Source organism: Pezoporus occidentalis, unplaced genomic scaffold, assembly GCF_034315485.1.
Source record: "Pezoporus occidentalis ecotype Australia unplaced genomic scaffold, CSIRO_AGI_Poc_V1 ctg114, whole genome shotgun sequence".
Taxonomy (NCBI): domain Eukaryota; kingdom Metazoa; phylum Chordata; class Aves; order Psittaciformes; family Psittacidae; genus Pezoporus; species Pezoporus occidentalis.
The window spans coordinates 1,121,433-1,645,449 of record NW_026912929.1 but is presented as its reverse complement, the minus strand read 5'-3'; the positions used below and the strand labels follow the sequence as shown (position 1 = coordinate 1,645,449).

The window sequence follows — 524,017 nt, the reverse complement described above, 5'->3', positions numbered from 1 at the left end:
TTTGAAAGAACAGGTTTTGATTTGCAGACAAATAGGTGTTCCCAGCACCAAGGTGCCTGTGGTTTGTGCTGAAATAGGTGTTTTAGCACTGAATGGCTGGGACCGGGGCCTTTTGTCTACTCTTTCTCAAACAGAAGGTCAGCACAAAGTAGCCTTCATGATCTGCTCATGTGCAGCCTTCACACTCAATCTGTGTGTGTGTGGCATGGGGGGGGACTGAGCAGTGGGAGCCTGCCAACGCTGGTGGCCCTGAGCGCAGCCCTCGCCATCGCACATTCATCAGGCATTGGACGGGCACGCTTCCAGCTGATTTATTGATAGTTAATATTTAAACACCAGCTGATCGTTCAGCCCTGGTGAGAAGCTGTTCAATAACAGCAGAGAGGAGCCATCTCCTGCCAGCCCACCCAGCCTCCTCCATCACTTAATGACAAGTGCAGAGCTCTCTCCTTGCTCCTTGGAGGGGCTGTGCCACAGAGCTCAGCCCTTCCCACCCATCCACCCTGCTCTGTCTGTGTCAGAGGCCTCTTTGGATTCACAGTGTCAGGACCCAACCAGGAGATTCATTCGAGACATCTCCTAAACCTGCCCATGGTAGGGGGTTGGAACTGGATGATCTTAAGGCCCTTTTTAACCCAAACCGTTCTGTGATTCTATGATAAACAGAACTGACAGAACTCTGCTCCCTTCCTATCACCCTGTGGGATGAGCAACCTCTCCACTGCTGGTGTCTGTATCCTCTTTTCAGTGATGGGCAGCTCTTTCACCTTGTCCATCTGTCTTAAGAGTGCCCTTTCCTAGCAAGCAAGGACTCTGCCCAGCATCTAACAAACTGCATCCCTCCCTTCCATGCCCTTGCAATAATAACTCACTGCCCTGACACAGGCAGCTGGAACACAGGGGGCCTTGTGAGCTTAAAAATCACTGCCACGCTCCTGGGACTCTGCATCCAGGAGCACCTGAGATGACTGAAATAGGAAGAGTTTCTGAAAACCAATTTGCTCTCTGTTCTTCCTAGCTCTCTGTTTGCATTTTCCGTTCCTCTCAGCTTGGGGGCTAAGGCTTGGTGTTAGGCTCACGTTTGTCGGCGCTTAGCTCTCCGATTGTCACTTTCCATTCCTGCTTTTGAACCCTGCAGGTAGCACTTGCTTTCCCCTAAAGAAACAGCATCCCCACCATTTTTTTTCCAACTCCTGCCCAAAAAATAAATAGTACAAGAATGTTTCTGATGGTGTCAGGCTTTGTAATAGTTCCTTCATTTCAGCCCTAAATTTGGGACCAAATTTGAGCTGGCAGTAGCTCTTTAATATACAGGACCTGTCTTATTACATCTCCGTCTAATGCATATTTGGGAGCTTTCCCTGAAAGCTCTCGTATAAAGGAGTATTATGACATCAGGAAGTCTAGAAGTACCTGAGATGCAGATGTGATAAATTCAGCAGGATGATACGTGCCTGGAATTTGTACTTGCCTTTTTCCATTGGCAAATGGCCGCCTGGGCTCCATCCCCTGGGATAGCTGTAGAGAACAGCCAGTTTGATGAGCCTAACCAGCCATTGGATGTCACTTTGGCTCCACACTAATTCAAGGGAAACAGCATTTATCTGGCAGCCAGGCAGCCAGCTCTTCGGCAGCTGAGAGTTTAATTATCAATGGTTCAGGCGAATCTTGCTCTTGCTATCTCCAACCAGCTGCTGCTGGAGGAAAAAAGACCTTCTGGCCCCATCCAGAAGTCGGTGAAGCTCTTGCAAGTTCCCTTCTGTTGTTAAAATGAGACCCAGCCCTTTTGCCCTTTCCTGTGAAAGCTCTGGACTTGATGCCACTAGGAAAGGGTGGCAGTAATACAGTGGGGAAGGGCTCTGGGTGGATGGGGCTGAGAAGCAGCAGCCAGGAACAGGAGCACTGGGCAGACTCCAGCTGGTGCCTTGATTCAACCATGGGGGTTTGCACTGATGGGTGGGCAAGGGCATGGCTTCTTCAAGCTGCAGGATGCTGTTCTTTCACAGCCTCATGCTGCAGTGACAAGGCAGAGCCACTGTCTGGCTCATGTTCAGTCCAGGCTGGCTGTGTTTCCAGTGGTGGACCTCAGCCCAAGCAATCTCAAGGCAAAAAGCAAGGGCTACACCTTCCCACTCTCTGCCTCACTTCCAGCAATCCCAGTGGGAAGGGTAGGGATTGAATGGGCCACAGCAAGCAAACTGAAAGCAAGAAGGCAAGAGAAGTCTCTGCAAAGGCACCATTTACACAGTATTTCAATGCCAGAAGGTGGGGAAAAATGTGACCCCAAATGAAGCCACCTTTCTCCCCAAGAAAGCAAGTGTGTGAGGAGGTAGAGGAGGTGCTGGTGTCATGGGGGATACCATACTCCACTCTTCACTCACCTGATCCCAGTTCCTCAGACATGTGTCATGATTTCCCAGTGTTGGGGTTTGGGTACCCCTGGATTCCTCTCCAGTCTTACTACCAAACACTTTCAGTCCAAGCCCAAAAGCTGTTGATACTCTCCCATGTTCTGTTCCATATCCAGATGTACCATGCGAGTGAGACACACAAGACCTGAATGAGGTGCCATTTCCAAGAGATCCTTTGCACTTCCTGGATGTCCCTGCCCTTTCAGGTTAATAATGGGGCCACTTAAGTGCCTATCAAGAGAGTTTGTAACTATTGTGCTAGTGATAACACCTGCCTTCGTTCTTCTCAGGCTCTCTGCAGACACAATCAGACACAATTGGCCATTCTCCAGGCACATTTATCTTGTGAATATGAAGGCAAGAGACTCAATTATCTTTCTCAAAAGTAAAGCTGAGATTCTGAGCAAATTAGTTATCCCCCCTATTCTTCTCCAAAATGCCATCAGGAACCATCGGCAGCAGATACTATCAATCACTATCTGTTTTGCCCAGTCTGCCTGAGCTGTCATTAAGGATCCATGTAAAGGAATATGTTGTCTCCACTCCCCATCCAAGAAAAGTCTTTCCAAAGCCTGGGCATGATTTCCTTAGTTGACGCCAGGCTAGATGCAATGTAACTAGGGAGCTCAGAGCATGTGTGAACGTGAAGGAGATGGAAGGAGTATCAACCCACAACTATCTATTACTGGTTGGAAACATAGGGCCCTCCCTGCCCCTTCCCACCAACACAGACTTGGAAGCCACCCAGCCAACTGCTCTAGATGGAAGAGAAGCACACCCTGCAGCAAGCTCCAGCTAGAAATCTGGTCTTGGGCTCCCTCTTGCAGTCCAGAAGCACTGTCACTGGTGCCAAGTTGCTTTGGGTGTCTCATTTCCCCAACCTGCGTGAACAAAAGTGTTTATTTAACACCATCTCTCCAGGGTTTCCTCAGCTCCCTAGTCTCCAAACCTGTCAGTTTACTTACTTAACAGCATCACCAACTGCAAACTGATTAGTCTAGTCCCCTTTCTCTTCTCCCCCATGGTTATCACTTTTATTAACAGCAAGGGAGTGATAATGGGGAAAGATGATCAAAGCTGCTGGTATTAGCGCAGGGGATTAACGGTATTTATATTCCCAATCAGTGCACGCTCCGTGTGGAGAAGGAGCTGCCACAAATCAGCCTTTTCCAATGGAGAGTTGCTGCAGTGCCACTACCTCAATAGCTGCTGGCTAATGAGTCCTTTGTGGCGGCTGAAGGAGCAGCTCGCTCCACGACTTCCCTTTCAACCTAATGTGCCACAATGGCACTCAGGGACCTCATCGTGGGTTTCAGACTGCTCTTGAGGTCTGGGGGGCAAGTTCAGCTGTTGAGAGCAAGAAACAAGGTGCTGAACAAGGAGCTGATGTGGCCAGTTCAAGCTGGGATTGCATTGTTATTACAGGGGGAGAAACACAATTTACATCCCAACTGGGGGCTTAGTGGGAAGTGCAGTGAGCACCACACTGGGGAGGGAAGATGCAAGAGGAACCTACCTGTGCCAGATTTAATACATATGTCAGGAAAGTAAGATCCTCTGCAACCAGTCAAGGAGAATAGATGGGGTGCTGCATATTGATGCCACTGAGATTCCAGCAGCAGGGATACAGGGTGGGGAGGCAGCCCCAGCTGACCTTTATCCGTCAAGGCTTCTGGCCACAACCAGCAAATCAAGATGAAGAGGCTTCACCTGGCAGGGGCTGGGCACCAGTGCAATGGTTAAAGAGCCAACGGAGAGTACCAGGATGAGGGGAGTGGATGTAGAATTTCTCATGGAAGAACAAGAATGTGAGGAAGCTGTCTACTGCCTCCCTGGAGGAATCTTTCAGGGGGTACATAGCCCTCATCCTCAGAAACCCACAGGTAGGTCCTGCTGCAGCACCCCATCCCAACCACAACGCATTGTATGGGTGCTCAAAGATGACCTGAGGAACTAAAACAACTGCTTTCTACACTATCCAGTCTGTGTAAGCTGGTCACACTTCAATACTGAGCCAAAGAAGTTCACCCAAAGCCATGTATTCTTTTAATTAAGTCTTTACAAAAGGCAGGAAAGCAGATCTCTTGCTCACCAGCTTTGGGTAGCTTTTAGTGTCAGCCCAGAAGGAAAAGGGCAGCCTGGGTATGATTTGCAAGGTTGAACGCTGCCATCTGGTCCACAAAGTGCTTCCTTAGGAGAACTATCTGGAGACTGGATGGGAGCATTCATGGTCATGTAGATGCAGATGATCCATGGTGTGAATGAGAGGATGGGGGATGCACTAAAACAAGAAGGCTCACCTCCATGGCCCCTTTGTAATTCATTCATGCCAATACTTCTGACATAATGATTGCCTCCTCAGCAACTGATTATGATACATATAAACCCTGGTGGCATAACTACATTGCATAGGGAGATGGAGGGTGATGAACAACAGGCAAGGGGTGGGGAAAGAAACAGTCAAAGATAACTCTAGTCAGTCAGGAAGGGAGTAATGACCCTGAAATGTATACGAATAAATGGTGTTGTTTAAGATCTTTATTTCTTAATACTAAAACCAAAGAAGAATAGCTCCCATACAGTCAGAGTAAGGCAGATGACTCCTAAGGCAGAGGCTCCTAAGCCTCTCCCACCTATTCTTTAACTTCTCCCCACACACATGCACAGTAAAAGTCGCTCTGGACAGGTTGCAAAGCCCTGGGTGACCCATGAGGACTAATGAGCCCTTCACACAATCCCATTACTCTGCTGTCTGAGCCTTGTAACACGGCTTGACCACAGTCTGTTTTTCCAGAGGAAACCTTTTGCCCCATAGGTTTCTCTCAACGACACAACACCTAGTCCAGTATAAGAGCAATCTGTCATATAGGATGATGTGGACTTCATCATCAGGACGTGTTCATTAGCAGGTCATATTCTGCTTGTATCTTGTGTATAATCAGAAGGGACAAACGAGAGATGAAGGTGAGTGCTTTCTGTGTGTACCTGCATCCATCCAAGGTCAGCAGAATCACTAACAGATTGCCCTCCTAGCCATATCTGATTGAAGGTGAATGTAGACGAGCTGATTGGCATTAGAGGGCTCTGGATAAATGGAGCTGTTCACCTTGGGATTGGGAGTTCAGGGGAAGGTCAGTTCACTGCTGACCACCATTCATTAGCCTCTGGCAGTGACTCAACAACTTGTGTGAAGTAAGGAGCCGGTCTTGGCTTGTGTCCCAGTGGAATGAGCATCTGTGTCCCTGCAGCCGCTGTCCTTGCTGGACTCTTGGCTGGCTCCATGGGGAAATAACAAAGCAGTTCTGAGAGCCCACCCTCTCTGCTTAGCACCTCTCTGAGGGATCACCCTGGGACAAGGCAGAGGTGTTCTGCTCTGTCTCAGTGTTGGTAGGCGTGGAAATGACTGCTGAGCGCCAGTTCTGGTTGATGGGTGAAGACCGGACATTGCCACCAAGTTAAAACAAGGAAAAGCTCAAACTAGAACGGGAAAGGTGGGAGAAAGGTCCAAATCTCCTGTGGAAATTCAAGAGCAAGGCAACTGAAATGACTGCAGAGCAGTTACAGCATGTGATAACATGGATGGTGATGTTAGGCTCATGTGAGGACCCCTCACTGCCCCATGACTGTTGTATCCCTTTGGTGTTGAAAGGGAAAGGAGAAAAGCCTTTTCCCCCTCTCCCACCTCTCTTCACCCCATGTCCAAAGGAGACAAGGGGTCTGCAGCAGTAAAGATGCCCTATAGCCCACCCCTGTGTGCTCCTAAATTGCTGAGCCACTTAAGACCTGGGGGAGGGAGGAATGGAAATACCATCCTAATGAAGCATCCAGGTGTCCTGTGGGCTTTTGGTTGAGCATCCCAGTGTATACTGAAATAAAGGCAGTAAAGCAGGTCACTATCACTTGTGTGAAATTCTCTTACTGTTTTAAATCAACATTATCACCATCATAATCAAAATGAAGTAACAGCTTAAAGAAACTAATAAATAGTTTTGTACATGAACTTATCACGGGGGGGGGGGGGGGGGGATGTAAAGTGAAAATGTGCCTTTATTGCTAATAAACATTATTGGAGGGACTCCCAGCTTTTCGCATTACCACAGTGTGATATGACAGCCTATAATGGATTACTCAACTGCCCGAAGCCATTGTAGGAATAAATCCCTCTTAATATTCATGTGCGGTCTTTGAGAAAATAGATGTAAGCAGTTAATACTTTTTCTATAGACAAAACAACGCAGTTTATCAAAACAAAATGTGTGCTTGAAAACAAAAATCACAATGCTCCTGCACTCATTCTTTCCTTTTTTTTTTTTACCAAATCAGAAAAAAATAAGACCTAAATAAAAGAGACAATCTGGGGCACGATGGTGTACGGAAAGCAAGATGGGGAGGGACAGGATGTTACCAAGGGTTGGTGGAAAGGGGAAAGGGCATAAGAAAATGAGTATATTGTGGATCTGTGGTGGTAAACAGGGCATCAAAGCAGGGCGTCGAGGGAGGAAGGCATTGGTTGGCAGGGCCCTGTAAAGCACTCACTGGGATAAGAAGGAGTATTTGGGTGGAAGAGGAAGATCAGGCACTTCCCAGGAAGAAGGCCCAGTGCTCTGCAAGGTGCAAGGGCTTAGCTGTGTTTATAGAGCAGCAAAGGATATAGGAAAAGAGTGGAACAGGAAAGCACGAGTGGGGCCAGCTGAGGGCTGCTCCCTCCCTGCCCTCTGCTCCATCTTCCTGCTTCGCCTTGCGCAGCTGATCTATAAAACCCGCCAGGTTTTTATCTGTGGCGTGTTTGGGGGCTTCATTCCCCCTTTGCACAGCAGAAAAAGGGAAGCAGCAACGCAGAGGAGCCTTTGTGCCTTTCTGCGTGGTAGGGAGTGAGGGAAATGGAGGTTAACCCTTCCTGCCCCAGCCTTTTGAGGGCAGACGATGCTTGGAGGGCAAAGCAGAAAGCAAAAGCCTCTCAGGGACTGTGGGGAATGGCTGCAGCCTCTCAGAGGTGAGGGGGCAAAACTGAGAGACTCGATCTTACAGAACCAGGTGTGGCTGAGATGTGAACCCCACTTCTACTTGGCTGCTGTGCTCCATGGCTATAAATGGCTGTATCAGAAACTGATGGAGAGAGAAGCAGAAACTCTTCAGTTCCCCTCCTGCTGTGAGATCTAGGCAGCAAAGACAAGCTTAAAGTGAAGCTGCAAGAATAAATAAGCCCCCCCTGGGACTCATGCTGCTTTGATATCTGTGCTGCCTGGTAGGCAGAAGAGTTGACTCACACATGCCTTCTGCTTGCCCATGTTCAGAGAGCACCTGTGGTGACATCCTTTGCCCCTGGTACAACCACAGCAAAGGCAGCTCGGGGTCTGTCTTGGATTGGGGTAGGCACGGTCCATTCCTGAGCCAAATTCAGCTCAAAATGTGGCCCAAGAGACCAGCACTGCTCTGAACATTGGGGTTGGACTGCATGACCTTGGAAGGTCCCTTCCAACCCAAACCATTCTATGATTCTATGAATGCTGCAGGATTTGGCTGAAGTCATGAGTCTGCAAAGACCCACAGGGTGTTTAACTGGACCTATTGCCAAGTTTCACTGGCTTCCATGGAGGTACTGGAAGGAATTTGGGATGGCCGAACTGACCCAACCACAACACCCTGGGATGCTCCCGTGCTTGAAAATAGTCGGGAGAGGAGTACTATCTTGTAAGAGATACAGTTTTACAATAGCAATTCCAATCATTGGGACAGGAAAAATATCCATGAACTTACCATGTGAGCACATCAGACCAATCTACTCAACTTGCTTTGATTTTATCCTCACCTCATGTTCATGGAGCAGCAGGGATCCCCATCTGGGCAAAGCTTCAGCTGTGCAACCACTTGCCAGCAGTGTTGGAAAGATTCTGTCATCAGAAATATTCCAGGCAGCATTTTAATACATCTCTTCATTAACTTATTGTCGCAGAAATCCCCTTGCTGTGAACACCAGGAGTGTCCCTTTAAATGCCTGATGGTTTTACAGGCTGCATTGGGTGCTATGAGTGGGCCAGTTGTACAGGTCATATTCTTTGCAATTGAATATGTCCAGGGGACAAGTGGGAACTGGAATGGGGGAAATTCCTCCCACCCATCTCTTTCCAGCAGCGCAGAGGTGGGTCTGTGCTTCGAAAGGGAAGGAAAAAGTTTCACCTTCTAATTGTTGTATTGAGTAGCTCATTGACTGCACTTCTTGCTCAATACCTGTTTTACCACTCAGATTGTCTAATCAAAGGCCTTTTTCTTTCCTTGGTTGAGCTCTGCAGCCTCTAGCATTGATCCAAAATCAGAAACGAAAGAGGAAAACAGGCTCTGGGAAAAGAGAACACAATTAACACCCGAGCAGCTTCATTTGGGGGTGCCTTTAAACATCTTCCGCCTCTCAGTCTGTTCTCCCAATTCTTTTATTTTCCCTTTTGTGTTCAGGAGGTTTCTTTAAGGAAAGGCTTTATCAGCAGCTCAGGGAGAAGATTAAAGCACCCGTCACAGAGGAACAGGTTACTTTTTGTGTCCGAGTTCTTAATCCACTCCATTAAAATGTTCCAAATCTTCCTTCAAGAGAAGAGATCAGAAGGACATTTCCCTGTCAACACCCTGGCATGCCTTCCTTCCGGATCCTTGTGCTTCATTAGAGACTGGAAAAGAAACAAAGGCCAGGCAAGGAGAAGAAGAGAGAACAAGACTGCAGTGACCGGTTAATACAGAATGTGCTGCCTTCTGCTTCATGGTCACTGATACTGCTCTGGCCCCAGGCTGGAGGCAACAGAAAGCTTTTCCCATCTGAGAGACACTTGTGTGAATCAAGTCAGAGATCTCCGTCTGTTTTTTACCTTTGAGGTTCAAAGAAGAGTGCTTTGCAGGGAGCAAAGCCAAACATCCCTCCAGCCTGCTGTCCTGCTGCTGATAGCAGCAAGGAAAGGGCACAGGAAGGGTGAGGGTATTGAGTCTGCTTTGCTGTGTACTCCACCTGCTCCCGCAGACCTCAGGCTTGGCATTTCCCACCTGAAATAATGGATCCCTGTGGATAATAAACCTTGATGGATTTTCTTCCATGAGACTGTCTAATCTGTTTTATGCATGTCCATAATCCTTCACTGCACTGACATGGCCCTTCCAGAGCAAGGCTGAAGGACATCAGCACAAGCTCCTGCTTGGTGCTTCTGATCTCTAAGGTCATTTTTTGTGATGTTTAGCTTGAAGGCTTTCATGTTAAAGACCCCTGGAAATGGAAAGTGTGATTCATCTGGGTAACCTCAGGAGGTGTCTTGGGGGAAACAAGTCTAGATCAGGTCTAAACCCAGTTTAGGATTTGCCACCAACTCCTCACCCCAAAATTCTTCATCCCAACCCTCCTCCCCTTTCCCCTCAGGTTTCTCACATTGGATTTTCACAATCTGTTTGCCCTAATCCAGAGATACGGTGACAACATGGTGGGGAAATCAGTGTGATGCACTGATTGTGGAAATATAAACCAAGGGTAGGATAGAGGCTGCTCCAAGTAACCCTAATCTAATGAGGTGACTGCCATGATGGCTTTTCCATGTACCCAGTCTTGGATTTAAAGGGCCACTTGCTTTGCATAAGTAGCTGCTGTTTTGTAAAGCGAGCGTATATGATGCAGGCACTCCTCATTCTTCCTCAGGGTACAATTACTTCCTTATCTGTCTTGTACTGCTGTTTCAGCTGAAATAAGTTCTCCAGCGTGAGTCTGTAGGGTTAATCTTTTGAGGAGGGAAAGTCTGAAGGGGCTGGAGGGAAGCATGGCAGCCTAAGAGAGCGAAGAGCAAGGAGGTGACATCTTAGCAGGCAGAGATGAAACATGAGGTGTCCCTGAAAGACGCATTTCCCATCAGTGCTGACTCATTAAATGGCAGGTTCATTAGAGGTGAAATACACACAAACTACAGCTTGAGCAGCTTCACACCCTGCAAAGCACCTACGCAATTGGCTTTTCCCCTGCATCTTGACTCAAGTCAAGAGTATCAAAGTGATTTGATTTTTAAATGTGCCATCCTGTTAACAAAGTTGAAGGCTACATTCTGTTTACTATTCAAATTACAAGTAGCCCTTCAAGGCCTCGGCTGCAATGCTGCTGAGCTAGAGGCCATCCATGCACAAGTCCAGTCCCTTCTGCTTCTGAGCCCAGACCGTCACATTGCTGGGGGAGATTCCTAAAGGGCTGCAAAGGTCTAGGTGCAGGACCCTGTTGTTGTCATGGAATCACAGAATGGTTTCGGTTGGAAGGGACCTTAAAGCTCATCCGGTTCCAACCAGCTCCTGAGTGCCTCCAATGCTGCTTTGCACTGGATACTCCAACAAAGGCAGCCCAGAGCTAAAACATCTGCAAGATTCCAGCCACTCAATGTCACTGCTGTGCCTTAACCACAAATCATCCCTTTTCTGCTTTCAGAGCAAGCATACAACCACGATTTGTACCCATTGACACCCCTGTTCCAGGTACAGTACTGTACAGCAGCCTAGCCTGCAGCTATCTTGGTGTCCCATGTTTATCTAGTCTCTCCTGATGGCCTCCACAGCATATTTGCTCTATTTTCAAAGCCTGTTTTTGAGCTGCTTTGAATTCCCTTTGTGCCTGGAGATCTGCCTCTCTCTTCAAGCTCCGTGCACCCTCACCAGCAAGGCTTTTACAGCAAGGCCGGCGCTGGAAGTTGTCATTGATACGTGATGCAGAACAAAATCCAGCTCACTCGAATGCAGCTAGATTGGCTCAGCGGGGCTGACAATAGATGAACTGGGTCTTATCAGCCAAGGGAGCAGATACAACACAGGAGCAGCATGCAGGGAGCAGATAGGAGCTCTGTGAAAGCTAGCGATAGTGAGGGGGGATATGTGTATTTTCTTCTTTCCTGGCTGCTTTTGAGGCTGTTGTTTTAAGGCTGGCACCTTTCTGACTACAACCACAGCGTTAATGGGGAGAAGAAGTACAAGTGACAGACAACCCAATGGAGGAGTGATGTGACAAAAGGTCTCAGCAGGGCACGTTTGTCCGAATGAGCCAGTACCTCCCTGACCAACTTATCCCTTGCTCCAAATGCATTTGCTGGGGTTAATGACAAGTTGGTGGCATTTCTGCAATTAATGCTATCAAAGGGAGGTGATTTTGCACAGAGCTGGTGCCATATCTCCTACCCTGTGTTTTTGTGCATGAGGAGAGTGGCCGCCAGTTCTCTCCCAAGCTAGGGCACTACAGGTCATGGCAGGAACAGTGGGTCATTAACCAAGTGTTTCTCCTGACATCTGAAACCAGCATAGCTAAAAAATACAACCTCAGATTGTCCTAACAAACCATCTCCAAACAGTAAATATGCAGCAGAGAGAGAAAGTACTTCTTTGCCAGTGAAACACTTTAATGAGTGGATGGCTCAGCAAAGCCTCTATGCAGCTGCTTTTCCTGGCTGAAGAGACTGAGATTTATGTAGGAAGGGAAGGGAGAAATAAGCAGCGATGGGAGCGCAGTCCCCTTGTGGTTAGGTTCCACCTCATACACTGCTTTGGCTGATCTGACCCTTCTGCAGCTCTCCTTTCCTTGAATAAACCATTAATGGTCCCATTAAGTGGGGACTTTGGAGCCAGGAACAGAGGTAGCTCCCAGGGTCAGAAATCATGACTTGGCTAAGACAAGAAGGAACAATCCATCCTTCCAGTGGGGGTACTGGTGCAGACACTCAAAGCTTTTAAATACCAAGTGCTCTTTAAATACTGGTGGCCTCTTTTGGAGTAAGATAAGCAAAAGAGAGAGAGACAATGGAAATGATGGGGGTTTGGAATACTGAGATTTTCCACATTTTCTTTCAACAGGTAGCTTCTTAATCTCTTTATCCTTCTGTCCAACTAAATGACATTTCTGATGAATACTAGTCCCAGAACCAAAATCACCATACCTGGAGAAATGAGGTCCAAAACAAGCAACCTTCCTTCCTGACGGAAGTGGACTTAGAGGCAAAAGAAGAAGCCCAACATGCATTTTCCAGAAGGCCCTTCCTAAGGATCACAACCTGCAATAACAAAGTCTTTCCCAAAACACAGTCCTTAGAAAGGATATTAAGAGCAAAAAAACACAGCACACCAAAACAAAGTCTAGAAACCACACATTCCTAATGGATTTACAAGTCCTTGAGCCACTCTTTATGTCATGATGACAGTTTCACTTGCCTTGGACCTGAGCTCCCAGCTGGAGGAGGAAGCCCACACCTCCACTTACCCATCACAGAATCACAGAATCCCAAGGGTTGGAAGGGGCCTCAAAAGATCATCTAGTCCAACCCCCCTGCAAGAGCAGGGTAACCTAGAATACATCACACAGGAACTTGTCCAGGCAGGCCTTGAATATCTCCAATGTAGGAGACTCCACAGCCCCCCTGGGCAACCTGTTCCAGTGCTCTGTCACCCATTGGCAGCAATGTGCTCATCTGGTATCAGTGACAGTGTAGAGCAATTCTTTCTCTGACACAACCTCATATTTTGAGCAATTTAAGAGTCATAAACCAAATAATAATAGTCATCTTCTGACTTTCAAAAAAGAGCAAACCCAAAATATCTCTAAAAACTGTTGCTCTTACCGCACTTTGGTGTTGCAAACTGAGCCATTCAGTCTGTTGATTGCTGGGGATGGTTTATCCAACATCATCTCCAAAAGCACTTTCTGATTCATACTTGTTTGCAAGAGAAACCAGCTGAACACAGAGACTTGAAGAAAGCTCCTAAAGGAATGCGAAGGTCTCGCTGTTGAGGACACACAGATGAGACCGTCAGCAGAATACATAAGATGTTTTGCACTTTCCTTATTTATCCAAAAAGCTATTTTTGTTTATTAAAACCTAGTTACTGGCTGCATCTCACCAATAACCTGGAGAGCTTGCTTGGTTAATTTAAGCGAGCAGAGCTTTGACGAAGTAATTTCACCGTCCTCGGGGATCTGCCAGCTTATGCCGGTCTTCACTATTTCAGATGAAATTGAGTTAATTTTCACTGAAATTGCTTCTTAGCATACAAACACATTCCCCATCATTGCGAGCTTATGCCTCTGCAGCTCTATTATTCTTTAATTTACACACCCCGGCAGCAAGGGATTAATGCCTGAGACATACAAAAGGCCACAGCGTGGAGAGGAGAAGGGAAGGGGAGCGAGAGAGAGGGGAGCTCTGTGGGGAATAGGTAATGGTGTTTCGGGTTTATAGTCAAAACATTGAAAGCTTGACACTAATATGGAGTCAACTCGTGCTGTCCTTTCACTCCGCAAGCGCATCGACTGAAGTCTGGAGGCAGACAACATCTCAGCTGCTCACTCAGGCCAGAGGTGATGGCAGGACCTAGCAGGATTGCCAGGGTGAGAAGGCAATAACCAGGATGCTACAGACTGCTCCACATCAGGAACTGATTGCGGTGGGTCAAGGAGGAGAAGAACTGCACAGGAAGAACACATTTTGCCTTTGCATCTTCCACGGTGCTCCAGCTTCAAATAGGAGCTTCCCCAAGAATGTGCTGGTGCCAGGGCTCTGGGGATGCCTTCAGATGCTCAGATTAAAACAACGGGTTCTTGTAAGCATCCAGACAACAATATAACTAGTGCCAAATGGGTGGGAAAGGGGGCTTCCTCTACCTGGCTTTTCCAGGGAGAACAGGCAGAAGTGCCAAGGTCAGCAGTCCCTGTAAAGTCTCCAGTGAGATTTTAGGGCAGCTGCATTTTAATCTAGTCCTTGCTGAATATGAATCAGAATAACAATTATGCTTTTTTTATGTCATCACTTCAGTTTTCCTTCCTTAATTAAACAGCTAACCATCTCCTCTTTTATTATATGTACCTCTGAGGTATATACAGGTTACTGGATAAAATATGTCAATCCCATACCGCGTGTTGGTATGCATATAGTAACGCTATAATGAGAAGTTTAAACTCCTTATCTTCCTTTGAAAGCCTGCCTTTCCTTCCCATTCCCCATCAGTGCCACAGCACCTACCAAGATCCCACCCCACTGCCCTTGTGTCCTACTTCCACACAAATATGTCAGTGCTTTCTGTTTGCTACCTTCACAAAAAGCTCTCTATCATCAGTCTGTGTTATTATTCTGCTTTCAAATCTTTTCTTGTTTCCTACTTCACTACGATGCTTATCGAATTTGGACACAAGCAAGTTGCTGATGTGCTGGACCACTGCATCTGACACTAATTTATCTTACTGTTGTTCAGCATCAAGCCGTTCTTCCTGGCTTTTTGTTAGATAAGCTCTTTGGGGTAAGGGCAATCTTGTGTCTTTGGCTCGAGCACCCAGTCATCATGGGTGCTGTCATGAAGTCTACACGTTTAACCAATTCAGCAGCAAAAAGGAAGCTCTGGGCTCCAAAGCAGGGAAACCGTATGAAATATGTTCTTGCATGTGGAATGTGTATCTTGTGATATACAAGAGAACAGACAAGAAGGGTCCCTTCCAGGCAAGAAATCTTTGTATCTTCAGCCTGAGAGATAATTGAGAGGGATATTTTTTCCTCTAGAGTATTCCAGACCTCCCAGCATCCATGACACACCAGTTTGCCTATCAAGGTTCCCTAGGGATCATTCTACCCTTCTGCCAGTGTCACAGATGTTTGGCTTTGAGGCCAATGGAAGCAATATTGGTTTATTCCCTAGTTTGCAGTCAACACTGGCCCCTTTCTACCGCCAGAATGACTACACTTGAATCTGCCTAACACACATTAAGGGAAATCTCACCTTACGTCACCTGGTGGATATTCCCTCTGTTGTATCCTCATGGCCACCTCTTGAAAACAACTGAAGATTAGCCTAAGAAGTGATGTTAAAGCAGTGGTCTCATAAGGCAGGGTACCACCAGCACCATGCCAACAGCAGGGATGACAGGGACCGGGTGCTCAGGCAGGATGCGCTTTGTCCTCTCTCTGCCATCCAGGAGCAGCTCCTGCCATTTTCCCAGCAGAGTCAGCTCCTTTCAGCTGAGCTGACTTTCAGCCTCATGCATTTTTATACACTCCCTGCAAGAGTGAGAAGGATATTTACATTTTTTAATAAGCCTGACAGTTTGAAAGTAATTGGGGATTTATAATGGGTTTGTTTAGGTCTTTTTTCCACTTGAATTCCAACTGCTAGTCTTAGGTCTAACAAGCAATATTATCTCTATGGTGATGAGGGAACCTCAACAGGAGGCCCTGAAGCCAAAGAGGAAAGCACTGGTGTGCTTTGTTTTGTTGCGTTGGGGTTTTTTTTCCCCTTTGAACCTGCATTTTAAAACAAAAAACAGCATCAAAGAGATTTTAAAGCAAGAGCAAAATTCCTCCAGCCATCCAGTGCTCATAACTCTGGCTTCTTCCGCTGGCTCTCTCCAGGGCACATGAGCCAGTGTCTGATCTCTGTCAAGGTGGGTTTTTTCCTTCCTGGCAGAGATTTGCATTTATTTGTTCTATTATGGTTCTAAAATGATCCCGAACCTTTATTTTTTTCTTTTAGAGGAATCAGACGTTTGGTGGTAAGGATGGAATTAACCTGCAAAACTTAAGGTCTGTGATCAGATTCCTGCAGCTGTATCTCAAGGACTGAGCTCTGCTTCTTCCTGAAATGAAAAGGCAACAGTAGTGGGTGGAAGAGAGAAAGGAGTGAGAGCTGAGAAGGGATCTGATCCAGTGGTGATAAAGGGGTTTTCAGCAAGGACTGCTATCAAAAACCAGGCTCCTGGGAGTCTCTTTGGCTTCCTTGACATTACTGAGGGACACTACTGAGACTGCAGCACTGATTTGTCCCAGACTCCTCTAGATAAGGGCTGCTGGTTTAGCACAGCAATATACTCTGAGCCTAACTTTCAGATTGGGTCCTTGCTTCTGTGTGCCCCAGTTCCCCACCTTCTTAAAGGAAGAAACAGCAGTCCCTGTCTTCAGCAAGAGTAAGTATATAAATCATTGCAACAGAATATATATTTGATATATATCAATATATGTTTATAATAAGATATCTTTATAATAAGATATAAGTTATAACAAGATATCGTTACAATAAGATATCTTTATAATAAGTTATCAATATATATATTTATATATATCAGATATAATTGCAACAGAAATCAGCAGGACTTAGTGTTGAAGTAGGAAGCATTCACCAAAACCAGTGACAACAAGGAAAAAAACCCATGGGACTAGCATTGACCACCCCAAATCAGCAGACATTGGCACAAGTAATGGTGCTATGGCACATACCTGACTGTGTTGAGGGCAGAGCTTCAGCTCACATCTTCTTCTCCATGGCATGCAGAGCACACACACTGCTTCCCGTGTCCCACGTTGTTATTCTCTTCTCAGAGCAGCTAAACCTATGGCAAGAATGATCTCCATTAGCAAAGAGGAGTGGAAAGGCTGACATTTACCATTGCTCTTGCTACGTGCATACACAGCCAAAGGGGAGCTTTCTCCACTGGGTTTCAAGCATGGGACAGTGCAGTACTGTCCTTTCCCTGTGGAGGAAAGAGGGATAAAAGGGATGAAGCACGTTCCTATAGTTTCCTGGCTCCCAGGAGGGCCTTCTTCAGTCCCCTTACAGTACATGTGAACGCAATGATGGCCAGGAATCAACATCCTTTGGAGGGCAGCAGGCAGCAGGGATCTACAGCTGGTGGGACACAGAGGGATTGGTGGAAGAAGAGTCAAAGACAGGGAGATAAAGATGGGATGGGAATGGGAGAAAGGCAGCAGGGGGGAAGAGGGGAAAGTGGGAAATGAATTGAAATGAGTTAGAAAATTCCATGCAGACGAGCTTGAGCATTCAGCAGCTGAGATGCGGGGCTTCATTAGTACAGACCAGCAGAAGATAGAGACATTAAGGAAGGAAATGTGTGACTCACAGGGGGAAATGGGAAAAACAACACACACCATAGCAGCTGCTCCGTTTGCTTCAATTAAAGAACAGCTCAAAGGGTTCTAAAGGGGAAAGGAGGTGGAAGCAAAGGCATGAACAATAGGAAAAAAGCCAAACAGATGAAGCAACTGTTACCCTCAAGCACCTGAATGAACTGACTCAGGCGTTTGAAGATGGAGCCTTCAAATAGGGGCTGAGCCAGGCTGCTGCAGGAGCTGCTGGCCAGGGTCATGCTGCTAAAGGAGCATGGAGCCAGTGCTCACAAAAATACCATCCCAGCTACCAGAGAGGAAGGGGAAGGCAGCTTCCCTTAGCATGGCTCTTGGGAATGGGTGACCAGGGCATCCCGCTGCACCTGTATCACCAGCCTCAATGGTGGGTGCATTAACCACAGCCATAACTCACAGCAGAGCTGTGCTGGCCAAAGGGAAGCGCATCACCTTTGGCTCCAGGGTGGTGGGGAGCCTTTCATCTTCTCCATCTTTTCCTTCCTCCACTAATTTCTAAGGCCTCATGAGCACTGAGAAATGTTGTAGTAAAGATTTTATGGATTCCAGTGAATGTTGTTTTCAGCTTTCAGGTGATAAATGTTGGAAGAATGAAGTGGACCTGGAAAAGCAGAAGTGAGACACAGAAGAAGGAAGGGATGGGAGAAACTTCCACTTCTCCGGGTGTTTCATCCTTGCAGATTCCACCAGGAAAAAAAGTTTCAGGGATTTATAGGGAAGAAAGTTTTCTGCCATTGAACTCTGTTTTCTTTACTGGTTCCATCACGCAAGAGGTTTATCACTTTGCTCCAGCTGTGACACCAGCCTGCAAGGGTTAGTTGCTTTGCTTGGTTGACTGAAGCCTCAAATCTGAAGGCTACTGGGTCAATCCCAACTCATGGCCTTCCCAGATGATCAAGACAGACAACTCCACAATGTCAGCAAAGGTCTGCTGTCATTTTCGGTTGGGGAAAGTCTTTGTTCACATCTTATCCTTCCCTCCTTATCTTTGTGGATGCTTCCGAATTCCTGGATACAGCAAATCCATGACCCTTGCCTGACTCATTCCCTAGAGGAGCAGAGCAGCGGATTTCATGACAAAGTCCCATGCTCTCAGGATAATTACCTGCCCAAAGTCTCTGATGGAGCGCCCAGATACAAGCAAACTCCCAAACTCCTGACATTTATCACTCCACAGAGCAGCCAGCGGAAAAGCAGCCCCTATCAGATAAGAGGTGTCAGTCAAGATTTCAATGCAGCTTGAAAAGGACACATCACAGTGTATCTGCAGAGCGAAGCGCAGTGAATGTTAAATCTCCACAGAGTGGGAATTAGCACAATGGATCCCATCTCCATACGTGATAATGGGAACCTCATCATTCTCTTATGTGAACTTTAATGCCAAAACATTGCCACAGAGAACCACCGAGGACACAAGGGCTCTTTCTTCAAAGCTTCTGGGATAGGTGGCATTAAACGCGTTTGCTTTGAGCTGGCTCTGTGTTAAGCTTCCTTTCTGCTCCTTCATCTCTTCCCAATCAAGCTGTGTCTCAGCCAGCACCCAATTGTTAAATTCTGGATGGATTAAAGAGCATGAGAAAGTGCTTTTTTTTTTCCTTTAGGAAAGCAGTGTTTATCCATCTCTCCTCTGGTGAGTGTTAAACTTCAGATCTTCTGGTCCTCTAATGATCGTTGCATGGCGGTGCGTCCAGAGCCTCTGCTTTGCACGGTAGGGGGCATGTTTGATCTAAATGCTTCTCTTTGCCCAAGATAAAATCTGAATTTGGATCATCCTTTGGGGTCTAATTGCACAGGATTCTGGTGGCAAGGCAGCAGGACCACAGAGAGCGTTGGCAGGGAGAAAAGGATGAGCATTCCCTAAATGACCTGACAGAGACTTCAATAACTTTTTGGGTGGAGGAGAAAAATGAAACACGAAGACAGGAAAAAAAAACAGTTTATTCAGTGTTAAAAATGAAAGAAAGGAGGGGGATAATCTCCCTAATCACATTCCTGGAATTTGTGAAGACTTCCAACTCATGCCAGCGTAGGAGCAGCGTTGACCCTCTCTGATGGAGACGTGGGTGGACAGGGATCAGACTGACAGTAAGTTCCTCAAAACTGTGAAGTTTTGACACTGCATTAGGCATAATTACACCTGTCAAGGATGACACACGCCTGAAATTGTCTGTTGCAGAGCTAATGGCAGAGGGACTCTGGAAAAAGACTTCCACATCATTTCTGGATGCCTCGGGACTTGGGGAGCTATTGGCAGGAGGGTGATGCCTTGCTGTGTGACAGGAGGCTCTGGTTTAACTGCAGGTGGTGCTGGACCAAACAGCTTGAAACACCTTGGCTTTTCTTGACCGGGAAAAGTCCATTCTTTGCATTTTGGGAATATCACCACTTAAATGTCATAAAACCACCGCCTGCCACTTAGCTCCTCTGGTCTGTCACCACCAGTAAAGGGCAAAAGCTTCAAGACAGCAAGGAAACACACAGTGACACTGTGCTGCCTGGTAAGATGAATGCCTCATTTTCCCCCTTCTCAACCCTTCAAATTACTTGTGAAAAAGTAAAGAAAAGGAGATGTTTTCCAGATAAAAAGAGAGTATTCCCATATGGGACCCAAGCACAGCTCTGGTGGTAGTAAGGAGGTACATGCAATAGCTGCAATACCACTCCCTGGTTCATCTTCTTGCCAGCCCAGCAGCACAAAGATGATGTGAAGTTCCCCCAGAACAGCAGCTTTCCTCCCCACAAAAGAAAGCTCCAGATTAAGGCTAAATAGAAAGGAAAGGCCTGTGTCAGAGCAGGACAGAAACCACAGGGCTTGCCACAGCTTCTCCTCAGCTCTTATTCCACTAGATCCCAGTGCCTGCCCTGCCCAGGAAAACTGTCTTGGAGATCCTAGACAAAGACAGACTATGCCCTGTACATATTAGCATGAATCAGAGCCAACACATGCAGGTACATCATTGCATCGGAGCCTGCTCATCACCCTGCAGATGGAGCATGTTTTCCTGCCTAGCAGCAATTCTTTCATTGCCACACCACCATGGGCTTCCAGCTCCAACCTCACATGCCCTGGGGAGCGGGAAGGTCAGCACTCAGTGCCAAAGCATGGAATGTTGGAATCCTCATCCAGCTGAGGTGAAATGAAGGAAGAAGAGATGGAGCACACCAAACAGAGCAAGCCTTAGCTAAATGCTCACTGTCTTCACTAGGAGCTGGGTTTGAATAAGAAGAAATTCAGGGTTTGGCAGGCTGTGTGTATAACATTTCAGAATGACTGCTATGTGCATGCAGCTAGTTTTCATGCATAATATATATAGGAGTATACCATATGTTTAAAGCATCAGGCAATCAGGCTAATCTTGGATCACATTATAAAGCTTTCCCACAGTGTTGCATTTGTTCTAAACAGATGCATTGCTCCTTGTCCCCCTCCCAGCTTCCCAGCCTGCCAGCATTTGCCTATAAGGAAACCAGGTGTCCATCCTTAAAAAATAAGAAATAAATCAGTATCCAAAGGAATCTGTCCAGGAAGAAAGTAAGTCCCATCTCTGCTATGGCTGTTTCAAACAGGAAAGATGTTGCCAAACAAACTAACAAATGGACAAACAAGAATCCAAACAAGAAAAAGGGAGACATGAAAACTCACGGGAATTAGGTTCTGGATTGTGCAAAGCCAAATGCTAATTGTGCCAGTGCTCAGATTTACAGAACAGATGAATTCAAGAACAGAAAGTGCTCCAATGCTTGCAGATATGCTCTGGATGAAACATGTCCTGCATTGGTTATGAGGAGGGCTGGATGCTCTTGTCTCTAAAGTGTATGGTTTGATTTTACATTAATTCATCAGCAGCATCACAAATCTCAGGGGCTCATCTTTGCTCATTATAGGAGCTTTGCATATATGGTTGGAATAGAACCACCATCTGATTTGTCTCGTCGTTGCTCTCTGCTGTTGCTGTGTTACACTGCTTCGGAGCTTTTGGCAGAGCCTTCCTCACATCAGGAGCTCTGCCCCAGAGGAGAGCCCAACATCTCCCTGGGTGCTGGCAGTGGATAGGCAGGGATGTGGAGGAAACCCAAGGCCAACACTCCTTGTGTGCATCACCCTTGAGTAAGCAAGAGCAGCTCTGTCCTCTAGCCATGCTTCGAGAGACATTGCCTCCATCAGCTTAAGGGGGAACAGCAAACCCACCTTGCAGAAGAAAGCCAACACGCTCAGCAGCAGAGCAGCTGGGAAACACTTGGAGCAGGCTCCCTATCCTTTACATGGAGTTCCCTCCACTCGTGCGAGCTCTTAAGCCATGTTTTATATCCTAATTAAACTGAAAGAAAAGGAATTGGATAACAGTCTAAGAGATTTGCAAGCTACATCTATTTCACAAGATGACTCATGTTCCCACTTGTGTAGCTCATCAGGTCCAGCACATGCTCTAATGTGTGGGACTAATAGATTTGTAACAGTGATATCTAATATGAGCCTGTTCCGGTTACATACTTATCATGGGGTCCTCGCAGGCTTTCCATCAAAGCTGCTGAATGAAAGCATTTTTTATTAAAGGAAGAGGGAGTAAAAAAAACCCTCTTTGCCCATAAATCGCTCAGCACGTTAGCCCCCAAAACAATTCACTGAGGCAAGGTCGTATTTCCCTTACATTAATTTAGATCCTAGGGAAGTTCAATGAGATGAGAAGACAAGACAAAGCATGAGAGGCTGTGTCTTCAGCTGCAATGAATCGGGGTTGCTTCCCATCAGCTGAGAATCCAACCATGTATCTAGAGAGCTATAGGAAATATATAACAATTTCTTTACAGTCTTGGGGTCTGGTAATGATAATCCATAAGCTGCTTTACTACTTGGAGTGACTACAAGGACAGATGATGCTCGGGAAGTGACAGCAGCTATATAGCCCCGTGGGAAAAGCCCTTTTGATTCCAGTAGGCTCAAGTTTGCCCCGTGAAGTTCGGGGTCACCACGATGAAGTGGAGGGGAAAATATCTGTTCCTTTGTTTTATTTCCAGGTAGTATTTCAGTGGGGCGAGTCCCGATGCCAGTCACAGACAGGAGTAGGACGTGACAGAGCCAACCGCAGAGGGACAGGCTCAAGTGAAATATAGTGCTGCTGATGATGCTCTGCCTCTCAGCTTTCTCCCATCCGCTGCTCCGAACAGCAAGGAAAGCTGCCAGCGCTGAACCCTGTACCCTTTGATACCGCAGCTCTCTCCTTCATGTTTACACCCTTCGTATATATTTAGGCTCTTTTCCCCGCACACAGCAGTGTGCGTTGTCATCTCGTAGCCTCGCTTCTCAGTTTGAGCCTTCCCACATAAATCATTTCCTTCCAAACGTCTGATCCTTTAGTGATCAGAAGGCAGAAGGGGTGGTCTGGTTGCTCTTCTTTTAGCTTCCTCCCTGCTCTCATTATCTGGGCACGTCGTGGTGGCCGGGGATGAGCGTGTGGCTCCTTTGGAGGACAAATCAGAACCATGCAGGGGAGGGCTGCTTCCTTCCCACGGCATCGTTTGCCTCCACGGGGGCAGACAATTTGAGCTGTAGTAATTTACATTTCAGACCGATCTCCCATTTGTCATCTACCGGCACCTCAAGGACCCTTTCTGTACCTTACCCAGAACTGCTGCAAACCAGGTTGTCAAAGCTGTTAATTTCTGATACAGTCGGAGGATGAAGGTGTTCCCTGAGAACAGCTTCTGGTTTAGGATCAATGCTTCCCGCTGGGAGAGGGAGCTGGATTTTTTTTTTAATCTTTCAATAAAAAAAACAATCTTCTCCCCAAGGAAAGAAGATTTTCATCTGCTTCATTTGGGGACCTTCCAAAGCTCTTCTTTTTGTGAGTTGTCTCAGCTATTTTGGATCGCATTCTTGCACATACACATATTTGGCAGGTTTAACAGCAAGCAAATATCAAATTACAGTAACAGATTTGTGGGCACGGTCTGGACCAATGAGACAGACAGCGAAACACTATCAAGTGTTCTGTCAAATAATGATTCTCATCAAATTCCATTCTCCAGAGTGGTCACGTTATCCAGATCAAATCCTTGGTCTTTCCTTAAGGATTCCTCAGAACATCATCTTTTTCCCCCTCAGGCACCATTGAAACAAGCCAGCCCAGATCATGAAATAGAAATGCATTCAACCTATTATTCTGGGAAGACAAAGCTGTTTCAGACCAAATCCAATTATATACCATGTTTGTAACTGCCTTCCAGAAAAAGCTTTAACAGCCAAATAGGTCCATGTTAGCCATTATAGGATGCTTCCTTGTAAAAAGTCTCCTAATGCCATAGTCATAGAATCCCAGACTGGTTTGGGTTAGAAGGGTCCTTAAAGTTCATCCAGTCCCAACCCCCTGCCATGGACAGGGACACCTTCCACTAGAGCAGCTTGCTCCAAGCCCATGTCCAACCTGGCCTTGAACACTGCCAGGGATGGGGCAGCCACAGTTCTCACCCATGGCACTTCCCAGCACAAGGACCAGCTCCCAGGGAAGCAACTTCACAACCAGGACCTGACCGTGGGTTCACTCTTCATCAGGTATGAAGCCCATCACTGTACGTGACAGGTCTTGCTGCTGTGAAATGCAATCCTGACTCTTTATGGGCTCTGTGGGTTACGGAGGGTGGTGGGTAACCATAGAAACGACGTTGTAAAACAGCATGGGAGTTGACGTGCAATAAAGTGCTACCACCGTGCAACGCCTGAACACAGCCCTTCAGGATGAGTCCTTGTGGATGTGCTTGGAATGGGTTTGGGCAGGGATATCCTGTGCAGAAAGTCAAGCGCAGGCTGGAGGACGGAGTTAGCACAGGAAGGCAGGCACCAGCCAGTAATGCAACCGAAAGTCCTTAAATTGCAGCAGAACAACCAGTTCATGTATGGAGAGCACCCTCCTAATTACTTAAGTGCCATATCCTAGGAGCAGTGGTACTTGGTAACCTACAGCAACCTGCAGAGGCAGGTTCACAGATCAACATCATAAAAATACCAGCTTCTACTCTTTCCAACAGAAGTTGAATGCCAACAGTGCTCAAACAGACATGGCACACCAAGGAGCTTCCAGTTTTAGCACAACTTCCTGACTGTTGCTTTCAAGACATTCCCATAAACCTCAGTATACCATGAGGACTGCAGAAGGCGCTATAAAAGCCATAGCTTCAGGAGGAGAGGAAGAGCAGATGCTTTTCCTCCACCTTCATTATTCATCTGCAGTGGGGACAATCACCATCTGGACCTGGGATTTCAGGCCAGCGTTATTGCTGCTCTTGCCATATCTACATCTTCAGCAATAGAAAAGTGATGCAAGTGCAGCACAGTCCTATGCTGACACCGGTGAGATCTCCTACACGCAGGACATGATAATAAATCACACAGAGCATGCTGATCGATGCTGGGCAAGCAGTATGTTAGTCTCCAGGGCCATCAAACCAGCACTTAAATAAAGTTTCCTTGCTCAACATGCTATGCTGCAATAAAAAAATAAAGGGTTCTTCTGCATCCCAGGCAGGTCATTTAGCTTCTTCTGCAAGGGGAATGTCAAAAAGATACACATGTAGGCATTAGGAAATGCTCCCACCCCATGTTCTCAAAGTGAGCTCTCCAACAGCTCAACATTCCCCCTGCGGTTCTCCTAATAATTAATGGAAAACAGAGTCCTCTGGGAAAATTGTCACTGGGTGATTAATAAAAGATGAAAACAAGAGAGCAAGAAGGAAGACCAGGACTGCTGCAGGAAGCCTATCAATAGAAATAGGCACTTACAGTTGTGATTCCTTCCCAAGCCTCAGAGGGAACACAGCTCCTGCTCCATGCTCATCAACGGCTCACTCCTCCTTCCATTCACACTTCTGGAATAAGAGACATTGGGACGGGAACGTTCCTGCCTTGCCATATTCCTCCATGGCCCTGCATGCACAGGCTTGTCTGCATGGCTGGCAAGGACAGAGCTTCAGAGCTCTGTGTGGAGCTATTACCAGGTGATTACTTGAAAATAGAGATCACTGTTTGTTTTCTACCTGTGGGTCCAAGCTGCTTATCAGCTTGGTGTGGGCAGTGCCTTAAAACCCAGGGAAGATGCCTTTTCTCTATCAAAGCAATGATGTCCTTTTGCCTTAGCAGCTCTGAAACACCTCCCCAAAGAGCGAAGGCTCTTCCTCATGCTTGAGTGTGTTTCTCTCGCTGCTCCTAAAGGAAACGAGAGAAGAATCTTAAAAAACACATTTTCAAGGTCAAAATTGATGTCCTGCTGGGAAATGGGGTTGAGAAAGCACTGCTGGGAATGCCCACCTCCCAGCACTGCCTCCTCCTGCAGTTTGCCAACATGAGTGCCTGAGCTATCACAGTTGCTGGGGAATCCTGAGAGGGAAGAGGATGAAGACGGATGGTCTTATGATTAAGTCAGGGATTCAAGGGATCTGGCGTCACTTATAGACCCCCTGTGCTGACTTTGGGCAAGTCAATTAACCTCTCTGTGCTTCTGCTTGCCATCTGTAAAATGGAGATAAGAGACTTCCCCACAGCACAGGAGTGTTGGAAGGAGACTTTGTGCTTGACAGATGCTCTCATCCGATGCCAACAGGAGTCAGGAGACTTCATTGACAGCAGAGTGATGGAGTGGAGAAGACCCACTGCCATTTGGGGTTATGGAGCTTTGTGAGAACTCAATAGGTGTCCATCCTGCTTCCCTTGCCACCTCCTTTGCTCCTGTCCATCTTCCAAGGCACAAATGCTCTCTTGACCAAGCACTGGCTCCAGTACTAGCAGTGGGAAATATCAAGTCCCACAGGATGCTTCTTCACATCCCTCCATGGGGGCTCAAGTGGATCAGAGAGGATTTTTGCCACTTATAAGAATGAAAGTAATGGATGTCTCATAAAAAAACCACGGAGAGGCCATCCCTGCCTTACCCAAAGAGCGTGGAAGTGCCCATAGGGCACCTGGATAAATCCCTACTCCTGAAGGGTCATCCTGCCCACCGCAGAAGTGCGAGAGGCATCACAGACTGCCGGGCATGTCCATCTCTCCCCTCCGCACCACAAGGGCTGACTCATCCTTCAAACCCTTTGCAGCTCTGGAATCATGGGAATGTGATTTGCCATTGTGTGGTTTTGGTTTCTGGAGTATTCTTTTTCAGACATCAGAAAAGCATCCCTGTGCTTCTCAAGGGAATGCTGCATTCCCCCACCAGCTTCACGAGACAAGTTAAAGCATCTAATCCCGACCCTGGCAGGGCACTCCTGACCCCTCTCTGCAAGGCTCAGGGGGAGGATTTCTTTCCCAATCCTGCTGTGGGGTTGTTTCTATTTTCTTGCATTAAAATCCCATCGTGTTATTAAAAGGAATTGTTCAATTCCTTTAATTGGCTCAGAAGAAAAATTCTTCCCTCAGCCTGGGGGTCATGGCCATCAGCAGCTATTTATTAGCTGCATTGATGGAGAAGAACAGCCTTTAAATGGAAATAAATTGAATTCTATGGCAAAGAGGATTCCATCCAGGCTATTAATGTAAAACAGGGAGCTTAACACTCTTATTTATTATTTGTTTGCTCCCCTCCTCAGCTCCTCATTACCCTCAAGCTTCCAGCTACTTCCCATGTCTCTCCCCCCGCCCCAGTCATTTCCTCCTCTCTATGGGGTGAACCAAGCTCTTCCAGTCTCTCTGGGGCAATTTCACTTGGTTTTTGCCTTCTCCACTTCTCAGGGTTTCTCTTTGCCAACTCCCTGTCGGCTCCAGAATACATTTCATGGCGCTCACCTCCATTCCAGAGCTTAATTGCTTGAGATTGTTACTTGTAGGCTGTTAATTTATTAAAACCAGATCTCCCATATTACTCTGGAGCCCGGAAGAATCATTGCCATCTATTAAAGGCAGCGGTGCGTGCCCACTTGTCTTTCTTCTCTGGTCACCTCTGTAATTGCAGCCCTCTTCTAAGACGGAAAACTCATCCCCCTACCAGCTGAGCATCCTCCACAGGGAGGGTTTGGCTGAGGAGACATACAGGAGACAAACCCAGGGTGTAAACAGATATCACTTCTCTGATGTCCATGGAGGAGTGTGTGATTGATTGCATTGGAGACACACAAAGCCTCTAAATAGTATGGGTCACGTCTTCCCAGGTGGGACAAAAAGTGAAGTTGGGATCCTGGGCAACAGATAAACATGCAGACCAGACCTTGTCAAAATACAGTGATGAAACAAATGAGCTTTAGGGTCCTTTCCAATCCAAACCATTCTGTTATTCTATGATGGATCCCCACATCATCTGTTGAAGCCAGCACTGCCCTCTCCCAGTTAAGCACAGAAAGATCTCCCTTGGTTGTATATTGAGTCAAACATACCACTCAAAGCCAGACACTTGCACTATATACTGGTGCCACAAGCATGGATGGGACTCATATACCAGGAGGTGTAAATATATATACACACACATAAATATATCTCCATATCTCCATGGATGATACAGCCCAGAAACTCCCTGCTTCTTCTCAACCATCACCTCTCCAACAGGTCCCTCCATCTTTTCCAATCTAGTTGATCCTATGATCTCCAAAAGGCTGCCCAGCTGCCTTCATCATGCCCTGGACTCTGAAACCTTTGAAAGGCTTCCTCAGCAGCCCCATGCATACATCTGATCCTAGAGGACTGCCCAGTGCCATCCAAAATGCAGAAGGAGCATCCTTTAGGGCAGTGCCTGAGCCTGGTTTTCAAACTCACTAAGGGAAGGGAAACAGCATACAATTGGGAGATAGAAAATCACCACATATTTGAGATACTACTGAGTAGTAGTATGGGGGATATCTGTCCCTCTCAGGCTGTTTTCTGAGATCCTGCCATCACAAGAGGCAAATACCCCTCAATACATTACCAGGCCAACAACCCACACAGCCCCCTTGTGCCATGGCACAGCCCATAATTTAAACACACAGTCTGCAGTCTGTCTCCCTCTAATTGGGACACCTCTGATTTGTATCCTCACCTACATTTGCCACTGAGCTCCACTGATGCTGAAGTGCAAACCCAGACATGGGATAAAACCATCACCAAATGATGGGACAAGGCACTGGACCCAGGCCAGCTTTGTGCTGTCAAAGGGCTCAGGGGTCCTCCTGTGGTCCAAAAGCCACCGATGCTCTATGAAGCACCCAGGTAGCCCATGGCACTGTTCACAATGAGTGGCTGGGGCACAGGCACCAGCTCTCTTTACCCACCAACCACCAATCCTAACAGTAGTATTGCAGGAGTAAAACAATAACATTTTGTTGGTCTCCTAAGCAGTCAGCTCATTTTAGCACTCTGCCTCCAAGTGCTAGATAATAACAGGATACAAGCGAGGCGGTAGCTTTCTGCATCCAAAACAGTGTGGGTGCATCTGTGATTGATTGTAAAAGAATTGAGAGTTGCTGCTCCAGACTCCCAATCCTGGAAATGGGGTGGCTGGAGGTGGTCGTATGAGCTGTAGGATATAGGGATTTCCCAGGGCAAGCTGGACTAACCCTGGTGCCCGTGCACTGGCTTTGACCCACATCCTCCGAAGCCCAGGTTCCCTGTTCACAAAACAGTCTGTGTTATTCTAGGACTGTTTTGCTTTTACCCAAGTACTTGATTTATTTTGAGCACAAATGTCCCAAGATCTAATCTGAGATCTGCAAGCAGGAGCATGCAGCAAAATGGCACTTAGAGAGATCCCCCAAAACCATTTTATTGAGATTAAACAAGGCAGTTATTGTGTTTTAATACAGGAATTGATTATTACAAGCACGCGAATTGAGCGTAACAGCTTAGATTTGTATCTATTCCATCACTGTTAATCTTTGATAAATATGTTTTTAATAATCTCTAGGTATTTATTGAACGTAAAACTGTCTGGTGAAATTGAGGGGAAGATTGCTAAATACACTTATTGTACACTGCTGCAACACGAATCCATTATTAAAAACCTTTCACTGAGGTTTACTTTTAACCACGACATAACAGATACACACACTGCATAGTTAATCTAGAATAAACGTATTTGCAATAAACTATTGATATTTAACTTGCAGTAACCATCCTAATAAATATGATACATGGCAATGGCTATTGGGCAAGCTGCTCTTTTTAGCTCTGTTAAACACTTGGGGGATGTGGGGAGAAGGAGGAAAGCTGTGGCCCAGTAGAAGGCAGTTTATTTATCTGCCCTCATCACCCCCAGCCACTGGGCTCATTGCTATTTCAGTCCCCAAACCTCCATGTTCTTACATGGATCTGCCATTTGATCTCTGTCCTGAGTCATATTAACATTGCCCCCAGCCCCCTGTGTGACCCCAGCAGGCTGGTAACTCAGTTCCTGCTGCCCTCACATGATGCTTTGTCTGCCCAAAGGTTTTACAAAGTGGATAAACATCCCAAGGGATGAGGAACAAACCAGAGCTGGTATCCCTGGAATGGGAAACCCACCAGCCTTGTGCATTCATGTTTCAGCTGGGAAGCTCAAATGAGATTTCAGGTTTGAACTCAACAGAGGCCACTGAGTGCCTTTGACACATGAAGTAGACAGGAATCAGGCTCCAAGTCATCAGAGGCAAACACCTGACCCACAGTGCTGCTTAAACCCCCTGGGATACTCTCAGAGATGCATTTGTCATTCTTTGCATCTCTTAATGACTGAGGTTAGTTGCAATGAGCCAGCTCTAGCAGAGATGCACAACATTTCACTCCCAGCGCTAAGCAAATGGGAGAGGAGCAGAGTAATTCCTCCCATGTCCTCTCCTCTGGGTCCTGCCCCATTTGTTACACGGCCACTTGTCCAGGCCCTGTAATCCTTCCCTGTAAGCCACTGCTTGATTCCCATATATCAGAGAGAGCCAAAGAGCTTAACATGCAACTTCTAATTGAGCTGTATCATCTGCCACAAACATGAAATTAACAGCCCTACATCATAATCATAAATTCATACATAACCCCCTGCACCAGCAAATAACTCTTTGCAGTGATGCCACAATGGAAAGCTGATTTGCAAGAAGCGCACGCTACCCGGGAATCCTAATTAACCAAATTAACACCATCACTTCAAATCATGTCCCAGCAGTAGGACATTTCTGATTGGCCTCAGGCTGGAGTAAAGCAGCCAAATGAAAACCTGACAGCATCTCCATGGGTCCAGCGAGCTAATCCTTTACTGAGGGGAATAGCTGGTGTCCATCCATGAGCACCACCCCAAGACAGACTGCGGCATAGCGATGCTTTGCAGGTTCTTCATGGACTTCCCAAACTCAACCGGGAAGCCCTTCCCACCATGCTGGCTTGCTCCAGGGGGTTGTGACATTGACAGATCCCTGTGCAAGTGCCAAAGACCAAGTGATGGGTCATGGAGCAGAGGTGGCAACAGGAGCAGCCTCCATAAACCCCAGCCCCATCTCCCTGGCCCCACTGGTTTGCACTGGTTTCTGTTTGTGACTTGAGCTGTTTAGAGCTCAACACCTTGTTTTTCCCCCTTCAGGGTAGTCAGTTTTTCCTATTTCTGCCGTGGGAAAACAGGTTGCTATTTTGGGAGCATGTGGGATTCAAGCCCACAACTGTCTCAGCACTCCCTGCATGGAAGATGATATCCATTACCCGTGTGCCAAAGGGACTGGCTCATGTCTCTCCACACATTCATTCAAAGCGGGGTGGCTCAGTCCCACCAAGCTCCTCATGCTGGGACATAGAATGTGTGGGGATTGAATGGCACAGGGCCTGGAGCTCCCATCCCTGCTCTAAACTGATGCTCTAAAAGCTGTGGTGGGAGCTGTGGAACAAGAGAAAAAGGAGGCTCCTACCAGAAGTGGGGTTCGAACCCACGCGGGCATGTGCCCATTGGATCTTAAGTCCAACGCCTTCACCACTCGGCCATCCTGGTGGGCTGTAAGCCCTGCTCTGACCCACCAGCTCCTGCCCTGGAGGGTACCCACCTCGCTGAGCAACCCAGCTCCCAACCACAGACCCTTCCCTAACCCACCAACACCTTTCCCTCCTCACTGCTGTCTCTAATATCCCCACTAAACCAGTGGAGCATCGCACTGGGAAGCAGCAGCTCTCATGGGCCACGCACAGCCCCTGTGTACCACACATAGTACAGGTGATAACACCACCAGAGACCCTGGTGCCTGAGGACATCTCTGGAGGGTCTCAGCCTGACCCTGCTGCATGCCCTGGGGAGCAGCTCTGACAGCAGTCAGCCAGACACACCACATGGTTAAATCACAGTCCTTGCTCTTCAAGTCCCACTGCTCACTCCTCCAGTCTGCATCTGGGGTTCTCCCAAGGCACTGCAGTGGGGCAAGAGAACCTTTCTTTCTCCTTGGGATGAGGTGCAGCTTTTACTCTGCCATCTGGGGAAAACTAAAAGTAAAACCACACAGAAAACCTCTGTTGAACCACGTAGGATTCAAACCCATAGCCCCCAGGTGCCTCTGCGCAGGAGGGCTTTAGCCCTTAAGCCACAGGGGCCTGATAACTTGTGTCTCTGATTCCAACCACCCTCACTCTTTCCAACCCAGCACCTTCACACAGAGATGCTGCCACACAGAAAACCTGCACAGGCCCTTTCACCAGAGCATCCTGTCTGTGCTGACCCTGTCCTGGCAATTCCCTCCTCACTTCCCCAGGGACTGCTCATGACTGTGCCCTGGGGTAGATGAGCTGCGTATAGGACTTGTGCTTGGCTGCTGCAGAGGAGGGAGACACTGAGAAGTAAAAAGGTCCCGAAAGAGGGTGGAAGAGAGCTCCTCAGTGAGGAGGGGTCACCCCAGTCTCCAGAGATAATATATGAGTGCTAGGAAGCAAGGCAGAACCCCATGGGAGGATGCTGCAAGTCCTCAGCTTAGCAGAGGACTGGATCAACCTATTCCCATGCAAAAAACACTGCCAGGAGGAAAACTCCCCTCCTTAAGCGCCAGGAGGGGACAACACCTTCCCCTGCTTCCCTTATCCCTTTGCATCACAGCCCCGGCATCCTGCCGTGCGGGTCCGTGTGCGCAGAGTGGCAGCGCAGCATCCCTGGATGCCTCCAGCATTAATACCCGATGAAGCCCTGCTCACCAAGGGTGCTGTGCACACCAGCTCCCTAGGAATCTGCTCCTAATGAGCAACTTCAAAGCATTAATGGGCTTGCAAAGCTCTCTGCTTCGTTTACAGAGCCGGACCCCGCACGCTTGGCATTAAGGCAGGGGTCACCCGTCAGGAGGAGAGAACGCGTGTGCATGTTGGTGAATATAATGTGTTTGTCATCCTCTGAAGAAGCAAAGATTAATCGTGCCCTCTCTGAAAGGAAGCTTTTATACCACATCTGCTCTTCACAGCATGGAGAGAAGGGACCTGCCCACAAGGATGCCCATGACCCATGCTGCTCAGATCCCCATAGCCCAGCTTTGAAGTTAACATCCCACCTTAACCCTTTGGGTCCAGGCTGGGAAATGCTACTTGAATTGGCAGCCTCAGGGATGAATAATGTGGTGGAATTTCACTCCAGCACAGATTGAAGGCATGCATGGAGGGACTGGCATGGATGTGTGAGAGAGCAGGCTTGACTGATGTTTCCTGCTCTGTGGGATCCTCCCAGCACAGCATGGGAAGGAAGTGCTGGCCCAGAACAGCACAATGCATCTGCTGCCCTCCCCAGGGACCACTCTCTCCCAGCCACAACCCCCTCCAAGCATCGCTGAGCTCACCATAAATCTCTCTGTGCTGAAACAACCTCCAGTGCCTGGCGGACAGCCTGGATGCACCCATTTGAGGAGCTGAGCCCATCCATCCCACGGGGCTAGGAGGTGGCCACGCAAACCAACTGTGCTGAGGGTGGTCATTGCACCGCTGCTGCTGAACCTTCAGGACAATGACCATGTGCATTCGACCCACTGGCACGGGGGCTCAGCTTCCCTCGCCTGTGCGCCTTTACCATAACACACATCCAAGGGGGGTCAGTGGCACATCTTGGCTCTATGTTAAAATGCAGCCCCAAGCAGAAGCTTCCCAGGGTTTTCCATGGCTGCGCATCATCCACCAGGTCGGTTTTCTTCACCTGCAAACCTGCATAGAGCACCAGCTGGCACTTAGCTGGGTCTGGAGTCAGCCTTGCTTCAGGGGGGGATGTGTAATATCAGCTGAATTACCTCTAGTGTCTTGGATGTCTTCTATGCATTCCCAAGCCAGGCTGATTGTGCCTCGCTTGCAGTATCCCCATGAAATGACAGCTTGAAGATGACACAGCTACCAGCTTTCAGAACACATGTTCTGTAAGAGAAAGACATTAATAATGTCCTGAAGCCAGAAAGGGTGTCATCCTTTTGCTTCAGAAACACACTGGCAATGCTAGCTGCAAAGCAGCTTCTCCTCTCACCTTTTCTCCCTCCAAAAGAGCTCTCCTGGCACTCGGTGCCTGTTCAGTAGGTCTGTGTTTAATTTAAACAGCCACTGGAGGAAACCACCATCCCACATGTTAATACTGCAGCTGGAGAGAGGCTGGCTGCTAATTAAGAGAAAACCCAAAACTTGAAAGTTATGAGCAAGGCAGAGTAAAAATAGCACTTTAAGAGATTTCAGGCCAAAACTTCTCCACTTTACTGATGCAGGGGCAGAATAATCTCTGCTTCATTACTTTAGAAACTAGCTGGAAAAGAGAAGTAGAATGGGATTCTACACTGTGGTCCTCTTATGCCTTTTCCCTGCTAAAAGAGCAGATCAGCATGTGGGTTATGACCATCAGGAATGCTGTGACCTGAATGTTTGGCCCAGAGCAGCCTTACCAGGGTCATCTTAGATTAAGTGAGAGGTGACAGTTTGGGTCTACCTTGTGTAGCAGGGTTGGTGGGGGGGAAACTTCACACTTTTTATAGCAGCGTTGTGATCACATAGCAATGGATGAGGAAGCCAGGTTTTAAATACACCACTGATGTCCCACATGTAACTGAACCACCACATTTTGAGGGCTGATGGAGTTAATTGCCAAAAAGAAGAGTTAAGCAGGGTAGCGCTACCATTTAACCAGTCCTCAGTAGGTTTAAGAGTAAACAGGCAAAGCAGCACAGAAGAAAATCACTTCTTTCCTTATCTTCCCTCCTTCTGCAGAGGCAGTTCAGGAAACCAAGGCAGCCTCTCTTTGTATTCAGGGGGTTTTCTTTGCAGAATGCCTAGAAAATACATGTTGTATTCCTATGGGTGGAAGCTTATACTCGGCCGAGGTTGACACGATGCCCTGCTGCTCGTTGGCTCGAGTCAGCTCCTGTGCAACTACAAAACTTACAGCACTTTACTCAAGAGGAAAGGTTTTCATGAAGCCTCCAAATACTGGTATTTGGCCAGAAAACCAAAGACCACTTACTGTGGGCACACAGACTGGATTAAAAACAGTGGAGTTGTACAATTACAGGAGGTTATTTATCCCAGAGGGAAAATAACATTTCTTTGTTGAGTCAGTTCTTTCACAAAACCAACAAAAAAACCCATCAAACTGAAAGCAATGCAGCTACCAGAGCTAAAGTAATAAGTCATAGAAAAGAATGGATTTGTCTGCTCTCTCCTGCTCAGGAATGGTGTCCCAGCTATTTACAATTTCCCACAAGCTATTGCTAGTCTAAATTATTCCCCAGCTATTTTCCACAAATATTTCTTGGACAACTGAATAGTTTCTAAAGGAATTAATATTGAGGTTTCAGACTATCTGGGCTTCCCAGCTTTGTTTCTGCTTTGGTTCTGAATGGGCTCCTAATGAGACGTCTGGAGTGAATGGTGATGGTTCAGCATTTCTAAGTCATCACCTACCCATGTGCAATGATTGCCATTGGTGTTCTGCGCATGTAGTTCACTGAGGTCTTATCTTTGTTCAGTCTGGACCACATGTAGTGACAGGTACCACCATGGAGCCATCTTTCCCTGTCTCTGTTCCATGCCTCTTCCAAACACCATCACTAACCACACAGAGAAAACGAGCCACAGCTCTGCAGAAGAGAAAGCTCAAGAACACATAGAGGATCACAGTGCTTTGATACTGATGCCTCAGATGTTGAGTGCCCAAATCATGGAGTCATCAAGAGACCTGACATAAATGAGACGCTCAGTGTATGTTCATCTGCTCTTGCCTTATGCAGTCAGCAGAGTTATTCTACAGACACTGCAGAGAGAAGCTTTGTTGATCCTGACTTGATGCACAGGGCCTCTGAAGCTCCCTTCCACCCTGCTCTTCACATCTGAATATAAGCATATATTGGTCTCCAGGCATGTGTAAACCAGGCTGTATTAAGGGCATTCCAAAATCACACCGGATAATACATGTTGTGCATTTTTTGGTTGCCTTTTCACATGACAGAGGAGTTGGCTGTGATAAACAAAGGCTCAGCAGAGAACTCCATCCCTTACAGGGTCAAACTTAGGGAATACTGCAACGCACTGCTCTGAGAGTCAACCCAGAGGGGAAATGAGGCGATTGAGTTATCACACGCATAAATACCAACAGAAGAGGCTTGCATGTATCAAAGAAGTCTCCTGCAATTATTGACATAGCTTGGACAAAAGCATTGGAACGAATAGGGAAAACCCTCAGTGCTCCACCTGCAGCATTGGCAGTGCCCGCTGCTGCTCATTATCGCAGCAGGGAAGCGTGCAGGCGACATATCACATCCCAGATGTCAAGGTGCATCTGCATGAATTCCTAAAAATGACATGTGTTCTTTAGCCCAGAGCTTGGCTCCAGGCTAAGAGCTAAATTTGATGTTCTCTGCGGCTAAAACTTCTTCAAAACCCATCCCAGCTTAATTAGGGAAGGGGAATTCTGGCTGCAGCCCGTACGAGAAGATTGGCTTGGGAAATGGTATGAAAGTCGTGGGGTTTGCAAGAGCAAAGGGAAAGAACAGGCTCATTTCTAAAAGCACCCCACCTAAGAACTTCAGAAAAGCACAGAACTTCACTGAAATACAACAAAAGGCACTGCCTAAAAGCAGAACATCTTTGGCTCAATGTATTCTCTCCCAGAGGCACCACATCGTTCCTGCTGCTCACAAAACAGCGTCTGTCTCCTTTTAATAGTTGTATTTTTAGGCTTCTCATGTTTAATTCTCTCTTTTTCCTTATGTAAGGTGCTAGGAAGGGCTGCATTTTCAAACAATAATTACATCAGAGAAAATGTAGAATCCAGTGTTAAAATGAGTCTACTGATAAGTGAATGAATGTAGGAAGTGGGAGGATACAGTTTTATCAAGGAGAGCACCCAAATGAGAGCGTAACAGCATCTCCAGTGGGCTGGGGGCATCCATTTTCGGATGTTGGTTGTCTCAGCTTGGCATGCATCGGTACCTACCTGCATTAGCATGGTCTGAAACCCAGATGCCTGTTTATGCAGTGCTACCAGCATACACATGACTCTCCCTGTGAGAAACCTTGTGGTAGGCTTAAAATGCAGTTTTTAACAGCCCTAGGTTAGCTAAAGGGTATGTGACTATAGCTCTAGCTTCTCCTTATCTAAGGATCGAGCATTTCCTGGTGCCAGGAAGCATCATCGTGACCATCACTAGTCCACTTCCAACAAAACAGAGAAGAAAAGGAACTACCTGCTTCACCCAATCTGCATCTGAGGATACAGGCACCTACCCAGAGCAGGCTTCCAATACCTTGATAAGTTAATGAACAAGTAATCAGAAACGGGCAAGTTTGACCCTCCACCCATGCAGACCACATAGAAATCAACTGACTGAGGCTGCTACAGGTGAACAAAACCTTAAGGAAACACCACAAGAATGTTTCTCCATTTTAGAGAACCTTACAGTGGACTCCAAGTAGATACACAGAGATGCTGACAGGTATCGGTATATCTGTCATGAGATGTCTAAAAAGAGGTTGTGGTGAAGAGTAGGTGTATAGAGTGAGCTCACACACTGTGCACACAAGTTTTCTAGGGATAACAAGTTTACAAAATATATATATATATATTTCCCCCATATGGGCTCCCAGCTGGACTTTTTTGCTGCCTTGGAAGAGTCCAACTGGCTAAAAACATCATAATGTCAAAATCCAGGATCCTCCTGCTTAGATGTGACCTTTAAAGGGAATTGCTGAAGGCTGAGCTCATCTGCTTACCACTGCCTGACAGGAGGGCATCAGCACTGCCTGTGTTTGTGTTTCCCTCTGTTGCCTTTTATCCCATGCTTGTACCACCTAGGTGAAGGGAAAGAAGCTCATAGAAAAGAATGGTGAGGGCAAATCTGTGAAGTCTCTGCTAGTTGTTCCACAGCTTCACCTCCAGTGTCCATCCTCTGCCTGGCATTTGAGACCCTTCACTCCTCTTTTCCTGCTCCACTTCATGTCCATAAACCCAGCTCCTGTCCATCCAGTCCTTCATTCCTCCCACGGCGGAGGCCATCTCAAGGTAGACCTGGCCACCAGAAGACTTCACAACACAAGCAAGCTATCCCAAGCTGTGGGGCTTCCTGGGAAACTGGACGAGAAACTTCCAAAGCTTAAAAGATAAATTAAGACCACAAAGTCTTCACATGTCTGCTATTTCTCTGCAGCCAGGATGGTTTCTTACACTCAGAACCACAATGAAATGAACACGGAGCCCTTCTGAAGCCCTGTGTGGCTTCCTTCAAAACTCCCGATCATAAACAACAGACAGGCTCCAGCATATTTCAGTCATGCATCTGCTTTCTTTTGCTTGGGTTTTGTGTGTGTGTGTGTGTTGGGGGGTTATTTTTAAAGTGAGATACAGTCTTCCTGCTGGGGTTTACAGCCTGGTTTGGTAATAATTAGGCAAAGTAAAGCACGCAGAGATTTTTGTTCTGCTCTGCTTTAAATGTAGAGGTTTGGAAAGCAGACAATGAAATGATTCCTGTTTGGTTGCACAGCTAGGCTTGAAGCGCAGGGGGAGAGTGAAGAGACACCACTATCTGTTTATTTGGCTCTCAATTGTTAGGACAAGGACAACGCAAATAACAGCCTTGATCTCAGTCCACAATTGAGTTGTATGTCTCTGTCCACCGCCTTGGTCTCGGTCCACAAATTGTATGTCCTAAAAAACTCCTAATTAGCAGCTAAGCACCGGCTAAACTCTGTAGCATTCGTTCCTTTGTGCTCCAAGAGGACCTCTGAATTCATAACAGAGCTACACTTAAGATCCACAGCATCTGATTCAAAGAGTATATAGGCAAGAGACACTGCCTGCATGTGTGTGTACATGTTCCTTCTTCTACACAACACCTACAGGATGGGGCTGGGGTCCCTGATGCATTCTCTAGACAGCTGGGACCCAACCTAACAACTACAGATTGTATTTTCCAGGAGCCTTCTGCTGCCTCTGGTGGTCTCTGGGTCAGGGCCCTCTGGAGATGTTCCCTGTTCCCTCTCCATTTAATTTCAGAGTGTTCCCAAGGAAATTCCCACTCTTGGCTCTCTCGTTTACCATCCAAACCCCTCACACTGCTCACGCTCAGAGCACTGTGGGAATGGTCCAGATAGGAGCAGTGAAGGGGTTGGGAAAGAAAACATAAATGTGTTGAAGAACCTGATACAAAGACCTGTTCTGTACAAAGCAGATTTCTGGGGAGAGTGCTAGGAATCATCCAACCACAGCAGCAATTCAGACATCCAAAGCATACGCTGTAAAACATGGGCACTGGAGGTGTGATAACAGTTTACACCATAACGGGGAAGCACAAAGTCCTTTAGCAATTGTCTGCAGTACAGGTCCAGAACGAGGGGTCAGCATCTCCTGCCTGCCTGATAGCCCCTTAAAATGAGGTCATGCATCTCAGTCCATCTTCCATTTAGTAAATGCCTGCAGCACAAGGACATGGCAGGGCTGGTGTTGATAGCGATCAACATCTCTGCCACACAAGGGGAAGATTGGCCACTCATGAAGGCAGCAGCTTGTTCCACTCCTGAATAGCATCTGGGACACCTAAGGCTAGCTGATAAAAGCAGGAGGCAGTAAGACTAACACTTATACGTTAGAAAGGACTGCTGCTCTCAGAAGGAGAAGACAAGACAGGGGCTGAAATGAAACATTAGTCCTCCTGTAGAGATGGATGAGGGAGAAGTTTTGCAGCAGCTGTCCACACTGCCTTCTTTCTCCTTCCTTTCTCTAAAGCACTAACAGGGACAGAAGTTCTGGACACCTCCTCCTGTCTGTTTCCTTTTGGAAACCCCAATACAGCAACCCTAAGTTGGGTTGGCAAAGCATTACCCAAGCTCCAGATAGTGGCACAGCCCCAGCCCAGGGATGAGAACACATTAGGCCTGTACCCAGCCTGATGGAGAGAGACAGGACATGTCCCATAGAGGGAAAAGCTTTGTTAGAGGCAGTTGTCTTCCCTCCAGCTCTCCCCTAGAGCAGATGAAACACAAGTAGTGCCATAAGGCCAGCAAGTGTTTAACAAAAGCCCTTCTGCGGGCGCTCTTTGCTCTGCTGTTCGCTCTGCTGTACGAGGCAGATTGGTGCATGAGGCAGACTGGTGTGTGAGGCAGATTGCTGCCTCTTATTAACTAAATAAACAAGCAGCAAAAGTTGAGCGGAATGGAAACACATACACAGCTTGTCTGCAAATAGAGACAAACGCCTCCATCGCATGGCTGCACCCAGCTGCCTGGCTCTTACCTGCTTAAACAGCTTTAATTCCGCATTAAGGTCAATGCTGTTGGAGCTTCTCTTCCCAGGTGGAAAAGTTGGCTAATGAAGCACTCGGGTTTGTACTGAGTCCATTCGATGAGTGTTTTGAGGAGCTGAGGTGGGTGCTCAGGTCTTTCCTTCCCAGCCTGGGATGCAGGAGCAGGGCTGAACAGGCGCAGCAGCAGCATTAGTGAGTAGAGGATCCTCCACACCCACCCCATGAAATGAAGGGTATTTATTCAGTTCATGCATCCCTTCCTTCTACCATCTACACAGCCCTCTTGCTTTCCTCTATAGACAGATGAGTAAACTGTATTTATATACAATCTGAGAGGTTTGACTTTGAGTCTCATTTATTATTCTTGGATTCCTTTTACCTTCTCCTTTTTAAAATCACAGCTCCTGACCAAGTTCTGATGCAGCCCATGAGGCTGACAAACACAGCCAGACCATGATGGCTTGTGTGCAGGAAGCTGTTTGTCCTGAACCACATCCTCCATGTTACTCCAGGTGAAATAGGAAGAACCTTGCATGTCTTGCATGCCTTGCAAGTAACTGTTTCAAGGATAATTTCAAGTATTGAGACATTGATTCACTCAACATCATTGGCCTGCTTATATATGGGCAGGCAAGGTCATCATTATTGGTGATTTATTTGCTGTAGGTGCCTCTTTGATCCTCTCCAGTGTTGTGCACTCGATATCCTCCTCCCATGGGGACAGCCCTATCAAGACATTCGCATTACTGTGACTTATGATTCATGTCCATGGAATCATCCCCACTTACATCTCACTGGATTCAGGGGAATCTTCCACAGCCCTACAATATATGCGAAACCAGAAGTTCCTCTTGGATTGAGAAATTATGATACCAGCACCTCGAAATTGCTTTTAGCGGCTTTCAGTGCTGCCTCTGGCTCAGAAGTGCTTAGTTTGCTGACAAAAATCATAGACTCATACACATTGGAGATGGAAAAGCCCTGCTAGGTTCAGCGAGTCCATTTCTCCTACCAGGGAAGGAACATTCCCAGCAATCTGTTTTCCCTGCTACTTTGTCTTGTCTATTTTTAAACATCCCATACAGCAAAAATACATTTAGATTGTCAGGATTTCAGAGCCAAGTTAGCTGTGGAAGTACCAGCTGTAGCCTAACCTGCTTTGTCTGGTGGCAGCAGCTAAATTGCTCTCTGCTGCCTTTGAAGTCAATGGTAAAAGTCTTATTGGCTTCTGTGGGAGCATTCTCAGGCCTTTGGTACGGGTGATTAAAGCAAATAGCTATGGAGCACTGATAAGCCATTCTTACACTATTGCTTTCCAGGCTGTAACTGCATTTTAATAGGCAAGAAATTGTCTCAGCAGCAGTCAGGGTGCAATAATAGCAAAGCCATGTGGAGCACATGGCAGACTGGCTCTGCACAGAATTGACTCCTGCCATGTCCATACAAATCATACCCACAAGGCCAAACGGGTTTGATGGAGCACGTGGTCCAAGGGGAACAGTCAGAGGCAGCCTCTTTTGTACTGACTTGAACTACAAAATCTACTAGAGGTCAATTCAGCTTAGAGATAGCCCCAGTGTGCTTTCCCTTTTCAACACACTTGAACATCATGAGTGAAGAGGACTAGGCACATCAGGGTACTCCTATACCTGCCTTCCACACCTCAGCCAGAATACAGCGTAGGTATGGCACTGCCCTACTATTTGAGCCCCCCAAAAGACAAAAAAAGACCAGCTGTTGAATCAAAAAGGTTAAGAAGTGACCCCATAAAACCTGACTCACCTTCTCCAGGAGTAGAACATCAACAGCTACCCCACGAGATGGAGCACTCGGCAGCAGCACCGTCCTCTGCTTTCCCTTCTGACTTCAGTAACAATGGCAGGTACTGGAAGTCAGGGTTGGATGTAATTTCACAGTTGTTGTGCTCTGCTGGGACAGCTTCCTCTGCCTCCACATTTCCTGCCTGGAAGTTCTCCCAAAAGCAGGAATTAACCAACGTATGACCTGTATGGGAAATGCACTTTGCTGAAGCTGTTTTTCGAGGGTGGAGCTGAGCAGCTGTTTAACAGCACATAGCTGCACTACATGAGAGACACTAAAACCCTACAGAATTAACTGTATTCAGGTACAACAGGGCTGTAAGGAGGCAGAAGGTAATTATCTCACATTCTAATTGTTGCCGGTATGCAGAGGGTAGCGTCCTTATGTGACAGAGTGTGCCAGCAAGGGGTACCGCAGCATGACAGTTGGCACAGAGGAAGGGGACCTCAGTTTTACCTTCCCCATCACCCCTTCTTGTGCCATAAAAACAGAGACTAACATCATCCCTGCAGGCCCCAGCATCCTGGCAAGGAAAACCCACGTGCTAAAGCTATGTAGGCGTAAAGTCCTACCCAAAAACTGCTTCTTTCGACATGATGGAAGCAGCAAGTGATGCAGCCCTGGTTTCACTGTAGGGACAGCTGCACTAGAGATCAAGCTTAGCTCAAACCTGTTCTTTATATGAGGCTTCAGCAATCAATAGGAGCTATAAACATCACAGAAACAGCCTTGCATTAACATCATGGTGAGCAATATCTGTTGGTATCTCAGGTCAGGCCACAGCTCAGCAGGGGTACATATGGAGTGATTGCCCTGCCAGCCCTGCAGCACAGTCCCACTGGTGATGGCTCCCGTCCCAGGCCATGAAGGAGCATCTCTGGGTAGCAGCACGAGGCTGCACAGCCCAGACAGCATCCACATGGAGATGGAAGTACCCAGTATCATTGTCCATAAGCCCCTGCTTTCCATTCACGTCTCTTCCTCTCCCCCACAGGTTAGCAGTGGAGTTATTGCAAATTTACATCAGGGCTGGAGGGATGAGGATCTGAACAGAAGCTTTAAAAGCCACTCTTTTTCCCTTCTTTTAAAGCCTGACATAAAGCCCCAGCCAGATTTACCATGAGCTTCCTGTGGGCGCACATGAGTTATACACACGGTAAGTGTCCCATCATCATGAATTCTGCCAATGTGCTCTTTTTAACGGCACTGATCATAGGGAATTCATTTGGTCCCCATATAGCTGTCACCTGTATTAGCAGAGCGATTTCATTCTAATTTAGCATTACTTAATGGTGAAGATAAAGTTAAGTGTTAGCCATGTGGGTCTTTTCTTGGCTTCGCTCTCTCTCTGACACAGCAAGAGTGTGACTGCAGAGTGGTTTATGGCCAATAATTCAAAAGAGCAGGGAAAAGAAGGAGCAGCAAATATCAGCTGCTTGTCAATCACCTGCAGGCTTTCAGCTCAAATGGTTATACCCGGACCTCTGATCTTTCCTTCTGCTGTCTCTGATCCCTCTGTTTGCTTGGACTTCTTTGGGTACTGCAGCCATCAAAAATACACTATTCGAAGGCTGGGGTTTAGGAAACCTGCAGTAGTTACCCACCACGATGGGAAAATATCAAGGTATGGAAAGCCATCCCTAATGGCTGCAATAGAACAGCCCAGTTCCAGCAGCAGTGATGATGGGGGACCCTACAAGCTGGCTGAACACATGAAAATGCAGTGGGGAAATGGAGTGTTTCTACAGCATCACTCGTACAGCAACAAGTGATTTGTCTTCCTGAGCCCCTGCACCCTCCCTCTTCCCCCCCAGCTCAGGAAGGTAATCATTCTGGATGTATCACCAGCTTGTTTAAACTGGAGATGAAAAGCTACAAAAGCACAACTTAATTGAACCCTGTATTGTGTTATTACAAATGCTGCCGACCTCACTCGCAGTCCATTATCAGAGGATTCTGCTGAATGCTTTAATTAAAGACAATAAGGCTAATAAAAAGGCATCATTTTCCTGTCTCCAGCGCTGCTGGAGAGTTGGGGCTGATGAGATTATTTCCTGCTAATGCTCTTCTGTTGTTGTTGTTGTTTTAAAGTCTTCTTCTCCCCACGGTTTGCAAATAGTGCCTGAGCTGGAGCTGTACAAGATTCATTAGGAGCAACACAGGAAATCAAGTTTGTTTCTAACATACTCGCTAGTATTTGACAAGCAGAGCCCCTCTCTCACATGATCCCTGGTGCCTTACCTGAGCCATCAGTGCCTTTTGCCCTCAGCTCTGGTCCCAGCGAAGGGGCAGGTACACAGACAACCTGACTTAAGCAAGGACTCTGCCCACAGCACCCATCTCAGCCCTCCTGTGCTCAGCAATGGCACTGCTACTTGCTGGAGGGCAGGATCTGAGTAATGCAGCACCTCACCATAATTAACATGCTGCTTACTCATGGCCCATATGTGCCATCTCTCTTTACTTTCATACTGATAGTATTAACGATACCAAACCAGCCAATTAGTGCAGCCTCAGTGGGTGACTTTGAGTCTCCAGCTTTGGTCCAAAGAGGCAGAAGAAGAGGGGGACGTGGGAAGGCATCAGTGAGGATCACTATGAGGAATGGAACGTGCATGGCTGGGGATAGCCAAAATGCTGGGACAGGGAACGGCTTGTCACAGGGGAGGTGGGAGGGCTTGCAGCAGGACAGCTCAGCTCATCTATTCATAGGGGAATGTGCTGAGGGATAAGGACGCCCCATCCCTGGCAGTGTTCAAGGCCAGGCTGGACAGGGTTTGGAGCAAAGTGGAAGCATAGTGGAAGGTGTCCCTGCCCATGGAAGTGGATGAGCTTTAAAGTCCCTTCCAGCAAACAGGCTGAGCCCAGCAACTCCTTACCCACCAGCCACAAAACAGTTAAAACTTCACTAAGGATCCAGGCCATATTTGAACGAGAGACCTAACAGCAATTGGCATTGCAGCCCTGCTGCGAATAAGCCAAGCCATCCAGTCCTACTGTGATTAAAAACTCCTTCTTGGACAAGGGAACGAGCAGCCAGATGCTGAGCAACTGAACTTTGCCCCTGCAAGGAGCAGAGCAAAGCACTAACCACTGAGCCAGCCCCGTTTGCCAAGACTCTTATAGGGAAGGAACTTTTACAATTAAATGCAGCAAAAGGTTTCTTCCACTGTGAGCCTCTGAACGCAGGTTGAAAGGAGCAGAGTCAAACGTGGAAGCCAAGTTAAGGAAAGGAAGAAAAGGAAAAAGTCTTGATCTGAAGGTTGCAGGCTCAAAGTAACCAGAAACCCCATCAAGTGACTGAATGGGAACAGCGAGAGGTGGGCGAAGACCACAACTCCTCCCTGGGTAAAGGATGAAGCTGCAATGAGGAGCGGGCTGACCTAGTTACATATTTCTTCTTCCCCCTCCCTCCCTCTCAGTGCTGCAGCTGCCAGGATGGGATGCTGCAAAGCAAATTGTAAGTGAAGTTTCTGCCATCCAGGCCAAGCAAAGGAGAAGCCAGGAGCTCTGTGGATGTGGGCATCTCGAGCAGCACCGCCTCAGGCCCCCATGAAGGAAAGGCACTTGCCTGTGGCACATCATCACTCCATCATGTCCTTCCCATCCATGTTTCTCTCATGTGTCAGCAGCTACATGGCATTTTTAGCACAGAAAGGAAATGGCCCCAAAGCTGGTACATTTGAAGCTCCATCCTCTCAAGCACACAACCATGGAATGTGCTGATTCAGCAGATTCTCTCCATCTTTCTGGTCTGCAGTCCAAGCGATGGAGTCTTTCCTTGGGTTGGGACAGTCCTGCAGCCTCTGCTGCTGGAGACGTGCTGCACAAAGCTGTTGAGAACCTGCCCCTGTTGGGGTGACATGGTGCCATCAGGTATGGACATGCCATAGGCAAAGTGCTGCTGATACCCCTGCCAGTATTCAGGCTTGGGAAGGGGGGAAGTGCTCAGAAGGAGAGAGAAGGGGCTGCCAGAGGAGCTGAACTGCCCAGTTCAGCTAGCAAGGGACAGGGACAGCCGTACAGCTGGGGCTAACTCAATGGGCTGTCACTGTCATCAAGCAGGAGGATAATTAAGGAGCAATTCATCAAACACAGCTGCCTGCGCCATTCGAAAGCTGCCACACGCTTGCTCTGAACAGGGAACACTGTGGCCCACCAATGCAGAAGCAAAACCACCCCTTCCCTCATCACTGCCCAAATGAAAGCTTTGGAGTCAGCAATCATTTCAGAGAGGTCAGTGGCTGGTCACAACTTCCATACAATCCCAGACTGGTTTGTGTTGGAAGGGACCTTAAAGCTCATCCAGTTCCAACCCCTGACACGGGCAGGGACCCCTTCCACTAGAGCAGCTTGCTCCAAGCTCCTGTGTCCAACCTGGCCTGGAACGCTGCCTGGGATGGGGATTTCCAGCCTTTCTAACCCACAGTTTACTCTATGAACATCTTGGATAGAGGGGAAAAGGACTGATCATTATAGATGTATCCTCAAGAAGAGATAAACCTATTATATGTATTAATAACCTCTACAGCCATCACTGTGTGAAACTGGGTGTCTAGGAGAACTGGTTCCCTTGTAAGAGTTGCATGAACACAGTACAGGGTGAATTCCAGATTCAATGGATGATCCAAAAGATTAGGAGAAGGAAAACAGTGTGATTCATAAACTGAGATTTGAGACAAGTAAAACCACATTCATAAAATAAAACAACATTCAGTGTGGGGCAACTACAAATAACTCATTCAAGCCCAAAAGGAACTTTGTTTAAGCTAAGTAATCATTTGACCTCTATTTTCTTTTATAAAACAAGGTCCTCTCTCATTCTAAGTGAAAGCAACTATGCCAAAAAATAAGTTTAACATCTAAAGGTTTCATCTGTGAAAGCTTTACCTGGTAAAGAAAAGGCAAGTCCCATGCTGAAGCCTGCAAACCAACATATCCACCCTCCCTGACCCCCCTCCCTCCATCTCTCACCTGCGACATGCATTGAGTCCAATTCACGAGCAGCTTCCAGCCTCCTACAACTCCTCTAACTGGCAAATTTACTGCGTACTACATGCATTTTACCCTCACCTGCATGAACTCGAGTTTCCTGATCTCCCCACTCCCTCTTTCTCTGCCCCTTCTGCTCCCCAGTCCCCCACATCCGCTTTGCTGCTCCAAGTCCTCCTCCCCATCTCCCGCCCTGCATACAAACGCGCTTCTTTCCCCATCTGCACAGCCTGACCAGCTCCCTCACCACTTTTTCATCCCTCCAAACTCAATAAATAATGCAAATGAGCCACCGCTTAATTATTTTCCCAGCTTGCTGCGCAAGGAGCGGTTCGGAGCCAGGACCCGCAGTGGCGAAGGGGCAGCGCGCTCCCTCCCGCAGGCAGGGCATGGCAGTGCTGCTGCTCCCCAGCCTCCCACCGACCCTCCCTCCAGCCTCCCAACACAGGCTCACTTCACTAAATGTAATTACTGTGCTAACATGTCCCATATGCTCTGTGGCAGGCAGGGAAGGCTTTAATTACATCAGCTCCAGACATGCTGGGGAGCACTGATTCCCCGTGTCCCAGGGACCCAACAAAGCACCCCGTGGGGATGCGGGTGCTGCCAGAACCATAATGGTGCCTCAGCAGCAGGCGTTGAGTACCAGAATATCCTCTTTTTCCTCGTTCTGCCCCTCTGCACACACAGCCACAGCTAACAGCACGGCTGCAGACAAAGGAGGGCTCTGCTCTCCAGAGGAAAGCAAATTGTCCCTCTTACAAAGTGCTGACCATCACTGTTGACGAGCTGATTAACAATCATTAATAGCTAGAAAAGCCTTTCCACACCATTGCTCATTTGTATGGCACTTGAGAGGCATCATCCCTCATTTGGGAAGTGGAGTACAAAACCTGTCCCCAGCTGGCCTTCCTCTTCTCCGCATCCTCCCAGCACATCAGCACTCGATCCATTGGCTTTTCCCCTCCTTCTCTCGCCCTGTTTTACTTTTCATTTTCACAGCTGCCTCTGCAATTGCTAATTTCATAGCCACCAGGTGTTGCTGAGGTGGCAGGTAGTCAAAACCATTTTGGGGCACAATACATCAGGCAGTAGACAAGGAGCAGGCAGGCATTTGTTTGACACAACATTGTTATGCAAAGATGCTTGTGGTACCCAACATGCTTCATGCAACTGGATTGCGTTTTATGGAGACAGAAATCCCTTCTTTCTTAGAGGAAGAAGGGCTGGAGGCAGGGGAAACGCTTTCATTCAGGATCGTGCTTAAGTGTGAGAGCAGAATATCTATTGTAGTCCCTATACTTTTAATGTGGTTTGTGGCTTATGTGATCCAGCCTCTAATCTGTCCCACATCTTATATTGCCTTGAGTTGCTCAAGCCACATCTGAATTGTGATAGTCTGCTTTGCTGACTGCCTTGTTTTGAACAAGGGCCAGCCATTATTGCTCACAAACTCTTCAGGCAGATGGGCAATTTCCAAGGATATTGTGGGTAGGAGATATTCCACAGAGGATGCCTTTGAAGAACATTTTCCATAGTGTGGGGTATGCCTGTGCATATACACCCAATTTGTTTGGTAAACTCCCTGTGCTTCCTCCATCAAAGATCCAGCTATGGGGTCATGGTTAGGAGAAGGAATAGCACTGCTTTCTCAAGGATCAAGGATTGTGCCACGGTCTTCCAATGGGATTTAAGTCCCATCGCACCCATCTGCAGCATCCATCAGCTTTCTCGCTGTGTTGGGCATCTCTAAGCCAGCCAGTACATACCTGGGAGTCCAGCCATGGACCATACAGTGGAGGAGAAGTGTAGGTAATGGCACACAGAGCAGTAGAAGAGCATCCCATGCTGGGGTAGAAGGCATTTCCTCACAGCTGCATTCATTTTCTTTTGCATGTGCTTGGAGAAGAGCTGCATTGACCATGTTTCCACAGTGCTTTTGTTCCTATGGAGACACTGCAAGCTGTGTGGGAGCTTCCTTTTCCCCTTGCACTAAGTAGAATATTGCCCCAGGAGCAAACTCTGGAGTTAGGAGCTCAAGGCTCATGGCTTGCAGCATCGTCTCCCTTCCTCCCTGTTCCCCTCTGCTCTGGAGCTGCTACACAGAGCATGAAATGAGCACACGCTCGTGCTCCACATCACTGATTTCTCCTGTGAGAGGGAGATAATCCACAAAGCTCCAGGCAGACGGGTGGCACAATACATTCTCTTTCAACAGATGCTCATCCCAACGCTGCTCTTTCTCCACCACGAGGTCCCAGACATGCCATACTCTTGCAGGAGAGCACCGGTCTAGACAGCTCCCTCTCTTTCCCAAGAGTACCTATGATGTATTAACGTATCCATGGATATAACATCCATGCCAAGGACGGATGTGCAGCTGGTCCAGCTCCACTCTAGTGTTTGTATAATAGCCAATTCCCTTTTCAGGACCATCATTACATCTTCTTAGCCTAAAGCTTAGAATTACCACTCAAGCTCAGGGAAGGGAGGGGAAGGAAAGGAAAAGGTAATAAAGGAAGCAGACAGGGAGTTAAGTTGGCATTTGGGACATTTCAGCTAGAAAAGGTCAGGTTGCACTTTCGAATGGCTCATCCTCCTTTTTAGGCACATGGTAAGGGGAGATCCTGCCCTTCTCTGCTTTATGTATTTCAGTAGTGGTTCTGCCCTTTGGGTGAATCAAATTGATTCAGTCCAGTCCCCTAGTTCAATTTCTGGGATCACTCAGGCAGGACTCCCTAATCTGTGCACAGGATTTCATTGTGGCTAGGCACTTCTGATCCTTCAATTTATGGCTTGGCATTAAATTGGGCTCCAGTGATGCAGGGATGCTTGGATTATGTGTCCGAAAGATCAGGCAAGTGTAGTTCGAGCAAAAATAATCCTGTGACATCCTGCTTCCGTGATCCAAAAGGCTGTGGGCGCGAGGGCAGGAGGAAATCCTGCTCTGGAGGAATAAGAAATAAATTCTCCTGGAAAGTTGCTTTGCAATTAAAAGGAGCATTTCTTCCAAAACGCCTGCTCCTCACTCGCACATAAAGGAATTAACTGGGAGCTGAAGTTGTCTCAGCCCCCAAATCTGGTTTTCCATTCTGGAGGTCAGGAACTTAGGCGGAAATATCCCACAGGTTGGGGTGGTTTTTCTATTCCTGCAGGAGAGGCAGACAATACAAAGCACCTCACTGTAGAAGCAGTGCTTGGAAATTCAAATCTGAATCCAGCAGCATGGTCTGAAACCAGGGTTTATCACTGCCAGGCATAAAGAGATGCTGCAGCCATCAGGTAGACGCAATAGTCTGATCCTGGCTGGTGCTGTGAATTGGTTGGATGGGTCTGAGCTGGGATAAGGGCATTTCTCTGGGGCTTGGAGCAAGCTGCTGTAGTGGAAGGTGTCCCTGCCCGTGGCAGGAGTTGGAGCTGGATGAGCTTTAAGGTCCTTTCCATCCCAAACCACTCTGGGACTCTCCCTAGCATAGATTTTAAGGGCAATCAGGACAGCACAAGCTCAGCCTTTGGCAGAGGAAGACCTGCCAAACCTTCTGCAGTGCTGTTTATCCCATGACCTCAAATCACTGCACAAGACACAGCAGCCAAACGTGCCAATATATACATATATATATATATAAAATAGAAACTTTTCAATCCAAAATACCTGAGATAACACGAGGGCAGCAGAGCAACCTGACAGAGTAATGCCTTCTGCTGCATGCAACATGGGTGTGAGTTGCGTGAGGTACAGCAAGAAAACACTTGGAGATGCTCAACAGTGCAGAGCCAACCAGACAGTGCTCATAGCACCATGCAGGCTGATCCCTGATGCCTTTGGGGTCCTGGGCTGAGCGAGCCTCCAGAAGGTGTCCAGGGACATCCTGGAGACAATCCAGGACAAAGCCCGGAAGCAGCTTAATGAAGGAGCAGGGTGGACAATGGGGACCCTTCTCCCGGGCCCTCCCTGTCCTCTTCCTGCATCAGCCCAGCAGAGCTGCCCTGCTCTGCTCCGGCATCCCTCACCCCGGAGCCTGACTCACAGCACAGCGATGCCCGGGCAGCATTCCCTGCTCCTGGGTAAATCCCTGGGTCCTGTATTGTTTCAGGGAAACACGGATTCTGGCAGCTCATGCTTTCCGGCACACCAGCAAGGATGGAAATAGCAGGTTTTTTCCAGAGTATTTCTCCACTATGTCATGAGATAAATATCCAGGGTGTGCTTCCTCACCCTGCATGTGAAAGGCTGCTGCATACAAAGACAGTAGGAGAGTTTGGCAAGAGACCTCAAGGAATCAGTGTATTAGGATGTGGAGCTGCTGGAGTTCATAACAGGCCACAGAGACGCTGCGAGGGCTGGAGCTCTGCCTCTAAAACCAAGGGAGGGCTCTGGGGAGCCGGGCAAAGCCCCTGGGATGAGCATCCCCAGAGCTGCTGGCCCCATGGGCAGTAGAACAGGGAAGCCAGGTCATGCCTCACGCCTCCTTCTCATGCCCTGTTGACTGAAAACCACTGTGCTGGCTTCTTGAGTGCAATCAGTAAGCAGAGAGACAGGCAATACTGTTAAATTACCCCACCGATCTCCTGGCGATATAATGGACTCTCCAATAAGGTCTTATTAAATTCCAAGCCAAACTGTGCCCTGTTACAGTCATTACTGAATATTTAAGAAACAGCGTTTGGCTATTTAGAGCACACTAACAAACATCTCATGGACAATTTCATGCTCTTTAATTACCATGCATTACCTGTCCCTTTGGTGACACCCTCCAACCTGGATTTATGGGTTAATTTGCATCTATTCTTCTACGTGCCAGCATTTTAGAGAAGCAGGGGAATTAAAGCAAAGAGAAAGGAAAACAGGAGAGCAGTTCTCCTGATTAAGGCCTGTGGGTAGAGAAATTCATACTAAAAGCAGGTGCTATGCCAGCTTTCCCCATCCCTAAGCAGAAAGCCCAGATGCTGCAGTCCATCACTGCAGCTTTCACATCATGCCAGCCCTGAATGCAGCACCATCCCTCTGTGTGCTTCCTGACCTCCATAACCCCCATTGCTCCCACCCCAGGGCTCAAACACTGCAAGAAGAAATAGCCATGTCAAGCAGATCCACTGCTGACCGATGAGCATCCTCGGGAAGTAGGGCAGCACCTGCCTGGAGCTCATTTCCCTGCACACAGCAAGAGCCGCGGCCAAACCTGAGTGCAGGGCCCCTGTGGTAGCTGTAACCCCAGCTGTGCTCTCCAGCTCGCTGCCTGCCTTATTAGCACTGAGCAGCATCCTTATTTAACACACTTGAGTTTAGAGTGGAATGGGTATTTCTTACTTCAGAAAGTCTCACCTGCCTCTCCAATGGCTCCTGGCATGCCGCCCACTCTCACTCACACTCTGCCTTTAACAAGGCAAGCCTCTCTTCTCTCGGATGGAGAAGAGCTGGCAGGGCTTGATTGGAAGTTTGGAGTCCTTCCCCCCCTTCCCCATCCACTTAGATGCCACAAGAGCCCCCAAATCTGTACAGCCGCCTTATTGCCAGGAAAGCAAAGCTTTTGCCAACACATCTCCCAGGCTCCTCGTCACAGAGACAAAGCTAAAACATCTAACAGAGGCACCAACATAGATTGGTACATAATAGAAAGGGGGGGGGGGGGGAAGATGAGGGTTGTTTGCAGAGCTTGCCTGGCCTCTTGCTACTCCTGCCCCCATCTTTTCCTCCTCCTTCGCTGCTGTATCCTCAGAACATCCAAGCCCAAAGCAGAAATACCTAACAAGTCCATTTTCCCTTTTCCCCTTCCCATCCCCAACCACCCTCCTTCAGCTTGAAATGCAGAGATCCAAGAGCAAAGCACATCACTCCCCGCTCCCACTTTCCTAACAAGAGCTCATTACGGTGCAGGGAAAACTTGACCCTGTTGGCAGTGTCAAGCCGAGGCCCCGCATTTATTCCTTACACAGTCCCCTTCACCTGTAACTTAGCGGGTGCTGCAGGGAGATTGTTCTTTCTGCCTTTGATTGTCACAGGGAGGAAGCTTTTCTCTCTCTTCCCCCCCCAACAAAGCTATTTTAGAGCAGATCCTCAACTTTCTGTGCTATTTTAAATGATGCATAGACAAAAAAGCCTACAGCGGAGCTGCAGTTTAACACAAAGACTGGGCGAGCTGAAGCCTGTTTGCTCCTACCTTGCGTGCAGAGGGATCTGGTGAAAGGAAGCCACAGGTGGCTCTTTTGAAGGAAATGACCCTGTTTGGGCTATGAGATGACCATTCAGCTGAGAACAGTTGCAAGCCTGCAAGAGGCTGACTCTTACAGGTCAGTACATAGCGATGCTCATCTCACACTGAGAACTATGTTGCTGCGAGTGAGGAGTGGGATGGAGGAAGGCTCCTGGCTGTGGGCACTGTGTGTTTCTGGCTGTGAGGTGGGTGAAAGACACTTGCACAGACACAGCAGGGAGGAATTAGAAACACACAACACTTAGAAATCAGATTTCCACCCCTATCACCAACTGAAGCGAGGTAGGAGCCGCTATGGACCAGTAACTCCAGGGCCTGAGCTTGGATTTGCGCTGTGCTGTGGATGTAGGAGGGTTTACTCTATGTGTACTTATAATTTTGGGTACACAGCGATTATAAACCCAATCTCTGAAGTTGCAAACCCATATAGTCACTGTTTATCTGTGGTGTTTGAGTATTACAAAGTTGTTCATGCTCAGCAAATATGTTTTGTGATAATCAGCTGGCATTTACTTTATAGACATCTGTGTTATTAAACACACGGAGAGAAGGGATTTAGGGATTGTGACAGCAAACGGCCCTCCTTCAGTCTATACAGACACATGCATTTCCCTATGTGCTCTATCAGGACGTGTTACCACGGCCCAAACCTCCACCCAGCCCAGAGAGATACTACATGTCCCCATTCTCCCTCCCTCAAGCAGCCAAGGCCATGTCTGCTTGGTAAAGGCATCCCCATATCTCCAGCTGCATCGATGCTGCTGTCTGGCACTGAATTATTTAGCTTCCCCTCACTGTGAATGGAAATGATCTGCAGTTTAAATGGGATGAAGAGAAGTTTGCATCAAAGGCACCTTAACTCAGTCAAACACACATTGGAGACTTCCTTGCCTGTGACTGTCAGGAGTAATAACCATGGCTCTGATCAAACAAAAGGCCCTTCAGACCCACTTAGTCCCTGTAATCGGCAGGTTCACATCTCCTCTTCCAGCTGTCGGGAAGAAAGTGCTTAAGAGGTAGAATCAGAGGGAGAGGAAGATGCTGGGATGTGAGACTGGCAGCCTGGAGCTTTCCCAATGTCCAAACACTTTGCCGTGCAGGCTGGCAACACCCTCCCTTTTCCCCCTGACCTGGCAGCAGAGGAGGGTCAGTGTTATCTGTTATGGCTAAGTCATTCGGAAATGTAGGGCTGTTACAGCGCTCAATGGCACATCAAACACTGCCTTGTTTCCTGCCCAAACCCTGTCATTTCTGACCACCCTTCTTCTATGCATCCAAACCCACCAGCAGCTCAGCACTCATTGCCAAGACCTCCTTTGTACTGCTGACACCAGGACCACTGCAGGCATCAGACGTCCTCAGATGGTGGTTCCCCTCTCCAGGTCACACAGATGGGGAGCACTGGTCAGGTATACGCAGTGGTGTCATAGGAACTGGAGGCAAATTAGGGATCTCTTAATCATGGTCATTGCAGAGAACTGGCTATTGAAATCCTTTTGTGGTAGCAGAAATGCCATTGTGCTCAGTGGAGACCTTGAGGTTAAATTAAATCTGTCAGCATATGGAGGACCACAGGATGGTTTGGGTTGGAAGGGAGCTTAAAGCTCATCCAGTTCCAACCCTCTGCCACAGACAGGGTCACCTTCCACTAGAGCAGGTTGCTCCAAGCTCCTGTATCCAACCGGGCCTTGAACACTGCCAGGGATGGGGCAGCCACAACTATAGAATGATGGATTCTGCTGCCTGCCCCATCCCTTCTTCATTGCCCTCAAAGCTCATCCTCCCCACAAGTAAATTCTCCCTCCCCCTGCTTTAGGATGCTTCCCTTGGGGGATGCCATTGGAGGGAAGCAGAGGGATGCTCTGGCTCCATGCAGCCAAGCTCAGCCAGCACCACCACCACAGCTCACGTTTCCTCTGCTGCCCCGGCCACTCCACACCCCCAGGTTGCTAACATTAAAAGGATTACTGAGCAAAACGATGAGAGGGAAGGGATTACAGGGAATTATCAGCCTTGATCCCCTCCTAATTAATTACTGGTCAGGCATAAGAAAGGATGGCTCCAACACACACCCTGGCAGTGAATGAGAAATGACACGTGCTACTGGAGGGCAGCTATGAAAGGCTTTGGTAAATGCCAACACTTATTTGCTGATGCAAAATCAGCATCCTCCCAGAAAGGTCTCCTTTAGAGAGTGGTACCTGACCACGGCTGCTGCTATTGTCTATATGGTCTTCTTCATAGGTGCCTTTTCTCTCTTCTTCATCACCTTCTTGGGTGATGTGCAGCAAACACACCTCTAAACCAGCCCCTGGGGCTGCTCTATGGATCACCTTCCTCTCTTGGCTTGCTGGGAATGCTGCTGCTTACCTGGCTGGCTCTATCCTCTTGTGCTAGGCTGGGGAAACCAATCAAAAGGTATTTTCCTTAAAATCCTTATGGATTGAGGCAATCATCACAACAATCAGAGCAATGCCACGATGAGGGGAAGGAGGCGGCTGTCGTTGCAGCTCTACTCTCTAGAGAAAGATACAACAGAAGATCTATTTCTCTGTGTCTCCTGGCCTGAAAGGAGAGGCTGTTCCCATCCCTCCCAAACCACTGCTTACTGGGAACTGGACAACTTCTATTTAATTCTGTAATTCTCAGGGCTACACCCCTTTAAATAAGAACCAGTGGCTGTTCTCTGCATATAGAGCTTTGCACCTTCCCCAGCTCCCAGCCCTGCAGTGAGAAAGAGCCACCCTATAATGGTAGATTGGTTTGAACAGTCAAAGCCATTTTCCTAAGAGCAGAGCTCCAAATAGTCCCATTGTTGGGGACCCCCCAACAGACCAGCTCTCCAGCGTGTTGCCACTGTGGAGTTCACACTACAGGGTTTGTGATACCTGACCGGGCTCACACCCTTCCTTACAGAACTCCACACCTCACATAAGGATACCAATGGGGTGCCCAGCCTTCCTAAAAGAGCCTCCATAACCCTGGGATCCCATAAGGACACTTTAAATCTCAGTGAAGCTCTTTGCTGGAGCACCAGGGGTCCCTGCCCAAGCCAGATGTTTCCCCGTTATCTGTAAGTGAAGTGGCTGTTTCCAGCCCTTGGCTCCATCAGCCATCAGACCTTGGCACCTCAGACCTTGGTACCATCAGCCTCTGTCTCTGCAAGAACCCCAGTCTCGCTCCTCACCCCCCTGAGCATTGCCAACCCATTTCTTGCTTGGGAAGGGGAGGTTCTCTCTCTGCAAATAGCTCAGCAGCCCTAGGCTGGCCCCTGCTCTGCCTTTGAGCTCAGAGATTGTGTGTGTTCACAGCAGGATTTTACCTTGAAGGTGCTCCAGGATTCGGCTGAGCATCATCTCTCTTTGAATCACACCTCCTGCTTGCAGCTTCCCTCACTGCAGCATCATTCCCCAGCACAAACACAACCAGAACACTAAGGCAAGTTTCCTTTCATGACCCACAAAGCCTTTACACGGAGAACACAGACAAGGGGCTTGCACCAGTTCCATGATCCCCCATGTTACCTGATTTTTACCTTTTATTTTCCTCCCAACTAAACTGCAGCACCTTGAAGTCCATAAAGCAAAGCAAGGCAAGCTGCCACTAAATATCAACTTTAGCTAATTCAGCTAAAATTAGCTGCTACACAACAAATTTCTGCCTGCTTCACCCCTGGTTGTTGTGCTTTAGATGACCAAGTCGGAGCAGGATGCAGAAATGGAGGGACCAGCCAGCATCGCCTTCCTCACTGCATGGGGCACTTGGGCTCTGCTGCAGTTCAGTGTGCACTGTGTGTTCATGTAAGCAATGAAGCAGGGATGGCCACAGCCCTTTCCTTGCTTCAGGAGCTGAGAAACCCCAGTGGGGGAGCCCAAAGACCATCTTCCTGCATCCAGCTGTGAGTTCAGCAAAGGGCATCCCTCCAGCTGCTGGGACAGGCAGGCGCTTCAGCATGTGAGCTCTGTTTCTGCCTGGGGGACCACTGCTCTGCTCTGCTCTGCACAGCAAAGGTTAAGGCAAAGCAAGAGCTAGCGCAGTCTCTGAGAGATACCAGTGTGCTGCTTTAGACAATTGCACAAATTGGAGCCAATATGGGATGCAGATGTATGTAAACAAGCATGGAATTATCCCATCCCTCCTGCATAATGCCGCCCCGTAGCCCCAAAGTCTCGGAGCGCTCTGGTGAGGCCAAACCAGTTAGATCCACTCAAATCAGGGAAAAGGCACTAGAAAAGCACCAGGCAAAGAGTGGGAGAAGAATGAGGGGAAAAGACACCTTATTGTTATGTTAAACATGGGCCTGCCTGGCAGCAGGACACCCTGGGTTTGGAATTGGATCTGCTGGGTCCTAGGAGACCACAGGATGAGCTGAGCATCCTTCTGCCTCCTGTAAGGGACAGGTATCAGAGAGAGGCATGAGATACTAATGGGTTTCTTTGGATGGATCCTAATAGGTAAGGGAAAAAAGAGGGTATGGTGGAAGCAGAACATGAAATACCTCTGACCATCATACGCTGGAGACCTCCAGCTTCAGCAGCAACCCCAGAGCTTGTCTTGCACATCTTTGGGTCCCAAACCCACAGGCATCGATGGGAGTTTCAAGAGCTGCACCCATGCCCTGCCTTTAATCCTCAATCTCTAACCACATCGTGGAGAGACTGGGTGGTAAATGCCAGGTTACAGATATTGAGCCCAAGATCACACTGTGATTCCTGGAAATAGAAACCAGGAGTCCTGACTGCAGCATCCTTGTCCTAACCCATCCATGGTTGTTGCCATGCAGGTTATTTTAATGCCACTCATTCCTCACCAGGACATCACTGAGACGGGCCAGCAAAAGCAGTACATAAGGCACCAAGACGAATCACCCTTCCTTGCTCCTGCTTCCCAAGGGGCTGCTGCAGGGCTGGGGCAGAGGTGAACAGCTTTCGAGGCTTTTTCCATATAAATAGCCCCTTTTTAATATCAAGCTCACATATTTACCCACTTCCAGCAGCACCTGCCCTGATCCAAGCCATAAGCCCCAGCAGAGACTAATCTCCCCATCCTCACACAGCACCTGCGAAGCCTGAACTCCAGTGTTCATAATGGTCTGTATGAACAAATCTCTTTCATTAATCCCCTCCTTCCCCTGCCCTCGGAGGTCTCTCGGCACCAGCCTTCCCCCCACCCTGCTCCAGCACTTCAAGCTGGATTTAGAGATGAGAGAAACCCCTTGAACACAGGACTTCCTGATTAAAATAGACAGGGTGAGGGACACATCAGAGATGAAGAGCAGAGCAGACGTCCTGTAGGCTCAGCAGGTCTCGTTTTAGAGACACGTGCTCTTCCAGGGAGCCTGAAAAACCCCAGCTCTTGGGAAGAAAGGAATAGAAATGAACTGGGTGAGTCCTGAACTGCCAAAACCATCCCGCTCCCCTGCCCCTCGATGGGAGCATCGGGAATCGCCATCTGTCCTGCTGAGGGTGCAGAAACATTCCTCCAAGAGCAACTAAAGCTGGAAGCTGCAGGGAAAGGTAAATAAGCACCACCCCCCCCCCCCCCCAAATAACCCATGGTAATAAATGTCTTAATAATTAGCTGTGATACAGATGCAGCTGAGCAAACAGCCTTGAATCCAAAACACCAAACAAGCCCTCCCCTTCCTGTCCCAGCTCCAGTGGTAATTGCTTGCGTGCCTCCATCACTGGCAATCCCAAAGCTCTCAGTAAATAGAGAAGGGGGTGCTGCATGGATGAGGATCTGGAGCAGTGCAGGTCTCCTGCATGGACACCCCTGAGTCACGCTTGGGTCCAGCACAATGACAGCCCACCGGTGCCACAATGTGGGTGCACGGTCACACAGAGCATCCCCAGCTAATCCTATTGCTCTCCAGGAACATTCACTAAGGGAAAAGGAAAAAGGGATTGAGGAAAACTGGGCATGTTTCACAGCTCTGCTGAGCAGCCCTAACCCCAACACCTGAGTTCATATGATGCTGCAAAGCCTCCATGGGGCTCCATGGGACAGCACTGAGCAGCACTTGGCTTCTGTGCTGGTTTGGGGCTGTCTAGGACAAAGCTAACACTTACTCAGGAGCATAGCTACAAGACTGGACTCTCAGTTATTTTACCCTCAGTTATACAAGAGGGAAATCCTATTGCAAGAGCGATCAATAAGGAAAAACAGAGGTGGAAGAGGGAAGAGAGTTGCACAGAAACACAAATGTGTGCAGAAACCCCTCTCTTCTGAGCTCCAGCTGCAAATAACCCCAACCCTTTGAACTTTCCCTTTGAGTCCTGAGCTCATCCAGGGTTTTTCCTTTTTCTTTTCCCCCTCCAGGCTCAAGGAGGCATTTTTAACCTCAAAAAGAAAATCCTCCTTTGGTAACACTCATTAATTGGCTTTGGGTCATCTGGGCTTCCAGATATGCCCCTAATCCTATACACACTTCCAGTCCCATGTTCAGAGCTGCCCAGCCCTTCTCTCCACAAGAAGCTTGCTGGGGGAATGAGCTCCTTCCTTCAGCCACTGCAGCTGTCTGCCTTGATGTATGCTATTTAAATATGGGGGAAAAAAAGGAAAGGGAAAAGGCATTTGGCAGATCCTGTTTCCTGGGAAGACACTAGTGTGCATTCCCCTCTCTCTAAATGGTGCTTTTCTTCATTATCAAGGCGCACAAAGCAATGTCAATCACCTCGCCCTAGTACAAAAGGTAGGAGCTTGCCAAAAGGTTGGCAGCAGAACGCACGCCGATGGAGGTGGCAGGGTGTTATGAGAGCGGGAGCCAGTTTGATGGGAGCTGTTTAGATTGGGAGGGCGTTAGAGCATGTTTGTCATGATTTAGAACGTTAAACCTTGGCAGCGGTGTATAAAGGTTGACACGAAGAAGTCTGAAGAGCACATCCACGTGCGTGCGTTCAAAGGTCCGGGGAGCCAAACGTGGCTCATGGATGTGAATTCCCAGCTGCTCTTAGGAAACCTTCATCTCCAATGTGAGGGGATGTATTAAGCAGCCACTGGCTGCAATGTGCCATTTCCCCAGGGGGTTGTACCTGCATAGGCTTGCACATGCAGGGCATCTCCCATGTCCAAGCAGTAGAAGGGGAACCTGAGAGGGAAAATTATTCTCCTGTGCCAGCATTTAGCATCAGCCAGACTGATCTTCCTCCACAATACAGGGAAAGCCATTCCTACAGAAGTCAGGCTGCGGTCAGATTCAGGTGCACTAAACCTCTTCCCAAAGATCCTACACTCATATCCTAACCTGTACATGCCAACAGGAAGCAAAATGAAATCAGAATTAAGCTGAATTACTGCCTTGAAAAAAAGTGCGCCTATTCATCAATGCAAACACATCCGAGCATCCTCTCCAGAAGGAAAAAAAACCCACACAACCATTTATTAAATTATTCTGACTTTTTCTTATTACTGTCTCCCCTCGTTCAGGCTGAGGCTTTGAAAAGCCACGAGGCACATTGATCTTGTGCTATTTCCCATTTCATATTGAAGCGCTGGAAGCTCGTGGGAAAGGTCACTCTGATCACATCTCTACCTGAGGAGATTTGGAGTGCACAAATGAACACCCAGGTGCTCAAGTCTCCCACCCGCCACACACAGCTATTCCTTCTGGGTCACATCCTGCCAGGTTACCTTGAGCATCCTCTTGGTGCTTGTTGAAAGATGCAAAATGTCCTTTAAAAGGAGGAAAAGGATGGAGCCGAGAGCATCTCCAGCTGGACCGTTACCTTGGAAAGCGCCATGAAGTGTGGAGGTGAACTCCAAATGAAGGATCACACAACAGGGACCTGGAGGTGAGCAGATGGCTGTTAGAATGGGGAGTCTCGCACCAGCTACGAGCAAGTAATTACCAGCAAGTCACAGCTGTGCTGGACCACATGAGCAGGTGAAAATGTGACTGTGCCAAGGTGTGATCACACTGCCAGCATCTTCTGACACTTCTCCTTCTCCCTAGCTGGCCCTAATGCCACCAAATGTAGGGGTTATTTGCTTTAGAGACACCAGAGCCATTTCTCCTTAGGAGGCCTTTAAAAACAGGGGTGGGAAGGAAGTTAACAAGATGCTCTGAAGTGGTGGATGAGTGTAGCTATCATTGCAAGAGGTAAGGAGCGCATCCAGACAGATGCAGAGCTTGCCAAAGGGGCTGTCGAGAGCTAGCACGGAGCAGGCTGAGCCTGGGAGGGAGGCTGCTGCAACCAGAGCTTGGGAGGACACAGCCCGGGGCTGTGATCTGGTGGCATCATTGCCATAAGGGTTTGCCATGAGGATCCTCACTGCCTGCTGTCCGAGCAGCTCTGCTCTCGTATTCATAAAGAGATGCTGTTCCGAAACCTTGGAATTTGCCCCATCCTGAGTTACTGGCTATAAACCCTGGTTGGGAAGGAGCAGCTAGTGCCAAATTTCTGATCTGAAATGGTGGGCTGGGCTGTAAAAGCCAAACCAGCTCCAGCAGGCAATCTGCTCCATGCGCTTGGCTTCATTTCCAGCTGCTTTGCCCAATATGTCTAAAGAGCACAGATGTACTGATGGCCTCAAGGAATGACCATGCATTTGTTGCTGTGCATCTCCAGAAATGCAAAGTGAAGAGGAGGAGGATGCTGAAATGTCTCCTCCAGCCTCTGCAAGTCACTGTCAAGTGAGTTTACAACTCCCTTCACATCCATCAGTGTGAATTCTTGGGCAACAAGCTGGCTTCCGCCTCTGGTGCTGAGCCCAGAGGCTGAAACACCTCCAGATCTCCCAAATGATTTTGCTTGGTCTGCCTGAGATTAATAACTCAGAGTATCATTAAAGCAAGGTAGATCAGACCCTGCCACAGCCATCCTCCCCTGTGTTAGCTTTTATAGAGGAAAGAACCACCTGATGCTTTGGGACAAAAGAGACAAAACACATCTCAGCGATGAGGGCAAAGCCGCTCTTCCTCCTCCTCAGCTCTCCCCCTCTTTGCCCCCTCGTTCTGTCCCATTTCCTTTTGGCACTAGTGATTTCACTAAGATATAGGCAGACGCATGCAGCTTTTCCCAGCCGCAGATGTCAGATCCCTGCCTTTCCCCCTCTCCTCTCACCGGCGCTCGGAGCCAGCCTCTCGGATCGACATGCCTGGCTGGGCTGAGGCGCTCGGTTCCCCAGGGCGCTGCTCCTGATGGAGTCCACAGCAGGAGCTGGAAGCCGCATACAGATAACCCTTCCTTCCTCCTTCCTTCCTTTCGGGGATGCAAAGAGGAGAGGGTGAGGAAAACGGCGCTTGCATTAAATAAACTCAGCAGCAGCACGCGGGGCTCTGAGCTGTGAGCGAGCCAAGTGTCCTGTAACATTAAATAAATGTGAGATTAACCTTCAAGGCTCCCACACTAAATTATTTATCTTGAGAGGCAAGGAGGTCAGCATTGAAACAAAGGGTAAATATTTGAGGAGCTGCACGGCTGTTTGCTGACGGTGCCGGTGCTCCGCTGTGGGGACAGCTCTGTGGATGCTCCATGGGATGCGGCTGCAAGGGGGTGAGGATAACCCTCATGCCAGCACCCATGGCATCCTGCCCAGCAGAAGGTGGGAGGCTGGGGGAGAGCTCCAGTGACCTGATGGGGGCTGATACGTTGCTGTGATTTCACCAAGCATCCCACGCTCCGCAATTAGCGGTTACATCTGCCTTCTGTACTGCGTGATGTACATACAACCTGCTCTGCAGCCACTGTAGGCAGGGGATTACCTGATAACACAGGAGCCTGCTGTTCATGCTAAGTGACAGGCTCAGAAATAGGAGTCTGTTTAATCAAAACACTACAGACAAGAATATTTTGCCATTCCCAAGCTGATCTCCCCCGTTCAGGTCCTCAAGCGTTCCTCTGGCAAAGATATGCCAATTATTTTCCTTTCAGTCAAAAGAAGTTAAAGTGTAGCCATGGCTGGGAAAGTGTACAGCATCTGCTTAGCAGTGAATAGCAAGTTTACAGTGTATTTTAAGGTGAGAAATGCAAAAGACAGCTATGGCCAGGACCGACGTAATTAGTCAGGATGTACAACACTTTAAATTACCATTTCTCTACTTTGCAGTAGTGCCAGGCTTCAGAAAGAGAAGCAGGCAGGATTCAGGTGTTAACTCACCTGAAACAACCTCCCCTAACACACTTTTTCCCTAGAAAGAGCATCACCAGCTCACGAGTCAATAACTCTTCTCGAGGAGCCCATTTCCTCACTCACATCCCCATCCCATCGTGGTAGGGATGCAAACCAGAGCAGCAACACTCACAGGATTACAGTGTGCTATGGCACTGCCCAGGAGCTTGGGGGAGGTTTGGTGTTAAATGCTAAAAACTAAGGCAAATTAAAGCTGTGACCTCCCACGTTAAAACATTTCAGCTCTTTGTCAATACAGCAAATCCACAGCATCATAGTGGAAGCGTGTGCAGGAGACAGCAAGGCCAAGGAGGCCTCTGCCCCAGGTCAGTGCTCAGTGGGATACACAGAATAGCTCCATGGCCTGTGTCATCCATGTACAAATGCATTAAACCCCTTGCAAGGTGTAAGGTCAGGAAGGGGTTTTCTCTGAGTGAAGGGGAGCACTGGGGTGGCTTTCACACTGCTTCACACTAGGGTGTGTGCTATGGGCTGCTGGATCATAGGCTTATTTCTACGAAGCAAATCCCTGCTATGGCAGGGATCAAAGGCACTGCTTTCATCCCTTGTTATCTCCAAGGAGTGCTTTACAGGTGGGGGCTAGTGTCTGGCACAGGGTGCAGTGGGAGCTGTGCAGATCCCCTCCAGGAGACAGCATCAGGGAAGCTGGAAAGGAGATGCCCAAAGAGAAGAGCCATTCATCCCTCCTGCCTTCACTGACCGCTCAATGAGGCAAAGCCTTCATCATGATGAAGGTCATGATCAAACCAGAGCGTGTACTTCAGCACAGGGTGAGGTGAGCCATGCAACCCAACCGACAGTGAGATGCGTTGCTTTCTACCAATCACCACAACAACAACAGGCAAAGAAGCCATAGCAACAAAAAGTTGACCTGCTCCACTCCAGAGACTGAAGCCTGTCTCTAGCTTTAATGTAGTCTCTTAACGCCTACTGCTGTTAATGGTTCCTGCATAATAAGGGGGATTACAGACCTATTAGAGATCTGTCACCTCTTAAGAAATATGCCATTAATCATGATCGTTTATTTGAAAATTGGGTTATAATTTTGAGCATGTTTCACAAATTACTTTAAATAGAAGAGGGTGGGGGGCAAGGGACATTCAAAGCAGCTTCCATGCTGTTTCTTCCTTGTCTAATGCTCCATTTTGAGCCAAATCACTGCTTGTGCATATCTGCATGGGTATATGGGTATTTATGTGTGGGAATAAACTGGATGAGCATGACCAGAGACATATGAGCGACAGCAGGTAGCAGAGAACACATAGGAAGGTGCATCTGAGCAACCTGCTCTAGTGGAAGGTGGCCCTGCCTGTGGCAGGGGGTTGGAAATGGATGAGCTTTAAGGTCCCTTCCAACACAAACCATTCTGTGATTCTATGATCTGTCTCTGCAGGGTCATAGGCATGATTTGGGATATAGTGGGATATAGATGGACATAGACAGGCACACAGGACACTCCATGTGGACAAAGGTGCCTCTTTGCAGGATGCTTTTGACTCAGGCAGCTTTTAGAGATGAAGAGAAACCATGTATTAATATGCAACCTGCCTGCTGGTGACACCACTGCCCCTTCACACCCTTCAGTCTACATCCAAGCTGCTTTGTATGGGATGGACCCAAAATTCTTGCCCGTGCCACCTCATCAGGTGTGTGACACACCTCACACCAGAGCCAGCAGCTGTATAGGTCCATCCAGCTAACAGCCAAACACAGAGCACAAGGAGAGAACAGACACAGACCCCTCTCTCATCCCGCAGTACAACCCATAGCTGGACCAGCACAGATAAACCCCTTACACCCTCCACCATCCCTGCTCACCCCCAGCTCCACCGAGGCACTGCCTTTCTATCCTGCTTTCCCTTAAATTCACCCCAAAACCCCGTTACCTACCAGAGACTCCTCTCCAGTCCCCTCCAGCCCTTTGCATCCATCCCAGCTCTCCAACCCTATGGATTAAGCAGGCTTTGCCTGGATTACAGCTGCCAATCAAGTTCAAGTGCATTTTTAATAGTTTAATTTGTGGCACAAGGTTTCAAATAAAATCATCAAGTGCAGTCGATTAAACTCATTAAGTCCTTATGGACCCGTCTGTGTGCTGTGCCGTTATCAGATCCGGAGACATGAGAATTAATTAGGCTGCTGTTATCCTTTGTCTGGATTAGTGTGCCAGGCCCAGCGGCCGGGTGCTTCCCTGTGAAAGCACGAGGTCCATAATCTCCTTATGAGCACAAGCATGGAGACAGAGGCCTAAGAGATTTCTTTAACGTTCCTCAAAGATCAAACAACAAGAAATGCACTGTTCTTTGATGTGGTTTTCTTTCTTTCTTACGGAGCATCCCTATGTAATTTACCACCTACTCTGCTCTACAGAGCAAAGATATACATTCACCATCACTACAGGGCTTTAAACAAGCAACAAGCTCACACTCATAATACCAATAAAACCAATACCTGTATCATGGAATATGCAATACAATACTAATACATATAGCTGATCAATGGGACCTCTGCAGCCTAGGGGAGACTCATAAATCCCCTTGTAATCCCTGCAAGGTCTACCCACAGAACTGGGTAAGTGAAGTTTATACATGTATGGATCCCAGAGGAGATCCAAAGGCAGGTTAGCAGCTCTGATTGCTAATGCCGTGAGGAACTTCATTGAGATCAGGGATCTGAGAATCTCTCCCTTCGTATTAAGGCTGCCTCTCATTTATCCAAGTCATCTGTTATAAAGGGGGGCAGGAGATGGGAGATTCCCAGCAAGTGATGACAAGCAGGATCCCATGTGTGATGGCCAAGGGTTGCTGCCTCAGTCAGAGCATTGATAGTGAAGCTGGTCCTTGACAAAGCTGTTATTTCACAGAGCAGCGCGGCTGCAGGAGGGCCTCAAAAAGGCACATTGCCAAAGAAAGCTTTCTCCAAGAGGCTCTTCCAGTGGACACAAATCCTTTCCAATGGGCCAGCTGCCGGCAAACATGCTGTGACAAATTTATGAGAACATAACCATGCTGTAAAGAGATGAACTTAAGGGACAAAGAAAAGAAATCCATATTAAGGCTGGCAAGGGCTTTGCTCCTGCTAACAGTCCTGCTGAATTGCATTGGAGGGGAGCTGAACTACAGCAATCTCTAGACTAAATCACTTGGGTCTGCCCGTGCTGCAACCAGTTTATTACAGAGATTTACTCACAAGGGTCAGCGACCCCTCAGTCAATGACTCCCCCAGGTGACTTCCCGAGCCATGGTATGCTACGAGCACTTGCTCTCACTCCCTCTGATGTTCTCTTTCCCTCCTCCTCCTCTTCCACTTCCCGTTTCATTCCCCTCTCTGCTGAATCCCTTCTGTTTTCCTCTCTATTGTCAAATCACGGGAGCAGGGTAAGATGTGACAAGACAGTGCTGGCGGAACAATAAGGGATGTAGATGTGAAGGAGCAGCAGAGAGGCAAAAGGGCTGAGAAACCTTAATGTGTTGGAGGGGAAAGGGGGGTGTGAGGAGCTGCAGGGATGGCAGTAAAGAAGCTGTGCTTTCGGGAAAGACAAGGATTTTCATACCGGCTTTCCTGTACCCATAATGTGAGGATAGGGATGAGGGTGAGAGTGAAGCTGAAGGTCTGATGGCATTGCATGAGGACTGTCTTTTTAATGGACAGGAGTACAACCTATACGAAGGTAGGCATCCAAGAGCATTAAGTGAATTCTGCTCTCTGTTCCTAAATGAGGATATAGACATTTATGCATTTCCTGATCCCAGAACAACATGAATCCTGCAGAAACGTTGTCTCACTGCAGCCAAACTGATGCATCATCAGAGTCCTGCTATCAGGCAAGTTCTCCAGGCCTGGCATAAATCTAACCCTCATCATTTCCTCAGCAGGAAAGTAAGCAAAAGGACATTCTTCAGGCAATACTTAACCCATGTGCCCTGGAATATCAACTGATGATGGTTTAAGGGTATACCAGTCCACAGCAAGACTTCTACCACCACCCCAGCCCTGCCAACCTCCTGCTTCTGCCCAGACACCTCCCTGAAGCAGCCTTCAGCATTTCTTGGGGCCAACAGAGTTTTCCACAACCTATTAATCACAAGTGAACACTTATGGAGCAGGCAGGAATCCTTCCTCCCCTCCCGCTTCCAAAAGCTTCTCCTCGTGGTGTCTCCTCATTCAGCTCTTTTCTTCCTTCTCCCCCCCGTACCTAAGGAATTGATGGATGTCTCTTTAAAGCCCCGTGTCTGCTGCCTTGCAGCGCACCCTTCTAAATCAGATAAATATCTCAAGGATCCTTATCCTGGGAAAATTGAGATAATTGCACTAAACTGAAGAGCTGCCTTCTTATCCCTTCCCTCCACCTTCTTCTTCTTCCCTTTTCAGCTGGAGTCTCTTGTAGTAACAGGTGTGATGACTGCTAATCCTCCACAGGAATTGCCCCTTCGCTCCCAAGGGCTGGACCTTGATAACCAGGTCCTGGCTGGCTCCTGAACTGAGTTACAGCCAAGGCACACTGTCAGGCAGGAACCTTGTCATAGCTCCAAGGACAAGTTCACCCTTGCTGGTGCACCTCTGACACTCCCCTGCTCAGGTGTGAATGATGAGTTGTGTCTATAAAGGGTAATGCAGATCTGGCTCCAGCATCCCCAAGGACTGGCGCTGTAGCTGGACAAAGGGAAAACAGGGGCAAAAAATAGAGTAGAAGAATGGAGATGGATGGGATTCAGGTGGAAAATGATGGGACATTAAGAAACAGCAGGAAAACTAACACAGAAGTCAAGTTGGCCCTGGATGATCTAACCTAAGCTGGCCTGCACCAAGCAGGTCCTGGTATCTCTTCCAACCCATCCCATACCATTCTGTGGTTCCATAGCAGGACAGAGGAACACTAAAGCCACCAGAAGAGCAGGGCAGCAGGTGAAGAGGACAAGGAGCAAGCTGTGACCCTGCTGTCTTTCTCAGGCAAAGAAAAGTCCACAAACCAGAAGCCTCCAGTGGTTTACTTTTGATGCTCTACAAACTGGGCCTGTCAGGGGGACTGAAGGTGAGTGATGGTGCAATCCTAAGGAGGTGGTTCCTTCTCTAAGAGATTTCCAAGCAGCACCTGGCGTCTCCAGGGGAACAAAGAGGATTTTTAGGTGACTTTGCGTAAGAAAGGGAGCATAAACACAGAAGGAACACAGCAGGGATGGTTCCACACAGAAAACCAGGGAGGTGGCAAGCAAGGGATGGTGACACAATGGTGCTGAGTATGGCACTCTTAAGAACAGGTCTTCTCCAAGTGCAGATTAGACTTTCAAGCCCAGCCAGCTCATCTAAAGCATGCATTAGGTGGGAGAAAGCAGAGCAGACTGGCTCCAAGCCCCATGAAATAATCACTGAGCATGAGCAAGTGGTCTTGAGGCTGCAGGTGGGTTGAGAGAAGCCAACATCCGCCTCTGCTTCACCCAGCCACATTCCCTCATCCCCAGCAGAGCCCCAGCTCTCTGCAGACTCATCAGAGCCCATTCTTCTGAAGATGCTCTCACACACACCCCAAAACCAACCTGAGAGCTCAGACAGGGCTGGGACAAGATGACCGTGGTGGCTGAACAAAGTGGGTCAGAGCTGCGGCTCCAGGACTTCACCAGGACATCCCTACACATTCCAGGTTTGGGGAGTAAAGAAAGAAGGTGGGAAACAGCCTCTCTGAATGTTCACTGATGAAGAGCGGATGGAAGGAAGTCTCATGAATCCAATCCCCCTTTTCAGTTGCATTCCCAGTTTTCTCACCTTCCCCTGCCAAATCACCAGAAACAGCCACCACAGAGTACCAGGGCATCTGCAGTAGAAGGTAACTCTATTGCTTGCTCCATGTCACCCATATAGACTCACATAAGCTTAAAAGTAGCGCTACCAATGCAGAAAAGGGGGGCTGGCTCCCCATCCTCCCCCCTTCCCTTGCTCCAGCTCTGCAGGGAGGATGAGGGCAGCTTTCAGTGCCTATGGGACAGGATGCTGTGAGCAGTCACTCCTGGCATCAGTAGGCTCCACACAACGTCTCCCCTCCTCTCAGGAAGAATAGACTTGACGGTGTTTTGACTCCCTTCTCAGAGACTCCCACATGGCACTTTACAATCCAACTTTGCTCTCAAATACACATCCTGGGCTGCATCCCAGAGATGCGTGTCAGGCACAAAGCGCTGTCAGTCAGCCCCAGTCACAACACATCAGGGCTTAGGAGAAGGCTGACTGATGGGGGCGAGGGGGGAGGGAGAACAGGAATCAGAAGAAAAGGCTGAACAGCAAAAGAAAAATGAGAGAAGAAAGACAAATCAAGCGGGGAAATGGCAGGGACTATTCCATACAGAAAGGAAGTTTTTCATCTTGATACGGCAGTGGTGTCAGGCGCTGGAAAGGACAAAGATGTTCAGATGCAGAGTCACAGGGAGGAGAGGGGAGGAAGCTCCTGGGAAGGGTCCTGGTCTGAAACCAGGCATCTCTCATCCATGTGGCTTCAGGCACCAAAACTCACTGCTACATCAGCAGCATGGCAATTACTGCTGTAGGGACAAAGGTACCACATAAAGTGTGCTCCTGGCTGAATGTCACTTGAGTTGGCTGCGGTGTCAGTAACCACAGCTAAGAACAGCCAAATAGCCACGACACTGGGACAGTCTCTCCTGTGCCACGGTGCAGGAATGACTTGGGGCAGTTCTCCTGCCACCACCCAGATGTTCTCCTGCATAGGAAGATCCTTGCCATGCCAACTGTCAGGAAAGATGGGCAAAATAGGAACAACCATGGAAGCAACCGGAGCTGTGCTCATCAAAGGCAAAGGTGAATAAACTCAGGTAAGGGTTCAGAGGAGAGGTCTGTCTATGAAAGGGCATTGCCGTGGAGAGGGAGGAGGTTCCTCCATATTCTGGGAGATGAAGGACATGGAAAGAAGACCTCAAACATGGCATAAAATCTTGTGATTAGTCAAGTATGTTCATATTGTGGATTTCAGCCTCTTCCACCATGCATGAAATGAGTAAACACTCATTGGCCTGAAGCAAAAGAGAGGAAGGAGGTGAGGAAAGATGACTCCATAGCATAATGTATATAAGTATTTGCTGGAGCTAGAACAGGAACCCTCATCTCTCCCACTCCCAGGTAAGTGCTGATTAAATTGCTGTGTTTGGGGTAGAGCATACTTCTGTCAAACAGGCTTTGACACACACCTACGAGATGGGACAATAGATGTGCTCGCCTACATCATGGGAAGAAACCACATGAGAAACCTATTGCCAGCCAAATTGTTCCCATGTGAGCCTCAGCGCATTTTATCAGTCTCTTGCCTACAAGGAGGCATCGTCGCATCTCTGAGACAGGGGATGCAGAGGCACAAGCCGTGAACTACTCTGAATTCTCACCACAGAGGGACAGATCCCTTGCATGAGGACTGCCTGCAGCTCTGCTTTCACAGCCTGTGTGCAGCCAGCTCACATTGGGTTGCATTGGATTTTGATTTTAGCTGCGTGACAGACGAGGAAAGCGAAGTGGGTGGTATGTACTCTGACTTCAGGAGGCATTTGCTAATCTCTGAGGAGGAATCTTATTAGGGAAATGGAAGAGGGCATTAGAGGTAAGGATGGGAAGCTGTAGAAATCACATCGCCTAGAGAATGGGAAGCTTCTGGCATCTTCCTACAGCAGCCAACCCTGTGGTCCCCCTGCCACCAAAACCTTGCCACACAAACCAGACAGAACTCTGACCAACTCAACCTCAGCTCCTTAGCTGAGAGCTACAGCTCGTCCCTTCATGGGTCTGTCACATGGAGATGGAAGAGGCAGCAATAAAACACAGGGTATGGAGTGAAATACAGATGGGGAAGCAAAGAGATCAAATCCAAATCCTTTAAACCTTGGGATCCTGCACTCAATCACCTGCCTTCACTGGGGATGAGAACTCAAGAGTCAGATCACCAGACCCCGTAGCAGGGGTGAGGAGCCAGCAGTCTTGCAAGTCACTTTCTGACCCAACGAAGGAAGAAGAAATAGGTGTAGAAAGGAGGACACAGGGAGCTTTGCCCTTCACTGGCTCATCTCCATCATAAACTGCTGCGAAACAACGCTGCAAACCCAAGAGGAAAGCAAGGAGATGGACAGACCCCACGGCTCCCCCAGCCTGCCCTCAACCTGTGCAGGTACCAGCCCGGCAGCTCGTGCTCACCAGCCCCGGCCTGGCTCGGGCTGGGTTAATGTGACAATCCATTTCTGACAGCGTGTCAATACAAAGCAATTTAGGAGTGCATGAAAAATCGACCCGAGGTAACAGGCAATTTCTCTGCTCTGCTGGTTAGACGGAAGTAGGGACCAATGAGGCCAGCAGCTCCTGGCACGCTCACCTCGGCTGTCACGTTAGCAGCGTTCACCACAAAGGAGGACGGAGCAAGGCAGGAGCTACAGACGTGCTATGGGGCATAGTCTCAGGATGGGGACAAAGAAGGGGATGCCACCCTCAACCCTCCTTTTTCCCCATTTTGTTAGCTGGGAGGCATGTAAAAGTACAAGCTGGTTGCCCAGAGAAGCCAGGGCTGCCCCATCCCTGGCAGTGTTCAAGGCCAGGTTGGACACAGGGGCTTGGAGCAAGCTGCTCTAGTGGAAGGGGTCCCTGCCTGGGGCAGGGGTTGGAAATGGTTGATCTTAAGGTCCCTTCAACCTAAACCATTCTGTGATTCTGTGAATCAGAACAGACATACTCAAATCAACAGATGATGACAAGGCAGCACCCTGGTCTTGGGTCCATACAACCTGCCCAATGGACAGGGAGCCACTGGAGAGGATCAAGCCTGTGCTTCGAACAACCCGAAACCCTCATGCCAGAAAATCACCCCTTCTTTTAAACCAGACTTGAGCCACTATGCAGCACTACTGTGCTGCCCTTCTGCCACAGACACAAGAAGCAAGTTTCACACTTGTGCATCTCCCCAGGAGAGAACTAAGAGAGGTCATGGGGATTAACAGGGAGGTACAGAGGGTGCAGTGAGTGAGGAAGAGGAAGGCACTAGCATCACTGAAGCCTGGCCTGTCCTTCCCTCTCTGTCACCAGCACAGATTGCAGGGAGGGCAGTCTCCTGCCTCTTGCGCACATGGTACCCACCAGCATCCATCTCCAAGGGCCGCTCCATGCCGTGAAGGCACATTGGCTCAAACACAGTGGCTGGCGCAGGATAACGGAGGGTGAGCCCAATCCAAGCCAATCTGTTTGCAAATGCAGCGCTCAGCAGCGGCGTGCTGGCAGTGCTCATCCAGCCTGACGGACACTCCCACCACGCTAAAAGCATCGTGGGCTGTCATTACCAGAGCAGAAAACACAACAGACGGAGCCTGCGCCGCTGAGCCCAGGCTTTTGCTCACTCGCAACCCCAGGATGCTCCACTCCGAAGCGCTGATTCCGATCCCTCACTCACCCAGAGAGACCAGAAGTGCTGCCTCTGCTGAGAGAGTCAGGAGGAATTACACTTGCTGCCTGTTTTGTAGATAGAACGGCTCCAAACCAGGCTGAGCTTCCCGCCCATGCCACATTCCATACACATAGCAACCCTCGGGGGTGCCAAGCATGGAAATGCAGAAGTCAAAACCAGGAAATACACTATTGCTGTGGCTGCCAGAACAACACGCTGGGTTAAACCTACCCTTGGACACGTTTCTATCCGTGGGATACAGCCAGGGGGGCAGGGGCTGGGGCTGGATCCTTTTTTTGTGCGGTTGCATTAAGGGTAAGATTCCCATTTTATTTTGATTTAATAAGCTAGTTAAAGTGTGTTAACAAAATTAAAAGTCATTATTAAAGGCAGATGTACTGGTGTATGAATAGCTAAGCATCAGCTTTGCCTTCAGATGATCCGCTGCTTCAGAGTATGCTTCTAATAACCAGCTGTCACTTACCAGCGATGTGGTAACTCTCTTATTAAATCCTAAATGGGCATATGGATGTTACATTTAAAACAGTGCTATTCACCCCCCATCTTTCTTTCTTTTCCCACATGCCAACTCACATATTTCCTGCTATGTTTTTTCCCCTCCGCTAATGGGACACATGTTGAGATCAGAAGGGGGAAATGATCACCCATCTTTTTGTTTTTACATCCCTCTGGAAAAGTCCATATGAGTCTCCCTGTGTCAAAAGCATCATAACGCATCCCAGATGCCCCGGCACTGATTGCACTATTTCGACCAGGAGCTGCTGAGCTGCCCGGAGAAGCTCCTCAACCACAAGCCCTGTTTGTCCAGACCTGCCACGTTCCTCAACAGCTCTGCAGTAACAGCCACGCTTGGACAAGGCACCAACAGCCACCCAGCATGAACCCCTCCTTGGTCACAAACTGCACATTCAGGGGATGACAGAACCTGGGCCCTGTGGGGCTTAAATCTGTTTCAGTGATGGGAGCTGAGGTGAAGGGTTAAGAGAGAAAATCAGTCTCACTTGCAAGGTCCCAGTAGGACTTCAGTAAGAACACCACCAGATTGAAACGGTGCTTCAAATCAGGGAACACACTTCCACCTCCTATTGCCTTTTCATATCTTCTGCTTTATAGCTGATGTGAACACAATTGGTGATGCAGGAGGCAGTACCTGTACCTTCCAGCCACGATAAGAGGGGATGGAGAGGACTTACCTCCTCTGCCAGGTCACCCCAACAGGCTGCAGCTGCATCAGCCGAGCAGGAAAAGCAACAAGGGCCAGTTCTGCTCTGTTCCCCATGGGGTCTGACATTACGACTCAGCTCACTCAGACCACTTGCTCCCGGTGAAGGTACCACTTCCCAACCGTTCCTCTCCAGGATGCCATCTGGGAGCTGCCTCTGTGCAGTCGCTGTCCCTGCCCAGCTATCAGCACTTGCACCAGGCAGAAGGTAATGCCAGCAGGTCACCTACCACGCTGGAAAGCATTGCCTTGATACTTCTTCCATGGGAAGGAGCTGGCATCCACCTTTAACTCCATTTTTCCATCACTACCAGAGGGAGCCAGGACTTGTTACACATCAGATAAGAGCACCTCTTGCTATAAGGTCTGAAAGAAGCAGAAGCAGATTCTTCTTTGCACCCCATGGAGATGAATAGCTGGACTGTCTGCCCCAGGCTATGGCCACTGCTGCCCTAAGAGGCAGAGGGGAGCCTCATGGGACTTGCTCTCCTCCTGTGCTCTCCTCTAGGCACTGCTACCAGCCATAAACACAGGATGTTTCTGGTCTAAACTTCCCCATCCTTATGTCTGAAGGTCCTGTACACTGTGCTATCAATCATCCACAGCAATATTAAGCTGTCCATTCACTTGAGGATCAAGTGTCTCAGCAAAAGCAGGAACAGAGTCCAAACGCAGAGCATCCCCCATCCCTGATCTCATTACAGCCCAGCCACGTGCACAAACCTCTTTTCCCTCCAGGTCTCTCTTCCCACAGCACTGACCACAGCTCATAAATGAATAAGTGCATGTACTCCTTAAATCAGGTTTGCGGTGAGGGAGACACTGAAGATGAAGCGGAGGAAGGGGGGAGAAAACAAAACCAACACAAACAGCTCAAACACTGCAAAATGCTCAGCAACACGTAAGTCCTTCAAAGCCACAAACCCCTTGGTCCCAATCCGCCGGTCGGATTCACTAAGAGGTTTACTGCCAATGCCAGTGTGAAAGGCAGTGGTGCATGAGGACCCGGAATCCTCTGTTCTGCCTCCAATTATGTGCCAAGCAAAACTCAGGGAAAAAGGAGACAACAAACACAAACCAACAAAAGCCCAACTAATCCACAGTCGTTCTTTAATCTTGTGCAGCTTATTAAAACCAAGAGGACAAGATAATCCACCCAGGCTGGCAACTTGGAGGCTGCTCATTCCCTCTCCAGAAGAAATCAGCTCGTGTTTTCTCTTAGGGGTCCCCAGAGGCTCAGGGACCAGAAGACACTGGCAATATGCTGCAGAAGGGAAAAAAGAAAGGGAAGGTAATTATGGAAAAGGTTCAGATGGAAACACATTTCTGCACATCTGCTGAGGGTGGCAGGATTGGCACTCACATCAGGAGATGCTGGCTCCATACTCCTGGTCATCAGAGGACCGCACCGGAGAGGCAAGGACAGGGCTGTCAGTGGGATGGGCAGCTCCAGTGGTTTGGCCTCAACAACCTAATGTGCAAAAGGTCTGAAAAGGCTCAACTTTGCAAGCTGCACAGCCAGAGAGATCTGGGCTGGATGGGGCACATAGAGGGAAAGAGCTGGGAAGGGTGGACCGTTATTAGGGCACTTGCTCAGCACTTCTGTTCACATCCCTCCTCTGTCGCAAACTCCCATAGGCCAAGAGTGGAAGTGGTTCAAAGGGACACACATACCCAGTGGGAAAGGAGAGCTGTGCATGGCATGACCCCAAGCACTGGGGAGGGGGCAGGAACCAGGAGCAGCAACAAACCTGGTGGAGCAAAGGTGCCAAAGGCTCTGCTTCCCTCTGGAAAGAGGAGGTGGCAAGGTGGCAACGCCTCCACTGATGATGGATCAAGATGTATGACAAGATGTAATAAGATCATCTGGGTACACCACCACTTGGGTAAAAGTAGTTCTATGAGGAGAGTGCTGAAAGTCCTCCGTGGAGCGGCAGGAATGCGTTTGGACGGACACTGAGACTTCTGTTAACATTCTTAACAAACAGAGAGAAACTACAAAAAGTCCTCATGCTGGGAGGTTAATTCCCAGAATGAATTCCCAAATTCCACCCCTCCCCCCGCAAACACCTTAAACTAAACTAAAACAACCCTGCAACATTCACTTGCACATCCTATCTGTAGCAGTTAAAGACTTGAACACCAACTGTAGGTGCATCACTAAGACATGATAGTGCTTTAGACTCAATATTGGTGAGTGATCCTGTGGAAGAGCTGGAACTGGAAAATAACCTTGGATACAGTGATTGATTTAAAACTTGTGCCTTATTTTGACTTACTTTAAACAGAGCAGGTAAATAAAGGACAGCAGGGTGCTGCCTAAAGGTTCCAAAAGGGAAAACCCAGCCTTGGATATAAAAGGGAGGTTCAAATGTCTTTGAACCAAAGGCAAAACCCCCTGGAGATTACACCCAAAACAGGTAAAATATACTGAAGGAGCAGCTCTAAAGCAACTCCTAAGTTGCTGGAATGAGTGGAGTGATGGGGACAAAAAGAAAGAGACCATAGAAAGGGGAATGATTAAACAGCAAAGACAGCAGGTTTTTTAGGGGCTTGGAAATAAGGGATGGAATGAGAAATGCCAGAAGTCAAACTGAGTTAGACCTGGGAACAATATTAAAACAAATAGTGAAAGGTTCTCCGGCCGTTCAAACACAGAGATAATAAAGAGAACAAGCGGTGTTGTGATGCAGGCTGGGGGAAGAGAGTACACACACAATCTAGGTGAGGTCCCAAGGCTAAATGAATCCTTCTCAGCAGCTCTGGACAGAGACAATAAACATGAACTGAGCTGGGTGGCCAATATGGAAAATGTACTTCCCGCAGCTGAGGTGGAAGTGAGGATCCGAGATCTTCCTGTGATCAAGTCATAGGGCAGGGAGATCACAGCTCTGATTCCTGGAGGAGCTACCCCATGGAATGACAGGACTTGGAGCAAAGGCTTTGATAAATCCACCAATAAGGACATGGAGAACATAAAATGCAGCGCCTGTAAGTACGAGGGATGAAAAGCAATCCGAGCATCTGCCAACCCAGTGCACCAGGGATGAAGTAAAGACAGGAGAGGGCTGTGAAAGATGGGGATGCCAGCCTATGCCACTTGGGATTGTTATTTGTGGCTCACTTTTTGTGTTAAGAACTGATCTAGACAAAGGAAAATATGAGGTTTTAGTGAATTGTTTCACACAGTGCCACGATGGGAAGGGATTTATCATGGTGACGAGGATGAGGCTTAGCTCAGGCAATGTGGCAACAGGCTGGGACATTGTGGAGGGACAGAGAGGGACAGGACAGTTCAGCAAGAGGAGTTCCCTGCAGAGTGGTCTCAGGACGTGCCCCTAGTCAGCAATTCCCCTAATGAGCTCATCCATGAGAAGCAGGAGAAAAGCAGGGAACGAGGATGTCGCGCTGGAAGCACAGCTGGAGGATCAGCACAGCTGGATGCTGCAATCCCCGAAACAAACCCTGCAAATGGGGAATCCATAAGCTGAAAAAGACTGAAGAGGAAGAGCCCCTGCTTGTAGGAGGCAATTACAATCTGATTAGCGAGATACAGCCACAAATTTGGTGTACGCAGGGGAGAGCTGACAGCAATTCACACCCAATTCACGGGATAAACGGGTCATCCACTCCCGAAAGGAGCAGGAGGTGCAAAGAAAGGCTGGCAGGATAACCAAGGATGGGAGATGGCCCAAGAAGAGGGAGTTTATTTGGCTGAAGGGGATGTGATTACTGCCTCCATCCCTAACTGTAAACAAGGGACATAGCAGTGGAAGTAGAAGGATGTATATGGGTACTAAAACCACATAAACTAGCTAGAAACATACCTAAGTTCAAACTGATGCTTCAGGGAGGGAGACGGGGCAAACAGCTAGCAAAAGGAGGCAAGATTTTTCAGATGGTGCCTGCTAAGAGCAGGTAAGGGGTGTTATGAGGTGGTTCTCAGCTGGGGATTTATCCAGGTACAGGGGTTAACGCACCCACTGCTCTGAAAGGTACCGAGGGATTCTGAGCCACCAGGAATTGCCAAGACCCGGATTTAAATCTCTGCTGCTGAAATGCAAGCGTTTATTCAGTGCGGTTCCAGCTGAGCAACTGTGTGAAATGCTGCTCCGAGACCCTCAGGAGTCACCCAGGGAGCAGGCAAAACCACACATATTCCATCTGGAGCTGCTTCTCTTCCTATACCTGTGTCCTCATCCCTCCTCACCACCATCAGGATCCACATCCGAGCGTCCCAGCTCAGACCCATGCAGCTCATCACAATGTGGAGACATCACCTCTGGACATCCAAGCATGAGGAGGGGTCTCAGGGAGCCAGGGGGAACTTTGGCCACACAACACACACCTCTGTGTCCCTCTTGGCAAGCAGGGAATCATGGGGTATGGCACAGTTTAGACATGTCCAAGAAATACCAGCTCAGAGCAGAAGCTTTCAGAGCCACTCAGGACTTTCACAATAACATAAGCTTACCTGGAAGGAAAGAAAATGGAGCCATCTCCATCCTGACCAAATGAGAAGGTGCCAGCATATTCAGTGGTCCCCAGGGAGCAAAGAACTCAACATGCACCATGGGGAACAGCCACTGTTTGGGAGATCCAGGTATCCCAACACCAGGGTATATTTTATGAGCTCAATGTACTGTTTTCTTGCAACAGCCACCAGACCCTGCAGAAAAGAGCCTGCTCTCCATTTTGGGGGGAATTTTGCTTCTTTTACTCCACATTATTTGTACCATCAGCCCAATGATACTGGTGAAAGCCTCCAGACCAAAGCCTGGACAAAAACAAGGAACATTGCGTGTGCTACCGTGCCAGCAGCGAGCAGCATCCACAACATAGCATACAAATGCCAAAGCACCACTAAAGAGCAAACCTGAGCAGACTTAATCCTCCTCCAGCTGCTCAGCTCCCTGTTGCTCATCTCTTGCTGCTCAGTTTGGCAGTGAGCCTGAGCCAAGAGGGAAGCCTGGGTGCTGGGAGCAGGAGAAGGATGCTCTGCAGTGGCGGTGTGGCTCTGCTGCCCACAGGCATTTACATGCCACTGGTAAAGAAGTGGATGGGAGCAGCCAGAGTGGCTGATATACAGTGGTTTAGCAATAAAACTTCCCACCTCTCTGAGCCCATAGCTTGGTATAAGAGCAGGCAGTTCAGTCCCCAGCAGACTCCAAAGGCAGCCAGCAAGGTGAGTACAGCAGGCATTTGTCTGCCCCTTGTGCAAAGGAGGCACGTTTCCACCTTCCTTCGCTTCAGCAGGTCTCAGGACCCTAAACCACAACAAAGAGCCAAGCGAGCTGCATGGGATGCTGTGGACACATGCCCAGTGCCACTGCAGCCCACGCCATACCACTTGCACACCCATTGCGCAAACCAGCTCCCATCACTTTGCTGTGTGCCACGCACGCTGCCATCCCTCCCCATCCCCATCCTCCTGCATTCCCCATGGGATAGCCCTCTGCGGGCACTCTGTGGTCCCCATGGGGCTCTTGCCCCCCTCACTGCCTACCACACACACGTTCCCTCCCTTTCCCCTGCCCTTCTCCGCTTGTTGCACGAAGGGCGCGCTTGACCTCAATCTGTCTGCTCGGATTAGAGCGCGGAGCTGCTGCTCCCCACCGAGCACAGAGCCCTGCCAGGGCTGCGGGGACACATCTGCCATGGTGGGTTACTCACGAGGGGCCTCATGCTGCAGTCACAGGGGACATCGAGGTGAGAAGGGGCAGTGATGGATGCACCGCACCGGAGACACCGCTCCCGGCTGCAAGCAGGCAGAGGCAGTGTCCTGTTAAGCTGAGCTTGCTTGGGAGGTGGAGGAGGAAGAGAAAGGGTTAAGAGGTAAAGGAGTGGGGACTTCCTATAATAACCGAGTGGAGGTGGCTGTGTGGAGCCCCAGCTGCAGGGATATGGGTCCTCTGGGTTTACAGAAGTGTTTCTTTGGCGTACTCCAGACACACCTACAAGTAAAGGAAATAAATAGGTAAGTATATAAAATGCAGCAGGGCCCAGCCTTTGGCCCAAGGCAAGTGTCACTGCCTAGCTCAATACAGCTGCGCTCAAATCCCTGTTCCCAAACCTGCACTCTGGGAGCCGTTGCTGGCCCATAGTATCCCAAAAACAGCGCCTGGACAGGAGATGAGCTCCTACAAGGAGCTCCTTTGACCATCACTACATCCTGCCCCATCCCACCAACACTTTCTGCTCAGGTTGAGCCCAGCATCACGGCAGAGGTTAACTCAAAGGAAGGACCAGAAGGGGGGGAAGGTGCCCTTCATCCCCAGCTGGACACAAAGAGCAGAGATGTTGCACAAGGAGCTGTTCTGGGGGGGAAGCAGGAGGATGACAGCTCCAGTGACACCCCTCACATGCACACAGCCCAGCAGGCTGGTCAGGACGGGAGGGCAGCAAGCCCTGGAGGCCTCCGTTGTGTTGGCTGAGGATGACAGGCCAAGTCTGACAGCTCTGCACGCTGTCACCATCTATTGCATTCATTTCCTGAAGGATGTTAGGGCAAACACAACACCTGGAGCCCCAAGTGGGATACAAGAGAGCCTGGGATGGGCAAGAACTGTGCCCAGCTGCTTGTGCCTCTCCAAGACAAGCATCTCCTCTCTTTCTATCACAAACACCAGCAGTATTACCCCTGGTCAGGGGACAGATCTGTTGGCAGCACCCAACTCATCACAGACTGCATCAAAACCTGAGCTTCAGAAGAGACCACATTCAGAAGGTCCAGCTTTGCAGTGGCCATTGTTCTGGGGACATGAAGCTTCAGTGCAGCAGAACATCCTGCACCACAACAGCCTGTCAACACCCCAGTGCTGGGCTGCACAGCAGCATTCAACCCCTGACCAAGCCCAGCTCTTGATGACTATGGAGTTCATGGTGTGGGCAGGATTCCACTTACTCTGCAGCTGAGAAATGAATATTTAACTTCTGAAATGCCTCAAAATCTCAAGTGCTCAGCTCTGGTGAGGAGGAGAGGTATCGGTGCTGAGGGAGAAGCTCTGCTAAGTCCCAGCAGGTTTATCCATACACAGAACCTTCAAGACCTAGGTGGAAATCCAGCTGGAAACCCCATCCAGGTTGGAGATGTGATAAGTCTGGCAGGGCTAGGAGAATCCACATTTCACTCACTCTCTGCTCACCTCCAAGGGGAGAACGCACCACCCGCCCTGAAGTTACTGCTCTGCAAGGGAGAAAATCCATCACAACCACAGATGGACACAGCTCCATGCTGCCCAGCCTGTTTGCTCTGTCCTCGTGGCCACTGACATTCAGCCAGCAGCTGGGGTGACACGATCGTGACATGACAGAGGCCTGGCTGCATCTTCATGCTGGAGTTCAGCCTTGCCATGATGTCCTGGGGCACCAGCAACGAGGAGAGCGGAGCACCCCTCTGAGTGCCCTGATGGCTGCCCCGGCTGTGCTCTCATCCCTTTGCACCCACAACCCCACGACCCCAAAGCTTCCTCTCATTTCAGCCCAGTGACAAGGAAAACAAGCTGGCAGGATGCAGGAAGGGGTCAGCTGCCAGCGTGGAGAAACCCTCCAAGTCAGACACACAAACAACCCACATCACTGCTTCCCATGGATGTCACAATAAGTAGCACAATCTGTAGCTGCAGGAAAAACATCCACTAGATACCAATTAAATGCATGGCTTGACTGCCTGTGCCACGGCAGCAGTGGTGGCTTGCTGGTGGCAGCAGAGTGTCACTGGTCATTGCTGACACTGCTGAGCTGCTGCTTCTCGCAGGGGATGCCAAGGACGGTCAGTCTCAGCAGTGTGAGACATGCCTGCGTGCCAGTGAGCTGATCACCAAGTACACCATAAAGTCACACATGTCATGCCCTGAAAATAGGGCATCGTCTCTTTTCTGTGAGCCCAAATCTCTCTGGGGCATTAACAGTGGGTAGATCCCATGGAAAGTATCTGGGCTAGCACAGGTAGGGATGTATCTGCTGTTGCTAAGCAGGATGCTACAGCAGGGGCCAGCCCAGCAAAGGTCCTGCTGCATCCCTTGACATGACAGAGATCAGGATCACCCCATCCAGAGGCATCCGGAACAGCTGCTGGGTGGCAACGTGGGACAGCCAAGAGAAACCCACATCCATCTCCAAGCCACAGCTTTTCTTTGCCTACCCACAGTGATGCCGCTGCCATTAGATTTAGGCAGCCCAAAGATGACCCCAAAGAGTTGTGCTGATATGATAGCCACAACAGCACCATGCTGTGCCTGGAAGCCAGGCCACAGCATCCCCAGCAGCAATCACTTCCAAACCCAGCTTGGGATGCTGGGAACCAGGCATTTGGTACTGCACCACAGGCATCTGCATCATGCTACAGTGAGAGCTCTGGGTCCCCGTATTCCCCATAGCACTGATGTCTGCTCCCCTATAGCCTCCTGGTGTACCCCCAACACTGAAGAAAGAGCCCTTGGACAGCAGCATTTAGCACATCACAGCTGCAAGATAGCATGCTCTTATTTAAGCTGCAGCCACTAGAGGGTAATCCAGCCTTCCGAGTTAGATCAGCTCCTTGCTTCGGTGCAGTGGGCAGCAGGTAAGTGCCTGAACCCCAGCAACTAATCACCAGGTGCCTATTGATAGCCCCTGCCTAAATCAGCATCCATAGCTAGCCAGAGAGCCCTTCTGGGTACCACCAAGCTGCTGGACCAGGAGAAGGCACCCGGACCCATCACCACGCACTGGGATGCAGTTGTGACTCTGTTTCTTCCCGTTGGATGCTGCCACTTCTCCAGCTGATTAAGACTAGCACAAAATAATAACACTAATAATGAAATAACATTTTAAACCCCCACCATAACCCTGAAATCTTCATTAATTATGAATTTCGCATGGCAACCGTTACTAAGAGAGTCTCCTCTGAAACTGATGTTCAAAGAACTTTACATCAAATCTTCAAACAGCTGAGAAGGTTCAAGCTACAAAGTCGAAGCATCTGTTGCTTTCCATGCATTTTTCAGTGGGGAGATCAGAGAGGAGAAAAAAAGTGTACAAAATAATCCTGGTTCTGCATTATTATTTAAATACAATGACAGCCCATGATATACACTCTGCCCAGAGAGGGAGAAAGCAAAAATGAAGCACAGGGTTACACAGCTCTACCTACTGGAGCCAAAAATATAATATATGCTGCCATTTGCTTTAAATTTAGCCCTTCTGGGAAATGCTGCATTAACAGCCCTGGGGGGATGAAGTCTAAAACAGGCAAGGAAGGGCAACTTTGCAGCAGAAACAATGAGCTGACAGTCACATCCCTCCTCCCACTGCCATGGCACTGCCTGGCTGTGGTGAGAACATCAGGACGCAAGGCAATGGGGTGCACCTCCCGTCTGATTCCACCTCCCTTCGTCCCAGGCAGCGAGCAGAAAGGGGTGTCCTCTGTGCCTGTGGGGAGCACTGAGCAGGCTTTTGGGGCTGGCTCCTAAAACTGCCTTTAAACACACTTCCTGCACCCAGCTTTTTGCCCCAAGGGATGGTAGGGACTTACAGACCGGTGCCTCTTCCCACCCGTGCAGTTCCATCCAATGAGGACTCAACCAGACCTTCCATATACTAGACTTTTCATATGAGAAAGAACGGCATCTTTTCACCTAAACCTGACTTCTTCAAGGAATAAACCAATAACCAACATTCCCAACAGTCTTCAAGGCTTTGCAAAATACTGGGTGTCACGTAGGATCGGTATCACCTTTCAGTGTGATGCTGACAGTTTTTGCTCACTAGGGAGAGATTTCCAGCAACATTTAGATGGAAGACCTCAACTCAACACACAGCACAGCAACCTGTAGCTGAGGTATGCTCAGAAACGTGACCCAGAGGTTGGCAGGTCCCTGCACTTGTGGTGTTTCAACTGCTTTCCCTGGAGCCTCGAGCACTGCTACATTGGAAGAGCAATACCTGGGGAGAGCTTTGCCAGCAGAAAGCCTGTCTTTCAGCAGGAAACCTGACTTCAGCTTTCAAACCATGGGATTTTGGGGTCTGCTGCTCCGTTGAGAGCTAATGCTGGGTTGGAAGAAACCTGGTCTGCCACAGGTAGGTTCATCTAACGCCAGGAACCAAGACCAATTAGCAGACTTCAGATGAAGGATATCTGGGAATGGCTTCTTGGGTCACTGTACCAAATCCCTGCTGTCACAGGCAGGGACATATTATCCCTTAAACACATAAAACACATAAAAGCACAAAGCTTTGGGTTTGGGATTCAAGTCCCCCAAAAACGAGCATGGAGTGGGCATGGGATAGACTGACCGGCTCCCCAAAGCCCTGCCTCGGACCCATCCTCAAGCATCAAAGCTTTCCTCAAGGCACAGTCTTCTGCTACTGCAGTGAAGGTGAGAGCCTCCCCCTTCCAGTGGGAAGGTGTCAAACTCCTTCAAGGAGGCTTTTTGTGCCCGGAGAGCAGAGCTTTCAGCCCCGGTTCATTTGGAGGCAGCTGCTGCTGGTTCAGCGCAGGCAGGGATGAATTACTAAATGCTGCTCCTAAAGGCATGTAAAATGTCCTGGTCATGATCACGCTGAACTCCTGGCCATCCTCTTGTTTCCACTGTAATTTGTCATTTCAATTTGGGCCCCGACAGTTCAGCAGCCCCTGCGGCTTGGTTGGGTCAGGAGGATCACAACAAGAGGAGGAACAAGGAATTAATGCTTTCAGAGTGCTCCATCCCAGCTCCCATCTCACCCAAGACCCACCTGAGCCCCACAGGCAGCTCCTGCCCTGTAAATCCCATCAGGTTCCACCACCTCCTGCCCCTGTGCCCAGCCAGCAGCAGTCAGAAGCAGAGGCTGAATCCAGTGCAGAGATTCCCTCCTCCCCAGGCAGCACGTTTCAATTACCACAGCACGGGCTTCCAAGGGAATTTATCAAACTGGGCCTATAAAGCAAATTGAATAATCTCATGCTTCAGACCTATAAAATATAAGCATTACGTTTGAAAGTGCTTTGACAAAGTAATAAAGACGGAGGAGAGTGAAGGAAAGGAGTGAGGAGAGCAACCAGCTCCTGGTTAGTGTGCGTTGGAACTGAACCCAGTCCACAACCGCCTCCAAGGTACCTCTCCATCGTGGGATCCACTGCAGCACACGTGGTTGTAAGACTGCACAATGCGGATGGGAAGCTGGGAAACTTGAAGGTATAAGGCTGCTGGATCACTCATTTTGTTCAAGACCAATCCCCTCACTGCTGAACCTCCAAAACCAAGACCTGGGGACAGAGCTGGAGATAATGGAGACATGACAGGAGTTAGACACCCTTCCCCTCTGGCAGATTAAAGCCATTCCCCTTGTCCTGTCCATACAGGCCCTTGCCCAAAGCCCCTCTCCAGGTTTCCTGTAGCCCCTTTAGGCACTGGGAGCTGCTTTAAGGTCTCCCCAGAGCCTCCTCTTCTCTGAAGTGCTGCAGCCCTCACAGCATCTCTGTGGCCTCCTTTGTACTCACCCCAACACCACCACATCCCTCTTGAGCCCACCTTCCACTCGGTGTTTCCCTGATTAAACCGGCCTGCCAAGCTGCAAGGTGATGGAGCAGGGTGGTAAAACCATCCATCCAGCTCTTCAGAACATTCAAACTCATTATCCAGCCTCTGAATTCCCCCTGTGAGCTTCCCACCACAGCACAAGCCCCTCCAGCCAAGGCAGGCATCAGACCCCTCTCTGTTCCTTGTTACTCACTCTCCACTCGCTGAGTTCCTTCTGCCCCAGTGCTCCCGCTGCTCACACATCCCTGCTCTGCCTTTAACCCTGGTTTGGTTTAGGGTCTGATTAACTCTTGATGCTGAAGGGTTTCGCCATCAAAAGCCTTTGTTGCCATGGTAACAGTGGGGGATTATCCAAACCAAGGCGTCCAGCTAGCACAGGGTCAGCAGGATGGAGGAGCCTCCAGGGATGCTCGAGTCCCGCTCCATGGGGCTCCTGTGCCTCCTCCCCACCACCAATTAGTGCAGATGAGAGCCCAAATCCTGCTGCTTTCTTTGGCTCCCTCCCTGCATTAACACCAGCCCACAGACTCTTCCCCCCCCCCCCATTTCTTTCTCTTTTTATGCCATGTGCCACTAATTTTACTCATTTTCTGAGTTTGTCTGGAATAGTAAAAGATTTGATTAGAGCGTTCCCGGTTTTAATTGTAATTAGGACAGTCATTGTAGGAGCTATAAAAGGAAATTGGGCTACTGCTGAGTGGAAGAGCCCCTGAGAGAATAGGAGCTGTGAAGGGAGGATTTCGTTCATAAAAAAAGAGGGGGGAAAAGTCAGTTTGGGGAAGAACTCGAACTGCAGCTCAGGGGAGTGAGACCCAAAGGCAGCTGGGGCTGTCACAAAGCGTGTTCCCAAGGGATCTCAGCATGGGTCATGAGAGTTTTCTTCCGGCTGCAACTTTCTGCATGACCTTGGGAGAAGCAGCTCTGTTCTTGTGCCTCAGTTTCCCCCCCCCCCCCCGGGACCAACCGGGGTGGTTGGTGAGCTAATGACTGTCATTACGATGTACATCGTGTTCCCTTGCGATAGAGGTGAGCATTGAAATAACCCCATCACTCACCAGCAGACACCTTGCCGGTGGCACTGCGGCACAATCCAGGTCCCGGCACTGGATGCTGGACATTTCTGCTTTGTTCCAGCAGAGGGAGGGGAAGGCTAGGTCAATCCCATCCCAGCGCTGTTACTGCAGGAAGAACACCTACAAACAGCATGTGCACAGTCAGCACCTTCAAAGCCCTTTGGGAAGTGGGGGTCCCCCAGCCATAGCATCACCCCACATTGCTGGCCACACGTGCCAGCCATATAGTGGGGAGCCACCGAACCACTGGGGACCAGAGGCACAGGCTGTACCTATGGCTCTGCCTGCTCCTGGCACATCACCGTGTATCAGCTGCCACCTGCCACCTCCTTAATGATGCCACCTCCCATCCGAGCCCCAGGCTGTGGCCCTTTACCACTACGTTTAAAGCAAAGAACAAACGTAGACCAGTGGCCTCCCGGCGTGGCTGGGATTGCCATCAGTGTGGGTGGGCAGGGAAAGGGGTGCTGCTCCGCTCACCCTTTGCTGCCTTCAGAATTCATGGACTGCTCTTTTCCTCCCTCTTCCCAGTGGTTCAGGAGAAACTCAATCCTCATCTCAAGTGGGAAGAAACCCCCTGTCTCATCCTTCAGCTCGCAGGACCCCGTGATGCTGCTCTGGCCTTTCCCATCTTGAACCCAGCATATGGCCTGGTGCTCACAGCCGTGTTAATACTCTATCTGGGGTTTAACTTACATATCATATTATATCATACCGTTTTGCATTACATTGTATCACATCATCTTAGAGTAATAATTATAGATTCTATATATGTATTAGCAATATATAGTTTTAATTATATAGCACAATATATTTAGATTCTATATATGTATTGATATATATATCAATATATATATCAATACATATATATCTATACATGTATATAGATATATATATCAATATATTGATACTATATGTATTATCAATATATTATAGATCTTTAACAGACATGTACTATATTTCTATATATCTCTTATGTATGGGAGCCGAAAGCCTCTCTCCTGTGGGAAGTGGCTGCTCCCCCAGATACCCAAATGTGGGATACATCCCTTTCATGCAGGATTGTGGTTAGAACTGGATGAGCTTTAAGGTCCCTTCCAAACCATTCTATATATAGAGAGACCCAAGGCAGGAGAGCATCTCCTGAGGGTGGAGAGGACAAGGAGATGTGCAGGGAAAGCGCAAGGCCGTGGTGATGGTGCAGGGATAGAGGTGTGGAAGAAAGACCTTCAGCCCCGACACCAGTGCCCTGGGATGTGTCACTCACCTGGATCCCAAGCTGGGGTGATGTGATGCCATGGGGCTTCCCTGAATCCCAGGGGCTGCCTCCCAGCACAGGGGTTAGCATCACCTCAGGCAGTGGTGTGTGTCATCCGTTGAGAGGTTCACATTTGATCCTTTAATCAAATCAGGTGCATTTGTGGGTTACACAATCGTTTGCAGGCCTGGATAATCTTTTCCTGCTTAGCTCTGCGCTAGAGCTGAGGAGGCAAACAAAGACGTTTGTAGCTGTCGTTGGAGGCCCTGGCTTCATTCCAGGAGCTTTTACTACGTGGGAAAAACGGGTGCAATTTGTATCAAAGAACACCCTGGCGATGGTGAAATGCAAGAGATTCATTTATTTGGCCAACCAGGAGGTTTTTAAGCTTCCGTTCCCTGATAAAACAATAGAAGAAACATAAAGCACAACAATCCTGCCTGTGAAGGGCTCAGAGTGAAGCCACAAAGTCCATCCGAATCCATGCTCAAACCTCCATCAACCACTCAAATGTGAGCACCTGGAACAGCCCCGGTGCTGCTTTTGGGGTGCAAACAGCCCCAGCTCAGTGTCCCCATCCCCACATAAGCACCCAGCATCCTGGTGTGTATTGCGCCGCCCTGGCACAGGGGATCCATCCATCCATCCCAAAGCCACCCGCTCCCTCCCGCCTGCATCACCCCAACACACAGGCGAGACACGGGCTGTAGCAAAAATGTTTAATCTCTCCTTGATGCGTGTGTTTTATTTACAAGTACTAAATCTGAAGACCATTAAAATAGGAAATAGCAGGATATTTACACGCTCAAAGGGCGGTCGGCCAGCCATGCTGGCCTGTTGCTTCAAGTCTGAAACAATCACAGAAAGGTCATCAGGACTCCCGATTATTATCATTATTATTATTATTATCATTATTATCATCATCTTTTTTCCCCCATTTCATGTTTTAAAACTCTGAAATCTCTGCCTTTCACCGGGTCCACGCTCGGTTTCCCGTTGCTTTCCTAAAGGACAGCTCGTTGTGCGCTTTGGTCGGGAGCAGGGAGCCCAGGGGGGATGCCACCATCCATTCCCCTGCTCCCTGTCCCCCAGCCCTGGGGGTGACACAGGGCTCCTGGGGACACCGGGGATGCTTCCAGGCTGGACTACACTTGGGTTTGAACCCCAAACTGAAAAGGCAATGTGAGCAGAGGAGGGCAGGGAGGGACCCCAGGAGCTCCACAGAACGCAGGCTCAGGGCTGGGGATGCTTCACCTTATGGGTGATACCACCAGTAAGAAGAGTCCTGGGACTGCTTCCCAGCCTCTCCCTGCCTTTCCCAGTCCCTAAGGCAGGGTTAGACAGGGATGGCCAGCCCAGCCAGGCTGGGGGGAGGAAGGACAGGCTGCCTGGCACGATTAAGGACACTGGGCATCATCACATGAAAGGCAAAGGTAGCACCAAGGAGCACCGGAGGCTGCAGGCAGCATTGCAATGCCAACCTCACCGACAACCACCACCCAACAGAGAGCAAAGGGACCCTGCAGGGGTGGGGGGGTACTGGGGGCATCCTTTGGAGGAGCAAACCACAGACACCCCAAAGCTGCACCAGGAGGAAGCCAACGGGAACCCATCTCCAGGACCACACCACGGGCTCTCAGCATCACTATAGGGTGGGAAGAGCCAACCCACAGCACAAGGGGAGCCCGAAAAGCACAGCTACACCATAGCACTGCCAGCATGACCCTCAAGGACCTCCAAATCCAACCTGGGCCCACCATGGCCAAGAAACTCACCTGCCCCTCCAGCCTGGCCAAGGGAGCACCCACAGAATCCCAGGATGGATGAGGGAAGGGACTACCACATCTGGTCCAACCTCCCTGCTCAAGCAGGGTCACCCAGAGCACACAGCTCAGGGTTTTATCCAGATGGCTCTTGAGTATTTCCAGGGAAGGAGACTCCACAACCTCTGCAGGCACCTATTCCAATGGTGCCACCCTCACAGGAATGTTCTTCCTTATGTTCAGGTGGAGCTTCCCACAGCATCACTGCCGGCAAAGCATCAGGCCAATAAACGCTGCTCTTACAGTGCTTCCAACCCTCGTTTGTCAACAAGGAACGCTCTTAGCAACCCACCTTCACCCCTCCAACCAGCAAAGGCAAGGGTCCCACCATCCCCTCTCAACCACCACAAAACCCACACCTTTGGCTCCCTCAAAACCAAAGCTCCCCAAGATGCTTTCACCACCGCACCAGGCAGGACCCCCGCTGCTTTCAGAGACACTTTAAGGCCACCTCTCCCCTTCCACTGGACCACAACAACCCTTGATGCACAACCACCATCCTCCAGGCAATATCCAGGACCTCCTCCAATGCCCTAAGGAAGCAGAGCTTTGGGACAACCTCGCACCAAAGTGAGCCCCAAGCATCCCCCTGCCCCATGGCAGCGGGTGTGCAAAGGACCCCCAAGGGGGATGCTGGCAGGCGGCAGTGCCCACTTACAACTGTCCTTTAAGGCTCCCAAATACCAGCGTTTGAGATGTGAACCTCTGAGGACTTTTCTTTTTGCCTTTTTCTTTTGATTCTCTTGGACAAGAAAGTGACAAATTAATGTGAAACGAAACGAAAAGCAGGTCTAAAGAAAGCTCAAACAGTCAACACTTGGGGGGGGGGGGGGGTGTTTAATAGGGTCTTTTTTCTTCTGTTCCTTAAAAAGATCAACTCAGACTAAAATCTAGCACATTCATGCAACAGCCCACAGCTCTCAGGAATCCAGCCACAGCTCGGGGATCGGAGGGACACAGTTCTCACTTCATCTGCAGACACAGCTTTGTTGTTGTGGTTGGGTTTTCTTCCGTCATCCCTTCGAATCAGCATCTTCTTCCGTTCCCTCCTTCTTCAAACACAACCAAACCGAACAAAATCACAATGGAACGAGAGACGTGCAGGCTTCAAACGCTTGTTCTGCGGGGTGAGAAAGGCTTGGAAGCATCTTCCAGACCATTTGGTATCTTTTCTTGAGTCGTTTACTTGAAACTGGCTGTGTAAATTCATTTCCTAGTTATATTGGTTCCAATCCCCTTCAGTAACTATACAGCACCCCACTGGGGCACGAGAATTAGATTGTAACCACATATATATATATACACACTTTATTTTTTATCCTTTTTTTTAATTAAAAACTTCATTATTTCTCCCTCTCCCCCCCCTTAACTTGAGTTTTAAGGGAACGGACAGAAATCAACTGGGCTTCTTCCCACTTGGATTTCGACAGCCACTCGCTCCTGGCAGAGTCTGGCTCCGTGTGCCATGGGCTGGGCAGCGATGGGAGCTCTTGGTACAGGAAAGGAAAGGGTTTTGCTCATGGTTTTGGGAAGTTTTTGGTCACCTGCTGCTGTCTGGAGCAGCATTCAGCACCTTTGCATCTCTGGAAAGCACAAACCTACAAGGATCCGACATTCCCAAGGGGGCGGCCGAGGGAGACCACGGGGTTCCCACTGAACCCCCCGGCAGGATGGAGGTGGTGGAGGGGAGAGGGGGTGACAGCGAGGAGAGAAAGGGGGAGAAGGAAGGAAAAGACAGAGAAAGAAAGGTCAGTCTGGGGCGAGAAGTCCTGCACACATGTGGGCTTCATGGGTAGACAGCCCCATGCAGCCGAGCATCCCGGTCCCTCAGTAGGGTGGCCACCCGGAGGAGTTTGCCATGGGGATCATGGCTGGGAGACACTATGGACCTGCCTCCCCTTTTCCCCAGGGATCTGGTCCCTTCCCCAGCATCAAGAAGATGATGGGGAGGAAGAAAACATCAAGAGGCTTCGTTAAGGCTGCTCCAGCACCAGGAGATCTGCCATAAACCCCAGGCTGGCTCTACATGACCCCTCCGGCAGCCGCCAAACCTTGGCATTGTCCCATGGGCAGCACTTCCAAGACCTCCCCACAGCCAATGGGCTGGGAAAACAGGGATGAGCCCAACAAAACACTGACCAACCCATAGTGATCCACTAGGAAAAGTAAAAGTCAACCTTGGGATCCCCCTTCCTCTCTGACTCTGACCTCCAGACCCATTCCAGCAGCATTTCAATAAGAGCATCTAGTCAGCTAACGAAATTCCCACTTTTTTTTTTCCTATTTTTTGTGTTTTTCCACACTAAACAACATTCAAATAAAACATGGCACAGGACGTAGTTCAGAAATACCAAAGCTCAGGGATTCCTCCCTTTCCTGCCCACCCCAAACCTCCCCAGCATCACTCCTTTAGCTTAGGCTTTAAAACCATTGTTGTTAGTTCATTGCAAAAATTTAGTAGAATATTGGTGTTTTTTTCTTTTTTTTTCTCTTTTCCCCTCCCGTTTTTTTTGTTATTTTCTCTTTAAATTAAAAATTTTGTCTCGTGTAAATTGTGCAAATGTAGCAGTTAACACTAGTGGCAGAAGGCCAGAGAGAGAGAGAAGGGGGAGAGACAGAAAACCAGAGAGGAAAAGGAGGAGGAAAGGGGCTGGACAGCAGGAGGAAGGAGGGGAGAGCAAGTCAAGTACAGTAAAAACAGGAGCCCACCCCCCTCCCTCCAATCAAAGCAACAACAACATCCCAAAGCCATCCTCAAGCCCCGCGGTCCCGACCCTTCGTCCTCGTGGGCTCTGCCCGGGCAAGGGATGCCCAGCGGGTCCATGGGGCAGGCAACCCCCTTCTCATCCCCCTGGCATCGCCTCTGTGCAAGGTCCCTGCTGCATCCCAGTTGGACTGGGGGGTGGTTCGTGTGTGGGTCAAGGGGGTGTTATCGCCGCTGCCGTCGGGATGTGGGTTGGGGTTTGATCCTCTGGAGCGCGAGGAGGTTTCCTTGTTCGGTGGTGGGAAGCGTGCGGAGAACTCAGCGGCTCCGTGGCTCCGGCCGGTCCCAGCCCCAAAGTCTTCTCCTGGCCACGGATGCCCTGGTCGGTTCCGTGCTGCCGCCGCTGCCCCGGTGCTGGCTCCGCGCCACCGCCGCCGTCTCAGCTGCTTAAGGCCATTGTGTCGATCGCCTGCTCCAGCTTGCTCCTCAGCCGCTGCCGCCGCGCCTGCTCGTCCTTCTCCAGCGCGGCCAGGATCTGCAGAGGGGAGGAGAGAGGATGAGGAGATGCCTTCCTACACGCAGGGTCCTCGTTGTCGTGGATCATCACAGCACGGGGATGTAGTCCCATAGGAAATGGTGTGCGTTTGTTCCCATCCCAAACAGGGACAGGAAAGGGGCAAAAGAGGCACAAAGTGGAGGGTACAGCACTGAGTGCTGCCACCCCACAGACAGCCTCTCACCTGCAGTAACACCAAGGACCTGCTTGATACTAATGAGAAGCCAACTTGTGCATGGGGAAACGCTGAAAACAATTACCCATCACCAAATGGAGGGTGAACCCCAAAACCAAGTCAACGACACCTTCCCACCATGTCCACGTCTCCAACAAGCCTGTAACATCCTAGAGAGGCAGGGGGTGCATTTCAGAGACCACAATCAAGCCATAGCCTGGCTCCACAAGCACAAAAAGACCAAATCCATGAGGTTTCAGCTGCCACCAGGGGTAAAACCCTACTTCTCTCTCCCCATGGTGGACAATCGGGGGTACTGGGATAATGGAGTGGGACACCAGATGGATGCACCAGCAAAGCCTGCCTCACTGGGACCCTCAGTCCTATGCAAGGAGAGCACCCACAGACACCCAAGGCTGATTTTCCTCCCTTGAAAGCCCCTTTCTCTAAACAAGCTCCTGTCTATGATGACAGACCAAAGGATGAAGGGATGGTCCCCTGCCCCGGGCTATGCCCCAAGGGCTGGGGCAGGATGAGGCTCCGAGCGAGGAGAAGGGGGTCATGAAGCATAAGCCAAAGGGCCAGTTGCCCTGCCAGCAATAGGAGTCTCGCCTGACTGACGTGATGCCAGCAGAGCAGAGAAGCTGATTTATAAAACCAAACCTGACACAAATCTCATCTCCTCGGGTGAGCTGGTTGGGAGAGCAAATTTTTGTGCAATTAAATACCAAGGCATCCGTCAAAGGGGACTTGATTAACCATTTCATTGGCTGCATAATTGGAAACAAACTGTTGTATAATTAATAGACTTTCCAGGAGGCAGGCAAAGTCCATCAGGAGCCCTACAGGTAACTTCTTAATGGGGAATTGGCTCCCTTTGATTAGGAGCTGCGGCAGCACCGGCGGCTGGGGAGCAGCACTGCTGTGTGTGCAGCATCCTGCTCTGCCGCGCTCCAGCCTGTGGCCATGGCACGCTCCAGCCCTGTGCCAGGCTTTTTGGGATAGGAGCAGGCTGCTCCCTGCCTGCTGGGGCACTGAGGGATGCTTGATGGAGAATCTCTCCCCAAAGGAAAGGGGAAAGGTGCATCCTGACACCGGCATCAGCTTCCGACAAGGGGAGAATTCATCAATGAGAACCAGGCACCTGGCAGCAAGGACCCTGCAGTGCAGTTCATAGATGTGGCTGCCCCATCCCTGGCAGTGTTCAAGGCCAGGTTGGACACAGGGGCTTGTAGCAAGCTGCTCTAGTGGAAGGGGTCCCTGCCCTGGGCAGGGGCTGGAACTGATGAGCTTTAAGGTCCCTTCCAACCCAAACCATTCCATGATTCTAGCATTCTGCCACAAACCTCCTACCAGGATCACTCCCCACCATCCATCCCTGCAGCCTGTCAGCTGTCATGCTACACATGGAATAAAATAACTATAATAACACACAGAAATCAAACCCCACATGCCTGAAAGGTGCCTGAGCTGCAATCAAATGAGACTGGTCTGAGATGTGGAAGAGAAGCCTATTCCCCTCCTGCCTCTCCTGATCAGACAGCTGTGTATCCCAGGATGCTGAGGTGCCAAAAGGGTCACAGCCTCCCCCTGCACCGATTTGCTCCTCTTATCTCAGCCTTACCGGAACAGCACCAAAAGGAACCTGTGCTGAGCATAGAGACAGACCCAGGTCTGTCACCTGCTGCAAGGAGCCAGGACCAGTGATTACCACGATGCAAGAACCCAAACGAAAATTAATTATGATTTTCATTCACAGCCAATGACAGCACATTATTGCTCTGAACAACAGGAAAAATTATTCTCTCCCATTTTGCATCAAAGAGGGTGCAATCGGGCTGCATATAATTGTGCTTAATGAATGAAAACAAACAAAGGGAACAGCTGCCATTTATTAATCCCATTACAAATAATAAGAGAAGTTCCTGAGAGCTGTGAACACACTTGTGATGCTCCGAGAGCAAGACACTCAACAGATGTCAGGCTGCCGTCAGTGGGCAAGAAGAGGACCTGTGCCCCTATACAGCATCTCATTAATGCCCTATGGTCCCATTCCCAGCTCTCACTCAGGGCTTGGAGAGTCTATGTAAAGCTTGAGGGACAATGGCTGAGGGATGGTGGCTGCCACGCTCCAGGTCTAGGATCCTCCAAAGTGCTCCTCTTCCACTCTCATAGTGGACATAGAGCTGTCATACAAACTGTAGAACCCCAAGACTCCTTTGCAGTCAACTCATCACACAGAGCTACGGGCGCTTCCAGGATGTGCCATCCCAAGCTGGCTGAGGAGTGGCACAGGTGTTCCATCAGCATGACCATGGAATCATGGAGTGGTTTGGGTTGGAAGGGACCTTAAAGCCCATCCAGCTCCAAGCCCCTGCCACGGGCAGGGACACCTTCAACTAGAACAGGGTGCTCTAAGCCGCTACCTGGCCCCATCCAACTTGGCCACTGGTCATCAGTACACAGCCACCAACCCCACGCTGATCACCACACAGCACCTTCCCAAGCACCAGGGTTTCCTCTCATCCCTGCATCCAAGACAGATTCTCCTTCTTCTCCTCACTCCTGCAGAGCACAGGATCCCACACGGATTTTGGCCATGATGGTCCCATCACGGACCTTAGACCCAAGGGCCAGATCTGCTATAACCAGCCTGTGGACTACCTAAATTCACACATCAAAGAGGCACTGGGAGATGCCTCTTGGGATCGCTACAGGGTACAATGGGGATCCCATTTCCTCTCCCAGCTCTGAGGAAGGAGATATTCTTGCACTCTATCACCTAAATAAGCTACTGTTCAAATGCAGTCGTCAATCCCATTTATTGGGACAATAAACCCACACTATCATGTTATATCTATAGATCCATATTTTACTGTAGTTACATATTTCATTGCTTTAATAAAAAGATGCTGGATGTGGATCTGAGCAGTGCTTTACGAAGTTAATTTGTATAAATTACAGCAGAGGGGGTTTTAACCATTCTTCCTGATGTTCACAAAGCACTGAGGAGGCCACCACATCCTCCAGCATCCATGGGGAGCAGAGCCAGATACTGCCTGTATTCCATGGCATTGGTACAGCTGCAGTGCCAGTGGACAGGGGAGAGAACACCATGAAATCTGAAGCCCCACGGAAGTCATGGGTAGAAAAATGGTGTTTTGTACAGTGCTCACTCAGAAAATACGGGAATGAAGCGCTGCCTACTCCAGTGCCTGGCTCCACACCTCCCAGACCTTTCCATCCCCACCAGACCAAGCACAGACACGGACTAAGCTGCTCTCCTGCATTCTGTGGGGTGTTTTTCCATAGGGAAAAGCATGGGACTGCAGGAACACAGGTAAAGGGACGTGGCTACATCTTACCTCATCCTTGTACTTGGTGATGTAGGAGTAGATCTCGTGCAGAGCGCTCATGCTATTGAACTGGCTGAGGTGTAACCGCGACTGCTCTGCCAGGTACGCGCTCATGTCCTGGTCGCTGATTGCTGGCATTTTAGCTATATCTGCATAATATCTGCAGGGGGGAAGCAGGAGAAGGGGTCAGAAATAGGGACACATGGAAGGATGGGTCCCCACCACGACACTCACCAAGAACAGCCACTGCAGAGGCAAGATGAAGAGCCTCCAAGCAGTCACTTGCTATAACACCACTGCTCATCAAGAGGTCTCCAAGAAGTCCATGGATGGGTCAGCATCATTAGGAACATGCTCCTGATGGAGCAGCACCCAGCCCAGCTCACCATGCTGGGAAGCAGGAGCTGCTGCTCTGAGGGATTTCCCATTCTCTCCCAAAACCACATGTCTTTCCTCTTTCCTATCTCATTGGCATGTTTTGCCATCAAACTGCACCCACCAGCATCATCCACGCCTGCAGCAACAGGCAAGGCCTTGCTTCTCCTAAGGCTGCTTTGATTTCAATTCAACACTTGGTGCATGAACACCAGACAAATTCACTCCAGCCCCCTTAAAAAAGAAACTTTCCCCACAGCAAATGAGCCCTGGCTATTCCCACCACCTGGAATTGCAGAGTGCCAAGTCTCCTCCAGGTTTGCGTTACTCCTCATGGCTCCTCACTCAGTGAAGTTTCTGGTGCAGTGATTAGCATCATTAGCATCATCAGCTGAACGCTGAGATGGAACAGAGCTGAAGCACTTGGGTAGGAGCAGATGGCAGTGAGACCACTTGAGGAGATGAATGCAGGGATCCACTCCATCCCACAGCGCTGAACTCACACAGTGCTAAAGTACTGGGGTAGTTCTACAGGGAGGCTCATTCACACCCAGAAAGTGATGCGAGAGGTTTCCTGGATGCTGCCAAGAACGCAGTGGTCTGAGGTGAGGACCTGACTAAAGTAGGCATCAGGAGAACACCTACACCGGTACTGAGCTCACCCCCAGTGACACCTCCTAAAGCTGTCAGCACTTCTGCCTGCGCTGAGGAATGTTAGGGACAATTTGCCCAACTCTTCCCCACTCCAGCCAGCAATGAAAACCCATAGAGTCCCTCCTGGCCACCCTTTAACGCTGTGAAGGCCACTGGGGAAGGGACTCAAGGGAGAGAAAGGTCCAGGAGAGATCTGCTGAAGAAAGCTTTTGTGGCTGCCACAGGATGCCCAGGTAATGTGCAGCAGTTTCATGTTCTGGGTTTTATCATGACACAAAGGACAGCAGGAAACCAGCATTTCTGAGAGCTGGGCTGGATCAGCCTGGACAAGAGAAGGCTCTTTAAGGGGGAACCTCAGAGCAGCTCCAGTGCCTAAAGGGGCTGCAGGAAACCTGGAGAGGGGCTTTGGACAAGGGCCTGCAGGGACAGGCCAAGGGGAATGGCTTTAACCTGCCAGAGGGGAGACTGAGATGAGCTCTTAGGCAGAAGCTCTTCCCTGTGAGGGTGCCCAGAGAAGCTGTGGCTGCCCCATCCCTGGCAGTGCTCAAGGCCAGGTTGGACACAGGGGCTTGGAGCAAGCTGCTCTAGTGGAAGGTGTCCCTGCCCATGGCAGGGGTTGGAGCTGGGTGAGCTTCAAGGTCCCTTCCAATCCAAACCAGTCTGGGATTCTATGGTTTTAACAGCAGCTCTATTTGAAGGGCATCTCCTAGGTTTCTCTCCCAAAAGGATAATATGCCCAAGTGCATCAATTTGCAATCAGTAGCATTCAAACCCTAAACCTTTAACACTGCATTAATTCAGTGGGGCATGAAAAGATCTCTCATCTGCTAACAGTGAAGGTGGAGGGTGATGGAAGGAGTCAGGGGACCTTCTCCTCTCCCTGCTCCCCAGCACAGTGACAGCAGCCCAAGCACTGCCTCAGAGCATGTATTCTCATGAGGATGCCAGGCAAGATGCTCTGATGGATGAGAGATGGGAAATGGTAATTTCAGCAGAACCTGTATATATTGTCATGGTGCAAAAAAGGCTTCTCCAGTCCAAGAGTGACTTCTCACTGCTCTTTGAAAGCAGCCAAGGGAGATGTTAGCAATTCCCCAGTTACAGACCAAGCTTTTACACCAGCAAACATCAGACAGCCTAAGGAAGCTGCTTTTAGCACCCCCTGAGCAAGTCAAATATCTCTTACAAGCAGTCATTGCAAGCTCATTTTAGGAGACAATCACAAGAAAACATCATCTCCCAAAGAAGATCGATTTCTGCAAGCATCACTGTAGTCCCTCTTCAGATACTTGCCAAGAGGAGCCCTCCCAAAGACCCAAGTCCCCTAACCCACATACATCCTCTGTTAAGTCCTCCAGGTGAAGCAAGGAGCTATTGCCCAATCTACTCACCTTTCTACCCAGCTCTTGTAGTTGGGGATGTCCTTGGCATACAGTAGTTTGTTGGAGGGAGAGTCTTTTCCTAGCTTGTGCTCAGAAGTTGAGCAGGAGTCCATGAATGTCTGAGCCACCACGGATAGGCAGGCATCAGTAATACTGTTCTTGTGAATGTCGAACACAAACTGGGGGTTCTTAATCACATTCACCCAAAAACGTAGAGGTAGACTGAGGAAGGAAGGAAGGAAACAGGGGTCAGCATCTGAACCAAGCTCTGCAGGGGCACACATCACAATACATACCTCCGGATATAGAGAAGGTGCTCTCCATGACCCAGAATTGGGCACGCTGCTTTTCCCAGCATCCCAGGGATGCAAACATCCCGGCCATTCCCCTCTGCCCAGCCCCACACGGCCACAGCTCTCCATTCCTCAGCACTGCCAACATCTCCAAAGGTAAACCAGGACAGTGCAGCTTCTCCAGGGATCCACTCGTCCTGAAGAGCCCCGGCTGAGCCCATGGGTCAGACCAGTCATGGTCCCCTCCTCTCGCATCCATACTCCCTTTGCAGGCACCGTGTGGCATCTCACACATCTCCCGTGTTGGAGGAGGGAGTTAACTGGACTCCTCAAGGGACTCATTAGCACATTTAACACCAGAAGAGAATTGAGACAGCCTCAGACACTGGAAATAAAGCTCTCGGCTGTGGAGGTCTCCTGGCCAGCCACTGACTGGATGTTTGCTGCATACTGACACGCATGCCACCCTCTGTGGCTCCAGTTCCCAATCCCGCTGCCCCTCTCCTCTCCCAGGAGAACCTCAGGGCCTCCCCCCATCAGGAAGCCTCTCGGCTCTGTCATTCCTCGGCACCAACACCCAGCGATGCTTTTTATCTTAGACAAAACACACTTCATTCCTCAGGACTTTCCTAATGAGGGTACCCGGTGCATGTACATATTTCATTTGTGAACGGAATGGCCTCAAGAAATGAGCTCCACACATCGAATTAGCACCCAGAGATAAGCACAGGCATTAGTATGCAGGAGCCTGCATGCCCAGCCCCTGTGGAGTGGGGCTTTTTTATCCTCCTTTGCCTTTCACTCCTTCTTTTAATATAGAAAGCCGAGTTATAAATCAGTTCCAAGCACTTCTGCGCTCTCACATCTCCCTTTAAAAATGTTTCTTTTCCTGCCCTGCTAATTGCCAACAGTTACTGAACTACACAAAAGCAATTTGGCTGCCATTTAACAAATGCCAGACACGGGAATGTACATACCCACCACCAGAAACAGCGGGACCAGAGAGATGGAATCAGTGAGGCAGCAGCAAAGAGTAATGCCAAGAGAGGGGCTTGGGGAGCAGGAGCTCCAGCCCTGGTCCCTGCGTGGCACTGGTGGAGGTCTCATCACCCACTCCACTCTGCTTCCCCATGGACGATGCTGAGACAGCTTTACACTGACTTTGTTAGGGCTGAGCAATGGGAGGGAGTGTGGAGACACCTCTAGGACAGGCGAGATGGGAACTGGGGCTGGCATCTCAGATGGAGAAAGCCTTTGCCTAAGGTGAGATGGGAAGGGAGCTGCTGGCTCCAGCCATCAGGGGGAGAGTGTGGCTGGGATTTGGGGATGGAAGGGTGAGGGAGCGTTGCATTCCTGGGATTTTTGCTGCTGCAGGAAGGCATGCGAGGGATTTACCCACCCCCGAAATACAGAGATATGGGCCTCTCGTGTCCTGGATCCATTCCAGAGACATATTTCTGCTGCCTGCAAGGCAGGGTTGGAAGCATTGTAGCTGTGATATCATTACCCCCCCGTCCCAGTGCCCCTCTCCATTACCAGTTACTCTTCCAGGTGTGCCTGACATCGTAATCATTGATCTGATGCTTATCAGCTTGCTCATCCAGGAAATCAAACATGTACTTGATGGCGAGGGGCAGCGCACTGCCACGATGTGCTGTGCTGAAGATGGTCTCAAACAGGTCATCCACGAACTTCTGCAGGGTGCCCTGAGGAGGGGAAAGAGAGAAACACCACTCAGCAACACCCAGCACCAGCAGGGAGGTGAGACTTCAGTAGAGCTTGGCCTTGAAGGCAAATTCACTTCTCTTCCTACCACCTGGAAGAGAAGCACAGTGCAGTCTGTGTAACCCTACAGTGGTTTATACTGGGAAAGACACTGCAGTGATACCTCCTTCACTGCATGATCTGACATGCTAAAAGCATACAAATGGCATGAATTACCCAGAGAAGCTGCAGCTGCCTCATCCCTGGCAGTCCTCATAGCCAGGTTGGAGCAACCTCCTCTAGTGGAAGGTGTCCCCCTGCCCATGGGAAGGGTTGGAACTGGATGAGCTTTAAGGTCCCTTCCAACCCAAACCATTCCATGCTCCTATAAAGGAACTTATGGAGAACCCAAGTCCCTGCCTTTCCCCACTCAGCAGCTGTCTCTGGGCCGTACCTTGGTGGCCAACAGGCGGGTCAGGTAGATCTCAGAGACCATCTTGCTGCCCCGGTCGCCCTCGCGCTGGTCCATGTGGTCGTGGTTCTTCACCAGGTGCCAGAGCTTGGTGCCACTCTCCAGGTCGGGGGTGATCATGGGGGTCCGGGAGCGCAGGCTGTCGGGGCTGCTGGCCGTGCGCAGCATGCTCTCTGCAACACCGAGCACAGGGGATGCTCACAGCCTGCCCGCCTCCACCCTGACACCATCCCCATCATCCCCCTTCCCACCGCACGTCATGGCTGTGAAACGGGAGCTTTGGGATCAGCCATGGATTGGGAACTCTGGTGGGACCATCCTCAGTCTACCGGGCTACATGCAAGGCTACAGGGGCCAGGACCGTGGTGGAAGGGATTCTGCATGCTCCCAACACACAGGTCCCAGATGCCTCCTGTGTCAGCCTGAGCTGACCACACTATCCCCTTCCAAACCACGGCTGAAGCACACTCGCCAGCACATTCACCGCAGTCCTCAACTCTGCTCATTTAGGCGTAAAGCGTCCCTAATTTGAATTAGCCTTCAGGGGGATTAAAGGGAGGGGACCCCGTAGCAGCAGCCACAACACCCCCATTTCACCCCCGAGCCTGACACAAAGAGATGCGCTGAGGGCATCTGCTCCCTTCCAACACCAGAAATGGTGCAGGAGAGCTGGGGATTGGAGGACCCTGTTCACGAGAGCCACAGTTAATGAATCACCTGCCCTGTGCCTTGGTCTGCCAGCCCAGCCCGGCGCTGCCTCCCCTGCCAGCACAGCGGAGGGTGCCCCTGCACGCTCACCGTATCTGCTGAGGGACTTGGTGAAGGTGGAGGAGTTGGAGATGTTGTACGCTGAGTTCTGCTTGGGCACCAGGGCCACCGAGGAGCCGTCCGTCACCTGCGGGCAGAGATGGGATGAGCAGGGGAGAGGCAGCAGGGAGAAACCAGCCTGGGGATGAAGCTCCACTGCATCCCACCCAGGGACATCCATCTCCAGCAAAGGAGACCTACATATCCACGTCTAACAGCTCATGGGAAGGGGTCAGACCAGAACACACCAGACTCCTTGGTGTGAAAATGGCCAAGTAAGATCAGAGCAGGAATCAGCCTCTGAAAGTCCTAGAGATACTCTATTTAATGTCTTTCCTTGAATGGAAGGACGTCCTTGAATGTCTTTCCTTGAATGGAAGGACGTCCTTGAATGTCTTTCCTTGAATGGAAGGACATCCTTGAATGTCTTTCCTTGAATGGAAGGACGTCCTTGAATGTCTTTCCTTGAATGGAAGGACATCCTTGAATGTCCTTCCTTAAATAGAAGGACATAAACACAGGTTTATGTTCAAGTTATGGAACTTTCCTGTTCCACCAGGAAAGTGGCTGAAGATCTCCTGGCCATGAGCACGGACGAGCAGCACAGTTTGGAGACCCAAGCCCAGGCCCTGACCAAGCTGAGGAAGGAGAAGAGATGGCTCAGGCTCAAGGTAGCTGGTGTCTGCTCAGTTCTCTCCACCATGGACAGCCTTACCTGGTAGTGGGCCAGGGTGTTCAACCTCTTCCAGTCATTGTCGATCTTTGTGGTGACATCCTCATCCTGCAGGATGATCCGGGCCATCCTGCCCTGCCGCCACTCTGTCCCCGTCAGCAAGAAGGGCCCGTGGTTAGTGGGTGATAGGAGCCAAGCAAGGTCTGGGTATCAACAGAAGAGCCCTCCCACCACGTTCTGAACCCTAGGACTGATGGCTACCCACACGGTGCTGGGAAAAAGCTGTTTCCAAGTCCCCAAGGAAAGACAGCATCAATGTGACCCTGGCAACCATTTCTTTTGCTTCTCTCTTCACCATTCTCCTGCCCCTCCTTTAAGAACAGGGCTATAAACACTGTTCTCCCCGTTGGCCCTCAGCCACCTCAAGCCTGCAATCCGGAACACAGCCAGAGCCAAGAACGCTCCACTTCCCAACCTCTCTACTGGCAGGACCCACACTTTCATGCACAGGTCCCCATAAAATCAGTGCTACCAGCACAGCAGAAGTGGACTGGAGAAGCACAAATGCTCTGGTCCTGCCAGGTACCTGAAGCAGATGTGGATCAACCTGTTTTAAACAGGGGCTTTGACACTTCTGCTCCTTGTCGCATCCCTGCTCCCCCAAGGGCAGTGCTCGGCCCCTCTTACCCAGGTCCATGTCTCCGGCTTTGGGGCGCTGGGAATAGGGCACCCCCTTGTAGACAGCATCCAGCAGCTTCTCCTTCACCTGCGTGATGGTGTCGCAGTTCAGCACCTTGACGGGGATCTCTGGGGCGTTCTCGTTCTCGGGGTTCACACAGTTGAGGGTCTGCACAGCACAGGGGGGCAGAAAGACTCCAGTGAGAGGTTGTGATGCACTGGCTGCAAAGGCAGGTCCAAGGACATGGGGTACAGCTGTGCACAGCCCATGGCTTCTGCTACCTCTTGGGCTGCTGTGGGGTGGCCACCTGGCACATCCCTGCTCTGCCTTTCTCCCCACCACCCTCAAATCTCCAGCTAGAGTCATTGAATGGTTTGGGTTGGACAGGACCTTAAAGGCCAACCATGAGGTTTGCTGGCAGAGGTGAAGAGGGGGACTGAGTTCATGTTTGGCTTTCTCAGCTCCATGGCAAGGGCAAACCTTGCCATGCAAAGGACCCATTTCTGAGATGGGCCATCACACAGAGAAGGCAAGAGGCACCTCAGGGATGCTGCAGAGGAGAACAAGAGACACACCACTCTCTGCAAAGCTCTCTGGGTGCCTCCAAGACCTTGTTAAATGGCTGGCCCTTGTAGTCCTGGCATCAGTACCAGTGAGGCTCCTGCTTGCACTAACCAGCATTTTGTAGTCAATCTGCTGCCGGATCAGCTTGTCTTCACTGAGGGAGTAGCGAGCCTCTCCTGTGATGGCATCAATGGGTCCCTTCTCCATCTGCTGCTTGATGGCGCAGTAGAGCATGAAGAGAGGTTCCCCAGCACATTCCTGCAGGACAGGGGATGGAGAAGAGGAAGAGGAAGAGGTGAGAAGGCGCCAGACACCAGCTCTGCCTTTCAGGAACCACCACTGTGTCAGGAGCCTGCAGCGGCCCTGCAGCATCAATTCCAGGCTAGTGAAGAGCAGGTTGGGTCTGGGGACTGTGTGTATGGGTTATAGCCTGTATCTTTTGAGCTGGTCCAGCCAAGAGAAGCACCAGAGGACTGGAAAGGGCACGGTGCAGTGGGACAGCCTGGGGGCTCTTCCCAGGTACCATGATGCAGCTCTGGAATCTGCCAGGAGAGAAGGTCAAAGGAGGTTTCTCCATAGGATGCTGGGCACAGCCAACCAGAGCCACTGGGAAGGAAAAGCAAACGAACAACTCATTGACAACCCTACTCCAGATTCCAGCTGATGGAGGCGACCAGGCAATGCTAAACCTGCAGCAAAACCATTTACCACCTACGTGTCCCCCCAACCAAACCGCTATAGTCAGAGCCTGCCAGAGCCACCTCAGCATCTATCTCATAGGTAGGAGGAAGGGAAAGGGAAACTGGAGCAGATTCTTCCAAAGAGATGCTGGAACTGCAGCAATCAAGGAACAGCAAAGGCCCCGCTGAGATTGGAGGCACCAAGCAGCCGCGAGTTGGCGGCAAGTGGACACCCTTTCATCACCCAGGGCCCAAACCTCTCCGCTGAGCTGCATCCCAATGAGCCCCTCCAGATACAGGCATCAGCCCTAAGGGACTAAACCAGGTACAATGGGAGCAGAGAGGCCAGGAACAAGTCCCCAGCAGATGTAACCCCCCGGCCCTCATCCCTCCCTCCCGGCCGCCTCCCAGATAGTGTCCTTTGGTGCGGAGTGCGGCTGCTCTCCCTGTCACCATATGCTGGTAGCATCTCGTTAGCATCTGCGGTAATTAAAGAGACAGCTGCTAACGAGCAGGAACAGGCATACATCATCCCCAGCCTCCCGACAACACGCCTGCCTTTGGAATTAGGTTTCATTTGCAAACTTGGCTTCATTAAGTCAGCTTGGAAACGCGAGACACCCAAGGTGGGTGTTGTGCTGAGCATCACTGGTGAGGCAGGAGAGTGGGGCTGGCCAATGAGTGATGCTCCCACAGCACCCTGAGCCCACCCTCCAGCCACAGGGGAAAGGCTCAAGTTGCTTCTTTCAGTTGCTTGTAAAAATTCCTTGTAAAACTTCCAAGTGTGTGGAAGTGGGATCGATGGATGGATGGAGGAGAGCTGGGAGCAGGGCTCCTGCTCACATCTGGCACGGCTGCTCCTGTCTCAGCCCATAGATTTCCTCTCTCCAACCAGGCATAGTCACTGTCTCAACATCTGCAGCTCTGCAGGATCCCCACTAGGAGAGGTGGGATCGGCCATGGTTCTACTTCAGGCATCACAGCATCGCCTCCTCCACTCCTCACACACCAGTGGAGCTGATGGGGAATAAATCTCTTCTTGGATGCATGGACAGAGCTGGCCCTATGGTCTCCCATGAGGGATGGAGGCATCAGAGGTCCTGGTGACAGACATATCACTTCACTTATACCATGTGGGCTTCTGGTGGTTCCTGTGTGCCCCATGATCCTGGTCTCCTTCTGACCTGTTGGTCAACTGAAGCAATCCAAAACCTCAGTCCCAACCTCTCTGTCCCCAGCAGCTCTTGAGGACCAAGACACTGACATGGGTCACAGCTCAATGAGCCACTACGGATGAGGATGGTTTAGGGTTCATCCTTGACAGAGACCAATACAATGAACAGGAGCTGCAGAAACCAGCACTGGGCAGTAACCCCAAGATGCGCTCCGTTGCGGGAGATACAGGAGGGGACCACCGAGATGGGTCTGGCAGCCCCACAGGTTGATGGAAGGTAACCAGCCCCCAAACACAGCCATGCCCATGATGCCAGCCCTGATGCATGCGTTGGGAGCAGGCTGAGGCAAGCCAGCCATGCTCAAACTGTCTTATTGACTAGATCTAGCTCATCAGGCACCTAATATCCTGCATTTGTCAGCACTTGCCTCCATTTATCCCTCTCCCTTTCCCCGGGGTGTCTCATTAAGAGTCTGATAAATGCTACTCCAGGGTCCCTGTGGAAGAACCAGCCCTCACTGGCTCCCCACACTGCTGGCCCTGGGCGGGGGGGGCTATCCTGTCCCTGTCCCCATCCCTCATGCCCTGTTCCAGGGAGGTTTGCTGGGAGCTGATCCAGCTCCTGGACGTCCTCCTGCCTCATTCACATGGACCAAACCAAGGTCTGGTGCAACTTCCCTGCTGGCAAACTGTCTGCTGTGACACCTCTGTGGTTGGACACCACAGCCAAGGACTATAAAAAGCCATTGTACTGGTCCCATCTCCACGTCTCTCTCCTGCTACTCCTTATCCTCAGTCCTGCCCTGCACTGGTGACGTCCCCAGAAGTCTCTTTTAAGGAGGACAGGACAAATGCAGGACAGAGGTGGCACATGAGCAGCTTCTGAACAAGGTGAACATGCCCCATCACTTCACCACTTGCCCACACGCCCAACCTAGGACAGGCCAAGGGCATCAAGTCCCACACACAAACACAAACACAACATCCCCAGACACCACTGTGGGCATTTGGATGCTGTGCAGCAGCCAAAGCCCAACCTTGTCCACTTCAAGGAGCCTTAAGGGGGTTTATAGGCTACTCCTGCCTATCCAACTGACCCATCTGCCAGCATCCTACCTTACCCCACATGCAAAGCCCCAGCACAACAGGGCAGCAGGAGGTCTGACATCTCCCCGTGACCAGCACAGCTCTTCTTCTCCCCAGCCCTGGAAAGCATCTCTGCTGCACGCTCCAGCTAGATTTGTACAGATAGAGGCTATCCCTCGACAGAGGCAAAAAGCCAAGTGCATGTAAGTGATATTATAAATCACCTCTCGCTGATGATCACTCGAGTTGTGCACAGGCTCTGCTCGCTCTCATCTCTTGGCTGGAAATGGTTCAAACTCTCTTTATCTTAATGAGGGATGAAATCCCACCAAACCTGCTGCGTGGCACCCAGCTTCGCTGCACGGAGCATCCCAAGGAATGGCTCTGTTCACTGGCAAAGCAGCAGCAGGACAGCAGGCACCATTCACCCACTGGGTCCAGAGGGTGGAAGCACTGGTGCTGGTGGAATAAACGTTCCCGATATGGGATGGATGAATCAGGGGTAAAAACAGCCCTGGGGCTTCAGCATTCTCTGCTGCCATTGCGATGAAGGTGGGAAAAAGGTGGATTCAAGCTCTGCATCCCCGTGGATGCACAGTGAAGAGAGCTGTGTCCTGGCTGCCAACACGCCCCATGGGGTGTCCATCCCCACCAGGGCACCTTTTAGAAGGGAAACAGTGATAGAAACACTTGAGGGAAACAATCCCCCTACCGCAGAGCCTCAGGGTCAAAGAGATGAAGGAAAAGCAGCAGCTGTGCATGAAGAGTGAAGTACATCCAACTGCAGCTCAAACAGGCAGAAACATCCTCCCATCACAGTCACATCTACAGAAGGACAAGCTCCAAGGGCTTTTTCCTCCTGAGTTACACAAACAGAGGCAAGGAGGGAGGAATGGGAACTGCTCCAAAGGGGTTCAAGGCTCAGCTGAGTTGCTTCAGATTTATCCTATCTCCACTATGCATTAAGCAATTCCAGTCTGGATTTCATTTCTCAATCTCAGCTATTTCTCCAGAAGGAGGCCCATTACCACGGATCACATCTCAGAATCCCAGGATGGGAATGGAGACCTGGGAAGTGACAGCTACTCTGGGAGGGAGCAGCAGAGCATCACCCCAGGCCTTGGTACCCCCTCCCTGCCCACATGGGGCTGCCATCCCTTCCCAAACTCACCTTCAGAAACTTGTACAGCAGGAACGTGAACCAATTGGTCAGCATCTTCTCTGCCACCGACTCCGTCCTGCAGGGAAGGCAGAGAGCAAAGCCATCAGCAGGGGATATTAAAGGGCTCTGATCCCACCTGCTGACACCTCAGCCTCGGACTACAGCTGAATTCCTTTTGTCTATAGAAGGGGTCATCTGGAAAGGGAGGAGCCTCGAAGCAAAGGGGCACAAGCAAACAGTAAAGCTCTAGTGGAAAGGGTGCCCATCGTCAAGGCTGAGGGATGGCAGCCCTCCAGGAGAGAGAAGCAAATTGGTCTCCAGTGTATTTGGAGAACCAGAGAGCCAAGTACAACCTTGTCCCATGGGATTTAACCATTTCTTGACTCCATGGTGGAAATCCGGGTCTCTGTGTGTCCCCTCAGAGTGGGGTGGTGATGTAGCAGCTTGCAGTGTACAATGCTGCAACCACCAGCTCCAAAAGGAGTTCAAAAATGGATCCGTGCCTCTCTGCTCTCAGAGATGCAGCTGATGGTCACAGATTGCCCCTAGTTTCCTAAAGCATGGTTCAAATGCAGATGCCACCTTGCTCCATAAGCATGGAAGATTCAGGGGAGTTGGCTGTGTCTGTCTGGGACCACCACCATGCAGATGTGCACAAGAAGGAGAGCAGGATCCCATGGGATGAGTGTGAGATACGATGGGTCCAGACAGCATGGGGGGTGTGCTGGTACTGCAGCCAGGATGGGCTGCATCAGCAGGAGAGAGGGACACAGGGCTCAGGTTCCTACAAGGACATTTTATGGTGTCTATCTGCACCACAGCCTGCTCTCTCAGGGCCATAAGACTGATACTCCCCTTAACATGTCCATTATTTAAATGCCTTCCACTCCCTCTGAAGTAAACCCCCAGCCAGCCCTCACCCTCTGGGTTAGGCTTCCTCAGCTTATCCACCCATTAACCATCACATCAGCCGCTTGCAGACGCAGATGCTCCTGAAGCACCAGCAATACCAACAACCTCAAGGACCTTCCTGCTGCACCAGGGGAAGGGATACAAACAGGAGACTCAAGGAACCAAACCCATAAGGAACCAGAACCTCAGAGCCACCAGAAGGAGTCCCACTGCCCAAGGGCAATGCCATGCAGCAGATGGGCAAGGAGCAGCTCCCAATGGCCAGATGGCTGGGATAGGAAATCCATTTTGCCAGTTTATTCAAGCTGACTCAGGGTCGTATGGTCCCTTCCATGGCTTTCTCTTGTGCTAATGGGGGCTTAGACCTTTTTGCCCTCCCTGGAATAGCAGAGCCCTCCTTAAACCATTAGGGGATGGTAATACCTGAGCCTCCAGGGAAGCCTTTCTGCCCTGCTGGGAAAGATTAATGCATCAAGGGGAAGGAAAAAGGGAGAAGGGACACAGGAAGAAAGCCATGGAGGGGTAGACTGAAGCTATTCAGCAGATATCCCCCAGCCCCAGCCCAGGACCTTTGTGACAAGGCTGTAACACTCATGTGAAGTGTCATCATCCAGGCTCCGGTGGGTGTTTGCCTTTATCCGCAAGAGAGCCAGATGCCACAGCAACAGGGGATTATCCAGTAACGAAATAAACAAGTAAGAGCTCTCCTTACTCAGATCAATGTTAATCCAGTGCCCTGGGCAGTGAGCACACCCTCAGACCCAGCAGCAGGGCTAATCAAAAGGATGGAGAAGCCCTCCAGGCCATTAAACATCACCTGGGGACACACAAGCAAGATGATGGGGACCTCGTCCCTGTCCTAAACCTCCTGCAGCTCCACCAGGATGGGCCCTTGACTTCTGTCCCTGTGCTTGTCCCATGGCTCAGCCACTGCAGCTCCTGCCCTCCTCAACCTGACTTTTATTTAGATGTTATTGATTTAGTTCAGGAGCTGGAAATGCAGTTTAAGTATTCCAGTGAAACCTGGTGTCATGGAGGGACGATAAGAAGGGAAGAGCCTAAGGATGCGCTTGGGAAGCAGGGATGGGGTAGAGGGTCGAGACCTCCAAGATCCCCCCGCTCACCCAGGCAGCCACAGGTCTGCTCTGCACCCCATCTCTGGCACTTGAGAAACTAAGGTCACCCTTTTAAATGTGATAAATGAAGCAGACAGAGGCAAAGCTATGCTCTTAAAGAGACCAGCCAAGGGAAGGTGGCTGGAGCTGGGACCAACTCACATCTGTGTCTTCTCTCCAGGGCCAGGCACACAAAAATCCAACAGGCTTTGTCTGATCTGACCATGCCACCCATGAACATTGGCTGATGGCTGAAAGATGCTCTTGAGGCTTCCTGGTAACAAACCAGCCCCATGGCTCTCCCCTGTCCCCACAGCACCTTCGCTACAGGCTGGTGGCACCGGGCTGGTGAAGGCGGAGATAGGGAGGCACAGCAGTGCAAAGGGAGAAGATGGCACAAGCAGGGCCCCAGGCTGGGCTGGTGCAGCTTATTAATTGTTTTTGTTCAGCTCTTGGTGTATCTCTCAATATTCATCAGCCCGTGATGAAGGAGAGCTCAGAGCTATCATTAAATATTGATGGGCCAGGCTTGGCAGGCTGCCTCCTGCTCGCACTCCTCCCGGCCCCAGAGAGACTCCTGGATTGGGAAGAGCTGCTTGGCTTTCCCAGGAAAAACCCTGTGTGCCCAGCAAGGTGGGCAAGCCCCAAGGAGGCACCCATGCAAACCAAGAGCTGCCCCACATGCTGAGAGGTGTGTGTGACCACTGGTCCCATGGAGACGGGAAGGCATCACCGCGGCTATACACACCGGCATGCATCCTCACTGCACCGACCTAGCTGTCAAGCATATTGCTCCCTTCCTTCCCAGACAACACAAACCTACATGGGCCAAACTAGAGCAAGAACATCCCATGGTTGACTCCTGAATGTTGGGTCCAAGTGGTCCCACATCCCTTATACTTGCACACAGACAGGCAAGGAAATGCTTGACAACAGACCACCAGCCAACACCAAAGCCATCACTGATGGCATCCCCAATGACACCAGCTCAGAAGAGCCTGGGCACTGTCCCACAACTCCTACCCCCCCAGAATGGTCCCTCACCTCCTCAGTAGCAGCTTGGGGTGGTTCTTACTCTCCAGGTTCTTCTCAATGAGGTCGGAGAGGAGCTGTTTCAGCACACCCGTGGCGTACTCCATCTCGCCCTGCAGTGCCGTCATGATGAGCGAGGCCACGTTGCCGCGGTCCCGCATGGAGAAGCTGCGCTGAGCCTCCAGCGTGCGGATGAAGGTCAGCAAGAAGTGCTTCTTGTTCAGGAGCTGCCCAAAGAGCGTCAGGGACTTCTCCACGTTTGCCTGGACCTGCAGGGATAGAGCAAAGCTGGGAGATGGGCACGAGCAGGGGGGCAGTAAGAAGGCGCTGGGCTGCACAAGACGCTGGATTCACACTCATCCCACAAGAGGAAAAGATGAAAATGGGTCAAAAAGCAGCTGGATTTGCTCTTTTCATATTACCAAGCTTCCTATTTGGTGATCAACCCCGGTTCCTCCAAAAGTATTATCTAGTTTGTAGTACCCCAGCATCAGGTTAATACAGGGCATCACTGTATATAATGTACATACATTCACACACATCTATACAAAGGCTCTGCCACACATGTGCAGGCACATACACAAACTTCCATCCCATAATCACACACTCTTTCTCTCCCAAACACACACATGCACAAATAGTAATTCTCAATTTCAGCTAACAAGCAGCTCAATCCCCACCCAAGGCACTGCAACACGTGCTCTGGGTATTGCACAGAGAGCAAACATCTCAACCCTGAGCTCCACCACCAGCAAACCCGCCTCATTTTGAGGGGCTGGATTTCAGACAGGGAAGGAAATCACAGAAACTCCACTCCAGACACAGCCTGAATCATTCCCTGTCCTCTCAAGACATTTAAAGGTGTATTTCTGGCCATACTTCAGGACCCAGCAGGGATGGGGTTGGGATGTTCTCATCCCCACGCTGCCATCGTCAGCACAGCTCTGGTCAGCCCTGACCACATTCCTTATCAGAAATGAACACTTATACAACACAGTGTTTTCCCATTGGAAAAGATGGTTTCCTCTGAAGAAGAGCCTCGCTGTGGCAAAAAACATCAATGGAATAAGTGAAAAATTTCATTCCACATCAGTATCTGAAGACAAAACAACATTTTTCACTTCAAAACACCAATTCAAAATGAAGAACAGGGTTTTGACACATCAAATCACTTCACTTCAATCAAAACTTTGGATCGACACTTTTCCCTTCAGCAGAATTCCTCATGGGTTTAACTTCCCCTCCAAAATATTCCTTCCCATTGGACAATCCCACTGTTTTCCCACCCTGACCTTGCCAATTCTGCAATAGGAATCCCCAGGTGCCACCATCATCCCCATCACCCAAACGCCTGTCCCAGAGCATCCCCAAAGGATGCTCTGCCTCCATCCTCAGGGTTCTCTCACAGCAAGCACATGGGTCTATTTCCCTTAATGCAGCTCAAGAATAAGGCCCTGCTAGGAACAGAAATGCTTTAAATTAGGTTTTCCCAGAGCCTCTCCCTCCAGACCATGCAGAGACCTCAATGCAATAATGCTGGTAACTCAGATGCCTGAGGTTCAGCAGCATTGCCCAGCAAGCTCCCTACAGGGATATAGAGGTGCCAGGCAATTCCTCAGCATGGGAACACCCAAGAGCCAGCTGGAGCACAGTGGCTGCACTGGAGACCTACCAGCCCCACCAGAATAACTGATGCAGAGAGATGGTGCACCCCTATCCCTGTGGGCTGCTGGTGCTTTGACAGCCAAGCCCACACAAAGGTGACCACAGAGCAAGAGGACTTCTCCCTTCAACAGAGCAGGAGGATCTCAGTAGGATGGGGAACGGGTCCTGTCCAACAGCGACCATCCCATTGGAGCACAGAAGGACATGAAACCCCATCATAAGCAGCACAGCAATGCCTGAGGCTGTCGCCTCCCTGGTTTCCCTGTGTTTAACTGGCTGATCATTAGCAGAAATAAATGAACAACACTGAATTAAATATTTCATCAGGCTTAAACTCCTACCAAGCACCAAAACCTCCCCCTCAAACCCTAAAGAGAAAGGAGCTGGTCCCGCCAGCCTGATGCTCGCTGCAGATTAGCGTGTGCGTGCGCAAGCGCCGCTTCCTTCCCGTCACTTGCAATAGCTAATGTTACACTCGGAGCAAAGAGACAAATAAAAGCAAACCTGATTAAATTATATGAAGCTTACACAACTGTAGTTGCTTTATTTAATCTCTTTTGGGGATTTGGTGGGGTTTTTTGTCCTCCTTTGCAACTTTAACCCCTTGTTTCCCACACCAGGCTGAGCTGGCGTGCTCGTTCAAATGGGATGTTTTGAATTAGGAACTGGAAGCGGACAAACTCCCATCCAGCCTGTCACAGCCAATGCAAAATTCCCCCTCCGATACCCTTTGTGATACCCTTTCCACCCCTCCCTCTGTAGGGAAAATCCTAAAGAGCAAGAGCAGAGGTGAGAGGAGAAACAGGCGTTTGCACAGGCAGGAAGGGCTGCACCCCAGGGAGAGCTACGCTCACGCTCAGAGCATCCGGAAACCCGAGCTGCAAGGGGAAATCCATGGAAACAAGGGGAAATCCATGGAAACCGGGTCCCCACTGCCCTCCGGAGCTGGGATTAGGGACCAGGGAAAGAGCGCAGGCGGAGGGCCAGGGCCCCGCGCTGCAGCCACGCTGGCGTACACCAGCAGCACGTGCACTTGCAGTTGGTAAGAGCTTGTTGTGTTGTAATTAGTGACCGTGCATCTTGCACCAGGGCCAATTACTTCTCCTAAATACATTGTGAAGCCCCCGTCGACATTAATTACTGTGCCGGGTCAGCAGCGAGGGGAAGCTGAGGTCACCCCCCCCTCCTTTCCCTCATCAAGAGCGGCCTCAGCAGCCCAGCAAACGAGAAGCCAATTGGTGTGCAATTGCATGCACTAAATGAAACAGAGGTGGGGAGGCCGGGAGAGGAGAGGGAGCGGGTTTGGGAAGCAGGGGAAGGATGCCAAGGATGGGTTCTGCATGGGGAAACGGAGCCAAGCAAGCAGGCCATGTCAGGCAAGCCTGTTAGAAACGAGCAGCCGGTCAGGCATCAAACAAACCCAATTGAATAAAGCAAGTGCTGTAGAAAATGACAGCAGCAATGATATTAATATAAATATTGATATTAATGTCAGAGTGCAGCAAGCAGTCAGCAGCCGCTCCGCGTTCATGTTGGCTGCCACGTGGCGAGATGCTCTTTGCTGCACCAGGCCAGCATCCAACCAAGGCATCTCTCCAGCCCTATGCTTGGGGCAAGGGGGCTTGTGCAGGGGCAGAGCCCCAGTGTGAGACGCTACAGAGACAGACAGACAGACCCACACCTCCATCTCCTTCAGCACGGGGTGGTCTTCTATCCCTGGGAAGAGAACGCGCATGGCGTAGGTGCGGTAATCCAGGAAGGGGATGCCGGCGCCATCCAGGTCGTTGGTCAGCTCGTTGATGTCAGTCTGCAGCTCCGCAAAGGCTGGGGTGGGAAAGGCAGAATTAAACCAACACATCCTGGAGTCCCAGCACCCAGCCTCAGCACCCAGCCTGCACCCCACGGCTGGGCCCCCAGGCATGAATGGGCTCCGCACCCCTCCTCCCCGCAGGCTCTGATCACTGTCCCCATCTCACAGATGGAGGAATGGAGCTGCAGAGGGAGGGGATGACTTCACCAGAATAAAGCAAGTGGCAGCACTGGGAACAGGACCACCAGGTCCCAGGGGGCTCAAATCCCTGCTGCTCAGCTCTCCCAAGCTGAAGGGGAAGCAGGGAATGGCAAGGCATGAACAAAGCTGGAGCTTTTGGGGGAAAACATTAGCCTAAACCACAAGAATGTCCTCATTTCTTTTTGACCTAAATACTGCTCCAGAGAAGAGCTTGAACACACCCACCCCAGCACCTCCGGATCCAAGCAGAGGCAGCAGCGAATCCCAGGGGAATGAGACATGGGATGGGGGGGGGGGTCCTGAACCTTTAATTGCACCTACAGGGAAAAGCTGCCAGGAGAAGAGTCCTGGAGATGCAGCAGGGAAAGGGACTGGGGGGCGAGGGGAGAGCAAACCCTTAGAAAAACCCAATTCAAGGCACTTTAAAGGGAGCTGGGAGGCAGGCAGAGGACTGCAGGCTCATCAGCCTGATGAGAGAAAACAAACCGTCAGCTTGAAAGGCGTGCTATCTTATCTGTAACTGGTGGGACTAGAAAGGAGAAAAGGCAGGGAAGAGATTGTGCCTTTTAATTAAAAGCAGATCCTTTTATCTGTCAGCTGTGGAAGACAAGACACCATCCCCTCCACCAGCTCCCTTCCCTCTCCCTGTCACCAGTGCCATCCGCAGGCACACGTAAGGATGGGGATTTGGGGAAGCAAAGGGGGTTTCTTCCTTTCTTTCGTCGCTTTATTAGCTCAGGTTTGGTGCCCACTGCACCAGCAGCACCAGGGTTGGTTGTGGTTGTAGCTGGCAGGGTCAGGGCCTCCGGAGCCAGCTCAGGGGGATAATGGGCAATTAGGTTTTATCAGCAGGATCATACAAGGAATTCTGTCCAATTTCACAGCATCTGTCTATCACATAATGAGAGATGGACTGCCCGCTCCCAAGCAGCCTCCACTATTCTCCTTGCTCTCTTTCCACCTATTTCGAGAAATAAAGGGGAATTTTGTAACGGGAAAAATCCCCAAATCCCACACAGAACGAGTCTGCTTCCTTTGACAAAGCAGCTTTGCCCATTCCCTGAAGGTATTTAAGTGACATGTAGATGTGCCACTTAGGGACATGGTTTAGTGGCAGACTTGGCAGTGCTGGGATAATGGTTGGGCCCTTAAAGGTCTTTTCCAACCTAAATGATTCTATGATTCCAATTCCTCTTTTAGGGAAAGGGTGGGACCACGCTGAGCTTTGGGACAGTAGGAAACCCTCCAAGACCCCAAGTTAACAGCACAGGGATCCCTCACCCTCTTTGCATTCCAGGGCCACCCGGGACTCCAGGTTGTCCATCTGCAGCTGGAGGCGCTTCAGGGTCCGGTCGGCATCCCGGGATTTGCGCTTGTATGCGATGAGGACGATGATGATGATGAGGAGGAGCAGGCCACCTCCTCCACCGATCCCAATGATGGCGGGCAGGGTGAGCAGGCTGTCGGAGTAGATCTGCAGTGTTCCCGGGGAGAACTCGAACCCTCCAGCCTTGATCTGCACCATGGTGGGGGTAAAAAACAGACCTGGAGTCACAAGGACAGCCCTTCCTGCAATGCCCAGAGCTGGAGGATGACTCCCAGCCTAGGGGAGGAAGGATGCAGGGATAGCAGGAGCTGGTCCGGAGCAGTGCAGGATGCTTTAATGGGATGCAGAACACACGCTGCCAGCGTGCCTGCAGAACAGGCAGTTTGATGTCTCATTCAGACAGCATTACATTAACAGATGGGATGTGAAGTGAGTTCCCCCATAGCTGGGAGGGTGGGGGGGGGACTGTGCTGGGTCCCTTTCAACCTGGCAGGGTCCTGGAGAGCGAGCACTGCTGTGCTACAACCCCACTAACAAAGGAGCCTTCCTTGAGGTATGAGCCAGCACTGAGGGAAAGGGGTGGGAGTCCCCCCCCCCGCCTTGGCACAGGCTGTGCCTTGGCACCCAGCAGGGAAGGGAGGCTGCTGGCAGGGCCACCTAGGGCACAGGAACACCTGGTTGTGTGTGCTGGGGAGGGAACAAAGCATTTGGTCCTAACAAGTTAAGGAGAGCGATGCCCGGGGGGCAGGAAGGATGCTCCTGCATGCACACCGGCTATCCAGTCCTCATCCAAGGATGAGCACAGAGCAGGGCTGGGATCAAGCCCGACCCTCTGTGGTTCAGAGGGTACCAGTGTCAGCACTCACCGTGACTTTGTGCTGGCCGGTGAGGTTGGGGGACTCGCAGAGGAGCTGGGTCTCGGACACCGTCAGCGTGCAGGGGGTGTCTCCGATCAGCACCGTGTAGTTGAGGCGGGAGTTACCGGCTGCCGGTGGGAGCAGGTTCCTGCCCTTTGAGGGAGCAAGGAACGAGATTGTCAGTTCTCGTGCAATAGGGAACACTTAAACCAACCCAACGTAAAGCAAACCAGTGCAGGACTTCGTGCAGAGACAAAAAGCCACCTCCACTGAGGGACACATCCTTATCCCTCTGCCTTACCTTGAGGATGAGGGGAGAGCTGGGCTTCAGCTCCAGCATTCCAGTGGGGCTGAGCGGCTCAAAGACAGGGTCCGGGTAGTAGACGAAGTTGGTGGTGTTGATGATGAGCAGGGCCTGGACGTTATCCATGACGAAGCCAATCTCATCTGGGCGGTCGCCCACCTCCGGAGGGCTCCGCACAGGGTTGTCGATGGACGGAGCATAGCACACCATGGTCGTGTCGTTGTAGACGGTGCAGTTCTGCAGGAGGCACAACTGAGGTCAGACCCAGCTCCCAGCAGGATCAGACCCCATAAGGATCTCCTGCAAGCAGCAGCTCTGGACATGAGGTTTAGACTTGGGATCTCCTGTCCTGTGCTGTTACATCAACAGGTACCACATCCCACCATGGGGCAGAGACTCCTGCCTGCAATGGATGTGCAAGGGGTGGATGTGCTCTCTCTGTCACTGTCCCGCAGACATCCCATAAACATCCCACCAGTTTTCCACACTCAGATCTCAATGCTCTCGTGGCCAGGGACTCTGCAGCGAGAAGGCTCAGGGAATCCCTCCTCCTTCTTATGCTCTGCCCCCAGCCCCAGCCCGGCATCACTTACGTTCTCCCTTTCAGAGCTGCAGTACTTGGCCCGGATCCTGGGCTCTTTGATGGTGGCCAAGTTGGTGCCAGTCACGGTCAGCAGCGTCCCGCCACTAGAGACATGGAGACAATGGGTTAGGACAGGCAGCTCAGCGCTGGGTCCTCACTTCTGGGAGGGAATCACCCATCCTCATCAGCCAGACACCCATCCGCCCCAGCCTGGGTGAGCCACAATGCCTTGGGGACCTCTTATCCTATCCAGATGCCACCACATCCAGCAGGATCTGCATGCACCACTGCCAAACCATCTCAGCTGACCCAGGGACCACCTAGAGACATGTAACCTGCTAACTAACACCAGCATCCCACCCTGTGTCTGGGTTTGGGGTCTGAAGGCAGCTCCCAAGCTAAAGGAGACCAGGTGTCTGCAATGGGAAAGCATCCCAAGGAGGAGGAGATTCTCTCTGTCACCCCCTTCACCATGCAGGCAGCGGGTGGCAGGACAGGCTGAGCCCTGAGGGGCTTTCTCCATGCCTTGGTGTTGGTGTTAAGAGCCCCCACTGTCCCTGAGAGCTCGGCCATGTCCCTGGGGAGCTCGCTCCTCATCAACAGCCTGGAGAAGGTTTCCCCTTGGCACTGGCTCTTAATGGATTCCTTGGGCTCCTCTCCAGCCAATTCAAACCTTTTAGGAAAATATGTAAACATTGCAAAAACTCCCTGATGGGAAATAGGTTCATTTTATTTGCCGTCGCCAAATGTCAGGCTGAAATTAAGCAGATCCAAAGCGCTCTCTGCTCTTGTCCCCTGCCAGGCTGAGCACTACAGGCCAGGAGTCAGAAGGGCCCCGGTGCCAAGCCATTGCTCACACTCCTCTCACCCCGTCTCTGGAGCACGGCCCAGTGGCTATAGCAGCAGCACTGAGATGCATCCATCAGGAGGTGGGGGGATCCACGTGGAAAACAGCCCCCCATAAGCAGTGATTTACCTGTTGATGCTCCACTCGGGATCGATCTTCTGGATGGTGGGGTCCTCGGTGTAGTTGTACTTCACCTCAGGGTTGCTCAGCTCTGCCCGGTTGATGTTGATGAGGATGGGAGAACCGCCGGGGCTGTGCCCAGGGGGTGTCCTGCACCGGATCTCACGGGCGCTTCTCCTGGGGTAGGAACACACAACCCATCAGTGCGGAGGCAAGAAGAGGGTGAGAGGGGCCAATGCTGCCCCAGCCCCTTGCCCCTTCTCAAACTACCGGGGGAGGGAGGAAAGGGAGAAAAGAAGGGGAAAAAGACAGACAAAAATAACCCACCAAGAACTGAAACAAAAGGCAGGAGGGAACGGGAAAGGCTGAGCAGCTCCTGAGCGTTCCCATCACGCGGCTGCTGCAAACAGCAGCGATTAGGGCTGATAACCAGTAATTACCGCAGGAAAATATTTAAAGAGCCGCTCCATTATCATCCCTAATCTAAAAATTATCCACTTCATGCCTCGGGGCTTTGTGCTTTTAGAGAAGAATCCCTGTTCTTGGGGCTCTTCCTATAGCCTCTGACACACAGCGGTTTCGGGGGGGATGCCTCCGGATGCCCCCAGCACGGGTCCCTATGCAGGGGTTCCGCTGCCTCTGGAGGTGCCCTTTGCCCACCCTCATGGCCCTCCGTGCCCCTCACCATGAAAAAGCACACGGGCGTCCCCCGATGGTGACGGAGACGTTGCTGCCGGCGTTGAGGTGGCTGCCTTCGATGGCGATCCAGGTACCGCCGGAGAGAGGACCCCGGGATGGGATCACGCGGGAGAAAGTGGGCGTCTGCCAAAGGAAAAGAGCATCCCTGGGGTCAGAAAGGCTGGGGACCGGATTCTGCATCCATAAATAGCCCCAGGAGGGTGACAGGGCTAAAGGAGAGCCATGGGACAGCAGCAGGGCACAGCGCTAAGGGTGACAGTGCCAGCAGGACAACGGGGAAGCAGAGCAGTGGCAACCTTGGAGAGATTCAACCAGCATGACCCATCACCTGCCCAGAGCATCCCCACCTGCACCCCAGGGAAGTGGTGGGTAAATGATGGCTCATCCTCCAACTGATCCACTCGGCATCACCTCCCTGCCATGGAGCCTGTCCCCAGCATGGGACCTACCACAAAGGTGAAGCTCTTGGGGGACGTGGCTCGGTAGCTGGGCGAGCAGTCGCGGATGCACACTTCGACCCGCGCCTCGTGGACCTTGCTTGGGCTGGCATCTCCAATCTCACACACGATCCTAAGGGATGCAGGGAGGGAGCGCTCAGTGTCCTGGCACTGAGATGCTCCCTGTGCCATGGCGGGGATGGGCTGGCTTCAGGAAGAGATGGATCTAACACCAACAAAGGTGCCAGCAGCTTCATGAGAAACCAGGGCAGTGGCTGTTGGCTGGGGGCAGCTTCCCCAAAGCCTTTGAGCTCCTCCCAGGGCAACCACAACCAGCAGCCCCTTCTCCCCTAGTTCAGCCCCATGCCTTCAGCTGCCAGGTGAACACCAGCAGCCCTGTCCCAGCCCACCGAGGCGATCCCCCTGCAGACACTCACTGCTCAGCACTGATGTACTCGCTCTCGATGGGGATGCACATCACTTTGCCCACCCGGACGCCCCAGCGAACATCTTCAAACTTGAGGCCCAGGTTCTCTCCGGTGATGGTCAGACGGGTCCCTCCTTGCCTGGGGCCGGTCTCCGGGAACAGCTAGGAGAGAACATGGCCCATCAGCCAAGGGAGCAGAGCCATAGGACGCATGTTACTCCCCTACAATCACCCCTGAGGAGCAGATGGGAGATGATAAATCCCAACACATCTGTAAGGAACCCACAGAGGGGGAAAGACCTCCCGAATGACAGCCACATCCATAAATCCCCCAAGGAACAAGCCAGGAGATGCCACATGTGTCCAGGCAGAGGGATGGGATTTAGACACCCCACTGCAGATACAATAGGAAGGAGACAGGGAGTGTTTCTGCACAGCCCCACTTCAGCCATCACCTCTGGGGTTAACCACTGGATTCATGCTGCTCTGATCATCTTCAGCATGGAATGGGGGATCCAGTCCCCCTGCACCCAGGCAGCCTGTGGGATGTGTCCTGGGATCAGAGCTGGGACCAGCACTTTGGGCCACAGAAGCAGCCACAACTTACAGGGTAAACCCCTTCTAGGGCTGCAGGGAACCACTGCTGCCTAAACCCAGCTCAGCAGTGCCCAAGGCCAGGATCAGAGCCCATTACAGCAGCTGCCACCAGCATCATGCTGGGGGTTCCCCCCAAACCCAGCGCCACCAGGAGGTGTTTGTTTGGTGTTTCTAAATGAGTGTTAAAGGCTACTCCCTGTGTTCCCCTCCTCCCCTCCATGGCAGAGCTGATGAGGGCCACGCATCCAGGGGGAAAGGAGCCCCGGAATGAAAGCACAGCATTGGCACCCAGCATGGGGAGGTCACAGCTAAACAAGGAGGGAGCTGAGGAAGAGAGCAGGGCTGCTCCAGCCTCCCCTTTCCCCCCACCCCTGAACTCCTGCCCCACAAACACCGATGCTTTCTTGCTCATTGGTTTCACAGGGTCCTTTCATACCAACAAGCTCCAGTGGGCACAAGCAGGGGGCTCATCCCCAGCTCCAACGGCTGCAGTAGGGGCAGGGGATGACAAAGATGAGGGGTTCCTCCTTCCCAAGGGAAGGGACATTGCTCTTCAGGGTCACAGGACCCTGCAGAGGTTTGGAGGGGGCTTGTCCCCACCACCGAGCAATGGGTGTGACATTCTTCACTCCAAGGGAGAAGAATCATTGTCATCTCCCAGCCCAGCAACCAGGAAGACACCATCAGCCCAGAGGGATGGGCAAGAAGGAGGCTCTAGCTCCTCCTGAAACCACTGCATCATAGGATCCCAGACTGGTTTGTGTTGGAAAGGAGCTTAAAGCTCCTCCAGCTCCAACCCCTGCCACGGGCAGGGACCCCTTCCACTAGAGCAGCTTGCTCCAAGCCCCTGTGTCCAACCTGGCCTTGAACACTGCCAGGGATGGGGCAGCCACAGCTTCTCTGGGCACCCTGTGCCAGCGCCTCAGCACCCTCACAGGGAAGAGCTTCTGCCTAAGAGCTCATCTCAGTCTCCCCTCTGGCAGGTTAAAGCCATTCCCCTTGGCCTGTAGAAGAGGGGCTGAGGGAAGCACCAGGCAGGCTGCCAGAGGAGCATCACACCAACAGCTACACACATCCACACCGACCACCAGCTCTAAACGCACTGATGCAGAGCAGCACCAATCTCAAGCCTAAATGCTACCAGATCTGTTTGTGCTACACCTGCAGTTACTGCAGCATCTCGCAATGATTCAGGGCTGGAGAGCTGCTGCCGAGGCTCCCCTTTCCCCCCATGGCTGCCGCCCAGCACACCACAACACTGGTACAGAAAAAGGCACCACTCTCACTTCCAGCTTCCATCAGATAAGGCACTGAAACCCAAACAGACCAGATCCTGCGCTAAGGCTCCAGTCATTAACACCAGCGAGGCCTCGCCAGACACTGGTAAACAGAAGGTATCCAGCAGAAATACCCAGCAGTCCCTCCAGCGCGCCTGGAGCCCGGCCCGACGGGCATGTGAACATTAATATACACAGTGTTATTAAGCAAAGGTCATAAAAGCTGTCAGGGAAGGAGGTGATGATGAACTACCAGCACTAGTGAGCACTGGGGAGCAGCAACCTGGATCCACGGCTTTCCCAGGATCCTCCCGTCACACGTAGAAGTGGTGGGAATCTCAGAGATGAGCCAGAAAACCAGTGCATGGAGAGGATTTCAGCCTTGGAAATCCCCACGGTGACCAGAGGTGTTTAGGACTAAACACCATGCAGATTTGGCTGCTGTGGGGTGCCACTGGACAGCATCGACTCCATCCCCATCGCGCATCTCAATCCCTCCACCCCGGGGTCCCGCAGCACGGAGCATCCCCTTGTACCTTGGTGATCTTGGGGTCGGTGCAGCGGCTGTTGCCGCTGGTGGCGTGCATCCAGCTGCTCTCGTAGGCCAGGCAGTGCTGGCGCAGCGAGCAGCGCCGCTCCGACACGCACCAGCCGCACTCGAAGCGTGGGTCAGCCTTGAGGCACAGCCCGCAGCTCTCCCGCAGCGCCGAGCACTTGTACAGGTGGGCTGCAAGGCAGGAGGAGAGCCAGGGTCAGCACGGACCCCCCAGCACATGGGCACAGAAGCTAGGGGAGGACAGGTACCCACTCCTTCCCCATCCCACTGCGTGCGTGCCAGTAGCTCCCAAGGGAACAAACCCCCATGGGCAGGAGGCTCCAGCATCATGGACTCAACGCCAAAGCTTCTTGATGAAGAGCCTCTTGTTTAACAAACCCATTTGACTGATGCTGGTGCAAACTGCAGCAGGGTTGGGGAGATGGGTAGGCTGGAGATTGGGGGGGGTACGGGGCTGTTTTCCCATCCCAATCCCATCCCTCACTCACCCTGGATGTTCTGGGGGTTGTCGATGACAAAGTTCCCGTTCCAGACCACGGACAAGTTGACTGGCAGGTCGCTGATGTCGTTCCCTTCATAGAAATACTGCAGGAGGGGACAGAAGGAGCCAAATTGGTGAGGCAAAACACCCCGATGAGGCATAAACCCCTGTCACACAGATGTCCACCATCAACCCAGAGGAGAGGGATTCAGACTCCAGAGCTAGGGACAGATCTAAGAGCAATGACCACAGCACATACAAGCCAGCAGGCTGAATTGGCAAAACATACTAATAAGCAAAACAGAGGGTTTCTAAATAGACCCAAAACCCATTAGGTCTGATCTGCGATGCAGGAAAATGACACTGCTCCAGCAGACCCCAAACCAAGACCCCAGCACCCGCTGCTGCCCAACGTACCCACCTCTGCTGCTCCTTCCAGCCTGGCCGGTGCCTCCTCTCCTCCCAAGCCCCCTTCCTGCCTGCCCATCAGTATTCCCTGCACAGCCGCCGCACGCCGGCGGAGCGGTTTAATCGATACGGAGGCAGGAAGGCAGTTGGCACCATCCCTGACAGCTAATGACCTCCTTCGGCAAGAGATTCCCCACTCCTCGCCCGGGAAAATGACAGGCGTGTCACGAGAGATTAAATGAATGATTCATGGGCTGCTGGAGTTTGTTAGGGAGCGGTGGATGCTCCGGCAGCGGCCCCAGCATCACCTCCTGCAGCCCCGGTGCTGTACCTGGAGGAGGTGGCTTCAGCATCTCCTCCAGCACTGCCCCACAGAGCGCATCTGCCCCCTGCCAGCACCAGGGACCGCTGCAGGGGTCTGTTCTGCTCGACCCACAGGAGGCAGGGATGTGGCCCCAAGGCAGCCAGCACGGCCACGTGGCTGTGGGAAGCAGGAGACACTAGGATCCTTCTCGCTATCAGAGCTGGGCCCTTCCATACTGAGCCTCTCCCATCATCAGCCATGGTCCAGCACCAGACACAGCACCAAAGTGGGACATGTGCCCAGTGTGGGACATAGCTACAGCAACACCCTCCCTCAACCCTACAAGGTGCAAAGGCAAAAACAAGCCTGGTCCTCACTTACACCTCCACAGCTTTTGGCTTGTGGTCCTATGCTCACCCCACACAAATGCAGGGTGAAGGATCCCAAAACACAGCCCTCCCCAGGAGGAAGGCTGATGCTGATCAACCCTATGCAGCAGTTTTAAGGCATAAAACATCCAGCCGCAAACTCGACCCTTTCCTGAGCATCCAACAGCTCCACCACCATCTCCACACTACATAAGAGCCCCATCGCCCCCCCATCACAAAGCTTGCTCAGAAGAGTTCAGCCACATCTCCACCACACATCACCTACACCCGGATCCTCTCAGCAGCATTCCCATCACCACGTATGGAAAGACAGAGCCAGAACCACACTGGGATTCCAAACCCATTCACCTTCCCCATCCTACACCCACCCAAGGACATCCCAGGCAGTAACACAACAAGGAGCCAGCTGGACCCAGAGCATGGAGCAGAGGGAGCGTGTGCTGGGAACGGGGAGGGCGGTGGCAGTGCCGGAGCAGGATTCAGCAGTGAGGAGCCACGTGGCAGCGTAAGTGAAATTGGCATTTTCAATTTGTACTCTGACATGTCTCATTTGGGGAACTGGCATCTCGGGAAGGCATCCAGGCTGCAGCTGTCCAAAACACTTATTTGCATCTCTCTGCCCCGGCTGCTTTTGGAAATTAGTTCTTCTGGGAGGTGGGAAGGAGGAAGAAGAATAGGGAGGGGAGAGGGAGGGAGGGAGAGCATTAACTCTCCATGTGCCAGCCCAACAGCGTGATTGCACAAGAGATGGTGTTCCTCTGGGGAAGGAAGGCATGCTGAGGATGCTGGATTTGTGGAGCTGGAGCAGGCAGGACTGGGTGCAGGGAAGCAGCAGGAGGCATCACCCTGGCTGGGATCACCAAGGGAAACTGGGTATCAATGAATAACATGTCCATCAGCAGCCTTGCAAACAGGCAGCGCATCCATGGCTTGGATGCTGTTACGGTCCCTGTAGGATGCTGGAGCCGGAGTCATGGCTCAGCTGTGTGCAGGCAGAAGCTGAGGGCTCAGGGCTCAGCCCTCGTGGACACTGAGGTCCATCAGATCCTCTCTGATTTCCAAAGTATCTCTTCTTTTAAAGGATGTTTTCTTATGCCCTGTTTTCAGCTGTCAGAAGCAGGAAGGTGCCCTCTCCACCCACAGGAGAAGAGGTAGCAACCAAACCACAGCAAAGCAGCAGCCACTTCCTAGCCCTGAAGGTCCCACAGGCAGTGGGGATCAGACAGGATCAGGGAAGGGGGTGCTTACCAATCTGTCCATCCCATGGGACCCAGCACACAGCTAGCCAGCAGGTCCCATCACACTGGCTCCTCCCTGCTTCTAGCTAACACGGAGCTAAACATCCATTAAATACTTAACTGCTATTAACATCCCGGTTAATCAATCACTGTGGCTGGCAGCAATACGGGATGAGCCATGGGAGGGGATGCCAGGGCGGGTGTCAGCGCAGGGATGGATGCACCTACCCTGCAGTGCTGCTGTCAGACTCCTTCCACCCTACAGAGGTGCCCAGCACCCTCTGGCTGTGTCAAAGGATGATGTGCCACGATGCTGTCACGTGGCTGAGTTATAGGAAAGGGATGTTTCCTCTGGGAGCAAAATAAACCAGTCACAGCCCTAAGAGCAGACCCACGGCGCCCAAAAGAGAAGCGCTGTCATGCAGCACCGGCCACAGAAGGGGATGGCAGAAAGGATGTCACTGAGTGAGTCAGCAGCAGAGCTGTGAGCTGCTTGGCTCCTTACCTAGCCCAGCCAGCCTCGCCACCCTCCCTGGAATGTGCCTACAAGGCGAGAGTGGAAGAGCTGATGGAGGATGGGCCACGCCACCAATCTGGATATGGCTATTCCCAGATGGCAGGGATGTCGTTTGGACAAGAGGACTCCTTGATAAGCCTTTCTCAAGGCAATTTATCCAAAACTTATCTCAGGCAGCTTAACAGAATCACAGATTGATTTGGGTTGGGAAGGCCCTTGAGCTCATCCAGCTCCAACCCCTGCCATGGGCAGGGACACCTTCCACTAGAGCAGCTTGCTCCAAGCCCCTGTGTCCAACCTGCCCTTGAACACTGCCAGGGATGGGGCAGCCACAGCTTCTCTGGGCACCCTGTGCCAGCACCTCAGCACCCTCACATCTTCCCAAGTAACAGCCAACAACCTCATGTGCTCCTCCCATGCCCAATTCTCACACTCACCCCATCCCCATGTGGGGATGCCACCAGCCCAGCACGCTGCAAGAGCTGTGGGTGCCCTGCAGCCATCACACCCCATGAGGACATCCAGCGGACAGGTGGCTCCACTGCCCTCTGCAAGCAATCCCATACATCCAAACTTCCCTTGCATCCCCCGCTCCTTCCCATCTGCACCATCCCCCTGGGCTGCATTTCTGGAGGAGGGCTCGGGCTGCAGCTGTGTCCTATTTTCCTGTAGTTGATGACCTCAACTCCTTCCCCGCACTATGGGGACGGCAGTAATGTACATCGCGTCTCGCCAGGGCTCAACTGCAATTCATCATTATTTTATCTGCTGGAATTTAATTGGATCCTATCAAACTCTCCTGATACTCCCTTTTCACTTTAAACACTGCTGCAGGAAAGATAAATGCAGGCAGCGCCAGGACAGAGAGCATGGCTTTGTTGGAGAACGGAGCTGTTGGAGAATGGGCTCCAATCCTGCTTCCCTCTCCATGGCTGGTTAATTAGAGATACCTTTATTGGAGGTGTGAGGCACTCGGAGCAGGGCACGTGTGTATGATTTATGTTCTTCCATAAATACACCCCAGGCCTAGTAAAATACTGTCATGCACACAACGGCACAACTGGATAGGAATGCTTGGCCTCTCATTCTGGATCTCCTTTTGCTCCTTTCACATATATCTCCTCCCTTCCTCCCCAGTCACACACAAGCTCCTTTGCCTGGATTCCTTCTGCCCAAAGTTTGGCAGGGTGGAAGTGAGGACCTGAAACCCTGGGAACACGTCAGAGCAACACCCACAATAAAGAAATACCCAGAAAACATGAATCCATCAGGTCCTGCATTCCCACATCCATGCCTGGGGTACCCCAGTCTCAGCATCCGCACTGGGTACCACTCACACACCCACCCTGCTCTGCACCCACATCTCTTTGTCATGGAATAAGATGCTTCTGGGCAAACATCCCAAGCAGAGCCACGCTAGCCAGAGGGGAGTGAACTCCAAAGCCACAGCCCAAACGAGTGGATAGGATGGCCTGTCCATGGGGATCAGTAAGGAAGGAGCCAGGGAGGTGACACAGCTGCTCCTCACCACGCAGGGCTTTGGGTAAGAGGAAAGGGAAATAATTGAGGCGTGAGGCTTAATTCAAAGTGCTGAGACAACAAACTCCAATGCTCATGGAAAGGAGATCAGGGGTTCTTCCTATTTTTACATTTAAAGGGAAAGAGCAACTCTGGGGCTATGTCAGCCTTAAGAGGGACATTCTGGAGGCTAAAACCCAAACCCTTGGCAGTGAGAAACATCCAAGGCCAGGACTAAATGGGATGAAGTCCAAGGTTAGAAGCAGTTCTGGGTGCACTGTGGTACCTCCCAGCAGCAAAACTGCTTCTTTTCTGCAGCATTCAGAAGGATGAGCCCCACTGAGGGATGGCAGATGGGAAAGAACGGACAAAGGCAGGGATGCTTGGAAAACGAAACTCAGTGGCATTGCCTGCACAATTTAAGGCCTGTGACCATCCCTCCATTCTCTGCTGCAAGAAGCAAGCCTGGAAATGTCTGCTTCCAGAAGATTATAACTAATCAATTAACAAAAAACCCAGTTTATTAGCAAAGAATTCCATTTTCTTCAGCTTGCCTTTCCTTTTTGCTTCCTTACAACACATGTGGAAAACCTTTCAGGTTGCTTTCCTCTTGGAGAGCAAAAAGAGACCAAAGTGAGGAGGCAGAAAAGGCTTTTTTCTGGTGGGATGACAGGGAACACCAGGCCTCGTCTCCCTTCGGTTTGCTGGAGATCTATTGGGTGTCTCAAACAATGTTTATAGGCAACACTCAAACCTTAATGAATGGCCTGCTGAATATTTAACCAAGATGTCCTTTCTTCAAAGCCTAACAAGTCATTGGAGTTTGACAAGCACTAAAACTAAACAAAAGACAAAGAGTTTTAAGCAGGCTTGACTTATTATCCCTTCCATTCACCCGGGATTTAGGAAAGCATCCCTAATTCCACAGCATAATTAACCTCTTGTTTAGATCTCATTGAACTCCTGGAAACAAAAGTGTGCTTAAATGCCTTTCAGAGGAGAGGACATCCATCCCTCACTCACTGGCTGGGTGTCATCCTGCCCTACTTCCCCACATCCCTAAAGCCCTATCCCAAAGGATGAATGGCAATGGAAGAACGCAGCGGGTCACGGGTGGGTGACGGCGCTACCAAGCAGCCAGATGGACCGCAAGAAAAGTCGTGGAGGAGACAAACATCACCCAAGTGTGAACACGAATCCCCCACTGCAGAACACAGCCTGGCTGAATGCCCTCAGACGTTAAAGCAGACCCTGAAAGCAAGACAGCTCCTCTCAAACCAAAGCTGTCTTCTGCCGTCTGTGAAGCCGCATCTCCTGCCTGACACCGTGGCCCCGTCAAGCTGCTGCCATCCGCTCCTGCACCCACGACACCTCCCATGCACCATCCATCCCGTTTGCTCCATGTTCAGGGCATCCCTGGTGATTTCCAGGTCAAATATACACCACTACCAGCTCCATGTGGAGACCACAGAGCAAGGCAGGCACAGCTCAAGCTGTCCTTTGCCTTTGGAGAAGGGTTGCAGAGCCCATGCAGCTCATGACACCAGTGCTTCTGCCTCTCTGCTTTGCACCCAGCCAGGGTCCCTGCTGGAATTTGGGACAAAGAGGCCACGTTTCTTCCAGACTCTGCATGAGGACAATGGCTCCTCCAGCCCATTTCCACCCACAGACAGGGACACGTCCCAGAACAACCCCCAGATGACCAAGCAGGTACCTGATGTACCCAAGCCTTCTGCTGGGACACAAATGGCTCGGCTGACCCCCAAGAAACCTCTCACACAGCTGTGGTAGACACAGAGCAGCTAGACTTGGGTACCAGCAACAACAAGACCCCAGGACCCCCACCACCATCATGGCTCTTGGCACACACATCCATCATGCTCCCCTTGAAGCACTAACACTGAGCCATACAGGCGATGGACAAAACTGGGTCTGGGAGCAGACCTGCATGATGGCAAGGACCACGATCCACACCAGGGACCAGCAGCTGAGCCAGCTCCACTGGGCAGCTCTCCATCTGGATGCTTTTCTTCCCTAAACTCAGCAGCAAGAAGACAAAGCTTTGCTTAAGCTGCCTCAATACTGGCTCATTGCAGCAGAGCCCTGCAGACACTGCACTGGTCCTTCTGCTTGCACTTTGTGCTGCTCCCTGCTTCCATCTCCAGACCAAGCACAGACCAACAACAACATTTCCAGGCAGCAGCTCAGGGCAAGGAACATTTTTGCTCATCACCAACTGCATGTTACCAAGAGCGAGCCCTGGCACTACAGCATCCCCGAGGCACCGCTACCCAAACAGGATGCAGCGACTTGGGATGCTCCTCCTGCCCAAAGGCTCCGCATCCATGGGAGTGCAGGAGGAGGGAGGGAGCCAGGGCTCATCTTTAACAGCCTCTAAATGTCACATGTGCCACCAAAGGACAGGGGAGCAGGGCTCAATGCTGGTGTTAGGCTGCAAATGAGCTTTCACTGCGTGAGTGATGGAAAACAAATTTTGAACGGATTAAATGGGAAGGAGAAGGGAGGGCCGGGCCCCATGTAGATGAGGGCAGGTCAGTGCAGAGCTAAGGAACACTGTGGAGCTCTTAACACCCTGGGTTAGGTTTGCTGGTGGGCTTGCGGCTCCCTGCATAGGACTGCTGTACAGAAGGGGCATAAAACAGCTCAGCAAGGGGCCACCAAACAGCCTCTTGCTTAGGGATAAGGCAGAGAGAGCTGCAGGGAGCAGGAGCAGAGGCAATGCACCATAGATGCAGGCATGGGTGGGAGCTGGGAATGGCTGGGGGCTGCAGGAGGAGGGAAGTGCTCTGGGACCAGAAGGAACGGCAGCACACAGGGCAGGGTGCACATAGTGTGACACTGAGAAGGTGTTAGCTCAATCCTGCCTGTAAAGCAGAATGGCTTGGTGTCAGGGGAAGCAAGAGCAGGCAGGGAGAAGGGGGAGGCAAGGCTCCGGCACATCCTGGCCAGCTGGCTCCAGCCCAGGCAACTTTCTTCAGCTTCCCAAAGTCAATTTCCTTGGAAGTGCTCCTAAACCCTGGCAGCTCCCCCAAGGCAGCTCTGGCATTGATCCCATCTGGAATGACCCCGAGCAGCAGCCTCTACATGCACTTGGGGGAGGCGGAGAGGACCCCACTTCACACCCCATAAACACCAGAAACTTCCCATTACTGCCCATGGGAGAGCAAACCCCTACACAAGCACACAGGAAGGTCCTGAGGCAGAGCAGGGATGAGCAGCCCCCAAACACAGCTCGAATCGGCTCCCATCCTGCACTCACCGAGGTGTTCTGGCACTGGATGCTGGTGCTGTTGAAGCGCAGGGCGGTGACGCGCGTGGTGCTGCCGGGGATGTGGAAGATGCACTCGTAGTTGCGCTGCCCGGACTGTGGCTGCGGCAGGTTCTTGGCTGTCAGGGTGATGGGTTTCACCACCCCAACGGGGATGTAGATCTGGGTGGAGGGCAGGATCTGGGGGCAGTCCTGTAAAGAGAACAAGGGGCTGATGATGAGAGGGGAGCACCACAGAGACCCCAGCACCCTGAGACCCTGCCTGGCAAGCTCGGCAACGCGCTGTAAAACACCACCCTTAATAAATCCTTATGTGCAGCCAACCCCAAACCATCTCACAGCTGCTCTGACCAAAGCCCTGAAGACAGGAAGGGAGGGCACAGAGGACAATGATGGCAGGGTTGCGGGGTGTCTTTAACAGCTTGGGTTGATCCAGGTGGGAGATGGGGAGAGGATTCGGCTGTGGGACCTGCACACATGTGGGCAGAATGACTGGTAATGAGATGGGCTGTAATGCCATTATTGCAGTCAGTAGGTTTCAGGGTTAACACCTGCTGGGCTGTGCATCGCGAGGCTTGCTCAGCCCTCTTGTTTCCCTTACAGCCTCCATCTCCCTTCTCAAGTGGACAGAAAAGCCTTTTGCCCCTTTGATGCAGCAATGTGGCTCTGCAGTGTTGCAGAGAACCTGCTCTTGCAGCGGATGCTGCTGCTGCTGCTTCTACCTGTGGCCAGCTCAAAGCAGCATCACCCCAGCTTGCAGGCTGCCCAGGGGACAATGCCTCCAGCCAGGGGATGCTGGTGAGGCCAAGCGGAGCAAGGCAAGGGGCTCAGCATCACCCCACCAGCTCCGATGTTCCCAAGGGAAGGAGCATCCTTTAATAGCCATGGGCTCCTGGCTGCTCCAATGAACCTGGTGTGCAAAGCAGAGGGGAGCAGGAGAGCACAAATAAATGAGCTCAGGCAGCAGCAGAGCCCCACAGCCCCAGTGGGTGCCACCAGCAACAAGAGCCTGATGTAATCCCAGGCTGGCTCTGCCGAGCAGGATGGAAGGCATGCACCTATGGCAGCAACTCCAGGAGGAAATAACATCCCGGGGGAATAATGTGTGTTGCAAGGAGCTGCTGTGAGAACAGAATCAGCAGCAGCAGCACACAGGCACCCCACTGCTCTTCAAAGGGTGGCAATGGGGCTGCAAGAGAAGCTCTTGCCCAAAGGCTACTGGTAGCCACACACAGCCAATGCTGCCCAACCGCCTCCTGCCACTCACAGCGAGCCAGGCTGGACTCTGAGCAGCACTGGGCTGTGTAATAGCTATAGGATTAATCCAACTTTCAAACAATGCAGAGAAATGAGACAGAAATTGCTTCATTTAGCAAATATTGACCAAAAACCCCAATTCGTTTTACTCTAAGTTTTCTGTTCTTCATAGAACCCCAGACTGGTCTAGGTTGAAGGGACCTTAAAGTTCATCCAGCTCCAACCCCTGCCACAGGCAGGGACCCCTTCCACTAGAGCAGCTTGCTCCAGGCCCCTGTGTCCAACCTGGCCTTGAACACTGCCAGGGATGGGGCAGCCACAGCTGGGGGCAGGCCGGGATGCGGGCAGGGATGTGGGCAGGCATGCGGGCAGCAGGGCTCATTTTGCTGACTCACAGCTTGAAGGAGCCCCCCCCCGGTATCTCTCATGCTTCACATCTGCCGGCAGAGGCAACTCATCCAGCAGCAATGTCCCCCTGTGACCAGGCAGGAAGCACCTGGTGCTGGCGGGCACCGGGTGCCCAGGCGCTGGGACAATTCACTTCCCCTATCCCAGCACTTGCATCCCTTGGGAATGCTCTGACAGCCCAGAGAGATCTGCATCCTGCCAAAACCAGCCTCCCCCGGCACAGCCCCAGCTCCCAGGAGCCATGAAGGGATGGGACAGGCAGAAAAGCAGCATCCGGACACACAGCCACATTCCCCACCATGGCAAACTCGGATTTTCTCCATTAAAACTGTTTTTCTGGCTGGATGAGAACATGACAAAGGTGTCCAGGGGAGGTTGAGAGCTTTAGAGCCACGCTGCAAATGCTGTGGTTTGGATGTTCCTGGCAGCTCCCAGCCCCAGCTGCAAGGCTGGGCCATCAGCAGTGATGGGGATAAAGGAATCTGGGGCTGGTTCCTTCACAAAGTCCTCAGCCATTCCCACTGGTGGGGGTATCACAGAATCCCAGCCTGGTCCAGGTTGGAAGGGACCTTAAAGCTCATTCAGTTTCAACCCCTGCCACGGGCAGGAACACCTTCCACTACAGCAGCTTGCTCCGAGCCCCATCCAACCTGGCCAATGAAGAACAAATACACTGAACCAGCTTAGACTGAACCAACACACTTGGTCCCCAACACACTTGGTCCCCATCACACTTGGACCCCCTTTGCAGCAGCTCTGCAGCAGCAAGGACTCTCACAAGAGAGCAGCTTTTTGGGGTGGGATGCTCCAGCATCCATCACTGGTCACCCCAGGCCACTGCTGAACACCATAAGTAGGGAAAAGCCAATGACAACCTCTGCTCCTTCATCATCCCTTCCTGCCCCACACCATGGAGCAAGCCAAGGGCAGGGTGATCTCCAGAGCTCAGGCTTCAAAGCCACAGCAGTCATGGGGCAGGGACATCCTTCCTGCTGCTTTCATTCCCAGGCGCATTTACATGAGTGCTGGCTCCTACCCACGCCTCATTCCTGCCCTGCCACTCCCGGAAATCCAGGTGAACATTCCTGGCATTCCCAAGGCAGTGCCATTGGTCACCCTTTATGTTTTCCTACAAAACAGCCACTTTCCCACCCAGGAAACCATGGTGAACCACCCGTGGGAACCAGCGGAGACACTGAGTGCTGCTGTTAACCCCAGTGCCCACCACGCTCCAGCCAACACACACAGACCAAACCCTCCTTAAAATAACCTTCCCAGTCAGACTTCCTCCCACAGAGAGGATGGGGACGGACATCTACCATTAACGTGTCCGGGGTCACCGAGTCCCTGATCCACCACACCACCCTGCTGGGGACCAGGATGGATGGGGACGGATGGGACGTCTCATCCCAGCCCAGACACGCAGCCCACAGCAGCTGCTCCAAGGCTGTCTCAGCATCCCCTGCAGGAAGAGCTGAAGCCACACCGATGTGCAAACAGGCTCCAAAACCTCAACCCAGGCACGGCTCCAGGTCCCAGTGTGGCCGGGAGGTCTGCTGGGGGACACCCTGCCATGCTGGGAAGTGACACGGGTTCCCATGCGGCTGGTTGAGGGAAGAGCAGCACGTGTCCCATAGACAACACCCCTGGGGGTACAGCCCAATGCTTTTGGGCTCTCCTGATGGAAGCCAGCAGCTCCCCATGTCCTCAATGAGGGCGATGGGCAGAGCAGAGCCACCGGGATGCAGTGGTCTGGACACCACGTGTTTGGAGAAGCAGCGCCAGGGCTGGATGGAAGCGCAGCCTCAAGAGTGGGCTGCGGGATGCCGGGAACAGGCTGATCCCCCGCTGGGTTTCTGCAGGGCACAACCAGGAGAAAACAGCTCCTTCTGATCTCTCGTGTTACTGAATCATCCTGGCTCGGTGGGTATCCCATGTCCAGGCAAGGCCAACCCATCCCAAAGGAGCAGGGAAGCCAGACAGGGCTCATCCGCAGTACAGGCAACTGGAAACACAAGTTCAACCGGAGCCCTCTTCCAGGAAAGGAGGAGAAACTCCTTCCCAAAACATTCCCTTCAGGATGCGAATGAGCACTTCCTGCAGAGCCAATGGCTGCTCACCAGACCTCCAGACCCAGCCCAAGGACCAGTGATGCCACCAACAGGCTGGGGACACTAGGACCCCCATAGGCACCCTGTCAGTGACACGTTTCCCACTGGACGACATGGATGTGTGCAGGATGAACACACCCCCCCCCCCCCCAGGAATGTGTATTTGAGATGAAGAAGGTGTGCGGTGTAGCAGAGCAGTTTGTTTTACAGATTTCAACCTTCCCCTCTCTGGAAACAAGTTGTTCTGCAGTGACAGCTCAAGCTTGCTCCCTTCAGAGGCATCAAAGGAAAATGCTTTGGTGTCTCTGCCTTTGGTTTTCCTTTCATTCAACCTCAAGTGCTCTGGGCTGTGCCTGGCTCCCCAAGCAGCCTCTCTGCAGCCACACAGCCTCTTCCCACTGGCACACTGTCCTGTCCCATCCTCACTGCTTCCCAGGCAGTCCCAGCACCCCAGGCAAGGCAGTGGGAAAGGTTTCCAAAGAGGTTTTGCCTCTTCCAACCCCATCCCCATAAGGGAAAGGAGCCGCAACAGGACCAGGGAGCCAACCCACGTCACCTTACCTCAGAGAGCTTGACACGTCCCTCCAGGAAGGAGCAGTCGGCAGCGTTGTGGGTGCAGATGTGGCGGTACTTGCACCAGTGGCAGGGGAAGGAGCCATTCACACAGGACAGGCAGCTGCAGGGAGACAAGTGGGCAGCGTTAGGGGAACACCGCTGGGGATGCTCCAGCAGGACAGCATCCACCGGCGATCCCATATCTCTGGGTGGGAAAGACCCTCCATCCATGGAGCGAGGTGCCAGCAGGCTGGGAGGGGAGATGCCTGCACACTCTGGACCCTCAGGCTTCACCCATAGCAAAGTAAAGGGATATGATCTTCCTGGCACTGCAGCCCAACTCCCTGCTCCGCTTGGCACATTGACCCTGTCCACCTGGCTCCTGGCTGAGGCTGAGCTCCAAACTGTGGCTTGCTCAAAGGTGATTTAAGCAAGAGGACAAGCAGCAGAACAAGGGCTCTGCACTGCAGGGGAACAGGGGAGAAAGGGCCACCAGATTAATGCACACTCATGGAGGGGAAAAGGTTGGGCAAGATGAACAATTCGGGACCATAGCGCCTTTGAGCTGCTCACAATAGGTTGTGTGTGACCCCTTCCCTCCCTCAGCCCTCTGCAGTTGCGCCTGCATGTGTGTGTGTGCAACTTCCACCCCCTCCCTCCAGCCCCAGACATTTCCGTTTCTCTCCCCATCCTCCTCTCCAGACTCTTTGTGTGGTGGGATCGTGTGTGCCCCCCTCTCCCTGCCTCTCCTTGGGATGCACCTGGGTACCGGGGATGTGTTTGGTTACCAGGGATGCGCTTGGGTACCAGGGATGCTGCGAGCTCTGTGCTCTGCACCCCTCTTACCAAAGGAACCAGCCCCAAGGACCTTGATGTCACTCCCCCGTGCAGGAACGGACATAAAGAATCCCCTCCTTGTGCAACCATTCACACAAGTGGCCTGTACCTTTGCTTTCCAAAAGCTCCCACTCCCAGCACCATGAGGCACCCCTGTCTGCAAGCACTGGGAATCCAATGGACCCCCAAGCTCTCAGGGCATTCAGCCCAGTGTGGATAGAATGGCTGAGCCCTCCCCTGTTGTGCTGTTCCATGGCACCAGTGATGTCCTGCATTAATGCAGTGAAGGTTCACAGGGCAGGTCTGCACCAAGCATGTCCCGTGTAGCCCAAGGAGGAGATGGGAGAGCTCCTGAGGCAAAAGCTGGAGGGCAAGAAAAAGCCTATTCTGGCTTTAAAAAGAAATAAACAGGGAATAAAAGAGTATCAGCCCCGTTTTTCTCCCTAGAAGCTCATACCTGCTCCCACTGATCCAAGCATGAGCAGGATGGGATCCAAAGCAATTACATTTAAACAAAGGGAGGATCTTCCCCTGAACACAGCGCTGGCAGGAGGCAGGCAGCCCTGCCTCATCCTGCTCCTAAAGCACAGCTATCGTGCTGCCTCTACCCCCTGGGAAACGACAGGGAGAACAGAGTATCACCGACAGGGAATACACAGCATCACCAACCTGGAATATAGCATCACTGACTGGAATAACACAGCATCACTGACCGAGAATATACAGCATCACGGACCGGGAATACACAGCATCACCATGCAAGGAGGCAGAAGGAAAACCTTCCTGGAGAGGGACATCCTCAGGGGGCACACCAAAGCCCTTGTCCTCCAGCAGACCTGTCCCTTTGGGTACCACAGGCAGCACAGGGTGCCAGTGCATGCTTCGCAGGGCCACTGCTCCCTGCCTGCCCTGGGGTTCCACGCACCATTCCATATACAGCAAGAGATTCCCAAATCCATGCACACACACTAAGGAAATACTTAATTAAGCTGCTTGCAAAGGGGGCTGGAAGTCATTTCCATGTTTCGCTCACATTTTTGCTTCCAAATGAACAGCCCTTTTAGCTTTACCCACAAATATGCTAATTGAGATGCTCCTTATGCAAATATATGCAATTTTATTTCAGCTGCAGAGACTCAACTTAAAAGCAGAGCCACAGCCTCCTATCTCTGCCTGCTTTGATGGAGGGAGGTACAGAGGGTGCGGGGGACACAGACAAAGCAAACGGATGGCTCCTGCCCTATGATAAGGGCTCAAGCAGCGACCAGTGGGCAGGTAAATCCAGGATGTGAAGGCAGCAGGGCTGGGAAAGCACGGGTTAATCCTCATGGAAGCAGAGCTCCCACAGAGAGGTCATGTCAGAGAGGAGCATGCTCTAAGCCAGGGCATAACCACCAACCCTGCCATCCACCAGGCACTCTGCATAAGAGAGATCAACCAGACACCACGTCCTGTGCAAAAAGACCCCCCAGTCCCCTTCATCATCTCCCAGGCACCTCAAAGCAGTTGGGTGAAGCACCCAGTACAGCCCTGCCGTAGGCATCCTGGTCTCCAAAGCTGCAGCTCTGCTCTGAAAGCCAAATCCTGGCTATCTGGGACCCTGCTCACCTCAGGGTCTCCTTTGCCATTTAAACACTGCAGTTCCCAGCTTATTTCCTGATCTCCACTTGCTAAAGGACCTAAAGCATCTCAGGTTATCCTCCATAACGTATGGTTCCCCCCTCCTACTTCAGCCCTCCCCTGGTTCCAACTGAATTGAGCCATTCCTGAAGCGCCGTCCTCGGAGATGGTTTTCACACTCTCCCTTCTGCCGAGGTTCTCCATCTGCCATCAGGCCATCAAACACCTCCATAAGAGCACTCACCACCGCGCATCTCACTCCACAGCATCCCTGCTGCGTTTAGAGCCTCTCGGGGTCAGCACTCCCCAGCTGGCCAAGGACTCTGTGAAGTGGTGACCAAGCCATTGCCTGGGTGCTGGTTCATGCAGTGAAACCCCATCTCCAGCCTTCCCCAGCACATCCATTTGACCACGCAGCTCCTGGGAGGCCGCCTGAACCCCAGGGCAGGAGCTGGGGCTGTAAACCCCACGCAGGTCAGCACGGCCGGGGCTGTATTCCCAGCCTGTCCGTGTGCCGCCGCTGTCTGTTCCCGGCTCAGGAGCAGGCTGCTCGGCAGCGCGATGCCATCTGTGCCGTCTCTCTCCTTCCCACAGTCAGGCATCGCTTCTTCCCTCATCACTTCTTGCCTAAGAGGCTTTCATCACTCTGATGGTTAGAGGGGGGTTCTCCTTCACGTCTTGGAGCTCCCCCCTGCCTCCCCAAAGCATGCCGGGAGGGCAGGGAGCCAGCGAGGCAGGAACCCCACGATGGGGCTGCAGCAGACATGGACCCACAGCTTGTGCCCCATCTGCCCCCTCCTCCTCAGTCCTGCAGCAGCCAGGTAGAGATAAAGCCCCCTGTGGGAAAGGGGGAAAGGATCATCCCACCGGCCATCTCCTTTTGCTTCCTAATGTTATTGAATCATAGAATGGGTTGAAGGGACCTTAAAGCTCCTCCAGCTCCAACCCCTGCCACGGGCAGGGACCCCTTCCACTAGAGCAGCTTGCTCCAAGCCCCTGTGTCCAACCTGGCCTTGAACACTGCCAGGGATGGGGAAGCCACAGCTTCTCTGGGCATGCTGCTCCCCTCCAGGGATGGGGATAAACTGACAGGACAAGGGGTAATGGGTTAAAACTTAAACAGGGCAAGTTTAGACTGGATATAAGGAAGAAGTTCTTTACTGTAAGGGTGGTGAGGCACTGGAATGGGTTGCCCAGGGAACTTGTGAATGCTCCATGCCTGGCGGTGTTCAAGGCCAGGTTGGACAGAGCCTTGGGTGCCATGGTTTAGTGTGAGGTGTCCCTGCCCATGGCAGGGGGTTGGAACTGGATGATCTTAAGGTCCTTTCCAACCCTAACTATTCTATGATTCTATGGGAACAGCATTTGCACACACAGAAACAGCACAGCACACACAGGACATCCTGCCTGGAAACCCCGACTGCTCCGCAGCCCTCCTCCTGCCAGGAGGATCCATCCTTAGCAAATACTCTGCTCCAGCAGAGCCGGCATCTGGAGCAGCAGCTGTCAAGGGTGAAGGGCTGAGCTGCAGTGCTCTGGGCTTTACATCCATATCTCTGCCCCAGGGAAAGGGGGAAAACCTGAGGAGCAGAGGGAACAGACGGTCAGTGCCCCCAAAGCCCTACAACAGACCTCCAGCCCAGACCCAAACCCTGGAGAAGCATGGGCAGGAGATAAGCTCTTGCTTCCCTCTATCCCTATAATCTCAATCTTTCTGCCCTTCCTTTCACACCAGCCCTGTGCTTCTCCATCCCTGCTGGGTTTTGCCAAGAGCCTTTAACTCACAGGGTAAGGGTTGGACACAGAGACCTCATCCAGGGCATCCACCACCATCCTGCCTAGAGGATGCAGAGTCAGGACCCAGGTTTTAAACCCCTTCAGCTGCCTCCCCTCACCGAACACACCCGCAGGCTGGACCAGCCCTCCTCATCCACAGCAAACGTGACAGAAACCAGGTTATCCTAAGCGGTCTGTGGGGCCATCCTATGGGATTTTCCACCTTCCCCAGTGCAGGCACACACAGGGATCTCTTACTGCCTCACAGCTCAGTTGTGAGAACCCAGACACACTCAACTGCTTGCAGCCATCTGTCCATGCCTCCGAAAGAACACATCTGTATGCATCTGGAAATGAGCAGCATGGGGCCAGAGGAGAAGCAGTCATAGTGGGTATGGGCAGCCAGGAAGGCTGCAGAGAGGAGCCCAGTGAAACAAAGGCTACATCCCATGGATGCCAATGGCTGCCTTGGCCACCAGACCAGCTCCACTGCTCCCAGGCCCTGGGACATGCATGTAAATCCCATTTAATTAATGGAGGCTTATAGGGAAAGCCTGAGCTGTGGTCAGGGCAACAGCAGAGTCACATCTCTCCAGCCAGGAGGAGACAGAACTTCTTGGCATGTCTACCCCTTGTTCCAGCACCCTGGAGCTGACAGGACCCGAGTGTCACAACCATCACTGCAGCAAGGACAAGCACAAGGCTGGCAGCCTGGAGACCCTGCCCAGAGAAGTATCTCAGTGATGCTGGTCTGTGATGGGAAAATCCCCATGATGCACACTATAAAGCCCTGCAGTAACAGACTGGACAGCAATAGGGCTCTTGGCCTGGACCATCACAAGCCAAACACACAGGCAGCACAACCTCCTCTATACCCGTCCTTCTCTTTAGGAGAAAGGATTAGACACAGCAAGAAGAGTTTTGCAAGGTGGTGAGAAACAAGAGAGCCCGGTTCCATCAGCCCCGCAGCCTGCAGAAGGGCTTTGGCAGCGTGTTTTGCTGATGCCTTCCCATCAGATGGAAAGTGTCTTTCAGCATCAGATGTCTGCTGAAAACAAGGGTCAGACTCTCCCCAGTGCACACAGCGGAGCTGAGTTGGCTTCCCTGGAGCTACTCTGGCTGACAGCAGCAAAGAGCTCCTTAGAACCCTCCCATCTCCCCACAACCACCTGAAAACTCACCCAAACACTTCATCCTCAGCTGAGACATGATTCAATGCGCAGGGCTCTGCCTCCCAACCTGAGCAAAGCCACCCAAACAGAGAAAGAGAACGTAACGCACAGCGATCAAAGCTCTCCATAGGAAAACATCAGCCTCGTGGAAAAGCAGTGTTCCCAATCCAGAATTCATCAGGCTGACGTATAGATTTTCCTGCACAAAACATGAAACCTGGATCTGAAAGGCTATTAACTCCAAAGAGATCCATTAAAGACGCCTGTCTGCAAATGGTATTTAGAAGTATTGCATCATCCAAGGTGCTGTCATGCTTTCTGGCTCTGGCTCGACTGCAGGTCACCCAGTTAAAGCTGACTCCAAACCCTAAAATTCTTGACATAAAGGAAATATTAGTTCTGTTCACCAGCCTAGAACATAGACTTTTCTATCAGCTCCAATGCAAGCCCATAAATATTAATGCATCCATAATTAGCCTTTTTAAATAATGCATCCAAAATTAAACATGAACGCAGTAATAAATCAGTCAGGGCTCTTTGTTATAGGTTTGTCAGGGCGGGGGGGAGGATGTTGGGTTTTATTTCCCCTCCTGTGCCAGGCACATCAAATAAAATGTCAATTCCCTGACCACCTCTTCCCGCTGGACCCCCGCTCGGAAGGGATCTGATGCCACTGGTACTTGAAAGTCTTCTTCCTTTGATTTAGAGAACTAAAGTCACATCTGCCTTTGGATTCGCAGGATAATGACATGCAGCCAGCCCACGCCAACGCTGAGCTCATCCTGTTGCAACCACACCATGCGACGGGAGACAAAGCTCAACCTGGGAGTCAAGGTGAGGGAGAAAGTCAAGTTGGCAAACTCTCTCCTCCCTCGCTGCCACAGCATTCCCAGGAGCCACGACCCGCTCCCATGCAAAGAAATCCCTGCGATGCACAAGGTTGGCTCATCCCCCTTGGAGCTCACCTGCTTTTCCCTAATCCAAGTGGAGCAGCAACTTGAAGCAGAGCCCCCCCCTTCCCAAGCCAGGCTAGACACGCTGCAAAGAGCCATCCAAAAGAGATCACTCTGCATTTGCTTATCTATAATTACTGATCAGCTGGAGCACCACCATCCAGGGGAGGGTTCTGCCAGGGTAATGAAATCATTCGCATTCTTAAGCTCCAAATTCTTTGCCCAAACACACCCCAGCATCTCCCGCAACGTTCCCATAGTGGAGCCATCTCCCCGCTGCTCAGACACACCATCCACGGCTCCCCATGAGGAGCTCACGGTTAGAGGCGTTAGGCACCCTGCTTAGACAGCACATCAATAATCCACACCTCCTCTGTTTTATCATCACCTGCACATCTCAAACTGCCTGAAATCCCATACGCGGAGAGGATTTCATGGCAGCCTGACAAGAAAGCAAATCCACAATTACTTCCAGTTAGGAAATTCTTGGGTAAACGCCCCAGGACATGCAGCATGTTCCATCCCATGCTGCTGTAACTTTCCAGCTCGCTCTCCAGCAAGCCTGGGAAGCAGGTACCACAGCAGGAAAACACAGGCTTCTCCTTTTGCATCGCCAAGTCATTCCTATTAACTGTTTCCAGGAATAACAAGATGCTTGGCATTTTAGGTCACATGGATTCCTGCACTCTGCAATGCAGTAAACTCGCCTCCTCTTCCAAAGCTTTGCCAAACCCAAGCCCTGTGTTTAAGTGAGGGTCTGCCCTGATGCTACCCGTTCCCACACACCCAAACCAACTGCGGGTGCGCTGGTCACCATGCCAGCTTACAAGGGTAAAAGGAGGAGGTTTCTCACTGCAAACACCACTACACTCGACTGCCCTTTCCTCTTGCGACATCAGCACCCACAAAGCTGAGATTGAGCTCTCCAGGTCTCACCCTGCCCCACCAGCCCCTTCCCAGAGCATCCTCACAAAGCCCAGGCCACTTACGACTGATGGACGCTGCAGTTGTAGAAGACAAAATCCACGGAGGCAAACTTCTTCCCTGTCTCCTTTGACTTCAGGTAGAGCTTCACCACCCGCTTGTCCCCTAGGAGAGAGCCAGGCAGAAAAGGCATCAGAAAGGACAAAGTGCTTGGTCCAGAATTCATTCAAACCAATGCTTGAAATGGGCTGGAGGGAGCTGGGTATCACCACTCAGTTAACAAAATGCCCCAAATCTAGAGTGTTCACCCATCCCAACAGGCCAGCAGAGCCCAAGCACAACTCTGAGCTCCTTAGGGAATGGAGGCAGGTGCCTTGGGTTGTACTTAGGTATTGAAGGGGAGCTTAACAATTCTGGAGTCAGCAGAATGTCCTAAAGCCCATGGTCAACTACAGCACATCTGCCCAGGAAAGGGACTATAGGTGGGAATGAAGCCAGGGTGCCCAGGAATGGCACACAGACCACCAGAGTGCCAGCAAATAGCTCTGCCCATGCCTTGGAGGAGACCAAGGGCCAGTCCCCCATGAGCAGTGATGTCCTTCTCCTCCTACACCCCAAGAACCCAACTCAGGTCCTCCCTGGGGATCACTGTCACAGGACCATCCTCCTGCACATCTGCCTATGGGGCACAAGTGGGGCAAGGTTTGCCTGTCTCTTTTTTCCCACCCCAGGGCACAAGCTCACCACGGCCTCTGGTGATGGGGATGACATCCTTGGCAGAGGGAGAGCTGCAGTAGATCTTCCCATCTTCAATGCGGCTCTCGGACTCGGTGAAGTCCTCAAAGGAGCAGTTGACTCCTGCTGAAAGGTCTGGGACATTCCAGGCCTGCAGGACCAGCTGGGGAGGAGAGACAAGAGCATCAACTTGGAAAACCAGCACAGAAGACTCCTCTGTGTCTGCTATGGGTAAATCCAGCCAATAGAATGGGGTGCAATCCCCCATCTGCCACTTGCGCTTTGGCAAGCGAGCCCCATCCATGGGCCTCCCTACTCGAACAAGGAGCTCGGATTTAAATGCATTAAGAGACGGAATGCCTCACAGCCTCCATCCTCTGCCCTTGCCATACCACAAACCATTATGTCTCACCTCTGTGCAGAGAGCAAGCACAGTGTCAGGACTAAAGAGTGTTTCACGGAAAGGCATCCACTCCGGCAGAGCCGAGGAGGGGAGGAATCCACCTCTTCCTTCACAAAGTCATTCCCAGGGTCAGCAGTTCTCACTTTACAAAACGCTTGCCTTATTTCTCATTTGAATTTTTCACAGCTTCCAGCCATTAGTTCTTGTTATGCCTTTCCTTGATAGATTAAAAAGCCCTTTAGTCCCTGATATTTGCTCCTTGTAAAGGCACTTATACTCTGTAATCAAGTCACCTCTTAATCTTCTTTTTGATAAGCTAAGCAGATTGAGCTCTGGAAGTCTCTCACTGCAAGGCATTTTCTCCAGCCTTCAACTCATTTACATGATGTTTACGGAAGGATTTCAGCCTCTCCCTTGAAAAGCTGGATTCCAGCCCCAGCACAGCATCCCTGTATGGACCACACCAGACCCCATGCAGCATCCTGCCGCTGGACAGGGGGAAAACCACCCCAGAGCTGAACACAGCACCCAGATCCCAGCTTCACCCATGGAGCATCAGTAGCCCCATAGTGAGGGCTCAGCCCTGGTACCATGTCCCAGTACACTGGGTGGATGCCTGTCTTCTCCTTCTGATTGAGACTTGGCAATGTCAACTCCCTGCCAAACCAGCCCCATGCAAACTCAACGGCTCCAAAAGGAATCTCACCCCATAGCATCCCCATCAGCCCCAGCAGGTCCCATCACAGCCATGTCGCATTCATCTCCACATTAACAACACACATTAGCCCTTGCAGAAGCACTTCCTAAACCGTTTCCATCCAGTGACAATTCCCTCTGACAAGGACTTTTGGAGCTCTGTCACGGAGCCAGTTTTTAATCCACTTAACACGTGCTTTATCAATATTGTATAATGCTAATTTTTAATCAGAACGTTGTGTTGTACCAAGCCAAATGCCTTGTACAAGCCTAAAGACATCACATCCCCTGCAGTCCTCCTCCTAATTCAAGTCATAATTCCATCAAAGAACAAGACGTGGTTTGGTTGACATAAAACCACGTCGACTGGCATTAATTATGTCTCCATCCTTAAACCTTTATCATTTGCATCCTATACCTGCTTCCAAACCTGATGGCAAACTAAGCAGTCTCTGACCACTTGGTCCTTTCTGGACTCGGGCAAAACAAGGAGCACCTTTTCTCAACATCCACTTATTTATCACAAAGTCGTTATTCCAAGTATTCGCAGGCCTCAGAACTCCTTGGCCAACTCTTTCAGGAATGCTGAGTGCCAGATATCCAGAGAAGGCAGTTTGCAAAACTTTATTGCTCATAGACGCTGTCTCATGTTCTCTTCACAGTGCTAATGGCCTGGAAAACTACTTTGGGGAAGTCCATCATCTTTTTCTGTCTGCCCTGAAAGAGCAGCGAGTTGTGCATCAAAGTCTCATCCCAAAATATCCACTGCAGGCCAGAGACAGAGACAGGCTATTGAGCTAGACGGATGGCTGGCCTGCGAACAGCATCTCTGATGGTGGTGTTTGGCTTATGGGGAGATATTTATTGCTCTGTTACGTCTTTTCTGACTAATCATCAACTGGTTTATTGTCTCCATCAATAGGCCAGCCCTCAGCAATGCCCTGCGCTTTGCTACCTTGCATTTGTCTCTCTTCCCCTTTCTCCTTACTTGACATAAACTCCTCAGCTATTTCCAATTGCTGCCTCCCCTCCATTGCCTGCAGAGGGTCAGGAGTGGCTGCTGGGGCTCCACGGAGCAGAGGTGACTTACCGGGACCTCGGACATGGTGACGGAGATGTTCTTGGGCTGGACGGAGAGCTGGACGCACTGCTGCAGGTCGGAGGCGAAGCGCTGCGGCTCGTCCGCCCGCTCGCACCGGTCCTTGCGCGAGCATCTAGAAGGGATGGAAACCACCCCGGTGAGGAGGAGAGACCACAGGGCCCTGCACGGCCAAATTCCAGGAGGGATGGCCCCAAGGGGACCAGTGATGTGGGGACACACATGCATTGGCAACGCTGGCCTGGCCCCAAGGACCGTCCTGTGGTACTTACATGTTGTGGAGGACGCACCAGCCACAATGGGGGTCCCGGGAGCCCAGGCACAGCTCACAGCTCTCGTACTGCTCACAGCTCTCCACCGGCACCCGCGTCACCTGTGGGAAACCAGGACACCCAACTCACTTTAAGCTTCCTATTATCCATAGACATAGAATGGTTTGGGTTGGAAGGGACGTTAAAGCTCATCCAGTGCCACGGGCAGGGACCCCTTCCACTAGAGCAGCTTGCTCCAAGCCCCTGCGTCCAACCTGGCGTTGAACACTGTCAGGGATGGGGCAGCCACAGCTTCTCTGGGCACCCTGTGCCAGCGCCTCAGCATCCTCACAGGGAAGAGCTTCTGCCTAAGAGCTCATCTCAGTCTCCCCTCTGGCAGGTTAAAGCCATTCCCCTTGGCCTGTCCCTACAGGCCCTTGTCCAAAGCCCCTCTCCAGGTTTCCTGGAGCCCCTTTAGGCACTGGAGCTGCTCTCAGGTCTCCCCTTCAGGAGCCTTCTCTTCCCCAGGCTGACCCAGCCCAGCTCTCTCAGCCTGGCTCCAGAGCAGAGCTGCTCCAGCCCTTGCAGCATCTCCATGGCCTCCTCTGGACTGGCTCCAACAGCTCCACATCCCTCTTGTGCTGCTGCCCCAGAGCTGGATGCAGGACTCCAGGGTGAGCCCCCAACAATCACCAGCTGCTCTGCCAGGCCTGGCAGCACGTCTGCAGTCACACCTCCAACCAAGCCCCTTCAACCAGCGCTGTACCACTGCATGGTTGCAGGCGCAGCCGGCACCCTGGCTCTGAAGGGGTTACCAGCCCTTTATTAATTGCTCCTCCAGATTTGATTAAAATCCCCTCATTCTCCAAGCCCTTCGAGCTCTGTTACAACTGTTCATTTAATTACTTTCCACCAGCACTCTGATAACACCAAGTGTAGTAGGGAGGAGAGCGGGTTTTATTAAGGAGAGGGGAGGAGAAGAGGGGGGCCGGGGAGGGGGTGCAGGAGCTGCCAGCTGTGCCCCTGCCTCAGTTTCCCCATTGCTCCAACAAGGCAGAGCTCACTCATTTCATTGCAATTTGCAATCTTTGCTACTGAAGGCTAAGCCCGGGGTGCTTCCCTCCTCCCAGCCCCAGCATGGGCTCAGAGTGATGCCTGCAGGGTAGGGATAAGGCTGGCCAATCTGTATTCTTTGGTTTGCATGTCAGCGAGGGTACCTGCAGTTCCCATCTCTTTGTCTATACATTGCATCAGTTGGTGGCAATGGGGGGAGCAGTGGGTCCACCCCCAAGGCAGAGCCCACACAGGCATGTGCTGTGCTGGCCCTTGGTGGACATCCCCAGTCCAGGTCAGCATAAAAGACACACACACACACACACACACACCCCGTTATCCACATCTCCAACATCTCTCCTGCAGACGGGAGGCTTTGCTGAGCCAGGTCCAGGACACACACACAGCCAGGGACAGACACACGGCCCAGGGCAGCCGTGCCCAAACACAGCTTCTGCCCCACCTGGAATGCTGCAGGTTTCCTGCAGCAGAGCAGAGAGCAGAGGCAGGCGCTGGGAGGAGGGGGAAAGGGCTCTGCTGTCCCACAGGGCTGTCTAGACAAACACACAGCATCTTCCCCCTGTGCAAGCCCCCGGGCTGGCAGCCAGGAGCCTGTTATGCTCCAAGCTCTGCTGTGGTCCCACTCACACACACACCTCTGCAGGGCAGAGGAGAGGAGATGCTGAGGGATACAGGCACCACACCACAGCCACCCTGCACCACCCCACCGAGCCGGATCCACCACCATGGCATGAGCCTGCTTCACCCGCTTTACTGCAGCCCATGGATGGATGAATGGCAGCAGCAAGCTCTTCCACAGCTCGGGGATCACACAACCACTCACAAAGCCAACTACAACTTCCTATTGTGAGCCCAAACCACGCTGACAGGATGGCAGCACTGGATGGGGATCAGGTCTGTACCTCTGGCTGGTTTAGCATGAGCAGAGACAGGGACCAAGGTGTGCACGGGAACACCAGCCCCATGTCCCCTCAGCCCCAAGGTGCAAAAGCAGCCACCTCAGAGGAGGAAAAGCCATTTGGAGCCAGGAGCTGCTGCTAACCTGCAAAACCCTGCTTGGGAGGGGATGAACAGAGCAGGGAGGTTTATGACCAGCCCCTTGCAGCAAGGAAAGGTCAGGAAGCCACCAGTCCCCAGGGACCATGGGCATTTCAAGCAGCTGCTGCTAACAATTAATGCCTTGGGCAGTGCTTTTGCAGAGAGGAGCTGCACATGGTCCCCAGGCAACCTCATCCCAGGAAGCAAAGGGCAGACCCCACCAGGAAGATGCCCAAAGGGCTTCCCATCACCAGGATGGGGCTGCCAGGCAGGAGAGCAAAGGGGCTGTGTCCCCTCCCCTTACCTGCTTCTCGGTCATGGCATAGATGTGCTGGCGGTCGGGGCTCAGCACCAGGTCCCGCAGGATGGAGCTGCCCTCATGGGCCACGACGTTCTCATACTGCAGCGCTTGGTGCTTCCTCTCGGCTGTCAGGTCCACCAGGATCTGTGGGGAGAGTAAAGGAGCGTGAGTACATCCCACATACACATGGGGAATGTGTCCTCTTAGAGATGCCACCCCTCTGTCCCACACCATGGCCACTGCATTATGGCAAAGTACTGCCAAACGGTCTGGTGCACCATGTTTAGGTGATGGCATTCACCTCTCCACAGAGGGAAGCCACATCCCTGGTCCTCACACTGCATCCCCTTAATATGCTGCCCCACTTCCCCACTGTTGCTCAGCCCCGAAGCCCCTCCAACTCACAGCATGGCACAGACAAGCCCCCACCCCGCAGCAGAGCAGCAAACCCATCCTGCCACAGTGGTACCAAAAGCAGTTTGCACATCACACCATGCCAAGCCCTCCCGGGCAGGATGCTGCAGCGCATACCAGGCTTGCATCCCCCCATCCATTAGAGGAAATGCTTGGACAAGTGACTGGGAAGTCAACAGGGTCTTAAGGAAGCTGGAGGTCAATAGAGGTTCAGAAAGTGCCTTTGTTCCCTGAGCAGGAACGTGGGGAAGGCTTTAATCCCCTTCCAGCTCACAATTACCTTAAAGCTCTTCCTAAGTGCACCAGTTTCTGGCTGTACCGGCAATAACCACATCAGGAGGCACCACGGGGACCCCCATTAAGCAGGGAATAAACTCAGCCATAACCTTATGACCACCTGCATGAGCCTGCTAATGCCATCACTTGTGATACTCCTCAGTTCAGGCTGTCCCCAACATGGAGCAGCCTCAAGAGAGACAGTGCCAAGAAATGGCTGAGTGGGCCTCATCTGCTCCCATAGGATGCCAAGCCCCCCCCAAAATCCATCCCACAGCCCTGCCCTGATCATCACACCCGCTCCCATGGCCATCCCCAAGCCCTCCATAGCATCCCGGCCACCTCCAAGCCCTCCTGCAATAAATCCCTGCTGGCATTTACATAGCTCCCAATCAGGAGGAGCGGGGGGCCGGGAAAGCAGGATCCCGGTGTGTAGCTGATTAGCATGGAAATGTATGCGGCTCACAAACAAACCGGGGCCGGTTTAATTAGAGCGGCGCCTTTGATTCAGCGCCAGCCTCCACCGGGCCCCAGCCCCGGATTATTTTTAGGCAGTTTTACAAAACAAATGTATTTAATTAAGAAAAAGACCCCTGAGCAAGCAGAGCGCGACGCGGCCTGAGCAGCACCGAGCCAAGGGGTGTCCTGCTCCCTCAGACCAGCCTTGCGTGGACAGGATCGCTCCCAGGAGCCCACGGCACAGCCAAAACCACCCTGGATGTCCAGGGCTGAAGAGTCTTTGCCATGATGCAAACTGCTCCTGGTACCTAACCTGCCTTCTCAGCATCCCTTGCCAGACCCATACGCAGATTCTGCTCCCCATCACCTACACACTGGGTACCACTGTGTGTTGGGGAGCCAAGAGATACCAAAAGCCCATTCTAAATCACAAATCAAATCCTAGAATGGTTTGGGTTGGAAGGGACATTAAAGCTCATCCAGTTCCAACCCCTGCCACGGGCAGGGACCCCTTCCACTAGAGCAGCTTGCTCCAAGCCCCTGTGTCCAACCTGCCCTTGAACACTGCCAGGGATGGGGCAGCCACAGCTTCTCTGGGCACCCTGTGCCAGCGCCTCAGCACCCTCACAGGGAAGAGCTTCTGCCTAAGAGCTCATCTCAGTCTCCCCTCTGGCAGGTTAAAGCCATTGCCCTTGGCCTGTCCCTGCAGGCCCTTGTCCAAAGCCCCTCTCCAGGTTTCCTGGAGCCCCTTTAGGCACTGGAGCTGCTCTAAAGTCTCCTCTTCAGGAGCCTTCTCTTCTCCAGGCTGATCCAGCACAGCTCTCCCAGCCCAGCTCCAGTGCAGAGCTGCTCCATCTCCATGGCCTCCTCTGGACTCAGCCTGCCCTCTTACTTGGGGGGTATCTTTCCAGCCAGGTCCAGGACCACATTTGCTCCTAATCCCTAACCAGAGGAGATCAAGCCCTTTTGGTACAGGGCCACGTTCACCCCCTGCCCTGCTGTACCATTTGCTCAGTGGTACCCAGCATCACCCCGGCACCCTTCTTCCCTCGCAGGTCACTCCCCCCCTGCCTCTCAGCATCTCCCCTATGAAATCCCACCAGAGCCAGCCTCCAGAGCAGGGTATCAGGAACATCCCCTCACTATTCACCGTGACAAACGCACCTTTCCAACCCTTTGACGGGCCGCAGTGGCGGCGCAGCAGAATCGATACCGCTTTCCCCTGGTTCTAAAATAGATCTATAGCTGGCTGCGGTGCTGGCACTCAGTTTTAACTAGCAGGGTAATTTCCCCATTACATTATTGCACTGCGCAGTGCTGGGAAAGAGAAAAAGACATTAAAAAACCCCAACAGACGCAAAGCGCTTCCAGTTAATTTGAGGCTCCAGGAAGAACCTAAATATACTCCCGGGTAAGCAAACAGGGCTGGAGCCCAGGCTGGCACACGTCAGGGTGTGCTGGTGGGGGGCACGGGGCCACCCCAGGCATGCCAGCATGGAAATCCATCTCTTTAGCACCTCTCCTCCCGCTGAGGATGCTCTGTGGGTGGGTTTGGGATTCGGGAAGTGACATTTGGAAGCCCTGGCGACCGAGCTGTTCTCTGGTTGGCCAAAAGGTTAGCCTGTGGTAGGCTAAACCCGTCCTGCTGCTCCTCCCCAGCGTGAGGAGACCACCAGCAGATAAACCCAACATCACCCTGCATCTCTGCTCCATGCAGGCTGAGATGGGAACCCAGCATCAAGGCCTTTCCAGCAGGATTAGCCCAATGGGAACTTACCCATCCCAGTTGGGATGGGCTGTTTGGACCATAACGCATCAAAGCAGTGCATGGGATACACAATGTGCCTCCCATCCTTTACAGACACTGGGGGGAACCACTTCCCCCCCCTCCCTGAATCCATGGGGTAGCTGGGGCAGGGAAAGGGGGAGAGGATGTGGTTTAATCAGAGCAGCCCCCCTCGGAATCACGCTCCTTCCTGCCCACCCTCCACCCGCCTTCCCACCCGGGGGAGAAGACATTTACCAGAAATAAATAACTAACCAGACCTATTAACCTTTCTCCTCATCCTGATGCTGATATAATTACCCAATACTAATAATTACTCGCACTAATTTCTCGCTCAGGATTCCTGCCCTCGCTCTTGCTGCTTTGGGCTTGCTTCAGGCAGCGGCTCAGTGATGGTAAAGGGCTGGCACGAGCCCCGAGGGGAGGCTGGATCCCAACGGACACCAAAGGCAAGAAGGCAAAGGCTGCTCTGCCAGGCACCCATGTGCTCATCCTCCCATCCAAGCAATGAGCCCACCTCACGGGGCAAGCATCCAGCATCACTTCAGTGTGGGGAGGGAAGAGTTTAAAGACCTGGTCCCTCTGAGCAGAATGGTGGAGGCAGAGCAAGGCCAAGAGATGCTTCTTACTTCTTACCATGGAGAACCCCAGCAAAGGACATCATGCAATGCTTTAACCAGGGGCACTTGGTGTAATGAGTGATCACGCACAGCACACCCAGGCTGGGCAGAGGCAAAGTCCTCCCCCAGAAGGTCTAAAGAGGATTCCTGGGAATGGCATGGTCCTGGCTGGAGAAGGGAGCTGCCATCCCACACAGCAACGCAGTGGTGCAGGGTCATGGCCAGATGACAGCACCGGCCAGTCCTGCTGTGGCCTCAAGCCTGATGCTCCCTTCAAAGCTCAAGCCCTCCTTCAACAAACCATGATGCTGGAGCACTCAGGAGCTTCTACAGGACCCAAACCCATCACAAAACTGCCCCAAGGAGGTGGGACCTGAAACTCACAGGAAAGACAAAGAGAAGGGAAAACACTGGGACTGCAGAGACAACATCAAAGGAGAGAAGGCTCCTTCCATTGCAGCACGCTTGCTCCCCATGGTAAGATGCTCTCCGGGCTTGTCCAAGTGACGAGGCATCTCCCCACTACCATACCCACTGCTCACAGAACCACCAAGGGGAAACCTCCCCACATCCCATGGCCACCAGCAACAGGCACAAGGCAAAGAGAAGCATTTTGCCCCTTGGAAGGCAGGCAACGAGAGGGACAAAGGCAGCAGCCAACACCCAGCGCTGGCAGCAGAGGACAGCAGACAAGGACGGGGCTTTACAGCTCAGCACGGTCCAGGGATGCCAGGCGGAGAGGGAGGAAGCGCAGCTGGAGCAGGAAGGCAGCTGCACACATGCCATGGCTGTGTCTGGATTTAACACATGTGCTGGGTTATGGCACGGTCCGGTGGTGCTGGATGGGGCCACTGGCTCCCTGCACGACCCACAACACATGCAGAGGGTCCCCAAGAGCCCCCATCTCACCACAGGGGGACACCCCTCAAGAGGGGGCTCTCCCACCGCATCCCTGCATCTCCACACCTTCAGGCTCTCAAACCCCATCCCAGGTCCCAAGGTCCCTGGGCAGGAGAAGTGCTCAGCCAGGCTTTGTGCTCTTATCTCTCCAGGCTGTGATTAATTCGCAGTGGCTGGCAGCAGCTACAAGAGGAGGGCGCTTCTACCCGCCTGCCACACTTCAAAGGCAGGGACTTATCTGCCTGGAACACACTCGCAGCCTTTTCACGGGGACCCTTTCCAGCTCCATGGGCAAGGCAAAAGAAAGGCTTATTTATGGGAGCGCATTTCAAAGCCTCCCCCCTTCCCTCTCAACGCTCGCTGGGGGCAGCAGAGTCCCCCTTGCTCCAGGGATGTCCATCAGGGACAGACTGAGCAGAGCAGGACAAGAGATGCTGGTCCCTGCCCACCTTCGCCCATGTCCTGGTCCCCTCCTGCCCCATTCTCTTGCTCTGCTTTGACATGGGCAGAGCTCAGCACAAGAACCCAAACCTGCCCCTCCCCATGCCCCTGGTGCTCACAGCTCAGGACCATCACAGCCCCAGGGTCCTGCATCCAAGCCAGAGTGTGAGCATCCCCCCTCCATGGGAGCATAGCGATGCTAACACCCAGCATTCCGCTTGGACTTTTGGCCCTGTCAGCCCAAAGGGCACAGGACAGAGCAGATAAAACCAGGAGAGAAGCAGATCCCAGCAGAGCTGACCCCAAGGGGCAGTCTCCTGCAGGCTATACAAGACCCATACAGCCCAGTGGAGGTGACAGCTGCTGGTTGGTGTCACACAGCACCCACCAACAAGCCTATAATTGGACAGGGAGCATCTTGTGTCCAGCCAGGGGTCCGGCTGGGGATAGGGACCCCCTTGGGATGCCAGCCATGACCTGGGCTCACCCGAAGCAGCAGGCGCAATGGGGATGGGGACATCAGCTGCCCCTCCACATCTCACCACAGCTGCTGCAGCCCCTCTCTGGTTTCCAAAGCAGGACGAGGGGTTTAAATGAGACTCCAGGATCAGCTGCTCCAGGGGGGGACACACATGGGTTGTGCTTCCCCTATACCAGGGAGGTCCAGGGGCTGATGGTGAAATGTGGGGCTGGAGCAGCTGTGGGGCCATGGCATCATCTGTCCTAGGGGCACGGGGTGATGAGGGCATTCAGAGAATCCCAGACTCATTTGGGTTGAAAGGATCTTAAAGCTCCTCCAGCTCCAACCCCTGCCACGGGCAGGGGCGCCTTCCACTAGAGCAGCTTGCTCCAAGCCCCTGTGTCCAACCTGGCCTTGAACACTGCCAGGGATGGGGCAGCCACAGCTTCTCTGGGCACCCTGTTTTGCTCAGGCATGAATTAAACCACCACCAGTACCACCAGTAGAACCCTCGCCGTGATTTACCTGGGCTCACCATAGGATGCTCAGTGCCCAGGGCAGGACCCATGCACCCACCCACAGAGGTACAACCTCTTGGGGTTGTATCTCCAAGGCTCGCACCCAGCACTGGGGACAGGTGGCCCCACAGAAACATCCCAGCTATGCGGGACAGGCAGCAGCTGGCACCCGGCTGCCTTCCCTGCATCCCACCAGCTGCCTGCACTGGAATGCACCAGCCGGGCCAGGAGCACACACAGGCTCCCTGCGGAATGGGCAGCTGTCGGCTGCTCCAAGCCGGCACACTGGGAATGGGGCAAGGTGAGCTGCCCAATGCCAGTCAGTGAGACCATTCGCTTTGTGAAGATCACAGAACCTCAGCCTGGTTGGTGCTGAAGGGACCTTAAAGCTCCTCCAGCTCCAACCCCTGCCACGGGCAGGGACCCCTTCCACTAGAGCAGCTTGCTCCAAGCCCCTGTGTCCAACCTGGCCTTGAACACTGCCAGGGATGGGGCAGCCACAGCTTCTCTGGGCACCCTGTGCCAGCGCCTCAGCACCCTCACAGGGAAGAGCTTCTGCCTAAGAGCTCATCTCAGTCTCCCCTCTGGCAGGTTAAAGCCATTCCCCTTGTAATGGGGTAACACAACGAAGCAGGGTGAGGAACTCCAAGCACGCCACTGCTGGGAGCCGCATGGATGGGATGGGTGAAGACACTTGCCCTGCTTCCCTCCCCAGCAAAGCCCCAGGTCCCAGCCCCACCACCCCCAGCCCCATGGCTGCTCCAGCGGTCTCAAGCCATTGATTTCCCAGCTTTGCCCTTCACGTCTCTCCTGGCTCAGCACCAGGTTCACATCATCCAGTCACTCAGAAGCAAAACATCTCTATTATTGCAATCACTCCCCAGTCTTCTTTGCTCAGGGCTGAGGCGGTCACAGGGGGGCTCCCACAAGCAAATCAATGGGCAGCCTCTGCTCTGGGGCTGCCAGGAGGAGCTGGCAGCTTTGAGCAGCACAGGGAAGGGCAGGCAGAGGACGGGGGACCCCAGGGACCCCTCCATGCGATGCCATGGCTCGGCAGGGTGGCAGCCCTCAGTCCTTGCTGACCTTCAACCAAGCAATGGTGATGGAAAATAACCTGTGCATGGAGCATGCAGGCAGCCACCGACCCCACACTCCCTGGGTGTGATCCATGAGGTTTATCCCTGATATAAAGAGCCAAGAGGAGCTTCAGGGTGTCCCTAGGAGCATCAGTTCCCTGGGGAGGGAGTGATGGAGCATCCCAAATCCACCCCTCCAGCAGCACAGTGCTGGCACCAGCACAGATGCACAGAGAAACCCCAGCACCTCACCGCAGACACATCCCTCTTGAGGGAGGGGAACGCAGGCAGGTATCAGGTCCTGCTGCTTCTCAAGCCATGGGAAGAGAAGAAGTAGCTGTGGAGGCAGGCGAGCCTGATAATGGATGGGGAAGGAATTTTAACCCTGCAAAACTGGAAGGTAAAGGCAGAAAAAGCATGGAGCAAAATGGGATGGAGACCTTCTCCCTGCTGCCCTCTGTGCAGAGGAAAGCCCTGGGTGACAGCAGGGAAGGGCAGAGCACACACAGAAACACAGGGTTATTTTCCCCTGTTTATTAATTGCTGAAGGCATCCCAAGCATCCCAGCAGGCCCCAGGGCACGCTGAAGCCATAGCAATGTGTCACCCTCCCAGCTCCCATGGGACTCAGCCTAGGGCAAGTTAACACCTAACCCATCCCAGAGAAGGCCCTGGGAAGAAAGCTGTCACCTGAAGGATTCACTACAGAGTCTCCCAGACAAAAGCACTGCCAAGCAGATCCCATCCTTCTTTCCCATGGGAATCAGCCCAAACCCTGGGCTACCAGTGCCACCAGTACCAAATGCAGCCTGACCAAGATAAGCCCAACGTGAATGCCAAGGGCTTGGCCCATCACCTTTACCCTCCTGGCCACTTGGGACATGGAGCAATGGGCAGGCAAAGGGGCTCAAAGCCCTGCTGCCTGCCAGCAGCCATGGGGATGCTCCTCCTTCCAGGCCTCCATCAGGGAAGCCCAAAGGCAGGAGGAGGCAGTGGGGATTCACCAGGAGCACAGCGGGGAGGCAGGATGAGTTCATGGGGCCACTGCACAGCTGGAGATCAGCTGGATCCATCCTCCCCCCTAGGCTCCAGGAATAGAGCTGTTTCCTTCCTGGTCCCTAAGACAAGCAGCAAGAGAGGAGCTGCCTGAGGACATGCAGGGGCCATCAGTCCTGCAAACAGCAGCAGGCAAAGCACACTTAGGGGACGCTGCAGACCCCAAGGAGGGATCTGCTTTAGGGCCCTCTCCCACCCAGCACCTATGCACACACCAGCCAAGCCCCCATCTCGGCACAGGTGCCTGCGCAGGGCACCATGGCTTTGGGCAGGGATTTATCCATCCATCCATCCATCCATCCATCCATCCATCCATCCATCCATCCGGCTCCAAATCCTTCTGCAACCCCATCTCAGCAGGTCCCCATCCAGGTAACTCCAGCCGTGCAGCAATGCACTTCAGCAAGAAATTACATCCACTGCCCATTCCCCTCCACCTGCATTCAGCGTTAAAACTTAAACAGGGAAGTTTGGATTGGATATAAGGAGGAAATTCTTTCCTGTAAGGGTGGTGAGGCACTGGAATGGGTTGCCCAGGGAGGCTGTGAATGCTCCATCCCTGGCAGTGCTCAAGACCAGGTTGGACGAGGCCTTGGGTGTCATGGTGTAGTGTGAGGTGTCCCTGCCCATGGCAGGGGGGTTGGAACTGGATGATCTTAAGGTCCTTTCCAACCCTAACTATTCTATGATTCTATGAACACCAGCTTTGATCCCTTCCTACCCACCCGGGCTCTTGCTCCAGGCTGTCCCGGTGCTTTATCTCCATGGACAAATCACACCAGACTGGCCAGACACTGATAAGCAATAAATGATCAGGGTTTAAATATCACAGACAACGTTAACTGTTAACACCCAGCGCGGGCAGCAGGCCTGGACATGCAGGATCACTGACAAACTCAATGACTAAATCACACACAGCACGATGTACTCTATGGGAACATAACCCACAGCATCAGGAGGAGGCAGGGAGTTACAGCCACACTTCAGTCCTTTCTCCTTACATCAACATCTCCACTATTAACACGCCACAATCACAACTCCAGGCTCTGCCTCTCCTCCAGTGCCCGCTCCAAACACAAGCACCTCCAGGATTACAGAAGAAACCTTCCCCCATTCCGTGCCCAGTGCTCCTGGTGATAACAGCCACCTAAGCCTGCCTCCAGGCTGAGGACAACAGAGAATGCCTGCAAGTGTTTGCCTTCAAACACACCCAGACCCTCTTGTTCGCTCCACCTCAAGCTCTTGATGTGTTTGCTAAATTCCCTGCTTTCGGTTGCATTCTAAGGCTTCATTCCCACACCCTAAACTCCAGCCCTCCTACAGCATCTCCAACCCAAGAGCTGCATCCCTGGCCACACTACACCCTTCTCTGAAAAGCCAAGGGAAAGCTATGGGCCCACAGCTCCCTACCACGGAGCACATGGAGCGATGAAAACCCCTTCTCTGCAGTGGGCTCTCTGCTCAAAACCAGGATGAAAATCAGGCTCTTCAGTGCGCGGATAGGAGCAATCGCGAAAGAGAGATTGAGAAGATTTAAATAAAGAGATTGCTTTCCCCAAGGATGCTGCTTGAGATATTTAAGAGCTCAGGTTTTACACGGCTTGGATTTCCTTTGGCACAGACACAGAACTCCCTGCCCCACTTCTCCAGCCTGCAATCCCTGCTTCAGGCTGTTGGGGAGGGTCCAATGCAGAGCCCATCACTGACAACAGGAGGTAAATTGGGATGCAGTGGGCTGGAGCCCACCCTGAGCTTTCCCAGTGTGACAGCACTTGGCCACAGTCCTGACTCTTACAGCCCAATGCCATGGGAAACAAAGAGCACAGATACCTTAATACATGACTCCTGGGGAGCAGGGCTGCCATCTGAAAGCACAGCTCATGCCAAGACCAGACCAAGCACATACCACATCCAAAACCAAGTTCTCAGAAGGTTTTCGAGGAGCAACTACCACCCTCCCCATCATTCCCACTGCTGCCAGGGGACCTCAGTGCTGCCACTCTCCATGACTTGCCACCGTGGCCAAGGAGTATCCAGTTAGAGATGGGTAAGCACCAAGCATGGCTGGACCTCACCAGCCTGATCCTGGAGATGGGGACAGTCAGACAACCCCCAGATAACAGCTTCATCCCGAGATGCAACCCTGGTAGGCACCCATCGCACACCTGAATACGTGTAGAGGGAGGCCAAGGGGTGGGAAATGATGTTAATTAAAGTTTTAATTACTGTAACCAAACGAGTACTATAATTACTTTATTCTCACGGAGACTTCAAACTGATTAAGGACCACGTGCACAATCTTCGGGTTGATGTGGGTTTTAATTAAACATGCCATCAAAGATGGTGAGAGGGGTGGGCAGGACCATGGCTCAGCCCTGCCTGCACCCCCCAAAGACCCGCTGGTGAAGAAGGGGGCAGAGACACGTGGGTCAACAGCATCAACCAGTGCAAAAGGCCAAAGACAGCTGCTTGGGGGAGACTGAAGCCAATGGGATGCACACAGGCATGCAGGCAAAGGACAAGCTCCTCTCTTATCCATCATCCCTGAGCTCCACATCCCTCCAAAAACATCTCCCTGCACAAACAGCTCCAAAACAGCCCCGCACGGGGCTGGGAAATATTAATGACCTGGAGCTGGCAGGTGGAGGGAATGATTAAAAAACAATTGGGCAAAGGTATCCTTTTCAAATAATAACAGCACTAAAAGACAAAGCTGGAGAAATTAAATTCCCAGTCCCCTACCTCAAATAAATAGTATCAGAATTTGAAATGAGACATAATTACCCCGGCAAGGTTAAAGCCGCTAATGCACACGGAATGCGGAATCACCATCCATCATAATCATATCTCATATCTCAGCCATTATTTATAATTAGGAGGCATGGTTTAAAAAACACATAAAGACGCCCATGCAATGCAGTAATTCTTCTGTTATTACTCCTGGAGGGGCAATCCTGCGCCGATGTGTGGAGCCCAGGACCAGGCAAAAGTAATTCCCCCCTAAAGGCAGTCCCAAAACGCTTCTGGGATGGGAAAACCCATCTCAGCCCAACCATGAGCACAAGCAGTGATTGACAGCCTGGCTGCATTGGGTCCCTCCAGCCATTCCAAACCCAAGCAGGCTCTCAAGCCATCCAGACAGTCCTTCTCCATTAAATGTACTGAATTTATACCCTTTCATCCCAAACACCAGTGCAGGAGGAGCGGAGCTGAGCAGACACTAGAACCACAACCGGCTCAGCCAGGTAATGATGTGCGGTACCCAGGGTCAAAAGCTCCCCAGCGCTGCTGGAGCTGCCCTTCCCCTGCAGCACAGGCTGTGCTGTGTCCTGTGCCCAGTGAAATATTAACAGGTTCCTGGAGAAGCAGGAGGATATTACACTTAATGTATTCCGGGGAAGTCCAGGATGGCAACGCCTACATGGCATAGCTGGCTCCAGAGGGCCCTACCTCCCAGTCCCTTCTCCTCCCAGTCATGAGGAGCAGAGAGCCCACATCCCTGAAGGGATGTGCAGGAGCTCCATTGAACACATATGAGCTGAACCCACAGCAAAGCCCTTGCACAGGAAAGCTCAAACACTGGGATGTGGTGGGGTACACAGCTGGTTCACAGCCCTAGAGCCGTGGGAGAGGTGATTTTGCACCCTTTGGTGGCAAATCTTCTAATACCTAAAGGGAGCCTGCAAGAAACCTGGAGAGGGGCTCTGGACAAGAGCCTGTAGGGACAGGCCAAGGGGAATGGCTTTAACCTGCCAGAGGGGAGACTGAGATGAGCTCTTAGGCAGAAGCTCTTCCCTGTGAGGGTGCTGAGGCGCTGGCACAGGGTGCCCAGAGAAGCTGTGGCTGCCCCATCCCTGGCAGTGTTCAAGGCCAGGTTGGACACAGGGGCTTGGAGCAAGCTGCTCCAGTGGAAGGGGTCCCTGCCCGTGGCAGGGATTGGAGCTGGATGAGCTTTAAGATCCCTTCCAAACAAAACCATTCCATGATTCCATGAAATCAGAAAACAACTTTGGAGAGGTCAGAGAGAGCAACCTCAAAATACACAGCCATGCTAGTAGAGACTAAGGCAAAAGCCAGGGATGAGACCACCGAAAGGACATTCACATTTGTGTAAATCTGAGCCACGCTGCTTTCCGATATGGAAAAACAAGCTGGGATAAGGGCAGGGGAGAGACAAGGCACAAGTCTCCAGCAGAAGGAGCTCAGCCCCACCAATGCCTGCGAGCAGCCCAAGGGGAACAGCCGAGGCCGGCTTGCCCCGCCAGCCCCATGACTCTTACTCACAAGCAGAGCTGCACTTCCTCAGAAGCCTCATTAAGCTGTAAAGCAGGAGACAAGAACAAGGAAGTAGAAGAGAAAAAGCCAGCTCGCAGATGCACGTACGAACACACATCCTCCAGAACCCGGGAAACACCTTCCTCACGGAGACAACCGCAAACACAGCTGAGCTTCCAGTCAGGATCCCCTCACTGATGTGCTGTGCTCCTGCAGCACAACATAACGTGCACGGGGAGTAGCTGGCAGGGGGCACATCCACCACGCTGCTACCATAGGATGGGGGGAAATGAGCCTTTTTGGGATGCAGGCACCATGCCCACCCGGCTACCAGCTCTCAGGTGCAGGCTGTCTTCTCGCATGGTGGGTACCAGCCTACATGCCCCATCATGATTCATCGCTCTGACCTCGAGGGCTGCATGGAGGGGACTTGCGGCATCTCTTGGGCTTGCACTGAGCATTTTCCAGCTCCTCCTCTATTTCAGACAGACAGCACAATGCCCAACATGCCAAGGATCCCACCAGCCTTGCAGGATTGGGTACGTTTAGGAAGGATGACATTGGGATGATAAAGAGGGGATGCTCCCCATGGGGCTATGGAAGAGGAATACTGCAAAGCCAAATGCGACTGGATCATCCCCCAACAGCATCCCCAGCCTCTGAAAATGCCATCAGCACCTCACCATGTACTGGCTGCCATCCTTCAGGCATCCCAGCCCCAACAGCACACAGCAAAAGGACTTTTAACATCAGTAGCAGGGAGTTTACCACAACCAAAAGGAGCAGAGAGGGTTAGGGTGCAGGCTCAGGCAGAGGATGGCTGCCTTTCCAAGTGCTGAGAACTCATCCCCTTTTCCCCCTTCCCACCCCACTGAGAACTCAACGCAACCTCCTTGCGCTCCGCAGCCGAAATTGGCAGCTCTGAAACTAATTGACTGCGATCTGACACAGCCCCACGTTGGGCTGCGCTGGCCCCCAGCCCACTTGGCTCCTCACCACTCCCCAGGCACTGCTCAAGCAGCCTCCAAAACTTCATCACACATCGGAGGCTGCCAACGTGACCTGCTCCCTGCCAAAACCAGCCCTGCCTCCCCAACCCTGCTCCTCCTGCGTCTTCCCCTGCTCTCCATAATGGCTTGTTCAATCATTCCTGTCGTCTCCAAGGGTTTTTTGCTCCTCCGAAGGGCTGGAGCACGGGGCGGGCTGGGTTACGGACCCACTGCTTCACCATGGAAGCCGCAGCAACAGGACTGATGTGAGCAACAGGGGTGAGAAAGTCAGCTGGGTTATTTAGATTTGGATCCATCCTGATGCACTCCTGCTCTCTTTCTGCTTAATGCCATGAAGGACAGAGCCCAAAGCAGAAGATGACAACGCAACAGGAGGGCTGCATTGCCTGGGGATAGATGGAGATGGATGGATGGATGGATGGATGGATGGATGGATGGATGGATGGATGGATGGATGGATGGGACAGGGATCTATTCCCATCCACCCACATAACCCCAGCGCACAGGAATGAAGCGATGCCTGCAACCCACCTCCAACCCACCCAAAAACCAACCACACTCTTCTTAGGTGAGAGTCTGAGCTGGCACCACCACTCAACATAGAGCCTGACCACAACCCAGACCCCAGGACACAGGGCTGGGTCCTGGCTCAAGGTCCTGGAGCCTCCCCATGAGATGCTGCTGCTGCTGCCTCGGCCAAGCACAAGCCCCAGCAATGAGTCAGCCCCAGCTCCCAGCCCTCATCTTCTAATCCCATCCCTGGTGCCGGGCAGCTTTCCAGGGCATGTCCACAACATGAAAGGCGCGATCCAGGGTCGAAAGCCGGAGGAGGAGGAGGAAGAGGAGAGGGGAAGGAGCGCTCCAGCTCTGTGAAGACTTGGGTCAAGCAGCTGATGCTCTGCAAAAGCCAAACTGAGGGTGGGTTGTTTGTGTGATTTCATTGCTTGAACAAACAGAAACATCCTGTATGTGATTAAGAGCCTTTATGAAAAACACACCAAGCCCCGAGCCCCGCAGCTGGGGCTGAAGGCTGAGCTGCAGCAGGGCTCAGCCACACTGGGGTGAGCCCAGCTCCCATGCGGATTCACAGCATCCCAGGGATGCTCCAAGCCTACGCGCACAGAAGACATCCCCCTAGGAACTCATCTCCCCCATAAAAACATCATTGCTCTCATACCAAACTAACCCACCCTCGCTCCAGGGAGCAAGAGGCAATCAGGGTTACCAACAGTGCAGACGATGGCTGCACAGGGAGAGGCAGCCAAGGCTCTAACATCACTCTGAAGCACTAATTCCTTCCTTTATCACCTTCTGCCCCAGGATATCAAAGGTCCCCGTGCATGCTTTCAGCTTGCTTCTCCTTTTGGCTCCAGGCACCACCGTCCATAGACAGGAGGAGAAACAGGCAGGAGAAGAGAACTGACCACAGGCTGCTCCCCCCTTCCCGAACAAGGGAGGACTCCCGGCTCCTGCCAAAACCCAGGACTTGCCTGGACTTGCCCGTCCATCACCTCCATCCACAGCCCCTGCCCTGCCTCGGGGGAGCCGCGCCAGGAAAACACATGCTTTTGGTTAAGGAGCACAGGCTGAAAGGGGGAAAAGGCCCTTCAACATCACACACCAAGATGAAAACTGAAGTTTTTGAAGTCGTTTCTCCTTGGCAAGGTTCAAAACAGGGTAAAGCTTTTGTTTTGTTTTGTTTTGTTTTTTTGTTGTTGTTTAGAGGAGAAAAAAAAGTAGGTATTTCATCCAAACCATCCCTGAAACATTCCTCACATTTATTCCTGCAAACTTTTCCTCCAATTAATGGCTGCCACACAACTATCGTTTTCCTGATGAAAAACATCACCAGCAACTCACGAGCCATTAAAAGAAACACTCGCTCTGCTCCTCCCTGCTCATGAGCATAAACAGCATGAGGGAGGTTGGGAAGGGGGGTCAGAAACAACAGTTTTGGCTCAACAGCCTTGGCCACTGAGAGCAGGGACACCAGAGGCAAGGCTTGGAGCTCACTAGATGCTGCAAAACCACCCTGGTCCCACAGGAACACAGTACCACATCCAGTGCTGGCTCCGAAAGGCACATGCTCACAGGGGGTTAGGCTGGGTTCGAGCCAAGGCTGTCACAGCACAGCAGTAAGGATGCTCATGTGAGTGCAGCAGCGCATGGAGGGTGGGAAATGACGCTGAGCAGAGAGGTTTTCACCCCCGGAGGGAGGCAGTGACAGACACCTGGGCGGATATATGGTGTTAGAGAGGACCAGAGCTGGTTGAGTGCTCCTTGATTGCTCCCAGTTCCAAAATGAAGCCCTGGTCTCATTTCAGCAGCCCGGGAGGGCAAGCATCAGGCAGGAAGGCATCTCTGACTGGGGTCTGACTCACAGAACCAGAGTGGTTTGCGGTGAAAGGGACCTTAAAGCTCATCCAGTTCCACGGGCAGGGACCCCTTCCACTAGAGCAGCTTGCTCCAAGCCCTGTGTCCAACCTGCCCTTGAGCACTGCCAGGGATGGGGCAGCCACAGCTTCTCTGGGCACCCTGTGCCAGCGCCTCAGCACCCTCACAGGGAAGAGCTTCTGCCTAAGAGCTCATCTCAGTCTCCCCTCTGGCAGGTTAAAGCCATTCCCCCTTGACACACTCGAAGCACCCAAAGCAGTGCGCCCCATGGGGACCCAGGGCAGGAGGTGCCACCCAAGGTCACTAAGACAAACCACACCGAAGCTCCAGCAAGCACATTTCCACCCCATTCCCTCCTCCTCCTCCATCCCCAACGCTGGAAGTAGCAATTTTCCGCCTCTTTGCAGAAGCAGCCTAAGCCACACATCCCGCATCGACGCAGACTCATCCCCCTGGGAGGAGAGCTCAGCCTTCTCATTCCCAGGTTCTGTGCCCCATCCTTTGGCTTGTGCTTTCCCACCGGCAGATTTGTGGGGGAAGGAGAGGCAGGAAGGAGCCTGGGAGCATTTATCTCACCTGCTAGGAGAGAAACACATCTTTAATTTTAAACGTTGAGCGTAAAAACAGATCCCTCGAGGCTCATAAACACACCGGAAAGAGAGGGAGAGTAACGCGGAGGATCCCTGGGGAAATAAGCCAATAATCCAATTTGGGAAGTTCCCATCCCTCACACAAAGTGGGAACAGTGTGGGTTTGGGGGCCTTTTAAAGGACTTTGCTTGTTCCTCACAAAGAGCATCCCATGCATCACCTACAACCTGACCAGAAACCAAGAACCAAGTGAGTCCAACCCCATTCAGCATTCCCATCCAGAGATGCTCCCCTTCTTCCGCCCCACAGAAGCTGTTGGTACTGAGTACCCCACTGTCTGCACTCGCAGCCCAAGGTCCTGCATCCCTTCCAGGGATGCTGAGCCTTTCTTTGCGGCTCCATATGTACCAGCATCACTATGACACCCGCTTCCCATAGCTAATTACAGACACTGTCACCCTGGCCAAGACACAGGCCTATTTTTGGAAGCTTTTAAAGAAAAAATAAATACATACACACACACATATATAGACAGAGAAACACACACACATACATATATCAAAACTGCATCATATTTTCCCTCTGAATTTTTTGAGTTGCATTTTGCTCAACAACTACCTGCTCATCTTTGAGCACCATCAGTGGGAAGCAAGAAGCCAGGGAACAGCCAGGCACTGCCCTTGCTGCCTTCACACCTTCCAGGACTGCAAACTGCTCTACAAACCTCAAGCTTCCCCATGAGCATCCCTGTTGAACCCCTAAATCCACCCTCCGATGGATTTTGCTGCATCCTTCAGCCGGTTGGGAAGAGCACCACCAATGAGATGGGTTTGATGCTGCTTCCTTCAGGTCCCATTCCCTACCCAGAAGGAAGCAGCATCCATCCATCTCCAGCTCCCTCATCCCCAAGCTTCACCAGAGAACAGCCACAGTGAAATCACCTACACATATATTTAATACCATCCCTTCACCCACTAATGACTGCCCCAGCTTGCATCCATAGGTTCCAGAGGTCCATCACATCCAGCAAGGACAACGAGTTGTCCCCAGAAAGGCAAGGAAGAGGAGGCAAGGAGGAAGAGGAGGCACAAAGCCTCTTCCCTCCGCAGCCACCTGCCCCAGCGAGCATCATTGCCAGCGCTGAGCCTCCAGCTACGGCAGCACCAGATTTGCTCTGCAGATGCCGGCACAATAATTAAGATCTACGGGGCTCTGCCAGTCACTGAGGGGAGGGAAGCAGCAGGGAAACCTCTCCTGGGACACGTAGGCAGCAGCCTCCACGTTACTGGTGCCAGGGTGCCCGAGGGATGCTGGCGGGGTGGCACAAATCCAATCCACCCCTGGAGCAAGCAGCTGGGCTCTCCGCCCTCCAGACTGCCTCCTCTCAACCTGCTTTGCCAACCGTTAACCCCCCAAGACAAGGTTGTGCTGTCACAGCGCAGCATCACTCCTAACTCTTGCTATAGAGGGAACAGCATCAGTCAACAGCTCCGTGGATATTGCACCACAGGTTGGTTGGGAAAAGCCATGGGAGATGGGATGCTACAGAACCAGAGGCTACAGTACCAGAGGCTTCAATCTGGTACCCCAATGCAGGGCTGGGGGAGGAAAGCATTTGCATGGGTCTCCTCACTCCCAAGGAGAAGCCCTCCAGGATGCAGACCCAGCACAAGGAAATAGCTCCTCTTCCCTGTCTGTACTCTGCCCTTGCCAAGCAGCATCCCCAGGAAACAAGGTCTCCCAAAGCAGTTGGACATCAACAACAGGATGCCCAAGAGCCCTTTGCCTGGACCCATCATTGCCAAATCTTCCTCTGGTGTCCAGACCTGGAGGACAATTCCTTGGTCCTGCCCTCAGCAAAAGGCCCCCCCAAGCAGGAGCCCCCCACTAAGGGAGTTGGGGGGATGAAGGGACCATGAAGGGCCTCTAGGCAAAGGGAGGAAAGGACCAGAGAGCATGGAGCTTGCAGAGAGCCCCAAAACACTCTCATTAACCACAGAGCTCAGACCCACCGGCTCTCACTGCAGCAGCATCAGGGAGCAGGATGGGAAAGCTGCACCCCAAGAGCACACACAGCCTGGGGAGCAGCAGGAGAACCTCTCTTTCCCCTGGAACATCAACCTTTCCCCAGTTCATCCCTAAAGAGGGACCGCCCAGCAGGATGGAGCGGCATCCTCGCTACCCCGGCACCACGCACAGCCATGCTAGCACACAAATTGCTTCATTAAATGTCATTGCATTAAGGCACTTTCATGAATTTAACATTGTCCCCCGACTATTGTTTGCCTGAAAATTAAATTACAGCAACATTTGTTGTTTCAAGGAGTCTGTCAGGGAGGGATGGAGCACAGGATGCAGGCGCAGGCAGGCGATGCTGCTCTTGCAGGCAGTGAAGGTGGGAGGCACAGCCACAAAGGGAGAAGGGGAGAAATGAGCTAACGTGCTGTTTCAACCAAAACCAGCCATCCACATGTGGAGGAGTGAGCCAAGCTGCCCAGGAAGGAAAACCATCACCATTTCGGAGCCCATAAAGGCTCCAAGCGGTCGAGCAGAGCATCATCGTGCAGCACAGACCATGGCTACATCCACACAAGCTCAGCATGGCAGTCCAGGGCTTTCTGATCTGTCCAGATTACAAAGCTTTGCTGCATACAGAACCCTCTGAAAAGATTTCTCATTTATTCTTCCTTTTCCCTTGAGCTGCTCATCTCTGCAATATCAGAAACAAAGGTGACAACCTTTTGCTTTGTAAAGAAAACCGTCAAGCCAAGTGGACTATAAATAGCACCCAAAACTGACCTGCATCCCCAGCGAGGGCAATGAAATGAAGACAAGTGAACCAACAGCTTCAAGGTCAGAGAGACTTTTTTCCTTCCCCTTTGTTCAAGGTCTGGTAGTTTTTATCCACGCAGGAGAGCAATCCAAAATACATCATTAGGGTTGTAGCTAATAAAAACCACGCAGGGATTTCTCATCCATGTCGTTTCCTTTACCCATACAGGATTATGGGGGGGGAGAAGATGCTTCCCTAGTGCCAACTCTACCAGCAGGACCCCTCCTTGCATCCCTGCATCCCCACACCGAGTGCCCCAGCCATGCCAGAGCTGTCCTGGCATAGAGTGACTAACCAATGCTGCCCTCAAGAGCACAAACCATGGTGAAACTAAAGCACTATCCCATTATCCCACCTTTCTCTGCCAGACCATAGGGATGCTCCCCACCACTGCAGTCATTCCTCAGTTTGCTCAGAGCCGGCTTGTCACACAGCGCTGGCTCTCTTCCTTCTCTCCAGCTGCTAAATGGCATTAAAAGAACTAAGCATCCATTAAATAAAACTTTCCCACTATTGCTTCCCATGCAGACAATTGCTCCTGCTGCCACGGGGAGGTTTCGCGCTGGCGGCTGGTCCATGGGCACACAAAGAGCAGGGATGTGCCAGGATCAGCTCTGGCCACCCAGGGAAAGTGCCCAGGGCCCCAAAATCCAGCACCAAAACCTCAAACAATGGCAATAGCCCTGTCCATCACGTCCCCTGCCCTCCCCATCCACTCTCAAGGCTACGGGAAGGGGGGGAGTTATTGGGAAACTTCCCATCTTGGGATGGGTCGGGAAGGTTTATTCCCTTCAGCACTGCTCTGCCCATCACTGAGGTGAGACACAGGAACCTCAAGGAGCAACCAAAGGGTAGGAAAGGAAGAACATGGGGCTGATGTGCAGCACTTAAGCCTATTGTGAGCACTGGTGGGGGTAAGAGAGATAAAAGAGAAAGGCAAAGTGGAAAAGAATAGGAAATGTTTCCATTCTGGGTAGAAAGGGAATGGAAAGTGGAGGCGGAACCTGCAATCCATCCCATGGACTCAGGGCTCTGATGCTCCTCCTTCCTCTTGAGATGCTCTGCCCTGTCACACCACCCCAGCTCTGCCCACCAGCCTTCTCCAATGCACCCTCAGCCCTGTAACTGAGTCCAGTCAAGGGATTAAAGCAAGAACTCATCAAACTCACTTCATTTTACATGATGGCACTTCATGATGAAGGGCAGTGCGTCTAAACCCCGGTGCTGCAGCTGTGGCTCCGCTATCCTTTGATGAGCAGAGGGATTACCAGCACAGCCCTGATCCCCAGGCTGTTTGCCCTGTATCACTCAGGCTAAGTATGACCCAGGCGGGTGCGCCATCACCACCACCCCACTCCTCCACTTCCATATTTCACCCCACAATGCACCTTCCTGCTGCCTTCCCCATCAGTACCAGCCTGCATCAGCATCCCTTCTCCTGCTCCATTTCAGAAAAGCCCATAATTAACAAGGGCAGGGGATAACGAAGGCCAGACAGTGGCTTTTCCCAGCATGCTGGGGCTGAGTGCTGGCCCTGCCTGGACCCGCAGTGGAGATGGATGATCCTCACGTGTATCAAAGCCTCAGAGATGGATGATGGGCCCCATCAGCCACCAAGGGGCAGCTGGAGTCAGCATCCTGCATCCATCCCTAAGTGCCATCTGGCACCTCCACCTCGCTCTTGATTTATGATGGCTTTTCTTCCCATTCCATAAGGGAGAAGCGTGAGGTCAGCCCACAGGGATGGCTGACCTTCCCCGCTGTCACATCTCAACAGGAGGCAGTGCTGGGACACGCAGATCGAGTCAACACTGAAAGCAGCTGAGCACACATCTTCCCTCCTCCAGCATCTTCCCTCCCTCCTCCATTCAGGCACAGGCTCAGGCCAAATTCCTCAGGCACCATTAAATCTGGGTTAATGGGGCTGCACAAAGGCGAGGCAGGACAGCAGCACTGTCCATTCCCATGCAGCCCCTGCTCCCCAAACCACTGCCTTCCTGATGAGCATCCTCCTCCTTGTCCTCTGCCTTTGGTGGGAGGCCAGGGCTATTCTCCCACCTGAAAAGCCAAAATTAGTCAGTGTTTGTGCCCCTGAACAGGCACAATGACCCCAACAGGAGGGACCCAACTGAGCTGGGACCTCCCAGGTCATTTCCATCTCAATGGGGGCTTTTCATCCTGCCCCCATCTCATGGGGCCACCACAGAGGTCCCCAGCAAGAGGAAAGATCCAAAGCAAGAGTCGTGCTCCTGCTCTTCCGAGCAGAACAGGGGTCACAGGCTGGGGCACAGCCCCGTATTCAGCGGTGGAGAGATGGGAAAGAAAATGCTTCAGCAGCTTCATGCTTCACCAACCAAACCAAACCAGCCCCGCTGGCTGGGACAGTGCTTGCTGCCAGCACTGCACACCCCAGTGATGGACAAGTCCCAGCACAGGCCCCCAGTGACTCCTGCTCTTTGCAGGGGCTCAGTGACCCCAAAGCATCACCCTTCCGCCTTGCTCTGCCGAGCCACAGCCACCACTGCCTTACACAGCCCTGCAACAACAGGGGCAGGAGAGCGCACAGACGCAAACCCACAGCTCTTGACTTTTCCTTTCCCAGCCCTATTCCCATCATATTCCCAGGGTGGCATTCTTAGGGATGATCCGCACGGGCTGCAAGGGCGATGCTGCTGTGTTTGACTGGTATGGACCCACCAGCTCTTGAGCACAGAGCAGCACCAAGAGGCATTTTGCCCTCACCCCCTTTCCAGGGCAATCACAGAAGCCCTCTGGAACCCACAGGGTCCTCAGGGCCCGGCTCCATCCCTGCTTCTCCAGCTCTCTGCTCCCCAGAAGTCACCTTGCCCAACACCGGCGATGCCCGGCAGCACCGGTGCCGTGCCCGCGGCACTGGCAGCGCAGTGATGGATGGGGTGAGGCCACGTGCTGCCTGCGGGCGCCGGAGCCAGCACCGGCAGAGGAGAGACCTGCACCGTCAGCGCTTCCGCAGGAGGCTGGAGCAGGGCTGGCCCAGAGCCAGGCTCCCAGCCGCTCACCTGCGGCTCCGTGCCCCAAGCACAGCAGATGGGGGAACAGAGGGGTATGGCTTGAGTCAAAAAGGCTGGGGACATGGGAGGCAAGGAGTGGGGTTTGGGGGGAGGCAGCCACTGACACCTCCTTTCCTTCCCCATGGCTGTTGTGGAGCATCCTCAGAGAGCGTGGAAATCTCCATGGAACAGTTTGGATTGAAGGGACCTTAATGCTCATGCAGTTCCAACCCCTGCCATGGGCAGGGATACCTGCCACTAGAGTAGGGTGCTCCAAGCCCCTGTGTCCAACCTAGCCTTGAGCACTGCCAGGGATGGGGCAGCCACGGTTCTTTCCCTTCTCAGCATCCCCTCTACACCACAGGAGGCAGGAGCATGGACCCGGCTGCATCCCCCTGCAGGAGTCACCCGAGGACGGCGCTGGCAGCGGCCCCGGCCGGTCCCAGGGGCCAGCGGTTCACGATGAATTTCTGATTGTTTCCTCCAACAATGACACATCCTGTCCGGAGCTGGGTGGCTCAACACAGCCCGACAGCACCGAGCGGGGCCCCTTCCTGCCGAGCAGGAGTGGGGCGATGCCGAGCAGTCCCCATCACAAGCAAGAGGGGACCCGGAGCCTCCACCTCCCCACCACCCCATCCACTTCAAGCCAGCTCAAGCCTCCACCTTGATTAAAAGAGCTTAACGACTCCAGCGAGAGCTCTCAAGGGGGAGGGAGCTGCCGAGAGGTATTTGATGGATTCACTTTGGCAACCGTCGCCTACCTTGTCATGCCAATAAAATGATTGCCATTGATTGGGGAGAGGTGCAGCCGCGTGCGCCGAGGGGCCGGGAGCAGGCACCCAGTGGGTTGTGAGCATGTGGGGAGGGGGTGAGGGGTCCCCAGGGGGTGGGATGGGGATGGAATGGGAGAAGGAAGAGGAACAAAAGGCCCTTGTGCTGGCGGCCAGCTGGGGAGAGGCAGCAACATGAGCAGGAGAGGACCCGCAGGGGCTGCGCTGGGGGCGATGCTCCTCAAGGGTCACCAATGACACCAGAGGCTTCATGGCCCGAATCTGCCCCCATCACCCCCAAAAAGCCATCCGAGGCTAAGGCAATGAGCAGGGTAAGCAGCAGCAGGGTCACGAGGGGAGCAGATTTCACACACAGCACAAAGGGTCCCTTTGCATCCAGAGCCGCTTACCCCGAGCACTAAGCACCACGCGACATGAACGGACCCACAGGGACAGGCAGGGCAGGCAGGGAGCCTGAGGGCTCGTCCTGCCAGCTCACGTGGACCACCGTCAGGTCATGCTCCATACACAAGAGGCTGACACAGGAGGGGCTTTTGTGATGGGAAGAGAGCCAGCAGGAAACAGGGAAACTCCCTCAATGCCCCCAGCCAGCAGCTTCCCATCCACACACCACCTATCCTCAGGTCATGCTGCCCAGACACACTGAAGAGTCCAAAGCTTTAAAAGAGCCCTATTCAAAAGAGGTGCCTACATGGGATGCTAAATCTGGTCCCCCAAAGCATCCCATCTCCCTGCCCTCAGCAGGCCAGAGGGGATGGTACCCAGGACAGGCGAGGAGCACCGCATCCCGTTGTGCGGGGATGGGGATGCCCCAGTTAGTGTGAAGAGTTTATTTATTGTTATTACTACAGCGGAGAAGCCAAAGCAGGCAGACATGGGGCCAGCTCAGCTGTGCTTTCTGTGGGAGAGAATAAACAAGCTGCAGCAAGTGCAAGCCCTGGGGGGGGAAGCAGATTCCCAACGGAGACACGCTTGATGCATCCACGCCTGAAGCCAGCTGGCGTCAGGACAGGGCAGGGAGCTGCAGGAATTATGGTGGCAACTGGGCAGCCAGATATGCATGGAATGGGTTGGGTTGGAAGGGACCTTAAAGCTCATCCAGCTCCAACCCCTGCCACAGGCCACCTTCCACTAGAGCAGGGTGCCCAAAGCCCCATGGAGGACAGGCAGTGTCCAGGGAAACCCCAGGCATTGGGAAGCAAACCTCACTTCCCTTGTGCAAATACCCCCTGGACTTCCCCGCTGCAGCATCCCCACATCACTTCCCCATTCACAGCACCCACACAGCACAGGGTTCAAGGCCGGGTCCCTGACACAGCAGAAGCACAGAGGACAGGAGCAGCGTGAGAAGTCATCCCCGCATTGCTCACCTGGGATGCACCAGGAATTCCCCATGAGCCCCAATCCCATGACTGCTGGCACAGGGCACAGCGAGCACGTGGGGCCAAGGGCTTTCCAAGCCTGACCTTTCCTCCATATAACTCAGGGCCAGCCAAAGATAACACAGGCCTGGTGACCCTGCAGGGACAAGCTGGAGTGGGTTACTGGATTCACTGCTGTGATCCATGCAGCATCCTGGGGTCCTGTATCCCCACCCCAGGTCTGCAAATCACAGAACAGTTTGGGTTGGAAAAGACCTTTAAAGATCATCCAGTTCCAACCCCCTGCCATAGGTTTGCCTGTAATATCCTTCCAGCCCTCCAGAATTGGGGTGTTCGTGCAGCTGCGGCAGCAGGCACTGCCCATCACCATGGCCTCATGGCAGCAACTGCGGGCAGCAGCGCCGGGGAGAGGCTGCAGGGCAGGCGGAGGCTCGCGTGGCTTGTTTTTGGGAAGGGGACACAAAGGGAGGCTCTGTCTGCACGCAACAGCCTGGACAAATGCTGGGCACGGAGCTGCCATCCAAGGAAAATCCAGACGCGGCAGTGACTCTGGCCTGACCTCACCCCAGCCCAGATGGTGAGATGGGAGCCCCCGCAGCACAGCAGCATCCGTCACAGGGCTCCTGGGATGGGGAGCACCAGCTGCCAGCACAGCCCTCCTTCCCTAAAGGACATGCTGGATAGAGATGGGGGAACTGGCAGGAGGATGGAGAAGCCACGAGGCTGCACCAAGCCTTATGCAGGTTACTTGTCACTGTCCCCTTACACGGGAAACTTAGAAGTAGAGGGATTGCAACCACTTCCAAGGAATGCCTCCCCCCCCCCATCCTCTGCCTTTGGCAGCCACCTTGGCCATGCTCTGCTGTGCCCCTGCTGGGTATCACATCCCCTGGCTGAGGACAAGTCAGCAGCATCCCCCTTGTGCTTCCCAGGCAGGAGGGAGCCATTCCCTCCCCATTCTGCCTCCGGCCAGCAGCCAGGAGCAGCATCAGGATCAGGATCAGGTAGCTGCTGAGGCAGCGCTTTGCCAGGCTGGGCAGGCAGCCCCTGCAGCAGGGAGGATGGGCTGCTCACCACAAGGTCACAGCAGAGGATGGGGGAGAGCTGGCTTGGAGACTGCAAAGTGCTCCCATGCTGCCATCACAGCGACCACAGGCAGGACGAGCCTTCAGAACCTGCCCAGTATCCCAGGGCTGGAGCAACCTCCCCATGCTCTCCCATGGCCTCAGCCATGACTTTGTAGCATGCAGCCTGCACCATGGCAAGGCACCCACCCTGGATCATAGGATCCCAGCCTGGTTTGGGTTGGAAAGGAACTTAAGGCTCATCCAGCTCCAACCCCTGCCGCAGGCAGGGAACCCTTCCACTAGAGCAGCTTGCTCCAAGCCCCTGTGTCCAACCTGGCCTTGAACACTGCCAGGGATGGGGCAGCCACAGCTTCTCTGGGCACCCTGTGCCAGCGCCTCAGCACCCTCACAGGGAAGAGCTTCTGCCTAAGAGCTCATCTCAGTCTCCCCTCTGGCAGGTTAAAGCCATTCCCAGTGTCCTGTCCCTACAGACCCTGGTCCAAAGTCCCTCTCCAGGTTTCCTGCAGGCCCCCTTGTAAACCACTCTAAAGGTGCAAAGACCAGAGAAATACTGAGAGAAGGAGGAAGAGGAGAAAACAAATCTGCCATGTAAAAAGCCACCACCAGCCCCTCTCAACAAATAACGGACTCGAGGTCCCCCTGGCTTCATGACCCTCCTTCCACATCCTTGCTCCTTCCCATCCCCACTTCATCGCTCCCATCTGGAGCCCAGCGCAGGAGCAGCCTCCAGCAACGCGACACCAATCCCTGCAGATCCCCCATCGATCCGGAAGGGATGAGCTGCTTCGTCAGCTCCTGCAGCCCTGGCGCCGGCAGGGCCCCTCCAAGGGCCACACAAAGCCAACAGAGGATGTGTGGCTGCAGAGGACCAGCAGTGTTCTACCCCAACCCAACACAGCAGCACATATATATAGGGAATCATCTCCTGCAATGGCACCCTGCTCCTGATTCCGGTCAGGAAAGCCACCCTGCTTCTCCAAGGCATCCTGCCCAGCACAGATCAAGCACAATTGCACCACGCTGTGCCCAGGATGGGGTGCTGGAGCACCTCCCAAGCCACGGAGCACCAAGCCAGACCCTCTGGCCAAACCCTCCTGCTCCTGGGCAGGGATCATACCGGGACCTTCACACTGCCCTTCCCTGGCTGAGGATGCCGTTAACGCAAGCTATGTTTATACAGGGCATGTACAGCTGTAATTATAGGCACGATGTTATGATAACAGGAAATCCATGCCCTGTGGAGATGCAGGCAGGGAAAGGCACGCACGGAGCTATTTGTTAATTGCCACCAACAAGCAGCCTTTTGTGGCATGGTAGAAAGAGGAATCTCCCCTACACCGGGATTGAGCCACCAGCACCCATCTCTGCCCAGGTCAATGGCAAAGCCATACAGACATGGACAGACAGATCAATATATCAAGTCACGGTATGATGGAGGCACAGCCTTATCTGCACCCCCAAAGGACCATCCCTCCCCATCACACCACCGAGGCCTTTCCCTACCTTCTTGATCCGCCCGCTCCGTGTGCCAGCGAACACCACGGTCTGGCCCCTGTAGTCATAGGCAGCCACCGAGGTCATCCCATCCTCCTTGTCCACGAAGAGCGGGGTCCCCTCGATGGTGACGGTCCCCCCCAGGGGCTGGTTAAAATCCTGCCCACAGAAGTTGTCGTCAATCTGCAGCGGCTGTGGAGGAAAACACAGAGAGATGAGCTTGGGGATAACACCGCGACATGCCCGCCCTACCATAGGGCCATCCGCCACCTGCCACCTCCACCCCAGCACCTACGGTGGCTTCAGCAGCCTCATCATAGAACCAACTAGGTCGGAAAGGACCTTTAGGATCGATAAGTCCAACCATCATCATGACTGTCTCAGCCATCCCAAGGGAAGGGATGAGCCGGTGCTTCCCTAAAATTCCCTTTCCACACTGATGTAAGGCACTTAGGACACATCCAAGGCACGCAGCCACTCTGCATCCAGAACAAGCTTTGCAGACCAAGATTAAGGCTCTGGGTCTTGCAGAGCAGCACTTACAAACCCAGCGGGAGCCAGCACAGCATCCCTGCTCCCCCTCCATCCACTGCCACCTCAGAAACGTGGGATGCGGGCACAAACTCCACACACATCCCTCTCCTCCTCATCCTGGCAGGAGCTCCAGAAGGAAATCATCTTGGTAGCCAGGCAGGAGGGGCCGAATCCTGCACCCAGCCTTCCCCCAGAGACAAAACACTTCCCAGTCAAGGCCGTGCCAAGACAAACGAGTCGGGGCTCCTCAAAGAGCCTCATTTCACACAGCAGAGGCTCCAGCAGACACGCTGCCCACCTGCCAGCCCTGCTCCTCCTCCCACAGGAACGCCGTTGGGAATTCCCCACATTCTTTCCCTGCTGCCTTGACCCAGACACGGCGCCGGGCTCCGGGAGCTGCCTCCTTGCTTCTCTGCTCACCCATGGGGAGAAGCTTCTGCAAGCTCTGCCCCAGGAGAGGCAGAGGAAAGGGCTGCACCAGCCCCTTGCCACCCTTAGGCAAGCATGGTCACATTAATGGGCAAGGCAAAGACAGAGGGATGCCCTTGTGGAAGCCGGGATGCAGGCAGGGAAGTGGGACCAGGACCAGCTCCATTGAGCATCAGGTCACCCTGATCTGCTGAGCACAACAGACCCTGGCCATGGGCATCCAGCCTATGCACCCATGCCATGGCCTCATAGCACCAGCAAAATCCATCCCAGCCTGTCCAGGCAGTGAGGGGCTCCTGATCCCAGCGGGATCAGGGAGCCTGGTGCACGAGGTGAAGGCGCAAAGGAAACAGCCTGCTCCAGCCTCGGGAGGACCACAAGGTCCCTTATGTAACTGAACTTAAAGGGGAGAGAGGGTTTTTGGCAAGCAGGGCCCTCCAAACGCATGCCAGTCCCCACGGGGCTTTAAATCCATACAGCATGTGCAGGGAGCACATGGGAAAACCCCGAGCTCCAATACGTAGGGGCAGTACATAACTCCACAATCCCACTCAATGCTGCCTGGGAAGAGATGGTCAGCCCGGACCAGCTCCCACCAGCAATTCCCAGTCACCCGTGGGGAACAGGGCAAACAGGGCGCTTTTCCATGCCCCAGTGCATTGTATTCCATAATGGCTTCAGCCTCCCACAGCCATGGTGGGGCTCCTTGTCCTCACCATGCCACTATTCCAGCCCCAAGGCCAGTGGTCCCATTCCCGGCTCAGTGGGAAAGGACCAGGAATGACACCAACCAGGCACATTCAGCCTTTCCAGGGAGACTGGGAATGCTGGGCTGCTTCCTCAGTTACTTCTGTGTTTGCTGAGAGCCTGAGTTAATACACAGCCACAGATCAATGACCTTTGCTCGTCATTCCCTAAACTGGCAGAGCTCCTACAGCCAGGCATGGGAGATGTGGGGATCCCCAAAAGAGCAGCATGGGGCACCAGGCACTTTTGCAACCACGGGAGAAAGGGGAAGGGAAATTAGGACCTTTCCATCCATCCTCTTAATCCCAGCCTTGCAAGCACCCTCTCTCCTCCATCAGCCAGCACACACATTAAGCATCCTCCTCTGCATCACTTTAAAACAAAAGATCCAAGGAAAGAGACACGAGGGATGCTCCAGCCGATACCACGGTCCTCTCCACATACCTGGGATCCTTTAGGCACTTCACATGGAGAAAAACCCACTCACTGCTCCAGCATCCCAGCACCTTCCACCCATCCACAGCAGGTGAAGGGCAATGCCATGATGGGATTAAAGCCCCTGGGTGCAGTTGGTGCTCTCACGCTCCATCTGCAGCTTCTCCATCCCCTCTGCTGCTGAATATGCAGGAGGAGAGATGTTGATGGTGTTTACTCCGCTCTGCTTTGTCTCAACAAACTCTCTGGGAAACGACAAATACAGCTGCACCGCGGCCCCGCGGAGCCGCCGCCGCCATGCAGCCACCACCTCGATAAATAATTACACCCACAATTAGCTCATTAACAGCAAACTGCCTCGTTAGGGAAGCACAGGCAGGCAGCGTGGAGAGGGCAGGCCAAGGGCGGCGGAACCGGGGCTACGGCACCAACCAGCATCCCTGGAGGATGGGGGATGCAGGGGGGATGCAGGGGGGATGCAGGGGGGATGCAGGGGGGGATGCAGGGGGGGATGCAGGGGGGGATGCAGGGGGGGATGTGTCCTGACACACACCACAGCACACAAGGGCCAGTGACCTTGGAGCATCTCAGCTCGCAGATGCAGGGGTCTGCAGGAGGCCTTTGGCTCTGCCTGCTCTCCCATTTGTACAAGTGGTTGCAAGGAACCATGGCCTCAGCCCATTGCAATGGGGGGGGGGGGGGGGGAATTGTTATTTTGTTTTTTTTGTGGATTTTAATGATTTTTCCTTCAGTTTTTATTTCAGTGCTTTCCCTTAGCACCCCTCTCAGCCGCCCGTCACCCCCAGACCCCACTTCTGCGGCACAGCATCCTTCTCTCCTCCATCACCAACCCACTCCCCCAAAGCAGGATCAGGAAAGCCGTATTTCCCAGGGACAGCAGCATGCAAGAGGATGGAAAGCAGGCCCATAGCACCGAGGGAGCATCTCCTTGATGTGCCTTGTCTCATTGCCTCCCTTCAAGCCCACTTACGAAAGCAATGAGGGAGCAGACAGCAGAGGCAGGCGAGGCGCGCGCCGCGCAGCGTTATTAATTAGCCACTGATTCACCAGTTAACACCATTACTGGCTCAAGCCCGGTCCCCTGTGCAGCCCCCAGGCGCTGCGATGGAGGATGGAGGATGCAGAAGGATGGGAAGAGCCAGGGAGGAGGCCGCAGGAGGCAAGGACCAAGCGCCAGGCCGGGATGCCAGGCTTTTAGCACGTTTCCCAGGAATAATCGCAGCCTGGTACGGTTCATTAACACCTGCATTTCTCTGGCTGCCCCTGGGAAAGGATTTGGCTTATCCTGGCCCAGTGTGGGCCAGTTTATCACCAGCCATTGCCCTGTGCCAGCAGGCTGGGCAGCAAGCCTCACAGAGGAGTCAGAACTCATTTTCTCCCTGGGGCTGCGCAGGGAAAGCTGCTGCCCATTGTCCTGCTGGCTCCAGGCATGGCTCTGCCTGCACTGCCAGCCAAGGGTGAGGATGCTGGAAACTCCAAATCACTCCTTGCTGCAGCATCTGCCCTCTCCCAGCCCTGATACATAGAATCCTGGAGTGGGTCTGGGTTGGAAGGGACCATAAAGATCACCTACTTTCAACCTCCTGCCATGGGCAGGGACACAGCCATGTGGAGCAGATGTGCCGTGCACATCTGGCCATGGACAGCACAGTCCCTGCAATGCATAAGGGAAGCAAAGAGCCAGGACCCACAACACTGAATCCCTCATTGAAGCAAGCAGCCAGACCTTGGATGGGCTCAGGAGTGGTTTTGGCAGTGGGGCTGGAGCAGGGGGATGGACACAAGGTGCCTCTGCTGCGTGCACAGGTCTGAGTGCATGAGGGGTCTCGCTCCCAAGACGGCTCCTCTCCCCTTCCTGTTGGATCGCTGGATCCCAGAAGGGGAGCACAAGGAACAGAGGACAGGAATTTGCTCTGCTTGCCAGCGCCAGGGAGGAATCGCTGACATCCCCTGAGCTGCTGCCAGGCCTGGCTCCTGGCCTCTCCTCCTAGCCCCAGCACCAGCCCTGCAGCGCTGCGGGATGAGCATCCCTTAGCCCCGAGGTCTGGGATGTCAGCATGGACCAGCCTCAAGCCACTTCCCACTGCAAAGGAGGGGAGCAAGAGACCTCCTGGGACACTTCCCATATGGATGGGGTGTAAATCCCAAGCAACTACTGACTTGAGTAATTCCATTCTGCCTCCTCCAAAATCAGACACCAACATGCCCTTTGTTTCCTGGCCAGCCCTCACCACTGAGAGACCCGTCACTGCCACGGCCCACCCCAGAGGTGGCTGTGTTTCATTAGGGGCACAGAAATTCCTGCCAGGAAGAGTTTACATGTTCCACAGGCTCTAGTTTGGCTTGTGCTCAGCACAGCAAGGGGCTGAGGGCTGGACTTGCAATCCAGTTCTGCCTTTCCAGCTCTGCTTCGCAGCTGGAGCAGGATGGGACAGAAAACATCACCTGGATCCCACACAAGGGAGGCAGCACCCTCCAACCCAGCCCATTTGAAAGCAGGAGCCATCCTATCACCACACACATCCTTCCATCCTGTGAGAGTCCCAAAAGAGCATCTTGAGATGTATCCACTCACATGGGCTGACCACCAGGACCCTGCCTACAGGAAACCTGGACAGGGGCTTTGGACAAGGGCCTGCAGGGACAGGACACCAGGAATGGCTTTAACCTGCCAGAGGGGAGACTGAGATGAGCTCTTAGGCAGAAGCTCTTCCCTGTGAGGGTGCTGAGGCGCTGGCACAGGGTGCCCAGAGAAGCTGTGGCTGCCCCATCCCTGGCAGTGTTCAAGGCCAGGTTGGACACAGGGGCTTGGAGCAAGCTGCTCTAGTGGAAGGGGTCCTTGCCTGTGGCAGGGGTTGGAGCTGGAGGAGCTTTAAGGTCCATTGCAACCCAAACCATTCCATGATGCCATGATTCTCTCAGTATGAGGCCAGCCCCAAAGCACAGGGGTGGCTCCCCATATGCAGGGAGCACGGTGCTGCCGTGGGGCACTGAGAGAGGCAGTTGGGAATGGGGGAGGAAGCGGCAGCATCTCCTCAGCGGAGCCGGCAGCTGCGGACCCAACAGGCAGCAGGGTAACGATTTCATCCTTTTCCAGCAGAATTCAATTAGCTCAAAGCCAAAATGTGATTTGTGAGCCCAGCGCTTCTGACAGCAGCCCCTTTACTTTGTCAGGCAGCTGTTAGCTGTCTGCTCCGGAGCAGAGAGCAGGACGGTGGCAGGGATGGCAGATCTGCTCCATAGGGACCACCGACCCCACCACCGAGCACCCAAAACCCTGCTCAGGCAGGGCTGGGGGGATAATAGCAATAGCAGGAGTGTTAGGACCTCCACCAGATCCTCCCAAAACACACAATGGCACCCAAATCCCCTCTCTGGCACCTATCTGACCTTGCCTGGGGACCACCAGCTTGTGATCCTATCCCTCAGAGCCACAGCCTCCCTCTGACGACTCATGGGTTAGAATGTGAACTGGAAAATAAGCCAGCCCCAGGCAGGAGGACACATCTCTGGGGACAAAAGGGAGCGTTCCCTCGATTGGGAATCACTGCTTTGGGATGCTGCCACTCACCTCCTGCATCTCTGGATGACCACACTCAAAACTCACATCACTGACGGCACCTTGCACCCTCTATCCACCCCTCCAGCACCCCATGGAGAGGACATGGTCCCTCCTCACTGAGGATCTGACCAACTCCTGCCTGGACTGTCAACCTCTCCACCCTATCCATCAGGTCTGTACTGCTCAACCCCACATCCTATTGCCCCCAACACCTTGTGCTTGGCCACAAGGTGCCACAACACAGATTCATACATGTCATGTGCAAGAGACTCCCCAGCACAGCTGCAGTGGATGCCCTGAGGACAGAGCATCCCTCCCAGCCCAACCCACCGACACTTCTCATAGCCATAGTGCATCAGCATGGGGCTCCTTGCTTAGGGCTCTCCGTGGGCCCTGATGCAGCCACTATGAAGCCATAATCTCCACAAGGAAAGATGTTGAGGAACCCATGCACCCAGACCTAAGGGTGCCAATCCTCCCACCAGGAGCCAGGCAGGTTATCAGGAAGGGTCCAGCCACCACCAGCAGCCAGAAACAGCCTGGCTTGGGTAGAGACCAGCAGGAACTTACCGAGTTGATGCAGCCCAGCTCCTTATTCAAGAGCCAGGGTAGCGAGAGTTTCCCTTCCCCTCTGTAGCACGACTGGATACGCTCCTTGATCTTATCCTTGATCTTCTTCAACGTGAAGAGGCAGAGCACAGACTCCTTGGGAGGCTTAACCCTGTTTTTCTGGCCCTGGGAGAAGATGGTGAAGAGGATATCCTCCCTCTCCGAGATGCCCAGGTACTTGGCCAAAGCCTTGCCAGGCTTGGTCAGGTAGGCATCCTGGATGAGGCGGTACTCAATGCCGTCCTGCACGCAGCCGATGGGGAACTCCACGTAGGAGTAGAACTTGGGGTCATCCACGCAGAGCCGGACGATCTTGGAGGTGAAGAACTGCTCCCCGGTGGAGTCGGGCGAGGTGAGCTGGGTGTCCAGCTGCAGGGTCAGGTAGTACACAAACTGCTCGCTGCTGAAGCTGTAGATGTAGTAGATGTCGAAGGTGGGGAACTTGGAGAGCGTATCCGAGGGGATCTTGAGCTGCGAGGACACAAACTCATCCTGGTAGACGAAGCCGAACATCTCCGCGTTCTCCTCGTTGGCCATCAGCTTGCGGCTGGACAGGGTGGGGAAGTACTCCGACTTCCCATCAATGGGCGTCCCAATGAAGAGCTTGTTCTGCCCGTTCAGCACCTCAATGATGACCCCAGACATGGTGCCCGACTCGTTGACGCTGGAGAGGTAGTGCTCCTTGCGGTGGTGGGGCTCGCCCAGCTTGAAGAGGTCATCGAGCCGCAGGAACTGGCAGATCCCTTGGGATGCGCTGCCGCAGGCAATGAGCCGGTTCCCCGAGTAGTCCACCAGCAGCAGCTTGTTCACGTTGTTGGTGGTGACCAACCCGTGCGGGCAGGACTGGACGCTGGGCGGAGGGTAACACTTCTCATTGTCCTCCACGGGGCCCGTCACGTGCGTCCGCAGGAGCGTGAGGTTGTTGGAGAGCTTGTAGATCCGATTGACAGCCCCCACGTAGACCTCCCCGGTTTTGTTGTGGACCACCAAGTGCGTCAAGCTCCAGTCTGAAACCGGGAAAGTCCTAAAGGGAGACTTGGGGCTGCCTTCCGCCAGCGGTAGCCAGGTGCTCCCCAAGAGCAGCAAGGTCCAAACGTGGATGGACAAGTGGTGCTTGAGCCAAAGGAGCCGCATCGCAGCAGCCTCGCATCCAGCCAAGGCCATGCCCAAACCCAGCCACAAAATAAATAGAAACAAACCCAAACTAAAGGGGTAAGGGAGGGAGGAGCTAACGGGACACAGTCTCCTCTGCTTCCACTGCGCTCGGCATTCAGGGTATCGTGGGCACGGCCACTCCAGTCAGCCCTAGAGGGAGAGAGACAAGGAGAAAAGGATTAGGAGGCTTTCCAGCACTGTGTCACGCTCCTTTCACCCAACCCAGAGGAAGATTGTCCCTGGTGCAGGGCCCAAAGGAGCCTGCGAGATGCTAAGGACAACCCTGCTTGGTCGCACGCCAGCAGGAGCCCAGCAATGCTCTTTAGGACACCTACAGCATACAAACACCTCAGCGGGACAGTGCTGGCCCTGACCTGGTTTTAGGACCACCAGCAGCACCCAAGTGTTACCCAGGGATGGCTCCTAACAAGCCTTGATGGGAGCCTCCTGCCCCTGCACTGTGGATGCAAAGGCCCAGTTTGAAGCAAGCCCAGCCCAAGCCTTACATAGAGGAGGATCTCAAGAGCACCTCTTAAAGGAGCTGAGCACCCTGGCACACTGCCTGCTGCTTCCATCACCCACCTGACAAAGCCCAAGAGAGCCCTGGGCAGGAGGAGCAAGCATTTACATGCATTAGGGAACCCAGGGACAGCAGCAGGCAGTTGGCTCAAGGGGCTCTGGAGGGATGAGAGGGCACACACAGGAAGGATGCAGAGCTCTGCCCTCAGCATGGGGCCAAGCCAAAAGCCCGCACCAGCGTGACCACTGCATCCCCAGCAGCAGGGAGGAGATGGCCATGGGTAGACAACACAGCTTTGCTCTCCGTGTCTGCCTCAGTTACACCCCATCCATGCCTTCTCTATCCCAATCCACAAGCACAAGCACCTGGGGTTGTGCAACCCCCACCACCAGCACACAGCGCATCCCACCAACACCATCACAACCCCACCACTCAGGGTGGGATCATCGCTCCCAAGGTCCATGACCAGGACAAGAGCTCACCCCCAGTTCTCCAATACTGAGACCAAAGGCAGGAGCCACCAAGGTCTGTGGGTACAGAGACAACCAAAGCACGAAGCCACCAGTGCTGGGAATCACCATTAAACTCATGTACCAAAAGGAGAGGAGCAGGTGACGGAGGTGAAAACGGGAGCTCAGCGCAGAAGCATTGTCCTGTTGGAGCAGGATGTGTGAGCAGGACAGGGAAGTCACTTTCTCAATGCTATTCCACGATTCACCGCTTCTATTTCAGGAAGCAGGCAAGAGCTGCTGCCACAAAGCAGTGCTAGAAAGCCCAACAGGAGATTCCCAAATTAACGTAGGGAATTACTGCTTGGGAGCTGGAAGGAGAGCAAAGAGAGGCTGAGCTGGGGTGAGCCGAGAGCAGAGAGATGACACTGCAGAGCTCCTCTGAGATTTCTGCTCCTAAATAGACTTCAGCAGCAGCATCCCGCCCTAGTGACCTGACACAGTGGTGGGTCTGTCCAGCTTAAACCATCAGCAGTGATTATTACAGAGAAACAGCAGGAATGCTCTGCTTGCCTGCTCTCCTCAGGATTCCTGAGACTGGGATGGAATCAAAGCGGGGTTTGAGCCGTCAGCACAGCCCCAGCTCCATGCCCATAGGAGCAGCCTGGGAGGAGCAGCACAGGGAACAAAGGGCATTTCCGTCCCATCACACAACCTCCAACCCTCATGGAGAGGTCACAGTGAGGCTAACAGCAGAGCAGCTCCTCCACTTGAAAGCACACAGCATCCAAACCCCATAGGGCTGCACGCATGGAGCATCTTATCCCAGGAAGAGCACAGCCCAGGACCACCGAATGCCACCAGGAAGCCAGACCTGCACCACTGCAGTCCCAGTGCATGGAAAACCCTGAGCAGACACCATGGAGCCAAGCCCAGCCCTAAAACAGGCTGCAATAAAGTAATACACCCCAGAACGGATATATGCGTGCCAACTGGGAGAGCAGGACCGGAACTACACCCTGTTAGGCTACCTGGGCAGCAAGGGATGCAGTGCAGAGCATCCCCACACAGGGTCACGCTATGGGGAGACAGCCCCACAGGCTTGTGTTTTGTTTTCCATGCACACAGATGCACTCAGGAAACCTGCCATCAGAAACAAAGCCGGCATCAAACCCATCCCAACCCCTTCCATCCCACACCAGAGAGGATGCTTGCTCATGGTTCGCCTTGGAAGTGGCCATGCAGAGCCGGTTGCAGCATGACCTGGATGGGGCTGCCCACAGCCAACACAGGCTTCAGCTTCGAAAGAGCCTTTTAGCCAAAAAGCCATGGACATGGCCTGCAAATGCCTGCATCCCACTTGGTCACTGCTGAAGAGGTGACAAGAGGCTGCAGCATTCATCCCCTGAGGCTGTGAGCTTCCTGGTCCTGCATCCCAGCCAGGAACCTGGGTTTGGGATGAAAGCCCATGCTTTGGGAAAATAATCATCACTTTTGATAGCAGAAAGCAGCACTGGGATGGAAAAAACAACCTCAAAAGGCAAAGGCTGGACAGGGCTTTAAGGACCACTCATCCAGGCACTGATGGATGCAGAGTCAGCACAGGCTGCTGGGCTACAGAGCACCAGCCCTAGTACTAATAGCTGGAGCCAGTGTTTAAAACACACTGGTGAGCACAGAGGTGCACATCTAGCACCCACAGACCCACCTGCACTGTCCATTCCTGCCTCACCCAGACCCTGGCTGGGACGCATCACTACTGATGCTGTCCTCCACTGTGCATCATCCCAAGAGGAGCCCCACACATTACCGGAGTCCCAGGCGGGTCTGCACCCCAAGGTTAGGGAAAGCATCACTGGACTTAGGGAGAAGCTGCTCTCAAACAGTGGGATAAGGCTGCAAACTGCCCCAAGAGCTTTACAGCCCCGCACTCTGCAAGGGAGGCTGGAAGAGGGAAGCAATGGGATTGAAACCCCCCATATAATCACCCAGGAGAGGGGAAATAGCACCTGACAGGTCTTTACCTGCAGCCTCTGCGAGTCCCTTGCTGCTTTCAGCAATAGGAAACATCCAGGAAGGGACCCGGCTCCACTTCCAAACCCACGAGCTGCAGAGCTGCCAGTAATTAGCGATGGGGAGAGTGCAGCTATTCCGGGGGAGAGGAAAACCACCGGAGAGCCGGCCTCACCGTGCAGCTGGTGTATTTTTAGGTTCCTCTGCCTGGGAAAAGCCTCGCAACAATGAGGAAAGCCTGGTGGTGGGACGAGTTAGAGCTGAGCTCTATATGCAATCATCTGCAACAGGGCTAAACTTTAACTCCTTCCTTCACCACACAAGTCACTAAAACCCCTTTGGATGCAGAATCGCCCTAGCAAGTGAGTTAAATCATTACAAATCTTATCCCTGCTCTGAACCGCACCCTGATGAAATCAATGGGAAGCTCTGGAGCTGCCCTGATCCAGTCTCCATTGCCCTCATCTCCATCAGGACTATCATCAGCATCCCCCCAGGGCTGAGGACCCCATCCACTGCAGCACACAGCACAGCAGCTCCCACTCCTGCCATGCAAGGCTCTTTTGGGCAAGGAATTCAACCTTTTCTGTCCTGAGAAACAAGACAAGGAGAAGCAGCCACCTACTGCCCAAGGAGTTCAAGCAGCAGCTTGACCCTCAGCAAAAACAGGGCATAAAAGAACAGGGAACAAGGAAATCAAATAGCACTTCTCAAGCACACAATTCCCCTTCTCCGGTCCTCTGGGAGATGTCACATCATGCCAAGGAGAACAGCTCTGGAGCCACCACGTGCTCTCGCCACCAATGCACAGCCCATGGGTGACCATCTATCTACACAGGACACAGGTTGCTGCCTCCCCATCCTGCTTCAGGAAGGCTGTGCATCAGGGTACATGGAGCACACCCCAAACCCCTCTGCGCCTCTCAGCACACCAAGACACTCACCCATGGGGCCAGGATCCCAGCTGTGGGGCTGTGGGTTCCCACTACCAGCACCCAGGCCAGCTCAAGGCTTCGACCCCAGACTGATGTGGATATTGCGACCTCAACCATCACCATTTAACAACATTTTGTCCCCAGCTTTGGGGCAAAGAAGCCCAGACCATGTCCCCTGAAGATCACCTTCCAGCTTGGCTTTGCCGCAGACCCTGGTTCTCCCATCCAATCAGCCCATTGCCCCATATAAACATCCCAAAATGCATCCTTGCTGGCTGGGGTCAGCTCATCAAGCTGGGGCTGCAGAGACCCAGAAGGTCACCCAGCACCCAGCTCTCCCAAGAGCAAACAGGGAAGCCCAACGGGAGCTCCTCTGCCTTTGCACTCCCCCCCCCACATCCCAGAGGGAATCTGGGAGCTCCCACAGAATGCTGCCGCAGCGGGATTCCTGCTGGACCCACTCTGCCCCCAGCAAAGGGAGGTGGCTCTGGGCTGGTTTGATCCTGGCTGAGCTGCAATTCCCATGCTTCCATGGCCCCATGCTGACACCAGCACTCATGCCGTCACGTGCTGAGCCCAGCACAGCCCCTGCTGGGGTCAGGACTGAACAGAACAGACCACAAAGCTTCTCCAAACAAGGTCTCCCCGGATAAACCCCAAGCCATGTCCTGCCTTTCCTTCCCCCAAACCTCCGTTGCTTCCCTCTTTGCTGTCCCGAGCACTGCAGCTGGAATAGGCTCGGCTTCCTCTGTGGAAGTTAACCCCAAGCTTTATTTGCCAAAGGCGGAGGTGACCCAGGAGCAGGGTGACAGCCGAGAGCCAGCAAAGCCTCACTCAGCAGCGGGACGGGCACAGAGGGGAGGGAAAGAACCCAAAAGCTTCCCCACAGCAACACCACCAAGGGGAAACTGCTCCTAGAGGACACCAGGAGCTTCATCTGCAACACAGCGGGTGCAGGGCATCCAATAAAACCAGATTCCAGGTAGAGGAGAGAGCGGAGCAAGGCTGCTGCTATCCCTGCACATCCTAGGTGCAGCCCGGGGGAGCACGAAGGGCAGAGACCCCAACCCCCTCGACGCAATGGAGCTGCTCATTCACTGCATAGCCAAAAGCACGTGTCTGCCTGCCTGCACCGGGAGGGCTGCCCAAGCACCTCTGCCAGAGAAGCCCACATTATCCTCACGGATGGTGGCTCCAACGAGTGCCATCACCCTGCAGAGAGCCAGGAAAGCACAGACACATCCTGCCCGGAGCCCTGGTGCAAGCCAACACATGCCCCTGGCACGGCACATCCCTCCCTCCTGCCTCTCCCCATGCAGGCACGAGGCTGTGCCGAGCAGGACCTCTTGGCATGTGCTGCATCCCTGCGGGCACCGCCGCCGTGCCGGTAATGGGGAATAGCCACGAGTGGAAGCCGGGACTGCCGGCGGCGTCACGGGCTCGGCTCCCTTCGGAAGCGGCGCTGCCTTCCTGCCTCCCTCCTCCCCCATTGCTTCTCGATGACATCAGCCTGAAAAACAGGTTCTCAACTTCAGAAGGAGCTCATCGGGCCAACTGTGGTCTCGCTCGGATGCCAGGATTCCATGCCCTCCCCCTTGACTCCAGAGAGGATGTCGCCATCCAGGAGCCAGAGCCGGAGATAACCGGGCGGGCAGGGACCCTGACGGCATTGCCAGCACTTCTAGGAATAAAAACCACCGAGGAGATGGGGGTGGAGGGAGCACGATGCTGGGGAATGGATGTGAAATGCCTTACAGGCTCACGGCCCAGCAATGCCACTGCTCCGGTACCAGGCAGCACAACTCAGGGCAAACCCCAACACTCAGCCCCCGAGACCAACACTGCATCCTCAAGCTGGCCCTAGGACTTCCCACCACCCAGCAAAGCATCGCGAGGGCCGCAAGCCTGGCCATGGACCAGCGCTGCAGCACATCCTGCCCACGGGCCGAGCCCCAGGGCTATTTATAAACTGCTCCTAAAATATTCCTGGGTTTTCCTCTTCCCCCCCTGCCGAAGCTCAGAGTCGGCACAGGAAAGAGCAGAGCAAACAGCTCGCTGCCATCACAATTACCTGCGATGTTATCGGCAGCTCCAACTCGGCATCTGCAGGAGGAAACGTGGTTTTCACATCGGTGTCATTCCAAACACAAGCCCAGCCTTCCTCCCACCCTGCCCAAAGGGGTCAGAACCCACTGGCACTGACACAAGAGCTCCTGGATATGGAGAGCTACATCAGGCAGGATATTACCCCCCCTCAACACAAGCACCGATGGGAATCTGCCTCTCCTCTCACCAGGGATTTACTTCTGCAAGAGGCTGAATGCTTTGACACACAAGCAGTTGCTTCACTGAGCATTTAAAAGGACTTCCAGGATTCCTACAACATTGGGATTTGCCAGGAGGAGGGTAGCACCAGTTGTGCCCGGTGCCTTGGCAAAGGATCGGGCCCCAGGCACAATCAGTGCTAACCCACTGCATTCCAGGATGACGAGCATCCCATTCAGCTTCCTGATAACGATGGGAAACCAGCCCTGCTCCCAACCCCTCATGCACCGGACCACAGCTCTGCTCCAAAACTCCCTGGAAAACACGAATCACTCAGCATTTATCAGTTCAAAACAGCCGTGCAATTAGCAAGGGTTCTTTTTTCCCCTCCCTCCAATATAATTATATACATTTTAATGCAATTCCCACCCCTGTATTTTGTACATTAACAGTAGGGAAGTGAGAGGCTTGATTTTCCTTGGCTTCTCCTTTCTGAAAATAATAGTGTGTTGCAAAACAGCTCCAACAGAAGGCTTTATCTTCACCAAAGAGGGGAGCAGATGGAAAACAGGAAGGGAAAGGAGGGATCTCCCAAAGGGAAAGCAGGGATTACAGTGCCTTTCCACGCTGCCCTCACCCTACACGTACCGATACCAGGAAACCATGCCCGATAGCAGGGGCAGGGCTCAGAATCAGCCTCAGGCTCTGTCTTCCAGTGATGGAAAGGAAAACCAAATCAGATGGTCACCGGTTACTCACCCCCCAAAGCCGGGGTCATTAGCTGGATTAAAGCTCCGGATAGCAAAGCACAATTGGATTACTGCTGCTCCTGGCTCTCCGTGCCAAGTTGGTCAGTGCATTGTGGGTTGTTGAAAATAGGGAGGTGGGTGCTGAGCCCCGGGGCTGATCCACAGGCTGTCAAGGAGGAGAGATGGGGAGAAGACCCCATCATCAACAGGTCCCCAGTGCCACGCAGCCCATTCCCAGCACCAGCCATGCCCTGAGCTCTCACCCTGGCACTTTCTCCAGTGAAATCCCTACAAGCTCAGCTCAAGGAGCAAAGAGGATATCCTGCCATGGCTCGCACCAGGCACTGCACTGACCCCGATAACAAATCTCCTCCATGGATCAGGCAGCTCACAAGACACAGCAGCCCATGGGCCAGGGGTAGACTCAGCCCCCATCAACACCTAGCCATCCCACGCCTTAGGGACAGAGGGGTCACCTAAAACAGCCCACCTTGTGCCACGCAAGGAGGCTTCAGCAGAGCACAAAGAGCAAAAGTGCTGGTGCAGTGCGAGCCCCAGGGTTTAGACACCAAGTTCTCCTCCACACACAAACATCTCAGCCCACCAGCAACAAGGAGATTTGCCAAGCCTTGGCTAAAGGGAAAATAAACTCAAATGTTTTTAATTCAGGGGTTTAAGTAGTGGCTTCCACATGGAACAAGGGCTGGAAGCAGCCATGGGTGCGGGATGCTCAGGGAAGCAAGGCAAAGAAGGACACTGCTCCGTGCCCAGCTGCGCTCCGACAAGCCATGTGTTTTGGGGAGACAAACCGTGTCTGCCCATGCCTGGTGTGGAAACCATCAGATTTATTTATGTATTGGTTGGAGCTTTTCTCCTCCATGGATGCACAAGCACTTGCTCAAACTTGGCTTCCAACATAGCTGGAGGACCACACTAGGGCATCTACATGGCTTCCATGCTGCATCCTGGCCTGGACTATGAGGCTGTGGTCAGTCTGTGCCGGAGCCCTTGCATTCTCACCACACACCATCTGCCTGTAAAGGGATGCTCCTCATAGCACTGCCTAGAGCATATCACGGGCTGCAGCCAGAGGAGCAGCTGCCTGTGTCCAGCCTCAAGCCAAACCAGCCACCCCAGCACTGGATGGTGGCAAATACTCCTGCCCATTTCACATGGAGCCACTTGTTGGGAACAGGAGCCCCAGTCCAAACCCAGGAGAGGTATGGGATCATGGGCCATGCTGAACCCAGCTCCCCATCACTTGTGATTCCCAGCCCCTGGATCTTCCTCCACACACATAGCACATCACCGAGCCATTCACCAGTCAAACACTGACCGGGAGCCCTCTGCCCACTGGTTTCTTCATAGTCTCTAATGACACAGTTTGGAGAAGACATCAATAGGTCACAGAGAGCAGCAACCCAAGGTCTCCACACACAGATCACACCAGCCGAGATCAACACCAAACCCGAGCCTGCAGGCAGCAAGGATGGCACATGGGCAGCGGGGTGACCCATGCCCACCTCCCCATCACTGCACAGAAAAGTGAGCATCACCTCTACCACCCTGGCTCTTCCGAGGTCCGCCTCCCTTCTATTGTGCCAGAGGTGCCAAAAACCATGACGGACGCTTCACTGTAGACGCAAATGCCCGCAGAACCAAAGAGAAAGCCGTTGCAATGGGCCCACTGATGCTCCTAGCAATGCTCCCCATGGTTTGCAGGGAGCCGACACCAGGCATTCCGGCTCCAATATTCCCAGCTCAGGGCCAAATCCGGCTCGTGGCAGCGGTCAGCGGTACAGCCAGGAACAGGGCAGGCGCAACAAAGGCCCTGACCATTGCTCAGCCTGGAGAATAAACACGCACGAGTTTCCATCATTAACCCCGCTCCTTCCCTTTGCTCAAGCACGATAAAACCACCGGAACCAAGGGCCTGGCGTGATACCGACCCCCGGAGGAACGGAGCCAGCCCCGCCAGCGCGCACCAGCGCCGCCGCATCTCCCGCTGCCATTCCAGCTCCGGCCAAACAGCGCTGGGCTGGAGCCGAGTGGAGAGGAGTTTGTTTGTCTCTGGCTCTGCCTCGCACGGAGCAGGGCTTTGTGCACCGAGGATCTTCCCCTCGGCTCCGTGCGCAGCCCCGCCGCACGCCTCCGCTCCGCAACAGATCCGATGCTTCCATTAGAGGAGAAATAAGCCAAGAGAGGGGGGGAACCCTCTCACCGGTGCCGCTGGCACCGCAGCTTCCATCGTGAGGGCACCATCTGCAGCAAGCCCCAAGAGCGGGAGGCAGCCCCTCGGGAAGCGGCGCATGCAGGCTCCCCGCTCCCGGAGGAGCGGCACCGGATCGCACGCCCCATCGGGTGTTTTGAATGCAAACTTCCTCACCAGCCTTCCCTCGCGGCCCCGTGCTGCCGCACCGCTGCCAGCGCCGGCATCCACCGGCACCCGCAGCCAGCACCTTCCCCTCGCTCCACAAACCATCCGCGCATCCTCCACCCCCCAAGGCTCTGCCCCACTCCTCCTGCTTGGATCCTCCAACCTTTCCACCCCGTTTGGTCACCGATGTCTCGAAAGAGAGATATCGAGTCGCTCATTTTACCCACGGAGTACATACAAAAGACCCTGAGATTGTTCAGGAAGCAATTAGCCGCTGTTCAGAGGAAAACGGTGTTTTTAAATGGATAACCTTTGGTGCAGGCAGGAGCCTCGGCTCCTCTCTTTGCTTCCCCCCCCCCCCCCTTCGCAGCCACACACAAAAGACAATAATAGAATAAAAACCCATAAAGAAATCCAGCGAAAGGCGGGCGATTGCCCTCGGCACAGCCCTCGCTCGGCAAACAGGGATCCTCTCCCAGCCGCAGGAGCGGCCGCTCGGGAAGGCAGCTCCTCTGCCCAACTTTTCTCCCCTCCGTGTCCCGGAGCAGACGAGAAGGATCATGAATATTCATCCATTCCCCCCCCCCGCGCCCGTTAGCAGGTTTCTGCTTTTGTTTTGTCCTCCCCAAAGCAGGAGGAAGGGGGGAGCGAACAAGTGAGGTTAATGCCTGTCTTTTCTCTCCCATCCATCTCCGCCTTAACCAGTGACCTCCGCGTTAAGCCCTGTTTACACACCGGCCCCCTCCCCGGCTCCCCCACGCAGGGGCAGAAGGCAGAATTTCCCTGCAAGGAAGGCAAGGGAAAAGAAGGGATTTCGGGATTTATCTCGGCACGCCACAGGGATCTGCTTTTACAGATCCCTCCCCGCTCGCACGCCGGAGCTGCCGTGCGTTTGCAGGGCAGAAATGGGAGAGGGAAAAGGGACACCGAATGTGCACCCGGCTTCATTTCCCACCTTCCCCGTCGATACCGGAGCTGGCACCGGCGCACAGCCCCGCAAGCCTCGCTGCGAGAGGTGCCCGGGCGCTGCACGGCTACGACACGATCACAATAGTCGCGATAAGAACGGAGGCGATGGCGAGCACGACCCAGTCCTCCCGCAGCCACACCGCATCGCTCTGCCGGCTGCGCTGGCGGGGGGGGAAAGAACGGCGGCTCTGCGGGTGTCGGGGCGAGCCCAGCCCGGTGCCGCGCCCCGACGGGATGCGGGGAGGCAAGAGCATGGATGCGGGGATGGCAGCGTGGATGGAGGCACAGCGGATATGGGGCAGGGCGGGCGCGGGGAACCGAGGCGGCGGGTGCGGGGATCCGGGGCGCGGAGCCCGGTCAGGGCTGCGCCCCGCTCACGCCTCCAGCGCTACCGGACTCGGGTGGGTCCCCGCGGTGCGGCACCGAGGAAGCAAACCCCGGGCTGCGGGAGGTGAGGCGGCCACCCCGGCGCTGCACCGGGCAGCTCGGAGCAGGGCGGCTCCGGCCCCCACCTGCCCGGAGCCCGGCGCCCCGACGGGAGCCGCGTGCGGGGGTAACGACGCGGGCTCGGTCCCCGCCGGGGTTTTTGTCCCCGCGGCGGGAGGCGGCTCCCGCGGCCGCGCTCCCGAAGCCGCGGGCGCAATGCGGGGCTGGCCCCGGGCGGCAGCAGCGCGGCCCCGGCCCGGCCCAGCCCGGCCGCCGCGGCTCCTCCGCGCACACACACACATAGACACACACCCCCCTCCTCCTCCTCCCGCTGCCCTGCCCGGGCCGGCCCCGCTTCTCCTCCGCCGCCTAATTTTGGGGTGAAAAACACGAAGAAGCGGGCGCATTTTTACCCAACCGCCCGTCAAGGCGCGCGGAGCAAAGTTCCACCCCGGTTACTCACGGCTCCGCTCCCCGCTCGCCTCCGCCGTGCCAGCCATAATCGCATTCCACACCGCGCCGCCCGCCGGGGCCCCTCCGCCGCCGCCGCCGCCTCCTCCTCCCGCTGCCGCCGCTGCTGCTCCTCTTCCTCCTCCTCCTCCTCCTCCTCCCTCCGCCGCCGCCTCGCTCCCGCCGCTGCCCCGCATGAATGGGACGGCGGCGCGAGCCCCCCGCCGGAACGCCGCCCGCCCCAGCGCGCGACCCCGCCGCCCCAGCGCGCGCAGCGCACGCGGGAGCGCGCACGGGGGGGGGGGGAGAGGGAGGGAGCGGGCGCCGCCTCCAGGGGGCGCCAGAAATGAGAAGTGGGCGGAGCCTTCACCCCCCCCTCCCCTTTCCACCTTGTCCCGCCTTAAAAGGGCGATGCACCCGAGAGGGGGTGCAGCCTTAAAGCGGCCGCGCCGAGCGATACCCGCAGCACGCCCTGCAGCGCGAAGGGGCCGTGGGGCAGAGCCGTGGGGCAGGGACCCGGCAGAGCGCGGAACAGAGGGGAGGGTCCTCTCTGGCAGCCCGCGGCGGGGCTGTGCTCCCCAGGGATGTCTGCTCAGCATCACCCCAATGGCACCACATCGCTTTAACTACAAAGGGGGGACGTAATAAAATCCATTAGGAAACGATCAGTTGGCTGTTTAAGCACGCTCGGTGCCAGCCACTTGTATCTCACCTTCGTCCCCCACCCCTAAACTCTCCCCCATGCCTCTCCCACTTCCCATGCCGGCCCCGGATGCTCCCTGCCTGCCCCAGCGCAGCACACCCCAGGGAAAGGGCCCTGCCTGTCTGTGATGCTCCATCACCTCTCATTTGGGAAGGGACCTTTGCAAAGACCTGCAGAAACAAATCCAGAGTTTATAACTGGGACCTCTATGGATTTCATGAGGGATTTGGGGATGAAAATGGAAAGAGCGGCTCTATCCCGACCTGTCCACCAGGTGATGGAGCTGCAGGTCCTTTGGGAGAGGACACGGGAGAGCAGGAGGCTCCTGGTGAATGAAGAATCAAAGTGGCCCTTGGAGGCTCCTGCAGGGATAGGAGGGAGGATGGAGGGGGAGGAAGAGGTGCTGTGGCCGAGTACAACAGCAGAGATGCTCTTTCCCTCCAGCACCTCAATGCTCACACCTTGCTCAAAGCCCACCTGAGAGCAAAGATGGCATCTCTGTGCCTGGGACAACAGGGCCTGTCCCACACGAGCAGGGATTTCTCCTCTGTTGTCCCCCCACTCTGCCCTCCCCAGCATCCATCTCCGGGAGGAGCCGGGAACAGGAGCATCCCCCGGGATGCAGCGTCGGAGCTGCCACTCTCCCACCTCTTGTTTGTGCACAGACACACACTGGGCCAGACTTAAAAGCTTTCGAGACAGAGGGGAAGAGAAGAAAGCAGCGAGCTCTGCCAGGGTTTGGATCGCTTCCCTCCATTGAAAGAAACCCTTCACTTCCCCCCCACACTCCCTGCTTCCAAGAGACTGAATTCAGTGAGTTCCCTTCACACTGAATCCTTGTCAGGTACCCACATCCAAGGAGGCAGCAGCTCCTGTCTCTCAGGGGAGTTACCAAGGGAGTGAAACTTCTTACACCTATAAAGAAGGAAGAGATCTTCAATTTCCCACCACCACTTTCAAACCTGCTTTGTCCCAGTAAGGGCACATCGGTCCCATATTTTCCATGTCCCAGGCAAGAGGAAAGGGATGAATCCTTCCTCCCAGCCCTGGCCATGGAAAGCAAACTGGAGTGATTTGGTTTTGCTGAAGGATGGATTATCACCATCCATGGGAATGAGGGAAATGAAGGTGATGGAGTAAGCAAAGGGCAGGTGCCCCGGCTGTGGGTGCATCACCAGCCCCTTTGTGAGCCACCAAGAGGGGTCCAGCCCCAAGAGAGGGGAATAAAAAAAGACAGCAAGAAATCTGAAGCATCCCCTGTGCCCCGAGCACAGCACAGGGAGGGACCTGGAAGGGGATGGTTCCAGGTGGGAATCATCTATCCTGGCTGGGAAGCAGCCCCATACCCGCAGTGACCCGCAGAGCTCATGGCGCTGGTACGATGTCTCACCCATCCCCATGCCCGCGGGCACTGGGACACGCTTGTCACTCCCATGTCTGCCCCCAGGCTCTAGACACCTCACCCCTGCAGAGAGCCCCTCCTTATGTCAGGAACCGGGGCCTTTTATCCCGCCTCCCATGGGGCTGGAGTGGCTCTGTTCATCCCTGCGCATCCTCGCCCCCTTCGCTCCTTGCCCCGAGGACAGCGCCGTGAATGGCACCTCAAAAGCTCTGCTCTCAGCGGGGAGCTGGAGCGGGCAGAGAATGGGGCTGGTGGCAGCTGGACTCAAAGCCCATAGGCTAAAAGCTGACTCAGCACTTCCCCCCCCCCCCCCCAAAATCACATGGAGAGGCCGCTCTCAGCCTCTAAAAGCAGGCCTGGCATCTCCTTTGTTAATAAAGAACCTCACTGGGAGAGGATCAGGTGGCTGGAGAGAGCCTGCAGAGATTGGAGGCTCTTCTGCTCCACTCACTGGTTAACCCATCCTGGGTGCTGCTGGGCTAAAAGGAATCCGGTAAATCCATGGTTTTCCAACTGTTTGCAAGGTTTTGGCTGCTAAAAATTCCTGCTAAAAGGCAGAGCCCTGCACGGGGCACCCGGGTCCTCAGCAGGTGCCATCCCCCTTGGTCATCACCCAAAATGAACCCCCCAGGACCAGAAGCCATGGTTTGAATCCCTTGTGCTGAGCAGTGATGTGCAGGGATGAGACGAACCCAGTGCCCTCATCCAGGGGCCTTTTGGGATGTCAAATCTGCAGAGAGCAACCTGCACCCCAAAACGTGGGCTTTGGGGACCTTCACACCCAAATTCTGCCGCTCAACTGATCCCATGGGATCCTCCAAGGGTTCATGGGCTCCAGGAGGGGATCAGCTCTGCCCAGTGTCACCAGTGGGGTCTTTTTCCCTCCTCCCATCCCCACCGATGTGTTTTCCAATGAGGCCCCAGAACAGACGGGCTGGGGAGGCGGCGCTGGGTCCATCTGAGGGGTTGTCAAAGTTTTCCAGGAGGTGTCAGCAGCTCTTTAAGCTTCTTGACAGCCAGGATAACAACCGGTGCCTGCGGAGCGCCGGGGCTCCGAGGTGGAATTCAAACAGGGAATGCATTGGGCTATTTTTCCTGCTTGTGTTCCTGGAATGGGGAATTCAAGGCCTCAGTGAGCAGGCAGCAGTGTTTGAATCACAGCAAGAACCTGCCCCCAGCCAGGGCAAAGGGTCTGCAGGCAAAGTCAGGTTGCCTGGAAGGGGATTGGGAAGAGGAGGGGTACAGGAGCATCCTTGTGTCCCCAGCCTGATGTCCCCTTTGTTTGGGAAGAGATTTGCTGGGAGCTGGGATTGTGGGAGATGCTCTGTGGGCTTGGAGCAAGCTGCTCCAATGGAAGCTGTCCCTGCCTGTGGCAGAGGTTGGAACTGGATGAGCTTTAAGGTGCCTTCCAACCTGGGATTCCATGGCCCTGCCAGGTCTGGAGCAGGCCTGGGACACGCAGCTGCAATGGGAGAACACAAACACCCCGTGGGACACCTCACTTTGCTCTTAAAGCTGATCCCAGCTCCTTAAAGCCCTGCCTGCCCCGACGGCTCCATCCAGCAGCCACAGCCGTGCGTGCAGCAGCGCTTCCCGATGGGCAGGGACGTCCCGCAGAGATCCCCCCTGGCCACACCTGCTCCTGCTGAGCTCCTGCCCGGCTCCATCCCTGCCCCGTGACTCACAGCATCGCTTAATGAGCAGGAAGCTGATGCAGGCACCTGACAGCTCCTCTGAGAAACCAGCGTTTCATGTTGGCTGCCCCGGGGCTGCTCGGCAGGAGCGGCTCCTCTCCATATTGATATCCCTTCATCCAGGCCGTCACGCTGCCAGCTCATCCCTCCCAGGCCTCACAGTGCCACGGAAAGCAGCTCCCGGACCCTGATCCCACCTTTGCAGCCGCTCAGGAGCACCGGAACCGCTTTGTGGGGTCCCCCCCCGAGGAAATCAGGCAGCTCCTGATGAGCCAAACCCCGGCGTCCCCACACAGAGGGCATCAAACACAGGCTTCAAATCAGGGCAACTTTAAAGGTGGGAATGACAGTCACTGTCTGAGCCCCCAGCTCCACAGAGGTGGCTCCCAGGTCCATGGGCTCTGCCACCACGGATATGGCATCACCACCCCACCAGGACCCACGGATGCTGCTGCTGTGATTTATTGCAGGGGGTAGAAGGCTGCCGTGCCATCACCAGCGTGTTTAGTGCCTTGGATGCTGGGCTGGGTGTGCAGGGGGTTATCTGGGGTGGGCTGAGGTTTGAGTCAGCCCTGCAGAGGAAAAAGCAGGACAGGTTGACCCGATGGTTTGTGGGATGAAAGGGTCCCCTGTTCAATGCAAAAGGTGTTAACCCTGAAACCTAATGGTTGAGGGCTGAATAGCAATGAGGTCAGTGCTCAGTGCCTTGGCTGGCCTGTCACCAGCTGGAACAAGGCAGAGCATCCCCCCTGTGTCCTTCAGAGCACCCTTCATCCCCCTCCACCACCAACCACCCCTCTGCTGCTTGCTCCCTCCTCCCCAAGCCCTCCTTCACCAGCGCCAGCTGAGGACCACTCTCACATCCACCTCCTCCCTCGCCATCAGGGTGACATGTGTCATCATCCATTCCCAAAGGCTTCCTGCTCCTCCACCAGTGCCAGGAGGGGAGATGCTGTGCTCAGGGAGGGACAAGGGGGGGTGTCGTGGTCTGAGAGCATCCTCCTTCCATTACATGCATGGGGAGAAGATGGAAAATGACCCAGTTAAGACCAGATGATGCATCAACCACGCCAAACCCAGGCTACGCGTACCAGGTTACATATACCAGGTAACACCCCTGCTCCTTTTCACATCAATGGAAAGATCAACACCAAATCCTTTGGTGGCTCAGAAATAACATCTCCATCACATGGAACAAGTGGCTGGCCAGGAGACAACCCGGGGTCCCTTCCCTTTCTCCAGTGCCCATGTAAAATTAACGTGGACAAGGCAGAAGCTGCTGTAAATAATGCATCCGTGGTGCATGACACGGCTTCGGGAGCACGTTCCCATTGTCTGCTCTCGTTTATGGAAACCCAGCCCTACCGGGGTCATTAAAAATGCATCCTGGGTTCAGCTCATCCCGCTCGGTGGCTGTGCTCCTGCCCTCCTGCTCTGGTTCGTCCCATGCAGCCCCGTGCTGCCACGAGCCAGGCCTGGGCTCACATGGAACATCCACACATCAGCACTGGGTGCTCTCCATCCCTGTGCTCCTGCACCCAGGCCTGGGGATGGCTCCCTGCCAGACCCCACAGCATCCTCTGCGCTTATAAAGGATGCTGATGGGAAGCGCTAAGCCCCAGCTGCCTACAGCATCATCTCCCCATCCTGCTGCCTTCTCCTTAATTCCCTCTGGCCAGCCCTCATCCTCCTCTTGCTCACACCCTGCATCTCCAACCCGCCCTCAGCCTACTGTTGGCTGGGTGTTAACAGCCACTGGGAGCTGAGCTGGGATTCCCTATGGCATCCTGTGCCTGGCTGGATAGCAGTGAGGCATCCTGGTTGCTCTGCATCTTCACTCCAGGAATGCAGTGCCCAAGGCTGGCATCTCGCAGAGCTCCTGGCAGCCACTGCAGGGAGCTGAATTCACCCTTGGTGGCTGGGGGTGAGGAGGAGAGGCCCCGTTCAGTGCTCTCATCCCTTCCCCAAGCCATGACCTGTGCATCTGCACCCATCCCTGCAAGGATGGATGGGTGCTGCCACAATGACCAGAGGCAGAACCATCAGACCACGCTCAGCCTATCCCTGCCTGCTGACCGACCACAAGCAGTTGAGACCACAGCAAAGCCTGGACCAGAGCATCACCTGCAGCTTAGAACATTCATCCCTCTGCTCACTGCAACCCCTCCCTGGGAAGCGCTGAGCCACCAGATGGAGGGAAACTGTGGGATGGGATGGGATGGGATGGGATGAGCTCCAGCATCGCTCGGACACACGGACACCAACCCACAGCCCTGCGCCCACCCTGGAAGCCGCCTGGATCCTCCACATTCCCCCTCACTGCAGGAGCTCCTGGGAGATAACACATGCCTGCGACATTAGCAATTAAAGAACATTAATTATAATAATAATAATTATCACAAAATAGCATTTTTATGGCACAATATTATGCTGAAGGATTTACAACATACTGAATCATGAAGTTCGTAATTAAAGTTATTTTAGTTTCTAATTTCACTTTAATTCTATTCCAATAAAAGATGTGATAAATATACCTTCACAAAAAATGCAGGAACCATTACTTAAGTCAATTTCCCTGCATAGGGATGTTCTATTGCAGCACAGGGATCCCTCAAGGAGCATCACAAACCTCGGCGAGGAAGCAGTGTCCGGCCCTGTGAGATGCCACGCTCCGGGCAGCAGGATGCTTGCATCCTGAAGGCATCCACAGCCTCTTGGCTTCAGCTCCTTGGCCATGAGCCCTCCTGAGACGGTTCTGGAGGTCACTGTGGTTCTGCTGCTGGTGGGATGGGAGGAAGAGGAGAGTCTGGTATCCATGAGGCAGCTTCCCAGGAAGAGCTGAGCTGGGTTTATTCCTCATCCTGGCATCACCGCAATGGGTGTAATGCCACCCGCATGGAGCAGGGATGTTTCCCTCTGGATTAGACTCCAGTCCATGCACCCCTAACAGTGCACACTAGAGAATGCAGAGAAAAGACCCAAATCCCAGTATTCTCGGGACCCTGGGATACTTCCCCTCCTCCAACTTCTTTTCCATGAGAAAACGAGTGACTTATTCCCTGTGAGGGTGCTGAGGCACTGGCACAGGCTGCCCAGAGAAGCTGTGGCTGCTCCATCCCTGGCAGTGCTCAAGGCCAGGTTGGACACTGGGAATGCAGAGGAATCCCGGCTGGAGCAGCATCCCCACACCACGAGGGATGCAGCATCCCAGAAGGGGTTTGGTGCCATGGGCTGGTGGCACAGACAGAACCAAGCTCCCCCCTCAGCCACACCGAGCACTTCCAGAGGAGCTCCTCTTCCCTGCTCCCCATCCCCATTTCTACTTCTTACACCTATCCAACCTGGAGCACCAGGAGTGGTTCTTCCTTCCCATAAGGATGTGACAGAAATCCTGGGAAGCCTGACTGCCAGCCTGCTTATGAGGACACACCTAGGAAGGGGTTCGCCATCCTTAGGAAGCATAAGAAGGTGCCTGCTCCCAGTGCACATCCCAGTGCCCGAAGGGAGAGCTGGAAGCTGGGGAACAAAAGCAAACCCATCCCAAGCCTGTTTATAGGAGAAACTTAGCAAGTGATGAGTGAAAGACAGCGAATGATGCATCATATGCTCAGTGTCAGGGAGGATGCTTGCATTAAAGTCCTCAAACATGAAAAGAAGCAACATTTAATAAGACAGTTAATGCATGTCATTGAAATGTCACTTCATTATTGGAAGTGTATATTTTTTGAGGTTTAATAACCATGTAATTGAGGCATCTTTTCTATAGTTAAACCTTGGCAAATATGTTTTTCATAATTAGCTGGTATTTATTTAACATGCAATAACCATCCCATTACATTTAATGACTTCAATTAATAGGTACAGAGGGGCCCTTTTTAATGTCAATATGTGTCTTAAAGAGGTTCGCGACGCAGGGCCACGAGGAAGCTCAGCTACCTGGGGGTGCCCACCATGTGCCTGGGCTGTGCCATGGGTCCCCACTGCAGGAATGGGGACCTGGGGGAGCCCGCATCAGGGATGCTGCCTGTCCCAGCCAGGATTGGGGTGTGTAAGGACAGGGATGCCATCAGGAACTCCATAGGGATCCCAGCCCATCCACGCTGGCATCTCCTCAGCCCCATTGCTGGGAACAAGGGGTGAGGCTGAAGGGCAGTGGAGAGGAGAGGCTCAGCCTGAACCGAGCCCCATGGTCTGAATTAGCCAGCAGTAAATGAGCTCTTTTAACAAACCACCCAGCGTGGAGCTATTGACCCGTGTGCAATAAAGACCAGCAAGGCTCTGCGTGTGCTCTGGGCTATGGAACCCCACACATGGGGGAGGAACCCCCCATGGTGCACATCACCTCCATCACCCAGCACCTCCATGGCACAGGGCAGGGGCTTTGCACCTCTTGCACCTCAGAGGCTGTCCCTGTGACCCCAACCCTGTCAGGACCCCCCCAAATGCACCCCAGTGTTCCCAGTGCCCCATGGCCACACACCCGTCTCATCTCACACCGGCTGCGGGTACCAGCTCAGGTCGCATCCACCTCTCTTGTGCGCCGGGAATGCTCACTGCAGCCAGAGCATCCTGGGGAGGCAGCCCCAAGCTCTGTGCTGTTTTCCAGCTGTCCTGAGCCAGGACAAAGCTCAAGACACACTGAACATCGAAGGCAAAGGATCATAGGTTGGGTTCACAGCATCCCAGACTAGTTTGAGCTCACTGAGTTCCAACCAGAACACAGACTGAGGTCCCAGCAGTGCTGCCAGCCTCCATTGGGCACAAACCCTGCCTGTGCTCACCCACCCCATGCACAGTTAGGCAGGAAGACCCAGCAGTGACCAGTGAACCCCGTTTCATGGTGGCCTCGGTATCAAGGGACCCCACTGGTGCTGTGATGAGGCCACCAAGAGCTGGCCCCATCCCTGCAGGGCTGGACCGGGGGTTTCTGGGGTTGGAGACCCCTCACTGCTGCCTCCTACCTGCACTCACTGAGGTGGCCTGGGTGGGATGAGGAGGAGCCGATGGGGTTATTTAGTGCCTGGACCCAGGCACAGATGCCCGATGGTGAAGCACCCACCTGGAGTAGGTGCCTGGCTGATGTGGCCATCAATTACCCAGCGAATGGGGATGGAGGACAGGTAGCTGCAATGGGCAGCCCCATGCAGGAGCCCAGCACATGTAATTAATCCTCGTTAGCAGCCTGATGGGGAGAGGGGTGCAGGGGCTGCTCCTGCAGGAGGGTCCACTCCTCCGTGTGTACCCCTCCCATCCCATCCCACCTCTGTCCCCTCTCCTGCCTCTCCCTTGCTATCCTGGTTTCCTCCTGCCTCTCTCCATCCTTTCTTCCCACCCCTCCCGCTACAGAGATGCTCTTCCCATCCCTAAAGCAAGGCTGAGGCTGGTCCCTGCCTGCTGAGCTCAGCTCCCAGCGGGTGCCCAGGATCCCTTATGATGGGGCAACCACAAGGACTTGGTCATCCCATGCCACAAGACAGGGCTTGGAGCAAGCTGCTCTAGTGGAAGGTGTCCCTGCCCGCGCCAGGGGTTGGAGCTGGAGGAGCTTTAAGCTCCCTTCCAACCCAAACCAAGCTGGGATTCAATGATAAAACCAAGGCGTTCCAAGCCACAAGGCCACCTCCAGAGCCCGGACCCACACTGCTGCACCCCAGCCCATGGGGACACTGGGGACATGAGGCTCAGAGGGCAGGAGCAGAGCAGGGCCTGGCCGGGGCAGCCTGGCAATGAGCGCTCGCAGGGACGCGTCATCCCCAGCCTGACATCCCTGGAGCGAGCAAATGCCACTGCTCACACAGCAGATGGCAAAGCCTCCGGGAGGGAGGGGAGCGGGGCCCCCATCAGCACCCCCAGCCATCGCCTCAGCTCTGCGCCTCCCTCTCAGGGCTGGGAGCCAGCACTGGGCTCCCAGGCTCTCTCCCCCCAGCTCCAGGCATCCCCATGGACACCACCCCAGGAGCAAGGGACCGACCCCAGCCTCCTGCCCCGCAGCGCCTCGCATCCAGGTCCACCAGCCAGCGCTCCCATAGGATGCATTGGGCTGAACCAAAGCAGGGCCTTGATTTGAAAGGAAATAATAACCCTGGAATGAATAAATAAATAAATAAGTGACAAGCCCGAGCACAAATCTGCTTTTAAATTCAAATGTGCAATATGGCCCGGAGCCGCGGAGCCAGAAGGAAACTACAGATTTGGGCAAGGAAACAGGGAATGTTTCACTTTAGCTCTGTCCAAGCCGTCAGGATTTACAAAGCCGTGAGGGAGGTGGGGAGAACAGAGCGCTGCTCCCCAGGGATATCGCCCCCCCTGCCCAGGCTGCTATCGCACAACCACAGCATCAGCCAGGTTGGAAAAGAGCTTCGAGATCACCCAGTCCAACCGTTCCCAAGCACTGCCAAGGACACCACTGACCCACGGCACTGAGGGCCTCGTGCACGCGGTGTGTGAACACTTCCAGGGATGCTGATTCCCTCACCTAAAGAGTTTGTCCAGCTCTCACATCCCACATTGGGTCCCCATCGTGTCCCACCAGCTCCATGGCGGTACCAAAGTGGGGGGCTCTCCCTGGGGATGTTCAATCCTTCAGTACTCACAGGCGTGCAGCACCCAGGCAGGAGCTGGTACCCAAGGAGGACCGTGGCACCCAGACCCTGCTCCGGGCACACTCAGGATCACAGCAACACCCATGGTGGCAGCGGCTCCACCCTGCTCAGGCTGGGTGCTCACATGGGACAGCAACACCATGACCATGGTCCTTGTCCTGCCAGGGTGGGGGGCTGCAGCCCTCACCCTGTTCCAGGACAAGGGATGCTCTCTTGGACCTCGGGCTACCAACCCAGCAGCAGTGACCAATTCCGACCCTTCGGGCCCTTCCTCAATGAAGGGTTCCCGGGTTCCTGCCCCGGGAACCGGGAGCAGTAGCCGGGATTCAGAAGTGACGCGAGTTCAGTCATGCACAGCCGGGCCTTCACCTCTCCCGCAGCCAGCACCCAGCGCCCGGGATGCTCACGGGGATGCGGCCCCCAGCAAGCGCAGTCCCCGCCGAGGGAGGCTGCAGCATCGCCCGGTCCCGGCACCGGCGGCATCGGCAGCACCGGCAGCACGGACCGACAGTGCCACCTTGTGCCGCCTGCCAGAAGGATGCCCGCGGACGGGGGGGTCCGATACAGGGGGCTCGTTCCGGAGTGGGGTGGGGGGGGTCCGTCCCCGGGATGCGGGGATACAGCGGGAGCGCGCACAAGGGGATGCTGCGCCCGTGGCCGTGTCCTGAGAGGGGGAGCTACGGGACCCCGTGTCCCAAACCCAGCCCCGACGATGTTGATGCATCGCAGATAGACACGGACCACGCAACTTCAGACATCGCCCAGGGCCATCCCAGGAGGAACCCCCTCGTGTTCTGCACAGGGAGCCTCGTGCTGGTGGGGATGGGGAGCGGGGTTATCCATGAAAACAGGGGGTCCCCACCGAGCACAGCCCAGCCTCCCCCCAGAACATGGGGCAGCACGGCTGGGCATCACAAAGTGGGATGCAGGGGTGGCTCCTGCGGTGTGAAGGCACATGGGAGGCATCAGGCAGTGCACTGTCACCCCACGCCAGGGCTGCAGAAGCCATTGGCAATGCCATGCCATGTCCCCAGGTCCCCCTGTCACAGGCACATCCTGCACCATGAGTGTGGAGAGCAGAGGGGGACTCACACCCTGACCACAGGGTGGGGGGGGACCTGCCGCACAAATCACTGCTGGTACCAAATGTCCCTTCTTATCAAGACCGGACGGGTATTCAATTTTCTCTTCAAACGCCTGCCTCTGAAATGGTAATAGAATTTCCAATCTAGAGAAAAACGGAGGGGAAAAACTGAATATGCGAGGATTAACAATGAGAGAGAGACAAAGGGAGAAATTAGACCCAAAAAATATAGCGGGAGCCTATGCGGGAATTAATTAAATACAAATATAAAGAGAAAATTAACAGTCTCATGCTTCGGAGGGGGAGAAAAGGGATATTTTCTGAGCTTAATTAACCTTCTTTTGCCAAGCACAATGAGGAGGAAGGGGGAAGGGAGGGAGAGGAGAGCAGACTCCTGCTTGTTTTGCCTTGCAGATGATTGCAGGAAGGGGCCGGGCTTTGCCCACACAGGTTTGGGATGCACAGGTCCGGCTCATGCGTGTGTTGGGATTGTGTGTGGACAATAACTCCTGTGTTGGTCCTCATGGGCAGATACATGGGGGAGCAAAGGGAGAGCTGGGAAGAGCCATGGTCTGGGATGCCAAGGGATTGAGGAGGGGACAACCCCTCCTGGCAGGGACAGCAGGAAAGGAGAGCTTTGGGATGCGGCTGGTGGCCATCAGGGGCATGAGATGATGATCCCCATTTCCAAGCTCCCAAATGTCATGTTTGCAGGTTTGGTACCTGCAGAGCTCAGAGGAATCATCACAGGGCAACAACTTAGGGATAGGATGGGGCTTGGAGCAAGGGGTAGCAGATTAATGGTCTTTGTCACCTCTGTCCCCTCCTGGGGAAAGCAGGGGAGATGGGCAGTGACAGCAGGTGAAAAACCACAGGATAAGGCAAGGAAAGGCAATGACAGTGCTTACATGAGCATTTCCGTGAGCATTCCACCCTCCATCACTTGTGTGCCTGGATGGATGATGGAGAAGCCAGGGCCCATGCTCCTGGATGAGGATGCAAAGAGCAGAGCAGCTTTCCAGGCAGGATCAGCTGGATGATGGAATTCATAATTCCCATGCAGGAAGCTCCTGAGAGGCACAAGCTGAAGAGCTGGGTCCATGTTCCATCCCTGGCAGTGTTCAAGGCCAGGTTGGACAGAGTATTAGGCGACATGGTCTAGTGGAAGGTGTCCCTGCCCATGGCAAGGGGTTGGAACTGGATGATCTTAAAGTCCTTTCCAACCCAAACCATTCTATGAGTCTATGATTCTGTGATCTCTGCTTGGGTCTGGCCCTGTCAGCACAGCATCACCCAGGACACAGCATCACCTGGACACAGCATCACCCAGGACACAGCATCACCCAGGACACAGCATCACCCAGGACACAACATCACCCAGGACACAGCATCACCTGGACACAGCATCACCTGGACACAGCATCACCCAGGACACAGCATCACCCAGGACACAGCATCACCCGGACACAACATCACCTGGACACAGCATCACCCAGGACACAGCATCACCCGGACACAGCATCACCCAGAAACAGCATCACCCGGACACAGCATCACCCGGAAACAGCATCACCCAGACACAGCATCACCCAGGACACAGCATCACCCGGACACAGCATCACCCGGACACAGCATCACCCAGAAACAGCATCACCCGGACACAGCATCACTCAGGACACAGCATCACCCAGAAACAGCATCACCCGGAAACAGCATCACCCAGGACACAGCATCACCCAGGACACAGCATCACCCAGGACACAGCATCACCCAGGACACAGCATCACCCGGACACAGCATCACCCAGGACACACACAAGATGCCACAGGGAGCGGGATGGGGTGATCAGTAACTTAACCCCAGCATCAGCAAGTGTTCATTTCCCCAACACAGCTCCTTGTCTGTCCAGGCATAGATTGCAGAATCATTCAAGAGTGTTCAGTGTAAATGACTGTGGGTACAAGGAGTGCTGGAGCTGCAGGCTGGGAGCGTTGCAGTGAAGTGCACAAGGTATGTGGCAAATGACGTCCCTAATTGATGCAATTTATAAATTGGGTTTCATAAATTAGCTACCCGAGGTGCAGAATGAGTGTCAGATTGTGTACTCCATTGTCACAATCAGAGCTCAGCATCAGGTGAGTGCGAGGATTAATCCCGACAGCACCAAGTCTGGGTGCTGCAAAGAAAGAAACAGAAATACCAAACTCTATCTAATAGCTCAAACTAGGAGGTTATTGGCACTAATAAAGTGCAACCACTCAATTACTTATTGGGGGGGGGGAATAAACAAGGCAGAGAGAGCAGGATCAGTCAGCACAGACATCAACATTGCCTTTCCCTTCTCCCAAAGTCCATGTCTCATTTCTGGGGTAAGGAATACCTCCGTTAACAGCCAAGGGCTACAGAATCATGGGTAACTTTGCCATTAAGGAGTTTAGATTAAGGACATTACACTACTGACAGACAGCACATGGGACCATGAGTATGGAAAAGTCCATGGATTTAGTGCACAGACTCAGCTGCCATTATCCAGAATCCCGAATTTTCAGGACTTGAAGGACCCCAGGAAACCAGGACCAAGTTAACCAACCATTTCCCCCAGGTTAACAGCCAAAGCTCCACTTTCAACCATTCCTTTTCCATGAGCACTTCCCTCCACATCCATGCTCAGCATGGATGAGACAACCCTGGGCCAGGCGCAGCCTGTATGGACACACAGGCATCAGGAAGGGAACGGTGCTTCTCTTCATGTAGAGCTTTGATATGACTTGAAAACCTCAGAAGGGTTTTGGGAGGGTGTGTGGGGATGCAGAGCAACAGGAGGAAACATCCCAGAGAGGTTTATATATCACCTAAGACCTAGGTCTGGGTGGAAACAGACGGAGCAGAGGAAGCAAGAAGGGCAGGAGCTGCCCCAGGGACCCCATGGGCACTGACAGTGCCAGGGCTGAGCCACACTTCCCACTCCCCTTTCCGCATTCTCAGTGGGTGTTAAAGGCTCCTGAGTTTCAGACCTCCTCACCTTGCTCTCCTCATTAAAACCCCATTTGCTTTCCAGTTGAGAATGGCAGAACCCTGCTCCCCTGAGAGCTGCAGTGATTACGTTGTCATCTACTCGCTCAGTGCTGCAGGGTCTGTGGGGCAGTGTCAGAGCATCAGCCTCCAGCCCCAGGGGCGATGAAAGCAATCTGGAGCACAAGCCCCTTGGGTACAGCACATTCAAACCTCCCCATTGATGGGGCTGTTTTCCCACAGTGCAACCCAGGTTTGGACCTCCCAGGTAACCCCAGGAGGTGAGCAAGTCCATGGGCAGAAGGATGATGTTATGATGGGCACGTGGCTTGTTTCTCTGTGCCATTCTTGGCACTGTTGAATGGAGGGTTTGACCCAGCAGAAGAGCCACGCTCTGAAACATCTGCCCAGCACAGAATCAGAGTGGTTTGCATTAGAAAGGACCTTAAAGCTCATCCAGCTCCAACCCTGCACTGGACACCCCATTTCTACAACCAGATCTAACCCCATTCATTGGCTGAAAAGAGCCTTGGAATAGAACTACTTGAGCTCTGCATCAGGCACAAGCACTGCAGGACTCCGAGGAGGACACTGCTTCATGAACCAGAGCCTGCTGTCTGAGGGTGCTTCCAAGAAGACAACCAGCTCAGACTTGGCAGCATCATTTCTCCTCTTTATCTGTTTGGCCACAGCCTAAACCGTGCCCCTTCCCTCCAGGCAGCACAGTTCCATTTTCCTGGCACCGGGAAGGCCAGGAAAACCAGCGGATGGGTGGAACCGGCAGCTGGCACCAGGCTCCCAAGGCTGGGTTTCATTAGGATGGTGGGGAGAGCAGCCATGAAGTGTATTAAATGTATTACTGTGGATATTCCATTTCCTAATCCACCCTCCAGCATGGGAATGTATACTTCAGGGTACCATAAGGCTCTATATGAGATATTCAGAATGTAGAGACCTCAGAGCAGCTCCCAGTGCCTAAAGAAGCCCATGAGAAAGCTGGAGAGGGGCTTTGGACAAGGGCCTGCAGGGACAGGACAAAGGGAATGGCTTTAACCTGCCAGAGGGGAGCTTGGGGTTAGATACAGATTCTATGATTCTGACTCTTTGACCTGGGTACATCGTCTGGAGGGTGTAAATGGGTAACTTACACCTGTAAAGGCAAGGAGACCATCACTAGCTTCCAGTCTCTGACCACCGAGCCTCTAAGGGGCTGCTTTCTCCTAGGGGAGGATGGGGAGTTCCCTGTTTCAGGGCCATGTGCTGAGCTGCTCATGGGGTTGGATCAGGTCTACCTAACAACTGTTTGTTTTCTTACACCTTTAGATCAGTTTTGTCTTATTTAGTCCTTGAACTGCTGAGCTGGAACTGATTTCTTTGACAGGCACCAGCTCAGGGATGCTCCCCTAGAAGCAATGGGAAGGGTGAAAATATTCTCCCTCCTGAACATCCCTCCGTATCCACCATCCCCCTGTATCCGTCCCCTGCGTGATGGAGCCCATTGCCACAGTGAGTTTGGTTTTATCCTCTGCGAGTGGGGAGTGCCACTGCAACTCAGGATTAGCTAAACATAACATTAAACCTAAAGCACGGCTATTAATTTAATGGGCTCCTCATTACAACCATCATAAAACAAGTAAACAGGAACTGTGCCAGTGCCGCGCATCCCGCTCCGAGCAGCGGAACCAAGGGAGAGGCTGGAATTCTTCCATGTGATGGAGCTGGCTTGTAAAAATTCATCCCTTGCTTCTCCTTCAGTGGCCTTTTGACTGCTGCAGGAGCCTGTGGCTGGTGAATGCAGCAAAGCTGCATGGCTTGCAATGAGGAGGAGGGGAGATGCCAGGCCAGGATTTCCCTTAAATCACATCAGGCAAAATTAGAAGCTTACAAAAGGCAGAGAAATGGCTCTTTATGGGCTGCAGCAATCAAACAGCCTTCACAGCCCCTTTAACCCTTATTTACTTCTCTTTTGCAAGCCTCTGTGTTGGGACTTCTCCCTCTGCTCCTTACCTTCCAGTGCACTAATGGTAACTGCCTTGGGTTGCAGTTATTGGACTAAGTGGATGGTCAACAGGGTTGTCCAAACAGAGCATAAGCAGGGGGCAACAGACTTCTCTGTGTTCGGCTTGTTCCAAACATCAGTCAGGTCCTGTGCAGTGCTAGGGATCAGGGAATCATCACAGAATGGGTCTTAATGAGGGTGCTGAGGCGCTGGCACAGGGTGCCCAGAGAAGCTGTGGCTGCCCCATCCCTGGCAGTGTTCAAGGCCAGGTTGGACACAGGGGCTTGGAGCAAGCTGCTCTAGTGGAAGGGGTCCCTGCCTGTGGCAGGCGGCTGGGACTGGATGAGCTTTAAGGTCCCTTCAAACCCAAACCAGTCTGGGATTCTATAAAAGAGGATGCAAAGCAGGATTCAATACGAGCCTCCAGGTCCCTTCTGCCCCTTCTCCCACACTCCCGGGACAGCACATACAGCTCCCACACAACAGCTCCCACAGGAAAGAGCACAGGGCAGCAGGAACCAGACACAAGTACTATTAACACAGCAGAAATGAAATGGCTGGGTCAAGCACAAGCCACTCCACTGAGTGTGAGCAGGAAGAATGGCTAATTTAGGCCATTCACACAGGGAAAGCAGCTCTGGGAGGGGTTTGTTACGTACCCAGAGGGAGCAGTGGTTTCATCTGCAGCTTGGAAACTGAGGTTTGCTGCTCCTGCTGGGCAGAGGACAAAGGAAAGTTCTCTGCCATGCGCTGGGCTCTGTAACAAGTTTGAGAAGAGCACATGGGTCATTAAATACAAGACACGGAGCCCTTCGCTGACCAGTGGCTGCTCCATTTGCTCCCTCTGGGTTTGCCCCGGGCTGCACAATCAGTGCTCTGCAGTGTAATCACACACTGGAGCAAGAGGTGGAGGGGAGTCCTACACTATACAGTACCTATACTGCTTCCAGTGCTTGGACTGATGACCTTAAAGGTCTTTTCCAACCTAAGTGATTCTATGATTCTAACCCCCCAAAGACCAAGTCACCAGGCAAAGGGAAGCCGAACATGTTCCAAGACGCATCCAAGGCTGGCAACGGAGTGTTTTAGGGGATCAGACATAAACAACAGAGCAACAAGCTCCAGACAAACCCTTTTAACCAGGTTGGAAATGAAAAATAACAACTTGAAGGCCAAATTGAAAAATTCTGCTTGGGAAAAGGCACACGCAGCGGGAGCCCACAGGATTCAGCAGACTATAAAATGGGAAATGAGACTTAGTCTTCTCCCCCTACAGCTACACAAACCCCTCCTACATAGATTACAGAGCGCTCGGCAATTGCCTTCCTCCTCCAGCCTCTCCCGTTATGGCCAAAGCAGAGCCGGTAGGAGCCTGAATGCAGAGAAGATATTAGATAAAGCATCTTGCAAAGTCAAGTGTGAAATATTAACAACAGGAGGCAATGGGTTGTGTTTTTATGCAAGATCACAAATTTGGTGCTTACGGAGCCGGGGATGCTCTCGCACACTGGAATCTCAAAGTGCTCGTTGAATGTTTCATTTCAAAAGCTGTTGAAGCCTGCTGGAAAACGTCTATTGGTTCTGTTATTTGCTGTATCTCCTCTGGCTTTGTTGGTTTTGTTCTTCTCCCTTCCTGCAACACTAAGAAATGATGCATGAATAAAACAAGGCTGCTCCTTCCCTCATCTGGGCAGGTTCAGAACAATTCACATCATAAAGCACGTCCTCTGCAAGCCTCTGCTTTCACATGAAGTAACTACAGTTGTGCACGTTGCAGATACATCTGTACACACCGTGACCCTATGTGCACACAGAGCTGCAATAAATGGGCAGGCAAAATGGACATGCAATGTTCATCTGGAGGGAGCACCCATTAGGTAGGGTTGGTTTGAGTAGGTGAGACCGGTCATGGGTATTCCCGGACACAAAAGAACTCCTTTTTATCCAGCCCATGTAGCCCAGGGAGCAGCGTGGCTGCCCCTGCCCTACCTCAAACTTGCCTCCAATTCAGTTCCTACAATAGATGCAGACCTTGTTTATCCCGCTGTCCCGCTTGCCCATTAATGCCAGCTGTGCCAGTAGCTGTGTGATGAGGACATCTATTCAGCGCTGGACACCAGGCTCCGGGAAGAGCAATCTCTGCCACTTCAGAGCGTAACTGACACCTGCTGTCACAATCTTGCCTGAAAAACAAATTCATGCTCCAAATACCCAACAAAGAGTCAAGGAGAAACATAAAGAGCGGGAGCGTACGAGGGGATGCAGGGCTGCTGTCTGCTTTGCAAGGGCCCCGGTAGTGCAGGAGCAGCAAAGGGAGATCACTGACTCGAGGAGCTGCGTTACCTGCATGTTATTTACTCAGGCAGCAGCTGAGACCCTGCAAACTGAACTTCATCTTCAGCAGCTTCCCACTGACATCTCTGCTCACCGCATCCTCCCCTCGGCTCCGCTCCCTGAGCTGATGATGAGGGCAAGAGCAGCAAGAGTGCTCCTGGGCACAAGGAAACACCAAAGGAAAAGCACTGCCTGGAAGGCAGCTGAGACCATGATCCCCATGGACCTGATCACCGAGACTTTCATCACAGAGTGATGAACATCAAACCCAACACGGCAGGATGAAGGAGTGTCCCACTTTGAGGCACAGGTTGAACTCATCCTCAGGGGCTGAGCTAGACAAGCCAGACTGAAGCGTGCTGACATGCAAGAGGTGTATTTTCAGCTATTAACCACTCGGCCCCTCATCTGGAGGTACTGGATGGCCTCAGAAAGCCACTTTGTCCTTGTTGAGCTGCAGGACAGCCGCAAAGCACCTGGGCAGCATGAGCTGGAGATGCTACACTGATGATTTTAGGGCTGATTTCTCCTCCCCCTCCCTTCTGTCAATGGAGTTCAGTATCTGAATGATCACATCTGTTTATGTTTCACAGACACCTGCGTATCTTGAGATGACAGCAACTCCCTGAATGCTGTAATCAGTTATTTCTCAACAGAGGAATTGCCAATTTGGTAAATAAAGCTCATTATAAAAGAACATGGAAATGCATTACAGTTGCCTAACAGAGAAAATTGTCCAGCACCGCCAAATAATCAACCTGGTATCACAGCCCCCCCAGCTGAAATAATGACATGCAAATCGCTCACGCCAAGAGAACATGGGAGAGGGGCAAGAAGGGAAATGAGGAAGAGACAAAACAGATACTTTACAGACCAACAGTGATTTAAAACCTAGTCTGGGACAGACCTTGGTGCTCCACGTTCCTGCATGCAGAACCTGGCTGTCCCAAGCATATCCCAATGCCAGCACAGCAGCAAAAGCCCTCCCGAGCTGTTTGCTCCAAACAGCTTGTTTGGAAAACTTGCCTTTGGTGCAGCAAGTTCGACCTGCACAATGATAAAGAGCTGGGATCTTGGTCAGATAAGAGACTACAAAGGTGAGCCATGGGTAAGCAAACATCGCTGCTGAGGAGAGAGGGTTGGGGCATCAGCTCACCACAAGGAAAGGCGCTTTTGCTGTCTTAATGGAGATGTAAAGCACAAAGCTGCTGCCTAAAGAAAAGAAGAGGTGAAGCAGAGTAAAGCACAGAAACAATTCTCACCCCCCTCCATCCATTTTCATCAACACCACATTAAATTGTGACACAACCTCCAAAAATCCATGTTCATGACACTCAGAAACTGTCAGAGCCGCTCAGAGAGGACACAAGCAGCAAATGCTGCCAGAGGAGATGCTTCAGCCAGGAGAGGATCCAGTTCTAGAGCTCAAGCTCCCCAGGTTTGCTGACACATCTCTTGCTCCTTCCTCTGGGAGGATGAGGGATTCTGAAGAGGGGCTTTAGATAAGGAACACAGGGACAGGCCAAGGGGAATGGCTTTAACCTGCCAGAGGGGAGACTGAGATGAGCTCTTAGGCAGAAGCTCTTCCCTGTGAGGGTGCTGAGGCGCTGGCACAGGGTGCCCAGAGAAGCTGTGGCTGCCCCATCCCTGGCAGTGTTCAGGGACAGGTTGGACACAGGGGCTTGGAGCAAGCTGCTCTAGTGGAAGGGGTCCCTGCCCATGGCAGGGGTTGAAGCTGGAGGAGCTTTAAGGTCCCTTCAACCCAAACCAGGCTGGGATGCTATGATGAAATGCCAGATGAACACTGCTCACACCGTCCCTCGGCTCTGCAAGGAGAAGGCTTGAAACAGAGCGCAGGGCTGAAAGAGATGGGGGTGTAGTCAGACAAAGCAGGAACTGCACACAGAGATAACTTGGGCTCTGCATTCAGCAGGCAGAGGCTTTTTCAGTGTGATTCACCACCCCCGTTCCCTCCAGCCAAGACTCTGCACTCTTCCAAGTACTCTCAAACAAGCCAAAGTCATTCAGACCACAACCAAAACGAACAAGTTTTATGATTTATAAACTGCGACGTGAAATATTCCTGTTCCTCACCCTAGCTGGGAGGTTTTGTTGGCATGGGCAGCAGGCAGAAAACAGCGACTGACAAAGTGCTGGGGCTGGAAGGATCTCACAGCGCACAGTGACCATTCAAATCTTTATTGTTCAGGAGGGAACCTTGGAAGGGCAGGAACGTGCCTGCTGGTGCCACCAATGGGAGCACACTGGGAACAGTGAATCCTAACAACTGGTCAGGGCCACTCCCAAATAAGCCAGACCCCTTTCACCACGGCAAACGGACAAACATAACAGCTCTTGCAACTCCAGTGTGGGTCAGTGAAACCAAAGCGAGCACAGGGTGAACCAGTGTTGGGCAAGGCTCCGAACTACAGGCTGTGCCAGAAGCACCTGAGGCCAACGTGAGTCTTTACACTGTAATGCAATAAAAAGGAAACGATAGCATCCCCCTCCCCTGGGACCCTCCTCCCAACTCCAGGAACATCCCCCTGAGACTGAAACATGCAGACAATTAAAAGGAGAATCATGTCGTCGTCTTGGACCGCGAAGGGCAGAAGGCACCGGGTTTTGGTCAGTGTCTATCCAGAAGGATGCTGGGGCTTCCAAAGGTGTCTGTGGTCCCTGTCCTCTGCTCTTTGGTGGCTGATGTCTATCCAGAATTAACTAACAGCTCCTGGGTGAAAAAGGAGACAAAGGAGAAAGCAGGAGGTTAGCGACACAGCTACGGACGTGGGATGGTTTCCTTCAGGAGTGAAGGAATAGTGTGGGCAGGGTGAAACCCCCACAGAAAGTAATGAGGTTTCACCTCTTGTAAAACACAAGACACTGAGGGGACAGAGAGCAGAAGCAAGGCAGGAGGTCCTGGTACCCCAGGCAAGCCCCGCTCTGTGAACAGGAATGTGTGGTCAGTTGTAAATGATGAGGGTTTGTAAATCCCATGGCCTGCAGTGGCAGAGGATGGCTGTGATTGCAGGGGAGCCTCCAAGGAGCTGGGTTACGGGAGTAAGTGTGGCTCCATGCGAAGTCACAGCCGCAGCAGGACACAGGAGCACTTGGACTGGCTGCCACCAACCATGCACACACCACTCGCTCATCCTGGAATGGGATCAATGAGAGGGTGAGCACAAAGGATTAAAGAGAGGGACTCAGAGCCTGCCTTGACATGTTTGACAGCCTTTATCCTGTCAAGACCCAAACCCCCCTAAATTCAAAGCAAAATCACGGCTGCTTTGTCCCCACCTCCTCTTTTCTAAGTGTTGCATCCCCAGACACTGCAGGTATCTGTGTATGAGCTGTGGAATTCCAAGGGGTAGAAAAACCAGGAGGGTTTTGACCTTTTTATGATGGTGATTGTAGAGATATGATCTCATCATATCTCTATGATTTTATCATATCTCTATGGTTTTATCTCATCACTCCTATAAAGTCAAAGAAATCAAACCAAGAATGCCACCAGCAGTGGATGAGAACACACCTGACACCAAATATAATACCTCTGCCTCTGAGAATCCGGAACATCAGCATCGGACCTTGCCTCCAAACCTAAGCAATCAGCTCTCATGCACCAGCAATGGCATCTTTAGATCAATGCTACATCAAGAGCAATATCGCATGGGCTGAGCCCATCTACATGCTCTGAGAGGTGCAGTTCTATTTTGCAGAGCACTTACCCATGCTGAGAGGACCCTGCTAAAGCCTCCTACAGAAAGACAACTGAACAGTTACCTGCATGGTTTCTCAGCACCCATTACTACCAGGGCTGGATCTGAGCTCAGTTTTACTCTCTAGACACTCGTGTTCCTTAGGAGAGAAGTTGTGCTTCCTTGAGAGTGAATCAGAAAGGACACCATCACACAGTAACGATGCTGGCACACTTGGCAGCGAATGTCAGGAGGCGAGAGTGCCATTTGGACTACTTCTGCACCGCAGGCTGATCCTGCCTGACACCTGCAAGGTCAGCATATCCAGCCTACGCTGACCATGCATCTCCAAGGACAGCCCCATCTCTACCAACAACGAAGTGGGAAAGCTTCCCAGCACTCGTGAGTAAAGAGGAAACTGTTTGCCAAATTATTTAGACAAAGCTTATCCAGAAACGTGACAAATGAAGCATCAATACCACCCAACTGACTCTAATTTCCCAGGTAATTCTTCTCATCATTAGTGACTTGAAAGTTTCACACTGCAATATATCCGAAACCCTCCAGCAGCACTCACACCAACTGTAATGAGTGAGGCAGCAACAACTCGCAATCAATTCTGCAATAAAGTCATTTGCTGTATTCGCACTGAAACACTTCACTGAAGTGTCCGGGAATGCTACAGCAGGAAAAGCCACTGATGGGGCCACTCTGTGGTTAACCCTTATGGCAGAGAGTAAAACCTTTTCCTTCAAAGCAATTCTAAAGGATCTCAGTTACACGATTCCGTGTTCGAAATCGTAACTGCAGATTTTTACAACTTTCAGGAGAAAATGCAAACAGGCAGCACCTAACCTCAACCAATTACTTCCAGCCCCAGCTACCCACATACTGGGGATGCATCGAGCTGGAGGCCCACAAACATTCCTTGTGCCAGTCCATCAGGTTCCATCTCTCCCTGAATGACTAACCTGAGCACTGCCAGAGAGCCAGACACCGGTGCCCTGCTGCCCAGCTCTCACCAAGGGATGCTGCTGGGAACAAGGGATGCAGGTACTGATGCCGTCCATCACCCCATGCTGCTCTCAGGAGTGGCCTGGCACAATTGCATATCTAAGAGCAGCCTGGGCTGGATGGAACAACTCATTAACATCTCCTCCCTCATCAGGGGCATGAGGTGCTGAAGGGTTGGCATCTGGGGGAGCTGAGGCACTCCCAGTACAGGACACAGGGATGCTTCCCAGCTCTTTCAGACTTTCCTGCTCAAATGCCAATCCAGATCTCACAGCATTTGCCATGCCACTGTAGTCCACTACTGTCCTGAGCCCTGTAATCATACAACAACCACACTATGATTCTAATACTGCCAAGGTTCAGTTTACAAAGGAAGCAGAGCAGAGTCCAGTCTCTGGCTGGCCGTGAACCAGTGCTCTCTGCATCTGCAGGACATGCAGGTGTGGTGCAGGCACAGATAACATCTGATGGGGCTGGAGCTCAGAGCTCTCCTCTTCCAGCTACTGCAGAGCTCCATGTGGCCATTGCACGCTGCTCCGTGAAGCTCTGCAAACCTCATGGTCTGCTGGCCCATCGTACAAGTCTACACTTGTTAGAGTACACATGTATTGTTTCCACTGTTCCTAGGCCATCAGTTTATAAACCTGTGGCTAACTACTTAAAAGCACAGTCGCATCAATTTCATGCCTCACATGCTGTGTAATAGCGTGGAAGGACACCGTATCTCCAAGCCTAAACCCACTCTTTGCTAAGCTAACCATCTACACCAGCCTTTTAATTCCACTTCAGCACTGCACCCATGCTGATACAGATTTGCCACCCCTCCATTTCCTTCCGACCCAAAATCCTCCTTGCAAGGTACTACAAGGTTGCCACAACACTTACCTTGAGCAGGAGTAAGAAAGGGGAAGGAGAAGCCTCACCTCTCCTGCACACCCTTATCACTGCCTATGCACCAGACAAGCTGCATATGCAACAAACCCAGGCAGCCTGTGATCACAAGCTGCTCCTACAGGACAGGATGCTCCCAGTGAATCGGGTTGAGCCTGAAGTTTGGTGCTTCATCACAAAACAACAGCTCCACAGTCGGCATTGGCTGGTCCCTGCTGCAACCTTAGAACAACCCCCTGGAAACAAGCAGCCTTGGAGAGTGCATCACACACTGCAATGAGAAGGGACGGTGCCCTCCTTGCCCTGGGCAGCATCCTCCCTCCTCCCACAGCCACTGCAGGGATCTCCCTTCTTAAAAGCCCACTGAAGAACTTCCTCCCTCCCTGCTTGCCAAGCCTCAGCTAAGACACATTGATTTAACCAGCCTTTAGTCCCATGGGATAAATCCAGCAAGTCTCCTCCAGCGAGCACCTTATTCTGTCCCAATATTCCTTGAAGCAGTTGCACCACGGCACTCACACACACTGGCATCATGTAGCTGGGATGGCATCAGAAAGCAGATCCCCATGATAAATGACTCGGTGTATTCAGAGTGTCACTGACAAAGTAGGAATTAATCCCCACAGTTCCTGTGGAAACTGCCACGGGCAGGCAGCTCCCAGCACTGGGATACCCGCTGGCACCCCAGTGATGTGACTGCACAACTCCTGCATCCCAGTTAGTCGGCAAAGAGGCACTGATGACAAACAAACCCCTGACCCGTCCTGAGATGGGTGTTCAAGGCCTTTCCCCCTGGAGAAGGCATTTGTTGCAGGGCTATTAGCACCCCGAAGCACTGCAAGGGACATTTGAGTCACTCTGGGTTGATGTATGCTGTAGGTATTTTTTGGTTATGTGCAATTTGTTCTGTTACATTCAGGGTATTGGCTATTTTGTGGAGCAGCTGTGCTGACTAATGGATCACAGCACTTCTGTGCCATACAGTTATTGCACAGAAAAGCCTCTCTGTCTCTCATCCTTCAGGAGCCCAACAGTTGCTGTCCTTGGGTTTGGAATAAGGAGGGGCAGGAGTATGCCTGGCAGCAACAAAAAACATTAATTCAAAGGGCTATGAAGAGAGTTTTGTTTCCCCTCTTCTCTGTACTGGTGTTAACGGCTTTGCAAAGCGGAGAAGCTCACCCAGTGACTTCTTGGCTGCTATCCCAGATGGTGTCTCCAGAGCTGGCCTGGCAGCACCAAAGGCGCCTGTCAACCCCCCCCAGACGCATTGTCCGGATGCCCAGAAAGGGCTTTCCTGTGGAAGTGCCCTGCTCCACACACCCACCAACACAGCAAGGCACAGAAGCCGCCGGTCCGGCTTCCTCTCCCCCTCCTCACCCAGCACTGACTCACAAGGGCTGACCCGCTGCTCGCTATGCTCTGCCCCGACACCTCCCCATCGCCCTGCATATGAAGCTATTTACTAGCACAACTCGGGTTGTTTTGAGGCTCACCTGTTTGTTCATGCATTCTAACATTGATTTCCTCCGCACAATCATTCTGATCGTGGTTCTAACTCACACAGAGCTCCCGTCATTATCCTTGCTTAACAGGAAACGTTTTGCCCCTGACTGAGCAGCTCCACAGTTCCTAAACTGCACAGAAGCTTCCTCCCGGCTGGGGGCTGCATCTCCCCGCTGAGCTGGTAGCCCCAGACATCACAGTAGGGAACACGCTCGCTGCTTTTGATTTTGGACATGTGCTAGAAAATACCAGGGCCAGGAGGTACAAACACAGCTCTACAAAGAGGCGCTGCTGAAAGGATGCTGTTAATTAACCGCCATACAAACCGAAGGCAGGTTTTGTTCAATCAATGTTAATTGCATTTAATCTCCTTCTTTCGCCGTTAAGAAAAGCCACCGAGCCAGGCTGATGTTGCTGGTGCCTGACACACAGATTCCACCCACGTTTGGGAGGCAAGGCAGGAAGAGAAAAGTAATGGAAAGAAAGGAAATAACCCTTCGTCAGCCCTTCCGCATCGCTGCACAACTGCATTGGGTCTGCTCCATTATTTAAACAATTTTTGTTTCCCAATAACATTATAGAGGAGCTCAAAGGATGAAAATCAGACGCAGAGCTTTTCACCACTGGTTATTCTTGCTGGTCTGGGTACCAGCTCAGAGCTTTGCTAACCTGCCCTGGCTATTGGGCTTCTGTACTGGACTGAAGCATAGAAAATCACTTATGTGAAATGGTTTCTGCAGCACAGGAAGCCCAAGGTTTCATGACAACAGCCTTATTGCCTATTGCAAGCACCTTGCCTTCCCCAAACCAGTCTCAAAAAGAGCAACCAAGACCCTGCTCTGTCTTCCCCACGGCAGCATACACCTCACCTGAAGCTGATGCTGCAGCTCAGCAGAGATTTCCTGTATCCCTCGACAAGCGTTAGTCCCAGTGCCTCTCACCGTGTAAAGTGGACGTATCACAAGTGCTGTGAAGGACTGGCTGAGTTTTAAGTGGTCTGAAATGGCTCCACTAGACTTGGTCAAGATTGCTTTAAAATCATTTCCCATTAGGACTGTGACCCTCTCTCTTTACAGCCAGCATAATGACTCTACCTCAGGGGAAGATAATTACATCCCACTATCTATACACATCAGTACACTGTAGACAGCACCGTGCCTTTCTGGAACAAGCCAGAGTAGGTAATGCAGGAGGAAAAGGAGGTGACATTGGATGCCCCTCCATCCCACAACTGCAGCCACCCTGAGCATTTCCCAAGCTCGTGGATTAGCCCCCACGAGGGATAAAGGGATCCAGAAGGCACAGAGCGTTTCTACAGCAGAACAACGACAACTTGTACAAATCCAGCTCTGGTTTTGTGAGGATTAAAATGAACTTCACCCAACTGTGAATATCCGTTTCCAGAGCCAAAAGGAATGGAAAACCACTTACTGATGCAACAGCATTTCATTCTTTCAAACCCTAAACCCAACGCTTCCAAAAATTAAGGACAGGCAACAGTAATGTTATGGCTGGGGGATGTTGGCTGCAGGGGTTTAACTGCTGAGCTGCCAAGCCATGCTCCGAGCACAGCACAATGAATCACAGTGCACAAAGAGAGGCAACTCCTCATTCCTGCCCTTGCTACCGGGATAATCAGTGGGGGAAGGAAAAGATAATCCCAGAAGCCAAGAGACTTTGGATGAAGTCGTATAAATGCCCCATTCCCTCCTAACACAAGGAAGAAAGAAACGCAATAAATGCCTGCAAAGCCATTCCAGTATTTTGGATTAAATGGATTACAGGAATGGAAAGTACACGATGCAAGATGTTATAAAACAAGATGCCAGGAAAGTGTAGGAATTTGAATAAGGCTGGCAAATGATCCCTACAGACTATTGAGGAAAATTAATAGAGAGAAAGGGTAGAGAAAGGGTACAGTAAGAACACTGACTGATGAACACTGTTGTTGGGATGTGTAAATTCAGGACGCCAAACTCCCACTCAAATCCACTGCAGCCCTGGAACAAGAATAGCAAATCCTACTGTTGAGAAGCACTAGAAGCAGCAAAGTCAGATACACCAAACCCTGCTCCGGGATAGATTTCCCCTGCGCATCCCTCAAGATTGAAGTTTGTGACTTTAATCATTCCTGGCACACTGTGTATATAGGGATTCAATGCAGGGATTACTAGCAGGATCCTTGTTGTAAGTGCCACTTCTCAAACCAATTACACTTCACTGGATGTCAGTAACATACACAAGAAAACAAAGTAGATAAAGGCAGCAGGATGGCGAGATGCAGATCTGCTGCAAGGAAATTTCACAAGGTCACCCAGGAAAATAGAGACACTTAGCATCTAAACTGCTCCAAGGTTTCTAATTCCACAGCGCATTAAAGCTCCACATGACCCAGACACAAAACACCTTCAACACACCGGTGACTCCAAGCAAGCCATGGCTGCTTGTGGAGAAGTGCCATCAGGGTGCAGGAAGAGAGAGCCAGGAGGTAAAGAGCAACCTCTGAACTCCAAGGGATGCCCCCATCCCATCCCTTGCCTTTGACTGTTCACAGTCAAACATGGATGGAGGGGAGAAGCCAGGAAGAGAGGATGTCACCTTGCCTAGAAGCAGATAGAGCAGCTCCTCAGCTTGCAGGGCTTCTTCACAGGCTGACCCCAAGCTGTACTGACTGCACTTTGCCTTTCCAGAGCTCATCTTGGAGTGGATCATTACCCTCCACTAGCTCTAACAAGAACTCCAGGAATTTCCATGGAGATGGAAGCACAGGGAAGTCCAGACCTCAGGTAGAGCGCAAAGAGCTCATGGCCCCTCAGCTACTGTGCCTTTGAGATGGGACCTTGAAAGAGGTGGTTCAAGTTTCATCCTGGAGTTTAACCTGCCCCTGGTGATACCGAACCCTGCAGCTCTCCCACAGCTGAGGAAGGCAGGTCCCAGGCTCTGCTGCCAGTCTCCTTCCATGTAGATAAATCCCATCTCTGTTTCCCTTTCTGAGCACCAGGCAATGCTGCTTCACCGACCACACAGAGGAAGGATAATTATTCACCAGCAGAAGATGCTAAAGCAATGCAAAAAAATGGCACAGCTCCCGAGGGATCCATCCCTCTGTACAATTTGCATTTGGGCTTCGGAGGAAGTCTAGTGCTTTATCCTGCCCCTTTCTGCCTTGCTTTAGCAGGCTCCTGCACTGGATAAAGAGATTTCTTCTCCAGGTTGGGGCGGCATTTCTACACGTAAGGTATGGCTCACTCTGTCTCATCCAGCCTCACACACCAAGCACAGAGGCAGAGACTTCTCCAGACATCCTTTCTCAGTGCCTAATTCTATTTCTGCTCAGCAATACAGTGAAATTCCACGCAGAAGTATTATGAGCTTGACTGCCTTTATTTGTTTAACAGTTCCCATTTTCATTAAGCTGTTGCTGCTCGGCAGGCAGTAATTCTATTTGTGTGATAGCCGTATTCATCTCATATGGGTGTAGATGCTGCTCTCCTTTCGTTTCTGGCTGAAGAAGCGAAAGTCAGCAATGATGGAGCCAAGGGAGGACTGGGAACTCTCACGGCTGTTTGTGGGTACATGTGGGATACAACTTCTACCTGGTTTTGCAGAACACGTCCCAAAGACTCGGGTCACAATAAAAAGCCTAAAGGTGAACTTTAAAACAGTAAAATTCCATTGGGAAAAGACAAGCACTGCCCAGGTACAATCCAGAAATAGCAGTATCTGTCAGCAGAATCAGCCCATTGCATAGAGCCATGGAATGGTTTGGGTTGAAGGGACCTTAAAGCTCCTCCAGCTCCAACCCCTGCCATGTGCAGGGACCCCTTCCACTAGAGCAGCTTGCTCCAAGCCCCTGTGTCCAACCTGGCCTTGAACACTGCCAGGGATGGGGCAGCCACAGCTTCTCTGGGCACCCTGTGCCAGCGCCTCAGCACCCTCACAGGGAAGAGCTTCTGCCTAAGAGCTCATCCCAGTCTCCCCTCTGGCAGGTTAAAGCCATTCCCCTTGGCCTGTCCCTACAGGCCCTTGTCCAAAGCCCCTCTCCAGGTTTCCTGTATGCCCTCCACAAGACTCAGCCCTGCAAACCTTCTGCACCAGCTCAGTGCTGACCAAGCATTCCTGGTACCTGACTATCAGATTTGAAAGCATTAATTACGTGTCTAACTCTTGCCAATCTCCACGTATCTCGAAATATCTGGTCTCAGGAGCTGCAGGATCTGATGAGACCACAAAGAAGAGAAGCCTGGTTGGTTGGCCTGCACCAAGCCCCAGTCAGACAATCCCCTACCAGGTTCAGGCAACCAGACAGAGAAATAACAGGCGTTTTGAAATGGTAATGACTGATCTGAGACAGTTAAATGACTCAGCCACACCTCTTGGAGGTTGCCAAAGTCATGCAGGAGCAGGGAGCCCTTCCTGCTGCTCAACTCTGGGCAGGGAATGTGTAGCACAGGCAGGAGAGTGCTGGGAGCTCCTGCAGCTGGGAATGGAGGGGCTGTGGATGGATGTTCAGGATGCCAGCCACAGGCACACCCAGGCAGGAACCTGTGTGCTCAGCCCTGGATGCAGAGACCATCGCAGTAGCTCAGCAAGATGGATTTGTTGTGAACGGCTGCCCATTGGCACCCAACATAACCAATGCAATTAAGAGAGCAGCAGATAAGATGCCCTACAACGTGAAACATGGATCTGAGCGAACAAAGGGAGAACGGCGAACACTGGGAGACGCATCCGTATTTCTCAATCAATGTCTCCTCCTGCCTCAATTCCAAATCCTTCTTTCAAGATTGAAAACCTTTCCCAAGTGAAAAACAAGCTCAGCATTTCTCTAACTGCTTCCTGTCCCTTCCCCTCTTCAGAGGGCACCCTGGTAGAATACCAGATGCTGGAATAAGCCACAAAAGCCTCCTAAATAATTATCTCCCATCCCCTCCACTGCAAATTTATAGTCCTGCATCTGTGTCAGGACAGAGGCCTCTTTCCATCTGTCTGAAACGCATCCTTTACAGAGAGGACACAGAGGTGGAATGTTTAATGGGAGCATCTGAAAGCGCATTAAATGCCTGGAAAGCAAGCGGCCATTTAGCCGTGTGCTGTTCCCTGCCTCGTGGACGCTGCTCAAGTGGAGGGGGAGCTTGCTTTGCTTTAAATATGACAAATGACGCTGGTCCCATCTCCTGATTTCCCTCTCTGTGCAGCATGTCTGTTCATGACAGATACTGTGCAGCTGCTTAGGTGTCCCTTTATCTGCTAGGAAAGTATTGTCTGTTTGGAACCAACTCATCCTCAAACAGTAGCCCCTGAGGGGGAGAGAGAAAAGGGAGGGGAGGAAAGAGGGGAGGGAGCTGTCAACTGGGAATGCATCCATGCTTCTGCTGCAAAGGTTCTGGCAAAAAGCAAGCATCGTATTTAGCTTTAGCTACATCCTCTCTTCCCCCCTCTTAGACCATCCTTTCCCAGTGTCACTCACCACCTCTTTCCGCCCTCTTCCCACAAAGACCTTACCACTAACATCCATCTGATTTCACACTTACAACCTGTGGAAACAAAGCAAGCCCGGAGCCTTCTCCTGCAGGCCTGTGCCAGTGCAGAGGAGCTTCAGGTCCCAGCCTGAGCAGCGTGCAAGGAAGACAGGCAACACTGAAAAGAAAGAAAACCAACACACATAAAGGATGGAAAAAGGGGGGATTGGGAGGGAAGGAAGAGAAGGGGAGGGGTGAGGCAATCGCAGGGTATTTATATTTTGTGTTTAAAGAGAATCAAAGCAGGAACTTGGCAATTTTCTGTAGCCAGGATTAGAACAGAACAAACTCAAACGCTCTGTCCTTCTGCAGAGCCCTGCGAGCTGAATCTCACTCTGCAAAATGGCCAATATAGAAAGCAGCTCATAAATCCCTGTGACGCAAGTAACTTCCCATTACTCTTGGGGAAACAGAGGCAGAGACAGATTCATTAATCCAAGTAAATGAATCCGTGAAGCAGGCTGGATAGCTGAATCCTCATAATGTCCCACTCAAGAACCAGCACCCAGGGCCCAGCAATTTCCATGCCACGCTGCCTGGGACAAGCACAGCAATACACTGGAATGGATGAGAGTGTTTTTAGGAAGGAAAAGTACAGTCATTAAACCACACCTGCCTTGGCCATGCAGCCTGCATCCTCATTAAAGCATGGTTTACTGCTGCAAAACGCCTCCCACCACCTCAGTCATCGCATTGTTAATACCAAAGACCAAGGTCACATAGGTAAGATGCTGCCTCAGAAAGCTGCTGAGTAGCAGAGAGCTGCAAAACCTGTCTGAGCAAGTCCTCCAGCAGCTCAGCACCACGGGGTGATGCCCAGGCTGGCGAGGTAAGGCTGCCTTCGAGATACCATCATTATTCTGCATCCTGGGCACATCCAGACAGGATGTTGCTACAGGCTGGTGTTCTGCTTCCAGCTTGTGGAATACAGCTTCCATGTGTGTGCAGAGAAAACCTGGGTCTTTAAAGCTGTTCAGATACTTATATGTACACACAGAGCTTTGTAAGACACGTTAAAGAACTGTTAGGACCAACACTGAATCGAAGACTTTTAAGATGAGGAACTGTCCCTTAATTATTTTCTGGTGGGGTGGGATTTCCTTGTTCTGGAAATAATGAAATTCCACACATAGACCTCATAGCAGCCTTCCAGTATCTGAAAGGGGGCTATAGGGATGCTGGGGAGACACTCTTCATTAGGGACTGTAGTGACAGGACAAGGGGTAACGGGTTCAAACGTAAACAGGGGAAGTTTAGATTGGATATAAGGAGGAAGTTCTTTACTGTAAGGATGGTGAGGCACTGGAATGGGTTGCCCAGGGAGGTTGTGAATGCTCCATCCCTGGTGGTGTTTAAGGCCAGGCTGGGCAGTGCCTCGGGTGACATGGTTTAGTGTGAGGTGTCCCTGCCCATGGCAGGGGGTTGGAACTGGATGATCTTAAGGTCCTTCCCAACCCTAACTATTCTGTGATTCTATGATCAGGCCACACATGAGTGGTCCTGAGTGGATCTGCTGACACTACCAAAGCACCATGCTATGTGATGCTGACCAAAGGCCCCAAGCACAAGCCTCTGAACCACGCAGTCCAACCCCGCTGACACCAGCATGCGTTTGCCCTATAATTGGGCAAGACACATGCAGGTCCAGCCCCACCAGCCCACCCACACAGGGGGACATGCCACTCACTCCATCTGCAGAGAGCTTTTCCATCTGTGCCACTGTACTCACTGCAGCGCTCCGACAGACAACCCGCTCCCCTTTCATGCGCTCCGTGGTGGCCGCTTCTCCAGAGCTGCCTATCATTTCCTTATCAAGCAGTAAGGACGTAGGATCACTCGAGACACAGCTCAGCCTTGCTGCGATTTCACTCTCTCAGCGGGTTGTAAATGCCCCTATAATGTTGGCTTTTTTAATCTCGTGTTATTATTACCCGCGGCTGCCATTCAGGCTGCAGAGAATAAAGCACTGAGGCTTTCAGGACCCGCACAATGGCTCTGTGCCTTTGCCAGCAGTTGGACAAACAATACCTCTGTGTTTCAGCTTTATTGGAAACCTTTCTGTTGTGGGAGCCTGCCTGCGTGTGTCCCTCCGCTCGGGCAGCACACAGGCACGAGCCTGTGGATTCAGCCGTCATCTCAGGAGCACGTGCCTCCGCCGCTGCCTACAGAACCAACACCAAAGCGTGCAGGCAGCTGCCTGCGAACCCAGCGAGCCTATGGAGGGATGGAGATAGGGGCTGGGGGAGCCAGTGGGTCTTCCCTATAGATCAACCAGGGAGTACAAAGCTTAACAGGGCCCCCCTGTGAATAATGACCTTCATTTCTGCATAAATCTATATGGAAGTCTGATGATCTATGACACAACTATGAAAATGTCAAAACTCCACTTCCCCAGATCACGTTCTTACATGAAATCCTGGCTTCTGCTTAAAAGAGCCCGAGATCCTCCTGTTTGCAAGGAAGGCTTCAGAAGTGGAACAGCCAAAAAAGCACAGCTCGGAATGCGGAGGGGATGGGAAGAACGCAGGGCTCTCCTCATCTGGGGAGGCTGACTCCTTCGGTTGGTTCGTTACTGCTTGCAGGGGACACTGGGGATGTGCTAGCATTTGCAGGGCTGCAGATCCTCCCTCCCTCAGAGCACAAGCCATGCTGCACGCCCTTCACTTATCCAAAACCCGAGAGACAAGTCGAAACTCCCCCAGACCCAAGGCTGACTTGTCAAATGGTTCAGAAAGACACTGGGGTTATTCCATTTGCCTTCTGGTTTTAAGCAACGCAGTCACATTCTCCTACCCCTGCTGTCTAGGCAGGAGAGCGCTGGGTGAGTTTATTTATGCCTTCCCTTCTCCTTCTCTCCCTTTTAAATAAAAGCCCAGATTCTCGTGTACTTGTAAAACTTCAGGTACAACTCCACAAAACTAGGGCAGTAGAAAACATGCCAAACACTTCAAGGCTTGGCAACAGCGAGTGCCTGCCTGTCTCCGTGGCAGGAGGAATGTCTGTCTGTCTTCGCCAATGTTTCTGAGTAAGAAATGTCTCATCCGATAGCCTGTGTACGTCTGAAGCACAGATGCTGTCAGCTCGCCAGGAAGAGCCCTTGACATTTGGCTGAAAACCACAGCCCCATCTCCCCTGAACACCAGCAAAAGGCAGGGAAACCTGGCAGGTCTGGAAACCTGCGCATCAGGTGCTGCCTGCAGCAAGCATCCCAGTTAAAATGGAAGAGGCAGCGGTGCAATGAACACAGGAGCCTTGGGGTACCAAAGCACCCACTTCCCAGTTTCCCAGCTCTGTGTCCACAGCTCTCTTTGTCCCATGCTTGGGAGCCAGAGATATTTTGAAGGGGAGGAAACTGAGGATTGCTATCTTAAACAGAATAAACACAAGGTGAGTGGTTTGAGCACACGGTGTGTTGTCAGTGCGGTGTTCTGTGCCTCATGCACCTGGAGAGACAAAGTGCATCCTGCTCCCAGCTCCAGCGTTCTGGTACTGGGGCTGGCAAGAGAAGATGAGCTGTGCTCACTGTGGACACAGTAACTGGATTGCAATGCTCTCTTCCCAGGAAGAGTAATGAAGTACCCAGAGAGCCTGCGGAGATGTCAGAGAAGCAGCTGCCTTTAGACCCTTTGCAGGCCAAAGGCAGATTAAGGATAACACAGCACCAGCATAACAGCACCTTATCAACCACTAAGAAGTGGGGGCTGAGTGGTGGTGGTGACACTGGTCCGCATCACAGCCCAAGTGTCCAAACAGCTCTAAAGCAAGGAGCTGCAGACAGCTGGGAGAGCCGATGTGAACACCTCCCATTCCAGCAGTGCTCATCATCCACAACATTTCCGAGACATCCATTCACCCTCGACACTCCAAACCACAGAAGTAATATCAGCCCAGGTAGAGACGGGCAAATAAACACGAGTTAAATGACTGCTCAAGGTCGCCCAAGGACTACGAGAGGCACGCGCGTCTAGCGAGTAGATTACTCTTCCCTTTTGAAAGGCACACAGACACAGAGAGGGGATTGGAACTGCTTAGCCAGGTGTGGAGCCTGCTGTGAACAGCACAGCTTCACTGAGCAGCCGCTCTTCCCGCTGCCGTTCCACCAGCGCTAACATGTAAGAAAAGCAAACCTTTATAATAAAATCCATTCAAATAGATGCAAATAGGGATGGAGGGGGGGGGGATTGCATCTGGGCTAAGTAACTGTAATCTACGCATCCTATTTGTTTGCTCGTTATTAAATTACCCACAAGCCATTGACGATTTGAGTCTCTCTCCGAGAGCCAGAGATTAACTCAGAATTGCTAAGCAGAAATGCTGCTCTCCAGCAAGATCAGCCTCACGATGAGCTGCGGACATTTGGGAACAAAGGTGAGCTTTCCTGCAAGAAATGAGAGGCACACAAAGATGGGAAAACACTGCTACGAGGGGAAGAGGATGCGCGAGGCAGGAATCTATGGGGAATGGTTTCACACACGCTGCACACAGTGGTTTCACATGGGCTGATCAAGCCCACTCGTGTTCCCGGAGCACAGGAGCCACGCTTCGGTCCAAGCACTAATGCAAATGAGATGCTCAGTGAAAGCCAATGAAGCCAGGATGTAAATATTAATTTAAGAACCTCATTGACAAAGCCTCAGCTCCTCTATAAATAGCTGGTTTAACAGCAGGTGATGCTGAAGCAGCTATCCTGGCTCCTCTTCCCACCATCCCCTGTGCCATCTTGGTTTTATTGACCCCGGAGACACAACGACTCTTCCCTGTACAAGGCTTGCTTCTCCACCACTACCTGCAGAGCAGCTCCAACCACTCGCCACTACAATACATATTTATCAAGGCCCTTACACAACAAGGATCCTGCGGCACTACGCACACAGTGGCTCACAGCTGCAATTAGAGGGAGAAAACAGTTTAGAGAAATAGAAAAATCATGCAGCCTTGCTTTTAAGCAGGAGGTGGCTGAGGAGCCGGTCACTCAGGAGCCATCAAGCATTTAGGGAATGACTGACACAAAGCCAGGCACTGTCTGTCTGCACTTCCACTGTGCACTTGGCAAACAGAGCATCTGAGATAGCAACACCTTTAGTAACTCTAGGCCACCAGAGAAGCACTTTGCATCTCAAAAGAAGATGTCAAAATCCTGCTCTCTTCCCACAGTTCTATTTCATCTAGAGTTATTACTTTATAATACATAATAAATCTTACAATCCATTACCATCCCTTTGGGCTGCACAGGCAGGCATCCCTTCTTTCACACAGGCAACAAGACAGCTATTGAATAGCAACCCCACAGCAGAGCTTAGGGCCAGCACTCAAGAATATTCCATCCTGGTAAAACTGCCGCTTGGATCAGCCCAACGGGATCGCCCTGAAACCACAGGAATGATGTTTTGGGCTATTCACGTGGATTTGTATATGTTCTCCAGAAGTCTTTTAAAGCCTCAGTCTTCCTCCTGCTGCAAAGAACAGTGACAACATACTTGATGGGCTGGGGTTGTAAAGAGGCAGATTGATGCAGAGGAACAGAATGGACTTTGTTATCCCTTCCTCCCACTCGCTTCGAGTTTCTAAAGAAACCTTCTGAGCACAACAATTTACTACATTTCCCCAAGCCATATGATAAGCAGAAAGAAAAAATGAACACACAGACAATCAACACTTTTTTCCCCCTATAAAGTCTATTATATTCTTACAGCTTGGACAGTGCAGGCTCTAGAGCTTATCCTGAGAGGGAACCCGCTGTGCCGGGCATCATTGTGATGGTCTGTTGGTTTTAAGACCATTAAGAGATATGGAAAGGAAACTTCTGCAATAAAGTTCACTTATTGAACTCTCTTTTCTGAGTGGAAGTTCTTCTGGTTTCCACTATTTATGGAAATAAGATAGAGGAGCTTGACTTAGCAGAAGAGAAGCTTAAAATAAAGCCATGCTCAGAAACGCGGCGGAATTTAGCAAGAGAAGGGCTAAACATTGCCAAATTGATCATAAAGACAGAAATTAGTTGTTCTCATTAATCAACCCAAAAAAGCCTCACATAGCAATAGATTTGCAATCATCTTCACTGCATTATTTACTCTAATAAAATTGCCATAAATCTAATAGCAATAGTAAGTAGCACCAAGGACGAACTGAAGCATCTTACATGGTTCAGTATACACAAGATGCTCCAACAGGGCATCAAAACAGCCTGCCCAGGAGAAATCCACACCACCGCTGCTTCCTTTGTTGTTGCTATACAGCTACATATAAACCTGCAGTGCCAAGTGACCCACAAGTAGCTTGTTCTCTTCCCCAAACCTCTACATGTGCCATTTCCTGTAGCTCCTGCAAAGTGGCTGCTCCCTCTGTCCGCTGTCTCCTTTCCATATCAGCATATCCATTGCTCAGATCCTGGATTTTCGTTGTCATCTGTAGTCCTTACAAGGCAGGACCTGAAGAAAAGTTTAACTAAGTTTGGTTCCCTCTGCAGTCAATTTGGAGCCTCCAGAGCACTGCTGAAATCCAGTTTATCCACAGTAATTCCCTCTTCACACCTATTTAACGGCAGCCACTCACCGAGGACAGGCTGGCAGCCGTCTCTGCGCATTGGAGCCTCCACCACGCTGCCAGGAACTGTGCTGAGCCACGTCCACATCACACGCCAGTGGAGATGGACTGCACCCTTCAGCTCGGGGATGGAAAGATCAAGCTGGTAGATGGGTTCTCTTCCTTGCCAGGTGCACTGATTTTTGTCAACGGGGAAAGCCAATTAAAGTTGATAAAGACACATTCTCTGCTGGTTTTTCCTCACTGCCCACTGCTCAGTGCCAGTGTAATGGATAATGTTCTGCCTGTGGGTGTATTTTCTAAGATCTGTCAGTTCTGACAGCATTTTGGCACCTGGATAACTCAAGATCTATACCAAGAGTCCAGGAATGCACCATTTCTCAGTAGCTGATGGGTACATTTTTCAGCAGGGCTTCCCTAATTAAAGGGCTAGAAAGAGATGATCTCGGATTGATAGGTTTTGCAGTCAGATGTTTTACACTTGGTTTGATGAATTATAGATCACCTTCTGCAACTTTTGGAACACGTGAGGAGAGCATGCAAGAGAAAAAGAGAGCAGCACATCCATAACATTACCACATAATTACTTGTTTCCAAATTCCACCTCTGTCCCTATGGCAAGACCATTAAAGGCATACTCCAGGAAAGCAATGCTCATTGAAAAGAAACATAAAAAATAATATCTAGCAATAAATAAGCCAATGCTATGAAGTGAGACACTGCTGCTCCGGAGGTACGCACACATGGCAGGATTTTGCCCCAAACTGGTTTGTGTTGAAGGGACCTTAAAGCTTCTCCAGCTCCAACCCCTGCCACAGGCAGGGACCCCTTCCACTAGAGCAGCTTGCTCCAAGCCCCTGTGTCCAACCTGCCCTTGAACACTGCCAGGGATGGGGCAGCCACAGCTTCTCTGGGCACCCTGTGCCAGCGCCTCAGCACCCTCACAGGGAAGAGCTTCTGCCTAAGAGCTCATCTCAGTCTCCCCTCTGTCACTCGACAGCCATTCCCCCTTGTCCTATCATTAGATGCAATGTAGCCTAAAAGCTATAGAGAAGAAAGTCCCAGAATAACCATCTGGAATGGGAAAAAAAAACATTTGTTGTTAATTTAAACCATGAAACCGAAGCAATACAATGCAGAGCAACCAGGACGTGAAAAGCATTTCCAGGCACTGAGAGGTTAAAACAATTATTTGAACAGCTGGGAGAATTAAAATGGTAAAATAATAGCTACCCTTCAAAATTGTACAGATGCAAAGAGCCTCTTCAATGAATAACTGATAAAGGGGAAAAAACATTGCAGAAGAGAAACCGTTTCACGCATGAAGGTCACACAAGTAACAGCTCCTCTCAAGAACCGGGGGTTTGAGTCTTGGCATTAGGTGAAGTGGAGAGGTTGACACAGCAGCCTTTTACTTACAGGGAGCCAGGGTCAAATCCTGAACACTCTAAGTTCCACATGAAAGCGACTTCAGGCATGTCCTTCCCACTGCTTTTTGTGGGCTGTTTCCCCACCACAGCACAAGCAAGGTTACACAGGATCAGGCTGGAATTGCTGGAGCTATCTGTCTGCTTTCCCAAGGAGTTCTCCCAGCACCGGCACAGCCTCTACGGCTGCAGGAGCTGGTGCAATTGAAGCAGCCAGTTCAGGTGATGCTATTGCCCTGTTATCCAGGGCTCCCCTAAGCACAGCCCTGATCCGTAATCACAACCCTGCTCCGTACACACAACCTTGCTCCTTACACACAACCCTGCTCCGTACACACAACCCTGCTCCTTAGACACAACCCTACTCCTTACACACAACCCTGCTCCGTACACACAACCCTGCTCCTTACACACAACCCTGCTCCTTACACACAGCCCTGCTCCTTACACACAGCCCTGCTCCTTACACACAGCCCTGCTCCTTACACACAGCCCTGCTCCTTACACACAACCCTGCTCCGTACACACAGCCCTGCTCCTTACACACAGCCCTGCTCCTTACACACAGCCCTGCTCCGTACACACAACCCTGCTCCGTACACACAACCCTGCTCCGTACACACAACCCTGCTCCGTACACACAACCCTGCTCTTTACACACAGCCCTGCTCCTTACACACAGCCCTGCTCCTTACACACAGCCCTGCTCCTTACACACAGCCCTGCTCCTTACACACAGCCCTGCTCCTTACACACAGCCCTGCTCCGTACACACAACCCTGCTCCGTACACACAACCCTGCTCCGTACACACAGCCCTGCTCCTTACACACAGCCCTGCTCCTTACACACAGCCCTGCTCCGTACACACAGCCCTGCTCCGTACACACAACCCTGCTCCGTACACACAACCCTGCTCCGTACACACAACCCTGCTCCGTACACACAGCCCTGCTCCGTACACACAATCCTGCTCCGTACACACAATCCTGCTCCGTACACACAACCCTGCTCCTTACACACAACCCTGCTCCGTACACACAACCCTGCTCCGTACACACAACCCTGCTCCGTACACACAGCCCTGCTCCTTACACACAGCCCTGCTCCTTACACACAGCCCTGCTCCTTACACACAGCCCTGCTCCTTACACACAACCCTGCCCCTTACACACAGCCCTGCTCCGTACACACAGCCCTGCTCCTTACACACAACCCTGCTCCTTACACACAGCCCTGCTCCTTACACACAGCCCTGCTCTTTACACACAGCCCTGCTCCGTACACACAACCCTGATCCGTACACACAACCCTGATCCGTACACACAGCCCTGCTCCGTACACACAGCCCTGCTCCGTACACACAGCCCTGCTCCGTACACACAGCCCTGCTCCATACTCGCAGCCCTGATCCATACACACAGCCCTGCTCCATACTCACAGCCCTGATCCATACACACAGCCCTGCTTCATACACACAACCCTGATCCATACACACAGCCCTGCTCCATACTCACAGCCCTGATCCATACACACAACGCTGTTCAGGTAAGAACATGGTGCTCTGTAGTCTTCCATAACAAAATGAGTCTGTAATGAGCAGCTTGACTCCTTAGGAAAGGTCTAAGAGGAAGAATAAAGCCCATGAGGACTGCAATGTCTAAGCCACGGTGTACACAGCGCTGCTCATCAGGACAGGGTACATGGATGGACACATCCACGGGAGCCAAAGCTCCTGCAGAACCATCTTAAGGGCAAGGATGAGGTGAAAACACAGCCAAGTCAGGTCTATTTGGCACCTGGCTCCAGCTACCCCTGTAGGCAATGAATCCTCTCTCTCAGCTCGCTATTTTAAAGCAAGAAACCAAGAATCTTCACCAAGTAGAGAAGAAAATTGACAACTGAATGTGCAGCACTGCAGAGACAAAATCAGCTGCACGCTGCCAACTCGTTTCTGTTCCTCACCCACTTCAAATGCACAACCTCTTCCACATAAACACTGAGCAAACTGTTAGAAGGACAGCGACTGAGCACACCTCATTGCAGTCCAAAACCATGGATGCTCTGGCAGAAAAAGGCAGAATGGGAACAGAAGGCCAACTCCATCCACCCCAGCAGTCAATTCTTCCATGGTTCACACATATCATTTCACCAGTCTCCAACTCAAAACTACTCCAACTACTCCTTTTTGCCTTGAAGTCAAAGGAAGAAGTCAGACAGCACAAACATGAGATCCTCCCACGAAAGGACTTTTTCCTCCAGCCAAAAGAATTTATTATTGCAGGATTATTAGAGCATTTCTGAAGAACTGAGATGTAGCCTCCTCAATCTGCCTGTTTCTTCTCTCTACAGAGTACAGCCTGCTTCAACCTATTCTGAACACAGTCATTGTGCTTCTCTGGTTGACAATTATAGAATCATTGATTGGTTTGGGTTGGAAGGGACCTTTAACCTCATCCAGTTCCAACCCCTGCCACGGGCAGGGACACCTTCCACTAGAGCAGCTTGCTCCAAGCCTTGTTCAACCTGGCCTTGAAAATCATCTGAGTCCTGACGCTGTAGGTATCTCCTCTGCTGGGTTTGGCTGCTCAATAGCCAGTGATGCTAAAACACGAAGAGGATGAGCTTCCAGCCTCCCCAACCTTCTTGCTCAGATCAGGTTGGACACCCCCAGCTACACAGCCCAAGTTTGACCACTTGAAGGATCAGAAACATCCAACATGTTGCAGAAGGGAATAGTTGTTACCCTGTGTCTACGCAGAACCAAAGCAGCCTGTGCCACAGAAAGTAACAGCGTAACAGAAGGTTTCCAACAGGGACCTTGACCTTCCCATGGTCTTGAGGGACCCTGTGCCACATTTTTACCACTCAGGACATGGTATTCCACCCAACTGAACACATTTTGTCCAAATCAGAACCATGAGGGCAGCTCCACTGCAATCTGCTCTCCTTCACTCCAGCTCCCAGTCTGCTGGCAGGAGCTGCCGGACCAGTCAGCACCTGCCTCTTCGTTGTCCTTTAGGTGACTACATCACTGTGCTGCTGGAGCAGATGCCAGCAGCAAAAGCTGCACAGCAAAACGCTCCAGCTGGGTACACAACCCTCCTCAGCAGAGCTGCTGCCCACACTGGGAACCCTCAAACCCATCTCTGGTACCTTGTGGTGACACCGGTTGTGATGGGAACATGCATCTGGGATACTGCAGCTTGTCCCCTCGCCACAGCAGTGATGCTCAGCTATCAGTCTTTTACTTACTCATAGCAAACAGCATCCTGCAAGGCTGATGCATAGAGAGGCAATGTACTTTGGATCCTTCAGGGTGAAAACACCCTGCATGAATGTGACAGGGTGAGAGAGAAGCTGAAGCAGAAAAAGAAGGTGTGAGGCTTTACACAGCACCCACACTTTTCTACCCTCCTTCCAGAGAGTCTCTGAATCCTTCCCATGTTTGCTGGAGTCAAATTCCCCTGTGCCAAGCAGCCTTCATGTTCAGTGAGGATGCAGAGAGGGATGCAGAGGATTACTCTACATCTTCAGAACCCAAGGACTTCTCTTGCTCCTCTGATCAGCCGTGTCCAGATGCATGTTTAAAAATAAGACAGCCACTGAACTCTGCCTTGGCCCCTGAGGGAGCTGCAGCCTCCTCTTTCCAAACTGAGCTTTCCAAAGCCAGCTCAGTGCTGCGGGGAGCAGGCAGCCCCATGTCAGCTCCAATACAGAACTCAAAATGAAAGGAATGCAAAGGAAGAGGACAGAAAGGAGAGAGGAGGGAGAGGATGCAGAGACACCGGCAGGGAGCAGGGGAGAAAATGAAGGCAGAGGGGAAGGGAAATGCCTGAGCCCAGACTCCAGGAATAGGTGAGTAAATAAAAATATAGGAGGAGAAGGGAGGAGCAAAACCAGTATGTGCCTAGCTTGCTAGTACACACTGTGAGAAAGACCTTATAGCTGGCCAGAACTGCTCACACTGCATGGTGGGAGTATATCACTCACTCACAGTGATAGCACTGAGCCTAAGCATAGTTTAGAACATACCGGAAAGACCCACAGCTTCAGTTTCAATCACAGGCCATCACAGAACAACATTTAAGCTCACCTTCAGCTCAAACGTTCGCTATGTGCTGTCCCGACCTAATGGAGACCACCCCAGTGCCAGCACAGCATTTGGAACGAGATGGAATCCTGCACACCATGAAACAAAATAAACCCAACCAAAACCATGATGGAGAAATCAGCTTGGCACTGCTATACCCAAAAGTGAGGATCCCTCAGTCTCCCTGTTTCTAGATCTTGCTCAGTGGGATCCTAAGAAGATCCCAGACCGTGAACCTCAGAGAAAGAGCTCTGAAAACCTGAAGGTATTGTTGGTCTATTAAAGAGAGATAATCAGGTGCATGCCTGCAAGCTTGCAAGTAGAAACTGCCAAGGCAGAACTCGAGGGCAGGTTCTCACAGCTCCAGAACACGAAGCTCATCAAAAACTTCAGTGGCACTTGAGAAACCCATGCCAGGACTAAGAAACACCTCCAGCTGTTGACTCGGAGGCAATTACCAGGGAGAATACAAGCTCGCCTGAAGCAGGGCGCTGTGAGCTTACCATCCTGCTGTCAGAGTGGACCAGGTACCATGGTCAAGTACAGATCAAAACTGAGAAGCCAAGGAAAGCATCCACGGAGAGAGCAAAGCAAGAACAAAGATGGAGCAAGAGCCAAGGATCACGAGGAGGAGCAGGCAGGATCCCAGATGCATGGGTACAGCCTAGGGGCTTGTGGAGCAGTTCAGAGCCACTGAAGAAATTCCCTCACATCCCTGTCTGCTGGGTTCAGACATCAGTCAGATCCAAACCTGCCAGGGAGATGAACTGCAGACAGGTACAGATTAACACACAACCCCTTTCATCCCTACGACAGTGTATTAGACTGCTGCGCTTTGGAAGACTCTTCTCGAGGGAAGATGCCTACTTCAACCTTCAAGCACCACAACACTCCTCCCGCTTTAAGTTGTCCCTTAAGAAAAGCTTTTCATAGCAGCAATGAAAGCTTTTTGCACTGAACAGCTGGAGCCAAAGTCAAAGCACAACCTGGCAGTTTCGTTGGCTGAACAGAGATGCCATTGAAGCCAAGTGTCACAGGCAAAGAGCCCATATTGACAAAGGTTTGAGACACTGGTTCAAGACACGAAGAATAAGAACTGCAGCTTGCAGGATTTACAGGCAGCACATTTTGAACCTTACCCTTCTCCTGCAGCTGGCATCCAGGGATTAGCTCCCTTACTTCTCCCCTTTAAATTACTTTTTCCATAACACCTATCAAAGCCACCATCTCCCCAGCAGGACCAGCAAGGACTTGCTGTCGGGTCTCCCCAGATGCTCAGTGAACTCTGTTCTCCATGCAGGAACTCTCAGATCCCACAGTTTAATGAAATAGGGATTTGGATCCAAGATTCAAGTTTCCATGAGCGGGATTTCTGTTGTTACGGCAGATCTGGTTCCTGACACAGCCACTGTGAACTATGTGACAGGATATATGAACCCTCTTCTCTGTACTCCTGCTGCATGATCTCACTCTTCAGTTCTCCACACCCCCCTTTTCCCTACAGTAGTGCAACACTTCATTGATTCAACACAATCAACAAGAGAGCAAGGAGGCAGAGGCAGACTCTGGTATTGGAACAGCTGGTTTCCTTGATGGCATCATGTCCCAAAGAGAGCTATGGAATCATAAGAAAAGAGACTGCTTATTCTCAACAGCAAACAGCTCTGCACCGGAGAAGAAAGCACAACCCTGCTGACGGTGAGAGAAAGGCAGCAGTGGGGTTTGGAATCTATTTCCCACTCTTTGCTGGGTCATGCCTGAAGATTCTGTGGGAGAGGAGCAGAAGAAGCCACACTCCAAAGCCTATCGCTGTGCTCACAGGGACTGTGAAAACTCCAGGAACACCAACCCCTGTGATACTGCCCAAAGCCCACGTGCAGAAACGCTGACACAGCAGCTCCTCAATGGCCACACTCCACAACTACTACACCCTGTGCCCATTGAGCTGTGGAATAAGCTCATGCCAAGGGATGGGCTTAATGATGGATGGATAAGGATGACCAGCAGGGACTGAAAGAGATGGTCAAAAGTCACTGACCCTGAGAGCAAGCTCTGAACTTACACTAGACATAATGACCACCAATGTCCCAGCCAACCACCACGCTGAGTACCCACCATGAGCTGACACATCTTAGGCTATTCCACTCACACACAGTCGACTCAGGAACACAGCATGCCCCAGGTTTCCTCTTATCTCAACTGTTGTCCTGCCTCAACATGCAGCAGCAAAACCATGGAACTGAGCAGCAGGTGGAGGTGCTGAGGCCAGCAAGGATCAGCAGATCCTCTGGTCCACAGAGGAACACTTGACTAACAACACAAAGAGTAGGAAGCAAGAAGCTACCTTAAATCCACAAGCTCTTTTCCTTCTTCCAGGTTGCTCATGTGTGATATCCTATCTTTTATCTCATCCTAAAACAAGAGAACATGCATTAAAGGATCAGGCCATTGTCTTCTGAAGGCTGGACCCTTCTGCAGCCTTCTCTTACCACAGGGGTTTGCTTCCATTTCTCAAATGCAAAGGCAGCAACTGATACTTGGATGGAGAAGGCGTATTCCAAAGGACAATCCTGACAAACAAGGCTGCTCTCTCTTCTCTTTGCTGCAATGCCGCCCTTGTTGAGTCCCTCCAGTGAAGCTCATTACAGTGGTAAGAACAAGTCAGCCCCTCAAACATTCAGGTAAGCCAGGCTTCAAGTGGAAATAGGGCATTTCAGAGCAGCGGAACTGAAGTCACCTGGATTTGTGTCTCAAAGTTAAGTTCCTCTGTGACCAAACTGATGTCTAATAAAGGGTGAGTCAATACCATCCCCATTGCACAAGCACCACTGGGTCCCTTCCCTCTACCTAATTGCCTGCTTTCACAAGATATACAGGAACTTATTACTTCAGAGCCTTTGTGCCTTCTGAGGAACATCACTGCAGCTCAGCAGCGGGTTCAGAGCAAGCAGTGAGCGGAGCAGAAACCAGGCTCACACACACACAACACGGGTACATGAGTCCCGTTGCCTTAATCAGGCCAAAGTCACAGGCAGGGCTGGGGAGCCCCTCCAAACAGGGGAAGAGCTGGCACATGAGACCCAGAACAGGGTCACCTGTGACACCAGAGCAGGCTCTGTCCTGTTCTCCAGGGGCTGCTCTGTACATCACAAAGCTCCTGACCTTCCAGCATCTGTTCAGCTCCATACAAAAGCAAGCCAAGGCCCTGTAAGGCAGTGCAACATCTCAGTTGACATTTCGGTCCCCGAGAGAGCAGCTCGCCTTTGGCTTTGTGTCAGCCACCTTTGGCTGTGGCAGTAAACAGTGCAGAGCCTGTTCTCTCAAGCAAATCCATCTGCCTGCGCAAAGGTTCCCAGCGAACAGACAGGAGGTGGCAGCTGGAGAAAAGAGACCTGGGATCACTGCACACAATCTCACCTTTTGTTGTTTATCCACGTTTACTGCACACAGCCTGCCTCTAATCCATCAGTGCAAGAAACCTGCTCATACACCTACACAACTGCAGAGGCTTCCCTGCATTTTATGGGGCTCTGTTGCAGCAAATGTCAGGCTCAGCAAAACAAGAAGGCTTTAGGAACTGTCTCACACTGCCTGGGATCAATCCTGCTCATCCCCCAACCAGCACACACTGGATACTGCATTAAACAAGGAACCTGAGAGGCCTTGGGTGACATGGTTTAGTGTGAGGTGTCCCTGCCCATGACAGGGGGGTTGGAACTTGATAATCTTAAGGTCCTTTCCAACCGTAACTATTCTCTGATTCTATAATTCTATTCTGTTGCCTTGAGTTTGGATCATAGCTTTGCATGCACATACCCCCCATAAGCACAAGCTAGAATGAAGCATGACTTTCACATTAAATAGCACCCCAAACCCTTGCTGTTCTTGAACAAAGTGTCACCCCATGTGCCTCAAGACATTTGCTAAAGGGTGAGAAGAAGGGAATTTATATTACCCCCTGTGTATCCTCAGCACCAAACCTGCTTCTGCTCCAGAGAGGTCAATCTGGAGTCTGTACAGATGCTTTAAGGTTGGCTTTTGCAGAACAAGAAGGGGGTCACTGGTGTAGCACAAGCTACACAACTATTTCTCCAGGGCACTACAGCCCTATCCCAGTGCCTTCATTATATCAGCTCAAGGTACACGACGCTGGAAGAACCCCACCTGCATCACAGTATTCAATAGGTTTTTCCATGACTGTCTACTTCTGCAAGGCTTGGGAATATTCCCTGAGCATCAGGATGCTCCTGAACACACTTCAGCTTGGTACTAAGAGACAAAATGCAACTTTGATGTGCGGCAGGGAGTTAAACAGCCCCGCCAGCATCCTAGAGCCCAGGAATAGTGCAGAGCTTGTTAAGCAATGATAATCCTCGGTGGCCACCTTCAGCACTACTGAAGTCAGAAGCTTTCAACTGTTCCTGCTGATACGGCTTGAGGGAACCTCTTGTGTTCAAACTGAGCTATTGGTGTACACCTGAATCCATAAGAAGACAAAGCAGTTGTGTCAGAGAGCCTGGGGGGGGGCATAAGAAGCACCCATATAATTCACTGACATACAGTGTTTAGCTGCAGCCAGTGCCGCAATCGCAGCATGTGTTTTCTCCCTTCTTTCACCCATGGAAAGGACTCAGCAGAATTGCTCAAACACGGAATTAATACAGCATTGAGATGAGACAAACAAACAGTAATTCAGGCTCCTTTCCAATCCCTTTGCAGAGATGAACAAGTCTCCGTATCATATCTATAACCAGAAACGCTCCTGTTGTCAAAGAACTCCTTTCATAAAGTTATCGTGTCTGTAATTGAAGCAGGGTAGATTGCTTGCCCTGCCAGAAGGAAAAACCTCCCTTCTTCAATCTTTAGAAACATTCTGGGGCTTTTTAATCCTATGCCAATTCACTCCTCTAAATTACACAGTTCTTCCCGAAGTTTATACCACAAAGATGTGTTTATTTACACTTTCCTTCTGAAGCTCTCTCTGCTTCTGAAGCAGGCAGATAATCACTTTGCCAGCTAGAGTTTCAACCCTTGATCCAAGGGCTCACTCACAGTCCTATCAGCAAAGGCTCTTACAGAAGAGTGTGCTAGATGGGAACTTAATGGCTTAAATAGCTGGGTTGGGGGACTGCACAGGACTAAAGAGGAGAATTAACTCAGAACAAGTGCAAGTCCTTGTGAAAGGAACTTCAAACAAGCAGAAAGGAGGTGTAAAGATCCAGAAGCAAGTAACTGCAACGGGAAGGTGCCATCTCAGGCCAAGCAGAAGGACCCTGCCCATGCCAAAGACTTGCATGACCTGGGCAGATGGGTGCTCCCTCCCTTCAGTTTTTAAAGCAGTGTCCATAGCACATAAATTGCAGGTAAATTCAAGTGTTTTCAGAACACTTGACATCACCCTCACCAGAAAGCTCAAAGAGAGATCCAAGAAACAAGTAAATGAAGAAAAACGTTCTCCATCTCCCTAAGAAGCGCTTGGATCAGGTCAGAACTGAAGTACACGCTCTGCAGAGAGGAAACCAGAATGATCACTGCGCACACTTTAACCTGCTCAGGAGCAGAAAAGAGATAAATCAATCTCATGCTCTTCTTTCACTGACGTCAAATTCATTCTGAGAAGGGAAGCAGGTACCTGCAACGACACCAAATGCTGCAGATGTCATGGTGTTTGTTCAGAGCTCCCACTAAAAGAACAGTGTGATAGCGTTTTCCCAACAGAGAGAATGAGTAACCCTTAGCCTTCCCATTACACAGCTCAGTGAAGTAACCCAACAGATGAGCTGCTCTGAAAAACCAAACCCAGCCCTTGTGGGCAGCAGATGTGGGCTGGTGGAGAGAATGCAGAGGCAGATGGGGAGAGGGGATGGGAAATGACAGAGATGAGCAGGCGCAAGGCAAGCAGAGAGCATGAAGGACAGGGGCAGGAAAGCTGTGATTTCACAGACGTTTGTGAAGTTAAATCAACAGCTTTCCAATGCCATTATTTTAATGATCATTCCCCTCCTAATACATGCAAGGAACCAGCTGTTTGCAAAATGACCTTTAAACCCTACCCACCGTACCTTATCAGACTAATTCAGAGCTGCACGTTGGCTGGTCCCAAAACCCATTTACCCAGGACAAACAGGCATCCAGCAGGGAAGCAGGGTGAACACGCTGTCACAACAATTCTGCCTGCATTTCTGGATGCACACAGCAGAGCAGCAGCTTCCCCACCTCAGACACTGCAGCACCAGATGAGCTCAAGGCTTCACTACCTCCTTCCTCACATGGCAAAGATAGCAAATGCTAACTAGAGCAAGTGCTGGCTTTCTGGATAGCTTCTGTGGGTGCAGAGGTGTGTCAGAGCCTTTCACCAGCTCTTAAAGGCCTCTAACCAAAGGAGATGTTATGACCAAATGCAAGCTTCTTGCCAGCAGATGAAAGCAGCAGAGCAGAGCTAACTCTGGCACTATACTCAGATCACTGTATCTTCAACACATCTCGTTCCTATAGCTGAAGCTCTGGTGCCCAGCAAGGCTCCTTCCACTGGCTTCAGAAGGTCTAGCCAGGACTGACAGCTTTAAATTGCTTTGGAAGCATCACAAGTGCACTAGGAAGTCTCTGCAGACAAGGCAGCCCGTTGGGCAGACAGTGTCACAGAGGGGTGAAACCCATGAACAATTAACACAGGCACGATGCAGCCACCAACCTAACAAAGGTTGGATGTTGTAACAGATGAATGCTCCACAGTCTCGGACAGAGAGGCTCTGTCCAAGCAGGATCAGGGCAACTTCCGCCTTCTCCTCCAACATGCCATAGCCCTGATGGCTTCCTACTAATAGCAGAGCTCATCCACCATTCATTCATGTCCCAGGTTTGGCAGGGCAGAGAAGGATTAGTTAGAGCAGCCTTGCTTGCTTGGTAGTAACTCTTCCACCGGCTCAGGACCAATGCCACCAGAATAACCCCTGCACATGCTACACAGGCATATCGAGCTGATTGGTGAAGGCTTCAAATCCCATTAGTCTTCAAGGTATTCAGCCCCAGGACCTGCTAACAAATCCAGCTGATGGATGGTGCGTGGCAACTGCAAAGTGCATGCAGCGGGAGGCCATCCTGCTCAGAGCACGACCAGCGAGCAGCATCACAAATCTCTGGTTCCCCCAGTTTGTCACGAAGGCTTTGGCATCACTGATATAATTCCCCAAGTTATAGCCAAGTTGTCAGGGAATGGCTCTAACGTTAGCACGGAAGTTATGGAAGTCAGGGCTACTTTGGAACTTCTCAGGAGTCTGCAGGCATTTGACCATTGACCTTATGCTTCTAACCAGCAGTTGCTATCGACAGCAATTTCAGTGGATCTGGTTCAATCTAACTTCAGCAGCAAAACACATCGTTTAAAAATTGGAAATCAACTTCTTTCTGCCCAAGAGTGCTTGGTCATCAGTCTCTGGGAATTAATCCGAGTCCCAATTTCCACTCCCAACTTGCCAGCACAGTGCTACAAATCTTGTGTGAAGGAATCTGGCATGAAAGCAGCGTGATGTATCACAACACTCCCTCACCCCCAAGCAACTGTTTCCCATACTAGATAAGTCTGACTGAATTCAGGCTGCAGCTCCCAGGAAAACGCTGCTTAACACACAATACAGACAGCATGGAACTAGAGGAACCTGTTAGGTACAGTAGATCTATGCAGGTCCTGTTCATTCAAGCCAACAGAGAAGTGATTTTTAAAAGAGAAAGAAAAACCCCACAAGGCAGCAGAGAAAAACATTCCTGAGAGTGCTCAGCCCTACTTTGCTTGAAGTTTTGATACTCGGCTTCAAACGAGCCTTTTCTGATTCACCCACTCAAAGACCACATCCCAGCATGGAGCCAGGTATGGCTCTTGCTCCTCCTTGAGCTGTGATTGTATTTGTGTTATAGAAAAATGAGTGGATTGATTTTAAACACGTTCAGGCAAAGTAAGCTTTAAAACAAGCAGAACTGTAGCACAGTAGAAGTAACAAAACACCAAAGAGCTCAACTTCAAAAACTGTAATGGTATTCTGACTTCCTTCCCTCTTTACCTGTAGTATATCTGAGATCACAACCATCAAGCAAGAATTAGACCCAAAGGCAACTCTGCCTTACTCTAACAATGTCAAAAACGCAACCCAAAACCCCAGAAAACCAAAACTAAGAGCACATGGGTTGTGCATGGAACTGTTACAACCAGGTTGGTTGTGAGAAGAGAAGCAGTGTCAGAAGTTCTCCATCTTCCTTCCAGCCCAGGCAATGGATGTAAGAACTTCAGAGGAGAAGATGATGCAGGGCATGGACTAAAGAACTCTAGAAGAGGAGCTCTGGGCACAGCCAAGTAATCAAAGAAATTTAAAGCTTATTTATGCCTTTGTTCTCTTCTAAAATGATGAACTCCAGGAGGTGCCACATTTGGGCTTTGCGTGGACTGCGAACAGCACACAGAAGAACTGGTTGGCGTGGGTTATTGAGTGCTGATGAACCAACAGGCTGTGGGGGACATGAGGGCTTTGGGATGTGCTGAAACACACAGCAAATAGAGAACTCGGGCCTCCAGTTTCACAAGTACCAGGGACAGGCAGCAGCATCATACTGTGGGACATGGCTCATTCATCCAGGTGGTGGTTTACACCCTTCCAGGCAGCTCCATGGTTTGAGTTATCCACTGATGAACTCCTGAGCGTATGCAGTGCTCTGGGTAGACCCCAAGCTCACCAGAAGCAAGAACTGCTGCCCTAGAAATCAACCTAACAACTGCTTCCACCCTGTATAATTAGAAGCGAAATAAGGACCCTCTGTCACCTTTGCAAGCAGCAGGTTGGGGTGTGCGTGGGTACAGCTCATCCACTGCTGCTCTCCTCCGTGTTTACAACTAAACAGCAGCTGCTTGCAGCTTGTGGCCTCTCCACCAACCAGCTCCCTTGTGGGGACATTTATTGAGTCATAAACTCCTCCAGCAGCGTTATCACCACAGCATTTGCACAAATAAAGGTTGGAAGAGAGAAAGATTAAATAAGAGAGAATTCACTTTAGAGAGAAGGCAAGGGAAATGCTTTACAGGCAGGTTTGCTATGAGGAAGGAGTGAGCGGAGGAAGGCAGGGCAGGAGTATACATGCATGAAGATGGCTGGCACATCATCCTCCAGACATGGAATACAGATTTATCTGACATGACAAATCTGAGCTTCAGAAAGCTCAAACAACCCTAAAGCCTTCCCTGTTAGATATAGTGCATTTCAAGTAGCATAGCATGTGCTGCATTTATATCTCCTCAATGAGACTTAACAACTAAGCTCTACCTCTGCAGAATCCCAGGGGAGGAGAAATCCTGGTGCTCCTCAAGCACAGACATGGACCTTGCTATACATGGCCAAAACTTTCTTTCCCCAGCACACACATGAACGGCTCCCCTCTACCCCAATGAGCACACAAGCAATCTATGAAGCATTTTGCAATCCATCAGAATGGAAGCAGCTCTTTAACAAGAGCCTAATGATGCAGAATGATGAGAGATACCTGTGGCGCAGCTCACGGCACCCAGAACCTCTTTCTCTTAAGAAGAGAGAGATTCAGATAGAGGAAATGCCAGCTCCCACCAGGCCATGCTTCAGCAGGATCCACAATGCTTCAGCGAACCCGCTCCATCGGGATGGGACACTGCAGGACCTCCTCAGCATCTCCTCAGCAATCCGGGTCACCACTGCCCAGAGGTTAGAGAGGAACTTCCAGCAGAGCTGCAGTGCCCCGGGGTGGGTGCCAAACAGGAACCGGGCTTTCACAGGGATCACTTGGAAAAGGAAGTGCAGTAAATGGACCGCATTCTTTTTATTACAGCCAAGGGCAAAGGAGAATGCAGTTGAGTCAGGGTTATGTTAGAAGCCTACCTCTGCTGGAACCCAGTAAATGAAGGGTGTTTGCATAGAAGAGTGACTCACAGAGTGACAGCCTTCCCTGCACCTCCATTACAAACCCAGACTGTTCATAGACAGGGTTGCTGTACCATAAACTCATTCACCAGTTTATTGCATTGTCATTTCCTTATGCAGACAAGCCCTAAAGCCGTGTCAGGAGCACCTTTGTTAGCAATACTCGTGAACAGCCAGACACAGAAGAGAGGAGGAAGAGCACAGACTTATGAATGCTCCTAGCTCAATGTACTCAGCTCCTACCGACAAGGGAATACACGTGTCTGAGTGTGCAGCTCTTCATAGCTCGGTTTGGCCAGGAGCACAGACATTGCACCTTGGTCCTTCTGTGAGTGACAGGCACCCAGAGACAGCAAGAGAACACTGCAAAAGACAGGGATAATGCTCCTCACTAACACAGCTTCCTACACACAGTTGCAAGAAGCAGGTTTGTCTGAACTCTCAAATCACATCAATACACAGTCACCAGGGGCTGCGTTTTCCCAGTGGCACCTGGTGGGAGATTCTCTGGTAGAACCACCAATTATGGAACAAATTAACCTAGCAAAATTCCATGGAAATGCAGCTTTGCCAACTGGTGTGAACAGGGTGTAAGGGAAGCAGGATGGGCCACAGATACTCCGAGAAGCTTGGATGTGAGTGCAGATGTGCAGGGGGAGAGAAGCAATTCCCTAATAGGAGTCAGACTTGAAAACATCATCATATGTTCTTCCCTTGCATCTGGACTCCAAGTCAGAAATGACAGAGATTCCCACTGCCCACTGTCCTTTCCCTCCCACACCCTCTCCTCATTGGGCCAACAGCAGCAGCAATGTCCAATTCTCATTATCTGTGGGCAGCAGTAGCTCTTGGTGAAACCTGAGGCCAAGAAACTACAGGCAATTCTAACAGACACAATGGGAGCTGCCCCTCCCACAGCTGCCCCATTATAGAATCATAGCATAGTTAGGGCTGGAAAGGACCTTAAGATCATCAAGTTCCAGCCCCAGTACCATGGGCAGGGACACCTCACACTAAACCATGGCACCCAAGGCTCTGTCCAACCTGGCCTTGAACACCGCCAGGGATGGAGCATTCACAGGTTCCCTGGGCAACCCATTCCAGGGCCTCACCACCCTCATAGTAAAGAACTTCTTCCTTATATCCAATCTAAACTTCCCCTGTTTAAGTTCTAACCCGTTACCCCTTGTCCTATCACCACAGTCCCTAATGAAGAGTCCATCCCCAGCATCCCTATAGCCCCCCTTCAGATACTGGAAGGCTGCTCTGAGGTCTCCATGCAGCCTTCTCTTCTCTATTATCACAGCTTTTATTACATTTAAAGCCAGCGGTTTTGATGCTGGAGCTGCAGTTGTGCAAAGCCATGAAAACAGACTACCAATACAGATAAAGCACTCCCAAATTAAACAGGAGACATCATGGTAATGTATTCTGAAGTCTGAAAGCTTCTCAACCAAAGCACAGGCCACGGCAAGGAACTCAGAGCCTGAGTGGACTGATGCTGCTGCTACCAGCCCATGGTGACACAACCACACCTTCCCACTGGGGATGGTATCAATGGCAAAGTCAGTGGGCAGGATTCAACAGGGCAAGTTGAAAGTGTTCTAGCTACAAGGGTGGACAATCAGAGCAGGATCCTGCTCCCATAATCCTTAAGAATATCCCACTACAGGGAGTGCTTGGAGAAACTGTGGCTGCCCCATCCCTGGCAGTGTTCAAGGCCAGGGTGGACACAGGAGCTTGAAGCAAGCTGCTCTAGTGGAAGGGGTCCCTGCCCGTGGCAGGGGCTGGAGCTGGAGGAGCTTTGAGGTCCCTTCCAACATGAACCAATCCTGGATTTTAAGATTAACTTTGGAGTTCGTGGTCTGGATGTGCCTCCCAAGCAGCAAAGAGAAATACTCACATGTAGATGGCAATCGAGTGGACCTGTTTCAGGTGACTGTTCTATAACCAGATGCACCATGCTCCAACAGTGCCTATCTCTCTCCTTTGACCACAAAAGATGCCCTAAGGGCCAGCAGATATTCACAATAGGTAACATTAGCTATATCCCCACCATGCGCTACAGTAAAGTAACCTGTGCCACTGAGAGCCTGTGCAGGAAGTGAGGAGAAAATACATTTCAAACCACATTAAATGATGAGCTGATATATTTGTCCGTGGGGCAGAAGTAACTGAGGGAGCATCTCAGCTCCTGTCTCAGAGACGTGCACAGCAACAGGCAAAGGGAAACCAGTGCCCAAAGGAATAGTCTCAAACCAACACAGTCAGAAGGAAGATGCGAAGAATTGTACTCATCCAGTGTAAGCTGTAATTTTCAGTCTAGAAATCTAGAGCTTGCTTTCTCTCAGCCTAATGTATACCATGCCCTGGAGACGTTTTCACCAGCCATCAAAAGGAACTTGCAGAGAACCAGATGCTTCATTAAAGAATATTCACCAAGCCTTATGAAATCCTTAGTAAAAAGCAGCACAACAAATCACCAGCGTGCAAGGGAGCTGGAGTCACATATCCAGCTTTGATTGCAACCTCCTGCGCTGGGAAACACGGTCTGGTTAAGAAATAAAGGGGAAAAGTACCCAAGAAATAAGAGATTCCGGCCTCTCTTTCCAACATTCCTCCAACCTGCGTTTCCTGAGCGAGGAACGCGCGAGACAAAGCCATTTGGCAGAAGATGCTAATTTAAACTTAAAGGAAAATAACAGCTTAAAAAGAGAAGGGAGGAGGGAGTTTTAATCCTTCTGAACAAACCCAACAGCTTGTGATCACTACACATATCTCAGGAGTCAGAGGAGGGAGGTGAACTGAGCTGTCCTGGGCCAAAGGGAATGACATGGATGTACTGCGCTACATGAGTTTTGTTGGAACGTGTTCTTGCAAAGCCTATATCTGGCTGCAAGGTTTAGCTACCCATTCCTTAATCTCTCTCAGGCCTTCTTGAAACACAGAAAAGGGATCTCCTGCCACGCTGTCATCCTCCACAAGTTAACGGCCAGTGCATTGCCCCTTCCAGGAAGTTACTGTAACAGTGGGGAATAAAATTCCAAAGTTCACTGAGCACTTTGGGAACCAAGACAAGCCCCAGGGTTTGATTTAGGAAGAAACCCTTCCGGAAACCCCACCACCCTCACATCCAACAACCATCCAAGTTAACAGCATCTTCCACTGCCCTCTGCTGTTACCAGTCATTCAGCTTCCAGTTCTCTCTCCCACAGCGTGAGGCTGGGCTCCGGGCTGGCAGCATCCCAGCCCCTTTCTCCGGCGGGTTGGAGCCGCAGCTTGCAAATATGCTGAAGTTTAATGCAATCTGTCTTCTTGGGTAATCACATTCCACCCGCACCGCATGCAATAAAGATGTATTGGTAAATGCATTTGCTAAAGATATACTCGAGTGGAAAGGCTACGAGCCTGATTTACAGGAGGTAAGGAGGAAGCATCAGGTAACGGGGGCTGGCAGAGGATGCGCCAATGCTCTGTGCACAGCGACCGAGGACATGGATTGTGGCAGCACAGGCACCACGTTAAAGCTGAGAAAGGAAAAGAAACCACATGCTTGGGGAGCTGGGGACGTTAAAGATATGAGAGAAAAGCCCTTTCCCTGGCAGCTTTAACCTTGCTGATTTGCAGACATACAAAGACCTTCTTTGTAAACAGGAAGGAAAAAAATTCCACCAGGACTAGCAACAACATTTGGTCTAATATATCCTGACAATTTCCCCATCTCCTTCTGTCGGGCTGCTTCTGAGAGCTGGCTGGCAGCTTGTTTCATGTTATACTTAAATCAGGCACACAGCTTCCCTTCACAATGCTAATGCGACAGAGAAAGACTGCTGCTATGAAATCTCCACCTCTTCCCCATCCTTTCCATTAGCAATCCCAGGAGAGGAGTCTCAGTGTTCTATTCCCAGAAGGCTCCATCCCAAATCCACCTTAATACAGTCTCAGCACCTTTTCACTTCTCTGGGCAGCCTACCTTGAGATAGGCCCAACCCACTGAATTCTCACATGGGGAACTGCATCCTTCACACTGCAGATATCCCAAGCAGCAGCTTATGTCTAACCACTCGCTTTTCCCAAGACCATATCCCGGTTGTAAGGTCGAAACACTTCATTTTTACTTTATCCTCCACTTGTTTCAATAGCCAGAAATCCTTCCAAGGTACTGAGCAGCCGCTGTCCTACAGCATCCACAAGGGCTCTGCATCTCAGAAGGAAGAGCCATAAGGTTTGCTGCCCCCACGAGATGAACACTTCCCAGGAGTGTGCCATTCTCCTGACAGCAGCTTTGCCCAGTAAAGCAGCTTTCCTCATGCAGCACAAAAAGAAGCAAGATCTCCAACTGCAAAGTCCCATAATAGGAGAATGCTTAGAGCCTGTTTAAAATGCTGCCAACACCAGCAAAAGGGATCTGCCTACTGCTTGCAGCGCACAGTGTTCACAAAGGCAAAACTTGGGAAAATCACTGTGACTCACTTTGAAACCCTGGAGCATCCGCGGTGCTGGTTTGGTGGCAGCTCAGTACAACAGGAGCCACTGACGGGAGTGAAGCCAGGACATACCACAGTGTGGACTGGGCAACGTGGAATCAATGTGGGAAAATGGATCCCAAGGGAAACGTGGCTCCTATGAAGGCTGCAATTTGACTAACAGGTACCACAGCTCTCAGAAACGCTTCAGAGAAGAAAACACCATGCAAAACAAGAGAGCAAAGCCAGCAAGTCCAACAGGGAAGCCTTTGTTACCTTCTGAGCTGCACTAACACAGCGCCGGTATTCCTTAGCCAGCTCGGAGCATTTGAGCACTTCACGTTTGTTTTCTTGGTAGCACTTGAGGATTTCAGCCTGGAGGCTTGCACAGACAGGATCCGTGTTCCTCCTCCTGCAGGGAAAACAAGCACAGAGAGATGTGTGAAGCGGAGTTACTGCCCACTTACTATCACTCTACCAGTGACACACATACTGATCTGGTGCTGGAGTCACCTCATCCTAATAGAGAAACTGGTGGGAGCAGCAATCACCAATGTGGGTCAATGACCAACAGACTCTTCCAGCTGAGAATTCCAGCAGGAAGAAGGAACTTGCTGTCTCTAGGTTGGTGTGGAAGCCTGTTCTACTCTGAGGCAAAACATCACCTCCCCTCTGCCACCAGGAAGGAGAATAAAGGAAAACAGATCAGTTCCAAGAGGTTCAATGATATTCCCAACTCACACTGGAAATCTTTGGCAGAACTCAGGAATCCTGGCTGGGCCTGCGCGAGATCTGCAACAGCCTGACAAGGAACTGCACGGACTTGTTGAATAAGCTGCCTGGATCTATTGAATTCTCATCTATTTAAGCAGTTCAAACCCTCCAGCATGGTTGGAAGCACTGCAATTCTCCCAGTGACTAGAAAAAAAACAATAATAGCTAGAGCACGTATCTGTTTCTTTGTATTTCTGAAGCAATTAGTACTCAGACCCCGTAAATGGCATTGACAGCTACCCAAGAACAATTAGGGATGATGTTCTTATACTCTAATGTGCATGTGTACATATGGCACATCATCAGCAACAGTACCAATAGAGGGGAAGGTCTTTGTAAAACAATCCCAGCAACAATGGCACACACACAGTAACACAGTGTCATCAGCTGCACAGACAGGCACAAATTGCAGGAATTTGCAGCACAATTGCCATGGATTGTTTTACCAGACAACAAGAGAACATATGTTTAGGTGTAGCAACCCTCACACACTGCCTCCCAAAGCATAAATCCATTTAATTCCTTGCATTTTCTGTCCAATATGCTTAGAGAGATCTGTGCCTAAATATCAAACACACCTCTTCCTTCCGGGGCACTTGATGCTTCAGGCAGGCGTTAATGCTATGATGTGATATATTCATTTCCACAGTCACAACAGCAGGTCCTCATTCAGCAAAGGGGCTTCATAGCAAGGCAGTGAGAAAACACTGAATCACAGAGTGCTTTGGGTTGAAGGGACGTTAAAGCTCATCCAGTGCCACGGGCAGGGACCCCTTCCACTAGAGCAGCTTGCTTCAAGCCCCTGTGTCCAACCTGCCCTTGAACACTGCCAGGGATGGGGCAGCCACAGCTTCTCTGGGCACCCTGTGCCAGCGCCTCAGCACCCTCACAGGGAAGAGCTTCTGCCTAAGAGCTCATCTCAGTCTCCCCTCTGGCAGGTTAAAGCCATTCCGGCCCTTGCATCATCTCTGTGGCCTCCGGACTCACTCCAGCAGGTCCACGTGTCTCTTGTGCTGGGACCAGGAGCAGGACTTGCTCCTGGGCATGTCTCATGCTCTCAGGTAGAACATATCTAAGAAACATGAAATATTAAACAAAGATCTCCTAAAAGCTTTTGGAAAGCTCGGATACGAGTTTCCAACTCATTCTGTCCTTTCTGCATCAGCAACCTGGATGCTCCCTCAACGCAGTCTGGATGAGACACACTCCAAATGATACTTCTCAGTCCCCACTCTTACTGTCAGCATATGTGGGCAGAGGAAGGATTTATCAGTATCAGTGTGACAGCCACACTCTGAGGTGCTGAGCCACCAAAGATCAGAAGCCACCAAAGACATGAGACAGACTTCTCGTTCCACCTCTTCACTAATCCTCCAGCTCTCAGAAGAAACTTCTTCCATACGTGGTCCCCAGAGGCCCGTGTGCATTTCTAATTTGTGTGTTCTGAAGCAAATCGCGTTTAAAGCCTCTAAAAATCCATATTCTAAAGAAAAAAAAAAACTTCAAATTTTGGAATAGGGAAGAATCCAGGGAGAGCTTCAGAAACTCATAATGTTGGCATTTTACTTTGTCACTAACTTTAATATCACTCTAATCAAATCAGTGAGACTGTGGAGATGATACCAAACAATACCAGGTCAGGAAATACCACCAAATCCCTCAATTCATTGAAAAAGTTAAGACTTTTAAAATTAAGGTTTTCTTTAAAACTCAGCCATGTTAAACTGAAGGGCGTTTTGTCATTTTCATGCCGAGAGCTGGAAGAGCAAAAAGGTACAGCACAAACAGCCTGCATTCATCTGAACTGAAGGTGGTACGAACATCTCCAGTACCTAGAAGGATGCTTGCCATTGTCAGCATAGAGAGCTATAGGAATTGTGGGGTTTTTCTTGTCTGTTCCTTCCCTACCTCTCCTACAGCATCAGTCTTCACTGCCTAGAGTAAATACAAAGCCAGGACCTACCTGTGGGGTCAGAGTAGTGCAAAGTCTGGAACAGGTCCAGGGAAGGGCAATGGAGCTGGTGCAGGGCCTGGAGCACAAGTGTTGCTTGAAGCCTAACAGAGGGATCACCCCACAGGCAATGGCATGTGCTGCCCAGCGAGCACCTAAATCAGTGTTTGCCCATGCCACTAACCACAGCACAGAGAGGATTTACTGGGTCCCAGGTACCCAGACCCATAAGAAGAATATTCTCCTTTATTTCTTCAAAACCAAACCTCAAGCTGTGGTTATGCATCAATTGCCCCAGCTTCTTAAAACAGATTTAGAGAAGCTAATCAACACGGAGCTTAGTTGGTTACACTGATTATCAATACAAATTACACAAACCAATGTATTTGTGCATTCACAAGTGAACTGGAAACTCAATAGAACCAGCTAAATCCCACTGAGAATGACAGATTTTCTTTTGGAGTGGGAAGCTAGTGCTGCTCAGGAGACGACCGTCCCTGTGCCCACCATACACTGTGATCGATGAAACCAAAGGACACACTGTATGGAAGCACATCCTGTGGAGTCCAGGAGTACACACGTTACTCACCTCCAGCAGACGAGTTCTGGTACCCATCGTGACTGAAAAGGGGGAGATCTGAACTGTTCTGGTGTCAAACTGCTCGAGGAGCTTTCCTCCTAGCACAGCAATCACTACTCTTCTCCTGCTCACATGAAGTCCCTTAACTTCAGGTTGCAACACTTCTACACATGGGGAACTACAGCCCTATACATCAGTTACACCTTAGAGTTATCTGGCTTTACTTGGAAAGGAATTTACTTTACTTTACACAGGAAGAGGAATTTAACATGAAAGATGTGATGGAGGCCAGCAGGATCTAACTACAAACACCTCTGTTGAGAGCAATGGCACAGTGACTTCCAAAGGACCTTCCTCAGTTACCTCCCTTCAACCTCAGCCCAGCTCAAGGCTGTTGGCACTAACCAGCCTCTAGAAAAACTCCTCTTCTGGACACTCCACTGCTCCTGGCAAGCATCTCATTGCTTGAGGGGGTTCATTACTATTTGTTAATCAATGAGGGGGAAGGAACATGGTGGATCAGGGATGGGGTTTGAATACATGAAGACCAGAAGACCAGGATGGGCTTGGAATACGGGTCAGTTCTAAGCATAATATGCCACCACCAAGTAAGGCAGACAATTAGTTTCTGCCTAACGTAAAACACATTGCAATTGCTATCACTATCATCAGAACAAATGTAAGAGGCTCATTTATAGCAGCTAAGGCAAGAGAGAAAGGCAGGGCTGGGAGGGATGAGGCCAATACCTAGACAGGGAAGTATGGGAGATGAGCTCTGACAATACCTTGGAAGTAATTGCAGGATATAGAGAACATGAATGATTAAAGCCTTAACGCACCCTCTCATCTGCTTGAAGGAAGAAAGGTGGGAGAAAGATCTAGAAACGCAACTGATTATCAGTGCCCCTCACGACTGGGCAAGAAACCTTTGTCTCACCACCATTCAATGGGAAGGAATGAACATGCACATGGAATCCATGATTTTGGATCCGCCTCTCCCCCTCCCAGGGAAGGTTCTAAATCAGGTCTTTGCCTGGAACAGAAGGGAGACGTTTTCTTAAAATGAAACAAAGGGCATCCTTCTCTCTGCTATCCCTTGAGGTAAAACACAACGAGCATGATCTTGCTGCATTTTGACACGCCGAGAGTTACCAAATCCTCTCTATCACTGCGTATTCCCTTTACTTTATTTAATAAATGAAATCTCATCAACTTATCCTTCTTCTATTATCACTGCTGACATCAATCTGATAATATTGGCTTGGCGTGGAATCGTGCTATTATATGTCCTCTTGATATTTAATTTAAGAGAAACGTCTGCAGTGGGGTGAATATGTGAAGCAAGCTTTTTATTACTGGCAGCAGTAAGGACGCTGGGAGTGAATTAGACATTCATCTTAGTCAGGGCCAATCTAGAGGCTCAGAAGAGGTTTTCTTCTTAACCCTCTCCTACCTGTTCAATTGCGGCAGGTAACGGCTGCTCCAGTCAATAACGGCATTCATTCGTCTTGGCAAATTCATTTCTACATGGACATAAACCCCGTGAAGAAGCACTAAGCGCCGGGGAGGTGAAAGCAAGGTTCTTTGAGAACTCCCACCGTAAGTTCTGTGATCACTGGTCTAAATGTCCATCAATTAATCAAGAAGCAGCACAGCTTCCAAAGACAAACACCAGCTCACTACAAGGAGCGATTAAGGCAGTATCACCAGGATGCAGACCCCTTTGAAGGTCTCAAACACAGCTCAATGGTTACAAGCTGCTCACTGCTGACAGGTCCCTTTCTTGGAAGAAGAATTACACTCAATGTTGGGAAAGCTGGAAAATGCGTCCCTATTTGCTGGTCCTTCTATCCAGCTGAGAAGTCAGACTAGGCAAGTGGAGATACAGCTTCAATGCTTTAGGACCCAGCAGCTCTTCAGACTAGTGTAAAACCGGTAACTCCACAGTGAGCACCACAGCATCACTTGGCTTTACCAGGGAGAGCAGCAACTCAAGGTGGAGTTAAGAGCAAGATCCTCTTTTTACCTTTTCCTTTGGGAACCACTCAAGCTGAGAAAAACCTCATGATGGAGACTGATGGTACCTAAACCTTGACACTGTGATACCTTTGCTTACAAAGTGAAAACCAAAGCCACGCTGGGTCCCCCACATCAGCAGTGAGCTCTGGTATACAGCTGCAAGCAGCAGCCTAAATGGGGCAGCAGCCTGGAATTTCCTGTGGCCTGCAAAACCCAACTGGATGAGCTGCTTTGTGCGGCATTATCTAAGACCAGTGTCTGAGCTAACCTGAGCAAACCACATCAGTGCCCCCGTCACCGCAGCCTCAAAGGTCAGCAGTGAGGTGCAGGGACAGTGCTATGAGCAGAGCCCAGAGCACACAGCAGCGGTTTCTGTGCATCAGAAAGGACCTGGAGATTTGGCATATAGTTAGTTAGCATGTTTGTATATGCATTTAGATGCATTTCAGATAAAGCTCAGTGATGCTTTGGTCACATAAATGTGGTGTGCTGCTATGCTGCACTGTACACGTATTAGAACTGGTAAGTGGTTAACTGACCTGTGAAAGTGCATCCTCCCTTGGGTGGCAGTTGCCTCTGATGGCTTCTCTAACATGTCAGAAAAACAACTCCAGACAGTTGCAATACACAGCACAGAGGAAGGTTCCATCCTCTCTCATTACTGCATCCTTGACATTTACAGCAGAAAATTAAACACAATTGAAGCATTTCATTCACATCCAACAAACTCATCAGCACAGAACAAACACTTGGGAAAGGCAACTTCCAGCGTAGGCTGCAGGGTGCTGCACTGTCACAAAGCAAACACTACGGCCCCATTAGAACCATGGGATGCCCTGATCCCGCATGTCAGCTTGGTAACGTGGCTCAAATGAAAGAGGGAATCCCAGCCTCATTTGGGTTGAAGGGATCTTAAAGCTCATCCAACTTCAAACCCTGCCACAGGCAGGGACACCTTCCACTAGAGCAGCTTGCTCCAAGCCCCTGTGTCCAACCTGCCCTTGAACACTGCCAGGGATGGGGCAGCCACAGCTTCTCTGGGCACCCTGTGCCAGCGCCTCAGCACCCTCACAGGGAAGAGCTTCTGCCTAAGAGCTCATCTCAGTCTCCCCTCTGGCAGGTTAAAGCCATTCCCCCTTGTCCTGTCATTATGTGCCCTTGTAAAAAGTCCCTCTTCAGCTTTCTTGTTTGCAGCAGTTTGGCAGCAGAAATAAGAGATGGAAGAAGCTTAACAGATTATTCAAATGCCTACTAAAAATTCCGTAACATTTAAGCTACATAACCCAGCCCAGTGTAAACAATCTGCGAGCCTCAGGAGGATACACTAATGTGATCAGGAAGGAAATCTTTCTGATCAGCCTCCTGTGTTCAAAACACCGCTCACCAGGCTCTGCCACTGATGTGGAAGGAGAAGTAACGTTGTGTAGAGCAAGAGAAGATGGACTAAGAGAAAAGGTGACAATTTGCATGAGAATAGGGGCACTACCTCCAAATCTCAACTGTAGCAATCGTGTTCCTGTCTTTCTATCCCTTCCCATACGCCTTGTCATGTTGTCTGCACCATCTGTACTATCTCCCCTTCCTCTTTCTCCCCCTTGACCGTTGCATTTCAGTAACAGGTCACCCTCTTTTCACCCTACCTCTCCATGGGAATGCCTAATGAATGCATGTTTATAAAGCACTGTAAGTTTCTGGCTGACTCTGTGATCCTACAGAATTTGTCACTCAAGCGCTTCCCAATCCCTGTTCCTGGTTTGACAGCTTCTTTGAAGCTAACACGCAATTCACCACTGCAATTCATGCACCCGGTGCACCCTTGTCCTTGCCAGGACTGATACCTCCTCTCCTTCTCATCACGGATATGCAGAAGCTGTTCTGAAACCTTCTCCTGTATTTAGATAAGTATTTAGATTCTATTACTGAGAACAAAAGTTAACACAACATCCAAACCTCAAGCGTCAGCAACTTGTGGTGTCACTGCACTGCAGTCACAGAAAACAGCCTGACCCAATCACATTTTCTTCATCAAACAGGAAAAAACACCCCAAAACCCAGAGATTGATGTGGAAAATAACCAGAATTTAGCAGTTTTCTGTAACAACCTCTAATTTTGGAAATCCAACAACAATCTCTGCATTTCAGTGATGAAATTGAAGCAAACTGTGTGCCCCATCCAGCGCCGGTTCCAGCTCTTTGTCTTATTCCAATGTATCACAGACTCCCTTGCCCTCCTACATGGTTTATGCTCACGTACAAGTGCTCATTCCCCATTTGACCAGTGGGTCACCCTAAAAGACTTTGTTGCGCTTTGCCCAGTGCAGTTGCAACCAAATTTAACTGGCTTCCTTAGCACCCCATGAGCTGCAGGCACTGGGTGGTGGTGGGTTTTGGAGGAGCAGGAGGGTAGCAACATGAAAACCACCTATAAACCCATATAAGCTGAAATGATCCCTATCCTGCTGAACCTGCAAATGCAATAACTAATGATTCCTATCAGCATTCTGCATGGCAGATGGCAAGTGGTTTGGAATAATGAGAAGCTTCTCCCCGCAAGTGGATCATTCCGATGTACATTTGGATGTAAATTCTTTACTGATTATGATGGTAGAATACCGAGTTGTGAGAAACTGCCAGTTTGGAAGATGAAAGGAAAACTACTGCCTTTCCCTTCCCTTGCCAAGAGACACAGAAGTTCACAGAAATGGATCTCCTGCCCACAAAGCCATGAACCATCTTTTCCAGAGATGCCAAGCTACTAAAAGTTGACTAGCAAAGATGAAGAGCCTAAAGTTAGCAGCAAAACGGTCTCTGGAAGCCAAGCAGGAATGAGTCAGAATCTTGTTGCTGGAAGGAGTTCTCTGAATCAGAAAGGAAGCTGGCTCAGCTCCCACAAGGCAGAAAAGCAATATAGCAAGCAATAACTGAATGTGAAAACAACACACAGCCCAACAAGTGACCCGAATAGGGATTTTCTTCCTTCAGATAGAAAACAGCATCTAAAAACTGGTTAAGATCTTGGGTCAGAAAGGGAATCATGAAGCTTACAGCATGTACACAGCATGGGCCCTAAGAATGGGCTGTGGTAATGCTGAATGGCTGGGATTTAGCTGGGAACTGCCTGCTGGGACAATCCTGTTGGTCTATAAAACCCCATCCCAAGATATATTCTAAAGAAGGTAACTGAAGCAGGGATATGCTGATTGCACATAGCCACAGGACACAGTGATGGACAGGGTCAGTAACGCTCTCCTGTGTGAGGTGACCTGGGAATGATGTCAGACTGCTAACAGAGTTACGTTTCTAAAAGGAAACCCTGACCACCTCTCTGCTATAGATGCAGAAACACATTCTGGAGGAGAACAAAGCTGCAGCATTAAAGCTCAAGTGGGATCTGAAGCTCAACATTCACGTTATGCAAACAATCCCCTTGCCTTTGCCCATGTGCCCTGATCTTCAGACCCATAGTGCCCTTTTTACCACGCCGAGCCATCTGCCAAGCACTGACTCAGCAAGATCCCCATTAAGCAGCTCCTCATCCCCCTGAGAGCATCAGTAATGGTGCTTTCGAAGAGCACCAAAGCCTTGAAGGCTGGTTTTGGGGGGAGGTTGGGATTTTTGGTTTTGGCTTTAAATGTTAAACATGGGTTTAACAACGTCCCAGGTGAGTTAGTGAGACCCAGACCAACTTAAGGCTGCTCCATCGTGTGCTGCTAGGGCCACTCACAGTCAGCACAATGCTGACAAGTTCTCTCCAAAGAAGCAATATTCATCCCTGAACAAGCAAGTCTTTAAATGCCACTTTCTTGGCCAAATGAGTTCCAATTGTGGTTGCTGTGGTGTGTACATGTCCCAGAGAAGAGGCACTTCTAACATGGAAAATAAAAGGACAGGATGCAAGAAGCATCACTTGACCCTGAGACTCCAAAAGCTGATGGGATCCAATAGCCTAAAAACCATATTTTATCAGAGTAACTTCAGGAGCTACCGAAATTACACCAAATGAATTAAGTCACCGAAGCCTGGTGTGATGGCAGAGATGGGTTTTCTCTCTGTTTATAAGGTAGGAAAGGACCTCAATCTCTCATCAGTCAACACCAAACACCACCAACTTCCTCTGTGCAGAGGGTCACCTCGATGGAAGGTCTCCACAGCATCCTGCCATGGTCCGTGTTTCCTCAGAGGGTGAAGATACAGCAGCTCTGACCTGCAGAACACACTATTTCTCTCCTCTCCCCTTCTAATACTTGCCTTCGGTGCCTCCTGTCATCCCTCCATCACCCCAGGAGGAGACTGACTCAGCAGGAAGCAAAGGCACTGTGCACAGACCTAGGAACACAATTACTGCTCCCAACAGCAGCACTGCCCTGGAACTCAGCTGCCACTGAACTAATGACCAGATTGTTTGCAGTGTTACCTCAACTTAGCCCGAGGCTACTCATTAGCAAACAAGTCATTAATTCACTGGTAACAAGTGGTTTCTCAGGCATTATTGCCTCTGACATCTTTAATTCACTGCTCCTTTTGGAAGGCTTCCCCAGATGACTTTAACCTCAATCCTCGACAAATCAACCCTGTGCCACTGCCCCAAACACACTACACAACACACACGCTGGAAGACACAGGCACAAAAACACAGTGGGGATAAGCTGAGCTGGGTCTTTGATTAATATTCATGGTATCTTTCCCAATGGCATAGAATCACAGGATGGGTTGGGTTGCATGGGATCTTAAAGCTCATCCAGGTCCAACCTCCTGCCATGGGCAGGGATGCCTTCCACTAGAGCAGGTTGCTCCAAGCCCCATCCAACCTGGCCTTGAGCACATCCAACTTCAGCCAAGGGAAGGGGGAACCAAAGGCAAAAGAAGCTCTGAACTTTAGATCTGCCACTGTATCTAAATGCACAATAATCCACTGTGAAGACCTCGTGTCCACCGTGGCACACAGTGGAATGTGTAATACCCAATCTGAGGGCAGAGAACTGCTTCTATTTTCACTGCACTCTCCATGATAAAGAGCTGCGAACAGAAATATTTCATGTACTGTGATGCACAAAGAATGTCTGAGGTTTGTTTTAACAGCTGCACAAATATTCCTGCTTTGGAAAACAATCTGGATCTGCCCTGCCAACAAACCCTGATCTAAGGGTTTATAATGGCAACATTACTACAGAATACAAGTGCTTTCCATGTAAAAATCGATAGCAATAGAAACATCCTTAACAGACTACATGGAGTCTTTGGCACCTCTTCCTTTGCTCTTCAGGTCTTATTTTACATTACAAACTCCCCCCAAGTTCTACCAAAGTACTCTGAAGAAATGCTCTTGCAGTGTTGAAGAGATACATTAATATTTGACAGTGGTTCCTCAGCACTAACAGAACTGCAATCTCAGTTCATTGCACTGATTCATTAGTCACCCCTCGTCACGCATGAGAGGAGAGACAACACTGTGAACACGAGATGAGAGCATCGTTTTACAACTGGGCAGAAGGAAACTCTTATGTAGAACCAGCATCTTGGTGACTCACAAGAACTGAACGTCAGGAAGAAGATTCCACAGCTTGGATAAAGAATAACAGTCCAATCAGCTTTCAAGATTTAAAATTTGGTTTAAAAAAAAGAATAAGCAGTAAAATTCACACCCAGTAAAACAAGACAAACTCAAAATTCACCCATTCACAGTTTTACCCTCACTTGAAATAACTCGGGGGAAACTCATGCCTTGAGGTCTCTTACAGCGACATTCCAATCTCCTACTAAGGATGACTTTATAAACATGAGGAAGAGCAAAGCTTTGACTAATAACTCATCTCTTTAGTTAAGGATTACACGAGACAGGCTCAGCGCAGACAGAAGTAGGAGCAACTTGCAGAAACCAAGCACTGAGGGAGGAACAGGACTGGGATGGAGCCAAACTATTTGTTGTGAAGGGATCTTCATCGCAGGCTCTAATCACTATGCTGAGATAAGGTGGGGGATGAGCTCCCAGCAGTAATCAGTCTTTTATTCCTGAAAACTCATAAATCCCTGGAGCAGAGGCTTTTAATTTCAACACTGACTTAATCATTTATCTAATCTAATGACAGGAGAAATCCCGGAGCAATCCTGTTGGAAAACCATGATGTCTTCACCCTCCTGCTCCCTGGGCTTCGCGCCTGTCCACGTAACAGCTATTTCAGAGCTCAGCTCCAGGGCACAGCCCTCTGCTGAAATACCTGAGGCCTCATAGTGGGTTTCAGTAGTAATACACTCAAGTATCACTACATCATTCCATAAGCTTTCCAGATCTACACAAACAAGATAAAAAGAAGAAAGGAAAAGGCGGTTCCTCTGGGTTCCAGTCAGCGCTGCCATTTTAACTGGGGGGCATCAGCCTCATAAGATCTTGCACGATTCAATAAAAGCTTCATTTCCATGAGTATTGAAAGCCATAAATTCCCTGCTCCCAGCAGACTGCCCATTTATGAACTTCCTCCCCCTATCCCCACTAGGTCAGCATGGTTCTCCACGTTCAGCCCAAGAGGACACTTAACCACGTGCCAGTTTCTCTAGCACTAAATACGCATGGCCATTAAGTTTAAAGATCTTAGGACCATTAAATGGAACTCTTAGATACTGAGTCCCATATGAAGTAAATCTCATTGGCAGTCTCTCCATTGGAAAGCTGCCTCGGATTCAAGGCTGATGTCTATCAGGATAAGATACTGATGTTCTTTATGCACTCCTTGATAACAATCCTCTCGGCACAACAGGCGAAGCAGCACAGCCACCAGTGAGCAGCTTCAGCAGCAGCTCTGCAAACCGTAAGGAGACCTCGGAGGGAAACTCAGGTTCAGAACAACTTTATCTTTCAATAGCTCCCTAATCCCCTCACCCCGCTCCTGCAGGTTTCCCTTTGAGCGAGTCACACCCTGCCCGAGCCAGTCCCTGCATCCAAATTTAACAGCTACAGAAATAACTCAGCACCGCGATAAGACAACCTTCACAAAAGGAACTAAATCAAATGCTTCCAAACCAGCGTTTGGAGGATAAGTCTGGAGTGCCTGCACTAAGCCATAACCTCTTTACTGATGGTTTTTCCCCTTAACAGATTCGGGGGCTGTAATAACATTTAATCCTCAGGAGCTAATCTAAATGTAACACTCCAAAGAAGACAAAGACAACGCAACAGGAAAAAAAGTTTGGCCAGTGCCTTTTGGGAGTGCTGCTTTATCCCCGGAGCGAGCGCATTAATAGAGCTTGGAATGAAATGCCATTTTATTCTCTGTAGCAGGGAGGGGATTAGCAAGTTGTCTTCTCTAAACCCAGTCTGAGTCATGGCTTTATGAACACTGAGAAAAGGATGTGGAACGAAGCGAAGGGCGGGGAGCACTGGCTTTTTATTTACACGCCGCTTCCTTTGTGGGTGGTTACTGATGTGCACAGTTTGCTAAACAGGGGAGGAAGGGGGAAAAGTTCTAGGTCCCCAGACTTCCATTCTGTTGGTTAACAAAAGAGAAAAATCGTAATGCATCAATTATGACAACATCACTGAGACAATATGTCCGTGGCGTGCGTCCAATTCACCGCAGCGTGTAAGCAACAAGGGCAAGTTGCTGAAGGTGCTGAAAGCTGTGCTCAGTGCTTTGTTGTTGCTAGGATCTTCTTCCTGGGAGGAAGAAACTGGTTGGACAGAGCCCAGAACAAAGAAGAAGGAGGCAGAAGCAGGCTGGGTTCAGGTGAAGAGACAAGGAACAAAGTCCACTGCACAGTCAGGCCATGCAGGCATCAAAGCCCAACAGCTAATAACTGTGCCAGTGATTTAATAGGAAGCACAGCACTTGGTACCTCATCTCTGTTTCTAGACAGAGGCAACAGGAAGGTTTACCTGCCTACCATACCAGCCTGCTGTGAAGGGTCACTGATGGAAAGCTTGTACAACATTCCTAAACCCTGCAACACTTGATAATCACTAAGGAGAGGAAACAGTCCATGAAACTCTTGACCGCTTGTGCAGAGCTGTAGGTGTTGATAATGGAATTACACAAGTCAATAAATGCCAAGAAAACGCTGGATTTTTGTTTCAGCTATTTCTTATCTCTGCTCCAACGTGGGCTCCGAAAACAGGCTGTGGAAAGAGCCCCAGCTCTATTCCCCTCTTCCTCCATCAGCCATGCCGATACACATGGCAGAAGGCAACCCATACAGGGTAGACTGGTCTCACAAGGCACAAGTACCCAGGGTTAGGTCAGACTTCACAGTGAAACAGGGATAATATAAGCTAGGGAAGAGACACTATGGGAAGGGGATGTACTCTCCTCTGTGAATGGAGAAAGCGCCATTCCTGGGTTCCTTTTGTTACAGGAGCTGTCGTAGTCCAGCACTGGAAACAGGCAGACCTGCGCTTCATTCATAGTTTGACTCTATTCCAGTTCATGTCATTTCGCTGGAGTATCAGCTTATTCCTGCCAACCAAGCTACTAGATCTGTGTAAATCAGCCTTACCCGTCTTAGCACCCACTGCGCTTGTAGACTTGTAAGAAAGCACAGAACAGGATCAGCAACCTGCTCTTTCCACTGAAGTCACAGGATCTTGTAATTTATTACCATAAACAGGCTGTAGGAAGACTTGAATGTACAATGCCTAAGAGGACCTTACAACATGCAGGCTTCCAGTCCTACCACTGAAGCATGAACACCAATGTACAAAGGAAGTTTCCCTGACCCTGTCTCAGCCTTATCACAACACACGAGGCATGTGTAGAATCACAGGATAGTTAGGGATGGAAAGGACCTTAAGATCATCAAGTTCCAACCCCCTGCCATGGGCAGGGACACCTCACACTAAACCATGTCACCCAAGGCCTCGTCCAACTTGGTCTTGAACACCGCCAGGGATGGAGCATTCACAACCTCCCTAGGCAACCCATTCCAGTGCCTCACCACCCTAACAGGAAAGAATTTCCTCCTTATATCCAATCTAAACTTCCCCTGTTTAAGTTTTAACCCGTTACCCCTTGTCCTGTCACTCCAGTCCCTAATGAAGAGTCCCTCGCCTGCATCCCTATAGGCCCCCTTCAGATACTGGAAGGCTGCTATGAGGTCTATGTGTACTCTTTAACATGTTGTACACCAAGGCAATGATTATGAAAAGGATCATTGCTACTGCTTTAAGAGAGGTATCCACTGCAGTGATGGGGTAAAGCAATGAGTCTTTAATGTACAGTTACAGATGACTCAAGTTCATATTGCCAAATAGAAGAGCCTTGTACAGTAAGGCCAGAAGCCAGGGACTGGCAGATGATAAAGGCTCAAAGAAAAGGGTAAGGAAATCCTAAAAGCCCATAAACACATTTTCTGGCTCTTGAAAAAAAAAAGGCATTAGCATTTGCATTGGTCTCAGCCACTAATCTTTATGAGGAATGGTTGCATTCCTGAGTTTCCTACATTACCAGTCACCACCTTCACAAGAAACAGAAGAGACCAAATGAAACTGAAACCTCAGGAATCAGAACTAAAGACTACTATAAAAAATAGGTTAGTTCTAGTCTGTAAAAGCAAGTAAAGAACATAAACCAAGGTCCCAATCTCTTCCTTTCTAAAGCCACAAGGATATATCACTGCTACGTGTGTTCCCAACAACTCACCGCACATCTGCAGAAGCAAATCCAAGACAGAGCTGATCAAAGACCGTCAGAACTTTATGTCTTATGAATTTCTTTGATTTTATTTAAAACCAGAATTTTGATTTCTACCATGGAAAATGGCATGAAAAAGCTCACAATGTGTTAGCTGCCTTGTTTTGGCTTCTTTAGCAACTTATTGCTTGACTGTCCAAACAAAAATGTGAAATTACAACAGGTTATGTGATGCTTTGGCAGCCAAATATGATTTTAAATAAAGACAGCACAATATACTGCCCACCCTACTAACATATTCATCACTACTATATTATCTATTTCTGCAATTAAGTATCATACAGTCTGGACTGGACCCAACTGGACTACATATGTTGCTACTCCAGTTTACTGCATGTTGGCCAACTGTTTACCCAACTGAGATCCGAGTGCTGCTCTTGACAGTGTAATTGCTTTAGACTCATTAATATTAAAGAATTAGAGAAAATATTTCTTCTTGGGCAGCTGTTAGTGCATGTGGAACAATAAGCTATCTAACAGTACTGGCAAACACAAAAGGAATTGAGACACTAAATATGCTCCTGGTAAAAAGGCAAGATTAAAGGTCTGCTAATTGTATCAAGGCCAATAAAAAAGGCCAGAAAAACCATCACACCCACTCAAGAAAACATTCAAGATAATTATAACTCTTTTTTGACTGGAATTTACAGGGCTGCTCACCTTTTTCTTCCCTGGTCAATGAAAACCCTGTAAGTGGTGCTGTTCTTCCTTCTCCCATGCACTAGCCCCATCCTGCAACGTGTAAGGCTCAACACATTGGGTCAAAGTTTGAGCAGATTAAATACATTCCACTGCCATCTTGAAAACCCTGGAAAACTCACATTAAACAGGAGCAGTTACTAAGTCTGTGTTTTCTTCCTCATTCTCCCTTGGAAGATCTAACAACCTGATAGTAAGCTCTGTCAAGCTTGGCACAGAACACGAAGGTGCTGCCTTACAACTCTTGCAGCTCCTCAACCCCCTGGATACCTGACAGGAGGTAACTCCACACTCCATTTACAGGAATATCCAGAGGCTACACACAGAGGGTTATGGAACGCAACTGGAACTGCTGAAAAGAACAAGAAGGCTCCTCACTTGATCCACTCCTCTGCCTTGCTGGCTGCTTCCTTGTACTGCTCACACGTCAGCTTGTAGATCTCTGCGTTCTGAAACAAAGAGGAGAATATTCAGCTCTAAAAATGAAATGTGGTTCAGATCTTATCCTGGCACAGGGTTATCTTCTATAATTAATAACCATTTCCAACAACAAACAGCATATTCAGTTCAAAGAACACACCAAAAAATGCTTAAAAGTTGCTTTTCTTCTATGCATCAAGGCCACATGTCCCAAATTCCAGCTTCGCTTTGCAAAGGGAAAGAGAGGGGAAAAGGTCACCAAACCCAGCCTCAGCTTTGATTATTCCATGTAACCACAAAACCAAGGCGTTTCCAGCACCACGTTAGGGTTTGGTTGCGTTTTGTTCTCTTTCCCCGTGAATTCTTTTGAAGGATCCCAGACATTTCTGACATGCAAGTACCAAACCTGGCTGCCAGCACTGAAAAAGCCATTTTACATTTCAGCGCTCCTACTTAGAATCATAGAATAGTTAGGGTTGGAAAGGACCTTAAGTTCATCCGGTTCCAACCCCCTGCCATGGGCAGGGACACCTCACACTACACCATGACACCCAAGGCTCTGTCCAACCTGGCCTTGAACACCGCCAGGGATGGAGCATTCACAGCTTCCCTGGGCAACCCATTCCAGTGCCTCACCACCCTTACAGTAAAGAACTTCTTCCTTAGATCCAATCTAAACTTCCCCTGTTTAAATTTGAACCCGTTACCCCTTGGCTTCTTCTTTAAAACATAATTATGCAGCCTGTTTCCCTTTTAACAACATCGGGAGGCATATCAGGTCTCAGCTACAGCACTGCCAAACAGCGGCTTGAGTGTCTTGCTGCAGGGCTTAAGAGGTTTGCATTAAATTCTCCTGAGCTTGCACAGAAAGAGTTTTAGTTCACAACTGCTCAGCTGCTGAATATGGAGATGGAATTCCTCCTCGGCTGCATGTACAAGCTTCCTAAGCACAAACAGAAGGGAGCGGCCCCAGCAACTGTGCTGCTGATAAAGCCGCTCCAGGCAAAGCCTCTGGACTTGGTACTGCAATTGCCTCACAGCTCATCTGCAAAGGCACATGCAGAAAATAGGCAATAATCAATCAAACTAGTGACAAACTGGTTCTGGGAGCGAGGACAGCTATTCAGCTAGGTTCTACCCGCCCTCATCTCCCCATATTCAGGCCTTTCTATAGAACGCTATTCTTGCCCTTCTTTCTCATTTATTTCCCTATGAATGCAGCCGTGGTCCCTGTTCATGAGATGACACGCATTGTTCAGTGGTTACGAAAGGGAAAGGACAGACACAACTCCAACACTATAGGCAGTTGTGCCACTTGTGAATCCACCGTTTTCCATGTGGGAGCGAAGGATAACAGCCCTCTTCATCACTGAAGCTGGGTGAAGCTCAGCTAATGGGAAGCTTCAGACAGGTTTTCAGAGCCTTCAAGGTGCTGTATTGAAGTTTTATCTTTGGTGCCTGAATTTATGTCACATACCAAAAAATCACAGAGCAAACTTTGGTGTTCCAAGCCTTGACCCCGGAGACAGGCTTAAACTGAGAACTCCTGAGGAGTAACCACTTCAAAATGCATTTGCCAGCAAACTGACATTACTGTTTCCATTTACTTACTTGTTAAATAATGACCACAAACTTCTGTGCTATTAAAGCCATTTTCCCCTCTTCTATAAGGAAAAGTTCAGCTTTTAATGGAACCTCTTTCCCTGTCCTGTAAACAGCCCTCCTGACTCTCAGCTCCCTGCTGCTGCTTATTCACACACAAAGCCACACGACCTGTGCTCCATTAATTAAATTTGCCTTTAAATATTAACTAACGTGAGTCAATGGAAGTGTTATCTCCATGGGCTGCACAAGGCTCCCCGATTCTCCAATTACTACCCAAGCAATTTGCATATTTCATACAGTCTCATTCCTCACAGGGACTGGATTTGAGAGATCAAAATGAGAGAAACTGGGAAAAAGAGAAAGTAAGGCATAAAATGAAGCATCTTTCAGGCAACAGGAAGCAGCCCCATCAGATGCTATTAGCCCCCAGCACTCTGCAGTGAAACAGCAGCATGGGAGGCAAACAGGAACAAATACGTTGTACCTGAGACCCAGTGTGAGGTTGGCATTTAACCCACCTCAAGAAAGGGAAAAAAGAGCCAATGGGTCCATGTGCTGGTCAAAGTGTGGATTAAAGCCGTTGTGGTGCAACCTTGCCTTGTCTATTAGAGAGAGTTCAACTGCCCAGCGCTGGGGTCAGCCTCAGCTTCAACACCACCAACTACAAACAGGGACAGAAATAGCTGGGAAGGAGCCGGTAGGAAATAGCTCTGGGTTTGAAAGCTGATAGAAGCAGGCAAGTGAGGACCTGAGTGGAGAGGCAAGAACCTCAGTGAGGGAAAGGAGAAACCTGGCCTCAAAGAAACCACAAGGCCCATGGCACAAGGTGAACATCAAGGAGGGGTGCAGAGACCTTCAACCTGCACATGAAAGCTGTGGGGCTTTAGAAGTGAAAAGGAAACATCTTTGCATGTGATCCAATGGGGGCTCCTGCCTTCGGATCAGAGCCTTCTGCCGCTTTTGCCCCGCTTCAAAACCCAACGAAGCAGTATTGCCAGTGCTATGAATCAGTATCTTTAAGTGCTTCCCCAAGTCAGAAAAAACAGAGTTTTACCATTCAAACCCGGGTTGGTTCAACAAGCAGACCTGCCAAACAGGTTTTCCTTGGCCTCTAGGCCCTTTCCTACCTTGGGAAAGTCACATTCACTTTTGTCCTAAACACTAAATGAGTAACAAATGTGCAACAGACAGGTTCTGTCATCTGGGGCTTCTATTTAGAGGGTAATTCTCCAACCATCCCCATCTCTATGACTGCAGATGCAAGCTCTGCTTCAGTTCCAGTATTTTACCTACCACGCTATGGCAGGGAATAATGTTCCAGTGGCCTACAAAAGGTCACAAGCGAGGAGCCAAGCCAGGAGCCAGCCCTGCACTTCCATGACTCCCACAGCGCTGCCCGCAGACAAGGGCTATTCAGCAGCATGTAGTCGTAGTGAAGTCCTTGAGCTTCACAAACTGATATTCAGTTATGCAGCAGAATAGAGCACATTCCACACAACATTACAAGGCGTGGACGCTGCTTTTAATTCACTCGCACAATATTTGATGCTCAAGATAAAACAGCAGCTCACAAAGAGAAAGCTGAACATGAGACCCCAACTATTATTAAAGAAAGCTCCTGGCAGTCTTAGTTGCAGAAATGAGTTAAAAGACACGACCAAAGGACACCATAAGGGCTCAAATAACAAGAGACACAGAAAGAATGAATGAACCACCTCAAATGTTTCACTTCTCTCAATAAAGCTGAGCCTTAGGGGAGCCAACTTCAGAACATCGGAGCTTTGTCATATGGGGAGAGAGCTCTCCAGAGAGGACAAACAAACTAAACAAAGAACTGTTGGTTTGAAGGATGTTACCCTGCTATTAAATGATGCTTCGTAGCAAAGACTAAAAACACCAAGAAGTTATAAAAATACATAACTAGAGCCTAAAGACCAAAAGAATTGCTTTCCTTTACTCTGCCGCCTTTCCGCAGCGGCTTTGCTGCTCTCCCCTTGCTCCCCGCTCTTCCCAAAACACCCTGGCACTGAAAACTCCACTTCCAAAGGGAATCCATTTTCAAACTCGGAGCTAAATTTGGAGTTGTTTATAATTCAGCATTCCTCCTTGGCTGCAAACATGCAGAGAAACTCCAACACTCGTTGCTACACCTCGGTACGCACTGCATGGGCCCCTGCCATGCACAGCATCGAAGGTAAGAACACAGTATAGCAGAAGATGGAATTCTCAGGGTTATTTCAGGAGGGAAAGTAATTGAAGCATAAAGAGAAACCCCTGCCAGCTCATTCTCACACTGCCATTAAAGCACATTCCTTACAACCTCAGTGCAACACACACTACTTGCAGGAACACGTAAAGCAGAAAAACCCAGCAACGCCAGCCCGATGAACTAGAAATTAATGAGGTTTTAGGCCAGATTCACTGTGAACATCAAGCAGCAGCATCAAACACCAGTTTTCTGACAGTGGGCCGCAGATTTCCCCATCAGGTACAGGCTGGGTCAAGAGATCAGAAAGGGTTTGGATTCAAACCACCGCAAACCAACACAGCACTGTGGCTATCCGGAGATATTCTGACACCTCTATAGAAGCTTGTCAGTGGACAGAGCGTGTAAAGATCCAAAGAGGATTAAGAGCTGTTGAAACGCTGCCAGCAGCAATGAATGCTGGTGATAGCTCATGAAACAGAGCAGGACAGGGGGGCTCTGACAAATGCTGCCTGCGACAGCCAGGAGTAGATGGTAGGATGTGCCTTGCACCTGACAGAGCACTGCTGCGGTCCCTGCTCCTGACATCCGTGCTCCCCATCTGCCAGCAAACCTCCATTCCAGCTGAAAGGGGCATGAGAGGCAGGGGGGACACATGGCATGTCCCACAGTAGGGAACACACGGGTTTAATAAAGGGGAAGGAAAGCAGAGGTTACTTCTCAAGTCTCAAATGTCAACTGGGAGACATTCACATTCCTGCATCCACCTGTTTCTGAAGGCAGAAATCAGACCTCACACACCCTGAGAACACAGCACGACCGCTCCTGCCTGCAGCAATGGGGAACACACACGTGTCCCGGACACAGCTGCGGCCCCGAGAGAAGGTCAGTCATGGGATCACAGAGTGGTGTGGGTTGAAAGGAGCTTAAAGCTCACCCAGTTCCAACCTCTGCCACAGGCAGGGACACCTGCCACTAGAGCAGCTTGCTCCAAGCCCCTGAATCCAACCTGTGCTTTAGGAGCTGCCCTTGCTCACAGCACTACCCGAGGGAAGCAGCGGAGCACAGGGGTTCCCACACCTCACCGGGTCGCACAGCACAAATCAGGGTATTCACCCCTATCTCTCCAAGTCTCACATAAACAGCTCTCAATAGATCTGAAGAACGACCCCAGGTACCCACACCCCTCCTGTGGGTACAGAAGGGGATGAGTTGAACCCATCTGTTCACCAAACCCTTTGGATGTGTTAAGGTCAACTGACACGATCAATCACTGCTCTCAACTCTGGTCCCAACCAGGGAACTCGGGGATTTCAGGATACACTGAAGCAACAACCTCTTCAGCTCCTGAGCTCACTCCTCTTGAGTTCCTGTTTGCTGGTATCAGCCAGCACTTAGCTAAAAGAGATAGTCACATTTTCTCCTTCCTATCAAGCACAAGTGCACACTGAAGCCAATTAACAAAGAAGAGAAGCATGCATACGAAGCCTATCATGAGCGCAGAGAAGCCAAGGGTTAAACTGCTTTTATGTGAATTCAGTTGTGGTTTTTCCTCAAAAGGTAACAAGGCAAGATGCAAGCAGCTACAAACAGCTTGCTGATATGGAAAAAAAGCTCTTTTATCAGCCAAAGCCAACTTCTAAACACAGCTCTGTTGTTTGCTGCTCATGTGTGGGTTCCTCCGCTCCTCCCGCTGAGGCCAGTAATGAAATGAGAGCATTGAGTTTGTGTCATTCCACACTCTCCTTCGGCAATAAGCTGTGAGATCATAAATTCTGGATGAAGATTCAGAGAAGACAGAAAAAAGAGCAACGTCCACAGCAACAACAGAGGGAAACAAAACTTGGCACGGGCAGGAGGATGCTCCTGTTTGCACAGGGCTTCTCAGAACTGAGATATGACCCCAAGTTGAAAGGAAAACATTAATCCTGCAGCATATCTAGACAGCTCCTCAAAGATACAATCCCACAAGTACCCATCACCACAGCATGAGAAGGAGGCAGAGCTGGGAGAAGGACCACGGCTGGGTTTACCCTGTGTGCAATGAGCACAAAGAGGTTAAGCTACAGCCCCTAAAGCACTAGGGGAAGCAAAACCATGCTCCCCAGGACTTCCCAGAACCAGGATCCACATCAAGATACTCCATATGGCTGCAAATGGGTTTAAAAAGCCAGGCTGAGCTTGCACACCAGAGCAAAGCTGTCTCCATGGAGGTACCCGGGGGAGACCCCAATTAAAGCAGGTACCCCACAAAGATGGTGTTAGGAACCTCTCTGCAAATGCCTCACTGGAAACATGCAGAAAGCCTCATGTCATCTTCAAGCCAGAAAGGCAGCCAGCAACAAAGGAATCAACAGTGCACAGGCAATTAAAAGGGGAATAAGGAGCAAGAAAAACCCCAGACAGAATTAAGCACTGAGTTTATGTGAGGTTGCTTTAAGGCACTCCATGGTGAAAGACTGCATATAAAGCATTAGTAAATCTTGAAACAAAGTCTGGACTGTAAAAGCACCTTCAAAGGGAAAGGCCATAAAATGCCAGCAGGCAAGCCGGGCTTTCTGACAAGGACAGCAACGTGGATGGCCCACATTAACACTAGAACTGCAGGAGGAAAGCAGAACGATGCTCTCCTCCTACCAGAGACTTCAATAAAAGAAGTGAAGAAGCCACAGTAAGGGCTGGAATCAGTTACACCTGACATGTGCAGGTAAAGGGGCTGCTCAGGCATCAGTTAAACATCAAGAGGTCTCAGCATCTGCTTTGGAGAAGCCTTACACCCGGTTGACCCTCACAGGCAACAGTGCCATGACTTCAAGGGCATGCTGAACCCCTGAGCTCATGCTGGGAGCTGCACAGCGAATCCCATAGGGGTACCAGGGTCCTACCAGGCCATCATCCATCTGGATGGACTCCTCAGCCATGGGATGCTGCCTCTAACCACTGGGCACCATTGAGGAGTGATGGTCATGGAGAGAATCACTGCCAAGGGAAAAGGGAAAGAGAGAAAGAAGGGAATTGCCAGAACACCAAGAGTGCTGAGGGATGCAGCTGAAAAGCCCCCTTGGAGGCTGACCAGTGCTTCACAGGGAGAGAAGGAGAGGAAAACAGCCCCAAACCAGAAAAAGGGCAGTCATCAAGTACTTGTCATACATTAAGAAAGATACTACGCACATTCCCCTGTCAGGCCCATCACAGGAGCTTATTTTGGGAAGGGAGGAACATTATAGCTAAGGTTTGATGCCATCATGCCAAAGCTGGTATTTGACAGAACTCCCACCGCCTCAGCCGGGCACGCTGCAGCTGAAACTCCTGCTCTCACTGCTGAGAATATCCCTAAAGCCCATTTATAAACTGCAGCAGCTGCCCAGACCCTGTCCCAGTTCTAAAAAGCTAAACTGTAACCATGACCTCATTCTTTCCCACAACAGGTAGCTCAGGAATGCGATTCACTGATTCCCAGAGGAAGCCAGAACAGGAGGGACCCAAGGTATGAGGATGCACAAGAAGACCAGAACACTGAAGGAAATCACAGAATCCCAGCTTGGTTTGGACTGAAGGGACCTTAAAGCTCCTCCAGCTCCAACCCCTGCCACAGGCAGGGACCCCTTCCACTAGAGCAGCTTGCTCCAAGCCCCTGTGCCCAACCTGGCCTTGAACGCTGCCAGGGATGGGGCAGCCACAGCTTCTCTGGGCACCCTGTGCCAGCGCCTCAGCACCCTCCCAGGGAAGAGCTTCTGCCTAAGAGCTCATCTCAGTCTCCCCTCTGGCAGGTTAAAGCCATTCCCCTTGGCCTGTCCCTACAGGCCCTTGTCCAAAGCCCCTCTCCAGGTTTCCTGCAGCCCCTTTAGGCACTGGAGCTGCTCTAAGGTCTCCCCTTCAGGAGCCTTCTCTTCTCCAGGCTGCCCCAGCCCAGCTCTCTCAGCCTGGCTCCAGAGCAGAGCTGCTCCAGCCCTTGCAGCATCTCCATGGCCTCCTCTGGTCTCGCTCCAACAGCTCCACATCCCTCCTGTGCTGTTACTCTGGAGTTGGATCAGCACTGCAGGGGGGTAGCCGCCCTAGAGCATAGCGTCACAACCATGCACCTGCATGTGGAAAGGGACCTGCAAGGAAGAGTCACTATAAGAAACCCAAAGCCCACCAAAGCCCATCAGCACAGCAGAGCCTGCAGGTTCCACCCGTTCCCGGGGTTCTTCCTTCCCCCCCCTTCCCCAACTACAAATCACTCTCCCTGTGCAGCTTCCAGCAAATCAAGCTTTGCTAAATAACCCCGACATGTGCGGGGCTGAGAACCAGCCAAGAAGCAATGATGAGATGTCCCTGGAATGATGACGGGAAGCACAGCCAGCGCTCAGGTTACCCGGCAGCCTGTTGTCCTCGCCCCTTGGTGCATATGCGATGCTGCAAGCACTGTTCTGCAAACCTCCCCTATTCAAAGGCTCATTTGGTTGACAAGGAGCCTGCGGATTCGTGGACAGATTGTCACACAAACTGTCAGGTTTTTAGAGAGACTATCAGACCTCTCTTTGCCTACGTTATGGAGCACATCAAAGACACAGAAGATGAACCAGACGCAGACTGCACAGATCTGACAGAATGGTGGGTGTACATATTCAGAATACTGTACTGCTGGGGGGGGGGAGGCTTAATGTGAATAATCAGGGGCTGAAAGTTCCAGAAATGTGACAGTTTTTGGCAGCAATTCTCATCTTTGCATTTATTTATTGAAGGGAGAAAACTGCCATCCTAGAGGCAAACTTGGGAGAGAGCAAGAAAAATTAGCTCAGCAGCAATCCCTTTTGCCACCGTACTTTCTCTTTATTCTTACTCCCAGAGCATCTTCTGAAGATATTTGTGTTTCCAGGCAGGGTTCTCTCACTTGCGGCTCCTCATCCCATTGTGTACCATAAGAAGACAGGCTGGTTTAATGATCACAGCCCAAAAGACCACAAGGACCTCACTGGTCCCCAGATGCCGTTAACGACAGAGACAAATCCACACTTTGGGAAGTGCCCGCTGGCTCCTGGAGCTGCTCAGAAGCTCATTATTCAAACCTTCAAGCTCCAGTTATGGGTATTCAGCACATCTGAAGAAGCACACCATAGCCAGGAACCCAAAAGGCAGTAACAAAAGCTATTGTAGGAAATGTGAACCTTAAGCACTGGGGTCTCACTTAGAATGGGGACAACATCCACTTACCTTGCACAGAGCTGAAACCTCAGTTAATGAATACCTGGAAAAAGTTCCCAGCTCCCCAGCTCAGAAGCAGTTTTACAAGGATAACTTGATGTCATCCCCCTTTATTAGTAATACATGGACAAATATTATAAAGCAACAGTATATTTATTTTACAGCTGGCAAAAAAAGGGATTTAGGCTCTTTCTGCCCAGTATTGACTGTTACTTATAAAGGAAAGTAAAACATAAAATGAAACGCGGATAACACAAAGGAAGAAAATGGATTAACAGAGATTCCTTTGGCCTGTCTTTACAATAGCACTGCCACAATCTCCAGCGCTCCCTGCAAGTCATCACTTATTCCACAGAAAAGAACACTAGTATCTCTTCATATTTATTCTGCTATTCAGAATGGATTGAAATGCTCCACACAGTAAACAGAAAACAAACACGATGTTTATCCGGAGATAAAAAAAGCCAAAGAGGACAAAGGAGAAAGGATGGGAAAACGGATAAGAAAGAAATCATGAAATATTGGTGAGCAATTTCCTCTCCATCATTTGACAGTCTCATTCGCCCTGCTTTTAGTGAGCTTCTCTCCCCCATGCTTTTTAACAGAGCCATTTGTCCTCTGAAGGGGACAAAGCACTGAAGAGACAGCTCTGTGCTGCAGAGCTTGTGAAGCCTCCAAGGATGAGCCCAGAAGGCCCGTGGGCTGCTGGTCAGCTGAAGAGGGACATTGCACAGAAGGCTATTGGGCTGCGAACATAGCATGAGAAGCAAACACCCAGAGAGCAGAGCAACCCCCCTGCTACTGCCTTCCACAGCTCCAGACACAGCCCTAGACACAGCCCTAGACACAGCCCTGGGCACGATGCCAATGGGTCTGGATCACCACCCACTTCATGTGGTACCTTCATTACAGGGCACAAGGCATTTCCCATGTAAATATGAAGCAGTCCCCTTTGAAAGTCTGCTCTCTGGACTACTGAATTCAGCACCAATTTGAGGTGTTCCATGGAGCCTGCCCAATTGACAGAGGAATTATTAGCCATATAGTCCATTAATGTAACGACAGCATGGTCTGTAAGGGCAGAGGCATAATCCTAAGGATCTTTTCAAAACAAAAGTAAAGCCAAGGCCTGAGCTCAAGTCATGATGGAAATCTCAGAGTCCCCAAAGTCAGGCTCTTAGGCACGTGGATTCCACCCACACGGGGAAGTTCTGTCTACCTGCAACCATTTCCAAGACTAAGTCGAAATGGGGAATATCCCAAGAGAAGCACAAGCTTCAATCATCCAAATCCCTGCCGACACGCTGACTCCAGCCGAAGGTCTGGAACAGATTTAATCAATTCACTGCGCTCACTCGCTACAGCTTCATAAAATGGCCAATACTGCAATAACAGGGCCAAAACCTAATTGTACACTGGTGAACGACACAGAACTAACAGCACTGGTATTTAGTGCAGGAACATGTAGTTGGTGCTAAGGTGCAACTACAGCACAGCGGAACAGGCGAGGTACAGACTGCGTGTGCGCACATGCGTATATGTACGTACGTTCATGCGAGAGATGCTTTCCATTTGAAAAGCAGCACTGGTTTTACTGGTAACAGCACTATGTGTCTATACACATGTTTATAAATACCACTCTGCTTATAAACAAGCATATGTGCAGTGCAAAAAGGAGGGGGAAAAAGAAGTTGAAGCTATTAGCAATAAGAAAATGAATGAACTGGAGGGAAAACTGGGTTGAATAAAAGATAGCAAGCGAGGGGAGCAGGAATAGGAGCTGATGGGGAAAGCTCTCAGAAGTAAGACAAAAGCACCCTTTGTTTTGCTCTTTTTGGACTAGACTTGACAAATAACTCCAGTGCTGAGCTTTAACAAAGAGAGAGGATCACATTCTAGGTCTTTTTGTTCTGCCTTTAACAAGTCTTCATAGTGATACACTGATGAGACCAGATACCAGATTGTTATCTAAATTCAGCTGCTAAATTCAGTGTTAAAGACACTAAGTTCAAACCACACATTGCCACATTTATTTCACAAGTCGAGCCTGAGGATGGATTTCTCTGAGATGAAGCAGCCCATCAGCATCCTTCTCTCCCCTCTAAAGGTACTCTGAATGCCAGGGAAACAGAACCACCGTGAGGCTCTGTCAGCTCACCCGTCAGCACAGACTGCAGGCGCATCCCTGCGCTGATCCGGGAAGGAAGCAAACGCTTGGTTGCTGTTTGCAGAGAGGCTGCTTGTGATTTGATGTAATGTCCTGTCCGTCAGTCAGCGCAGACAGAACACACGCACTGCAGAGGGCAGGGAGGCAGCGCTGACAGCTAACGCGGTTTATTTACCCTATTAGAGATGTTCCTTGAGTTCATCAAATTGCCAATCCATTTATCTGATCTCTAAAACCCGCTGCACTGAGCTATATTAACTCCTAAACTTCACCAGCTTTCAACAAAACAGCCATGGAATGGGTGCAAAGGGCTGCACAGGGTACTGGAAGTCCAGCCAGGAGCAACCTCTCCTGCCAGGGGAGGATGGGGAAGCATTGGGAATCAGCAGCCTCCTCTAGATGTTCAGCCCTAACAGATACCAGCAGAAAGAGGAGATTATGGGTGCCGCACTCCTCCTCCTCCCCCCGCATGACATTTAATGTCTGTGAATAACTGGAAAGAGGAAGATGATGGCAGATCAGAACTGGCTCAGATGAGAACTTCAGGCTCGTTCTGGTTTCGTTTTGTTCCCTTTCACAGGACAAAACCTTCAGTTCTCTAAATATCAAAGGCTCTGCCTTGAGAGACTGCCAGAGCCACTGCTGCCTGGAAGACAACGTCCACACAGCCCAAGCGATGGGGAAGTGATCTGGATGATTAGGATGGATCTTACCAGCCTGATTCAGAAAACCATAGTGGGGATTATTCTCGTTGTGCTCAGAAGACAAAATCAGCAGTTGGATGAACTGGGTGCTTCATTACACTGCTCCACTGGCCCGGGCGGATGAGAGCTGTTGTAGGTTCAAAGCGAGCTCCCCATGACCCAGCACATTGGGTGCTGGGCTGCATCCCCACCAGTAGGAGCACAGCTCAGGGAGGGGATTCTGCCCCTCTACTGTGCTCTTGGGAGAACCCCCCCGCAGTCCTGATCCAGCTCTGAGGAAGATGTGAGGGTGCTGAGGCGCTGGCACAGGGTGCCCAGAGAAGCTGTGGCTGCCCCATCCCTGGCAGTGTTCAAGGGCAGGTTGGACACAGGGGCTTGGAGCAAGCTGCTCTAGTGGAAGGAGCAGCCCTTACACACACCAATGGCTCACACGCAGCCTGGAGATGTCAGAGCCAGTTTATGGAGAAATACAATGGTGTTGGTGACACCTGGCAGGACCTACCATTTCCTCTAGGAAAGGGCATTGGATCTTGAACTCCCTCTGCAAGGGCAGAGGGCTCAGCTGAAGGTAACACTTCACCATGGCTTGGCTTTTCAAAGGCTCAGGGATAGACACACAGCCTGGGAGCCCAAGTAAGGGAACTGATCTCCATCCCCTTCAACTTCCCTGCCACATAACGGAAGCCTGTCCAGCCCTGCAGAATCTGCTTTGAATTGATCACAAAGACCCAACATGAAGATGCTCTAAAAGACTTGTTTCTTCCAGGCTACTGCCACTTCCTCAATGGAGGTTTTTAGCAAGGTGAGTTGCAGGCCAAAAAGCACCGACATGCCAGTGGGCTCCCATGGAGGGCTGACCTTGGTGCACCAGAAGTGGGAGACTGCTCCAAGAAGAAGGATCAAGGCCGGTGAGAACAAACAGAAATAACTTCTCCTCCCCTTCTTTACACATCCTAAGTGCTTTCCAAACATGAATTAAATGGGAAGACGCAAGGGCAAAAGGAGATGAATTTAAACAAACCAAACAAGGGGAACGCCACAGACACAAGAACGAGATTTGTGAAGCTCAGCACAGAAAAAGGTGCAGTCTGGCTTATTAATAATAAAAAAAGGGGTATGTGTTGAATGCATTCCTCTCCTACTCGCATGAATACTCACAGCTTATGAATACCTCGGGTGCTACTCACTGCTCTGAGAAGCTACAAGCAGAGACACATTGCATATTGATGTCCCCACTGCTCGGAGTTGTTCACAGCCACCCCATAAAAGATAACGTGGGAGCTGGAGCTTAGGAGAATCCAAAGAAAGAAGAGGGACATCAGCTACAGCAAGAGCTTCACTTCACCTGCTGAGACCACCTTCAGCTTCCTCTGCCCCTTTACACACTCCAAAGAGCTGCCCATGTTCCACTGCCCCGAACCTGTGTCAGGTTAAACCCAACAGAGGCCAAGCAAAAGGAGGCCAACAGTATTTACTTGTGAGAAAGCATACAAGTAATGCACTCAGTGAGACCTGCTGGCATCCGAAGGGCTCCAGAGAGGTTGCATTTCTTGGTCATCCTTTTGGAGGACGATGCACACAAGGAATCCCTAGTAAAAATCCCAGTGCTGAGCAGTGCACATGTTAACTCTGTATACCGAGCTCCTTCCTTTCCTCGGTGCTTCTCAGTAACACATAAATGCATGAAAGAACTTCAACTTAAGCTGCTCAATTTGAGTTTTTCTAAGGGTATTAGGTCCAACCTGTCGTTCTTTCTATCCAAACATTTCAGTACAAAAGCACCTTCAAGACAGTTGAGGCAAGACCCACTTCCTATGAAACAATCCCAAATTACATGGATAAGGTGTAAAATTACTCCAACAAGTCAGAGGTTAACCACTTCTACTAGGTAATACCTGGATAGTCACAGTGTACAAGCAGGGGTGGAATGGAATGCCTGTATCACCAGCTCCAAGATCCTGCCATCACACACAGTCACACAAGGAACAGTCAGTTCAAAAGATCTATTCCCTGTAATTTTCCTGATTACACAGGAAAAACACAGAAGGAAAACAGAAACACAGAAGCGATCCAAGAGACTGAAACACACAACTACAGTGATCAAAGCGATGAAGACCAAGGGCATCACCAGTGCCTGCTGATCCTCCACAAGGAATTTATCCCATACACATGCCCTCATCTGATGCTCATCCCTGGACCTCCCCTTTTGGTCACAGTCAGGACCCCGACACTGAACTAGATGGATCTTCAGTGTGACACAGCACTGCTGCGATCACCTTCCAATGCTTTGGTAGATCACAGACCGGTTTGGGTTGGAAAAGACCTTAAAGCTCACCCAGTTCCAACCCCCTGCCATGAGGAGGGAGATGCAGGGCAAACCCCACAAGCTGAAATGCTGACATTCTTCTTCATACCTGCCCTTTCCTGGGGAAACCTTAATGAGGCAGCATAGAAACGGAGTTTCCAAGCTCCATTTGAAATAAGGTACCCCCATAGTTCATCTCATGCAAAGCTAAAGGCAAAGCCTTTTTAGCATTTTTATAGCTTTACTGTTTCATAACACTTTGCCCTCTCATTATAAGCTATTCCATCACATAGATGGAATAACTGAGATAGATGGACTAAGCAATTGTTTCAAACTCCCAGAAGAGAAGTTGCTATTAGAAAATGAGCAGGTTTTTGCTTCCAATTCCATGCTCTGTCCAGTAGATTATAGCACTCTGAAAGAGATTACCCAATACAAGGATAATGTATTCACACAATGTGCTGCAGTCAAGGGAAGTACCGAGTTCAATTCTGGCCAATCTATCTCAAAGACAGAGCCACAGGGGGAAAGGGCCTGAAGACAAACAAGTGGAATGAGAAACCTGGAACAAACTCATTCACACAAGCAGAGGCTGAAAGGTAAGGACTGCTCTGCTTAATGGAAGGTAGAAGAGGGGACAGGAGTCTACAGATAATGAATAAGGAAAAGGATTCCTTTTATCTCTTCCACATAAAGGATATTAAATGGGGGGTGAAAGAGCATTCGAAACCGGTGACAGAGAATATACAGAGTGGATAAGTTAACCTGTGGCACAGGCTGCCACGTGATGTTGGAAGGGAAGAGCTAACCAAAGCTTCATGAAAGCTGCCTGAGACATGGAGAGGAGCGATGGCAGGAATCCAAGTTCCATTACAGTGAGTAAGAATACTGAATGAAAACAACCCCTTCTGCAGCAGGACGTGTGGCAGCCCCCAAGTGACAACATGCACCAGGCTCTTCTCTAAGCTCTTCTCCCAAAGTTTGGTGGTTTGTTTTTTTTTGGGGGGAGGGGGGGTGCTGCTTTGCTGAGGGTTTTGTTCTGCATCTTCCTCCCATGTCTGAACAGGGACCACTGGCAGAAGCAACAGGCCAGGCTCTGTGTTGGATTCAGGGCAGCAGCCACTGCAATGCAAGGAGTGCATAACACAACTGCTCTCAGCATCCTATTGGGAAAGTACCGAGCTCTCAACGTCAACAGTTCAAACCCAAACCCCAGCTCCTACTGCTGAATTCTGTTCTCATGCACAAGTGGGGACAAAGCCAACGTGAGCGTATAGACACAGCAGGGGAGGGGAGGAGGGAATTCTTGACAGCCTGGTCCTTAAGAAGAGATACTTTAGCTTTCCAGGTCCACATTCATTCACCCCCAGCCCAACACCTCTGAACTACCAGCGACCATGCTTCAAGTGACCATCCCCTCCGAGAGCAGGGAAAGCACTCAGAACTCCCCACCGCAGCCCCTTACCCACAGCTTCTGATACACACACACACACAGATACATAAAAATCTCCCCGAGTTGGAAGGTTTTAGCAGAGTGGAAGGGAAAATAAATAAATAAGTGTCAAGGTCTGCGTGTATTCACCAAATAAAGGCAGGATTATAGAAAGGCAACAGCTAATAAAGAAGATTGTTCTGCGCTCTGGTTTGCTTCTTCCCAACCATTACAGGAATAAAATTATCCACAGAGAAGATCAAAACCCTTTTTCAAAACTAATACAATTAAGCTTTATTACACTGTTCCAAGCACATTCCTCTCCCTCCTAGCCCCCACCTCCTCCCACTCCCATCCACACGAACGGTTGGAGGCATTCTTCTATTTTATTACCAGCAAAACGCTCGTGTTTAAGGGTCAGAAACTGCCTCAGTGTTTCAGGAGAGGAAAGAAAACCCGTCCTTTTTACCTCCTTGTACACAAAAGAACTAGGAGATAGTTTCTATGCAACTCTGCAGTTTGAATAGGACTGTGGGCAAAGCGCCCTGCTCCCTGAGAAGATGCTGCACTACAAATATCCATCACCTTGTTGCCAAAGTTGCCCTGTAGCAAAGGACAGGGACCTGAAAAGGGGAACAACACCCAACAAAAGCCTTCAAGAACGGGACAATGCAGCCTGGACACTGACTTCTTCCCACTTCACTGGCCACAAAGGACTGACACACACAGACTGGATTTTCCCTGCCGCTTCCGCTTTGCGAAGCCAGATCCAGAGAGAATATAATGGGAGCACACAGCATGGGAGCAAGGAATTGCAAAAATTCCCTTTGCGTATGAACATATGGACAACTGTGATAATTAGGAGGAGAGCTGCTAGACTGCTTGCAATTCCCCTCAACAATCCCCATTATCTACAAATGGCACTTACAAATCTGAGTGCAACACCGAGCGGGAGCTTTAATAAAGTAGGCTTTTTAATGAACTCGATGGATTTAAAGTGTTGCACGAGTGTATCACGTGAAACTCCTCATGGGCATGTTTTACCATCAATGGCTTCAAAAGCTGCATGGACAATCATGCAGGAGCAGGGAATGAAAAGGGGAAGAGATAGACCAATAGTTTCCTGCCACTTCTATAAGCTGCCGCTTTCCCATCTTCCCTATTCACCGTCACACTGGTAGTAAAGCAGATTGATTTCGCTCTCTCCATCCCACCTTCCCCATTGTTTGCATTCCTCTTCTAGCACCTACCACAACTCCAAGGCGGATGCTTGCACCCCCCCGTCAGGAGGTCTAATTGCTTCAACTCAGAGAAGGTAATTCTCCACATTTATTAAAAACTAAAGACTACTTATCCCATTACTCCACGTTGCCAGGAAGGGAAAACACATTAACCGGTGAGGAGCAGCGCGCCTGCTCCTGGTTTTATGGCATCAATTTTTAAAACCTCATCATGGTAAACAATTAAAGAGAGAAGCAAATCCCACGTTTCGGGGAGATAGGCAAATCCCTAAATGGATTTTCAAAGGTCATTGCAGGCTTAAAAGATGCTTGACAGGGTCTCTTTAAATGGGGTTCATTTGAAAGGCTTATCCAGCGAGAAGCAGGCAGAGCGCTGCAGCAGCGCTCTGTGAACTGGTGGGCTCCCCAGGGGGAAATTAATAATACAACTTTAATTCATCTTTATAGCAAAATTACGGGGGGGGGCAGCAGCGTTGGAAAGGATTTCGAACAAAAGGCATAAAAACCAGAAGACTCGAGGTTATTTTTTCCTTCAAATTAACATTCACCTCAACCCCATGCTGAAAAGGAAAATAAAGTTGGAACTCGGAGAAATCTTCCTTTTCAAATCACAGTTAAAGCTCATCTCTCAAATGCAGGTGGCTCGGATTTGCTCTCAGCGCTGCACCAAGGAGTAAGGGGCAGACACACACTGCCGAGTGACAGCTCCAGGTTTCAGCACAAAGCTCCTTGTTTCTCTCCCCTTTGGACCCACACAAACCCGTGCTTGATGCTGCTGGAACACCGAGGGCACAAATCAAGGACAAGCTGACCGTACCTTCCTCTCAATGCGGGCCAACTGCTCCTTGTAGAAGGCCTCTTGTCGCTTCATCTCGGCCTCCCTGCCTTGCAGCTCAGCCTCCTGGGAAGAACAACAGAAGAGCATTGGAAGAACCACCAAAGAGCATCACTAAAAGAAGAAACACTTGCCCCTTGGAACATCAGGAAACTTCTACAGATTCAGCACATCCCTACAGTTATGAGGAAGATCCAAAACCCAAGGCTCTGCTGTAATGTCTTTATCACAACAGACATTCTCAGCGACCTTGAGTTTGCTTCCAGACATCAACAGCATTACCCTGATAACCAAGGGCTCTCCCCACATGCTCTCTGCACACCCCACCAGCACCCCGAGCCCCTCTGGCTGGGTGCTGCAGATCTGGAGGGGAGATGGGTGTCACAGAATTCCTCTTCCATCTTCCAAAGGCGGAGTGTGACCCTCCCAAACCAGCACATTTAGGATACAAGCTCGTGCTTAAGCATAACCCAGCCATCAAATACACAGTGCTCAATTAAAAACCAAAGTCTGTGCGGTTACAGCAACAGCTTTTGCCTTTTAGATCTTTACAACCAGCAGCACTTCCTTCCTTCCATTCCTGCCCCTGAACATAAGCAGCATTAAGAAAACGTGGCATAGATGGAACTGAACCAAACTTCTGAAGTTTAAAACTAACAAGCAACAGCAGCAAGAAGAATGGCACTGGCTTTTCTTCCCCATCCCACCCCAAAATTCCTGGGGCCATATAAGCTAGCACCAGGCAGAAAACCTTTCAAACCCAGCATTATGAGCCCATTTAACAGGAGCACAAACCCTGCTCATCTGCAGCATCCTAGCAGCATTGCTCTTCACTTTTAATGATGATGGTACAGCACAGAAAATGCTGGTCCAATATCATTAAGCAGCCAGGACAGAAACATCCCCGTGGGCTCAGACCTGTCATTTTATGGCCAAAAGCCATTGTTAATGAGAAAAATTACATCTGAAAGCAAGTTGCTGTGCTTTGCCTTCCTTCTGCTCCCCTGCTGATGGAAATGCAGTGGTATAATAGGGCTTAGCAGAGATTTTAAGCTAGGCAGTGGAGGATGGTGGATAAATAAGCAAGGAAAGGAGCATGTGAAATAAAGGGCTTGTGGTGGTGTCCGTTTGCTTGCTTTTAAAGGAAAAAGAAATGTTTTGGTGCCTATGGTCGCCATGCCAGGCAGCAGGGCCAAGTAAGGCACAAGCACTACAGACTCTTATCGAAACCCTTGTGCTCTCAAAGGCTCTTGATTATAGGCAATATCTCTGCCTTTAGTTTAATCAGAGCTGTATCTTCCATCCTGCAAACCAGCCAAAATGGGATGGGGAGAGGGTTGAGAATGAGCTGCCCCACACATGTAACCTGACCAAAGAGATGCCTGATGAGCATCTGAAGTGCCAAAACGACGACCCTTTTCTGCTAAGAGAACCATAGCTGTCCTTCTGTACAGAAAAGGACTAAGCAAGTTCAAACTGAAATGAAACAGATGGGAGGTGTCAGGGTGGGCTGGAGGATGCCCAAAGGACCCTGGTTCTCCTGCGTAACACCCATACACTCACATTACTCTACAAGTGATTTGTGTTTCCTAAAGAAGACATACGGAAAAGAAAGAAAAGAAACATAGTGCCCCCTCTGCAAAATTCAGAAGGTGCTTTTTTGTGTGAAATACAAGGGAAAGAGTCAAAAAATGAACCCTTAAAAATGCAAGGAAGTTTCTGATTCATCTAAATAAGTGAATGATGCGGCAGTGCTGGTCTCCTGGGGTAGCAGGCTATTCGGGGAGCACAAAACCCACATGTGCAACCATTCTGGTGGGCAAGAGGCTTTGCTCTATTTCTGACAAGGCACGGATCCATGTACCCGCAGCCCCACTCATCTCTTCAACCTCTGAGCTTGCCTGACCTTGTCCCTATGACACCTCCGGAAGGGATCACAAAGCAAACACCTCACCTCTCAAGCAGGACACGCAAGAGACGTGCTGCAGTGCACGGTGAGGAGCCAGGGGCTCCCAAGCAGAGCTGACTGAGCTGGGATGCTCCCAGTGAAGGATGCCTCCACAGCAGCACACCCTGCAGCAGGCACATTCTGTAGTGATTTCTTCCCTTGGGGCTTGCAAAAGCGATGGCAAAGAATCAAAACTGGATCTCTCAACTGCAGACCACAACCTCATATACCCCTCATCTCCCCCCACTAAGTAACTGCTCTGTATTACCTCCTGTTATGTCCCATTTACCACCCGTATAAGCTGTATGATGAGACAGAGGTTGCAGAGAAAACTTGTACCACTCAAACATATTTTCCATGCTTTGCTTGCTTTTAAGAGCTGCTGATGTTTCAGTGCATTGAAATCTACTGAGAAACATCCCATTTGTGACAGATCTGCTTGAAAGTAACTTTCTGCCTCCCCCTGTTCCAGCTGTTATTACTAGAAACTTTAGTGCACTCTCTGATGATGTTTGAAGTGTGAATGGTACAGTCAGAGCATGTGTCATTTGAAACATTCACTGTTCCAAACTGGGTTAGGCAACAAGGGACGTGCAAGAAGCATGTGTGTATGAATACAGGATATTTATTATGGGTTCCTCTTGTCCTGCTGCTTATTCCCTACCTGAAGTCAGAGGCCTGTGATGTCCCAGACAGAGCTGCCAGCTATGGAGATGACAGTTTCAGAGGGGACTGAGATTGCAGGTGTCAAACAAAGCATCAGACACACTTCTCACATAAAGGCCTTTAGAACGGAAGGAGGAAGGAGAAGGGAAGACATGCATGCTAACACATTGGACTGGAAATCAGGTATCACAAAGCTGCATTTCACATCCATGCTGCAGAAGCTACATCTGAGCTTGAACACGTCAGGCAAGAGATGACCAAAGCCCAGAGATGACATCTAAAACTGGATTGTAGAACACAGAGTGTGTGACAGTCTATGAAATGAAGACAGAAACAAAGCAGGGAGGGGAGGAAGAGCACACTGTGCTGTGGAACGTACAGGTTGCAACCAAAACTTGGAAAAGCAGCATGGGACAGCATGGATGTGCAGAAGAATCACAGCATCATCACAGAATCCCAGCCTGGTTTGGGTTGAAGGGACCTTAAAGCTCATCCAGTTCCAACCACGGGCAGGGACCCCTTCCACTAGAGCAGCTTGCTCCAAGCCCCTGTGTCCAACCTGCCCTTGAACACTGCCAGGGATGGGGCAGCCACAGCTTCTCTGGGCACCTTCAGCACCCTCACAGGGAAGAGCTTCTGCCTAATGCCTAATCCAAATCTACCTTTTTTCAACTCAGGGCCAGCACAGGCAGCTGTTCTCTGTACAAAAAGCAGGTATAAGATATAGTCATGCAAATACTCAAGAATTCCCTTGGTATCAGACGTTACAAGCGCTGCATTCGTACCAGAGGACGCTGAAGGTACACATCCAGCATGCTACTACAGCTTCCACAGACACGGGCCCAGGGACTGGTTGGGGGCTGGTTCAAACTCTTCCTCTGTTTTATCTTTACACTTTTTACCACAGCCCCAACTCCTCCTGGTTATCTCAGAGCTGCTCTGAAGGGTGACAAAGAGCTGGGGCAAAGCCATGTGCGATTCTCTGCCTCCTCCTCGCCCCTTTATCAAGTAACCCATTTAGAAACAAACTGTGAAAGCACATTGCTGAAGCTGTGCATTACATCCTGCCCCAACTGAGGAATTCCAGCCCTGGCCTGGGAGCTGACAGGCAGCCCTAAAGGAATCTTTTACCAGCCTCTTCATTGAGGTAACGCAGTACTATTGGTTCATTGTGGATGAGCAAAGCCACGTCCTGAGCTGACACCAACATGCAACACATCAGAGTGTGCAACTGAGCCCCTGGCGTTGGGCTCCGCTCGAGCTGCAGCCATTCACAGCCCAGCTTTGGCTTTGCCTCCCATAAAATAGCACCAGATCTTTATTATTTTTAATCACAGCCCCTTCTCATCACCTCGTTACACAGGAAAACCAGGACGGAAATCTGCTTGGGATAAAAAAAATAGGGCTTCTTAGCAGGGTCAGATGACAGTAGGGAATGCGGCACCCAGAAATAAAGTGCAGCAACAGCACAGCCCACAGCTGATGGCGACCATCAGGCTGTCTCTCCCTGCAATCCTGTTGGGATTCTGGGATTTGGGGAGAGGGCACGGAGAAGACTGCACTGGAGGACAAAACCTCACCCCTCCCTGCAAAGGGCAAGGGGAGCTGGAAGAGAAGGTCCATACCTCGATGTCTACAGAACTTCCTCAAAGGCAAGTCATAGCACTTGGCAAATTAGTGCACAAATATTTATCTTCTTGGCAAAACACATTCACCAGGCACAGATGAAGGAGTGAGATGTCGCCTAGAGACTCAGGCGGAGGCAATCCAGGGAAAGAAGCCACAAGGATAAAGGAAAGGTCCTTAAGCCTCTATCAACTGCCTTGTTGCTACATCCTCCTCTCTTTGCTAGGAGGAGTTATCAGCTCCCCCCCGAGGTAGCAGCCCCATCCCTGCAGCAGCCCAGCAGAGATGTTCTGGCTGGGTACCTCAGCTTGCCACACTTCACAACTGCAAATTCTCCTATCTCATGCTTTCCTGTGTCTCTTCCAGTCCTGGTAACAGTCCAGGTGGCAAGGGAGAAAACAACTGCTATTAAAGGCTCCAAGAGTAGAGGAAGGAACTGACAGCAATTCACTACAGAACAGAACTAGCTCCAAAATTAGCTGCCTGGCGTGCTCCTGACCAAGCCCAAAGGGAACAGCAGAACTGAAAGGACAACATTGAAACAGCAATGGCAGCTTGTGCACATCATGCCCAAGACTGAACAGCAGAGCTTTACAGGGAGCTTGTAGCAGACAAGTTCCTAAGAGCTCATCTCAATCTCCCCTCTGTCAATTTAAAGCCATTCCCCTTGCCCTGTCTCTACATGTCCTTGTCAAAAACCCTTCTCCAGGCTTCTTGTAGCTCCTTTAGGTACAGGAGGCTGTTACAAGGAGGCCTACAAGAAATGTGCAGAAGGACTTTGTCCTTTCTCTCATCCTGTTGAAGGCAAACGACTGGGGTTTGTTTCGGTTTAGAACCCAAATGCAGACTCGTGGCCTTCAAAAGCAGCCCTGGTGTAACCATTCCCATCTCCTGATCGTGCTGCTCTCCCAGCCAACATCACACATCACAGGATCAAGTTTGGTTTCAGCAGCTGTAAGCTACACAAAAGGAGCCAGTGAAAATCTTTATGGAGGAAATAATATGCAATTTTCTAGCTGAACACCTTTTAAAATGTAATGACAGAAAATAAAATCCTGCATCTGTGCTGAGCAATAACAATCTGTACAGGCGCAGTAACAACATGACACTTGGAATAAGCAAGACCCAGACACAAAAAAGAGAGCTTACCCAGGCGTCCAAATCCGCAGGCTTGGAATAAAGAGAGCGCAGGAGAGAAAGGAAGGGAAAGAGAAGAAAAAGAGGCATCAGTGATTTATGGAGGCCGCCTGCTGCTGCACAATACAGCTTTTAGGATGATAAGTTTAGGAAAGTTCCTTAAAAATGACAGCATCTTCAGCAGTGCAGCGCTGTCCCCTGTTGGGAGCTGTGCTGTCAAAGCAAACAACGGCACATGCGCCCCCAAACCAAAGCAAAGCCCCCCCCCCAAGACTGCTGCAGGATCCCCTGTAGGGTGAAAGCTAAGTGAAGACAGAGGGGGAGCAGCAGGCTGCAGTCACGCAAGGTGCTGCACAACGTTAGAGAGGATGCTGAGAGCCACAACATGCACTGATGCCCAGGGCAGTGCTGGGTGTACCCAAAAGGAGGCGGCCACCAAGTGCGCTGTTGCAAACCATCTACAAAGAAAAGGCATCCTTTGGCAAGGGTGTTATAGAATACATGACCTGACCTACACATCCAGTCATCTGCTGCCCTGGATTACTTCTGAGAGCGCTTCCTAATAGAAAGCCACCTGACTGACCAGATTTCCAACCAGGTCCCCCCTTCCTGGGCATCTTTAGTGCACAATCCAAATCTCTGCCAAACACAAGCTGCCTTCATCTCCTCTTCTTGTCATCAAGCCTAGCAGAGTATGAGGACCAGGAGATGAAGCAGGCTGCAGTGTCACTGCTTGTTCACTTATTACTACTTTGGACTTAGACAGTAACCCAGCAGCAGCAAAGCAACTTGACAGCAGCACATTGGCCAAGCAGGAACCTCAGAAACTGGCCTCTTATTGTGATTATTTATTTGAGGGGGAGTTGACAGAGCAGGAGGAACTTTCCTCTTGGTCATAGTTCAGTGCCAGAGGGAGCAGTCGCTGGAGTGCGACATGTTTATGGGATCTGCCATCACTTTAATGGCACAGAGCGGCTGCTCCAGGTAGCTGAGGGATGAGGTGGCATCAGCCATGTGTGTCATCCATCCTCATCCCTTACAACAGCTGAGAGGGCTCCAACTGAACATCTACAGTTCAAGCAGGGGAAACCAAGTCTCCCCTTTCTGCAGGCAGGGTTGATTTAGCAGCATCAAGTCCCTGGCCAAAGCCACACACAACAGGTTTGCACCAGGAATCACTGCCCCCGTTTGACAAAAGCCTGCTTTGAATACCATTTCTCTTCCTGCTGGTTTTTACAGGCAGGACAGATGCGCTTAGCTTTGGTGCTCCATTTTAGCAGCTGCAGGGCTGTCCATCCTCAGCAGATGGGCAGGAGGAACACGGGCTCTTTATGGCACACAGCACTATTTCAGCAGGTAGGTCATGCGCACCGGGAGCTCTTTACTGGACACACATCTGTCATCCCTGGGGTACCCAAACCATTACCCGTCGCATTCCTGCTGGATAAATGCTTGCAGGGCAAAATGAACACAAGGCACTCACTCAGTGGCACTGGGCAGTCACTGAGAGCAGGGAGAAGGCATCAGCCCTACCACCAAGAGGTGGTCCCTCCTATACCCCTGTAAGATGCAATGCACAACAGCAGGATCAGTTTTCACACTACTGTTACTAACCACAGCGCATCTCTCCTGCAGGCACTGCCAAGGGATTTAATTCTGCCACTTTTCAGGAGTGGGGGGGGAAATTACTACTCCCAGACCAGTTACACTGCACTGAATGGAAGCAGGACCATTAAAATGAGTGTAGATGCAGTTGGCAAATGGATGCACCGGGGGAAAGTGACTACGCTGGGAGTGAAGCACAGCCTAAATAAAACAGGGTAAGAAATACTGCTTCAAGTGTTGCTGCCTCTCCACGTGTGCCAGGACCTCTTTGCAGACCTGGATTTACCAACAGAAGGCACAGCATGTGCACTAATACTTGCCAAGGGTAAGTAAACTGTTTAGGAAATGAGCAAGATCTGGGTTCCTCACTTCCCAACCAGGTGAGTTTCACTTCCAGTTCCCAGCAGGGAACTTGAGCATCTCATAATGCCAGCCCTGGGACACAAACCATCTTTTAGCCCTTGGTCAACAGAGCCTAACTGCTGCTAAACCAAGGGTTCATTTCTCACCCAGGTAACCCACAGGAGAGCAATCACAGGAAGCTGCATAGATACTGGACTTAGATACCAGACTTTACAGTTTGGACTCAAAACCAAACCAAGATCTTCCTCCTGATGGCATCAGAGGCAAAAGGTGCTTGAAACAGGATCTCAGACCAAACCAGCATCCCCTGCCTCACGGATTTATATGGGGGAAAAGATGACACAGTCCACTTGGAGAAGACTCCAAGCACCCTGAGAAAGGGCAGCACCTTAGTAACCCGATAGAACCAGCTTCACGTTAGAGACCCATTACCTTGCCATAGTCAAGAACTCTGTCATCCAACTCCCCTGCAGCGTGACCAATGACTCAGGAACCCAGCTCGGTAGCGATCTCCTCCTTCAGAACTCAACACAGAGCATTTTTGGGGGCACTGCCAACTTTGGGAGTGGAAGCTAAGAGTGGGAGATTCGAGAAAGGAGAGGCAGCAGGTGCCCAAAACTGAACACAGCTGCTGGCACCAGCTCCTGCTCTCATGGCAGTATCTGAAGAGCTCAGCAGCACATATTCTAACATCTTGATGACCAGACTTCATCACTGAGCAAAGACTCGTTTCTTCTGAAGGCAGTAATCCAGCTCTGAACTTTTCCACGGTGAGAAGAATTAAAGCATGTAAAGAATACATCGAGACACTCTGCATCCACTCCAGACCCTTAAACACTTCCAGTTTAGTGGAAAATTGAAGCCGTATCAATATTAAACGTACTGAGAGTCAGAGATGTGACCAACTGACAAGGGAGAGGAAGCAGGAAGAGTCACTGAACAGCAATCAATCCTGAAGGAAGGCTGTGATGAAATTGCTCAGCTCTAATGTATACAGAGCACACAATTCTATCAACATGAAGATGGGAAGCAGCAGAAAAACCCTCTGCCCTTTTATGATTCAGGGACAACTGCACTCCTAATACCTACGGCATTGCCGCAAATAGGTTTGCAATGCTGACAGTTGATGGTTTTCATTGAAAACAAACCAAAAAAGAAACCTATTTTATAAAATCCAGAGTGCACCATCTGCTTTCAGTGCCTGCTTTAATACTTCAGCCCATGCCCACATCTCCTTTCCCCATCACCACTTCTGCACATGCATACATACATAGAGTTTGCATTCTGTAAGCTGCCAACAGACCAGGCACTCGATGCCTATAGAAACCCTGCTGAGCGTAGGCTCTCCAGAGATGTGTGCTCAAGATGGTTCTGAGCGCAGGTGAGTCAACAACTCCCTCTCATTTTCACCTCTTTGCTTCAATTCCTGCTCTGCCCCTTCGACAGGAAGATCCCAAGCCCCTGACCAATGCAGCCCAAAAAGAGAGAAGTGAACCTCAAGAGAGAGCATCGTGAAATTCCATCCATGAAGGCCAGGCTGGATGGGGCTTGGAGCAAGCTGCTCGAGTGGAAGGTGTCCTTGCCCATGGCAGGGGTTGGAGCTTTAAGGCCCCTTCAATCCAAACCACTCTGATTCTATGAATTTCCAACCCTCCTGAGTCATATTTTCTCACAAAGCTTGAATCAAAGGCCATTCAACTCCTCTTGGATGATTTCTAGCTCATAATCATTAATACAAGCTCCCATTATGTTAGCCTAAGGGTGGCATATGGCTTTCTAGGGATAGGACAGACGGGGGGAAAATAACAGTGAAGGCATGCCTACATCCCAGCCTCATTGCTGTGCGTGCATATGGGGACAGAGATTCTCTTGCCAAACTCTTAAATACCAAATATATTAACTTCCGAGTCCAACACGGGGCTTCAAACACAACCACTGCTTTGCAAACTAAGCCCCCGAGATGACGTGCATAACGAAGCCGTGTGCTTCCCAGCATACCAATGAGGAGCCATGGGAGTTCAGGAGGAATTCCCTTCCCACATTTGCTCCCAGACGCTCCCCGCGATTCCCTACCTGGCTCTGAACACAACAGATATTTATAGGCAGCAGCAATGGGGAGAGGTTTAGTGCGGTGAATACAGATCTCCTGTCACGAGATTAGAAATCTGATTCGTTTGATTTAAGAAGCAGATTACCTCAAATACAGCACAGTTTAAGAGAAACTCAGTTGACTCTGGGGCTGCTTTTTAATACAGGCAAAGACTGTCTTAATTACATGCTTGAGTAAGAAAACTCCTCAAAGCCTTCAGTCATGGTCACGCATCCCCTGCCTGTCTCTGTGAATCCTCAGACTCAGGTGAGCTTTCAAGCACCACGTTCCACATCTTACCCACTCTGACAGACCTGTTCTCCTGCTCCAGCATCCCAGACACAGCAAAGCACGCTTTACACCGCGTTACAGACTTGGCTTCTTTCTGGGGGCAGGATCCAACCTACTGGTTTCCAAGATGTATGTGGGAAAGTCACGCATGCAGTGTGGATCGAGGGGATACGAAAGCCTTACAGAAAGGACCACAAAAAGCACAGGGGACTCAAAATATATCAGAAAAATCACAGAATAGATTGGGTTGGAAGGGTCCTTTGAAGGCTGGTCAGGGCTAGGACAGATTCACAATCACACCAATAGTAAGGTGTTACCTATGGAATAAAATGGAGTCAAAACATGTAGAAAGACTGATCAGACTGTCCAGGAAAGGAAAAACAACACACAGAAGTGAGGAACTTGACTGCAATCCCCCTCATTCCTGTGATCACTGCAGAGACAGGCAGTCAGCACTGAAATTCCCCACTACCAGCTCTGAAATGCACCTTGGCCCTTGCCTGCAGCATTCCCTACATCCTAAGCCACAGTCAGAGTTATGAAAAGGCTGCCAATTAAGTTGTGGTTTTGAGTTATAGACAAAATGTCCACCAGAGACTCTGATTCTTGCTTCCAAAGCACTTGCAACCCACTGAGTGCTTGGGGAAGATAATGTACCGGTTCTCAAGCACACGCGCTGCCGGCTGCTCGCCAGGCTGCGAGCGGAGGAAATGCTGCAAGGTTGCAGCTTTTAATGAAGTCCAAGCATATCATAATGAAATCATCTGCAAAAAGAAGAGTGTAGATTCAGCAACAAGCAGGATTTCAGGCTATTGTACCCTGCATTCTTCATTTGTACATTGCCATCTCCGGGGCACGATTGTATCACAAGCAACCTGCAAATCTATGTCACTGCCAGCAGAATTTTGATTTCCTTTTGATGGGATAAGTTGCAAACAGCAGCTTTCCACACTGGGCAAGTGCTTCACGTTTGTAAGAGACTGCAATATTCAATGCTGATTCAATGTCCATTTATTGGGCAACACAACACACTTGTGCTCAAGGCAGATGGCTTGGAGAAAACAGGGGTTGGGAAGAGCATCCTCTCTTTCTAAGGAACAATACCTCGTAGTCTCCCAGCAAGGACCACAAACCAAGCACTGCTGCTGCTGTCAAGAAGATGCTGGTATAGACTGGGTGCAGCAGGAAGAGTTAAGCAGTTTGGGGAATTTTCGTTAGGGAAAGAAACCATTTTGCTCACAGTGGAGCTCCCACTGTGTCTCAAAACTGATATCACATCCGAAAGAATCCGAGTAGCATTTACTCCTGGAGCCTCTGATCAAAAGCAAGATTGAAGTCCAGCTTTAAAACAGTGTATGCTCTAAATATAGCAGTCAGAGCTAAGATTCATGCTTCATGAGTTTGCAAATTGAGTCAATCCAGCTCAGAGCATCACAGAACCCTAAAGACAGATTGCTGGATTTATTATACTAGATACCATGTACAAACATATCTGCACACTGTTTGCTCCCCAATTCTAGTTGGGGCACACAAAATCATGTTACCTGGTAAGCTCCTTTTCCATGCTACACTCCAGAGTCAATGACAGCGATTTTAAGAGCCTGGTGTTTGATTTATTCATTAAACAAGTTGACCAGAGCAGCAGACTAGAAATAACCAGACAGGCGAGTGATTTCAGATGGATTCCTGGAGACTCATCACTACAGGCACTGTGAGCCAGGGGGAAAGAAACCCTCCAAGGCAGGTTCAGGCTTTTTATAGGTACTACATTAACAGTTGGCTCCAAACCTTCATTCCTCATGCAGGGCCTGCTTGGTCAAGTGCCCTCCCCAAGCACATGTTTGGGATAACTCCGCACAACCCAGTCTCAGCTGTCAAATGCTGCAGAAGCAATTGGCAGAAGTTCAGCTCCTATTACCAGAAACAATGTGAGAAGAAAGAGGAAGCAGGGGGGATGTGACACAGGGTTTGAGGCAGGAAAGGGATTCTTCCCTCTGACCAAGGCCATGGGATGGAAGAAACACAGGCAGAGATCGTCCCCCAGAGGTGGTTTCCAGGGCTTGGGACAATTTCCTGGTGGTTCTGTGGTAGGACTTCAACAGAGATCACCAACAGCAAGGAGCAATGATGCCCCTGACCAGCACTGGAAACCATAAGCCTCATCCATCAACTACTCACTGAGATGACCCATTTTCTTTTTCCCGTGGATTTAATTGTGATTTAATGAGGTTTCCAATGAAACACGTTGGCAGCTTATCACAAAACTCAGCTGAACATGTGCTCCTTCTACACTGCCCGCTCGCTTGTGTGAAGAGTTGTCATCCAACTCAAGCAAGAAGCAAATTAGGATTCAGCTCTGTTGCAGAGGAGTGGTTTGCTAAGAGGCAGGGGAAAGGTACACTAACAAAGCAGGAGGCACAGGAAAAAGCTCGTGTTACTACTGTGATTTGTACAATGTTTTAGCTCATCTTTTGGCACTGTGGTTTTGGGGAATTTCCATTTATCCCCAGGCCAACAAAGGAATTACATGCTCAAGGATGGCAATGGCTTTTTAGACAAGTATAGAATTAAATCGGAAAAAAAAAAACATATTTAAGTATAGACAAAATAGATCAGCAAGATCAGATTCAGACCCTCTCATAGGCTCTTAGCATTCTGGAAAATAAAGGCCATACTTGGCGAAACAACCTTTCAAATGAAACCCTTAAAAGCTTATTTATCTCATCATACATTATCATATAAGGCCAGGTTAGACGGGGCTTGGAGCAAGCTGCTCTAGAGGAAGGTATCCCTGCCCGCAGCAGGGGATTGGAACCGGATAAGGTTTAAAGTCCTTCCAACCCAAACCATTCTATGATTCTATGACATTCTCCTTGCTGCCCGTCACATAATTTATATTACATACATATAAAAATCAAAAGAAAAACCCATCCAAAGAAACCAACACCCCAATGCTCCCTTTCCATTGTAGCGTTGGTCCTACACCCCCAGAGACCTAAAACCGTCGGAAAGGACCAAGCTTTCCTTCCCATCAGTACCACCGTCACGTTGCTCGGAGCTGGGGCCACGTAACCCCATGCACCTTTTCACTGTGCTGAATCAATCTCCCCTGGCAACTCCTGTGCGGCCCCGCGCTCCCCTGCCTCCAGCGCCACTCCCCACACTAATTCTGTGCGCACAACTGTGAAGCACAAAATTAGCCGGTTCAAATTAAGCAAGGAGAGAGACCGAGAACCTTATTAAATCAACATTAGCAGCACAGTGCCTTTAAAAGAGAAACTCAATTGCAAAATATTACCCGTCTTTGGGAAGCTCTTTACATTGACAGGAACGAGACAGGCAGCAGCTGAAGTCATCGTCCTCTGCCCCCACCTTCCTCTTCACGCTGCTCACGGCGCTTAAGCGGCAGGAGCTTTTTCAGACCAAACAGAGCTTACCCTGAACTCCCCAGCACTGGCATTGGCAAGGAAAAGGGACAAGGTCTGTTAGGTACTGGGGTAAAAGCACACACACAGAAAGCATGTGAACACACAAAAGCTGCGTGTTCTTCTCCCTTCTCCTCCCAAGCCATCCACAACACTGGTGGTTCTCCCAAGTAGTCACATTACAAGTCAGAGTCAACTCTTCACTTCTTACAACAAGGCAAGGAGCCATTTCCCATTTTAGTTTCCATTCTCAGTCCTCAACAATCAGGATCACTGACACAATGGTGATGGTCAGCAAGTTCTGTTCCAAAACACTTTAACTCTCCAAATGTGCCCCTCCTGTTCCTGGCCAGGGATCCTTCAACTCCTTTCCAAGACAAACCACTGGAGTATTGTACCATTCCCCCTTGCTGGATCATCAGAGACGTTGTTAAAGACACAAATCACCTCTGAGTCTTCAAACATGACTTTCCCTTGGCTCTCCTTCAATCAGAGTTGGTATTTCCACCTTGTGTCAACGGCATGAGTGTGCACACCTTCACCACTGTGCAGCAGCTATGGACTTGTGTGCTGGGCTACCACCTAAACCAGGGAATGTCTCAGTATTATCTTGCAGGGAGAGTTCATAATGTGTGTTCCTAAGGAGTCCTAGGGAAACTAATCCTGCTAAAACAATGTGGAGAAGAGAAGGCTCCGGGAAGACCTTAGAGCAGCTTCCAGTGCCCAAAGGGGTTACAAACCTGGAGAGGGGCTCTCTGTGCCAATAAAAGGCCACTCTGAGGTGCTGCAGTGCCGAGACCTCTTCAAAGCTATAAATAAAGTGACCACTTCCTCAGCTAACAGCCAGGCTCTGATGGCATTATGAGCTGGACAAAGTAGTTCCTACACCAGAGTTAAGACAAAGTGCACCAGGGAAACAGGAAGGAGGAGGAGGAGGGTAGAAAACACCACCCACTAGTGTCAAAAAGCTAACTTGGTTCTCAAAGGGCTGTCTAGCAAACATCCTCGATTCATAAAATGCTTCATTCTCACCTCAAAGGGCAGCAGCAGCAATACAAGACTGCTGGGAACCTTCTGCAACAAAAGAGGCCGCTGAAAACCAACAAGTCCCTGTTCAGTTCTAAAAGCTGGAAGATAGGGAAGGCAGGAAAGCCAGACTGAAGCAAGGAATCGCTGTCCTAGTGCTGCCTCCATACTCAGGCTGGGCAGAAGCCTGACCAAGCTACACTGAGCTGCCCGCCTTGGTTCCAAAAGGGACAGCACCAAGCTAGGACTGGAAACTTCCTTTTCCCTGTTCTCTGCTGCATCTGATTTTCCTCCAGCCCTTCCCAGTGGCCTCCCAGGGCAATTGCTTTCATAGGGGTTAACATACAGCACCTTTAATTCAGTGGGACAGTAACGGAAGTATCATGGAATACCAGGTTGGAAGGGAACTCGGGGACCATCTGGTCCAACCTTTTAAATAACTAATTCCTAGTCACATGCCCAACATCTACAGCTCTTTAGTGCCTCCATCCTGAAAATCCTTCTGGAAACAGCTTTACCAGCCACACAGAGTACAACTGAGAGGAGAACAAACAGCGGAGACAGGTTTTGTGCAACTTCCATCATCTAATTCTGCTGCTTAGGAACCAAAAGTCACTTTGATAGCTCAACATATACCAACCCCACAAGCAGACAATGACACACGCAGGTACTTAGAGTCACTTATAACTGAAAGCTTGGAAAAGCTTTCAAAGAAACACAAAGTTTTAAACACCTGAAAAGCATCAAGAACTAAACCAGAGGCTCCTGAGGGGGGTATTTTTGTTTTCTAAAAACACACTATTCACCTGCAGAGATCTCAGTAACATCAACGCATCATGACAGCACTTCTGGAGATAACCACTATTCCAACGACGCTAAAGCACAAACAAGATGCAATAATTTGGCCTGATTCATGCAGCAAATCCTAGACAGGATCATGACTGATAACAGATCCAAACAGCAGAAGAAACCAAGATTTTCATCACCCATGTATTTGTGCAAATCACTGAAGAACAGCCGCAGAGTACCGAGGCTTGCCTCTTAATATCCTCCAAGATGCACAATCATAAATTATCTCCAAAGATCTAAGTATAAAGGAATGAAAGGTTTCACACACTGGAGATGAAGGGAAAGAGCTGGAGCAGCAAAAAAAAAGCAAGCCCTGTTTCATTGTGAAGTCTCCTGAGGACTCAGGAGCAGCAGTGAATGGTGAAAGCCATCCACCAACTCCAAGTAACTAACACTGCTTGCAGTGATGAACTCACTGCAGGTGTCAGGCTGCCACCTACCACCGTCAGCGTGGAAAACGCACTGTGAGCACAGAGAGGATTCTGAAGGAGTGCACAGAAACACTGAAAAAGAAGGAATGAGACAGCCACAAACCCATGCAGAGCCACAGCAGCCTTTCCCTTCAGCCCGACCTCCTGGCTGCCGCGCTTGGGAGCCATCATTTAAAGGGATTCATCTCCCCAGGGTTCAGTTTCCCAAGGAGCGAATCAGGAATTAACATTCCCGGGTTCTGTGACTGATGTAACTGTGATTTAAAAGGACAATCAATCATCAGCCCCACTGATGCTTCCAACACGCTCACAGGAGGCAGCAGCAGCACACAGACACAAGAGCCCTTCTCCCTCTCCCCTCCAAGCCCAGGCTGCACAGTGTTTGCTATGGGGGTTGTGACTGGGGTTTCTCCCACACTCACCCACCAGTACCCCAGCAGCTCCCTCAGGAGGCCCAACCAACCTCCCTCGCCACGTGGATAAGGAATGTTGTACCTCACTCATGTCAGCCAAGGCAATGAGCTTGATCACCTCCACTACAGAGTCCTCCTCATCTCCCTGTTTTTCTCTGCATCTTTGAGTGAATTAGTATTTTTAAGAGTGACAGTTCATCCCATTCCTCCTTGGGAAGTATATTACAAAGGTGAGAGAAGCAATTAATACAGGTTCATGGAAACTTCAAACCTGGCAAGTGGGTTTTACAAGACGAGGCCAAAGAAGCCACTAAGGCTTTACTTATTTGTGTTATTTCCTGCCATGATCTTCTGGGATGGTTTTCAAAGCTTTAAACAAAACCAAACCCCAAGCAATTGGGCTGGGTATTAGTTCTGCCACTTGAAGATCTTTCTGTGTGAGCATCGACTGCCAGATGGGAAAGGTATTTCAGCTCATAGTATGTAGAGAAGAGACGTGGAAATTTGTCAGTGGTGTTCAGGCTCCCAGACAGACAGTTTTGAGACTAAATTACTGTGGGGTGAGCATATAACCTCCCGTAGGAAGTATAGTTCTTAATATAATATCCTTTCCTGAGAGGAAGAAAGCCATCTAACTGACCACCCTATGATGCCAGTCTACTTATCCGGATAGTACATAAACCACTATGGTGACAAACGCCATAGAAAATAAGTCTGAGATTGATGGAAAGATTCAGAGCTCAGCAAGCTGTGAGGTCCTCAAGTGACACACTTAAGACTATGTCCTTGAGCCAAAGAAAATATACAACCTACTTGGAGGCCAAAGAAAGCTTGCTCAGACAGGTGCCTCCGCTGCCAGCCAAGTGCAACACATCCAGAGGGACTGAGGAAGCGCGTTGTAACGCGAGCTGTACAGTCCTGCCCTCCTCATTCCTGCCAGTCAGCAACCAGAAATTGCCTTCATCATAACAATACAGGGAAAGAATTCAATGCTTTTGTATGTGAAAGAGAGTAATTTCAATCCACAGAATTAAGTCAGGATGGAAGCTGGAACACAATTACATATTGCACGCCTTGGTCAGAGCTCCAAACAAAGGTAGCTGGCAGAACGTCTCCGCCAGCAGATAACACCAATAAATGCCTCATTTCCATCTATTAAAAGCTAATAAACAGGCTTTGCTTCTCACACCGTCCTCATTTCCACCAGGCCCCTCTCAAGACTTGCCACATGCTCCAGGTGCTCTCCATCCCCAAACCTCGGTGCGTCACTGCACGTGAAATGAGGCGCCTGCAACCCACTTCTCAGCTTTGGGAAACCAGACAAGTGCAATTACAGCTCCCTCCAGCTTCCTGCTCATTCAGATTTTGCAGGGTTTGAGAAGTCTCTTAAAGAACATTTTATTCCCAAAAGAGACCTTTGCCTTCCAATGCCACAAGTATCGTGCTGTCCACGTGCCTTGTGTTCAGATAGGTCTGACCTGGCCCTCCACTAGCAAAATCACTGCTTAAACACAAGTATGGTGTGAAGAACCAGCACTTATTTCACTCAAGTATGTGTCTTCTCCCACCTTAGGAGTAAATACCCTGTAACTCAGTTGTAGCTCCTCATAGTGACTGCCTGGATCCCAGGCTCTTGTACACCCGGAGAGGGTGTTTACCAGCAACAGAGTCAGTAACAAAGCAAGGGGGTGGGAAACACAAACACAAGCAGGGCTCCTGGGCTGCTGCCCAGGATCACGGATGCTTCATTTCTTACACTCCTTCAGCAGAAAAACAAATACTTGTGCTTCCAAATCTCCCTAACACCTGTAAGCTTAATGCCTCCAATCAGCACTTGCTCACATCTTCATCTTCAAGCCGTATTAGGAAGTTCTGATAAGCTCTTTCCTTCCCAGTCTCTCTCACTCCACATGGATGAGAGCCACTAATAGAAGACAGAGACTAAAATCCTTGTCTCTCCTATTGCCTTCGTTTAGCAATCAGCAACTGCCTGAGTATTGTGTGAGCCCCAAAGCACCGCTGTGCATTACACACTTATCTCTGCAAAACCACGCTGCACAAGTGACAACTTCCAGGCAGAGGGGAGGGGGAACTGCACAGCTTTGGGATAATTAAAGCAGAGATGAGTGTCACCGCTGCAGATAATTCTGCATTAGCAGTAGAGTTACTTAATGGAATGAAATAAACTCAGCCAAATGGTTTGTTTTAAAGGGAATTTAGGGGCTGCAAAAGGTGCCCAACTGACAGCCCAGGAGAGTGAGAATGACAGCCCTTCATCATTCACAAAGCGAGGCTCCCACCTCCCACCCTGGCTTTGGGAAGCAGAGGAAAAGCTAAGGGAAACTTCATCCAAGTCCTTGGTCATTCAGGCTCTGATCCATCCAGTGGGCACCCACACAGGGACCAGTCAGTCACCAAGCAGAGAGGAACAACTGACTGGGATCAACTGGCCACAGCAACACCCTGCAATGCTCCAGGCTTGGGGGAGAGTGGCTGGAAAGCTGCTCATGGAAAAGGACCTGGGGGTGCTGACTGACAGAGCTGAACATGAGCAGCTTATGCCCGTGCAGCCAGAAGGCCAATGGCATCCTGGCCTGTACCAGCACCAGTGTGGCAGCAGGACCAGGGAGGTAACAGGCATTGGAATGGGCTGCCCAGAGACTGGTGGAGTCACCATCCCTGGAAGTGTTCACACACCACGTAGACAAGGCCCTCAGTGCCATGGGTTAGTGGTGGCCTTGGCAGTGCTGCGGAAGGGTGGGATTTCATGATCTTAGAGGTCTTTTCCAACCTGGCTGATTCTCTGATTTCCTACATGAAGATACCAGCTCTGACACAATGGGTTGATCCAACCTAGAGATGTTCCACAGCCCACCCCCACGAGCATCCGCCAGGAAAAGAAAGAATAGATTGATCAGTGTCAGTGCAGACAACAGAAACAACAGGGTAAGTAGGCACGTGGCCCCCAACAAAACCACCTCCTCCCACCAAGTCCACAAGGCCTTCTCATTCCTCTCCTCTTGCTTCAAGAACTGCGCACCTACACACAACTCCCACCCCTGCTCTCGTCTAGATGGCTCTCCACAGCGTCCTCCTGCTTGTTAGAACAGGGACTCTCAAGGTCAGTCAGAATTTATAAGGCAGCCATTTCATCTTTTGTGCTTTTCTGGCTACAATCCTTCCTAAAAGATGCTGAACGGTGGATATTCTGCCGCTCCGAAAGCCCTGCCAACACCAGGCCAATTAGGAGCTTCAGGATGATGCATATTAAAGTTATTATGGGAGGCAGTTCTGCAGCCAGAATAAATCTTAACTGAACCTTTAAGTGGTTTTTCTAACTCTTGTTTCTCCTCCTTGAAAACAGATGAAAAGACACAAATCTCCTCCTTCAAAATCTGCAGGGATTCCAGCCAACCACCACCTTCTCCCTCGAGAGCAGATTCTGCCCTCAAAGCAATAATTCATTTCATCCAAGGCCGAATAGATCATCTTTATCTTTTACATTCAAAATCACTCCGAAACTTACAGTATCAGTGAAGACTGACCTGAGATAGTGCCTGCACATCTCAAACTGCTGCTGAAAGAAGCTCCAGTGGTTTTGCAGCGCAGGTCTTCAGCAGTCTACAGCCTGTCTGCAGACAGTCAAAGCCAAAGGGACACAGATGATACAGTCAATGTTTCAGATGAGGTTCTGTAGGAAGTATCTAATTATAAGGTTGGGATGTAGGTCAAAACAGTGAATCTTAAAGAGGATCTGAGGAATGGAGGCAGCAACATCAGTTTTGATAGCAAGCACGAGATGGCATTAGGGCAGATCTGCCACTCTCCTCCCACCACTTCCCAAACCAAACTTGCTCTCAGGAGCCCTTCTCTACCCCTCCAAGAAGCACCATTAGAAACCATTTACACACAACCACCTTGTGCTCCCCTCTGCAGCCTGAAAGCACAACTTCACAAGCTGCTAGATCCATGCAGCCAAACGTGAAAGTGAGCCCAGGAAGCATGGGGAGAAAAGGAAAGATAGAAGTAGGCTGACTGCACATACATCTCCAGTTTGTAAACTGGGTCAGTACTTAGTGGCCTCACACCTCCAAGTGATCTATTCCTATATAAACCAATGAACTTCAAAAACTAAGGGTAAACTCGTCCTGAGAAATATTATGGTAACTCCTGGAGAAGGAGAGTCAGAATGAAAACAAATAAGCAAAACCTTGGAGCTGCTGCCTTGCTATGCGAGCAATGTGAGGGCTCAGCAGCTCCCAATCCAGCCTCGGGAAGGAGTCCTCATGGGTGTCCCTTCACTGCCACCTTCAGGAAGCACTCACTGCTGCTTCCAACGCGCTCACACCGCAGGAAAGGATGAGCTCAGCGAAGGCATCATCACTGTCGTGCAACAGAGATGCCCATTAAAAACCCTCATTTCCAAAATCAGGAGTACCACAGCTGGAATCGCATCCCAGAGAACCGAGGAGCAGAGCCTGCAAGATCAATACCCAGAGCGGCCACGGGCTGAGCCAGGCTTCTGACCCCAAATAAGATACATAATTCATCTCCCAGGTTCTGCACAAGGCAGGGAATAGATTTTCCTAGATCCTAAACTGAAAGGGGTGTTAATGAGGATACACAGGTTATGGATTGTTTATGAGACTCCATTCACATCATTGCATTTTAAAGGCTCACTTGAAAAGCCAACAAGTTCCCCCCCCAAAACCAGTTACAGGATAAGCACATTCAAACTGCTTTGCTAAGGAAAGGGCAAGTTTTCATAACAGTTCAGAGGCAGTAATGAAGTGAAAATGTAATGCATAGGTCTGATAAGATATCCTAGCATCACTTATTTATTTACACACGTGTGCACAAGATGCTCCTTAAGCCTCTGGACAATGTACTGACTTACCAGTAGAGGACATGAATTATCAAGCAGGAGACTTAGTTCCAAATCAGTCTGCATCATAGCTCTTAAAATAGGCAAATGACTTGCTGAACTGTAGAGTGAAGCCCAACTAAGCTCAACAGCAACATCTGCTGGGCAACCAGCAACAACCACCTCAAATGACTACTGACATGGAAGTTTATCAGTCATTCCTGCAGAGATGCGAGTTTTCACTGCAGCTTAAGGACGCCCGGCGAGACATCCCTCGTGCAGAAAGCAGATGTAACTTCTGAAGGTGGGCAAACAACAAGGCAAAATTCTGCCTGCTCAAGGAGTCAGAAAATGTATGTGCCACCATTACCTGCTCCCCAAGATACCTGGCAGCAAAACACTGAAATAGAGGGGTTAAGATGCACTTCAATGAGACTGTGCTGAGGAAATCTCTGCCCTTCCACTTCAATCCCAGCTGAAGAACACCCCTGGTACCCCTTGAACTACTTTCTCTCCTAAGGGAGCAGCCTGCATTTGAAAGCCCTGAGGCAGTGGAGTATTTATCAACCACACTGGTCCCATCTACATAGAGGAGAATGGCAGCTAAGACCATTAGAGCTCCTTTCCCTCCAGGTGCCTTAACATTCCTTATTAACCTCAGAAAATAAGGCTGCTAGGGCAGAATGACATTAGTGGAGCAGGAGCAGGAGCAGGGCTAATGATCCCCAGTAACTCTGGGCACAAACTGAGACTCTATTGAGATTAATCACAATGAAAACTCTTATTCATACCCCAAATGCATTACATAAAGAGAAGAAGTGGCTGGCAACAGCTTCAAGATCGGGTTTAGTCCTTCATCACAACTGGAATAAGGGCAAAGTGCCCAAGTGCCAGGTTCTGAACAGCCATGGGAGAAGGAGTTGACACATCCCACTTCTACTACCAGCAAGGGAACAGTGTTTAATCCTTACCTGGCCAGCAAACCACCTCTTTCTGCAGGTCACTGTATACAGGCAGGGAGGTTTTCACCAGAACTCCGATAACCTTCAGCAGCACAAAGGCTCAGAGAACTCACACTGCAAAATGCAGAGCCCTGAACAGGGAAAGGCAGACTCTGCCCAAGGGGCAGCTCTGGAAGTGAAGGAAAACTACACCATTCCCTTGAAAAGCACAGCTGGCTTTGCAGCTTGAACCTCTTCTGCTTCCCCAAGTTCTGTACTTGAAACAAAACCTTTTTAGCCTGAAATATTAGGGAGGAGGATTTAAGAACCACACAAGTTTATTTACAACTGATAATGTTATTTGGGAGGTTTTTTGACTTGGGCTTGCTTTGTGGGGATTTGTTGGGGTTTGGGTTGGTTTTGTTGTTGGGTTTGTGGGGTTTTTAAGCACACTCTTATTCCCAATGCCCCTTTATTCACATCTAGCTGTTAAACCAGGAGAACATATCACTTGATGGTACAAAGATGACCGATTGCTCAGGTCCTCAGCTGGGAAAAGAACAGCTTTTGCAAGGAACCATTTGTGTATTGAAAGCTGGGAAGCTCCAGGGGAGAGTCACAGTTTCAGGTTACTGTTGCCAACCACAGCTATAGCCAGGTAACACTGAGGAGCAAACCCACCCTGCTCAGAGGCTGAAGGGGAAAGGAGAGGGAAGAGATACAAGCTTATGCGTTTGAAAAAAAGAAAGGAGCTTGAAGACAATGAACTACTCTTTGCATGGCAAAAAAGGATCAGGCTTCAGATCCAGTGAATGCACATGGCAAGCACTGAGTCCTAGTTGGAAGAGCACAGGTTATTTAACAAGCGTAGCCTCAGCCTAAGGTGCTATTCACACAGGTATTAAACTCTGGAGCTCTTTCTTTTGGACAGTAATTATACATAGCTCTGTTCTATCTGCGTGTTTGATCAATTTTTACTCCCTGCTCCTACTGCATCATCCTTCAACTTTGCCCATTATCACAAAGTCTTCAAGGCTAAAAAGGCTCTAAAGCCCCAGTGTAACATGCAGCCAGGAAAAGGAAAGGCAGCTCATTCTCTAATTCCTTCCCCCCCTCCTGAGCTTGCAGGTGTTCTATTTTCATTGTCTCAAAATCAAAGAGAAAGTCATCAGCTCATTTCCTCTCCCTCAGTAAAGCCCCTTTTAAGAAGCTACTTTCCATCATGTTTTACTCAGCGCTCATAAATAATATAGGTAATTGCAGATGGCCGTAACAAACAAGAGGAGAAAGTACACGGATAGAGCACAAAGGAAACAATAAAAACTCTGATGTGCTCCAAAAGCAGGAGGAATTCCCAGCAAACAGCAGCGACTGCATCCAGGTCATTTTTTTGTAACACAATCAATAGTTCAGGGACAGACTTTAGCCAAAGCCAAACGTGGGTGCTGGCAGCTTGGCTCCCTTTGCAGCACGCGTTTCCTACCTCTTCCCCACATGCAATCCACACAGCTATTTCTTCCCTCGAAATCTGCTTCAGGAAGGAATATTGGTCACGGAAATATAGGCTGGAAAATGCTGAAAATCCACATTAGATAAGCAGCATGCAATTAGGAGGGTATTATGCCGACTGTAACAAGCAACTCTAAGAGTCCAGCCAGCTGCCCAAGAGTTAACGTTGTGCGCCTCATCAAACCCTCTTGCAGAGGTTAAGCACACAATAGACTATCTAAAGCACAGCTCGAAAGGCTGCTTGAAATTCCACACGTGTGCCTCAGCAATGTATTTCTATTAATGTCCAGTGTGTGTCAGCATGAAGATAAGGTACCAACATCATGTCCAACCAGGCAGCTAGAGAATGGGATGCCGTGTAAAACATTGTCTGATGCTCAGAATCCCAGTGAACGGTGGCATCCGCAATCTCAGCACAGGCACCGATAACACCACTGAGGAGAGGTGGTGGGAGCAAAGTCTGCAGTTTGGGGGGAGAAAAGAGACAGAGAGAAAGAGGGAGCAGAGGGAAGCAAACAAGACTGGAAATAAACTGCCTCAGCAAACAGGAGCGGGTATGAGGACGCTTAATTGCAGCAGAGGGAATAAACGAACTGGAAAAAGCCACAGTGAAATTAGCTCTTCATATCGAAGAATCACAGACAGGTCTGGGTTGAAGGGACCTTAAAGCTCATCCAGCTCCAACCCCCTGCCCCAGCAGGGACCCCTTCCACCAGAGCAGCTTGCTCCAAGCCCCTGCGTCCAGCCTGGCCTTGAACACTGCCAGGGATGGGGCAGCCACAGCTTCTCTGCTTGCTCAGGGAAGCATCAACCTGCTTTAGCTTTTCTTTAAGGTGAGAAATAAAGAAATCACATCAGTGCTTATTTTGATTTCTCCCATCACACCATGCACCAGAAGACTCTGAGTTTACAATCTATTGTAGCTATCTTATTAAACAGCTACTTCATTATGCCACTTGTCACCCTTTCTTATGAGACCCAGAATGATTCTCCCTCACCCCACCACCTGCTGCAGAACACTCTGCCCATCTCAGGTATCTACCTCCTTTACCACCCTCAGCTGTCAGCGAGGATCACATCAAGGCACACATACCTGTTACGGCTCCAAGGAAAGGTGGCAGATGCACCGTAGCCAGTTTTCATGGCATTTAGGGAATATGACAGAAATGACAGCCTGCGGTAGGTCACCTACCTCACATCCCCATCATGAGAGCGCAAGAGCAATCAGCGCGTGCCATTCACTGCAAACTTATTTCCCAGCTCTCACATTAGCCCTTCCCATTCACAGTCTTGCTCTTTTTAAGTAACACTTTCCAGTCAGAGACATCAAGAAAATTCTCAGTGATCAAAGATCATTCATTCAAGATTTAAACACTGTCATTTCTGAGATAGAGAATGGGGAACCGTGGAAAGCTATCACCAAACACTAAGTTAGATGTATGTAATATCCCAAATACTCCAAACACAGACAAGCAAAGTCATAATCCAATAATAAAGTTTAACCAAGCTAGTGGGAACTGCCTTCTTCTAACACACTCAGCCTTTCCACCTGACAACCTCATAGCACAATCGACTCCACATTTGACTATCACTGGCTCATAGGAAAGGCTGAACTCCCAATGCATTACCAAATCTTGCTGGTTATGACCCCAAAATCAGCTGCAGAATTAGAGCAGAATTCTACCACTCCACAGTAGTCAGTGCAGTAAAAAGATGCAGCAATAACTTTGTTGGAGCATCCATGGGAAAATATCCACATGCTGTTCTTTCTTTATGAATTGAGGATTCTGTAGCTGCAGGTAGGGGAAAAGGAAGGCTCATCTTACCTTCTGCTTCTTAAATGACGGAATGGCTTTACAGCAACCTGAAGTCAGAATAAACGAGCCTGGAAGAAGTTTCTGTGGAGCAGATGAACTTGCAGATCAAAAAGAAGTGTGAAATACGGGCAGAGGAGAATTGAGGCAAGGCAGAGAGGTGGGCAGCACCAGGGCCAGCTTCAATTTGTTGCAGCTATAGGATTAAAGAGGCCAACCTGTGTGATAAGGTCCCTTAGCCCAAGAGACTACAGGAACAAAGCTCCAACAACCATCAGCTGCTGAAATCTGCAAAACTCTCCAAACATAAATTAACCTTCAGCAGGAGATAAAAGAGGAGCTGAGGAAACTGGAAGTTATTAGAAAATGCTATAAATGTTTGACAAATCAGAGCGGCAGCAGCAAGGAAAATAAGGAGCATCAGCCAGATAACAGCCCTGCCTTCCCTCCAGAGGGGCTGGAGACAGAGGAGGGTTTCTTCTGCTTTGCCTTGGTTTTCACTGTCTGGGTTCATTGCAGTACACATTCTCCTAAATTGCTTTAGTTAAATTTAGACCTCCCTGATGCTCTAGAGACAGGAAGTTATTGGCTTGCTGGAGGCAGAAGGATGTAGATCCTCACCACGCCAAGCTTAAGTTTAATGCCAACCTTTCCAAAGTCCACCATTTAGTACTGGCAGACTGCTTCCCATAGGGATCCCTTACATGCCTGATGGTTTCACGAAAAGAAGCAACTCCTTCACTGCAGAAAAGCACCCACTTCTATAGTAGTAAGTAACAGCCAGAGAGGAACATAACTGGAGGGAAAGGAGGAATGTTCTGGTCAGAGACTATAGAATAACTTTGAAGGCTGCACACATTAATAAAGGTGCTGAAGCAGCTCTGCTCTGGAGACAAGCTGAAGTTCAGCCTGGAGATACCCTAGAGCAGCTCCAGTGCCTAAAGGGGCTACAAGAAACCTGGAGAGGGGCTTTGGACAAGGGCCTGTAGGGACAGGACAAGGGGAATGGTTTTAACCTGCCCGAGGGGAGACTGAGATGAGCTCTTAGGCAGAAGCTCTTCCCTGTGAGGGTGCTGAGGCGCTGGCACAGGGTGCCCAGAGAAGCTGTGGCTGCCCCATCCCTGGCAGTGTTCAAGGCCAGGTTGGAAACAGGGGCTTAGAGCAACCCACTTTAGTGGAAGGTGTCCCTGCCCATGGCAGAGGTTGGAGCTGGAGGAGCTCTAAGGTCCCTTCAACCAAAACCAGGCTGGGATGCTGCAACACATTTTCTTCAAAGGAAAGCCTAGACAAGTATCTCTTAGCTCAAAGAGCAAGAATGAGAAGGACAAAAGGAACAAGGTCTGAAGCTGCCCAGCCTGAATATTTACATCTCCCTATCAACAGCTTGCAACATTTTGTAATAAAGGCTTAAAACCAAAAAACCCTACATCTTTCCACTCATATCCACACATTTAAAAGCAGTTTTATTCACTTAGTGAGGGCAATGAAAACCAACTGCACTGCAACTCCAGCCAAAGAAAGGCAGCCCCCCACTACCCTAGCTGGAGCATAGCAGCTGGTTCCATGCACCAAGGTGGGTGTGCTCCACACAGCATGGGTATGCTCTGCTAATAGCAGGGACAGGGCTCAGCAGGAGGCACAACTGGTGGCACACACAGCCCCATGCAGGAAGTGGTGTTCTGCTAACTAAAACACCAGTTGTTTGCTAACTCATCTGCAAAGGTGTCACTCCTGCAGTGAGCATCTGTAGACACTTGTTGCATGCACTGTAACATCAATGGGAATCAAACTTGGAGAAGAAGAACTGAGTGGGCTTTTCCCTCATCTTGCACTGTTATTTGAAACAAGCTTCCATACTTCCTGATTTAAATCAATGTTTGCTGCTTCCCCCACAGACTTCAATCAAGAAATATTTACAGAAATGACAGAGTACTAAATACTAAACCCACAATTTGTGTTGGCAACATCTCCTCCCAGAGCCAACCTATCTGCTGCACAGGCTTGCAGCTTGGGAAAGAGGAGGGGGTTTAGGGAGCTACAAAGCAAACAGGACAAACAAAACCAGCCCTGATGTGAGCAACAGCCAAACCACAACACAAAGCTCTCAGAGACAACACCTTCTATCGCACCAACTCAGATAAATAGAGGGGAAAAAGTGACAGGCTTGGAGAACAGAGGCCTGAGCTCCAGAGCAGCCTCACTCCACTGCTACCAGTTTCAAACCCATGGTACTTACTGGACCCCAGGCAGCCACTGCACCTTGTCACAACGATAGGAGATTACCCACAAACCAACCCCAGTCTAATCTAGAGATGCTCACCTGTGGTTAATCTGCCAGGATGAAGCTGATCCCCACCTTATCGCCAGGTAAACTAAAGCATTAGCGAAGCTAAACCATGTTTATTTCTAAAGCCATCTTCAGCACCAGTTCAGCTGCATCTACAGCTGATGCTGCTCAGCAACAGTGGGTAATTCACAGGGAAAACTGAGGCAAGAATGACCTGAAGCTTCATCACTGACCAGAAACCTAACAAAAGCTGGCTATGAATGGGCCAACTGGATCATTCCTCCACCCCAACAGGGCCAGAAAGAGAAACCTACTTCACCTGAGCACTGCCTTACGACAACCAAAATGCTCCTCCATTGCATCAACTTGTAAGTGGGCTTTTTATGTTGCTTTCAGCATTTTCACCTCCACATGCTGTGAAACGGAGTAGAAACACACCCGTTAAACCTTCAACAGACCAATGCACACTAAAACAAGGGTGGAGGTGTCCAAAGGATGCCACAACAGTTCAGAATCCCCCATTTGGAAGGTGACACCGATATCAAACCCCAGTGCCCTGATCGAAGGCATTCCCAGTCATACTTCCTCCTTCAGCTCTTCTCTCCTGAATGAACAATGAGCGAGAGGATCTGAGGAGCAAGAAAGAATCCAACAGTCTATGACCAATTATTACCAGCTACTGCAGCAACCAGAGAGAGACCCTAAAGCCCTGGAAGTATTCCCTCCCATGTTATATTCCAGACCACACTCATCTAAACAGCACAATGCTGGAGCCACCAGAAAGCAGAGGTTGCCATGCAGCACGGTAGTGAGCAGGGCATGGCCAGGAGCCCTGGGAACAGCGAGCATCCATCATTGATGGCTGAAGAAATACTTCCCAGCAACTTAGGAATTCTGTGTCTGTATTCACAACAGCAGCCAGTGCCCATTGGCATTGTCTGGAAAAGCTCATCACAGGGCAAAGTTTGTCCTACTGCTGCTCCATGAATTCATCCTCTCAAAGTGAGAAGGGAGAGGAGGACTTTTGGTCAATAACTCTGACAAAGCCATTATCCTCGCAGTATTAAATGGGGAGATAAGAACTTGAGGGCTTTGCACAAATCATATTAGTTCAATTCTCAAACCCGGGTAATGCTTCTTTCCAAAGTATTAATTTCATTTATTCTATTTGCTCTCCCTCTGTCCTGATAACACAGGAGCACATGGCCCCTAAATGAGATCCTCCTATTTTCCAAGTTCTAATCCTCCCTTTCTAGAGCAGTAATGAGATGTCTTCGCTTAATCGCGTTTATTAACCCCCCCCTCCAGCTCCAGCTTTTATCCAGCCCTATTCCACATTGATTTGTCTCAAAAGCCATCAGGCAGCGAGACACCAGCTCCAAGAGGCCCGTGATGCATCTGCTGCACACGCTGCTCAGCCTGAGGAGATTACAAAGGCAGAAGGAGAAGAAAGAGCAGCTTTGCTTGCAAAGTTTCCTTTGTTGGGAAGAAGACCGGGGGGGGGGGAAGAAAGCCAAAAGAAGTGAGAAATTGAGAGGTTTTGATTAATTGGAAATGAAAAAGGAAAGATTCCTGGTGCTGGGGAGAGGTGAGACCATTCACAACACAGGGAAGCAATTAAATAACCTGACTGTGGCAACTTGGGAAGTCCCTTGTGCTAGAACTAAGAAAGGCTTTCAAGAAAGCTGTATTAATTCTTGGGCATTTAACATGGGACACAAGGCATGCTCCAGGCATTAGCTAAACACCCCAGGCCCTGCTGGGGAGTACTGTCCACATAATCCTTGTTGTGCTGGAAGTACCTAAGGCATTCAATTATTCAGAGTCCAGTCAGCACCATGAGCCTGCACAAACAAGCACTGCAGCTCTAACAGCAATTGGCAAGGGCTGTTCTGCAGCAGCTCAGCATCCACATGAGTCAGACCCCTCTGGCTAAGCAAAAGCCATAGGCAAAGTGAACACTGCACTGTTTGTACTTACAGAGCTGGTCTGCTGCTTAAACTAAAACTTTAAGGAGTTTTACTCAAAACTTATCTAGAACCCAAGTCCCTTGTTCAAAGGCAGGAAAATCCCAGGGAGATCAAGACAAAAACATGGAACAGGACATAGCTACTTAACTCCAAATCCCTCTCGTAACAAATGAGCCACACCAACACATAAACCACCAAAACAACAACAGGTTTTAACCTGCACATTACCCCATAAACAAGGAAGCATTTGGCCCTGGAAGCAGAGAGCAGGTTCCCTACCAAAGATTAGCTCTGGCCACAGTCTCTTCAGGAATGTACGCTATATGATGAGACAGCAGAAGTGCTTCAGAGCAACACTGCCAATAGTAAAAGTCAGAGAATGGAACTCATGGTTAAACGACAAGTGCTGAGCAGCACAATCAAAATGAAGTAATTCCAAAATGCAGCCATCACACCCGGACTGATGGTCTGTGAATAGGGAGGTTAAAGAAGAACATTGCAGCATCACTGGAGACAACTGTACAGGAGAAAGCTACAGATCCCCAAGCTATTGAGCTGCTCAGGGCACAGCTCAAGATCTTACTGCAAATATCAAATAAGGAAATTAATAAAGCAAACCTTTCCAATTGGCCTTGGCATGATCTTCAATCCCCACTACACCAAGCACTGCTAGAAGCAAGTTACTCAGTTCTTTATTTCATGGGAGTTACCCCATTTTTTAATGGCTTCCCCATTAAGCAACAACCACCATCACCTGGGAATTGCTCCCTTTAAGTAGCTAATTTCCAATGCCATCTGCACCTGGACCAGCACTAGGTTCCTAGAGTTCCACTACTATCTCCTACCTGAAAGAGAAGAATGACACAGAAGAGATGAAAGAGCAGCTCACACCATTATCTGTCCCAGATGCTAGGGTTAAAAAGCAGACCAACCAAGAAACACATTCAAGCCTTATTCCAAATGAAGGTAGAAAACAACACTGGAAGACAAAGGACAGATAAGATTTGAGTAGGATTGAGTCAATACAACAAGGTGACCATGCCCAAAAGGTGACCACAGCTGAGATAAAGCAGGTCTGATAGGGATCCCAATAACTTAAAAGGCTGACAGGAACAGCTCATGCTTAGGAAAGCATCAGGCAGCCAACAGACAATGGCTTTGACCCCATCTCTGCAAGGACAGGCCAGACTATTCCATTTTTAAGGATCCTGGATTTATGACTGATCAAGAGGTAGTTTAAGAGCAATAAAATTTAACAGTTTCTCATTCTTGCATCACATCCTGGGTTAACACTCCATGGTCACTGTTTATCGTTTATGGGTTACACAGGGAGAAGCTGATCAGATCTTTGCAGAGCACCAAGTATGCAGTATCTGGGTATGTGACACTGCAGGGTTAAAAGCTAACTCAGGTAACAGAAGAGGCTTTGTATGTTAGCAGCCAGGTTCCAACTCCTTTTAGAGGACTTCACAAGCACTGCCTGACTCTGCTAGCCACAATTTTCCAGGGTTACTCCACACCTCACTGCAAGAGGACTAAGCCAGGCCACATCTTTAAATGGGACAATAAATCCATCAGCTTCTCCCTCCCTCCTTTACCAAAGTCCATTAACTGCATTCATAAAGAGAATATTCTCTTTCTAGTGGAAAGAGAGTTAATGCTGCATTTGCTGACCCACATGCGCTATGCAGAGGAACACAGTCACCTGCCTCAGACATGACTATCCCAAAGCTCAGCAATCCTCCACCTTCCCATGGTCAGGGTACAAGCTGCCAAGAGGAAAATTCCCACAATGCAGCAGCCATGCCCAGGCTGTATCCAGAACTGGTTCAGAGACTCCCAATCCAACCACACACAAACGTTATCAGGGAGTCAAAAAGCACCAACGGGTCCAAACCCGCAAACCAATGCATGGGAGGCAATTTCAGGACTGTAAATTCAGGACAATGTCCTGAGGTTGAAAATACAGCCTCTTGCTGAAGAAGCCTTCAAGCCCCAGAACAGAAGCTGCAAGTGTAATACAGGTGGGAAATACATACAGAGAAAACATCCTCAAAGGATTCTTCATTTAAATCAGGTGCACGCAACAGATCAGGAGGATGGAAGAACACAACAAAGTCCACCATTACTGAAGTCTGCCCTCTCCCTAAGCCATCCTTTCAGTACATACCAGGCACAGAGAATCAGTCCAGTTCTCTCAATGAAGTTCCAACATCCCAGTCTAAATGGGGGACGTTTGATCTCACTGTGGCAAGCAGAGTCCCACCTCAATGTCACACCCCAACACCTCACACCACTGCAGGTCAGTAAAGAGGCAGCTCCAGCAAGACTCTGCCTTGTTTACAGGCAGAACACCACTGGCACAGTAATGTTAGGACTTAAAACAACATAAAATCCTATCATGTGCACATTAAGCACCACCAACAACCCAGCAGTCACTGTTCATGCCTTTCCCTGCAAGCTTGGCCTTAGCATCACTGAATGACATGCTGCAAGTGTAGCCTGCCAGCTACACTGTAAGCCAGACGTGAAGTGACAAATGGAACGAGGAGGTGGTGAGTGTTCCAGCACAAATCAAAGTTTTTAAGCTCATCACCCAAGTGACACGTAATGAATCTGCTCAAGCAGAGATACTTTAGCCTGTCCTGCATGGAAACATACAGGGGTTTTTGTTACTCACCATCTGGGCTACTCTCTGCCTCTCTTCACGAGCATTGGCCCTCTCCCGCTGAAGGGCAGCACTAGCTGCTTCCTTCTCTCTTTTGGCCAGCCGGAGCAGCTCCTCCTGAACCAGCGCCTGCTCTTGCTCGTACCTGTATGAGCACCAAAGCAAACAGAGAGAAGGTGATCAAGAGGCTTCTGGAAACAGGGTCATGGCTTAGCTTGTGTAATGCAAGCCTTGGAAATCCCATACGCAAAGAGAGATTGATGGAGTGCTTCACTGCACTCACTGTCAGGGGTCACCCCATAGCCAGGCAGAACTTCCTTGCTGTCATCTGTGTCCCTTGCCCTCTGGGTGCACCTCTGAGAGCACTGCCTCTACTTCACTATTTTAGGAAGCTGAAAACAACAATTAGGTCCCACTTCTTCACCAAACTAAGCCAATGCAGCTCCCTCAGCCTCTCCCATGCCTCCAGCTTGCCAAGGTCCTTAGACATCCAGTCTAGGAAAAGGAGGAGGAACAATCAGAGAGATAAAATGGATCTGATTGTTTTAGGTGTAAACTGGATTAAATCAATCACCATGTTTGAGATTCCAAAACCCCTAAGGGAAGTATCACATACAGACTCCTTCAGTTGTCCCAGAAAAGGCAGCTGTATTCAAGTTCATGCTGTACTGGCCTTGCAATGCACATCACACACAAGTTTCCTGTAGTTACCAACTTGTAACATTGGTCCTCCCTGTTTCTCCAAACACCACCCAGTTGCCCCCAGCTCCCCTGACTGCTCTTTTTGGCTAAGGGATGGCTTCCCTAAAAAAACTGTATTCCATGGCCCATAACTGAAAAAGGCTTCAAAGGAGATTCACTGGCATTAACATGTACAGTCCTTGTGCTGTGACTGAGGCAAAACAGAGAGCAAAAGGAGTTTAACTACTGCTCTTTTCAAGAACTTCACCTCACCTCCTGTGCAGTTCCTGCTTTGCAGCAGAAGCATCCTGACCAGAGTCACTTGCCACTGGCAGCTGGGTTCCTAGAAAGAAGGATAGAAACCTGTGAGAGCTGTAGTACCAAACACAGCCCTTCATCACATCAGAAATGGTCTGATGAGGATTTCATATGTGAGGGTTATCCCATTGAGAGATAACACCTGGAAAAGTCTCTATAGAAAACATAAGTTTGCATTATGAAACAAAGAGGCACTGACAGCATTGTCTTCACCAGGCACACTGAGCAAGACATGCTACAGAAGCTTCTAGGTAAGGAGGTTAACTCCTCAAACCCTGGTTTATACTGAAGCATAAGCATGGGTTCAGACCTACTTTCCATTTTCTTCCTCTAGCTCCAGTAAGTCTTTCCCTTGACCTCCTGCTTTCCTCGTGATTACAAGGGATCCCACAAGTGGAGATGAGGTTATTTGATGGAGTTCAGGCCATCCATGAGACCCACTTTCAGGAAAGAGGCAGGCTACCAGCAAGCATAAAGCAAAAGCCTGGTTCCCCTACTTCAGCTTATTCTAGATGCCTCAAACAAACACACACGGATAACCTACCAACAAAGTGTACCCAAGAGCCAAGAGAAATCAGTTTTCTGACCTGTAAAGACAAGTTCAGAAACCGAGCTCTCCTCACCCACTTGCCAAGCTGTGCTCAGACAGCCCATCCTTCCCTGGGAGCTTCTTTCCAAGAACAAAAAGCCATGTTTCCCCCACCCATCCACAATGCACTCCTGGGCATGCAATGGAGATGAGGCAGCTTGCCAGGAACAAAAGGTTAAATACAGAAGTTCTGCCTTGTTTATTGCAGGGCCTGTAGGGATGGGACAACTGGAATGGCTTTAACCTGCCAGAGGGGAGACTGAGATGAGCTCTTAGGCAGAAGCTCTTCCCTGTGAAGGTGCTGAGGCGCTGGCACAGGGTGCCCAGAGAAGCTGTGGCTGCCCCATCCCTGGCAGTGTTCAAGGCCAGGCTGGACACAGGGGCTTGGAGCAAGGTGCTCTAGTGGAAGGTGTCCAACCTCTGTGGCAGGGGTTGGAACTGGATGAGCTTTAAGGTCCCTTCAACACAAACCAGGCTGGGATTCTGTGATTGTATAAATCCTACAAACAGCCCCATCCTGACTGTCCTGGGCTCAGCAGTAGCAGTCATTTTTCTCCTTCTTAGTAGCTGGTGCAGTGCTGTGGTTTTGACTTTCGGCCTGGGAACAGTGCTGATAACACCGATGTTTTTAGTTGCTGCTCAGTCATGTTTAATCTGACCAAGGACTGTGTGAGTCTCATGCTCTGCCAGGGAGGAGGGGAAGCTGGGAGGAAGCAGAGACAGGACACCTGACCCAAGCTAACCAAAAGGATATTCCATACCACAGCACGTCATGCCCAGGATGTAACTGGGGGCAGTTACCCAGAAGGACGAGATCACTGCTTGTGTTGGGCTGGGTATCGGTCAGCGGGTGGTGAGCGGTTGTATTCTCTTCCCTTGTTATTTCCCTTATCATTATTATTATTGGTGGTAGCAGCAGTGATTTGCGTTATACCTTAGTTACTGGGCTGCCCTTATCTCAGTCCATGGGAGTTACATTCTTTCCATTCTCCTCCCCATCCCTCAGGGAGCCGGAGGAGGAAGAAGGGAGGGGAGTGAGCGAGCGGCTGCGTGGCTTCTGAGGGACAGGCTGAGCTTAAACCTGGACAGTGCCGCAGGGCCTGACAATACCTGCAGGAGATCTGGGGTTCTCTTCTGCTGCTGCCGGCGGCGAGGGCTGCGCTGCAGCACTGGGCGCACGGGGCGGTCTCTGGATGTCCCTTTTGCTCTGCGGGGCTTCCTTCATCCTGTTCACTACATCTTCAGAGAGCTGAAACGTATGAGCACGGGAACAAAACCAACCAGGGCCGCTCAGTGCGCGTCTATTTCACCACCATAGCTTGGTTCCCATGCTCCTGCTTTGCCACTTGCCCCATTTCAACACCACGGTCCCTCCAACCCGCGGAAGGATGGGATAGGACAACCCATGGAAAGATGGGATGTTGACTTCCCATTTTATCCCTAGAAACACCCCTGATCCCCACAGTCTCTTATGGCCCTGCACGGTCACACATTGCTGTGCTCACCCGGGCTCTTGGTGTCCTTACCAAGGGCAGAGGTGTCTCCTTCTGGATGCCCTGAGCCAGGCAATGCCTTCAGCATCGAGCACAAGGGGTCATTAAGCCGTGAGGAGGGAAAAAGGGTTGAGAGCGGCTTGAAAGGGAGCTAAAGGGCTGGTGTGTCCCTGCTCATGCACTCAGCCCTTTCCCATCGCTCCCACTCACCCACCGCCTCCGCAGCCCCGCTCTTCCTCCCTCCTCCTTGCTGGTGTCCCCTTCACCGCATCCCCTCAGCGGGGCCGCCCTCAGCCCTGCACCCTGCACCCCACTCCCCGGCTCACCCTGATGCCCTGCAGCACCCGCACTTGCTGCCGCTCGTCCAGCCCGAAGGACACCTTCCTGCTCTGGCTGCTCTCGCTGCCCCCCATCACCGGCAGGGCAGCCCCCCCCCACACACCGCGCTGCCGTTGCGACCGGCGCCTGTCCCCTTGCACACCTGCCAACATACCCGCGCCCCATTGGCGGTCGGTTGCGGAACAGCCAATAGAGCGGCGCGGTGCTGGCGGCGAGCCGCGGGGCAGGCTGGGAGTTGTAGTCCGCCGGCTGCCGTGCGCAGGGCGCGGTGGGACGCGGCCATGGCGGGGCTCCCGCGCGGGTTCCGGAGAGGGCATTGCCCAAGGGACAAGGCTCAACCCGGGACCCCCAACAGGGAGACCCCATGGGGTCTGAGCTGCTCCTCCGCGGCCATCAGGGGCCTGACAGCGCTCCTGCCAGAGCCCGGAACAAGAAACCCACAGTCGTCAATTTCAGCCTCCACGTGACAGCAGAGAGACCCTATAGCAGAGAGACCCTATAGCAGAGAGACCCTATAGCAGAGAGACCCTATAGCAGAGAGACCCTATAGCAGAGAGACCCTATAGCAGAGAGACCCTATAGCAGAGAGACCCTATAGCAGAGAGACCCTATAGCAGAGAGACCCTATAGCAGAGAGACCCTATAGCAGAGAGACCCTATAGCAGAGAGACCCTATAGCAGAGAGACCCTATAGCAGAGAGACCCTATAGCAGAGAGACCCTATAGCAGAGAGACCCTATAGCAGAGAGACCCTATAGCAGAGAGACCCTATAGCAGAGAGACCCTATAGCAGAGAGACCCTATAGCAGAGAGACCCTATAGCAGAGAGAGCCTATAGCAGAGAGACCCTATAGCAGAGAGACCCTATAGCAGAGAGACCCTATAGCAGAGAGACCCTATAGCAGAGAGACCCTATAGCAGAGAGACCCTATAGCAGAGAGACCCTATAGCAGAGAGACCCTATAGCAGAGAGACCCTATAGCAGAGAGACCCTATAGCAGAGAGACCCTATAGCAGAGAGACCCTATAGCAGAGAGACCCTATAGCAGAGAGACCCTATAGCAGAGAGACCCTATAGCAGAGAGACCCTATAGCAACACCGCTGCTGCCAGACATGCCCAGGAAGAGCCACCAGGAGTCAAAGGTTTTACTGACAATTATTTAGACCATTCTCCAGAGCCATCCGCTGCCCTACCCCTCCCATAGCCTTCCAAGAAGGAACAGATCCATCCCTGACCCAAGGACATTGTTATTCCATTATCATCTGCCATATTTGTTCACAGATGGAAAAACCAAACCTCAAAGGTCACTTTTCTCCATAATCCGGAGCATTTGACAAAGAACACATGACCATTTATGCCAAACTTAATTTTTTTATTTTACAAACAAAAATATACATTTATTCTGTATTTTCTCTCTTTTACCCCCCCCTCCTCACACATAACACACTTCTGCTCAAGGACCATGCTGAAGATGGCCAAAAGCATTCTCTATGTACACAAACATACAAGAGGAAGGTCAGCCCATGACCTAGTGCAGAAGCTCCTCAGCAGCAGAACACAGGGCACCCCAGGGGTACCAGAGCCCTGCCTGCAGAGGACAGGATGGATGCGCTGCCCGCTCACCCGGGGGATGCCTCAGCACTGGTGAAGGGTGAACTCATAACCTGCTCCTCGCACCCCCAAGGAGGGCAGGGCTTGTCCCCCGAGGGTGCTGAGTCAGCAGAACCTCCTTGGGATGGAGATGCAGCTGCTCCTTCATCCCTCAAGTGCTTTGAGCCCTTCGCACCTCTCGGCTCTGGTGAAGGCCCCTCGGTTCCAGGGGAGCTGTGCAGGTTCCTAACAGCAGCTCGGGCTCAGTGCTGAGCAGCAGCAGGAGGACAACCCAGGCACCGTGTCACCCATCCATGGCAAAGCAGGCAAGCGGGGCTCAGGCCGAGGCACAGCAAGCAACAACAGGAGGAGCACAGCCACTTCTCTGACTTGGCCAGGTGCTTGTGCAGCCCTTCCATAGTCATTGCATGGAGGGGAAATGTGACAGGCTGCTCCCCCACAAGGGACAATTCAGCTCACACAAGCTGAAGCCTTTTAGCCTCAAAAGGAACTGAAAAAGAACATAATGAAGGGGTGGTTGCTCTCAAGGTGCTAGTGCTAGTTACAGGCATGTAGGGCAAAGTCCACAGGCAGGACGGAGGCTGTGCTGCTCATGAACAAAAGCAGGTAAGCGAAGGGCCTGCATAGTTTTAGCAATCAATATGGACTTTGTGTCCTTGCCCAACCTTTGCTTCCCTACAGCAGGAACACCAAGTAGGAAATGTTTTCCTCTGCCTGCTCACAACCAAAACGAACACCTCCACACTGCAGCCTGCATGGTGATACCCAGAAACTGGTACCTGAGTGCTCTGCAGAACAGCAGTGAGTTGGGCAAGAGATGCACAGAGTCCCCAGACACTTCAAATCCCTCTTTCTACCATCTCTAATGAAGAGTTGCTATTGCTTAGAGCAGATCTCTGCCTACCTGAGGGATTCAGGTAGGAAAGCACCCCACAGCTACAGGAGTACACTTCTTCACCCCTGGAGAGCACAAACCAGCCTGATGCAGCTTCCAGCTGGAACAGTCCCTGGATTAGAACACGGTGTCCTGAAACTGTGTGCCAGACAGCTCAGACAACAGCAGTCCCTTTTCCCGCATGGGAGAGGTGAGAAGTTCCAGATAGTATTTAAATGAATCACACTCCACATGCACAGAAGTATTTTCAACACTATCAAGCCATAAAGCCTATCAGACCAGCAGAAGTCTGGGGATCTGAACCGCAACACAAGAGGAGAAACATCCATCTCCCACTTGCCTCCCAACTTAGAACAGCAGCCAGCTCCATTCTAGCACATCCATGGTGTCTGAGAGCTTCCAGTCACTCAACACTGACAGCTTGGACTCATCATGGGCTCTGCTCTGCCTCAAGCACCTGAACACCTCCAGAGCCTTCATCTGCAGAGTCAGCCTCCTCCTTCACAGCACTCTCCAGGGCCCTGCCAGAGCCACGAAGCAGGGCACAGATGGGAAATGCACCTTCCTCACTGGTTTTAGTCTTGATACTCAGCCTGCTTCAGTGGTGTTACATCTTCCTGTGAGCTCAGCTGCACACTGGTGCAGCCTCCATAGACCCATTCACAGCTCATTCAGCTTAGCTACACAACAGCACTGTCAGTCCTGCCTCTCTACTGCTCAGTCAGTTCACACCATGCTGCAAGTTACCAGCCCCACAGGATGCTCCCAGGGCAAAGAACAGTTCACACCTCTCCACACCTCTCCTTGCCACCCAGAACACTCTTTTTAACCCCTAGCAACTGCAGTTCATGACTTCCATCAGCACTGGCTGAAAGCAGAGGTGAGCCCAGCTGATCAGCTTCCCTCAGACACTATCCCCTCTGTTGCATCATGACCAGACCCAAGCAACCATGCTACCTGGAACGGCCCAGGAAGACCATCTTCAATTCCAACCACCAAACTCTTTCTACATATGTACAATACAACAGTGAAATCAACACCCTCATCCCTAAACACCATTCCCCAGACAAGTGCTTTCAGTCATTGAAAGGAAGAGGTGCCTGTCAGGCCTTGTCTTCTAAGTCACATTCACATCTGGAACATGGAGGGTCAGGAAGGTTCAGTGTTTATGGGTTTATGAACAAAACTGTTCTACATTGTCCTCAAGTAGCAACAGTAAATGTTCTTCCCAACAGAATTTGGGCTGCCAGCTGAGTTCCACAACAGGTTTTGGAAATCCTAAGGAAGAGAGGAAAGCCATGGCCAATAGCCAAGGACAGGTTTCCAATGGACATCCCAATGGCTGTGGTGTGAGGGGGTCAGGAAGGAGAGGGATGAGGCAGCTCTGCTCAGGCGTTGATGGCTTTCCAGCGGTCACTGTCTATGCTGTTGACGCTGCCCACATGGTAGGGCAGAGAGGCCATGTCATCCATGTAGGCTGCTGTGTCAATCTGAGTGCTCGAGTAGAAGCCAGAATCCAGGCCCTCCTTCTTGGCAACAGCATAAGGGTGGGGAAGATGCACGTCCACGTCTTCTGGTTCATCCACCTGACATTTGTAGGAGAAAAGGATCTTCGGTTCAGACCTGCAGTGATAAAGATTTAAAACACTTGCTTAAGCAATGTAGTATCACAGCAGTGTAGTATCACAATGTAGTATCACAGCAATGTAGCATCACAATGTAGTATCACAGCAATTAACTGACACTCAGCAGCACTAAGAAACTGCTTATTCAGACCCTAAAAGCCTCTTCACACTACCTAGCAGTGTATTTCACTGGGCAGAGTAACTGCCATGAAGTGATGCTAAAGGTAACTTTGGATTAAGTCACTTAAGAGAACTAAAACTGGCAGAATCTGATCTCCATGCGGGAAAGGTGCTCTCATCTTTGGGAGTCCTGAAGTACTGACACCGACAGAACCGTAGCCAACACATCTCAACTGCCATCTGTGTGCAGTGGGAAAACCAAAATACAAGACAGGGATATTGTGGATCTGCAGCTTCCATCTCTAACTCCAGACACTTCTCCCTTCTGGTTTCAAAAGGCAGCAGAGGCACATTTGGATACCATAGGAGTACAGCATGTTTTAGTTATTGTAAAGCCTGCTGTGTCTTGCTCCTGCACACTAAAAGCTGAAGCTACACCAAACCACTTGGGGTTTTCCTACCAAGTTGCAGCTCCTCCAGTAGCCACACAGCGGCAGCAGCGAGCCAGGAATCGCACTCCCAAGGGCTTTAACTGGTAATGCTCGGGCTCAGAGCAGAGGATTCCTCAATCAGAGTTACCGAACCCCCAGAGCCTTTCTACAAACCTAACCCAAAACCCACCCCGAAGAACATTCAACCTTCCGGGACTCAATCTCTCACTATACATTTAGTTAACTTCAGTTTGTGCTAAACAGGATGCAGACACTGAAGAAGTATTTGAGAGGAATATAGCATCAGCTCTGGCTTGGATAGAAGCAAACAGCCCTGGCTCACATAGGAAAAACTTCAAGGCCAGAAATTCAAAACTGGTTCCCTAAGTTCCCTTCCCTGTTCCAGTCACTGCCTTTATTCTACAGATGGGGAGAACTCTAGTGCAACACAATGAAATGACAATATATCCCCTCTGAACTCCTGGCCCTGGCTACTCACCCAAAGAAGCCTTTCAGGAATGCCACGTAGATGAGAGGTGCAAAGAAGCTGAAGTAAAGGAACGTGGTAGCATCAACACAGCTGTCAACAGCAAAAGGGAACATGAAGGAATTTAGCACGCACACACAATACAGCTGGGTAACAACAGTCACACAAGGAAAGTCTTGTGCTCAACAACTTCAGGTTGATGCAGAGTAACAGACACTGCCATGGGCATGTGTCATTGCTTCTAGACACTTGGAGGGAACCATGCAAAGACCCAAGGTCTGGCCAAGAGCAGTCTCAGAGCTCCCAATTCTGACTCAGCAGTGGCAAGGATCCCTGCAGAGCCACACTCCAGGTTTGAACAAGGGAGTCCCCATGCTATTCTTAGCAAACAGGCCATTTCCTCCCTTATTACCTGCAAAACACCAGCCAATGGCCAGGCATCAGTGGATTCAAATCATTACTTTCACCACTTCAAGGCCATGCAGCTCCATAGACCTCTCCAGTAAGCTTCCTCACCACTTCGAGGTCTTTTGGCACAAGAGAGCCAACAGCTTTACCCTTTCTTAGGAGCACAGCACAAGTTTATTATCCTGGGAGAGGCAGCATTGAAGGACAGTCGCATACAACACGAGAAGTCAGACTGCAGGGCTGCTCCCCAGTGTACGTACCACAATCCTTCTATGATATCCACACAGAGGAGGGCACTGCCCAGGCCCTGCACCAAGTTCAGCAGTGCCAGGATTCCAGCATAGACATAAAAACTCTTCCTGGCTGTGGGGAAACACAGACACAGATGAAACTCAACCTCAGCACCAGCTGGTGCAAATATGTTCAATGGAGATGGCATACCCAGCAGAAGGGTCTAACTTATCTGAGAACTCCTGAAGAACTAAGAGTGCATCTTCCTGCCCCAGGCTGGCAGGATTGATGGAGGTATAGTGGGCTAAACCATACCCTGCCCTGCATGAATACACACACCAGGTGGGTTTTGAAATCACACAGTCATGGCAACACATGCAAAGATTCTGGAGTCAAGCATCTGGAACCAGTGTGAGCCACATAACTGAGTGTAAGAAAAGCCAAAAACCCTAGAGCTCCACCACAAGTTGTGCCCTTCCAATGCACAGCACTCACAAAGCTGCTCAGGAGCACATCAGGCCCAGGACCTGCTGCTTGTGGCGTGTGCCACATTCCCCTCCCTCAGGGTACCACACACAGATCCCGACATTACTTAAGAGAACAGCCCAATGCAAACATCTGAGTAACAGCTTCTCCCCCAACTCAAGGACTGCAGATACTCTGCAACAACGAGAAACCAGAGCAGCTTCTTAATAAAGCAAATGCCCAGATGAAAACTGCTAAGCGGCTCCAATGAGCTTTTCTTTCCCTGGGGATGACCAACATGTACTCATTAACTTCACACACACAGCTCAAAGGAAGCTGTTATTAAGGAGCTATTTCTTCCCGGCTCTCTGCAAGATAATGTAGCCACATTGCATCTGTATCATTAGCTGAGTAGTAAATCTTGTTTTCTTTATGTAATTGTTTAGCTACTGAAGTAGCAAAGTAATTGCTCTCCAAAGGGCACAACATACTATTTTTCCAGGGATAACTTATCAGTCCTTAGCCATGCATCTGTACCCCAAGACAGTGGTATATATCTGCAGTGCAACCACATACAGGAACCTCTTACTTCCACCTACGCTTATCCTGGCTCTGCCTCCACCTATCCTATGGAACACTCCACAGTCACTTACAGGGCAACGAAATCCGGTCTTTCAGAGGAGTCTTTGGAAGAATCACCACGAAGGAATAGACCTGTTGAGACAAAGAGTAACTGTTCCACTGCTGCTTGGCAGCTGAACTTGGCAATCTTTGCAGGGATGGTGTGCGGTGTCACACATGGCTATAGATGCCTCAGGACAGAGGCACACACCCCTGATACTAAACCCAGTGCAGATATGAAGGCCCCAGACCTCACCCCATCAGCACATAAAGGCTGGTCACTGAGAAACAAGGAGTGAAGAACATTGCTTCGGTTGGAATTCACCTGCCACAGTGTATCCCACTCCCACCACACCTTTCCTGCTTCAGCTTCCCTGCCATGGGGGCAGCATCAATGCTGCACTGAATCTGCAGGGCTAAGGCTACCTTATACACAAATCATCCTCCCTGCCCCATACAGAACATACAAGGAAGCTATCAAAGTGCTTAACTCATGGCCAGTACTTACCAGAAAGAAGAAGCAGGAGCTGGCAAGCCAGAAGTGTCTCCCTCCATGGCCATAGATGTTGAAGTCCTCTGCTGAGAGGTGGGCATCAGGGTACAGGATTTCCAGGGTGCCCTAGGAGAGAAGTGGCACCAACATGATCCTGCTGCAGGCAGCACCCTCACTACAGTGGGTGTCTGGACATGGGAGAAGCTCAGACAAGAGCTGTCCCTCCCCCCAAGACCCAGCTATTGCCCTGCTTAGAGCAAGTCAAGCTCACACTAGAAGAGAGGAAGAAACTGAAGACAAGAAGTGAGGGGAGGAAAAAAGTGGCAGGAACCTGCATCTGTACAATACCAACATCAATGACATTCCAGAACAGAGACCAGATGAAGGGATAAGGATGCAAGCAGCTGGCTGACATACACAGAGCTCCATTTCCATCTTTAAAGTAGACCCTTTCTGCTGAAGCATCCAGAATCTAAAAGCCCACACATAAAAGTCTCATTCACTTCAATTGCTTAAAGAATGGTATGAACAGAAGCTACCACACAGAGTGGAGAGGGAAAAGTGCTTGTAAACACCCAGATATAGCTCCAGCACTTGATATTTCTGAGGCTCCTCAGCTTTCATCAGCTCACTGCCTCCGTAAGCAGGAGCCTGGTCACAAAACAAAGATCTGTGTGTTATCCTGGTGCTGCCCCAAGCACAGAGACACAGGGCTGACCACTTCAACACCAAGGAGGAGAATAACCCCAGACACACACGGCATTGTTCAGAGATGGAGAAGCAGCTGAGGAACAGAGCTCACAAGCCAGCTGCCAGTCTGAAGGGCAGCAAGAGCTCTCAGCTCTTAAATGTCAGAGACAAGAGGCTCATTGCACTGCCCTTGCCTAAGCAAGCACCTCAGGTCTCTCCATCTCCCTATCCTAGCACTTGAGGCTGGAGTCAGAACTTGTGGCTCGGGTGTGAAAGCGTCTCACTCCCCTTTCAAGAGTCACTAAATCCATCTAAACCTCATCTCAGTTCTTCACCGGGCTGAGCCATTCATGCCATAAAGGGGATGGAGTCTGGTGTTTGCTCTCTGGGATCCTCACACGCTGCCAAAGCATCCAGTCTTCCCACAAAACCTCATCTTAAGATCAAAGCTGCCACTTTCCAGATAGGAGTCCTGCAGGCAATTGCCTAACCCCAAGCAAAGCCTAACTCTTCTGCTCCCATGTACCCACCTGGGTGACAGAATAAGCCAGGGACAGCACTGTAGTGATTGCCAGAACTCGTTTCACACTGGACTTGCTCTCCAGGTGACCTGGAATTAAGCAATACACAAGTGACTCAGGATATGATCCCAGCCCTGGTCAAAATCAGTCCTCTCCAAAAGCAGTAGGGGGAAACACCTGTATTTCCAGAGGCCTTCAAGGGCAGGTTAACTTAACCACTCGGACGACCAAAGGAACCACCTTAAACAAAATGGGGCTCAAGCAAGGATCAGACTGCTGATCTTTGCACAAGTCTTCTTCCCCTAAGCTGTCTCCATCACATGCATACAGGACAAGCAAATCACAAGCCATAGATCTGCAAATGCAACCAGGCTTTCAACCATTTATAACAAACTCATCAATGTGTCCTATGTCTTTACCCTAGACCCCCTTCCCTTTATAGGATCAGCATCCCCAAACTCACAGATGCAGACAGAAAGGGAACAGGAAACATTCAAAACACTCAAAACTCTCCCGACACTTACCAAAGGCAAGACCTAGAATCACCACACTCAGTTCAATCGCCAGAAGGAAGAACCTTGTGATCTCCCACAGGATCTGAGGGGTAACAGAAACCAGACAAGCATGATTAGATGGAGCCAGGGTTGGAAGTGAATGCAGCAAAACTACACTCCGTGCTCCAGGAGATGGCAGGCTCTGAATAGAGCCAACAGCATGCCTGCCGAGAGAGGAAGTGGCCACAGTTTGCCACACTTGAGGATCTGTCACTTGTCATGCATGTGTTCCTGCTGCTCTACTCCCAAGGAGCACAAACCCATGAGCACCTCAGATGTATAACACTGAACGTGTCTGGTTCTTACAGTAGCAGATTCTGCAGTAATGCCTGAACAAACACTCCTCCAAAGCTTCTGGTCCCTCCATTGAAGCACATTCAACTCTAAAGCCCTCCCACTTCCAGCTTGTCCTTTCCATTCCCAGGTTTTATTTGGTAAGTAAGAAACCAGCAGGTGAGGCAGCTTTCCAGGTAGTCATGCAATAAATCACAGCCAAGCCTAGAACAAGAACCCAGATTCCGGCTTATTAATGCTTTGCCCATAAACACTGAAAGGCACCTCTTGAAGACACACAATAGCTTAAGAGGTATTTAAGGAGACACTTCTAATGTCAGTAAATGCACAGTGTGTGTATATGTATGAGAGAGAAAACCAACCAAACATAATAGACAGGACAGAACATGTGCTTACAGGAAAAGCTGAGTCTGTGTCTTAGTGCATGACTCCCAGCGCAGTGCACTCAGCAGCAGCACCAGAGCTGAAGGAAAGCACCTTCCCACCTCTCCTCCATCATTCAAGTCCTGCATCTCCATCCCCCCAACAGAGGTGAAGGAAAATGCTGTCAACATCCAGCTGCTCACACCAAGCAGTGCGTTACAGTGCTCTGTCAGGTAACAGGAAAGGGAAAAGCAGAACCACCACTGATCCCTGAGAATAAAGCCAGGAGACCTGGACTCTGCAGCTCTTCTTCCCCTAACAGCTCAAGAACTACAGAGCTCTCTGGTTTAGGTGATGTTCTGCTGTAAGTGAGTACAGAGGAACAGCATGTACAAGGCTATTTCCTGTTTGCTGAAGGTTCACCCTGTGCTCAGTGCTACAAGGACATTCAGATACTGGTTTCAAAAGGGAATTTGGGTTTATTTGCTTTCAATACAAAAGAATTCAATCTTTTCCATAGAGCCACTCAAACACTGGAGTAACAAAGGGCAGGTCTTGCCTGTCTGAATGTTCAGCTTGTGCAAAGCAGAGTCATTTCAGCCCTGCAACAGGAAAGTTTTGCTGCCATTAGTTGTGTACCTATTTTAGGAAGCCCATTGTTTTACAGCCCTGGATGTTGTGATCATTTAGATACAGCTATCACAACAGGATTCCATTGTACACATAGCTGAGTACTGCAAAAACACACATCCCTCTTGCATGCACATAAAGGGAAGCTGTAACAGATAGCTGTGCTCAGAGCTGCAATAAGCACAGCCTCTAAAATCAGTGTTGCACCTACCTTATCAGCAACTGTGGCAGCATCAGAGGCACTCACAGTCATGGAGACAACAGCACGGGCAATGCCAACTAAAGCCACCACAAATACCTACACAGAGAGATACCAAAAGTGAGTTCCCACCGAAAGGCACGTATGCAGTAGTGACCAGAAATCCCTTTGGAATCGTTTCCAGGCCAGCTTTCCAGTGTCCTAAGGCTTTCCTGTAGCAGATTAATTTGTCAAAGATGCCACAGGCCTGTTAGATGGAGGAACACCGTCTTGGAATTTAGGAAATAACAAATCTCCTCAATGTCAGATTAAACAGCTCTGAGGTCTCATCCACTCCTTACAACAGCATCTTTATAGGCAAACAGCCTTCCCACCCTTCAGTCCATGGACAGGGGAGAAGAAGAACCAGACAAAACCCACATCCCTCCAAGTTAGAAGATCAAGTGCTTGGTGTGACTGAATAAACCAGTCTCATCAGATAACAGAAGCCACTTGACACCAAGTCCCACACTTCAGATCTGTGGTAAAGCTCAAACCTGTGGTTCCCTCACTCACCTCTGACTGTGCTCAGGAATGCAGAGTTAAACATCACCTGCAGCCACCAGCTTCAATGCATCTCACCCTGCTGCTCAGTGCAGAGATACCCAACTCGGCTCAGGCACCATTTAAGCATGACAGCATGGGGCTCAGCCAGGCTAATTTACCAACCCCTGTGCTGGCACAGCCACAGGATGCAATTAAGAGCTCAGCTGGATGTACCTCCCCTCTGCTGTGCAGAAAGCAGAGTTTCCAGATCAGACTCCAAGTCATAAGCTAATTCTAATGATGAGGGTATGAGGCAGCTGAACCTATTAAAGAATGAAGAGTCCAAGCTGATTCTACGGTGGCTGGAGAATGGAAATGATCAACAAGTCACCTACAGTAAATATTTTTTCCTCAGAGGAAGAAGGATGCAAATAGCATGAAAGGAGAATACACCACCACTCTCCTGGGGTGGAAAACTCTGGGGCAAAACACAGACAAAAAAGAAGGGTCCCTGAGTATAATGGTGCTGTACAACAGCAACAGCTCATGGGAGGGGAAAATCCACCCTTTTGGCTTCCTCTCTTAAGTAGGTACTCTTCCCAATCTATTAACCCGGCTTTAATCACTGACTCCACAAGAAAGCATTCCTTTAAGACAGGACAAACAGCCATCTGAAAGGAAATCCCCACAGAACACACTTCCACCTCGTTTCCCAGTAACATACTCCAGAAGGTTAAACTGAACAGAGGTGTTTTCCTCTCAGGCTGTGTGCTGGTGTTGGCTGGGACACAGGAGCTGGTACGGGGCTGCGGTTTGGATTTGTGCTGAAAACGGTGTTGATCACACAGCGATGTTCTTGTTATTGCTGAGCCTTACACAGGGCCAAGAGCTTTTCTGCTCCTCACCCCACAAGTGAGGCTGGGGCTATACAAGCATTTAAGGGAGACACAGCCAGGAGAGCTGACCCCAACTGACACAAGGGATATTCCAGACCACATGGCATCATACTCGGCATGTAAAGCTGGAAGAAGGAAAGAAGGAATGTTTGGAGTGATGGTGTTGGTCTTCCCAAGTCACCATTACACATATTGGAGCCCTGCTCTCCTGGGGATGGCTGAAGTGCTGAAGGAATTCCATGTTTTGCTTTACCGATTAAACTGTCTTTATCTCAACCCACAATTTTTCTCCCTTTTACCCTATCCCACCATGAAGGGTAAAAGTGTGAGGTGCTGGGGCCGAGCTGTAAACTGGGGTTAAACCAGGATGGGCTGTTCCTTTACTTCCTGCTTCTTGCTCTGTTTTGAAACAGCGGCAGCATCAAGTCAGTTCACTTGCTGCTTCCCTTTCATTTATTGCTATAATATTGAATAGGGACGCTTCTTAAAACACTGAAGAGCACAAATGCATTATGCTACACACTGAGACAACCCAGGATCTCAAAAAGCACCTATGACAGAGCTTCTGAGTGGTGTTCTTAACAGCTTCACACTTGGTGTTTTCCAGTTTCACTTTTACTGCCTTAGTGCGAAACTGGTTTTGTGTCACTTGCTATGTAGTGCAAGGAGCAAGTGTAAGATACTAGATTCAAAGACAAGAAAGCAACAAAAGAATAAAGAGGGAAAACAAAAATCACCACAGGAGAACAAAATCCACTCAAATCCTGCAGGTATGGGCCCAGAATCTGTGTCTGTTTGTGCAGCACACCTTCACCTTCAGCTAAAACAGGCTTTGTCTCTGCAGGAGCTGGCCTGGGCTCTCTCTCCACCAGTTCAGTGACACTACCCCCTCACTCCTCAGTTCTAAAGCACAGAGAGGTACTCACTAGGATGTAGAATGTAGTGAAGATGGGGCTGGAAGTGACCCGGATTTTGGCCCTGGCAGAGGGCAGCTTCCAGAGAAGGAACACAAAGAAAAGCACATTGGGCACCAGGAGCAGAAGATCCCAGTAGCGGACTCTGCAAAAGGTAAATAAAACAGGGGTTTTTCCTGCTCTGCAGCAGGCAGGAGGGAAGGCACCAGCCCCAGCCCCTGCCCAACAAACCCTGAGAACAAAAGCTCTTTCCTCTGGCCCCATTTCCTCCATCTCACCTGGACTTCCCGATGTCCTCATAGAGCAACAACAGGCACTTGTGCGGCACAGTGATGTTGGTGTCGTTGGTTGCCTGTGTTGTCGTTGGGTACAAGCTTGTCACATTATCCAGGGCTGTCACCAAGGCAGTCGAATGGGTGATGTTGTCAGACACGGAGAATCTCAGAGGCATCACGGACTGGAACATCCTGCCTTCCTCCTGGTCCAGGTCAAATAGAGCGCAAGGCAACCACAGCAGAGGCAAAAAGGAACATTACATCAGTTGAGTCAGAGGTAGAAAACTCATCCCTGCCATTAGGGCCCTGCACAACTGCTTCCTGCTGGTTACAGCAGGTTATCATCATCACAGACACTCTTGCACAATGAAATGCCACCTGCCCTGACTCTGCACACAGCAGTAGGGTGGACTGCACAAACATGCTAACCTGTATCACAGTAACAAACACCTTCAAACTAGCACCATACCATGATGGAGTAAACTGTGTGACTTTGAGCTTTGGCATATTCATAGGAAAAAGAAATCAAGACTCAGCAGCAATACATGGCATCATCAGATGAGAAAGCAACCCTGCAGCACCACAGCATTCGTTATCATTCTAGCTCCCAAGATCAGGAAGTTACAGTCTATTATTTGATTTCAGCTATTGCTAAGAAAAACATGAAGGCTGCTACCCAAAACCTCTTGCTTGTAGGTCCCTTCCAACCCAAACCAGGCTGTGATTCTCCAGCTTCTTTCCATCCACCAGTCTCAACTGCACTGCCCTTCTCAGCACAGAGCAGCAGCTGCACTAGTGGTTCATGAACCCAGAAGCAGACACAAGCCTATCTAATGGGCCAAACCCATAGGCAGTAGGGAGCTCTGGTCAGAATCAGGAGAGTTCCTGTGCCTGCCCTACTTTAAACCTCTCCTGCCCCTCAGGAAGATGGCAGGACAGAAGTTCCCATGATGAAACCTCTCTGTATTGCCTTCCCTGAGAGAACAGTCATGTCTTTTCCACCACCTCTCCATCCCCCAGGCCCTGAACTGCTGCAATATTAACTGTCCCTCCAGAAGTCAAAGGGAAGCTCTGCTCTGCCATCCATTAAACTCCATGTGCTCCATGTCCGTGCCAGCAGCAGTTTATCCTCTGCTGTTCTACAGTAGCCTTAGAAGTGGACTATGGCACAGAGTACATTCGATCAGGATTCAGTGTACGCTCAGGGTCTGACCTGATTCTCCTTGCCAAGCTCCTGATCTCCTATCACCTTGTGCAAATCCCCTCCTCACCCTAAAGCAGCAACCTCACCATTAAGGCAGTTGGCTGGCTACAAGCTCAACACCAGCACAAGGTCCTGCCACCCCTCCTGGCATTCCCTAAAGAGGTGCTCACAGACACACAAATAAACTCTATTAGCTGGCATGCTAAAGGGGCAAATTGCCAGGGAAAGCACTCCATGTGCCACAGCTAATCCAGGATCCCTCAGAACAGCTCTCCCTGTTTGACTTCAGCCCTGGCAGGACCTGGCAGCCCCAGGGCCAGCACTCACAAGGTGTTTCCCTGCGAGGTCCTGGCTGAGTCACAGATTGGAAAGGCTCAGCACAGCCCTGTGTCAGCTTTCAGAGCTGCGGAGCACCTTGCCCACAGGCTGTCAGCCACAGGATCCTCTTCCTCTGCAGAGGCTGAGATTCTTTGTGGGTCCTCTGAGGGCCAAGGGATCATCCCACCTCAACCAACAAATGCTGCCTTGGCTCATCCATGCTGGCAGGCACTCACTGAGGAGGGATTCTTCTTTTGTGACTGCCATATGCTGTGCGGCACAAGCGATGTCACATTAAACACACAGACCTGGAAAGATCAACTTTGTGCCAAAAAAAAACAGCGGAAGTTCCAACAGGCAACCTTGACATTCCATACTTATCTCCAGAAGTGTCCTCCCTTCCTTCCAGCTTTTCCCTTTGAATTGACACTACTGAGAGTGATTTTCAGTTAGTAACTTCAAAAGACCTCACAGAGCATGGGCAGAATAACACTAGCAACTGCAAACCCTCACACCTCCTAACAACTCTTCCTGCACAAGAATTCCATCTGCCTGTCAGACTGAAAAGAGCTTGAGGATAAAGCTGTGAGAATTACATGGGGATAACAATTTCCTTATAAAAGGAACAAACAGGCTCCACTCTTTTTGCCCTAGAAGCCACCACTATTGCGTTGCAGCAGGGAGCTGCTGATAAGGAGAGGAGCTGGCCCCATGGAACAGAGCTCCACTCACAAGGCTCCAAAGGGCAAAGCAGAATTAGGCTTACCTCAGCCAGGCTGCTCGCTACAGCCAGGTGTTGGGGTCCTGCTCTTCCTCCCAAGCTGGAGCAAACAGAACACCCAGGAGGATAGGACAGGGCAGCAAAGCCATCAGCCAGACAGCGCAATGCCCCCGCTTCCCAACAGCTAAACCCTACAGCAAGGATGTGAGGAACTGTTCAATTCCTGAGGAAATTACCAGCAAAATCCCTCAGCAACAAGAGCAGGAACTGATGGGAAGGATCCAGGAAGGCTTCGTCACCCACAGCAGCGCCTCACTGTCCACAGCCCTGCCTGGTCCAAAATTAACCCAGTCAGCTGAGCATAGCCCAGGCATCACTCATCCCACTGTGCACTGCAGCCAGCCCAGCCTGCAGGGGTCAAACCAGCCCGGCCACATGAGGAAACCACTGCCACAGTCCTGGTCTCTCTTTCCCAAAGAGGGCAGCTCAATTGACCATAACCAGAATCCCAGCCTGATTTGTGTTGGAAGGGATCTTAAAGCTCATCCAGTTCCAACCCCTGCCATGGGCAGGGACACCTTTCACTGGAGCAGCTTGCTCCAAGCCCCTGTGTCCAGCCTGGCCTTGAACGCTGCCAGGGATGGGGCAGCCACAGCTGCTCTGGGCACCCTGTGCCAGCGCCTCGGCACCCTCACAGGGAAGAGCTTCTGCCTAAGAGCTCATCTCAGCCTCCCCTCTGGCAGGTTAAAGCCATTCCTCTTGTGCTGTCCCTACAGAGCCTTGTCCAAAGTCCCTCTCCAGGTTTCCTGTAGCCTCTTTAGGCACTGCAGCTGATCCTTGGTTGCTACATCCCAGCTGCACCTGCAGGACCATGATCACCTCATACCATGGGGACGCTGTTTCTTGATTCACCCCACTATAACTGTAGCAGAGCTCAGTGAAGCTCGGGGCTCACATCAATTTGTGCTCTCAAAGCCTGACCACATGAAGGGGAGTTAAACACTGCCAGGCTTCCATTCAAAAACGCAAGTTTTATTCCCTTCTGAAGACAGCATCAGAAACCCCTGCAAGCACACATCATAGCAAGGGTATGGCTGTTCCTTAAACCCACACCAGCCCAGCCCCTTGCTTTAATACAACTGTTGCTTCAGCGAGTTAAAATCCAACACAAGACACGACAACTGCAAACCACTTTAAGCTGTTCCTTTTTAACCCTGTTGGTCACAACAGTTGTGCTTCGCATTCCACCCTCAGCACTCACAAGACACGGGAGTTCCAGACCTCCCCTTCTCCAAGCTTCATCCTCAGAGCCTATTTTGAACTCCAAGTAACTGCAACGCTAAACCCAACCAAAACTAAGCCCCAGAAGTACGGGCCATAACCAAAAACCATCGGTATTACCCAGACCGTCGGACCAGAACCCAGAACCATCCCAGTTCGCAGATCTCTGTCAGAAATGAGCATACTGATGGTTGTTGCTGGTTTGGTTTTGGTTTTGGTTCCTGGAGAAGGCGGCAGCTAAAGCACAGCGCCGGCCTACGGTCACTTCACCCCCGCTGGCAAGGCCGCACTGCCGGGTTCGGGTCTAAAGGCCGCCAATGGACCGGAAAGCAGGGGAAATCCTCCGGTTACCTCCTGCCCAGCAGACAGCGCTGCCTGCGGGCGCTGCTGCCACAGGAGGGCTCCCGGCTGCCACGAAACACCGCTCGGGGCCGGCTGAAGCTCCTGCATGGGGCAGAACCCAGCGGGCTCCGCGGGCTGGCACCGAACCCGCTTCACCTCACAGGGCCAGAGCCGCCACCAGGCCGCGCCACCGGGACAGCCCCCCCCAGGCCCGCGGTACCCCCGGGCTGCGGTGCCCCGGCGCCCCCCAACAGCCCTCCCCGTGCCCTCACCCCGCCGCCGGCCCCGCTCGCACCCACCACGGGCCCCCGCCGGAGGCAGAGCTCAGTCTTGGGGCCGCAGCGCCGCCATACCAGGACCCGGCCCCGCCGCTCCCCACAGCCAGGGAGCGTCGCTAAAGAGCGGCTGAAGCCGAGCGCCGCACGGGCAGAGCGCAGCGGCTGCCCCCCTTTCGTCCGGGTGCAGCTGCGCCTATTGAGAGAGGATCCCTGAAGGAGGCCACGATTGGCCCAATCCGGGACCTCAGCGGAGGACGCGCTGTTAAAGAGGCCCAAAGAAATAGCGCCGTGAGCCAATGGGAAGCCGCGGGAGGCGGGACCTGGGGAGCCTTAAAGGTGCCGGTGCCCGAGTGCCCGCCTGGGGGCCGGGGGCAGCTCCCACTGAACACCCGGCTCCCTTCCCAGCGCTGCAGCGGGGCTGTGAGCCCCAGTGCAGCTGCTCCAAGCGGGGGTCCCGCGGCTCCGGAGCTTGATTGCACCTGCTGGGGCAGGCATGAGGACATGGCCGCTGGAATTCCCACCGGGATCAATGCCGGAGAGGAGCAGAGCAGAGGGAAATGCCCAAATTTACCCCACTTTGCCCAAATTTGCCCCTTCCTGCAGCCCCGCCCCCCTCATCATCCACATTCAAGGGCGGGGCTGGTCACGTCCCCGGGAAGATTAATTATTCATGAGGTTTCGCGCGCTTTCGCCGACCACGTGGGTCCGTTTTCGCGCGGAATTCAGCCGGCTAGGAAGACGCGGCGGCCATGGCGGTGAGCGGACGGGACGGGACGGGACGTCCCCGTTAAGCCTCAGGGTGCAGATCCCGGTTCCCCCCCACTGCGGTCACGGTCGCCTTGTGTCCAGTGGGGATCGGGGCGGGGGGGTGAATGGGGATACCCGACGTGCGCAGGGACGTTTTCCCCATGCCCCGCACGGGAGCGATAGCCGGGCCAGGGGGATCGGAGGATGGGTTCCCTGCACTCCCGTTGGGATGAGGGTTTTAATCGCTTCCCCATCGGTGGTCCATACCCCGCCCCTGGACGCCCCGGTTCCGCTGTCCCCCGGTGCCCCCTGACGCTCCGCGTCCTTGCAGGACTCCTCCGAGTCGCAGGCAGCGGCCACCAGCCCCGTGCGCAGCTCCCGCCGGGGCGATGCCTTCACTTCCAGCCCCGGCCGGGACCTGCCCCCCTTCGAGGATGAGTCCGAAGGGCTCCTGGGGACCGAAGGGCTCCCCGAAGAGGAGGAGGAAGGGGAAGAGCTCATCGGGGAAGGGATGGAAAGGTAAGGAGACCGGTGGGGGTGGGGATGGGGTTTGCTAAGGGGATGTCAGTGCAGCAATGACATGGGGGGATCCCTCTGCCGTGCTGATAGCCGCGGTGAGGGGGCTGAAGAGCAGCTGGACAAAGTGCCATCGTGATCATAAAATCATAGAATGGTTTGGGTTGGAAGGGACCTTAAAGCTCACTCAATGCCACGGGCAGGGACACCTTCCACTAGAGCAGCTTGCTCCAAGTCCCTGTGTCCAACCTGGCCTTGAACACTGCCAGGGATGGGGCAGCCACAGCTTCTCTGGGCACCCTGTGCCAGCGCCTCAGCACCCTCACAGGGAAGAGCTTCTGCCTAAGAGCTCATCTCAGTCTCCCCTCTGGCAGGTTAAAGGCTGTTGCTGCAGAGCAACTGCTCTGACACCCCGCAGCAGTAGCCAGGGAGGGGCAGGATGTGTCCTGGCTGTGTCCTGACCCTATGCTGTGTGTGTGCACCAGGGATTACCGCCCCATCCCCGAGCTGGACGTCTACGAAGCAGAGGGCCTGGCCCTGGATGATGAGGAGGTGGAGGAGCTCACAGCCAGCCAGCGGGAAGCTGCCGAGCGGGTCATGAGGCAGCGAGACCGGGAGCTGGAGCAGGGCATGGGCCGCATGAGGAGGGGGCTGCTCTACGGTAGGTGGAGATGAGCTGTGCCGAGCAGGATGCTTGTGTGTGGGGAGCTGCAAGCAGCCCCTATGGGGAGCTGGACTCACCCCCCGGGGTTAGCAGGGAGGTCTTTAGAGCTCCAGTGTGCTTGGGGTGGTGAAGCCTCTGGCTGTGGACTCCACACTGCGTGGTCCCTTTGGTTTGGGATTCCTAGGAGCGTATTTGGTGTGTTCTGGTTATGTGTTCACTGCTGAAACAAAAATGAGGATGCTGGGCCTGCATCAAGGGTTGGGGAACCTACCACGTGTATGCTGTCAGGTCTGTTGGTGTTCCATCCATCTGTGGGATGGATGGGAGGACCATTGATGCACTTGGAAGCCCATTCTTTGGCGCCTTCATCCCTCCGTGCATTAATGGATGTGTGTGTGCTGTTGCATAGGAATCCTATTCAGCCCCATAAAGTCTTTAGCTCTGCTGTGGAAGATGTAGAACTGGAATTAGGCTGGGCCCTGGGGTGGTTCTTGGTGTGTATCCCAGGCTCTGACCTCTTGGCTTCAGCAGCCGGTGAAATACAGCTGAGACCAATCCAAAGGGTGGGAATGGGAATCCTGTTGACAGCTTTCCCTCCCACCCTCAGATAGCGATGATGAAGATGAAGATCGTCCTTCGCGCAAGAGGCGCCTGGCGGAGCGCGCTGCGGACGGCATGGAAGAGGAGGATGAGGACATGATTGAGAGCATCGAGAACCTGGAGGACATGAAGGGGCACTCGGTGAGGGAGTGGGTGTCCATGGCAGCTCCCCGGCTCGAGATCTACCACCGCTTCAAGAACTTCCTGAAGACCCACGTGGACGACCGCGGGCACAACGTCTTCAAGGAGAGGATCAGCGACATGTGCAAAGGTAGGGCTGGGAGAGGAGAGGCTCTGCTCTCTATGGGGGACACCTCGCAGTGATGCAGCCCATAGGTGGGTTTCTGCCTGCCCTGTTTGTTGCAGACATTGAGTCAGCACCTTGGGGAAAGTGATGCTGATGGAGACGGATGAGTAATGGGAACATGTGCAGCATCGTCTTTGATTCTGGCTAATTCAAAGGCCCCTGGCGTCTGCTGCTCATCAATATTCATATCATAGACTGAGCAGGGGAATATGTGGGGCAGCAGACAATGGCCTGCAAGTTGGATATCCGACAGAGACAACAATTGCTCACTGTCTGTGCTTTCTCACAGAGCAAACTGGGATATCCAGTGAGGGGACACAAATGGACCGTGTCAGTGTCACTGCCCTGCCTTCTGAGTAGGCACTGCCAGAAGCAACAGTCACTGGCACTGATACATTTATAAAGCAGAACTTGGCACATCTAGAACAGCTCCTGGAACTGCAGGCGTTCATATTTCTTCTTTATATAAAGGCAGAATCTCAAGCAATGGATCAGGGTCAGTGTTGTACAGCTGGGAAATAAAAGGCTTTTGTCTTGTCCCTTTCCAGGAGCACACACAGCAGGCTCTTTGCCAGCAATTCAGCCCATGTAATATCTCTCCTATTAACTTCTGTTTCCTGGAAGCTTGTGGGAGAGTTGTGTATTGGGCTGAGGCTTTAGAGTCTGAGGAGCATTGAGCCTTGGGAGGTATCTGCTGAAGTGGAAAGGAATAGTAACAAACTGGTGCTGCTGAGGGATTTGTCAGAGAAATGAATCAAGAAGGGTTTTCTACTCATTTTCACATCTAGGGATTTTGGGGGGAAGGTGCAGGCAGGATACAGGATGCAGGCTCTTTGTTCTGGCTGTCTCCTGCAGACTCCTCAAGGAAGGAGCAGGTTGAAGATATAACTCATTCCATATGTGACTCATTCCATGTTTCTTCTTCAGAGAACAGAGAGAGTCTGGTGGTGAACTACGAGGACCTGGCAGCCCAGGAGCACGTCCTCGCCTACTTCCTGCCCGAGGCCCCAGCAGAGATGCTGAAGATCTTCGATGAAGCAGCCAGGGAAGTGGTGCTGGCCATGTACCCCAAGTACGACCGCATTACCCAGGAGATCCACGTCCGCATCTCCCACCTCCCTCTGGTGGAGGAGCTGCGGTCGCTCAGGTGAGCAATACAACTGCTCGGGGCCTGCAGCAGTCTTTGTGGTGCTCAGGAGGTCTCATCTGCTAAATCTTTGCATAAATCCAATGGGATGAGCTTATTGCAGGAGAAAAAGTCAAGGATGAACTTTGTGTCCCCAAAACACAAACCTGGATAGAAGGCTCTTACTGATACTTGGTTTCGTAGCAAGCATTTGGAGGTTGTGCCTTGTAGCAAGAGTATTCCTGTAGGGAATTCTGCCTCCTATGTCCCACAGGCACCCAGCATCTCTCTGCCTTTCCGCAGGCAACTGCACCTGAATCAGTTGATCCGGACCAGCGGGGTGGTGACAAGTAGCACGGGGGTCCTGCCTCAGCTCAGCATGGTCAAATACAACTGCAGCAAGTGCAACTTCATCCTGGGTCCCTTCTTCCAGTCCCAGAACCAGGAGGTGAAACCCGGTTCCTGTCCAGAGTGTCAGTCCCTTGGCCCCTTTGAAATCAACATGGAAGAGGTAAGAGATGTGGTTGTGTGGATGGGGCTGCTTCACTGCCTGTGTCCAGGGCTTTGTGAAGGTGAATGTTGTCTGTTTGAGCTCTTGAGCTGAATCTGCCCAGTTGAGCAGCCAGAAGTAGTTTTCTGCCCTGTTGTAAGTTTTTGGGCTGAATCTCTTGCCACAATCACCTGTGTGGTACACACACAGTTACCCATCCAAACTGTAGTAGATACAGCCTGTCCAGCTCTCCTCCTTCCCACGTTGTCAGTATTTCCTGATCTGGCAGCTCAGGAAACGAGAGGACAGCAACAAAATCATTGCTTTGGAGCTTCTGACTTTAATTATTTGCTTCATCAGAAGTGGAGCATCCTCCCACAGGAACTGGTCCAGTGTTTGTGTGGAGGCTGAAACACAGCAGTGAGATGTGACAAAGCCGTTTCCTGTCCCCACTGTTGTCTGTCACACCCTGGAATTGCTCCTCACGACCTCCATCCTCCCATGCCCCAGTGTTTCCTAACCAGTGTTTGAACGAAGGTGAGGTGCTTTGAAAAGCATCCTCCTCACTGCCTCCTGGCCTGGCTGAGCAGCCTTTCTGTGTCGGTGCAGACAGTCTATCAGAACTACCAGCGCATCAAGATCCAGGAGAGCCCGGGCAAGGTGGCTGCAGGCAGGCTGCCCCGTGCCAAGGATGCCATCCTCCTCGCCGACCTGGTGGACAGCTGCAAGCCAGGGGATGAGATTGTGAGTACCAGGCTGGGGTGAGCACAGGTAACAGCATCATCTGTGGGGAGGGATTGTCCTCAAATTCATTTGGGCAGCTACTTACGACACTGGTGTCTTGAAATGGAGAGGGGGCTGGTTTTGTATTGTGGAGGCACTGACGCACCACCTCCTGGTTCCCAGGAGCTGACAGGGATCTACCACAACAACTACGATGGCTCCTTGAATACTGCCAACGGGTTCCCGGTGTTTGCCACTGTGATCCTGGCCAACCACATTGCCAAGAAGGACAACAAGCTGGCAACCGGAGAGCTGACCGATGAGGATGTGAAAATGATCGTGGGGCTGTCCAAGGATGAGCAAATCGGGGAGAAGGTGAGTCAGCCTCAGGCATCCCTGCTTCCCCTGCTGAGAGCCCGCCAGCCCAGTTCCCTCTGTGTGGTCTTTTGTAGCTGTTGATGAGAGGGGGTTATAGGAGGGAAGTAAATAAGAAACATTCCATGTACTTTGGGGGTCAAATATTCAATTTCTTCCCTTCCTTCTCTGAGCCTTCCATGTCACAACAGGGATGGAAGATGGGTGAGAGGCGCTCAGACACTGCTCTCATCTCATCCTTGTTTTCTCTCCTCATACCTTGATAGCAAAGAAGGGGAAGTGTTCCGAGGGGCCAGTGCTTGCATCTCCAGTCCTCTTAAGGGGATGTTACTGCTTAGCTTGAGCTGTGTTAGAGATCTCAGCTTTGCTGCTTTCTGCATGCTAAGACCCAAATCCAGTACTTGAAAGAACGAAGACTGGGGCATGTTCAGCCTCACTTGGATCAGGTTTAAGCTCTGTGATGGGGGATTTCCCTCTTGCCTTGGTCATGGTGGTGTTGTTTTGACTGCTGTCCCCAATGGGTGGAGAAGCATCAATTGAGTCAAGACTGTTTTGAGGTCCTTCCTCCCCAGCATCAGGCTGTTATCAGAATACCCTTGAGAAATAAGCCAGTTATGTATATTTGACCATGATGACAATTCTCTTGCGGCAGAGCCCTTTCAACTACTGTCACATGCAGTGGGTGAGTCTCAGATCAAGGTCTCCAGCTCTGCAGTAGCTGGTAACAGACACTGTGATAGGCTTTGTGTGCAAAGGAGTGTAGAGGCAGTGCCAGCACCAGACTGCACAATCTGCTGTGCACCAACAGCACCATTATCGTGAAGCACATTTAGGGGGCTCTGGGTGGGTATTTCCCTTTGAAAGAGACCCCTGACCTTGGCTAAAACAAGATTGTTTGGAGACAGCAGTATCATAAGGGTAGATACAGCACCTTGCTGATGTTCCTGCCAAATGCTGTCCAGATGGGAAGTGGTATTCCCTGCACAACTCCTCTGCTTTTCCTTTCAGATCTTTGCCAGCATTGCCCCATCTATTTACGGGCATGAAGATATCAAGAGGGGCCTGGCTTTAGCTCTCTTTGGTGGAGAGCCCAAAAACCCAGGTGAGGGTCACTCGTGTCCCTTCAGCTTTGTGGTGTTCAGTGCTTTCAAGCCCTGCACTCAGCTGTTGTGTCTGCCATTGCTCTTACAGGCGGCAAGCACAAAGTCCGTGGTGACATCAACGTGCTCCTGTGTGGAGACCCCGGTACAGCCAAATCCCAGTTCCTGAAGTACATCGAGAAGGTGTCCAGCAGAGCCATCTTCACCACTGGCCAGGGCGCTTCTGCCGTGGGTCTCACAGCCTATGTCCAGAGGCACCCAGTCAGCAAGGAGTGGACTTTGGAGGCAGGAGCCCTCGTGCTGGCTGACAGAGGTGTCTGCCTCATCGATGAGTTTGACAAGGTGAGGCCCAGCTTCATCTCCATGGGCAGGATAAGGTGTGGAGGGATTGGTTGTAACCTCTGCTGTGAGGAGACACCATCACTCATGGTGCCATCCCCCAGCTGACCAGGGTTCCTCCAGTTTGCTTAGGCTCTCTCTGTTCTATAGTGCAGTTTGGTACCTTTCCAGAGCATCAGGAGCTGGTTCCCTCTGGTCTGTTGGCAGTGGAGTGTAGACATCGATTCAGTTTAAGTCATTCTTGCTTTCTCATAGATGAACGATCAGGATAGGACCAGCATCCACGAAGCCATGGAGCAGCAAAGCATTTCCATCTCCAAAGCAGGCATTGTCACATCCTTGCAAGCCCGCTGCACCGTTATTGCTGCTGCCAATCCCATTGGTAAGTGCTCAGAGACCTCAGGACCATCTCAGGCTTCCAGCATCGGTCAGGAGAGCTGTGGCACTGCTTCCCCTTCCTCTGCCTGGTTTCTCCAAGCTGAGGCAGAGATGGAGCAAGCAGTCTCTAGTAAAGTGCTGGGGGTCTGTGCTTGCTTCAGAGCTGAGCCTGAAGCCTGTGTTTGACTCTGGTTGTCTCTGTGTCCCAGGTGGGCGATACGACCCATCATTGACTTTCTCAGAGAATGTGGACCTGACTGAGCCCATCATCTCCCGCTTTGACATCCTGTGTGTGGTGAGGGACACGGTGGACCCTGTGCAGGTACAGGCTGTGCTGTCAAATTGGAGCTTGCGATGCTGCTGGTGGGATGCTCAGCTGCAGGTTTGCTTCAGTGTCTGCGTGTCCACTGCTCTCTTGCAGGATGAAATGCTTGCCCGGTTCGTTGTTGGCAGCCATATCAAGCACCACCCAGGTAACAAGGAGGGAGTGAATGGGGACGCCGCTGAGATCAATCTTCCCAACACATACGGGGTTGAGCCCATTCCCCAGGAGGTCCTGAGGAAATACATCGTCTATGCCAAAGAGAAGGTCCACCCCAAGCTCAACCAGATGGACCAGGACAAGGTGGCCCAGATGTACAGTGACCTCAGGAAGGAGTCTATGGTGAGAATACTGAGGAGAGGAGGGGAAAGAAGAGTGTGCCTGGACTGCAAATCAGCCCGAGGCTGTTCCCGCATGTGTTGTCACTTTTTTGCCATGTGTTGGCAGAGACAGGCAGATCCTGCAGCGCGTGCTGAACAGATGATGCTTCATCTGACTGCAGAGCCGTGCCTGTTGGTGATCTGCAGAGTGATGGACTGGACACATGTACTCGTGTCTGCCATGGCAATGTCCTTGCTGTCACCCAGTCTGGCAGGCCTGTGGGGAGGTGTTTGCATGCACCCAGCCCCACGTGTTCCTAGTACATTCTCTTTTGTCTGTGGGATCTCTTGGGCTCATTTCATGCTCTCACAGAGGAATTAGTTGCGGTCAGATGGGGATATGTGGAACTTGGGAAATCTATCTTTATTTTTTAATTGGCTTTTTGTTTCTTGAACAACTAGAAGTCACTGGAGGAAACAGGACTGGAAAGGCACTAAACAACAGCAAAGAGGGACCCACGTAGCATCCCTTAGGCTAAAATGTGGATGGGGGAGCCTGTGCCACTCTGCAGAGCATGCCAGCAGGTGGCAGAGCCTCCTTAGGCTGAGACAGTGCTCCGAGGTCCAGGAGCAGCTCACTGCAGTGGGAAGCAGGTCCTGGGCCAGAAGCCACCTCTGTAGCCCCATGTTTTAACTCCCCCGTTAACTCTCCCCTCAGGCAACGGGCAGCATCCCCATCACGGTGCGTCACATCGAGTCCATGATCCGCATGGCCGAGGCTCACGCCCGCATGCACCTGCGGGACTACGTGGTGGAAGATGACGTGAACATGGCCATCAGGGTGATGCTGGAGAGCTTCATCGACACGCAGAAGTTCAGCGTCATGCGCAGCATGCGCAAGGTGAGCACCGGCCCCCCAGCCCCGTGGGTTCCAATGCAGGCCCCTGGCCTTAGTGGTCGGGCACTGGTTCTGTGGGGCTGATAAAGAGACCCTGAGGTCCTGTGTCAAGAGCACTGCCCTGTCTCTGTTCTTGTCCCCTGTTGTGACACAGGCTCCCGCTGCTGCCAGGTGATGGAGCCAGGCAGACAGTTTCTCCTTGTTCTTTCCAGGGCTCCTCAGGGAACAGTTGACCCCTGGGCAGCGCTCACAGTAGTTCAGTTCACAGTGTCTGCCCTTTCTCTGCATGGCAGGGACTGGCTCCAAACAGCTCTTGGCTGGCTACAGCCTAGCATTTATCCCCTGCGAGTGTCTGCCCTCAGTCCGGACCACTCGTGGCCTTTCCTTTGGCTGCACAGAGCCAGCCGGGCGCAAGCGCTTGTTGGGGAGGCACGGGGCAGGCTGGGCTGGAGGTTTCAGATGGGTGAAGGAGCAGCCAGCACTGCCGTGGCTGTCACAAGGCTGCTGCTCCATGTGCAGGTGGCAGCTTAGCAAAGCCAGTGTCCCTTGAGAGACACCAAGGGCGCAGGTGACAGCGGTGTCATTGCATTCGCTGTCGGGAGGCTGGTGTGGACACGGGAACCGCAGTGCATCACTCGGGTCCTGACCTCCTTGGCTCATCTCATCCTCCCTCCCAGACCTTCTCCCGGTACCTGTCATTCAAGAAAGACAACAACGAGCTGCTCCTCTTCATCCTGAAGCAGCTGGTCGCAGAGCAGGTGATGTACCAGAGAAACCGATACGGGGCCCAGCAGGACACCATAGAAGTCCTAGAGAAGGACCTGGTGGATAAGGTAAGGGCTTCTCAAAGCAAGCCTGCTCAGGCTGGTTCCTGCTCTCTGCCTGCAGGCTCAGAACCAGAAGTGTCCTCAGGCTTGTAACTTCTCTGATAGCAGAGAAACACTGGTGTTAATCAGTTTGACCCAGAGTCAGCACTGTCTCATCTGTCTCTGCTCCTTTCTTGTCTGGAAGCACCCTCTGTCCTCCTGCACCCCCATAAAGCATTAGGGTTGCAGTGGTAAATCCTGCAATATGGCTGGTGCTTTGCCGGGGAATGAGAACATCAATTCCCTGGCGCCTGCATTTGAAGAAGCAGGAAAATCTCTTGCTTGTATGAATTTCCCCAATCCATCCTGAGGGATCACCCTCCCCAGTGCATCCTCATCCTTGTCCAAGGATCCTCACCCGGCCTATCTGTGCAGTATTGCCCTTGCTTGGCACTAAAGCACTGTTTGATTCCCGGGTTGCTGCTTTTCTGCTCCTTGCATCAAGTGTGAGGAGTAACAACTGCCAGAGGCACAGCTCGGTGCTGCTGCTGCTGTGAGACCCCCAGTCACAGGTCTCCAACAAAACTTTCCCACTGGATGAGGTGCTCTGGGATAGCAGCTCCATTCTGGCTCTAGTGGGAGTTAAAGGGCGAGTGGAGAGCAGGCAGGTGCTGAGCCAGCATCCTCTCTGCCCAGCTCAGCTCTGCCAATGCTCCTTCCTCCTGACCTGCTGTCTCCCTGCTGCTGCAGCTCTGGCTCCTGCTGAGGAGCGCAGAGGTTGCTGACTCTCAGGTTTTGTGTCCTCTGCTATGGAAAACCACATGGTTCCTGCTTTTCAGTTTTCATAACCATTCCCCTCTCCTTTCCCTCCTCCTCGTCCTCCCCAGGCTCGGCAGATCAACATCCACAACCTCGCAGCCTTCTTTGACAGTGAAGTGTTCCGGATGAACAGGTTCAGCCGGGATGTGAAGCGGAAGCTCATTGTCCAGCAGTTCTGAGCCTGGCACCGAGTCCACCCGAGACCTCCCTCCTGCAGCCCTCCCGGGAATGCTGCAGAGATCCATAGGGACTGAGCTGCACATTCTCTTGCTTGCTTTGTGCCTCATGGATTAAGGCAGCGCTGAGCTGCTGAAGACTTTGTAAATAGAACAGAATTAGGTAGTGAAATGCCCAGCCAAGTCTGTTTAGCAGCTTGGTTTGTGTTTTGCCTTGTAGCTAAGCACACCAGGGAGAGGATTGCTGGCCACCTAGGTGGCATGTTTGCTGTTGATTTGTTGCTGGTTGTTACGGGCTCGTCTGCAGGAAGGGACCAAGTGGGAGCATTCAGAAAGCATTTGTCTGCCTTGTCCACCCCCCTGGATTGGAAGGGCCATCTCTGGTGACTGCACAGGCTGCTGGGTGATAACTGGGACTGCTTTCAACCACTGGAAGCAGCCAGCCTCTTGGCTCCAGGTCTTTGTGCTTCACACTTGACATTTCCCCAGGTGCCCTCATGGGCTGACCTTGTGCTTGGTTTCTATACAGGCAAAGAAAGCTCCTTCAGTACGTGCTGAGGAGCATCCAGCAGCCTTAGAAAGGGGCTTCCCCTGCCTTACTGGATGTTATCTCTGCAGATGTGACTTTCCAGCTGGATCGAAGTGCTGGCACATAAACTGACCACCACCACCCCTGTTTGTTGAGGGTGAAGTACCCCTGGTATTGCTTTGGGAAGGGGCAATGGAGGAGCCCTGAGCTGGAGCTGTTCAGGGAGGGCAGGATGGGCTCAGTGCTCTTATACAACTTCCTTACTGTGTTTTGAATACATTTGTTTTCCAATACTTTTGTGTTTCCTCCTCTTTCGGGATCTCCTGCAGCTGTGGGGGAAGGAGGAGCATAAGTGAGCAACCTGGATGCTGGAGCAGCTGCTCAGTAGCTTGTGGGGTTGGGTCTGGGTACAAACACACCCCGTTTAGGAGTAACAGCAAGGGTTGGTCTCAGCTATTGCACATCCTTTGGGTAGGTACCAGGATGTGGTGGTCCACAGGGCAGTGTCATGGATGCTGCCTTTGCCACCAAGGGCCTGTGTGCAGTGGCTCCTTCCCTATCATCTCTGTTTACTGCAGCATTGATCCCTCTGTGGGACCCCCTGTATCCCCTTGAGACTGTGCCCTCACAATACATATCTCCCACCTCCATTTCCCACTGTTGGACAGCCTTGATCTCTTGGATGCCAGCCTGGGAGAAGCCTCTCCCAGACACAACTGAGGTCTGCAGTGACTGCTTTTCCTGGCTGGACTCAATGGGGCCATTGGGCATCTCCAGCCTCCTGGGCTCGAGTGCATTGTAAGCTGCCTGCTGCAGTGCTGGCCAAGCAGCCGTGTCCCTGCTGTCCCTGTTTGTCACGGTGATGTGCGTGCCTATGCATCCTTCCAGGCTGGTGTTACTGGGGAGCTTGTGGTGCTGAGCCCTGCTGGGGGCTGAGCGCATGACTCAGCCTGAACCCGGCTCCGCGTGTTGCCTTCTGCTGCCAGCTCCCTCCTGAGTGTTTGTTTAACTGTTTTGGCTGCTTTTCCCCCTTCCCACTGGGTCTGTGTCTACCAGGGCTTTCTGCACGCAGCCCATAGAGACACTCATGTCCTGCCCTCCCTGCCTGAGCCAGCCCTTTGCCCCTGCACTGGCGATGGCAGAGCTGCTGTGCCTGGAGCCCCACGATGAGACCTGAGGGGCATATGGCTGTGAGCACCTCATCTCCTGCTGCCAGAGGCCAACCCTGGAGACAGCAACTGCTAGCATTTGTAAGCAATGCCCAGCTCTGTGGGACCCCATGTACGTTGCTGGGGCAAGTGCTCCCCCTGAGATTGCAGAACAAGGGATGAAACAAGCTTGTCACCGAAACTGAACTGATGTGTGCTGGGGATGGACGTTGGGTGTGGGAGGAGAAAGAGGCTTTATGTCACAGTGCAGAAATACTAAATGCTTCCTAATCACTTGCAACCTTGTGATGCTTCTGCTATGCCAGCAGTGACCCACACAGAGTTGGATACTTGGCCAAGCATATCACTGCAAATACAGAGGGTTGGAGTGGGACTCCTGAATCACCCAGCTCTTTGCCCTGCTGTAAGTCACCTACAACCTACTCACACTCTGGTCCCACCTCGCTGGGCACACGGTGCCAGCAGTGGCAACAGCGATGCTGTTGTTGGAGTGCCTTGTTTGTCACCACTCCCTGCTCCTCCTGAGCCCCCTGCAGAGGCAGTTGCTCTCTCCTGCCTTGCTGTTGCCAGCATCCCACAGAGCAATGAATTCTTGCAGCTGCACCCTTGCTAACGCTGGCACCAGCCACGCAGCGCAGTGTGATGCCAGGCTGAAGGCATGTTCCTCCTCTCATGGCCACTGAGCTTCCTGGGCTCCCTGGAGCAAGCGCTGGCCAGTGACAGCATCAGGTGGCTGCTCTGGACAGGGGTGCAAATGTGCTGCTTTGAACACTGCCTGGCCAGGTCCATGTTCCAACTGAAGGCAGCAAGAGTTTCACTGCAGGGCCCTGCAGATTATGAGCCAAGCCATACTCTCATGCAGTGTGCCTGGGCTCAGATGGAGGAGGATGAGGGTGCTCCTTCAGGCAGGGTCCTTGTAGCGGTCATTCCCACCTGGGGATTGAGGCAAATGCTGGGTGAGACTGGCTTGGAAGAGCATCTTGACTTGAAAAGGGCACGATGAGCCAGCTCCTGATCCAGTTTGCTAGGAACATGTTGTGTGCGTGCTCCTGAGGGAACAGCGTGGATAAGAAACTCTGTGACCTCAGCCCAGCACAGAGTATACATAAACACACACACATAGTGCGTACGTGCCTGTTTGGGTACCTGAGCGAGTGCCTGCAGACAACCATGAGGGTGTTACATGAGGGCATGGGATGCCGGGAAAAATAGGAGACAAACCCCCTACTCTTCCTGAAAGCTCTTTCCTACTGACAGGGTTTAGAGTCTTGATAGTATCTACCTTTATTGTGAGTATAAACCAACATGCTACATCTGCAAGCCCTTGGCTGGAACCTGCTCTGAGCATCTCCTGTGTATTCACTAAAGAGCTATCCGGGAGCTGGTTGACAAGAACTTTCCCAGTTTACCTGAGCTCCAGATGTTGGGTAGTGTCATTTTCCTGGCCAGCCAGCTGCAGTCCAACCAGGAGGGCCAGCCGGGGGGTTTATGGCTCTGTCCTTGGACAGTATGGGATGTATTTACAGATGCTGTGCATCTGCAGACACAGGTGAGTGCCTGCAGGGACTCGACCCCACACCACCCTGCAGGGAGGGTGCGCTCTGACCTCCTGAGTATTTTTCCATCTCCTAAAATACTTTTCCACTTCACAAACAGAGCCAACATTGGACCAGGCCTCTGCTGTATTTTGCATCTATTATGCAGTTCTTGCTGCCACGACTGATTTAATGTCTCCATTATTACGGAGCACTGGTCTGCCAACAACTCCAGCCATCCGGCATGCTCCTCGGCCACAAGAAGAGATCTGTGAGGAGCCTCAAGGGGCTGCTGAGCATCGCATCTTCACAGCAAAAGCTCCTTGGAAAGGGACTGAGCACCTTTCTGCCCATCTCACAAGTCACTTCCCTTTAGAGGTGAGGTGAAGCTGTGCAGGGAGCACAGGGGAGGTGCCAAGTTTCTTCTCTGGGTTATCCAGTGCTCAGAGACATCAGAAAGTAACTGTTCTGTCTGTAAGATACCAACAAGCTGCAGTCCATCAAACGGCATGGAAACACATGTAGGAATGCCAGTAGCGCCTGAAAGCCAGTGCACCTTAGAGTCAACAGATACCAGCCCTCTTCAGATACAGGCTGCTCCTTCTGCTATTAGAGGAAGGAACTTCTCTCAAGGGTTTTCAGTTTAGCAATGAAAGGAATAAACCACCTCAAGCCTTCCCAGTAACCAAAACTTCACTCACTGATGAGTACAAACTCCCCTATAGTTCCTCAAGCCACTGTACAAGAAGAGAGGCTGATGTTGGCAGCGACCAGAGGGTCTTAATAGGCTTTAATTGCCCTAATCAGGCTCACCTGGTCCTCTACCACACCCAGGAGCCCTATTTAAGCTCAGCCTGGGGCCCATCATTGCCTGCTTGAGCTATCAGAGAGCACTGGTTTGTGGCTTGTTGCCTCTATCATGTTGGGCTATGATGCGTCAGTTGTCTCCCTGGTCTGACCTTGGTTCTCTTCTGCTGCTGTGGAGCTGCGAAGTGGTCACTGGATGGTGTCTGACCATGGCTGCTATCAGCAGATCCTGATTCTGACCTACAGGCTGACTCGGTTTGCTGTTGGATTGGCTTTATCCTAGTGAGCCTCTCTGTGGGTCTGGATTTCTCGTTGGAGATGGATGCCATCCCTGTGCTGCTCACCTGCATTAGGTACATTGGGGGGATCTGTCCTGCTGCTTATTATGCATTTGATTTCTGTTTAGGATCTGAGCTGATGAGCCCACTGAGGTTTGCTGTCAGATCCTCCTGCAGGAGAATGCTGTGGTGCTTAATGCAGCCATCAACTCCACTTTAGTAAGGAGAGAAACGGGAACCTTCAGAGATAGAAGGCAGCAGGGACACATGGGGCTTGGAGGAGTACAACTGGTGCTTGCTTTTCCACTGCACCTTACGGTAGGGATGGGAAACTAGCAGGGCAGGTAAGAGCCCTGTGTCTGGGTGGGCAGTGTGCCTCCCTGGAGGGCAGCAAGCTGGTTTAGAGAGATGGAGATGCTCAAAGTGATACAGAGGATCTTGCTCCTGTGCCTGAAATAGAGCCAGTTCTGTTCCCTTCTAATTACAGCATATCCTGGAAGGCATTAACTGCTCCAGGTCCCTCCTCTTGCAGTGTTTATTATACATCTTCCCCATCAGGGTTTTGGATGAGAGCAGAAGCTGTGTGTTTTGCCCAGAGAATGGCTGCGTGCCTGGGCTGTGCAAGAATAGAGCAGGTACCCGCCCCTGCTTGGTACAGTCAAAATGGTTTGGTGTCCCAGCATTAAAAAGGCCAAGTCAGCCAATAAGCTGATATGAAACTTGTGGAGACTGGAGTAAATTTACTTCTGCTGGAACAAGGGAGACATTAACTCTTTCCTTGTGCCTAAGGAAGGAGGAGCCAAGCCAGGCAGTGGAATTCTTAAGCTTTCCTCTTCTGGGGGATACCAAAAGGCTGTGCAGCTTCAAGGACAATGGAGTTAAATTGCACAGTGCCACGAGCCTGCTGTGTCACCCGTCCTCTATCCCAAAGAAGCATCCAGGTAATGGGCAGAGCTTGAGAGCAGGCTTTTCCCTTTGTTTCTATGAAGGGGCACAGGTCACCTCCTGTCATGGTTGTTGGCATGCAAAGGAAGAAAGGGTTAAACCCTTTCCCTGGTACTGGTGACATTTGCACTTTCTGATGCTGCAAGAATCACAGCATCCCAGTCTGATTTGGGTTGGAAGGGACCTTAAAGCTCATCCAGCTTCAGCCCCTGCCACGGGCAGGGACATCTTCCACTAGAGCAGCTTGCTCCAAGCCCCTGTGTCAGCCTGGCCTTGAACACTGCCAGGGATGGGGCAGCCACAGCTTCTCTGGGCACCCTGTGCCAGCACCTCAGCACCCTCACAGGGAAGAGCTTCTGCCTAAGAGCTCATCTCAGTCTCCCCTCTGGCAGGTTGAAGCCATTCCCCTTGGCCTGCCCCTACAGGCCCTTGTCCGAAGCCCCTTTCCAGGTTTCCTGTAACCCCCCTGCTTAGGTATTGGAGGAGTGTTACAAGGTCTTCCTTGAGTCTTTTCTCTCCCGAAAGAACTTGGCATCTGACTGCTGATTTGTTTTGCTTATTGTTTGCTTTCCTGCTCTGCTGAGTAAGGGCAACGGATCCCTTTGTAGGTGAATTCAGTTTTGCTGCATTTGGGAGAACAAAGCATCTCACCAGCAGGTTTCAGCTTCATGTGTCGCTGCTTTCTGTTACTTGGCGCTTCAAAAGCAGTTCTGTTTCTGTTGAGATGGGTCTGTGGCTAATTTCTTTGCAATTAACAAGTCCTAGGCACCAAGTTCTTTCCCTGAGCTACTGCCTCATTCCTCCACCTCACTGACTGTTTGCAAGTGGCTTGGAATACAATGTGACCCTCAAATGGCAACCGAAGCTGGCTGTGTTTCCTGACAGCAAAGGCAGTTACAGTACCTTGCAGGGGGAGACGGCAGGAGGACTGCCAGCTTTGCCAGCCTCAATGCGCGCTTGCTTTCGGCTTCTGCCTAACGGGAGTAGCTGTGAAATGGAACCATTTGGGGGAAGGAGAGGCAAGCACGGATCATGGTAATACCCAGGGAAATTGTGTGCGGCTTGAAGCAGCTATCGAAAAGCATTTAGTGCAATTGTAAAGCCCCTTTTACCAGGGCTCTGAGCCACGCTGGAGAGTACACACCAGGTAGGGAGGCTGGAGGAGATCAAATGAGAAATTACAAGCTTTTGGCTATACACGCCTTTGACAGTAAAGCTGTCAATAGCCCAGAAGAGAGCCAAGCCAGCTGTCCCTATTCCAGGGAGCGTACAAAGGAGACACGAGAGCTGTGCTGGATTTAGGTTTGTGCTGGTTTGAAGCAGGATGGGTTTTGCCCATCTCTGCTGGCTGTTTTCTGCTCTGCTGGCAGCACTGACCTGCCTGATCGATGGTGCCACTAATTTAGTGTAATTTTCTTGTCCAAGATGTACCTTCTCCTTTCATCCTTCCCTTTTGTTGCTCCGTCTGAGATTGATGCCTAACGTCAAAATAAATCCAGGCAGCACCGTGAGCCTCATAGAAAGTGTGCTCGCTGCCCTGCCCGCGTGGTTTCCTTCCCTCTGCTTCGAGGCCATGTAATACATGAGGGTGGTTTTGTGCTTTCTTTGATGTGATTAGTCTGCTTCAGACACTGGATTCAGTTTCTAAGACTTGGGAGCTGGATGTGGCAGGGTCAGGGGATCTGAAAGGCTTTTAGTTACCCACTTGTCGTAAGCCACCTGCATGTTAAGACAGCCAAATTACCAGCAGCAAAGTGAAAAATGACAAGAGCATTCATTAAATGCCATGCCTGGGCTAGAATCTGAGAGCACTGAAGTGGTTTTTATCTCATCTAAGGGGTAAGCGGCAGCTCAGCAGTTCCTGCTGCATTTCCTGCTTGGTGGGGGCCAGGGGCTGCATTGATTCAGGGATAAAAAGGACTTTCAGAGCCCTGGAAGGATGTGGTCCAAAAGAAGCCAAAAGCGAGGGCTTTGGTTTAAGGCTGTCAGCTTTGCCTTGCTGCACTGGGTGATGAGTGCAGCATCACTGTTACCTGCCCCTGTCACGAACGGGGTGGCTGCTGCACTTCTCTGAGAGCTGTGAATCCAACAACTGCTGCACTATGAAATCCTTTATTTCTTTTGTTTTATTCTGTTTTCCAGGCAGTTGGCACAGAAGGGCAGGAAGAAGGGAGCAGCAGCTGAATGGTATCACTGTGACAGTCTCAGATACAGTGGTGACACCACAGAATGGTGTTGGGGGAGCTGTCCCTACTATAGGGCATAGAGGTTTCAACACAGACCCTGCTCCCGATAGCAGATGCTGCTCTCCAAGCCACAGGAGAAGTGCCCCTCTGTCCTGTGGGATGTGTGCTCTCTTGGAAGAGCTGTGTCACCCAGTGCAGGAGTTACAGGAGGATGTGAGCAGGCTGTGCAGTGTAAGGGAAGGTGAACGAAGATGGCCAGGGTCTTCTCTGAGATGAAACAACTCGAAAGGCTCCCAGCCCAAACTGATGTGCAGACAGTGCCCACCCCTGACACTAAGGTAAATGCAGCCTCTGAAAGATGGAAGCTTTTGACATCAACAGGAAAGCTCCTGCTCCCTCTAAGGACTTCTTCCTCTGTCAAGGATGGACATACTTGATACCTGCTGGAGTGACAATGGTACTGAATTACACAAGTGTTTCATTGTGTATAAAACCATGGTCACGGACAAGGCTACAGACTCTCAAGATAAGGAAGGCTGCAACAAGAGGACCAGATGTCTTCTCTCAAGTCAATATGGGCCTTCCTCCTGTCAATAAGGCCTGAGAAATAGGTGAAGAGCTGGAAAAGCAACAGCCAGAGGAGCCTCTCAGGTTCTAAATCAGCCCAAACAAGAACATTTAAGTGGTGAGACTAAACACACATCCCTATGTCCTTAACTTAATGATTGCTATAGGAGGGTAAAATGAGGGGGGGATTTCTTCCCCAAACAATCACTGCAACCCCAGAGACCGCTCCCCACATTCACAGAGCCTGTACTGCAGCCTTATCTGCCCAAGTATGCCATATTTAAGCATGCCAAATATGCTTATCTACCCATATATGCCATAAAGAATGGGAATTGGTTGGGCCTAGAGAACAGTGGCACCAAGTCTGGTTGGAGGCCAATGACTAGAGGTGTACCCCAGGGGTCAATAGTGGGTCCAGGCCTGGTTAACCCCTTTGTTAATGCTGATGACACCCAACAGTGAGGAATGGCTGAGGAACTGGAGGGGCTGTCACCCAGAGGGACCTTGGCAGGAGCCTCATGGGGTTCAATGACGCGCTTAAGGTGCTGTATTTGGGGAAGAACACTCTCAGGCCCAGCATCTGATGGGGGCACCCAGCTGGAAAGCAGCTTGGCAGGGACCTGGAGGGTGCAAAGGTGATGGAGCCAGGCTCTTTGAAGGGGTGCCCAGTGACAGGACTGGAGGCCATGGGCACAAACTGGAACACCGGAGGTTGCCTCTGGATGCTGTTTTAGGATGAGGATGACTGAACACTGGCACAGGTTACCCAGAGAGGTTGCATCTGCAACACTGGAGATACTTGGGAGCCATGGCCCTGGGCAGCTGGCTGTAGGTTGGAGCAGGGTGGGTGGACTGGGTGACTTCCAGGGGTGGGAAATGGAGCTGTCCTGTGGGAGAAGCTTCTCCAGGTTACAGAATCATAGAATGGTTTGGGTTGGAAAGGACCTTAAGATCACCCAGTTCCAACCCCCTGCCATGGGCAGGGACACCTCACACTAAACCATGGCACCCAAGGCTCTGTCTCTCATTACCTTCCAGCATCGATGCTGGGCCTCTCATGAGGCGAGGCAGTGGCTGGGGGGTACCCAGCAGCACTCTGGGCCGAGGGGCGGCCAGAACATGGGTGCTGAGGGTCTGTGCTCCCTCCCTACCGGAGCCCCCCTGTCCCGCCTCACCGGGCCCTGCCTCCCCGGGGCGCTCGGCTCCGGCCCCCGCCTCAGCCGGCGGAGGGGGGCGCTGAGGGCGGGGGGGAGTTCGGCGGTGGCCGGTTCCCGCCGCGGGGGCTGATCACCCCCGGCCGCGCACGCAGCCGCGCCGCCGGCACTCGTTGTGGGCGCCGCGGGACGCCCGTGCCGGCGGGAGGGGGGGGGCACCGGGACAGGGACCGGGGTCGGGGTCGGGGCTGGGCCGCAGCGAGGCGCAGATCTTCCCCCTCAACCCCGCTGCTTCCCCGCCCCCGGCGCGGCGGGCACCGGCGGCGGGAGGAGGCGGCGCCGGGATGCGGTGCGGGGCCGGGCGGCGGGCGGGCGCGGCGGCGAGGGGCAGAGCCCGGCGGGCGGCGGGGCGGCCCCGCTCCCCGTGAAGAGGCGGCGCGGCAGGGCAGCGGCCGCCGCCATGCAGCCGTCGTACCGGGCCCCGGCGTTGCTGCTGCTTCTGCTTCTGGCCGCCGGTGAGTGGGGGCTGCTAGGGTTGGGGTCGGGGTGGCCGCCATCCCTGCGGGTTGGGGCGGGCCGGGCGCCGGCAGCGGGTGTCGGTCCCTTCCCTGGGCACCGGGATACCCGCGGGGGCCAGGTCTCCCTCTCTCGACCCCATCCCTGGGCAGCCGCGGCCCGCCATGTGTCTGCTCCCCGGGAACCCCGCGGGAGGCGGGTCCCCATCGTATCCCCCCCCACCCCGCCGGTGATCCCCGGGTACCGGGATCCGTGCGGGGTCCCCATCTCCCACCCCGGAGCTCTCCGTGGGTACCAGACGCTGACCCTAACGGAGCATCGGACCCTTCGGAATGGCTGGTGACAGCCCCGGGACCCCCGGGGGGTGACAGCCGAGCCCCAGGCTCCCGGTATAGACGGGTGCGGGTGGGCTTCACCCCGCGGGGCTCCTGCTTCGGGGATGGGGCACAGAGCGCTGGTCCCCGCGGGGTGAGGAGGGGCATCACCCTGGCCAGGGCTGCCCCGAACCCGCCTTCCCTTGCACTGATGCCTCCGTCTGGCGTCGTGGTGATTTTGCGAACAACCGCGAAACTGGCACAAAGGAAAGGGGGAACCGCAAATTGCTCCGCGTTTCCCCAAGAGCCTCCTCGTGTAATTGGGAGACGAGGTGGGGTGCCAGGGAAAAGCAAGGAAGTGCGGGCATAATTGTACTTGGAATGGTTGTGAAGGCTCTGCTTCTATTTATAAATAGTCTGGGGAAATTGTCCAACAAAGGGATCCCCTCAAAGACCCGTGAGGCTGAGGCTGCTTTTTTCCTCCCTATCCTTTTTGTCCAGGATTGTGCTTAGCGTGGAACAGGAGTTGAGAACGGGGACATTTAAAGAGTGGGGGAGTCTTTGTCTTGAGTCATCCTGGCAGTGAGGGGAGGGCTGCTTTCCCAACCAGCCTCTGGCTTCCAGCACGACCGAGCTGTGATACGGTGACATCCAGCCCCCGGCACATCTCTTATTACCCCTATCTCCCCAAAAACCTTCACAGAGGAATGTGTCATCCTCGGAGCTGCTCTGTCTGTGAGCTGTGTGCACGGTGCCTTGAGCTGTTGACTGGGGCTCCCTAAAGAGAAGGGATAAAGCCTTTTTAGGATTGCGAACAATAGTGGGCTTAAAGAGCAAAATGGATCAGAAAACCTGTTGGGGTTTGTGCCAGTGCTCCATGGCACAGAAGCAAGGAGCTTTTCCAGAGCCAAGCAGGCAGCCAGTTTTGTGGCTTCCTCCAGGGAGGTTGTCCACATTAGGGAAAACCTCGGGCACGACTGGCAAAGGTCCTTTAGCCACATCTCAGCAAGAGACCCATGTCCCCACCTTCAGCTGGGGTTGCGTGTCCCCACCTTCAGGGTAAGGTGCATGGGGGAGCTGCTGTATCCCCACCCGAAAGGGCTGGCTCTCTCCCCATCACTTGAAAGCTGCGTTTGCTCTGTGGAGGAGGGAGATGGACTTCGTGGTGGCTTTAAAAGGACCATGGCTGACGGTGCTGTGCTGGTGGGAGGGTGTCTTTCCTGTTCTGCTGAGGCTGCTGGAAACTTTCTAGTGCTGCTGCCCAGCTGGTGATGATGTGGAGGATTTGGGTCCTTGGCTTCCCCTGTGACTCTGTCTGCTCTCCTGGCACAGAGAGCTGTAGGGGTGGAGGTGAGGGACAGCTCAGTTCCTGCTGAACAGGGGATGCTGGGGCTTGTGGCAGCTCTGGGGGCTGGACTCAGTTGGCCACACATCCCTGGACACCTGGATCCCTGCCTGTGCAGGAGGTCAGAAGCGGAGATGCAGCCTGCTGGGAATGTATACATCAAGCCCTGTTATGTTAGTAGCTCTGCTCAGCGGTTTAGGATCTGATCCAGCCTGGAATAATTCAGTGTGCTCCAGTGCTGAAGGATGGGAATAGTTAAAACCTGAGAGTGAGCTGGAGGGTCTGAGTGTGATTCCTGGGTGCTTCCCAGGATCGGGAGTGGGATGGGCTGAAGCGGGATCAGGACCCATCAGGCTGCTGGGTAGCACAGGTCTGCTGGCAGAGCATCTCTCCAGGCTCCTGGGTATCTGAGCCTCTTTGCTTTTGCACGTAGGAAAATGATGTGGTTGAAAAGAGAGGGAGAACAGAGGGATTTGGTCTCTTCCCTCTTGCTGTCTCCCCAGGTGCTTGTCTGCATGTGGGCTATTGAAGGCTTTTTTTCCTCTTCTGCCTGCTTAGGTCCTTGTTAGTGTTGTGTGAATGAGCCTGTGATGAGGGAGTATAAATCAGGATGGATGTAAATTCCCTGTAGTCAGTTTTTCCTTGGCCTCTTCAGTGCCATAAGGAAATGTTCATTTAATTATAGGCATCAGGGGTAGAAATAACTACATTAAGCCCTCAAGGGGAAGCTGCCGGCGATGAGCTGCACACAAAAGTTTCTTCCCCTGCCTCAGCGTGGGAAGCAGCTCCGGCATTTTGTGGATACCTGGATGAGCAGCAGTGGAGCATCTGCATCCCCCTGCTGCAGGGATGGGGGCTGTGGGGAAGGGGCATCGTGGTTGCAGTGGGTGAATCCGCTTCCCATCCGTGCTGGCTGCTGAGACACGTAATCCCAGCAGCACAGAGAGGCTGTTTGTCATCCACACGAGCACAGCCCGCGCAGAGGCAGAGCAAGCACATGTGCTGGGTTCTTCAGAAGGCCAGGGATGCTGGCAGGGAAGATGTGCTCTGCCAGGGCTTGCTTCCACCCCTGGTTACTAGGCTTTGGATGTACAGTCTTGTTCTGGGGATAACATTCTACTGTTGGGAACCAGCTCTGCATCCCTCCCTCTGCATGACCCTGCAACCACCCTCAGCTCTCCCTATCCTGCCTGGTGTGTTGTGGAGGTCGACAGGACCCATATGTGTGCCCGGGGACTATCAGACCTTTGCATGAGCTTTTTGCCTAGGGTGCATTGAGATGATTTGGAGACTTGGGGTGAGCCTGCAGCATGGTATGCCAGTGTGTGACAGGGTGGTCATCACCACTGCTGCAGGGGCTGGAGCAGAGTGTAACCATTTTGTGCTCAGTGAGTTTTAATGGCCTTTTGGGATGTAAAAGGCTTCTGTTCTGTTTTGATGGGTGACTGTGTCTTAATGGAAGTCCTTCCAGCATCTGCAGTGGTACTTGCTCTGCCTGGGCAGGGAGGCTTGGAAGATGAAGCAGCCACCAACCTTTATCTGGTGTGCTGGAGGTCAGACTGGGTGCTGTGGGGTGTGTGGTCCAGGTTGGGACAGAGTGAGAAGAGGAAGCACAGGCTTTGTCACAGAGATGTTGTGGAATGCTTTGGGCTTGCAAGAGGGCAAAGGAACCTGTGGGCTGTGGTTTCTCTCCTAGATCAGTGGCTTTCATCCTGTGGTCTGTTAACCCTGGGGGCTGTTTGGAGGCTTCTGGACGGTGACTGAGGAAGGCAGGATCACTGTGCTGTCTGTGTGCAGCTGTCTCCCCGGTGCTGTCTCCCCAGAGGCTGCTGCATCTTCCCCCGCCTGAGCTGGAACTGCCACTGATAGCGAGAGGAGCGGAGCAGGCGCTGCAGCAGCACAGGAGGGAGGTGTGAAGGCTGAGATGATGTGGGGAAGGAGAGAAGGCAAAGAGTCTGGAGCCTGAAAGCAGCAGGGCTGTGACTCCCAGAAGGGGCAAGAACGGCTTGGCTGAGGTGCTGTGACCTGCTTGTGTGGAGTCTCATCTGTGGAGATGGGTGAGCTCCGAGCAGTCCTGATGATACTGATCCTAGTGACAGGAGAACCTGACTCTTCCCAGCCCTGGGCACCTCTGGAGGTCAGGCTCCTGGTGCACATGTGCTGATAAAGGGCACGTCTGCATCTATCTGCTTTTGCAGTGAAATGCCATTTCCTATGGATGTACCTGGGTCCGCAGGCTATAGACGTCCTCTGCTGAAATGCCAAGGGAGCAAATGCTGGTGGTGCTGTGCAAGGTAGTGCCCATTCAGTGCATGCAGAACCTGTAGCCTGGTGTTTGAGCTCTCTGTTCCAGCTGTAAAGATCTGTAAGAGCTTAAAGATGCTGGCACAGCTACTGTGTGCTCTAGGGTCTCGCTCTAAAGAGTTGTCCCATTGCAAAGGCTTATCCAGCTGTGCCTTGTCCCTCTTGTTGGTGCAGGTTGCTAAGTGTATGTGCTCCACACAGACACAAGTGCTTTCCCCATTGCTTAGAGGGAAACTCATCAAGGGCTGTGTGGGAGCTGGATGTGGTTCCTAGGTGGAGCATCCCAGCACAGGTATGGTCTGCAACTCTGAATTAGCACCACATGGGCTTGGTCTGATACATGGACATCCCATGTGCTTCCCTGTGCCAGCTATTGAGGTCTGGGCTGCAGAGATTCCAGGTGAGTGTGGGGAAACCAGCTTGGAAGTCCTTCAGCTGCCTGCAGTTGGGATGCTTTTTGTTATTAAAATTGCTCTATTTTGTTATGTTCTGGGATTGCTGTATTCCATGAAGTGTTCTGCCCTGAGGCCTCTCTCTGCTCTGCCCTGGGCCCTGCTCCCTGGTTCCTCCAGGGATGGAATATCCCTGGCAGATGCTTCCCTCATCTGGTCATTGTCTTTCTGTCCTAACTGATTATCAGTAAATGACCCATTCCTGACCCAGCTGTCCCAGGAAATAGTGTTGTTGGGTAACTCTGGGTTTGGGGTCAGCTGGAAAGGGAGGTCAGCGGTAGCGGGGCCAGATGGACGTTGTTGTGGCTGCCGAGTTGGCAGCACCGAGCTGCTCTGTCCCCCCTCCCTGGTACCCAGAGTGTGGCTGCACCTAAGTGCTGTTGTACAGGCTCTGCTAGTGAGAGATGGATGAGTCAGAGTGTGTGCTCCAGGTGAGTGCTCTTCCCTTCACAGGCACCGTGGTGTAGCCACAGCACCCAGGAAGGAGAGGGAAAACCATCCTTCAGCTGGGCAGACCAAAGGGCACACCAGCCCCTGGTAGGTCAAGCCGGTGTGATGACACCTTGAGGGATGTTTGTGACTTTCCTTGGAGAGAAAACTGAGGTTTGCTTGTTGGTAATTAAGCAAGCAAATTTTCAAGGCAGTTTGACACAGTGGCAGCCAGATCCCATCTCGTCTCCCCAGGTCCCTGCTCTCATTTCAGCTGGATACAGAAACAAATTATTTCCTCTTTCATTTCTAGTCCTGTTCAGTCCTGGGCCAGTTGGGAGCTTTCCACCAGCTGTCCCAGCCCGTGGAGAAGTGACTTGCCTTGTGGCAAAGGGATAATGTGGTTCTTGGTTAATGGAGAACATACTTGGGGTTCTTTTAGCGTTGTTTGGAAGTGTGGAGCTGCTCTTGTTCGCAGCACTTGGGGAGCACTGGCAGATGTGCTTCCCTCAAATTCTACTGCATCCTTTTCATGCTGCTGAGCAAAACTCCCCCATCTGCCTCATCTGGGACCACTGCACTGAACTGCACTGAGCTGGACAGGGTGAGCATCTGCACTTCGCCTTGGAGCTGTGTCCTGAGGGGCCCGTGGGGTCAGCACTAGCAAACCCGGTTCATCTGCGCGCTCCTGGCTGGCTCTTGTCCAGTGGCCTTGGGAAGGTAACATTGCGCTGTTATTCCCTGTGGAAATCACCTCGTTCTGCTCCTTACAGCAGGGAAGCATCTTCTGCAAGGTCAGCGTTGGCTCCACGTGTCGTCTTTGTGGGTGCGCGCAGCTGGAGGGCTAGCAGCCAACGCCGGAGCTGGTTTGGATGCTCCCTCTCCGCCTTTGTTCCCTCCACCTGCCTCTCCCACTTTCCCTCCTTTCTCCCCCTGCTGTGTGTGCTCTGGGGAGGCTTTTCCTCCCGTGCTCAGCCCCAAGGCTGGCTCCCTCTTTAGCATGCGGAGCCTCATCTCCTCCAGGTTACGCAGAGGTGCCGCAAAAATAGAAATGAAAGACAAACGCCCCATTGAAGCAGCTGGCAAGCCCTGGCTCCGTTCCCTGCTCCCTCCCATCTACACTTGCAGGGCTTTATTCTAGTGCTGCTTTATTCCTATGGCTTGATCTGCCTTTTGGAATACAAAACTGGGAGACTGATTGCTGGTAGAAGGGGACTAATCCCCGGTCCTCACCCGAGGAGGAAAAGGGCCAGCCACCCATGTCTTGGGCATTACATTTCCCCTCTCAGCTGTGCTCCCTGCCTCCCGCTCAGCTCAGCTCCTGCTTTCATTCTTTCTTTGCCCGTTGACAGCTGCGTTGAGCTCCTTTATGAGATGCTTGGAAGAGAGGGGGACGGTGGCAAACCTTGGGTGTGCTGTTTGGCACCTCAAGCCTTTGAGTTCTTGCTGCTGGTGCAAAACGTGGTGTCAGGATGCTGTCCAGGGAGGTTCTGATTTGTACACTGGTGCTGTTAGCCTTATGGCATTCAGGCTGATGCTGCTGGCACAGAGGGTTTCTCCAGGCCATTCTCAGCATCCTGTGCCTGTGGGTCAGGTCCCAAAGCATTGTCTTACTCCAGATCCACCCTAGGAGAAACCTAGCTTGCTCAGTCTGTGTCTATTAATGACTCATTCTTAGGGATGAGGTGGTGTAGCTTTATCTTGGGCTGAGGAGAGCATCCTAGTAAACAAGATAATGCAGCTTAGGGGGTTTAACTGGGTAAACACTTGAGAGTTAAAGGAGGGTAAACAGACTCCCAGGATCTGAGCTTCCCACATGGATGGAATGAGCTCTGGGTGCCCAGGTTCACACGCCAGAAGAGGTCTGCTGTGGCAGTGTAGGCACCATCACGTTGGAGCTGGGTGAGCACCACTGGATCGGTGTGGGGACTGCCCTGTCCATGCTGTGCTTGTGCACAAGAAACTCATTTTGACCTCTCATTTTGAGCTGTGGTTTTCTCCGTGTGTGCACAGCTCACAGGGAGCTGTTCCATCCCTGGGTGCTTTGGTTGGCTCCATGATGCTGCAGAACCTTCCTTCCCCTTCGGTACTCTGCCTCTGTTGCCGTTCCCTGTCTGTGGCTGTGCTGGCCTTGGATCAATAGAACAAAATAAATGAGCTGGAGATGTGCTGAAGCCTGACCCAGGAGTGTATGGGAAAGAGTAACCAATATTGGATTGTGCTCAGTTGAGAGAAGAGTGGAGAAAGGTGGAGAGGGTCAGAGCAGGCAGAAAAGAAACCTTGAGAAATGCATTTCCAGCTGCCAGCATTCCCAGGACAGGTTTGGGAATCAAGTGAGTAGCAACTCCCAAGCTTTTTGGGCTACAAGCCAGTGTTGTTGATGAACGCACCAGGGCCAGCCCCTCTGCTGCTGCCCTATAGCTCATCTTGGCACTTGCCCTCATCTGGATTGATCCTTCTGGGATGTGGAGCTGTGGGATGCAGTGATGGGGGGAACCCCAGGAGGTCGCCTGGCCTGTGCCCTTGCCTGGAGGCAGTTCAGCTCTGCTTAAATCACTTCAGGCCACGTGGCTCCAGATCTGCATGCAGCGTCCAAGTGATGTCTCAGCAGTGCTTTGGCAAATCTATTTCTAATACTTGGGGACTGTGCAAGCAGTTCCACACCTGCATTCCAGTGATGCCGCAGTGATGTTCCTCATGGGGGAATTTCTCCTCTTAAGGCATTTCTAATGGATGTTTTTGGGATGTTTGGTGCTGCTTTTGAGGTGGTGACTTCTATTTCTTTTCAGACTATTTGTGTTACTGCCATCCTTGGGATCATCGTTAGCTCGTCCTATGGTCCTCCTGTGCAGGGAGGAGTCTCCTTGCTTTGTGTCCTTGGCTGATTTCATTGTGATGTTCTCAGTTGTTGTTCCAAGGACACTTAGGGAAGTATTAAAGACCAGCAGCTCCAAGGAGAGACCTTGAGGAATTCCACTAATGGCCTCCCTTCAGCACAAGCCTCTCATGTTTTCATATAGCCAGTGCCCTACTGTTTGTTGTCTCAGTTTTCCTGCTCACTGGTGCCTGTTCCTGCCTCTCCTGGAGTTGTATACGAGGCACTGTACTTTGTACTGAAGAACAGCTGGATTAGATCTGCTGCGTTTCTCTTGTCTAGCAAATGAGTTCTCAAAGAAAAATACCAAATTAGCCTTCATTTCAGCTTGTTCAATTAGTTCAGTTCAGTGACTAGTTCATTAAGAGCTGGGAAGCACAGGATGAGCTGAGGAAGCAGGAAAACTTGTCCTTTCCTTCTGATCTATGAATAAAAATCAGCTGAGAGAGGATGAGATCTTTGAGCTTTCATGTGCTGAAGAACAGAGGGCTGGGAAGCAATTGGTTCAGTTCACCCACATGAGATACTTTGCTTGCTTAACAGAACTGTTTTAAATGGAAAGCGTGTTTTGGTAATCTCATTTTTTCCCTTCTGTCTCTGTATTTGTCATGGTATTTATGGGTTGAAGAAAGCCAAGTTCCAGGTGCTGTTCTCTTGCTTTTTGATTGAAGTTCAATATGCATGTGAATGTACCTTGACACAAATCACAGTTAAAGTCTCATCTAGGACTCGGGAGGTGTCAGTCAAACCTTCTAATAGATCAAATGGAGATAACAAGGCTGTAATTGGTGCAGGAGGAGTGTGAAATGCAGCCTGCCTGCCTGCTCAGTGTTCGGTCGCTGGTTGCTGCTGGCATCTGACTCCTTACCTGTGACAGCCCTTCCTTATGGTAGCAAAAACTGTGAATGCAAAATGCAGTTGAACTCAATGACTTTAATAGATTTCCAGCCTGCTGGTTTGAAGCATGATTGATATTGGTGATGTAATTCTGTTTTACATCAGTCCCCCTGCATATAATACAGCTGCGGGTCAGGAGCACCAGGGTGAAGTCATGCCTGGGTGGCAGTCAAGTAGGAAACTGTCATTGACTTCACAGTGCCAGGATTTCCTGGTTTAAGGAGCAGACATTCCACCTCTTCTCCAGGATGGTGTTGAACAACCCCATGGTGCTTCCAAAGAGGCAGAAAGCCTTAGAGAGGGTGAACCTTCTTTGTACCACTAAAGAGAGGGGCCCCGGGCTGGGTGGCTTCTGGCACCAGCTCCTCTTGGATGTGAACACTCTTCATGGTTGTGGATGTTTCCCAAAATACCCCAGTTTTCCTCATCGGCTCAGGGCTCAGCCCATCTGCAGGGCAGGGTACCTGCAGGCTGGGCACAGCAGCTTGGCTTGGCAGGAGCAGAAGACAAGCACGGTGGGTATCACTCCTGTTTCTGATATGGGTTTACTCATTGTACAGGGACCTTGCACCTCTGCCTTGCCTCCTCGGAGGAGACAACCGCTGATGGCCTCACGTCGACGTCCCTGCTGGAGTTTGCCGTGCTGCCCCACCTGGAAGCCATGAATTCCCATGAACGAGCCAGCCCGGAGCCTGTGGAGCCTGATCTTACCCCTGTCTCTCTGCACGCTGCCCCAGGATCGGGCTTTGCCAGTGAGGAGAATGAGGAGTCCAAGATCCTACAGCCCCCGCAGTACTTCTGGGAAGATGGTGGTGAGCTCAATGACTCCAGCCTGGATTTAGGACCCACAACAGGTAGGTTGTTTTGAACCCATTCCTCCTCCCCGTGCTGTGGGGTTCGAGGAGGCGGAAGGATGCAGGGATCCATGCTGCTTTGACACAACTCTCGCTAAGAGGGCCTGAGATTAAACGTCAGCTCTATTTTCTCACCTCAGTGCCTGATGTGTCCCCAGTGAACCCTGAGCAAGCATAGGCTTTAGAAACCAAGTTACAGCTGAGCCTTTATTCCTGAGCTCCTATGGGCTGGGAGAAGTACTGCCTCCACCTAGCTTCCCATTGCCTCGTGCCCTTCTTTCTCTCCTTCCCCCTTTTATGTTCTCTTCTCACTCCCTTCTTTCTATTGCTGTCAGTTAAGCGCAGCCTAAAGGTCTCAAGATCAAGGCCATCTTGGGGTTTGAGTCAGAGCTGGCTTCCCTTGGTTAAACTCTGCTGTCCTCACTCCATGATTTCGGTGGGGATTTGACCTTAGAGCAGACAGCAGGTTTGTCCCTTATCCTATTGCCTCCCCTGTCCTGTTTTCTTCCTGAGGGGACTCATGGCCAAAATGAGCTGTGTTAGCATCTGCGCTTGCTTGCCAATGTGGGCTGTTTCTTGAGACCCTTGAGCCCCCCAAGCCCCTCATTGCTCTCAGGGGGAGGGATGGGAGGAAAGAGGAGGAGGAGCATTGCAGGGTTTCCAGTATCTTAGGAGATTATTTCACAGTGCTCCTGCTCTTAAGTGTCATGTGGGGCACGTATTAAGTGCTACCCAGGGGCCAGGCTTCAGCCTTATCACTCCTCCCTTACCTGGCATCGCTGCCTCCCTGCAGAGGGTCCGACTGAGGTCTACAGTCAGAAAGCACAAGCCTTGTTTATCATTGCTCCTGTTTCTGTGACCTTAATGAAGACCTCGCTGAGGGCTGTGCCTCTGGCTGCCAGCTGGGACACGAGACATGTTGTGTAGGGCAGGGGCCATCCCAAAGCCCTTTGCTCACCAGTGCTGCTGCTGAACTCATCTGGCTGTGCTCTTGCTGCCCTGTGGCTCATGTGGCCTCGGGGCACTTACGGTCTTGGCCATGGGGAGCTGTGCTGGTGCTGGGGTGGATGCTGCAATGCTCCTACCAGGGCATCTTTGGGCCGTGCTGTGGTTTAGCCCCTCTGGTGCATTGGCAGCGTGCTCAGCAGCACTGTTATTTGCGTGCCAGCGGGCACCTGCGTGTGCTCAGGCCTGGACGTGACTTGGAGGCCAGCGTGTGCTTGTGCATTGAGAGGAGCCCGAACCAACCTCGCCTCTTGCACGTGCCTCCTCCCATCTGCATGCACAACACGCTCCCCTCTGCTTCCGTCCTCGCCTGCAGTGCTTTCCTCCATGAGCAGATGTACTCTTTCAGCTGTCCTCTGCACATACCCTATGCAGTGCCCAGCTCACCGCTGCTGGGCTTCCCAGCACTGCCTTTACCCCTGGCCATTGCTGTGGCTGGAGCTCGTGTCTCGGTGATGTTTCAGAGCCATGCTTAATAGAACAGTTTGAATTATTCAAGAGCTGGGAGCACATTTCTCCTTAAAATTTAATTAGAAACCTGCTGTGTGTCATTTTACAATGAAGGATATTGCAATAGCATCCCTCAATTGGACAGCCTTCTCCTGCACGAGAGGTGCACACAACGTGCTGCGTGCATGGCAGTTTCCATGCGATGCCTGGTGGAGCTGTGTGATGACATCTGTTGGGTTATTTTCAATGTATAAATCCATTAAACAGTTTCAGGCAGCTGCTGTTTAAGAAAGAAAAGCTCATGGTGTAAGTTTTCCTGTCGTGGAATTTCTCTGGACAGCAGTGTAGTCTGGTAGAGTTGGTAGCTCTGTCCCAGGCACAGATTTGAGCCCCTGTATCAATTAAGGCACAAAGCAGGATTGTGATAGTACTGGAGAGAAAATTCCCTGCTGTGAAAAGAGACCTGTGCTGGCTCCTTTCTGTGTTTGGTGCCTGGAATTGGTGGCGTTAGGCCAGATCTCCTGAGATTTCATAGAATCGTGGAACGGTTTGTGTTGGAAGGGACCTTAAAGCTCATCCAGTTCCAACCCCTGCCACGGGCAGGGACCCCTTCCACTAGAGCAGCTTGCTCCAAGCCCCTGTGTCCAACCTGGCCTTGAACACTGCCAGGGATGGGGCAGCCACAGCTTCTCTGGGCACCCTGTGCCAGCACCTCAGCACCCTCACAGGGAAGAGCTTCTGCCTAAGAGCTCATCTCAGTCTCCCCTCTTTCTTTGAGTCACCTTTCTTGTATTTTACTGCTGTAACGTCCTTCTGCAGTCCGTGAGGGGACCCCTCTGCCTTTGTGTGACTCTGGGGCTGCAGGAGGTAACAGCTAATAGCAATCTGCAGCTGCTGCTCTGGGGCTTTAAGTGCACTCAAATATCCTTTAATAATACTTCAGGAGCTCGTGTGGCACCGGGGGCCAGCTGTTGGAGACAACAAACCCCAGTGGCAGGGCACAGCTCAGCCTGGGGCTCTGCTCCCTCTGAATAACCTGCTTCTGCTGGTTTATGCTATGGAGCAGTCATTCTGGATTGACACCAGTGACACCAGCCTGGGAAGGAGCCTGAGATTGATCTCACTCTGTCTGGGAGTGCACAGAAGTGCATGTGTGCTCACCCGTGCACAGCTGCTACCCAGTGGGGCTGCATCTGGGAGAGATGGATTAGCTCTGGTGGGAATGGGGATGCATATCCTTATGGAAAGAAGCAGCATGTGATTCATACTGCAGCCAAGAGGCAAGTCAGTGGAGCTGTGAAGCTGCTGCTTCTGCATCCCACTGCCTTCAGGAGCTTCCCAGCCTGTTGTTTGGGTTTGGCTGCTTTGATTCAGCTGTGGTATCAAACTGGCCTGAGCCACAGATTGATAGACAGAGAGGACCTGCAGGAACTCGCATCTCCCTTCTTGCCACCTTCCCCATCTTGTTTTGCCTGGAGGCTTCCAATCCCCGTGTTCACTTCTGTCACACTGGATTTCCTGAGCAACAGATGCAACATCTCTTCTAGATTTAGGGCTAGAAGGTGGGTGCCATGAGGGCTGCAGGGCCCTGATTGTTAGTGGAAGAATTATATGGTGGCTTATCCATCCTGGGGAGCTCCTTGTTTTGCCCCTGTCTGTGTTTGCCTGTGGCTCAGAACACAGTGCCCCATGTGTTCCCTTTCCAGTGAAGGCTCTAGATTGGGGCATCCTAATCACTAACTGCTGGGAAAGGAGGGCTCCCAAAAGCTGATGTAAGGCTTGTGAATGAAGGCCCTCAGTCCCTCTCCTCCCTTGCCCCAAAACCGAATCTCCAAGGATTGGAGTGCAGCATCACATCTTGTCATGTGCTGGGCTGGCACAGAGCTCAGTTTGTTACAGCCAGGGTCTGCTCCTCTAGCTCCAAGGCTCTGTCCTTGAAGACCAAGGCTTGTCTGTGCTGGAGCTATCAAATCTGGTATCACAGATTGGTGATTCACTGGGATGGCATGTGGTGATTTGGGGGGGTGGAATTGTAATCTTTTAATTATTCATAGTAATTAGCAGAAGGGGTTCCCAGCAGAGCATGGCTGAGGGGTTGCAGGTCAGACAAGTTAGAAGGATGGCATTCAAAGTTTTCTGACCAGCTAAAGGGATAAAATCTCTTCCATCCCTAACTAATATAGTGAGGTTCCCTTCTTTCTGTGAGGAAATACTTGCTTCTGGCCAGAGCCATCCCAGCATCTCTCACCCTTACTGAAATCGGCTGCCTCTTTATCCAGACTGACAGCAAATCTGGTGTTCTTAATAGCATCTTCAGCCCGAGCACTAATGAAATGAAGCACCTGGTAAAGGCTGTCTGCATAAGGAGCTTAGTGCTGAGCAGCCGCCTGCCCCAGCTCAGCTCCTGGATGCCTCTTGTTTGTGCCTTGGTTTAGTGCACACTCACACCTCAAGTGATCAATCCTGGGGCGAGCCACCTCAACCAAGATGATGCTGGCAGAGGCTGACCTGTGAAAAAGGGTTTCTCTGTCTTATTCTGTCGCAGCCAGCCCTACCTGGCTCTGTTTGGGTGCCTGGTCTCTACCTGGAGCCAATTCCAAGCGTGATAAGACCTAACCACTTTGCTACCATGGGGTCTCTCTTTTAACTATAATCCCTCTTGTGTGTGGATCTGTCTTGGAGTCACCGATACTACCTTCTCCTAGTTCTGGAAGATGAGGCTGTTAGCCCAGACCGGCTCAATTCCAGCACCAGTAATTGCATTTTGCCTCTTTGAAATCCCCCCGCAGAGTAAATCCAGTGGAATACATCTCTTTGTAGTAAGCCTCCCTGCTCTATACTGCAAAACAGTGAGCAGAGCCTGCCTCAGAGCTGGCTGTGTTACAGTGCACCTCGCACTTCCCCAGGTTAGCATGTGCTTCAGGAAGAATGGTGCTATTGAGCTGGGGGGGGGGGGAGCCCAGGAGTGTTCATGTCTTTATTACAGTGCCTTGTGGTTATCAGTAATTCAATCACTGGATAACATGATCTTCCAGTTTAATCCAATCAAGACCTTATGGTCAGGTTGTGTGGACTAAAACCAGGGAGGATCACCCTTTTTCTGCGCTGTCCCAGTTGCCAGTAGTGCAAATAGAGGGAACCTTGCAGGGCAGCAGCTGAGAGCAGGTTTTCTGAATGGAGGAGCAGCAGAAATGGACTGAATTAACAGCTGGCTGGGAATCTGCTCTGGTGCAGAGCCAAGGCTCGGCCCATCTGATATCGGGGAAGTTCTGTATTGATTCTGGGGGAAGCAGGACATGGCCTGCCCCTGCAGAGGTTTGGAGCTCGTGTTCACCTCTCCCAGGGCAAATCATCTCCTCAGACAAAGGGAATGCATTTGTGTGACCCAGCCCTGGGCCTGCGAGAGATGCAAAGGGCAGGACGTGGAGGGCTGTGCAAGATGCTTCCTTTAGAGAAGAGCCTGAGGGTCTTTGTAAGAGAGGTTGGAAGGGAAAAGCTGGGGAGGGGGACTGGGGGAGGCAAAGCCACTTGGATGCTGCAATATGAGCAATATCGCTGCTGGTGGGAAGCACTGAGGGGTGAGCTAAGGCTGTGACGGCAGAGAGGTGAGGTGGAGGTGTGGAATTTCAGATGGGTGAGCCAGCCTCCCAAGGGGATGGGGTGACTGAAGCTGCCCACTGTGCTCATCTGGGCCGTCCCTGCTAGACTGGAGATGCTGGGACAGGTTCCGAGCTGTCCCCCTCTGAGCATCATGGCATGGATGCTCTCTTGTGTGTGGCTGGGAGGGGTTTGTGGCGTTTCAAAGATGCCCAGGGTGATGCAGGTTCTGGGGCCAGGGAGGAGGATTGGGTTTGCTGTGCTTTTGTTTCTCTTCCTTAGTGTTTCCCCTTTAGCTAGTGGCTGACTCCTGCTACCACCCCATAGCTTTCTGAATCCCACCTGCAATGAGTCTCTGGGTCCCAGCCTGACTTCTGACACTCAAAACCTCACCTTACACATGCCACATATCAAAGCTGTTATTTATTATTGTCTCTGAAAATGCCTGAGGACAAAAAGGAGTGGAGAGAATGAACAGGTGGGTTATCCCTAGGGAGAGTGGGTTCACTGGGATGTGCAGGACGTTGTGCTGCACTTGTCAGATGGGATTGTTCTTTTTTGTGGCAAGCTACCTGCTCTTAGAGGGTCACTGCCATTGAACCCCATCTGTGGCTGGACACATACAATGGGGCCAGCTCTCTGCCTTTCTGGGTTCATGGTTACTTGGGATGTGACATGAAGTCCTTTGGGTCTCATTTTAGATTACAACTTCCCTGCTGCATCTCAGAAGGCCGGGCAGAAAGGGAACAGGACACGGGTGAAGGACAGCTGGGCACCAGCCACTGTGCAGCCATCGGCAGAGCTTGTTGATCCCGACTCGCGTACGCCTTTCTCCAGCACCCTGGAGGAGGAAGAGGGGCTGCTCCCCATAGAGCACCCCAGAGGAGGAGTGGAGAGCTTCCAGACCTCTGGGCCAGAGGTTACATCTGCTGAACCCATGGGCCAAGAGGACTCCTTCTCCATTCTCTTTTCCACAGTCTCTGCCAGGCCAGGAATTGTGACTGAGGCAGCCCCAGGAGAGCAAGAGGAGGATTCTGTTTCCGCAGGCTTAGACCTGGGCAGCAGCATGGGACCAGGTCTTCTGCCTGTGTCCTCTGTGTTTTCACCTACTGTTGCTGCAGGGTCTCCCAGTGATTCAGAAGAGTCCTTTGAGGTGACAGCTGGGGACACGTGGGCTGTTGGAGGAGCAGACTCGGAGCTGACTGTGACTACCACAGGAGCAGAGCTTGCAGAGGCCACAGTGGAGGATGACGGGGAAGAGCTTTCATCGAGAGAGGAGGTCTCAGAGTACACAGTGGGGTGGGAGCTGCTGGAGCCCACGGTGCTAACTGAAACGGAGCAGACAGTGGAAACACTTGTGGGGACACCCTCTCCTGCAGGCAGCTCCCCGCACACCCAGACTTTACCTGGGAGTGAGCAGCACCACACTTCATCTGCATCTCCATGGGACAGGGCTGATGAGGCTGTGCTGGATCCCATTTGGAATGACACTGAGCCAGCCACTGAGACTGCAGCAGCAGAGAGGAGCTTGGCACCACAGGCTGGGGACTCCCGCATGGCCATGCTGCCCACAGAGCTGCCCTGGGACTCAGCACAGGTAACACTAGGAGCAGGGAGTGGGTGCGAGGTTTAGTGAGGATAGTTGGGAGTGTCCCTTTTTGGGGGGTGTTTAACCCCTTAAACCATACCCACATCCCTAAGTCTGGCTGGTGGATGTAGCTGCTTCTGTTCACCCCACCAAAACTGGGTTTTGGGGTGAATTTTCCACAGTTTTGGGTATCCATCCTCCTGCTCCTCCCAAGCAAACTGCTGCACAGAATCCTGCTTCTAATAAACACCTGCCCTCTGGGGCATGCACAGCAGTGAAAGCTCCTTGTTTCCTCAGCCTGCATTATTGGAAGTGTCAGGACAAAAATGGCCCTAAGGATTTCTGGAAAGGGAGTGAGAAGGGAGTGCTATTTTTGCTGGTGCTGCCTGCAGGGACCAGCTGCAGAGCAGGGTACAGCAATCTGTGAGGATGCTGGGCTAGGAGAGCCTGGGGGAGAGGAGGTGTGAGGTGAGCTGCAGTGCCTGGATACAGCAACCTGGCAGCTGGTTGAGGATGGACACGCAGCAGGAGCTGGCTCTGAGAAAGTACCAGGGAATGCTTTTAATACTGCTTTCTGCCCCTCAGTACCCAAGTAGCATGAGCAGGTGACTTAGTCCTTCTGTGCATCCTGTCCTGCTTGCAGAGTGCTGCCCTCTCTCCTCAGTTTAAGGACTAGAGAAGCTTTTGTGTTCAGTGCTGATCACATATGGAATCAGGCTGCAGGCTGGACAGCTTTCTACTGAGTGAGTCCTCCTCCAGTCTAGAGGTGGAAGGAAAGTGGGCTGTGGCAAGCTGGCATAGTAACCTTGTCTTGCCCTGTGTGCTAGCACTGAAATGGTGATTCCTCCTCAGTACAGAGTTACACCCTTTGAGAAGTGCTTCTAGGGGGTACATCACAGCCCCTTGGCCCTGTCCCTTGTTTCAGCAGGAGAGCTGCATTCTCTACCCAAACCCAGCTCTTTGTCTTGTCTCTCCAGGTGATCTGCAAAGACTGGAGCAACCTTGCGGGAAAGAACTACATCATCCTGAACATGTCAGATAACATCGACTGTGTAAGTCAGCCCAAAGACATTCGATGGCAGAGGGGGAATAGGGCTTGGGGACGTGGAGGCAGGCGCAGCTCTTGCTGTCTACTTTCACTACAAAACATTCTAAATCACGAAATCTCAGCTTCCCTGTAGAGGCTGTGGAGAGAAGGGGAGGAGGACAGAAATGTTGCTGTTCTCCAGAAGGGAAAAGGGTGGGTGGAGAGTGATGATTTTGCTCAGTCTAGCACATGTCAGTCTCATACTGGAGTTTTGACTCCCTTGTGGCTGCTAGTCTCTGCCATCAGTACCTGGATCGTCATGAGGTCTTTTAACATTGCACCTCTTGCCGACGGGACTGAAGTGCGATTCTTCTTCCCTCCTCTCTTCCTCTTCCTTACCCTCCTTCCAAGATATACTAATGTCTTCTGATGGCTCAGAGGAATGGGGACTCCCCATTTGCACTGTGAATGGTTTGGTGTCAAGTAGCTTTCACTAAATCTTCCTTAAGTGCCTCTTCTCCCCACCCTGTTATCTGTGTGTTATCTGGGTCTGTTCACCAGCCACGCTCTGCTGATCCACTGCTTGTCCATCCATCCCCATAAAGCCACGGTTAATTCATGAGCTCAGAGCCCCTTGTGGGTCCCTTTTAAAGGGGCTCGTTCACCTCTGCTGGGCCTTTTATCAGGCACTCAAAAACCTGTTGTGAGGGGCTTGGGGTCAAGGTGCCCTTCATAATTCTAGGCAATGATTATGAGCCTGACAGCCTGAGACTGGAATGTTTCACTGGGGAACTATGGCCTCGTGTGTCTGTGCTCCTGCTTTCTGCAGCTCCTTTGCTTTGGTTCCTGCAGGGCAGTTCCTGTACACCCTGCAGGATGCTGACTGCTTTGAGGGGAGATGAAAAGTCAATCTCTTCTTGACTTAAGCAAACCAGTTTGAAGAGTTCTAAATATCTCTGCTACAGTTCACAATTGCAACTCGGATTGAAAACCAGAGTCCTGCTGCCCCATTTCCTCTATGTCCCAGTCCCCATTGCTCTTTCTTCTGCCTCTGTGGTTAATTAATGCAAGTTCATTTTGTCATGTGTGGTACCTTGCTTCCCATGGTCCCTTGCCCTTGTGTTGGTTAAACCAGTGGAGGGGCAGAACTGGCAAGCAGATGTGCAGATGTCTCAGCCAAATGATGCCTTCACTATTGAATCCTTGCTAAAAGAAGACAGTGCCAGGGATAGGCAGGGCTGAACTGGTTTTCTACTTGATTTCACGTTTCAAAACAGATTTCTCTGCCAAAGATTTGTGCTGTCCTCCCCTTTATTCAAAGGGACACATGTTAACACACATATTTAACATGAACATCACTTTGTTCCCTGCATCCCATTACCACGTTCATGAAGTTGGAACCAAGCTCTTCTCCTTTCCAATGGTGTTGATGCAGTTTGTTTCCTACCCATGGTAACTTGCTCAGTTTGGGCAACTCACCGATCCTCTGCTTGTACTTTCTGTTTCCTGGTTTCCATACCTGAGCCCTGTGGTGGTTGGATTTCCAGGGTTGCAAAGGGAGAACCTACATTGCGGGTGCTATAGTTCAAATTAGTGTGAAAGGGGATTCCTCACATTTCCTGTTCTGATGCCATGGATCATACAGGAATAGGTAGTCACTATTCCTCTGAGCCATCAGAGGAACATTTCTCTGTTTCATGTTTCCTATGTTTTGATGATGATCTGGTGCAATACCGAGTCCCACTGAAAAGCAGAGGGACCGGGACGATGCTTAGCCCCTTCCAGAGAGTTGCACCTTGGGCTTTAACACTCTTCATAGTGCCAGGCTCTTGCCTCCTGCAGGGATGATGTCTGTATCACTGGGTTAAGCTGGCAGCCCATTTATCTTCCTAATGGGCTCTGGGCAAGGGAGTCACTTCAGTCTCTCTCTGGGCACATCTCCCATTCCATATCCCTGGGCATTTTGCCCAGGTGAGGACTGCAGGATCTGACCCAGCAGTGGTGCCTGGCTGCGCACTGGGAGGTGACCTCCACATTGGCTTATGTGCATTCAGTGTCCTTTGAGCTCCCGTTCCTCCACCATGGACAATTTATCAGTGCTCTGCAACCTCAGCTTTGCCCATCACGTCTCACTTCTGTCCTTGGGCTCTTGGGCTGAGCTGCTCCCCCTCCTCTGCATCACCCAGAGCAGAGCCAGGACCTGGCAGCCCGGTGCTGCATCCTCTTGCTTCCCATGCCCAAACCACAACCCGGTGAGGTGAGGGCACTGTGATTCAGGCCCCAGTCACTGGTGTCTCTTCCAATTAGGCCATTTTGGGCACAGGCCTGTGCCTGCCCTGAGCGCTTCGGATCGCCATGGCAACAGGAGCTCTCCATTTTATTAATCAGCTGCGTGGCCCTCATGTTGCCACGGCAACCAGAGACAGGAATAGAAACCCAGGAGTGGGAAAGCAGCAAAGGAGCAGTCAAGGGGTGGCTCGAGCATGTTGTGGGGCTGAGCGGCACCCGCTGCATCCTTCTTACCATAACAGCACCTCAGCACCCCAGTGAGCCAGGGGACCTGGGCTTGGCACTCTGTAGGGTGTATGGAGACCACAGGAGCTGAGGAGAAGGGCTGATGCATCAGGAGATGTGTGTGGGTCCAGCGTGGGATGAGCAAGGAAGCGCTGGACCAGGTTTAGCATTGCTTTTGACCATACAGTTGTGCCAGCCCTGTGGTGCTGCTTCTGCCCCATCCCCACCATGTGGTCACCAAGGTGCCTTTCCTGCGGCAGGAGGAGTTTCGGCTGGAGAAGGGTCCCCAGCTGCTGGCGCTGGTGGAGGATGCCTTCTCCAGGCAAGCGGATGGACTGCAGGACCGCTGGCTCATCTCTCTGAGCAAACCCAACGAGAACGACAAGCACTTGCTGATGACACTGGCAGGGGAGCAGGGTAAGTGCTGCAAGAAGGAGCCTGCAAGACCTCCATCCTGCTGGGGATTTCAGACTGATGGGTGCATCTGAGCTGCACTGAGCTGAGCAGCGCTGATCTCTTCCTCTCCTTCTTCACAGGTGTCATCCCTACAAAAGATGTTCTCATGGCACTGGGGGATGTTAAGAGGAGCTTAGCAGAGGTAAGAGCCTGTCTGCCTGCCTCCATTTGTTAAGACTAGCTATACAATTAAAATAAGCAACTTGAAAGCTGGGAGCATATCTCAGCCTAACCGAGTGCAGGCAAACAGATGAGTCAGACACTTGGCAAACTCTCTTCTCCACTCTCTGGTAGCTGCCAGGCCATCAAATGTCTGCTCCCATTAAGAGAGTAACTATGGGTTATTCCCTCCTTGCTTTTCTGGCTTGGCTGTGAAGCTGCTTTTCACACATTCGTTTTGTTGGGATACTTTGTCTCATCCCTTCTACGCTATTGCCAGTGGCAATGTGGGTGCTGCAGAGCCCCAGATTGGGCCCTGCTCACCCTACAGCTGATTTACATGCACTGGCTGCTCTCAGGCTTTGCTAAAGAGGTGGGAGAGGTGCCTGCACTAGATGAGACATGTTCACACACTTTCTTCTGCAGTGCCAGGGTCTGCATTTCACTCCTTTAGACAACAGTCTACACAAGGGCAGGCAGAGGAGCAGAGGTGAGGGATGCCAGGCTCCTCTGCCAGCTGCCTCTAGCCCTCATGTATTCCCTTCTAACGCTGGGCGGCTTGGAAGAGGATGGAGATGAGGTCAAATTAGCCCCATGATCTCGACTTTGGCTCTTAGGGACATGTAGGCACCAAGGGTTTTATTCTGCTTGGATTTGTTACCCTGTTGGAGTAATTTTGCTGGTTTTAGCCCCTTGCTGGCTGTCTGCTCCCAGGTTTTCACCTGACCTATCAAACTGGAGCAGTTAGGCAAAGTAAATGAAGTGCTTGGTGTGTATTGCTTGGCTTACACCAGAGAAGGTGCAAAAAGCCAACCTGGTAGAAACTGGGTAACCAAAGTATCATCAGCTGGAAGTGTCCAGGAAGGATTTGTGTTGGTGCAAGGTGTGATTTGCCACTGTGCCCCTATGCAGGCCTCCTTGTCTTGCACATAGGTGTGATCCTTGTGTAGGTGGTCAAGGTAAGATGATGCCTACTGTCATCTGCTGATGTGCCAGCTTTCAGAAGATGGTGTTCTATTTAGTTATGTGCCTTCTAGTCACGGAAGCCAGTGTACATCCTGACTCCCCAGTGCTGGCTTTTAGTTCTTCTGCTCGCAGTGGTGGTCCTGTACTTGGACCCTGGAAAGTCTGAACAGGATCCCATGGGATTTACTGTATCCCTTCCTTCCTTCCTTCCTTCCTTCCAGATCGGCATCCAGAACTACTCAACCACCACGAGCTGCCAGTCGCACCCCAACCAGACACGCAGTGATTATGGGAAGCTCTTTGTGGTCCTGGTGATCATCGGCTCCATCTGTGCCATCATCATTGTATTGGGGCTCATATACAACTGCTGGCAGCGACGCCTGCCCAAGATGAAGAACATGGTGAGCACTGGATGAGCAGAGAAGGTGGCTAAACTCTTAGCTCTTGGGATGGAGGGGATTGGGAAGTTGAGGGAGGTGGATTTCCCCTGTCCACTTAGCTGGATACACTGCTGGAGCAGCAAGGAAGCCCATTCAAGTGCAAGAGATTCAAAGCTGTGCTCTTTGCCACTGCGAGGGCTGGGCTAGGGGTAAATGTTCCTTTTTGCACTGACCCTGCAGGGTCCCTGGTGGCCCTCAGAGCCTGTTGTGATTGTGCTCCTCAGCAGCATTAAGACCTGTCCCCCTTTGTCTCCATTTGTGTTCCTCACAGTCACACGGCGAGGAGCTGCGCTTCGTGGAGAACGGCTGCCATGACAACCCCACCTTGGACGTGGCCAGTGACAGCCAGTCGGAGATGCAGGAGAAGAAGCCAAGCGTGAACGGTGGGAACACCATCAATGGGCCAGAGAGCTGGGATGTGCTCATCAACAAGCAGGCGAGCGAGGACGTGGATGTGTTTGAGGAAGACACGCATCTCTAGAACAGGAAGGGAGGGAACCACCCGCTCACATACACTTGTCTCTCTCCTATCTTAACTGATGGACCACGGGATCAGGTGGCTTCTCAGGAACTTCTTAAAGGCTTGGAAGAGGTCAAGTCTTTGTGGAAGTTTTCCCAGTGGAAGTCCTGAGCCTGCATCTGAGGCTTGGAGCCAGGAGGATCCCTGACCAGAGGGAAGCGGGAGGGGTGGGTTTGTAGGTCTCTGTGTGTGTGTTCCTATCAGTAGCACCAATGCTTTCATCGCCTTTAAATGCACTTACTGTAGCTCTCTGGTAGTGGCTGAGAGTGGCTGGGCTTGAGAAGCAAGGTGGAGCGGCTGAATCTGCCAGCAAGAGTCCAGCTCTGAGAGTAAATTCCCTTTGGGAGTGCAGCTGGAGTTCTGGCAGCCAGATCCTGACCTTGAGATCACGCTCAGTCCCTGCAGGTGCAGTAAAACCTCTGCATTCCAGGTGGAGGGGAGCCAAGACTCAGTGAGGTCCTGGTCAGAGGTTGCCTTCCACAGGTGAAAAGAGGTTTTGTAGTGCTCTAGCGCTCAGCTGCTGGTGAGGTGAGCTCTTGATACTGGGGAAAACATCCTTCTGTTATCTCATTTCCCCCCCACACCACAGACAGCCCCGTTCCAGCTCCCCAGCTGCAGGCTGAGTGTGCAGAGTTTGAGCACTTTACCCTTGCTTTGACTGATTGCAGAGAATTCAGTGCCATGGAGCAGCATCTTAGCTGGAAATCTGCTTTAGGTCAGAGAGTTGCTGGGAAAGGTCATTTAAATGCCTCTTTCATGCAATAGCCTGTGAAATGAGCAGCAAAGTATCCCTGTGTGTCTCAGTTTTAGAGTCCACCCCTGTTTTCCAGGGTAGTTTGGTTTCAGTGGGTCTTTTTGAGGTACATGCAGAATATTGGGGCTTTTCAAAGGGAGAGAAGTAAGAAGTCAGACACAGCTAATTTTCTGGTCCTTTTGTTTCCTCCTCAGCATCCTGCCCTGGGTGGGTGGGGGTGTTTATTGTCCCACCTGTGTAAATCGGGGTAGCATCTTTCAAACCACTGCATTTAAGCAAGCCAAAAAGCCAGTTCGGATGAGATGAGATCTAAGAGGTCCCCAATGAACCAATTGCTCAGGAATGCCTCAGGCAACTTTGAGGCTCCAGCTCCTCCCTGAAGATGTGTAATAAAAGGCACGTGAATGCATAATTGTTCTCTGAGCCCTGCCTAAACTCAGAACTACAGTGGAGCCCGAGATCCCAGAACGTTTCTCTTGTCATTGAGGGACTGAGGGGCTTGCTTTGGTCAGATGCAGCAGTATTCCTCTGTTAGGTGATGTGTGTACTTGCTTACTGCAAGGTGCAGCTTTGCCTTTGGTCTTTAAGGGAGCCTTTGTACAGAAAGACCCCAGATGTGCAGCCTGATGCCGAGCCTGTAAATCTATCCCTGTATGTACAGATCTTTTTAGCATGTTCACCCCTGGTGTGGGTGCCTCAAGTCAAGGTACACAGTCTGCTGGTTCATTCTGCATAGCGCTTTGCATGCAGACTGAATCACAGATCACCTCGATGGAGGACCACTTTGCTATCAGTCTCTTAGGGATTCATGAAAAGTGACAATAGCCTTTGGTTTCCTATCCAGATTCCGGTTTCCTATCCAGATTCCAGTTTCCAGTGGTTTTATCCCACCTCCACACCTTTCCCTGTGTTACGTAGGAGACGGTGATCATCAGCTCCTTTTGGATCTTGTTAGTTGCAGCGATGCTCAGAGGAGTTCCTTTTCCCCCCCATCAGCTGATAAAGGGGGACAGTCCATGGATATGGACATCCACCCAGTGGCCCTTCTCTGACCACCCTGGTGGCTCCTGCTGAGCAGGATGGATCTGTGCAGTGGAGCTGCCCAGGTTCAGTGGCTGTGTTGATGGCACTTCGGGGCTCACAGGATTAAATGCGAGTTGTTGTTACAGTACAAGGAGTTCATTAAAGCATGGAGTTAAGGTTTGAGTTTGTATAGCACTTAACATAATGAGGCCCTTAGGCACTGTCACCATCTCAGTGTTTCTAAGTCAAATAATCCTCATTAAAGATGTTTTTAATGCTCAGTGGCTATTAAAATAATAATGCCACTGATAGATGTGAATCAGTTCACCCACAAAACACTTCTTTGGTGCCCATTATCACCAGGAGCTGCTTTGCTGCCCTGTTTTCTCTCCACTTTACTAATCAGAGAGACAGCAAGGTGCTGATAAAGCAGTGCTGGGCTTAGCACCTCCTGATCTGGTGTAAAGTGCTCAAACTTTAAAGAAACCAAGGGGGCTTTGTGGGTTTATTCATAAACTACCAGATTCTCCTCATTTGCTCTTCCAGCTTCTTATGGCCTCAAGTTTTGCAGACTGTGGAGCTCTCTTCTGTGTCCAGAGCATCCAGGTGATCTTGAGAGTGTCCAAGGGTGGCTGTCACGAGGCTGCAAACACCTTTCTGCTGTCTCTGACAGAGTGCACCCGGCTGTATGATCTCCATTTAGCCCTGGACATCCCTGGTTAATAGCATTTCACTTTAGTCTGGTGATACTTTTCCTACCTTCTTCCTCTGTACCGTGTTTTTGCACTAGGCAGATCTTGTTAAGTCGATTGCACTGTTGTCCCTCTCCCCCAGCCCTGCAGAGACGGGTCATCCAGGACCTGCGGGCTGGGGAGCACTGTGGAGCCCGCTCCCTCTTGTTGTTCAGCGCTTGGGTTTCCAGCTCTGCGCAGGGAGGATTTAAAGAGAAACTTTGTCTCAGCGTTTGTAACGGGAAGCTTTTCTATCACCTTCATGTAGTTACACTTCTTTTTAACAAAAACTGTCAAAGCTGGACTTGGAGTGGTGTGCCCGGCAAAGCCAGCCCTGAAGAGCCGTGTTCCTTCTTGGACATCACCGTGTGGTCCCATCGGCCAGACGTTAGATCGCACTGACACCTGGTGGCTGCTGGGAGGTGGAGACGGAAAAGAAGATGGACAAAAAGGACTTTTTCTTTCTCTTTCGGTATTTGATTCCTGTGGTTTGCCCAGGCCTGTTGCCTGCTTTATTGATGAGGGGCTTGCACCAGGCTCCTGCGTGATGGTTTATGTGAGGATATCCCCGTATGCAGAGCAAGGAGATGGGATGTTGTTGCCCACATGTCTAGAACAGCGCCTGTAATGTGGAGTCCATCATGTGCTGGGGCTTTGCATCCTGCAGAACACCGTAAGGATCCCTCCAGACAAAGGGTTCAGGGTGAAACGGGTATGTTATCATGTGGATTATTGCAGTATGACCGTAGAGCATTGCAGCAGGACCCCACTGCAGCCACTGCCAGCAGCAGCAGCTCACCCGCTCCAGCCAGTCTCCGCAGCCACGCAGGAGCACTTTTCCTTCACAGAGGGTCTGGGGCAACTCAGACAGTCAGAGACAACATCCACATCATCTGTGCTCATCATGGGAGCCTCGTGGGCTCATCCCGGCCAACAACCAGGCTCCCAGCCCTTCTTCTCACCACCCTCATTCCTGCTGGACCCAGACATCTGCAGGGCCTGCCCACTGCTTGGGATTGCTGCCGGGGAACACTCACAAACACTTGCGTCCGGCCCTGGGAGCGACAGGGTCGTGGTTTTGTTTTCTTTGCAATAAAACACACCTCCTGGGTGGCTGAACACTGCCCCAGCCCTGTGCTTTGCTTAAGAGCTCATGTCTGCCCTATCCGTTAACACAATGTTGGCCAAGGTCCCTCGGTTCACCCATGGGCTGTGGGAAGCTGTTTTCCCTGTGGGGTGACATCCTATGTCCATGGGTGACATCCTGGTGTGGATGCTGTCTGCTCTATCCCCATGGGGCCAGCCCAGGACCCCTCTTCCCTGCTAGGGTGGCTCATCACAACCCCCGTTCCAGAGCAGAGCCTTTACGTGTGCATGCATCCCTGTGCCACGTGTGTCCTGGAGTGGGTGCCCCCACCAGGTCCCTGCCATGTCTTCCAGAACCCACTCCCACCCCCATTCTGGACCATTCCCCGCTCAGGTATGTTGCAGAGCATCTCCTATGCTCATTCCAAAGCAGATTCCCCCTTCATCCCTTCCCCAGCGCCACGCCGTGTCCTACCCTTGGACCGCGGTTGCTCCTCCACGCCGCGTGGGGGCGCTGTCGGTCGCGCCGCTACCCCGTCTCTGCGCGTTGCCGCTCTGCCCCCTGCGCCGTGTTTACCTCCGCCGCCGCTTCCGCCCTGCCGCCGCCGCTGCCCGGTGCGGTCCCGGTCCCGCGGCTCCCTTCGCCCTCCGCGTCAATGCGGCGCCGCCGCCCCGCGGCCTGCCCCGGCCATGGACACCAGCGACCTGTTTACCAGCTGCAAGAAGGGGGACGTGAGCCGCGTGCGGTGAGCAGGGCCGGGACGGGGACAGGGATAGGGAGGGGGGTGTCCTGGGTCCCGGTTACCCGGCGTCCTTCCGCTGCCTTTAACCGCTGAGCTCACCGCGGGACACCGGTGTCCCGGCCCCGCCGTGTTGCGTTACGGCCTTCGGCCGGCCCGGGGGGCCGCGCCCGGCGCTCCCTGTCCTGTAACCGGCGGGGTCTGTGGTGCCGGTAGGTACCGGCGGGTGGGAGGGAGCGTTTATCCCGTAAAGACGCGTCCCATCCTTTATCCCGGAGGAGCTGGGCTCCCGCTGAGCCCTTGCTGTGCTCCCGGTGTGTGCTTGTGAGACTGCCAAAGCAGGGGGACAAGGCGACAGTACGGGTCTGAGTGAGGAGCTGAGCTGCTTGGGGTGAGGAATGTGGTCAGAGGGACGTGGAGTCTGGGATGCGGAGGATGGAGGGGGTGAAGGGAGAGAGCGATGTGGGGGTGAGTGAAAACCAAACGACTTGAGAGGGGTTGTGGAAGCCAAAAGGGACTTTACCCGTGCTTAGGAGAGGTGTGTGTTGCAGTAGTGGGGGACAGGCTGGCTTCTAGAGGTGCCTGGGAGGGAGCATTGGCAGCATTTGATGCAGCCTAAATGTAGGACAAGGCAAGGGCAGGAGTTAAGAGCAGTCTGGAGTGGCGTTACTTGTGGCAGAAGGAGCCCAGCATTGGCCTTGTAGGCTTGGCCACTGAGTTGTAAGCATCCTGGCTGCGTGTGTTGTTGGAGACTGAAGGTGCTGCTGAAGTGCTCAGGCTTCTTTTGTGATGGCTGCCCAGTGAGGGGTCAGCAGGAGGTGGGTTTGATTCTGCTTTTTCGTGACACCCACCACTTCAGATGGAAGGGAGCTGCAGAGTGCTGCTCTTTGGGTTGAGGGTTTAACTTCAGCCATAGCTGACAGCCCCTCGAGATCCTGTCATACCTTCAGGAGTTCCTGTAAACCTCAGAGTTAGAATCATAGAATAGTTAGGGTTGGAAAGGACCTTAAGATCATCCAGTTCCAACCCCACTGCCATGGGCAGGGACACCTCACACCAAACCATGTCACCCAAGGCTCTGTCCAACCTGGCCTTGAACACCGACAGGCATAGAGCATTCACAACTTCCCTGGGCAACCCATTCCAGTGCCTCACCACCCTTACAGTAAAGAACTTCTTCCTCATATCCAATCTGAACTTGCCCTGTTTAAGTTTTAACCCATTACCCCTTGTCCTATCACTACAGTCCCTAATGAAGAGTCCCTCCCCAGCATCCTTCTAAGCCCCCTTCAGATACTGGAAGGCTGCCCTGAGGTCTCCACGCAGTCTTCTCTTCTCCAGGCTGAGCAGCCCCAACTTTACAGCTTTTGAAAGAGATGTGACTGAGTAGCTGCTTGGTAACTCTGCTCTCCCTTTACTTCCAGATACCTCCTCGAACAGCGAGATGTGGAGATCAACGTCCGTGATAAATGGGACAGCACCCCTCTGTGAGTGTCCCGCTGCAGCCCAGGCTGGGAGCAGGAGGGGAGAGAGCTCCTGGGCTCTCTCTGCAGCAGCTGCCAGCAGCACTGTTACTGAACACCCTGGGTTCTGCTTTTGGGGAGATGTGGTGACTTTCTGCTTCTTTCCTGTGTCCTTCCCTCCCCACCTGACTGACACTTGCTGCAGTAATGCTCAGAGGGGGTGGGATGATTTTGTGACTGCATTACCTGGATTAGGCAGCCTGGTTTTGGCTTGATCAGCCTTTCCCCCCCCTGAAAGCCCAGGGCATTCTAAGGTGTCTTTTCAGGTGAAGGCTTTGCTTGGTAGAGTGCGAAGTAACTGTGGGGTCACGGGCTCTCTGGCAAGGCTGCGAGCACACAGTAGGTAGTGAGGAATCCCCATGCTGGAGCTGAGGAGTAGAGTGAGCTTTTTGTCTCCCTACATACCAACTCCAAAGATACCTGTGACATATTTAGAGTATGGAATAGCTTCCCAGTGTAAAGGTAGAGTAACATTTGCCTGCTGCAATGTGCATTACAGGATTCTCCTAGTTTGCAGGACAGCTTGAGGTCCTTGTGGGAGAGAAGAATGAAAGGCTGAGGTTGTGAAAGAGGAAACAAAGCTTCTAGGACTTTGAGGGGTGTACATCTCATAGCTGTACATCTCGTAGCTGTGATAGCTCTTCCCTTGCTGTCATAGCCTGCAGCGTTCACACTGACAACAGAAGGAGCAAGGAGTGGTTTTGGGAATTCAGTGGAATTGCTGAGCGCCCATGGAATGAACTCTGTTAAAACAAGGATGGATTTGGCAGCTGGTGGTGCAACAGAAGATGCTGAGCCCAGATTGGAACCTTGAGATCTCCTTGCAGGACAGCAGTGACAGGGAGTGCTCGGAACAGATCCTGCTTAGTGTCCTGCTGGGGTCTATGCTATTAGGTGGCAATTTGTCACTCCTGTGAGGAGTTATCTTCTATGAGGGATGCTCAGTTCTGAGCTCTGCGTGCTGTGGTGTGCCTGAACACTGAATTTGGCTTCTTATTGTATCGCTGATTTTCTTTCTCTTCTTGTTGTCAGGTATTACGCTTGCCTCTGTGGACACGAGGAGCTTGTACGCTATCTACTGGCCAATGGTGAGCAGAAGCACCCTGATTATGGGTGCAATATCTCTCTCCATGGGGATTGTGTATCCCTCTAGCTGTGCCTCGTGGAAACTTCTGTTACAATGAACCATCTGATAAGTGATCTCAGGCTGCAGTGGGAGCTCTGGACACACATTCATGGTCCCTTTTGCAGGCCATTTGCTGCTTGAATTTTGCTACAAGGACACTTTCTGTGGTGAATCGAGGCAGTGTGAACTTTCTGAAGTCACAGCTGATGTTTTGTGAGGGGGTGTTGCTGTTGGGAGTTTGCTGATGTAAGAACCGTGCTTCATCTGAGGAGCTGTCTGTGTAAAACCTTCTTGTACTCTTCCTGCAGCCTTGCTTTGTAAACAGGACTTAATGGGGAAACACAAGGGCTTTTCAACTCATTTAGTGACCATTCAGGGACTCTTGATTGAGCACTGCTGGCATGTTCCTGTGATCATTTTGCAGGAGCGAAATGTGAAGCCAACACCTTTGATGGGGAGCGTTGCCTCTATGGAGCTTTGAGCGATGCCATCCGCCGCCTGCTGAAGGAGTACAAACAGATCACAGCAAAGTGCATGAAGAGGGACTACTATGATGTCTTCCTGCAGCGGTAAGCACATGGGGCAGCTCTATGTGCAACACATTCTGCCATCCTTCCTTAGCTCTAGAAGCAGCAATCTTTTTTTTTTCCCTTTTAAAGAAGAGGGGATGAGCATGCGAACATGAGCAAAGCTTCATCTCTGATGTGGTAATAGCCAGCATTTCGTGCGTGTAACATCCTGCCTTCTGAGGGTGGATGACTTCGTGTCCTCTCCTATTTGCTGTGTGGTTAAAACGTGCACACTGGCAGTGCAGGGAAGTTGCATCTTGCTTTGTAGTGGGGTAGTCCTTTTTCAGAGTGTGGGCTTCTGCAGGGCTTCTTATCAGCTGCCAATTGAAAAGCAGAATTAACCTTCGGAGTTGTGTTTGGGGGCAAGTAGTTCTGCTTTGAAGTGTGCCCTGTGTTCTGGTGTTACCTGAGGCAGGTTTCATTCTCCAGTCTCCCTCTTGCACTGACAAAACTGGAGTCATTGGAGGAAGTGAGAGACTCCAGTTTATGTGTGGTACCCATCCTTGTACTGGCCTCTAACTGGGCAGAGGGAGACTGCAGTGCCAAGAAGTATGTGTTGATTCAGACCTCATTGCACCATGACCCCCACATGCTTTTACTCCGTGCTCCTTTCTCATTCCCCTCTCTGTGTTCCTCACAGGCTGCTGGAGCAGGGTTACCAGAGCGACATCGTTTTCATTGTTCATGGCAAATCCTTCTGCGCCCACCGCTGCATCCTCAGCGCTCGCAGCGCCTACTTTGCAGAGATGTTTGAGACCAAATGGAAGGGGAAGAGCATGATAGTGTTGAAGCATCCACTGGTGAGCAAGGCCCTGCTTTTTCCCCTCTCTTCTCCCCAGCTCTTCCCTTTCTTTTCCTGTCTCAGCTGGGTGAGACAAGTCAGTAGGAAGGACAGTTTGAGAGTTCACTTCCACAGTGAATAGCTCCTGGAGCTCAGAATGGCCCTAAGTCAAGGAGAAGGGCTTGTGGAAGGACTTTATGCCATAAAATAGCATCTTGCTCAGATAACAGAAGGCTGTAGACTGTGACTTCCCCTTTGTTCCCTCTGTCATGGGCTCAACCATGTCTTAATTAATGGCAGCAGCAGGTAGCTGTGACCATCTGCCAGCTGTGTCAGGACTCCTCTGTGGGATGAGTTGGGTCTGTCTGATTCCTGGGGGACAGGTGGTCTGTGGTGAAGACGCCACCTCCATAATTGGTGCTAATTGAGTCCCTTTTGTTGCCTTTGCAGCAAGAACTCAATAGGCCATAAGTGCATTTCATCCATTAATCACCAGTACTCTGGCATATGTTTCTATAGGTTCATTGTGGCTTTGCCAGACCACTTGTGACAAGCATACTTCCAGTTTCTCAGGATATTGCTTAATGTCTCTCCTTTCTCTTTGCACAAGAACACATCCTCCCTCTCAAATTAAGAAGAGAAGCTTGTGACCAGGGAAAGACTGGATTTTACAGAGGCCATATTTCAGCTGTGTCTTTGGAGTGCCTCCATTAGTCAGGTCCTGTCCCCCCGGGGCACATGGATTAGTATCATCTGGTACATTTAAAGAGCTGTGCGAGCCAGGTGGAGTGGCAGCATTAGTCACACTAGGAGCAAGGAAACTGTGTGCAGTGTGTGAACTGCTATTTAAATGTTTCTGTTTGTATCAGGCAAGTTTCAAGCTTGTTACAAAATTTCTGGGAATTCTAAAGGTAACTTTTCCTTGGTTTATTTTAGATTAATCCAGCAGCCTTTGGCTCTCTTCTGCAGTACCTATACACAGGTATGTGGCTTCCTCTCTTGTGTATGCATGTATAGCTGGTAGGGAACTGGGGGTGCCTCTGCCTTAGCAGTGAGTGGCCCAGGCTTGCAGGCAGCAGTGTTTGAGTGTCAGTCACCAACATCCTCTCTGCTGGCACAAGGGGAGGATGTGAGTAATCCCCAGCTCTTACACGGTGTTTGTACCTTTTGCCAGTTGTTTTACTGCCAATAACTGCAGTCAATTAAAACAAAATCAGCTTAGGTTGTGGTTGGATGGGTGTGAGAATGTATTGACTTAAGGAAGGTAAATCTTTCATCTGGGATAGCAATCCCTTGAGGTGGTGAAAAGCCAGCTGCCCATGCAGGACGTTGAGTCTGGCAGGCTGAGCAGTGTGTGCTGAACACTTTGGCTGCTTTCTAATATTTCTTCTGAGCAGAAGTTGATCTTAAGCCTTCAATGAAAATGCCAGTGTTGCATTGCAGGCATGCTAAGTGCCGAACTCTTTCAGGCCAGGAGGTGGTGCCAGAAAATAACTTTCTCTTCAAGGTTCTCCTTCCCCAGTCCAGTGTTCTCAGAAATGTTCCTTGCCACGTTTTCAGTGATGGTAAAACATTCTGGGATGGCAGCTTGCGAGCATAAAGTCTGCTGTTACCCGTGCCAGGTAACAGCAGCCATGCATGCTGCTGTTGTGCTGTTAGTTTTAATCTTCTGAGGGAATTAAATGTCTTCTGCATAAAGCCTGATCAGTCTTTGAATGAATGAAATTCAAGGCTATGAAATGAAATTGAAATGAAGGCTTGAAATGAAATTTCAAGGAGAAAGTTGGGGCTGTTCAGCCTGGAGAAGAGAAGCTGCATGGAGACCTCAGGGCAGCCTTCCAGTATTAGAAGGGGGCTATAGGGATGCTGGGGAGGGACTCTTCATTAGGGACTGTAGTGATAGGACAAGGGGTAATGGGTTAAAACTTAAACAGGGGAAGTTTAGATTGGATATAAGGAGGAAGTTCTTTACTGTGAGGGTGGTGAGGCACTGGAATGGGTTGCTCAGGGAGGTTGTGAATGCTCCATCCCTGGTGGTGTTCAAGGCCAGGTTGGATAGAGCCTTGGGTGACATGGTTTAGTGTGAGGTGTCCCTGCTCATGTCAGGGGGGTTGGAACTGGATGATCTTAAGGTCCTTTCCAGCCCTAACTATTCTGTGATTCTATGAAATTCAAGGCCTCTTGAATGACATTGGAAAGTGGGAATGTGAATTAAACTGAGATTCATCAGAGTGGTGGGGTACCAGGTCTTAGCTTCTTGGGCTGAGCTGTAACTGGATGCTGGAAAGTGAGGCAGTGTCTCCAAGTGCTCGATTTCTGTGCCATCAGGTATTCAGTCTTTAATCTTTGCCATCTTTACACTCAAGTGATGTGTTTAAAGAGCTGGTTTCTTCTTGGCAGGGCGTCTCGACATCGATGTAGAGTATGTAAATGACTGCAAGAGGTTAGCTAAGCAGTGCCGGCTGCAGGACCTCATAGATGATTTGGAGACCAAATGCAAAAAAGTCTATGAATTTGGTAAGCATTTTACTGTCTGTTTCCTCTGCTGTGCTCGTGATGCCCTTCTGGGGACCAAGAGCAAAGTGTGACAATGCCCTTGGGGCTTCCAGAGAATGATCGTGTTGTGGCATTCCCATGTTTACATGCTGGTTTTGAGTCCTGGCTCTCTGTAGGGCAGCTGTAGTGGTTTCTGACACATGCATGTTTATTGTGTATAGTGAATGTTTTCATTACAGCAGAGCAGCCATAGCAGCAGGGCTTTGCTGTGCTTGCCAGCCATTCAGCGGAGCGCTGTGGGGTGTATTGGGAAGTGCCTTTCAGCAGAGAGCTTGTTTAAATCCCTAGGGAGATGAAGTATGTACAGTTTCAAGTCCTGGTCTGTATTTATTTGACCCGTAACCAAAGTAAAATGTTTGATAATTGGCTCAAAATGAATGCAGAGAAAAATAGACCACTTTGAAATACAGGAGTATTTCTGAAAGCACATGTGTGTTTATAACACGTGTATGAGCCAAACCTTAAATGACACAATTCTCTATTTAAGGGCTTTTAGTTATCCAAAGAGCTTATGATCTAATCATGACATCAGCTTATTGCATGAAGACCAGCAGTTGGAGTTTATCATCCATCTCCGTAGTTCAAAACAGCCCCAGCAGGGCAAGGCGGTGTTAGTCAGTAGAAATAATCATCTGGTAACAAAACCTCCAGGCTGAAAACATATGACTCTCATTTCATGCTGAGTTAACTTCTTTACTTCAGTCAAGTTAATTTAGGCTTGAGAAGAGAGTCTGGTCTGTAGCTTGATACAGCAGGTAAAGGTGTAGCTCTTCCACTTTTCTCATCTGAACTGTGAATTTTGATAATTCAGCCTCCTGAAGTTGCAAAGCTTAACAAGTAGAGACAGTACTTATGGCTTAAGAAATTCCTAATCTGCAAATCACTTGGAAGATACTATCATGTGTATGTCTCCCCTTAGGAATGTTCAGTGGTGTACAGGCTACCACTGTACAGCTGTTTCATGTAGACCAGAGTGCAAGTCCCAGTGGGAGCTGCATCCTGAGTCTTTCCTCAGACATGTAAACACAAATGTAAATATGCATCTGAAGAGATTAGAAATGCATTTCTTTGTTTCTTGCTATAAATAGTGTAAGATACCGGTTTGTGTATGAAATAAATGGTGGACAAGGGGAGTGGTGGTAAATACCATCAATAGGAAATAAAAGTTACTCAGACAATCGGGTAACAAACTTATCTTGTGGCATCTTTTGATATCAGAGAAATGCAGTGAGATGCTGGAGTTATTTCCCTCCCCCTTTTTCCCTTTGTATCTTTTTCCCCCAGGATGTAGCTGAGGCCCTGGAGGCACCCACTGCACCTTAATACATCAAGTTAAAACCTCATATTAGATTGTGGGAGAAAAATAAGGTGGACAGCTTGCTAGCTGTCTGAAGCCATCTTGTAGTGTGTCATTGGGTAGTTAAGCATCATAAAGTCCAGTGGTTAAACTTGTGAACTGCAAAAAGCTGACTTCTTGGCAGGGTTTAACAGTAGCAAATGGTGAAGGAGCATTTCAGGCTGGGAGTTTCAGATATAAGCTCTCCTCAGGAATGTAATAGACTTCCTGGATGGCACTGGACAAATAGTGCAATTTCTGTGTTATTTGGAGCAAAGAGTTGTTTGTCATTTCTGAGGCCTAACAGAAAACACAATCAATGGGTGGGGTAAAGCACTGATGGAAATACTAGGCTTGACTTTCATTTATGACAGGTTGGAGTCAGTTGAATAGACAGAACTGCTGAGAGGTCTGTTAAGAGTTTAACATGTTTCTCTCATCAGATCTCATGTGGAAGGGAGGAAAACTTGATTCTCCAGGAAGTAATACATATAACAGTTCCAGAAGTTAAAAACTGGGAGAGATCTTAGGTCACATCATGGCTGGCACTTGACAAAACATTGCTTTTCCTTCTAGTGTGGTAGGAATCTCTGCTTGTTCAAGTGCTCTCTGTGCCGTAGACATCTGATTCAGGTCTGCAGAGCACGGTCGTGTCTTGCATCTGCATTACAAACTTGAAACATGCCTAATAAACCAACATGAGCTCAAGCCCGTGCAGCTCCAGTGGATAACTGCAGCCTCTGCAATCTCATTATCTAGAGTTAATCAGCATTTCAGAAGCACTTAGGATCTTGCCATGCACAGAGAGTAGTTCAGGAAACCCTGATGAGTATGACCCAGTGCCTTCTGTTGCACCTGGGATGGACTTCAGTGTGAGGGCTTGTGTATTGTCCCTTGCATTTATATAGTGCTGTAACTATTGTGGCGTTTGGAAGAGCTCAGGCAGGGTTTGTCCAGATTCAACCATAATGCTTCCTTCAGAGGTATTTGCAAACAATTTGCAACCTGAAGGTTGGGATACCAAATGCTGTGCTCTTGAACCCAAGAGCTGCAATGTCTCCTGGGAGATTTGCTTCTCAGACAAATCACTGTTCTTTCATGTCACTGTGTAAGTGCTTTGTAGATCCCAACAACTCTTTCCCTTTGCTGCTGGGTCCATTAGTGCTTTCAGAGCCTGGCTGCTTTGGTGACTGTTACAATAGGTGCTACACAGATAGCAATGATTGTCTCTGCCATAAGGAATTTCTGGTTGCACAGGGAGAAATCTCTCATGCTGGTCTGGAAGTGGACATGGCTCACACACTAGTGTTGTTTGTGTGAGTGCCAGGTTGGCTTACCCTGGAAGTCCCGAGTCTGAAAGTAGCATTCAGTGCTAATGGAGCAGCCCATCTCCTTGCTGGTGTAGCAGTGATGTGCCTGCCTGTCTTGTATTGGTATCCTTCCCTTCCCAGTATCTCCCTAGGATATCCGGCCTGTTTGAGGTTCAGTGGTGACATCTCTGCAGGGTGCAGTGGGGACATGGAAGAGGGGGTGGAGAACTCCTGTGGCACATTGTGGTCCTGTTTCGCCCACGGCGCAGCAGAGTCATCTGATGGAGCTCACGTAACACTGAGCAGAAAGGCAGAATGAGGTCTCCAAGTGGCGTGATTCACGTGCCAGGGGTTTGAAAGCAGCGAGTCGTGCCTGTCAAACTCCTCTGAGTGCTTCAGTGTGGGGCTGCTTAACTCTTGCTCTTGAGAATTAGCTCTGAGTGGCTCCCAACAGCATCTCAAGGCTTCATCACCGCAACATTGCATTTTCCAGTGGTGCTCCACATTCTTTCACACGCTTTCCTATATGCCAGGGACTCCTGAATGTCTTACATGCTTCAGTCGTCACCCCAGAACCTGCTGAGCTGAAACAGACCTGAGGTGGTGGGCTGCAGGAGGGATGTGGCCAGAAGAGGACAAGCTGGGAGTGCTCCATCCCTGGTGGTGTTCAAGGCCAGGTTGGACAGAGCCTTGGGTGACATGGTTTAGTGTGAGGTGTCCCTGCCCATGGCAGTGGGGTTGGAACTGGATGATCTTAAGGTCCTTTCCAACCCTAACTATTCTATGATTCTATAGTGAGACCAGAAAAGTATGATTTTGTGTTTTACTTCTCTTTTATTAGGCTGTTAAATTGTGTAGGCTGGTAGGGCAAGAGAGGAAGACACACTAGGTCTGAAAAAAAAGCAATTGAAGTTGCTCTCTGTGTGGTTTATTTCATCTCTTTGGTGGTAGTGATGCTTCTTTAATGTTGACAGAGAGCATGGACTCAGGAGTGCAGGTGGTTTGGGGGTCTTTGTGCTTTTTTTGCGGGTAGAGAGGAGAAGACAGACTTGGGTGCACAGAACTCGGTACCTAACAAAGGATAAACGGCGTGTGTTTTGCAGTGAAGCTCAAGAGCGATGATACTGATGTTTTCCTGGAGGGTCTTTTCTCTAAACGGGAGAGAATGTTTGCAGAGGAATTCAGGCATCTCTGCTCTGTTTTGTTTTTCTGCTTCTTCCAGTCTCTTCCAAGCCAGGGACCTGTGTGAAAGTGCTGACGATTGAGCCCACAGGTAACTGCCGGCTGCAGGAAGATCTGGCTCTTCTAGCAGACTGCGCCCTGCCAGCCAAACTGCGGGTAGGGACCACTTCTACTGTTTCTGGTCTCTGTGGGGCTGCGATATGTGTTCACCCCTGTTCAGTTCTCCCCCTTTGAGCTTAGTGCTTGCCTGTTTGCTGGCGCTCCAACTGCCGAAAGCCTTTTGTTGCTTGGAAAAGCTGTAACGGTGTTTTAATGAGATGGTCAGTGCTAGTCCTTTTCCTTGGATTTTTCCCCCAGCAGGCATCTTGGTAAGCAAACCCCTTGCCATGTGGTTGGTGGGGATTTCCCCATTGATGGCAGTGGGACAGAGAGTTGCCCACAGCTGGTTTTGCCTTCTCTACCATTCAGCTTGAGTATCAGAAACATTTAATCAGCAGGCGTTGGTACCTGAAGGAACGTGTAGATGGCAGATGGCTTGCTGGGCTTGCTTGCTAGGAGCTGACAGCAGCAGTGGAGAAGTGCTTCCAAACCTGACAGTATTGCCAGCAGAAATGTGAGTCCCTCTGTAGCAAATTTAACTTCACTGGCAATAGATTTGCTTTCCATAGCTGCCTTTTGTTGACCCTTAGGAAGAGCCCCCAGACCACAGGTTGATGATCACTGTGTTAAAATGCTGTCAGTAGTTTTAGTGGGCTCATATATGTGGATCTTTGCTCCCAGTTGCAGGAGAACAGGACAAATATGGGTAGTCTTCCTTCTCCCTTCATCTCTTGTTTTCTGTGATATCAGCAGATTCTCTTTGCCTCTTTCTCATACCAACCACTGAGTTTAATAACATGAACTCATTTTAGGTGGCTGCTGTGCCCAGAGGTTGTATGACTGAGTGATGTAGCAAAGTTTATTGCCTTCTGCTTTTTGTCCTCTGCTGAATCGACCTGCCTCGTGCAGTGTGTGTATGTGCATGGATAAGGTTTCCTACCTGTAATAAGCCAGCATGTTTTGTGCTTGGCAGATATATTTCCCTGAGTACTGAGCACTTAGAGAGGCAGTTTTAATCCATCCAGTTTCCATCTACCAATGCAGAAATCTTTCCTACATAATCTGCCTCCCCCAAATAACTGCATTTATTTGTGGCTTTCAGTATGAATGCCTCTGAGCTGTGGTTTTCTGGCTATGTTCATAGATGAGAATGAAGGCAGTTACAGCAGCATGAGGCTTGTTAGGGCTGCAAAGGTAAGGAGCACAGGGGCACATAGTGATGTGCTGTGCACATCGATGTTCATAGTGATGTGCTATGCACAAACATGGGTGATTTGCTTAAACCTGATAAACTCTAAAAAATTCCAGTTTTTCTCTCTCTAGGTCTTTTTATTGTTGTTATCATCTTACAAAGAATAGATGAACAAAGCTCTTAATCCTACTGCTATTTATAGCTCGTCCTAATGCTTGTAAATTGTTCAGTTCTGTGAATTAGGCTCTGTTCTGGAGCAGAGGAATCGCACATCCTCACTCTAACAGGGGCTGGTGCCGTACAAAGTATGGAACCTGACATATCAGGGATAACTGAGTAGGCATGTACAAACATCCCTGCTCTCGAGGAAACAAAGCAGGCATTCGGCTTTGGATAAAAGCCAGCATTTCCAGAATTTGGCAAGAGACATTCTCTGCTGTTCCTGTCATGGAATGCCAGAATACATGAAGTGGGATGTATGCACCTTTCTGTTTCACTGTCAACAAGTAATCTGTGTGTCTTTGATACTTGAGTGATGCAGAAAACTCTATACATCCCAATTTCATGGGATGAAAACAATCATTAACATTGGATATTCAATCACAGTGCATCATTAAAGTGAGAGCTCTCTGTTCTTTGAACTCTTAAACATGTTTAGCATCTTGGTATCTTCTTTCTCATTCCTGTTTATACTTCAAAGCCCTTTCTCTTGCAGTGTTTGTTTTTAACAGGGTGGTGCTTGTCTCTGCTTTGTTTTAAACCAGTAATGACCAGAGTTTCTCTGCCCACAACAGCTGCTGCTTTGGTTTGTTGCAATGCAATTTGGCAGTGACAGATTTAAGTCAAACACCACCAAAAGCCAGGCAACTGTCAGAACCCATCTGGCTTCCCACTGCCTGGCTATCTTGTGTCTGCCAGGTGACCTCTGAGTTAGCGACTCCAGGGCTTCCAGAACATGAAGCTCTTGGCACATCCTTCCCTCGTAGCTGGATTTTCATTGCCATTTAACTGAAATCTTATTTTCCAAACCAAGAGGAAATCAGACTTAAAAGGATCAGAGTTTGCCGTGAAATCCTCTTCTCTCCATCTCTATTGGCTTTGGTGGGGCTGCAAAGAAACGTGACCCATTTGTCACTTCTGGGGCAAAGCTTAATCCTGTCGCACACAGAAAGAACAGGCTGATGCAGGTAGATGGGTTCCCTCCTGTCTTTGTGCTGTGCTTTGCTTTGCCCATTTGGCAGAGGCAGATTAACTGAACCATTTCCAGCACTCTTCCATTTGTTAATATGATCCAGTTCACTTGCATGTGGTTAGGGGCTGGTGATCTGCTCTCGCATCACTCAGCCCAGTATTTTGTGTTGTAATTTATTTACAGCTTTCTTGCTGAGATCATCTGGCCAAGATACAAATTGCTGTCACTGATTAGGTTTGTGTGCTTTTGCCTCCAGCAACGTTTCCATTTAAGTGCTAATAGTAAATTGGTAGCAGCACAGGCTTTGTCCTCCACATGTGATGACTGGAGCATCCTGTGGATGTTCAAGCAGTCTTATGCTATAGAGAATACTTCTGTATGGTGAATGAGTTGTGGATGTGTTTGCACCTCACAGGCTTGACTGTGTTGTGCTTCCTGGGCAACATACTTGGCTTTGGTAGCTGTGCTTTGGTATGCTGAGGAGGTTGTCTGAAAGGGGGAGAGAGGAATGAGCCGTTTTTCTGTAGGGAGACCCTGAAAGGGAGACAAAATCCCTCAAGCATAATGGGAGGAGAGTAGAAGAAGTAGAGACTTTAAAGGGGAGTAAAAGGGAACATTCTGCAAAGCCACTTCATGCCGGACAGGGGAGACAAAGACATGAACCTGCTTTTGTAGCAGGAATTGGAAATGACCTTGTAAACCTGAGCATCAGAGCGGGGGCCAGGCGAGGCTGGAAGCAGGAAGTTGAGCCTGAAGGAGTTTGTAATTCAGGAGACAGGCAGGTGTGTTGGGAATGGTGCTTAGGTTGGAAAACTGTTCTTCATGGTCAGCCATGGGGTTTTGGGATGTAACTTTCCTGGATGAGAGACAGGGGTAATAAACAGCTCAGCTCAGGGGCACGTGTTTGGAGAACAGGAACCAGGGAAACTTTTGTTCCCAGGGACTGCCTTGCTTACGTAACTGTGAATAGAAACTTTCACATTGAATTATCCTGCACATAGGATAAGGTGGAAGTGCAAATCTTTGGAAGTGTCACTTTAAAACAGTATAAGGCCAACAGAGCTATTTTTTTGTTAGCATGTGGGACTGGGAGGAGGTGTGTTGGTGTTAAAATCATTTCTCCAGGGTATTAATACTGCAGCAACATCGTCTTTGGCTGCAAATCAGATCAGAAACTGAAAATGTGCTTTAGAAACGTTGGATTCTTCAAGTGAGGCAGTAATGGGAGTCAGCCCATTTGAAACTGGTCTGTACACCTATGGAATCCATACGTTACACATCCACCTGTCCAGCTGCACAGTAAAGGGCTAGTGCTAAGCTGTAGTATGGTTATGGTACCCACCACATGAAGTAACCATGTGGAGGCAACTTTTACCTGCCTTTTTATGTGACACAGGAATGCTTTCCAGGCAGGGGGGTATGGAGGGACAGGGGGTTCCCATGGATAAGGGAGGCAGCTGTAACTTGTACCAGGAATATCTCCATCAGCAGTGCAAGGATTTCACACTGAAATCAGTGTTCAGAGCAGCTCTGTGCTGAGGGATCAGATGAATGGTTGCTTCTGGGAAGACCAAGAAGTCCAAATGTGGGCCCTGAGTGTGTTTAAATCATTAGTGTTAAAGGTCAGCTCTTCTGTTCTCTCTTCCTAGGTTGGTTTTGGGGAGCTGCCATTCGACAGCACTGACAACTTCGACAGTTGTCCCGACGTGTGCTTCCGGGTTGCAGATTACAACTTCTTGTGCCATAAGGTATGTCCTTGCGCTGTCCTTCATTCTCCTGCCTTTTGCTGGGAGCCCACTCTACCCATCTCCTGCTCATCCAGTGCTGGATGCACTCTGCAGAAGCAGCATTGCCTCATCTCCTGGAAAACCCAAAGTCTTACTGCAGCTGGGAACTGTATTTAAAGCATTGAACAGAACAGCAAAGCCTGCCTTTCTTGCAGAGGCGAGGAGATAAGTTTATGGATTCAGCTGCAGTGTTCACAGCTGCAAAATCTCCTGCTGCTGGCTTGAGAGTTCAATGTCTGGAGAAGGGAATGTTTGATATGCAAGTAAATAGCAATAAGAATGGCTTTTGAGATCTAAGCTCAACTCAGACTGCTGCCATAATGCCACGTGCCTCACTAATCTCGTCAGTTAACAAATTGGTTCTGGGGGTAGGCATGGATAGAAATGTGGTGTGGAAAAATGTTGGAGATTCAGCTTCAAAGTATAGAGAGAATCTGAGTTACAGAGCCTGAACTTCCAGAATCCCTCTTTGCTGCTGTGGCAGCTGGTTGGCAGTGCTCTCTGGTTTGGTGCAGTGAAAATGATGGTGTATTGGTCTTTCTTCCCTCTGCAGGCATTTTTCTGTGGTCGCAGTGATTATTTCAAAGCCCTTCTTGAAGATCATTTCAGTGAGAGTGAGGAGCTGCAGACACAGCCCAGCATCCCTGTGGTGACTCTGCACAGCATCTCAGAGGACATCTTCATCCGGGTCCTCTACTACATCTACAGTGATGATACAGAGGTGAGGCCAGTCATGGAGCCTCCCCTCCTGTGCTGGTTCATTCTGGAGCTGGTCACAGCAGCGTGTTCCTACAGCATTAGGTGTGGGGTGTGTTGTTTCCTGAATCCATTGCCTTACTCTGCTGTCTCACTTCTGTCTCAGGGACTTGCTGTTAGCCAGGCAAGGATGCAGTTTATGTGCATCACATTCCTGAAGCAAATCCCTAGGCTTTCATCCCATAGAAAAGATTTGGAAATTAGGTTGCACATTGCCTGTTGGCGTGATAAATGCAGGGCTTTGCAGGTAACCCCTTGGGCTCTGTGGAAGGATGAGGTGCTGCTGCCAGTAGATGGCAGATTGAACCCATTTGGAGATGCAGAAAGGTTGAGAGATTCTGCTTCTTTACTCTTGGCATCATTGCCCACTTTTCCATTTGTAGCAAGTCATTATTTTCACTGTTGTTTGTTGCTGGGGTGGGCAAAGGTTCCACTGGGAGACCACTGCCTTGCTGTGCTCAGTATCACAAGCAGTAATGTCCCTAACCTGCCTAGTTTTCAGCCTAATGGAAGGTGCAGCAAATTTCAGCTTCCCGCTTTGGGTTTGCGGCTTTCATCAGGTCCAGCTCCAAGATGCCAGAACATGTTCTGGCATTAGGGCAGTGATAGAGACACTGCACCTCCCAGTGTCACAGCTCCCAAGCAGTGTCTGTGCTCTGGGTTAGGTGCCACAGACAGGCAGAGCACACAGCTGTGACCTTGTTTCTGTTGGTCTGTTCACCTCTGGGTAGCAGCAGGGAATGTGGGGTGGGGAGAGGTATATTTAGCAGGCAGCAAGGGCAGGATTGCCATAGGTATGCCAGGGAGCAGATGCTTCACTTCTCTGCACTTTCCTCAGCCACAGGCTGAAAGGGCAGGCAGGGAGGGAAAGCAGCCTGTTGGGTTGTGAAGATCCTCCTGACCTTGTGACTGCGCTGCAGCTTCACCCTGTTCCCTTGCAGCTCTCCAGTCTGCCTGCCCTCCTTGTGATGGCTCAAGGAAAGGGATGGCTGCTTGGGAAGCATCCTTCCTAAGGGGTGCCTCAGCTGAGTGTGAAAGTTGAAAGGATCTTGCCCATATGCTCCTTATGCAGACTGGTGCATAGCTTGGATTTCAAACTGAGCAGCCAAGATAGAACTTCTGCAGAGAGTTCATCTGTCATGGAAACTACCGGGAAAAATAGTCAGGGAAACAGGAATGGAGCTCAAGTTCCACACTTGTATGTGAAGTGTTCTCCCTGCTCTGGGTTTGTCCAGCCAAGTATCAGCACTCCCAGTTCCATATTCCTTTTTCCAAGGGATTTTCATGTCTCTCCTATGTAACAGGGACAGTGTTTGCAGTTGGAGGGAGCAGTGTGTGCAGAGGACAGAAATGGTTCTAGGCAGAAAGAGAAGTTTCTGATCAGAATACTTGTGGGCTCAAGGGGAGCTTCTGGTTGATCAAGCAGCTGGGAGCTGCTGCCATCAGTGCTGCTGACTCAAACCCCTCCAGCTCGTGAGGATCCTGGAGCTTATGAAAGGACAAAGCAGCACTTGATTGATAACCCCAAGAGCTTTGTCACACAACTGTGGCTCTACAGCCGTCATGGCATGCTTCCCTTGCATCGTGCATCCTTCTGCACAGCTGAGCATTTGCTGTGGGGAGACTCTCCAAACATCTGTGAACAGCTGTAGAGGAAGAAGCAATCAGCCTTGTGCAGTTGTCAGTGAGCAACCACATGTGTAGCTCTGGGCAGCAGTGGGTTTGCTGCTGAGCAGTTATCAGGATGGTGGATCATACTGCAGGAGAGTTACCATTCCTTCAACCAGACCAGCCTGGCTTCGTCTCTAAATACAAGGGATGGATCTCACCTTCTCCACAGCCAGGGTACACTGCATCCTGCAGATTCCCTGTTAAAAGGGTTGTGGGTATCTGTGCTCTTTGCAACTCCCATTAGCAAGAGCAGAACTGTGCAGAGAGAGGCTCTAGTTCCAGGTTAGTGTCGCAGATGGTTGACTAAAATAGGATTTGCCCAGCCAGGGGGAAGAGTGAAGCTGGAGGTGGTGTCTCCAATGTTCTCTACAGCATTTTTTTATCCTCAGATCAGTTGCAAGGAACAAAAGTACCCAAGAGGGAAATGGGAGGGTGGTTCTTTAGCTCAAGAGCCTGAAAATGTTAAAGGCTATTCCCAGCAGTGTAAGCTTGAGCATCTGGTGCATGAATTTAGTTCCATTTGAATGCCTGTTAAAGCTCCAATAGTATTTGACGTGCAGATCTGTTCCTTACCTCCTTGGGCCTCTCCTGTAGTTTATTTGGGGTGCAGTTTTCTGTCCTTGGATATATCCCCATGCCGTGGAGGTTGTGCTGGCTGTTAGCAGAGCCAGCTGGAGGAATACAGCAGTACAGAATGAGAGGAGAAGTCCCAGCGGGGACAAGGTGCTCTGTTCTGTCAGGCTGCTCCATTTGTCCCTTTGAAGAGCTCTTAGTACCTCTGGTAAAAGCTACTTCCTTCCACTGCTACAGAGCATGCTTTAGCAGCCAGCTTTCAGGTGCACTTCAGTGTGTCAGCATCACTTTGTGCTTCACTAGAGGGTCAGCTGCAGCATGGCAAAGGTCTTGCTTCGTGCTGAGCAAGCTGCCTCGGCAGCATTTTAAACTCCTCTGTGGTAACTGAGTAGAAGACCTAAACCTGAAAGACTGAGCTCCTGTCCCTTATAGTGCTGTTAACACTTGTCCAGTAATGGGCAAACCCCACTTTAGGGCATCTCTGCTAAAATACAGGAGCTCATCAGAGACAAGCGTTCAGAACTGGGTGGTAAATCTCCTCTTTCCATTCCAGCTGTCCCCGGACAATGCCTATGATGTGCTGTGTGTGGCAGACATGTACCTGCTGCCCGGGCTCAAGCGGCTGTGTGGCAGGACTTTGGCTCAGATCCTGGATGAGGACAACGTTGTGAGCATCTGGAGGATTGCAAAGCTGTTCCAGCTCACCCGGCTGGAGGACCAGTGCACGGAGTACATGGCAAAGATCATCGAGAAGGTATTGCAAACAACCCCCACTGCACTTGGCACGCGTGCCCGTAAATCTAACAGCACACTTAACATTTTCACATAGCTACAACAGATTTAGTGGCTGTACTTTGCTCTCTAATAAGTGGTTTAATGTGCTTCCTGAAAAAGAGCAGTGTTTCAGTAGCAGAGCAGATGGTGAGTTAGGACAGAGGATGAGGAGCACGGCAGTACCTGATGTCCCTGCAGTAAACCTAATGCTGATGACAGCCCCATCCCTGTGGACAGTGCCTTTCACTGAGCCTTCAGCCACTGTGCCCAGAGCAGCAGCGGTGTTGCCTGAATACACCAGCTACAGCCTGGGGGACCAAACGGGGTGTGCAGGGTTGCTGTGTGCAGGAAATGGTTTTGGGGGTTTGCTGGGGGCAGTTCCTCCTGGCATCATGCTATGGGAAGGAGAAGTTGATGTGATCTCCACTCTCCTCCAGGAGGACAAATCGAACAGTAAGGGTTTCCACGGGTGAAATTTGGCTGTTGAACAGCCAGAAGGAATGCATCTAACACTGAAGCTTTCCTTATGCCCCTCCATTTAAGTGTTACCCCAGGTGGTTATAGCTTCAGCACAGTCCATTCCAGTTTAGCCCAGCCCACTTTAGCCCAATTTAGCCCAGTTTAGCCCTGTCCAGATCAATTTAGCCCAGCTCACTTTAGCCCAGTTCTGCCCAGTTTAACCCAGTTCAGACCAGCACAGCCCAGTTTAGCCCAGCCCAGCCTAACCCAGTTCAGCTCAATTCAGACCTGTCCAGACCAATATAGCACAGTTCAGGAGATTTTAGCCCAATTCAGACCAGTCCAGCCCAGCTTAGCTCTGTTGAGCCCAGTTTAGCCCACTTCAGCCCAGCACAGCCATTTACCCACTTCAGCCCAGTTTAGCACAGCACAGTTTAGACCAGTTCAGCCTAGTTTAGCCCAATTCACATCTGTCCAGACCAGTTTAGCACTGTTAAGCCCAATTTAGCCCAGCCCAGCCCAGTGCAGTTCAGCCCACTTTAGCCCTTCCCAGCCCAACGTAGCACAGTTTAGGCCAGCCCAGTTTAGCCCAGTCCAGCCTATCCCAGCCCAATTTAACCCAGTTCAGTCCAGTTTACAGCCCAGCCCAGCCCAATTTAACCCAGTTCAGCCCAGTTTACAGCCCAGCCCAGCCCAATTTAACCCAGTTCAGCCCAGTTTACAGCCCAGCCCACTCCAGCTCAGCCCAGCCAAGTTTAGCCCAATTAAGCCAGGTTTAGCATATTTCAGTATAGACTAGAAACCATGGGGTGTTTTTATCCTGAGACAGGTCTTTATAAATTGCATGTACAGTTCACCTGGGAATGTGACATTCACCTGCAGCTTGAAAGGTGTGAAATTCTTTTTGGCCTGTGAAAACAGCAAAGGAAATGATTCTGGGGCTGGTTTGTGTTCAGCAAAGGGATGACAGACACATCAGCATACACCCGGATTCTGGCTTCTGAAAAAGGGATTTGGTTTGAAAGCTGATGGATATCCCAAGGTGGGGCTGTGCTTCTGTGTTCCACTGACTTCCCTTGCCTGAGTGGGAGCCCTTGGACCCCGCTTTGGCAGTGTGCCTTCCTAAGGGTGTTGGTACAAATGGAGCTGCCCCAGCTGTTCAGGCAGCAGCAGCTGCCAGCACCTTGTGGAGATGCATTGATGATGGCTACAGAGAGAGATTTGGCAGCGTGTAAAGCACAGAGCAGGGCTCAGCAACAGTTCAGTGGTGTAGACGGAAGCTGCCTCTCACCCTTCCGCACACCACATGCTCCTGGGGAACTGGGTGCAAAATCATTCCTGGGTGCCCTGATTCTGTCAGGTTGGGTGCAGAACAGAGCAGCTGCCTTGCTGTGATCTGCTGGTGGTGCTGGTGCTGAGAGCCATGGTGGGCATAGAGTCATTGGTGGCTCCTGGTTCCAAACTGGGCACAAGCATCTGCTGTCTTGCCTGTGGGAGACATCCCAAAGTTTCTGGCAGCATCTCCTGGTTCCTGTTAGGGAACATTGTGTATAATCCTGTTCCTCAGTACCAAAACTATGGATGCCTAGTTAGAGAGTTTTACAGTGTGCTGTTGGAGGTACAGATTGCTCATGGTTGTGACCATTTATTCTTGAAGTATTATTACTTCCTTAAGTTTAATGGCAGGATGCATCTCCAAGCAGCATCCATAGGAGACATAGGAAGATTTGGGTCTCCATGTGCCTTTAGCATTCCCTTTTCTTCTGTGGGATCCCTCAACAGTGGCTGAGCCCATTACCCCAACCCTCTGCATCCCTTTACCTGTCTTCTGTTCTTCTCTCGTCCACCTCACCCAGCTGGTGGAGTCAGAGGAGTTTGTGGCTGCTGTGAAGGAGAATGCGGAGGCTGTGGAGGAGCGGCAGGAGACGGACTCCATTCCTCTGGTCGATGACATCCGCTTCCACATCACCAGCAATGTGCAGACCTACAGTGCCATCGAGGAAGCCAACCAGAAACTTGAAGCTCTGGAAAACCTCCTGGCCAGTATAGGGCTTGAGTGCTGATGTGTGCAAACCCTGCCTGTCATTGCGGCCTGCAGAGGCCCTGCTGGGTTGGCTCAGAGTGTGAGAGCATCTCTCAGTGTCCCTCTTCCCCCTCTGTGTCCTCCTTCCCATCCACTTTCAGGCATGGTTTCTTTTTAATTTATTATACCTGGACATGTGCATGTCTGCTTTGTGTTTGGTTTGGGTTTTTGTTTTCCCCTTCAGAAGTAGCTCCAGAAGCTCAACCCATATCAGTAGCTGCTCCTACTGAAGGGAGAGCACCCCTTCTTTCCTTCCTAAAGGGGAAGGAAACACCTTCTTGGGAACAGCACTTCTCCCTTTCTTTTTGTACATGGTGGTAGAGCAAAACTGCTTCTGCTCAGGGTGGTGGCATGGAGAGGGGCTGTGCATTTGCTGTGATTTGTGGAATGTACTCCATGTCCATCCCTGAGCTCAGTGTGGCTTTGACAGGACCACCAAAGAGCCCAGTGCAACTTGAACTGATAAAGACATCTCGATAAACTTGAGGAGGGCAAGGGCTATTGAAAATGCTTTTATGTGAAATCCCATGTATTGTGGTGAAGGCAGGACTGGTTTTGTGCTCAGTGAGTGTCAGGCTCATGAAAGCCTGCTGCAAAAACCGACAGCTTAACCCAGCTGGTTCAGTTCTCCTGCGTTGCTCCTCCCTATGTGGCTGAAGATGACACTGAACATAAGCAGGATGTTTAGTTTATCACATCCCCTCCACTCCTCCTGCATAAATCCCTCATCTGACATCTTAGCATTGGCTTTGCACAGCAGTGGTGGTGACAGCCCTGCACAAGGCTTGCACACCAGAGGCCAGAATGTGGCCTTTGCCTTCTACTTGCACTGAATGAGCTGCAGAAACGGAATTACCAAGGAATGTGCTAATGCTGCTCTCTGCAGATGCCTCAGCTGCTCAAGCAAATGGACATTGGTAGTGGGCAAAGCAGGAGGAAGGCAGCGGTGCTGGGAAGCATTTTCCATATGGCTGCTCCTGAGTAATCCCATTCCCATGTGGAGCACGTGGGAGGAAAGGTCAGGGTGGCCTTTGCTTTGCCTCCCATAGCACAGCTCCATGTGTGCTGCAGGCAGGAGCCCCGTCTGCCTGCGTGCACTTAATGGTCACATCTGTGAGGCCCCTCACATTGTCCAATTACTTGGGGTCCCTTTAACCACCCCCCCAGTCCCTCTTGGCAAAGCAGGGCTACCAAGGCATGCTCAGCAGATGGGCAGCATGCAGGCACACTGTAATGAAAACCAGCCAGGTCAACCCTCTGATCTGAATCCACTTTGTTCTCGCTGCAGATAACTTGGTCACAAGATAAAAACCTTCTGATTTTTCCTTCTCTGGCCGATGTCCTTTCTGTGTTCTCTTGCCTCTGCCCCTTTTATTCACTGCTTCTCACTTGCTGAATTAAGAAGATTGTAAAATTTACCAGAGCAACATTATATTTAAGGGAAATGTGTAAGCATGTGTGCAGCAATAAAATAGTCTATTTCACTATATCTGTTCTGCTGTGGCCTCTCTGTTACCAACTGACAGCATCCACATGGCTTCACTTCCAGGTCTCATTGGGCTCCTTTGGTGCGTTTTCCCACACCCAGGCTGCAGAGCTGGGATTCCAGCAGAGAGGAAAGCGTGGCTCTGCTCTCCTCCTGGTGACCTGCTGTGCGGTGCTGCCAGAACGTGGCTGTAATAACACCCATGTGTTTTTCCTGGCTCCTTTCCCCTAGGATTGCTCCATTCCGTGCTAGGGAGGTGATGTTGCTCTTGGAAGTGGCTCTGGGGAGCCCCTGACAGGTAAGTCCTTCTCTCTCATCGCCTGTGCCTCTGTCATTGCTGACTGCACACTGCATCCCAGGGTGCAGGTTTCTGACCCTCTGTCCTTCACTCTGACTTGCTCAGTGCACTTGGAGCCTCTGAAGCCTGTGTTTTCTCCACAACCCTGAGTGCTCTCTGAGGACACAGACACTTGTTTTCTCTCCTGCTTTCTTATATGTCTGGGTGACTGCAATAGTTTTGGTGGCAAACACTATTTCGGCCATTTACTATTGGCCTCGCAGTGTGACTGGCATGCAGGGGACGAGGCTCAAGCTTGTCCCCATGGCTCCGTGCAGGAACGTGCCATTTTCAGATGCTATTTTTCAGTAGGATCTGAATGACTGATGTTGCTGAAGGGAGGGATGGGGACTTGAAAAGCTGAAGCTCCCGTCAGGCTTTTGGGACTCAACAAACAGCACTGACAACGAGCGCCGTTGCGTTGTGAGAGGCTGGAGTACACGGTGAGCATCCTCAAGAGGTCTGAGCTGTGCCTGCCATGGCCAAGGTGGAGATGGCACCTTTGCAACAGCAGCTCACAGCCCTGTATGCTGACAGAACAGGGTGACACTGACTTGTTCTCTCCTGCTGCAAAGCCCATTGCAGGCAGGGATGAGGAAGCCAAGCTGGGGCTGGTGATGGGACACAGGCTTGGCTAGGTCCTCTGCTCACAGGGGCTTTGCTAGCAGAGCAGGGTTTTCTTTCACCTTCCAAGCTAAAGCAGATTGGATGTAACATGGTTATTAAGATAAGAGAGGCCATTTGTCAGTGCTGGGTCCTGTTTGGAATAAAGCTGCTTTAATGTTGCTGCCTGCTGTGAGGAAGTGCTGAGGGAGAAGGGCAGAGAACTCCTTTTCTGGGGTTGCGGATGGTTTCTAGGGTTTTAAGTTGGAAATTGGGGGTGGGTTATTGGTGATAACCAAGGCAAGGGCTGCAGAGAGGCTGGCTAGTGATTAGGGGACAGCAGCTGCATTTGAGTGCAGCTATGGCCATGCAGACCCTTAAGGCCAAAGTACAGCTGCAAGCTTCAAGCTACATTTGATAGCATCTGTGAGGGTGGTGAAGCTGTGGCTGCCCCATCCCTGGCAGTGTTCAAGGCCAGGCTGGACACAGGGGCTTGGAGCAAGCTGCTCTAGTGGAAGGTGTCCCTGCCCGTGGCAGGGGTTGGGACTGGATGATCTATAAGGTTCCTTCTCATTCAAACCAGTCTGGGGTTCTATGACCTGGTGAAGGGGGCAAGCTCTCTCTTTTCCTATGTGGTCAGCTTTGTAAGCCTGCAAGTTCAGGTTTGAAGGCCATTACGGGAGACTGAAGAAAGCCTTGGCAGAGGATCGGTGCCATGCGGAGAGCTCTGGTCCCAAGGGTCTGGCTGCTCGCTTCCCAAAATAAGCTCTGAGAACCGCGTGTGAGAGCTTTCCTCTTCCTCCTGCTGTTGCCAGCAGAGTGAGCTTAAGGGGATGGAGCAGGCTTGGGAAGTGAGATCTGCTCCCTCCTGGCTGCAGCTCTCTGCCAGCGGGTCTCTGCTGCTATGGCAAAGCACAAGGCTGTCACTTTGGCATGATGGGCTGGGAAAGAGGGAGGTGAAGCAGTGCTGTGCTGTGGCCAGATGGGCTGCTTCACGGGCTCAGGGTAGGGCTGTTAAAAGCAGTTCAAAGTAACTTGGTGCAGCTTTCTCATGGAGAAAACTGAGCCGGGCTGTCTTGCACTGGGATGTCACTAAAACCCCAGTAAGAAGAAATGCTTCCCTCTGGATTGTTTGATCTTAGCACTGCTTTGCAGGCAGGGTCATCCCAGTGCCGTTTGTGCAAGGCTGTGACAGGGATGAGCTGTGTGAACCAGGGACCAGCTCGCAAGGGAAGGGGAGTAGATGCGTTGGGTACCGCTCCTGGAGATCCGCTTTAGGAGATGAAGGCTGCTCTTCCATATCAGGGCTAAGATGACATTATATCTCTCCCTTCTGCTCAGAAGGTTTTATTCTAACACATTCTTGGCACAGCACAGCAGAACCAGCAATATTTCTATGAATTCTATTAAGCTTGCTTCCATAATGGGAGGCAGCAATCTGCTCTCTAGCATCCTTCCGCCCCCCTCCTCCCTAGGACTAAACCTGAACTGCATCCAGGAGTTTTAAATCAAGTTTGCTGGCGGCAACTTCAGTGTCTTTGCCTTTCCCAAAGGCTCTTTGAGAAGCTGAAAGTGCTTCAGGTTCGTTGTCCAGTGAGGGTTTTCTGCTGTGCTGCATCTCTGGTCCCAGTGCCTGTTTGGTGCAGCATCTTTAAAGCTGCCCAAGGTGCTGGCTCTGTCCACCCTGCTCCTGGGTGGTGGCTGCTCCCCTCCCCGAGGCCAGGGGAGATGGTGTTGCTGTTTCCTGATGTCCAATCCCACGTGCAATGAATCTACAGCCTCCCAGGGTTGAAAGGACATGAGGGAAAACCCTTCTCTTGCTGTGCTGGGGCTGGTGCTGGCTGCGGTAATGGGGCTCATCCATCAGTCTTGCGTGCCACGTTCAGCATTCCCTGTGGATCCAGGACCCACCAGTCATGCAAGTGCCCCCGGGGTGCGTTTTGGTGCCAAGCAGCCATAGCATGGGATGTACAGGGTGGGAAGAAGGGACTCAGTGTTAGGACTCAGGATGAGCCTTGGAAGCTTAGCAAGACTGGGGCTTTTGATGCAGCAGGCACAAGGGCTGCCCTGTGCTGAGGCCAGGCTCTTGTTGCTGTTGCTGCAGCAGGAGGCTGACCCTGCAGCCCAGCGTGGGGGGAAAATGGGGTTGTTTTCTCTAGGGGGGAACCAGCCCTGGGGAGAGGCAAAGGCAGCAAGCGCCAGGGATCCCACAGGGTGGCAGGGTCAGGATGGAAGCACATGGTAAAACCAAAAGGCCACCCATGGCTGTGACAGCAGGGATGTCCCCTTCCTCCCGGGCTCCATCCCTGTCCCAGTGCCCTCAAAGCTGTGAACAGCTTCACTAAAGTTTATCTTTATAAATTTTTTTTGGATATTTTTATATAAAATTTATATTTGTACAATTTATATGTTTATTTATATATAAAATTTATATTTATATTTATATATAACATTTGAACAAAACCTAAAATCCTGGGTTTGGATGGACCAGGGGCTCCTACTGCAGCAAGCCCTGCTCCCAGCCCTCTCTGTAGTCACAACAGGGGGCAAAAGGTAGGATTTAACTATCTGCTGCTCTTGGGCACGGTGCAGATGCTTCTGCTTGAACTGGGGATAGTTCAGGACCAACATCGTATTTAATGGGCTTATAAAAGCAGGGGAACCAGGTCTTGATGGAGGCTGAGCTCGCCTGGTGCTGCAGCTCTGACTCCTGTTTGGTGGGGGAAGCACTTGGGCCATGGAATGGGTTTTGTTTCCTTTCCTATTTGTATTTAAAGTTAGCTGTATAATTCTATATATAATCAGCTAGCGCTGATCTGGTTTCAAAGTCAGCTATAACTTAAGAAAGCAAAGCAAGCCTCTGTTCAGAAAACATAACTTTATTATTAGTTGCAATATACATTGTATTCCTTTAAGAATCCTAAACTTGTATATGTTTTTTTTTTCCCATTGAAAATACATGTGTATGTATATATGTTTTTATATATGTATATATATATAAATGTAATTTATTGAACTGGAACACGATGGGACAAGAGAGACAAGCTCAGAAATCACTTGGCAAAGTAAATGCCGTCTCCATGGGTCTGTGCTGGATGTGCTAAGGTCAGCGGTATAAAAAGAGCAGGCCAGATAGAAAGAGTGATGGGTTTGGGCCATGGGGAAGGGTCCCAGTGCTGCAGAGGTGATATGTACAGTAGTTAACGTTGCTATTGCTCAGTCGTGGGTGCCACCTCTTCCCAAAGGCAGGCGGGTCCGCACAGCATCATTCATAAGGCCGGCTGTGCTCCCTGCAGATGGTCCCTGCCCTTGGGAACAGGGAGTGCGGTTCCCTTGGCAGCAGCTCTGCTCCGTGCTAATCTGGTCAGAGAAGGAGGAATCCCTCCGGGGCACGGGGAAACCAAAGAGGGTCAATATGAAGTGGCTTCTATGCAGGGGAAGGGGTCAGCGACAGCAGTGAGAGCTGCCTCCGGGTGGGTTTCCCCTGTGCTAAGGTCCTCAGTAGCTAACTCTTCAGCTGAGGGTGGCACCAGCCCCTGCTGTGCCCTGGGGCTGGTTTGGGCTTTTCTTTGCTGTTCTTTCAGCTTTTTGCTTGTTAACCCGGTTTCCAAAGAGCTTCCCCGGCCCCACGCCACGGCTGAGCTCAGCTGGGCAGAGGGAGAAGCCTTCCCCACATCAACCTCATCGGTTTCCTTCTGTGTCTCCTGTACGCGTCCGAGCTGCGGATGTTTCCCGGCTGAGAGGACACGTCTGAGCAAGGCACTGACCGCCGGCTCCCCTCTGCCTGAAGCCAGGCTGGAGGGAGCAGACGGGCTCTGACCTTCCTGTGGAGGGTCGCTGCCTTACAAAGTGCTTGTCGGCTCGGAAGGGATGTGGAGAGCGTGGGCACTGATTTTCTCCTCCCGACTTCCCCTGGAAAAGTGCTTTCAGGAACCCCATCCTCATCCTGCTGCTACCCCCGCAGCGCCTGGCACCGCCGGATCCTGCCTGCTTGGTTCCCTTTCCAGCTGAAGGAGCAGGTGAGGTTTATCACCACTTTATCACCGCTGCAGCGCTCCTCTTCCTGCCGCCTTTCCCCAGCAGCATCTGGCAAGGAGGGATCTTGCCCAGGGAAAAGAAGGTGCATCAAGCCAGGCTGCTGGAGGATGTGGAGCAGGGGACCTGCATCGCCTCCTGCCCACAGCCAGTGTCACCAGTGGCCGGGGAGAGCAGCTGATTGCACTGGAATCGTATTGAACCAAAAGCTGGTGTTTCGGGGGGAATTACAGCTCATTTCTTTCTTTAGAGACAAGGAAATACAAATAGGAAAGTGCCTGGATCAATCTCTATAAAGAACTTCCCTTAGGGCAATTCCAAGGACATAACCTGCATCCACACATCCTTCATCCATCCACGCTGCTGGGACTGAGCCCTGACTCTGACTGTTATTGCACAGACGTCCCTTTCCTGACTCCATCCACAACTGGGCTTAAAGGGGATAAAAGGTGGGTGACCCTGACACTGTCACAGGTGGGATCCAGCCCTGGGGATGCAGCTCAGGACACAATGACGGATCCAGGCTGCCAGGGAAGGCAACGAGGGGCTTGTTTGTCACTGGGGGATGCCCCAGTCTCATAGTGCAACATTCACAGGCATTTTCTTCTTGCAGAACTGGAGGGAGAGGCACAGGTTAAACCCTTTCCCTTTGGTCAGTACCAAGAAGTGTATTCATAGTTAGGGCCATCACCCTGGACAAACTGGCCAGCGCAGTCACACTGTGATCACTGTGCAGTTTGTGCTGTATCTGCTCCATAAACTTCACCCTGCTGTGACCAGAGACACAGGCAGCTCTAGGATTTGGCTTCTCTGCACCCCTGGACCAGTCCACAAGCTCCTCTATGGCAGCTCATACACCGATGTCCCCGGATGCCCCCAGTGCAGCAAGGCAGATGTTGGATGGATGCTCTATGCTCTGCCTCCAGCTCCCCACCTTGCTGAAGGGCTCAGTGATCCACCCCAGAGGGGATTATGCTGCTCAGGAGGAGATGGGATGCGCTTGGATGGGATCTCTGCTCCTGCTGTGGAGCTCCTGCTAAACCAGTGGACCATGAGGACACCCACTGCTAATCCCTACCCACCAGCTGCTCTGCACTTCCCTCCAGCATTACTTTCAGGACATTTTCCAACTGATGAAGGAAAACAACAGATTATGACTGTGAAGTTATGGTGAAAGGACTGGGTCCTGGTAGGACAACATTATTCCTTGCCAAGAGAAAGAGCAATTAACTTCTGCTTTAGACTCTCCTCTCATTCCTTCCCAGCTCTATATACGTCATATATTATATTACTCTTTCTCTCATAACTTTGACTTTGCTCTTTCAGTTTCAGTAGCACAAGTGATTAATTCCAAAGGAAAAGGGAAAAAATAAGGGAAAATGGGAGAAAAAGCAGCCCCATGAAATATTTACAGAGTAGTTCATTGTGCAGAGGAGGCGAGGTTTGGCATGGGGAAAAGCCTGGGTTTTGAATGTGCCAAGTGGGGTTGATCCCACATTCCTCCTCTCCCCTCTGGGATCCTGCCCTGATCATTAAAACTAAAGAGCTGTTCAATGTCTTTCCCCAGTGCAAACTTGCAGAGGACATGCAGGGCGGTGAGGAGGCTGCCTCTGGGCTCCTGGTAAAGGCAGCATCCAAAGGGATCTAACCTTGGAAAGCAGCCTTTCTCGTCAGCTCCCACTCCAGCCTCTCCTCGTGACCCAGCACTCTGGGTGCTGCTCTTCTCTCAAGGACCATGGCTTTTAAGGTACTGGATGGTGGGGATGGGGAAGGGACTTAATGCACCTGGAATCAAACCATGAAGTGGAAGGTGGTGACTTCTTTAACATAGCAAAAGTTATTGCAGTATAAATGCACCCCTGTCACCCAGCGCAAGCAGAGAAGGGGAAGTGGTGGGGGAAGGTTGGTGGGTGAGGAGCACTTCCATAGTCACCCAACCCGGGGAAAGCATCCATTCTCCTCCAGATTAGGCCCATGGCCATTTACATCAGCAGATGGTGCTCCACCCTGTGCCTCTCCCCCCACCCTCCCTTAGCTGTGCATGATAGAGCATCCCAAGAGTCCCTCCACTGTAGGTCTTCCGGAGAGAGACTTCTATTAAGCCAAGCATCTGCTCCCAGAAAACCCCAGTGAGAGCTGCAAACCCCATTGCTCTCAGGCCTGGCTGGCTTCCCCAGCGCCCGAGACCTTCTGGCTAATCCATGTTAGTATTTCTGTGAAGACAGAGGTAGAGACCTCGGGCAGCTCTTTGTGGAGGGCATGGTAGGCTTCCTCATAGACCTGCAACAGGGAGAGAGCAGGGATGAGCACAGGCAAAAGTCATCTGCATGAGCAAACCAGCCTTAGCTCCCCTCCCATCAGCACCCACAGGTCCAGCACGTCTTGCCCACACCTCGGCAGGGTTTTCTCCCAGATGGAGCAGGTTATGGAATGAAGAGATGCTGCTGGTGGCACAGGAAAGCATCAGCATTGCCGCTCGCCATCCGTGTGTTACCCAGCACCCTGCTGCCCTTTAGCTGCACATCCCAGCCCCATCCATTTCTTGCTTCTTATCCCACTAAGGAGGAGGAAATCCTTATCATGCCCTTGGATTTAAAGGACAATGGGGATGTTCCCATCATGCCTTGTGTGATTTCACTCTTTTCATGTTCAGACTGTCCAGTTACTTTTCCAATGACAAAAGCCTGCCCCTGGTCTCCCTGTCTCTCTTTCAGACTCATTCATGTGCTAACAATTGGTTAATCAGACATGGCTCTTTTGAGCAGATGTGAAGTGCCTTTCGCTGTGCAGCCTTGGAAGGGCCCCTGTACCTTTACACGCTGGAGCACAAGGTAAGGTTGGTGCTCGCACAGTTGCCATTGCTCAGAAGAGCTTTTGGGGTCAGCACTTTACCCGCCTATGAGCCTGGCTCTATTTGTACACCAAGATGCCTCATGGCCAAGGCACAATCACTGCTGGGTCAGGTCTTGGGGTCACAGCCTGGCTGTGGCTGATGGAAGGTGCCCAGGAAGGGCTGTATTTGGGCTCAGCAGTGCATCAGCCCTGCTTTGCCTCCAGGCTCCCTGCCCCTCACTGCCACCAGGCTCAGGCCACCACTGACATGCCAGTACCCTAAAACCCAAGAAACCCATCTGACCTTGAGCGTTTTGTCCTGACTTTGCACTGTTTCCATCAGGAAATAGGACCCTTTGATGTCGCAGAGCTTGTCGGAAGAGCCGTGTAGCACCAGGATGGGCAAAGTCAGCTTGGGCAGAGCTCGCTCGATTCTGGCAATGGCATTCATCAGCTGGATGACAAAGGAGACCTTCATGCCACCGTGGTAGACCAAGGGATCAGATGTGTAGGACTCCATCTGGCAGTGACAGAAAGGTAAGTTGAGGTTAGCAATACTTCATGCAGGGAAGACAAAGCCTGGAGGTGAGGAGGCTCTTTCCTGCACTTGGACAGGCATTTCCTGCTCTGTCAGGACATCCTGCCATCAAAGTGAAGGTCAGGGTCTTACTGTGGCCACCCAGAGCTGCTCACACAATCTGGCTAGCGCCTTGCTGTGTGTTTCTCTCTTCCATCACTGGAAAGCATTCAAGCCAAAGCCCTTTCTGCAGGCAAGCAATCGGTGTCATAGACTGTCCCCACGGGGGCATCTGCCTGTGTTTTAACCCTCTGTCACTCAAACATGACATCTCTCCTGCAGAGGGTTCTTGGTACTTGATAAACTGATGCTCTCCAGGTCCTCATCCTGGATCGTGACTACAGATCCTGACACATCTGCCTGCCAAGGGCTCTTGTGCTGAGGGGTCCCCTCCGGGTACCGCGGCCGGCGATGATGGACGAGGCGGTGGGCAATAAGGCAGCCCGCAAGCGGCTTGGCCCCGCTGTGCAGGGCAGGACAGGACGGGGAGCCGCAGGAACAGGCAGTTCCGCCGCGGGCAGAGCACAGTAAATGTTTGTACACTGCTCGGGGCCGGCCCACACAGGCGCTGCCAGCACGCTCCAATGCGGGGCTGGCGCTGGCACAGCTCTCCCGGCCCTGGCAGATGTGTATGGAAATGCCGGTTATTTATAGGAGAGCCGGAGCCGGCTCCTCCCTCCTGCCCCGCAGCACACTGAGGATCTCTTGCTGCATGTGCCTGGCCCAGTGGGACCACGGGAGGGAGGGGACCCGTGAGGACACCCCAGGGACAGGTAGCACAGCACAAACATGCGCAGCATCACCTGTCTGGGCCCACCGAGAAGCTGGAAAGGCTTTGGGGTGCATCCTGCATCCACCCCCCTGTGAGATGAGTGGCAGGGCGGCAGAAGGACAGGTAGGGACAGTGACAGGACAAGGGGGAATGGCTTTAATGGCAAACACTTTTGTGCACATGATGGGAGGGAGAAAATAATAACCCAATGTCAACCTGGATGGATCAGGACTGACGGGGAGTATCCTATTGCTAGTGGATGAACAGGAATCCTTGTCAGTGTTGATGGACACGGGGCAACTGCAAATCAGCAGCTTGCTGGGGAAAGAGGGAATGATAGGGAATGGGGTTTATATCCTGCAAGCTATGAACTGCAGTGAAGGCTCTGCAGGGGTTATCACAACAGCTTCTCTTTCTGTAATGCTGAGACAGAAGCAATCATCAGCGCTCCTTCCGCATTACATTCCCCTGCTTAGGGTCTGCATCTTCCCTTTGCATTTCGCAGAGCAATAAACTCATTGTCAAGTAATTGCAGCCTCATCCTAAGGGGTTCCCATCCCTGTGATGTTATTCCTCCTTGGAATAACAGGACTGGGGTTTAAAGGTTGCTTCTTGCTCCCTTTGTGTCTCTTGCTGCAGCAAGCCGATCAAACAAACATCTCCATAGCATCCCGTGCTTCAGTCCCTACAGCCCGAGGACAGCCTGCTGGGAGCACAAATTCATCAGGAAATTCTTGGATGATGTCCCAAAAAATATTTCTAGAGAATAGAAAGTTGGTCTGGCAGGAGGATGCGCCTGACACATAAATAATGGATGTTCCCAGCACATGGTGTGCTTTGAAGCTGCGCATCTTGAGGCCAGGAGGAGGGTGGGGGGTGTGTTGAAGGCAGCCAGAGGACCGAGATGCTGCGATGTCCTCAGAAATACCTGGAGCCCCAAACCCTTGTGTTTGAAGATGGTCAGGACAGTGCTTTACATCACAACCCACGCTGCTGTCAGCCATGTATACACTTGTAGGTGTGGAGGCAGCACAGCAAGGGGGGTTTGGTGTCTCATTTTGAAGGCTGCTCCGTTATAAGCAGCCTCTAATGAAGCAGACCTATGTTTTTATCCACTGCAAAAGGCTTTCCTCGCTCTGTGGGAAGGGCAGAGGGAAAACAATGCTCAAAGGAAGCTCTTGAGACTTGGAGCATCACAGAGCAGAGGAAGCAGCAGCAAATATTTAGATAGGAAGACAACACAACAGCATGTACTATAAACTGGCCAGTGGTTGCTGTGGTGATTCCTAACATCACCCCAACATGTCCTAGCTCCTGGAAGAGCTGGGGTTTGCCACTGCAGTGAGCGGTGCTGGTGCAGCAGAGGCAAACCTGGCTCCCATGTGCTTTAAACCACAACCATAGCACAGATTGCTGTTATGTCTTGTACCCAGAGTGGGTGCAAGGCAAACTGAAGGATAGAATAGCGATCGCCACAGTTTTCTCCTGTGTGCAATCAGTGCCACTGACTTCAGAGATGTTTCACCTTGCTGCACCAGCATAGATTTTGCCTTCATGCGTTAGTAAAACACTTGTTGGTTTGGGGTGGTTTTGGACAAGACACCAACCATGCAGAGACTTTCAATGGCATTAAGGTTCTCACCTCCTTCTTGTTGCGGGATATTGCATTTGGATCTATCGATCCCAGGGACAGGTTTGGGAGAACCAAGTTGAGCACTTTCGCTGCAAAAACCTGTGGGAGAGGAAAGCAAAGCAGTTCAAGGGCTTGTGAGAGCAAGAGGAGGTAACGGAGAGGGTGAGGCTCTGGGCTCATGGGAGGTGAAATAGCTGAGAAATGGCAACTGACACTGGAAAAAGATCGGCCCTATGCTTAAAGCATCTTAAAGAGAAAGTGTCTGAACTGCCCTCAGCCTCTGCACACATGCAGCATCACAACTTCATTGTGCTTTGCCTTTTTCTCTTTCTCAAGTTAACTTCTCCAAGGCCTCAGTTAAGCACTTTGATAGGAAAAAGCCATTTCCAGCCCTCAGAAGGGCTGGGATTTGTTGATTTATTGCCCTTTCCTCGCTGCCCCAGCTCTGATTTCAGGCTGCGGCGCATAAGTGATGCTTGGTGCGATTTGCAGTAGTTGCCTAGGCTGCGGTCTTCTTGATAAGCATATTCACTGGGGAGCCTGTAAATAAACAGCAGCAAAATGTGCCTGCATTGGCTAAGGAAATCCAGGGCTCGCTTGTCTCCTGGGAACGCAGCAAAAGCCTTCGGCAGGCTGGGAACCACTAGCTAGAAGAAAGGGTAAGGCCTTTTGTTTCAATAGCACTACAAGCACATTGCTACCAGGTTCTGCTCTGATCCTTGAATGCTGTCTTTAATGAAGTGATCAGCACTTAAGTCATAAAATACACCATTAGTGTTTGTTGGTCTGTTTTATGGCCCTCCCAGTTCCCAGCTACTGCTTGCAGGGAGGCTGTCACACATGGTCTCTGCTTCTGCTGATGTGCAATCACTTCTGGAGCAGTCCCTGACATTGCAGATCCCAGATGAGAGATGACAGAGTAATTATGATATTAAAGGAATAAAGCAAGGTTGAAGGCAAAGTCACTGGGGAGTGAAAAGCAATAAAGGCTCACAAGGAGGTTTGGGAACACGTGCCCCTTGACTGGATGTGGAACTTCAAGGTGACTTCATGGCTTTTTGTGTTAGTTTAACTGATGGTACACGATGCACACTGTAGACACTTTTCTTCCACATCTCAATGAAAAAGGAGGAAGCAGCAAGACATCTCTCCAATCGGATTTGCAACTGGATGTTTCTATCCAGACACAGGGCACCGATGAGGCTGCAAAGAGCAGAATCTGATCTTCCTGCACATAGGCTGGGCTGGTGGGGCAGAGGAAGGTGTTTCTCAGGCAGACTGAAGGATTCAGTGTGGATCTGGCTGCTGTCGTTGTTGCCTTGAGCCCTCATTTGTTTAGGCCAAGGTAAATTCTTGCTCAGCTGGAAACTTCCCCAGCAAAGGGATGAATACAACGGTCCTTGGGAAGCTGCCCAGGGCCGAGGATCGTACTGGTTCCAAGGGAAAACCAAAGCCTTTGTGCCTCAGAGGAACAAACACCAGTGAAGTGGGGTTTGGCTTTCAGAGGAAGAAACAGCACACAAGTGTTTTACGTGATCTATGGGAAAACAGGGCTTGCACAGGAATACCCTGCCTGTCTCACGCCTTCCTCTTGCAAATACCTTTGCAACGCCAGGACTGATTCAAGCTAAATTTGACAGAGCAGGGATATTATAAAGATGAGTTAATTTTGTATCGGTTTCGAGGTGCAGCAATGGATTTGAAAGAGAAAGCAGCTCAGCGTGCACTTGTATTGCTGTGTGCAAGAGACTCTTTAGGAGAGAGACCGTATGCGCACCTCAGAAGTCCTTCAGTTAGAGACTGGGATTTCCTACACTGACACAAAGCAACAATCTGGTGCAGTAATACCAGTTCCCAGAGAACTGGTGAGTCCTTATTTCAGGAAGGGTTTAGCATCTTCGTCTAGAAGAAGGAAAATCTTTCCCTATTTTCCTTGTCTTGACCAGAAGCAGAGGGTAAATCTCTGTGAATTACTCAGATTTGGACCCTCCTTTTTTATTCTTGATATTTATTCTTCCTTTTCCAAAGTAAGGAATAACAGCGGCACTCATGGAACCCTTATGCTGGGTCAGGTATAGCCTCACCTGTGAAGAGTCAGCTCCCAGCCTCCTAAAACCCCTTGTTGGTGCTGTGACTCCTATTTAAATGAGTTTTCCCAGATAGGGTGGCTTCAGGATTCACTTTTCCCCTCTGGAAAGTAGGTGGGACTGAGGGGGAGGCACTCAGAAGGGAAGTATTGATCAGCATCCAGGTGGTGCAGATCTCATCTGGGCTTTCCTTTTTAAAGCTAGGGGTCTGAAAGCCTTTCCTTCAGTGGAGGAGGGAGGTGGCTCAAAAGCACCTTTTGGTGCTTGCAGTGATGGGTGAGGTCAGTTGATGGCATTGGCGACAGCAGAAGGTGTGACAGGATTATACTGAGGCAATCTGTTCCTTTCACTCCAAAGGAGGAAAAAAAAGCAGAAGAAATAGTTTAGAAGTAGATAAAAACAAGAGGGAGAAGAGTCAAAGGAGAAAGGATAAAGGAATGAGATGCCTGCCCTTCCTGCTGGCTTAACTGGTCCTTCCCTTCGCTTCCAGCTCCTTTTAGGAATGTTGTTTATCCTTTTAAAGCTCCAGAAGGGAGGGGAGAGCTGAGGGTCAGCTCTCTGCAGAGCCTCCCTGGGGAAGGGCAAACCAGAGAGGGGGAAGCCTCAATGCAAACCAGAGGAGATGGTCTGCACAAGAACCAGCTGCGGTACCAAGCCGAACGGGATGCTGCTGGGGCTGTGATGCTTTAGCTGGAAGCCTCCGTTGAGGCTCCAGAAGGATTCCTGGGATCCAAGAGCTTTAGTTTTGTTTCGAAAGTGGTCATCCCCCAAACACCAAAAATAACCTTGGCCTGACTTGCCTGTGTTGCGACTGTACCAGGCTCTGCATGAGTCAGGAAGAAAGCCGTAGGAGAGGAAGGGCAAGGATGGCACCGTGTGGGCTGCCGCAGGGTGTGGTGAAGAAAGCACAGGCTGCTCCCACCTCCCGAGGCAGCATCCCTACCCCACTCGCTCTTAAGTAAGTTGTTCTTATTTCTGCACAGGTTCAGGATTCACTTCCCCTCTGCAAAGCAAGTGGGGGAAGCACTCGGAAGTGACTGGCATTCAGGAGGAGCAGAGCTCTGGCATTTTAAGGCTAGAGGTCTCAATGTGTTTCCTCCAGCGGAAGAGCGAGGTGACCACGTGCAACACGGGTTTGCTCTTACCTTGATGGGAGTGGCGACTTCTGGGCTGGCTACCACTAAAGGAGAGATTAACAGCATGCCTGAAAACTCAGTGGGTCTCTCGCTGACTGTCAGGATGGAGATGGCTCCCCCCTGCAATGCAAAGGAACAGCCCACAGCTCAATACAGGTGTCAACACCTTTGTACAGTAATGCTGGTGCTGGAAGGGGTTTAGTCCAAACAAGCAAATTCTTTCTGCCCAGTGAGAGCGCATGGTGGTCAGTGAGGAAGGCTGCAGGAGTAGTGGCATTGGGGTATCTGGGTTTTATGGGGGAGAAGAGACCTGGTTTCTGTTCCCATGCTATAAACCCTTCCATCACACTGAACTCAACTCTCTATGCAATGTCCATCAGCTCCATAGGATGCCTTGTGTCCTCCTCAGTGAAAAGGACTGAGAAGAAATGTCTCAAGTGGTCGTTCAGGTGAGACTTAAAAAGTTGAGGCTCTATCAGTGTGATAGACTGGTGTTGCAGTGGGATGATGCTGTGGAGCTGGGCTCGTGCCATGCTTGCATCTCTGGTAACCTGGGCAACAGCAAAGCCACCCCAAAATCCTCCCTAATCACTGCTAGTTCAGTGTTCTCCTCCTCATTGTTCCCAGCCCCACAGCGCTGTGCTCAGTGAGCACGCATCCCCTGGTTCAGAGCTGAACACGGGCCAGGCTGAGCCCCCCTGCACAAGGACAGGGCTGATGGGGATGGACAGGACCTGGCTTGCTTCCTCAGGGAAGTCTGCAGAGGATTAGTTGCCAAGGGGAATGTTTGGTGAACTTCCACCCTGCCGGAGAACCAGGGGCTTGTTAACTGCAGTGGCAGCGTGAAGCATCCCAAAGACCTCGCTGGGAAATCAGCTCCTTGTTAGCGCGGCTTTGGAGCACCTGGGAGCATGCCATGCCTTCTTATGGAAGAACACTTGTTTATGTGAGCATGGGCTGAATCCCAAAGTACTCATTCGTTTTCTTCTCCTTTGGGAAGGCAGAGAGAGCAGATCAATGACATCAGTGGGAATACTGCTGGCTTGAATAAAGGGATTTGGCCCGTGCTGTCAGAACCAGACTTGAGATCTGTTCACCAAATCAGTGCCTTTGTTTTTGCAGCCCTAATCCCTCGTACATTTCCCTCTTAGCTTGTTGAATAGAATGAGGCTACAGGGTATTTTCGTGTTTCATCCCCTCGCTGTTCGCAGAGCTTTGGAAGGCTTAACCTCCTGGTTACTGGGGAAAATGAAAGGAGAAGCCTAATGCTGCAGGGATGTGGTGGGACTTAGCATATACCCTGTGTGAATGAAAGGTCCTATTAAATGGTAGACCCATTGTTGCAAATGGCACTAATTAGGACCATGATCCGGGCAGAAAAGTTAAGGATTGGCTGTACTCCAGATGGATCTCATGGGGTAAGGCAAGCTGGCAAAGCAGGCAGTGAATGAAGCGGAAGGGAAGGTTGCTTGTGGCTTTGTTCTTCCTGCTGTGGGCTGAGCAATTTACTTCCTGCCATCCACAAGAACACCCCCGTGCTATGGCACGTGTTCTGGTGCTGTGGGACGGATAGGGAATGGTGCTTACCATGGAGTGCCCCAGGATGAGAATGGGCAGCTCAGGGTGCTCCTTCTTCATGAGATCAATGTGCTGCAAGCTGTCCCTGATGAAGACGTGGAAATCTGAGACAACCATACGATCGCCCTCGCTCTGCCCATGGCCAACTGTAGGGGAAGAGAGCAGAGCACACATCTAAGTCATTCAAAGCAGTGCTTGCAGTAAGGGAGGGTTTTAACAGAATCATGCCTCTTGGACTGTGTCCTCACTTGACCTTCTCCTGCAGTCATCGCTCAACAGGAAGAGTGCTGCAGGAGTACAAAGGAAGCTGCACAGAGTGGTTTAAAAAGCACCATCCTGTCCATGGTCTGATGAAGAGAAATCTTAGATTCCCCTGTGTTCCTGCCTGCTCTTCCAAACTAAGAGTGAAGATCTAATCCCTTTGCACCCATCAGGGTGAGGAGAGCAGAGGGGCTGTCTGGCCTTGCTGTAGAGGTGGTGGGTCACTGCATCCTGGGAAAGGGTTTTTTTCCCCAGGGATCATAGCTGCTAGGGTCTGAGGGCTCACTGTACAGCAGTAACTGCTGTGTAGAGTCTTGGCAAGGCACAGAAATATTCCAAGCACTAGCTATGGAGCTATAAACTTCATGGGCCATGGACGCAGCCTTTTCCAGTGCCTGGGTGTGCAGGAGCTTTGCAGAGTCCTGCTTTTTCCTCCTGACACCCTGGAGCACTGCGTGGGCCGGAAACCTTCGCTGCTAGGAGGTGAAGTGCTCTCGGCAGAGAAGGACAAGGGACGGAGGCTGCAACAGCCTCCAGCAGTGGGTAAGTACCCAAACAAGAGCTAACGCAAACTGTGCCGCACCTGGGCACTGTGAGCTGGTTCTGTAGCTGGGTATTATCTTGTCTGATCAAAGGGAAGGGAAAGACTAAAACGGGAGCTGGTGAGTTGCTATGGGAACAGTGGCATCCCTGGCAGAGCAGGAGCCAGCATCGCCACCAACACAGTCCCAGGCAATTTTGAGCTTGCAAGGGCTTGAAATGAATAACCACCCTGGGGAAGCAGTTTGCATGTTCACCTGAGCACACGTACGTGCTGCTATCTACCACAAATAGGAGTCTTCCTTACAAACAGTCTCCTTGCTCGTTGTTGGTCCACGCAGGTTGTTAAGGAAAACTGGGAATGGGAAAACGCACCCCATCCATACGGGATAGGGCATTAGGGAGTCTCAGACATCTCCCTCCTGCTGTGTGTCTCCCTAGGCCTTCTCCAGTGGGCCCTTAGGCATACTTAAAGGCACAAAGGGACAATGACGTGTCCAAGGATGTGAAGTGCCTGATAACTGTTCTCTTGCTGGATGGTACCCCCGCTAGTGAGCAGCAAAGAAAAATTGCCCACCCAGCCTGAAAGGTACAGATCTGCTGGCAATATCGTGACAGAAGAAATCCGTGTGTCTGAACTTGATTTTCCTGTAAGCCAGGCAAAGAAAAGCACCCTGCAAACCAGGCAGAATGGCTAATAAAAAGCTGGACTAAAGACACTCCAAGAAACACTGAGCCACAGACTTGTCCTTCTTTTGTCCTGCCAGGTGCTCTTCAGAGGTGGGAACACTGCAATCAGTCATGTTGGCTGCCAGGTAAACCCAGAGATGTCATTATAAATGACACGGTACTGGTTCTGCTTTCCATGCATACACCCCAATCCCTGCCAAAATGTGATCCAGCAAGTGGATCTGCCATGGCTCAGTGACCAGAAACAAATCAAAGAGCCAATTCAGATGCAAATTGTAATAGTCTAAGAAGCTATGTATGTGCTAGTGGGTCTATTAACTTTAAACTGCTTTTTATTACAGATGGAAAGCGAGCCTTCCCTAACTTTTATACTATCCATTCCACTCATTTTGTGGACCTTAAATGTGTTGTATCCCCCTTATTTAAATCTCAAATCTAGCAGGTTAATATGAGTTAAAGAGCCCAGAGAGAGGAACATTCCTCTTTGCAAAGCTTTGCCCTTCCAATTCTTTTTCTCCGGTGATGCTTGCACTTGTTTCTAGTCTCTCTTCAGTGTCTGTGTGAGACAGCTGAGCAAGCAGAAATAGCAAACCAGGTCTGTGTAGGCCATGATTCCCTGCTGTGGAGCTGTGAGGCTCTGCTCTATTTTTGGATGAGACAGAGACAGCTCTAGGAAGCCTCCTTGGTCCTCAGCATGGAGCCAATCCCCCGCTCTTACCATATACCAGTGATACTGCTCATAACAGCCAGAGGTTGTGGGAGCCAAGAAATGCCTCTGCAATAGCTGGGACAAGCATCTCTCCTGGGGTTTTTATTAGTAACTTAATGAACACACCTTTTGACCCTGCTTTTAACTATTAAATCACTGTTTGCCACCCAGGTGGCCCATAGCGATGCTTGAGGAGCAGTTTGTCGGCGTGTGTGGTAAAGGAAGGCCCTGCATGTCTTTGCTGTGATGCTATCCCAGTCCCTTGCACAAGGTTAGCTGGCTGGCATTGCTAGGTTCTCCTCTTTATATTTGACTGGTTTTCTCTCTTCCCCTCCAAGAAACCAGAGAATTCTCCACCAGAGAACAAGTTTATTGCAAGTTTGGATCTCCAAGCTGAGAAAGCTTCAGGGTAAGGAACTAAGACCTCTTCAGTTAGACGAAAGATGTGCACAACCAAGCATCAATACAGTCGAGAATATTGACATGTTTTTCTCTTTTGCCTTTAGAGGTATTAAGAATGAAAGGTCAGGTTCAGCCTTGATGTAAAGCTATTTGCTTTGGGTTTTGCTGGGTATGACTCTGACATAGCGGTTCCACATTGCCGGCGGTGAGGCAGTGGGTGCAAGAAGAGGGGAACTGCCTGCACCCAGGAACTGGAACTAACCACATCCAAAGGAGACAACAGAGAAGTGTCATGAGAACCACAGCTCTGTGAGTTCCTCATCACAACACTTCCCTTGGTTTCAACAGGGCAACGTGAGGTCACAATCATGAGATGCTCCTCTCTAAAGAGCTGCGGGTGCCAGCGCACGTCCACATGGCACACTCGGTTTCCTGTCTATGTGGCTTCACATCCAGCTTGCAGTTAGCTTAGGGATGTCTCGAGGCATTACGGCTGATGGCTGTATTTATGAGCCTTACTTGAACTCATCTGAGTAAGGTTTTTGCACTCATACAGCACCCAGCACCTCAGGGCAGCTTCACAGACCCTGGTCCAAGGTAGTGCAAGCTCTAAAAGTAATAATGAACTCTAATCCCAGGCTGTAAGGCAGTGTAGCTTTGCAGAGGAGGTGATGGGAGAAAGCACAGAGATGGAGAATGTGGGTGAGACAATACACCAGGCACTACTAATGGGTTCATCCAGCAAATGTTGAGAGAAGCTTTGATTTTCTGCTTGGGTGTTTTCTTAAGGTTTAATGCAAAAAATATATTAACAAACTAGTAAACAGTTTGAATTGTACCAGTTCACTACTGCACCAACCCTGCTTGTCTGCTAATGAGTCAAGTACCCATCCTTCTCATCAAGTGAGCAAAGCTCATTCATTAAACATACTGGATTGCAAAGCTCTCAATGTTTAATTGCTTGTTTAACAAGCAGCACATCTAATCCACCATTCAGACCCACAAACAACTAAAACAACAGGAAGAAGCTTCAAAGTAGGACAGACAACATCTGGAGAAGTCAACAGCCTGTGCCTGCATTGTCAGTAGCAAAGCAAACGTTCCGCTCAGAACAAATACACACAGGAAGCACCTCTGAGTTCATCTGCACATTCCTACTCGACAAAGTGGCTTCCTTGCCCTGAGAACAGGCTTATCACAACAAGGGAGTGCTTTCTGCTTTTATTTTTCCTCTCTTTTTCCATTCCCAACCAAATCGAGTCTGATGCCTGGAGGCATTCAGCACTGTCTGCCCCACATTTAAGTACTCTTTGTTTTGCATGGAGATGGAGAGCAAAGACAAGGCAGAGACATCTGAATGAGGAGAAGCAGCACGAGCTGTCCCAGGACTTGCCATGCTGCCTTGACTGTAGTAAAGCTGACACCTAGGTCAGCTACTGTGCTGAATCAGCCTTCTCTGTGCACCACCTCTCTCTTCCTCTCTGACAGCTCTGGTTTCCATAGGAAGAAAAAGCAGTGCTTAGGCTGGAAGGGAGCAGGTCCATGATCTGGACCACCAGGAGACAGGACCATGGGGCACAGTGTGGAATAAACCTGCTCTGCAGCATTGACAAGCTTTACACTGTGCATATTTGGTCTACGGCTTTTCCAGGACTACTTCACATCAGCCTTAGAACCTAAAAGGAGAGGGTACCCTCTCATCACTGCTTCCATCTTTATGTTCCTTGAGGATCTGAAACCCCATGCTTATCCTTAGTAACTTTTGACCACAATTCTCCACCTGGGTAGTCCTCAGCATCCCTTCCTTCATACCACCTATATAGATACAGGGAATATGCTGGGTTTTCCACAATAATAGGCACATTATAAACCCACTAGATATGGTACCCAAAGAAGTATCTTTCCACCCTTGGTGTTTTATCTGTGGAGCATGTAACTAAGAATTACAGGCAGATTCTCCCTCTCTCTTACCAAAAGGGAGTCGTACCCTGGACACAGAAGTCCGTCAGCTTCCCTCTTCCTCCCCAGGCTTAGGAAAATCATTTTCCTTTCGGCATTTGCTGGATAGCTTTTATTCACTTGCCTCACACAAAGGGTGCAGCAAACTGCAAGCCGCCTCCTCCCACATTGGAGGCACATTTGCAGAGCTCAGATATTTTTAGCATGGTGCATACACACACACACAGTTATATTGTTTGTTGTCTTGGTTAAGGGGAAAAAAAAAGGAACAGGCAATTTTCCACACTAAAATGCTTTGTGCCTTCTGCTGGGAGCAGGGAACGGGTCAGCTTGCTGGAGCCATCGGGAATTTTTTCTGTACTCCAAAGATGACAAACAAAACGACCTGGTGCATGTCACAGCAGTGGTTGAGTCTGCCCAACAAGGCAAACTGTTGTTGTCAATGTTAGCAGTCAATTCATGCCTAATGGATACAAGCGCGGTTCCTTTGGCTTTAGAAGCCTCGCCTGTTCCTTCTGCTGTTGCTGAATTTGGCTCTGATTTGCAGTTCCTTAAAAGTCTTCCTGGAACATCATGTTGCTCATGAAAACCATGCTGAAAAACCCCATCTGGGTGTGTTGCAAAATCACGAGTCCTTCGCAAGCTGCCTTTACAAACAGCAGCCACTGCGGCCAGAGCAGGAATGTAAGTGTCTCCTGGGACATGTAATGAAAGGGGATTAAGACAGTGTGAAAGCCTGCATATACCACAGTCACCTCCCACACTGTCTGGAGCTTTGTCATCCCTATCCACCAGGATGCTGTTTCATGGCTGGTAGGAGCTAAGCCCCATGACAGAGGAATCCGGAGCCCAGTTCCTTTTCCACAAAGTCCATAGACAGCCGTATTCTCCTTTCTTCTTCAGCCCCTTCTGCAATGCCACCTCCCAAACCAGCCCTCAAGAATACTAAAGCAAAAGAGAGCTAAACGGAATGCCCTTCTCTGCCGGGCTGCTGGGATCAGGGGTTTGAACACACTGCACGGAGCTGGCATAGCTGGTTGAGCAGCCATTGAGCTCCTCTGCAAAAGACTTTCCTTTGGTGATGGGTGAAATGATTCCTATCTAATCTCTTTTCCCATGGGTTGAAAACCACAATATAAATGTAAGATATCTAATCAGTGAGGCACAACGTATGGTGCCTCTAAGGAGTCTTATAATCTGGCACTAAGTGATTATATTTAAGGCCCTAGAATAACTTTTCACTGTTATTCTTGCAGTGTTGCACTGAGATTTTGCCTTCTTTCATGAGGAGCAGATCATTTCCTACAGTATCATTGAGGTGACTTGGTTTAGCATCAAAGTAGCTTTTCAAAGACTTATTCTGCCATGACATTGAACCAGCACCAGTGCTTGGGTACTGCAGAAAAGATCGCATGGACTTTGCTGGAGTTAATCCAGGGTCTCCCGTGTTCACTTGACCTATTTGTTGCTGATCTTTTAAGAACAGAGAAGAGCTTCTTTTCTGCTCTCCGCATACGACTTAAGACACCACCAATGTTAGCCAGAGTTTCACTGGGAGAGGAGAGCAGCCAAGGGCAATCTCCCTTCTCTTTTAATTTAGCTTTAAAATCATATACAATTTTCTTACCTTGTTTTAGTACCATAAAATCCCCCCAAAAGGGTGCAAACTTTACTTTTTCCCCTGACAAAACCAAGGTTGCAAATCCACTTGCATTAACTTCCTGGTCCAAGCTCCAGCTTTAGAACAACTGAGGCACCAACTCAAGATGTCCAAGTTTTCCATGGGACAGCCAGCGCTGGAGCAGAACTGCACAATCCCCTTCCCTGCCCATTGATTCCAAAGCACGACTGGCATGTGGGTTTGGCTCTCTGACACGCACATGCTATTAAGTCCTAAATGACAGCTTGTTTAACTAGAAAACATTTCCATTTTCCCCTTCACAAAGGCCATTCATTTCGTGCTCTTCTATTTGCTTTAAGACGGTTTCATTTGCCCTGCCTGAGAGTTTGCACTGCCCGCCTGATTGTTCCCCTCCAAAGAGAGCTGCAAGTTAATGACCCACCTCTTGATCCCTTGAGCAGGAGCCTTGCCCAGCACGCTGCTGCATCGCGAGCGAGCTCCTCGCATTGCAAGCTCCATACGTGTGCCTTGAGTACGGCCATGCTTGAGAAAACAATCGCATCAATTCAGCTCAGGGACGACAGGCCTAATTCTTCCCTGCTAACAGTAGATTAAGCATCAAGAACAGAAGATGAAAGCTAGCTCATGTAAGAACTCCCTCCATGCTGCTGACAAATGTCCTGGGGGACAGGCACAACTCCCTTTCAAGCTATCTTCAAAAGGTTCCCCTCCGTGCAGACCACCCATTGGGAACTCACATCAATAACAAACACACAAAAAAAAACGATTTAAAAGACCCATTTCTTCACCCAATTTATTTACATGTTAAAATAAACACGAGTTCCCGTATGGAGCAAGGGCTCCCACTGGGTTCTGTTTAGTCTGTGAGATTCTTGGCACTGGAGTACAGCGTTTCCCTATTCCAAAGCAATCTTGGCACTGCTTTTTTTTCTGTTATATCTTTTTTTCAGCAACTGGCAAATGAATAACAATAATCATGATGCTTCTATAAAGAGGGAATCACTTCCTAAGGCACCAGCAAGGTGTTGGACCAATTAATCCTCCCAAAGCTCATTAGCAAAGCAGAGCTCCCAAAGTCCTGCATTCAGGATCAGTTCTCCCCACGGGTCGCACTTCCAGTTCTCAATCAACCTGTCCAAAGGGAGCTTTCCCACAGAGCTAGAGAGATTGTTGCTCTTTGCTTCCCTCCTTCACATCACCACATGGCAGTGCCACCCTCATTAGACCGGATTTGTCCCCGTTCCTGACAAGACACGAAGGGAACACCGCTCTTCAGAGCCGATAGCTTTGTATGCCCACCTTGCACAACCTCAGTGGGTGAGTGGCAGGTGGATTACTTCAAATAAGGGCAGGCTTGCTTTTGCTATACCCACACAGAGCTGGAGCTCCTCAAACCCTGCCAGACCTGCCCAGGAGCAACACAATTAAGAAGAACCCTTCTGATGAAGCAGGTCTGGCAGGGAGCATTCCTGGGTGGAACAACCATTCCCAGCATGCCAGAGCAGAGTCCCACGGCTGCCAGTTGGCTCGGGGCTGGGTGGTATTTAGCTGGTGCACGGGGAAAGGAGCACAGCAGAAAATAGCTCCACTCAATCGGTCTTGCAGCAAAGCTTTGTCCTTTCTGGGCAGAGATTGATTTCAGTGTCATTATTTCAGCTGCTTTTTGGCACTTGATCCCCTTTTTCTGTGTCACTCCTGTCCCTGCAACTCTGAATCCTCGCTACATCTATATCTATCTCCCAAACAGGCCCGGATCAAACAGGCAGGTTATTGCTTTCTGTGCTCTATTACTCATTTCAAACCATGGCTGGTTGACAGTAGACAATGAGTACGAGCTGGCAGGTCTGCACTTAGTGAACAACACATAGGTACAAGTGTTGAGCTGTTGATGGTTACGGACCTGTATGTTACTTTTGGGCGATGCAAGCTGCTTGGCACTCAGTCAGAGAGGGTGTATTGGCAGCTCAGAGAAAGCTCTCTTCAAAATCTGGGCAGGATAGGTGCAAAGTTGATGAAAAGGCACAGGATTGTAACCAAAACAACAGGTTGGGTCAAGCAATCACAGTTCAGAAAAGCCCCAAACCCCCTTTCCCTTCCCCTTCCACAGAACTGAGCATGAACTTGGCACCACTATGGACCAGGCTGCCTATTTTTTAGCATCAGACAAACTGCCATGGTCTCCTGGCATGCTTTGTCCTTGGTAAATTCAGAGCCAGAAAATCAGTGCAGTGCAGAGGATGTCAACGTTCAGGGATCTGGCCTGCGAGCATTAGGCTTTGTACCATCTACAATTCAGCACTTTCCGTTTTTACTTCACTTTTGAAGCTAAACAAGGATTCTCAAATTGGAGAGTACTGCCAAGCCTGGAATAAATCCCAGCATTAGGGATGCTGTGGGTATAACAGCCTTGCCCAGGAACTGAATCTGCAGACGGGAGCTTCAGAGACATTAACCCCCGAGTGCACAGGACAGGCTCTGTGGCATGGGCTATAATGCCCTGGGAAATCTCACCTGTGATTGAAAGAGGTTATTCCCACCCATGGGAACACTGATGGAGGGTGGATTAAAGCACAGGTGTAGTTGGCACTGAGTAATTACTGCATTGTTTATGAAGTGGTCAAGATCCCAGGTGCAATCCTGAATACAAATTCAGTCAAAGAACACAGAACTACCAAACGAGTCAACCAGCATGCTACTATGGGACATATGACTGATTGTTTTCCATCCACAGCCCTTCCTTAGCAGTTCTGAGAGCAAATGCTTAGCATTTGGACATAAGAAAATGTTATACAGCTACAATTCAACCTTTCTTATTTGTCTGCCTCCTCCCTTGAAATACAGGTGAGATACTTTGAGCTCCCTCACAGCCTGTGAAGAGCCATTCACAGGAAGTTTTGCATTCTTGGAGCTCAGAATCTGAAGGGGGCCTATAGGGATGCTGGGGAGGGACTCTTCATTAGGGACTGCAGTGATAGGACAATGGGTTAAAACTTAAACAGGGGAAGTTTAGATTGGATATAAGGAAGAAGTTCTTTACTGTTAGGGTGGTGAGGCACTGGAATGGGTTGCCCAGGGAAGTTGTGAATGCTCCATCCCTGGTGGTGTTCAAGGCCAGGTTGGACAGAGCCTTGGGTGACATGGTTTAGTGTGAGGTGTCCCTGCCCATGGCAGGGGGTTGGAACCAGATGATCTTAAGGTCCTTTCCAACCCAAACCACTCTATGATTCTATGATTTTATGTGGGATCAATCATATGATTAATGGGGATCGCTACCTGCAAGAGACATCCGTGGCTCCTAAAACTGCTGCTCTATTGAAACATAGCAGCCCGTAGCCAGACCTAAAGCTATGTGCCATCAAGGGAAGTCTTCAGAATACCAAGCAAAAGAACTTTCCTACCTCAGGTCACTAAAACTTATCCACAGCTGGCAGACCAAGACATGCTGCCACCTGAGGACTGGCTCTTGCTTAGAAATGGGTTGACAAGCTCTCATTTGATGTCTTTTAGTGCATTATGAAACTCAAACACGTCCACTGCAACCAGCTCCCTGAGAGCCAGAATGCACAGATGACTTCAGAGTGGGCTCCACACACACCTTCAGGTAAGACTTCTTCCAGATGGCCTTTGGTTTTGAGAGATTTTTTGCAGTCCTCACTTTGTTATTATAAAGGCAGGAGATGTTCAAGGCTGAAAGGAATGTTATTGTGGTGCTGGAAAATCTCACCCGGGTTGGAGAGTGAACTGGAGGCCAAGCAGATGCTCTGCTTTACTAAAGGGCTTGGAAACGAAAAGGATCACACTGCCACAGATTAATGAAGCTTCATTTCTTCAAACCTGGAATCATTTTCCCAGATCACCAGCCAGGACTCCCATAGTTCCCTGTACCCCCCTTTGGCAGCTAAAATAATCCTTTCTTCTCCAAAAGAACACTCCCAGACATGTCAGCTTCTTGCTAAAACAGGAAAAACAACCTTGAAAACCATGAGTTAAATTCTGGCCCCACTGAAGTTAGTGACATTTAGCTACCACCTTCAGAGGCTGCAAGCGTGTATTGTGTGTAGAGACATCAGAGCTCAAGTAACTGAGAGCTAAACCCCCAACCCACCTAAGAATCACATTATAAACGTAGTTTTAAATGAAAGGCATTCTGACATGGAAGAGAAGCTGCAGTGTGCACACACTGACACCATCCCTGAAGGAACAATAGGAAAATATGTCTGGTACATGCAAGACCAGCCTGTTGCCTCAAAGGGCTACATGATACATAAGTGGGCAGGAATAGACTGGGAGAGAAGGTGAGGGGTTTCTAAGAGTCAGAGGATCAGGAGCCTGGGAGAGCCTGCTCCAGCAGAACAGTGCTTGGAGCAAGCAAACCGGCTTAAAACCTGAGCTTTGGCCATGTGTGAACAACAGAGGGATGCTATAGATAGATACAGATAGAAACCCAGATAACGCAGGGAGTGCCTTCCTGTCTGTGCTGCTAACAGGAGTACGTTTAATAAACAAACCAATGTCCTGTTTCACATTCAAAATGACTGTGCAATAGGAGGAACATGATTAACTGAAAACACCAGGCACTGTAACCAAATATGTTTCTCTGCAACGCTCAGACTGATTAAAGAGGGAAGAATCCAAGTACGTGAGTCAAGAAAGGATTAATTTCCCCCTCATTCATTGTTTGTTTGGCTTTCAGGGCTGGTTGCTGCAACGTTCAATGTCTTGTTTGCAGAGAACATATTGGGGTTTAGGAAGTCTCCGCATCTTTTGTAGTAAGAAAGATGTTTATTAGTTTTAGGGCTTGTGAGACAATTCCTTAAGGGGCTCATGGGCTGTAACAGACAGAGCAACCCCCAGGGAAATCACCAGGGCTAGTTACTGATGGAGGAAAGCCACCAGTCTGAACCAGGCACAGCAGCTCTGTAACAACACAGTGTGCTTTATGAATGAGCAAACAAACAATCAAATAGCAAACATTCAAACTCCTAAGCACACAGGCTGCTTCTGCATCCCTGCCTCCAAGCTTTAACCTCATAGGAGTACATGGACCATGAAAGGACCGTGCTCTGCGAGGATCTGATGCCTGGCTGTTGGATGCTTGGACCCTGTACCAGTTCATGGTGTTTCACACCGTGCTAACCATCACGGTGCAGTAGTTCTGCCTGGGGCAGGCGCAGGGAATCTGTTCATAACAACCTTTAGTGCAAACCTGAATGAGACTGCCATGGTTTTGATCCGAACCCACAAACGCAGGCAGCCACAGTGAGCTCCCGGTGCCTTCAGACCCCGACTCCTCTTATAAGGAAGATCAGGTCTCTCATTTGAAGTCTGAGAAAGTTTTGCTTCCTTTAGTGAATAATTCCCTGCGATACCGCAGCCAGTAGTTCATAAAGAACAACTTTAGTCAGTGGTTTCCAATGTCGGTAGGGCACAAAGTGCATTAACAATGAAGATGAAATGGCAGTTTTAGGTCATTTATCAACCGGTTATACATTTTACGTTGTAAAGCTGCCCGTCCTTTGCCTTTGCTCGGTGCAAATACAAGCTCTCTTTAAATGCTGCCCTCCTTAATAAGGCTGTTCCTCCAGGTTAGTGCTGAACTAGACACTAACCTGGGACAGACTCTGCTCCTTTGATGCCTGGTCTCAATCTAAAAGGGTATTGAAGGAAACCAGAACATGTTTTAATCCAACAGGAGTTACATACACTAAAGTTCTGCACTCTTCAAATGGTGTTCAGTGGCTTAGAGCAGTCATTTGTAACTCACTAGGGTGACAAGCTCCACACGGGTATGAAGACACATTCATAGGTGAGGAATCATCAGTAATTAGCTTCTGAACCAACCTCCTCCAAATTAGGCACGTGTGAGAAATAAACAATAGCAAAGCTTGTCCCATTCCAGAGATGCTGTTGCTAAGGAAAACCTGTCCCTGTGAAGGTGAAAATAAACACGCTTCCTCTTTCTCCTTGTGCAAAGACATCGAAAAGCATCTCCCTGACGATGAAGCAGCTCTTAACTGTCGATACCAGTCAAGCCTCCTTTTAGAAGGGTCATTCCTTCACCCACTTCAAAACTTTCTGTTCCTTAATTCTGGAAGCAACACCCCAAACACCAGCAGTGAGGGTGTGCTTTAGTTCATAAAGAGCAACTGAGGCTGGGAGGGACACATAGAGATTATCCAGTTCAAGGCCCTACTCAAGAGTGTTTCCCATTCAATCGAGTTGTTCAGGGCCTTGAGTTGAGCTTTAAACATCTCCAAGGCCAGAGATTTCCCCACCTGTCCGGGTCCTGCTCCGGCATTTCGCTGCCCTCATGGTGACAACCTTTTCCTTGTGCATGATTGGGATTTCTCATGCTGTGACTTGTGTCATTCCCTCTCATCCCATCACCATGCACCTCCAAGAAGAGTCTGGCTCTGCTGTCTCCATGCCCTCCCGCTGAGGACTTGTAGACAGCAATAAGATCCCCTCTTACCCTTCTCTTCTAAGGCTAAATGAACCCAGTTTTATCAGCTTCTCATACATCTTGTTCTCCTGTACCCTAATTGTTTTGACAGCCTCCTCTGGCCTTGCTCAAGTATGTCAATGTTTTCCTTTTCCTGGGCAGCAAATTGGACCCAGTGATTCAGATGTGGTCCCAAAAATGCTGAATGGAGAAGAATAATCACTTCTCCTGAGTTGCTGGCTATAATCTTTCCAGCACAGCTCAGTATCTGGTGGCTTTCCTCACCACAAGGTCACACTGTTGACCTCTGTTCAACTTGCCTGCAAGGATCCCCAGGGTCCTTCTCTGCAGAGCTGCTTTCTGTTCATTCAGTGCCCAGCCTTTAATGCTGAATGGGGTTACCCCAGCCCAAATGCAGAGCCTCACAAGTGCCTTTGTTAAAACTTCATGAGGTCCCTGCCAGTCCATTCCTTCAGCCTGTCAAGGCGCTCCAGCATGTGCTCAGTTTCCATGGTCTGGTACCCCTGTAGACTGGTTGAAAGTGCTCTCCATCCCACCAGCCACACAGTTAATGGAGAAGGCCCGCTGATAGTATATTCAGCATCTATTTATTAATTTTCCTTTGAAGAACACAGATTCCTCTCACTCTTCTTGAGGCCAAAGCCCTTGCTGATATGAACTAACATCCTGCCATGGAAATCAGTGAAGGAAATGACCCCTGGAGCACAGTTTGAAGCAAGTTTGATGTCTGACCAGTAGCCCCAGATAACAGACATAACTAACAATGTGAAATGATCTGCTCTCTCAGTCTTGGCTCTTTAATAACCATCTGGTCCTTGTCCTTCCACTCTCAAGCATCTTGCATGCAGACGTCTGCCTGCAGCTAGCAAAACTGGTTATGGGACAGCAAGTAAGCTGTTGAAAACATTACACGAGGTTGCCAACCTCCCTTCGCTAATAGGAAATGCTGTTATGAGTTACATGCCTGAGCCTGTTTTCCGACACGGTGACACAGTTATCCTGGATTTACCTGAGCAGCTGTGGAAGCAGAACTGACCCTGATGTGGGGATTCATATAAATCTGTGCAGACTGACTACCGGTGACAATTGCGTAGATCTTTGAGACAAAAGCAGCAAAACCATGAACAAAATGAGCTTCATTCAGCCAAGGCCATTTCCTCTTTAATGTCTCTTACTCACCAAAGCGAACACTTTGTCCTGGTTATCAGGACCACTCATCCAATAGTTCCTATCACTTAGTCCCAATGTTCAGTGGCCCATTCCTCTTTATCACAGAGGGCATCTCTGATCCGAGAGGCAGAGTCACGGAAGAGGAGCCAGAAGGACTCAGTCCTCGTAGGAAGAAGGAAGCCTTTGAAGTTCCCCGAATGAATGCCATGTCTTTCCTCTGCCATGCAGTCTGTTAACAGTTAACAGTGACAGGTTGAGGAGCACAGCCTGGAAAGTGGCCAGCGCTGACAGCTCCACGCTCAGCGTGCCTGCGCTCCGAAGGGAGCACTCTGTTCCTCCTGCCGCTGCAGCCCCTCTCACTGGGGCCCGTTGTTACAGCCTCACGCCTCCTTGTGTGAAGGCCAACAGCGAGGCTTTGTTCAGGAGGCAGCTGCTGAGGAGATGCACTGTCTCATGGGATGACCCACTGACATTTCTCCCTCTGCTCATTTGTAAGCAGTGAATAATTAGGAGCACGAGGGCAGGTTGCACGGCCCCTTCCTTTGGGAGTAAAGAGCCAGCTCCTCAGATCCCAGCGTGCCCCAAAAGGGTTCCCCTCACTGAGTGGGCTTGCAGCAAGCCAGGAGAGCCGGATCTGCAGCACCTTCTCATCACCTGATGGAGCTCATGACAGAAGATGGATGGGGCAAGACGGGAGTAGAGGGTGTCCCAGCCCACACCTCTGCTGCACAAAGAGCAAGCTCAGCTCAGCCAGGACCTGAGCCAAAGATCAACTGGATGATATGTTGTTGTTTATTCAATAACCTATTGTTATAGGGTGGATCTACAGCAGTGAGGGAACAGTTGAGCTGTTACTAGGAGCAGACTGAGGGAACAGAGGAAACCATAACCATTCTTTGGCAGTCCTTACTGCAGTCCAGCATTACCATCCAGTGATGTCCACATATAAGGGCAGTGATGAAAGAGCATCTTCGTCACCTTCCCCACCCCCCATCCAAACAAGGCCTACACCCAGCATCTAGCTCTGGGTTGAAGCACAGAACTGACCTGCCTGTCTTGTATCACTGATGATACCACAATTAAACCTGACTTAAAACCAAATAATTGGCAGGATACACGAATTGCTTTGAGCAGCCCAGCTTGGTTTGGCATGTTTTCATACCACGCATTAGGTGACACTACAAGTCTGATTTGGGGTGTTCTTGTCTCTATGTGTCCCTGCTAAAGATGTATCCAGTGCTCACAGTTTCCAACCCCCCTTGCCTAAAAGATAGGGAAGCACCATGTTTCTCCACTTCTGGATCCAGTATTACTCATGGGAAGTCCACGAAACAAAGTCTCACCCCCTGAGTGGAACAGAGAGGAACCATCTCTGGAGTATCCCCTGCACCTTTCCTGACCCACATGTTTTAAGCACCATGTTCCACTGCGGTTTATGTGTGCACTGTCAGAGCCAGCAGCCGTGTGCAGCCTCACTGCCTCTTTATCTTTAGTCTGCTGTGCTCTAGCTGCTTCCTGGCTCCGTGGTGCTGTTTCATCTGCAAGCTGAATAAGAGCCACACTTGCATTTCCAAGTCCCAGCTTGTGGCTTCCCCTGGAGCGCCAGACTCTGGAGGTATTTGCTTTTATGATTCACCTCGTGTTTTCTCGCTGTTGGGTGGCTGCTCTCCTCAAACAGAAGCCATGCTCACAGCCCTGGAAGATGCCATGTGCTGCAGGCAGGGATTCGGGACTGTGATGCCAGTGTGAATGGGAGGTGAGTGCTAAAGTGGCAGACTCCAAGCTGAGATGACAGAGCAGGACTGGGCTGCACAAGGCTGTGAGGAGCTTCTCAAAGACAACAGTAAGAGAGGGCACACCTCTGTTCAACAAAACCCAGCTCCAAGCACTTGCAGCTGGGCCACAGGATACTCCCCTTGGGCTACCCTGTATTCTGTGCTCATTTCAGCATCACCGTGTGATAAGCATGCAAGCTGTGGCTCCTCTGGGAGGTACCATCTCACAACCACCAACAGAGCCCAACTCCATGCAGCCATGTGGGGGAAAGCAAAGAGAAAACACGCTATCCAGTTAAAACAGCGTGTTCAAGAGCTTGTCCAGTGCATGGGGAAAGTTGCATCTTCGCAGCACGAATCATTTTGCTTATAATGTCAAAGAGGCTCAAGGTGAAGGACTGGTTTTCCTTAGCAAGCTCTCACTGCTGCTCTGAGGTCCTGTGCTACATCATTCCCAATTGAGTTGATCTTGCTTTTTGGTCTTCAAGTTCATAAGTCACATCTGTGTTGGGAGAAGCAGATGCTGTAGCCCCTACTTTACACGAGAACCCCCACAACTGGAACAGAGCTAGAAAAGGGTGGCAGAAGTGAGGTTACTTATTAGCTATTTGGTTTATAGGAGGACTTTGGTCCAGGTTCTTACAGTTTGCTCACTGCCTAAGGGATGACATGGTGTACCACGGCATCCGAACCCTCACCCTGTAATTACTCGCTGTGGTTTCACCTCCTGTGTGCCCTGCACATGCTGAGCATTCCTCACCACTGCCCTGGAGGGCAGATAAACCTGACTGCACCCGTCCTTCAACATCGGGAGAGGGGAAGGCCAGGGTGAGCTAGGCTGGCTCGGGACTGCACCGAATAAGGAGTCAAAACAGGGGTAAACTGGCACTGGTGGTGCTCTGAGGCCAAGAGCCATCTCCTCCGGGGTCCCCCTGCTAAAAGGAACCTGTAGCAGATGTTTACAAGGGAGAACATGAGAGGTGGGGCAGAACAGCACGGCTCTTCTCCGGTATATCCCTCGCATTCCATCTCTGCCCACACAGCATGCAGCAGGCATCAGTGCCTGCTTTTGACATCTTCCCCTGGGCTAAAAGGGGAGAGTGGATGAATTCCAGACAGGGCTCATGGGTCCATATGACACTTAATGTAGATCAAGGGTCAAGGAATCATTGAAGTGTTCCCTTCTGTTCCTGTTGGTTTTGCTCTGTCATGAGCTTTCGCTCCAGCAGTTGTCAGAGCTACATGCACAGATTTACGTCCATACACTTGTACCACAGTGAGACAGATTAATCATTCCTTAGCAGCACTCTCTCTCCACTCCAAATGAAACATTATAAAAGACTGAAAGACAGACAAGTCAAGATAATTTGAAGACAAAAGGGGTCTTTTCCCCATGGGGAATGTACTTGCAAAGTTTGATCTGAAGCTCTAAAGAACTTCCTTCTGTGCTTAGCAATTCTAACGAACTATCAGTGGCAAATGCCCCCGCAGCAGTCCTCATCTGACAAACAGGAACAGGCCAGGAGTCTGTAGGTTGGAACCGTTAGCAAAGACATGAAAAGAAAGAGTTTTCCTGACTCTTGGAGAGCCGGGTTTTATGCAGAGGGAATACAGAGGGAGCAAGGGGAACTCAGCCTGACAACGGGGTTTCTCTTGCCCCTTGCAGTCCCAGCTCCATGCTGGAAACTATAACAGCATTCCTGCCCCTCCCAACACTAGTGTGTGGGAAACACTCTGGTTTTCCATGACTCCAGATCTCTCTGCCTGCCAGCCATGGTACCCTGCCATGGGAGCTCTGTCTGCAGCATCCGGTACCTTCAGCACCTGTGTATATGCAAGGGACTGGGCAGCACTTTGAATTTCTCCTGGGACAACAACTTCCACCACTTCAGAAAGAGCCCAGAAGAGGATGCACCAATCCAGGTACACAGCTAGTGCTATATTCTGTTTCCTAGCCCAGGAGAGCATCTGTCTAAGGAGGAACATATCAGTAGCAGTGCAGTTGCTGCTATGGTTCGGGTAGTGCAACTTCACGTGCAAGCAAATCTCAGCTCTATGTGAGCCACCTCCTGCTGCAGCAGGCATGAATGAGGGCAGGATCCATGGGGAGAACAGTCATTTTGCACTCCTGCAAATGCTAACGGGTCCATACCAGTGGCTACTTCCAGCAGTACTATGGAAGATTTTCGTTCCCAGCGATGTTCATGTATTATGCTGGAGGCCAGGAGCCCTTCTCTGGAGCAAAACAAATAAACCTGCCCACAGCCTGTTGCAAGCCTCCTGTCAGAGGAATGCAGGCAGGCAGTGCCATTCGTTCCTATGTCCCTGCAGAAAAGCAGTTTAAACTTTCCCTGCCCTAGCGAGGTAGACTCCATCGGAGGAAGCAGAAAGAGAACAGATTGCTGTGGATAAGCGGTCCCACACCCAGCCCCGCTAACAGTCACCAAGGAGCAGTTGTGCTGCAAACCAGCTCCAGACAGCGCTTGCCAAGGCTTTCCTGACTCCATCCCTGGAGATGGCCCCGAAGCCTGCCTGAGCGCATCATCGGGGAGCAGTGCTCTCCAGGAACATTCCCTCGTGCTGCTGTGCATGAGCTGTCACTTCTCACCCACAGCATGACCCTAATTCCTGCTCTTATTAATGCTGACATCCTTCTTAGTCATTTCCCCCCTCCCAGTTTGATCATGTTTAGTCCTTTTTAACCTTTCTGTGTAGATCAATCCTCCCCAGCGCTATGAATAAATAAAAGCCTTCTGTTCTCATCAACAAAATGTTCTTTTAACAGTTGCAAGAACAACACAGCAATCACTTGGAAAAAGACCCAAACCAAAACCAGCTGATACTTGATGTGTTTGAAGCATCTCTGCTCCAGCTATTTTCTGCTTTTTGGGAGTAAGCATTTTGTTAAATAGGGGAAAACAGAGAAAATTAACGGGGAGCACAAGCAGCAGTAGGTATCTGAGAGGGACCTGCAAACCCATCCCAAACGTTCACCACACACAGAGTAGCAGCAGGGCTGCAGAAGAAAGCTGAACTTCAGCTAGAAACATCTAAAGCGTGTGAATAAGCTGTTAGAGCTGCAACTTTTCCCTCTGCTTTGATCTGAGGTTACACATCACTCGAGAGTGGGATATTCAACAGCTTCAAAGAGGGTCAGAGAGTCAGAGGTCTCTGGGTACCAGGACAGGTAAAGAGTTTATTCCGCTTGGAGAGAGCAGGAGACTGGGGGAGAGGTCCTCGAGCAAATCCAAGGGCTGGAAACTGCTGCCAGGCTAAGGATATGTATTTTGCCTTCCTCATCTTCACATAAGACAGGCACAGAACCCTTAGGAAGCGCCGGCTTCCATCTTTGTGGCATGTGCATCTTGGAAATGTTTTTGTAAGTGCTGTTAGTTGACATGTGCTTTTGAAGGTGAAATTGTGGTTGCTCTGAGTTCTGGCCATGGAATGCAAGCATAGAGAATAAGATCTCAGCAAACGAGATGTTATAGGAAGAGAGATGAGCATAGCTGGAACATCATGTGCCTTACCGACTGAAAATGTTTGGTATGAGAAAACAAAGCCACATTCTCTATTCTCATTTTCCTTGGCTCTCAGCTTTACAGATCCCTAAAAAGTACTGCATTATAACTACAGGATCTGCAATCTGCCTGCGACTGATTGAAGAATCACAATATCACTCCAGTTTGATGACTCTCCCACGGGTTCCTTCTCAGAGGGCTTTCCTAAATTGATTGCCAATAAGCACATGTATTTGTCTGCCTCTTTTTCCTGTCCTTGGAATGCTGCCATAATAAAATAATAGTAATATAGAAAGGAAATGGAAAAAGCGAGATGGCATTTCAGAATACCCAGAGCTTGCAGAAATGCACAGCCCAGCAGCAGGAACTCTGCCTTCATGGGGCTTCATGCCAAGTAAACCCAGAAATGTCACCTGGGTACTAAAAAACACCATAAAAAAGACCATAGGAAGAATGCTGTATTACAAAGAAATTCCATTTTTCTCTCTCATGGGACTGATATAAACCAAAGCAATTTAATAATATTAGATGTAAGAGGGCATCTGGAATTAGATTTCCACTACAGCAGTGGAAAACTTCTAATACATATCTATGATGTCCAACGGTGTGGGGATTACTATGAAATACCCCAAAATTAAATGTACAAATCCTGATGTACAGAGAACCGAGCTGGTGACATCTTACAGGGGGCAATACTAAGACAGCAATTTGGGTGAATGCTGTTACTCTGTGTAGTGCCCACCTTCGTGCTGGAGCCTGGAATAGCAGGAGATGGTGCAGAGCCCTGGGCAGGGGTTAAAACCAGGGCATAAGCACTTACAGGCTCAGTAATACAAATGGAAATGATTTTTCCTTCTTTTGGCTGAAGCATAGACACAATATAAATCAGTCAAGTCACGCATACTACAGCCCTAGTAACTTCCTAACTCATTTGGGAAATCACGCTAGCCACGCTGTGGAACTGCATTCATAATCTCCTACATAATGTGCCTCTATTAGGAATTTTATCCATGACAATAGCAGAACCAGAACAAATGAGCAGGTCAGGAAAGCTACTCCAAGCTTGTGAGACTACGAGCTACTGTAAGAGATGGGGACCACAAAGCAAGTATTTTGCTAACACAATTGGATAATTGATATCACCCAAAGATACCCAAAGGAAGGGATGCAAGAGATCTGGAATAGAGAAAATGGTGGAGGAAAGCTACAAACTTCCAAGTCTAATCTAAGCAAATTTGGCAATGGAGGTGTTCATGTCCTTAGCACTTGCTGGCATCCAGCTCAGGCTGTAACCTGTATTCCACCAAAGTTTATCCTCATCGCTCACCTCTTTAGGTGTAAAGACTATTTAACAGAGCCTAATATATTGTTAATTGTCTTTCTAACTCACAGTGAATCTAGGCTCAGTTGAATTAGCTCTTTGTGTAACACAGCTGTGTTTCCATTGTTCTGCTTTCAGGTTCCTCTTTACCCTCTCCCCATTGCTGGTGAAGAAAACCAAGCTGAATTTGCAACCCAAACTAGGTTTCAGTGGGAGAAGGAAGTTGTTAACTGGCCTGAGCAACCAGATTTGTACTAAGTGAACTAATGAATCCAGCAACATCAGTCTATGGAAACGTAACCATGAAATATTTATCCTTCTCTAGTCAAAAAGATGTTCAAGGAAAAAGAGAGCAACAAACTGCCTCATTATACAGCATAAAACATGCCTGAAAGGAACCTTCACACCAAAGGCCCTTCTCCACCAACAGAAGAGGCATCCTCTGTATCAGATCCATGCGATAAATCCAATGTTTTATCATTCCTTCTAGGTTCGTTGTTTCGAATACTCTTATTTTACTCTACTTAAAACCTTCATCCCTCCCTCCTCTAAGGGAATGAAGGACTAAGGCACAACATTAAGCATGCACAGTGAGCAACCGCATTCTCCTGGGAGGCCCACAGCGGCTCTGAACAAATTGCTTGTGTGTCCTGGAGCTCAGTAACTCTTTCTACATATTGCCTCTGGTCTACTGACAGCATCTCCTTCCTCATGGACTTTTTGCCACACAGACAAGTTTTTATATATATATATATATATAAAGCAAGTTTATATATATATATATATGAAAGCTATGCTGTCAGCCTCCCCTCTGGGATCACTTAGGACATTGACCATGAATCCAGCAGAAATGGCTCCCAGTCCTACTTCCACAGTGGACAACACCTCTTCATCCCTCAAGGGATAGGTGAAAGAGAAATAAACGTGTACAGAGAGGTTAAAATAGCACCAGCAGTAATGTCAAGGACAAGGCTGAGGCAAACTCAAGGTAAACAGGAATAGCTTTTCACAGACTCAATATCCAGCCCTTTACAAAGCAACAGATGATCCCTTTCTCATTTATGCCTAGCTGTAAATATTTCATTGACTCTTTTCTCACTGCTGAGTAGCTTTAATGGCATTTACTTCAGTAAAGGCCTGGGTTGCTGTAAATCAAGGACTGTTTTAGGCTACTCACCATGGTCATGGGCAAAAACAAACAAGTTAAGTCCTGTCAGCTTCTGAGCCAAGTCATCATAGCGGCCGCAGTGCTCCCCAGCGCCGTGAGCGATGAACACAAGAGCCCTAAATGGAGCATTAAGGTATAAATCATTAACTTGGCAACCAACCCACAAAGGCTTCAGAGCTGCAAGAAAAAACAGCACATTCAATCTAGCAACAGCATCAGCAAACACAAGGCAAGTATATAATGGCTGAGGGGGGTTTGAACAGAGTGGGAAATGATTGACATCCCGATCTACCATCGACCTGCTCCTCACCAGGTGGTAGCAGGACAGACCACATGGAAGTCAGCTCCTCATGGGACAGTCAGGCTCTTTCCCATTTGTCTGCCACCATGGTCTGCTGCACACTGAAGATGCACATGGGCATCAGCATCAATCCTTGAGCTGGATAACTCCATCCTGGGCTTCAGGTGTCTACAGTGCTCCTACAGTGTAAGCGTGGCCATTGATTTCTTTGGGGACAGGTATTTCCCTGTGGTTTCAAATACAAATACTGCCCTTAACTTTATAACCTGCAATGGTATCTGATGCTACAAGGCACTCTAAAAGACAGAATTTCAACTAAAGCAGAGAGAACTTTGGTTGGAGTTTGGAGTTTTATCTTCTCACCCCAATTGTGGTGATTTTACCATTCCAGCTCCTGCCCTAAAGCAGTTTATTCCCTTTGATGATTAAAAGCAACTCTTGCACAGCCACCATATGACTACACACAGGGATCATGCAAACAGGCTCATAGTCACCTCCTTTTGATAAACACACAAATACTTACCTTTGAATCTGCAAAGATTCAGCTTTACCAACGATACTTTACTTTTACTGGAATGGCATCAAGTGTGAATGACTGAAGTTGAAGGAACTCTCCCAGTGTTTTTCCTGGGCACTGTTTGTATAGGATTAGACCAGCAGAAGCAGCACTGAAGTTACAGAAGTTTGTTGAATTCCATAGGTGACTATTTACAATCCAGCTTTAGCAGCAAAAACTTGACTTATTGGCTTTAAAGTACCATCTGTCGCTGCAACATCAGCAACCACAAAACAGTTCGAAGGCTCCAAGTTGGACATTTTCAGTACACTAACAATGAAATACTAAATGAACTGACAACATTAATGGCAGCAGTTTACAGCTAGTGAATTCCTCAACTTTATTGTGACTCAGGTTTTGATAAGACTTCTTAGACGTGTATTCACTGCAATAAACCACTTTCATCTCAGTATATTTAAACTTAAAGAAGGTGTTGGATGATGAAGAAAGTCCTGCTCTAAGTCTTTGATTAGTGCCTGCTTCAAAGTATTTGCTCACACTAGACAAGTTGAAAGAGTATCCCTCAGAACCAGAAGGATTTTGCAGAGCATGCTGCAAACGCAACAGCAGCCCTGCAAAGATGCTCTGGTATCTGTCTAATTAGCGAGGGTGAGGTTAGGTCATGTAGCACATGGAACTTGCTGTGCCTTACAAACGCTCTGTACTATCAGTGACGGTTCCAAAAAGTCAGTGTGGAGGAGTCTGTTCTTCCTGTGCCATTCCCTGGTCAATAGATTTGTCAAGTTATCAATGCACTTTGCCAGACAGGCTGCAGCATCTATTCTTATAGCTCCAAATACGGAAGAAATGGAGATGCTGCTCCTTCCACAGTGGAGAATATGAACTTTCTGCAGCAGAAGCATCATGGCTTTACGTGTCCCACCTCTCCCAGATGCAGGTAACCCTGCAGAGACACCACAGCCAGTACTGGAAGGGTGAGCCTTTATCCTATAGACACCCCTGAAAACCAGAGGCACCATCCATTCTGCCTCCACCTACATGAAGTGACCTTGTACCTCAGCCCTGGTCCTGGGTCACCTAAAGAGACATCACAGGCCCCCAGTGCTAGATGTGCCAGACACCGAGAAGCACAGCAGCCAGGCTGTTAAACTAAGGCAGAAACTACAGCAACGTGAGAGAAAGCTCCTGTGCACCCATCACATTGATATCCAACAGACCCAGCCAGGTGAAGTCTCTCTGTGCATAGATCCTATTACCTGGCTCTTGACAGCTTCCCTGCTCAGTGTCTTACTGAAGCCCTCAGTTACTCTTCAGAGGACCCACGTTTTTGTCTGCGGACTAGGCACAGAGATTAAGGCACAGCCTGGCTGGCTGAATACAGCCCTTCATTTCTCAGAGAAACATTATTCGAACGCAAGCACTGAAATGCATCAAGTGAATGAAACCTGAAAGGAAGCTGGCAAAGAGATCTCTGCCAGGAAATCCTTGCTGTTATTTCATGCCCTCTGACAGCAAAGCCCTACTTTTGCTTTCGTTCCACTGCTGCAGCACCACGACTTTGCGTGACAGCATCCTGCTAGGTGCTCAGAGCCCTCATCTCCCTGGGAAGCCAGTGGGAACAGAAACAACCTCAGCTCTTCAGAGGGGCAAGGTGCTCGCCTAACGTCTCCTCTCCTCTAGCACAGCTGCAGGTGTCACAGAACTCAGCCTTTGGACACCACAGGGGAGAGGCTTCGGTTATTATTTGCCTGCAGAACACTTGAATAAGATCGCTGGGACTGTTTGTGCCTTAAGAGCCCCATGTCAGAGGCTGTCAAGAAGATTTAGATGCTTCTGGAAGTTTTGCCCTATCGATAGTCAGGACCAAGGAGGAAAATCTCCAAGCTGTTATGCTGCAACAGAAGAAGCTCGTTTTGTTGTTCAATACAAACATCTACACAGCTCTTCAGCTCCAGCTTTCAGGTCTGAGCACAGGGGCCATGCATTGAACACAAAAGCTTGGAAAACCAAAATGAGTGTGAGTAGCATCTGAGGAAGAATTTAAGGATTCGGTTCTTTCACCTGATCTCCATTTGCAGTTACAGAGCAAGTTTGGATTTGGCAAACAATACCTGAAGGGAGTATAACAAATACAGGGCTCATCAGATTCTCACTAGCAAGCTGGCAGGAAAGCACAAGGAGCAATGAGGTGACTGACAGCCGTTCTTCGCTGTACGGAAACACTTCTGCAGACACCGCTCTGCTCTCAGTGGCAGCCTGCTCCTTCCTACTGCAATGGCTGGGATAGCAGAGGATCAGAGTCTGCTTTCAATGAAGTCATGTGAAATTAAACCAGACTCTCTTCAGGCTTTAGGATGCTGCAGACCTGCAGTGCCTCTGTGTGCAACCTCAGTGTTTAAATAAGGTTTGGGTATTGGCCATGCAGCAAATTGATCCTGGGGAGAAACTTCTTCACCTCCAGCTCTTGCAGTTGCTCTCATGAAATCCTTGGAAACGGGTCCATCTTCAGTAGGAAACACCACACGGAGCCCTCAAAGCTTCCTGGTGGAGATCGACCTGTGCCTGAACCCAAACTAACTCCGGTCTCTCCAACCACATGCCGGGAAACATGATGCATCTTTGGAAGCTTCAGCTGGCTTTAGCTGGTGGAACTGAACATCTCAATACAGCACTGCTCTGGCACCTGCTCAAGGAAGCACTTCACCATACCACAGCATGGCTTCCCCACATCGGGGGTCAACAACACAAAGCCAAGGTGTGAGCTGAGCATGAGTAAGCATCCACGTGCTTGCTCCTACCTAACTAGGGCAACAGCAATTGAGGCTATTAGAGGAAACCGGTTTATGGACTGCTGTTTACAGAAGCAACAGGCAGTTTTCGCACATCCCGCCCTTCCCATAGCCTTCACCACCTCCTCCTCCTCCCTCCCTGCCACAGGGTTCTGCCTCCAGGCACTGCTCAGCTTGGGAAACCAATGATGCTATTTATTACAAGAAGACAGGGCAATATTTGTCTTCACTGTTCAAGTCAGCTTCTGGCTGTGTCTACTTATCTCTCATTAGAAGGGGATGGTATATGGAGTCATAGAATGAGAATGGTTTGTGTTGGGAAGGACCTTAAAGCTCATCCAGCTGGCCAGAAACACAGCTCAGGACTTGGGTCCTGCTGGGCATAAAGCCCATGTTCCTGCTTTATTTTCAACACAAGTCTTGTTGCAACTGAACTGAATGAGGAAGTTTGTGAGCGGGATGGTACGATTTCAACATCTCGTTGTGTCCTCTCTGGGGATCAAGCACTTCTGTGGGACCCAGTAGATGGTCTTTGATTGCCACAAAATAACCCCAAACGCTGGGACTAGACTGAAGAACTGCAGACAACCTTCCTATGGCTGCATATACAAAAAATGCAGTCTTTTCTACCCCATTCAAAAGCATCTCTTCAGAACCATATTTAAGCACTTGCTTAACCTCAGGGAACTTTCTTCAACTCATGAAAGTGAGTAGGACTTACAAGGTATGAGAAGAAAGTTAGAAAAGGATTTATAAATGCTGTCCTGGGGAAGGACTGATTTAATCACACATGGAAGTGATTTCCTGAATCCAGCCCTTGCAACTGAAGATAATATCGTGTTATTCTATGTAAGACAACTGTGCTTTTCATTTGGTGTTATGTCTGCTGTTACCAGAACCAGATCAGCTCTAACCAAGAACATCTGACTTGAGCACATTTCAATACTTGACACTAAATTCCTAAAGCAACCAGCAGGAAAGCTCTGGGTTAGTGAGGTGCCAGGAAAATGAGTGCCTCACTGGAAGGACCACGTTTTGGTGTGCTGTTTGAGCTGACGCTGGCATCAGCCCGAGTCTTCGACCCACAGTGAACAATTAACCTTTACTTATCAGAAACATTTAACTGGGCGCATCTTTGGACAAGCAACTGGATAGCTGCTCACAGCCCTTTTTACCTTCTTACAAGTGTCATGCCATGTGTGTATATTTTGCTTTCCAAGTATATTATAATGGAAAATCAATCAAAGGTATGCATTCATGTGTCAGCTGGGTTAGGGCCCTCACTGCTGCTGATTACTTATCTTTCACATAACAAGATTGTGTAGTAAGCGGCTTGCAACATCGTTGAGCTTTAGCTGTCATTCCCATTTTCTACCTTTGGTATTTGGTTAAGGATTACACTTTTTATAAATAATAATAACAATAATAAATAATAATAATAATAATTCTTCATCTAATCATTTCCAAGAACATAAAGAAGAATTAATGGCTTTGTTCAATACTGGTGACCATTTCTCTGGAGGGCTCTTGAGCCTCTTGCTTTGGGTGCAAGACCTGAAGATTGGAAGATGGATGTCTTTGTGTCTGCTTTTTGAGTCAGCTTTTGCATTCTTTTTCTCCTTCCTGAGGTGATTTGTGACCCAAAGCCACCCTGACAAAACCTGGCCATGGGCAGGGGTTACAAACAGTTACAGCAATTGTTCTCATGCTGTGCATGCTCCTGACCTACGCAGTGATCCAAGAATTCAGCCTGGTGATTCTGCTTAGACAGGAAGATTTATGGTGGGCCAGGTGTGTCCCTTTGGCCATCTTTCAGTCTCCAGGAAATGTTATGTTCTTCCGAAGGTCCTTCTGACTTAGCTCCCAATTCCAAGCCATGTTTTAAGGAGGCTTTGCTTGCTCTCCTGCTCAGTTCCTTGGAGAAATGCATTCTTAGCCTCTGCTCTACTGGCCCATCACTTTGCCATGTTGGTCCATGATCTCGGTAGCAGCCCATCTAAAAGGGCTACTGTCAGCTTAAGCAACATCCTACTGCCTAACACCATAAAGACTTAGGGCTCAGCCTTAAAATCTGTGCTTGCTTCTGTAAGCAGCCCTCTTGCAATGTGTCTGCAAGCCTGGTCTCATCGTACACCTCAAAATCACACTCCCCCAGCAGCACAGAGTTAGGAGGACACTTGAGAACCGCCATGACTTCAGGAGGAGTAGCACGGGGAAGTTATTCAGCAACACCAGAAAGTGAAGGCACCATAAATCAATGGGGCAGGGACAGAGCTGGTAATACAGATATATTTCAAACCCAAAAGTTCAACAGCCAGCACAAACCACTGTGGAGAAACAGCTTATCCTGATTTATTGTGGCTCTTCGGAAAGCAAACCCTCGCTGAGAATAACTCATGAGTGGTCTAATACAGGGAAAAGGGATGAAGGAAACTTCAGGTGGGGGTGGGAGGGAAGGAATTATTGGAACCTTGCAACCGTATAGCTCTGGACAAATCTCTGCAGGGCTAGCGTTTGAGAGCAGCTGTATTTTGTTTCAAGGAAGCTTTGAAGTAGTATTTTAGGGGACACAAGGCTGAGATCAGAGGTGAAACGCATGGTGTGTAGCTTAAAATTCATGGGCCGGATCTTCCCACCTCTTTCTTGGTTAAAACTGAAGAGAGGGGATTCTAGGGTTACACAGACTGCCTTGGGGAGACACTCCTCCACTTTGATATAAGAGATGAGATTTTCCTTGGCAGAACTGACTGCTAGAGCTGCTGCTCTACAACGCAGACGAGCACTCCGGAGACATGAGCAGCTCAGGGGTTGATGCTGTGATTATCTCTTGCTGCTGCCCTTTTACAGAGCACAGGCATCCTTGAAAGAAGAATTGTGACTCCTGTTCCCAAAGAGGCAAGGTGCAGGCATTGCTGCACACACAGGATTGCGGAAGGGATGTCTTGGGGGGAGCCCAGCAGAACTGGCTGGAAGCAAGGCTGGAAATGGACATCCCAGTTCTGTTCTCTGCTCTGCTTCAGCCCTTCCTCAGTACAAGTGCTATAAAAGACATAAACCAGAGGTCACATCTCCCAAGGGGAGCTGCACAAAGCATTCTTTCCAAGAAGACTGTGAAAAGCGTTATTGAAGTAGAAAACATCAGCTGCAAAATTCAAGTCTATCGAAAATCACAGCCAACATTTTTAGGGTTGGCTTCAAGCTGTGGAGGAAGGATGCTCAAAAAAGCAATTGGGGGTGTTGGTTGATGAGAAGCTCAACATGACCCAGCAGTGTGTGCCTGCAACCCAGAAAACAGCCGTGCAACCAAAGTACTGTGATCAGGCATTATTGCCTTACGTGGGCAAACCTTCACTAGCTGGGGAAAGAGCTGTGAATAAGTAAGGAGCAAGAATGGGGCTGACACCTTACCTGGTCTCTGAACTCAGGATAGTGTGAGATTATTACTTTTTAATGCAGCACTGACTGTGCAATTCCCAATTGCATGGCAATGGTTTAAAGCAAAACGCAAGACTTCAGTTGGACCTGGTAGCACTGTTGGGAACCAGGCAATTCCACCCATCATGTGGAGCTCTTGATTACTTCTTGCACTGACTCAATTACCCCTCCTCGCTTTTACCAGCCTGAGCCAATTTTGTCTGTGCTGGCAGAGATCTTAATTGCCCATCCTTAACAAACCGAGGAACTCAGGAGAAGTTCAGATGTCACAGATAACATCAGTGATCTTTTTCTTTGTGATCTTCCAAAAGCCACGGTGGAATTACCCCAGGAGCATAGAGGCAGAACTGCAAGGATTGATTTCTTAATCATAAAGCACTTTATGTATATTTCAGCATGCTTTGAAATTAAGCACATTAGTTTCTAATGAATAATCCTATCTTGGCACATCCCAGAGCTGCGCTTCAGCCCTGCCCAGCTATGAGAGGAGTCTTTGCAGCGAGAGGCTTTACTGGCTCTGTCAAAATCAATCTCAGCAGCTCCTCCTCTGGGAAATCAGGAATGCCACTGGCAAAGCGTTTGCCAAGGCTTGGAGCATGTTCCAATTAATTTAATATTCCACGTTTGCTGAGGACCTGAGGTGGGAGAGAAAGTTGAATGTAAGCAGTTAAACGTGAGACACAGGGATCCTGCTAAGCGGCGATGGCTGCCACATGTGCTTTAAAGGCTGAAACGTTTATTCATGTTTTGAAGCAAAGCAGCTTTGAACCGAGGCTGATGCGCAATGGTTTACCTACAGATGACTTAGAAGTTAACCAACACATAGAGACTTCAGCATACACCTGCCCAAGGCAGGTTTCTGTTATCTCTTGGCCACACTGAGCTCTACAAAGACTCCGACTACAGCAGGCTTGCTTCCTAAAGCGTTCCTTCATTTCCAACACCGGGGCAGCTTCACGTCTGGCAGAGGGGGCTGCCATGCTAATGTGAATAAGAAACTCACTGCCATGAGTTTTAAACACTGTCTTGTTGGTTTGCTCTCAAAGAGGATTAGATGAATAGCTTTATACTCCAAAAGGTGAATGGGGACCCAACCAGCTTGGGTTGCAAGTATTAAAATAAGGATGAGTGGTAGCAATAAAATAAAAGAGTACTTAGTTCGATAAATCCTTGGCTGCAATCACTGTAGGTAGAGGCAAAGAAAGCTAAAGGCATGTGGGATGCCTTTTCTGCAGAAAAGCTTAAAATAGAAGAGGAAATCAATACTCATTTACAGTATCTGGCAGTCACTGAACCAAAACATACATGTACACCTACAGCAGAGCAGAAATAACAACATTTATTTAAACCACAAGCTGTTATTCTGCTGCAGGAACGCTGGGTTTTATGTGGAGCACTTCACCAGGAGCTGAGGAGAACCACCTATTTCTGACCCTATTAGAAGAGGCTCAGCAATACCAAGAGCAAATACTTTCAATACCACCGTTATTAACCCTTCTGCCGCCAGGCTGGCTCTGACTCCTCCAATTGCAGAGTCAGAGGTGATGCCTGAGCCAGCAGCAGCGAAGTGGTTCTGTCTTTCCTCCCAGGTTTCTCTTCTGCCAGCTTACAAGACACCATGGATCACATGCGAGGGGTGCATCTCTCACAGCCTGTGACGGGAATGGGACAACCTTCATCAAAGCAACACCGGGGCCACTCACAGCATCAGGGACACAGAGCTCCCAGATGGGGATTGAACCATTGCACGTGCCTGGGAGCTGGTGGGTGCATGGGGCAGCAGAGGTTTGGTTGGTGCAAGCAGAGCATCAGGGTGGTTTGCACAAGGGCATGCTGGAAAGTGGCCTGGGCTTAGCAAAACCTAAACAAGCCTTGATGCTACATTCAGCTGTGCTGCGGGATCCAACCATTGCTCCTAAAGCAATAGAGCACGCACAGCAGGAAACAAACCTTTGACGGTCAGAACCTTTAAATGACACTTCAAAAGAGAAATGTGCACGTATGTGTGGGAATGAGACTGCGCTTCATAGGATCCCAGACTGGTCTGGGGTGGAAGGGACCCTAAAGCTCACCCAGTTCCAACCCCCTGCCACAGGCAGGGACACCTTCCACTAGAGCAGGTTGCTCCCAGCTCCATCCAATCTGTCCTTGACCGCTGCCACGGATGGGGCACTGAGGTTTAGAGGAAGGTTTAGGGGAAGGAGCAGTGTTTAACACATCAGCATTTACTGAAAGTGAAATGAAAGATGAACAAAGAGCTGCTTATGTTTTTTCCCATTCCCCAGCTCAGAGAAACGTGACCAGTAAATGAACAGCATAAATAATTACAACAGCTGGCTTTTGTACAACACCCCTCATTCACAAACCCGGAATGCTTTACCAAGGGTGCAAGTAGGCTTGTTGTAGAGTCACAGAGAGCAGTGGTGAGTGGGAGCTCAAGAGGTCCTCTGATCCATTACCCTGTTGCAAACAAGGATCAACCCTTCCTGCCACTGCCACATGAAGAGGTAAAACGCCTGGCCCATGGCCACACAGCATGTCAGAGGCAAGAATGGACATGCAGCATGAGGCAAAACCTGATCCTACAGCACTCAGCGGGGGGTTAACAACAGTCAAAACACTACTACGGGTTCTGAGCTCCAGCCCTGTGCTGCACGCATGGGGCCACAGGGAACCTGGAAAGAAACAGTCCACTTTTAAACAGCTTTGTGTCCTCATGACCCTGTGGGCAGCCGATAACACCAGAGAAGATGCTCTGTGCTCTTCAGGACAGCTGCGTCGAGATGCTCAGCGCTTCCCAGCTAAACTCATTTGTGGAGGGGCAGAGGATGACTGAATGCTGATCGCTCCAATATCCTTTTAATAAAAGGAGATTATGAATGCTGCTCAGCATACAGGTTTTAATACTCCAAATACTGCAGACGAGCTCTGCCACAAAATTGAGAAACATGAAGAAAAAGCCCAACCGTTCAGTCAGCTGGAGGTTATCTCTTCAGCAATTTAATTACTTGCTGCTTCCCCATCACTCCTCATTCATTGAGCCCAGTGAGTTGTGCCACTGCGGAGTCCTGGCAGTTGACAGCTAGATTTGAAACCTCCCTGAGATGGGTTTGAGAAATAAAGGTAAAAAGATGGTGTTGGAGCATCATAAAAAGAAGCTCCCATTGCCAGCTGGGGAACCAGCAAACCTGCTGCCACCGCTGGATCTAGGGAAAGGGCCAAGATTGAAGCTTTGTTCCCTTGCTCCGCAAGCTTCAAGCCTGAACAAGGCAGAAAGAAAGCATATGGAACAAGCCCTTTTTATCACCGGTCAGGGACATGGCTGGCAAACAGCACTGCTCCTCCTTGCCTACCACATCTATGGCAGTTTGTGTGTTTTCTCCTTCCCCATCTATAGACAACACTGGAGCAAATGATTACTGCACTGTTACGGCTGAATGTTTGGCTTTAGCCCAGTTGTCAATATTCTGTTTCCTTTTTCCCTCTCTCTGTGTTTTCTTTCCTTGAACAGATTGCTGCTGAGCCCATTCAATTCTTGCTGCTGAGCCCATTCGCTTGTAGCTGAACAGCAGAGAACAGCTACACTTTCAGTTTAGGTTTCAGTTTCAAACATCGAGCACTCTTCAGCCACCAAAACCTCAGGGAACAACTCTCTTCTTCTGACAGCTTTCATCTAGGGACTCCAGACCCAGTTTACACCACTTGCCTGGATCGTTACACCCAATTTGGTTACACCCAATTTGGTTACACCCAATTTTGGTTACACCCAATTATACCGTATGAAGACAGGCTGAGAAAGCTGGGGCTGTTCAGCCTGGAGAAGAGAAGGCTGCGTGGAGACCTCATAGCAGCCTTCCAGTATCTGAAGGGGGCCTATAGGGATCCTGGGGAGGGACTATTCATTAGGGACTGGAGTGACAGGACAAGGGGTAACGGGTTCAAACTTAAACAGGGGAAGTTTAGATTGGATATAAGGAGGAAATTCTTTATGTAAGGGTGGTGAGGCACTGGAATGGGTTGCCCAGGGAGGTTGTGAATGCTCCATCCCTGGTGGTGTTCAAGGCCAGGTTGGATGAGGCCTTGGGTGACATGGTTTAGTGTGAGGTGTCCCTGGCCATGGCAGGGGGCTTGGAACTGGATAATCTTAAGGTCCTTTCCAACCTTAACTATTCTATGGTTCTATGATTCTAATTTTAGGTGAGGAAACAGAAGCATAGAGAAGTTAAGGGTCTGATTCTGTAAATCACCGCTCACTGAGTCACTGCCTAATGATCGTCCCGACCATGTGTTTTACCTGTTCTCTGCTCCTCACTGACTTCTTTATTCTGTTTCCTGACACTAATTTTCTAGGTCTAGCAAGATGCCTTTGCCATCCCTTTTTATGGCAGCATTCAGGGGTTCCCATCATTGAAACAGAATGAAGATAGCTCCTGGCTGGAGAGCAAGTGCTTGTAATGCAGAAGGGGAATCTCCTTCATTCCAGTGGAAGTACTCCTGAAGTTTGGTGTTACTCAAAGTCTTGGGACATTGAAAACAGCTACATGGCTGCTACTGCAAAAGTAATGAATCCCTTTGGACACAAACATACTGCACCCATCTAGGAGAAACAAACACATCCCCAAGTGATTACCCATCCCCTCTCCTGCTCAGTGAGGCTGGTCAGCACTAATGCCTTCCTGACACCACCACCCACTGACCTGGTTGCTGTAGAAGATGTTTATGGCTGGGACTAGCCCAAGGTTGGTATTTGGGATTGGTATTTTTCTTCCAGTTAATATAGGTAAAGTGCTATTGGCCTGCAAGAAAAAACCCTAGGAGAGATACAGTTTTAATGATGTCTGAAACCTTTACTTGGTGCTGCTAATTTCCTTCCTATAGGTTAACAGAACTGATACAGCGTCAGAATGTCTGTCCTGGAAAAGTAGAGGGCAGGGATGTTTGGGTACAGCTAAGGATATAACTGGGGTGTGATGAGGTAAAGGACCTGCCTAAGAGTATCTTAAGGACTCTCCTGGGCAGGATGCAGTACTATCTCCTTGGATACTTAGGAGAATCAGCCATTTGCTATCAGGGTTGTGTCACATCTCTTGGATAAGGGACAATAGGAGGTTCAAAATATCGATGGCTTCCATTCAAGTGGAAGCACATCAGGACAATGGCACGCCTGAACCTAGGGAAGGCAGCTCAGCCAAATGCGTCTGCAGGGACAGCTCTTAGAACAATGCAATTTCCCTAGAAGAACAAAGAGATCAGATGCTTGCCCTGGCTCTGAAGAGCACAAAGCCACAGCAGCTTGAAGGGAACTTGCAAGGAAACACAGGCAGTTGCATCTAGCAAATGGCCCTCTTCTCGCCAGGACAACTCTACCAGCCAACCCTTGTAGATGCATTCACGGTGATCTAAAGGAGCTGCTGTGTGCTCCCAAGGAACGTTCAGGAGTGTCAAAGGGATTGAGGCAAGGAGCTGTGTGCAGCTGGTTTCATTATTTTGACTAGACCTGCACGGTTCTTGTGCTGCTGCAGTGACGTGCTCCTGCAGCTGGAACCTGATAAGGTTGATGAGTTTGTCTGCTCTCGTGTCACCATCAGCAAATAACTGCTTCAGAGTGCTCCCAGTCTCAGCAGCTGAAGAAAACTGAAGTGCCAGGGTCTGAGAGGAGAGCAGGGCTCAAGATAAAGAGACCTGGAGGAACAGGCAGGGCTCTAACTGCTGAGCATCCAGCCTGGGGATCCATCAGGTCATGGTGCGAAGGCAGCACACTTGTAATCCCATCAAAAGCGAATGAACTATTTCCATGAGGGAAGCAAGGTTTGCTTCACCTTCAGTCTGTGGCAGAAACAGGACCCACATTGGAGTTTTCCAACACAACCTCAAGACCATTTTTCTTTTTTCCTCCTGTTTGTACCTTTGCTATTGACCGTGTTGCACAGCACTGCTTCCAGGAGCTCATCAGGGGGCACACTGAGAACCAGCACTGATTTTACCTCCTGCTGCCTCAGCACCAGGATGAAATTTTACTGCTTTTGAGATTCACAGCTCCTACAGCCACCTTGTCCCCACACACCAATGCCACCAAGTTGTGCACTGTGCTCAGGAGCTGGTCTTAACAAGGCAATGACAGTTTAATTACAAGTGCCCTTTGTTATCTGCCTTTTTCCCTGGGTTCTGTGGAATAAAAGGCAGATTTGCTTCTGCTGCACATTCCTGTGGGGACTGAATAAAAATAATCCTCCTAAAAAAGCCTGTTGGAAGTACCTTCAGCAAGAACCAAAGCTGCTCTCCTGCCTGTCAGCGCTCCTCTTGTGTGAAGCTGGTTTGCTAATTTGCCCATCCTCTGGAAATGCATAAGAAATCACAAAAGGATGCCCCGTTCACAGTGAACAAGGCAGTCACACGGAGCAAAGAGAACAGGGCGTCACAGGAACGCATACACGCTGATGAATAGAAGAGGGGCTTTAGAAACTGAGGGGCAATAGCAACACAAGCAAAGCCTGGGGTGTCAGACTGACAATGACCATTGTTCCCCTTTGCACTGGGTACGATGTGACCAGACACACACACAGGAGCTGGGTTCATCCTACCACAAACGGTGCTGACATAAGTCACTTCCCACCACATAAATCTCTGCTCCTGGGCGTTAGGTTGGAGTTGACCTCATTAGCACAAGCCAAAAGTGTTCTTCAAGAGACACACTGGGTTAGAAACTCCTTTAAGTGTTCCTAGAGATGAACACCCCACGCTGTAATTAAAGATGTTATAATTAGTGGCTTGATTCCCTTTGCTTTGACTTCACTTTGGTTCATTTCTTTATTTACTTCTGCATTTTGGAAGGGGCTGGAAGTCAAATTCCACTTTGTCATCTGCTCCCGCTGGGAGCTGTGCTGTTCTCCTGGAGCTGCCATGGAAATGCTGGCAATGGAGGTGCCAGAATCAGCAAGCAATATCCACGATTGAAGGGCCAGGTCAAACGTAAAGGCAGTTTGCATTTCTGCACCACGGGCAGTTCTGCAAAGTCCTTGGGGGAGAAAGAAATATGTTTTCTCCTTCTTGGCTTGGCCTTTCACTGCTAACAAGTCAGAAGGAATGACAGGCATCCTTCAGAGTAAAACAAAGGTAAGAAGTGAATAGAAAAGCTTTTTGCTTGGTGAATGTTGTATTTTTAATCACACTTGTCAGGTGGAGAACAGAAAGAACCCCTCCAAAGCCACTGTTTGCCCACACAATTGCAGCTCTGTTCACTTACACCGTGATGTCTGAAGTTGAGCCAACCCGTTGTAGTGCACATTAATGATTAACCAGGAACACATGTGTGACCCACACATGTCTTGGCAGCTTCCTCAGGCAGACCACTCCAGTTGAAATCATCTAACTACACCTAGAGACCACTGCATGGAGACACACAAGCTTCATGCTACCTAGCTGGGTAATGATTTCTGTATGATAGACAAGGAAGCTCAGATACAAGGATGTCTGGAACCCACGTCTTCAAAAGCATCCTCTACAAGTGTCTCAAGCTTCAAGTGTCCAGCCTAGAGTGGCTGACCTACAGGGAGAGCTGAGCATCACTTTATCTGAAGTCAGTGGTGGCTGCAGGCTATTAGCACCTTTGGAATAAACTACTTTGGGTCAATAAATCTCACTGGGTTTAACTGAGGTCGAGCAGAAGGGCTGAAAGTGCCCCCGAACAAGCAGTTTGTGCTTATCTAGGCAGAGCCAGGAAGAGCTGAAGCATCCAGAAAGGCTATGGGGCTACGGAACAGAGAAGAAAAGAAGGTTGTCTCTGAACTTCTCCAGGCCCTTGAGGGGCCTCAAAGGAAATGTCTTGACTTCTCCTCCCAACTTTCCTTCCCCTTCCTCATCCCACCTCTATTCTTAGCAGCTTTGTCTGAGAGCTGGAAATAGAGCAATGGTTTCCTAATTCCTCACCTCCCGTTACCTCATATTTTGGGTCAGACCACTCAGGGTGTTAGCAGAGGTTTTAACCTCACAAGGAGCTGTTCTTGTTTACACAAAGACTGCTTTCCCATTAAGTAGGTTTTCCTTGGCTACTGGGACATTGGCTATAGGCATGAGATCAGTCTGATTTGGTACCAAAGATTTACCTCCTCCTAACAACATTACAGGGACTGAAAATGCCCAGATCTTCAGCTCGACGCTCACCAGTGCGCAATCAGTGCCCGTTACCTGTTCTGATGCTCTACAAACCCTGCTGTTGGCACAACACACAAACCAGAACTCACTGCTCTTCCTTCCCTGCTGCATCCAACAGGACCAACAAATTACATCTCAAGATGAAACTGGCTCAACAAGGCGGGCAGCTTGCAGGGCTGCTGGCAAGGGGAGTCTCACCTGCACTGCTGCCAGCAGACAGCAATAGAAGATACCCAGTCCCCAGCTCTGCTGTTGGGATTCAGTTCCCACTGGAAAAACAAGTGGAAAATACTGACGCCCTCCTTCCTTAGTCGCATTACTACCTACTCTATCTACCCCATCTAATCATCATGACATCTGAGTGCCTTTGTGTGTCAGCTTCCTGTGAAGCAATCACCTAAATCCCTCTTGGAAACAAAGCAGACCCTGCTGAGGAACTCACAATAGGTGCCTTTCACTCGCAGGACAACCTTGGCCTCTGTGGCACTTACAACAAAGCTTCCATATGTGCACCAGCATGGGCTGATCAGTCAGATCAACCCCACACAGCATCAGAGCCTGGATATTTGTGAGCACGGAGCAAAAGAGCCTCACGAAATTCCTCATCTTCCTGACCAATTGTTCAGAAAAGATAAAACTGGAAATGCTCCAGCACATACAGCACATACCCATCCCTGTGGGTTGGTGCCACAGCCTTCACCCATCCCTGTGGGTCTGGTGCCACGGTCATCACCCATCCCTATGGGTCAGTGCCCCAGCCTTCACCCCCCACCATGGGTCAGTGCCACAGCCTTTACCCACCCTTGTGGGTCTATTCGGGGCGATAAAAGAGAAGTCCCAGCTCTGAGGGGTGATGTCTGTTGGTCAGCCCCATTCTCAGAGCCTCCCCAGCCATTGTTTGCTCTTCAACCCCAGGCCAGGGCTACTTCTTCATTTTTCCTGTGGCAGATATCCTGTTTTTTCCCCTCCCTGGGGCAGGGGTCGAGGATGGTAAGTTCTGTTCTAACAGGAGACAAGTAAGCAATAACATTTGGGCACCTACAGTGAAGAGGTATTTCTGTGCCCTGACTGGGATTAGATACAGAATGGATCAATGAATGATCCCACTGTTTGACTGTTATAGCATCATTCATTAGCGCTAAGGTTTCAAGCTGAATCAACAATTGAGTTAGGAGATTGAAAGAATCGCCTTCGGTATTTGAAATAAATGGTAACAGGCCTGTGAAAGTCCCCTGAGATGTCTCTCTTTCTCTCCCTATATATATATACATCACTCTTGCTGCACATTTCAGACGAGGTGAAAGTTGCTGAGCTCCTGCATCCAAAGCAGGAAAAGCAAGAGGGAAGAAAGAGACAAATGTATTTCGGGTTCGTCTATCAAAGCACTTCAAGAGCATTCCTGATTGCAGGATCCAGGCACTAACTTGTTATTCAGGCTCTTAGCATCTCTCTCATACATAACAATGCAAAAAGAGCTAATAATAAACACTCTGCCCCTCCTATACACAAACACACACACAGGCACTTAGGAAGCACTTGTAAATGAGCAGCACGGAGTCCATGCACTGCTGCTGTCACAAACCCAGGGTGAGCTCACTCCCAGCTAACTGCTTGGTGCACAGAGCCCCCACATTTACCCACAGGACTTAGGCACCAAGTTTTAACTCTCAGCTCTTCCCCATCCTTTCCTTTCTGGATCAAAGACGCCTCCACTCACTACTGATTTGTTAAGAAATCAAATGTGAAAGAAGAAAGCAATTCCACAACTGGGCAAAGAACCGTTGTGGGCAGCCAGTGATTAATTAGCATTAGAATACCAGGCAGCCTGGTTTCCCTGCAGAACCTTGGGTTGATAGCTCTTTTTTTAGTTCTCTAGAGGAAATATTCCGGTTGGCACAAGACCATGCAAAGCATCACTGCCAAAACCTTTCCTCCTTCTGTCTGAAAGGCAGGGAGTAGAAGCAGCTATAAAATGCCCTGCAGACTAAGACTTGTGTCCTACAGCCCAATCAGTGCACTGTCCTCCCCATGGGGACAGGTATTTCGGTGCTTGCCCACCTCCCAGCTCTGTGTTAGTCCCATTGCCTCTTAGTCTGGTAGGCGTAAACCCCAAGGCCAGCTCACTTGGACCCATATCCCTCTCTTGGCACGATTGCAGGGTCATTTAGACACAGGATGATGTTTAACCTGTTGGGTGATCAAGGAGAAAATTTACCTCCCTGCTACAGCTTGAACAACTTTTTCCTGTGACTGTTGCCCAGCTCTATAAAATCCACACAGCTCTTCCTGTTGGCTTGCAGAAAAAGAGAGCAATAAAACAATATCCCCATTTTTATGAAGTAGCTCCCTACATAACTAGTGGTAGCGTAAATACGTGCCAAGCCAGCAGGCACTGGGAGAAAGAAGATCATAACGATGGGAGGAACAGAGGTGGCTGGCTGCAGCACAGCGTAATGAGCACACAATCAGCATAGAGAAATTTCTCTAATGGTGGTGTCATTTAAATAATCCCTTTACTGTAACAGCTTTCTATCTGGTTCCTTCCCTGTGATTAGCACTGAGGTCAGTTTTGAAATCAGTTGCCTGTGTAAGAGCTCCCTAAGTCATTTACTAACTATAAATAATTAACCCCCAAAGCAAACAGCAGCCAAAATCAATGCTGTCAACCCGTATTCTGCCTGTTGCCCTGACATTACAGCTACTACAGCTGAAACTGAAATCAAGTGCTGATGTGTAACACGTTCGCACTGAGAAAGTCCGAAGGAGGAGACATCCACCCCTGAGCCTGCATCCCATCCCTCCCGGATTGCCTGGGCCATTAATGTGAAGGCAGTTTATTGCTGAAAGGCATCAGCCACCTGCGTGGGGCACTCGGCAGCACACTGAGCTGCCAGCCAAGGCAGCTGGGCATGAAGTGACAGCAGCTCCATGGTTGACATCTGTAAGGCTGACTCGGGCGAGCAGAGGTTTGGAGAAGACAATCTTTACACTAAGGGCTCTCGCAGATGAGAGGAATCCCTTGGTGGCTCTGTAAGGCTCCGTGCACGCAGCCCTGCAACACCAGTCGAGCCATACATAACAACTACACCGACAGAGTCTTATTTACTGATGGTAAAGAAGGACATTTGCTTGGAAGTGCTCACCTGGGAGTTGCTGCTGGCTTCCAATACCTGCAGAAGAGATGCTGCCCATCAGCATTGACGATGTGGGGCAGGTCCTTGTACGGGATGTTTTGAGGACTCCGCTTTGGCGAACTTTCCTCTGGCATTCTGGCAGAGTGACCTGCACGGTGTTGGAAGAGACAAGACATGCTTTAAACCGGGTGAAGGCAAGGAAGAGCCGACGGGCTTGGCAGCCACAGACATTGAAAGTCAGCCAGCAAGGCAAGCACGACTGATGGGAGTCTCCCTCCAAAGCCCCAACCAAAAAGCCCCCCAAAATTGTACAGCTTTAAAACAGCAATGTAGCATTTTGTGTCCAGAAAAGCCTCACATTTTGGGAGGAGGGCGGGGGGGGGGAAAGGAGGGAAAATCAATCCACCATCGCTACTTCATTAGAGCTTTCTCTCCCCCACTTCTCCCATCTGTGTTTATTTTGCATCATTTTGTCAAACGGCTCCTAAAAAGAATATTGGAGCTGCAATCAAGTGCGGATTGTGCAGCAGCAGCCACAGAGCTGAAAAGACAGCTGCATGAAAGATTTATCTCTGCCTCAACGTCTCCAAAGCCCAGCGGCGGGTACGCAGCAGAGGCATCTCCCACCGTGTCATCATTAAGATCTCCTCTGACATCTCCGACAGGAAGGTGGCGGCGGTGGGGGAACGCGGCGTTTCCAGGAGGATTCGCGACAAACCTGCTTTCATCCTGTGCGAAGGTTTGCATTCTAGTGAGGAGCCGGCATCGCAAGTCAGGCACAAGCACAGCAGAAGCCTTTTCGCATCTCGCTTACGGAGGCGCGCTCGCACTCCGCCAGCCGCGCAGCGCCCGCGGGTCGGTCCCGGGTGGGTGCCTTGGGGTCGGGGTCTCCCGGGCGGCCCCGGGGCTGCCCGCAGCTCCTCTCCCCGCTCTTTGGGGTTATTCACCCCTTCGTGTTCATCACTTTTCTTTCCCTCTCTTTTTTTGCCTCCCTTCTCCACCAAATCGCGTGCGGGGGCTGGAGGGGCGGTGGTGGGAGGGGAGGCTGGGAAGGGTGGGAGAGAGGGAGGGCTGAGTGGGGAAGCTGCGGTCCACTAACCAGAAGCTGCTGCCCGCCCATCAAAGGCACCTTGAGCACACGCAGCGGAGCCGCTCACAAAGTTCCTGCCGCTGCAGGTTGTTTGCAACTTTTACTTCCTTCCTGCCACTTACAGTTCGGAGGCCGCGGCGGCGGGGGGAGGCCGGGCAGGGAGGGGGAGACCTGTTTTCTCAACGCGATCCCTGCTGCGGAGCCATCTCGTGTGTGAGCGACTGCCCCGGCACCGCGCTGCCGGGCGGGGAGGGAGGGAGGGAGGGAGGGAGGGGACGAGGAGGAGGAGGAAGAAGAGGAGGAGGGATCCAGGCACCGACGCGATCGCAGGTCGCAAAGCCCCGCACACGCATCCTCCCCGCGGGGCTGGGACCGGAGCGGGGCGGCTGCACCGCATCCGAAGGAAGGATGGAGGATGGATGATGGGCGGGCGGTGCCGCCGCTGTCCTCTGGCCCCGCGGAGCAACCCCACCTCCCGAGCCGTCCCCATCCCCGCGGCAGCGGTAGTGCGGGGCTGCCCGGCCGCGGGGGGGTCTGAAAGGCTCCTGCCGGGGGCAGCAGGGCTGGGGCTGCCACGAGTGACCCCCGGAGCGGGGACGGCTTCTGTGGGCTGAATACAGAGAGGATTTCCCCATCCCCAGCCCCTCTTTGTGGCTCCAAACCCCGCTGCCTGCATTTAGACACCCAAGGAAAGACTGAGCCAGGGAGATAGTTCAGAGGAGCCCCCAGGGCCCTTGCTCTGCACCCTCCTTCATGGGAAAGGCAATGTATAAACACAGTATATAATTTATACACCCCTAATCTGATAGTGCGCCTCATCACCAGAGATACATGCACCACATAGGCTGCCACTGTGTAACTTGAGGTCTGTTTGGTGGTACACGATACTTGCTCATAAAAATTGTCACAGCAAGGTTCCTCAGAGCTAAAATAGCTCCAAGCCCTAAGGCATCCCAACACTGGGTTATGTCACTTCATACCAGTAAGAGCTTAGCATTTATTGAGCACTTTTAAGCTGTTTATTTTAAAGGCACAGATTCAGACCTTTTACATTTCACCAGGATAATATTATAAATGTCAGTTTCTACATGCCAGCATCTACTTCGAGGTCTCCAGCCTTTTTAAGAAGAGGCAGCTATTAACAGTACTGTTTTAAAGCTAAGCAATTGCTCACTGAGTCCAACCCTGGGAACAAAGGCTGAGGAAATGCAAGTATACTAATAATAATACCAATAAATGCAAAAACCTCGAGATAATCCATATAAAAAGGAAATCAAACCCAGATTTTTTCCTCTTTCAGTGTCATTTATATGAAATGAACCCCCTGTGGACAGGTAAGTTATAAAGAGCAAAAGCAAAATTACATGTTCTGCAACCACTACTATTAGAAAAAAAAAAACCAAACCCAACATTTATGGTTGTTTATAATGAGTGAGATTGGGGTCAGATGGGGTCTTCATCAGAGCCCTGGGAGCTGTACAATTCGCTGCCAGGCCAGTTACTGTCTACACGCAGTGGGTGGAATTAAAGAGCTATCAGTAGCCAGAGCCAGAATTAAAGAGCTATCAGTAGCTATCAGGGTTGGAAGAAGCAAGGGCACATTTATTTATTAAAGGATACAGATCAGATAATAACAGGATTAAGAGGAAAAGGAAGAAGGAAAGAAGCCTCTTCCCCTGCTCGCAGTTTATCTGCCAGGAGCACTTCACTGGTTCCCTACAGCCATCCATGAATCCCTGAAACCTGATGCCAGGAGCAGGCGCCTCTCCCACTGCGGTGCTGGGAATATCAGAGTTCCCAGGGCCACAGGGAGGTGGGGGGAGTCCAGGAAAAATCTCTTCCTAACGTTCGGGATAAAAATAGCATCTCAAAGCAAATGACCTTTGCTGGGACATGAGGGTGAGATCCTGTCTTGGGGAGCCTGCCCTGGTCAGCCCAGATATATAACTCCCTTGATACCCTGCTAACCTCTATGTAGTTAATATTGGAGGCAGCAGCACTGTGGTCCAGCCTGTGGCCCAGATTCCCACCACTGAACAGGAGTCGGGCATCAAACAACCCCTCCTTCCTGTCTCTCCAGCTTCCCTGAGACCCCAGGAATGTGAGGACATTCCTTCTCCAGGCAGTACATCCTCCCTTGTGATGCCATCATAAAAATGAATGAGAAGTAGCTGCTGAGTGAGTGGCTACCTTATTATTGGATGGAATTTGAGGCGTGAATGAAAAGCCACCTGAGAGAAGTGTACTGGGGCTGAAGAACTCACCTAGCTGATATGCAAAGAATACACCAGGCTTAGGAGAGCAATTATTGCCAACTTGCTCCTCAGGAGAAATCAAAGGGGTGTCTCAGCATGCAGTATTAATGAGACTCTAACATCTTCTCTTGTGTTGGTGGAGTGGAATAGGGTTTGGAAATACACTTTAAGCTAAATCAGCTTCTTAATAGAAACCAGAATTAGACTTGGTGAATCTTTACACTGACTCAGTAATTGCTTAAGCCTGCTAGGGAAAAAGGGGTTTGCTTTATTAAAGGCTGAGCCCTGCTTAGTTTGAGCGTCTCCATTGGCACCCAGTGTATCCACAGGAGTATAGATAAAGGGATTACACTCTCAAATAAGGCAAATTTTAGGGAAAAAAATAAATCCCTGGAATGACAGAAAAAAAATGCATGGGGTGAAAATTTGTTATCACAGCAAGGGAAGAGAGGGAATGGGCTAGAGAGAAGGGGGAGAGTAGGATGGGTGGGAGACAGCAGAGTGGGCTGGCGTGATTCTGATGGTGGGGTAAGGAATCGTATAGGATTTTCTTTGTCATTAGGCTTTCATTCACAAAATGGATTTTTAATGGATCATATCCTGTTGGCATACAAACAGACTGCCTGAGATCCCTCTGCTCTGGCTGATGATGCCATGCTCTTGAGCTGCAAAGGAGGATTTTGGTTTGAGAAGGGGGTTGGATGGGGTGTGGGCATTAAACTGCTTGGGGTTCTGCTCACCAGAACCACAAAGAGCACTTCTGCTGACAAGGAGAAGGGGGAGAAATAGCAGGGTAGGAGGATACAACAATAAATCCTCTCCGAGGTGTGTGGCTATGGAAGAATCTGCTCCAGCAGAAAAAAGCTGGCAGTTACAGTAGTCAGGGAGCAGCTGGAGAGAGCAACCGACAGTGCAAGTGGGAGCACATGGGAAACAATGGGAGATGAAGCATGAAGAGGAAGAATTAAAACCAAGTGGAAAGCAAAGCAGCCAATGCTGCTGATCTGTCAGTTTAGAGTCGTTATTTTGGATCTGCCCTTCTCTTTGGCTATTGTACTCATTTATTTATCCCTAGCCAGAATCAAATCATTCAGCCTTACTTATTTGTGTAATCTGCCTTTGCTGTTGGTGTTCCTGAATAAGCCATGCACAGGGATGAGGCAGGAGCGGGGGCTGGGATGAACAGCTTCTGTTTTCCTGTAAAATACCTATTTAATGTCCTGCAGCCAAAAACTAAACTCAGTGTTAGGCAAAACCTGATTGAGGAAGAAAATGGTAAAGGACAATATCTTACTCATCAGGTTAAACTTAACAATGTAAAGAGAAATTATAACTACTTGACATTGGTCTGCAATTCTGCAGGCTCATGCACCTCTTCACAACTGTGCCAAGTGAAATGGAGAAAGGATGAAGGGTTAGCACAGGGGTACCCGAGTGCCACAGAAACTGTGTGCAGGCTTCCACTGACTTATTGCCCATCACTTCCCCTAATGGCTGGGAATAGGATTATTAGATTAAGCTACAAGTGGTTTAATACCCCTGGATGCAAACTGCAGTCAGCTAATAAAGTGGTTTTAACATGTAAATAATTAGAGGTAAATATAGTGCTGATTTTTTATAGGTAATAAGAATTCTGCAAGTCATGCTGTCATTAGAAGTCCCTCACAAAGCGGTGACTGCAGTCGGTAGCTGTATGAGTGAAGTGATTAGTATCTTGCCTGTGCTCCTTATTCGACAGGACCAAAAATACACCCTTAAAAATACACTCCTTGAATATAGGTTTCAGTCCTTTAAACTGCTGTATAGGAGATGATCCATCCTACATAGCTGCTAATTTGAGAGCTGCTTGGTTTGCATTGCAGAAGCAACACATGTTTTGTTTAGAGGTTCATTTGTGTGTTGTAATTACAAACCCCACAAGACTCTTAAGGCCTGATTTTGAGGCACGCTTAGTGTGAAACGTAGAAAAGGCATCCTCCAAAGGTGGGGAATCAAAATGAAAGCTGGAACCTCTGCCCTCGCTTTGTGTGCACTGCAGGTCTCTGGCACTAGAGGGCACAGCCCATCCCTGCCAAATTCCCTTTCTCCGGGGTTATTGTCAATTTTTAGCCGTTTTCCCCTTTATCACGAGAAGGTTTTCTATAGCCACTTGTCCCTTTTTATCTCTGCTGCCCAGTATTGGTTTCTAAATAAAAGTTTCCTGTGCTGGAATATAATTAGTCCAATTTTCCCTCTGGAATCACTCACATCACGAGAATAAACTTTGGTGGTTTGTACCCCAGACAGGCACATGGCTGCAGCACTGGAAGGGAAATCCTGTCCTTGTCACTGTGAGGACAGACAGATAACGAGTCTGTTATGGTATGGCATTTCCTATTTTAATGCTGGATGACTACATGTAACCATATTACTGTTCATGAAATGCTGGTCACCACGGTAGAAACAGGGTTTTAATGATGGAAAATGTAAGTAAAAGGCTTCTTAAAGGCAAAGGTTCTAAGCTTTGAAATTTAATATGCATAAAAATCCAAATAAGACAACATTATACATTTTCTCCTCATGGAATTATGGTCTTAATTATGAGAAGTCCCTTACCATTCATTTTCTCATTTCTAATACTAAAGATGACTGCATAATCTACTTTACAAACTCAGCATCACTGTACCAGGACTGAATAATACAGCCAAAAGATAGAGCTATTCCATCATGGTGAGAGTGGTGCTTTATTTTGGTGGCCAAACTGGAAGCATTGACTGGAGAAGAGTTATTATCGTGCAGCCCAGTTTTCTTGCTGCTTTGCAATCGACAAAGCATCATTTATCATCCTTTGCATCCCAATTTTTCTTTGCATGTTTTCCAGCTCATCATAACATAATTATGTTCCTGTTTCTTCCAGCCAGGGGCTGCTACTTTCTTTTCCTAAGACAACAGCTGCACTGCACAACCTTGATGAATCCCCATAAGGGTAAAACGTGTCTGTGGTGCTTGTTTCTGCCTTGGCAACCCGACTGTTCGAGCTCTCTTTTTCATGACAAATGCTGCTCTAAAATGCACCCAACCCCGATGCTTTCACAGCGCTTCTCAAAACGAGGGTTTACGTTGTAATTTAGACTTGAAATATTAAACACTCTGGCTGCTTTGTAATTGTAAAGACTCCTTCTGTCACATTTCTTTTTATACCGTGTAGAGGTTCATAAACGCCAAGATGGGATTTTAGAGGCCACAGTTACTGATGTGCAATTTAGGTTTTGAATGAAACTGATTTCGTGGGTGAAACTCAGCCCAATCTGGAAGCCCTAAAAGGCGTCTGAAGGGAGCTTTCATGGCACAGGTGAATCATTTCCTGGTTTGGCCTCAGTTGGTTCAGCCACAGTGCTACGCAAAGGTAATTATACCAATCTCATCTATGCATTAACTGCTTGTGGTGGAAAATGCTGTAAGAGCCACACAGTATTTCTGTTACTACTTACTGGGATATTTCATTTAATGCTGATTTTATATTTGCAACATCAGATTTCAAAGAACTTTAGAAAGTAAAGATTTTGTTTTAGACAGGGAAATCAGGACAGGGAAAAGTAGGGCTCAATGCAGGAGGCAAGCTGAGGGCAGAATCCGTTCCTAATGCTACTGATCTTATTTACCCAATTATACCATTGCTAACTCATCTCATCTGGAAATCTATCATCAGAGCACTGCAAACAACCAAAGCAGTAACTTTTCCAGTCGTTAAAGACTACCCAGATTTCCAGCTGTAGGGAATATTGTGTCCTGGGCAAAAGCACAGCCCAGATAGCTACATTCTTCAGAGCAGAATTTTCCCTACAGTTTTGCTTTCTATCCTAATCTCCTGGATGTTATTCCTGCTGCCACCATCAATTCAAGATTGGTTGGGTTTATATATAAAAATCACAATCATTCTGCACAGAGAGGCAAGAGTTTTAACTCATATGATCAGTCCTCTTTACAGGTATACATGCCATGATTTAAGGATGCTTTGGGATATCAGAGCATGTCGCAACCGTTTAGTTGTGTCCACCACACTGGTTACTGATGGCATTGCCTGGAGGACTCTTAGATGTTGATGGAAACTATACCTGCCCAGCCAGGGCTAACTTCATCTTCTACCCATGAATGGTGAGTACAACTCTGCTGCTGCTAGAAAAGGTAGCAGGCTCATTGGTTTGAATACAGAATGAATGCACAGCCCATCGGAAGAGCTTGTCTTGTGCCATTTGTTCCCTATAACCGCTATAACCTGGCAGCTTCTGCTCAGATGTGTTTTAGCTTTTCTCTCATGTATCTTTGGTTTCTTCCTCGGTCCGCTCACACATGTTCAGGGCGAGATGTGCATTTTCTCTCTGATTCACGTACAGTAATTACTTCCTAACATCTGCCTAACAGATTCTGTAAGAAAAATAACTCTGCAAATATTAAGGAAAAAGACATTAATGTATGAAATCTTTGAAATCTCTATTACGGGGGTTTGTTATACACAGCTGACTGGATTCATTCCCAGCCAGGAAGCTGGATCAGCAAAACAGCTGCATTAGTTATTTAACTGGAGGCCTGATTCTGCTCTTGCTCACACTGATGTAAAGCAGGAGGAGTACCAGAGAAAATAAAGAATATCCCTAGTGCAGAATGCATGTTGGAGGAAAACTAAGTGTTATGGTATATATATATATATATATCCTGTATATATATTGTCGTGGCACCAAATGCCCAACAAAATTAAGGCTCATTTGTGCTCAGTGTTGCTCCTTGATGCTATGAATTCACATGTGACCTACTCTGAACCGAGCATCACGTTCATTACTGTTTGCATGATTGTTCCCTCTCAGTTATTTAACTTTTACAATATTTGCTGCAATTTCCTTTATCCCTTGTGGTGCAGGGAAGCATTCGCTGCTTTTCCTCCTAGCCTGAATTAATGCTTGTATTAATTAGCCTAGAAGCATACTTGGAGAAGGGGGATGAGAAATGAGGAGCGCTGTGGTGAAAAGGGGGGCAAAGCATCCCTATGCAAAGTATTTCCTCTGCAAGATGACAACGCTATATATCTCAGGACAACAAAGGATTGTTACCAGAGCCTCATGTACTTTGGAGATGGACAGCTTCAATCCTCAAGTCCATCAGCACCCTTTGTATTTGATCTCATGGTGAATTAGCAGCATGTGCTGTTAATAACATCAAAAGTTACTGCGTCTGAGAGCTCAGCCACAACTCTCATCCTGTTCCTCCAACACAAGATATCTATTATATCTTGGCTACAGTCGTGGGTTCTCATGTAGTGAAGGTATCTGTGGTTTGGTTTGGGCTTTGGAGTCAAGAGCATCTGCAGTTGCTGTGGGCTGGTAACGTTGGGTCAGGTTCCTGTTACAGACCCATTGGTGGGGCTTCCTGAACTCGTAGGAACCTCCCAGTTCACTGTACTATGCTTTGATACCAGAATATGTTTATTATTGTTACTTGTTGGCTTTTCCTAGTACATTCCTGAATTTTCTCTGGAGTTACAGTAACTTTTTAAACGGTTAAATGGTTTAAATGGGATGGGGTTACAGCAGCATCCATGCTTTGGTTTAAAACAAGGATAAACTCCTAGGCATTGAATTTTGGGGCTCATTCTGAAATGAGACAAAGATGAAACCAATCCTACAAGGTCTGCATGAGTCCAAAACTTCCCCCTGCAGCCCAGTTTGGACACATACCCCAGACTGAACCCACGATGCCATAGAATCATCATCACAGAATCCTAGCCTGGTTTGAGTTGGAAGGGACCTTAAAGCTCATCCGGTTCCAACCCCTGCTGTGGGCAGGGACACCTTCCACTAGAGCAGCTTGCTCCAAGCCCCGTCCAACCTGGTCCTGAATACTGCGGGCCACAACTTCTCAGGCAACCTGTTCCAATGTCTCGCCACCCTCACCATGGCTCATCTGCCTCCACCTCTGCCCCCAGCTTCTGATCTCTTCAGCAATATGTTCTGCAGCAAACAAGGATTTCTGGGGCAGCTTCAGTAGGATCAGAACGATATCCTGGTGCTGCTTTGTGAGTGTGATCGATTCATTCAGCACAGCGCCCTGTGGCCATTCATATCTCCCTGATGATCAAATATATTTTGAATTATCAATCTGAAGTGGTTTTTTTTCCCCACTAGACAATACCCAAATGTATTGAAAGAGCCATTGGGATCGAGCCAGAGAATTTGGCAGCGAGATATGGAACATTTGGGCTTTCAACGCTTAGGAACATATGGAAAGAGGTTTGGAAGATTGCCACATGGGGTGGAACTTGGAAGATACTGCATTTCATCCTTCTTTTGTGAACAGAGGTAGAAGAAACTTTATCTTTTGGGGGGAATCCTCATTCCGTTCATTTCCTATGATGTGCTGCTGCTCCAGAATAAACCACTCTGCAAGGTGTGAACAAAATCAGCTGCTTGTTTATGGGCAACTAACTCATGAGGTCCCTCGCAGGTGAACTCCGGGAGGTGGAAACCAGCCCGGGGCTGGTTGGGAATTGGGCATCACTCTCAGACACTGCATTCTGGTTATAGCCTGAGTGTTTCTTGCCACAAGTTCATTGTGGTTCTTTATCTTGCACTTTCATGTGACGGTTCGTTTCAACACATGCAGCCAAATAATGGTGAGACAGGGCAAGTTCCTGTTGTTTCTTTGCTAACAGCAGGCTGGGGGTCAGCAACGTATCCCTAGCTAAGGAAAGGAGTAAGTGAAGGCGAAGAAGATGACATCCAAGAGCAGGAACTGAGCAGGGAGGAACTGGTGACCAGAGTGGAGGAAAGAGCATCTCCTCCAAAGGTATTCAAAGACCTGCAGCAATATCTCTTAAGGACCGACTGTGTAAGTCAGGAAAGCAAAAGGAAATGGGCAAACGCCAAATCATTTGAATGGGATTTCTTTTAGAATGAAATATCTGCCTTTCTGAATAAAGCCTGGAAAAAAAAACAGGTGAGTTTCAAGCATTTCTTAAGCCTTATATCCTGTGTCTGCAGCATCTCTGAGCCAGCTAAAATCCAATTTACAATGTTTCTGATATTTTCCTTCTTCTCACAACACATACTGTGAGAAACATCAGTTGTTTCTGCTTTCTGTGACCATAATGGCCCCAAGTTCCGCAAGTGGGTACGTACTTTCCTTCCTGAGTTTCACTTTTGGTGCCCATTTAGAAATCTTTTTGACCCTAACACAGTTATAACCATCATTTTCTTAGATTAAAAAGCACCAAAACTAATGTACAGAACAACCTCTCCGTAAATCCCATCTGTTCCATGCTTCTCTGCATCTCCATTCCCATCTCTACTGATCTAAAAGGAATAGAAATGCTCTTCTATCAGCCCATTCCTTCTGTCTGATTCACTGACAGGTACCCCAGGTAGCTTCACACTGGGACAGTTTCATTTGCAGAGAAAAATACCGGTGGATGTTGAGCTCCTGGATTGTGGCACCGCTGCAAAAACATCAGGTTCCTCTTTATACCAAAGGGCCAGCAGTACATCCTTGATCAGGCTGTCTGTTCATTGGAAATCAGGGAATATTTTGCCTAAAAGCATCTGGCAGTGCAGAATAACTCAGTAATAACTGATTATCAGGGCAGCAGGAGGCAAGCCCCAGCAGAAAGGCTGTAGGTACAGTTAGAAGCCCTGGTGAGTAGTTGACTTCGAGGGCTTTCTTTTGCCCTTTTTCTTTACTTTAAGACCCCCTGAATTTGATGGAGGCTCTTTCATGTGAAAGACCGAAAGAACGACAAATTAAGCAGCATCCAGCTCCTAATGTGTGAAGCTGCAATTTGCATACATCACGGCAGCTGCTGAGCCGGGCCCTATTACCTCCGCTGGAGTGTTAATTTAGCCCCAACTTCCTCATTTATTGAAATGAAAAAGCAGCGGGGGGCTGGCACGCCCTGATGGCTGTCAGGAAACCTGGGAACCCTCTCGACAGAGCCAGGAAGAGATTTCGATTCCAAGGGAATGCATGGGAGCTGCCCCCAGGATCGGTGGCCATGGGCGAGCACGGGATTGCCCTTAGTCTGCTCCAAAGGGCAACACTCACACCCTAAGAGCCAATGTTGTATTGAAGAGAATAGCTAGAGGGATTAAACTGGAAATCTCTGTTGCTGTTTTTTCTCTCCCTATGTATCCAAACTGGCACTGTGTATACACACAACACAAGAGGGATGTGGAGCTGCTTGAGGAAGCCTGAGGAGGCCATGGAGATGCTGCAAGGGCTGGAGCAGCTCTGCTCTGGAGCCAGGCTGAGAGAGCTGGGCTGGGTCAGCCTCATTCCCTCTGCAGGAAGAATAAAGACTTTGGAAAATGGTCTGACTTTTCCCTTATAATTGGGTGTTTTTCCAAGGGGTGAATCCCTGGATTCAGCTGAGGTTTAGAAGGGAAAGCCTGTGCTCACGCAGCGCCAGAATGTGCTGTGTGACTGGTGCAATGAAACCCTTGTTCTAAACCACCGAATTCCACACATTTTTCTCAAACGCGGGTACATTCACACCAAATTTGTCTCTTCTGTCTCCGACACCTACTTCTTATCCTTGTTTTAAAATACACTGTGCTAAAAGATCGCCCATTTGTTGTATTCCCACAGATATTCTTCCCTTTGCCATTAACGAAGTTCAGCAGAAACTTTTGTCTTCGCCCACTTCTCCGCCATTCATTTTTATAATTAAGATCCCCATGACAACAGATGATATCAGAATGAAGGATTACGACTTAATTACATGGAGAAGGTGAGAACTGGCTGGGCCTACAGCAGAGAAAAGCTTTTCTTTCTAGCAATTGCGGGCCTGATTCACGGCTGCGTTACTCTGTGTGATTGCAAAGAGCCTGCCCAGCACTGCAGGACGGGGTGTGCTGGGCATTTCAGTGCAGTGCAGGAGAAATAATCAGAATTTCATAAGCAATAAATAGGAATTTGCCTTAAAAGCATCAGTTCATGTTTTTACGAAACGGGCTCATTATAGAAACCAGCAACCATAAAGGAAACGTGATTATTATGATGATAGTGAAGTGGTGTCATAGAAATAAAATCCATTGCATAAACACCCCATGTTAACCATCACCCTACTGTAAATTGTTGCACGTAGCAGGAGAACAAGGCAATTTAGGGGATATGGTCTGGTTTTATCACAGCTGTGGCATTTCATCAGCCCACAGTTCCATCTTGGCTCCTGTGAAAGCTGTCCTATCAGATTGGATACTTTTATTTCTAAGATAAAGCTGAACTTTTAATAAGAACAATCTGGGAGTTTGGGCAATATATATCTCTGTAATCTGATCTATTGAATGCTCTGACAGGAGTAAACTTTAATCACTTTGATTTTTTCCTGGTTCTGTTCACAAATGAGATGAAATATGCTTTGTAAAATTGTGTACATCTGAATTTCCCCCGTAGAAACAACAAACTGCTATTAATAGCTGAGTATTCCTGAACATTCCCTCTACAGCTTTTGGATAAGCTCTGTAATAAAACCATCAGACTAAAACCCTAGATAAGGAAATATATTTCCCTTTCAATTTTCTCAAACGCTATTATGATTGATCAACCAATTAGTAGAGTGAATAAATAAATTAATGCCATTTGAAAAAGAACATTCTGATAACCCCTTGATGTCTTCCTCAACTGAAAATATAGGGACAACATGAATCAATTTTATAACCCTAAATTTTCCTTAATCTTTTTTTCCATCTTTGCTTAACCATATGGAGATATAAACAGTGTATTATGGCCCTCTCGATTCCCCTTTAATTTACAGAGTACAGGATCTGCAGCTGAAGTAAATCAGTGCTGCCCCACTACTCTGGGTCAATTTAGTGGCTCTGCTTCTGATTTACACCAACACAAACAAGAATATGGGCCTTAAAACATACAAATAACACATTTGGTCAGGAATCCTGATTTTATACACAACTTTAGCTCTTAATGATATAGCAAGGGCAGGAGAGAGAGAGTTTGCTCAGCTGTAGAGGCAGTGGCCTTGGTTTTGAGAGTGAATTGGATAGGGTCAACTAGCAACAGCATCTCCTCTGGTTCAGTGTGTCCTTATGTAGCCCTGTACATGATATTAAAGCAGCTCTTCATCCCAGCCAGGAGCCCAGCACTGGCTATTTATAGCCCTGGCACCTTGTTGCTTACCAGCAGCTCTGTGCTGCTGTGTGAGGTCCCTGTTTCTCTCTCCCACACAGTCTGACAGGTACCTGCTGCTCCTGGCGTCAGAAAGGTACATTTAATCCCCCCTAAGGGCAGGAAAGAGAGGGGAATTTGGTGCTGGATGGGAATGGTTGCTTTGGGATGCTGGGTGTTTTGGACATTTGTGGGCAGGGGTGTGTGCCTTGGGGAACCCTTACAGATACTGGGGACGGAGTTATAGAACCTCCTGCTGGTGCCAAAAATGATGCCCTCTCAGTCCTTATGGTGCCTGTTGTCCAGTTCATTAAGGGATTGTGAGAGATTAGTTACAAAGTTAGCATGGGAACCCCCAAACAATGTCAAAATTGGGCTCTCTCTGCAGCTATATGGGGTTTGCCAGCAGTGTGGAAATAGGATCACCTGTGGATGCAGGAATCTCAGTGTCTGAGGTCTGTGCACAGGGGGTCTTTGCATATCCCACAAGCCTGCAAACATCTAGATTTGTTTCCAGTAAGGAAGCTTGGAGCAACTGGGGCTTGGAGCAAGCTGCTCTAGTGGAAGGTGTCCCTGCCCTGCCCATGGCAGGGGGTTGGAACTGGATGAGCTTTAAGGTCCTTTCCAACCCAGATCAGTCTGATTATGATTCTTCCATCAAGGTATCTGTATGTGCCTGGCACTATCAATAGCCTGAATGTTTTTAATATGAGGGTTCAGTGGAGTTTGCAGATTTCGTAGGTATTGAATATGTGTGTTAGTGCTGGGGCATTTTGGAAGTGGTGCTGTGTTCTTGCCGTGGGTTGCTCTGAGTTTTCTTTTCCATGGGTATGGACATACCCAGATGTTTGCTTGGTAGTGATTGCAATCAAAACTAGAGGATTTCATGGGGAAGGCTGGATTTGAACAGTAACTATGAAAAGATGGCATCAAGTAATCAGGGTTTACAACTTGCCATTTATTTTAGTTTCACTGCTGAGTGACAGGGATATTGAGGCTTTTCCATACCATTGCTCAACAAATGGATCTATACCTCAGGGCTTTATGTAAATATTAGCAATTAGAGTTCACATTCTTTTGTGTTGAAAAATGCAAAAACAGGCACCTAGTTTCCAGCAAATAATTAAATCAAGTTACTTCTGATTGTGATGGTCCCATTTACAATGTCTGATATAATTGGTCCAGAAAGTGAGCCTTTCCTACACTCACCACTATATTGAGATAAATGTAATAAGAGAAACCTCCAAGACCTTTGCCAGGCTGCTTAAATTGCTGCTGAAATACATTTTAGAATTACATTTTCCTTCTGCTGGCATCTGTCATTGGGTATGTAAAAACCTTGTGCATCCTCCTTCTGTGAATGAGCACTTTGCCATTTCAATTAGGTTGGATATATAAGAGAAACGATCTGCACATGTGAACTGTAAAAGAACTGGGCTCTGTAGGCATATATTTAGCTACTATTCTTCTCATGCAATTAATGCACATAATTGGCTCAGACTGGGGTTTGTTTGTAGGCATTTGTTTGGGAGCGGAGCCACATCCATTTTCCACTTACATTGTGGAATTCTTTTGACTGACTTCACTGGGCTTTGAATCAGAGGAAGATTAAGGTCGGGTGAAGGCGTATTTGCAAAGGTGGCCCACGGGGTCTTTCATTTTCAGCTGCTTTGATTTTTGTCATGAATCTATAACAGTTTAGAGAAGGAAAAAAAAGCCTGGTATTTGCTGAGATAGGATCAATATTAATCCAATCCCACATCTAGGCCTCTGTCTTGGCAGTAAACGGAGCTCAAACTATCAAATCTTTCCAGAATCATAAACTACCCAAAGGCTTTGAAAACTGATCAAAGCATCTCCAGGTCTCCGACGGTCAAACGTGCTCCCAAACATGGTTTCTGCAGCTCTGCAGGCTGCTTAGAAATCTCCTGTCAGGTGTCAACCTTCTCCCAGCCCCAAAGGCTGTGTTAAGTCCCATTTTAATTTCCTTTTAAATGAAGAAGCAATGAAATGAGAAATAACACAAAGAAGCTACTGCAGGAAGGACAGGCTGTAGCAGTCTGAGTGGAGATGTCTGCAGGCAGCGGGATATTTCCAGCAGCAGGGATGCAGTGATGCACACAGGGGGACACAACACTGCCACACCTGCATACATCCCCAGCAGCAGCCTGTCCTTCTGCACTGAGAGCATCCTTTTACACACTCATGGACTGCAACTGGCATCCCATGAGGATGCTCAGCAGCACACGTCCCAGCAGGAGGTGGTTCATGCTTGGGTATCATGGGACCTCAGGCTGCTTTGACTCGGGGTCCTCAGTATCAGATGCCATGTGAAAATGAACGGGGTGCCACAGGGATTGAGGGAGAAAGAGTTAAAATCTCTCTCAGAAGGATTGTTGTGCTTTATCTTATACAGGCAAATGGCACAACTTGATTTGTAGTGCTCCCAGTTTCAAAACCTCAAGGTAAGTTCCTCCTTCCCTGCCAGCAGTAAAACAACTGAGACCTTCTGAAATGTACCTGTGATGGGCCTGATCCTGGGGTATGGATAGGGATGAGCAAGGAGAGTTCCTTCTCTGACTGTAATGCGAAGGAGATCACCTCAGCTGGCAAACCTTTTAATGCTGCCTGGGCAATGTGAGGCTGAAGTTTTACCTTTAGAAGTGATGCAGACACTTCAGTTCCTAAATCACACAGGGAGCATGAGTAGGACTTGGACTCTTAACTTAACTGGATGCCTTTCAAAACCTGGACATGCTAAATCTCTAAGTAACCAGCAACAGACAGAATATGGAAGACCTCAGAAAAGGTACCGTGCCTGCTGGTAGTTATGGTGACACATGAGACACATCCCCAGGCTAATGTCTAATAGTCACAGAGAACCATTTATTAGAAGCACTTACCTGTGTGCCCTCTCAAACCGTATAGACATCCATTTCCTAAGAAGAACTGGATTTTCTCTCTCACTTGCTGTTCTGCCCTAAGTTTGTGCATTTTATCCGGACAGAATGGTTGAAATTCATTCAGGAAATAATACCAAAGTCAAAGCAAAAGAGTAAGACTTCCCTGAAACTGTGAGTGACATTTCCAGCACAGAGTTCTGGCCACGGACAAGAAATGCTTCCCGATCTGATCATCGATAATAGTTCTTTGAACCTGGTTTTTCAGCCAGTTACTAACTTGGGTTGATTTAGCCAGTTGATTTCATCACAATGTGTAATTATATCCTGTAGGACCGTGTCAGTGATCTCACTCAAGACAAAGTATCTAATTTATCCCCTATTATCCCTGAAAAAATGAAGACAATTAGATTGGAGTGACACAATTTGTTCTTGACAAATATGTGCTATAGCTGCTTCTATCAACTTATTAGCCTCTAAATTCTTAATCCAATCATGTAATAATTTCTTCAGGCACCTTTCCAGGTATAAGAATGAAGGGAGTAGTTCCCATTATCCTACAGATATAGGAACATCTATAATTCCCCGGAAACAGTCTTTCTATATCTTATTATAGCTTTTCCCTATATCAAGATGAGCAATGTGACTTGCCCTTCTCGAGCGCTGCAGGATCCTTGGCATGGTTTAAAATCTTGATCTTAAATGCCAGCACAGCCTTCATCATTAAATCCTGAGATTATAGCATTATTATCATCTGGGTACTGATTCCTGCCTCGCTGTGGCTGTCAGCCAAATGTCATAACACATACAATTAACAGATTTGCTCCTCGGCTTACTGATAACAAGGCAAGCACAAATGATTCATAGGCAGAGGCAAGGGCTCTTTGATGTGCCTGAACTCTGAACCTCCCAGCACCTGAAGGGAGAGGCAGGCTGAGCACAGGGCAGCCTCATTAAGGCAGAGAAGAGGGGAAAAGAAAGCAGGAGAGGAAGAGGAGGCTGCAGGAGGTGCCCCTGCAACTCATGCTGGGAGCTGTGACCCCTTCTGGGCCAGGTCCTGCAGCTCCCACCCTCCCACCATGGCTGGGAAAGAAGAGATTCCTTGGGACTGGGGAAAGAACAGGAAAAATCCATACCCCAGACAGGAGCACAGACAAAATAATGTCTCTAATTACAAGGTAGCTTTTTGTTTTCCCAGAGGTTAAGGGAAGTTCCTGGTGAGATCCTTCCATCTGGTTCACAGTCCCTTTGCGCTGGGGCAGTTCAAAGAGGCTGCAGTGTAACTGAGAATTGAGGACAGCATTTATTTATAGTGCGATAGCCTCATAAAAGCCATAGAGCTGAGCTCACAGCAGTGTGCTTATTTATGTTTTGAACTGCTCATGCAGCACCCTCCTGCCTTGCAAAACGTGTGCTGTAGCTCCTGCATGAAAGTACGTGTGACTCTTCATGAGGTTCATGACACAAAGGCAAGGAAAAGTGGAATTTGACTAACAAACCAGCTGATGGAAAAATTGAAGGAGGAACAGAACTGGAGGGAAATGAATAGCCCAGCTCTGAAATAAAGTAACAGCAAATGAAGATTTGCACCTGAATTCGTTTTTCACAATAGAAGAAAAGAACATCTAAAGCCTCTGAATAAGGCAGTAACTCTGATTTCAGTTCCTGGTGACATTAGAAAGGATTTGAGCCTTGCAATAGGGATTTTATAATGACAACCCAGCCCCTGGCACAATCCCAGTATAGCGTCTCACTGCAAATTATATTTGTGTCACATTTATCCTTTCTTTTAATATCAATGTACCATCTTTCTGCCTCTGTAACCCAGAGGGGAAAGCAAAGCAACACCATTTCATTATTACTCTCTAATAGTCTTTCCAATGATATAAAGGAGAATATTAATATCCTTCCAATGACCTCACCTAAACACTGCTAAAAGCCAGGGGGGACTGACAAGTTTGTAGCTAATGCACAGGGATGAATTTCTGGAGTTAATGAAAGGATCTCACCCCTGGGTTTTAAACCTGTTTTCTTTTTAACCTTTTAGCTTCAGTTTCCCCAGCAGTAGAATGGAGACAGTAGAATTACATGCAAGTCAACAGCATGATTTTATTGAGTATGGCTCAGTCAGGAGCTTGGTGTGCTAGCAAAGCAAAGAGAGGAAGAGGGTGAGTTCTTATGAGGAAAGGCAAATAGTGTCTTTTTGACAGTGTAAGGTGCTCAAGCTCTGCTTGTAGCTCTGGCTGGGGAAGCAGAGCTGCTCTGTGGGCTGAGATCACCCCACATTGGGTACAGATGGGCAGCACCCTTCATCATGGGTAGTGGGTGTTATCCATCAGTAGCGCAGAAACAGCATGAGCTTCGTTGTGCTTTAAGATTGCTATTGCTAACGTCTTAATCATGAAAGAGAGGAGAAAAGGCTGTGAGCATGTTGTGCCAGATATCCTAATTACTGGGAAATGAACACAAAACATTCACAAACCCAATGAACAGAGTAATCAAGGACAAAGTGTTGCTCTTAAGAAAGCGAAATTAACAGCGAAAGAAAGCGTCAAGGTGACCAGCAAAGGAAGTGAAATCATAACTCGGTTCTATACGCTGCTTCTTCCTGATCTGTACAAAAGTCTGGGAAAGATGATGATGATTAATCATCTCGCTTGTTCTTCACATTAGAAATGCACATTTTGTCCATTCTGAAAAAGCTGGAGGATGTGCGAAGCTCTGACACCACAAAAGAGAAAGGAGAGGAGCTGATCATTTTGGTTAACCCTGGTTAGTCAGATTGCTGAATGGCTGGTTATTAACGCTTTCATCCGGTTGAGAGCAAACATCCTGCTAAAAGACAATGAGGCTCATCTGCTTTAAGATGTGTGTGTTTTTAATACACAAGTCTTTGAGATATGGGGTGGTTCCTTTATGAAAATGCAGTGAAGAACGACTATTAGAAGGTGATAAAATAGCACAAGGGGAAAGCAATAAACTGGCCATCCAATTATCATGTAGGATTAAAAAGAAGAACAGTTTCTATCTCATAAAATGCTTCTACTGATTGTAATGACTACTCCAGAGGCAGTCGATTCAGGATTAAGACCTACATTTTCTTGAATGCAGTATTTCAATTCAATGGAGCCAGGAAGAAAAAGAGTCTAGGTTTTGAAATACCATCACTTTATATTTTGTACTGAACTTACTGCCTTGGATTTTTTAAAAGCACCATAAGAAGAGCTCAGAGCTTGGCCCCCATTCAGACTATGAATTTCATGTTTTGTCTTCCAAATCCATTTATAACCCAGATTCATTTCTCAGATTTGTTGCTTGTAGTTTCAGATTTGGAATAAGGAAAGAATTGATAAAATCAAGGCAATGCTGGTTTTTAAGCATGCCTGGCTTTTAATTTGGCACCAAAGGTTTCAAAGAATTTCATACACTGTTTTTCTGTGTTGATGCATATTTCTTTAATGAAATTCAGACTACTTTTGGTGCTTCCGGGATTTGAGAAAACCAGTTCAATCTGCCATACAAGACCCTGATCCCACAAGAATTGAAGCTGTGAGGAATGTTACTCATTTGAATAGTCTCATTAAGCAACTTATGTCATGTTTACAGTGTGTTTTAAGCATGGTTATACCACAGCTTAAGGACTAAGTTGTGTATTGGTGATTCATGACATGAGTCAAGAGAAGTCTAATTTTCATTAAATACTCACAAATCCTGGGGGGCGTGTTGAATATTAAAGTGTTGATTTTCATTTTATTTTGTGCTGTGGATCTTGAGCCTGAGACCATAACTTTACATACTTTTAATGCATTACTCATTCATATCACATGGTCATCCTATAGAATTACCATCTTTTGATAATAACACACCATTTACCCAATGGTTTGTTCTTATTGGACAATTATGCTTCTACCTCTAGGAATATTCCTGATGAAGACCTTCAGTTCTGAGGTTTAAAACCAGGAAGTTTGGAGATCAACCATGGATCATAAGGCCGAGGAGAAAAGAAAGCAGCGCCACAGCTTGACTTTACTGGAACAAGTAAAGAGAATGAAAGAATCAGCAGAGATTATTGATGTTGTCCTAGTTGCAGAAGGTGAGAAATTCCCCTGCCATAAGGTGGTGCTGGCTGCCTTCAGTCCCTATTTCAAAGCCATGTTTACCTGTGGCTTGGTTGAATGCACCCAAAGGGAAGTGGTCCTCTATGACATCTCTGCAGAGAGCGTGGCCGTACTCCTCACCTACATGTACAGCGCGGAGCTGCACCTCACCAACCACAACGTGCAGACTGTTGCCCTCGCTGCCTATTTCATGCAGATGGAAGAGGTTTTCAGTCCGTGTCAGAAGTACATGATGGACCACATGGATGCCTCCAACTGTGTAGGCATCTACTACTTTGCAAGCCACATTGGGGCAGAAGATTTATCCGATCAGGCGAGGAAATATTTGTACCAGCATTTTGCTGAGGTGAGCCTACAGGAAGAAATATTGGAGATTGAATTCCAGCAGCTGTTGACTCTCATTAAATCAGATGATCTGAATATTTCCAGGGAGGAGAACATTCTGGACCTTGTCATTCGATGGGTCAAACACAGCAGAAAATCACGTGAAGAGCACCTCATTGAGCTCCTGAAGCAAGTGCGACTGGTACTTGTCAGCCCTTCCTTTCTGCTGGAAGCCCGGAAAAGGAACACAATGATCCTGTGCAATTCAGAATGCAATGACATGTTTGAGGAAGCACTGAAAGCCATCAAACTCTCCAGCCACCCTTCCCTCAGCCTGCGCTATGGCATGGAGACTACTGACCTCTTACTCTGCATCGGCAACAATTCTCTCGGCATTAGGTCAAGGCATGGTAGTTACGCAGATGCCAGTTTTTGCTACGCTCCTGCGACACAAAAGACTTACTTCATTTCCTCTCCGAAGTACGGGGAGGGTTTAGGATATGTTTGCACTGGTGTCGTGACTGAGAAAAATGATATTATTGTGGCAGGTGAGGCAAGCGCTGCCAAAATGTCCAGACAAAAGACCAGGAACATTGAAATTTATAGGTGTGTACCCAGAGTCCGAAATTCCCATTTTATTTAAGCATTTGAAATCCAAATAATGTTTCTGGGAATAAAAAAGACCATTAGACAAAATGTTCTTTACTTGAAAGTTTTCCCAGAGGTTTTGATTAACCAGTTTGTCACAGTTTATCTTCACAGCACTGAATTATAGAGATGCAACCAAATCTTGAGGTCTTTCTCTCCCGAAAGAAGGATTTGCTTTAGTGGCATCTCTGTGTAAATGAGTTTGATTAGATCCTAGAGCAGTGTATGTGGATTTTCTCTTGTCCTTATGGAAACCTCAATGTTTTCCTGGGATACTCTTTTCTAGATTGTTAGCAGGGGGAAGTGAGGCAAGTGAATGGCCCAAGGAGTCCAGTAAGGCAGAGAAAACACACCTCTCTGTTGGTGATAGTATTTCGGAGATTAAAGGAGAGGGACTGATAGTTCTAAACCCCGTTCTGTTTTTACTTGTGTCTTTTTCAGATGCATACATTTTAAAGAAAACTAGACTTTTTCTGGATTAAAGCTAAAATTAAGAAATGGTGACAACATTTTCAGATACAGATGCTTAAATTTAAGGAAGTAAATCCACACTGGGGCAGATGAAATGGCCTTATTTTCAGCAGTGTTGAGCTCTTGCTTTTCCCACTGAGTTCAGTCAAAACTGTGACTGAGCAGCACACACAGAAATAAGGGACTTCTTGTCTTAATGGAGGTCCAATATCTTTGAGAGGATGCCTAGGACTCCTCATGCTAAAACCGCTTGATCTTGCAAACATTGGGCTCAATCTTATAACTACTCTGTGAAGGAGAAAGCTCCTCCTGTCACTGCACCATTGCCTGAGTCAGCACTGATGATCAAGGGGGTAATGTCTCAGAGCAAGCTGATGGGATCTCGGTGAACCAGGGCATTTACAGCTTTGGGTTTTCCTACAGATACCACCAAAGAGGAAACCAGTTTTGGCACAGCCTGTGCACTACTGAGCAACGTGAACTCTACGCGTTGGGCACTATCCATAATGATCTCTATGTAATAGGAGGGCAAATGAAAGTGAAAAATCAGTATCTGGTCACAAACAGTGTGGAGAAGTATTCCATGGAGCAAGGCACCTGGAGAACCACGGCACCTCTTCCTGTACCATTAGCCTGCCACATGGTGGTGGCAGTGAAGAATAAGCTCTATGTCCTGGGTGGATGGACACCACAGGTTAAGACATGTGCCAGTTACTTTGTTTTGTTTGTGCACTAACAAACTCTGCTGTATAATTTTATGGTGCTTCTTGCATAGGAAAAATATGTCAGTCATAGCAGAAGAATATATTGCTCGCATTCATGGAACCATAGAATCCCAAGCTGGTTTGGGTTGGAAAAGCCCTTAAAGCCCATCCAGTTCCAACCCAAGGACGCCTTCCACTTGAGCAGGTTGCCCAAAGGCCCATTTATCTGCTTAAACATCTTTTGTAGGAAAAGCAAACGGGGGGAAGAAGAAATGTCCATCATTTGCCATCCTCACTGCAAATACCAGCCGCAGGAAGGGCTGTGCTTTCATAGAGATGTGCACAGTCAGCAAGAGTTTAAAACACATCTCCTGTGTCAACATGGCTTCCAGCCTTTCCTTTCCTTATTTACCATCCTCTTAATTTGTTTAGGTGTGACTAAATGATGATATTTAAATCACACAGGGGCCCCTAACTGAGCCCTGTCTCAAGAAGTGTGTACAAAGGTAAATTCCAAAGACAGATCTATATATGAAATTTAAAGTTCAGCTCAGTTCCTCAGGAAGCTGCCTTGGGTAACTAACGTTCATTTATTTGGTTTTTCATTGTATTGTATTCTCTGGAACACAGATTCGTTCAATCGATCCATTCGTTTGTTTCAGTTACAGTGCTTGGCCATGTAAAGTTTTAACAGGAATTCTCAGCAGGACCACAGACACCAGGTTCAGTAGGGCAGGGAATATAGAGGCCTATGCTACAAGGAAGATGGATGTTAAGACCAGTACTTGCTCTCTCCAGTTGTTCCCAGTGCAAAAGATCTTAATGTTAAGAGTGTAGCCCATTCTTATTGACTGCTCAGTGCAGCTGAAATTTCAGCACTCAAGATAAAGCCCCACATTTACAATGAAGAGGAGCATCTGTAATCCTATTGCCGACAGCAACGTGTTCAGCCTGTCATCACGTCTCATTGGTTTGTGTTCCCTTGAAATAAATTACTGTTTAAAGTACTGAAAAAGCAAGATGTATCGAGCAAAGAGTTCCACCGCTTTGGATGTTTTGAGTGCAGGAATTCCCAACAGGAAGATCAGAGGGTATTTCTGATAGTGAAACACCTGAGTGAGGATAACTCGCTATTGAAAGGATGAAAGCAGGAAAACACTTCATGTAGAAACAATCTGTAAAAAAAACTAAACTGAAAGGATGGATGTTGAAGTCAGACAACCAGCTTTGTCTTGCTTAATAGATCTCTGGACAGATTTCAAGGCAGAAAAGTGGCTTAGAAGTCAAAATATTGAGCCAAGAATGGCTCTAAAAAACAATACAGGCATCTTGAGAATGCCTGATGGGGATACCTGCCATCCAGTGCTATCTGAAACAATCCATGGAGTCTGAGGTTATGTACAAATAGGCTTGAGATGAGCAGATTAACAGTAATAGATTAAACCCCGTATCTTTTTAAGATGAGGGTGTACCTGAAGAGATCAGAATAAATTAGCTAAAGCTCTCCAAACCCATGCTTTAAGACCAGCACTGCAGAGCGCTGAGCTCTTGTGGTACCATGTAGCTCCCCCACTCACCTGCCAGATGCAGTGATTGTAGAGCTGGGGCTACCACAGCTGCACTGTGAAAGCAGACCAGTTCCTCAAGCCAGGAGCTGTCCTTGTGCTCAGGCACTGAATGTTCTGTCAATCCTGAACAAACACCAACGACACAGCACTGATGGAGTGCCCTGAGTGTGTGTGTCCATTACAGGACAGAGATAAATACATGTTCCCATCCCACTCCGGCTTTGTAATTGAAACAAGACAAGGCAAAGTCAAGCCAGGACATTAAATGACAGCTTAGGAGGGCAAAAGCTTGACTCACAGCAGCATTGCTCTGGCTTAGCATCAGTCCAGCCTCACTGATGCCAGCAGAGTTAAAAACCAAAGGGACTCCAGTCTTGGTAACTGGGAGCTCTTAAAAGTGGCCCTTGAGACACAGAGAAGGGCTGCTGGGTGTTATGTTTTCTGTACATAAAGAGCAGAGGGTGCGCTCTGAGGTGAACGTTACCATGAAAATGAGGTAGGATGTGAAATTACAGCATGTCGAATGGTGCCTGCTCCTAAGTAAATGCTTACCCTGTGCTGAAAATACACAGCTTACCCCTCTTTCATTGAATAAATTAGTATTTCACACCACAGAGAAAGAGCATGCCCCTGGCCGCTCACAGGGAGCAACCAAAGGGCTAAACATTTAATTTTCAGTTTGCCTTCTACTACCTTGCCTATGACAGTAGCGTTGGGAAGGTCTTTTGGGAACGAATAATAACAAAGACAGCAAGAACACATAGAACACCATCAGAAGCAAGCAAAGTCGTTCTCTCCTCCTCACTCCCTCTACCTGAAACCTTTCATCCCAAAATATGTCAGGATCCTCTCCCCACAGCCTACTGCTTACATTCAAGGGTGTCGTACCCGGAAAACATAATCTGAGTTCCCTGCATCATAGAAGACAAGCAGATAAAGGGGAAGAAGATTAGAGAGAACAAGAGGAGTAGGAGTACTAAAAGACTATTATGGCAGCACAGATTAGTGGGGGGGGGGGGATAGGAACTTACTATAAAAGCTACTGAAGTTACAGCAGTTGAACGACATTACTCTGGTTAGGCTGACTAAATAAACACACAAGTGACTTGAGAATAACTTATGTGTATATAGAGGCCTGGGAAATGCCAGCAAAGAACCTCAGGGAGAAAGAATCACAGCATGGGCTGAGTAACATCAGGAATAGATTTCAACTGTTAGCAGGAAGAAAGATGTCAGAGTGGTTTTCCCTCTATTATTAAGACTTTAAAGCAGCCTTGTGATAAAAAGTATGTTCAACCACAGGCAGAACCTATGGATGGGTTCATGGAAGGCCCATGCCTGCGTTGTTAAAACCCAAATCCCCAGCTTTATTACTGCAGGATATAGATGACATCTTACTCCTTTGCCTTCCACAGTGCACTCCCAGCCACAAGTCCTGGGTGCTGTTAAACCCTAGGGAGCATGAATCACTCTGCAGCTATAATTGATGTGTTTATGTTATTTATCTGCTGTGATTAATTGCATGCAGGCATGTGCAGAGGGCTCCAAATGCTGTATTATTACCTGGCTGTCATATTTCATACAGATGGATCTGCCTGACGATGAGCCGGATCGATTAAGTAACAGAACGTTTCGGTACGACCCAGGCCAAGACAAATGGACAGAAAGAGCACCGATGAAGTACTCCAAATACCGCTTCAGCGCAGCCGTAGTCACCAGCGAGATTTATGTCTTGGGTAAGAGGAAGCAGATTTTGAACAGATAGCACCTAACTTGTTCTTCTGTGCAGCAATTTGCCTCTGCGAAGTGAAATATCTCACCCTGCGCTAAGTCCTGTAGGACAAAGTATGTTAGGCTAAATGGGCATCTTTTTTTCCCAAGTTATTTCCCCTCCTCATCACTTCTTTCTTCCTCAATATGTGTAGCTTAAAGAAAGGGAATATTTAGTGTTCCAGATTAATAGACTTTGCTTTTTAAACTCCTTTTCTTTGGAGTATCCATGTATGCTATAAATTACTGCTGATTGCCTGTTTTCACAAATCTTGAGAGGACTTTAATGTCCATAAATCTGTAAAATTTGGTTGAAATGGGCCAAGAAGTGCAAAAGCTATGAAAGGCAGGCAAAATAATGTAAATGCAGCTAGAGAACACACATGTAGGGAGGGAAATTGCACAAGTAATAGTAGAACTCATTTTTAAGGGGAAGATGAACCTAACACTGAGCCAAAAATGATTTGTCAACAAATTCTACCTGTGAATACGCTGCTTAAAATCCACCTTTAACAGTATGGGTGGAAATGGAGATTTAGCTGCGCAGTATCCATGGGCACCCTGTATAGTGCACCTATGTAAGATCCAGATCTTCTGGGGGCAGAAGGAGAAGGGAGGGAGGCAAGGTGGAAATGGGTAAATGCAAGATATGTTCTGTACCCCATGACGAGGCCCTGCTTCCCACGAATAAAAACATGAAATAAATACATAGCTCTGGCTTGGTACATAAAGATGCTGCAGAGAGATGAGACTTCTTCCAAGCAGCTCTGGAAAACAAAGTCCTTAAATGAAGTTTGTCAGCTCTTTCAGGGAGGATCACTGCCTTCCTGTGCAGTTCATACAGGTGCCAGCACATTCAGGATTAGGTGGAACTCTAGAGCACAAATGAAAAATCACTGCAGAGAATGTTCATCCTCTCTAATGCCTCTGAATGTGATTTCTGTCATAAATCTGAAGCAAAAGGCAAAGCACTAGCTTTGAATAAGATGCGGTAGCAGACACTGATATACAAGTCTAATTTTTGCTCTCATCCATCTACGTGCAAATCTGTAGTAAGTATTCTGCTGATCTCAATTGTGTTGTGCTAGGCTAGTTTTGTTCAGACACTCAGCCTTTGAAGTGTTAATTTCTGTTGGCACAGAACAGAGAGCACACAGTCACTGTCCAAAAACCCCTTCCCAGCCTAATTGCCAGCTCCAGCATGTAAAACCCTCATTGATTTACTGGAATTATTCTAGAGTCACTCTGATGGACGAAAAATGAGAAATAAAATAGAAGGTTTGGTCTGAGTAACAGCATTGTTTAGGAACCTGTACAATGGGTCTGAATCAGCAATCCCGCAATATAATTGTCTGTTTGTCATGTAATGTTCCTAGAGATTCTCATGCTACTTATACAGTGTACATAATCCTCATAAAGTAAATGAACAGCATTTCCTAAGGCGCAAAATCCTTTCTCCTATTCATCCCATTTGATGGTCGTAGCTCTTTCTCTCCATATTTTCCCAGGAACATAACTATATTGGTTGGAAAGCCCAAGAAAGAGCGGTATTGTGTTCTTAATGACAGGGGCAATTGAGACACTTCTGGAAGCAAACCAGATGGGAGGGCTCTATTTAAGGTCACACATTTTAATCTCTTGCTTAAAAAAATATCCTTTCCAGCTCAGTCTCTGAAAACTTCCGATAGCCAACATGCAAATTGGGAAAATTTATCCACATAAATCAGTTTGAATGCCATAGTCATTAGCTTCTGTTAAAGCACCCTGAAATGCAGGTCACCGGTAAACACTGTTGTATCACCATGACAGCTTTACCCGTGGGGTGTTTTTATGTTCTATAATTCCTGCTTTATAAATAAGAACATATAGAAGGATGTTAATGAGAAAGCCCATTGGGGCATTTAGGAACAAGGAACTTTTCTTTACCCTCCTTAGCCTGGCATCTCACCTCTTACAACTTCTTGTTTTCCCCGTGTTCTTGCTAAGAGCTTCTTTTAGAAGTTGTAAGCAGTTAAATGGGGTTTGATTAAATCCTGAATGCCTCAATCATAAAATACCTGTTTGAGTATGTGCTTTGGGGTCCCTCTGGCAAGGCAAATGTGTGTAGGAAGGGCTGGAAGGAGACATTTTCACTTTCCTGCTTATTAACTGTGTGTTTGAATAACACCTTCATCTAAAATAAACACGTCTATAATTATGCTTTGGAGCTCTGGCAAGTAGCAGCTCATGGGCCTGATCCTGCCCTGTTACATCTGTGCAACAGCCTCCAGAGTGCCTGTGTGCAGGGAGGAGCAGAAAAGGCAAGTATCTGTTGTGATAGAGGAGATCAGAAATGCTCGCTACTGATTTAGGGATTATCAAAGGGAATGAGAACAAGGAATTAGAGGTGAAAAGGGGCTGGAACCAATGCACTGATCATGTTTAGGAAGACAATCTTTTGTTTCTTCAGCCCTGCTTCTAATCAGTCCTTTGCCCTCATGCCTTCCACAAACTGCATTACCTCATCTGCTGGGCAATGTGTTAGTAAAGGATGACAGTGCTTCTCAGTTTCACCCCTGGAAGCACCTGCCAGGGCTAGCTTTATGGCTCCCTTCTTTCCCCAGTCACCAGCCCTGCTTTGCGGGGATGGGAGCACAGCATCAGTGCTGAGCCTCTCAGCTTGAGTGCTGCTGAAGAGTAATGAAGGGAAACATTACATGAGAGATTAGCACTATTAAATCCATTGTGCATCCCAGAAATCAATTTAATAGTGAATTGTTCTATGAGAAGCAAGGCTTAGATTTCACTTGCTTATTGGGGAATTACTGCTGCTTTTTTTCCCCCACCCTTTTCCCAGGTTTTTTTGATCAAAATTCAAAGAGGCAATAGGAAGAATAGGTGTAGCTGGGGTTTGTGATCTGTGACTTAATGACATGATAAAGAACAACGGTGTCAGTGCCCTGAGGGCATTAACAGGTCTTGAGCATCCTGACCAGCATCACCTGGGAACTGCACCCACACTCTCTGCCTATAGGTCCAGGAGCATCATTTAAAGGCAGAGCTGAGAGGGATCAGGTCTTTCTCATCACCTTGCCTTTGCCTGAGAACTGTGGGTAGGACCTTCTGCAATTGCCTGCATCTGGCTGTGTGGAGCTGAGCCCTGAAGGTGAGTTCACTCCCTGGGTCCCCTTTCCTTTGGAAGCTCTTGTTGCTCCCCAATACACTGCCCTGGCTGAGAGGCTGTAGTTCATGGCAAATTTCAGGTGTCTGTTAGTGAGGGGAAGCAAATGAAATGGTGTGAAGTCTGATATTCTGAGGTTCCCACCACCCTGCTCCACTCAGTGGAGTACATAACCTCTTTTCAGTCCTATCTGGATCACCAGCCACCTTGTCGGTGTCATTTTGATCAGTCCTCCTGCTCATACAGTGAGCAGTCTAGCCTTGGATCTGGTGCCTATTCTGGAAGGGGGGAATTGTCCATGTGAGACTCAGCTGGCTGACAAATATAGCTGCATAAGAGCTTGGTGTGAAGGAGACTTGGAAGTGCAACTGCCCTGTGTTACTGCCTGCTTCAACAAGTAGCAGTGATGTGGGTTCATAGAATCCCAGAATGGTTTGGGACCTCAAAGTTCACCTCTTTGCAACTCCCCTGCCATGGGCAGGAGCACATGTAGGTTGGAATGCTCCTTATCTCTTTAAATACAGCTACATGTCAACCTTGCTCCTATAGAAGTACACAGGTATATCTAAGGCAGTTATTTCCTTTGCACTTGCTGAACTGATGATTACCAGTGACTCTTTCCCACTTCACTGCCAACCCCCCTCAAGTGCTGGGAGGCTGTTCTGTTATTAGAACTCATGTGACTCACATTGCATTCAGTCCTCTCTGATGAGCGTGGGGTGAGGGATAGGCAGCTGACCTCTCCAAAGTGATCTGCTTTGCCTTCAGCCAGCTATGAGCAGTGTGCGGGTACAGCAGGGCACAGAGCCCTTCCTCATTGGGATTCTGGAGTTGTGCTAATCGCATCACCTACCCTGCTCTGCCTTCTTGCTTCAAAGGCTCCTCTATCCTGATTTCTTAGTGAAGATCATGTATTTTATTTATATATTTATTTTGCTAATGGAGCTCCATGTTAAATTTGAAGTCCATTAGAACCGCTGCTTGTGGAGTGCCCTTGAAAGTATGTTTGATTGCAGAGTCACCCAGGCGTGATATGAAAAGCTCTCAAGCATTAATGGCTTTGGGAACACAAAGGTGGCTTCGCTGGCTTTTTTAAGTCCTTCAGTGGCATCTGAAACATCTCCTAGGGAAAGTGCATTGTGTGAAAAGCCTAACGTGCTGAAAGGGTGTATTGGTAAGGGGAGGGAGCAAGGCTGAGTTTGGGGGTTAAATCCTCTGGTGTGAGCAATGTGCAAATGACAGGGATGTTCAAAACTCCCAGTGAGAAATCCATCTTCCCCCTGCACTGAGGACGTGTAATTGGGCTTTTTGCAGAGAACTAAACCAGGTGATGCTGAATTCACCTGCTCTGGTTGTGATGAGATAGGAGAATGTGGCTTAATGAGGGACCCTTCCCAGATTCCATCACAGAATGGACATGGGAATAGCAATTGCTGCCCTTTGGGTACCTGTCACGACTTCTGGGAGGCCATGACACAGCACTTGTGCTTTAATGATCCCATCCATAGCTCTGGAGGGTTGCTTGGTGCAAGAGTCTCCCCCAGATGACCTAAAGTCAGCCAAGAGGGCAGAGCTCTACACTGCACTCTCCCTTAGCATCTTAAAGGTTACCCCCTTTTTATGTAGGGACTCCTTTAGGAGCAGAGCATGAACTCACTTGTTCAGTGGTGTAGCCAGAGAGCATGAAATAAAGGCAATCCTCATGGTCTGTACTGTAAAATGTCTCCCCTTGCCCTCCTAATGCTTTTGGAAACCTGAATGAAGCAGCCAGTGGGACAGGATGATCTGGAGTCCTGAGGGATGCAGCACAAAGCAGTCGGGATTGTCTGACACAGCAAGTTTCTTTCTATCTGCCAACTTGAAGCCTCACGTGGTATTCACGCTGTGCGTGATGGATGGCGGTGTTAACATGAGGTGCCTCCACTCTGCTGCAGATGTGAGTTGATTTAGAGTTGAGATTTTTGTGTTTCTTCCTGATTTGTGTATTCAGCTCTTGGGGAAGAGGCCTGAGACATCAGCCTCCACAGGGGAATAAAAGTGTTGTCTCACAGCAGTATTTCTCAACTACTGCAGCTTGGGAGCACAGCGAAGCAGAATCTAATATCCTCAGATTCCTTTGTTAGCAATATTTCAGGGTTAGCATTGCGTTGGAGAGGAGATCAGAATTCTTAATTTCTTAGTTTTCAGAGTAGTGTTTTTCCAAGCTTGAAAATGAAACTTTTCTCCCCTCCGATTTTCCTTCTGACTTCCTATTGGCTGAGAACCTGGCTTTGCCCCTGTTGTAAATTGCACACGAAATTGGATTCATCTGAAACAACTGTGGAGGGTGTAAATGAAAGGGAGATATCTTGGAGCTTCAGGTTTGCCTGTGATAATGGCAGCATTAAAGGAGGTTGCATTTAAGCTGCTTAAACTATCCAGTGACTATTCCACAAACACTTTGAAACGTGGCAGCTCATGAACTTGGCAGAAGATGTTCCAATAGGTCATGAAAAAATTACTTCTCAACTTGCTTCTTTTCATACATTAAAAGTGTTGGGGTGAGATCCCTGTATTGGCAGCTGAGTATCTCCATGAACTGGCAATTGGGAACGTATTGGAGGAAGTCACTACCTGTGCTGCATTGTACCTGATTATTTCTGTTCTTTCTGAAGTTACCATCCTCCGTAGCTGCTCAATTTAGAACCAGGCAATAAAAATACACCAAGAAATAAACAGTGATTATGGCTTTATAGGAGTTCTGGGGCATTTTGTCCACTTGAAATAGTGAGACAATCAGCAAAGCTGTTTCTGTTTGACATGCATTCCCTAACTGGTACCGTTTCGTCCTCTGACTGCACAAGATGCTTTCTTATTCTTCATATGAAGAGTTTTCTTAGGGGTGAGTGCATGTTCCTCGTGGTGTACAGCAACACCTGGGCTAATGTAAAATAGGATGGCTTGATAACCAGCAACAGCCTGTCTTTGGCACCACAGAACTGTCTTTTGAACAATCAAATTCATCTGTTGGGAGCTTTGGTATTATTGGTTCCCAGTTAAAACTGCCCGAGTATCATTTTCTACATTACACTGCACTGGGTAGAGTGCCCACACCCTGGCAGCAAACTGCCTTGCTGTGATTTTACCAAAGATGTTGTGGAATCAGAAAGGTTGTGATAAGCAATATATTGCCTTCTCAGTCAGAAACTCTGATTAGCCCTTTAAAATGTCTTGGTTAATTTAGGGGAATTCAAGGGCAGTCTCCTGTCCTGAAAGGGGCATCTCTCTTACAGCCCATTAAGGAGTGGTGGAGAACACTGCCTAGAAGAGGATAGCGCTCCTGGCATAAACAGTAATGGTTAAAGTCTGAGTGCAATACAATAACTAATAGGTCTAGATCTGAATGTTATTCTTGTTTCTAAACAGTCGTAAGGAATAGTTTAGTGAGAGTTTGCTGCAAGAAAGGCTCAGCATGGGGATGCACACAGCTCCCTTTTGGCCATGGAAATGATTAGCATAATTCCCTGAGCACAACTATTGCTCTCCTCAGTTCTCTGAGGAGAATCCAACCTCAAAGGAGGAGCCCATAAGAGCAAATGCTGCTTAGCTGGGGGTGTTGAGCTAGTAATGAGAACTTGTTTAAGTACCCACAGGAGAACCTAATGCAAACTGCTAGGACCTTGCTGGTAGGTATTAGGGCAAGTAAAGAATTGCTGTGCATGGAAAAGGAGCTGGAAACCAAACCCAGTGAAGGTTTTGAGGTTCAAATATTGAACTGAACCAAATGCTGTTAACTTCAGCGGGAGGAAAGCTTCCTGCTGGTGATAATGGACAGCGAATTTGCTTCTGGTTTTTTATGCTCTGATGCAGGGATAACTGCTTTTATTTTTACCCAACTCTAAAACACAGATCAGGAATACAGTGATGGCAAATCTGGAGCATTGTGGTCCACATTTACATGCAGTTGCCTCTTGCAAATACCTCTGGAGAATGCAGATAAGGTTGAAGAAATACAGCCCATATTAGAAGGTAGATGGAAATCCCCATGCAAGTAAAGCCTGTAGCACCAGGGGCTCATTTATCTTGCAGATCAGCCTCACAGCACGAAGGGCAATAGATTTTAAAGCAGCTGCACCGGCCTTACAGAGGTTACACTTGCAGCTCTTCCATTTGTATATGAAAAGGCATAATTACATGCCATATAATGCATTTTAGATTTGCACAAGTGAGAGCTCCTACACGCGTATCTGGGAAGCAAAGCTCCATGTGGAAACTGCTTGTGTGTTGCAGTCATTTTAGATCTAAAAGTGGTCACACACACATGCACAAAAGAACTGCTTCAGCAAGCCAGCAGTGCTCATTACAGGGTATTGTGTCCATTCTTGTTAATTCTTGAGAAGCAGGGGCTGTGAATTCCAAAGCTGGATTTGATCACAGGAAAGGATTTGGAAAGGCAGCATTCACACTGATTCCAGTGTGAGGTGCTTTCAGCGTTCACTGAGATCTCAGGTGTGCCTGCAGCCTGTTGCGGGGTGTCCCAGCAAATGAAACCTGGGATCTGTTTTAATCCTGCCCACAGACTTTGAGCATCCTGATTCACCCTTCAGCAGCAGGGCTCCTCACAAGTAACTCAGCTGTTGTTCCTGCACATTGGATGGGTTTGTTTCTGGAAGCCGATTTCCCTTCAGAAATGGGGGTAATCATTTTTCTTTTATTGAAGGCAAGTAAGGAACAAACACAGGTGGTTGTTGGGTGAAATCCACTATCAGTACTTAGAAAATATGTTTTGATCCATTGCAAGTAAATGCTAAAGCAATTTGTCCAGCACCCAGAACAAGTGGTCATGCAGTTTCTCCTATATAGGTAGAGAACAAGACAAAATACCTTTGCATTTTGAAGACATGTTGCTTGCCCTTCCTTTGGTACAAGGCTTCAGCGAGGATCTTGCTTCGATGCCTGTAGATAACGTGCAGCACCTTCTGCTTTGAGTTTACTTTCTCACAAGCTTCTGGAGCTGCAAAAGGGAAAAGGAAGGGAGGGAGATGAGGACATGCACACAGAAGTGATGCTGCCAGCAATGTCTCTTTCAGCAGAGCCTGGGACCACTGTATTTGACCTGTGTGTCTTTTGCAGGAGGAATCGGATGCCTCGGTCGCGACAGAGGACAGACGCGGAAATGCCTTGATGCAGTGGAGATTTATAACCCTGATGGAGACTTCTGGAGGGATGGACCTCCAATGCCGTATCCCCTCCTCTCCTTACGGACAAACTCCACCAGTGCTGGCGCCGTGGAAGGGAAGCTCTACCTCTGTGGAGGATTTCATGGAGCAGGTACTAAGATGAGTCTGATGTTCTCTGTGTAGCTGGAATCGGTGCCACTGCACACACACTGACCTGATGACCGATCAACCCTGTCAGGTGGCACTGGCATGCACTGGAACGCCAGAGCTGATTCAGCCCTTTGGACTCCCAGCTCCCAGTGTCAATATGAATTGTGTTCTGTTTGCCCTTTGCCTTTTTCCTTAACAGAACATGAAAAATTAAGGATGTTTCTGGTCTGCACTAAACCGCTACAGCCTCATTAGAATTCTGCTGGATTTACATCCAGAGCTACTGAGATCAGGAGCTTAGTGTGGTATAGACATTAAACAACTTTGGTATATTTGTTGAAGATTAAGGTGCTATCCATCTGTCCTTAAACAAGCTATCTGGCTTTGCCTGTTTACTTACATGCTTTTCTAGATCTGTGTTGAAAAAGCTTGTGTATTCAATGAGTACTTCAGGTAGGGAACTAAACTTGTGTATTTAATGAGTACTTCAGGTAGGGAACTGAGATACAAAGAGACAAAAATTCCAGATCTGGTGAGTTGTAAGTAATCCTACCCCCATGGCCACCTTTCTTCTTGTAAGTCTTCTTCCTTCTGGCTGTTCTTAGCTCTATGTGAATCTCCAGTACTGCTAACCAGTATTTCTTTCATCATAAATGCAAAGAGTCTCAAAACAGGCACACTTAAGCTCCTCTGGTGTCACCCCAATTTCCTTTCTAGAAGAACGCAGCAATACAGATGCATTATCCACTGCTAATAAATGTCATGTCAGGTTCATTGTTGTCCACATGGCATCACTTTGTGATGTGCTCTTCGCACTACACCGACCCAGTTGTGCAGGCTGACTTGTACAACAAACCCTAAAGCTGCTGTTACTTTGATGATTTTCATCTAGTTCACAACTTGCCTTCCCTCTCTCTTCATGTGCTACTCTTTGAGGAAGCCGCTTCCTGGAAGCATTCGTATGGCAGCTCTCTAACAAGCATGTTCTTCTGATGGAAGTTCTGTGACCTCAGGGCTATTATGGCTATGACACATCGCTGTGTTTCCATAGCAAACACTCTGTCATCGTATTTGTCTCTTTCTCAGCAGCACTACAAGAAATGCTCAGGTTAGTGGGTACAGATCTCAACAGGCTGCTCAGGGCAGTGTTGGAGTCACCATCCCTGGAGGGATTTGAAAGCTGTATAGGTGGTGCTTAGGGACATGGTTTAGTGGTGGAGCTGTCAGTGCTGGGTGAACGGTTGGCCTTGATGACCTTGAACATCTTTTCCAACCTAAAGAACTCTACGATCATTTGCACTGGCAAATGAAGCAATTTCAGTCAGGATGACTAACAGATCAGCATGAGGTTTTCTGCACAAAGAACCTTCAGAGCAATAAAAACACACGCTGCAAAATCCCACCACGTGCTGTCACTGAGTCATGACTGAAGAGTGGTAGTGCTGGGAGAGGTTGAAAGTGCCCCTCTGTATTTCAAGACAGCCATCTCCTGTCTAACATATCTCCTGTACGTTTATATAATGCTAGCTCAATGGGGTCCCCATTCACGATGGTACTAGTGCGCTCTATATAATTATGTATAGAAATCCACTGCCCTAAAAGTGTTATTTAGATTGGAAAACAAGAACTCAAAGTTGGAAAATGCCAGTTTTGTGGTTACCTGTGCAACCCGAATTCTGACCCCCTACATGTGCATTTTGTATACCAGTGAAGAAATGGTATGTAATTGTGTGGTTACACATTGTTATGATCCATTAACAGGGGAGCCAAAATAAGATTCTCACTGTCAACTGTAATGATTCAGATGTATTCGCATGCTTGAGGAGTTGAGAGGAAGCTGTGCCTTAATGACAGACTTCTTAATGTGGCTTTCAAGTTATTAAAGCAAAAAGGCTTTCTAAATCTTTATGGCAATACATTTCTAGCTACCATCATCAAGAAAAAGATGGCTGGAGTCCACATGCTGGACCTAAAGAGGTTCTCTGGCTGCGTCTATCCCTGGTCCTGTGCTCTCTGCATCCTGAAAGAGCTCTCCAAAGCTGATCTGTTCTTTGGGGGTGAAGGGTGGACAGAGAGAGCGTATTTATTATCATGAAGGCCAGGTTGGATGGGGCTTGGAGCATCCTGCTCTAGTGGAAGCTGTCCCTGCCCATGGAAGCGGTTGGGACTGGATGAGGTTTAACGTCCCTTCCAAACCCAAACCGTTCCATGATTTCTGCCATAGGGGAACTTGGAAAGAATGGCTTGACTCTGCTCTTCCACAATTACAGCTGCTCAGCAGCTTCAGGATATTCCTGGAACAGCATGTGCTGCTGCTTCATAGCAGATAGGGTTATTTTGGAATGTGCTTGTTTGGTTTTAGTCTTTTGGGTTTCTTGGCATGTCCCTTTGGGTTTTGTGTGGGACGCAGACAAGAGGATATTCCAGTTTTACAAAGCATTGTAATTTAGTTTCAACCAAGAGGAGGTTTTGGAACAAGCCCGAAGCCCAGCTGTAACCTCTGGGGTTTCTGCCTGCTGAAGGGCTGCTGGAAGCGTTGAAGAATGAGTGCTTCTCAAAAGAAGAAAATAAGCCAAAATCACTGCTGCAGTGGGCAGTCTTAGCCAATGGATATAAGGGCCTGGCACCAGCTCCATGTGTGCTATAGATCCGAGTCTCAACTTGCCTTTGCGTTTGTTTAAACCCGCCCTTGATCCAGCAGCATGAATGCTGACCTCCTAAGGACATTGTTGCACCTTAATTTTACTTATATGTGCCATGCTCTCTATGCCTTTCTGCACAAGTATTGGCCTGAATGGTTTATTAGAGACCGGAGATGCTGCACACAAACATAAAGCTGAAAAGCAGCTGTCAACTGCTCAAAGGGCCTTCAATTTGGATGAATAGATGAGTACTGCTTGGCTACATACCGAGTCCTATGTGACACTTGAAAGCCTGTGATGGCAGGATTCCCACCCCATATATATTGCCTCTCACAAATCCTTGTCTGCTTAAAGGAGGACAAGTGGTACAGCCCCAACAGCATCCTCAGGAGCAGAGGAAGAGAAGCTGCAGCTACTTAAAGTCTCCATGGGGAAGTCAGCTGAGGGCAGTAATGCAGAGCACAGCCTCTCTAAAGGATGCCTGGGCTCCAAAGTGTGTCCAAGCTTCTTCTGATCTACAAGGAATGCTGCCCAGTGTTGAGCTCTGTTGGTAAACACAGTCTGTAAGACTGCCCCTGCTGAGAATTCCTCAAGTTTAGGAGCTTGCTCAAAGCCTGGCCATGAAAGAGGAAAGGGGATTAGCTCAGCTGAAGTTTAGACACTTATCTGGGCTGCCTACACTAAGACCATAGTGACCCCAGGCTCCCTGCAGCACATGGAGAAGCAGAGGCACTGCCAGAAGGAGATTCAGGTCCTTGGTGCTTTGTACCTGCTCTGAAAGACCTGAAGGCAATTCAGAACCCTGAGGACCTCCCTTGTCTCCTAATGCTGTGTGTTTCGATCAGGAAATGCGGGATTCTAACCTGACTTTACCGAAGGCAAACACGTAATGAGCTTGGTGTCTATGGTTGGGTGGGAGAACCCACTCTGAGACCTCTGTGTTGTATCACTAGCTGACAAATGTTCTTATGATCACGATAAGTACCCAAAAAAATAACTTCTGTTTGTTTTGAATTTGTTTCCCCAGCAAAACCTGCAGAAGTTCATCTGTTTGCCTGTAGTTTATGAATTGGCTCCTTTTCCATGAAACCATTAAGGCAAATAGGAACCATTAATTTGCTTGTCCCTGACAATCAGCTCCAGCTCTCTACTGTTAGAATACAGTGCTGTTTCCTGCTGTAACTATGGGTTTTAAACCAGCCAGTGCAGCCTGACTGTATAATGTTCCCACTGACATGGCCTATTTCCTTTGCCTTTCCCTAATACTAACCCTGCCCCTTGCACAGGCTGACAGCTATTAATTAACACTGCCCAGTGCAGTGCAGAAGCATCCTCATTAGTGTTCCTCCCTGAAGGAGGGGGGGAGCAGCTCTTCAGGTATGCAGCATCACATGTGCTTGGAAAACGCCTGCCAGCTCAGGTTCCCTTTCTTTTTGACTGCTTCTGAGTGTTATAAATACCTTTTTTTCTGGTGAAAATAATGAAGGCAAGGCTGTGTGCCTGACTGCTGGGACTGTGTCATCTGCTGTCAGCTTGAGGAGGCACGTGTTGGTTGATTTTGTGTTGTTACTGCACTAAAGTGGATCTTGTAGCCTGTTTTGGGGGGCTGCAGGTTGTACCTTTGTTTAGTTTCTGATCGTAGATGTTGGTCCAGCTGCCTGTTTCACAGATTTGAATTAATAAATCCAAATACAGAGTTGATTGGGTTTTTTAATGTGATGCATCCTGGCCTGTATCAGTGCTGCTGTGACCAGAAGGACCAGGGCAGTGATTGTCCCCCTGTGCTGGGCACTGGCGAGGCTGCACCTCAAATCCTGTGTTCAGCTGTGGGTCCCTCACTACAAGAGAGACATTGAGGTGCTGGAGTGGGGCCAGTGAAGGGCAATGGAGCTGGTGCAGGGCCTGGAGCACAAGTGTGATAGGGAATGGCTGAGGGACCTGGGGGGCTCAGTCTCGAGAAGAGAAGGCTCAGGGGGACCTTATTGCTCCCTACAACTGCCTGACAGGAGGATGGAGCCAGGAGGGGACTGGTCTCTGCTCCCACCTCAATGCAAAATAGGAAATGCTTAGCAGGTATGCAGTAGGCAACACATTGCTTAAAGTCTAATGATTTTGTCAGCTAATGGCACTTGATGTAGAGCTGTCTTTCTCTGCATTGGAAATTTTGCCATACCCCTCCAAATGTGGTTTATAGCAGAGAAGATAAATGTACTGCTTCCCTACTGTATGTGTTGAGAAACTCGGTGCTGTGTTTAGCATCATGTGTGGGACCAGGGCTGCTCAACACCATTTCTGTTATTTAGTGCTTTATAACACCAAGCAGAACTTAACTTTTTATTTAAGGGGTGTTACAGTCAGAGGAAGGGGAAAAGGAAGAAATATCATTGAACTTGGCATACAACAATCTCCATTTTGTGTTTGCGACTGATAGCCAAGACAGGGGATAGTGACACTGGGTCCTACAAGCTATGTCGTTCTATATCTACAAATGAGATATTTATTTACCCTATATTCGTTTTCTCTTCCTTCTCATTTGCATAAACATCCTCATTTCCATAAACTGCAATCCATACATTGTAATAGAGCGGCACTGCTTGGGGCAGTGCAGAACTGTGTAGTAATTACTGTATTCCAGCTGAGCTAATGAGTTTGTATCTCCACGCCATCCCCTCCTGACAGTGGACTAGCTTAATAGTTATTTATTTTGACTAATCTCCCAGAAAGGCTGCTCCCTCTAGTCTCCTCCATTATGTGATTTAGATGGCGAATCATTCTAATGCTTGTTTTTTATTATAGTGGTTATGGAACATTACTGGAATCAAATTAAATTTAGCCATATTAAGGAGTCTGGCACAGTAAATACTGCACTTGTGAAGTTTGGGGGTTGAAGGATTGGAACAAAACCTGTTTCTCCAGCACCTTCCCATGTTCCCAGCTAAATAAAGCAGAGGAGCAAACCCCGGGCTGCCTATCTGCAGCACTGTTTGTTTGCCTCTGTTAACATTTACCGGGCAGCAATGAATAACTGAAGTTCTCCTGCCCACAATTGTTACCATTTGGATAAATACCCCCATGAAAGGAAGGGTTCAGGGGCCCTGTGTTTAGCTCTGCCGCATCTCTCCAGCCCACAGAATGCTACCTGACCTTTTGCCTAATTCTCCTCCAGTGGGAGAGAGCAGGAGAGACCTTCCTGGGAAGGGCAGCCCATTTACCCTGCTCATTAGCCAGAGCCTTGCTGATGGCAGTAAGTCCAGTGCAGGTCAGGGAATTGATGGGGTCTGAAGCAAGCATCTGCTTCAGCAAGCATCTGCTTGCTTGGTCCATGTTCAATGTGCTGTGTGACAGCACTGGGTTAGCAATTCAGTCCTGCTGCTTATGAAGGCTCGTGGTTTATAAAGGGTTAATGAGTGATTAATTGATATTTCTATACATTCTAATTAATTGCTGAAGAGGTCAGCAGGTTGTTTAGAAACATGGCTTGTAGCCATGTATGACATCAGAACTGCCTGTCATGCGCATAGTCCAAACATGCTTTAAATCCTTTATTAATAATGTATTAACCCATTGCAAGGCATTTAGAAGCAGTATCTCAGGATGGGTCATTTTTACTCTGATCTTCTCAGTTCTTACTTGCATGAACGGTGTGTTGACTCCAAGAGACTGATCCTGCTGCGGTGATCTGTGATCCTGCTGTCACCTGCAGCACAAGCAGGGTCAGTGCTTGTCAGATTATGTCTGAATGGGGTCATCCCTATGAACAACAGGCAAAATCAGTCCCAAGAAAAACAGCTGAAGTAACTGAATTAGAGGTTCCTTCCTGTAGACCTCCCATTCTTTTATATATATATATTAACTATATAAATATAATTAACAATTAATATATAATTAATATATTAATTTTAATATATATTGATTTGTGAGTGAATGGGTGGATCATGAAACCATGGTCCTGAGCAATGACACAGCAGAACACGAGGACAGAGGTCCTGGCTATGAGAGTCAATCTCTTACCTTACTCCATGCAGGTGCTCTGAAAACAGTAAGCTACCACAGTTGTAAATCCAAGCCTCAACCTGCCTCCCAGCTTTCGCTGTGCCTGGGATACACCGCCTTGACACTTAGCATCGTGAAGGCTGGCCAGCATGTTAAACAGCCAGGGCAGGTTCCCTCTCCTGTGTATTCTCTGCCTGCTCCTGCCCACAGGCACAGATGATGGATGTACTCGCTGTGTGATGCTAGCAGGGCTGGTGGAGCGAGGGGGCAGCTCACACACACAAATGGGACCGAAGGCCACAGACTTGATGAACTTATCCTTTTTCCTACTGCAAATGAGGAGGCAGGACATCTGGTGGTAATGATCTAAATGCGCTTTTAGCTCATCGCAGCACAAATGTGAATTCCCAAGTCACCTAACTCCATATCATGTAATTATGAAAGCAGCTATTAGTGGCAAGACAGATAAGTAGCAGAGGCCAGTCCCATATGCTTAAAATCATTCTCTGGTACAGATAATGGTGTGCAAAATCCAGTACAAACCAGCAACAGCAGCTGAACTGCTTCAAGGCAGCTCTTGGGTGGCCTTTGGGGGACAAGAACTGGGGAAGCCAGTGCAAGAAGCATCTGAATATACAGTGTGGGGACTGTTGAGGAGCTGGAAAACACCTTGTGATGTCCTGGTCCTTTTTTTTTCCATGGGAAAAGCAGAGCAGGCAGCTAGCAGTTCAACCACCTCAGGTTTGGTGTCTTTTATAAGCTGATTGATGGTGGAAGAAGATAGAGCCAGATTTAACTCCAGTGAACTAAAATTCAGCATGCCTGTATTTGAGTTCAGTGCTCTGGACACTAAACAAGCTATAGCAGAGTTGGATTTATTTGTATTGGCTTACAAACCTAATAGCTGCATGGTTAATAGTCCTGGATGACTTATAGATTTCCTACCTGTTAAGTATGTTGCTTAATTCTTTAGCATCTGCCCCCCTTTAACCCTCCCAACCCCGAATCTAATAATTGTATCTGAATGTTTGGTTCCAAATAAAAGAGAGAAAGCACAGTCAAAAAAAGCCCAAAAGTGGTAATAAATGTTCACGTGGGAAGCTGTTCCTCTACCCTCCAAACCACAACTGGAATGCAGTTAAAATATAAAGCCAAAAAAGCAGATCAAGTATTTGTTGCCTGCAGTCGTAGTGGGGTCTTTCCAAGAATGGTTCACACTGATTTATGGTCAATCCTGATTCAAATGGCAGGAGAAAACTTGCAGCATGGAATGAAGTCTGGCCATGTTTGGGGAGTGAATCATAAACCCTTTAGGGAAAGCAGGGTTGTGTGTATGTGCAGGCAGTCACTCAGTGCAAATCCAGCATTTTGCTGCGGGTTTTCTGCACATTCAAGGAATAATTTCATACAAAAAAAAAAGAACTTTGGGAAAATGTTTTGTTTAGAGAGAATATATATGATAGAATATAATTTGGAATATAATAGAGAATTTACAGGTTAGGCTCATTTTGCCTTCAGCCTGCTATATACTTGTGTATATGAAATACAATCTTAGCATTTATAAATTAAACACTTTCAGGTATAACTCCAGTTCTTTCACTGGGAAAAGATGGTTTGTAAGCTCGGTGTTAGCCTTCAGTCTGCACTTGTACATTGAAGAGGCATAACTCTGCCAAAAGAGATCTGGCTTTCTTTTAACATACCACAATTTCCCATGGGGATAAACTTAGGCTGGAATTCACGTTCCCTACACTGCTCTAGCCTTATCCTTGCCTGAAGAAGAGTAAACCAGATTATTAGAAACAGTTGTATTGCTTGAAAACGTTCTGTATTAGGATTAGGTTTGTAGTGCCCGAGTGATTCTAACATAAAGTGGTTTAATGCCCTTGCAGGAAAACATAGTGTGAAGGCTCCTTAAAACTTCTCATGATCAAACAAGGAGGTGCACAAAAATGCTGCCTTGATTTGTAGGGGAAAATGAAAGCCTTTGGAAAGGAGGGAAATGCTTTCATTAGCTGAGGTGGCTGTCTGGCAAGTGATGCAGAATAATGCCATGCATGACAGGGGGTTCTGAGGGCTGGCTTTTTAAGCAGGTAATCTGTGTAATTCTTGTTGTAGATGTGACGTTATTCTCCTGTACAAAACTGGCTGCTAAGATATTGCCTTAGAAAAAACAAATAAAGGCGATTGAATAGGTTGAACCAATGAGCCAGAATATGGAATTCTTTGTGTCTTCCACCTGAAAACTGTTTATTGGGGTGAAAGCCCAAATCCAGCGTTACAGCCTGGAATCAAAGATGGTGTTCCCTTTGAAAATATTACCCGTTCTAGTGTCCTAACCAAGAAAGGGACTAGGAAAAAGGCTTCAGGATTGAGGTCCTTTGACTCATTTCTCTTTAAAAAAGAAAGGGGGATGTAATTGGGATCTGTTTTTTTTCCTGGAGGATGCCTATTTTGAGCAGTGCTTTTCCTCACATGAACTTTCTCATCCAAAGGGTGCTGCCTCCTTTCATGTTCAACAAGACAAGACGAGAGAAATGATTGCTTCTCTTATTCCAGCAACATCCTCCCATTATCTCCCAAGGGTTAGGCACTAACTAGGGTTAGTTTCCATGTGCTCAGAAGCAGAATTTGTAGCATGGAACAAACCCAGTTTCAACATCCCACAGAAAAGGGAAACCAGGGACATGAAAGGTTGGGAGTCACTAAGGTCAGGAAAAAACACAGCAAGGCTTTAAGGAAGGGTTGTTGAACCTGCCTTTTAATGTTTTAATTATGATCTCTTCCTTGTCAAGTGTTGCAATCACCCACAGAAGGTCTCAGTTCCAGCTCTGGATGTTTTTTTTTCTCCTCTGATTGTCTTGTTTTTGTCATCATCCATGCCAAAGAAAATCCAGGCGTCAAAATTCATTGCGCAAAGGAGATGATCTGATAGCCAATACATGACTGGAGCCTCCCATGTCACAGCTTAGGTCTGTTTGTGCCTCTGTGTTTGCCTCTTTGGAGAAACCTGTTCACTCTCAGGATCAAACAGAAATCAGCTCTTTGCTGGCACTGGCACATGGTATTTGTCTGCAGCTTCAGTCAGACCTCCTCTCCTCACATGGAACTGCACTGTTAGTATTGTGCTGTCTCCCCTCTTGGGTGGGTGCAGCCTTCCCATGTTTTATTATTACTATTATTCTTATCCTTTATAAGCAAGCCATCATGACCGTTGTTTTACACTCTATGAGCAGCAGAAAGAAATGGGACAAGGACTGTTTAGATCAAGGTAAATCCTGAAATCATGGGACCTAAACCACAACAGCACTACCTTAGGGGTACTAAACCCTCAGGGTGGCTGTCCTCTGGAGGAGTGTGTGCTCTGTGGTTCCAGCATCAGAAGCGGTGTATGCTGCTGGGTGCTCTGTATTTCATTCTTTTCCTCCTCTTCAGTCCTTTGCCGTTTGTTCCACAGGACAGTGTCCAAAGGAGATGCAGTCCACAGATATGAAGGATAGGATTGGTGGTTGTTTTGGTTTTTAAAGAAGCTTTCTAAAAGGGATAGTTGAATGGGAACCAGTGAAGTTCAGCCTATCACCACTCTTGTGATATCCCTGGATTCATAAATCAGTGCTGAGTATTCAATGTTTCTTGCTCTGATGGTTCTTATCCTGGTACCTGTGATGTGTCAGGGCTTTGGAAGTCTCAGAGACCTGTCTTTTAATACAACCTGTCCAGAAATTCATCAGAAGGAAGCTGACAGCAAAGCATGTGCGTGTCCTTAGCTCAAAGTAAGAAAAGCTTAGATTAAGCTTACTTGCTGTGAGAAAGCAGCTTCAAGATTAAAAGGGAGCAGAAACGAAAAGCACTCTTAGACACCTTTTATTTTTAGGAGAGAACTTGGCTTTGAGTAACAAGTGTTGGAGAGTTCAGGACTTTTGTTAGCAAAGAAAGATTTTGTGTTTGTGTGAGTTTAATATAGCACTGCTGCTTGACAGCTATGGCTCTGCTGCATGGTGAGTCTTTTTTTGTTAGTCTCAGTAAAACGACGCTTGTCTTGAGCTTGGCTGTGATTTAAGGGTGTTCTTTTAACCTGACTGTTCATGACAAATTCCTCAGCACTTCAGCTAAAGGGCATTTGAAGCCCTGGAGGTTTCTTTCTGTCTTTATTTCTTCCCAAATCACAGGATGTCCAGACTTCGCACACAAGCCATAGTATTGGAGTGCTTCCAGCAGCCTGAGAGCTGTGCTTTACTTGGGGAAAACAAAAGGCAACATGCTGCACATAGGCATACTCATTAACAATAGGCAATACTCTGCCTTTAGAATATGAGCTTTTGACAACTGGTTGCACAATGAAATGCCACCTGCATACTCGTACCAGGATGGAGCACTTGATGCTTTTGTCCCTGCAGCTGCACCTGAAGCCGGAGTATGAGGACCGAACGCACTGTGCAGATCTCCATCTGCACTGTTTCATTCAAGTTTACATCTCACATGTCCTTTGAACGGTGTAGCTGCTCCTACCACAGAAACTCCCTTTTCATTGCCACCTTGCAGAGCAGTCATCGTAACTGCACAAACCTCTTTGGTCCAGCTTGACTTGACTCCTGATTTCTGCCGTTGTTGCTTCTGTTTTTCAGCTCGTCATGAAGTTATCACCAAAGAGATCCTCGAGCTGGATCCCTGGGAGAACCAGTGGAATGTGGTGGCCGTCAATGCCCTCATGCACGACAGCTATGACGTTTGCCTGGTGGCGCGGCTGAACCCACGGGATCTTATTCCTCCTCCCCCAGATTTACTGGACCAGTAAAGCTCAGTGACCCCAGGTTCTGCAGACACTGAAGGATTTGGAGAGGCAAGCACTGCGTTGGCTGTGGGTGACAGCCAAGTCCCTCGGAGAGGAACTGGTGACACACTTACGGACCCAGTTGCCTTTGAGCTGATGATGCCCAATTTGCTAGTTCTGGTACTCTGGACAAGTTGTAACAAGCATGAACTTGAGTGGTACGAATCAGTGACCGGTTCCTAAGGTCTTAACCACTCAGGTTGCTAAACACCGTTGTGGGCGTAAGATCAAGGGGCAAACTCTGCTTTTAAATGTCTTTAAGCATAATCAGTAGAAAGCTCTTCCAATTGACTGTCCAATATTGGAAACTCTGTTGAACTCTTCTTGTTACCGCAAGGGGAAGAGAATCTTGTTCTATTTTCTCTATGGAGCTCTCAGCTCCGGAGTTAAGTGTTTCCTTGTGAAACCACGGTTCGACTATTTTGCTTCTTTTGCTTTTAAGGAAGAATATTTTAAAAGCTTAGTTTTGTCTTTGGTCTCTGCTCTGTGGCCTGTTCCTGACAACTCAAATCCTCTTGCAGCTTAGAGACTGAGTGAATTTACTGGATTCCGCTCTCTGAAAGACAGGCTACTTGGAATAGCCCAGTGGGAAAAGGGGGGCTTTTCTAGGCTTCCATCAGTCATATTTGACCAGATACATGGAACACAGACTCCTCTATTAAATGTTTATTCCAGTAGTGTGCTGGCTGTTTCTTTCCCACTTCATAGGTTTTGCTTTTTAGACTGATCTTTAATGAGCTGGATGGAAGGAAAGGATGTATCCTGGAATGTCTGTCTTGATAACAGAGGACAGTGATTGCATATGGTTTATCCACTGGCCTTGCTTGAGCTGTGGTGAGCAGCAATAGGTTTTCATGCATCGAGCATCGCTGTTCCTGCTGCCCACAGGTTTTAATGGTTAGCAGGGAATCTGCTATGTCTGCCTCTCTGTTCCTGCCCAAGTCCAAACATGTAGCGCTATATGTCAAGCAGGGAATTGTTTTCTTCTGGGTTATATATCCAGAACAGGGGCATTAACTCCATAGTTTTGTGGGGCCCCAGTGTAGTTTGTGGGTTACCCTTGGGGTGACTACAATTTCTAAAGCAATACTTGGAAATGAAAGCTTGCCTGAGGAAGAAGCAGAGAGCATGCTTATTGAGAGGGATAGAGCTTAGCCAAAATCCTCCTGAGAGTATATGAATACTGTATGTCTGATATGTCCATGGGTAGTCTCACATTGCTGGGAAAGTCCTTAAGAGTCTTAATTTCCTCTATTACAAATCCTGATGCTAAAGAAAAACATTAGGGAATAGGCATTCTCCAAGCTTTTGAGTTCCACTGAAACAACAGTTCAGCCCCATTCTGTGTGAGCAGTAGTTAGCTGAGCGTTTAATCAAGGCAGTCTTTATGATCCATGATTCTAGTATGCAAACAGCACCCACTAGTTAACTGAATGGGGGGAATATTAAGCAAGCCTTCAGTCGATATGCTGAAGTGCATCACTAGTTGCCAAATATGAAGAAAGATGTTGGAGAGGTAGATGGCCATGCGGCACATGGGAGTAAAGCAAGAAATGAAATGCTTGCTTTTATATATTTCATCATTAAAAAAGCTAATTGAAGCTTTTCATTTTATCCCCAGCTAATGTCTTATTTCAAAGTTGTCCATGTATGACTGATTTTCATAAGGATCCCTGTAGAGCTCTCATCTCTGTTTTCATGCACGTGGTGTTAGGAAGTGCCCACGTATGTCAAGCCTCAGGTGTCTGACTACCAGCCCTCAGGTATCACTGCTGTGATTGCCTGTGGCTCAGTCCCTGCCCATGCCAGGCGCACACACACACATACAACTTATGGGGCAGTCTCTGTATCATGTTCCAGCTCTATTATGCCACTCAGCCTTGATTCACCACCAGAAAATTGCCTTGGTGCACACAGAGCTGTCACTCCAGCACTCCCAAATGTGCTCCAGGTAAGATGCTTAGAGGGAATCAAAACTGAGAGGCTGGCAATGGGGATGAGAGGAGCTCCCAGGATGCCATAGCACGCAGTAGAGGCAATGTGGGATGGAATGATCCTCCCCATCTCTTCTTGAAATGTGTGATAAGATGCTCTATTTCCTGAAAAGCAAATGCCGGAGTAGTTATTTTTACTATATATTAAAATATATTCAAGAAGATCTATATTGTTTTTCTGCTGATCTGGATGACAACGACATTCTTTTAATAAGCTGTTTATCGAGTGATTGCTGTCTTAGCTGCAGTGATGGTCTGTTCCCAGGCTGCCCTCCTCATGGATTATGTAGCTCCTGTGAAGATGGGTTTCATGAATCACAATGCTTTGAATCACCAGGGCAGGACTGCAGTTACTCCTCTGCAAATTTCTGTGGCTCTCCCTCCAGCTTCTGAGTGGACTCCAGCTTCGGCTTCAAAGCAAAGCTTTTTCACCCCCAGTTGTGCTCAGCTGGAATCAGTCCGTTTGCAATTTCCCATCATTTGATGTGCTGAGGTTGAAAGCAAAGGAAATACTGGAAAATGGGTAAAATATACATGGAATGATTTACTAATGACCTTTGATTGCAGCCACAGTGAAGGCCAGGCCAGAGCGGAGAGAAGCAGCATGGAGCAGAGCTGTGGCTCCAGACAGCCTGGCCTGCCCCAGCAAGGAAACGACCTTCAAATGAGATGCATGTGAGTGTTCCAGGATGTGTGCTCTGTGTGTTCTATATGCATGTGTATAGCATCATTTTTAGAAGTTCTTCACTGACAGCAATAAAAGGGTTTCTTTAACACATACCTGGTAACTCTGTCTTCTGCATAACTCATTGAAGTACTTCAAAACGTGGTGGTCTTTAAATATATGGAACTATTCCAAGCCTCAAGTCAAAAAGAACCTTAAATTCCTTGCTGTGCTAAGGAAGAACTGGGGAAATATTCTAGTTCTCACCTATGTCTCCTTCCTCCTCCAACTTTCTGCTAGTTGCAGTGACTCCCTTAGAAGCTCAAAGTCCTCTTGGAAGCTTTGTGCAAGCCTTTCTGTTTCTCTTCCCCTAACCCTGTTTCTGACCTGCCCTTAAACTTCTTTTTCCTCTTCGTTTCCCCAGCAGATGGGAGCAGCAACTCTGTCCTCACCAGGCTCCAGACTTCAGAAACCTATGGTACCAGCAACAAATCAGCTTCGAAGGACAGACCATACCAGCTCCCTGGATCCGAGGGCATCTTTGAGCAGGTTCTACCCTCAGCCCAAGTTCTGTGGTTGTCTCCTTGCAAACAAAACCTTCCTGGTCCTCTGGCTACAATAGGCATCGGAAGGCAGGTGGGCTGCATTCTGCTTGGTCCTGCTGCTGTCTTGCTGTGTGATGCTGGTGAGTTTGGCATGAAATGCCTCATATACTGTGTGTGCCACAGCCGTAAGGATTGCAGCACAAGCCGTCAGCATTATCTCTAATTCCTGAACACCAGCTGCTACGAAAGCTGTCTGAAGCACAGAGGAAGGCGTCTTCGTTATTGCATTATAACTCACGTCTTGAAGCCGGATTTTCTCCTGCAGTCAGGCCAGAACCTGCTCTCTAATTTATCAGGTTTTAGGTTTGGTAATCTTTATCCACTTCGTCCTTTTCTAGTCATTCTTTATACGAGTGCAAGTGACTCCACAGGCTTGTCTAGAGATGCATCATCCCAACTGGCCTCCCAAGGCTGCTGCCTTTTCATTACCAAGGTTGAAGTACAGCTCCTAAAGCGCCAGTCAGCTGCGCTGCTTTATTTCTCTCATTCAGCAACTTCATAGTAGAGGAAATATATTTTATCCATACATGCAGTAATGTGAGAGGAAACCACTTCCCACATACACAAATTCCTGACTCATTCCTTTCAAATGTGGCTGAAACAACTGCTGAATCCAACATAAAAAGCAATGATACTCATTCAATAGGCTTTTCCAGCTTTCCAGTAGGAGGAGGAGGATCACAGAGAGATGTCTTGTAGCAAGAATACAGACTGGATTGGAATCACCGGGCAATGGGGATTATTTCCAGTTCCATTACTCTGATTGTTAGCCTTGGGCATCTGATCTCTGCACCTAGGTTTACCCATGTAAAATAGTCATAATAATCCATCTTGCTCATGTTGTTGGTCGGACCCTGCTGTGGTTTTAGAGGGGGTGGCTCACAGATGCCTGCAGTGTCATGTTGAGTATTATAAGGTATTATAGAGTGGAAAAATAGTAACATCGCACTGCTGTCACCCCCCTGATTTTTGGTAACATGGATGTCCAGAGACTGAGCCTTCCAGAAACTGGGGGAGGTTGGATGTTTGCACCTAGTAAGGATAGTCTGTTTGCTCCCTCATAGAAAAGCAACAGCAGGTATCTAATTGTGTAATAGGTTCAGCAGCGGCAGCAGAAGCGCTGGGCTATTGCATGTGCCTTCCTAGCTCGTCACACCTCTACGCAGGCAGAATTAATCTCAGCAAATTGAGAGGTCACTGATTGAGGCTGAATTTGAGCAGCAGTAATTAGGAGAAGGAGTGAACTGTGTATTTCTCAGAGCAGATTTGATTTAATACATTACGCTGCTTGGACGGCTGCAGTTGTGGCGAAGGGAAAGAAGAGAAGGTGCTTTACAGAAGTGTAGTAGGTTTACTGGGTAACTGAGAGCTAAATTTAGATGATCTATCACAGCTTTGACGGGGAAGCTTCAACCCCCGGGGATTGCCATCACGACTCTGTAGGCATTCAACCAGCCACTAAAGGCACTGTTGCATCCAAGCCATCCCCTACAGAATATGCATAAGTGGGTTTTAGGATCTTGTTCAAGTGTAAACAATGTGGCATCTACTCGCTGAGTTATTGAACTGATCCTAGGGATTATGTTCCCTTCCCCACCAGCGTGCATGAGTAAATAATCTGAGTTGAACTGACAAGCAATGTATTGTACTTCCTGACAGGTAATTTATAATGCATAAGGCCTGAGATTCCAAAACCCATTGGTAGGGCAAGTTTTGCAGGGTAGAGAATGTTTGTTACTAAGCTGTGAGTGTGCTGGCATTTCCCTGCAGTTAAAAAAAACCAACGAAACAACAAAGTGAATGCATATGGAGCAGCCACAGCTTCTCTGGGCAACCTGTGCCAGCTCCTCAGCACCCTCACAGCAAAGAATTTCTTTCTATCTAATAAGGTGTGTGCTGATAGCAAAGCTACGGCCATGCTGCAGTTGTGAGATGTGATTTTAAGCTGAATGGATGTACCCAAGCCGGATCTCATGATTAGCAGAGAAGATTCAATAGTCCAGGTGTCAGCTGCCCTAAGCAATTCAGTGTGAGCTCTGGCTGGCTTGGACAGCCCATGCTGAAGCCCAAGCTGTTGCATGCTCACTGCTCTCATTAATGATCAGTCTCCACTAAAGCTAAGCAAGGTATTCACTCACGTTGCAGACAGAACTCCTAAATGACTATGAAAAGGACTAAACCCGTAGTTCAGCTGCAGAACTTGACAAAGGCTTTTGCAGCCAGGCCATGTCATGGTCCATGCTGCCATGAAGCTCAGAACTCCCTATACTGGCACAGCACAAAGAGAGGCAGGAAAAAGCACCCGCTGACGGGTGCGTGATGCCAGCACTGCCACTTGGAAACGTACTCATCCAACTGGGGGTTAATGCTTCAGCAGTCACCTCAGCTCTGAAGCTACCCTGCTGCACAGCCTGCTCTTTGGAGTGCTCCAAGGGGACAACTATCAAAGATTATGCAAAGATTGGTAATTGCTGCAAAGCCCTGTCGTGAGTCATGCTTTTAAGAGCTTACTGCTTGATGGCTTCTCGTGCTCTTATATGAAATGCCAAATGGCATATGAGCAGAACCATGGGGTAGGAAGCTCACCCTTTCCTGTATTCATAGCTGATAAAACCTTCCCAAAGGCTTTTGTTCGGTACTTTTCAAACTGGATTAAGGATCCACCCCTGCTCAGCGCTGCAGCGTGGAGCAGTCATCTGATGCACAGCATAACAGTTACCTTGCCAGGAAATTTGCTGTCCTAATGCTGCTGTCCTAAGCAGCTCAATCTTGAATGCGATTTCTTTGTTTCTGATCTGGGGCAAGCTGCTGTAACAGAAATGTTCACTAAGGACCGCTAAGCCACTTGGCATGGCTCGCAAACCCCTGTTAACTGTTTTCTTGCTCTTCCCACTTGGCCAGGGTCCTGCTCGCTTGCATTTTAAGGAGGGCTTTAGTTTGTTTGTACTACAGTGATGTTGCACAGATCAGCTTGTAGTTACTGATTTATTTTCCTAGCTGAGCTAGGCAAATATTATAAAGACTTACATGGGTTACCTTTATGAGGAAAGTAAATCTTTATGAGCAAAAACACAAAGAGAAGTAGCAGCTCGGTTCTCTTGGACCCATCTGTGCACTGTGTATTTAATCCTATTTCTGTTGTTATTGGATTTACTGGATACATTTTATACCCTGCAGAAGGAGATCCACAGGGATGTGATCTACTCGGAGGATGTGTCCCAGCAGGATTTTAGTCCAATGACTGTAATAGGAACAGGATCAACCCAAGCCTGCCACGCTGTTGGCATTTACAAAAGCATTCTCTGAGATCAAGAGATAAATAGTAATCAAAATTTGGTTAAAAAGAAGTGCTATGCCATGAGAAATTTGTATCGAGTTTGGATTTAAACTGTAATTTGTAGAAGGAAAGTTATTGGGAAAACACTTTGTTTGCCCAAGCTGAATACAGACCTGGAATTATGCAGCTCCTGAAAGCCACTGGGAAATACAGATGGATCAGTTCTAGAGAAGGAGCTGACTACTGGGAATAACAGTATAGAAATCACAACACAAAACCTCCACAAAGATCACGTGCTCTATTGAAATTGCAGCAGCTTTTTGAGGAGCATTTGTTAAAAGTTCTGCACCGACTTTCACATCAATAAAACAGTTGAGACAAAAGTGGAGTCAAAGAGCAGTGGAAATAGAGCTGCCAGGGACCTGCCCCCAGTCAGATGCAGGAGTGCTGGTCACTGGGTTAACAGCACACTTTTGTAGTCCTGGAAAAGAAAATCCATTAGTAAAACCTACAGAGACATCTAGCTCTGTTTCCTGACATCTGCAGTTGTCTGTGTCCTGGGTTCGGCCACATAGCGGTCTGTGATGGAGAGCAGGATAAAAACATTACAATAACCTTTAAAAATGGGAGCCTTGGAAACGCAACACTGCTCTTACGTGCAAAGTGTTTCTCATGCAAGTGTCCCTGGGAGATGTTTTATGATGAAGTCTGAATGAAATACGATAAAAATCAAATCAAAGCTCATTCACTGGACACCAAACAGAGCAGCTCTGGTTTCAGCTTTGGTTTCAAAGCCAGGAGCAGAATTTTCTTGCTGAATTTCTGCTGCTCAGAATTCCAAAAAAAAAAAAAAAGGGAAAAAGATAATTTCTAAAAAGTTTGTAAAATGGAGAAGCTGATGGTGTCAAGCGATCAAAAGGGAAAGACTCGAAGAATTATTCAGCAAGCTGCAAATATCCACAAAATAAACAGAATTCAGTTCTATTCCGGGATCAAAAGCCCAATTTTACATGTACAGCGTTTTCTTTTCGAGGATGCAAATCATAATTACTGCATGCAGAAATATTAATGTATTACATGCTTCATTTGCATGAAAAAGTTATGCCAGTGCAAGCAGAGCTCAGCCCCTGCTTTGTGTGCAGCACAGCAGCACCCATGCAGGTAGGGATGAAGAGGGCAGCTCTGGGTCAGGGTGTGCAGGAGGTTATCCAGATTCAATGCCCAAACACTGATTTGGATGCAGAAGTCTAATGTCCATGTTGTTAATGTTTTGGCTACTGCCAGAACATTCCAGCTGGGCTAAAGGGATCCAGCATCATTTAAGATTTGATGACTTGAAAACCAGACAGCCTCCTCTTACTGGTACTTTTCCGTCCCCAAGTATACGTCCAATGTGGTTTTAGCATGAAGGGTATTTCTGCTAATGACTCATAAAACTCTAGATTAAGTTAATGCTCTGTGCCAAAAGCTGTCTCCGAAGGTGTAAAGGCTCTCTTAAAAGGTTAATAGCAATGATTTCTAATCCTGGCCAACTTCCACATGGTGACTGTTAGGATCAAGCTGGCAGTGATTTTCATATAAATGAGTCCATTATCAGAACTCTATCTGTTCACCAGGCTGTAAGCACTTAGGGGAAACTGGCATCAATACTTCCAAGACAAGCACTTTTCTCCTTAATGTTCCAAATAGTGTTGTTTGGTTGGGGTTTTTTCCTCTAAACAGTAGTTCAGGTCGATAGTTTGATCAAAAAACAGATTATATAAGTGAAAGCTAATTCTTAACCCCTAGAAATACGAATGTCTTTGGGTTAGTTAGCTCTGGTATAATTTTATAGAGAATCCAGTTATGTAAGTCACAGTGAAACAAGTAGGGCATGAAACCCAACCAATCTAAAACCATGTTTTTTACATTAAAAATGTGTTGAAGACTTCAAAAACCTTTAAAAAAGGCAGGAAGAGAACTTGTGGGAAGCTTTTAAATGTTAAACAGGGACTTTAACTTCATATTAGCTGTGGGCCTTTCAGTCTCTATGAAATGTTCACCCCTTGGTTCCTATTTGTAGGCTATCAGTTGAGAACCAGGAATTCTCAATCTAGGCTAGGGTTCTATGGCCAGCAGTAGCCAACACTGCATCCCTCAGGGAAGGATGTAAAACCTCTGAATTCCTCTTGCATGTATTCCAACTGCCCGTATTGCACATACTGACAGTGGCAAGGATCTGCCTGACCTTGTTCGCTGTTCTGCTTAATTTCACCATCATTTGTCACCATTTGTCCCCCTCGTGGCACGTTTTAGCAAACAGGAGGTAGCTTTATTAGAGAGCTTTATCTGAATCAATGCTGTCATTGCAAGCCTACATGTCACATTTTGTTTCTGCCTGAAACACTGAGGCTTCACTTGGTGATAAGGGATGAAATGCTGGTCCTATTGAAGTTCTGTTGTTGTTCCTTGACAAGATCAGGGTTTAGCCACCGGCTCTTTGTGTTACACAAGTGCGTGTTGTATAGAAAGTCTGTCTTATCAGAGCCAGAAATCAGGATCCTGGTTATTGAGAAAGCACTGCTGTAACACTGCCAGCTAAGAGCACAGCTGATTAAACTTACACCATTATAAAGTATTTTAGATGCCTTACTAAGTATTGCCATAAATGCACAGAGAAAAGTGATGCTCTAGGAGAGCCTGGCTGAACAAATTGGAGAAATAGGGGTGTGAGTCATAACAGGAGTTCAGGATTGAAAATATTGCATGCAAAGCAGTTCAAAGATGTTCAGTTAACCTCTCATGTCCTGATAATTATGTTGGAAATTCTTTGCTGCACTGCAATATTGGGGAAGATGAGCTTACTCCTTTCGATATATCTGGGGCAATTCTGTTTCATCAGTGGTTTGGGTATCGAGATCTAAATTGGCAATCTTTTGCAAATAGCCACAGTTATGAAACACCCTATGATCTTCAGGACAGGAGAAAAAATTGCACTTCTCACCCATCTGGACTACGGAGAGATGAATTTCATGCCTCTTAGAAACTGCAGGCTTCATCTCTTACAATGCACTTCTTCAACTGGAAATCAGCTCAGCTACCTAGAAAACCCTTCCAGTGATGAAACGTTCCCCCTGTCCTGCTCATTGACAAAGGTGTTAAACAGAACTGGCCCTGATACTGAGCCCTGGGGAACACCACTTGTGACTAGCACACTGCTTCAAGTCTCTTAGGCAAGCTGGGAGATCACCTTCTGAGTACTGACTACAAGGGAAACCCTAACTCTGTTGAAACCAATAGGGCTTGGCTGTTGGCCTTAAAGGAGCTGGTAGTTAAGTCCCTTTTGGGTTAGCAGCATAGTGAAGTATTTGTTATAGAAATGAGTCCACAATCACCGTTTGGACCACGAGCTTTCACTTGTAGCTTGAATTGCTTCACACAAGATGCTGCCTCTAGAGCCCATTTACCTGGGTAGATTAATCAGTGAAGACCTTTGACAAGCAGCTGTCAAACAGCCTGAGAGACAGCATGGGGGTGGCAGGCACAGGGGAGGTAATGCCATGGTTGTGGTTGCTCCTCGGTATGCTCTGTTACACTCTCTCATGGAGATGCAGCTTCTGCATCTGAGCACAACTGCATGGAGCTCCCCACACGCTGATCTCTTTGGGGAGCCTCACTGAAGGGACAGGATCTACTCACAGCACAGCTCTGCTATGCAGGGAAAGAGATGAGTGATCTCCTGAAGCACCATGTGGGGCACTGGGATTTCTCTGCAGGAAGCTCCTTGCAGGACTGTGAACTGTGTCTATATTACATTTAGCACAAGAACTCGTCCTGAATGGGACCCTTGGGCATTGATGCACTGGAACAATTAAATAATGGTAGTAATAAAACTTCCTACACACCCGTGTGCGTTTCATGCATGCTGAGATGGCATCATAAGTAAAGCAGCTCTTCCACCTTGTGGTTAGGCAGCGTTTATACACCAAAAATCACAGACTGCTCTGAATACCGCTGTTAAACAGATCCAGCACACAGAGCTATTGCTATCACAGGACCCCTCTTGCAGCCCAGTGCCACAAACATTAACTAGCCCTATTTTGTAAGATGAATGTGTACACGCTGCTGCATGTGTGTGCAAACTAATAGGTCTGTAATGCCCTCTAGTGATCCCAACCACGGATGCTATGAGACCTGGTATAAGAACACCTTGGGTGCTTCCTTTATTCTCCTTGGTAAAAAAAGGCCTTTATTCAATGCAACAGGCACGCTGACAGCATGTAGTGATGTGGGAACAGAGTATGAGCATGTCCCCGATGTGGAAACCATCAGAGATGGTAGCCAGTTTCTGCAAGCAATGCCACTAGAATCAAAAGGAACTACTTGATGGCAGGGAAAAATTCACCTATTCTTCCCTCCCAGTCTCTATTTCTTGTTTTTTTTCCTCTGGCTATTGAAGCAACCATATGTTTTTTGTTGTTTGCATCAAGGCACAATTCAGCACAACTGAGTCCAGTGTCCGTAGTCAGCTGCCACAGAGTGAAGCCTGATTTCAAAGCAGTAATTAAAAGTCAACTTTGTGCTGATGCAACAGAGGTATAATGAGATACATCATTTTTCAGTGAATGCTGAAGATGTGCACTGTGTGAAACAGTGGCACACACACACTGCCTAACAAACTTCAGAGCATCAATGAATATTGATGCCTTTAATGATCCTAAATTGCACTATATCCAAAGCAGGATTAGTGTGGATATATGAGGCACTGATTTGGTGCAAAGACAAATAGCAAAACATGCAAAGAGCAAGCTGTTTATCATCTATGTCTGCTTCTCAGATGTTGCTGTTCTCTAAAGAGCAGTTTATTGATCACACGCAACCCTCCTCACCATCACCATTCCAGTTGTACCAGCTGGCATCAGTCTAATCCGAGTCCTCTCACGGTGCTTCCTAAACACAGTGCAAAAATCATCTCTAGTGGTCAAATGCCTTTTTTGTCACTCAGACAACAATTGGCCACCAAAATGGTTCCCCAAAATAAACTGTCAAAGTCAGGGAGCCGCATCAGGACAGAAGCTGACCCAATGTTTCACACAGCTTTACTGCAATAACTCCCCAATATCCGTCTTCAGTTTCTTTTGCACTGCTGTTGTGCAGCCACGGCTGATGGTACAGAGTTGAATTTGGCTCCTCTCTATGTATCTTTTTACTTCAGTTGGCAAACCAGGGTTTTTTCACTGGAAGGTCCTAAGAAAGCTCGCTTTCATCAAGCGTTATTTCTACCTAGAATTGCATTCGGGTGGTAAATTTTAGCTGTAGGACTGCACCCGAGTGTGAAGTTGAGACCCTGACTGGACAAAATAGGGATGTAAGCAAAACCATGAGTTTTTAGTGTCATGTCTAAGTAGTCAATCCTATGTAATTCAAGGTTTTCTTTTTATAGTAGGAAAACAAATTATCTTATTGTCTAAAGTTATTTTTAAAACCAACAGGAACTCAAGCAGTGACCAGCAGGTCGAAGGAGGTGATTCTGCCCCTCTACTCTCATGAGACCTTGCTTGGAGTATTGTGTGCAGTTCTGGTGTCCTCAATGTAAAAGGGACATGGAACTGTTGGAACAAGTCCAGAGAAGGGCCACGAGGATGATCAGGGAGGAGCACCTCCTGTATGAAGACAGGCTGAGAAAGTTGGGGCTGTTCAGCCTGGAGAAGAGAAGGCTGCGTGGAGACCTCAGAGCATCCTTCCAGTATCTGAAGGGGGACTATAGGGATGCTGGGGATGGACTCTTCATTAGGGACTGTAGTGATAGGACAAAGAGGTAATGGGTTAAAACTTAAACAAGGGAGGTTTAGATTGGATATAAGGAAGAAGTTCTTTACTGTAAGGGTGGTGAGGCACTGGAATGGGTTGCCCAGGGAAGTTGTGAATGCTCCATCCCTGGCGGTGTTCAAGGCCAGGTTGGATGAGGCCTTGGGTGACATGGTTTAGTGTGAGGTGTCCCTGCCCAAGGCAGGGGGCTGGAACTGGATGATCTTAAGGTCCTTTCCAGCCTTACCAATCCTATGATTCTAAGTGAGCCATGCAAAGAATGACAGTCCATTCAATACTTTTATCTATTCTTATAGCACAGATAAAGGCTACTAGCACAAAACCCACCTGTGACTATCCCACAAAGCCAGTTTTTAAGGGCAGACTGATCACTGTGTAAGGGAGATAGACTGAGACCCTAGAAGACTGACATTATCTCTTTGTCAAAAGGGCAATTACAATAGGAAGAGTAGATTGACAAGCTTCCCCTCAGACTCTTTCAAAAATGCCTGAGCTTGATTCAGAGATAACACCTTTGACAACTTCAGTCTTCATTCATCTCTTCTAGCATCGGATGTCTAAAATATAGTATCTAGTCTGAAGTGGTCCCCTTAGTTCCCACTATAATCGATAGAGATGGTTACCTTCAGAGGATGATTCATCTAATCTGAAATTAGACGTGTAAAATAGGTAGAGGATTTCTCCAGAGGTGTCCACTTGTATCAACACTGACCATAGAGATTGTAGACAGACACCTCACTTCCAAAGGGCTAAAAGCCCTTAGATGAGCCATTTAGATAAGGATAAAGCCATGTTACACTTCCTACCATAGCATCGAGCAGGCAACAGTGTTGTTACCAACACCTCCCACAATAATTTACCTTATTTTAATGAATTCTGCAAATTTTGGCATTTCATTGCATGCTTCTACCACCCATTCCCTGGATCACTGCTGTTTCTTCCTTGCCCAGCCTTCCACAAAACCACTGCTTCCTTCTCCACCTTATCAGCTCTGATACACCAGGCACAGTGCCCACATTAGTAAGTCAAATCAGCTCTGCAGGACAGCATGTCAGTAGGAAAGCAGCTGCTTTCTCTCTAATGAGAAATGGGTGGGTTAGAACCAGTTTTGGTAAATCGAATGTTTTGACATAAGCTGCTTTGGACAAGAGCTAATACATTCTCATACCCATTGGTATATGTTTTCAAGAACTTCTAGAGGAGATGGATGGTTTCAGAATGCATTCTGAAGGGGAATCAGGACTGGAATTGGGACTACCTTCCTACGGACCACATGATTCCTGAAGTCCCTTCCAACCTGGTATTCTACAATTCTATAATTCTAGTTGCTTGGAAAAGTAGGGATCAGATAATCAAACAAAGCAACCTAAGTCCCTGGAAAATAGCAGGGAGATTTGAGCTCTATAGATATAACGGAGCCTGTACACTGATTCTATTTGCTTTACATTAATGCTTGTCAATGTTTTTCTCTTTTCTCTAACTTCTGCTTACCTTTTATTGCAGATAATATATATATTTATATATATTTATACTGTACTATTATATTTTTATATATTAGATTTTTATTTTTATATATATGTCTATACACAAAGGGCTGAAAAGCCCCAAGGGCATTAGTGACTCTCAGAAGGAAACCCCTTCAGCAGTGATTCAGCGTAAGCACATCACTTGCTGGTGCTCCCAGGTGACAGAGGGATGCTCAGTGACACGCACTGCTGTACCATGACTTCTTGGCACGCACCTCAGTGTTTCACGTTTAATGTTTCACACTCTATTAGTAGCCCAGCTGGACCTGGGTGCGTTAAACCCCGGCTCAAGTGTGACTGTGTGACACAATGGGTTCTGTGTGCACGGGGAGTTTCTTCCTGCTGAGAACGGCCCAAAACATTCCGTTATAAAAAACACAAAGGCAGAAAATCGATTTTAAAGCGTTTATTTATAGATTTATCTATCCCTCTCAATAGACCGCAGCCCCATACCTGCACCTCGCTAAGGTGTGAGCCGAGACAGGCAAGACTACAACTCCCAGCAAGCTGCGCGCCACTGCTGTCACCTGATTGGTTGCCCCGTCCCGCGGGGAGCCAATAAGGATCAGGGGCCGGCTTTGGGGGGTGTGGCTCGCTCTGGCAGCAGTGCATGATGGGAGTTGTAGGCGCTTTGCCGTCTCTGCGGCGGAGGGCGGCTGTCGCTGGGGCACAGCGCTTGCGCAGTGGCGGCGTGCGGCGGCCGCGGCGCGTGGCAGGAAGCGGAAGGGGGCGGCCGAGCCCGGTGCCTGACGTGTCCCTGTGAGGCCGCTGCCCGCGCTGCTGCTCCCGTCCGGCGGCCGCCATGGGCAGTGAGTACCGGGCTCCTCGGCCGGGGGCGGCTGCCGGGGGAAGGGAGGGGGTAGGAGGGGACTGGGGTCTCCGCGGGGCCGCGGCTCGGCCACCGGCTGCGCTTTCGCAGGTACCGTGGGACGGGCCCCTCGCCCTGGGAGTCTGTCTGAGGGGCCGCCGCTCAGCGCGGAGGCCGCAGGCCCTCACTCAGGGCCCTAGGAGCTGGCCACGTTGTCGGTGCTCCCTGCGCGGGTCTCCCTTCCTCTGGGTTCGAGGCTTCCCTTGGGTTTTTAATTCATTCACTTTCATGGCAAGACCCGTTTCCTGGCTATGGCAGATCGTGCTGGGGAGGGAGATTGCTCCCTGATGCCTGGTGACCGGCCTGCTCTGCCTGGCAGGCTCTTAGGGCCCGGCCGTCCGGGGCTCGCTGTGCTGATGCTGTACGAGGCAGGGAGAGGTGCGCTGTCCAGCTGGGGATTGGTCATAAGGCGTTCAGT

At 50.0% G+C, this 524,017-nt stretch overlaps 9 protein-coding genes, 4 long non-coding RNA genes and 1 other non-coding gene across 21 annotated transcripts in view; 8 read left to right on the top strand and 6 right to left on the bottom strand.

Annotated features, from left to right (window-relative positions):
* Nucleotides 1-31,120: 31,120 nt before the first annotated feature.
* TRNAL-UAA (transfer RNA leucine (anticodon UAA)) lies at nt 31,121-31,203 on the bottom strand. Its single transcript has one exon. It is a non-coding gene; the product is annotated as a tRNA-Leu (tRNA).
* Nucleotides 31,204-88,291: 57,088 nt separating this feature from the next.
* PLXNA1 (plexin A1) lies at nt 88,292-193,712 on the bottom strand. 2 transcript variants are annotated; one of them, XM_062636763.1, is made up of 32 exons: nt 193,578-193,712; nt 181,218-182,561; nt 174,929-175,111; nt 148,029-148,169; nt 145,634-145,734; nt 145,353-145,476; nt 143,173-143,326; nt 142,494-142,593; nt 135,153-135,267; nt 130,807-131,007; nt 123,160-123,256; nt 122,652-122,842; nt 120,252-120,403; nt 119,827-119,947; nt 119,364-119,500; nt 118,688-118,855; nt 117,722-117,815; nt 117,126-117,365; nt 116,834-116,977; nt 115,922-116,156; nt 114,311-114,453; nt 110,977-111,233; nt 107,915-107,981; nt 103,915-104,061; nt 103,248-103,407; nt 102,603-102,706; nt 101,798-101,975; nt 101,063-101,253; nt 100,441-100,610; nt 98,621-98,833; nt 96,210-96,360; nt 88,292-92,648 (listed from the first exon to the last, which is right to left on the bottom strand). In XM_062636763.1, exons 2-32 carry the CDS (start codon nt 182,418-182,420, stop codon nt 92,553-92,555), a joined length of 5,778 nt encoding a protein of 1,925 aa, XP_062492747.1. In that variant the 5' UTR covers nt 182,421-182,561; nt 193,578-193,712; the 3' UTR covers nt 88,292-92,552. The 2 variants fall into 2 exon arrangements, with proteins under 2 accessions (XP_062492747.1, XP_062492756.1); XM_062636772.1 differs by having other exon boundaries at nt 101,879-101,975.
* A 13,207-nt stretch (nt 193,713-206,919) lies between these two features.
* On the top strand, nt 206,920-223,813 carry LOC134173063 (uncharacterized). Of its 2 annotated transcripts, none has more exons than XR_009968118.1 (3): nt 206,920-207,056; nt 209,440-209,564; nt 223,703-223,813. It is a non-coding gene; the product is annotated as an uncharacterized LOC134173063 (long non-coding RNA). The 2 variants fall into 2 exon arrangements; XR_009968119.1 differs by lacking the exon at nt 223,703-223,813 and adding an exon at nt 212,985-213,028.
* Nucleotides 214,575-320,746, bottom strand: CHCHD6 (coiled-coil-helix-coiled-coil-helix domain containing 6). 3 transcript variants are annotated; one of them, XM_062636728.1, is made up of 9 exons: nt 320,611-320,740; nt 319,902-320,040; nt 318,158-318,227; nt 317,216-317,348; nt 290,671-290,691; nt 285,264-285,347; nt 267,558-267,628; nt 251,756-251,891; nt 214,575-215,122 (listed from the first exon to the last, which is right to left on the bottom strand). In XM_062636728.1, exons 1-9 carry the CDS (start codon nt 320,695-320,697, stop codon nt 215,099-215,101), a joined length of 765 nt encoding a protein of 254 aa, XP_062492712.1. In that variant the 5' UTR covers nt 320,698-320,740; the 3' UTR covers nt 214,575-215,098. The 3 variants fall into 3 exon arrangements, with proteins under 3 accessions (XP_062492712.1, XP_062492721.1, XP_062492725.1); XM_062636737.1 differs by lacking the exon at nt 290,671-290,691; XM_062636741.1 differs by lacking the exons at nt 214,575-215,122; nt 251,756-251,891; nt 267,558-267,628; nt 290,671-290,691 and adding an exon at nt 268,305-268,644 and having other exon boundaries at nt 320,611-320,746.
* Nucleotides 320,747-321,976: 1,230 nt separating this feature from the next.
* Nucleotides 321,977-336,280, bottom strand: TPRA1 (transmembrane protein adipocyte associated 1). Its single transcript, XM_062636795.1, is given in 12 exon segments — nt 321,977-324,754; nt 325,807-325,887; nt 326,463-326,565; nt 327,552-327,612; nt 328,028-328,138; nt 329,233-329,312; nt 329,748-329,820; nt 331,276-331,362; nt 333,611-333,743; nt 333,877-334,076; nt 336,162-336,235; nt 336,238-336,280. Coding segments are annotated over 12 exon segments (1,266 nt in total). The 5' UTR covers nt 336,266-336,280; the 3' UTR covers nt 321,977-324,519.
* A 2,339-nt stretch (nt 336,281-338,619) lies between these two features.
* MCM2 (minichromosome maintenance complex component 2) lies at nt 338,620-349,545 on the top strand. Its single transcript, XM_062636715.1, has 16 exons — nt 338,620-338,772; nt 339,096-339,283; nt 339,766-339,941; nt 340,552-340,815; nt 341,779-341,998; nt 342,281-342,488; nt 343,077-343,211; nt 343,374-343,565; nt 344,574-344,667; nt 344,757-345,007; nt 345,260-345,386; nt 345,592-345,704; nt 345,804-346,046; nt 346,743-346,925; nt 347,600-347,755; nt 348,616-349,545. Exons 1-16 carry the CDS (start codon nt 338,767-338,769, stop codon nt 348,724-348,726), a joined length of 2,667 nt encoding a protein of 888 aa, XP_062492699.1. The 5' UTR covers nt 338,620-338,766; the 3' UTR covers nt 348,727-349,545.
* Nucleotides 349,546-358,265: 8,720 nt separating this feature from the next.
* PODXL2 (podocalyxin like 2) lies at nt 358,266-384,233 on the top strand. Its single transcript, XM_062636705.1, has 8 exons — nt 358,266-358,408; nt 367,586-367,879; nt 373,633-374,528; nt 375,497-375,571; nt 378,321-378,477; nt 378,597-378,658; nt 379,863-380,042; nt 380,353-384,233. The coding sequence occupies exons 1-8, from the start codon at nt 358,354-358,356 to the stop codon at nt 380,560-380,562; spliced, it is 1,929 nt and encodes a 642-aa protein (XP_062492689.1). The 5' UTR covers nt 358,266-358,353; the 3' UTR covers nt 380,563-384,233.
* A 528-nt stretch (nt 384,234-384,761) lies between these two features.
* Nucleotides 384,762-407,393, top strand: ABTB1 (ankyrin repeat and BTB domain containing 1). Its single transcript, XM_062636692.1, has 12 exons — nt 384,762-384,941; nt 386,360-386,422; nt 387,491-387,546; nt 388,009-388,153; nt 388,794-388,953; nt 389,871-389,916; nt 391,335-391,451; nt 395,359-395,474; nt 399,451-399,549; nt 400,142-400,309; nt 403,142-403,342; nt 405,678-407,393. The coding sequence occupies exons 1-12, from the start codon at nt 384,886-384,888 to the stop codon at nt 405,882-405,884; spliced, it is 1,434 nt and encodes a 477-aa protein (XP_062492676.1). The 5' UTR covers nt 384,762-384,885; the 3' UTR covers nt 405,885-407,393.
* A 6,776-nt stretch (nt 407,394-414,169) lies between these two features.
* MGLL (monoglyceride lipase) lies at nt 414,170-497,294 on the bottom strand. Of its 4 annotated transcripts, XM_062636808.1 has the most exons (9): nt 497,178-497,294; nt 496,946-497,075; nt 462,938-463,076; nt 444,611-444,717; nt 422,990-423,126; nt 421,412-421,522; nt 418,189-418,278; nt 415,502-415,717; nt 414,170-414,645 (listed from the first exon to the last, which is right to left on the bottom strand). In XM_062636808.1, exons 2-9 carry the CDS (start codon nt 496,962-496,964, stop codon nt 414,520-414,522), a joined length of 945 nt encoding a protein of 314 aa, XP_062492792.1. In that variant the 5' UTR covers nt 496,965-497,075; nt 497,178-497,294; the 3' UTR covers nt 414,170-414,519. The 4 variants fall into 4 exon arrangements, with proteins under 4 accessions (XP_062492792.1, XP_062492809.1, XP_062492800.1 ...); XM_062636825.1 differs by lacking the exons at nt 496,946-497,075; nt 497,178-497,294 and adding an exon at nt 464,141-464,255; XM_062636816.1 differs by lacking the exons at nt 496,946-497,075; nt 497,178-497,294 and adding an exon at nt 464,028-464,165.
* Nucleotides 416,424-426,406, top strand: LOC134173127 (uncharacterized). Its single transcript, XR_009968139.1, has 3 exons — nt 416,424-416,669; nt 424,437-424,596; nt 425,352-426,406. It is a non-coding gene; the product is annotated as an uncharacterized LOC134173127 (long non-coding RNA).
* LOC134173120 (uncharacterized) lies at nt 464,142-468,038 on the top strand. The gene is made up of 2 exons (XR_009968137.1): nt 464,142-464,231; nt 466,099-468,038. It is a non-coding gene; the product is annotated as an uncharacterized LOC134173120 (long non-coding RNA).
* Nucleotides 476,290-509,230, top strand: KBTBD12 (kelch repeat and BTB domain containing 12). Its single transcript, XM_062636783.1, has 6 exons — nt 476,290-476,516; nt 483,236-484,367; nt 485,304-485,574; nt 488,738-488,888; nt 497,195-497,392; nt 508,652-509,230. The coding sequence occupies exons 2-6, from the start codon at nt 483,298-483,300 to the stop codon at nt 508,819-508,821; spliced, it is 1,860 nt and encodes a 619-aa protein (XP_062492767.1). The 5' UTR covers nt 476,290-476,516; nt 483,236-483,297; the 3' UTR covers nt 508,822-509,230.
* LOC134173131 (uncharacterized) lies at nt 482,687-488,072 on the bottom strand. Its single transcript, XR_009968143.1, has 2 exons — nt 487,162-488,072; nt 482,687-483,348 (listed from the first exon to the last, which is right to left on the bottom strand). It is a non-coding gene; the product is annotated as an uncharacterized LOC134173131 (long non-coding RNA).
* A 14,175-nt stretch (nt 509,231-523,405) lies between the features above and the next one.
* Nucleotides 523,406-524,017, top strand: part of SEC61A1 (SEC61 translocon subunit alpha 1) — a 9,083-nt gene continuing 8,471 nt past the window's right edge. Inside the window, exon 1 of the mRNA XM_062636682.1 lies at nt 523,406-523,540. Within this exon, the coding sequence (XP_062492666.1) occupies nt 523,534-523,540 (7 nt within the window). The 5' untranslated portion in view covers nt 523,406-523,533. The remainder of the gene's footprint in view (nt 523,541-524,017) is intronic.

Coding starts and splice junctions, on each gene's coding strand:
- PLXNA1 (XM_062636763.1), bottom strand. CDS start 182,420: ATGGCCTTGGCTGGATGCGAGGCTGCTGCGATGCGGCTCCTTTGGCTC. Junction 123,257..130,806: donor TCCAGTGCCAGAACACCTCG/GTGAGTGCAGGA, acceptor CCCCTCCTGCAG/TATTTCTATGAAGGGAACGA. Junction 117,366..117,721: donor GCAGCTCTGAAAGGGAGAAC/GTAAGTGATGCC, acceptor TGCCTCCTGCAG/AACTGCACCGTCTACAACGA.
- CHCHD6 (XM_062636728.1), bottom strand. CDS start 320,697: ATGGGGGGCAGCGAGAGCAGCCAGAGCAGGAAGGTGTCCTTCGGGCTG. Junction 318,228..319,901: donor GAACCCCAGATCTCCTGCAG/GTATTGTCAGGC, acceptor CCTTCTTTCTAG/GAACCCAGCTGCCAGTGGCA. Junction 251,892..267,557: donor AAGGCAGAGGAGTGGATCAA/GTGAGGAGCCTT, acceptor TTTTCCCTGCAG/GAGGAGGAACACGGATCCTG.
- MCM2 (XM_062636715.1), top strand. Junction 343,212..343,373: donor GCAAGCCAGGGGATGAGATT/GTGAGTACCAGG, acceptor CCTGGTTCCCAG/GAGCTGACAGGGATCTACCA. Junction 346,926..347,599: donor TCATGCGCAGCATGCGCAAG/GTGAGCACCGGC, acceptor CCTCCCTCCCAG/ACCTTCTCCCGGTACCTGTC.
- PODXL2 (XM_062636705.1), top strand. CDS start 358,354: ATGCAGCCGTCGTACCGGGCCCCGGCGTTGCTGCTGCTTCTGCTTCTG. Junction 358,409..367,585: donor GCTTCTGCTTCTGGCCGCCG/GTGAGTGGGGGC, acceptor CTCATTGTACAG/GGACCTTGCACCTCTGCCTT. Junction 374,529..375,496: donor TGCCCTGGGACTCAGCACAG/GTAACACTAGGA, acceptor TTGTCTCTCCAG/GTGATCTGCAAAGACTGGAG.
- ABTB1 (XM_062636692.1), top strand. CDS start 384,886: ATGGACACCAGCGACCTGTTTACCAGCTGCAAGAAGGGGGACGTGAGC. Junction 384,942..386,359: donor GGGGACGTGAGCCGCGTGCG/GTGAGCAGGGCC, acceptor CTTTACTTCCAG/ATACCTCCTCGAACAGCGAG. Junction 400,310..403,141: donor TCTACAGTGATGATACAGAG/GTGAGGCCAGTC, acceptor TTTCCATTCCAG/CTGTCCCCGGACAATGCCTA.
- KBTBD12 (XM_062636783.1), top strand. CDS start 483,298: ATGGATCATAAGGCCGAGGAGAAAAGAAAGCAGCGCCACAGCTTGACT. Junction 484,368..485,303: donor AGGAACATTGAAATTTATAG/GTGTGTACCCAG, acceptor GTTTTCCTACAG/ATACCACCAAAGAGGAAACC. Junction 488,889..497,194: donor CAGCGAGATTTATGTCTTGG/GTAAGAGGAAGC, acceptor TGTCTTTTGCAG/GAGGAATCGGATGCCTCGGT.
- MGLL (XM_062636808.1), bottom strand. Junction 421,523..422,989: donor TCATCCTGGGGCACTCCATG/GTAAGCACCATT, acceptor TTTGCATTGCAG/GGGGGAGCCATCTCCATCCT. Junction 418,279..421,411: donor AAGTCGCCACTCCCATCAAG/GTAAGAGCAAAC, acceptor CCTCTCCCACAG/GTTTTTGCAGCGAAAGTGCT.